General features: G+C 45.0%; 1 protein-coding gene across 1 annotated transcript; it reads right to left on the reverse strand.

Annotated features, from left to right (window-relative positions):
- Nucleotides 1-204,526: 204,526 nt before the first annotated feature.
- TC2N (tandem C2 domains, nuclear) lies at nt 204,527-425,538 on the reverse strand. The gene is made up of 12 exons (XM_086937679.1): nt 425,034-425,538; nt 370,489-370,617; nt 357,750-357,980; nt 334,498-334,677; nt 318,495-318,583; nt 290,968-291,043; nt 283,384-283,484; nt 262,163-262,279; nt 259,882-260,073; nt 224,835-224,949; nt 216,166-216,365; nt 204,527-205,744 (listed from the first exon to the last, which is right to left on the reverse strand). The coding sequence occupies exons 2-12, from the start codon at nt 370,541-370,543 to the stop codon at nt 205,634-205,636; spliced, it is 1,467 nt and encodes a 488-aa protein (XP_086793805.1). The 5' UTR covers nt 370,544-370,617; nt 425,034-425,538; the 3' UTR covers nt 204,527-205,633.
- Nucleotides 425,539-576,716: the final 151,178 nt, after the last annotated feature.

Raw genomic sequence — 576,716 nt, forward strand, 5'->3', positions numbered from 1 at the left:
AGAGATCCGTTTCGAGGCACCCCTTTTAACAAGCATTTGCAATGCAATAGGTCTCGCAGCATTCAAGTTTGAGTTATTGGCATTGTATATGACAATGTGTTGCATTCATTTTTTTACAAACTCTGTATTGGCGCATGAGGATGATTTGCAAGTGCCTATTTTGTTGTTTGTAAATAAATATGCGTAATGTGGAAGCACTATCATTAATCATGAAAATAATCGTAAAGCTGGTCATGTAGCAGCGAGAGTAGTGCGGAAGAGGAAGGAATATACACGCAATTCACAATTACAATTCCTAATCGTCGAACTGCAGCTCACCCTCCCTCCATGGTCCCCAGGAGTCTGATCATGATCCGACTTTAATTTTAAATCTTCTGATTTCAGACCTAAAAGCTGAAACGTCAGTGGCCAGACCAAATGAAGGTCGCATTTATTTATTAGACCAGGAAGGCGGCATTGCTGCGCCCTCTCAGAGCATAGGTCTGGCACAGCTGTAGGACAAGACATACATATTGTAAAAGCTTGAACCTTACACGACGGTCAGACTCTCTCAGAGCACAAGTGAAGCAGCCTCACAGTCTAGACAGCATATCTATCCCTCAGGTAAGCCGGCTGGCTTAGTGGTTAGACTAGCGAAGGTTCACTCAGGGACACAGATGAAAACATTCACGCATCAGACATGAGAATTATTTCAGATTACACCTGCCTTACAGAGGGATGCACTGCCCTGGTTAACAGCAAACACCAAACAGTGCCCTCTACTTACACAGACCATGCGTATCTTCCAAAGTCACAGGCCTAGACCAGCTCTGGAGGGGAGGATCCAGAAACACTTATACCGGATTGATTAGAAGTGCCACTGAGGCATACATAATATTAATGGGGGTGGGGGGTGTTTGAAAGAGCAGCCTGTATTGCACCTGGTAATTAACTGCTGCGGTAAACTTAGCACAACGTGTCACTGGCTCCTTGAACAAACAGACACACTCAAAATCAAGGTTTTGTAACCTTCAAGCCGCACAATTACAATAAAGGTAGACATTTTATTTAGTAAGAATTTCTGATGCAGACAGGTCAATGAAAGGGACACATGGATGCAAGCCAAATGCCTCAACTATAATATCCATCGCCTTTGTATATGTTCCTGAAGCTTGATTTGATGGCAGTAGCATCCTCTAATAAGCCATTCGATTAGTCCTATTAATATTCTAGAAATAAAATATAAGACTACCAATATTCTCTTTATCTTGTTGACGGAGGATTTCTGTAGAGACTTCAGTGTTTGAAGCTAAAAAAACAAGTAAACATCAAATCTCAACTCCAAATCAGCCAAGGTTTTGACCTCCCCGCACATACTCGAGAACCGACTCAAATGCGCAATGTAGATTTAGAGACTGAAAGTGGCGATACAATAAAAAACATTCTAGCCAAAACTGACACAACAGCTTTAAACTGTTTAACTACTCTTTACCATGAAGGCCTCGGTCCCAACAATAGCGTATACATTTTGACATGAAAGGACATGTAAACAAAACGTTAGCGAAATTGAAACTTTCCGTGGGGCGGGACTTCCGGCTTCGGAAGCCCGCGCACGCACCCACGGAGAGAAGCCGCGCCCACGGAGAGAAGCAGTGCTGGTGACGCGGGGCTCCCATGCCCTAGAGAGAGCCCCGCGGTGACGGCTGAAGTCCGGAGTGGCGGTAAGTGGGCGGGCGCTCGGTGCACTTGTGTGTGTCTGTGTGTGTGTGTGTGTGTGTGTGTGCGCGCGCGAGCGTGTGTATGTATGCGACGGCGGGGGTGGGTTCTCTGTATGTGTGGGTGCGTGCGTGCATGGGCGCTCGTGTGTGTGTCTCTGTTTATGCGCATGCGTGTGTGATGTTGGTGCTTCCCAGGAGACAGCAGCTGAGCGCGTTCTATCCTGTTAACCCACAGAAACGCATCAACGCCTACCTGTGTTAAATTTGAGGAACAAAGTGTTATATGTTGAAAAGATCTCGGATAACATAATTATTCTATTGATTCCTTCAAAATAACAAATATTTGGTGACAAATGTGTTTGTCTTTTGTGTTGGCTGTCTTGTTATAATGAATTCATAATACAATGTGCAAAAGTTTTCATGACTGGGTTTTAAACAGTTTTTAATTAGATGCATTTTTAGAAATTGTACAAATTGTTTTATATGGTTTGATATAAAAAAAATTGACTATCAAGAATTGTCTTGTGGGTCCCTTTAAGGAGGGGGGAATATGGCCTGGGAGGTTTCCCACTGCCCCAGGTGCTCCTTTAGCCCTTGCGTCAGGCGGACCCTGTGGTGCCTCGGTGTCATCTCCTTTGTTAGACATGCCAATCGTCTCACAAATTTTAAACAAACAAGGGAACCAGATGAGTAACTAAGGACCCTGGGTGTCAATTATATCATGAAACAATGGTCCTTAGAGAAGCACTTCATACAGTAACAGATAGAATATAGACCTAGATAGGCGCTATATTTTTGCAATGTCCAGCCGGACAAAGAATTTTAATTTTTGAAAGAATTAATAAAACATGAATGACAAAACAACAATAGAGCGGGACGCAATCCTGCATCCAGTACATAAGACAGGAAACAAAACAACATTGAACATTATATATTAACTGGCGTATGTTTTTTTCCCATTGGATTCTGACCTCCCCAGACCATTGACCTGCAGTGGAACTCTGCTGTCCGAACGTGCCCCCTTGGGGGCAGCACTTGGTAAGCATATGCTTCCGGACCATTTGGAGCATTCAAGGTGATATTTACAGTAGTCCTGTAAATATTAGCCCCTGTTATGAGACCAGCACGCGCCTCCACTCCCGACTTGCCCCAAGCCTGCAGTACCCACCCCGGCTGCGTTGCGTTGGGACGGTCCTGAAAGGGCTTTTAAATGACCAGCCAACTGCTCGCTGCATAAGTCGATGGGGCTGGCCCTTCAGGTGTCATAGTCTGTAGGAACAACTTATTATCCAGCTGCTCCCAAAGCCTCTCCTCCTCATCTGCCAGGCAGGCCCTGCATTTCCTTGTTGGAATGCACCAGGCCTAACCTCCAAAAGTAACCTGTGCATTCAGTGCGTCTAAATACTTAAACAACACTATTCACCTTCCTGTGTATTTTCTGCTGTATATATTCGCACAAACCAAAAAGGCTGTGGACCATTTCTTTCTGTTAATTGGCACCAGGGCCTGGCACACTCTATCCTCAAGTGCTATTCTCGAAAATCCCCTGTCACCAAAACATACAGCACAAGCCACTAGGAGTCTAGAGGAAAATCTACAGACTGTCCGCGTCAGCTGGGGAGTACCCACATCTAAAATGGCAGTCTAACCTTAACTGCCACCCTCCTAAGTTTCAAACCAATCCCCGCCCCTTCACTCCCAATCCAATCCTGATGCCTATCGCTCAGTAGACCTTACCACCTGCCCAAAGATTTTGGGGGAGTAGGGCATTCTGCCCACCCCCAAAATCCTATTGCTAGGTGTACCTTGGGGACGCCGGAAACTCCTGGTTGTGAGTGTATTGAATTCTAAACCTTCCTACCTCGAGTAAAATCACACCCGACCACTATGCACTGTTGCAAACTATTTTAGTTTTCTTTTTTTCTTTTTCAAAAAAGATTCTTTTTCCAAACTCAAAGTGTAATCTATACAAATTCGTTTTTTACAAATCAATCCAAATCAATTCATAGATTTAAGGTGTGCTTCTCCCTTATACTTCCTGTATTGAATTCTACTAATAAACTCCGTGAAGACATCCTTGCGTGGATCCTTACTACACAATATTGGGGACAAAAATGGGTCAGCCTCACTTGTTGATCCACCTGCATTAGGATTATGTCTCTTTAAGAAGGCGAAACACAAACATAGCCAATGGTTCAGACAGCTTATGTGTGACATTTTCATAATTTCAGTGTGATTATGAGTGGCATTTAATGACTATGAGTGACACTTTCTCAGGAGCAAAATCAAGTGATGAAGACATGGGAAACATATAAATATAAGAAATTACACCCACTTGAAGAATGAGAAACTCTAAGAAGATCTTAATACTGCTGCAAAGCACCAGAAAAGGAAGGGTACATTTGAGAGCCTCCAGCGCAGAGCGGGCTTGAGCCAGCCTCATGATGCTGAACAAATCTCAACTTGTTGTGCAGATAGTCAGTAACTGCAGAGCTCTGAAACTTTTGCAATCAATTTAGAGGAAGTTAGTTTTTGAATACTGTTGGCATATACTGCAATGCAGAGTTGAGCAGACTCTCAGATAAACTTATTTTACAGGCTGAATGATGCAGCGTGCTCCTAATTTTATTTATTTGGAAGCCAAGTGATTAGTGGTGAGTATTAGTGACACTTACTCTCAGCGAGCACCAATATGATACAGCCCAGCCAGCCGCAAGAAGTACCCCTGGCACCGTCCAGTCCGCCAATCCAAGCACCCTGCGGCCACGGTTCAGGACTCCAACTTGAGAGGTATTCATGGCTGCATTAGCAGTGGACTGCAGTCAGTGGAGGGAGTTGGGCCGACTGCTGAGCACGCACCACCACTCACCTGCTGCCACGTGGGTCCATCCAAATGTGCAAACTGAACTCTGTGCCTTGAACCGGTCCCTAGTCAGTGAGCGTGTCTACTGGCTGTTGATTGGGCAAATTGAATAATGAGACTCAGTCTCAACCTGATGTCAGTGACTTTGCCGCGGTGACTTGGTGAAACATTGTAGCCAGCCCAGGCCAGAGCAAGCTGCCTGAGCCAGCCCCCAAGCATGCTGCAGCAGCGCACACTGCCAGCTAAGATGTTTATGCAGTCAGTGGTACTTAAGCAGAGCTCTGGCATGACAGCTGAGGAGGCGCTATAAATGCGTGACAATACATATCAGTTCTATGATGCGGCCCACCACACTCAAATGCATTAGTCTAATGCCTGATGCATGGTACTTGGCAAGGCTGCACACAATCTGAAAATGTAGTATGAGACTAATTGCCAAGGTTTTTTCTGGGAATTGTGGGACACATAGTCTTGTGTAAGCAAGACTACAAGTCTCAAAATCAGTGCTTAATTTGAGCCAGAGGTGGCCGGTGGGGGCCACCTGTACTTATTTTTGGGGACCGGCAACTATTTTTACACAGCAGACGTCTGAAGCACATGAGAGGGAAAACACACAGAATGAAAAGCAGAAGGAAGAGAAAGACAGCAGATAAAGGTGCAGGGAATGCTTGGTAGAGGACTACACAGCCTTGCTATAGGGCGCAGCAACGTGATTGAACCGGTCGCAGGCTTCTGAGCAGAGCTTTGTGCACTCATTATTTCACAAATCAAGCACTGCCCAAAATGTAAAGAAGACTAAACCTACACTGGAGCAGCAGACCATGCATGGAACTGGGAAACTTGGCAAGGGAGTGACAGTCACTCACACACCCACACAGCTACTCACACATTTATTTATACTCCCATACAGCCACTCACACACCCATACAGACACGTACTCACACACAGATACACACAAGCGCTCACATAATATCTGTTAGAAATAGTACTTCTTATTAGTAGTACAGGAAGTATACTTCTTTAACTTTTGTAGTACCTTGATATATATGTTTAACATTCATAAATATTTAGAAAACACTCACACTCACTGGATGATGTCATCAGTGATGTAATTCGAGATGTCATCAGTGATGTTGTGAGTGTTGTCAATGACAGAGTCATCAATCAATCAGTCAGGATTTATAAAGCGTTCTCATCACCCAATAGGGTATCCAGGTGCTTGCAGGCTCCGGTGGCTTATTCGCACACCCAGGTCTTGAAGGCCATTCGCAATTCCGAAGTGAAGTGATGGTCCGGAGGTACGCAGGGAGGCTGTTCTAGGTCTTTGCTGAGATGTGGAAGAAGTCAAGTCATAACATTTATATAGCGCACTACATACCCAGAGGGTTTCAAGGCGCTTAGGAAGGGGAGTAGGATTATTTGTCAAATATCCACGTTTTAAGCTGCTTTCTGAACGCTAGGTGATTCTGGGTGAGGCGAAGGTAAGCGGGGAGTGAGTTCCATGTTTTGGCAGCCAGGTAAGAGAAGGATCTGCCTCCCATGGTGGTCTTGTTGATGCGAGGTACAGTGGCGAAGGCTTGGCTGGAAGAGCGAAGTTGGCGGGAGGGGGTGTAAAAGGACAGTCGAGAGTTGAGGCACTCTGGTCCGATGTCGTAGAGTGATTTGTGTGCGTGGGTAAGCAGTCGGAAAGTAATCCTCTTATTGACGGGTAGCCAATGGAGGTCTTTAAGGTGACCAGAGATGTGTTCGTTGCGTGGGATGTCTAATATGAGCCTGGCTGAGGCGTTTTGGATTCGTTGTAGTTTCTTCTGGAGTTTTGCGGTAGTACCTGCGTAGAGGGTGTTTCCGTAGTCTAGTCGGCTCGTGACCAGAGCGTGGGTGACTGTTTTCCTTGTTTCGGAGGGGATCCAGCGAAATGTTTTTCTGAGCATGCGGAGAATGTTAAAGCAGGAAGAGGATACGGCGCTGACTTGTCTGTTCATTGAGAGTGAAGAATCCAGGATGACGCCTAGGTTCCGTGCGTGGTCTGTCGGGATGGGTGCTTTCCCGAGGGCTTCCGGCCACCAAGAGTCGTCCCATGCAGAGGGGGATTTACCTAGGATGAGGACTTCTGTTTTGTCTGAGTTCAGTTTCAGACGGCTTTGTTTCATCCATTCGGCGACTTCTTTCATTCCCTCGTGTAGGTTAGTTTTGGCGGTGCTGGGGTCCTTGGTGAGAGATAGGATCAGTTGAGTGTCATCCGCGTAAGAGATGATGTTGAGGTTGTGTTGGCGGGCGATGGCCGCGAGGGGGCTCATGTATACGTTGAAGAGGGTGGGACTGAGTGAGGATCCTTGTGGTACGCCGCAGATGATTTCTGAGGCCTCGGACTTGAATGGTGGGAGGCGGACTCTCTGGGTTCTTCCGGTGAGGAACGAGGTGATCCATTCCAGTGCCTTTCCTTGGATTCCGATGTTTCTGAGGCGTTGTAAAAGGGTGCTGTGGCAGACTGTGTCGAAGGCTGCAGAGAGGTCGAGGAGGATGAGGGCGACTGTGTCTCCATTGTCCAGTAGAGTTCGAATGTCGTCTGTTGCTGCGATGAGGGCGGTCTCAGTGCTGTGTTTGGCTCGGAAGCCAGATTGTGAGGGGTCGAGTGATTTGTTGGCTTCGAGGAAGGCGGCGAGCTGGTTGTTGACAGCTTTCTCGATGACTTTGGCCGGGAATGGAAGAAGCGAGATGGGGCGGTAGTTTTTGAGTTCGGTGGGGTCTGCTGTTGGTTTTTTCAGAAGCGCAGTGAGTTCAGCGTGTTTCCAGTCTTCTGGGAAGGTAGCGGAGTTGAGGGAGCAGTTGATGACGTCTCGGAGGTGCGGAGCTATGACGGAGTCTGCTTTGTTGAAGATGTGGTGAGGGCATGGGTCAGTGGGGGATCCAGAGTGGATGGAATTCATCAGGCGGATGGTGTCCTCAGTGGAGATTGGGTTCCAGGCGTTAAGGGTGTTAACGGGGGGAAGAAGGTCAGCTGATGGTAGGGTGGGTTGGCTTCCGGGTTGGTTGTCAAAGCTGTTGTGGATGTCAGCAATCTTGTTGTGGAAAAAAGAGGCTAGGGAATCGCAGAGGGTTTGAGAGGGGGTGATGTCGTTGGAGTTGGCCGAGGGGTTGGAGAATTCCTTGACGATGTTGAAAAGTTCCTTGCTGTTGTGGGCGTTGTTGTCAAGTCGATCTTTGAATGCTGTTTTCTTGGCTTTTCGGATCAGTTGGTGGTGAGTACGGATGGCGCTTTTGTTGTCTTCTCGATGGTTGGTGGAAGTTCAGATGATGGTTGATGTAGGCGGGTCCTTGATTGTGTAGAGCCTTGTGTGCGTGGATCATGAGTGATGTAATATATGAGGTCATAAGCAGTGCATTGCGGGGGTGTAAGTTATAGTTAGCTAAGCTAACAATAACTGCTGAATTTCACTGGTTTTGTACGAGTAAAATCTGAGCCTAACTGTAAAGTCCCTGGAACCTTTGGTTTTTTAAGTGAATTTGTAAGGTTTTTCTAATGATATTTCCTAACTGTAACTGCTAACCTTTGACAGTGAGTGTGTGAGTGAGTATATGAGTCTCTAAGTGGGTCTGTGAGTGAGTGCATGAGTCTCTAAGTGGGTCTGTGAGTGTGTGCATGAGTCTCTGAGTCAGTCTGTGTGTGAGTGCAGGAGTCTCTGAGTGGGTCTGTGAGTGGGTGCGTAAGTGTCTAAATGGGTCTGTGAGTGTGTTTGTTATTGGGTATCTGAGTGGGTATGTGATTGGATGCTTGAGCATCTAAATAGGTCTGCAGTGGGTGCGTGAGTGTCTGAGTTGTTCTGTGAGTGGGTGCATGAGTCTCTGAGTGGGTTTGTGTGTGGGTGTATGTCTGAGTAAGTCTGTCAGTGAATGCATGAGTCTCAAAGTGGGTCTGTTAGTGAGTGCATGAGTTTCTGAGTGGGTCTGTGAGTGAGTGCATGAGTTTCTGAGTGGGTCTGTGAGTGGGTGAATGAGCCTGAGTGGGTTTGTTAGTGGGTACCTGAGTTTCTGAGTGGGTATGTGATTGGGTGCTTGAGCATCTAAATGGGTCTGCAGTGGGTATGTGAGTATCTGAGTTGGTCTGTGAGTGGGTGCATGAGTCTCTGAGTGGGTTTGTGTGTGGGTGTATGGGTGCCGCTTTGGGTGGGTGTGTACATCTCTGAATGGGTGTATGAGTGTCTGACTGATCTCTTTTCTGCCCTCTTCTGCTCTGTTATGCCTTGTTTTTCTGCCCTCTGTTTTGCCTTTCCTGCTCTTTTTTCTGCCTCTGATTTACCATTCCTGCTTGTTTTTCTGCCATCTGTTTTGACTGTTTCTACTCTGTTTTGCTTTTCCTGCTTGTATTTCTACCCTCTGTTTTGCCTTTGGTGCCAGTTTTTCTACCCTCTGTTTTGCCATTTCTTGCTTGTTTTTCTACCCTGTGTTTAGCCTTTCCTGCTCTTTTTATAGTCTTCTGTTTTGCCCTTTCTACTCTCGGACCTCCCTTTTGCCTTATTCTGCTTATTTTTCCGCCCTCTGCATATGAGTGGGGGGGCATACACTCACCTCCCTGGGCTGATTTCGGTCCTGTGGATCCCATCCCCCAGGACCCGGCTATTATTCAATGGGAGGGCATGCGGCCCCCCATCCTGGACCGATTTCAGTTATGGGGACCCCATTGACTGGGGCCCAGTAGTGTCGCCTGGGTGCCCAGTGTGCAGCATGGGGACCACGGGGAAAGCCACAAGGCCCCTGTTGTCCCAGCCAGCTCCCCGCCTCCTGTGGGAGCCAGCATTGCTGCTGCAGGGAGGGAGCTGCTAGAAATACAGCTCCCTTTGTGCAGGAGCAACGGTTTCATCTCTTTCACTGCCTGCACGTCTGTGGGTAGGGAAAGAGATTAAACCTCCGCTTCCAGCAGGCAGGAGAACTTTTAAAGCTCACGCCCACTGGACTGGAGTGTTAGCTTTTGCTTTTCAGGAGATGTACACTCACACCAAGCAAAAGCAAAAAGCTATGTCTTGGGAAGGGGCACCCCGGGACATAGAAGGAGCATGGTTGGGGGGTCCCCAGGGCCATATTTGGCTGTGTGGCCCCCTCCTTTCTTGTGTTTGGCCCAGGGGAGTTGGTGGTGCCTGGGCCTAGGGGGTCCGTGCAGCTTCTCTCATTAAATTTAACAAAAGCCTCTGGATTTGATGATCCCAGCATTCAGGGGGTCCACATGGCTCCCCTCATTAAATTTTACAAGAATCCAGGGGAAGTGGGGGTCCCTGGGGCTCACAGGGTTGCACGCAGCTCCCCCTATTCATTTTATTTATTGCCCTGGGAGGTGGTGGTCTCTGGGGCAAGGGCGTCCATGCGGCCCCCCTTTTTACATTAAGATAACCTCCGGGTAGGTGGTGATCCACGGAGCAACAAAATGCTCCATGGAGGGGGGCCAGGTCTGCCCCCTCCTTTAATTCAATAATTGATCCCGGGATCTGGGGGCTTGTTCCCCCCCATGAATTTGCAATTTTGCAATTATTTTTTTTTTAATGCTTTTTTGCATTGCCGGAGTCTGGGACCCCAAGACCAAGGCTTGGGGACCAGAATATTCCTAGCCTGACCCCTTTTCTTTTTTTTACATTTGTTTTTTGGGACTTGGCTGAAGCCGAGTCCCAAGATGGCTGCCAACATTTCTTGGCTTTTTACAAAAGACAATAGTCCCTATATGTGGACAGGATAGCAAAAAATAATAATCATACACCTAATAAGTAGTATGTTTCTTTGTCCAGCCGGCGAAGAATTTTATTTTAAATGATCAAGTTCATAGAGAGAGTTTTAAGACCAAGATAACAAGTGGGCACAGCCGTGACCCACAACATTTAAGACAAAACAACAAAGAAATGGCCAAAAAGGCAAAGCGAAAATTTGTCTGCATACTATCGTTCAGTGCTACAGACTCAATCTCTTAAACATAACCATACCATTGCGTCAAACAATATAGCATTCATCATATTGCATATGGGGTTTTTTGTTGACGACGTTTTGATGCCTTTTTAAATTATGACATCATCATCAGGACAAGAATTATCAGCATTATTGTTTTGTTCAACAATTATTAACACAATGCCTATTATCGCATTAATGTCGGTTTACTTGCTGGTTGTCTCGTTCTGGGTTATTGAGGAGAAACCGCGGGGCTAATGGCATTCTTTCAAAACAATTCTGGGGCTTCCATCAAGGTTGTATGGAAACGCCAGGAGTGGAGCGCGATGGCTCAATATGTATTGGCAGGAGCACTGTGGCTAATACGGGAGTCCGATGGAAGTGAACTTCTTGGCTGCCAACATTTCTTGGTTAAGTGAAAAGGAACAGGAGTGAAACCCATAGACCAGACTGGGACTGGGTATAAAGGATATATAGGAAACAATGTCCCACTAGGTATCAGTAACAGAGACAGTTTGAAGTTTGCATACAAAACGTATTACAGAAAAGGAACACAAGGAGTCTCAGTACATTTGTGAAAAGGTTATTAATCACCAATTTTCATGGAAATGGGAAGCACAGTTAAAAAGCAGCACTGTACATGAAGGACATTCATGGAGCAACCCAAATGGCACTTGGTGACAAGGTGATGACAAAGTGAAAGTGACGACGCAAGTGAACGTGGTGAACATCGTGGTCGGCGCAAAGTGATAGAGAACAATCAAACATAGGCTTCACATTGAGTCTACAGAATTAAAATGTTCAAATTCGGCACAGTTATGAACCTATTGATAGTGCGCCGTGAAATCGCGCTGTGTTTGTCGATGGCGTTTCGATCCTCTACGATTTGGGATCCTCTTCAGGACAGGGTTGACGTTGATTTGGAGTGCTGAAGTCAGGGAGCGCTGACAGGGCGGAGGGGTCAGTCGTCCAATGGTGGTAGGCCCAGGTGATCAGAGATGAAGCAGTGATCTTGGCTCGACTCGTTGAGACCTGAATCCCCCAGCCAAGATCACTGCTTCATCTCTGATCGCTGGGCCTACCACCCTTGGACGCAGGTGCACCGGCAACCAGTGTAGGTCCCTTAAGGCTAAGGTGGAGGAGCTAAGGTTAGGGCGAGAGAGAGCAAGCTTAGCGGCCATGTTCTGCACCCGTTGTAACTTCCCCAGCAGATTTTTTGGGGCCTCCAGAAGCAGCGCGTTGCAGTAGTCTCAGTATGGTCCCGCGCACTACTTCCGGCCTGGCCTGCTCAGGGAGAAGGGGCAAGACTTTACGCAGCATGCGTAACAGCATCATGCACGTGGAGATGGTCTTATTAACATGCATGTCCAGCTGTAAATTTGGGCCGAAAATCACCCCCAAGTTACGAGCTGACTCCGCGGCCGACACTGTATCGGGGAAAGTAGATGGCCAGAAGTTCTCCGGAAGTACCTGAGGAATCCGGTCCATGGAGCAGTGGAGCACCTCGGTCTTTGTGCTGTTGAATTGCAAGGAATTGGCCCGAAGCCAATTCGCTGTAGCTGCCATACAGCGATGGAATGTCTCCAGCGGGACCGCATTATTTCCTTCCAGGGAGAAGACCAGCTGGGTATCATCAGCATAATTGAAAGCCGAGATACCAAAAGATTTTATAAGCTGGTCCAGAGGGCGGAGGTAGAGATTGAAAAGTATAGGGCTAATGGCCGAGCCCTGTGGATCCCCCTGCCCTACTTTCCCGCAACTTCGATCGGAAAGGAGGAAGCGCGACCATCTGCTGCCGGTTGTTGAGGTAGGATACCAGCCAGTCTCTTGCCCCCTCTGCGACCCCGCACTCCTCCAGCCTCCTGATGAGGGTCCGATGGCAAACCGTATCGAACGCGGCCGACATGTCGAGCAGCACCAGAAAGGCTGCCCGACCACTATCGACACAGGAACGGAGATTGTCAAGTACGGCTACCAGCGCGGATTCTGTCCCATGCGCTGGACGGAAACCAAACTGTGTCTCATCGAACCACCCGATTTCTTCCAAGAAGCCCGAAAGGGAGCGGGTCGCCAACTTTTCCACGATCTTAATAGGAAAAGGGAGCAAAGAGATCGGCCTGTAGTTGGAAAGACAGGCAGGGTCCAGAGTCGGTTTCTTTTTTTTTTTGAAAAACCTTTATTTGTAGAAAAAGTACACCGCTATTCAGCCATACATCCCGGAGGCCAGGCAGCATTGTGATAGCAGGTAGGCTCATGTACAAAAACAGTGCGCAGAAGCAGTCAGGTTTAATTTTCAAGAACTAACAACTTGGAAAGGAGAAACCAAAGAGTAAGAGGGCCCCGGAAGGCCACCAAAGAACGAAGTGCCTAGGCACGAAGGGAAGTAGGAGAGAAAGAAAGAAGAGAAGGGATTGGCCGAGGACAGTACATAAGTATTGAAGGGGCGCAGCGGGAGGGGGCCGGGGGCCGCACATCCAACACAACTCAGAATATCAATTGCAGCACGAAGGTATGGGGGGTTATCGCACCAGGATGTTCCGTCTGGAACTACGGGAAGGGTTGCAGTCTATGGGGAGGGCTGGACTTCCAAGTCCGGCTCAAGCGGGGGTTCGCATAAATCGCCTCGATACGAATTCCAGGCACCCCACACCGATCTCCACATTTTGGGCTTGCCCCTGGCCACATACACCGTTTTCTCCCGCAGCATGCACCAGTCCATGTTGGTCTCCCAGAGGCTAAGGGAAGGGGGAGCGGGCGCCCCCCACTTCTGGGCAATGTCCCTCTTGGCCACCATGTTGCCTAAGGTGACCCATCGGGTCTGGGCCACACTGTAATCATTCGGACACCACACATTGAGGAGGCAACGTCGTGCCTCGGCCGGCAGGGCCACTCCAGTCACCTCCTCCATCACCTCATGCACTCGCATCCAGTACCGGGCCACACCAGGACACTCCCAGATGATGTGCAGGAAGGTAGCAAGCATACCACAACCCCGCCGACACAGGCCATCCGTGGAAAGCCCCATGTGGATGAGCCTGGGGCCGGTGACATACACTCTATGCAAGATTTTCAACTGGACCAGACGTAACCGCGCCGATATGGCCACCTCCCTGGGGGAGGAGGCCGCTGATTGCCATTCCTCGTCGTCCATTTCTATGCCATCATTCACCCAGTGCATCCGCAAACGTTCAAGCAAGTCCACCCTCACATTGATCAGTTTCTTATAGGTCAGGGAAATGGCGCTGTCCGGCATGTGGCCGTCCAGCACCCGATCCTCCAGGGGCGAAGACTCAGGGATAGCACCACCGTCAGATACGTGGGGGGAGAGGGCATGGCTAAGCTGGGCGTGTCGGAAGTATTCCGTCGACGCCAGCTGGTACTCGAGTTGCAGCGTGGCAAACGACTTGATCCTCCCCCGCGCAACCATGTCTCCAACTTTGGATATGCCGATGGTGTCCCATCGGTCAAAACCTTTGGTCTTCCACAGTTTCCCCAGCACGTCCGAGTCATACAGGGGAGTGGCCAGAGTGATCTTATCTTTCCAGCCAAGGGTGTCGGTGACCGCGCGCCATACGTGCACCATCGTTCTGGTGGGGCCCGTCAACCTATGATCCAACGACCTGGAGTAAAGAGCTCTGTAGTAGTTACCGTCGTTAACTAGCCACCGATCCATAGCGTAGCCCGGACTCACCGCAGGGCCATAGAGGCCATGGTTAACCACCGCAAGTTGGGACGCCCAATAATACCGCCGCATATCCGGCAGTGCAATACCACCGTCATAGCAGGGAATAGTCAATTTGAGCAGTGAGATTCTCGGCCGCCCATCCCACAGCAGTGCCCGCTGCAGGGATTCGATCTCACCAAAATACTTGGTCGGGACCGGGTCTTGGGAGTTCTGCAAAGCGTATAGGAAGCGGGGCAACGCCATCATTTTGAACAGTGCGGCCCTGCCCATCAAAGAGATAGGCAGTTTCTTCCAAATCTCGACATCCCTCCGTAGGCGCTCGAGCGGTGGCAGAAGATTACGTGAGTATCGGGCGCGGGGGTCGCGCGACACGTAGATGCCCAAGTACCGGAAGCCCTGTTGGGCCACCTGAATCGAGCACCCACGGGGGAGGCGCGGAGTATCCCCACACAACGTGTACAGTGAGGATTTAGACCAGTTAATCACCAGTCCCGAGAACGACCCAAAGGTGCCCAGCAGGTCAAAAACCACGATGAGCGAGCGACAAGGAGAGGTAAGGTAAAGGAGGATGTCGTCCGCGTAAAGCGACACTCGGTCCTCAAAACCAGGCGACCACGTGATCCCCGAAACATCGGGGTGCGTTCTAAGCCTTGCCGCTAGGGGCTCCAGCGCTAGTGCAAACAAGAGCGGCGAAAGCGGGCAGCCCTGTCTGGTGCCCCTGTGCAGCGTAAAGGAGGCCGAAAGTCTACCGTTAACAGCCACATTAGCCAGCGGTGCAGAGTATAACAGTCGGACCCATCCAATGTAGGATGGCCCGAAGCCCAGCTTGGCTAGAACTGCCCACAAATAATTCCACTCTAGGGAGTCGAAAGCCATAGTAGCGTCAAGCGAGGCCAGGACCGCCGGATCGCGAAGCAAATGGGCGCGTGCCATAACTGCGTGGAGTCTCCTTAAGTTAAGCGCCGTGTTCCGGTGCGGTATGAACCCGGACTGGTCCGGATGTACCAGATCCGTGATCACGCCCACCAGCCGGTTGGCCAACAATTTTGCCAAGATCTTGGGTTCGGCATTTAACAGCGAAATGGGCCTGTAGGACCGGGACAAATTCCGCGGCTTCCCTTCCTTGTGGATCACCACAATGGTGGCGAGCCTCTGGTCGGGGGGGAGTTCCCCCTGCTCGCGGGCCTCGAGGAACATTTTGCGCAACGGCGCGGCAAGCGCGTCCGCCTTTAGTTTGTACAATTCGACCGGGATACCGTTAGGACCCGGCGCTTTGCCAGAGCGCAGCGAGCGGATCGCCAGGGCAACCTCGTCATCAGACAGATCTCGATCCATGTCCTCACGGTCAAGATCAGAGAGGCAGGGGAGGTCAATATCATCCAGAAAGGAGGCCGAAGCGGACTCCGGGAGGGGAGTTGCGGAGGTATAAACCCCTTCAAAATATTCAGCGAAGGACCCGGCTATAGCCGCCGGGTCCGTCAAGGTTAAACCGTCCTCACCCACCAGTTCCGGGACCACCCGGGACGCCAATTCCCGCTTGTCCAACCAGGCCAAGAGCTTACCAGCTTTGTCACCTGAATCATAAATTCTGCCCTGCTGTTCCCTGCCCAAGGCCTTAGCTGCGTCAGTGGCGGTGGCCCGGAGTTCGGATTGCTTAAGCGAGATGGCATGGACCAGGTCGGGAGACGGGCCCAGTTCCAGCCGGGCGTTCAAGTCTGCGAGATCAGACTCCAGCCGCACCACGTCCTCGTCGCGGCGGCGTCGTGCCTCCGCAATCAGAGAGAAGGCCTCGCCACGAAGAACAGTCTTAAAGGCCTCCCAGAGGGAGACGGCGGAGGCGACGGAGCCGGTATTCTCGGCAAAGTACCGGTCCATAGCCTTGGTCAGGAGAGATCGGGTCTTCGGGTCGCGAAAGTACCACGGGTTGATGGGGGCAACTCGCGAAGATGCAGGGACCTGGAAGTCAAACGAGACCCAGACCGGAGAGTGGACCGAGATGCCTCGGGCCAGGAGGCGCGCGGTGGAAACAGACTGCGCCTGGGCCGCCGGGGCCAGGACGTAGTCCAGCCTAGAAAAGCTACCGTGAGCACCCGAGAAGAAGGAATACTGTCGCTGAGTAGGGTGTAGCAAACGCCAGCAATCAATCATCCCCATGGAACATACAAAATCAGGCATCCAAGACTGGGAAGGGCGAAGATCCCTGGAAGGAAAGCGGTCCAGATCCCCTGAGACAACCGAATTGAAATCCCCACCCACCAGTAACAATCCCTCGGGAAGACCTAAAATGGCGCCACCCAGGTCCCTGAATGTAGTCTCCTGCAACCCCGGGGGAACATAAACCGAAACCAAAACTAGCGTGCGGCCCTCCCATCTACCCACCAGTGCCACGTATCTGCCTCTATCATCAGCCAGCACAGACTCCACCTCCAACGGGAGGGACGCACGCACCATGATGCCCACCCCCCTGGAGCCCGAAGAGAATCCCGCATGAGCCACCATTTTGTAACTCCGTCTATTCAAGGCCTTGCAAGCGTGTCCCACCAAGTGGGTCTCCTGTAGAAAAACTACATCCGGCGAGCAACGCTTAAGCATTTGTAACACAACGCCCCTCTTGATACGGTCCCCCAACCCGTTTACATTCCAGCTCAGCAAATGAAGCAATTTACCCCCCATCGTCAAGGACGCTCCGCGTCCCCCCCCCCACCCACATCAGCGCCCACTGCAGCAAAATGACATACCAGAAGTTCCTCAGCCAGAATAAGAGACAAAACAAAGAGAAAGTACAAAAAAACACACCCCAACTACCCACCACCCTGCACCCCTGCATCAGACTAAAATCCACCCCAACTAGCAGTGTGCCTGTCGCCCCTTAACTAACCTACAAAAAGCCCACGAAGGAGAAAAGAGGCATCCCATCCCCCCCCGTCATCCTCCATATCAATAACAAAATGAGTCAATTAAAGCAGCAATGTCAAAAGCCGAAGCACCTCACGGCTTCCCAGTTCTCGGAAGACAAGTAGTCAAGAAATCATTCCTGTGCTGCCGCGCCTCCGGTGGCTTCCTCCGTCTGGTCGGTCGATTCAGGCCGTTCCTGGGGCAGGGTGTCGAGCCAGTGTCCCACGTTGTCAGGAAAGTCGAAGAAGAAAGTCCGGTGGTCTCGCTCGATGCGAAGCTTGGCAGGATAGAGCATAGAGTATCGCAGGCCCATTTCCCTGAGTCTCCGCTTCACCCCGGTGAAGCTCTGCCGCTGTCTCTGAACGGCCTGGGTGAAGTCCGGGAAAAAGTTCACTTCAGAGTTTTGGAAACGAGAGGGCCCGCGGTCCTCGAAGCCTGTAGGATAGCGTCTCTATCCCTATAATTGAACAGCCTCGCGATAATGGGGCGTGGGGTAGCTCCCGATTTAGGCGGCCCACCAGGGATCCTGTGGGCCCTCTCTACCGAAAAGAACTTGCTCAGGCCCCCCGGTTGTAAGTTTTTCACCACCAGTTCTTCCACGAAGAGTTCAGTCGAGTCCTCCTCGGCCTTTTCCGGTACTCCGGTGATGCGAACATTTTGGCGCCGCGCGCGGCCTTCGAACTCGTCCAGCCGACGCGCCATCACTCCATTAGCCATTTTCAAGTTGCGCACCTCCGACTGGATGTCAGATACATCCGTGACCAGGCTGGATGTCTTAAGGTCCAAAGATTTCACCCGGTCATTAGTTTTCCCGAGGTCCGTCCTGATGAGATTCAGTTCAATTTTCAGGGAGTCGACCTTGCTGGACAGCTCCTCGCGAAGTGTGTGCACCTCCGTCCTCACCCCCGATATCGAGCCCATGACGTCCCTGAGCGTTATCTCGGAGTCATCCGGCGACTCATCCCTCCTCGGGTCTCTTGTGCGAACCACCTGCACCGGTGATCCCTTAGACTGGGAGAAGCGCTCGGGAATAGTGGACTGGGACTGAGATGGCTTCCTGCTAATCCGCTGAGTCTTGCCCGCATCCGAGCCACCCTTGCCCGCCATGTTGGCAATCACGGGACGGGGGGGATACCAGGGGCGAGAGAGTCCAGCGAGGCACGTCCAATGCACACCACAAGGTTTCCAAAGTCCAGAATCAAGATCGCCCAGCAAGGCGATCGGAGCTCAGGAGCACCCTTCGGGACAGAGAAGCTCTGGCAGGGAGGAACTCCGTAGGGACACCGCTGCGACCCACCCTGGCACAAGCAACACGGGAGGAGCCTCCGGGAATCGTCGACACAACTGAGGCTAGGAATGTCCAATTTTCAATCCGAAAGCGGGTGCCGCATCAGGCCCGGCTCAGCAACCGATTCCCACCATCGTGGGACAGGATAGAGAGCAGGATTAATTCGGAAGATCGGGAGGTCTTCGGAGCTCCGAGCTCACGCGGCCATCTTGGTTGGCAGCGAAGCTCCTCCCCAGAGTCGGTTTCTTAAGCAGTGGTGACACGACTGCCAACTTCCAGCACTCGGGAACCATTGCAGAGTCCAAAGACTGGAGGCAGATGGAGTACAGAGGCTGGAAGAGTTCCGCCTGAAATGTCTTCCAGAATTTGGGTGGCAATGGGTCAAGCGGAGAACCTGATGACACCGTTCGTGCCAGGCTACAAAACTCCTCAAAGGAGGGAGTGGGGAAGCGTCTTAGTTGGGGTCGACTGAACACAGCTTCCGGAGCTCCCAAGCTGGAGGCATGACCACTCAGCTGGAGTCGACTGGGCGAAGTGTCCGGGGCTGCCCGGGCTGCCTGGCTAGAGGCAAGCCTACTCAGCCGGGTTTGACCGGCCACGACGTCCGAAGCTTCCAGACTGAGGGCATGTCCACTCAGCAGGGGTCGACAGGAAGGAGTGTCCGGAACTCCCAAACTAAGGACTGGGCCACTCGGCTGGGGTCGACTGGGTGACCCGTCCGCAGCTCCCAAGCCGAAGTCAGAGACATCCGGCCGGGGTCGACTGGACAGGCTGTTCGGAGCTCCCAAACCGAGAGCAGGAGGCACTGGGTTTTTTAAGCCTTCCATGATCTTAACAATCCTCTCCTCGAAGGCACTCGCCAGGGAGTCGCACAAGGCCTGTGACGCAGGGACAGTGTTGGCCGCGCACACAGGGTGGGTCAAGTCCCTAACGATTTTAAACAGGGCTTGTGACTTGTTGGGCGCCTGGTTCAAGGTGGTTTCCAGAAAAGCCGCCTTAGCCAGCCTGATCTGCACCTTGTATTCCTGCAGTGCCAGCCTAAAGGAAGCCCTCGCTGGATCCGAGTACTGCTTCCTCCAGGCTCTCTCAGCACGTTTGCAGCTCAACTTCAGCTGCCGCAGCTCCTCCGTATACCAGGGACAGGCCCGGTTCAATCTACCTTGAGACTTACGGAGAGGCGCAACCTTGTCCAAGGTATTCGAGATGGACCGGCACAAGGTGATATAACTTTCCTCCGCCGAATTACTCAGACAGAAATTATCTGGTAGTAAGGTAGGCAGCGGCGATGAATTTAGAAGTCGAGACCAGGGTCTGCCCAATTTAGCCTGTTTGGCGCCGGCCTCCCCCGAGGAGTACTCCCCCAGACAGAGAGAGAAGACAACCAGTGAGTGGTCAGTCCAGTATTGACATAGGATATCATTGACCACTACTAGTTGTACGTCTGCGAAGACCAGGTCCAGGGCATGACCTCTCCTGTGAGTAGCTGACCGGACCAGTTATTGCAGCTGAATGTCGCTGAAAGCTTGACAAAGTGTCGTAAACGCACTGTCCAGCGGGCCACCCGGCCACAGGTTGAAGTCCCCTAAGACCAGCAGCTTGGAGTGGGTATTAGAGAGGTCATATATCAGGTCAATGAAATCTGACAGGGAGGGTGCAGAGCCCGGCGGGCGATAGCACAAAACGCCCGTAAATAGTGTTCTCTCAAGATCTTTAAAAGAGAACCCCATCAGCTCAAAGCCCGAAACCTCTTTAATTTTAAGTTGGACGAGACCCAGCGTTTCTCTATAAATGACGCCAATTCCACCACCCCTGTTCTTCACCCGAGGGGTGTGAATGATTTTAAAACCTGGGGGCAGGCCAAGCCCAGTTCAACCAAGCAGTCCTCCCGAGTCCAGGTTTCAGTAAGGAACAAAGCATCGAGCCCGAAGACTCGATGAGGAAAGCGATCTCTGTGTGGTGCTTGCAAAGCAACCGAACGTTAAGCAACCCACAAGAGAGGGAGTTAGGCTTAGATAAGACACTAGCCTTCTGATTCGGGGGCGCCTGGCTCGGTCTGAGTTCAAGTAGTTCAGCCCGAGAATAGGCTAGGCGTGGAGAGTGCGGGGGGACAGAGGGAGCGGCCCTATGCGCGCCCGTTGCGCGAACGGGTGCAAACGGGCTTACCTCTGGCGCACCTCCGGCGCGCCTATGCCGCGCCCGCTGCGCGCGAGCGCTGCGCGCTTGCTCGTCCATCCTTTTATGATATTGGACCGAGCGGGAGTCCGCCTCTTGCGTCCCTTGCCCTAAGCAAGATGGCGCCCGAAGTGCTCCCAGCCTTCAACCCCACCCAAGATGGCGGTCGGACCCGCTAAGCTAGGTATATCCCGCCGAATGCGGGTGGAATCCAATTTACAGTGCGAGTGAGCCTGACTGTTCCCCGGCCTAAAGAAACCGACACCTAAGGTAGGCAGCACAATTTAATAAGCTCTAGCAGCTCTATAGCGCTTTACCAGCAGCACGACGAAATTTTAAATAAAGCACACAATTAAAATGCAGCAACAGCAAGAGCGCGTAGACCAGAAATCTAACCTGACCGCACCCCCGGTGGCTTAAATAAGCTCACCAAGTGCGGGAGTCCGCCTCCTGCGTCCCTTGCCCTAAGCAAGATGGCGCCCGAAGTGCTCCCAGCCTTCAACCCCACCCAAGATGGCGGTCGGACCCGCTAAGCTAGCTATATCCCGCCGAATGCGGGTGGAATCCAATTTACAGTGCGAGTGAGCCTGACTGTTCCCCGGCCTAAAGAAACCGACACATAAGGTAGGCAGCACAATTTAATAAGCTCTAGCAGCTCTATAGCGCGTTACCAGCAGCACAACGAAATTTAAAATAAAGCACACGATTAAAATGCAGCAACAGCAAGAGCGCGTAGACCAAAAATTACAGTATCTCAGTGAAAACACCACAAAAGGTCCCCACAGATAGAGAATATTTTTCAGAGTAAAGCAAGACCAACATGACAAAAATCTAATAAGTAGAAGTCGAGATATGAATTTTTAAATATTAAGTGAGAAACCAGTGCTTAGAAGTTACTAGCGGTCAAAAGGTTACTTGAGGTGGCAAGGGACCAGTGGAAGTTCAGAGTTCAGGCCAACTGCGGTGGAGGGCAGGCCAGCTACAGGAACCAGACAGGTACAGTTAAAGAAATACCTTGGATGGAGCTTTTGTCGATGTTGAGAGTCTACTGCGTCATCGTCAAGCTGTGCATAGGGGGTTCTGCCGAGCTCTGTTGAAGTGAATTCAATACATAGTTGTTGAGCTGTTCAGAGCGTTGTTGTGGAGCCGCATGGGCTGTTGATCCATCATCATTGAGCAGCCTCTGCGTCCGCATTGAAGGGTTATGCAGCAGGAATTCTCACGCAGTCAAGGTGATGCTTTGGTTTTTGCAGAAATCAGTTGCGAAACCCACTTCTGAGAGCCAGGACTGGAGGGGGCACCTCAGACAAGGATAGAAATCACAGATGGCAGAGTCCAGCAGCACCAGCAAGATTGCAGGGATTTATTGTGTCCCTGAGACTTCAGAAAACAGGAGACAAGCCAGCAAGCCCTTGGAGTCACTCTGGGTTCAAGTGAGATGGGTCCAGCCCTTGTCCTCAGTACAGCAGAGATCAGCAGGCAGCAGGGCAGCTCAGCTAAGCAGAGACGCACTTTCTCAGAGCAGTCAGGCACAAAAAAGTGGCAATCCTTACAGTACAGCAGTCTCTACTCCAGCAGGTCCAGTAGTGTACTGATTTGGTAGGGTCAGAGCCCTGGCACTTATACCCAACAGTATCTTTGATGTAGAGGGTGACTTCAAAGGAGTTCTCTGACATGCACAAGGATCCCTTTCAGCCCAGTCCTGTCTTCCAGGCTAGCTGTGGGGGGTAATCAACCCTTTGTGTGAGAACAGGACACAGCCCATTCAGATGTAAGTGTGAGCCACCTCTCCCTCTTCTTACCCAGGAAGGCTATTAGAATGCAGTCAAATACAGATGAGTCCTCTGTTACACCCAGCCCTTCCTGTGTTTGTGATTGTCTAGAAGGAATGCAGAAAGTATAGGTGTCACCCAGGCCACACGTGTATTGGGTACAGGTTTCAGGTACACACAGCAAAGTTAAGAGCAAGGAAATGTCCACTTCTAAAAGTGGCATTTCTAAAATGGTAATGTCAAATCCAACTTTACCACTAAAGAGAAGTTATTACCACCATTCCAAAGATATTAAACATGCTGTAGCTACTCCTTTCTGACCTGGAATTACAGCTTAAAGGGGTTTTAAGGAATTCCTAATTCAAGCCTATGATAGGAGTAGGCTTCCCAGTTGTGAAAACAAATTTAGCTGTTTGTCATTACCAGGGTATGTAAAACTCAAAGGTACAGTATACCACTTTACAAGGGACTTACAGGTAAACTAAATATGCCTATCAGGTACACACCAATTATGCATATGTCTAGGGAAGAAGCACATGCACTTTAGTACTGGTCAGCAGTGGTAAAGTGCTCAGAATCCTAAAGCCAACAATATCGAGGTCAGAAAAAGAAGGAGGGAATTTTTTTTGGGGTAGCCCTTCAAAGAGGGTCATTTCCAACAAGTACCTTAAATGGAGGAAGCAACGACGTTGAGTACCCACTGCAAGGAGCACAGGAGGCAAGGCGGTATGGTCTATCCCATGGATGCAGGCGATATGTCGGTTCTAATCAGCGCAGTTAGTCAAGCCTTGTACACAAACCCCTTTGTAGTGCAGGCAATACGTCAATGTCAAGCCACGCAGTCCACCATCGTTGATTTGCAAAGTCTGTTGAAACAATGTCAACGGGCAGCCGCTGTGTTGGCGTCAAAGGGTGATGCGTTAGTTCCAATCAGCACAAAGTCTTCTATCTTGTGGATTCTTCTGGGTCCAACGGCCCAGGTCTGGATTGACACCACTTGGCAAGGCAGGACTCACAGATGGTAGAGGTAGTTTTTATTGGCCCTGAGACTATAGAACAGGTGGCACGCCAGCTAGCCCATAGATTCGCTCTGGGTTCAAGTGAGATAGGTCCAGTCCTTTTCCTCAGCAGAACAGAGGGTAGCAAGCAGCTGGTAACATGCAGGACATCAAAGCAGAAAAGGAGCTCTTCCAGAACAGCAGTCCAGCAGAGTGGCAGTCCTTGTAGTGGCACAGCAGTCATTCTTTCTGAAAGGGTTATTCACAAGTCCAGTAATGTACTGCCTTGGTAGAGTCAGAGACCCAGTTCTTATACCCAGTTGTGCCTTTGAAGTGGGAGTAACGTCAAAGAAGGATTTTTGAAGTGTACACCGGTCCTATCTTCCCAGCCCTGGCTCAAGACTACCAGTATGGAGTAATCAGCCCTTTTCCTGTGAAACAGAACACTGCCTATTCAGGTGTAAGTGTCAGTTCCCCCCTCCCTTCCTGCTCAAGAAGAGCCATCAGAATGCAGATGAGTACTCAGACACACCCAACCTTCCTGTGTTTGTAGCTGTCTAAAGGGAATTCACAAAGTGTGGCACAAAGTGTAGCTGCCCACCACCCCAGATGTGTATTTGGACCAGGCTGCTGAAAACCAGAGCAGTAATAGCAGAGAAATATCCACTTTCTAAAACTGGCATTTTTAAAATGGTAATGTCAAATCCAACTTTGATCACCATTCCAAAGGTATGAAACATGATGAAGCTACTCCCTTCTGATCAGGAATTACAGCTTAAAGAGTGTTTTAAGGAGTCCCCAGTGCAAGCCTTATAGAGGGGTAGGCCTCACAGTAGCAAAAAATGAACTTACCACCAGGAAATATAAAACTTACAAGTACATGTCCTGCCTTTTAATTACACAGCATCTTGCCCTTAGGGTCACTTAGGGCCTACCTTAGGGGTGACTTATGTGCAACAAAAGGGTAGTTTAAGGCTTGGAAAGTAGTTTTAAATTTCAAGTCCAAAGTGACGGTAATCTGCACACACAGGCCCTGAAACAACAGGCCTGAGACAGGTTTTGAAGGCTACTTTTGTGGGTGGCACAATCAGTGCTACAGGCTCGCAAGTAGCAGTTAGGTTACAGGCCCTGGTTATATGGTACACCACTTTACAAGGGACTTACATGTAAACTAAATATGCCCATTGTGTATACACCAATGTTACCATGTTTAGGGAAGAAGCACATGCACTTTAGCACTGGTCAGCAGTGGTAAATTTCTCAGAGCCTTAAGCCCAACAAAAACAATCAGCAAAAACATGTGGTAAGCAGGCAAAGGTTTGGTGGAAGAACACCCTAAGGATTACAGCAACCTACAACACAAGCAATACTCTGAATCTGCTCACCTTAAATGGTTGTTTTTCTAGGTAAAAAGCTTTTGTCATTTTACCACTTGGCGTGGATAGCACTGTGCTAATCCTTTGCTTAAAGACTTTGCTGTAGAAATGAAAAAAGGCTTTGTCCCTTTCTAGCTCGTTGTGTTTGGCACTGAGCTAAATATTTGTTATAAAAACAGACATTTGAGGTGAGCAGATTGGGAACTACCCAGAGTTTGCTGGTCGCCAGTGGGTAGATATAGTTGCGATCTAGTTTCCATAAGAAAGTGTTTTTTGACTTTCCTATATCTTTCACACTGGATGACAAATCTTCATGAAATTTTCTCAAAAACATGTGTTGGTGAATGTTGTTGTGCATAGAAAGTTTTGGGGTGATCCGTTAAGTGGTGTCTGAAAAAAGGGGCTTAAATAAAAGTGTGTTTCCCATGTTAATAACCCATAGGGATTTTGAACAGGTCTATAGCCCGAACTGCTGGACGAAATTACGCCAAATTTGGCAGAAATCTGGCTCTTGGTCCAGAAAAAGGGCTTTTTGTTGATTGGTGTAAATCCGTTCAGTGGCTTTAGAGTTATTGAAAGAAAAACACAGTTTTATATTTAGAGACATGGTCCCTCTGCGAATCATCCCAATCTTGTGCAGAGATCTGATTGACTGCCAACACTTAAATCAGGAAGTGTTGGCAGCCATCTAGGCACTTGGAGTCAGTCAATGGATGCTCCCAACTAAAACTTAAAAAAAAGAGAAGGGGCAGTGTAGAAATACCCAGACCTCCTAGGCCTGGTGCTGGGGTCCCCTAGGGACCCAGCAAGGGCTAAAGAGCATTTTTTTAAAAAGATTTGCGGTGAAATAACAGACATATTAGCAAATTCACAGCAAAAAAACAAAAACCTGCATAATCTCCCGTACTTGTTTTCACTTTTGCCACCGGGTGGGCCAGGTCCCGGGGCATGAGAGTATTTTTTTTAAAAGGAGGTGGTTGCACAGGGCTCTTAGGCCTCTTTCTAGTCCTGGGCCCACCACCTCCTAGAGGCTTTACTTAAATATGGGAGGGGCAGCAAGGTGGGAGGGGCAGCAAGGACCCCATTCCATTTGGTTCATTGAGCGCGTGCGACCACCACCTCCAGGGGCTTTATAATAACAGTGGAAGGGGCCGCCTTGACCCCCTTCTGAGGCTTTACAATGCCTTAGGACCACCACCTCCGTGAGGCCAAATAAACAATTATGTGGGGGCTGCATGGACCACTAGGCCCTGGGGACCACCACCTCCACAGGGCCAAATACATATTTAAAATTGGTGGGGCGTGCCTCCCCTGCCGGGCCATACACAGCCCGGGGGACCAGCACCCCCCTGGGGACAACCTATGCCAATTAAAGGAGGGAGCCACTTGGCCCTCCTCACGGAGCCGTTAATAATCCTGGGAACCTCTAATCCCAGGGCTGGCTCCTACTATCTCCCAAGGTGCCCACCCTCAGAAGATAGCTGTTTGCTTTTGATTGGCAGGAGAAGCAAAGCAAACAGTAACTCTGCTCCCAGTGGGCAGGAGCAGGAAAAAGTTTTCATCTGTTTCCGTGCCTGCTGTCAAGCGGGCAGGAAAAAAGATGACAGAATTGCTCCCACATACAGGCAGCAGCATTTATGGCATCTCCCTATGTGTGGGAGCAATGCTGGCTCCTGCTGGAAGCTGGCAGGGACAGTGGGGGCATTAAGGCTCCCCCGCGCTCCACAACAGTTATCACTGGGTTGCCTAGGTGACCAGGGCACTGGGCAGCAAGAGGCTGGGCCCCTGGTGATGGGTCCCCAGGGCAGAAATTGGCCAGGGCAGAGGGGCAACGTGTCTCCCACTTTCCTTCCAATAATTTGCCAGGCCCTGGGGGGTGGCATCCCCAAGGCCAAAATCGGCCCAGGGAGACAGGCTTTATGGTCCCTCTCCCCCATTAATTCATGGCTAGGATCCTGTGGGATGAGTTCCCCGGGCCTGAAATCAGCCTGAGGCAAGAGCGCACGTGATCCCTATCCCCCAATAACTTATGGCGGGCCATTCTGGGCCTGATGCTCATTTCATAGAAATTAAACTTCAACTGGAAGCACTTGCAAATGAACAACATACCAGGTACCCCAGTCGTAGTTCCACTTCTGTAAAGGACAAATTATCCTGACCTCCTGAGCTTGACAAAGGCAAAGTAAGTGTGTTTCTTGGCAAGTCCAAATTGAAAGACAGTCTATAGTGCTTCTTGGAGGTGAATGCATCATTGATCTATTGGAGCACAATCTGTAGTGACTGTGACAAGTGATTTCTTTCTTGTCCTTACCTGGTGAGAGGAGAGTCCATGGTTCTCTCTTTGAATTATGAGTATTCAAATGTGCAAAATCACTTGGAAGCTTGGTCCGTTTAGCTCTGCCCACCTTAGTAGTGTGCAATGGTCTCTTTGCCTTTTGCCAGGGTGATGTATAGCTTAAGAAGAGGCCCCCCCAAGCGGGTTTCTTGCCAATTTTACTGATGCATTCTTGATGCCAGGAATATTGGGACATCTCCACCAAAGAAAGAAGCACTTACTTCATATAGTAAAGAAGAAGGACCCTTGTTTGATGGAGTTTCACCCCCTTGTACTCTTTGTGTCATCTCTATAGGAACATTCATGTTATTTCAGATTTCTGGATAAAGACACACATTGAACCATCACATTGCCAAAACGCCCTCAAGGTCACTGGTGACATTTCGTCATGCTTCATTACGCAGGTGTAGTGCGGAATACGTACTGGACATTTACCGCAGGAGTTGGCACTGAGTGATTAATCAATAGAAAGTACTCCACTTGATTAGATATTTTGTGCAAAACTGTGGAATCTCTTTGGATAAAGAGGTAAGTGCAGTTCCATTTTGGCTTAGTCACTGACACAGCTACTAACACATCCATCAACGCACTTAGAGAGTCATAGCTATTTGAGATAACTATAACTAACTGGTGAATTTCTTTGTTTTTTTTGTTTAAAACTTTGTGTTTTTGCTGAACATTTCACCTATCTATAACGTTACTTTAACTTTAGTTTTTTTTATTGAAAAAAGCAAAACTAAAAATATATATATATAAACACACATATATATATTACATACACACACACACACACACACACACATATATATATTTCTTTTCAATGAAAGAAACAAAGGTTAAAGTAATGTTATAGTTAGGAGAAAATGTCAGTTGAAACATACTGTTTTAAACAAACAAGCCCACTAAAATTTACCAGTTATAGTTTTCTCAAATACCTATAACTGACACCCCTGACCATGCACAGTCTTGTCATCAATAATGTAATTTAAGATGTTGCAGACTTGTTATTATTGAGGTTATAGATCATGTCATGATTGATGTAACATGTAGGGTTATTGGCAATACATGGCGAGGGTGCAAGTTATAGTTACCTAAGGGCACTAGGTATAGTTACTTGAGATAACTGTAACTGGTGATTTTCAGAAGTTGTTTTAGTTTAAAGCGGTATGTTTTAACTTACATGTTCATATAACTATAACGTCTCTTTAACCTTTGTGTTTTTTTTGTGAATTTCTAGGTTTTTTTAATACAAAGTACGATGTGATTACCATACCTAACTATAACATCACTTTAATCTTAGTTTTTTTTTCAGTGAATCTCTAAGTTTTTTTTTGCATGAAGTAATATTTTATTACCATATGTAATGCCAACCACATGCACAGCAAAAGGCTGGGTGTGGGAGCCCAAACCCCAGTAATTCACTGAAGCCCAGTATATTGAAGACCCCAAAAATTACCTCAGGCAATTCAGCTTTGGCACCCTTGATCTTGCAACCCTCCACGAGATCAGGCCCAACAATACACTAGAGTAAAATCAAATAGTGACTAGAGACACTCAATAACTGAGTTGTAGATCAAATAACCTCTTAAGCGCTGCTGACGGCCAACAGTCGTCACGAGTGCTACCTCCCCAGTGCTGCGCACGACCATTGGACGTCCATTCAGCACTAGTTCCAACGGACAGCGCAGCACTGGGGAGGGATATTTGCGAAGCAGCTAAGGTGTTAAAATATAAATAGTTTATTTACAAAAATACAGAGAAAGGCAGTAAATGCAAGGAAGGCACAGATACAGACTGTAAAATCAGAAATCGGAAACCATATAAATCCTAACTAAGCAGTATAATCCCTCTTTAATTTATATGTCAGACTTATAAAGAATATTGACAGCACCTTAAGAGGAAAGAAAAATCTTTAAAAAACTGTATTCTCAGATTCTCAGAAGTAAAAGGAATGTCATCCCAAACTACCAAAGCCAGGTGTTTTTATACACATTTTACACATATACAGTTAGCAAAACGACAAATTCAGCCTTGCTTGACTAGCGCCAACATAAACGGGAAAAATCAGAAACCAGATCGTCATTTAGCCCCTCATATCACTAACCCATTTCTAAGGTATTATACAAAAATTTAGCAGTAGGGAACAGTGAGATAAACAGTGTAGATCAATATTTTATCTTTATATGTACACCTAGCAAAATGCTCTAAGGTAGAGATACAACTCCTGCCGTGGGTTGTAACAATAGGCAGATAGGACTCTGCCAACAAACATCAACACAATTTCTCAACCTGAGCAACTCTAGAGATTATAAAGGTCCATATCAATAATAGCTCTTGCAAACTGATGTAATTTTATGTCTTCTTTATTTGATCCAAAGTAAATTCTTAATTTCAGTCCAGTCACTGGGTACAAATATCCAAAGATTTCTTCAATTATACAAATAGCCAACTGATCTTGCCAACCCGTGTTTCGCCTGGCTTTCCAGAAGGAAGTTCTCTTCCAGTTGGTTAGTTGCAATTCTCTAAGTTCAGTTATTCTCGTAACGTATAACCGGTCTGCAGAGTATCAGAATATTTTTCGAGGCACATTCTTATGTCGGCGTCGAGTCTTGAGTCAAAATGGTCGGGATACCTGGTCAGGATTGATATGATGCAAACGAGATATTTTCGGACTATTTATATCGAGGAATTCGTATTTGGAACCTAATTTCCCTTATCATCCAAATTGAAATAAATACTATTGCCCTGACGAAGTCTATTGGCTGGAAAGCCAGACGAAACATGTGTTGGCAAGATAAGTTGGCTATTTGTATCATTGAAGAAATCTTTGGTCCATTTCTAAGGTAGAAGAATCTTCTATTAGTTTCCACATCAGCAGCAATCCAGAGGTGTAAAATACAAAATGAAATGTTCTAAAACAAAGACTCATACAATAGTGTGCTAGCAAGCCTACTTCAGACCTTCCAGAGTAAGTATCCTTCAAAAAGATATATCAGGAACACAATGGAACGTTTCCTTCACAATATATGCTCTCTAATAAAAATAACCAATTGCATCAAAGTGTGCTGTGCTTAGTGGATCCTGTAGGGAAAGGAAGACTTGCAGGGGGACATTGAGTAGGAGGGGAGAATGAGCAGCAGCAAGATGAGCAGAACACCTGAAACAGAATCCATTTAAATAAAATGCGATCTCTTACAAAAATGTGACATAACTAAATTATATTATTAGACACACATCTAAATATTATAATTAAATTGTTTTAGGTGCAACATCATCAAGTCATCTGTTACGACTATATTCATCAATAAAATCATCAATCCAAGCAAATTGTTACCTAAAATTGCACATTAGAGAAAACTATAACGTGTGCGAATGGGGTTGGCCACAGGGCCTGACCTGCGATGAGCCCTTTGATTATCGTAAAAATTGTAATACAGTTTAATTAAAAATAAGTTCACCAACATATCTTAGAATCTTTTTAGATCTCGCCCGGCGTTAGCAGCGCGCATGCGCTGCTCACGCCATGCTAGGACCTTTTGCGATCAATTCAGCCAAAGCGGAATGCACGCGCGTACAGATGGACAAAGATGGCTGCTCTCGCCATCCACAAAGCTAAACATGCACACGTACGGACTCCACTGGTTTTCTTGCTGTATTATTGATGTCCATCGATTCTGTTTACTATCCTGCAAGCATGTCAACTACATCAAAGCAAGGAGCTCAAAACAGGACAGAACACGTCTGTGATGGTTGAGCATCTTTGAGAGATTCCACTTTTAGACTGTCACAATCTCATATGTAGTGACACTGCTTAAGTAGCTTGTGGCACGACTCTGAGAATTACACTGCTAAACAACCCCCCCCCCCCTCCCCCCTCCAGCCCACATTGTGCAATGCAGGAATTTGTGGACTTAGAGATGTTTCTGCCTAATCTTCATCTTCATCACTGAAAACTTCATCACTGAAAACAATAGGTAGTGTGTGTGTAGGTGTGTGTGTGTGTGCGAAAGTGAGAGTGGCATGTCACTTTAAAATGCAAAAAGAATTACATGAGTGAAGAGACTTTTATAGCGCCTATTGTAAACTCAGCTATTCCTAGGTATTTGCAGATAAAAGTAATTATGCCTTTTTAGTGTATACATAGCACCTATCATCCTATCATTATTCAAGCCATTTCTAAGCACCTTCAATATTGACAGATAAGGAAACTGATGCATAATTTTGGTTCGCGACAGAAAAGTCAACATTGGAATTCCAATTTTCGGTTTACAGGGTCAGCTATTTAGCCAAAAACACATATTCAATGTTTTAATCTATATTTATTGTACTTGCAAATGTTCAAAAACAGGCAGTAACATGGCTCAGTGAGGTGAGAATTCACTGCTTCATATTTCTATGTGAGTCGTAGATCACGAGTTATGATTAGGCATGGCTAGCTCAGACATTCATCCTTGTGAGGTCGATAAGTGGAAAACTCCTAAATTAATTACCAGTAATGGCTCTGCTCACTGTGTTAGTCGCCTGATATATTGTTGTAACTTGTAATACATGTAAGAGGGAGGTGTTCAAGGATATTTTTTATTTATCTTTGCCGCTAAAGAAAACAAGAATTGAAAATACAATAGGTCTCATCTTTGATGAAGTTAAAGCCATTTGCTTTGCTAATGGTATTGTATAGCAAAGCAAATGGCTTTAACTTAATAAAAGGCGAGACCTATTGCATTTTAATGCTTGTTTTAAACATTTGTCAGACCTCAAAGTACAGCCATAAAGCCCACCACAACGGGGCTCTGCTCTCCACTGAAAGAGCATAGCAGAGCTCCAGCACAGAGAGCTTTAAAAAACATATGGGAAGCTCTCCTGGGGTCCTGGATTTATTGACCTAGGAGACTTCGGGCCAGATGTACGAAATTCCAATTTTGCATTTCCTAAATAGCGAATCTTAGGAAATTGCCATTTAGGAAATGCAAACCGGAATGTACAAAAATAGCGATTCCTAAAGAGTAGGAATCGCTATTAGGAAATTACTATTTTGGAAATTGCTATTTTGGAAATGCAAACACATTTGCTCCTATGGCCTAAGGGCCAAAGGCACGAATGGTTTTGCCTTTCCTAATTTGCCATTTCCTAATTGGGAATCGCAAACTTGGGAATTCAAAAGCAGTCCTACCTATGGGCCTAAGGCCCACTAAATCAAAGGGGGAAAAAGAATAGTGCCCATGTAGAGCACTCAATTGCCTTCGGGGCAAGTGGGCGCTCTATGACACAGGACAAAATGCATTTTAGGTGCATTTTCAAAATCACACATGGTTACCATCAACTTGAAGTAATGGTTAAAGTAGTTCCTAAATGCCCATTTTGCATTTAGGAATTCTTTGGACATGTGCTTAAGAAACCATAGATAGGTAATCCCTATTTGCGATTTCCTATTTAGGAAATCACAAAATGCGATTTCTTGTGGGTAGAAATCGCATTTTGCAACCGCTTTTAGGCCTTTGTACATGCCAAAACGCTATTTAGCATTTTCGTATTTGGAACCTAATTTCCCTTATCATCCAAATTGAAATAAATACTATTGCCCTGACGAAGTCTATTGGCTGGAAAGCCAGACGAAACATGTGTTGGCAAGATAAGTTGGCTATTTGTATCATTGAAGAAATCTTTGGTCCATTTCTAAGGTAGAAGAATCTTCTATTAGTTTCCACATCAGCAGCAATCCAGAGGTGTAAAATACAAAATGAAATGTTCTAAAACAAAGACTCATACAATAGTGTGCTAGCAAGCCTACTTCAGACCTTCCAGAGTAAGTATCCTTCAAAAAGATATATCAGGAACACAATGGAACGTTTCCTTCACAATATATGCTCTCTAATAAAAATAACCAATTGCATCAAAGTGTGCTGTGCTTAGTGGATCCTGTAGGGAAAGGAAGACTTGCAGGGGGACATTGAGTAGGAGGGGAGAATGAGCAGCAGCAAGATGAGCAGAACACCTGAAACAGAATCCATTTAAATAAAATGCGATCTCTTACAAAAATGTGACATAACTAAATTATATTATTAGACACACATCTAAATATTATAATTAAATTGTTTTAGGTGCAACATCATCAAGTCATCTGTTACGACTATATTCATCAATAAAATCATCAATCCAAGCAAATTGTTACCTAAAATTGCACATTAGAGAAAACTATAACGTGTGCGAATGGGGTTGGCCACAGGGCCTGACCTGCGATGAGCCCCTTGATTATCGTAAAAATTGTAATACAGTTTAATTAAAAATAAGTTCACCAACATATCTTAGAATCTTTTTAGATCTCGCCCGGCGTTAGCAGCGCGCATACGCTGCTCACGCCATGCTAGGACCTTTTGCGATCAATTCAGCCAAAGCGGAATGCACGCGCATACAGATGGACAAAGATGGCTGCTCTCGCCATCCACAAAGCTAAACATGCACACGTACGGACAAAAAAATTTGACCGTATGTGGACAGCCCGACACCACCTTTGTTTACTTTAATTAGCGCAGGGATGTGCACATGCGCGCACATTTGTTTGTCCGTACGCGTGCATGTGCGGCCTGCTTTCGCTTTCCCTCCCTTCCCCGTCGGAGTTTGGAACTGTTCCCGATGGGCTGAAGGGCCTGGCGGCAGTCCTGAGGAATCCGCTACGGTGCGCTCAGCCGCCGCTCAACCCCAGGAGCTGGTGCAAGGCTTCCCGCGAGGAGGGGGGCAAGGAAACTGGGGCGGGTCTATTATCTTTGAAGTGCGAGGAAAGGATCCGGGCAAAAAATCTGCATCTGAAGAGGTTTTCAGGTGCACCGACACTGAGGCGGCAGGATTTCTTTAGTGAGGTGAGCCTTTGTTCTCTGTTAGTTTTGTTTTTATTTTTCACTGCACTCGATGTGAGTTAGGTAGCTCAGTGGGTTAAACACTTAGTACCAGAATTGTTCGCACCCTGCTGCAGGTCACAGGTTCGAATCAGCCCGGAAGGAGGTCGACCCAACCTTTCCAAAGTATAAGTGAACCGGTGGTCTAAAAAAAGTCAGTGATTGCAGCGTCTGGCGTTTGCGCTGTGTGTTTAATATGTATGTATTGGGCCCTTCCGTGTAGATTTATCTTTCTTAACAGAGGCTCTTTCATAGCATTGGTCATATGTGAGAGGTTGACGTCCCGCGCAGTTGAGAGATGGCCCGGTAGGGTCTCGAGGAGCCACCAGAGAAATTAAATACTGTAGTAAACGGAGTATCAGGCTCACATCACTATATGTGGAAGCATCCTTTCACCAGCTGCGAGTGGCAGAGAAAGTGAAGCGATCCGCTCGAGAGTGACTGCTATTGTCTCCGGCAGCTAGTGTCTTGTACTGTACTAGCTCTTAATGTGGCTTCCTCGAGCGGTGATGACATTGGCTCCTGACTGCTTTCTTATTATGTGACCCCCATCTCTTCAGCGACCGCTGTGCAGGTGGGACTCCACTGGTTTTCTTGCTGTATTATTGATGTCCATCGATTCTGTTTACTATCCTGCAAGCATGTCAACTACATCAAAGCAAGGAGCTCAAAACAGGACAGAACACGTCTGTGATGGTTGAGCATCTTTGAGAGATTCCACTTTTAGACTGTCACAATCTCATATGTAGTGACACTGCTTAAGTAGCTTGTGGCACGACTCTGAGAATTACACTGCTAAACAACCCCCCCCCCCCCTCCCCCCTCCAGCCCACATTGTGCAATGCAGGAATTTGTGGACTTAGAGATGTTTCTGCCTAATCTTCATCTTCATCACTGAAAACTTCATCACTGAAAACAATAGGTAGTGTGTGTGTAGGTGTGTGTGTGTGTGCGAAAGTGAGAGTGGCATGTCACTTTAAAATGCAAAAAGAATTACATGAGTGAAGAGACTTTTATAGCGCCTATTGTAAACTCAGCTATTCCTAGGTATTTGCAGATAAAAGTAATTATGCCTTTTTAGTGTATACATAGCACCTATCATCCTATCATTATTCAAGCCATTTCTAAGCACCTTCAATATTGACAGATAAGGAAACTGATGCATAATTTTGGTTCGCGACAGAAAAGTCAACATTGGAATTCCAATTTTCGGTTTACAGGGTCAGCTATTTAGCCAAAAACACATATTCAATGTTTTAATCTATATTTATTGTACTTGCAAATGTTCAAAAACAGGCAGTAACATGGCTCAGTGAGGTGAGAATTCACTGCTTCACATTTCTATGTGAGTCGTAGATCACGAGTTATGATTAGGCATGGCTAGCTCAGACATTCATCCTTGTGAGGTCGATAAGTGGAAAACTCCTAAATTAATTACCAGTAATGGCTCTGCTCACTGTGTTAGTCGCCTGATATATTGTTGTAACTTGTAATACATGTAAGAGGGAGGTGTTCAAGGATATTTTTTATTTATCTTTGCCGCTAAAGAAAACAAGAATTGAAAATACAATAGGTCTCATCTTTGATGAAGTTAAAGCCATTTGCTTTGCTAATGGTATTGTATAGCAAAGCAAATGGCTTTAACTTAATAAAAGGCGAGACCTATTGCATTTTAATGCTTGTTTTAAACATTTGTCAGACCTCAAAGTACAGCCATAAAGCCCACCACAACGGGGCTCTGCTCTCCACTGAAAGAGCATAGCAGAGCTCCAGCACAGAGAGCTTTAAAAAACATATGGGAAGCTCTCCTGGGGTCCTGGATTTATTGACCTAGGAGACTTCGGGCCAGATGTACGAAATTCCAATTTTGCATTTCCTAAATAGCGAATCTTAGGAAATTGCCATTTAGGAAATGCAAACCGGAATGTACAAAAATAGCGATTCCTAAAGAGTAGGAATCGCTATTAGGAAATTACTATTTTGGAAATTGCTATTTTGGAAATGCAAACACATTTGCTCCTATGGCCTAAGGGCCAAAGGCACGAATGGTTTTGCCTTTCCTAATTTGCCATTTCCTAATTGGGAATCGCAAATTTGGGAATTCAAAAGCAGTCCTACCTATGGGCCTAAGGCCCACTAAATCAAAGGGGGAAAAAGAATAGTGCCCATGTAGAGCACTCAATTGCCTTCGGGGCAAGTGGGCGCTCTATGACACAGGAAAAAATGCATTTTAGGTGCATTTTCAAAATCGCACATTGTTACCATCAACGTGAAGTAATGGTTAAAGTAGTTCCTAAATGCCCATTTTGCATTTAGGAATTCTTTGGACATGTGCTTAAGAAACCATAAATAGGTAATCCCTATTTGCGATTTCCTATTTAGGAAATCACAAAATGCGATTTCTTGTGGGTAGAAATCGCATTTTGCAACCGCCTTTAGGCCTTTGTACATGCCAAAACGCTATTTAGCATTTTTTAATAGTCCAAAATAACGATTTGGTCCATTAGGAAATGCTAAATAGCTGTGTACATCGGTCCCTTACTGTTTGTTTTTTGGGAGGGTGTGGGGGGGTTATATAGCGCAAACTAGACCCGAAGGTACCACAGTGCTTTACATGAGAACCAGTTACGTTAGAGAAGGGCACATTCATTTTTGTTAGGCACAGGGAGATTAAGTGATTTGCACAGAATCACAGAATGTTGAGCTTCCCTGCAGAGACTCGAACCCGGTTCCACAGCTCCGAGGTCGACTGCCCTAGCCATTAGGCCACATTCTCTTTCGTGGGGGGCTGCTACACTCCCTGCAGCCCCCCACAACATTTCAAAAATATGCCTTGCGATGCCCCTACCCCTTGTCAGGACAGCACCAAGCTTAAAAAAAGTTCAAAGAGCCTCCTCAAGGCACTATGCGGCGCTTCTTCAAGGAGCAGTGAATACAAAATGAGTGGCTCTTGTCACTCATTTTTAAATTTTTATTTTGGATGTCCTAGTGCCCAACCAAGACACAATTTTTTCCTAATTATTGGGGTGTTCAGCCCCCATCCCAACCCTTATATGACCTTGGAGAACCTACCCCCCCCCCCGCGGTACTTACTTATTTAGGTGAAAGGGCACGTGGCTCTGCTCCCTGAGTGTCTACGGGTCGATTTTCTATTTTATGGTAGGGGAAGCACATGGTTCCACTCCCCAAGCCACTATGGCTCCAAGGACTCTATCCCCGGGGCCTTTTTTTATTAAGAGGAGGAGGCACATGGCCCCCTTCCCGAGCCTTAGTGGCCATGGGACCCAATCCCCCAGGGCCTATTGTGAGTGTCCCAGTGCCCACCTGGGGCAGCCACAACAATGTTAAAGGCCACATGCGGGAGACCTAGGGCCCCTTTGGGCCTGCCGGCTCCTGGTTGCAACGAGAGCTAGCATTGCTCTCTCTGGGTGGGAGTATTTTTCACTGCTCCTACCAAGCGGGAGCAATCTGTACTTCTGTGCCTTCAGGTGTGTGACCAGGCCAGATAATGTCTGTTCCCACCCGATAGGAGCATTTCTGCAGCTCCTGCTGGGTTGGAGTTTTCCCTGCCCACGCTCTTCCAGGTAAGGAAACAGTGTCCAGGCTGTGTTCTCCCCGGGACACAATAGAGGAGTTCAGTACTTAAATTGTGTAGGGGCTTTCAGGTGCTGAGCACCGGCACCTATTTATCAGGGCCAGGTCTATTGAATTTTTCTCCCATGCACAGCCAGCACTGTGCACAGGCCATTAAAAAGCCCCAGCCTTGAGCGAGGCTTGTGCAGCTGTACGTTCAGATTTGGTGCATGCTGCTAGTGTGCTTGCTTTGGCGCGCACCAGTGCCTGGTCTTCAGGGTGGCTGAAGGGCAGGTGTGTTGTGTAATGCGCAGTATAAACTGCATTAACAATGAACTGGGAGCATAATTTCACCTGCGCTACCCAGCAGTCTGCGCTTTCCAGTGTAGCCAAAGCTGCAAGGTTAGGTGAGTTGTGTGTGCATTATTTTACACACAACTGTTATCCTATAGGTGACAGAATAGTGCTTGGCCATGGGACACAATCAATAAATTCTTGCACAGTGGCACCCGCAGGAAACTGCCAAATAGCTGCCTGCCTCAGGAGCCCAGACAAGGCCTTGCAGCGTAATAACTAAATAAGGGAAGCAGCTGCGGGTGGTCCAAAAGTGAAAACAGTTCTTCCTGCCAGTCAGTGTATTAGTACCACGCTCCTACCTGTCCCAGTACCATCTCGTCTCTATCAGACCCGTCCTCTGCCTTCTGCAATGGGCACCGTTGCAGCCACAAGCACCTTGAAGAACACCTCCCATCCCTGCCACTGTGACTGTGCCCCACCGCTACCTCCGACAGTGCCCTCTCTCCACAGTGACCTTCTCCCACTAACCCACTGCCCCTCTCTCCACAGTGCCTTTCTCACCTGTATCTCAGTGCCCCTCTGCTTACAGTCCCCTTCCCCTCTGTATCACAATGCTCCTCCCTGCAACAACACTCGCTCACTCCTGTTACGGTACCCCTTGACTCCCTCCCTCACTCTCAGAGCACCCCTCCCCACTATTGCTATATATTAAAGCATGCACTGGGCCCTGAGTATCCATACTTTGAGTTCGCACGTGAGACCGCAAAGCCCCTCTCAGTCTTGGACATTCGAACCAAGAGGCTTTCCCAATTACTCCCAAACCAGAGAGAGGATACACAGGGAATTTCTCAGCTTTGACCTCGAGAAAAATAGCATTGATTCAAAACGTGCTATCAGAAGGGCTAGGCTGTGTTGGTGCTCTGTACCTCCACTACCCCCACAAGCCTGCTGAGATCTATCGCCCCACACCTTCACTTCGCCTCAAAAGACCCATGTCCCATAAACCCCTGCTGCATACTTACAGCCTTATGTACCTGTTGGTGAGAGATCAGAGTTTTGTCTAGTTGAAGTTTTGACTGTAGCACAGAGGGGTAATGTAGAACGTGTACCATGCAGATGACAGAACTATATTATGTGGATAGCTCAGTGGGTTTCTGTGTTTTGTCACAGACGGCCTTTTGTTACTCGCTGATCATAAATTACAATCCTAATATAGCTCAGGCGGTAGACTCAGTTGAATTTTGTGCTTTATTAGATAAAAAGTATGTGTGGGAGCCTGTCTGAATGGAGTTGAATGTCTGACTTCATTTGAAAATAGGTGGCAGTGGGATTTTGCAACTTTTAGTCTGATCATGTAATAGAACTATTTGTTTGAAGCATGAGAGTGTGGTTCTCCATCAAGGCGTAATCCCAATGGTATAACTGACACTTTATTATGTTTTATCAGGAATACCTATTGTGACATAACAAAACATCTTTTTATGGCATAAAACTTAACACAGTTTAAGAATCGCTATTGTGTGTCTTGGACAACACTGCTGTGTATTGATGAGACAGGCAAAGAATGATACACTCCTGCCACCTCTCAACTTTACATAATTAATGATTGTATAATTAATAAAGAAGAGATGTACTCTTTGCTTGCTCTATCTCAGTATCTGCTTTTCTTCCTCCCCTTCACACCTCACTCCTTCACTTCTCCCCAATCTTACTTCACTTTCTGCCCTACAGTTGTGTTTTCTCTTAATGGCCACCTCTCCTCATTAAATGTGTTTCATTGTTCACCTTTCCATCTTTCCCTTCCACTTTACTCTTACACGATCCCAACTGTTCGCTTTTCTTCCCTTGCCTTTCTCCTCTTTTCACTTTTCCTTCTCATCACGTTCCACTCCAATCTTGCAATCCCAATCTCTGCTTTCCACATTTCTCTTCACATTGTCTAATGCATCTATCTTTGCCTTTAGACCCCTCCGCCCGCCTCACTCTCCCTTTTAATTTTTTCCTTCTTGCACATATGTTTATATCTACTCCAGGAATATGAGTTCTATCTCAGGGTCATAAATTGAAATCTTGGTGTGGCCACTCAGTCTTTCATCTTTAGATAAAATGAGTGCAATTGAACTGGATAACAGCATTTTTAAGTTGGCTCTAGAGGATCTTGCTTTCAAGCCTCAGAGAGGGAGGGAGCTTTTTGGAGCAAGTGCTCCAATTGGCTGGCAGCAAATATAAAAAAGAAAGTTGCGGCCGCCATTACAGGGCTCAACGACTTGGTTGCTGCAGGGCCAGACTGGCCTTAGTAGGCGCCGGGTGTTTTCACAGTGGGCTGGAAGGGTGGGGGACCGCTTTTGGAGCGGTGGGGACTTGTTTTGCTGCAGTGATGCAATATTGCCCTCTGCAACAAAACCAAAGGTTCTTTCTCGATCAAGAAAGGGCCTGCACTCAATTCTCTGGAATAATACGATTTATTGCAGAGGCAGCATTAGTATACACCAGGAATGCGTTTCGGCTGTTGGTTGTGGTTGACAAAGACTGGTCTAACAGCCGAAACGAGAGCCGCCTAGTGTATACTAGTGCTGCCTCTGCAATAAATCGGATTATTCCAGAGAATTGAGTGCAGGTCCCTTCTTGATGGAGAAAGGAACTTTTTGTATTTTAAAAGACATGTTGTGGTATTGATATATATATATATATATATATATATATATAGCAGCACACATCAACCAATCCGGTCGAAAAACGGCAAGCACTCGGGTATCCAGATGTCAAATTAATTTATTTTCAAACCCCCTTCTCCCCCGACAGACGCGTTTCGCTAAAAAGCTTTGTCAGAGTCAGTTTGTGCAGATATACGATCGCCATTTTATCCCCACCCAGCCTATCAATATCATCAACATAAATGATGGTAAATTACAATGAAAGTGGCGGCCATCTTGTAGTGTAGCATAGATTACCTACTGGTTAAAATAGCGAATATAAAGTGCTCAAGTGCAAAATGAAAACCGTTGACAACAACAAACATTTCATTATTATTGTGCACAATCCATTTCATCCAAATTATCAAGTATAATGTACTATTTCATCCTCATTTGTTCGAGATTGAATTCATTAGGATTCCAAAAGCTGTTATACTGGGGTGTATCCCCTACGACCAGATAGTGTTAACAAATTAAAAAGCTTCACAGTTTGTTTTCATTTACGTTATGTAGCCCTGTATGGGCTTGAATCCTGAGCATACTTGATAAAAATATATCCATATTTACAAGGTTAAGTATGGGAGTTTTGCAAGTATAAAAAATAGGACTATCTTTTCATTTATGGTTGTTAGATTCAGGGCAGCAGCTATTAGTGTTTCACAGGTGTACCCACATTTCTGCGTCATTGTTGAGACCCCATGGTGTCATTGTTTTGAGGTCCATAATGTACCTGGACTCTGTAATGCGGAGTAATTTCTCCCTGTCTCCACCACGCTCCGACCGTTTTACTTGATCTATACAGTAATAACTGAGTAAATCCCTATTGCTTTGATGAAATTCGGCAAAATGGCGGGCTACCGGATAGGTCTTATCATTGTTCGCGATAGCCCTCATATGCTCCAGGATTCTCAGTTTCGTGGGTTTAATGGTGCTCCCTATGTAACGCTCCTTACACGGGCACTCTAGACAATATACTGTATATTCTGAGTTGCAGTTCAGATGTTTCATAATCTCCCTATTTGGTTTGTCCTCTCCAGATCTTCCTGGATATTCTTTTACTTTCTTGCTATACTTGCAAGCTTTGCAGCGCAAGCACTGGAAAAAACCTTTCACCCTGTTGACAGCCAGGGATTCAGTTAGGGGGGGAGAAATGGCTGTGGATTAAATGATCTGATAGGGACTGGCATCTTCGATACGTTATCATTGGCCTATCAGATAGATGTTTTTTCAAGATGTTGTCTGTTTGTCAAATGTGCCAGTTTTTCTTGAATGTATGGACTAGATCACCTGACTTGATGTGGTGATCATTCTCACCTGATCTTCCTCAGTCTGCGCCTCCTTCACCACTAAGAGATCCCTCCTATTGATGGTTTCTGCCTTCACAGTTGCCTGTTGTAATATGCTTTTTAAATAGCCCCTAGCCAGGAACCTATTACTAGCATCTTTTTGGGCATCTCGAAAATCTGTTTCCGCTGAGCAGTTCCTTTTGAGTCGCAGATATTCACCATATGGTACGTTCTTGATCAGACGCCTAGGATGGTGGCTAGCCGCATGTAACACGGCATTGCTTTCTATAGAGTCTGGTGTGGAGATTGTAATTTTCTACAAACACCTCTAGATCAAGGTAACATACATTTTTTTCACTAATTGTGCTGGTGAATTTTAGATTCAGATCATTGTTGTTTAATGTGGCAATATATTCCTTCGCTGAGGTTCTATCTCCACGCCAAACAATGAAGAGATCGTCAATGTATCTTGTCCACATCAAAATTCTTTCATTCCACATTTCATTAGTTCCTCCCCAAGCCTTGTGCCTCTCCCACCAGCCCACGAATAAATTCTCGTAGCTGGGGGGGAAGCACGAGCCCATAGAGGTACCCCTAATCTGCTTATACAGCTGGCCAGAGAAAAGGAAAAAGTTATTGTATAGCCAGAATCTCATCATACACAAAAGCATATCACTATGTGCCCGGAATTTGTCTTGTTTCCTGTCAAGGAACCACTTCGTTGCACTCAATCCTCTTTCATGATCTATGCATGTGTATAGATTAACAACATCTAGTGTTATTAATAACATGTCCTGTTCCCATGAGATACTGTACATAATGCGAAGGAAGTCCTGTGTGTCCCTCACATAAGAGGGTAAATCCTTCACAATCGGGGCAAGATATGTATCAATGAAGCGAGAAGTGTTCTCTAGAAGGTTGCCGATTGCCGAGACAATCGGCCTCCCTGGTGGTCTTTTGGCATTTTTATGGATTTTTGGCAGGTGATAAAAAGTAGGCAAGACCGGGGAGTCGCAATGGAGAAAGGAATATTCCTCTGAACTGATCATACCATCCTGTTTCCACTGGTTAAGTAGTGTCTGATATTCTATGGTACTTTTCAGATATTGTTCTTTCTTTGCCGTGATATAGCACTCAGTATCTCTTAATTGTCTTAGTGCCTCCTGTACATAGTTCTCCTTGCTGAAAATAACAATGTTCCCACCCTTATCCGAGGGCTTGATCTCAATCGTCTTGTCATTCCGGAGAGATTTAATTGCTTCCCACTCTTTTCTTGTGATGTTGGAAATTTTTATATCCATTTTAGTACTTGCCATTTTTTCCAAATCTGCCATTATTGCTTCACTGAAAACATCAATCGCATCATGGGACGCATTGGGCAGTTTTCTCGATTTATTTTTCAAGTTGCTTGAATAGACTTGTGTTGCAGATACAGCATTGGTTACCTCTGAGTTTTGCTCCTGGTTTTGGAGCTCTTGTGTGGGAGTCAACACGATGTTTAAGAGATTATCTTCTGTTGTTTCATCTATTGATGCTGTTGTTGTTGACTCTGAGCATGTTGCAACTTGCCCAATCTTTGGATGTTGCAAGAAAATCTTTTTGAATTTTAGTTTTCTTATGTATCTAAACAAGTCTATTTTTGTATCCACAAGATTGAACTCACTTGCCGGACCAAAGCTGAGGCCTTTTTTCAGTACCTTGATTTCATCAACTGTCAAGTTCCTTTTGGACAGATTGATGATGTTATTCTCTTCCATTTGGATTATCTTCTCCTTCGATTGGAGGCACTCCGTGTGACCATCGGGGTGGTTGAAACCTGAAACCTCCCCTTGTGCTTGTTCCCCCACCTCGTCCTCCTCTTTGATTTTGTTGGGGGGGATGGTTCCATAATTGTGGCCTTTGACGGGTCTCTTTCATTACCTGGTACTCGTCAAAAAAAGGTTTAGCTGTTTCTTTTACTTTGGTTGAAGGGACTGCATTTTGTTCCCCATCTGATGTTTCAACCTCCGATTCCTCAGTATCAACGGCAGTTGTTTGCCCGTTGTCTTGGGCAAGTCTCTTTCTTGTGGCTTCAAATTTGCGTGCAAAAGTTAGAATCCTGCCAGATAAATAGTCCTGTTCATCCCTTTGAAACTTCGTCTGTTTCCTCTTGCGTATTCCCATTTCATATTCCTTAAGTCTCTTTGCCATAGGGATTCTTAGCTCGTCGCTGGCTTTAGTATCTTTCTCTTTTGCAATCGTTTCCTCCAGGTCTGTTATGTCCTTAATGCATTTTTCACGGTCGCTCCACGCTTATTTAATAAGCATTCTGGCCATTCTCAAAAAAAATATATATATATATATATATATATATATATATATATTACCTACTGGCGGTCGCCAGTAGGTATATATAGTTAGGATTTTTTCTCTATGGGATTTTTGAAAATTCTATGTCTAATAACTTTGGCGTTTGTGGACGGAATTGGCTGAAATTTTCAGGAAAATGGAACATTTTGTTTCTGAGCAGCCCCTGACAATTTGGGGGGGTTTCATCAAGGGGGGGCCGAGAAAAAAGGGGGGTCCCAAAACGCATTTTTCCCATGTTAATTTCCATAGGGCGGTTGGCCTCACTTTTAGCTCGAACGGCTGAATGGATTTGCACGAAACTTGGCAAAATTGTAGGGACTGTTAGCCTGATGTGCCTTTGCTAGGTCTCAATATATGTGCTCCAGTGGATTTTGAGTAATTTAGGTTCAAAAAAATATATATATCTGGGCGGAGCCTAACCACACATCTGATCTGATTGGCTGTCAGCACTTCATCCAAGAAGTGTTGGCAGCCATCTTGGGACCAATATACATGATAGCACCTCATTAAAAAGCATTGTAGTTAATAGAGGGTTTTAGGACTTTAGTTACATTATAAATCATTTGTTGATGGTACCATACTCGTTTTAGGAATTGTGGTGGGTTCTAAGGTGATTTTACCATGTGAAAAAACCTTCTGCTGTGATATCATGAATATTGTTTGAAAGAAAACTAATATCTCATGATTTTCCCACAGTGGTTTGGAAGGGGATCTATAAGCTAAACTGAAAGCATATTTTCTGTAAATTCACATTATCTTTCTCAGTCATGTGAAAATGAAGTCTGACATTCTCAGTAAAACATGTACATCCAACAAGGACAGAGACTGTCAGTTGATTCCTTTGTGTTCTACTGCAGCCTCCTAGAGTGTTCTAAAGAACAACTAGAGCGCTAACAGTCCTACTTATTACAAAGGTATGGCACACCTGAAGCCATCTTGATTGGAATAAAGTGGTAACTCTTAAAACATTTAATTTAAAAAGAAACAACATGAGGGGGTATATTTTGCCATAGAAAGTATGATTAGTGCTGCAGAATGAAAAATTAGGGCACATTTTGAGTGACTTCTCAAATCCTTTTCTATTTCATTAAAACATTCTGACATGCAGTCTCCCAAAATGGCCACCAGAGACAAAAGAGCCCAAATGTAGCCCAAATATCACCCAGATGTAGCCCAAGTATAGCCCAATGACAGAATGTCCCAGAGTGTTCTAAAGAACAACTAGAGCGCTAACAGTCCTACTTATTACAAAGGTATGGCACACCTGAAGCCATCTTGATTGGAATAAAGTGGTAACTCTTAAAACATTTAATTTAAAAAGAAACAACATGAGGGGGTATATTTTGCCATAGAAAGTATGATTAGTGCTGCAGAATGAAAAATTAGGGCACATTTTGAGTGACTTCTCAAATCCTTTTCTATTTCATTAAAACATTCTGACATGCAGTCTCCCAAAATGGCCACCAGAGACAAAAGAGCCCAAATGTAGCCCAAATATCACCCAGATGTAGCCCAAGTATAGCCCAATGACAGAATGTCCCAGAGTGTTCTAAAGAACAACTAGAGCGCTAACAGTCCTACTTATTACAAAGGTATAGCACACCTGGAGCCATCGTGATGGGAATAAAGTGGTAACTCTTAAGACATTTAATTTAAAAAGGAACAAAATGAGGGGGTATATTATGCAATAGAAGTTATTATTAGTGCTGCAGAAAGAAAAATTAGGGCACATTTTGAGTGACTTTTCAAATCCTCTTCTATTTCATTAAAAAATTCTGACATGCAGTCTCCCAAAATGGCCACCAGAGACAAAAGAGCCCAAATGTAGCCCAAATATCACCCAGATGTAGCCCAAGTATAGCCCAATGACAGAATGTCCCAGAGTGTTCTAAAGAACAACTAGAGCGCTAACAGTCCTACTTATTACAAAGGTATGGCACACCTGAAGCCATCTTGATTGGAATAAAGTGGTAACTCTTAAAACATTTAATTTAAAAAGGAACAAAATGAGGGGGTATATTTTGCCATATGAATTATGATTAGTGCTGCAGAAAGAAAAATTAGGGCACATTTTGAGTGACTTCTCAAACCCTCTTCAATTTCATTAAAAAATTCTGACATAGTCTCGCAAGATGGCCACCAGAGACAAAAGAGCCTAAATGTAGCCCAAATATCACCCAGATGTACCCCAAGTATAGCCCAATGACAGAATGTCCCAGAGTGTTCTAAAGAACAACTAGAGCGCTAACAGTCTTACTTATGACAAAAGTATGGCACACCAGAAGCCATCTTGATTGGAATGAAGTGGTAAGTTTGAAAACACTCAATGTAAAAAGGAACAACATGAGGGGGTTAATTTTGCCATAGAAAGTATGATTAGTGCTTCAGAAAGAAAAATTAGGGATCATTTTGAGTGACTTCTCAAATCCTCTTCTATTTCATTAAAAATATTCTGACATGCAGACTGAAACATGCACTTTGAATACCAGCAGCAGACGTCCCTGGTGAGCAGTAGCTTTACTACAGTGATCTAATGTGCAACTAGAGTGCTAACATTCAGAATTTATGGCAAATGTGTGACACATCTGAATGCCTTCTTGATGGAACCAAAGTAAACAAGCATTGAAAATGCAATAGATCTCGCCCTCATTTAAGTTAAAGCCATTCTGTTTGTAATGAGGTGGCTTTTTAGCTTTGCTTTTATTAGTGTTTTTTCAACTTTCATGTAAATAACGCACCGTTTTCACCAAATCGACTTTGCCCAAGCACACCCTTCCCTTCGGCCAACAAATCCCAAAAATTGGGCACACCTGCCGATCCAATCTCCCTACAGCTCACCCAAGCCCCGTCCCTCTAGCGCAACTGGAACACCCCAAATTCACCTTCTCCATGCGCACCAAAAACTCCCATTGAATAACATGACAATTCGCTACTCCGCACAAACATTGCTCTTTAAAGCACTTCCACTGCTCCGATCCGCTTCAAACTTGGCTGGACACTAGTTCCAGCTATTCCCTAACATCTCACCAAAAATCAGCCCAATCCATCCACTGGAACGGGGACGAATTTCAACCCGAATACGCGCCCCCCGCAAACACAAAAAAAAGCCATAAAACGGCCAAATCTCGACCAAAAACCGCCAAAATCCCTCAAAACCTTGCCAACACCAATACGCACGAAACTGAACCGGCCCCTCAGCCCTAGGCTCCGGGAACCCTACTTAATTGACCCAAAAGCCCTAAAAAAGCAACATAATACACACGAAAACGCCCTAACAACCCTAAAATGCATATCAGTATATGTATGCATGCATTTATGTTTGTATTTATATGTAGATATACAGATGATATATGTTTATATATGTATGTATATATATATATATTCATTGAAAAAACCATAGGCTATAGACCATATATAGTTAGGAATTAGCATTTACAAAACCTTGAAAATTCACTGAAAAAACCGTAGGTTATAGACCATATATAGTTAGGAATTAGCATTTACAAAACCTTGAAAATTCACTGAAAAAACCATAGGTTATAGACCATATATAGTTAGGAATTCGCATTTACAAAACCTTATTTTACTCACACAAAACCATTGAAATTCCATATATAGTTAGTTGCACTAACTATATATCGCGCACCCGCAATCCACTGCTGATGATGTCACATATTACATCATTCATGACATGGTCAGTGACATCACTGATGACATCACTGATGACATCTCAAATGACATCACTGATGACATCACTGATGACAACATCCAGTGACTGTATGGTTCTGTAAAGTTAAAATATGTCTTACATATTGAAGAATGAGTGGATGTATAAGTGTCTGGATGAAGGATTTAGTAGGTGCATGACTGACTGTATGAGTGAGTGATTAAATGTGTCTCACTGAGTGCATGGGTTAGTGACTAAACTGTCTTAATTTGTGCATCATTATGTCTGTTGTTCTGTAAACTGTTGCATGTGTTGATAAGTAGCTATATGAGTAACTATATGGGTTATTGATTGGTTGCCCAAGTATTTGTATGGGATACTGAGTGTGTGTGTGGGTGGCTGGGAGGTGTATGACTCTGTGCATAGATGTGTGAGCAGTTGATTCACTAGATGTATGGTTTCAAAAGTGCATGTGGAAACAGCTGTATGGGCGGTTGACTGTGTGCATGAGTGTATTGGTGAGTGAATGGATATCTCAGTGCTACATTGCTACATGTCAAAGTAAGTACATATGTAAAACACAGTTCATGTGAGAGTTGACATATATAAATAACTGTGCATAAGAGCCAGTGAATGTGTGAGTGGCTGTATGGATCATTGTGAACTTGTATCAGGGATTGTATAAGAGAGTTAATATGTGTTAGTATATGTTTGAATAAGTAAAGTTTGTATAACTGTATAGTTGAGGAAATGGAGGTGTGATTGATTCTTTGATTGACTGACTAGGTGTGTGAGTAACTCCATGGATGAGTGACAGTCTGTGAGTGTCTGTTTACACTGATTGTATCTAAGGTTATATTAGAGTCTGAAGAGGTTCATCGTATTATCACATGAATGATATCATCAGTGATGTGATCAGTAATGTCAAATGAGATGTCATCAGTGATGTCATCAGTGATGTCATTTGAGATGTCATCAGTGATGTCATTTGAGATGTCATCAGTGATGTCATCAGTGATGTCACTGACCATGTCATGAATGATGTAATATGTGACATCATCAGCAGTGGATTGCGGGTGCGCGATATATAGTTAGTGCAACTAACTATATATGGAATTTCAATGGTTTTGTGTGAGTAAAATAAGGTTTTGTAAATGCGAATTCCTAACTATATATGGTCTATAACCTATGGTTTTTTCAGTGAATATATATATATTTATATATATATATATATATATATATATATATATATATTTATATATATATTACCTACTGGCGATAGCCAGTAGGTATATATAGTTAGGATTTTTTCTCTATGGAACTTTTGAAAATTCTATGTCTAATAACTTTGGCGTTTGTGGACGGAATTGGCTGAAATTTTCAGGAAAATGGCACATTTTGTTTCTGAGCAGCCCCTGAAAATTTGGGGGGGGGTCGTCAAGAGGGGGCAGAGAAAAAAGGGGGGTCCCAAAACGCGTTTTTCCCATTCATTTTTCCATAGGGCGGTTGGCCTCACTTTTAGCTCGAACGGCTGAATGGATTTGCACGAAACTTGGCAAAATTGTAGGGACTGTTAGCCCGATGTGCCTTTGCTAGGTCTCAATATATGTGCTTCAGTGGATTTTGAGAAATTAACGTTTAAAATAAGATATATATCTGTAACAGCGCTCCGGGCAGCGCTCCGGTTCGCGTACTTTTCGCGTAACGGAACTTTGCGATGCGAAGCTGATTGGCTCTCCGGTGTCTGTCAACATTCTAAACAGTCCGGAGCGGCCGCCATCTTGTCTCTCGGTAGGATCGAGAGACAAGAGGAGGCCAAAACAAAGGGGGAAATGAAGGAAAGAGGGCAAGGTAGACCCCTTCTGACCCCCTAGGATTGATGAGGGGGATATTATAAAGCCACGCGGGGCCAAAAAAAAAAAAAAATCTGATTTTTTCGCCGTAGAGACGCGTCTTGGTACGCGAACCGGGCAGCTAACCGGGCAGCTAACCGGGAAGCTAACCGGCAGTGTAACGGGAGTCTGAGGAGAAGCTGATTGGCTGTTAACATTGTAAACAGTCTGGAGCGGCCGCCATCTTGTCTCTCTGTGGGATCGAGAGACAAGAGGTGGAAAAAAAAAAGGTGTAAATGAATGAAAGGGGTAAGGCAGACCCCTCCTGAACCCCTAGGATTGATGAGGGGGCTATTAAAGTTCCCTGCGGGGCAAAAGAAAAAAAAATTGCGATTTTTCGCGGTAAAGGTGCTTCCTGGTACGTTAACCGGGCAGCTAGCCGGCAGCGTAACGGAGTCCGACATATTGTGTTTTTTGAACGTTTGTGATATGTGCACGTGTGGATTTTGTCTAATTAAGGTTAAAAAAATATATATATATCTTTAAGCGTGTTCTGGCGCGCTTACGTTTTGGGTTTGGTTTGCGCTGCAGAGACGATACGTCACGGTTATGCGATGCATCATGAGGCGTCTCACGGGCTACATGATACGTCACTTAATAAAGAATATATTTAACAGCTATAGATATTAGCTTTTAAAAAAACAATGAAATTCCCTGAAAAAACCATAGGTTATAGACCATATATAGTTAGGAATTTGCATTTACAAAACCTTGAAAATTCACTGAAAAAACCATAGGTTATAGACCATATATAGTTAGGGATTAGCATTTACAAAACCTTATTTTATTTGCACAAAACCATTGAAATTCCATATATAGTTAGTTGCACTAACTATATATCGCGGACCCGCAATCCACTGCTAATGATGTCACATATTACATCATTCATGACATGGTCAGTGACATCACTGATGACATCACTGATGACATCTCAAATGACATCACTGATGACATCACTGATGACAACACCCAGTGACTGTATGTTTCTGTAAAGTTAAAATATGTCTTACATATTGAAGAATGAGTGGATGTATAAGTGTCTGGATGAAGGATTTAGTAGGTGCATGACTGACTGTATGAGAGAATGATTAAATGTGTCTCACTGAGTGCATGGGTTAGTGATTAAAGTGTCTTAATTTGGCAATCATTATTTATGTTGTTCTGTAAACTGCTGCATGTTTAAATCAGTAGCTATATCAGTAACTATATGGGTTATTGAATGGTTGCCCTAGTATTTGTATGGGAGACTGAGTATGTGTGTGGGTGGCTGGGAGGTGTATAACTCTGTGTATAGATGTGTGAGCAGTTGATTCCCTAGGTGTATGGGTTCAAAAGTGCATGTAGAAACAGCTGTATGGACAGTTGACTGTGTGCATGAGTATATTGGTGAGTGAATGGATATCTCAGTGCTACATGTCAAAGTAAGTACATATGTAAAACACACTCCATGTGAGAGTTGACATATATAAATAACTGAACATAAGAGCCAGTGAATGTGAGAGTGGCTGTATGAATCATTGTGAACTTGTATCAAGGATTGTATAAGAGAGTAAATATGTGTTAGTATATGTTTGAATAAGTAAGGTGTGTATAACTGTATAGTTGAGGAAATGGAGATGTGATTGATTCTTTGCATGACTGACTAGGTGTGTGAGTAACTCCATGGATGTGTGACAGTCTGTGAGTGCCTGTTTACACTGAGTGTATCTAAGGTTATATTAGAGTCTGAAGATGTATTATCACATAAATGATATCATTAGTGATGTAATCAGTAATGTCAAATGAGATGTCAGTGATGTCATCAGTGATGTCATTTGAGATGTCATCAGTGATGTCATCAGTGATGTCATTTGAGATGTCATCAGTGATGTCATCAGTGATGTCACTGACCATGTCATGAATGATGTAATATGTGACATCACTAGCAGTGGATTGCGGGTCCGCGATATATAGTTAGTGCAACTAACTATATATGGAATTTCAATGGTTTTGTGCAAATAAAATAAGGTTTTGTAAATGCTAATCCCTAACTATATATGGTCTATAACCTATGGTTTTTTCAGTGAATATATATATATATATATATCCACCAGAAATCGGCGAAGAAGCTAGGATGGCCACTACCAGCGGCGGGCCGGGACGGGATCGCCACTCCCCCGTATTCCACAACAGTCGTTCTCTTCAATCTCACAAGAACAATGTCCAGGCCAACAGCTTAGTTCAGATATTGTGTTTATTCACAACGCACTCAACACGTTTCGGGAACTGGGTCCCCTTGTTCACGAGTGTTGGTGCTTGTTTACAATACAGTTTTAAATGCAAATCATGTGACTTTTCATTTCGTGGACACAAAAAGCAGACTACCCATTTCAGATAATGTCTGGAGCTATGAAGACAGACTCACAATATAAGGCAGCAAGCTTAAGCATATCAAATAGCATTTCATTTAAATCATGAAATAATTCATCTGTATACACAATGCCGATAACCCGACAAAATTCTAACAATTAATTGGATTTTAGGTTAGCAAAACCGTGTTTCGAACTTGCAACCTCAAAAGTAACCGGCTCCTTCTGTCTAGTGCATTAGGTTGGTGTTCCACCTGTTAATTTATCAGGATTCGGCCCCAGTGGGCTGTTATGCTTGGTCAACCAGTGTTTACCCTACACAAGACGCAACTACATACTTCAGAAAACAGAGTGAAGTTAGAATTTTGTCGGGTTATCGGCATTGTGAATACAGATGATTTATTTCATCAAGTGTCCGTTTGGCCGGCCGTCTCAGGCTGGCCAAACACACACGTGCACTTAGGTTTTTCTAACCTGGCTGTATTGAGCAGTCAGGTTAAAGAAACAGCAAAGATTCCCTGTGCCTGACCGAGCGCATTTTCAGCCCGCTCAGGCCAATCCCTGTGCTGCTCTCATAGCATGAGAGAGGTGTCGAGATTGGACAGGAAGTCTGATGCAGACCCAGTGCCTGCTCGGACAAGGAAGAAGAACATGACCAGATACGACGCAGGAGGCTGCCGGCATCTTAAGGTAAAATGTTTTTTTTTATTACTGAACTACCCCCAGCACTTCGCCCCCAACACTCCCTCTCCACCATCCCCCAGGCCACGTCAGTGTTCTCCTACCATGGCGAGGTGCCTTGTGTGCCGCACCTCTCTACTCTTCTGCAGATGTTGAAATTTCAGACAGTGGGCATGGCCTGGGGCAGCCAGATTGCTGTGGGCACAGGTCTGGGATGTGGCCCTTGCTTGCTCAGAAGCTCTCTTTGTGCTATAGAAGGTCCCTGTCTCATTTCCCACCTAACACAAAAGAAGGTTTGTTTGCTTCAGCAGGAGTGATAACTGTAGCAAGGCCACACACGCCCAAACCTTTTTGTTACTGGCAGAATGACCTGCTCTGGTGTAGGGATGGGTGAGGGCAAGTGAGTGAGAGTTCTTTAGGAGGGGCTGCCGGACTGGGCCAGCGTCCTCATGGACACTACAGACATAGCCCCTGATCATCAAGAGATTTTCCAATCAATGCCACCCTGTCATCTCTCTGGTAGTTCAGCTTCTACTGCTTACCTATTTGCATCACACAAACCTATAAGACACCCCTCACAATATGTAGGCGCCTGCTCTGAAATACCACAAGGAAAGATCACTCAACATCAATCAATTCACCTTCACTGTAAAAACAAGGACGAAACAGACACTTCAACAGTACTAATGTCCTCCTTAAGGCAGAAATATCAATAATTGAAACGGAAAGACCTACTAACAGAGCATGCAAATGCACAATAATTCTGCTTGTCTCCTGTCCACTAATTTGTTTTCCACACCACCCATCCTCTTAGCACTTAACCAACCTAATCTTTCAGTCTTTCCACACAACTCAATACCTCTCTCCTGACTCTCACCCTACTATACTCACACTATCCAACATCTGGCTCCCTATTAACCTCCCCCCCCACTTCTCCAACTATACGTCTCACCTCGCACACTTCCTCCCTAACTCCAGCTCCCCCTCCATCATCTATGCTATGCAACTGCACTTACATTGTCCTTTAATAATCTCCTAGAATGCTCTTCATCCACTCCTAAACATGCATGCACCTTACCGTTTACCTTTATTCTAGAATGCTTATCCTCCTTTCCTAAATCTAATGTCTTGGATCTTCCCACTTTCACTCACATCAAACTCAGATACAAATCGAATGCCACATTAATCCCCTACCATCATCCACCTCTCTAAATCATCTCACTGTTTCAGTTCTATACCATTCTGCTTCATACTTCCCTCTGATAATACAGGACCATATGTATCTAGCTTTTTTCCCGTTTGCAAACAGGCAGATTCTCAGAATCGACCGGTTTGCGAATTGCAAAAAGCCTTTTGGGATGTATCATTCCAAAAGGCCATTGCAAAATAGAGAATTGCTAAATTTGTGATTCTCTATTTTGCAAATGCAATTAAGGAATTGCAAATTGAGATTACTTAAATGCAATTCTGGAAGCAACAGAAATTTGCTATTTGGCCTTAAGGAATTGCAAATTACCACCAACTTCAATTTGGTGGTAATTTGCGATTTTCTTTAAAAAGCACTTTTTTTAAATGCCATATGTCGCCCATACATGTCCTTAGGGCATGTATGTGCGCAAAATGTGCACACATGCATATTTCAGGGGTGAAACCGGGTGTCCTTTTGGCACCCTTGCGACCTTGAAATTGCATTCTCAATTTGGAATTCTTTAATTGGTAATCGCAAATTGAGGCTGTCTTACCATTCATTCCTATTGGCCTCCTAGCCATAGGAATGAATGGAAAACTATTCCTTAATTGAAAATCTCAATTTGCGATTCGCAAATAAGGAATATGTAGGATTCGCAAACGTTTTAGCAAATCCCACATACATTGCATTTTGTGATTCTCTAATTGCGAATCGCTAAAAATCGCAATTTGAGAATCGCAAAACTCTTCTTTGATACATATGGCCCACAATCACTGCTACCTCTGTCTTATTAGAACCATAACCACGTACTCTTCTTCACCTGCCCAAACTGGTAAGCATGTTTGATGCCGATCCATAATAGGGTGTCATATTTCTTGGAGAAAAATATAAGACTTATGAGGAAATTTTGTGTTCTGAAACAGGAGTGTGTACTGGAATAACATTTCTTTAGAAATCCAATTAATTACTTTGTAACACAGCAGTGTTTTCTATACTTGCTCTACAAACTATTTATGAAGAGTTTAGACATTACAATTTTTTTGACATTGTTCAGCTTGTGTTTGTTGCTGTCAATTACATTTTAAAAGAGGAATATACCAGGGTTTAATGATTTTCCACATTTTATTTTACCTGTCTTTACATGATAATGCTAACAAGGCTGGTAAAAAAACTACAAGCTCGGGTCCTGCAATGAGACAACGCCGGACAGAGCGGGGCCTCCTTTTTCCTGAGCTGGGTTCCAGGAGAGGTGAGGTACACTCCCTGTACTATTCAGATGTAAGAGACACCGTTTGGTACAGAGGAACACGAATTTGGACTATTTATGTATATCCTTTACAGATTGTCGTTACGTTCACTTTATGTATGCAGTAGCTAATGCTTAGAACTCTGGCCCTGAAGAAAGCCATGGGATCTTGTCCCTACCGGCTGAAACATGTTGGCCTTGTAAATGCAGTTATATGTTTAGACTGCTTCCTCTGCATTGTTCTTGTTTGTTTGAGGGAAAGGACAAATTACATTAGAGTTTTTCGCCTATTGATCCTTTTACCCCTTGTTTTTAACTCACACATCTTTTGATTTTTGCACTGCACTCGATCCCATCTTTATCATTTGTTCATGGGTACCTTAGCGATTGATGGTGCGACCCAATTGAGTAAGGGCGATGGATGGGTCTCATTGATCAAGAGACATACCACCCCATTTTTGGATGACCAAATGAGAACACTTGATCTACACACCTATTTGATGGGAATCCAACACATCTCTGTACGGGTCTTACCAACAATCTCAGTAGGTCCTTCGACAGGTTTGTCCTGGCACACATTCTGATATAGAGACTTATATAGCTCTATTAGCGCCTAACTCACTTATGTAGGAGTTTTGCAGCAGCTCGGAGTACTTGAAGCTCCGTTATAGACCCCTGGTTCTTTTTGTTGTTTGGTAAAAAAACTAGTCATGTGGCAACCAGAATCTAGACTCATACTTAGCTTCGAATCAACTGTCTGTTCCCAATCATCCTCTAATTCATTCTCCAGAATTCTAGGCAATTTATAAAAATGGTCTCAATATAAGAAAGTGATCTATCAGGTTCCAGTTGTACTCTAGTATTCTTGCAAACAACGTGGCTGTGTGAAGACGCACCATCAATTCTACCTATAACCATTTCTTTTGGGTAGCATGGCCTCCATAAGAATTGTCCAGCAGGAAAGGCTAGGCTTTGTTCGCAGTGCTGCCTTTCAGAACAAACAGAGGACATTCAAGCCACAGAAGGCCAGATTCTGTAAGGTGTCACGCAGCACAGCACCCAAAGAGGCGGTGCTGCATTGCGTGACAGGGAGGGAGCAGGAGAGCGCCATATTCACATAGAAATGGCTCTCTCCTACCCTCTCCATAGCTCTCGTGCTGATTTCAGCTGCAGAACGCCACACACACACCTTAGTGCCATAGGGTGTGTGCATGAGTCTAGCGTAGGTTTTGTAGAGGAAGGGTATCATTCTGGTACAAAATACTATGCTTAGACAAGTGAAAAAGCTTTTCCTTCTTTATGGGTGTGCTACACAGTGCAGCATGAAGGCAAAGTTGGAAAATCACACAGAAATGGAAACACTAAACCTTTTCTACTGATATTTGAGAATAGGGTTTAGCATCAAAAAGCATGGGTAGTAGCACGGGTAAACCCATGTACCACTCCTGATGCAAAGTGATCCAAAGCATGCTGCTTGGCATTACTTTTTAATACAATTCAACGCAAATACCAATTTGTGATGGTTTGTGAATCCCAAATAAGGTTTAGCATCAGTTTATCATTACAAAGGTCCCTAATCTGACGCAAAACCTTTGAGAATCTGGGACTGAGTGTGAATCACTATTTAACTAGCTCATCCTTCCTAAACTACAAATGATCACCTTGCAATCCAGCATTTACCTTTCACAAATTTTGCTGTAAAAGTAGTTTGGTGAGTTCTGTGGAGCTGGTGTTGACTGCTAACTCTGGTGGTTCTAAAGCTCCCTCCGGACCTCAGGCGAGATGATTAGAGACTCACAAGGTGGCAGGCAGAGGTCAACAGGAGTCTCTAGTCCAGGACCAGTGGCCACTTGTTAGCTAGGCCGTTGCAGGAAATGGCCTCTTTTAGTTTGTTGTGTCCCTGTAGCTTTAGACCCTTGGAGTCCACTTCTTTGTCCTGGGTACAAGAGGGAAAGCCGATCCCGTCTTCTAGGCTCTTCTCAGGTCCCATACAAAAGGTTCAGTCCTTTTACAAATTTCCACATAACCTAGAGTGTTCTGGCGTGGGTGCATGAGAGTCCCTGATTCTTGTGCAGTCACATATACATTTGTGTTTGTCTGATTGAATTCATGGTATTTGGATGTGGAGAATAACCCTTTCAGTGCCAATGAAATTATACTGCAAAATGGATGTTTTTTGACTTAGGTGCCATTCAGTACTGGTGTAAGGTGGAAGTGGTGCTGTTGTTTATGTGATATGATGTTTACTTTGGCACCACACGAGGATGGCATTGGTGTATTTCTATATGGCATTTTGGACGTAGTCGCTTTATTGGGTAATTTCTCGAACACACTTCATGAATTTACTTTCTTTTTCTTTAACCATATCTCTTGTATTTGGCTTTTCTTCATTGTCACCAGCGGTTCCTAAACTGTGCTGAGTAGAATGCTGTTTCAAGTGATTGGTGCTAGATTATGTATGATCTACAGCTTTGGCAAAATGTTATAGCTGATTGCTTTGTGATCATTTCTTTCTTCTGTTGAGGATTTCTCGTGGGTAGGTGTTTCTACAGTTTCTACATGTGGGTACCAGGTTGTTTTTGGTCACAATTATTATCGGCTATATTTTGACTGTAGTTTTTATCCCGTTGGACTATGTGCACCCAATGCACGGAGGATAATTAGTGCGACCTTCCAAGCGTAAGGATGTTTTGTAGACAGATGCATGTTAGGTATGGATCAGGCTTAGCTTTAGTAACCTGCATCCTTCAATTCATTGCACTGCTACTTTAGCCACTTCATCTGGCAATGTGCACGTGCTGGCTAGGCCTCTAAACCAGGCATAGAGTGAGCCTACGGGTTCCTTGTCTTTTTGGATTTCTTGTCTCAGTGGCAATCTTTTGAAATACAGGTTGATGAGTGGTTCAAAGTGTGTATTTAGCGTAGTAGTTGCTATAAATTGGTTGTCCCAACACTATGATGTGCACAGCTTGTGTACATCATCCTCTAGCAGGTGGAAAAGAATTGACAATTTAAATGTGTCCTCCTTTCCTGTGGCTGTGAGGTAGTTTGCAAGCCTGGCTATTCAGCGCCTCGTTCTCAGAGCAAGGGCTGTGTGAACTGAGGTAGCTAAGTTGTTGATGCCAAAGTGCTTCACTGTATTCAAGGCATGTAGTCTACATCTGATTTATTTTAAAATCAAACCACCCCGCGTTTCAGAGACAATGCGATTCACGGCATCAAAAGCCTTTGTCTACTATGGATGAAGGCTGTATGGACATTTTTCTAACTAGATATATAGGCACACATACATACAAATCTAGATGTAAACATTTTTAACATTTGAATACGCGTCCGCGCGTGTGTGTACTTGTGTGCGCACCTTTGAGTGGCTTCAGTTCTAAAGACGACATTGATTTACTCCGCCCTTTCCTCTCTCTTATGTAGACAGCCAGTAATCGTATGTCTCTATATATATAGTATCCACTACGTTACAAAGTAAATTAATTAAATATCCATCACACACCGGGTTTGTATTTCACTTTCTACTGAGGCAGCATTGCTAATATCTGCCACAAGAGGGCAACAGAGCATTAAAGTTGTTATATGGACAGCATATTGTTAATATCAATAGTTTGATTAATTCGCGACCTTAATAATAATAATAATAATAATAATAATAATAATAATAATACTTATTCGGTATTGGTGAAGCGCGAACAATTACCCCTAAGGGTGTCAAGGCGCTGGGGGCCGTTGGGAAGACTAAGCGAGCTATTGACCAGAGTCACTTGGTGCTGGGCTAATCTGCAACTGGCGCCTTAACAAAAGTAACGTGTAAATTGCATCATATAACCGATATTTTTCTCTGGAAATGTGAGAACCCTATAGTACACACCAGGTTCGGCCATTGTATCCATTTCCTGACTGCTCAAGTGTAAACTGGGGGGCGTGGGGTGGCAGGCCCCAAAATCTGCAAGGTTCTTCTATTCATTAATGGTTCAATGTTTTCTAATTTTAGTCTCGAGCCTCTAGCAATACATTTCTCACTATCTTTTTCTGTTCCTTATCATAACCTCTTAAGCAGTACTTAGCTGTGAGCATAGAGTAAACTGAACTGGAGATTGGAATGTCTTAAAAATTCCTCACTTCTGAAGTGTGCCAATCAATTACAACTAGATATTGTAGTCTGCAGGGGAGCACCAATGAACATTGTAGGATAAAGTGAATTGTTAAACCATACAGAAGTCTAACTATTGCTACTAGTGACAGAAGAATCAGAAAACCTTCCTAAACATACTTTTAGTAATTTTTTTAATTGGTTATATTTAACGTCTATAGTACCTGTACTGCACCTGTATATGTATTGCTGACAGTGTCAAAGCCGCTCCCCCTTGTCTGGTCTGATCACTATATGATCCAATTTTCCATTCAGATGCAATTAGGATCTGAATACAAGCCCAATCCTACGTTTAAAAATGGCAAAAACAAACGGCCATGGCACAATCTTATTCTGACCAGTTTCAAGGAAACTTTTGATCAGTGTTCACTTAATATTAAGTTGAATGACCAAGATCCCACAGCTATGCTATCTAGCTTTAACGCTGCCCTAACAAAAACATTTGATATAGTGATCCCACTAAAAAGCGGAAAGCTTCCGCAGAGAAGCCCCTCAGCACCCTAGTATTCAGGCGAATTAAAAATTCTCAAATCCAAGTGCAAAGCACATGAAAGAAGATGGAGAAAGGATAAACTACCCGAAGATAGGAAAATCTATAAGGCGTCCTTATCCCAATGTTATCAATCAATAAAAATAGCCCGTTGCTCATATCTCAACACACAAATTCAACAATCTAAGAACTCCACCAAGGCCATGTTTGACATTGTCAAGGATTTTTCCTCTTCTTTAGCCTGTAAACAAACTTCACTTGAATTCCAATCATTATGTGACTTCATAGCACTTTTCTTTCATGATATAATTGCCAAAATGTATGATAACTTCCCAATTAGAAACTCCAACATCTCCTGTCTAAATCTGAACTCGGTAAACCCCCCCCCCCCACTTCTACCAAAGGTACCATTAACCAGTTCAAGTCCATTTCACTTGCGGAAATAAATAACCTATTACTAACAGCAAAATCTGGCTCACAAAGGGACATTTGTCCACCCAGTGTAATGGCTCTCCTATCTCCAACTTGCGCCCCTATCATCCAAAACATCTTTAATACATTTATTTCCACCGGCCTTATCCCAACAGCCTGGAAAGAGGCCTCTGTCTGTCCCATTCTGAAAAAAACATCTGCAGACCCCCAGGAGCTGAATAACTATAGGCCAATATCCCTGCTACCTCTACTAGGGAAACTATTAGAATCCTCAATAAACACCCAGCTCAGTCAGTACTTGGAATCCAGTGACATACTGGATCCCTCCCAATCAGGATTTCGTACTGGTTTCAGTACAGAAACAGCAATTCTGGCTGTTACTGACTCACTGAGGCGCACCCTCGATGCCGGGGATCTTCGATTTTGATCCTCTTAGATCTCTCCGCAGCGTTTGATACGATATCTCATCAACGGCTAGCGCAGAGACTGATTGAATGTGGCATCGGGGGTAAAGCCTTTCAGTGGTTGACCAATTTTTTAATGGACAGATGGCAGACTACCTCACTTTGATCATTTGTCTCAAAAAATAAATTCCTGCTGGACAAGGGGGTACCCTCAGGGCTCCTGTCTGAGCCCTACCCTTTTTAACATGTATGCAGCCCCCTTGGCGAAGATTGTCCAATCCTTCGGCTTCGAGATAGTCTCGTATGCCGATGACACGCAGCTACTATTTCCCATAGGAAAAAACATCATGAACGAGAAACTCAGTTTCTAGGGTGGTATGCTAGCGATTGCAAATTGGATGAAAGAGCGGTGTTTACAACTCAACCCCGGGAAAACAGAGCTTATGCTCTTAGGGAAGGACGTCCATTTTTGGACGCCAGAATGGTTGCCCCCCAGTTGGGAGAAGCGTCTACGCCGTTCCCCTCAGTGAAAAGCTTGGGAATCCAGTTGGATGCCTGGCTCAATATGAAAGATAATGTTAAAAACATAGCAGGGACATGCTACTATAACCTACACCTATTATGGAGAATTATTCCCTACCTTCCACTAGAACATCGCTGAACTGTTGTACAGGCAATGGTAGTGAGCAGGTAATGCCTTGTTGGCGGAAATAGGCACCACCACACTGGCAAAACTACAGGTTATACAGAACACCAGAATGGTTTTGAATGCGCCGTCTGGATCCCCTTCCCTTCCTCTGCTCAGACAGTTACACTGGCTCCCTGTTCAAAAGAGATCTATTTTCAAGGTATGTTGCCTCTCCTTTAAAGCCCTTAGAGGCGAGGGGCCAGCATAGCTCTACAATAAACTTTCTAAACAAGTACATGAACGTAACCTAATATCTAATGACCTAGCCCTCCTGAAGATTCCTCGTATTCGGCTAACCCGTACAGGCGGCAGAGCCTTTTCATACATCACCCCCAAATATTGGAATTCTCTTCCGATGGCTCTACGACAATCTAGCACTTACATGCTTTTCAGGAAACAATTAAAAAGAATATTTTTATTTGGCCATGCTATAACCCTTTTTCTGTCTATGTGTGCAGGACTTCCATCGGTAAAGCGCTGAGATGCCCCTGGGTGAGTCGTGCACTATAAAAGAACCCATAACATAACAAGTCCAACTCTTCCTCACTGCAGTCTTTGCTCTTTTAAGGGTGTCTGTCTGCTGTCTGAAAACAAGCACCTCATTTTCCGTAACCCCTGTAAGAAATTGAGTATTGGATTGAGGGCGATTGACAACCCATCTCAAGCTCAACCACAATCCTTGTCTGGGTGAGCCACAAAAGTTGCTAAATTAATCCACTCTTAACCCATTGATAGTTTGAAACAAAAGCAGTCAGGCTGACCTTAAAGGGGTCGAATCACAGAACTAATCTGAGACAAAATCCTAAATTTACTACTTTTGGTATTCACAGAAGGCATTTTCTAGTAGTAAAGTTAGGATTTTGTCTTAAATTAGGATTTTGTCTTAAAACCAAACCTTAAGACAAACTTAAGCTTAATTTAAGTTCAATTTAAAACAAAATCCTAACTTAAGACAAAATCCTAACTTTACTACTTCTAAATGTCTTCTGTGAAAACCAAAAGTAGTAAGTTTAGGATTTTGTCTCAGATTAGTTCTGTGAATCGGCCCCAAAGGCATTGTCTTAAGTATTTATGCAGCACACAAACAATAATAAAGCAAAAACACTACAGAAGAAAGATCCCAAATCAATTTAGAAAAATAGTATAAAGTTTAGTCAACAAAATGGCAAAAATCCAGTCAGTAGAACCATACCTATGCATTTTTTAAGTTTTATATATAAAAAGTGCCAAGAAGCAGAAAGAGCTACGTCTGGGTATCTGGTTGCGATAGATCGGGACAAGGTCACAAGTTCATGCCAACTGCGATGGAGTGCAGGCCAGATACAGAGACCAGAGGTTAGTACTGCTGAAAATGTTACTTTCTCAAAACTTGAGAATTTCACAGTAGGGGCTCACCTGATGCCAGCCTAGGATCCAAGGCCTGGGAAAACACTTCTTGGATATCAGTATTCACTCCAGTAGAGGCCAGCAGGGGTCAGGCAGGTCCAGTTAGAGGCCCAGGGATTTCCAGTTACTGCAGAGCGGCTGGGCAGTTGCAGTGAGTCCACTAGAGCTTGTTGTGTTCCTGTAGCTCAGAACAGGAGGTCAGTCAAATGACCCATGAAATAACTCTTGTAGTCCTGCGTTCAAGGAGATGACCCACTCTCCTTCAACCACAAGGCAGGCCTCAAGCAGCAGGGCAGTCCTCTGAAGAAAAAGGCAGGCCTCACACAGTAGGGCAGGCCGTTGAAGAACAAGGCAGGCCTCAAGCAGCAGGGCAATCCTCTGAAGAACAAGGCAGGCTTCAAGCAGCAGGACAGTCCTCTGAAGTACAAGGCATTCCTTCTGAAGACTTCCACAGGTTCATGAGTGTACTGAAGAGGGTACAGTACATATATATATATGGTGCCAGCTTTGAAGTGGGAGAAACATCTTGATTTCCCCACATCTGGTTCTGGAATTTCCTTCCCTCCCTTGTTCAGGCTCTAAGGGGTCAGTGGTGACAATAGTCTGGTGTCAAGTTCTTTGTCAATGTGCTGAGGCAGCTCCTTTGAAACGTAAGGGGGGCAGGGAACAGCTCTGTCCCCATCCGGGCAAGATAGCCATCTCCCTGCTACACCTAGGTCATTGTCTGGGCCCAATATGCTTTCGTGATGGGTGAGCAATTAACAGGTCAAGGCAGCTGGAAACTCCCATAATGCGCCAGAAAGTTTAGGGTAGGAAGATTACAACTTTCTAAAAGTTACATTTTAAAAATTTTAATTTTTAATTAAAGAATACTGTAAATTGTAATCCATTTGAGTCCAAATATGACATTTCTACCTGCTCCCAACCAAAGGTTAGCACTTGTAAATGTAATTAGGTAGCTGTAGTCGGGGGCAGTCCTGGCCGTGGATTCCAAAATGACCAACACTGCTAACCCGGAATTATGGAAAGGCAGCGCTCTAGTTGTTCCCCATAATGTAAGAGTGGCATCTGCAATGGTTGGTACTCAAAATCAAGAAGTGCTGGGAGCATGGGGAAGCAACTTGGGAGCCATGTCCACTCGTGATTGCATAGCTGTCAAGGGGACGACACCGGAGGGATACCACAGACCAGTTGGAGAGACGAGGCCAGAAGAGACAACCGGAGCCGAAGGAGCTCCAGCCCGCTTCACTGCATCGAGAGGCAAGAACAGCAATCTGGCTGAAATGTGTGCATAACCTCAGGCATATTTCTTTACGTGGTTCCAAAATAAAAATGTTATCTTACAGAGGTAAGAAAATTGAGGTAATAGGTGAATGTGATACTGTTATGGAATTTGACGACAATACTGCTAATACCACAATATATGTGGCCAAAGAGGGTTCTAACCTGTAGGGTTGGGAAGATCAGGGTGAACTCAACATTACATTAGACTATTCAGCCTAATCATGTTCTCATGAGAAAGAAACCTTTTGGTATTTTACATTTAGAAAATTCAAAAAAGAATTTACCTAAATAGAAGATTTATTCTGTAAGCGTTCACCCAGTCTCTAGGCAAATGATGAGGGTTTCAACATAAAATAATTTAAAAAAGTAATGCCATTTCAGTTGTGCCCAAAGTGCGTAAGGTGCCACTAAGTCTCATGATTTGCATAAGGAATTAGACATGTTATGTGAAATGCAGATCATAGACCTCATTGACAGTTCAGAGAGGGGGGTTGGAGGGCAGCTGAGAATGGATACTAGCACGGCACCCACCCATGGACCGCGCCAGGACTGGAGTTCGAGGCGGCTGCAGATAACGCAATAGTCATTCCTTTTTGTATGATTCTGTTTCTTACCAAGTGCATTGGGGAATGTCGATATACATTTTCGTTATGATGCTTACCAGTACTGCATTGTAAGTTGACAATAAACCAATAAAAATGATGTTTAAAAAAACTGACATTTCAGAGTGGTTGTTTTTGGTAGTTTTGGTGTGTAAAGCTGACAAATCTTTAATACTTTATGTGGATTTAGAAGACGTTAAAAAACATATAGCTTTCTTATGATCCTTTACCCAACATTTCAGAAAGGATGTTGCCAATCCAAGCAACAGAGGTATTTACATCATTCAATGTGACATCAGCATGCCATCAAATTGAGTTGTGTGAAGAATCCTGGCGCTTAACATCATTTGTTACCTCTGAAGGTGCATTTAGGTATAAATGTATGCCTTGTGGCTTAGCCTCTGATTCATCAGTATTCCAGACTTCTATTTAGGGATGTTTGTGAAATTATGTAATTTCAAGATTACATTTTGGTTAATCACAGGAATTTAAACGAACGTGATGTAAGACTGCATAAAGTATTTGGAATTTTGAAAGATCGTTATCTAACATTCCATGCAGAGAAATGTATGTTTGCTGTGGATGGTGGACACTATTTATGACCTGATGTTTTAGGTTAAGGAGTCAAGCCAAAATTAAAGATTGTCAAGGCTATTCAGGATGCACCTTCTCAGAAGGATAAGAATCAGTTGAGGTCCTTTCTAAGATTAGTGGAATAATATTCAAAGTTTGTTTCCCAGTTTTCAGAAAATAATTGTTGATATGCATAAATTACTTACGAAACATTTGAAATTTGAATTGGATTAAAGAATGCGAAGTAAGCTACAATACTGTGAAGCATGACATTGTTAAGGCAGAACCTTTGGCACCATTTCACACAAAAGATAATTCCAAAATTATGACGGATGTTAGTTGTCATGGTTTAGAGGTGGATGTCCTTCAGAACAGAGTATATGATAGAGTAGAAATCATTGTGTTAGTATTCAGAGGATTGGTGGAGTCTGAACCCTTGCACTCAACTATTGAGAACAAAGTTTTAGCTTTGTGGGGGGAACTCATCATTTCAAAACGTATGTGTGGTGTTGTAAGTATGAATTGTGCACTGATCCCATGCAATAGATTGATTTATTTAGTGTTAAGAATGCTGGCAGGCCGATACCATGAATTGCCAAATGGCAGTATGATTTACAAGTATTCTAGTATGATCTTGTGTATGTATGTTCATGGAAAATAACGTTGCTGCAGATTTTCGTATCCTATATGCCATTGAGTGAAAATTCTTATGTGGAAGAACTGGACGCTGATATTGATTTTGTTAGCAATGTTTGTTGCGTGAATTTGTTATTGGGCAGTGCCCTAAGGAAACTGAGGGGAAAAGAGCCTTGGATGGTGATTACGTTTTACAAAAAGTAACCGTTAACGCAAGGTAAATGACCTATCCCCAAACAGTTGAATCCTGAAATTATGCAGTATGCCAAATTGTCCAAGGTTAAGTTGTATTGATGGCTTGTTGAAAAGGGACGGTTTATTAGTTGTTCCATTAACAATGAGTGGTAAGGTATTTGAACTTGCATATGAAAGTCACATTGGCTTCTGGGCCATGAATAGTAGAATTAGAATAAGACTTTTGGGGCCAGATGTACGATCATTTTTTATTGTCGCAAATGGGCATTTTTCCCGTTTGCAACCGCAAAATAGGTCTGCCCAATGTACCAACCATATTTTGCGAGTCACTAACCTATTAGCGACTCTCAAAATATGGTTTGCGACTCGCTATTTGGAAGGGGCATGCCAAGGGCTTCCCTTCCTAACAGCGAGTCTCAAACCTATGTATGATTGTTTTGCGACCGCATTTGTGGTCGCGAAACACTCACAGTTTACCACCCTTTTCAAAAGGGTGGTAAGGCACTCGCAAACGGGAAGGGGTCCTCAGGGGACCCCTTCCCCCTTGTGAATGGGTTTGCAAATATTTTTTAAGTGCACACAGTGGTCCCAGGGACCATTGCCTACCCTTAGAAAATGAAAACTGAAAAGTTTAATTTTTATTAGGATGAGCCTATGGCAGCACGCTTGTGCTGCATAGGAAATCAACCTCTTGGAATCACTTCAGCTTGTGTAGGAGCTCGTGCGTGTGGTGTTCACACGCAATTGGCCTTTGCATCTGGCTTTAGTACGCAACTGGCCAAAGGCATGTGAAGGTCCCAGCCTCTTGTGCAATGTTCAGTCCCAGAGCGTTTTGCTCTCGGTAGCCAGCAGCAGCGCTCAGGGGCCATCTGTTTTTAATTAGCCTGTCTGTCATGCAGTGTCTCTCCCCCCTCGTGCAGAGCGTGGTTCTCAGACTTTCACTTTCCCAGAAGTTGAGAACGAATGAATGCGCACATGCACACATGTATGTCTTAGCATACTCAAGGGACGTAGACTCGACTCCGCACTGTATGGAAGTCACCCTTTAAACTATAGGTTGCCTAGGGCCAGTTCACAGCCATGCGACCCCAGCTCCAGTATGCATTTATAATTATAACCCTCTCTGTTTTTGGGCTGTAGAGATGTTCTTCCTACAGGGCTAAATTTCGGTCATTACTCTTAATCTGTGTCCTATCCGGCTACTCGTAAACTCCGCTACCCGATCGGTACCCTCGGGTGTGCTATTGACTTGCCGTTGTAATCCTTTCTTCCAGATTAAAATCACCCACAAACTTAAACCATCTCCCAAAATACAGGTAAAAATGTGTTGTTGGAAGCAGTCACAGGAGCTGGTTCCTTCGGCGCAGTCTGTATATATACTTACACTTGTATGGATAATTTTTACTTGCTGTGTGGCTGAAGATGTGCACACATTGTAGACAGCGGAAGTTTTGGAGTGGGAGGGTGGGGTGTGAGTGAGTGGGAGAGCGGTGTGTTTGTGTGCGGGGGAGGGTGGGGTCGGTGTGTGCATTTTGCTTTGTCTGTCTCTCCCTAAGTGCTGCCAGCCGGGGACAAGAACTGCTTACCGGGCTGTCCTGTAACAATACAGCACTGACTTGCCCGAGCCGATGCACAATGGGCGAACTTTTGACCTGGCCAGGCTGAAACGTTTCAGCACGACCCGCTCTGAGCTACAGAAAGTTCTCTGTAGGGGACGGGGCCGCCCCCGTATTGCACGGTTCTATGTATTAGTTATGGGAGCGTGTACACGTTTCTTTGTCAGTGATGTATCTGGGTGTGCCAGTATCAGTGAAGGTTTTGGGTTCTCTCTCTTTCTCATTGGATGTGCAAATGAAGTAGTGTGTGGTGTGTGGCTCTGTCTGACAGTGATGTTGCGAGTATATCGGTGTTCTGTATCAGTGGCGTATGTCTTTGTCGGTGGCACTTTTAGTGTTGTGTATCTCTCCGTCTTCTCTTTCAGTGACTCTGTGTGTTGGTGGTTTTATGTGTGTATGTATAATTGACACCACAGGTGTCAGTGCAGTTCTATAATATGACTAATAAATATATTAACTTTCACCGACGATAATGTAAAGCATAACTAAAAAATTATAAGGTCCCAAAGGCGAGACCTATTGGCTATGCCAGTGCTTGTTTTTTAAATGCATCCTGTTCTCCTTTAAGGAAAACAGGCTGCATTTAAAAAAAATAACTGCTTTATTGAAAAAGCAGTCCTAGACATGGTGGTCTGCTGACCCCAGCAGGTCACCATCCCTGGGAGTGCTAGCCATTCCTAATGGTGTCACAAATTGCAAAAGCCTCTTTAATATTCATGAGGCATGCAATTTGCGACGATATTGCGAATCGCAAACAGTGTCTGAGACACTGTTGTACATTAAGTTTAGTGAGTCGCAAATTGCGAGTTGCAATTTTGGGCAATGTGCGACTCGCTAAACGTAAGGGTCGTACATCTGGCCCCATGTGGCCTGATGTTCATAAAGCAGTTGAGAGGTATGTACGGGATTGCGATTTCTATATTTGAAGTGATAAATCACAAGTTGTGCATCCATCTCCTATTTCCCTAATTTTAGCACTTACGATACCTTGGAGGGCATTGTTTTTTTTTATATTTAAGGACCTTTTGGTGTGTTAGGAAGTTCACAAAAGTATGATTTTGTGTCACAATACTGTACGTCCAAGTGGCCCAAGGTCGAAAGTATGGATAATATCACTACAAATGCTGTTATCGAGTTCTTTGATGAAGTGGTTAAAAGAGAAGGCATTCCTTGAGAGTTGGTAATTAACAATGGTGCGCAATATGACGTCAGCATAATTTGATGAGATTTTTAGATGAACATGTTATTAAACACGTGAGAACATTGTTGTACAAGTTCAAGAAGCAATAGTCTTGCTATGAAGGGCTATAAGGCTATTAGAACATTCTGCCACTAGAGGGCAGAATGTTCTAACAAATTAAACAAAGGCTTCTCGAAGCTCAAGGGGATATAAATCCCCTCGATTGTAACTGAAGAAAATTGTGTGTGCGCTTTTGACAGAAATGTTATAATACCTTTGAGAGTGGGTGAATCATTCAGCAATATGGTGATGGTAACAAAGAGTGTAGAAATTATGTAGCCAATCAAAATAACAATTCATGTAAAGATGCTGATGGTCAATATTCTAAAAGGAATCATCGCCTTCCCAAGTATTTGAAAGATTTTGCCTTTGAGTGAAACCCTTTTCATGTTAATTTCAACTGTTTTGAAATAGATGTTCTTCATGACTGTGCATATAAATATAGTTTTGTTTGCTGACAATTCTTTATTTCTGGGGGAATTTGGGGCTTTTTGTTGTTTGTATGGAAGGGGATTTGTGTGTTTGCCAAAATATGTGTTTGACTGAATATGCTGCCGCATGATGATTAGAACGTGTTTGTGGAAGTCTTTTATTTTCAGTAGCAAGATTCCAAATTCCTGCAGTTACTGTCAGGGTGAGGTGCCAGTGGTGTAGACTTACCTGCACTCAAATAAACCTGTATTCAGGTAGGGACTTGAAACTCCGCCTATGTCCGGCCCTTCTTTTTAATTGGCTACTGTTACTGTCCTTTCGAAGTCGTTACTTTTCATTCCTGAATAGGCTTGTTAGTTCCTCTTTGGTACCGCCTTGTCTGCATTTTTAATCTCCCATGAAGAGTGCACTTTTTACTTATCCTGTTACAAAGTCTGCTTTATGTAGCCAGTGAGCACTATTTTCTTCAATGATTTGCCCCTATTCCAGCCACTACGCTGCAGCACGCTGCCCGCTTTTATTTTATTTATTAATGGCAGTCCGTTTTAACTATAGCAGCCGCGTTTCTTTCTTTCTTTATTTTAGCAGCGCGGTCCACTTTAAGTATAGAGGCCGTGCTTATTTATTTATTTAATGTTTTTTGGGGGGGTTTCTAGCGCCCATGTGGCGCTTTCACATTGATGGAGGTCGCGCCCCTTTATTTAGACAAGCCACGTCTAAAGCAAGGTGTGCGGGCGATATTAAAGTGAAATCGCAAGTTTGGGGCGATGTAATGGCTGGATTTTCTGAGTAGGTGGGATCAGCCCCCAGGGGCCCCTCCAACCCAGCCAGAACGTACTCACCTTCCCTCCCCAGGACCACCTATATCCAGGCACCTGGTACCTACCTGAGGATGGGGAACTCGCAATATACAAGCTCATATTATTAAAAACACCACTAAATCTATAGGGATACTAAGAATACTCACTGATTACTAGGGATATCCATACCCTACACCACACTTATTCACATCAGTTGGTCTCGCGGCCACCCTGACCCAGACCGTTCTACCCTAGGGCAGATCTGACACACAATCTGGTGCGTCTACACACGGGCCTGCAGAACCCAATGCTCCCTTTTCCAAACTGTTCGCAATCCTGCGAAACTACACACTAGTTCAACTACCTAGTGCTCTCATTTACTCAAGCCACAATCCTGTGGGTATCGGCACTGGTCTCCCACCCAGTGTTCTCACTAACGCCGCATATCAACGACGACCACATTCCTATGAACACCTATACATATATATATATATTGGGAAGTCTCTTCACTAAGAGTCTGCTACTACAATAATATTAATATCTCAGTTGTCTACTCGGGATGAAACTACAATAATGACTTTGAATATAGTTCCAGATTATATAGTGTACTCCCTGCTCTTGGCATCAAAGGTCCACTCACTCCCTATTTATGTGATCACCACTTACCTGATTGGGATTACTCATCCATTCACATACCTAGTACTCACCTAGGAGATACATTTACCTTCAGTGAACAAGAATAGGGGCTACACACCAGTTTGTTATAAACTGGGGTTATTTTATTACAACAATATAAACATTTACACAAATCTGACAAAGACTATAGTTAGAACACACCGCTTGAAAGAGAAAAGATTAAACATAACAGGAACACTCCGCTGAAAGGGAAAAGATTGGACATAAAGTGTAAGTGTAACTAATTCAGACTACCTCACCTATTAGAAGGAAGATTTCTCTCTCTGCCTCTGGTGGGATGAGGGCTCTCTCTCTGCCTCTGGTGGGATTAGGGCTCTCTCTGTCTCTCCCTCCTTCACCACATCACCACACCTCTGGTTCAGTTGCTCCAGCTGACAGCCTTCTTTGATGCTCTCTGCACTGCTTTCTCTCTCCTCATCTTCAGCAATCGTCTGCCTTCTTTCTCCATTCAAGAACTGCACTCTATTCTGCAGCTCCCAGCAGACATCCTCTCTCTCTCTGCAAGCTGTTCTGAGCTCCAAGCTGTTCTGAGCTCCCAGCAGTTCTGTGCTCCAAGCTGTTCTGAGCACCACGCTGAACTGCACACCACGCTGCACTGACCTCCAAAACTGAACTGACCCCTCCTCCTCTCCTGTAGCTCGCTATTATGGATTCCTCTCCCCTCATGGAAATTTCCACCGGAGGGCTGTCTCCTACCGAATTCCTGTGCCAGCTCCCAGGCTTCCACGCAACCGCAGTGGCCATCTGCTTGTTACGTCTGGGCCCAAGAGAAAAACACATTTCTCGGATAAGAAGCAGTCCTAACTGGATCTCCCTCTAGCACAACAGCCTTAACTAAAAACATTGCCTTTGCCCTGAAAAGCCTCCCAGTTTCATCAAAATGGAGTCCCTCTAGCTCTAGGCCTGTAGGCCTGAAAGGGGTGAAATGCTCCTTAGCTCTGTCAGAATACCTACATAAACCATACCAAAGTGTCTAATATGTCAAAGCCAATAGGCAATAGACAGGTTAAAGTCAAGAATAAAGGCATATTAAGCAGCTATCCTCTTATAGGTCTGGAAAAAGGGCTTAAAAGGGCCAACACAGGCTAAGAATACCTATACTAGATGCGAGCAAGACTAATGATCTATATCACTGCTAAATAAAGCCAAAAACTCTGCCATTACATTGCACCCTAGATCCTTATCTTGCGAGCATCTTATAAACAACAACAACCATCTAAACAAACATCAACATAATCTATCCAACATAGGCTAAGAATACCTATCCTAGATGTGAGCAAGATTAAGATCTATATCACTGCTAAATATCTCTGCCATCCACCCTTAGATCCTTATCTTGCGAACATCTTACAAACAATAACATCTAGATAAACAAACATCAACACAATCTATCAACAAATCAAAACCTAAAAAACTCCCTAAAAAGAATGACAACTTAAGAAAATTCCACCTGAAACTCAATTGTAGGTAATAGAAACCTAAAAACAAATCAAAGCACCCTTGACTTGAATGCTGAAACATATCTGAGATTGGATCTGATAACAACAGAAACTAACCAAAGCATCCTCAAACTAAATGTGCCTCAACTTCTAATGATAACTGGTGAAATCTAGTGATGTAGGGACTTATGTGTTGAATGAAAACAGCAAGGGGCCTAAATGGGGCCTACTTCGGACAACTTAAGGCTAAATGAGGCCTACCTACTATTGTCAACTTAAGAACTAAATGTGTCTCAACTCCTAATGAGAAAACAAGAAAGGCCCTAAATGAGCCCTACGTACTATAGGCAACTTAAGCTAATGATGACTCATGAAACTATTGGTGTAGGGGCTTGTTTGTGGGATGAAAATAACAATAGGCCTAAATGAGGCCTACTTGCTGACATTTGTCAATTTAAAGTGAAATCTGAGAAATACAGTTGCAAGGTCTGGGCAAACATTAATACATAATCATACTAAAAGACACACCACCCAGAACAATCCAAATTTTAAGGTAACCACCCTTTGATCAATCAAGGTGAAAATGTAAGAACAGTAAAAAAAAAACTACAACAACCCCATTTGTACAAGATAGCTGGTGTAACATTAAGAACACATGTGGGCACCGCCATTCAAAAAAAAAAAAAAAGTCCTTCATTGAAATCACGCAAAAACTGTTTTGAAGAAAACAGAAAAACTATAATAGGTGACATATTTTTTTGCTTTAAAAGTGGGGCCTGCTTGTCCAAGGGATTATTCATGAAATCCTTTTAAAATTCTGTCCAAAAGTCTTCAGTGTAGGCCACCACCCTGCATCCTCGGTATCCGGACACTTCCTCCAATGCGGCCATCCATTACCCGGTCTGGTCTGGTCTGGTCTGGTTCCATCATCCAAAAATAATAAACTAAAATAAAAACATGAAAGTAAAAAGCTAAAACAATAAAGGGAGTGGGAGGGGGGTGGGCCGACGCACGCACGCACCACAACCCAGCAACCTAGGAACAAGAGAACAAGTATCATTATTCTTGTAAAATAAAATTTTCCATTTAAAAAGCACCCCGGGTGCCTTTCATTATTGAAAAGAAAATATCCTAATTAATTAAAAACATTCAAAATTTAACTTTTAATAACTTTTCGCAGGGCCTAACATACCCTAATCCTTCCTAAGCCAGTCCCACCCTTCAGAGCAGGAGCCAGGCTACAGTGAAAAAAAAAATTGGATTACCGCCAAATGATGAGCTCACAGCATCAGCAGGGCACTGCAAGCCTCCCATTTCCCTGATCAGAGAAGCCCGCCCAGGCTCACTACGACTAACTAACACCAAGGGAAGAGCCAGGTCACCCCGCCCTTAAATAAACAAGCCGTTCGCGGAAGAAAATTGAATTGTAGCCAATCATAACAAACAGGGACGTGATCGAAACTTGCACAATGAAGGAAAAAAAAACTCGTCTGCACAAACCAGCTGGTCTGCCAAGGTCGAAAAACAAATTTCTCATGCCTTATTTTCTAACTAACGGAAGCTAGAATTTAAAAAAAAAATTCTGTTACAGTGTACTGCCAATTAAAAAAGCTCCAGTTTTTTTAAAAAAGACTTTAGTCCAACTAATTCAGCTAAAGGCAAGACACTTAAAATATGGGCACTTATTTAGAAAGGGGCAACTACCTTTGGCACACAAGATTATACATTCTGCATTTGAGAAAAAAAAACGAATGAACATGATCCATTGCAAAAGAGAAATAATTTGTAAAACAACATAAAATGCAGATACATTTCAACATTGGATTTAATTTAATGTTTTGCTGACACATTTATAAAAGCATACATTTTAATTCACATTTGGGAAAATAATAATGTTACATTTTAACATTTTTCCTTTCAAAGGCACATGGTTGCCTTTCACTAATTAAAAGCACATGTTACCATGCACGTCGGGCAAGATTTATTATTCTCAAACCAACACATTCCTGTCTAGATGGAAACCCCTCACAGAAATAATTAATGAAAACAGCTCCGTAGCGTGCACTCTAACGGGCCATTTTTTTTTTTAACATTTCACTCATTTTAAAAGAACACAGCTTTCCCCATAATCAGACTGGTCGATTTATAACCACATCAGTTCCAAGGCAAACCCACACAAAAATTCGTAGACGCATTTCAAAAGGAATGTGAAATGAACAGAACCCTTCTCAAAACACAAGATGTTACCTTCCCGTCAAGAAACTGACAAAGCACGTAGGCAGACCAAGGAACCAAACAAAAAGTGAAAATCAAACCATCAAATAATCCTTAAAATAATCCACTGACTTTTATAGTCAGGTCAGATAACCATGCATGTTGACAGCATGTAAAAAATAAAGACTGCCATCTCAACTCAAGATATTAACCCTTTGGCAGCTCAAGCAGAATCATTTCCCAACGTCCATTTATACATGGGAAAATCATTAGCACATTTCTTCACGTTTACAGATGACACGTACACATATTTTCAAAAACGTTATCCCCAAGCACCCGAGAGAGATCCAGCTCTCTCCTGCCAAACGTAATGATAACATGCCCTGTCCAAGCCATGACCACATGGCGCTATTCACAAGCCATATTTACAAGACAAGCTTTTCAGAAACAACATTTCCAAGGCGCAATGCACAAGGAACACAGCAGATCAACATGAGAACATGCACCTCACAAGCCACAATAATATGGCGCTATTCACAAGTCATATTTACAAGGAGCTATATTCAAAGAACTCCACAGATCATAGAACAATGAACACATTTCACATTGCACAGCATAAGCAGATGCAGCAAGCAATTGAATGGGCAATTTAAAAGCATTTTTTACACACATTTATACAATTGGACCATCACAAAGATGTAACTAGCTTTCTCATGTAATGCCATCCTTCAACTCTGACAGTTTAAACACCAAGATGAAAACCATTCCTTCCACCCTGAATAAACCAAATGCCATGATGTAATGCAATCTCCTCACGCTGCAACTGTTCAAGCCCTTATGTCTAACAAGCTACATAAACTGCAACATTACGCCAGATGGAACCAGCGTTCAGGGCACTCCCTCAGAACACATGGGAAACAAACTAAGCACATGGCCAGGCACACAGGCTTCGTAAGATGCCGACTACGCCAGATGTAATGGCTGGATTTTCTGAGTAGGTGGGATCAGCCCCCAGGGGCCCCTCCAACCCAGCCAGAACATACTCACCTTCCCTCCTCAGGACTCCTCTATCCAGGCACCTGGTACCTACCTGAGGATGGGGAACTCGCAATATACAAGCTCATATTATTAAAAACACCACTAAATCTATAGGGATACTAAGAATACTCACTGATTACTAGGGATATCCATACCCTACACCACACTTATTCACATCAGTTGGTCTCGCGGCCACCCTGACCCAGACCGTTCTACCCTAGGGCAGATCTGACACACAATCTGGTGCGTCTACACACGGGCCTGCAGAACCCAATGCTCCCTTTTCCAAACTGTTCGCAATCCTGCGAAACTACACACTAGTTCAACCACCTAGTGCTCTCATTTACTCAAGCCACAATCCTGTGGGTATCGGCACTGGTCTCCCACCCAGTGTTCTCACTAACGCCGCATATCAACGACGACCACATTCCTATGAACACCTATACATATATATATATATATATTGGGAAGTCTCTTCACTAAGGGTCTGCTACTACAATAATATTATGGGATGGTGTACTAACTTAGTCCCTTGGTTACAAGTCTCCTCTCTCCCTCACTATTACTTACCTGATCAGGGGTAGCATCTGTTCAAACAGCAATACTTACCAGGAAAGATTATTCTTACTGTATGAGGACAAAGATATACACACTATGTGATAGAGTTGTTTCTTGATTTAAGCGCTCCTACCCCCCTTATCCATCAGTGGCTCAACAGCAACTGGCTTGAAGCCAGGATAACTTTATCATAAAAGAACTCATGCACACTAATTCACTAATTAATGGGGTCATTTATTATTAGTACAATAGAACACACCGCTTGAAAGAGAAAAGATTAAACATAACAGGAACACTCCGCTGAAAGGGAAAAGATTGGACATAAAGTGTAAGTGTAACTAATTCAGACTACCTCACCTATTAGAAGGAAGATTTCTCTCTCTGCCTCTGGTGGGATTAGGGCTCTCTCTCTGCCTCTGGTGGGATTAGGGCTCTCTCTGTCTCTCCCTCCTTCACCACATCACCACGCCTCTGGTTCAGTTGCTCCAGCTGACAGCCTTCTTTGATGCTCTCTGCACTGCTTTCTCTCTCCTCATCTTCAGCAATCGTCTGCCTTCTTTCTCCATTCAAGAACTGCACTCTATTCTGCAGCTCCCAGCAGACATCCTCTCTCTCTCTGCAAGCTGTTCTGAGCTCCAAGCTGTTCTGAGCTCCCAGCAGTTCTGTGCTCCAAGCTGTTCTGAGCACCACGCTGAACTGCACACCACGCTGCACTGACCTCCAAAACTGAACTGACCCCTCCTCCTCTCCTGTAGCTCGCTATTATGGATTCCTCTCCCCTCATGGAAATTTCCACCGGAGGGCTGTCTCCTACCGAATTCCTGTGCCAGCTCCCAGGCTTCCACGCAACCGCAGTGGCCATCTGCTTGTTACGTCTGGGCCCAAGAGAAAAACACATTTCTCGGATAAGAAGCAGTCCTAACTGGATCTCCCTCTAGCACAACAGCCTTAACTAAAAACATTGCCTTTGCCCTGAAAAGCCTCCCAGTTTCATCAAAATGGAGTCCCTCTAGCTCTAGGCCTGTAGGCCTGAAAGGGGTGAAATGCTCCTTAGCTCTGTCAGAATACCTACATAAACCATACCAAAGTGTCTAATATGTCAAAGCCAATAGGCAATAGACAAGTTAAAGTCAAGAATAAAGGCATATTAAGCAGCTATCCTCTCATAGGTCTGGAAAAAGGGCTTAAAAGGGCCAACACAGGCTAAGAATACCTATACTAGATGCGAGCAAGACTAATGATCTATATCACTGCTAAATAAAGCCAAAAACTCTGCCATTACAGGCGCTTTGACATAAAAAATTATTTGTTTGCCAACTTGACAAACATGTTTTTTTTGTCCTAACTCCAATGCCGTGGTTTCACTTTAATGTCGGACACGCCCCTTTCTTTAGACATGGCTTGTCTAAAGAAAGGGGCGTGGCCTCCATAAACGTGAAAGCACGGCATGGGGCGCTTTGACACAAAAAATATTTGCAATGCAATAGGTCTCGCATTTGTGAGAGTTTGAGTTATTGCCATTTTTGAATGCCAATAGCTCAAACTCTGCAAATGCGAGACCTATTGAATTGCAAATGCTTGTTAGTGTAAGGTACAGAGAATTCTGGAAAGAAAATAATCAATGCCCCTCTTGCTGTTCATGAAAACTCGCCTGATAGACTTTTTTGTTACCCAGACAGCATCCCAGGATTACATTTTTGGTAGAAGTGCTCCTGCTGGGTCAGCGGGAGTCCTTATGCCACAACAAACACCAGCAATCTACAGGGGGTCTCGAAATGCTTTAACAGGATGACAATCAGGCCTCCATTTCACTAGTGGGCTGGTGGCCAAAACGCCATTCTTTTAATGATACCTTCAATCATTAGGTGTTGATAAACGCTTTCAAACTCAGCCGAAGGGGATACTGAAAAACAAAGGTCATGACCTGCATAGCAGTGGCATAATTTCAACAAAATCCCACGATCAACAGCAGTATTATTGGATGCCTTTTAAACCCACTGACGTCACAGGAAATGACATCAGAGAATGCATTTTTGTGCTTGAACAATGCTGTAAACTAGAGGCCCACAGCTTGTTAATGAACAGTGATTGATAATGAGCTACTAACCCTAGTACAAGCTAGAAACTTACTTTTAAACAATGAGTAATCACATAAGTTACATCACAGGTCTATAAAGAAATACCACCCCTAGCTTCTCTTCAACCACACCCTCTGCTGCCCTGCTAAGCAGTGGGTATATCCTTTACATCGCACTGCGACGAAACAGGATCGTTGACCTTTCTCTGAAATTCCAAAATTGCTTCTTTAAACCTTGTTTTTTCCTTTTAGATTGGTCTTCTCTGGAAGATGATCCTTATATTTTATCCAATACTTCTTTTTATTCTGTTCTGAAACCGCCTTCTCATACCCTCTTTTCCCCTTTTAATATTCTTCCCTCACTTTGGCAGATGACTTGACCGCATCATCAATGCTCTTTCAGCTCTCTTTCCATAATTATTACCTTAACCGCTTCCGCGCTACCGCGTTTTCCCGCTGTGCGCTGGATTTTCAAAAATTGCGGGTTTTGTGACAAAGCCAGCTCGTCATGCGCGTAGCGCAGGTAACGCCCATGACGAGCTGGCTTTGTCATCTGTGCGGAAGTGGTTAAGTGTATTCAGATTCAGTTTGTCACTCCCATTTTCTTCTTCCAATCTTTCTTTTTAAATTCTGTGACAGACTTTCGCTCCTTGCTTTAATTGCTCCTCTCATTCCACCCTGTACTTTCAATGAGGCAAATCGCGCCTCACAGCATCAGATGTAGAGTACAAATGAATGGATAGGATGGCAGCTTGCCTTTCAAAAATATGTCCAGCCTTCCTCCTCCTGCTCCTTCAAAACTTCAACATGGTTTTTAATTGCACCAGAGGAGGCTCTGGTGGCCCAATTCACAAAGGGGCATATTATCAAGCTGCAGCAATAATTATCGCTGGCCGCGCTAAGCTCGAATTTTCTTATCGCCCGCTATCGCTGAAGTTTATCGCCATGCTAGCGCTGTATTAACATTGCATAGTGCAATGGCGATAAATATTCCAGCGATAGCGGGGAAATCGGCCAACATCGCTGAAAACCAGCGTTGTTGCATGAAAAACGGCGATCACCTATCACCATAATCCACCCCCAATGTAATCATAAATCATGATTTTTGCAGATGTTAGAAAGCAGCATTAATGCCGAGTTAGCGTGGATATGATTATCTCTTCGAAGGACGGGGCCTCGTTGTATCTATCACAATGCCCCATTAGCAATATTATTCCATGATGTTTTGTGAGGCACGCCTCCTTTGCGTCTCATTAACGATGCGATGCGAGGCGTGCCGTAAACGGGCGCCAAGTCATTGGAGCACGTGCTAGCGGGATGTTGTAAATAATGCGATAAAATTATCGCAGCTTTTCGCATGAAAACAGATGCTAAAACGGCGAAAATTGTATTGCCAGCCCTTGATAATATGCCCCAAAGAGTTTACTTTGAGTTCATGTGACCTACTCCTTCAGTACAGGCTTAATGGAATAAGCCAGGAGTACAACAAGAGTATATCTTAGCAACATCAGTACCGATTAGACCCCTTTTTTTTTTACACTGGTGACCATCAATGATACAATTTTAGAAATGCCAGATAGAACATCGTCTAACCCAGGTCTACCAAGGGTGATCTGAATAGATTGCCCTTGTGTTCCATAACTAGTTGTAATTAAAACATTAACCCGTTGGCTGCTTCGAACGTTCCGCGCCAGTGCGGAAAGTTCGAAGAACGGGTGGGGCCGCGTGGTAGTGCTCATGACGACCGTTGGCCGACGGCAGCAGCCAATGGGTTAATTTGTGGTGTTAGTATTATAGAGTCATTTTGGATAAAAGTTCTATAATGAGCAAAAAATACCTAAATACACATAACTCGCAGACTTATTTTGCAGCCTTCGGTGCTGTGTGTGTCTGCAGGAACAGTTGTGCCACGCACAGAGAGCACAGCGGACAGATCCACGCGGTCGCATTTACGACTTTGCAGACTCCCCCAATGAAGCTTCAAACCGCTGAACTTCAATATGGATGTCTCCACTTCTATTGTCACAGCTGCAAATGTCCTTCCAGAAACTATTTGGTACATTTGTGATGCAAACACAGGTGCCATAATATTGTTTCACTAATATTTGGACGGCATTCAGCTCACCAGCTGTGAAACATTTTCAGTAAACTTTGTTGTGTTAAAAGACAAGTCTTTATCTCACTTTGCCAGAAAAGCTGAACTTGTTGATTTGAAGCGATGACGCCTACGCGCGGTTTATTAGAGAGGGTGAGTGTTTGGAGCTTGTGACTACTCTATGTGCCAACTTTGTGTGCTTTTATACTAGCGTTACAATACCATTAAAAAACAAAACATGTCCCACCTGTTTTGATGAAGAATTGATGTTGAACACTGCCTACACTACATTAATGCATTTAACAGTGTGGGGCATATGTACACGCCTCTATCGCCACCACAACGTCACCTATAGTGATGTTGTGGTGGCGATAGGGCCTGCGCCTTGTGTACAAGGTAGCGTTAAGCCACTTAATGTGGCTTAACGCTGCCTTGTACATAAGTCCGCTTTCACGCCATGGTTAGCGTGAAAGGGGTGGGCAATGGGTGTTGCGGTGGGCGTTCCACCGCAACACCTATTCATTTTGACGCTGGCCCCTCTGTACATATGGGGCAGCGCCAAAATTAAGACCAGGTAAAAACTGGTCTTAAGATGACGAAACATGGAGAAATGCATTATTTCTTCCTGTGCATAAACAAACTTTTTTAAAAATTCCATTTTGTAACTGCATGAAGCAGCACACATGAAAGTGACAGATTGGCATTTTAGGATTGTTTATTTGCAGGCAGGGACACCTTCCTACACATAAACAATCCTCCCCTGCACACAGACACCCTGGCACAATGGTGCAAGTGGGCCTGCGTTGGTGCTAAGTTGCTAAACTTAGCGCTATCGCAGGGGGAAACGCAAGCCTGCACCACATTCTTGTAAATATGGTGCAGCCTTGCGTTTCAGAAGTGGCGCAGAGAAGCGTTAAGCAAGGAAGGCTAACGCCTCTCTCCACCACTTTACTGTACATATGGCCCTGTGTTTTTTCCTTGCTTTTCACCCTACCAAACCAACCAACCATACCCAAAGTGCTTGCCCTTTGGGCCTTTGGTAAATTACTGCACTGATTTTTCTGCAAATGTTTTGCTAAATAAAATCCCTTACATGAACATCAATTCACCAAAATAGCTGGGGCAGCAGAAGTGACATCACAGTACTTAATTTGTACAAGAATAAGTGAAGGGGCTCTCGTTGGGAGGTCACTGCAGCTTGCACCACACATTTCTCTCCAGCTGCCGATGACAGTACAAACACAGCTACTAACACACTCTTGGAAGTGTGACAATTCATATTATTCCAGGGCCCCAAAGCTAGAAGCAATTGCTTGTGAGGCAGGTATTAGTCATTGCAAATGTAAATAGAACTAATAAACAGCTGTTGTGTTCATACCTCAATTAGACAGGCAGCGCCACCTGTTGGCAGACTGTCATACGCCTTGGTGCTGGCAATTAGGTGCCAGTGCCGAGCACCAGAAACCACAGGCTCAAATTAAGCACTGCACACCCCATTTATCCTTTACTTTCACTCACACACACGCTTACAATTAAATACATTCACATATAAACACACACTTGGTCTCACATAAATACACTATCACCGGCAAGCATGCATAAAACATACATTTAAAAGCATTGTTTAATTCCCTCAGCTGCGAGGGAGGGTTATACTACAGCTAATTGTAATACATCGTTTATTACACTATAAGTGAACAACAAAATATTATTCACTATTAGTGCAAGAAATCAAGGAAAGTAGAGCCCCAACCAATGTACATAAGCATGAGGTGCCCATGTGCCATGTGCTCCTAGCACTGATTTAGCCACCTCTGTGGCCTGAGGTCACAAAGGCAGTGCCAGGGTGACCACTAAAGGACATCCATGATCTCTTACATTGTTAAAGTATTGCAAACCTGTGCAGTTTAACATAATGTGTTCCAATGTTTCTTCAAGTACTAAAACCTACTTAAGCATAAGTAAATGGTCAAATGCACTTCCAGTAGCAAATTCTCTTTCCGTTAAGTATATGCAGAACAGAATCAAGCACTGATCTGGTTCATATTGACAAAGGCTCATGCATTAGTTGGTTAAGGATATATTATCTTTTTAATGTGTAAATTATTTTGTCAATCCGATACAATCGGGAAGAGGAGTTGGCCTAACGGCTAGGGTGGTCAACCTCAAATCTGGAGAACCAGGTTCGAGTCTCTGCAATGACGCTGAACATCCTGTGATTCTGGGCAAATCACTTAATCTCCCTATGCCTAAAAAAATGAATGTGTCCTCATGTAACGTAACTGGGGCTATGCAAAGCGCTCTGATACCCGATACCGGGTCAAGTTTGCGCTATATAAAACTCAGTTAAAAAAAAAATGTTTCAATAGCTATGAACTTTTTTCTTTTAATGTGGCAATTTTTTTACAATCTCATACAAAGGGGCATATTTACAAACCCCTATAGGGACAACAGGACTTGCACAAAGCAAAAGAGGGATTTTCTGCACATGCGGCAACACTCCTGACCCTGCCTGATTGAGACTCATCCTAGGCTAACTCTTGATTCCTCCAGACATAAGGACCCCTGTGGAAGAATAAAGCACCCTCAGACTTCCCTGGACTAGTTGCAGTAGTTCCCTGCAGTCTGCAGGTAAAACAATGGTCTGGATCCGCAGAATTGATGCCCATCAGGCCCTCAGTGGGATTGCCCAAATCCAGATGGTCTAGTCCATTCTGGGAGCTGTAGTTCTGCCTTCCATGAAGTTATAGGCAGCTACCATGATCACAGGGACTACCGGATGTCGAAGTACTTTTTTCCAAGGAATACCACTGCCAAGGCTTGTTGGTCGCCAGTCCAGCAACAGACCCCTTCACTTGATGCTGCACCTAGAGGAAACTTCATCCTATATTCAATCGGCATCAGCAACCACCTCGTTGTGTTTTTGATTCTTGTTCCCCGCAGCACTGTGTAAGCAGTAAAAAGCAGATCGCCCATTCAGCACCAGGGACAGCCAGGACAACTCTGCACACAGGTTCCATGCACAAGGTAAAATTGAACTACTGTCGTGGCCTCATCCTGGGACCCGCATCACCCTGCAAGGGTACCACACAACTCAACCGGCAGGTGACCGATTGTTGCTAGTTGTTTTTCCCATTAACTGCAATGCTAAATGTCCATTGTATTATTTTGCACTGAATCTATGGGGCATATTCTCAAGGATCTATTGCAGAGTTATCGCAGCCAAAGTCGCAATAAATGTATCTCTCCATTCACAAGCTGGTGCTAACAGCCCATATCACCAGTTTACCTGCGATAGCAACCGCAAAAAACATGGCCACAGCCACAGATGATCACGGCAACTATCGCTAATGAGATGCAGAGTAGGCGTCCTGGTGCAAAAAGCTGCGACAACACCACGTCACAACATTCTCAACGACCAGCCAGATCTGCGATAAGCTCACATAATAGGCAATAATACGCCTTTCAGCAGCAGGAAATTAACACCTGCTGTCATCTGGTGTAAAGACGGACGACAGCCTGCACTAGAACAGGGAGCCCAGGCCGGAGCCACACCTGAAGGGCAACAGATGCCATGGAGCCACTGAACATGTAGCTGGGAGCCCCAACAGGGCCCCAACACCCACCGCCACCACCCCGAGGACCTCCCCGCACCCCTCTTCCCCGGGCAAATACATGTCACATCAACTTCACGAAATAATGCACAAAATAATTTGCCTGATGTCACACAATCACAACAGGCAACATGCATGTGTTGACACAAAAATGAGCATCGCACATCCACCTTTGAATTACCAAATGAAACATTTTATTCAAAAAACCTCAAAACAACAACTTTGAAGACTCATGGCGGGTCCCCTTGGGACAATCTGTAGGTCACTGCCTGCAAGAAAGAATTCCAGATAAGGTGTGTCATGCGCACATCAAAGGACAGAGAGAAAGTGAAAGAGAGAGAGAGAGAAAGAGAGGGAGAGACGGAGAGATGGAAAGAGAGGGAGAGAGAGAAAGACGGAAAGAGAGGGAGAGAGCGAAAGACGGAAAGAGAGGGAGAGAGAGAAAGACGGATAGAGAGAGAGAGAAAGATGGAAAGAGAGGGAGAGAGAGAAGGACAGAAAGAGAGGGAGAGAGAGAAAGACGGAAAGAGAGAAGGACAGAAAGAGAGGGTGAGAGAGAAAGACGGAAAGAGAGGGAGAGAGAGAAAGACAGAAAGAGAGGGAGAGAGGGAAAGACAGAAAGAGAGGGAGAGAGAACAACGGAAAGAGAGAGAGAGAGAGGGAGAGAGAGAAACACGGAAAGAGAGGGAGAGAGAGAGAGACGGACAGAGACGGAGTGAGAGAAAGACAGAAAGAGAGGGAGAGAAAGAAAGAGAGGGAGAGAGAGAAAGACGGAAAGAGAGGGAGAGAGAGAAAGATGGAAAGAGAGGGAGTGAGGGAGAGAGAGAAAGACGGAAAGAGAGGGAGAGAGAGAAAGACGGATAGAGAGAGGGAGAGAGAGAAAGATGGAATGAGAGGGAGAGAGAGAAAGACGGAAAGAGAGAGAGAGAGATATTGAGAGAGAGGAAGAGAGGGAGAGAGAGAAAGACGGAAAGAGGGGGAGAGAGCGAAAGACGGAAAGAGAGGGAGAGAGAGAAAGACGGATAGAGAGAGGGAGAGAGAGAAGGACAGAAAGAGAGGGAGAGAGAGAAAGACGGAAAGAGAGGGAGAGAGAGAAAGACAGAAAGAGAGGGAGAGAGGGAAAGACAGAAAGAGAGGGAGAGAGAGAACAACGGAAAGAGAGAGAGAGAGGGAGAGAGAGAAACATGGAAAGAGAGGGAGAGAGAGAGAGACGGAAAGAGACGGAGTGAGAGAAAGACAGAAAGAGAGGGAGAGAAAGAAAGAGAGGGAGAGAGAGAAAGACAGAAAGAGAGGGAGAGAGAGAAAGATGGAAAGAGAGGGAGAGAGAGAAAGACGGAAAGAGAGGGAGAGAGAGACACAGTAAAAAGAAGAGAAGGATAGGGAGAGAGAGAGTGCCGACACTGTGCACCCATGCCACACTGCTCACCTGCTGGCACCGGTGTGTCTCCAACCACGTGCCACTATGCACTGCAGTTCACCAGGTCCCTCAACTGAAACACATCCCTCATCTGAAACAGAGTCCAGATACATGAATGGCTGAATGCTTACAATTGCACGCGCAATCATCGCCTGTCCGCCCCTGTGCACCCAGGCAGCTGCACCCCAGTCCCTCCTGCCGCCCAGCAGTGCATGTCTGCCCCTGCGCCACTGTCGTGTCTCCAAGAGGGTCCACCACGTGCCAGTGCAAGCCCGGGGCCCGCGAACATGGCACCCTCCTCATCATGCAGCCCCGCTCCATAGGCCACTAGGTCTCACACTTGATTCTTGGTCTTGATTTCGCTTTGGCAGAGGACATATCAGTGCACACAGCATCATCCCAACTGCACACCAGCTGAGCCCTTGAGGTGCCACTAACTCTGTGACCCACGAGGCAACGCCACCTGGCCGTAGGCCAGCAGTTCCCGCTGTCTCAGGCCTACACTGCGGTCCAGCAGGGCTCACAACAATCAACACCAGTCCGGACCGCCAGGCCTGGGCATCATCGCAGGCTGCACAACTGTTGAGCACTTAAAGTGCCCCTACCTCAGTGCACCGTGTGCCTGTGCCGGACACAGTGTATCCGGTGCCACCAAGTCTGTACCCCAAAAGCCATAGACCCACTATGATTGAGTATTGTGGTGCAGACACCATCATGTCACCTGGGGAATGTGATGTTGCAGTGCCCTAGGCCCTCATGCATGAATGAGAGCCACACAAATTCACCCAGAGAGACAGTGAAAATGGCATCGAGCAATTGCGCCCAGCCCTTTTTATTGGCAGGGTCACATGTCCTGTGACACATGTGCTGGATGGGTGTGGTGTGGGTGTTTACCAGCTGTGAGGGAGTGGCTGTGGGATGCTGACAACTAGACCTGTGATATGCAGAACAATACAGGGTAGATCTGGAAAATGTGGCACTGTCGCCCCCCCCCCCTGTGAGCATAGGTTGAGTGGGCTGGCCTGGCGTATGCCAGTCCAGCTTAAGGGTTTGAACAATGACCCCGGGGCCCTGGGAGTGGTTTCATACTGGGCTGGACAAGGAAGTAACTAATGTGTGTGTCTCTGTTGTTGTGTCGGCGCAACCCGGACCGCAATCAGCAATGTGCCACCCTGGGACACAAGTCCAACGTCATGTGCAACGTGGACGTAAGGGGGAATCTATGATCCTACATTCATCCTTACTTCCATACTTGAAAGATCATAGACATGACACATCTGTCTGATTATGAATGTTTAATGCACATTCAGTGGAGTGTTGCAGCTGGAGCAGTACAGGGCCATGCAACCCCCTCTTTACAATGTTGGCCCGTGGAGGGTCAGCCAGAGCCCTTCAGGGAATGACAAGACCAAAGATGAGGAAGAGTTCAGTCCGCAGTCTGTTTGCTGTGTCATTGGTGATCAAACAGAATATGGCATTCCATGTTTATGTCCAAGGTGAGTGTTGCAAAGTGTATAGTGGTAGTGGAAGGTGATGATGCAGAGGGCAGAACAAAGCAGAAACAGACCCTATGGCGGAGATGCATGCTACTGCGTCCTTCTTACCACGATGGCAGATTCAGCCGCATCTTCATCCTCTGCTGTTTCATGTGCCTCACATGTGGGTGGTGGTGTTCTGTCTCCAGCACTGCGTGGCAGTGACACATCAGTGGCTGGAGGTGGAATGTCTGCTGCACTGTGTGGCACTGACACTTCAGGGGGTGGGGAGGTGGATGTAGTGTTTGCAGCAGCATGCATCAGCGCCAGAAATCATGGCAGCAATGCCATGAGGATGGTCCTGAGGTCATTGAGGAACCCAACTACCTCTCGCTGGTGTGCAGCCGTGGCAGCGTCTGCTCCATCGTCTCCATTAACCTCCGCATGCGTTCCAACTCCGGTGTGACATCTCTAGACCAACCCTGACTGGACAGTTGTTCTAGTCTCTGAGTCAGGGCTCTAACGATGTCATCCATGGTCTGTTGGAGAGCATGGAGCGGACTGTGGGTGTCCGTTAGGGACTGTTAGTGGTCCCTGATGGGACTTAGATACCCACGTATGGCATCTAGTTTGGATGCCATGCGGTCGTACCTCACCCGCACCTGTTCAGTCAAATTCTCCTGGCACCGCAACACATAGCGTTGGAAGGCCATGTGTTCTTCGTGGGGGTCCTGGGAGGCAGTCGTGGTGGTGGGTGCTGCCTGCTGTGTGGTCTGTGCAGGAGATGGGGTCTCCTCGTGGCAGCTGGGCTGCCCTGCGCCTGGAGGTGGGGTGCAGAGGCTCTCCCCAAGCTGTTGGAGCGCATTGGAGTCGAAGCTTGGTTGGTCCTCCTCGTCATCAGAGAAGAGAGGTTCGGGCTGCTCTGCAGGAGGTGTTGGATTTCCCTCTGCAATTCGTAGGGGAGATGCAGTTTAACATTGTGTTCACATGTATGTTGATGCATTGTACATGTTTACCATTAGACTGCATGACAGTGTACATTGTGACTGTTTGGGGGGCTGCCTATTTTATGCGGGACAGTGGACATTTCGACAACATCACAGATGTGTGTTAGAACTTGTACATTATCAACTCACATTTCCCTGCAATGCCAAATGTGATTGGCCAGTTTCTACACACATGCAGCACCAGTTGGGCCCTGTGTTCTGTTGTGGACGTGTTACGTTTGTACCACATCATTGTCAATGTTGATGTGCTCTGCATGTTAAGTGTTTGTGCTGCATGTTGGGGGAGTCACCCCTGCAGCTCTGATTTTGCGGCCCCTTCTCCCTTACATGCGGTGTGCCTTTGATTAAAGTGCTTATACTCTTGGTGCGAGTTGGTGGTCTCAGGCATGGTTTGTCTGCAGATATGCTCTACTTAATTGTGCATGTGTGCCATTGCGCCCATCTCCCCCGTCCCCCCAAGCCCTCGTCGTTACTCACCCTGGTGCTGTTGTGTCCGGTCATGTTGAGCAGTGTCCGGGTCCCCATCTCCTGCCACTGTCTCCCCACTGATGACTGTGGATACCATTTCCTCCATCTCGTCCAGGTCCTCCTGTGGCGCTGGACTCCCACCTCCAGTCTGCATTGCTGCCTTCGTGTTGTTGGCAAGTTTCTGCTTGGTTTTGCCCTTGACATAATTCCAGTGCCTCTTGACCTCTGCCATTGTGCTCTTCAGCACACTCCGACTACATGCACCTTGTCCATGATGGACTGCCATATTCCATTTTTTGTTGCCAATGACACAGTGGAGGTGACAAACAGTTGTTGATGGTGTTCTACCACCTCCGTTATCATGACCCTATTTTCCTGCGGACTGAAGCGCTTCTTCCTACTCTTCTTCTGCTTGCCCTTCCCTGACCCCGAGGTCCCAGGCTGGCCACCGGGGGGGGGGGGGGGGGGGGTTGTGGGGTTCTGGTCTTCTTTGGGGTTTGTGCCAGTATTGCATGGTGAAGCCTGATCAGCATCACCACATGATACTCCACCTTCCCACGCAAAACGAAACAGTTTTTGTTGAAGGTATACAGAATCCAATCTGAAAAAGAACAGTAGCAGAGAATAATATAAAGACTACACTCGGTCACCGGAAGCCAGTGTAATAGTTTCAGATGGCGAAATGGATGAGCAGCCAGGGAGGTCAAGAATAAGACAGGCGGCTGAGCTTTGAACCGTCTGCAGGCAAAGGAAAAAGTAAGCAGGAAGGTCCAAGTACTTAGGGTTACAATAGCTCAACGTTATCACACATTTCTTACACCGCTTGAACTACACAGGATCTATGTGGACCGCTCTACAGCCTGCCCTGGCTGTGGACCGGGGGAGCTACATTCCTGTGTTTGGCATGGCATTATGACAAGGTTATGAGGTACTGGCGGGCGGTGGTTGAGTGGACCCATGAAGCAACCGGGATGGTCCTTGAGCTATGCCCTAAACAATGCCTGTCGGGCATTGGAGAGTGACCTGAAAGTGGGAAGATCCAATATAAATTTCTTCATCTCGCACTCTTCCTGGCAAAATGGCATATTTCTAGGGGGTGGCTGGGGACTAAGAGACAGGAGGTAGAACTCTGGGCAAGAGACACTATTGAATGGTCACTAGCAAAGGAGACACACATCACACTTTCTTTTGGAGACGAGAAGGTCACAGAGGATTTAGAAGTCTGGCTGACTACATTTTGAAGAGGCGGACTGTTGGAGGGGAGTAGATACCTGCATTCGGTGCTATTGAAGGGATACCATCATGACCCCTAGACAACACTGGCAGGGTGCGGCAGAGCTTGTAAGGGCTCAAGGTCATTATACACGTCTATCCATGGATAAGCGAAAGGATGTGTCTTTCACTGAAATTAAACAAGGGGGATAAATAATAAGTTGTATGGGACGAACAGGGTGAGAGTGCGTAACAATGGGTAGGGTCAATATATCTGTAAGAGTATGTTGGCAAGAATTGGAGGTAAGTGTCACAGCCTTTCAGTTTGTTCTTGTAACGCCTATATGTTATTGGTAAGAATGCAAAAATAAAAAATTTACAACAAAAAAACAATCGTCAACTTAGAATGGATGAGCACTTGAACGACCTGCAGTTTATAGTTATAAGGAAGAAAAGGGAGCACTTTCCATATAACTGGCATGAGAAATTAACCTAGCTGACTGGCTCTTTGAAGGAAAGAGTGGCGTCAAAAGTTGCTCCTAGATTGCGACCAGATGGTGACTAAGTAGACTTCAAGATAGAGGAAAGGCTGCCAAAACGTATGACCTCTGTCTTATCACTGTTCACTTTCAGGCTGCAACAGTGAACATGCATTTGTGAAATTTTGACTGCACATGGCTAAATATTATCATTAAATGATGCCACAATTTGGGGGTTCTTTGCGTAAGTCATCAATGAGAAGCTGAAAGATCTGATCGGATTGGCAATGGTGATCAAATAGGTATTAAAAAGTGTAAGACTAAGGGAAGAGCCCACAGGCACTCTTCATTTCAGTGCATGGGCTATGAACCAAAAAAGGGAGAAATGGACTGCTGGTCATCAATTGGTAATAAGGACTTCATCCAATCCTATGACTGGAACTGAAGCCTACTTTAGACAAATGGTGCAGCAGATTTCAACAGAGATGAACCTAGAATGCTCACTCAAATTGAGAAGGGTCAAGGCAGCTTTGCTCTCACAATCAAATATGAGCTGGACCCCGCCTGTAGCAGCCCCATACGCTTTTTCTTCTCCATGAAGAGGAAGAAGCCCTTATTGACCAGATTCCAGTAGATTTGGATTTACTATAAAGTGAGATGTGATTAACCCTCCTTTTTAAGATTCTTGCCTGAAAGTTAAGAGACAAATTGGGTTTAAATTGGTCAGAATGGAAGGATCACCATTACGTTTATTAGAGGGGGAAGTATGGCTGTAGCTAAGGATGTGTTGCGAAGGTCAGAGAGTGCAAGACCTACAGTAGAGAGGACTTACAAAATATGAGTAAGACAAATATCAAGAGGAGATCCAGAGTGGATATAAATGTAGGCAGGAGTGAGTGGGGCAAATGAAAAAGTAGTAAGTTTGTTGTGGTGCACAACAGAATGAATAGAAAATTCAGGAAAAGCGCTTGTACCATGAGCTACAAATGTTCTCAATCCTATTGAAGAAGTAGGCAGATGGAGAATTTAAGAGATCATCTAAAGGGCCAATACAGCTTTAGTCAGCTTAGAGATCGGCAAACTCTTTTTCAGTCCTATGCAGTTCACCTAGAGAGTTGTTAGCATAATCAATGCAATGAGATTTTTTTCATTTGGACGATGGTGTCAAAAGAGTGTATATTCAGACTATAGACTATGGGGCAGATTTACAAGCCCCATGCGCCGCCGGTGCATCACGTTGCGTGACGCACCGGTGGCACAGCCTGCTAAGGGATATTTTCATCAATAACACCACTGGGTTTGGGCTCCCAACAGTAAGGCCAAGCCTCTGAATAATATTTAACTATACAACCGCCAGTATTGCTTTCTTATTTCGTCTGAATTTGTACTAACAAATTGAAGATCCAACAATATGTGTACTAGAATACTAGTTCTGTCTGACTAAATCTTTTTCTTTTATTGTTTTGCTTCTCAAATCCAAACATTAGTGCAATTTTTACTTTTTACATTTTTACATCATGATTGCAACAGTAAAAACATTACATTCTACAAATACTTCATCCATTCAATATCTCATTCAACCTTTCCAACATACAATCACCATGTCACATACACTCACAACACACAAAAGGAATATTTACAATTCAATTATTTTCTATACTTAAATCATTAATAAACAATATTGGACCAATTGTATATAGCCATAAGAATACTGAATAACAAGTTCTGAACAGAAACATTAAGACAAAGTGTTGATATTTTGTTTCTATGGCGTTGTTTATTAATGATTAAAGTATAGAAAAAAATTGAATTGTAAATATTCCTTTTGTGTGTTGTGAGTGTATGCGACATGGTGATTGAATGTTGGAAAGGTTGAATGAGAAATTGAATGGATGAAGTATTTTTAGCCTAAGGGCTTGCGGTGCCGCGCTGCGGCACTTTCTTGTAGATCTGCCCCTTAATACTTTTTTTTCTACTTTCTCTGCTCTGTTCTTTGAGAGGATACCCTAGTAAAGCAAAGTAGTTCTAGTAGAGGTAGGTAACGGGCTGACAGAATCCAAGGGAGTAAAATTGCTTTCCATAGTGGTGAGCACAGCAAACTTTTCTTAACATTTTGACAAAAGAGATGTAAGTTCTACACAAATTTCTGAAGAGAATCCCGATGATATATTCCAATGCTTTAGATCCTGGCACCCAGGAGCATTTATTCTCTGCAGGAGCTAATCATCTAAGCCCCTCCCAAAAAATGTTATGAACCTCACGTAGGGCGACTTTCAGGAGTAAATGTTTTGAGCATGCCACCACCTGTGAAGCCCTTAAAGTGTCCTGGCTTTTCCACAAATGACAAGAGTTTCTCTGTGTCCCCTATAACCAGTCCAGTCCTAGGGTCCCCTTCAAAAATGTATGTCTAATTTAAGTCTGGAAAAAGCGCAAGTCATGCCTGCCTTATTTACACCTGATCCTCAAATCATGAAATGTGCAAATCATTTGGATATACTGCTGCTCATCCATATTTGTCAACCAGTTGCTGTATCAGAGGAGGGTCAATGCATTCATATGCAAATATAGTGGTTAGCACACATTCAGGCTCGGATTACTAGGGGTGTGCGTCTGTGCAACAATGTGAATGTTTTACCAAGGTGAAGATTTTACCCTAGTAACTTTGTTAAATTACTTCACAATTTTTGTTAAACTTTGCAAAAATTAAAACAAATAATAGGAAAACCTCACTAAAATGAGTTTAACAGGAGGAAAAACTCTGCAAATGAAAGCACTTTAAGCAAGAAAATTATCTGAGTGACATTATTTCGGATATTTTGCAAGGATAAGAAACTCTTAGTAAACTGTGAGAAGTGGGAAGTTTTATCATCTTTGCCCTATTTCGAGGGTGAGGTTTGGAACCTCTCACATATGAATACACACAACAAGTCTCATTGTAAAGAATTTCCCTAACCTATATCATGTAATTTTACGTGTAGGTTTGTTAAAAAGGCGAAAATTATAAACATGTTTAGGCTTAAATTATGCATATTATAATTTACACAGAATTTTGTGACTCAGGCCCAAAATCACAGTCCATACTTTATGCTGTATTTCAGAATCTTTAGAACACAGACAAAGTGACCCTGGAAATGAACGGTATCAGCAAATGTCTCAACTTTGTAGCACTTTAGCTCGGGGGATTTGTACTCAGTGCAGACAGTGCCTAGGTGGGTGGGGCCTGCATTTACATTATGGCTTTCAGCTTTCAGCGAAAGACCTTAGAAGCAGAATAAACAATGACATTTTCAATCCTGCACAAATAAACAACACATCAATGTTAAAACCACATAAAACAATACACTTAAAAGATAAAAAATGTTCACAAGCATAGGTAAAATACGCATATATGATAATGATAGTAAAGCGCTTTGACAAGTGCATTAGGACAGACACTGGGGAGCACACCATTAAAATTGCTTATAGTTAGAGAGCTCTAAGAAACCTCTTTGTTTTACATTATGGACCTTTTGACTCAACAGGGATTAATTCGCCCTCTCTATTTCACACTTATGTACCCAAAGGTGTACGTTGGATCGATGCCATGAGAGCCACCGTTAGCCAGTCCACTTACTTTTGCTTAATTCTTCTGCATGCAATATTTATAACAGGACAATCAAAACTACAACTCACATGATCTCAAATGTTGTTGAAAGTGATCCTCATGACCTGGTATGGCCCAGTCACAAGCCCTGCTGACTTCTTCACAAAGCCTTGCACAAGATGCAACTTCTGGTGTCACTTGGTTTGTTCTGTTGCTGGGCCTGTTCTGTGCTGGCACCAAAGAGACCTCTAATAACACACTGGGACCCTCACTCATATCCGCTTGTGTTCTTTCTTCTGTTTCTTTAACTATCAATGAGAGGATTGGTTCATGACTCTTCAGCAGTTTTTTTGATGTCTTTATAATGATTGAAACATACTTTATAATCATAAATCTGTTTTTTTGTATAGCAGTTTCTCTAAAGTTCTATTCAGGAGACTGATGTGTATTTACAATTATACTATCTAACCTAAATTATTAGGGTTCCTCTGGTTTCATTCATGATAACATGCATGCAACCTATAAAAGTAAGGCAGCCATGCTGAGACGTGTTAGTACAACCTATGTTAAGTATAGCACTGAGCAACCAGCCAAAAAATGTTCGGAAGGTCCTATGAAGAGTGTAGCAACCGTGTCAAAAACTGTTGGCACTTTCTTATAAAGGTATGGCAGCCCTGCTGAGAGTTGTCACTAACCATGACATGTGTGCTTGGCCTGAAATTCCTTTGGGATAACCCGTCAGGTGTACTTTTTCCTAGTAAAAAAGCAATAAAGGAACTATATTGGGATTATGTGGCCAAGCGGGATTGGAGAAGAACTGATGCTGGATCTATGACAGGCCGTTTTTTGGAAGCTAAAATCTCCCCTAATTGAGAACTCTATTGGGATAACATAACCAAACCAGGCGACAGGAAGCTTCACTTTCAAATGAGGATAGGTGCTCTTCCTCTCAGGTCCCTAACTGGCAGGTGGAGGGGTTCATCCAATACTACCTGCCCTGCCTGTGGAATTCCAAAGGAAACTATTGGGCATTTTTTATTTTCCTGTTGAGCCTATGTTGTCCCAAGGCGAATTTGGCTAATACCTGTCTGTAAAAACTTAGGCACCTCTAGTGGCTCAGTAGCTCTGAGAATTATCTGTACCAGCACTTGCTTGCCATTAGTTATAGCAATAGCCAAATTTTTGGGGTGGGCTTGCTCTATTAGGCAGAAAGCTATAGCCGAGTGACTTCCTGTATAGGGATTGGTTTTTAGTATCTATCTGATGTAGTGTGTACATTTTAATTATTGTATTTATTCCATGTTTCTTATGTATTGTAATTGATCCTTATCTGAATGAGGCATCTATTTAATCATGTTTTAAATTATGTATGTATTGTGCTTTTATGAGATTTACTCGAATAAAGCCTCTTTGAATTGAATGTTGTCACTACCGCCCATGTAAAGTATAACATCCGGTGGAGAAGTGCTGGTGCTGTCCCATTGAAAGTACAAGATGTACGTCTTTGCTGGCTCTCGCTGGATTTCGCTTTGTCTGTCCACCGCTGGGGCCTTGTTGCCGGGTTGTCAGGGAGTCTGGCGCGGATGTTCACGTCTTGCTTCCTGAATTTCCCCGCGGCTGCCGTCACTGCTATTGCCCCACTCAGTCTTTCCTTTGGCGTGCTGTGCCGGGTGGAGCCCACCCGATAGCCTGCAGTGTCTCCGGGGTCCTGCTGACTCGGTCTCCTGCTCTTCCGCTCGGTTGCCGACCCCTGCGAGGCTGGCGTGACAGACAGGAGATTGCTGAGTTTGGAGTTTGGTGTGTTCGTTGTGCCGTTGACCTTGGGGCACTTGGAGGCGGAGGCGGATGGTGTTGATCGGAGGGGGCAGCGTTGACCCGGAGCTCCCCTATAGTCACGCTTTTGCTGTGGCCGAGGTGTGGAGGCGGAGGGCCCTCCTTTCTCAATCTCATCTACCTTTGGGCACAGTACCGACACCTTTTTTCAATACCTCTTGGCAGGAAGCGTGGGCACAGGATTTGGAGAACCTACAGGACATTAAACCCTCACAAGGAGAGGTAAGACATAACAATCGTAAAAATGAAGGTTGTATGTATGAGCAGGGGAAGGTGACCACCATAAGTATCATATCCCCCCCTCCGTCTTTTAGGGGACACGCATGTTATCCCCTAAAAACATCTGAACCTAATTTTTTGTACCATATGGAGAAGGGAGTGGGTAGTAGACCTGTTAGCAAAGAGAGCTCTGACAAAAAAATAATTCTCTCTAAGCCCGGGGTCTGTCGATATACGTTACGCAACAGGCCCCCCATCAGCTTAGCTTTAATAACAAATCCAAATACTGTCTCTCCTCCTATAGTGGTAGTTAAGGCAACCTCTAGACAGGTTGTAGGTTCATCCATAGGTGACTCTGCAGAGGGGACCCCCCCCCGGGCAAGTGTAGAGGGCGTAAGAAAAAACCTAAAGGAAACTCCAAAATTAAAATTACGCCTTCTCTGAAATCTTTTTATAAAGTTACCTCCATCAGCTCGGCGGTCTCTGGGCAGAAAAACAATACAGACAACAACGGAAAGGGCAGGGATAAGACTCCAGCGTTGAAAATGGCAACAGTTTCCGTTCCAACTACAACTCTGATTTCGGTAACTACAGATCCTGATATTGTTATGAACCAAGAGGTGGGCGAGTTAAACACGCAACCCCTCAGTGAAATTTCTGATAACTCTGAATATTCAGGCTCTGATGTTCTAAAGAGCCCGTCTGTACAGGTTCATACGGTATCTGTTCACCCATCAATAGATTTATCAAATAGCTTTTCAGCACTGGAGGTCCTGTAAACCGATCAGGTAGATGTTGGTGTTTCGACAACTTTGGTGAAAGAGGTGAAAAAGGTTGGGTCTCATTCGGAACTGCAGAAACATGATCCCCCTTTGTTATCTGGTCAATCTTCTCCCTCTGTAACACCTTCCTCATCTATTCAGCCTAGTTCTTTAGATATGTCTAGACCTCCAGGGACGCTGGCTGATATTCTGCTAAGCCTGAAGGACGACAATAATAGGAGATTTACTACCTCAGAGGCCAACCAGGCAGCTATTCAGGCCTCATGTGATGCACTTGCTCAGAAGGTAGAAGAGGTCTCCCAAAGAACGGACGCTCTCGAGGCAGAATTACCAAAAATAAAAGAAGCCCTCAATAAATCTTCTGCCTCAATGAGTAATTTGGCTAAACAAAATCAAGAGCTGAAAGATGATATTGAGCGGTTAGAGAATCACTCAAGGAAGAACAACCTGAAAATCTTAAATGTCCCTGAGGATTTAGAAGGGAACGATTTAAAGAACTTTGTTGTCTCCCTTTTGAAGGATACCATCTTGAAAGACTCAGAGGAAGTAGGTGTTGATTTATGTGCGGATATTCAAAGGGTACATCGTGATCCATTCAGAAGAGTCCCTGGAAGAGAACGCCCCAGGAAAATTCTGGTGAATTTCCTAACATATACTATGAAGGAGAGGATTTTGTCACTCGCTCTGAGAGCGGGTCAATTAAAATGTAGCTCCTTCTCTACTGTATTCTCTTTTTCAATCCGCTCTGATGTCTCTTATATTACGGCTGCTAAGCAGTGGGAAATGGGAAAGAGAATGACGATCTTGAACACCTTGGGGGCTTAGACCCAGCTGAGATTTCCTGCATTGCTGCGTATAATGTGGAACAACCACATGTATAACTTCCGTCAAGTCGAGGAGGTCGACTCCCTAATAGAGAAGATCAGAGAGGAAACCCGGGGAGAGAGTAGTAGTGGGGGTGGAAGTGTCAGTAAGTGTTAGGAAGATGTAAAACTGACGCCAATAAGTCTAGCTGATAAAGTAATGATGTCTAGCACCTTCACTTTCTCTCTCTCCCTCCAGAGTAGGTTAGCTGTGTATAGTTGTTGTTTATGGTGTATAGCTAAGAACTTAATTAATTAATTGAATTCAAGTTGGTCTTTTTTGTCGCATGTTGGGGGGGGGGGGTTCTCTGTCTAAGGGCATTGCCCATAGGAATGGGAGGGTTCCCCATGGGAGTAAAGGATAAATGGGTTCACGGGTGGGAGAAAGGGTGGCGTCTGGGAGGGTGTCAGGGGGAGCACGGGTGGGGTTGCAGTGGGAGAAAAAAAAAGTCCTTCTTTCATCGTAGCAATCAGTGGAAAATTACTTTTAGCCTGTCTAAAGTTGAAAGGAAACCTGATACACAATGGCATTGAATGAAATAAAGCTCCTGTCATGGAATGTTAATGGCCTTCGTTGCCCTAGAAGACAAAGGATAATAATGAAATATTTGGAACAATCCTCCGCACAAGTTATTCTTTTACAAGAGACCCATTTAGGCTATTCAGAAGCAAAAGTTGTGTTCAGAAAATATAAATGGCTGGAGAGCTTTCACTGTTCAGAACAAACTGTGCATAACAAGGGTGTTGCAATTTTATTTAGATCTAATATGGATTGTTCCATTAATAATACGTTATCTGACCAATCTGGGAGGTGGATATTGGTACAGGTGATGATTGGAGGGGTGGAGCTAGCTTTAGTGTCCTACTATGGCCCTAATGTTGACGACCCGGCTTGTTTACTTAAAATACAGGCCATATTAGTTGAAGTCACCCTGCCAATTATAATCGCTGGAGATTTTAATATCCTTCTTAACCCCTCCAAAGATAGGTCTAACCTTAGTCGCTCTGTTACAGCTCAACGCATGCGCCGGACAATTATTAACATGATGCATGAAACTCGGATTGGTTGATCTATGGAACATAAAGAAGGAGGGTCAACCGGGTTTTACTTCTTTTTGTAAAAAATATGGCCATTCTTCCAGACTGGACTATATCCTTTCAGATAGGGCATGTCTGGATCGTTTAGTTGATATCTCTATCCTTCCAGCCATATTGTCCGATCATGCTCCAATAACCTTTCTCTATTGTAAGGCGAAATCTACTGTTGCTCCTAGGTGGACATTAAAAAGGGCGATGCTGGCCAATGAAGATTTAATAACAGTTATTAGATCTTCGACTGTGGAGTACTTCGCTGAGAATCAGGGCTCAACATCATTGGAATATGTCTGGGACGCATTTAAGACCCACACTCGTGGGGTACTCCACAGTTGGATAAGCTCCAACAATAGGGTAGAAAGGTTGGAACTAAAAAGATTGGAGGAGGAGATTTCTAGACTGGAAAGGGTTAGAACTAACTGTCCCCTAGATAATTTATCTCAAGTTCTTAAAGACTTGGAAGATCTTCGCTTTACATATAAGGATAAGTTGGATCAGAAACTTAAAGCCCAGTGGGCGGTCTATAATATGGAAAATTTCGAGTATGGGGAAAAGGCAGAGACTACCTTAGCTCGGAAGATCAAAAGTGATAGAGTCAGAAATAATATAAATAAGCTAATGGTAGATGAGATTGGTACAATCTCCTGTCATCAGGAAGACATGCAGAGATGTCCTCTGTCTTGGTTTTCCTCGCTATATAAAGAAGACAGGGCTCCATCTATTGATTCAATTCAAGCTTGGTTGGACAGTAAAGCCCTACCCAGCTTGTCGAGGGAAGGACACGATCTGTTAGAATCTTCATTCTCTGATGAGGAGATAAGAAGCTGTTTAAAAAAGATCAAAAATAATAAAGCGGCAGGGTCAGATGCACTCCCAGGAGAGATATACAAAATCTTGGAAGATGCTATCGTGCCCAGACTCAGAGAGCTGTTTAATTTTATCCTCAGTCCTGAGGGTAAAATTACCCTCTCATGGAAGGAAGCAATAATTGTATTGATCTCAAAGCCTGGCAAAGATCCCCTTAGACCAGACTCATATAGGCCTATCTCCCTGCTAAATGCAGACTATAAGATCTTCACTAGCATTATGGCAGGGAGACTGGGTAGGGTCGCTGCACAATTGATCCATGCGGACCAAAAAGGTTTCCTGCCTCGAAGATATATTCAGGAACAGACCCTACAACTAATAGGTTGTATTGACCTAGCAGTGGCACAGTCGGAACCCTTGGCAGTTGCCGCTTACGATGCCGCTAAGGCGTTCGACCGTGTAAGGTGGATCTATCTCTGGGAGACTTTAAAAACAATGGGATTTGGCCTTCTGTTTATTAATGTTCTAATTAAATGCTATGAAGGGGCCTCTGCTGTTATCCTGCTTAATGGTATCCTGACACCAAGCTTTAGTATACAGAGGGGTACACGGCAGGTTTGTCCCATCTCGCCCCTGCTGTTTGATATGTACATTGAACCTCTGGCTCAGGCTTTGAGACTCGATGAGAGGATTACCCCCTTTCAGGGCTCTGAGTTTAAGTGTAAGTTAGCCCTTTACGCAGATGACCTGCTGGTGTATACCAGCAACCCAGTAGAGGTGTTTCCCAGGGTAGAAAACACCTTGGAAGAGTTTGGTCTCCTCTCAGGATACCTGGTTAACACATCTAAAACCGAGGTTATGTGCTGGGGAGTTGAAGACTAAGTTGGGAGACACTGTGGGGAGTTTAGGTATTTAGGGATTATTATAACCCATAATATAGAGGAGATCCCCACTATTAATTTGAAGAAAATTTCTAAAGAAATCGACCATCTTTTCATGAAATGGCAGAATCTCCCTCTTACAATCTACGGGAGAGTAAACTTGCTTAAAATGGTTATTCTGCCAAAGTTGATATATTTGTTTGGGGCTATACCACTCGATTTCCCTGGGAAGTTACTGGGAAACATTCAAAGTAAGATAGGGAGCTGCATATGGGCCAATAAAAACTCCAGGCTGGCTTGGAAGAAGCTAAAACTGAGGTTGATTAAGGGCGGCCTCGCCCTCCCTGATATCTCTTTATACTCTTTTGTTTTTTTGTTTAAAAACATTCGTTGCTTGCTCTCTTCCCCCCCTAGCTCCAATTGGGGACTGATTCTGGATGCTATGGTTCACCTCGAGGGAGGTAGTACCGGATTTTTGTATAAGTTTGGTGGTCCCAGATTTTTCAAAAAGGTACGATTAAAAGTAATGAGGTCCGCTCTCACGGTGTGGCAAAGTTTGAAAACAAAGTGGGGAATAAGATATTATTCCGATTTTGCCCCAATCTGGGACTCCCCAGGACTTCCTGCTTGCCTAGATGACACCTTGGCCATCCCTATTAAGAGAGCAGGAATTGACATTTGGTCCGAGTTAATATCACAGGACGGTGTCCATCCATGGGAAGTGTTAAATGCTAAAACAGGGGGTTCTCTCTCCCGCTTTAAATACATGCAAATATGTTCTTGGTTCACTGCTGAGAGAGATCTTATTGGTGGAAATTGGGAAATCGAGAATATCCTCCAAAATGTAAACCCTCAAAAAAAGGAAGTAGGGATTTGGTATAAAGCGGTAGTTGAGGCAGAGGATATAACTCTTCCTCCCCCTTATAAGGTATGGAGTGCTTCATCGCTGGAAAACGTCTCTGTTGATCTGTTTTATCCCTCTCTTTATAATTTATATAAATATGTTAAATCAGCTTCTTTAAAGAAAAATCATTTCTTTGTGGTAAATAGATTGTACTATACCCCCCAAATCATTGCTAGATTTGCATCAACATTAGCTCCTAAATGTTCTAGGTGCGGTTTGGTAGAGGCTGATTGTATACATATGGTTTTTGACTGTATTTTTCTAAGAACCTTTTGGGGAAATGTGGAGAGGGCGTTGGAGGGTGTTTTTAAAGTCACGTTCAATCTCACCCCGACACTAGTTATATTTGGTATCGAAAATAATCCTACATACCAATTATCTAATAAGCTGACTGGTTTATTCTTGTGTTTGATATTAGTAGCCCGTAGAGAGATCTGCAGGGTGTGGAAAGACCCTGAGCCACCGCAATGTGAGACTTGGTTAAGGGCAGTGTTGTGTATGGCGAGATTGGACCAAGGGGAGGGGAACATCTGGGGGCCATTAATCACTTGGGGTACTGAAATGAGGTTAGTCTAAGTGTATATGGTCCAATGAATACACCAAGCCTCGCACAAATGAAGCTGGCCTGGCAGGCCTAAAAAGCGAATGCAAGAGCATAGACCCAGGGCGCCCAGTTGGAAGGTGGACTTCCATATGCGAGTTTGCAGATGCTTAAGGTGAAATGAGGACAAAAAAAAAAAAGAAAGTACAAGATGCATGGGGATTAATGTGTGCAATGTCTAATAGAGGTATGTTTGTCCTACTGATAAGTGATGTACACTCCACAAAATGCATAGCAACACTGTTTGGTACTGTTGTCAGATGTCCATAAAAAATATACTAGTCCTCCAATGAAGTGCCGGGTCTGTCTCACTGAAGGCAGGGAAGCCCTCTCCATAGATGTATAGCAGCCCTGCTGAGGAATGCTTGTTTTGTTAAACATTACACATCAATCAAAAATATGTCCAAGAAATATATGGTAGTCCTTCTGAAAAGTGTTGGTACTATCCATGTAAAATGCAGCAGCCCTGCTGAAAATCATTGGGTTGCCCAATAATGGACGGAAGCGCTGAAGATACATGTTAATGCAGTTTGGGGCATATTCTCAAGGAGTTATCTCTGAGTTATCAGCACTTTATCGCAGCCAAAGTTGCGATAAAATTAACTCCCCATTTACAAGCTGATGCTAACAGCCAATATCACCAGTTTAACTGCGATAGCAGCCGCAAAAAACAACGCCACAGATGACCCCCGCAACTATCGTTAATGAGATGCAGAGTAGGTATTACTGTGCAAAAAGTCACAACAACACCTCTCCGCAACATTATCAACATTCTAAACGACCAGCCAGATCGGCAATACAAACTCGCGCATTAGCAGCAGGAAATGAACACCTGCTTTGACTTAGTGTAAAGTCGGACAGCAGCCGGCACCAGAAAAGGTAGCCCAACCCAGACCCACACCTGAAGAATAACAGAAGCCATGGAGATACTGATCATGCAGCTCAGAGCCCCAACAGGCCCACAACACCCACCGCCACCATCAACAGGCCCTCCCCCACGACCACCACAGAGGCAGCATAGACACAGGCCGCAGACCTTCAGAAAACGCACCAGCCTCACAAACTTGACACCAGAGTATGTCATTGACCACTACAGGCTCAAAAGGACAACCATCCTCCGCATCCTGAACATCATAGCCCACAGGCTGACGGCACCAACACAGCGCACAACTAACATGCCTCCGTAGAAAAAGCAGCTGGCTGTGCTGCACCTGTTGGCCTCTGGTACCTTCCAACCAACAACTGCCAGAGTCGGAGGAGTTGCACAGCCAGCCCTATCAAAATTCCTCAAACCTGTCTTGGATGCCATCATCAGCTTGGTACCCCAGTACCTATACATCCCCCACACTGCGCAGGAACAGCTGGAGACCAAGCAAGGCTTCTACACCATAGCTGCTTTCCTGCACGTGCTGGGGGCAATCGACAGCACACATGTCCTACTTGTACCCCCTGACAACACTGCACACAATTACCGCAACAGAAAGCACATGCATTCCATCAATGTGCAGGCAATAGTGGACCACCATGGACTCTTCACCAATGTCGTCGCCAACTACCCAGGCAGTGTTCATGATTCATACATCTTCAGAAAGTCCATCATCAACCAGCGCTTCCATGATGGCACCTATGGGAATGCACTGCTCGTTGGTAATGTTAATGTTAATGTTAAAAATTTGTTAGAGCGCAAAACAGCTGCCCCAGCAACGGGGTGTCCCGGCGCTGAACCTTAAAAGTACCTGAGAGGAGGGGTGAAACCGCAGGAAGTTTAGATTAGAGAGAACAGATGAGTTTTAATTTCCTTGCGAAAGGTAGTCAGGTTGGTCAGGGAACGGGTATGCAATGGCAGGGAGTTCCAAAGTTTCGCCCCTAAGACTTTGAAAGAACGGCCGCCCATTCTGCTGAGCCTGGTTCGAGGAACCGCCACAAGGTGCTGTCCTAACGAGCGCAGGGTGCGCTGGGGAGTGTAGGGTACCAGAAGCGGACGTAAGAGTTCAGGACAGTCTGATTTAAGAATTTTAAAGGCAGTGGTGAGAGTCTTGAATTGAATTCGAGACTCAATCGGCAGCCAATGAAGTTTCCGGATGGTGGCTCTAGCAGAGCACCTGCGAGGAAGGCCCACCACGGCCCTGGCGGCTGAGTTTTGAACCCGTTGCAGCCGTGCTATTTCTGTTTTATTGGCCCCTAGGAATAAAACATTGGCATAGTCCAACCGAGCAAGGATGATAGATTGGACGATTAAATGGCGAGTTCTGGAGTCGAAGAAGCCGAGTATCGGACTGAGACTCCCCAACAGACCCACACACGTAGCTGCCACTTTCTTTGTGTGGGACTGAAAGTTAAGCGAGGAGTCCAGCCAGACACCCAGATTCTTCACCACAGTTTTTGGCACGGGGGTGGGGCCCAGTCAAGAGGGCCACCAGTGTTCGCTCCAATGGCCGGGGTTTATTCCAAGGAGCAGCACCTCAGTTTTCCCAGCATTCAGTTGAAGGCAGTTGCGCGTCATCCATTGCGCAACTGCAGCTAGGCCATCCCTAAATTTCGCAGCCAAAGTTGAGGGGCCCTCAGTAAGAGTGATGACCAGCTGCGTGTCGTCGGCGTACGACACCAGCGTGAGGTCCCACTCTTTTGCCACTACTGAGAGAGGCTGAACGTAGAGGTTAAAAAGGGATGGACTTAGCGCCGAACCCTGGGGAACTCCTTGTCCGATGGAATGGGTTTGGGAGACAAATGGAGGGGCTGAAACCTGGAAGGACCTGTCCTTCAGGAAAGACCGGAACCACTCGAGGGCAAGATCACAGATCCCTATGGCCTCGCGTCGTTTCAGCAAGATATTATGTGAGACCGTATCAAAGGCTGCGCTGAGATCCAACAGGATCAGCGCAGCACTTTGACCGGCGTCCAGAATGCCCCGGAGGTGTTCAGTAGTAGTCAGCAGGGCAGACTCTGTGCTGTGTCCTGGCCTGAAGCCATTTTGGGATGGGTCCAGGATATTATTTTGGACCATGTGATGGGACAAGACTTTGTTCACATGGGCTTCTGCCAGTTTGGACGCCCATGGAAGCAGCGAAATAGGTCTGAAGTTTTCCGACTTTGTGGGGTCCAATGTGGGCTTTTTAATGATAGGAGAGACCCATGCTTGCTTCCAGCAGGTAGGAACCACAGCCGAGGAGAGAGAAAGATTGAGTAGGGTGGCAAGGGGAGGGAGAAAGAAATCTAGGGATTCCAGAAATTTGGCTGGTCTCATGGGATCTGTGGGGGAGCCAGACTTAACCTGTCTGCACAGTGTAGCTAGGTCGTCATGGGATATATCTGGTATTATTGACAGTCTAGGCATATCAGCCAACGGGTTGAGAGGGTTTAGAGGCTCAGGAAAATCCTGTGGAAAAGTGATGTAAATCTTCCTCACCTTTTCTATGAAGAAGGCGGCAAGGTCCTCACATTGTTGCGAGGAGGTAATACAGGAGACTGGGTTGGAGCTGTTTTGGAGGTTTTGTACGAGTTTGAAGATCGTTTTGGTGGGGTTGGTACTTAAATTGATTTCCTTTGTATAAAAGGAAGCACGAGTAGAACGTATCGCTTTGTGATACATTCGTAGTTTTGACAAGTAAAGGGCTTTGTCATTGTCCAAATAATTCTTTCTCCAGCCACGTTCAGCTCTTTTACACTCCTTTCGCATGGTTTTAAGAGTCTCATTGTACCATGGGTTAGTAGGGGAACTACGGGTTTTAGTCCATTTAGCTGGGATTATGGTATCAAGCCCTGTGATGATCCAATCATGGAAGGCAGCATAGGCTGTGTTAATGTCGCTGTTCTTGTCAAGGGGGTGGAACTCTCCCAAATTTCTGATGAGGTCACCAGGTGAAAGTTTATGCCATGGCCTCTTATAGCAGGGACTAGATGTATTTTTAATGAGCGGCTTTTTCACTGTCAGGATGAGTCTGATAAGGAAATGGTCGGTCCAGCCCATAGGTTTAGGGAGGTCAGCCTTAGCCTCTAAGATGTTGGTAAAACAGGATCTAATAAGTGCCCAGCAATGTGAGTGGAGGAATGGACGAGAGAGTTTAGCTGTAGGGCCGTAAGGTCCGCCAACAAGTTTTTGATGGTGGGGTCAGAAATGGAATCAAAATGGAGATTAAGATCTCCCAATATGGTGAAGTTGGGAGAAGAAACTACAAGAGTGTGAGATATTTCTAAGAGTTCTTCAATAAACCTAGCGGGAGGACCAGGCGGCCGGTAGATATAGAGCCCAGAGAGGGCAAACTGAGGGCATGTAGAGATCTTAAATTGTGCGCTTTCGCACCCCCAGATGTCTTCTTTTGTAAAGGAACAGTTGTATACAGCTCGATATATGACAGCTATCCCGCCGCCCCTGGAGCCCCTGGCCCCTGGAGTAAGTACCAAATGAACACACCACACACCTCAAAAACACAATCATGCAATCCACAACTCTGGGAATGCACACATCTCAAAGTCACACATAACATGCCAAGCAACATGCCCACACACCAGACACAACAGCACAACTCACTATGGGAACCTGGCCTAGCCATGTATATGAGCCATCAACGGCATGGCACCTCAGCTACACAATAACAGAATGTGGGAAGAGGAGGGAACCAGTAATGTGCGAAGGAGGTGATTTCACTGATTAATGAGACTGCACACAATGCCAAGTGTGGCCTGGATTTGTTGGACAGACTGCAGTATGTAGACCACAGACATATCCATGTCAACACACACCGCTGGTGTTTGGAGTGTAGTGGACAGTGGACATAACCATATCACCCCAACCAGTGGGGGAGTTCTAAGAAATGTAGCTGGTTACGTCCCCACCTGTAAGCGTGTGCGGAGTGGGCTGGCCAAGCGTACGTCAGGTCAGCGTAGGGTTGTGAATAAAAAGCACATAGCCCTGGCGTGGTCCTCTTCCGGAATGCCCAACATCCCTGCAGGGTGACGCCTCTCACCCAGCCACGAGGCCTTCGCCGTGAGCGGTGTTGCCTGGTGTTAGATCTGGGGGTCTCTAGTTGGCAAAGGTAGGTACCACTGTCCAAATAGGGACCCTTGCTTCTAGTCAGAGTAAGGAGGATACACTCTTTAGATAACCCCTGCTCACCCCCTTGGTAGCTTGGCACGAGCAGTCAGGCTTATCAAAGGAAATGTGCAAGTATTTGTACCAACACTCACAGTAACACAGTGAAAACACCACAAACTGACTCCACAACAGTTTAGAAAAACAGAAGTATTTAATCTAAACTAAACAAGACCAAAATGACAAAAATCCAACATACACAGTTTAAGAATATGGTTTCAAAAGTGTTCTTAAGGTTGCGTTAAAATAATCCACAGTTGCGTCACCTTTTAGCCAACAGTACCTTTAGATGCGACAAAAGTTCCAAGTGAAAGCTGCAGCGTGAAAAAGCAAGCAATGCGTCACTCCTGAGACCCTGGGTAGAAGATGTGACAACCCCGCTGGACGCAACAGGCGTGTTGCGGTGACTCCGGTCTGTATGGGGAGGGATGCAATACCTTGCGTGGATTCCCGTGCACAGGTTTCGGTCAACGCGGCTTGCAAAAGTTACCATGCGACGATCTCTGCGGCTGCAATGATCTCTGGTGTGACGACGATGCACGGCTCAGCGGCGATCTTCTCCTCTCGTGGCACCTCGATGCGATGGCTCTGCGACGACTCTCGCAGCGACGTGATGCGGTCCGCAAGCAAGCGGTGCGACGATCTCACCCAGTAGCGACAGGCTCTGCGACGATACTCGCAGCAATGGTAATCTTCCTGCACCGGTCTGGTGCGTCCCGCAAGAGAAGGATGCGACGAATCTGGCAGCGGCAACAGGCCCTGCGATGATCTCGACCTTCGTAGCGGCAGGAATTTCCTGCCACTATCGGAGAAGCGCTCCGTAAGCGAGTGATGCATGAAAACTTGCAGAAAGTATTTAAAATCTTGGTTTCCAGCTTCCCAACACAGGTACAACTTCCAGAGGCACCACAACTGGCCCAAGCACTCTAGGAAGGACAGAACTCTCTCAGTAGAGTTCAGGGAAGCTAGGGGTGAAATCCTTTTGTTCCTGGGTCTTCTTAACAGGGAGCCAGCTCTTCTTCAGGCCCTTGGAGATTTCTTCAAGCAAGGGGACACAGCACAAAGCAAAGTCCTTCCTCTCTCCTTGGCAGCAAAGCAACTGCAGGTCAGTCCAGCAAAGCAACATCAGGACAGACTTCCTTCTTCAGTCTTCCAGCTTTCTCCTTGGCAGAGGTTCCTTCTTGATTCCAGGATGATCTAATTTTTTGTAGTCTGGAACCCTATACTTATACCCCAAAAAGTCTTTGTTTCCTTTGTGCAGGAGGGCTCTGAGCCCGGTCTGTACCAGTTCTGGGTGTTCCTTGAGCACTTTGTTTTCCTGGCTTCTCCTTTCCTTTCAGAGTGAGGGGCAGGGTCATCAGCCACCCAGCAGGAGGTGGAGCCCGCATTGTGGAAGGCAGGCACAGCCCTATTCAGGCCCAGGTGCTATCCTCTCCCACCACTCAAGATGCAGATGCAGTCATTCAGCCTAGGGCTGACTCATCCAACCTCCTGGGGGCTCCCCAGCCCCTGTCACTCTCAAACCAGACAGTCAATTCACAAACAGGCAACGGCACACAGAAAGGTCAGAAAATAGGACAGCCACTTTCTAAAAGTGCTGTTCTCAAACACAGGATTTAAAAACAACCTTTCCTAAAAGATATGTTATTAAATTCTGAGTTCAGGGATACCAGACTTTTATGTCCAATCTTGCTCCTATGGGAAGATATGCTGGTAGCCACTGTAGCCAGCATTCCCCATGATAGCCTATGGGCAAGATAGCCTTACAATAGTGAACAACGAAAATGGCTGTAATTCACTACCAGAGCATGTCACTCGCACAAGTTCATGCTCTACCTTTCACATACACTACACCCTGCCCAGGGGGGTACCTTGGGCCTTCCATAGGGGTGACTGATGTGTATAGAAAGGGAGAGGTTAGGCCTGGTCAGTGGGGACACTGACCAGGAGTGCAATTGAATAAGTCGGGTGCACAGCCTTGTTATTCCAATGTAGTGGTTTCAATCAAGAAATGTTCCAGGTGCTCTATGGGTGGCGTCCTCCATTCACGGACGTCGGTAAATGACTAGAAACGTGCTTCTAATGGTGCATTAGTTGCATCCCCATAGGCACACTCGTTCTCCTCTGTCAAAAATGAGGATTTCACACTGGTTTATGCTCATACTCCACTCCAATGCATTTCAGGCATAATGACAGGCCTTCTTCAGGGAGCAGTACTAAGGAGCAAATAATAAAACATCATGGTGATAAGGTGCGGTTAGATTCACTGAATCATGACACATTGAACACAACGGTCTGATTTTCCTTTGACACGTGTGCTGAGCACTCTATAATCACATAATTACATGGTCACATCTGTTACATTTGGTCGATTATTGCATCAGATCATATTATGTTTTATTATTTGCTCCTTAGTACTGCTCCCTGAAGAAGCGCTGTCATTATGCCCAAAATGCATTGGAGTGGAGTATGCTTCAGTAATGATGTTTGAATACATTTGAACCGTTGAATGAAAAAGAAATTCAAAGAAAATATGAACAATAAAAACACAAAGAAATATGAGCATAAACCTGTGTGAAATCCTCATTTGTGACAGAGGAGAATGAGTGTGCCTATGGGGATGCAACTAATGCACCATTAGAAGCACGTTTCTAGACACTGACCAGGAGGACATGGCAGTTCACAGACTACACACAGGCACTGCTGTGGCAGGCCTGAGTCACAATTTTAGGGCTACTCATGCGGGTGGCACAATCAGTGCTGCAGGCCAACTAGTAGCATTTGAATCACCAGCCCTGGCACACTCAGTGCACTTTACTAGGGACGTCTTGGTAATACAAATATGCCAATCACGGATAACCAATTACAGTACCAATTTACAAATGGAGCACTTGCACTTTGACACTGATCAAAAGTGGCAAAGTGCCCAAAGCATCTAAACCAGCAAAAACGAAATCCAGCACAGCATCAAAAATACAGGAGGGAGAGGCAAAAAGATAGGGGAAACCATGCCAAAGATGCCAGGCCTAACACCTGGGATCCTGGGCGCCTGCTGCATCCCGGACCACTGGTCCCTGAAGCCATAATGGCCGCCCCAGCGCATCCAGGCATCACTGTTCACCTGCCGACACCGTCATGTGTCAAAGAGGGCCCACCATGTGCCGCTGCAAGTTCCAAGCCCGAGGCACCCAACCTTGGCAGCCTCCACCGACGATCACAGCCCCCGCAACACAGGCCAGCGGAACACCTTTCTCGTTGACGTACTCCACCGGCATACACAGCGGACTTCCTTCGATGTGGTGCCACCAAGTCTGTGCTTGTGACTCCCACCAAACGTGTCTGTGGGCCCTTGCTGACTGCGGTCTACGGCCTACACTGCGGTCCTGCAGGCTGGGTGTATGATGTTACCACGCGATCAAAATGATCCCGGTACATCACAACGCAGCTTTTACAACACAAGTCGTTACCACGACTTGCGCTGTAGGGTGCAGCACTTAGGAATATTATGATTTACTATTCCAACTCCAGCCTATGTATAGTAGGGAAGGTGTTCTTAGTCTAGAGCACCCTCCAGTGCAAGTCGTGGTAACGACTTGCGTTTTAAAACCTGCGTTGTGATGGCACTGCGGTGTTTTGACCGCATTGTGAAGGTTGGTTACCTGCAGACCTCACACCAATCCAATGCAGTCCGTCCCAGGCAGGACACGGTATCGTCGCACCCTGCACACCCGCTCAGCTCTGGTGCCACTACCTTCATCAGCCACAAATCTAATCCACATGCCATTCCAATGTTGTGTATTAGAGATCCAGAAGGAGATGGCTGGACAGCGCTTAACCCGTGCTGACTGCAGCCTTCAGCCGACACTGCGGCCAACTAGGTCGCACTTTTGGAACTAAGTCTTGAATTCTCCATGGCAGTGTTCATGTCACAGTACGCAAGGAGAGGAGTAAGAGGAAGACGCGCTTCAGTCCGGAGGCGAAAAGGCTCACCTTTATGGAGGTGATGGGACACAACCAACAACTGCACTGGTGCCACTGACTGTGCAGCGCATGCCTACGACACGTAGCTGTGGGCCCCTGCTGACCGCTGCCTCCGGCACACACTGCAGTGGAGTAGGTCACCCAATTTGAACTGAGTCTTGCTCTCTACATGGCAGAGTTCATGTCATTGTACAGGCCTCATCGCAGACTGCATCCCCTTCCAGCTCTGGTGCTACTGAGTGTGTGCCCTGAAATTCATGGGCAATCTCTGTTTGAATATAGGTGGCATCTGAGCCCAAGGGCTGGAGGTTGTCTTCATCTACATGTAGCTGATACTGACAAGGTGAAAAAGTAGAGTCTGTAGCATTCAACTCCTCCATTTGCCTGTTTCTGCTTGCTTCTGCCCTCTGCATCATGCCATGGAAGGACACCTTCCACTGTACCCCGCAACCCTCTGTGACGTTCCCCTTGGACATTGATGAGTACACGCTCAGCTCTCGTGGCCCTACCTCAGTGCACTGCAAATCACCGTCCTGTGGCCGTTTTCCTGTGCCGGGCACTGTGCATCCGGGGCAACAAACTCTGTGCTGCTCAAGTCAGGGACCCATGATTAAAGGTGAGAGGAAAATCTGTTCAGCTCGTGGATTTCGCGGATTTTTGTTCGATCCGCGAACTCCCGCGAATTTACTGAAAATCCGCGAGATCCGCGAGCGGCGGATTTGGGGGGCAAAAGTTCAAGCCTGTTGAACTTTTACTATTTTAGGATGGCGCCGGCAAGCTGCCAGCGCCATCCTAAAATAGTTACTAAGTTAGCTTCAACAGGAAGCACTAATAGATAAAATAAAGCAGGTGCTTGAGCACCTGCTTTATTTTATCTATTAGTGGTTCCTGATGAAGCTAATTTAGTAACTATTTTAGGATGGCGCTGGCAGCTTGCCGGCGCCATCCTAAAATAGTTACAGCAGGATGATGTGTGTTTTGTCGAGGCTGGGTAGGTGTGCGTTATCCCCATATCTATCGTCGAAAATTAGCTATGATGCTTGATGGAGGCCTTTGCATAATCGACTTTCACGAGCTCAATCCCTGTGCAGTTCCTGTGACCACGAGCTTCTCTGATCCGTGCCTGTCCTTTTATACACACAAGAGGCATGTGAACTCGCATATAAACCCCGTCCGTTTGGCCCCTCCCCACACACTAGTGGTGTGTGCACCGTCTTTGCGCCCTTTACCCACTTGATGGACAGCTCACTCGAGGGACCCCGGCGCTCTTTGGTGTGATGGCAAAGTTAATCAGCCCCCCCAAAAATGTGTGTTTTGTCGAGGCTGGGTAGGTGTGCGCTCTCCCCATATCTATCGTCGAAAATTAGCTATGATGCTTGATGGAGGCCTTTACATTATTGACTTTCACGAGCTCAATCCCTGTGCAGTTCCTGTGAGCACGAGCTTCTCTGATCCGTGCCTGTCCTTTTATGCACACAAGAGGCATGTGAACTCGCATATAAGCCTCGCCCGTTTGGCCCTGCCCCTCACACTAGCGATGTGCACCGTTTTCCCGCCCGGCTATTACCCACACAATCCGCAAAATCCGCAAATCCGCAAATTCGCAGATCGGGAATTCGCAAATTCGCAAATTTGCAAATTGCGAATTCCCAAAATTCGCCCATGCCTACCCATGATGTTCGTACCTTGTACTGCTGATTGTCTGCTCACTTTTGTAGTTATTTACAGCATCCAACCAACGCCTGAGTGGTGACTTACAATACCCAACACCTATCCAGCACAGGCGTCACTGGAGATGTGACCCTTGCAATAAAAGGGGCCGGGCGAACGTGCCCTTATTCAGTCCCATAAACTTACTCAGTGTGTCGGTGATGTATGCATGAGAGACCGGGGTCATTCCAAATTGCATTGTGCTGTGTACAGCGGACACAGCCATGTCACTGTAGGCAGTGGTGTAGACCTGGGACATGTAACTGTGCTGTATCTCCTTGTAATCGAGGTGGATAGGCATACGACAGTTCTGCGTAGGGGTGTGGCTCCTCCACACGTGGACCTGTGTGTGGTCCAGTGTAGGCATTACCAAGGTTGTGGCTGATGCATGTGTCTCTGTTGTAGTTTCTGCGCCACCCGTTCTGCAATCGACAATGTTGGTATGTGCATGCCCCCGGGGGGGGGCATGCTCGGCCGAGGGGGTACATGGCGGAGGCCTTTCCCGCTTGAGGTCAGGGATCACGCATGCCAACTGGTGTGTGTCGCTATTAGCGCAGCATGAGCAAAGGATGTGCCCTCAACTGCATGTCGAGATCAGCCAAGCAGGTGCTCTACATCTCTGTCAGCTGTGTACTTGCAATGGGCTTACACACACGTGGCCGGTCACATTCTGCGCAGCATCATCACTGTGATGTAGTCAGGCTTGTGGAAATGCGCAGACAGGGTGTGCATGTGATGCCATCACGCTGCGCACACTAGTAAATGTGCTCGGAGGGAGGTGCAGCAGTGAGGCTACGTAATACACAGTGATGCCTCTCATTTACAACACGTGGTACATGTCATACAAGTCTTACTGAGTCACACATATCACACAAATGAACCAGTGAACCTGCCAACCCATCATGCAGAGCGTTGTCTTGGCTCATGTCTCCCTGCACTATCACAGGTGACCAAGGATATGCACTCTGCGCTTGGATGATGACACCCCTCCGAGCCCCGAAATCATAGGTCCAGAGGCAGTACAATTTGGCCCACAAATGCACCAGGCATGGACTCAGGGCTTTAAGGGGGCCGGGTCTCAAGGGGCCTGAGTGCGGTGATGCTGTGCTGTTCGTCACATCTGTACCGCTCCGTGCTCAAATAACACGGGCCTTTGTAAATATGTCATATGAGGCTGTGTGTCTGGGTAAAGAGCACTTTACTCCCTACTAAAGCTTCCAATGTACCTCTGAGTTACTGCACTTTGTTGCATGCCCTACGATGCATATGCCATAAATGCTGACTACTAGAAACCACTTGCAAATGTTAAGTAAAATTTTCTGGAAACTTTACAATCACAGATCACAAAAATAGAGCTCTGTAGAAAATAATTTGGATGTAAAAGCATGTTCAAATTGGAGTGCCTGGAAGGAGTGAAGACATGGGTGGAGAGGCATAGAGGGTGACGATTACACATTGACCTCTAGGACAGTAAACATACACTGGGTTGGAGGCACATACGAACATTGGCACACTGAGACAAAACAACATAGACAGATCCCTTCCACATAGGGCAGATAGTAAATCACACCGTTTTCAGAAACATAAATTGACAGGGGAGTTTCAGCGTTAAAAACAAAATAGCATTTAGCCTGTTGGAGTGTTCCTTATATACCATAAATAGACTTTTATGGGTGACCTTTTGTAGTAATTTGGTATTACCAGTAGGTGGGGAGGTCACGCAAGTCGCTGTTTCACCTTCTGGAAGTACTCACTGTGATTGGCTAGTCCAGGGTTGGACTAGGACAGAAAATAGGCCTCCATTAGGAAATTAGAAAGGTAAAAAAGTTACATGTGTTTGGAAAGTGCATCAGTTTTGAGCTTGTAAAGTCATACTGTGTAAGTGTTTTGAAAGGAAAGGGAGACGGCGTGGATTTGAGCTTGCCGTAGGCATTTTTAATGTTCATAGCAGGGAAATCAACGGTAAAAGCTGACCAAGCAGGCCATAAGACAGGCCCGCAAACAGCCAAAAAACGACACACATGCTGACATGTTAGACCAGCTGGTCAGGATTGCCAAAGTGCCCTATAAGAGGGACCACTGAAATCATGCCGTAGGAAGGGCTAAATTATGCAGCAGAGGTGAGAAAATTATGCGGCAAGAAAAGGCCAATTATGTGGTGTAATGTTTCACATTTTATGCTAGTTTTACTTCATTATTGTGTCTTTTTTTTAACAGTTATTGAAAATGTTTGTGCATTGGTTGCACCTCATTAGTACCAGTTTAACACATCAAATCTAGAAATGAGCAACATAAAGGTGGCCAGGCAAGCTTTACAAAGGGCCTTCCGCAGCGCCTTTGTTTTTGTTAAAATCTGTAGAGTATGCTGCAGATGATGGATCATTTGGCAAATGCGGCAAGTCTATAATAATGCGAACAAACGGGGGCGGCTGGCACGGCTCACAGGTGGGCGCGGGCAGAGAGGATGTGGGAGGCTCGCGGGATGCTCTCAAAGAAAAAATAATATTTAATAAAAACTTACCCTGAGTCTTCTCTCCTGCTGACTGTGTCCAACCCCAGGTCAGAACAGGAAGCAGGCAGCCAGGCTCCCACTCCTAAGCCAATCACAACGCTAGGAGCATTGTGATTGGACTGAGCACTGTGACATGACGCTCAGCTAGGGGCTGTACAGATGGGCATGTTCCCCATGCAGGCTACATCAGCCTGCATGGAGACACGGGAGTGCGCATGACCGGCCGTCCAAACATTCATTGCGCACAGGAGTGTCTACCACTCCTCCCCTGCAGCTTCGCCTGCCCCCTCGCGGACTGCCGCAGCAGGAGGAAAAAAGAAAGTGATAATAACATTTTGTTATCATTTTATTTTTGTCTCTAGTAAAAGGGGTGCCGTTTATGGATTGCCTACTTTGATGAGCCCACAAACCACTTATGTTTGTTAGATACAACTTGTCCCGAAGGTTGAGTGAGGCAGGCTAGATTTTAACCGCAAACAGTATATATTTTTGTCACATTGCTGTGCATTCTTAGAGGCACTTAGTTAACTTGCATTATGCGCAATGAAAGGAGATCAGTTTTAATGAAAAACATGAACATTGTGCACAATTTGAATTATTTTCATGTTAGGCACCTACCTTCAAACATATCCGTCTTTTTAGTGAAATATAAATATATCCATATTTGTAAGACAAATCCACACTCGATGCACATCAGATTCCTCAGACCTAATTCGTGCTTACCCACCAACACCCCGGCCTCCTCAATGGAGAATAACAGATGGTGTCAGATGGAATATCAAGAGTCCAGCCTTCATGAAAAACAAATATGGAAGCCAATATTCACATTGGCCAAAGGGGTTTCTTTTCAGTTTCTGAAAAGAATGGACTACCTACACTGCTGGTTCAAAGTTCAGTGCCATAAAAAATGACCCCGTGCCATGCAAGAGCCAGCATTCACTTCCCAGCAAGTGAAACTGTATATACAGCAGGGAGTATATAACAGCAGTGAAAATCCGTTTCTCTGAAGAGGTGCAGAGCAGGGGAAGTGTCTTATGTCACAGCTTGAGGAGTATCTTTCGTTTTAAACTCGAAAATATCTGTCATCCTAAATTATGTGCATTCATATTAGAAGAGATGCTTACTTTTTCTTTCCATGACCCACTTTTCCCTACATGAACGGGATTTTGATGAATCAGAAATGAGACAACACTAATGAATGACGAATTCACAAACGGGATGGATTACTTCTGTGAGGACTCTTGCCAAATGTTAATTTATGTTGATTTTGTATAGCGCACTAATCATCCGAGAGGGTATTTAGCCACGTGGTCAAGGTGTTTAAGAGTGCCGTTAAAACACAAGAAACGCTAATTGTCAAACCTCCAGTTAGCAGTTATACACAATTCATAATATTAGGACAACAGTTAAAAAACGAATGGGAGCAGTTCAATACGCCTATCCCGAGCCCTGGAGTGGGCAAGCAGAGGGGTGACACCATGAGTTACGGGCACCGGGTGACACCAACCCTAGTGACGCCACTGCATTATCTGGAGACTATCGCATGGTACCGCCGTGTTGTGAATACTTGGTTAACACAGCGTAAATTTCCCGTAATGAACTGCGATGTTGAAGGTTGCGGTAAATTACTTTTACGATGGTTATCACACGTTCTTGAGAATGCCTCTTTTTGATAAATATAGCAGCCTTAATGAGAAATATTGGTCCTTTTCAACTAAAGAAATTGTGGACTCCTGAGAGGTGTTGTTACTAATTATTAAAAGCATAGCAGCCCAGCTGATAAGCATCAGTTCTCCCTAAAAGTCATTGCAGTCCTTTTGCAGTCATGCTGAAAAATATTAACAATACCCAAAACGTGTATAAAATCCTTGATTGCCTTAGAAGGCTACCCTGCTGAGAAGGGCAGTGACACGTTTGATTGTCCAATAAATCTATAACATTCCTGCTGAGAACTGTTAGCAGCACTTCTGAGAAGTATTGATAACACTTGCCATCTAATGTTATAGCCGCACAGCTGCACTTTTGAGACGGGATGGTACCTTTAATGTAAGGTGGTGACCCCTGCGGAGAACTGTTGGTATAAATGTATGGAGGTCCCGCAGAGAAATGTTGGTATTGTTAATAAAAATATAGAAGGTCTTCTGACAAATCCCGGTGCTACTATGATGGTGACATGTTTAATAACTCTCGGTAATTTATCAAACTATTAAATAAGAATTTGAAAAATCCTTAATTACTTTCCAAATAAGTAGCCCTTCTTTTGACTGATGCTAAGGGGGCCACCCCTGTAAGTCTGATGCCACCCTCTGTCAAGAATGGCAAGACTTCAGAATGGGATTTCTGTTTCCACCACTAGAGCAGAAGATCATGTGATTTCTGAAGTCTTACTGCAATGAGGCTGTCAGGGGGCTCCTGCCTGCCACGACTCTGATACTGATGTTCAGGGGCTTCCTACCTGCCTCGACTCTGCTACTGATGTTTGTCCTTCTTCGTTTCCGCCTCGGCGGACACAGGATGTTCGTGCACCTTCCACAGCCGCTTGGGCTTACACCGAGGCGGCGCCTCCGGCAGCGACGTCATCGCCAGTTGACCAATCATCTTCCACGACGGCGCTGATAACGCGAGGGTTTGAAGAGAAGGGCGCGAACGCCGGAGCAGCACCGGAAGCATCGGACGTCTTCGCCGCTGGTCGGAAGGAACCCGGAACCGAAGTGCTCGAGGAAACATCAGCAGGAGACGGGGAGAAACCGACGACAGGAAAGCCAGGAGGCCAACGATACCACGCTTCGCCCAGCCACACTTCACCTGGAGAAGTGTGGCACCGCAAGGTACGAGCTCGTATACGGGGTCTGTTTCACCAAGAGGGAGGAACGGCTTAAAGGGGCGGCTGAGGGTACGGGGTCGGGACGGTGTAGCCTCGGTGTAGAAACACTTCAGACGGTGGTGGTCCCTGGTGTTCCCTCACGCCCTTGTCCTACCCCTCCACGTATCAGATAGGGGAAACAGTCCAGTAATGTGGCTTTCTTTCTTTTCCCTTCCACGCCACGCCATCGGGGAGTAAGAAGCAGACGTACCATCCGGAATCCCTGGCCTGACGGAGGAACCTACTTTGCCTTTTCATTTGAAAGTTCTGTAACGCACCAAGCTTGAATAAATCTTCAGTACCACTATACGTTCCTCTCTGGTTATTAGCTATCCCAGCTGTATCAAATCTCACAGAGGCCCAGCATTTGTGTCTGACCAGAGAAGGTCAAGTTGCTATCTAAATGTTGCTACCCCAGATACATGAAAAAGAGAAGGATATTTTCCCTGGGTGCTTGGGAATTTTACATTTGAAAAAAATCAGAAGCACAGAGAAGATAGTCACAGACAGAGACCACAGAACACAGAAAACGTCTAGATCAATTTGCGAAATTGTAGAGACGTGCGGCCCATTACACTGGTGGTGTGGCTGCCTGTCCAGATCCTGTAACTGGAGATAAAGGTGAAACCAACATTGTGAAGCAAGGCCGCACACATCCCTTGGGTTCCCAAGATGAACACATCTACCTTCTATGCCTGTTCTGCTGCCAGTTGCCACACTAAGGACTCCTCTGGGGCAACTGGGTACAACTGCTGAAACCCTGGCTGATTTTGAGTCAGAAATTTGGGCCTGTAAGCATGACTTCTGTGTGTACACTGTGTTTCTTTGCTGTGAGTTTTTATCCACCTGTCTTTGGTTGAGGAACTACACATAAAACCCACCTTAATTTCACTGATGCTTTTGTTCAAAGGTTCTTAAACATGCACTAGTTGGTATACATTTTCCAACATTTCATTAAGGGAGCCTATGCACTCCAATGATATCATGTTTTGACTAGAGGTCTACAAAATGGCATTTTTTTATCATGACATTTTAAGTAAATCATGCTAATTTATGTACAATTTCAAAAAATTACCTCAACGTTATTGCACATGAAAATTAAATATACTCAAGGGGACTGGTTGGAGGAAAAATGTCACCAGCAAGACATTTTCTTCTTGAACCAGTCTTCTGTAGGTAAAATAGTCGAAATTATGCACCTGCAAAATCTTATGAAATTTGCAAATTTCTCAAGTTGCACAGTTGTATAATTATTTCACAAGGGTCGGGTTTTGATCAATTAGTCTAACCATATTTGCTTCAAAGCACACTATCCCCCACTTATATCCCCAAATTTATTTTGGGGCGATTCCCCAAGCTTTCTGAAGATTTGTCTTTAAATTCCATCAGCTTTTGAAAAAAAAGTACTGGCCTGCTGAGCTCTAACATGCACCATTTGCCATAATTCTTCACAAAATTCTAGCAGGTGCTGTAGCGTGACTGGGCCCATTTACTTTTGTCTGACCTTGTATCCTACACTACCCCTCAGGTTTCATTTACTTGGTCCTCCGATGGATCTTAAATCATACCGAGAGGGGTTGAGTATAGGGGATCCAATCCAGGTATCCAATGAGGACCAGGAATTGTATAACTGAGCTACAAACTAGTAATTAGATTTATATATATATAACCCTCAACACTACACTATACAAATACAGAATTATCACAGTAGGACCAAATCTCCTGAAGAAATTCAGTCAGACTAAAATCATACAAACCAATAACTCAGTTAAAGCTATGCAGAATAGTAACATTAGAAACTGCTGTGTAGAGATATCTTTATTCAGATTCTCGTCCCTCATTAATACTCAATTGGAATGCACAATCAATAATTGAAGGTGAGACATGGAGAGAGAGAAATAGGAATTGAGGATTTAGTTTATCAGAAGATTTAAAAAGAGTAAATGCATCAATATAAGGAGCTTAAATTTAGGAATACAGAACAATTAAATGTATCTATTGTGGCCCATCAATTTCCAAATCTATCAAAGAAAAGTTCATGAAAGGACATGAATCATTTCAGCTCAAAGGTTCTCTCCCAGTGAGGAAAAGGAGTCCGGAAACAGCGCGCACAGCGTATGCGTCAGCCCAAAGAAAACCAGTAGAGTCTGCAAGATCGAAAAGTGTCTTTCAGTCCAACAATAGCAAGATCTCCAACAAAAGCAAAATGGAAGTCTCTCTATTTCACCGTTACACAACGTATAGTAATGTCCTTGAGATCCGGGGTGACCCCTCCTGGGTCACTTCATCTGGTCAGAGCACTCAGTCCATTGGTCAGTTCGTATAGGGTGATTTTCATGCAGCATAAGGAAAACACATTTTTACAGGAATAGAGACAGTGCAAAATACATAACATGTCAGGACTTCCAGTAGGAGTATACTTCAAACAAAGATCCTTAGTCAAAAGGCAGACAATCCCAAAGTAACAAGAAATTGTATCCCCATATTCGAGTGGGAACTTTTTAAATAAAATTTAGTTTCGAGTCACTTTGTGATTTCAGAACACTTTCCCATGGGAGGAACTCGAGCAGCAAGGAAAAATGCATGCCAGCTGTCAGGCCTGCATTGAATGTAAGCTAATATAAGCATAATATGAAGTATTGAAATATAATTTTTCATTAGAAAATATGAAATGTCGATATAGTTTTCAACCTAATTGTTCTTATTAAGCAGACAAATTTCAGTATAAATTGCATGTATATCTATAACTTATTACTGCATTTCCAAAGTACCAACGTGTACATTTATTTTACATTTCTAATAACTAATGTCGTTATAGGTGATATATATTAATACATATATGAAGATTATTCTCTGAAAGTTTCAGAGCATTTGGAATTAGTATAAACGTCCAGCACCATTTTCTTTTTCTCACTTGGTGCACATTTTGACATGAGCAAAGACAGAGTTGAAACAAAACTCTTCAATGAACATCGATAACGTCATCTAATATATATTTAGTTTCATTAATTCTTTACATACATTATTAGGAAAAGAAGATGGTTAATGAAATTGTTATTACATGCTAAAATAATACACCAATGAAATTTAGTAAAACATGAACCTTTGTTATTCCAACGAGCATTTTTGTTTACACTCTTCTGCATGTTTTTGCAATGCAATAACAAAGTCTCCTTATAGTCTATTTCTCAAGATTCTCCAACATATAGTGAGCACAAATTTTGCACAATGTCAATTTTGTCTCAAAGGTGTCAAAATCCATGTAATGTGTCAACTAAGGGATTCAGCAGTTTATCTGCTTCATCACAGGTTAATCACTTTGTGCTGCACCTAGTCACTTTGTCTTAAATTGCACCATTTTCTAATAACTCTCCTAAACATTCCATGGCTTAAATAACACCAAATTCGAATAACTCCAAAATGCACCCAGCGTTCTTAAAAATCGCACCTTACTGCCTCATTTGTTTTCCAAAACTATCCAAAGAGGAGTACTTTTCCCCACCCCCTCGAAGACTGTTATATTGAGGGGTCCTAAAAATTCACTTCTGGCTAGGTCATTCAACTGTATTGAAATAAATATTTGTGGATGGCGTGCCAGCATATACAATGACATTGGGAAACTTATGGCCTGGTAAACAGATTTCTAATCTTTTCTCTGTACACATCTAAAGAAATGAACGTCACTGGTTTATGGATTAATGGTCTTGTGGCGAGTTTATAACTGTGTTTGCTGCCTGCATGGTATGTTTGAATGTGAATATGTCCAATGCAAATATTATTGTTTCTAAGTTGTCTTGGTTTCAGTTTATGTGCATAAATATTAACCTTGGATTTTCTTACTAAATTTTTGAAAGGGATATGTCAGCGTAACATGTAGGTGTTAAGAGTCTTGCGAATAGTACTTTTATTTTCTGAGTTTCATATTCTAAGAAAACAAATATTTACATTCTGTATTGTGCAGTTTGCATGAGGCGTATTTACTAAGCTATCCTGGCCACACATTCAAACCATATCTTAGTATATGCTTTCTCTGGGCAAACGTTTAGTAATGCTTTAGAGGTTCCAAATACTGCCCCCGCCCCCCCCCCCCTCTCTCTCTCTCTCTCTCTCTCTCTCTCTCTCTCTCTCTCTCTCTCTCTCTCTCTCTATATATATATATATATATATATATATATATATATATATATATATTTCACACAAAAAAGGTTACCCTTAAGGAAGAGCCGCCAAGTAGGTTGTTGTTGCGCTTATTTTATTGAGATACTGCAATGCGTTTGAGCAAAGAAACATGCTTTAAAGTCCATAGTGCCTTCTGCCAGACGCATTTCGAGTGTCCTCTTAATCATTGGCATTCAGGTGCAGCGATGAATTCAGGCAGGCATGTTGCTCAATATAACGCTTGGACCGCCCATGTGGGCGTGGCCACTGTTGTGGCCTTCTGGGTCCTGTAGTAGCATAAAGTTAGTATTTCTCTAGTGACTTTAAAGCACGTTTCTTTGCTCGAACGCATTGCAGTATCTCAATAAAATAAGCGCAACATCACCTACTTGGTGGCTCTTCCTTAAGGGTAACCTTTTTTGTGTGAAATATATATACGATGTGGGGGCCTCTGAAGCGCGCCTCTGGCCACCGCGCTGGAACATCACAGTAAACTCCTCCGAAGAAAGAGAAGAGGCCACAGTAGGGGAATTCGTGGAGGAACCTTTATTCTGAAACTCTGCAGAAACAACAAATGCATTTCGACTTTCTAAGCCTTCCTCAGCACCAGCAGTAAACAGGTGGTGATCACATCTTCATCTCTTAAAGTCTCCCGACACCATCTATGGGTTGTGATCTGCTCCGCCCCCAAGCCAGTGCTTTAGCTCACCTACAGAAAATCGCCCCATGTTGGTGAACTACAAGTCCCATAATGCTGTTCTTTAATCCAGGAAGGTATAGCGAGGGACGTTCAATCACTATGCAGAATGCGGGGCATGAGTTTTTAAGTGATACCATTTTCCTGCATGACGTGGCACTTGAAATCAGGTGCCCCCTTGATTCCCCAACCGCATCAACCCCCAGTTCAAGAGTCCATTCGGCGGGGGCAGATACGGAAATCCATTTCGCCCAGTGTGGAGTACAGTGACTCCAACACCGCTCTATCTCCTCCTGAGGCCGGTGGTGGACTCTGGCTTGTCCAGTCCCTTGAACAATGATGAAATCTGCCGCAGCAGAAAGCCGAAGAAGCCAGGCCAGCTTGACGATGCGGGGGCCTCTGAGGCATGCCTCTGGCCACCGCGCTGGACCATCACAGTAAACTCCTCCGAAGAAAGAGAAAAGGCCACAGTAGAGAAATTCGTGGAGGCACCTTTATTCTGAAACTCTGCAGAAACGGCGAATGCATTTCGGCTTTCTAAGCCCTATTTGTAACACTTCTTCCCAATAAAACCTCACTATTCAACCTATTCGGCTTCCCCGCTTCTGCTTCCGACCATCCCCCCGACACTTCCTCAGCACCAGCAGTAAACAGGTGGTGATCACATCTTTATCTCTTGAAGTGTCCCGACACCATCTATTGGGTTGTGATCTGCTCCGCCCCCAAGCCAGTGCTTTAGCTCACCTACAGCAAATCGCCCCATGTCGGCGAACTGCAAGTCCCATAATGCTGTTCTTTAATCCAGGTAGGTATAGCGAGGGACGTTCAATCACTATGCGGAATGCGGGGCATGAGTTCTTAAGTGATACCATTTTCCTGCATGACGTGGCACTTGAAATCAGGTGTCCCCTTGAGTCCCCAACCGCATCAACTCCCAGTTCAAGAGTCCATTCGGCGGGGGCAGATATGGAAATCCATTTCGCTCAGTGTGGAGTACAGTGACTCCAACACCGCTCTACCTCCTCCTGAATCCGGTGGTGGGCTCTGGCTTGGCCAATCACTTGAACAATGAAGAAATCTGCCGCAGCAGAAAGCTGAGGAAGCCAGGCCAGCTTAACGATGCGGGGGCCTCTGAAGCGTGTCTCTGGCCACCACGCTGGAACATCACAGTAAACTCCTCCAAAGAAAGAGAAGAGGCCACAGTAGGGGAATTCGTGGAGGCACCTTTATTCTAAAACCATGCAGAAATGGCGAATGCATTTCGGCTTTTTAAGCCTTCCTCAGTGCCAGCAGTAAACTGGTGGTGATCACATCTTCATCTCTTAAAGGGTACCGCCACAGTCTATTGGGTTGTGATCCGCTCCACCCCCAAGCCAGTGCTTTAGCTCACCTGCAGCAAATCGCCCCATGTCCGCGAACTGCAAGTCCCAGAATGCTGTTCTTTAATCCAGTAGGTATAGCGAGGGACGTTCAATCACTATGCAGAATGCGGGGCATGATATGTTAAGTGAAATCATTTTCCTGCATGATGTGGTACTTGACAGCAGGCACCCCCTCAAGTCCCCAACCGCATCAACCCCCAGTTCAAGAGTCCATTCGGCGGGGGCAGATACGGAAATCCATTTCGCCCTGCGTGGAGTACTGTGACTCCAACACCGCTGTATCTCCTCCTGAATCCGGTGGTGGCCTCTGGCTTGTCCAATCCCTTGAACAATGAAGAAATCTGCAGCAGCATAAAGCCGAGGAAGCCAGTCCAGCTTAACGATGCGGGGCCTCTGAAGTGCGTCTCTGGCCACTGTGCTGGAACATCACAGTAAAATCCTACAAAGAAACAGAAGAGGCCACAGTAGGGGAATTCGTGTTGTCACCTTTACTCTAAAATCCTGCAGAAACGGCGAATGCATTTCGGCTTTCTAAGCCTTCCTCAGCGCCAGAAGTAAACAGGTGGTGATCACATCTTCATCTCTTAAAGTGTCCCGCCACAATCTATTGGGTTGTGATCCGCTCCACCCCCAAGCCAGTGCTTTAGCTCACCTGTAGCAAATCGCCCCATGTCCGCGAACTGCAAGTCCCAGAATGCTGTTCTTTAATCCTGGTAGGTATAGCGAGGGATGTTCAATCACTATGCGGAATGCGGGGCATGAGATGTTATGTGAAACCATTTTCCTGCATGATGTGGTACTTGAAATCAGGTGTCCCCTCGAGTCCCCAACCGCATCAACCCCCATTTCAAGAGTCTATTCGGCGGGGGCAGATACGGAAATCTATTTCACCCAGCGTGGAGTACAGTGACTCCAACACCGCTCTATCTCCTCCTGAATCCGGTGGTGGGCTCTAGCTTGTCCAAACCCTTGATCAATGAAGAAATCCGCCGCACCAGAAAGCCGAGGAAGCCAGGCCAGCTTAAGATGCGGGCTCCTATATCAGTCGAGGCCGGCATGACTCGCAGGTGGGGGGCTAGCCACTCCTCCCCTGCCCTAGAACAGAACCGCCCGCCCCAAACCCTTCTGCTTTCTCGCAATGCGAGAAGCAGAGACATAAAATGGTAATCATAATATGGACTGAATGCTGAACAATGCAAACATTCACCCCAAGTCACAAAGACCTGGGTTTAATCCATTGTTCTTTTTCTCACCACACCATCCCAGTTTGGACCCAGCCATATGCAAATCATTCCTGACCCTGTTTCTCAGGGGGAACAGGATCAAACCTGATTTGCATATAGCTGGGTCTAAACTGGAATGGCATGGTGTGCAAAAAAAACCAATGGATTTAACCCAGATCTGTGACGGGGTGAATGTTTGGCTACTTCAGCATTCTGTCCATCATCTGTTCTTTTTGCATTTGTTGCCCTAAGTGGTAAGGGTATGCCCAGACGTGGGTACTCCTGCTTGCTACGTCACCAGATACACAATAGCCTGGCTGATGAGGGGTGTTACCCCGAAACCGGTCCCAGGTTGCTTGTTTCTGGTCCAGGGAGGACCTGGCCTCGCAGTTCGGGGTGGACTGTTCCCATGAGGAACAGGGCCAAGACTTATTTGCATATGGCTGGGTCTCAACTTGAAGGGCATGGCATGCAAAAAAACGATTAATTTAACCCAGATCAGTGACGGGGTGATTATTTGAATAATTCAGCATTCTGTCCATCATCTGCTCTTTTTGCATTTGTTGCCCTAAGTGGGAAGGGTACACCCAGAGGTAGGTTCTGTGCTCACTATGTCACCAGATTAAAGCTAGACTGGCTGTTAGCCCGAAACCGGTCTCAGGATGCTTGTTTCTGGTCAGGGAGGACCTGACCTGGCAGTTCCGGCTATACTGTTCCCATGGCAAACAGGGTCAAGACTGATTTGCATATGACTGAGTCTAAACTGAAATGGCATAACATGCAAAAAAACGATCTGTGACTGGGGTAAATGTTTGAATAATTCAGCATTCCTTCCATCATCTGTTCTTTTTGCAATTGTTGCCATAAGTGGGAAGTAACTTTAGGCCATGAGTTATAGTTTCTTAACATAAGTAGGACTATAATTATAGCTATAACTGAAGAATTTCTATTGTTTTGTGTGGGTAAAACCCGAACCTAACTATAACAACCCTGTAACCTTTTATTCATATGTAAACAACTGTTATAAACTTTGGCGCCCTTTCAGCATATCTTCATGAAATATGAAACTTTCCAAAAAAAAGTGCATTTAGCACAGCTCCTTCCTGGAAAGTTCTAGGGTCATCTGGCATATGGGGGCTGAGACAAAAGGGAGAGAGCAGGTCACAAAATGAGTTTCCCCCCTGCAATTTCCCACAGGATTTTTTGGAAGCTTTTTAGAAAATAGGTGTGGAACAGAATTACATCAAATTTAGCAGAAAGCTAGACCCTTACTAGGGGTGGGCGTAACCAGTGGAATTTCACTCCACAGAATTCCTGAAAGTTAGGGAAAAAGCTGCAATTTCGTACTGTTAGCGTGGCCAGGACTGAAAATCAGCGTGAACAGCACCAAGCGTTGCGCTAGAGTGTGCAGCCATTCTAGTTGATTTTGCTGCCACTGAAGTAGAAATTCTACTTGAGTGGCAGCACATCTATTTGAGCAGCAGCCCTCTGACTGCCGACTTGCAAACGCCAATGACCCACAATTTCGAAAATTGTGCTGGGGATGCCAAATCTCGCTTGCGCTCACCAGCTTGCATATTCTGGAGCCTTGGGGGAAAAACAATTCCGCCACAAGGTGATTGACAGAATTTGACCAGAACTCTATGGTAAAGAGTAACGTGGAGTGGCCAAAGTTTCACCAATTCCAAGGACGGAACGGAACTTTCCGCTCACCCATAATCTTTACTCAGGAAGTGTGCTTTTGTGATTTGGTGTAAATTCGTTAATTGTTTTTGCTAAATTAACGTTCAAAGGTTAGTGGCATATTGACAGTCAGCCCCTCAGGTCTCTCGAGGGACTCCTGTGGTAAAGCAAATTAAAAAATAAAACATTATGATTGGTCACAAGTGCTTTTTTCCCTTCAGCCACTTTGGGCCCATGCGACCGGCAGTGTCCTAGGGTGCTCAGCAATCTGGCTGGCTGGTTGCAACATGTAGCGAAATTTTATAGCCGGCATGACAGGACAATGGGCTTCGGTCACTGTATCCTGAACTTAAAATAAAAAGTGACACCTTGAGGCCAAAATAAAAAATAAAAAAAGTTACAAAATAAAAAAAGTTTCATGCCACAGGTGGGACCTACGAGGCCTCCCATGTGGTCCCACAGCACTCCTGCAGGATCCAGCATGGACTGCGTGTGGTCAAGAGGAAGTACTGCGGGACCGACAAAAAAAGAGAGCAAAAATGGGAAATGTGGTTTGTCCAGCTCTCCACTACGCACAGTCAAAAAGTAGGTTCAGTGAGGGAGTTGGATGAAGATGATCAAAAGCCTTTGGGTGGCAATGGTGCTCAAGAATGACACAAGGTACACAGTTCATGCACAGGCCATACACACACTACCTTTATGGAAGGAAGGGTGTTGTAAAACTGCTACTGGCTACACAAATTGAGGTAATGGCATGGAAAAAGGCGGAGAGGCGCATGAAGTGGAAAGACCGGGTTACTAAGGAAACCCCACTTTGGGTGGGAACATGACTTAAGGAATTTCTCAAGTTGAAAGGTTTTCAGAAGTGGGATTTGGTGGGTATCTCCCAGCTCAAGGACATAGCATATCGTAAAGAGTTGGTGACGTTCCCATATCTCCAGCTAGAATATGATTTGAACATGACAAAACACTTTAAGTATCTGCAACTGAGGCATCCCTGGTGAGCGCAACGTATTGATATGGAGGGCCTCCCAGAATATGCTCCATTAGAAGGGAGACTTTTGATGGGTGACATAGGAGGGAAAGCGGTATCATGGACCTACAGGACAATCATGAACAACACACCTGACCCACTATGAAAATTGAGACTGCATTGGGAGGCGGATCTGGGGGACCTAGAAGATCTGGACTGGGAAATGGTCCGGATGCACCCCAAGGAGGTGACCATTAGATCTAGGCTGCGGTTGATCCAGTTGAAATATTTACATAGAATGTACTATGATAGAGCTCGACTGTATAAGATAGGTGGAGGCGAGTCCCCCAATTGCTTGAAATGTACAATTATTGAAGAAACCTTCTTCCACACTGTATGGGGATGTGCACAAGCACAGTGATATTGGGGCAAACTTCTCAAGGAATTCGAACTTATATTGAATGCACCAATACCCCCAGACCCCATATTCATTCTGTTGGGTATTCCCACGGAGATGGACCTCCCTAAAGAAAAATTGACGTTCCTTCAACTATGTCTGGTTGTAGCCAAAAGAGCCATGGCAAAGGCCAGGGGAGCGACGAGTAATCCGACACTGGATGAATGGCGGAAGGGGGTGGACATGTATATGCTGGGAGAGAAAACAACGTGCAAAGCAAGGGGGTGCCGTAAGACATTTTGGAAAATATGGAAGCCATGGCTTACCTATTATGGCTTGACACTCACAGACTCAGAGTAGTTTGGGGAATGGGCGTACTATGCAGGGAGGGGGAGGAGGGAGGAGGGATTCCGTTGACAGGCAATTTTCGTTGTTGTTGATTAGTTCCATACTAATATTGTGTGATTCCATTATATCTGTAAAGAAAACTGAATCAAGATGTTTTGTATACTCGCTGTGGTCTTGTAATGTGATCGAGAAAATGCAAATAAATACATTACCCCCCAAAAAAAAAGAATGACACACGGTTCAAGGACTGGGACAGTCAGTTCTCAAAACAAATAAATCTCAAAGGAGAAAAAATTATTATCTCTTGTTGGCAGATGCTCCTGTTATTATTTTGGACATCATTCACATACCAACCTGAATAATTAACACATGACATATATTAAAACATACTTTCTAAAAAATGCGCCGACTGCTTACCTAAATTTTGAGTAGTTACTTTAGGTTTCCAAAGTCAAAGATATAAAAATTGATCACAAATTATTTTCCAGCATCATTATACTCCTGCCTCCTCCAATCATATTTTTGACTCGATAGTCAAATATCTTTTTGTGATTTGCTTGCATTTAGCAGACTCAACTGATCTGTGTTTCTTAGATGCTGCTACCTCGGAGAATCTTCCTGTTTTTTGGCCAGGATATCTGAATCTGCAGCTGACTTGAAAGGAAGGGACCCATGGCTGCCTTTCACACACCACTTCTTCTTATCACCAAATTATTATCCCAGTTTATAAAACAAAAAATAAATATTAAGGGTCGTCTCAACTAATCCCTTTAGTGACCCTTCTTCATTTTAAGACCTGAAAGAAGCCATTCTACCTTTTGTATGTTGACCAAAAATTGATGATGACCTCTTAACAACAACTTTACCCTTACATGGAGTTTTTAAGCTGTTTGTAAATTTAGGGATGAGTTGTTGCAATTCCCATTTTCCAACCGCTTGTCTCTCTGCTCATATCAAGACTAAAAACAAATCTGTTGAAAATTGCACATAATTGCTTCAGATAACGTTCCTTAGTCAATGCTTTGAATAAAACGTTAAAAGGGTTTATGTGCAGGATTGGGGCATGTGAGTCCCACACGACAGTAGCTCTTTGCCATTAAATTATACCTTCACAACTATGAGGCAGATTTACAAGAACTGGCGCATCTCTGCATATTAGCAGAAATGCGTCAGCTAAATTGCTTGACATAAAAAAAGCCTTGTGCCAACATGGATGCGTCGCATTTGCAATGCGGCTCACCGTGGTGCAAGGGTAGACAGATGCGTACGCATCTTTTGGCGGAAAGGCAGCGCATTGCTGGAGTTGTGTCGTAAGCACAATGCAACTCCAGCAATGGTCAGGAATGCCTATTCCAATCATGCTGCGTTACTCACAAAGTTTTGAAATCTTGTATATTTTTACTGCGTTACTTTGACAAGGCTTCAATCAATCAGAGTTTATAAAGCGCGCTACTCACTCGAGAGAGTCTCAAGGTGCTGGCGGGAGAGGGGGTTTGGGGGGGGGGGTTGGGGGAATTGGGAGGTGTAGCGAAGGCTTGCTTGCGACAACGCCCACCCTGCATACATTATATCTGACGCAGGTATGATATAGCGAAGAGCTTTACAACGTGATGCATCTTCCTAGGGGCTTGTAAGTCTGCCCCTATGTCCCTGTCATGAATTATGTCATGAATTATGGGCATAGGTCACATACCGTAGACGCCTGCACACATCCCAACTGAAGTTCATGGCTAATCCTGTTATCTCACAATACATATGGAGAGCACTGGAGACCTTTATACACAATAACCAGTAGAACTTCCCATCCCTTCAGAATCTGGCATCCCGGCCTTTTGTATATGTTCAAAATTGGGATTGAGAACCTCGTCGTTTGTTCACATGGCTGGCTCCCTTCTTTTCTTTGTTTCCTCTCCTTTCTTTCTCTCCTTTCCTCTACATTCATCTTGCTTTTCTTTCCCTCTATCTAACCAGCTTTCCCCTCCTCATTTCGATTTGTTGCTCAAAACCTCACATGGTTCGGGTCTAACTAAAACATACTCCAGGAAAGGATAAGCATAAACCTGCTCAGCTCAACTCAATAGGCAAGGAAAGTCTTAGTATAAATCATATAGACAGACTGACGCAGAGTCTGCAAAGTTCCAAAGCAAAATAGATCTAGGAATAAATCAGCCTACATACCAATGTGGAAGTCTGCCTTCAAGAAAGTAAGCAAAAAGACTACGGAATCAGATGACAGCCTGACATGGAGACTGCTCAGTTTGAAAGGCAGGAAAAGTCTGGAAAATATCCAGAAAAGGCACATTTTATAGTTTACAGACAGTTAAAAACCACACATGCAACATAGTATGATTCAATATCATAGCACTGTACTAACAAATGAGAAATTACATGAAACAAGAAACTATTTGAAAACACCTACCTTTTCAATAATAATAATTGAGCATTCCTTACCCTACAAACAATGAAAATGACATTGAACAAATGAAGAAAACAAAAGCATTAGAACATTTTAACAATGAATTAAGCTCAATTGTGACCTGGATAGCAGGCCTTAAAATTGTTAAATGCACTGCATGCTTCCTGATCACAGATTACATCTCCAGAAACACAAATGAATACATTTTTGTTATAATTGAGTCGTGTCTCTTTTCTCTGGTTGGGATTTCCCTGTTGCTCAGATAGTGTGAGTGGTGGAATCCTTGGTGACATCATGGAATGTTGGGTACTTGGCCTGTGTGTGGAGTGGCAGTTCATGGCAGGCAGGCTGAGCGACAGGGAGATCGCTCCTGGTGGGGTTTTACATTTCCATCTATCTTGTCCTGAAGAACCTAATCTGGAACTTAACTTAAATAAACCTATCCTGTTTATACACCTGGCTCAAGGACTTCTATTTATGACAATTTTATTTGCAACTTTTATAGCACCATGAAAATTAAATCTATTTCATGTATTTTTGGCACAAGGAAAAGAACACAAGCTAGAGATGTAAATATGAAAGCCCATTTATGAAAAATAGAATTAACACTGTTTGTATATGAATGCATAGTGCTCGTTATTACAAGCAGACTGAGGCCCAGTCATGTCAATTGCGACTTAGTTATGCTAAACTAAACAACAGCCAAATAAACTTTATTTTCTGAATAATAAAAATGCTTCCATATTGTATTGAAAGTCAAACAATTAGAAATTGCCAGAGAGAGTCAAAAGTGGCCTTGGAGCTCCTGCTGAAGGACTGAATTTGAAGTAGAGCTGATGAGCGCTCTGTGCCTGTCATGGAGACGAGGGGGTATCGGAGAAGTTTCTGAAGGGTTTGGGGTTGTCATTTATTAGAATCTCAAATAATTTGAAACTGTCTGCCCTAGACCAAGTGTTTGAGCTTGATCATCTGGCTCTCTGCTTTCTGGGCTCTTGGAGCTGGCCTCAGAGGCTAAACCTGATGTATTCTGAGTTGTATTTCTTTGAGGAATCAAGCAATTGAATCTTGGATCCTTTGTTGTTGCAGATCCATCCATCCTGTCTTAAACTCAGGAATACTTGTAATTACTCTGTGTTGCACTCCAGTCCATTGGTTTTTTGCCCACCATTCAACCCCATTGGCAGCAAGACCTGCTCAGCGACAAGCAGAGAGAAGACAATGGGCTAAAGGTATTAGTAGAGGAGATGGTAAAGAAAGAGGTCTAGTTGTTTGGCCATTTGATGGTGAAGACCTCCATAGGTGAAACTGAGGTGGTGGCACAACATCACAGAAAAGGTCAACGCTGTTGGGTTCACCCTTGCGAGACAGAAGAGGTCAAACAGAAATGGGAGGCTGTCAAGAGCAGGGTGAGGGGTAAAACCTCAAAACATCACTATGAAACCCTGGCCACTAGTGGCAGCACACAACAATAGATAAACCTTTAAACCTGAGAGGGACAGATGCTCACCATCTTCACAAGTCAAGCCTCTAAGACATTAACCGCATGCGCGCTAGCGGGTTTTCCCGCTGTGCGCTGAAATTTTAAAAAACCTGCGTTACGTGACAAAGCCAGCTCGTCATGCGCGCAGCGCAGGTAACGCTCATGACGAGCTGGCTTTGTCACCAGCATCGAAGGGGTTAACTAAGCAGTAGAGGCCATGGAAACCTTACATCAGCCACAGAAGAGCACAATTTACTCCTAACACTCAATTGCGACTGCTACCTGCACCTACATTTTCAGTCCCTCAATCTCCAAACCCAACCACCTTCCAATGTGTTTATCCTTGTACTGTTGTCAGATGTCATCAAGATCGTGACATTGTTCAAAAAATTCTCACCACTCTTTAGCCGTAATATCACTGAATGGTGTGAACTTGAGAAAACCTGCATTCATTTCCCCCATCACCAAGCTCATTAATGCTTCACTCTCATCAGGTGATATTCCCCAAACACTAAAACATGACTACGTCAGTACTCTTCTAAAAAAGCCAAATGCAGGTCCTGCGTTTTTGTCGCACTATAGACCCATCTCCTGACTTCCATGCACTGCCAAGGCATTAGGATCAGTTGTCACATTTAAAAATTACAACTATCTAGAAATGAACAAGGTGTATATTCACTAATCTTTTAAGCAACACAGGGAAGCTGCTGCGCTGCATTGTGTGAAAAGGAGTGAACAGAAGTGTCCTGCTCTCTCCTTGCGCTAGCACAGAGTGTGCTGCCTAGCACCAATGCAGGAACCCTAGGAACCCTTGCATCAGAGTGCCAGGGTGCCTGGTTACAGGCAGGATTGCTTTTGTGCAGGAAGGAGCATCTTCCTGCACAAAAACAATCTTTAGAGGCATTTTCCTCTTTCTATGTGTTCTGCAGAATAACAAGAAGAAATAAAGATATTTCTCCTCATTATGTCTCACTGAGGAAGGAGTAGCATTTATATGCATTCTCAGGTTTATTAGCATTAATAAATCTGGTAATGCACTAAAGTTTAGGGGAATGCATGGGAACGCCCATGCTCCACCCACGGATCGCCTCCCAGCTTTAAATGTAATGTGGAGCAAGCAGCTGCACTACGTTACATTTCTGTGCATAGCCACCCAAGGCGGTGCAATGCGCCCCTTATGTGGCTTTGAAAATAATACTGAAGCCTTTGCGCTGACCTTGCGTTGCTTTGTGCAACGCAAAGCTTGGCAAATCTGGGCTATGAAGGCAAGTGACCATAAAATCCTTCTCTAATTGTCGGTGTTACATGCAGGAGTGGAGGGGTGGAGCACATCATTAAGAGGTTTAGTTTTCTTCATTAACAATTGTGCCCACCAAGACGAGATAGATCCTTTTCTCTCAACAACCAGTCTCATCACCTGGTCAACACTTCCTCCTTGGCTTAATTTGAGCCGGTGGTTTCTGGTGGGGCCCACCAGCACTTATTTTTAGAGACCGGCACTTATTTTTCTGCATCTGATATTGACTGCGAGGGTGTAGCGGAGGCTTGCTTGCGACAACGCCCACCCTGCATACATTATATCTGAATCTGACGCAGGTATAACATAACGAAGAGCTTTACAACGTGATGCATCTTCCTAGGGGCTTGTAAATCTGCCCCTATGTCTCCTATCACATATTATGGGCATAGGTCACATACCATAGACGCCCGCACGGATCCCAACTGAAGTGCATGGCTAATCCTGTTATCTCACAATACATATGGAGAGCCCTGGAGACCTTTATACACAATAACCAGTAGAACTTCCCATCCCTTCAAAATCTTGCATCTCGGCCTTTTGTATATGTTCAAAATTGGGCTTCAGAACCTCGTCGCTTGTTCACATGGCTGGCTCCCTTCTTTTCTTTGTTTCTGTAGGAAGGTGGCTACCTGACTATGGTTACCCCAGATTTTTTGCCTTGTGTTTAGCTGGTTTTCGACTTAGTTGGCCTGGTTCCCTGCTAATCAGGGCCCCAGGCTATCTGCTCTCTCTGTAAAATGGATTCCATGTACCCTAGGTGCATAACTAAATTGGCTTGGGTCACCTTATCAGCCCCTGTACAGAGCACTATAGGTGCCCAGGGCATAGGTGCATCCAAGGCCTACCAGGGGCTGCAGCATATCTTTTGCCACCCCTGGTTGGCTATCCAAAATTGACACAACTGGCTGATCACGCAGCTGGGAGAAGGTGGTGTAATCACCCCTTGCTTAGATATAGTATGCCTATATCTAAACCTAACTGGACACATATATGCCTATCAGTCACTCCTATGGCAGGCCTTGACAATCCTGGAGGCAGAGTGCTTGGTTTTATGTGAGATGGTGCTCTAGCATGAGCTGAGCCTGTCTGCAGCTGTTGGGACCAATGCCCTAAGCTGTTCCGGGATAATGCCATACCATATACTATTAAGTGCATTATAATCCTTGCGGTTATATGTTAACTTTGGTTTGGCTTTATCAAAACATGTTGTGTAAGGTGTCATAGGATTTGGAATACTACCCCCTCGCCAGTCTTGGCGATGGGGATAGCATTCCACCCCTCTAGAGGTAGACGACATGTTACTTTGCTAAAACGCGGTTGATTTTAAAAGAGCCTCAGATCCACAAAATGGATGCTTCTGCCACAGACACAAGTCTGACCTCCTGCTGCCGACCGAAACTCAGCTCAGGAGGCCTGGACAAAGGCTTTCCTGTTACAGGGAGGTGTCACACCACCCCAGACAGGAGATAGTGGATTGTAGCAGGGAGGTTTGAAAGAAACCAGACACTGCCTGGGGAGCACAAGGCTGCCCCTTGCATAATCCGGGCAAACCGGTTCTGGGGCACACCAGCCCCTGTACCAGCGCGGCCTGGATCAAAGGAAAGGGGTGTATCCACCCCCTTCCTGGGTCCCACCCATAGGAGGGGACCTAGCAGGTAATCCAGCCCCCTAGATTGGTATAAGAATGGGAGCAGTGCCAACGCACTCAGATTATCCTGATGAAACATTTGAAATGAAACTCTGGACCCTTCGACATCCTACTCAACGTAGAAGACTGAAGAATCTCCCTTGTGGTCAAGGAGTGACCACCCTGTGTAAACAGGCACCATCCAGCACCTCGATGTCTGCTTTGTTGCAGTTCCCGCCGGAACTCGAGCAACAGAGATTGATGAGATCAAGCTTGCCTGCCTTCTTACAGCCCGATCCACAGTCCCTGCAGAGCTGAGACCCGTGGAGGTGACCGGAAGCGTGGGGCACGCCATCTTGAAAAGACCACGAGACGCTGACCGTGCAGCCCATGAGTGACCCTCGAAGCTGTACACCAGGGTTTGAGAAGGCCTAACCCTGAGCCACTTTTGCACTGAAGCTCACCCCGCTACACTCGACGAGTGCTGCGTGGGGCCCTTCTGCTTTCTTTGGCTCAACGCGTTGGCCTGGTCACTTGCCAGCTGGCTTGTGGCCCTTGTGCCGGCAAAAACCTAAATACGACTTGCGATTTTGGTTGCTCCAGACTTGCACCAGCTCCTCTGAAAAGGAGCACCCGCTCTGACCCTCCTGGTCCGAGTGAGAAGCAATCTTCCAGTCCTGCGTGGATTGCTCTTGCTAAGTGTTGTTTGCTCCAATCTTGAAGCCGACTGTGCCGACGGTGAGAGCCTGCGTGGGACAGATTGTGACCTGCTCCTGGATGTCGCAGATGCCCCAGAGCCCACGTGGCAGCGGAGAGAAGCTCCTCAACAACCACCTGATTGCGCCCGACATTGCCTGGTTCCGTCCTGGTTCCGCCCTGGTCACTGCTGAGTGACCCAGACTCTGTCCCCTCTGCTTTCAGGTACTTTTCTACTCTGATCCACTCTTGGATCACACCGGACACTTCTCCTTCACATCGCCTGCAGCATCTTCAGCTTCAAGCACCAAGAACCTGCGTGACGAAACCCGACGCCACTTCGACCCTATGCACCTGCTTCCTGTGGGTGAGGTAACATTGCAACGCCGGTGTTCCCACACTGGTACACACCTCTAGGGTCTGTGTCTAAAGTTTTGTCCATCTAGGGTCAGCGGAAGTATTCTAAAATTCTATCTGTGTAACTTTTACGCACCATTGACTTAACATTTGTGCATGCGTGTGCTTTAAGCGCTGCACCCGAATCCCGCGGGCTTTTCCCGACTTCAGCATTGCTTGTCCCGACTGCTCCCAGCTATTCCCTAGGCCCTAGGCCTAACGATTGTTCGATTGGTATCTCTTATACCACTTTCTTAATATATGGTTTGAGTGGCCACCCGCTCTTATCCATAATTGTGCAACTTTGTATGTTATACTGTGCTTTTGATTTAACGCTTGTGCGCCTTTGCTCATAAAGAGTACTGGGGATCATTTTAGAAATAAATACATATATTTTTATAATATATACTTGTGTGGTGTCCTTTCATTTGATATTACAGGACTGCGATTGGTAAAACAGCTCGCTTAACACGACCTCTTGAGTTTAGCCTTTAAGTCTGCTTAGTCTATGCTACCATTAAGATAGCTTGTCTATAAGGTTGGCTTACAACCAGGCACCATAAGGGATTGTTTGGACTGATACAAGGTGGTTCCAGAATTGGAAACATCATATATCAGGCCAACTTCTCACAGTTTCCTCTCCTTTCTTTCTCTCCTTTCCTCTACATTCATCTTTCTTTTCTTTCCCTCTATCTAACCAGCTTTCTCCTCCTCATTTCGATGTGTTGCTCAAGACCTCACATGGTTCGGGTCTAACAAAAACATACTCCAGGTAAGCATAAATCTGCTCAGCTCAATAGGCAAGGAAAGTCTTAGTATAAATCATATAGACAGACTGACGCAGAGTCTGCAAAGTTCCAAAGCAAAATAGATCTAGGAATAAATCAGCCTACATACCAATGTGGAAGTCTGCCTTCAAGAAAGTAAGCAAAAAGACTACGGAATCAGATGACAGCCTGACATGGAGACTGCTCAGTTTGAAAGGCAGGAAAAGTCTGGAAAATATCCAGAAAAGGCACATTTTATAGTTTACAGACAGTTAAAAACCACACATGCAACATAGTATGATTCAATATCATAGCACTGTACTAACAAAGGAGAAATTACATGAAACAAGAAACTATTTGAAAACACCTACCTTTTCAATAATAATAATTGAGCATTCCTTACCCTACAAACAATGAAAATGACATTGAACAAATGAAGAAAACAAAAGCATTAGAACATTTTAACAATGAATTAAGCTCAATTGCGACCTGGATAGCAGGCCTTAAAATTGTTAAATGCACTGCATGTTTCCTGATCACAGATTACATCTCCAGAAACACAAATGAATACATTTTTGTTATAATTGACTAGTGTCTCTTTTCCCTGGTTGGGATTTCCCTGTTGCTCAGATAGCGTGAGTGGTGGAATGCTTGGTGACATCATGGAATGTTGGGTACTTGGCCTGTGTGTGGAGTGGCAGTTCATGGCAGGCAGGCTGAGCGACAGGGAGATCGCTCCTGGTGGGGTTTTACATTTCCATCTATCTTGTCCTGAAGAACCTAATCTGGAACTTAACTTAAATAAACCTATCCTGTTTATATACCTGACTAAAGGACATCTATTTATAACAAATTTTATTTGCAACTTTTATAGCACCATGAAAATTAAATCTATTTCATGTATTTTTGGGACAAGGAAAAGAACACAAGCTAGAGATGTAAATATGAAAGCCCATTTATGAAAAATAGAATCAACACTGTTTGTCTATGAATGCATAGTGCATGTTATTGCAAGCAGGCTGAGGCCCAGTCATGTCAATTGCGGCTTAGTTATGCTAAACTAAACAACAGCCAAATAAACTTTATTTTCTGAATAATAAAAATGCTTCCATATTGTATTGGAAGTCAAACAATTAGAAATTGCCAGAGAGTGTCAAACGTGGCCTTGGAGCTCCTGCTGAAGGACTGAATTTGAAGGAGACCATTAAGAAAATGGGGTAACCCATAAGGCATGGACCTCGGTATATATTGATATAAACAGACAGTGGTCCTGAACCTATAGATTATAATGATTGACTTAATCAATTATTAATCAATACTTTATGCGGAGCAACCCTACCCAGTCTGCTCTATAATACTCAATTGCTTAGTATAATGAGGAAAACCTAACACCACGGTTAAAGAAAAATATTTTCTGTTTTATTTTTAAATTTTCTCATTTTTGTTAGTAGTTCATATTTTTTACAATATATCTTTTCAAAAGTAGATAAAAACAAGGTGGTTGCCCCAAAGGGAGCGTGCAAAGAAAAGATGTGATCAGAAAGGTGAAACAAGTGAGCAGAAAGGAAATACACAGAAGTGGGCAAAAAATTATTCACATTATTTAACAACTGCATAAAGTATTGATTAATAATTGATTAAGTCAATCATTATAATCTATGAATTTGAAGGAGAGCTGATGAGCGCTGTGTGCCTTTCCTGGAGACGAGGGAGTATCGGAGAAGATTCTGAAGGGTTTGGGGTTGTCATTTATTAGAATCTCAAATAATTTGAAACTGGCTGCCCTAGACCAAGTGTTTGAGCTTGATCATCTGGCTCTCTGCTTTCTGGGCTCTTGGAGCTGGCATCAGATGCTAAACCTGATGTATTCTCAGTTTTATTTCTTTGAGGAATCAAGCAATTGAATCTTGGATCCTTTGTTGTTGCAGATCCATCCATCCGGTCTTAAACTCAGGAATACTTGTAATTACTCTGTGTTGCACTCCAGTCCATTGGTTTTTTGCCCACCATTCAACCACATTGCCAGCAAGACCTGCTCAGCGACAAGCAGAGAGAAGACAATGGGCTAAAGGTATTAGTAGAGGAGATGGTAAAGAAAAGGTCTAGTTGTTTGGCCATTTGATGGTGAAGACCTCCATAGGTGAAACTGAGGTGGTGGCACAACATCACAGAAAAGGTCAACGCTGTTTGGGTTCACCCTTGCGAGACAGAAGAGGTCAAACAGAAATGGGAGGCTGTCAAGAGCAGGGTGAGGGGTAAAACCTCAAAACATCACTATGAAACCCTGGCCACTAGTGGCAGCACACAACCATAGATAAACCTTTAAACCTGGTAGGCAAAGGTGCTCACCATCTTCATAAGTCACGCCTCTAAGATATTAGCTAAGCAGTAGAGGCCATGGAAACCTCACATCAGCCACAGAAGAGCACAATTTACTCCTGACACTCAATTGCGAGTGCTACCTGCACCTACATTTTCAGTCCCTCAATCTCCAAACCCAACCACCTTCCAATGTGTTTATCCTTGTACTGTTGTCAGATGTCATCAAGATCGTGACATTGTTCAAAAAATCCTCACCACTCTTTAGCCGTAATATCACTGAATGGTGTGAACTTGAGAAAACCTGCATTAATTTCCCCCATCACCAAGCTCATTAATGCTTCACTCTCATCAGGTGATATTCCCCAAACACTAAAACATGACTACGTCAGTACTCTTCTAAAAAAGCCAAATGCAGGTCCTGCGTTTTTGTCGAACTATAGACCCATCTTCTGACTTCCATGCACTGCCAAGGCATTAGGATCAGTTGTCACATTAAAAAATGACAACTATCTAGAAATGAACAGGGTGTATATTTACTAATCTTTCAAGCAACACAGGGAAGCTGCAGCGCTGCATTGTGTGAAAAGGAGTGAACAGAAGTGTTCTGCTCTCTCCTTGCGCTAGCACAGAGTGTGCAGTCTAGCACCAATGCAGGAACCCTAGGCACCCTTGCATAGAGTGCAAGGGGGCCTGGTTACAGGCAGTATTGCTTTTGTGCAGGAAGGAGCATCTTCCTGCACAAAAACAATCCTTGGAGGCATTTCCTCTTTCTATATATATACTGCGCAATGCAGCACATGTGGATCGAGGAAATAACAAGAAGAAATAAAGATATTTCTCCTCATTATGACTCACTGAGGAAGGAGTAGCATTTATATGCATTCTCAGGTTTATTAGCATTAGTAAATCTGGTAATGCACTAAAGTTTAGGGGAATGCATAGGAACGCTCATGCTCCACCCACGGAACGCCTCCCAGCTTAAAATGTAATGCGGAGCAAGCAGCTGCACTACGTTACATTTCTGTGCATAGCCACCCAAGGAGGTGCAATGCGCCCCTTATGTGGCTTTGAAAATAATACTGAAGCCTTCGCGTTGACCTTGCGTTGCTTGGTGCAACGCAAAGCTTGGCAAATCTGGGCCATGAATGCTAGTGACCATAAAATCCTTCTCTAATTGTCGGTGTTACATGCAGGAGTGGAGGGGTGGAGCACATCATTAAGAGGTTTAGTTTTCTTCATTAACAATTGTGCCCACCAAGACGAGATAGATCCTTTTCTCTCAACAACCAGTCTCATCACCTGGTCAACACTTCCTCCTTGGCTTAATTTGAGCCGGTGGTTTCTGGTGGGGCCCACCAGCACTTATTTTTAGAGACCGGCACTTATTTTTCTGCATCTGATATTGACTGCGAGCACGAGAAAATAAAACACACAAACGAGAAAGAAGGAGGAAGAGAGAAATGGAAAAACTGAACAAAGGGAGCAAGCTGGGACTGGCAAGTGTGAAATAAAGTGGCAGCAGTGTCTAGTAGTGGATTAAAGTTGCTTAAGATAATTGAAGACTGTGCAGCCTTTTTATTTGGCACACTAATTTTAAAAGGACCACACGAGTAGAAGTTTAGCCACCGGCAGTCAATCTTGTACAAATTAAGCACTGGCTCCCTCCGAGTCTCTTTATTGTCTACCTGGTTCCACTAGTGCACATTCGGGATGCTTACAACGTTGTGTATCATATGTTTGTTGACAGACAGATTTACCCCAAACTGGAAGAAGGAACGAATGTTCACTCTCAGGAAACAAACTGCTTGAAGAAAGTCCAAAACTTTGCCTGAACAGTCAGAAGACAGAAATCTATGCTTGTGAGACCCGTCAGCTTCAGGGCTCTTGGTCAGACATGATTGTACCACCTCCCATACCTGTTCAGAAGATCCACAATTTGGGGGGTTATCTTTGATAATTTTATCTTTGCACTTCTGTGACCTCAGTCACCAAAAGTGCCTTCTACTAACTATGATTGCTTCATGGCATCCTCCCTTTCTTCCAGTTCCTTCAAAAGGTTACACAGGTTTTTGCCATTGTGTCATCTTGTCTGGATTATGCCAATAGGTTTTTCATTGGCTTCCCTAAGAATATGGCTAAACAAAGTTTCAAAGTCATGCAGCACACCACATTTGGCACCAAGACCACATCACCACATTCCAGCAGAGAAAGTTCCCTCCTTAAAATAATGTGTATTGTACACACGTTTGTTCTTAGAGGAACAGTAGGCTATCCGACTAGATCCTTGTTCCACAACACTCACCCAGGCATTTGAGATCATGCTTGTCCAGTCAGCTAACCAGACTCAAAAATTGTGGCGGACGCTCGTTTGCCGCCTTGCCACTCTCTTCTACAGTCCATTATTCTGTTCCACCCAATGCCAGGATTCCTCAGACTCCAGCCAATTTAACGTCCAGTCTCCTGTTTGCTTCTCTTTATTATCTTTTACACTCAGTTGGATACATAGGACTGGACCATCAACTAAACAGCCTTACCTTAAAGGTTTTTTTCCATTACTGGAGAAATCCCTACGGCGGCACCACACAGAAATTATTTATCTTTGCCCCGAGAGCATCCCCAGCTAGCAATTTGTGGTTTGTGCTATAAGTGCTGTACAACAACTAGAAATAATAATAGTTATTATTATGTTGCTGATGATAATAAGAATAAGAATAATAATGCCGCTTCTTGATATCAATTTGTCGTTATGTTGGGCTGAAGGGGTGAGACACAAACTGCCACATTTTCCTCTAACAGTTTTGGTTTCCTCCTTCACAAAACAAAACCAATGGCCTAATGCTTGACTCTGGGACCGGACACCAGACTTCATCTGTCTTCCACATTCAGATGGGTGGAAGTAAGAATTAGACCGTAACCACACCCCTGGGGAGACCATGATGGCGGGTGAATTCACTGTTCCATGAGTGATGACAGAACTAAGGGATAGGTGGGCCACTTGGTAAGGTGCACATGTTCATGTGACCCACACTTCTCAGTACATCCCTTTACATGTCGCTCCACCAAAATGGAGTCTGATTGGGATGAGAGGCGTTCAATCTGTCCACACCTGAACCCCAACAGCTGCCATAAACAGACCAATGACCACCACTGCAGCCGGCAGACATTGAGCAGCCGCCATCGCTGCTGATTGCAGCTGGCCATCTACTGTAAATAGCACTAGTACTGCCAGCAGGAGGCAAGCCATCACTGTCACCACCAGCAGGGTATCCTCTGCAGCTTCTGCCACCACACCAGCTGCCTTACCTGGCACACTGGGCAAAATCCTTTTCCCTGCAGTCTTCACAACGACCAGCCTTTACAATGAAGTCAGAACCCCGCATGCGATGTTACCACATGTTATTTACCACGCACGTTGTTTCAATGACTTGCTGTAGGTGGCTTGTTGTTGGACTGCTGTTGGATTTTAAGTCCAACACCTTCCCTACAGTTGCGTAGACTTGAGTTGGAATAGTAATTTATACTATTCCAAAGTCCAGCGTCCCCTAAAGCAAGTCGTTGTAACGACTTGCATGCTCAAGTAATCCGTGGTAACGTCGCGCTCAAGGTACTAGCGTACGGGTTCAATGCCTGTGGGGTTCCATCATACAACCGCCACACCTGCTGATTGTGCCACTCCTGTGGCATACACAACTTCCAGCAGAAACGGATGTCCTCCCACTATCCAAAAGAGGGATGCTCTGAGGAGAGGCCTGCACTGAAACCATCACGTGATGAAAGGCTTGAGTGTCCCCACCTCAGGAGTGCACACGGGTTGATGCTGCACCTGTCTCAACAGTAGTAGTTAGTAAGTAAGCAAGCAATTTTATTGTTTTAGGTTAATTAAAACCATTACAAAAGTACATTGATAGCTCATACCTTCGGATAAAAGATTTTAAGAAAAATATATTATTTTTAAAACAAGAGAATTTTGATAAAAACAGTTTGGTGCAGGTGTGAGGTCCAAGTGTGGTGTCTTGGCCAATATTCAACTAGTCCGGTCTGGCGCCATCTTCCAGATTTTTTAGTTTCAGTTCCAGACATTTCAGGAATTTGACCATCTTCCCATTTTATAGGGGAAGGCCTGGGTCGAAACAAGCAAGAACCGCTTGTCTGCGTGTGCGGATTTTTAGTTCATTGAAGGCAGTTTTTAACAAGGCTACTCTTTCCTCTTTCAGCCTTGGGCAGGTGCATAGTAGATGTTCGAAGTCTTCATACTCTGCCCCGCACAGCCTGCATTTTGTCCCCCAACCCCTTCTCAGCCATGGTTGCAGATGCGGAATACAGGGTAGAATTCCTAGCCTATGATTTAAGAAGGCTTCTTTTGATTTCCTGCCATACCCCAGAGCAAAGTATGCTTGTAACCCTGGCGATTTGTATGTGGACAAAGTCATCCATGCGTGTCGCCTTTATGAAAAGGTCGCTTTATCTTCCAGGTGCGATTGACTTTTTATGCTCTTGTTTACAACACGCTTGAATTGCACATGCGGTAAAGGAGTTTCCCATAGTTCTTTTAGACCTGTGACAGTCAGGGATTCCTCTAGAAAAGTTTTCGCCGGCAGTTGAAGAGAGCTGCTTAGGTCTAGCCATAGCAGATGGTTCAGTGAATTTTCTGGCGAGTTCTTTATTTTCTGCCAGCACTTTATGTATGAACCTCTTCTTGCAAGCTTTTGGGAGGTCAAACCGGATCTGGGCTTGTGAGGTGTAGGTTGGCAGATTAAAGAGAAGTCGGTAGGCCTTTGCAATGGTTGTGTCCAGCAATTTCTCATCTATGCCTTTTAGAGCCTCACTGCCGTATGTTATAGATGACTCTAGCTTGACTTGTGCCACACGGAGCAGTGGGAGTAGAGTGGGACCATTCAGATTAGACTTTAGCTGTTTAAGCGTGGTAGCTATCAGCATCCCTTTCCACTTAATTGCCTCTAGTTGGTTCATAAAGCGACCTCCTTTATCGAACAATATTCCAAGGTATTTGTACTCTGAACAATTTGCGACAACCTTTGTTCCAAGGAACCAAGTGTGCAGCTTTTTGTTCCCATTTATGGACAGAACTTTGGTCTTGTCGATATTTATTTCTAACAGGTTTGCTTCGGCCTAACCATGCAGTGCATTAATGAGGTTTTGGAGACCTACTTTAGTGTGGCTGACCAGGACCACGTCGTCTGCGTAGGATAAGCTAGGCAGCGCTTTGCCCCCCAAGCGTGGAGCGTACGCGTTACAGGTTTCTAGGGCAGGTGGTAAATCGGCTGTAAATAGGTTGAAAAAGGTCGGTGCTAAGACGCACCCTTGCTTTAGGCCGTTGGTGGTCGGAATGCACCTGGAAAGGTGTGTGCCGTTGCCGAGCTTTATCTGGACCCACGTGTTGGTGTGCAGTTCGATCAAAAGGTTCAGTAGGGGATCGGGGATCCCACAGGAGGCCAGTTTTCTCCAGAGGTAGCCCCGGTTGACGTTATCAAACGCCGCCTTGAAGTCGACAAAGCAAAGGTGAAGAGCCTGTTTGGTCACCCTTGCTTTGTCAATGAGTTGCGAAATTGCCAGTAGGTTTGTCGTTGTTCCCGTTTCTCTGCTGAAACCAGTTTGGCTCGGCGGATTTATATTATGGTGTGTAGCCCATTCGCACAGGTGGGTCAGTAGAAGCCCAGCAAAGTATTTAGCCTCGATATCCAGGAGTGCTATCAGCCGGTAATTTTTTGGCAGCGTTCGATCCCCCGCCTTGTAGATTGGTGAAATGATTGAACCCCTCCATGAGGCAGGAAGAATCCTGGATCGGCTCACAGACGTGAAAAGAGGGGTTAGCGTTTCTGCCCAGTATTCTGGCTCAAGTTTGAACAGGGCCGGAGGAATCCCGTTTGGCCCTGCTGCACCAGCCTTCCTTCCCTTCGCAATGAGTTTAAGCAGATTTGCTGCGGCATAACCATGCAGTGCATTAATGAGGTTTTGGAGACCTACTTTAGTGTGGCTGACCAGGACCACGTCGTCTGCGTAGGATAAGCTAGGCAGCGCTTTGCCCCCCAAGCGTGGAGCATACGCGTTACAGGTTTCTAGGGCAGGTGGTAAATCGGCTGTAAATAGGTTGAAAAGGGTCGGTGCTAAGACGCACCCTTGCTTTAGGCCGTTGGTGGTCGGAATGCGCCTGGAAAGGTGTGTGCCGTAGCCGAGCTTTATCTGGACCCACGTGTTGGTGTGCAGTTCGATCAAAAGGTTCAGTAGGGGATCGGGGATCCCCCAGGAGGCCAGTTTTCTCCAGAGGTAGCCCCGGTTGACGTTATCAAACGCCACCTTGAAGTCGACAAAGCAAAGGTGAAGAGCCTGTTTGGTCACCCTTGCTTTGTCAATGAGTTGCGAAATTGCCAGCAGGTTTGTCGTTGTTCCCGTTTCTCTGCTGAAACCAGTTTGGCTCGGCAGATTTATATTATGGTGTGTAGCCCATTCGCACAGGTGGGTCAGTAGAAGCCCAGCAAAGTATTTAGCCTCGATATCCAGGAGTGCTATCAGCCGGTAATTGTTTGGCAGCGTTCGATCCCCCGCCTTGTAGATTGGTGAAATGATTGAACCCCTCCATGAGGCAGGAAGAATCCTGGATCGGCTCACAGACGTGAAAAGAGGGGTTAGAAATTCTGTCCAGTATTCTGGCTCAAGTTTGAACAGGGCCGGAGGAATCCCGTTTGGCCCTGCTGCACCAGCCTTCCTTCCCTTCGCAATGAGTTTAAGCAGATTTGCTTCGGCATAACCATGCAGTGCATTAATGAGGTTTTGGAGACCTACTTTAGTGTGGCTGACCAGGACCACGTCGTCTGCGTAGGATAAGCTAGGCAGCGCTTTGCCCCCCAAGCGTGGAGCGTACGCGTTACAGGTTTCTAGGGCAGGTGGTAAATCGGCTGTAAATAGGTTGAAAAGGGTCGGTGCTAAGACGCACCCTTGCTTTAGGCCGTTGGTGGTCGGAATGCGCCTGGAAAGGTGTGTGCCGTTGCCGAGCTTTATCTGGACCCACGTGTTGGTGTGCAGTTCGATCAAAAGGTTCAGTAAGGGATCGGGGATCCCCCAGGAGGCCAGTTTTCTCCAGAGGTAGCCCCGGTTGACGTTATCAAACGCCGCCTTGAAGTCGACAAAGCAAAGGTGAAGAGCCTGTTTGGTCACCCTTGCTTTGTCAATGAGTTGCGAAATTGCCAGCAGGTTTGTCGTTGTTCCCGTTTCTCTGCTGAAACCAGTTTGGCTCGGCGGATTTATATTATGGTGTGTAGCCCATTCGCACAGGTGGGTCAGTAGAAGCCCAGCAAAGTATTTAGCCTCGATATCCAGGAGTGCTATCAGCCGGTAATATTTTGGCAGCGTTCGATCCCCCGCCTTGTAGATTGGTGAAATGATTGAACCCCTCCATGAGGCAGGAAGAATCCTGGATCGGCTCACAGACGTGAAAAGAAAGGTTAGCGTTTCTGCCCAGTATTCTGGCTCAAGTTTGAACAGGGCCGGAGGAATCCCGTTTGGCCCTGCTGCACCAGCCTTCCTTCCCTTCGCAATGAGTTTAAGCAGAACCGCGGACATTCCAGGTTTGGATTCTAGCCAAGATGTTGTTGTTTGTAGCGGTTGGCCCTCTGGGGCTTCCTGGGGCTTACTTATAGTGGTGACCTGCTGGTTAAAATGCGAGTCTAGGAAGGATTACCAAGAAGATTTGGTAATGTTAGACGTTATTCCGCAGTTTTTTGGATTTATGATTTTGTTTATTGTAGACCAAAACTGAGCGCTGTTATTACCCTTTAAGTCGTAATGAGGTTTTGCCCAGAGGTCGTCATCATTGGATCTTTTGACTGTCCATTTCAGTTTTTTTAATTCCGACCGATCCTTCTGAAGTTTTGCAATAAGGACCCTGTCCCCCGGGCTTTTTCTCTGCATTCTTAACAGTCTGTTGATCTCTTTTTTGTAGGTTTTTAGGGCTGATTTCTGGGAGCTTGAGATTTTCCTTAGGGCACCAGAGCCAGCAGATGAACTGTGCCGTACGATAGATGAGTATTGATTTGTAAAATCAGCCGTACATTGTTCCCAACCTGCTACTGGGTTGCTTGAGGGGTAGTTTAAGCTGTTTAGTTGATATTTAGCAGCTTGTAATACCTCCGGCATATTAGCAACTGAGGTTTTGATCCGTTTAAGGTCTATGGTGTGGCTAGCATGTTGACCTGTTGGATTTAAAAGTATTAGGTCCGGGAGGGCGCAAAAAGAGACTTCCTGGGGGCGATGGTCACTGTCTCCCTTATCCCCTAGGTTAAAGCCAAGAATGTTGTGAAAAAGAGGAAGAGAGACCAACGTATAATCTATTGTCGAGGTTATGTTGCCTGAGTTGAACGTGGCCATGGGTGGAGAATCTTCAGGAAACCTTCCATTTAGGACCCTCAAGCCCATATGTTCCAAGTCTTCCAACAGGTCCTTTGCTAACTTAGCGGTATTACCTTGGCTGCTCCAAGTTTGATTTGGGATGTTCCAATGGTAAGCCTGGGCCTGAATGTCACTGTTCAAGGATGACCCTAAAATACATTGGTTGAAGTCACCAGAGACAATTAAGTAAGGTGAGGTTTGCATTGTCAAGACATGATGTATATAGTCTGTTAAACGCTTTGCCTCTTGTTTTTTCTTTTTAGGGTTGATATAGGTGTTGATCAGCTGGACCTCTTTCTTGTTTCCCTCAAGATTTAATGCCATCTCAACAGTATTTATGGATGGAGAATCGGAAGTGAGCACCTGTACATTCCCAACAGTTGAGATTTTAATGTAAGTTGCTAGGCCACCTGCCAAACGACCGAACTTACTTCTCCTTGTGGCTGGGGAATGATAGCAGGTATAGCCCTCTAAGTGAACCGGCTCCTCTAGCCATGTCTCCTGGAGGAGAATGATGTCAAACGATTTCACGTATTGTAAAAAGTCGGTGTCCGCTGCTTTGTTGTTAAGGCCGTTTAAGTTCCACGAACATAACTCCAAACGTGGTACAGCCGGGCACAAGCCTGACTCTGTTAAGTGTCCTTGTCATTGGCGGTTATATGATGTATTGCATATTCTGAAGAGTCGTCTTCTACCGTACTGTGGGGATTTACCTTCAATGAGCTGTTTTTAAACCCTGACGCCTGGCTGGTTGTTGGAGATCAACCCAATGCGCCTTTCAGCACCGACTTTGTATTCGAAGTTATTATAGGTACTCCCTCCTTGGGTCTCTCAAGCAGAGGCAGCGGGTATCCGATGTTGTGATAAAAGGCAGTTTTAATACCCCATTTTTTTTGGAGAATTTGCGCTTCTAGGATTTTGCTAGCAATTTCGGATGAAATCCATGTTGGTTTTGTCGCTTCTTTACCATATGGTCTGTCAGATTTGATAAATTCTATGGAAAGAAGGTCGGCTGAGGATATGTTATTTAATGCTGGTATTGTGCAGAGTAATCGTAAGAGATTGCCTCTATTCAAAATATCAAAAGAGCCCTTTGAATCGTACTCTGGGGTGAAGAGAACAGTGGTAGTCTTGCTTGCATCATTCACCTGAACGGTTGGCAGGTGGGAATGAATTTGGGTCCCTAAGTCGCAATTGTCAGGCTGTGGTGAGTTTCCTGGGCGAGTACCCTTGAAGGGAAAATTCTTAAGAACGAGAGCAGGTGGAGCTGTGGGGGCGCGCGCTATGGTGGAATATAGCTGAATTTGGGGGTACGGCAGTGCTGTTAACCTCCGTTCTTGAGCACGGGGTCCTTCCCAGTAGGTGCTGATGGGCCCTACTTGTGCCAGGTCCGAACTGTGCTTAGACGGTACCCCCCTAATTTCAGATGTTAAAGGTGGTATGATGGGACTGTTGTCTATTTCGTTATTCGGGCAGCAGTTTTCCGGCGTGCGTTGGTTGGCATTGTCGGTGCCAGGCGGGACCAAACCCTCCTCCTGTGAGAGAACCCCGGTGGGAGCTACTGCGTGTGGACTGTTTGCGGAGGGTCTAGGTCCCGTAGAGGTAGATTTTCCGCTGGTGACTGGACCTGGCATCGAGCAGTAGTAGTGGCATAGCAAGAGATCTTGAAGGCAGGGCAGCCATTGCTCCTAAACACACTTACCTGAGCACTACTATCTCCTTTTCTCCTTTCAGGGGGGGAGGAGGTAGCTGGTGCAGATGGAGCACTAGTTGCCACAGACCAAAAGGGCGAACCAGAGGCACCAGAAGCAGACTATCCATCTAGTCGACAATTAGTCAAGAGGCAGCAGGAAACCGGGTAAGCCTTTGCCACCCTGGCCAAAATACTTGAGTGCCAGAAGATTACCCTGCCTCAGTAGCCTGGGACAGTACCACTCCATCCTCCCTCCTATCCACCTCCTGCCTCTCCTGGTTCTCCCAGATGCCTCATTATATCTCAGGAGGTAGAACAGTGCGGTAACATACGGTCTTCTGGGTGGGCACAGGGTGAGCTGGGATTAGAGCCAGGGCTGGACTGGGAACTTAAAGCTGCCCTGGAAACTTTCTTGGACCAGTCCCTGGGGAAGCACTGCCTGGCCCCGGGAAGTGGAAACGTTTCCTTGCTGCTTTTGTTATTGGCAGCCGAAACTGCAGGACAGCTGCAAAACCGGCCTCCAGCACCAAAACCAGCCCCCACCACAGCAAAACCTGCCCCTACCCTTCCATACTCTGGGGAAACGCCTGATGCACCATACGGCCAGTCCGGATCTGATTAGAGCGGATGTATGACGTTACAACGCATACATTTACATAGCGCTACATTACATTGCGGTTTTTTCAACGCAAGTCATTACAACGAAGGGCCATGTGGTCTGGGGTGTGTGATAAGAAACAACTGCCAGAGTGTGGGGTGTTGTGCTAGGGTGAGTGATAGGATAGTGAAGCCGGAGTGGGCTGGGTCAGATGGGGATAGTCTGGGTGGCAGGATGGAGTTTATAGGGTATTGAGGTTCTTGAAGTCAGATGGGTGGTGGGATAAAGCAGCCAGGGGTATGGCCAGCTGACGCAAAGGTGGGCGATAGCATTTGGGGGCTTTTTTCAAAGTAAACATTTCAAACTGAAGCATTTTGTGCAATGGAGTCTTTTACACCTAAAGTGCAGCATAGTGGTGTGGGTCTCTTGGGATGTTGAACTGGGATGAGAAATACTGGCAGTACAGTAGTTGCAGCCACTGATAATATGTGTAAACACATATTGATGAACAATGCAATTGAGGATTGAAGGTGAAAACTGTAAATGATGTCATCGGTTACGGATATGTATGTCAAACTCATGGCAAGGCATAACATGTCTGAAATTAAATGCTGCTATGATGTCACAAGCAATCAAATAGATTTCAAAACACATTGTCTTGTAGGTCAGTGCAAAAGTCATCAGCAGGACTGTCCCTGGTGCCAGTGCCATCAGCATCCAGTTGAGGTCGCACTTGTTCCACTTCTGCTTTCTTACCCGTGTCACTTCTGTTTCGTGTCTCTTCTGGCATTGGCAGAGGTCGCCTCACTGCAATCTTGTGCTGCATGACACAAATTAGTACTGTGCAGCACACCTTAGCTGGCTTTCCACCTGCACCGTGCTGGCACCTGAAACAGCGCTAGCCTATCACAGTCGTACTGCATTCTCATTCATGGCGCGCGCCCTGATGCGGGTCCTGTCGCGTGCTTCTTCCTGTGCACTTAAAGGATCTGTGATGGGGCATGAGCAATGCGCCGGAAGCAACGCAGAGTCGTACAGGGGATGCAAGTGGCGTCACTAGGGGGTGCGGGGGGTGCGGACCGCACCGGGTGACACCCATCATATGGGGTGACACCAATCTGGATACGCTGTGTGTTTAACACAGCTCTGCAGCCTCGCCTCTGCTCTGCTTGTCAACAAAGACTGTAGTGCACGCCACGCACCGACGCACGTTCCAGCCCGCTCAAAATCTCGGCAATTAGTGGATCGGAGTATCGGACCTCCTTATCAGTCTTTTGGGACGCTCTTTTCGAGCGCCGCCGGTGCTAGATCAGCCACTGTCGTTAGGCCCAACAGCCGCAGCAGCATTCACCAACAACGCTCTTGCACAGTACCACCTGGTATTTTATATCTTGGTTGTCAACTCTGTCCCTCTGGCTGCATGGCTGAGCCCCGGGGTCAAGAACAGTAGGATGCGCCTGTCCAATCATGGTCATAAATCCTTTTTTTTAAAAAATATTCAGGCAAAGCCATACAAGGTTTACATATTATAACAGATACAAATGTATTAATCGCCTACAATAATCGGTAATATTACAAAGATTTAAAACGTTTAAAAAATCCTAATCCCTTGAATAGTGCTCATCATTCAGGCAAACAAAATAACATATCAGTGTACCACGCCTATTAAGTCCCCTAGATAGCTCATCCCTATTTCGTGACGACAGATTATGTTAAATGTACACTCGTATACTGCGATCAGTTTATGTATGCTTATGTCCAATCTTCTTTCATTGCGTCACGAGGCAATTTGCAGTACTGCACTGCTCAGCATCTCCCTTAAAGCACTGCGTTTCCATTGCTGCAGTGCGTGACCTCGTGGCACTGTAATGCACACAAGAAAACCCCTTCTCTGCAACTGCACTGCTTGTCGTCTTCTTCATTGCACTGCAATTAATATAATAGCTGCATTACTCGTCCTCGAGGCGCTGTGCTGCTCCCAATCATCTCCCCTGTTTAAGCCCTAGCTAGCTGCACTGCTCTCCATCTTCTTTATAGCACTCTGCCACTGCTGCATCACAACTACTGCCATGCACGTCCTCGCCGTGCGACACTGCACCCAATGCACTTGATCTGTCGTAGCCTGTCTCCCTTGGCTCCCATTCTTGCTATGCATTGTGCTGTTATGACAGCCCTCCCTAAACCACCCCACTGCACTGCACCCCATCCTTTTCTCTGCACTGTACCCCCTTCCTTTTGCCTGTCTGCACGCTCTTGCTGCACTGCATTACTTATCATTTCTACACTTTCCTTCGTTGCAGCGGTGTTTCCAGTGGGGTATTTGCTCAGCAGCCCCTTGCTGACAACACTGCACCCATCTCTGTATTGTCCACTAACACACTGGACTGGAGTGCCCCGGCTGCCTGAGGCCCCGCTGCATCACTCCATCTTTCTGCACTGCTCCAGTGTGGACTTGCTTTTGCACCATGTACCATCCTCTTTGATGAACTCCACCCTTCGCCCTTACTACACTATACACATCTGTCACTCACTGCACTTCGCTTCCCTTGCCGCACTGCACTCTACTATTGCAAAGCCGTCCCCCCCTCTCATTACTCTGCAGGCCATCGTTGCTACACTGCACCACATCAATGCACCGGACACCCTCCATTTAATGCAGTGCAGGCCTCTCCCATGCAGCACTACACCCCCGGCCGTGCTGCCCCGTACACATCCTCCTCTGCTGCACTGCTTTTCTTTATGATTTACTGCATTGTGCTTTTTGCTGCAATGCAGGAGTTACCTCTTGTGCACTGCACCCAGCCCGCTTCCTCTGCACCCAATCGATTGAAACTTCTCTTTGTTGCACTGAACTACCTACAACCCTCACCCTTGCTGTAAAGCACCCTCACTCCACTGCTGCAGTGCATCTCGAGCTGCTGCTCCCCAGCAACTTCGAAGCACCGAACAACCTCCCCCATGCTGTACTGTACACAATCCTTCTGCTTCACTTTACTGCTCCACTGTGCCTCCTGGATGTACAGCAGATACACCCGTACTGCACTGCACGGCCCTTGAGGCCATTGACTGGCTGCACTGCACCCCTTTGTTACTGTGTAGCACTGCAACCTCCGAAAGAAGCAACTGCCCCTCACATCTGCTACACTGCAAAGCACTGCAGCCCCCTTACTAAGATGCCCACATCCTCTTCTGCATCAGAACCTCTCCCCTTTCCCACACTGCACTGCTCCTACATTTCCTACTTCGTCCTGGTGCCCTTGCCCCTACCCTTTCCCAGACTGCATCTCTTGGTGCAGTGCACTGCTCCCCACTGTCGCACCATCTAACTCATCTCTACCTCATACCCTGCTTGTTCCACCGTAGCTTCCACTGCCCCCTTTCTAAGCGTCCTGGGCCTGCTGGGCCTCGTTGCACAGTGTCCCGTCACTTTGTGCTACCAAACATCCGTGCTGCACGGCTGCTCACCAGCGGCGCTCTCAAATACAACCCTGCCGGCCAGGCTAGGCTCCAGTCTGTGGCTGGGCAGCATTTTCTTATTCAGAGCGTTCAGCACTCCCCTCACCTGCATTACTGCATAATACCCCTCGGTGCATAACTCAGTCCAAAAACTGGTAACAGTAAGGCCCACCAGGGCAGGCAGGACTTCTCTCAATTCTCAAGCAGGTGTCTGAGGTGTGTTCTCTGGTTTCATGTAGAGCTTTCAGGTCTCACTAACTCGCAGTGGCTCACAATGGATCTAATCAATCACACTACTCATTAAGGCCAATTGTGAAAGCATTTAGAGTGGCTAAAAATGCACGAAATGGAGGATGAGGCAGGGCTGGGAATGTTCTTGCCTGTTTGGACAGGCATAAAACAGACAGGACATATTTGCAGGAGAACCACCTTCAACTGGATCAGAGACTGGGATTGCATAGCAATGGGGATATCATCAACACTTTACATCCTATACATCGCACAAAAGAAGAGTGGCAATCTTGATTTGCAAACATGTAATGTTTAAAGGTATCTGGAGTGGGGGGTGGGGTTTCATCATTCTGGTTACCAGATATGGCTTGAATACGGATTGCTCAAAATTATTCCAAATCATTGTGAAAGAGTGATCATGTTAAGACCCACAAATACGGCTAAATCTATTGTTCAATTGTTTCAACACTGGAGGTCCATGTGGTAAGTCGTGAGGGGGTGACACCACGAGTTACCCGCACCGGGTGACACCAACCCTAGTGACGCCTAGTGCAGGTGAACAGCAGCGTTGAAAATACACGAATACATCGTCATGTTTATTTCCTTGCATACATCAGGACATTTCTTGTGTTATGATGCGTGGGCACAGCCTTTTCGCAGGTGAGGTGAAATGCTGATCATCATGTATTAAAGACACCTGGTGAATGCCTTTACTACCTACTACCTACCTATGTGCATTATGCAGGTTGTTCCACAAGATATTTCTTTCATTAAACAATGGACATTCCATTGCTTAAGGAGTACGTACCAGCTTTACATATCCTAGGTGTGAGGTCCGTCCATGTTGCCATAATATGACGTTTTTTATGGGTCAAGGACTTAAGGGAACCCAGCAATGCGGGGAAGCAATGCGTAAAGCACTAGTCTCTCCATGCTGAAGAGGCGCTGCTTCTTGAGGGTGACCTTGGAGCAATCAATGGAATGTGGAAAAAGTAGAACTATTAACTAAGCATATATAAAGGAAACATACTATTGTGTAAAACTTGCCTTCACCACATTCAGGGGCATATGTACAAGACCCTATCGCCACCACAATGTCACCTTTAGTGACGCTGTGGTGGCAATAGGGGCTTAACGCTTCCTTGTACATAAGGCCCCCTTCCCCGCTTTGGTTAGCGTGAAAGGGGTGGGCAGTGGGTGTTGCGGTGGGCGTTCCACCTCAATACCCATTAATTTTGACGCTGCCCCCTATGTACATTGGTGGCGTACATAGGAGGCTGCGCCAAAGTTAAGACCGGGTAAAAACTAGTCTTAAGATGGCGAAACGAGGAGAAATTAATTATTTATCCTCACTTTGTTTTTTCCATGTGTGCTGCCTTGCGCAGCACATATGGAAAAACAAAATGCCTTTGTTTGTTTATATTCAGGAAGGCGTCCCTTCCTGCACATAAACATTTTTTTTTAAATGCCACTTCGTCACTTTAATGTGTGCTGCATGAAGCAGCACACATGAAAGTGACAGAATGGCATTTCTAGGATTGCTTATGTGCAGAAAGGGTCACCTTCCTACGCATAAACAATCCTCCCCTGCACTCAGACACCCTTTCATTCTGTTGCAAGGTAACCCTGGACGTAGTTTGCGTAGTAGCGCTACACATAGCTACCCGAAGTGCACTTCGCGAGCTTCGCGTAGCTACGCGAACTGCGTAGTGCACTGTGGAAATGCTGTTTGCACTAATTGCAGAGAGCCGGATGCTTGTCCGCACTGTGCAATCAGTGCACACCGCATCTTGCACAGTGCAATCGGTCGTTTTCTGTTGCTCGAGTAGATTTCTACTCGTGCTGCAGCTTTCTCAACGCGGACTGGTAGTTTCTCATCGCAAGCGGTCGCGAGCACACGCGACCACTCGCAATGAGAAACCTGACCACCCGCATTGAGAATCTCGCCCGGAGGTTTATTTTCCACGCTCGCGATCGGCAACTTGATGTTGAAGATCACGAACGAGGAAAATGTCTCGCCCAGGGTTAGTGCAAGGGTGCTTGCTTTGGAGCTAGTTGCTAAACTTCACATTCTTGTAAATATGGTGCAGCCTTGCATTTCAGAAGTGGAGGAGAGAGGCGATAAGCCAGGAAGGCTTCCACTTCCTTGTACATATCCCCCTACGTGTCTGCATGTCTGTAGAGCATAAATGTGTGCTGGTTGAGAATTGTTTTAAAAAAACAACTTTTTATTGGTACAATAGCATAGCATGGCCTACTTCCAATTCCCATAAAGCTTTGTGATATCCCAGAGTATAATCACATGGAACACAACAAGCAGATCTCAAGTTACAACTCATACACATGTTGTACATTCCGCTGTTCCTTTGGAACACTAGTTACAAATAGCGGGAACAGATGATACAACAGTAAGGGAATACTGCAGTCATAGTCCCGATGACACCTCCATGAACCCATATCATTTCACTGGCTGAATAAATGGATCAGTGGCTACACAACCAGTGCCAGTGTCTTTGAAAATATTGTTATATTGTCCGCGACATATAACGCTGACAACTTGCTGAAAGTGTTATTTCCACAATAGTAAGAAAAAATCTGACTTAACCATGGAGTTGGATTTTAAATTACTATTAAATTGAGTCCTTGGACCATTTTGTAACTACTCCTAAATGTAGCACTTATAAAAGGTAATAGTGTAAGCCAGTGTTAATTTGTGGGTGAGCCAAATAGCTCTGCGAAAAACAGCTTTGTAGGCTTTTTACTGGCAGGACATGTAAATCATAAATTATACATGTTCTTCTTTTTAAATACCATGCACCATGCCCTATGGGTATTGAAGGCCTACTTTATGGGTGACATCATATCAAAAAGGAAAGGTTAGGCCAGGCAAATGGTTTCAAATGGCAGTATTAAAACTGAACAACAGGCTGTAGTGGCAGAACTCAGACATGTAGACCACTACTAGCATTTAATTTACAGTCCCTGGGTACATGTAGTACCATATATTAGGTACTTAACATTAAAGTAAATGTGAAAATTTGGTATATATCAATTTTACCATGTTTAAAAGAAGGAACAAAAACACTTTATCACTGGTTAGCAGGAGTTAAGTGCTCAGAGTCCCATGGCCATCAGCAAACAAGGGGAAAAACATCTTGGGTGGCCCTGCAGAAAGGACACATTTCCAAATTCAAAGAAGTAAAGGGTGAGGTTCAGGTCGTTTTTAAACTCAAAAACTCAGTGCTGTACAACATTAAACAAGCTACTCGCAAGGATGGGCACTAAAATTGTGTTTTCTTGGGCATGTGCATATTTACCCATGAGCAAGGAAAAGTCAATAAGTCCTTTCTGGCCTTTCAGACATTAACAGTAAAGCTGTCACACAACCTGCCGGTCGGTACTCTTGCATTGTGCACTGTGTGATGTAATGCGCCCACATAATGTTTTCTTGAGGACAAGTGACGTTTACACCTATCGACTCAAGAAAGAAGACATGAAACAGCTTTTGTTTGGCAACCACAAACACTTTATTGGGAGTTCTTCAGATTTGCGGCAGTAAACATCTGTTTCTCCAGTTTACCAATTAAACTATTTACTCTTGACTATCAAACATTGGGAAAAAGAAGGTGGTAAAATGATGGCACCCATTTCATTTAAAACATGTGGGGTCATATTTACAAAGTGTTCACACCAGCAGAACGTCACTTTTTCTGACTTTCTGGTGGCGTTAAGTCCTTCACCTTATTTACAAGGCGGTGTAATGCTACTTATCGTGGCTTAATGCCACTTTGTAAATAATTACCCTATTCGCGCAGCACTTAATCCTTCGGTCTGAATTCACGAAGACCCTTCGGCGTTTTTGCCACTGCCCCATGTCCTGAAGAAGACCCGCCTCAGACCCACAACTAAGGCGTCTATAGGGTCGAAACGTTGACGATATTGAAACCACTGGACCAGTACAGGAAATCCAGTTTGATCTTAGCCAAATTTAAGTGGATTACTGGGATAATTACACCAAACACTGGAACTGGCCAAAAAACAAAAAAAGACTTTCGTTTTCCCTCCCCTTTACTTCACTCACTTGTATATAATCACGTTTGAAAGTCATTATTTCACTATATGTCACATTATATTCACTCAATTGTATAATGTGCCATTTTTTAGGAAGAGTATTTGTAAATTGTGAATACGCCGTGTTTGAATAACTTTTTTGTACAAACAGGGTATTTATTTATGAATGAATAACTAATTCATAGATTAAAAACGGATTGTTACCCTGAACGCTCTTGGTTTTGGATTTGCATTGTGAGTAAGCTCCTCTCTTGGAGCATTATCTTAAGAAACCTTATGATTAATTGAAAAGATTTAATCCAGACATTGAAGTAATCAGGTTACATACCCGACAGAACCATTGTTTACACTGATTTGCAGTCATTATGCTACTCGGCTGTGTCTGTACCTGATGCATTCAACAGAACAGTGGGGTGTGAAACCTGTCATGATCCTATATCAGTGGCGTAAAGAAACTTGAGGGGCCCCCATGAAAAGTATATAGAGGGGGGCCCCCCAACCTGGCAGCTCGGCCCACCATCTACCACTTTGCCCCATAGCCCAAAAATCTGATATATTTTGATTTGAAACCTCCAATATTTAATGAAATTCTTCTATATTGTCTTGATCAAAGTTCTAATAAGAAAGTGGGAAACACTCTTAACATATAAACTTCGCCATTTGTAATATTGCCAAGAGCAGATTATTTAACTGATGCAGCAATCAGAGCAATGCCAAGGAGAGATCCTATTGTCTCAGGAACCGCCTATCACTAAAGAACTAAGAACAACCATGAAGGATCGGAATTGGAATTTATATTGATGGCAAACTTAAAACTTTGAAAGTCTAACCTAAACCTGAAATTTCACAGACTCAACTGACAGTATACAAGAGTACACAAGCTATAAAACAGTATCCTACCAGCTCCAAGAGAAATAAACGTGAATTGTCTGCATGCCACACACTTGTGACTGTCAAGTGTCGTGCATGATAATAACGTGAACTGAGGAAGCAATTTCAATTTCTACCATCATGTCTTTATGAGTAAGCAGGACAAAAACAGGCAGGCAAGAGGCTGTGGATGAAAACTGCTTGGATGTTTCAGAACTTTGATGCAGATGTTTTTCAGTTTGTAAACAATGCCAATTACAAGATTTAAGGCCTACATATTACAAACAGGTGCAATCAACACCATATATAGCACAAAATGTAGAATTAAAACAATCCATGTCAGCAAGTACCTAATTAAAGAATCTATGCAAACTGTAGTTGGTAAAGCAAAGAAAAAAGTGCAAATACTTTCAAAGTGAGTAATAAAACAATCACCAGTCCAGCAATATATTAATAAAATCAAGCATGTTTTGTAAAACAATTCCCCTTTCGTCTTGCATCAAGGTGAAAATACTTTTATAGTGCATGATAAAAACAAGTCCAACAGTATTAAAAAATAAAGCCAAGTTAGTCTTACAATACTCCCTTTGGTTTGTGCATAAAGGCACACATATATAAAAAGCAACTGACAAGTACAGCACCAATAATCAAACCAGTTTAGGCAAACAATTCTCTTTTTGAAGGCACACATATTTCAAAGTGACTGGTAAAACAATAACAAGTACAACAGGCAGCAGGATACAAAATTCAAGCAAGTTTAGTCAACCAATGCCCCTTTGGTTTGTACATGAAGGTCTAAATATTTCAAAGTCACTGGTAAAACAATAAGAAATATAGCAGAAAGCAGCAAAAAAAAATCAAACCTATTTAGTCAAACTAATTTGTCTTTTGTTTGTGCATGAAGGCACACATATTTCAAAGTAACTAGTAAAGCAGTAACACGTTTAGCAGCATAAACATCAACCCTATCTAGTCCCCTTTTATTTGATCATAAAGGCGCAAACTTTTTAAAGTGACACATGGTGGCGCTGTATATCGAAGTTTGAGATGCGGATAACAACAGTTGTCTATTCATTCAATAAACAGTAAAAATGACTTATCCTTGCCACCCAAGCCATTCTTATTGCACTCGGGAATGGAATATTCTGAATTGTCACACTTGCAGGAGTGTTATGGTTAGTAGGTATGTTGGTACTGGCATTTGCAGCACTAGATGGCTCAATAGGTGTTGCAAGCTGCAGTTACCTCCTGACAAGGGCCCTAGCACTTATTTTTTTTACAAATTAAGCACCTCTCTGAGGCCACTGTTCACCCACGTTGTGCTGTGAAATATTTGGAGATACATGCACAGTGTGCCTGCAAGTGTAACTTATTGAGTATTGTACAGCATGGTACGCTACTGGAAGCCAAATATGAATGTGGGCTAGTAACACAACCATCCCAGGCATAGAGGGAACTTACAAAGTTGAATGGTACAGAGTGCAATGCCAGATTGTTCCTTAGTCTAAACTCTGTCCTCACAGCTGATTGGAATGATTACAGAAGCAGGGATGCTGCTCACACTGTATTATGTGGTCCTCTTCACCAGGCCTCATCATAGATGGAAGATCAGTCTCTGCTGTTATTGACAGCCTGAGCCACATAATATCGTGTGATGCGGATATCAGGGATAGGGAAAGTAATCAGTGTTGACCTTCAGACAACAATCTCTCTGCCAAATACCATGGCATTGTCTTCTGGTGTTCTCTATTCTAGGCCTGTGCCTTCTTTTGTGGGTTTCAGGCCATGAACGAAAAGCTACAACTTCAGGGGATAGAGATTCCTGGCTGTCCTGAGAGTAACCAGTGACCATAGCGAGGTCAGTCCCATCCACAGTTAACCTTATCATTTACAATTTGCAAAGCTCATTGGGGGAACAGTCTCATTTTGGGCCCTTGTATATTTAAATGTTAGGTTTTTACCACCAGTACACCCCAAGGATGACACATGCATTTTCGAGGCTGCTGGTTTCTTATGTAGGTTGGAGGACATCATAACTTTGTCTGAGGATCATCAGGGTTTATTTGCATTCAGTCCTAGGGCCCTTTGCAAATTAAAAAAAAAGAACTTCAGAGCCGAAAGGACAGGGGATTGAAAATGAAGGGAGGACAGTGGGAGTTTGGTGAGGGCATAGTATACTACTGAAAACAAGCATTGGCAATGCCAATAGCTCTGTCTTTAAAGTGAGAAAAATGCAAGTGTGCAATTATGTAGGCATGTGTTTGCATGTGCTAGCATGTTAAAGCCAGATCTATTGGCATTGTTAGTGATCAGTTTCAGGATGTATTCCTGCTCCACCAGGTGAACAAAAGTCTGTGCATGATGCAGCACTGGCTAAGGGAATTACATTTGAGCTGTTACCCTCCCTTATGTTTTACTCCTCAATTTGGTTTTAAATGTTAATTTACTAGATATTACACATTTAGATAGTAAACTATGGGGACTGTCATTAAAATGATACCTCTATTGTGACATAATACACAGCGGCCCATGCTGATTACACATTTTGCAGGCAATCCTTTTAATGTTTTTTTAGTTCTCCAAGGAAATAATTTCCTTCGCTATATGCAAAGCTAATTGAGGCACACACAATACTACAACGAGCAACAAGAACTCTAGGTTTAGGTAAGCCACAAGTACATTCCAAACATCCCATTAATATAGCCATGCTGGCCAAGAAAATCATTTATATGGGCAAATGTGACAAATAATGAAGGCTCCAGCAGTGTCCAGCACACGCAAAGCATAACCACACCTCCTTGGCAAGTGAGAAGAGGCATCAGTGGGTGTAAATGAACTCTGAATCTAAAGAAATACACATGCAGCAAGCCTTTTTTCAGTGGCAGCTCTCCCTTGTTTTTGCCCCTTTCTTTTGGTCTCACCTGATACAGTGCATGCGCTGTCGCTTGCAAGGCATTTCTTTAACCTACAGTGGGCTTAGAGCCTTCCCATCGCTTACCTTTGGTTGGCTTCATCGTCATTCTGATTTGCTTGCTTCTCTTTGGTCAGCACATGCAGAGACTTCCCATACTCTTTGTTTATTTGTCCCTCTCCTGAAGCATGAACAAGTACTTGCGTACGGACACTGCTTGAGTATTTGGAGCTACTTTTTCATTTTGTTGAAGTACTCCATAAGAGTGCATGTTTTTGAAGGCTGTCTCCCTCCTGTGCTACTCTCCACTCTTCCGTACATGTGTTTTGACCCCCTTGCTGCTGTTGCTTGCACCCAATTACTCTATGTGGTATTGCTTGCCATCACCAGTTGCACATGCTCTTGCCTGCCCCCTTCCACCCCAAGCTGCTGCTTGCCTTCAGTTGTTGTCTGTGCAGTTGCTTGCCCCTCTCTTCCTCTCGATTGTTGCTTGCCCTAACACCACCCCCTCTTTGCTGTTCCTCCTGGCCACATTTCATTGTCCATGTTCGCTCATCACTCACATGGCATAACAAAAAAATACTAGGACGTAGCCAGTGCTGCCAGCATCAGACATTTAAAAAATAAATATATATATCTAACCCACGATAATTTGGAAGTATACCATGAGCTGGTCATCAAGGACTTATAACAACTCTATGCCGTTACAAACAAGAAACGAAGATCTTTTGACAAGAAAAATCAATGCTATCACAATTTGATCAGAAAATTAGAACATGAGCAAAACATAATTATCCGCCAAGCAGATAAAGGCGGGAACATTGTTTTGTGGCCAAGGGATATGTATGTGGCAGAGGCAGAAAGCAAACTCTTGGATTCCTCATGTTACAAAAAAAGTAACTTAACAGCTATCAAAACTGCCTGGCAAGATCAAAATTTGAAGTTAATGGCATGGCGGAGTGCAAAATTATTGTCCAATGATGAATATAACTTCATGAAAAAAGAACATCCGGTAATACCAACTTTCTATTTGATACTGAAAGTTCACAAAGACATACGTGTGCCACCAGGGAGACCGATTATTTCGGCGATCAATAGCTCAACAGAGAATATCTCTCGATATATCGACTTTTTCCTTCAAGAGTGGGTAAAAGGTTTACAATCATATGTACAGGATACTGCAGACTTTATCAGGAAAATTGATAATGTTGTTTGGAACACTGACTATTTGCTCATTACACTAGATGTGACCTCTTTATATACATCTATCAAACACTCTGATGGGGTAAAAGCAGTTGAATTCTATTTAAATAAAAGACCAATGAATTTCTCAGCTCACAATAAAATGTTACTATCTATGATCCAGCTGTGTCTAGAGCAGAACTATTTCCTGTTTAATAATCAAATATACCAACAGGTTAGGGGTGTTGCAATGGGGGCCTGCTTCTCCCCCAGTCTAGCATGTCTCCATATGGGACTGTGGGAGGAGCGGGTCCTTGGTAACATCCTTAAACACATTACTCAGGAACATATACCGATCTATTTAAGGTATATTGACGACCTATTCATGGTCTGGAAAGGATCACGAGAGCAAGCACAAGATTTTGTCAAAGAGATCAACAACAATGATCTAAATCTGAACTTCACTGCAAATATAGATGCTAGATCAGTGGTTTTTCTGGACATGGAAGTATATATAAAGGACACAGGGATTGCCACTAGGTTACATAGGAAACCTACCGCAGGTAATACAGTATTACATGCGTCTAGTCAGCATCCTTATCACTTGATCAGCAGCATTCCCTTTGGGGAAATGCTGCGTATCAGGCGTATAAGCAGCACAGATGAGGAATGCATTAAATCACAGGATGAAAGTAAGGCATGTTTTCTATCCAGAGGCTATTCCATCAAAACTATCCAGAGAGCCATTAATAGAGCGACGTCTATAACTAGACAAGAAGCATTAGCTGTGAAAGAAAAAATGATTGTACAAACAACAGAGGATAACAGGATAAAACCGCGAGTTATCATAACTTACAGCAGACAGCATAAGGGGATACGACGAATCTTTTATAAGAACTTCAACCTAATTTTAGGGGATCCTGTTATTGGGAAATTTGTAATGAGTAAACCTGACATTACTTTTAGAAAATCTATTTCGATGGGAGACAGATTAATGAGTAACTTCCTCGAAAAAACAGTTTCTGATACTTGGGGTGCCATTGGAGGAGGGTTTAAGAAGTGTACTGTCTGCAAGGTATGCAAAAATGGATGTAATAGAACCCAATATATGGTGCCTTTCAAAACCAAGCCCGTAATTATTAAAAAACGCATGTCGTGCAGAACGGATTTTGCAGTTTACATATTACAATGCCCGTGTGACCTCCGATATGTAGGCAGCACACGTTTGCCAGTACACAAGCGTGTGCTGCAACACATCAGGGCTATTGTTGGAAAAGATCAGGCGTATCCAGTGGCTCGCCATTTTGAAAGTTTACACAATAGTGACCCTTCTGTCCTGTTGTATTATGCTATTGACTGTATAATGCCCCTTAAGAGGGGAGGAGATAGAGATGCTCAACTTCGCCTACTAGAGACCAGGTACATAATAGAGCTCGATAGTAAGGCCCCGCGGGGCCTGAACGTGAGTGAAGATCTATATACTTGTTTATAAATCTATTTGCCTGGGTCTAATTATCGGTCATTACGCACTTCATAGTTCATGTTTCCTTCAGTATATCAGTTTCACCGTAATCGAAAGTTGGTTTCTAAATGTAAATAGGAAAAAATTTAAGGATGATAAAGAATTTGATGTTTTCCTCTGACCATTCCCTCTAATTTTCCCATGAACATGTTTTTAAATCACATAAAAGAAATTCTAAACATTTTTGTTTAGATGTTTTGCACTTTATTTTTCACGAGGGCTTTAGGGAAATTTGTGGATGAGATACATTTGGTATTAAATAGAAGTTTATATCAAACATGATGAATTTGGGCCCCTATACATTTGTTTGTATTGAAATGCAATTTGATCATCTTTTTTCTAAAAATAACAGTTAGGAAAGATAGGTTGATTTATGATGTAATTTATTTCATGGTTGCCAATTCTTTGGTACGGGTTTTGTTATGGTTGTTATCAAGCCTGACAGATTTTGTACTTTTATAATCTTGAATTGTGTGCTTTGTGCTTTACAATGAAATTGTATAGAAAGAATATATGACATTTTGTCCTTTACTGTAAATAATGTACATATAGCAATGATGATGAATTGTTTTTATGCATATTTATACATATATTCAACAGATATACATATATATTCATATATATATTTTTTCTAGTATTTTATATTGTACAGTTTTGTATAGATTTAGACAAGTATAATTTGCGAGATTTTGCACAAATATTTCATTCTTTGCACACTATGGCGACCATGAATTGTCTTTTTAACCAGGGCACTTGCCCTTAATTGTTCCAACTAACCATTATGGTTCCTAAATCTAAATGTAAACACATGAAAAGTGATGATCACTATGGGGTTAATTGGAAAGGGCAGGTTGAACATGAATAGCAACGCCCTCCTTGTATTTTTACTCCTTAAATACCTTCATCTATGTCAAGCAATGTATCATGTGATCAAACCTCTGGCTAGAGGCGAAACGCGTCATGCGGGCTTGCTGGGTTTCATTTACTAAACTGAATTAAAAACCATTGCACCTTAATTTTGGGTCTGCCTTATTCGTTTTCTGGACAGTCTGGATTCGACTGTGGATGCTGTGAGAGCGGTGTCGAGCGAAGGGAAAGCAATATATATATATATATATATATATATATAACCTACTGGCGGTCGCCATTAGGTATATATAGTTAGAACCTAGTTATCATAGAAAATCCCCAACATTCTATTGGGAATAACTTTGGTGCCGATGAGGAATCTGCGTGTAATTTTCCTTAAAATTGCTTCGCTCCCCTCCTTCCCTGAAAGTTTCGGGGGGATTCGTTAAGCGGGGGCCGAGAAAAAAAGGGGGGCGCCCAAAACGTGTTTTCCCCATGTTAATTTCCGTAGGGACCTTTAGACACGGCTACAGCCCGAACGGCTGAATGGAATTACACCAAACTTGGCAAAATGGTAGGGCCTGGTATGCAGATGTGCCTTTGCTATGTTTGGTGAAAATCCCTCCAGTAGTCCTTGAGAAAATTGAATTTGAAATTTTTCAAATGGCATTTTCTATGGGACATTTAGACACGGCTACAACCCGAACAGCTGAACGGAATTACACCAAACTTGGCAAAATGGTAGGGACAGGTATGCAGTAGTGCCTTTTCTATATTTGGTGAAAATCCCTCTAGTAGTTGTTGAGAAAATTGAATTTGAGCAAATTATATATCTATATGCGCTCAACATTCTATTGGGAATAACTTTTGCGCCGGTTGAGGAATATGTGTGTAATTTTCCAGAATTTTGGCCAGCTCCGTTCTGCTCCTTCCCTGAAAGTTTCAGGGGGATTCGTCAAGCGGGGGCCAAAAGGGGGGGCCCAAAAGTTGTTTCCCCCATGTTAATTTCCATAGGGACCTTTAGACACAGCTACAGCCCGAACGGCTGAATGGAATTACACCAAACTTGGCAAAATGGTAGGGCCTGGTATGCAGATGTGCCTTTGCTATGTTTGGTGAAAATCCATCCAGTAGTTCTTGAGAAAATTGAATTTGAAATTTTTCAAATGGCATTTTCTATGGAACCTTTAGACACGGCTACAGCACGAACGGCTGAACGGAATTACACCAAACTTGGCAAAACGGTAAGGACAGGTATGCAGTAGTGCCTTTTCTATATTTGGTAAAAATCCCTCCAGTAGTTCTTGAGAAAATTGAATTTGAGCAAATTATATATCTATATGCGCTCACCGTACGCGCACCGTACGCGTACGGTAGGCGTACCGTACGCGTACGTGCGCGTACCCTTACGTGAGCGAGCGAGTTTCTGATTGGCTGGCAGTCAACTGCCAACATTCCAAACTGTCCAAACCAGGAAGTGTTGCCCACCATCTTGTTTTTCAGGAGAACTGCGGCACAAGAGAGCCCAAAACAAGAGTGGAAAACACGAAAAGGGGGCAGGGTAGAGACCCCCCAACCCTCTATCCCATCTCAGGGTGTCCCAAAGGGACCCCCAAGGGCAAAAGAAAAATAAAGGAAAAAAAATCGCGGGGTACGCGCACCGTACGCGTACGGTACGCGTATCGTGCGCGTACTCCGCGATTTAAAGAAAAAAATGTTTGCACTTGGTGGTCCTTCTGGGACCCCCTGAAAAGGGCTAGGGGGTCAGGGGGTCTCAACCCTTCCACCTTTTCGCGTTTTCCACTCTTGTTTTGAGCCCTCTTGTGCCTCACTTCTCCTGAGAAACAAGATGGCTGCTCAGGTGGTCCCAGAAGGATAATAACATATATAAACGTTATCCGCTAATAGAATTAGCATTTAAAAAACCTTTGAAATTTATTGAAAAAAAATATAGGTTTCACGCCTAATATAGTTAGGAATTAGCATTTAAAAAACCTTGCAAATTCACTGAAAAAACCATAGGTTTCAAGCCTTATATAGTTAGGAATTAGCATTTAAAAAACCTTGCAAATTCACTTAAAAAACATAGGTTTCAGGCTTTATATAGTTAGGAATTAGCATTTAAAAAACCTTGCAAATTCAAAAACCATAGGTTTCAGGCCGTATATAGTTAGGAATTAGCATTTTAAAAACCTTGCAAATTCACTTAAAAAACCATAGGTTTCAGGCCTTTAATATTTAGGAATTACCATTTAAAAAACCATTGAAATTGCTCCTATATAATTAGTTCTACTAACTATATTTCACGCACCCGCAATCCACTGCTGATGATGTCACATATTACATCATTCACGACATGGTCAGTGACATCACTGATGATATCACTGATGACATCACTGATGGCATCTCATTTGACATCACTGATCACATCACTGATGATATCATTCATGTGATAATACGACGCACCTCCTCACACTCTAATATAACCTTTGATACACCCAGTGTTAAATACAGACTACCATTCTTGAAACCATTGACACACCAATACCAGTTACTACATACGCACTCACTGATTCCTAGGTCTACACACATATTCACTCATTCACCCATAGAATCACTCATACATACAGTCACTCATCAATACAACAGCATCATATGCACTCATACACCTATACAGACACTCACACACTGCCACTCATCCATGGAGTTACTCACACAACTAGTCAGTCATGCAAAGAATCAATCAAACTTCCATTTCCTCAACTATACAGTTATACACACAACACCTTCCTTATTCAAACATATACTAACACATACTTACTCTCTTATACAATCACTGATGCAAGTACACAATGATCCATACAGCCACTCGCACATTCACTGGCTCTCATGTATAGTCATTTATATATGCCAACTCTCACATGCACTGTGTTATACATATGTACTTACTTGCACATGTAGCACTGAGATATCCATTCACTCACCAACACACCCATGCACACAGTCAACTGCCCATATAGCTGTTTCCACATGCACTCTTGAACTCATACACCTAGTGAATCAACTGCTCACACATCTATGCACAGAGTCACACACCTCCCAGCCACCCACACACACACTCAGTCTCCCATTCAATTACTTGGGCAACCAATCAATAACCCATATAGCCACTCATATAGCTACTGATCATCACATGCAGCAACTTACACAACAACAGACATACTGATGCACACATTCAGACAGTTTAGTCACTAACCCATGCATTTAGTAAGACACATTTAATCACTCATTCATACAGTCAGTCACGCACCTACTAAATCCTTCATCCAAACACTTATACATCCACTTATTCTTCAATATGTAAAACATATTTAAACTTGAAAGAAACACACAGTCACTGGATGATGTCATCAGTGATGGCATCAGTGATGTCTAATGAGATGTCATCAGTGATGTCATCAGTGATGTCATTTGAGATGTCATCAGTGATGTCATCAGTGATGTCACTGACCATGTCATGAATGATGTAATATGTGACATCATCAGCAGTGGATTGCGGGTGCGCGAAATATAGTTAGTACAACTAACTATATAGGAGCAATTTCAATGGTTTTTTAAATGCTAATTCCTAACTATATAAGGCCTGAAACCTATGGTTTTTTAAGTGAATATATATATATATATATATATATATATATATATATATATATATATATATATATATATATATATATATATATATATATATAAATATATATCAATCCCTTCCTCCATCCCTCCTGTTGTTGTGTCTTTCCCCCATCCCTGTGGTTACTGCTTGCCCCCACCCAGCTGCTAGTATACAAAAATGTCCTATGATGAGGACACTAATGGCTTCGTCATAGAGCTTTTTTTCCAGTTTCAGGCATGCAACACAACGCAGCGTTGCAATATCACTAAAAGATTGATAAAGCCAACAGCTCGCGTAGCTGATATCTATTAGCTTTGCCAATGCTTGCTTTTAATACTAACAGTAGTGTTTAACATATTATTCACTTTCACTACTAAGCAGACTTAACTACCCCCAAAAGAAACCGTTTTAACAGCTTTAAAATAAAGAAAATAGAGAACAAAATTATACGGTTCTCTTCCGATGCCTTGCAGTTGCATGCTGCGCCTTGATGCTTTTTCGTAGTTCTCTCCACTCAGTGCTGCAGTGGAAGGGTTGTAAGCTATGAACTCAAAGTAACATTAGGATCTCTATGACAAAACTAGTAACCCACATACTCATCTACATAAAATACAAATCTGCGATTAGCATGTTACATGTTTTGCAGCAAGCACAGGAAGCACCAGGAAATGTAAGGTGTCAGTGCGCTTTATAAATCTCGGTTAAGATAAGATAAGATTAACCCTCTGTGCTACCTTATGATGAGTCAAAACTGTTGTCGGATAAACACAGATTTTTCAGGCAACAACTTCTATTGGTGTTTGAAAAATGGAACACGTAAAGGTAGCCTAATTATTGGAATTGGGGAAGCTCGGTCAAAGATAACATTTTCTCAGCCTCTGCACACTCCCACACCCTCCATGGCCTGAATGCAATGGCTTGTTAGAGAGGTCAACTGAAACATACTGCTTCTTCCCCGGGCTGGCGCCTTAGGGCTGATGTGAGAAAGGCCCAAAAGGTAGAGCAAAACCTCGCCTCTCAGCAAGGCCTGTGAATATTACCTGCACTCCCCCACCTACAACGTGATGAATGTGAACCACCGGCGAGGGAAAGAGCATGGGAAGAACACAACTTTTAGGCTGTCAAGTGGTCCTAGGGTCCAATGTCCACAACACCTGGCCTGGCCTCCCCCGTCCCCCATCTATCAAGGCACAGTGTGGCGGAATGGCAGAAATTAATGTGGAATAGCACTGGGGGTGAGGTCTGGGCTAAGGTGACAATGGCCCAAAATAGTACAGCCACAAAACTGGCTTCTCACGCGTCACAGCTCCCCACCTCTAAGCACAGCGTTTTGTGCTGCAGCCTACCAACACATTCCATGGTGTCCTAGTCAGGTAGCCATAGTGGGAGCAGGGTGGCCAGTATGATATTGTGGGTGGTTGTTGTAAAATAGTTAAAATGAATAAAAGAGAGAATCATGTAAAAACGTTTAAGCAAGGTGGGTTTATTAAAACCTCATCCCAAGTACAGCCTACAGCCAAGACATCACAGTTGTCCTCCATGAAACTGGCGCACAGGTGGTATTCAGGCACCGGCCCATTGGCCGGCCGCCGAATACCCGCTTTGCTAATCCAACCCTGTTTTATTTACCTATTCCTGCGTATTAGTACAATCAAACCAATGCAGGGACTACCGTGCTTTTGTTACACCCCTATCCCTCTTCTTTCTTGTGATGTCAGCCCCAGGGGGTGGGGCCCCTGAGGCCTCCCAGAGGCTCGGGGAGGGGGACAAGCAACCCCCTTCTCTTAAGTACATTTTCCGCCACCCACCGGACGCTGGTCCACACCTGGGGGTATTTATTTCAGTAGCACACATTTTTAAGAAAACGTTTTTGTCCCCAGAAGGGGTCCTTCTGGGACAGCCCTCCCCCCACGCCCAGGTGGCCAGGGTATCCTTACCCTACCTCCTTATGTCTTTTTTGTAACCTTTTGTCAGGACTCAGGTCTAAGTCCTGAGTCCTAAGACAGCTGCCGCCACATCGCTGCTGATGTAGTGGCAGCCAATTAGATCTTATCTTCAGAACTGTCAGTGCTGCAGAGACTCTGCGGCATGATAGATAACATTGTTTTGCCTTAATTACTCAAAAACTACTGAACGGGTTTACACCAAAACAGAAAAATAACGCTTTTGGGACAAAGATCTGGCTTACTGCCAAATTTGGTGTAACTCTGTCCAGCAGTTTTTACAGTATCACTGTTCAATTTTACTATGGAAAAATGAATGGGAAAAAGCAGTTCTGGCCCCCCTTTTTCTTGGCCCCCGCTTGACAGATCACCTTGAAACTTGACAGGAAGGAGTTGAGGTGGACGAGACTTATTTGTGGAACGTTTCGTAAAGATTCATCAAACACGTCAAATTCATTAGAAAAAAAAAACCTTCCTATGGAAATGCAGACCGAACCATATATATATATATTACTGTTCTGTCATTTACTTATTCTTCTTATTCGAACAAACACAAGCCAGAACCTCTAATCCAGGGGTTTGTTCAAATATTTGGTTTGTGAGTTACCACACAATATCTTCTTTTATCAAAAGCACAACTGTAATTGCGGGTTTTGGTCCATCGTTTAGCAACAGGCGTCAGAAGCGCAACTAGAGCCACATTTCGGTGGGTAGGTGGTTAATAAATATTTCGGGGGTGGGGCTAATTCTTCCAGCAATAGTGGAGATGCATGGGCGCTAAGAAGGGGTGAAAAAATAACAAAGCCTTGTTAACAAGTAAATGGTCTTTTAAAGACCTGTCAAGTACTCGGGAGTGGCTGCAATAAGACGGATGCCAGACCAGCCAGCCAGCAGCAGCTAAAAGAACAGTGCTTAATTTGTATCGGAAGTAGAATGAGGTGGGCTCCTGGACTCAATTTTGGGGCATGGGAATTGCTTTTTATCACCAGACTTAGATCCAGAGTCAACAAGAGAAAGACAGCAAATTGGGAAAGAAGGTGAAAGAAAAGATGGGATAACAGTGACAAATGGTAAAAGAGAAAAGGAAACTACATGAGTGAAATCAAGTGACTGAAGTGTTGGGTGGTGAAAAAGGCAGAGCTTGGTTTTCAGTAACATCAGATTTGAGAGCTATGCTCATGGTGGGCTCTTAAAAAGTACTCTGGCCCCGTAGCTAGCTTATTTATTATTTGTTTAACTTCTTTATTACTCTTATGCAAATTAAGCCGTGTCAAAAACGGTGTTTGTGTGCCTGTCAAACTGTCTCAGCCTGGGCTGACACACACGACGGGGGGGGGGGTTTGGGGGGGGGGGGAGGCTAAAGCCCTATGGGTGTTGCACGCCTGACATACATAGGCTTGACTGATATTTAGGTCACTGACCTTTGCCTTAAAGGTACTGTCCCTCACCTGATTGAGACAGGGTCCATCTGTGCTAACCCATAATGGGTGTATATTTTAGAACATTATTAAAATAAACTGTTGTGGGTTTTCCATCATTCATGCATCAGATGTTGTATTCCTATAGAATGGAGGGAGGAAGTAGAAAAACGGAGGGTCTTGCTGGGATGCAGGTGCACCTCGAGAGAGAAATGCTTGGAACGAGGAAGAGCTGACCCACAATAATGCAATTACTGGTAGGTTATACTAGAACCAATAGCTCAATCTTGGGTATCTGAGCCCAAATATTATTGAAGCGCCTACGCACTAAACGCTATAGTTTAAAAAAAGCAATAAGGCTGTACTGAAAGTGCAGACAGGCAGTACAGTGTGGACAGTTAAGTACTGTACGTAAATTGCACTAGGTCAAGGTCACAAGAGTCAGACCCCGGGGTTTGTGAGCGTTCAATCTAAGTCGCATTCCACGGTAGAGAGCCCGCAAAGCCCACTGTAATCTACCTTGTATGTGACACAGAGTTTCTGCACCGTGTGAATTTTGGAAACAAATCTTCAACTTACCATTAACCTCGCAGTGTCTCAGGGAAGTTGGCTCAGCCTGCAGCAAAGTCGCCAGAGAAGCAGCAAGGACACACACAACAGGCGGATGATTTGGTGGGGATGTTTTGCAATTGTAGACTGGAAGACCCTTGTTACTAGGAATGCAATTTTAATTATGGCCTGACTCACCCTCTCAGTGCCCGCCGCCCGCCTCACGTTCAGTTAACACTGCACATTCCAGACAGCTCTGCCCCACCCTGAGGCTGAACATTACATAGCTGCGCTCAGTGCAGCATTTCATTTATTAGGTCTCGCCTATTAATCCCGCAAGGGATAATAGACGAGAGTATAGAGGGCAAACCAAGGTCTGAAACCATCGCAGATTTCCTACAGTTCGTGTGGTGCACTCGTGAGGAAAGCGCGTCCACATCAAAGTCATCAGCCTTCCTCCCACAGGCATCTGAAGCTTCCCCCGGCGTGCGCTCGGCCTCAGGCATTTCTCCTCCCCCTAATTATTCACCCCTGCTGTTGCTGCCCACAGCCGTACTTTCACTTTCACGGCCGCCAGGCCGTGTCTCTTACAACATCCTCCCCCCTCCCAGTGTTAGACTTGTTTTTGGTGCCTTGTTTCACCTACCCCTGCTTGCCCCAGATTCATTGCCCTACTCTTGCTTGCTTCCTCCAACACTCTTCTGCCCCTTCTTGCCTTCTCTGATGATCCTTTATCCCTGCTTGCTTTCAGTGCTTTCCCCAGATTCCTTGCCCTGTCCCTGATTCCCTGTCCTGTCGTTGTTTGCTTTCTCTGGCCCTGCTTGCTTCAATGTCGCAGTGTGCACGTCCCCGCTTTCCACCCACCCCCACCTATCCCTTTTGCACTCCCTGTCCCTACTTGTTTATTTGATTGGACTGGAGCGCTGCGTGCGGGGCGTAACATTTAAACTACATCTACGCAGCGCTGTGCGTGCCAAGGACGGGACCCTGCTCTCTGGTGATGCAACAATCTACTGCATGATTTAAAGTTGCAGTTTAAAAAAACGTTGTTTGTTTTATTTAACAATTTCTGTGTATTTGTACAGTCAAACCAATTTAGCAACTACTTTGTGCTGAGGGGGCCCTTGGAGCTCAGGGGCCCCCACGCAACGCCGCAGGGGCTGCGGGGGGCCTTTGTTACGCCTATATGTTTGTGAATCATAGAGCTTGTAACCTTAAAATCAGCCCTTAGTTACTGGGTGTACTTCAATATACTGTATTTATGGTAACGAACATGCCTTTCACAGTATTTTTCTTTCTTTCACTCTTTTGCTTGAGCAGTCACAATTTTTTACTTTCTTTCCAATGTTTTTGTGAGTGTTTACTCTATTTCCTCATTCTCTTTCTTTTCCTGCTATTCTTCTTTTTACCCCCTGGAGCCAGAGCTTTTCCTGCTATTCTTAATTTTTTGTCTATCCTTTTTATTTCTTTGTTTGTTTATTTCAGCCATATATCTGTATGTTCATTTTCTCTCTTGACTCCTATCTTTTTGTTCCGTCTTTTTATTTTTATTTAGTTTGTCTTTAATCCTTTATTTTTCTACTTTGCCTCTATCTTTCATTCCTAACTATATTTGTTTCATCTTTACACCTTAAATTATTTAGCCTTTAATTTTTTTATTTTTCATTTTTTTTCCTTTCCTTTTCTTTCTTTATCTTTCATTGCTAATCTTTAGTATCACATGTTCTTTATTTCTATTCTTAGTAGTAAAATTATTTCCTTCTTCACTTCAGTTACTTAACCCTGACTACTCACTTTTAATCAGTCCACTTTTTCAGTCTGCAGGTTCCATCTGCTACAGCTGCATTTATACTATTGAATGAAGGAGTGATTTAAATCAACAAACTTAGGAGAGTGTGAAAATGTGAGTAAGTGGCCTAAACACAGAAGACTAACTTTGCTATGATATAGCGTCATTTTTTTTGTGTCTCAAAATAATTTTTGGCATTTGAAAATCTACGCAAAGCCTCTTTACAAGGCTTTGTATATATAAAGTGACGTGACCTTTACTTTGCTCCAGGTAGGTATCACATGGGTGAAGCATGAGCATTCCCAAGCATTCCCCCATGTATTTTGACACAAACTCAGATTTAGAAAAACAGGTAAACCTGGGTTTGCACCCCAATGGTTTGCCTACCCAAAAGAGGTGTAAAGAGGAGAAATATCTATATTTCTCCTCTTTCCTATGTGTTCTCATTCTACAGGACATATAGAGAGAGGAATATGCCTCTAAGGATTGTTTTTATGCAGGAAGGTGTCCCTTTCTAAACAGAAACAATTTTGCCTGTAATGCAGACATCATTGCAGCATGGCGCAAAGGTGCCTGCATTGGCACTAGGCAGCCTCAAGTGGGACAGTGCCGGGTGAGAGCTGAAGAGCGCCATATCTTAGTACATATGGCACTCTCCAGTTCTTTTCCGTTCACACAATGCAGAGCAGCATCCTTGCTTTTTGCACTGCGTTGCATTAACTTTTAATACATATGCTCTAGGGTTTCCTCAGGAATCAAACAAAAGTTCAAAATAAACTTTATTGATTTTCATACAAAAATACCATCAGAAAAAACTATAAATTATAATTGTCACAGCTGGTAAATGAAAAGAATACACAAGGAAAATCATACAAGTATCACATTATCATTAAGGAGGAAAAATGCAGTCTTACATATATAAATGAGACAAAAGATCAATATTAAAAAGAGAGGAGTTACAAAATAAGGAGTTATGACAAGGAAGTAGAAAAGCAAAAGGGTAGATTATCCCGATCAAACCATATGTGATGTTCGCACTGGTACGGGTTAGTAATTCAGCCATGTCAGATCTTAAGTTAAAAGCATGATATACCAGCCCAAGAGGATTGGTTACAGCAAGAAGTCATCTAAGGATTTCCATATAGGGTTAAATTGCGATTTCCAGGGCGAGTGTTGCAGAGCTATGTTATCAGCCCCTCTGATGTGTGGTCTCCAGTGTAACTAGGCTGCGGAAGAAGATTTGTGAGTGGCCTTCCAGTTAGAGGTAAGCAATTTAATTGCCACCACCAACAAAAGATTAAGTAGGAGGCTGTCAGCCAGGCATTTAATATTAGTGTCAAGGAAACCTTTGTTAAGAAAGGAGAATTCCTCTTGGGATATATATTAAAGAGCTTGTAGAGAAAGGGGAAAACATTGTCCCAGAAAGATTTCAAAGATTTGCAGCGAAAATTCAGATGGGCAAGGCCCCCAGTTTCTTCCTTAGAATTCCAACATGTAGAGCTTTTGAAACCTTTCACTGTATGTAGGCGGGAGGGAATCCAGTAGATTTTATGGATTGGCCAATATTTTGTTTGTGAGAGTAAAAGGTGTTACTTTGTGTGAAGCAACTGATTTCCAAATACCATTCCATTTCGGTTTCAGACATGGGAGTGGAGGAATGGGTGTCCCAGTTTTCTATTATTTTCTTGTTTGCTATTGATGTGCTAGGTTGAAGCAAATAATAAAATTTAGAAACCTGATGACCTACTTCATTGAGTTTGGTAATGAGAGATGGGAGGGATGGTTCTCTGTAGTGGGTCTTGGATTTAGAAATGGGCGTCCTAATTTTGATAACATTTTAGAATTCTTGATCGTCTTTATGATATTGTGTCTTTAGTTTCAAGAAGGTTAGCGGGTGAATATAGAATCTAGTTGTCTAGAGAAGTATATACCTTTGATGACCCAGAGTCCCAATAGATGGTCTGACCCTCGTATGTGATGTTCGGGTTATGGTCAGAGAGGCTAGATTGGAGTAGTTGATCTTCAAAGGCAGTTTCTTGTCAATGCCCAATAAGGCTTTTCTGGTATTTTTATATACATATATTTGGATTTCGTGAGATATTTGCACGTGATAGTGAGCAGGATGGCAGGGTCTAGATTGTCCAGGATGGACCTTTCAACTTACAACCACATGGGAGTGTAATTTGCAGGTGCGGAGAACCAATATGTGCCCTGTTTGGCTAAGGCTGTCTAGTAATTTCAAAAATTGGTGAGATTAACTCCTCCTATTGTGTTAGGGAGGCATACTTTTTAGCACTATTCTGGCCTTTTTGCCTTGCAAGATAAAGTTTGTGATCAGTTTATCTAACTTCCAGTGGAAGTCGGCAGAGAGTAGTAGGAGGAGCATACTAATTACGAAATTAATTATTGGTGTAGCCATTATTTTTATGGTTACAATGCGGCCCCACCAAGTGATGTATTTTGGTGTCCAACTGTCTAATAATTCCTTGATTTTTACAAGGGTTATGTGTTCCTTGTGTTTTAAAGTATCGATTAGATCAAAGACACATTCAATGCCCAAATACTTAATGTACTGAGGTTGCAGAGTTAGGCCTGAGTTACCTAAGATGTCTTTTGTTCCTAGTAAGAGATTTAACTGCTGACTTGTCTCTATTTAGTTTATAACTCAAGACCTTGGAATACTGCTCAATTGTTTCCTTGAGAGCTTGTAAGGTTGAGTTGGGGTCATCAGTGACAATTAAGATGCCATCTGCATAGGCAGATCATTTAACTACTTTCCCTTGGAAGTTGATACTTGCTAAATTAGAATAGCTTTTTATATCCAGGAGGAGAGGCTTGAGTGCCAGCATGAAAAAAGGAGGGTGAAAGTGGGTAGCCCTGCCCAAGTCCTTCTTTAGATCGAGCCTAGAGCAGCGCATGCGCTGCTTGCTCTACTTTTAGTAAGGGGGTTTTCAAAGTGATACCAGAGGCTTTTGCTGGCCTCAAGCTTGCGTGCACGTGCGCGTGCACGCAAGCAGCCGCCATGTGGGTTTCTGTCAAGGCTCATTAAGCCTAGCGTGTGCCAGCCCATCTGCAGCCACACAATCTGTTTCTTACTTCTGTTTTCCTTATCTCTTCCCAGGCCTTGTCTTTCTAAACACAACTTTCTATAAATCTTATCAAAGTTGCTTTACTCTTTTTCATCCTTTAAAGAGCTGTTTTTCTTAATGTGTTAATACACTGATGGCATTTGTGACAGATCCCATTTTTTACGCTGAACTTCTCCATCAGGACTTGGTGAGCAATACTGCTTACGAGTGATGTGCTTTGTCGTTTGGAAGCCATACTGAATGTTATCTTCCTTTCCTGTTAAATTTGTGTTTTGAGACACAACTGGAATGTTTACAAATAATGTGGATGTTGCACTTTGCATCAAATGTTGTGAATGCTCACAGCTAAGACAAGCTGCGCTTTCACTGCAACAGATTTCATGTGCCTGATTATCTGCATTTGATATAACAGCTGCTGCAAGAGAATATTTGCAAGTGCTTGCTTGAGTTATTGGATAACGAACATCACTATACTGTGGCCTATCATCTAGAGCCTTTAGCGATCTTTGCCGTGCTCGTGTCACACATGCATTTGGCTTCTGTGTACGACACCGGCCTCTCTACCCAGCGAAGAGGGCAGGCTGGTCAGCTCGTGTCTGTGAGCGTTGCACGCACTGTGCTTTTCGGGGCTCTACACATTAAGCACTGGGCTCCAGGTGTTTGTGTATATGACTGACAGACACGCGCACACACACACACACACACACCACCACCCCCCAGCATCTGGCAAGCTTTTTGCACTTGTAAGGTTCTCGCTTTGCACCTCACATACGATGCTTCTGTTAAACGCGCCTCATAACTTCGCTTCTCACGCTTGTGTGCCTCATAATGTACTGCATTTGCAAACATGTGATAAACTCGCCTTGTGGAGTGTATCGCTGTAAAGTTGAGGCAATACGCAAACAACATTTCGTGGGCAGAAAACTATTCAAAATGGACCTAAATATCCTTGTGTATGACCAGTTGAGTTGTGTCAACAATAAAGGCAGCGGCTCGAGGAACACTTATCTCGTTCACATTTGAACACTAGACAAGATTTGTTAAAGCACTCTATCTAGCTCTTTGTCGGGGAACGTAAGCGATATATAAAGGCACTTTTGATATGATGAGTACTTTTGTCTTAGTGAACGTGTTCACATTCACTCGAGGGCATTATGGGGTCATAATGGCTGCTACCTGTCATGAATTACCTATTTTATGGATGATTACGCTCACAAACAATTCCTGATGCAATTAATTTTCTAGCAGTTTTTCAGAAGTCTGAGAGAATCTGTTCGGTGTTTCTTGCTCTCATTAGAAAGACACGAGAAGTGAAGGCCATCGGTGCTGCATTTCAACAAGCTTTCAACTGCGAGGCCCCCTTACAGATTTTGGCTAACACATGTGCATTCTAAACTTAAAATCATCTCGCTGCCTGATTTTCCCCCCAGACATGCCTTAATGATACACACCCTCACAGTTCAGGAAAAAGCCTTCTTCCCTTCACTCTGCCCCCACCGCTTTTATTAAAGGAGCTGTAAAATGCAGACCTCCCTCAGCCCGCTGCTTCACAGGAGACTCTACAGGCTCTCCTCGGCCAATTAACACCTTAAGCAGGGACGCAGGGTTGTCATGCGCAAGGGTCCATCTTGATTAAAAAGCACAGAGCTTCTCTAGCCTCAAGGAAAACATAGCCATGGCAGGTTTATATGGAATATGAAACTGTTTGCGGTATTCCACTGTATAAAAATGTATTTTGCTTGTGAATTCGCATTTTGGCCTTAGTTACTTTAAAACAATAATCACTTTTACTCATATATCTTCAAAAACATTTCTAAAGGGTCTCTGAGTTATTCATAATATCCCATTAATTATATATAAGGTAACAAAAATGCTTGTAATGCTTTTTATTATAACTTTGCAACATGCTGCACAACAGCCACACTACTCTACAACATAGCTTAAATACACTGGCAAAGCCAATAGCTCTGACTAAACACTTATAAGATCCCAAAGGCGAGGCCTATTGGCTATGCCAATGCTTGTCTCACTTGAGCAGGTTGAGACAGGAAGCCACTAGCAGAAATACGGGCACTTGGGTTACTATATAAGTCCATGATTGTGGAAACTCAATACGGTTTGGTGAACATTATCTGCGCCATCTTCCCTTTTGCCCCGATGCCACACTCTTCGTCGCACACGCCCACCACATTAGCTGCCTTGACCAGAACCACCCTCTGCACACCCCTGACCCCCAGCACGGCTCTCCACCTACACAAGCACCCCCACGCACTGATCACTCCCGCTTTCACATGCCTTGCGCGTAAGCGGCAGTCATTTTGAGCACCATGGCCCCTCTGCCCCTCGCTGATAGCCAGCGCGTCTCTCTCTCTCTCTCTCTCTCTCTCACTCTCTCTCACTCTCTTTCTTAGCCTCGCAGGCATCCCCCGCACGCTGGCAACCCCCTCGCTCTCCTTGGGTCGTAAACCCCTCTTCAGCGCAGATCTGCCTCAGAATCCCATCCTGTTCCCAGCGCGACACCTCCCTTCATTCCTTTCATAGTCTCAGGCCCTTTGATGCAAACCTCCCTTTTCTGTGTGCCCGTCTGTCTTCCTTGTTCCCAAGCCACCACCTGGCCCTGCGGATACTGTTTATTACCCCGTACAGTAGGAAGCCTCCCCTCCCCATCAAAAGACCCTCGAGCCGATCAAAGCCCCCACCCTACGAGATCCGATCAAACTTCACACATTCCGTGAATCGGCGGAATGTCCTGCCGCGCGATAATCATCACCTGTTGCGACCGGGGTGGGGAATTCAACTGTAAATGTATGTGGGAACGGGCCTGAAGGGGAGGTTCCGAGGATGTTCTTTCAAATATCAAAGTGTTGCAAGAATGTGTTACGTGCAATAAAGATCATAAACCTGAGTATAAGAGGCCAGGCCTCAGAGATGTGGGTAGAGCACCTCGTGACGATACTTGCTGTCTGAATTGATGTGTTCTCCTCCGGAGAGAATAAACCCTCGTTTCCTGCCTTTCAGTCTCCAGCGCCTGCTTCTTCATTGATTAAATGTTGGTGGGTCATAGAGGCGACACCGCCGGGCAACACAAAAAGGGTCTTTGGTCACTGGTTGTCTGAGACCCCTTTTACAATTGGCGTCCCAAGCGTGGGGCCCATCAGCGACTCGTGGATCCAGTGGGAGAGGTCCTGACAACAGAGTGAACGACTGCAACGATCGGAAGGTACCCTGTCCGATAGACCCTCGTCTGACAGCCGATCATCCGAACTTCACTGGTTCTCAACGGACCTCTCTTGAGTGATCTACGGTCCTGACTGGGAACCATCAGGAGTGCCACGAGGAGTACGAAGAGAAGAGGACGATCGGGCGCTGGATTCGGAAGACAAGAAACTGTCCATGCGGTCCGGGTAAGGTCGTGTAAACATGACAAATCGCGAAATAATTGATAATTGATGGAAAATACTAGTATTACTTTTTGTTAATTTATTTGGAGTTTCGCTGTCGGCAAACGGAGAAACAACCGGCTCTCTCTTTGCAAGCAGTGAAGGATAGGTAACGCACCCGTCGTGCCTATCTTTCTCCCCCACTGATCAATTGCCCCTCCCCATTGATTAACTGTTACGGATTGTTTTCTGGAGATTCTCTGTCTGCAAACAGGAAAAAAAATAGGTCCCCCTCTTTGCAGATAGTGAAAGGGTAGGTGACGCAGACCTTTGCGGGCCTACTTATTCTCCCCATTGACCATTTTTTATTTTTTATTTATTGACCAAACACTGATTGCCCGATATTGGTTCTTGAGGTATTCACTGCCTGCAAACAACGTAGAATAGAAATATTCTGTCTAGTCTTTGCACGCAGTGATAAGATAGGTAGTGCTGACTATTATCCCCATTGTGATCCGTCATGCCTGTCTTCTCCCCACTGATGGATAGCTGGTTCAACCCGGACCGTTTATTAGAGGTGGACCATCTAGCCCCGCTGGAAGGCACCCCTAATAAAGACATGTTCACAAAGTATGGATTAATTACCATAGCCTATAGTAAGCTATGGCACAAGTATACCAAAACAAACCAAGAGAAACAGTGGCCACTGATAGGATCCTTCGATTTAGACAAAATAGAAACGGTGGAAATAGCCCTTCGTAATAATAAGACAACGCCTATTATGCTCGATAGTCTCGGTATGTGGCGCAAAGAGGCTACGCAACGAAAAGAAAGAGACGAAGTCAAAGTAGTTAAAGAAACGCGACAGGCAATCCTCCAAACGTCTGGTAGGCAAAAGGAAGGGCCAAAGACGACACAGTTCCGAGGATTAGACACAAAAAGAGAACGGTGTAAAGGGATGTGCCGACGGGACAACCCCGAGACACAACGACCCCAAAGTAATCCCCCGACACTATGCACAGGACGAACAGATTTAAGGCAAAACCAATGTGCTTTCTGTAAATGTCTCGGACACTGGAAAGCCCAATGCCCGACTCTACAGAACATAAGTAAGAACAGAGAGTCGACAGAAATAACAGGCCGGCAGAAAGGGAAAAGGCGCGAGACAAAAACAAATCAGACTAACACGGACAGGACGGATAGAACCACCACGTTCGATTATGCTCGATGGCACAAATTTCGTCAGACCAATTTTAACGACATGTTAGAGTTCTGGGACTGATTGCCCCCCTGTTGCCCCCCCCCCACTCTGAAAAACAAAAGCAAATACAGGCTTGCGTAGACAACCTCCCGTTAGAAAAAGGACTCAGGGAAACCAAGCATCTGTTATATAATTTAGGATTTAATTACGGTAAAGATAACACACAACCAACGATAAATAGAAAAACTAGTAAAACATTCTTTAAAGCAAACTGTACTAATAGGAACAATACAAAACATATTACGCTCACTCCGGAAGTTCTCAAAATGTAACAGGTCAACGGTCCCGCCCATCCGGAAGGTGAAACACGCAACACGTGTGGGGCGGGGCCTGCCACCAGCCATAGACCAAAGGAAATCGCCGATGAGAAGGTACAGGAGGCTCCATGGGCCGACATGAAATGGTCTCCCCATACTCTCCTTCCTGGGGTGACGTCCCCCGGGCCACGAGTAGGGAGGGGGCGGATGCAGGTGACCCCCTCCCTCGTATCTCCTGGTCCGGCTATCACGAATTCCTCCATCGAACTGGCGCAGGGGGACTGGGAGGGAGAGGCGGCGCGGACGAGCCTCTCCCACCTCCACAGGTAGGAGGTTTCCCAGCCCCGGCCCGGCGCCGATGTCCTCCAGCCGGGCGATGGCCATATACCTGCGCAGCACGGAACTTACAATGTCCGACGCACATATATTTGCGCAGCACAGAACGTACAATGTCCGACGGACCTATTTCCGCAGCACAGAACATGCAGTGTCCGACGGGCATACTTGCGCAGCACCGAACATACAATGGTCCCCCAAGAGTCGGAATCAGGGGTGTAGGGTGGTCATCATGTGCACCCCTGATTCAAAAGGGACGGTGTGGGGTGCGCTGAGAGAGGAAGGCGGCACAAGCAAGTCTCCCTCGCCTCCCCAGACAGAGGCGCCACGGCTGCACCCTAGCGCCCCGAACCAAATGTCTTGCTCCAACAGCACAGTGTTCTGTTTTTGTCGCCATAAGAAGTTTCTTCCACTCCTGAAAGACACGACGAAGGGCGGCTGCTGCAGGGTCCCAAAATGGCGTCTGGGCCCTCTGGAAGGCGGGTCTAGACCGCTGGAGTAACTTTGTCCGGAATTGCAGCTCGGGCACTTGCCCACCTGGGCACAAGCTCCCACCTTCAACAAACATCCCCTCGACTTTGAAGATTCTACCAAAGTCCCAGGAGCCCTCGGCCCCTTCAGGCTTCCCGTGGGGAACAGCTGCATTGATCACTAATGAAATAACCACGACACAGCCACAAGATGGTGGTGCTCTCGTGTCAGCACCAGCTTCAGTCTGAACCACCCAGGAACATTGTGGGCTAACAAACTCGAGTAAGTTCCGGCTGAACATCAACGTGACCCGGTAAGAAAGATTCTACTTCCCTCCCCCTTTTTGATTGACGGTCCACCCCACCAGCCCCTCTGTTAGCACAGGTTTTTGAACTACCGAAAGGGACTCTGGTCCAACCGCCAATCGTCGGAGACATTTTTGCCCCTGATGCTACTCCCGGACTAACCCGGCCTCGCCCAAAATGGCGCCGGTATCAATAGGAACTCACGGACACCTCGTGGTGTTCTTTAGCTAATGAGACTTGATGTGCTAAGATACGCATGTGATCTTTTGTACACTTGGCGAAAAAGGGAGGAGGGTTCACTTGGCGAACATTTGAAAGGATCCCGTCAAAATGTTGATTTCAATGTACGATTTATTTTTTGATGTTTATTGTAACTGGTACATAACGTCGCTTTTGATGCACGCCCACGGTATACATCTAGGAAATGTGATTACAATGAGCTCGACTGTGTTTTCATTTATGAACTGAAATGCCCCTGATCCCTCATCAATTAATAAGACGTTTTTAGTTACTTGCAAATAATTAATTAGGCCTTTTTTTAACATGTTCTTATGCCGCAAAATAGCCCCCCCCCTACTGTATGTGCTTCCACCGTCACCATGTCTGGCCAAAATACGATTGCACTCCCACACTTTACGTACTGAACGATTATGCAAATAAAGGTTTTCCAAACTATGAACAGGTATCACATACTTTTGTAAATGTGGGAATTGGTGGGAGGGCTTTTCTGTGCACAACCGTTTTTCTCTCTTTTTAAGGTTATTAGAAAATGTTTGGTCGGCCCCGGATGGATGATTGAATCTAAGGTATGATACGCTGCCTCCAAATGTACGACTAGGCTCAGGAACTAACGCAGGAAGAAGGACCTCGACTTCTGAGAATGGGTAAAGTGAAGCGGTGCGAATGACAGAATGTTCTAAAGGTATGATACTCAAAGGTACTAAGGAACAGGGTCGGCCGAAGACCTGATATGCCTTAGAACATCACAGCATTAAGGATGATTTAAGGGTCCCGATAGCTAGATACACCTCCAAAAACCAAATACCTTGCGCTAGGCGCCTCTGATTCCTCTTTTTAGCGTTTCCCTACACACGATCTATAATGCCACCCTCGAACCCCCCCCATGAACAACCTATCACACTGCCCGCTCCCTTGACTTCAGAAACCAAGACCCTAGGGATTATATCCCGAGGAGATAAGTACGAGTATATGGTAAGTAAATAACTTTCGTGCCCGTACATTTGATATGCTCGAATGTTGTTCCCCCCCCTCCCTTTCTTCCTTTTTCTCCCTCTACAGGTTACATTGGAATAACGACTAGGGTGTAGTAAAAGATCTGGAGCCATGCCATGTCCGATACATGAAGCGGACCTACGCCGCAAGATGGCACCTAAAGACACCCGACTCAATGCATGTCCTTATGTACCTGGCCTAATGCTCTTCCGTCCCAAACTGCATGCTTTCTACATTCTAACACAAACCCAAAATGTTTCATGTTGGGTAAAGCACTGAATAGCCTAAATAGTACATGGCCACTCTCCATGTCACACGTGTACTATTTAGCCTATTGTCGATCTCTCTCTCTCCCTCTCTATCTGTCTCTATCTGTCTCTCTCTCTCTCTCTCTCTCTCTATCTCTCTCTCTCTCTCTCTCTCTCTCTCTCTCTTCCACTCTTTCGCTCTTCCTAGCAACTGGCACCTAATTGGCGAACCACTACCCCTGGTGCACTGCCTGATTGGCTCCAAATACCACAAGTATTTGCACAAAATTTGTCTTAAATATAAATTGCATCGATACCACGTTACTACCTCTCCTTTTCTGCTAAATATTGATGAAACCTAGATTGACCGAAAAGAAAGGGACAGGTAAGACGACTAAGGTTCTCTAATCTGACCCATTTTGAGGGAACTACTTGTCAGTGGCATCCATGATAAAATGTTTCTGGTAACGCGACCTTCCCCGTCCCAAAATTGTATCAATGCCCCAAACAGCAAAGGCGATCGAGGTATACCCGCCTTCCCAGGACACCATCAGTTTTGTATCGGCTGCCCCAGACGTGAATTTGAAAAATGTCCCTTGCTCCAATTCACTGTGTTCCTAGTTGTTTTCCATAAGACCCCACTCGCCTCAAAGATGAGTTTAATAGTTATCGCAAGCCCCCCCCCCCCCCCCGAGTTTTTAATGAAGTAGCCAGGTTGTAAGAAACGATGTAGAGATTAGAATGTTTACAGAGTTAAAATTAGATCGAAAATGAAAGAACTTGTTGTATTAAACCTTGTTGAAAATGAGATGTTTTAGCCAAAGGATAAGACGCATTGATGTAATGGGGAATAGTTTAGCCTATGTTCATTCCTCAGAAGGATGCCTATCAGACTATGGTGAATAACACGTTACCCTTTTCCGTAAAATACAAAGCCCTGAAGACCGGTCTAGCCTTGCAAGACTCGTACTAGGGAAATGGGTCACTACCAGGAGAACTGACATGACTGTAATAAACGAATGCAATGAATGGGTATCAGACCTCGTACCACGACAAAATGAATGTAATAAACCGACAAAACGCCAAAGAAATAACCACAAAGGGAAGTTGTTGGGAATCCAGCAAACCCATCATCAATTGTTTATACGTTGGCCGCAGACCTCAATGAAGCGGATGTTTACCCCAGTTGCTTGGTGTTGGGAGAGAAATAGATTAACGTAATTACCTACCTCTGCACAATCTCTAAAGACTGTCTTTTCAAACTCATTTAAGGGTACCACCGTCGGAGGAGAAAGAGACCGGATGTGGGAGCACGCGGCCTGACTGCAGATCGTGGAACCTCAGCAACGGAGGCCAAGGCGAGACCACAACAGTAAGGAGTCGCAGGACAAGGCACCGTTTCCGACAAAACTAAAGGAAAGGGCTGACCTGAGGCCCCTGCTCTATGATCGACGTGTGCCGAAAAGTCCCTGCTCTCTGAAACTGGTTATGGACCCGCCTATCTAAAATTTTCCGTCCCCCTGGTCTGTTCCCGACTTGGCCCCGCTCCATCCCCTCCTCCTCCGACCCACCATAAGGACTACTCACACACACCCCCTTCCACCTGAACTTTCAAAATCCTCTAAATCCTACTGAGCCATCCAGAGAAGGGTATTTCCTGCGTCAAAAGGGAGGGAGCTCCGACTAAATAGACCACGAACTATGTTAATCTCAGAACGGTGACCTAAACTCCACCAAGGGTCGCTCCAAAGAGAAGATGAACGAAGTATGTGGTTCTGCCCGGTACCGAGCACCTTGAAGATGATGGAAGCAACAGGAAATACCCACCACAGAAACCCAAGAACAGACAGACTCCACAACTCAAAGACAATTGCACCCTTCACCACAATCCTTTTCTGTCTCCTTCTAATGACCACTCTCTGGATTATGAAAGAAAATGCATCTGCTCCAAAACCGTAACGCATTTCTCCCATGAGGTCTGGCGAAACAGTACAAAGGCACTCTCCTGCCCGCAGACCTCCAACGGCTCAACCAACATGGACATTCCTGCTAACGAACGAATTGTAATACGGGTGTTCAACAGTGCCAACAGAAGACGACAAAGAATGCCGAGAACTGACTAATAATGGTCCACGACCATAAGACACTGGGAACACTGATTATTGTTTTTACTATGTCTCATTTCTCTCCCAACCACCATTGAATTGACTATGCTCCAACCGAGTACAAAAAGAACCTACTTACGTGGTAACCTATCGGCTCCTATTCCGAATGACTACAAGCATCTATGATCTGTACCCAACGCTCTCACTGCATAATTTTTGTCTGATATTGCATTACTATGACTTTCCTGCAACAAAGCTTAACGATGAGCCCGCCCACTGGATGAAAAGATTTTAAAAATGTGATGTTTATGTACGGTTCCTTCACCTGGGTTATCGCTGCCTTACTTATGACCACAACAGTAGACGTAGATAGGAAATAGGCCAGCAAGATGTCTTAGAAATGTTAAAGGGAGGACTGTGGAAACTCAATACGGTTTGGTGAACATTATCTGCGCCATCTTCCCTTTTGCCCCGATGCCACACTCTTCGTCGCACACGCCCACCACATTAGCTGCCTTGACCAGAACCACCCTCTGCACACCCCTGACCCCCAGCACGGCTCTCCACCTACACAAGCACCCCCACGCACTGATCACTCCCGCTTTCACATGCCTTGCGCGTAAGCGGCAGTCATTTTGAGCACCATGGCCCCTCTGCCCCTCGCTGATAGCCAGCGCGTCTCTCTCTCTCTCTCTCTCTCTCTCTCTCTCTCTCTCACTCTCTCTCACTCTCTTTCTTAGCCTCGCAGGCATCCCCCGCACGCTGGCAACCCCCTCGCTCTCCTTGGGTCGTAAACCCCTCTTCAGCGCAGATCTGCCTCAGAATCCCATCCTGTTCCCAGCGCGACACCTCCCTTCATTCCTTTCATAGTCTCAGGCCCTTTGATGCAAACCTCCCTTTTCTGTGTGCCCGTCTGTCTTCCTTGTTCCCAAGCCACCACCTGGCCCTGCGGATACTGTTTATTACCCCGTACAGTAGGAAGCCTCCCCTCCCCATCAAAAGAACCTCAAGCCGATCAAAGCCCCCACCCTACGAGATCCGATCAAACTTCACACATTCCGTGAATCGGCGGAATGTCCTGCCGCGCGATAATCATCACCTGTTGCGACCGGGGTGGGGAATTCAACTGTAAATGTATGTGGGAACGGGCCTGAAGGGGAGGTTCCGAGGATGTTCTTTCAAATATCAAAGTGTTGCAAGAATGTGTTACGTGCAATAAAGATCATAAACCTGAGTATAAGAGGCCAGGCATCAGAGATGTGGGTAGAGCACCTCGTGACGATACTTGCTGTCTGAATTGATGTGTTCTCCTCCGGAGAGAATAAACCCTTGTTTCCTGCCTTTCAGTCTCCAGCGCCTGCTTCTTCATTGATTAAATATTGGTGGGTCATAGAGGCGACACCGCCGGGCAACACAAAAAGGGTCTTTGGTCACTGGTTGTCTGAGACCCCTTTTACATGATCATTCGTATAAACCCGTTGCCAAGATTAAAGGTTCTAAGGGATGCCTCAAGAAAGGTCCACAAACCCTGCCAAATGCTTCCTCAGCATCAAGCACTATTGCAATGGAAGCCGAAGTGGACGTTTTCGCCCTTTCCAGGACATGGCATAGGAGACAGGTGTTATCATTCGTCATTCACTCATTTAGGAATCCTTCCTCTGCAGCCGCGGTCCATGCAGGTAACAGCGGCGGGGCCAGGTAAGAGGGGATTTTGAGAGACGATGTGAGGTAAAATTAAATAAATAATAAATTTTCTCTTAGCATCGTCCCTCAAAATCCCCCCTACATTGGCCCCATTTTCTCACCGCTGTTACCTGCACGGACCGTGGCTGTTCTTGTGTATTACTTATCAACTTTGGTAAAAGGAATTTATACTTGGCCAGAGTCTGGACGACCAAAGAGCTAGACCACTTTAGAACTGGGCTACGATATGTTGTTAGCAGACCGCAAGCGACCAACATTCCCTGGCTAAGTAAGGTATTTTAAAAAATCATTATTTAACTTGGAGCTGGGCGAATACTAGTCAAATTCAGCACCCATTTCATAAAATGCTCCCTCCATTGAGAAGGAAATATTTTGTTATTGTGCCTAGGAAATACGAAAGACTTCTAATCCAGGGAGCCTCATAAACTCTTTCCTAAATATAAAATGTGATTATAAATGTGAAGAGTTTTTAAATTATCTCAAACCGCCTATGTGCAGAAAACAGTACGTGAAATTTAGGCTGGGCACTGCAGTCTTTGTCATTCTTTACGAGCAGATGGTCTGCCCCGGCTATAGGTCTGGCTTATGATCTGCATTTAATATTGCCTAAGAAAAGAATGAGCATATGTTATTTTTTGTCCAGCATACAAGACAACTAGACGAAAATGGATTAAACCACTTGTCTGAGGTTGGGAGTCGGGTACTTTTGGGAAGCCCTATGGATTTGTAAAACTGACACTAGTTTCTTTATCGTACACGCTGTTTCTAAATTTCTGCAAGCAACTTGGTTCATAAGAACTCAACTATTGAAAACTGGTAATGCTCTGTGCCCTTTGCACTAACATTTGCACATTTAATATTCTTTTTTTCTTTTAGTTGCATGATGGCCCTTTCAAGCTGTTTGCCAATGTTATTTTGCTTATTTTAACATGTTCTATTTTAACGGTTGCATTGTATCTCAATATGTACATCCTATTTTGGTGTGCTGTTTTGATGGATTTTTAACTATCAGAACTATCAATAAAATGACGATGGTGAGAAAATTACTCCAAATCCCAGAATATAAAGAAAGCAAAGAAACAGAATAAGCTACTCATGTCCGAAGTTGAGGCAACTTTAGCCCTCTGTGACATCATTCTGTGCCACGTGCAACATGTCCAGTGGCCTCCTGAGCCACAGCTTGCCCAGTGTTTGCCAGCCATGCATCACACCCAGTCCTCCTTGTGATACACGACTATTCTTAGGAGCATGTCACTCCCCCGAGGCCTCCTGAGTCACAGCTTCACTATCATGGATTGTAACATGGTTCTGAATAGCCACAAACTCTCACGTTTGTTGGTGCACACAAACATTCCAGTGCGAGCCAACTTGGAATGTCCACTTGCCCCCCTGGAGTATAATGTATCAATAGTCATTACCATCACCGTAGGGTACTGTATGGGTAGATGGATTTACGACTCCAATATCAGTTTTTGCGAAGTCTTTGCTCTAGTAAACTATAATATTTGCATGTGTGAGTCTGATTTACACACACGCTATTGGCTCTTGGGCTCAGGTCTATTACATAGGACGGAAGTGAACAATGAGCACCAACCACCAGGAGACCAGACACCACCAAGGGCTTATCACTGCTAAGTGGGCAAATCATTTAATCTCCCTGTGTCTAACAAAAATGAATGTGTCCTCATGTAATGCAACTGGTGCTATGTAAAGCGCTCTGATACCCGATTCTGGTCAAGTTTGCGCTATATAAAAAAAAAAAAGTGGTTCCAACCGACAGAGTCAACACCAGGCAGCAGGTGCTTTTAAATTTGGAAACTTATTTGTAAAACCCATATACAGGATAAAATTGCATGTGGTGAATACACACATATTGAAGAAATGACCATAAAATACATTTGCAGCATCCCAAAATTGTAGACTGCAGGTATAAGTAAGATTGATATGTAACATGAGGCAAAGGATGGGTACAGTAATAATCAATGAAATTCCATGTAAGATAGCCCTCTTACTGGTGACACTATAGTTTAGAAATGTGCTTCCCGTTCAAACATCTACATTGTCTCATCTGCTTCCTTGAAACTTGTGTTGGAGCAGTACACAGAGAAAAGTAATGTTAAATAATAAGAATCAAACGTCTTTGCTAGCTTTTCTGCACATGCAACCAAGCTTGGTGTCAAACGAATAAGCCTCAATGCTTTATTGGTGATTAAACTTGACTTAAGCACGGAGGCAGAATGTGGACAATGAGGCCCGCAGATACTCATGGGCAGATTTACAAGGAACTGACACATTGGCATAGATGCCTCAGTTTTCCTGCGCCAGCGCCGAATGTCCTTGAGCCACTATGGATGCACTGTATTTACAATACAGTGCTCCATGGCGCAAGGATTAACAGATGCGCCAGAAATTCTGATGCATCTGTTGGCGCAAATGTGATGCATTACTGGAGTGCTCATGAAACTGACGCAACTCCAGCAATGCGCACCAATAGATGGGTGAGTCCCATTCAAAAAGCCCTGCGTCATTCCTTATGCCTGGTCTGAGCAGGCATAGGGATTTTGACGCAGTGAAGGTGTAGAGTGACGCAGTGAAATCTTGTACATTTCACTGCGTCAGTTCTATATGGCTTTTCATGTGGGAATTTCCACCCTGCAAACATTATACCTTACGCAGATATATGATGCAAGGCTTTACAATGTGATGCATCTCCCTAGATGTGTCACATTGTAAAGGGCCGCAACATTTTCACCACAACGGCGTCCGTCACAAAAATGATGCAACTGGGGGTGCAAAAGTCACGCAAGGGACTCTGTATATCTTCCCCAAAATTCTCAACGCCCATCATTCCAGAAGAAGCAACGTCTTTGATAAATTACCATTTTGTCTTGCTGCAAGGACAGTACTATTGGTTCTCTATATTACTACCAGTCATAGGGTTTCACCATCGCCAGTACATAACACCAATGTTAAAACATATTTTATGCTTTTGAAGATTTAGGACACCTGTATTTTTTGCCATCGTATAATTTTTTTTCCATCAAATATAATTAATTACTTGGTGATAAAAAAAAAAATACCATCCAGAAATAAGAATGGCAATTGTAGGGGCAGAGTTTTGAAACTTGTGGCAAGAAATATAACTATATCACCATTCAAATGTACAGTGATTATACCAAGCACTGCATTTTAGATAGGTGCTACTCCTTATGTTGTTATTGCTATTTTTCGACTAGCTCAGACAGCAGGTGGCATCCACGGGGAGGGAGGAGGTAGCCGGGCGCAAATATTTTAATTTTTAAAAGAAAACTACCTGAGCCGACGTCTTCCGCTCCAGACCTCTTCTCAACCCGATGCTGCAGGGCGGGCACCAATCCTATCACTGTTCTCATGCTTTGAAAGCAGCGCCATGATTGGAGGGACTGGCCTCACTCACCATGCTTAAGAATATTTTAGCCCTCCCTGCACTTACTTTGATTCAGATGTCTTAAGCCAGCTGGGTTAGAGGTTTCAAAGTGCGCATGTGTGGCTGGCCATCGCCAGATGGCCAGCCAAAGGGACATGCACACTTTTAAAAGTGCAAACACAGCCTACCTGCCTCCCTGCGGCTGTCATTCAGCAGCGGCCCCGCCACCGTCGTGATGCTCGGTTCAAGATGGGAGGTTGAAAAATTAAATGGTAATGTATTACCATTTTATTTTTTATCTTTGGGGGTAAATCAAGTGGGTCGATGCTCCTCCGCTCTAACAGAGCCCATGAGCTTAGATGTTAATATTTTCAGGCATAGAATCTACATACGTTAGGCCTGGGGTCTCCAAACCGGTCCTGGAGGGCCGGATCCATGCCAGATTCTTAAAATAACTACATGTATCTCAATGGGGATATCCAAAAAATCTGGCATGGATCCGGCCATCCAGGACCGGTTTGGAGACCCCTAGGCTGTCTGCTTTCCTATAATGGTAATGAAGTTGGTAATAAACTTCTCACTGTTATAATTGTCCCTCCAGGTGTAATCTTTCAGGTGCTTACTTGGAGGCAGCTGTTATTTTCTGCTTACAGGATTGGCGGTATTTCCCCTTTATTGCCAGTGGTAAAGTGATAACCCTTTTCAGGCTGAGGCTGAATGATTTCTTCTAACAAGCTCAACACAGTAATATGCAAAGTTGCATAGAACTATATATGTAGATTTTCTTATGACATATATAAGTAAAGCTGTATATAACCCACTGCTTCGGCTATGCAGTAATGTAAATCAGGTTGGGAGGTCACTGAAAAAGGCATTCTTTGCAGCCTTTTTATAGCAGCAATTTGATGCTGCAATTACTTACCCATAACAGCATTACTCTGAGTCCTTCTCTCACCGTGATGACACGCACATTGAGGCCCCTGTGCCTTCAATCACAACACTTTCCCACAGATAAAAATCCCTCCCCTTCATTACATTCTGTTCCATACCAAGCCCAAACACCACACATGGACTGGCCGAAAAGGACGGAAGGAAGGCCTTAGTTATCACAGTAAGAGAAGGAATCAGAGTAATGCTATTACCGGTAAGTAGTCGCAGCATTACCCCTTCATCCCTCTCGCCGTGATGACTCACACATTGAGATGTATCCAGGCCAAAAAGCAGGCTAGGACAAAGCACAGAAAATATAAACACAAGCTTCAAACCATAGGCAAAAAAGTGTGTACAGCACGAAAACCAGCACAGTGGAACCCAACCAATCTGGAAACCCCGGATCCAGGACCACCCGAGAATGAGACACACAGGTAGAAGGGACTGTCCAAGTGGCAGCCAGATAGAGGTCCTGCAAAGAAGCACCCACACCATAGCCAAGGAAGCAGACATACACCCAGTAGACCTACGGTGGAACCCTAAAGGAGAATACAGACCATGCTGCAAATAAGCCAGTTGAAGACCTGAATCGAAGGCGAACCTCACTTCCAGACGGTACCGAAAGTCACAAAGAGGAGGGGACCCATATTGCCTTCACCTGCTTCAGGCAGAGCAATTCTGCCCTCCGCACATGGAGAGTCACCTCCTCAGGAGTCAGAGGGTTAGGAAAGAACACAGAAGAAATGAAGACGTCCCTTCGGGCACAAATCCAGAACCCATCCGCAGCACAAAATCCTGCCCAGGAGAACCTGAAAAAAAGGAGACCAACAAGACAGAGAGCTCAGTGCACCAAGGCTGGGTCGAAGTTATGCCCACCAGAAGAAACACCTCCAAGGACAAAAGATGTAACCCCCACTGAAGACAAGGGTACAACAGAGGGTACTGGAAAACCTGCAATACCAACTGCAGACCCCAGGAAGGATACACCACCTGTAGGACAGGACCGAAAGGCAGAAAATCCTGGAAAAGAACCAGGAGGCCAGACCATGGTCCGCCACAAGACGACTCCAAGGGGATTGGAACGCCTTGACAGCTGCCACCTAACCCTTAAGTGGGGAAGGGATAAGACCCAACAGAAAACCATCTTGGAGAAAACCCCAAATCTGAGGAAGTAGGAACGGAAGTAGGAACCAAGCGCGGCCTAACACACAGGCCTGAAAGTCAAACAACGTCGAGCAGAACACATACTCAACAAGCGTCAGAATGTCTGCACAGAAAATGACATAGAAGCTGAGACCCAGAAACCTCAAACCTCCCCTTGCGAACCCAAAGCCGACAGCCCGAGGTGCGACAATGACAGAACCAGGATACATGAAAATTACAGAGATATGAGACCAAAAGGAGCCTCCAGTTCTAACTCCAACTCCACCAGTTGAGGATACAGATACCACCGGGCCATGCTTGAGGTAACCGAATAACCAGAGCCCCCAACCAATGTACCCAAAACAGCAACTACTGGATTAAGGAAATGGAGAAAGAGCACACCTCAGACTGGAAACGAGGACACAACAAAGCATAGCTTGCCACCCACAAATAGCAGATTAAGAAAAGAAGAATTTACAGCCAGAACTGCCTCCCAGTCCCACACCCAGAGGGTCATCAGGCCATGATTGAAGAGGAGTAGGCTACATATGCTGCCTTCAGGACATCATCCACCACAACAGCCAGGAACTCGGCCTGTTGTGCCACATGTATTAGGACAACAAAATCATTTGACCCCTCTCGCCTGGCCCCCACCAAAGCCCCAAAGTCCTTCACTAAGTATCAAGCAGGCAGGGCCCTATTTGATTCAGCCCTGAGCACCAGATAAGATGCTGTGACTGACGGCTGCAGTCTACCATCCACCTGGCGATCCACATGTTCCGAAGGCAAACAATCATCAGGATTTAATAAGGACATGCCAAGAAGAGGAGCCAAAATAGAATCAACCTAACAGAAGGTTGCAACAGTATATCCCCATCTGCCAAGGCAGAGGACTTTTGAAGAAAGCGGAGAACCTGGCTATGCTCAGACACTTCCTAAGAACCAACGATCTCCTCCTCTATCAATGGGTGCAATGACAAAGCAAGGGCCGCAGGCTTAGCAAATTGCTGAAAGAGGCCCCCAGCAGCCGGAGGTGGCGCCATCCACATAATGTCTCCGATATGAGAAAGAATGTCCACCACATCATCCCTGGAAACAAACTTCCCACCAGGGATGGGCTAAAAGGAAACAGTTTCTGGTGCTAACTGTAAAGAAAACTCTACAACACCTTGCCACTAGTGGGGGGACTTGAACCCTTGCCGCAGAGGGGTCCACAACACCAAAAGCAGAAGACCATTCCTGTGCACTACAGATCCTAGTGCTTCATGACAAGGGGCAGACTTGCCTGAGGTACGAAGAAAGCACCAGCATCCGCACAGCCCAAGTGCCCCAAAACCTGCATGCTGGATAGTGACAACAGTTGTGGCAGAGCGATAACAGGGACTCCAAACAAGGAGGACAGAACTAAGCTCCACAAGAACCTGGTGGGGGTGCCACCAAAATCAAGAGCAACTGCAACTTCTTTACTCAAAACACATCACTGACTAGAGAACACACACTGCTGCAGTTGTACAGCCAGAGAGAGGCAAGCACAGCAAACCTCTGGCTCGGGCGTTCAAGAAGGGTGAAAGGAGGAGGCAGAGGCACTTCTGCACTGCAGGCAGACGCTACTCCCTCACTCAAAGTAAACTTGCCGGCTGCTGCTGAATTCCTCTTGCAGTAGAAAGCGCCAAAATAAGCTGATGCACAAGCCGCTGTGAAACGGATCCATCAACCTCCCTAACCTGTTGCTGGAGCACACGCACCGCACCTGCTCATGGATTGTTTGGAGCACAAAAAAGGAACAGAGAGAAAGGAGGGGGAGGGCTTTTATCTGTGGGACAGGTTTGTGATTGGCGGCACACAGACCTCAATGTATGAGTCATCACGGTGAGAGGGACAAAGGGGTAATGATACCATTGGGTGGTGCTCTCAGTCTACTCTTTTTTTATTAGGTCGAGCCAAGCGGCAGTACACATGCACTGCTCGCTCTGCAAGGCATGCAGTAGTCGAGTATGCTGAGGGCGCCTCGCCTTCTCTCCGCCCATATGTTTGATTGGCTGGTGTCATTGTCCTTGGTAAATGCTGGTTTCCGATTGATAGAGGCTTGTAAGTCCCTTCTTGTTACCGCCCTGTCGCCATTTGTTACCTCCCATGAGGACTGGATCTTTTACTTGTGGCGTTACACGGTCTCCTTCATAAGTCAGTAAGCACTATTTTTTTATATTTGCAGCGCGGTCTGCTTTCACTTTAGCGGCCGCGCTTCTTTATTTCATTGATTTGCCACGCGGGTGCGGGGTTGGAGCGTTTCTACTCACTAATCTAACAAGCATTTGCAATGCAATAGGTGTCACATTTACGCGAGTTTGAGCTATTGACACTGCAAATAACGATGCCTTTTATTTTTATTTTCATTTTTAAAACATAAATAAAAGGCTTTGTCATTTACAATGCCAATAGCTTAAACCCCCATAAATGCGAGACCTATTGCATTGCAAATGCTTGTCTACTATACGTTACTGCCGGTTTTAGACAAGGTTTAGCGATTCAGGCTCGATTGCTCACTTTGTAGTAGTGTTGACTGGGCCTATTCAAAAAGATATTTTGGCGGATTCTTTTACATACTCTTACATACGTCTCTGAGTAGTCCAAAAGCATCTAAAATTGAAATAAAATGGGAACATTCATAGAATATTCATACACAAGTGTAGAAAGACCTTGCGCTTTGACTTACAGGCCGGGACAACAGGTAATTTGAGTAGGAGGGGGCGGGGCAGATTTCTCACACGCACACACACACACATACTCACCCATCTAAACGCACACCTACACCCATGTATCCCAAGTGTGCGCACATACACCCACCATTCACAAATGCATACACATGCACACATCCATTTACAGCACACACACACACACAAATACACATACATTCATACATACACCATGCACATACCAAACATTTAAAAAAACGTACCTTCTGCAGCAGTGATCTTGGGTGGTGGGAGGAAATTCACTGAGGTTTCAGGAGGGTTGGCATTCGCCTCCTCCTGTCATTGGCTGACCACCATCTTCTCCCATTGGCTGACCTTTTGCCAGCCAATGTGAGGAGTGACGTGACAAAGTCTCAGGAATCAATGAGTGGATGATATCAAGGAGTAAATTCATTACAATGCAAACATTAAATAATGACAAACAGTCCCACGAACATGGATAAATGCAATTATATTGTCAGCAAAGACATTCAAATTGAACTTCACAAATCAAAATGCAGCATCAACCATGCTTTTAAAGTTATGTACTAAGTGAAAAGGTGAACACTTTGCGCTTGTGAAGAAATGAAGAAACATTTTAAACGGCATAAGTGAAGCACGTGAAAAAAATATAAAGAATGCTACAGCATAATTGAAAAGAATTCAGTAGTAGTTATGCGTGAGTCAATATATTTATGGAGGAATTAATAAAATCATGTCATAATGCAAAAGTACAAGTTTAGTTTATGCAAGTCGCCGACGTTTGGCCTGCATGACTGGAGGTCATCATTAGGACGTTGTAGGAGGCTGGCTCTGTAAATACTATACCAACGTAAGGTATAGTGAGCACAGAGTCCAGTAGATCCCCAGAGGTTTTACAGAGGCTCAAGTAGATAATAATAATGCACTCTTTTGTGGTAGTGTGGGCGAGCAGTTAGGCTTATCAAAAGGCTGTGTTTAACATTGTTGTACACACTCAGGCAAGAAATTATTCCACACACTCAATGACCAAATCTGAGACCAATTGTTTGTGAACATATTACTTTTTTGTATGCTTATTAATTAGAACCCAAGATACTTTGTTGCAGTTAATGACATTTTGTAATATCACAGTTTTTCAGTTTAAAAAATGGACACTGCATTTTTCAAACAGTTCAATGTTAACCTATGGAAAGAAAACAATCATGCAATTTCACAGAGAAGTACACAACTTACAATTCCAGTCTTCGGGTATTAGGATCAGCACTTGGCAAGGGTCAGATAAGTGTAGAGAATGCACCACCAGCGGCATTTGGCCTCTGCAACGGGGTGCAGAGGTCAAATTCAGTCACGGGGGCCCAATGTCAATCAGTGGAAACTAAGGACACTCAAAGAGCTGCCAGTGGAAGGTAAGTAAAATCGGAGTCCAGGGTTCAATCTCTGGGGGTTTAGACCAGTACTGGGAGGGCCATGAGGCAGCACCAAACACACACCCTAGGAGACTCAGAGACAGCCGGGTACAGAGTGCAAACACAGCGTCAGGTGCCCGATACAAATCAATGGAGAATGAAGATTTGGAACAAAGGTTGCAGGCTCGGACCAGGAAACTGGACGAAGGGAACCGGTGGCTCTGGAGGTAAGTTGGGATGCTGAAGAACACAGGGACACCGTTGGTCGAGCTCCGCAATGCCGGGGGCTGCAGGTGCAGGGGTGCCTTTGGAGGTCAGAAAAGTCTTACCAGAGCCGGTCACGGTTGGGGGACCCTTCGTGTTGAGGCTGCAGGACTTGAACTCAGGACTGCTAGGGAATCTTCTTGAGACCAGTGAGCCACTTAGACTTAGGCCATTGGCATCGGGTGCAGAGGTGGGTCCGGAGGTCTGGTTGTGTGGCTGAGCAGGGCACTGGAGTTTTTGTTGTTGGTTTCATTGTGGACAGGGCAGCTGTCCTCATGAGTTCTTCGTCTTTGGGGAAGGCAGGCAGTCCTCCCAAGATTTTGGAGGTCGCTGGCCTGCAGGAGAGTCACTTTTTGAAAGAGGTTTCTTTGAGGGCTGCAGAGAGGCCAGAAGGGCTGTGGCCAAGTCAGTTGTCGTCTGGAGTCTTCACTGCTGGTACTGCTCTTAGGTCATTCTTCTTCTTTAGGTCACCATAAATCTGAGGAACAAGGTTCAGGGGTTCCCCTAAATAAACAAATTAGGAGTGTTACAGGCAATAGAAGGTAGTAGCCAATGGGCTACTTACCTTTAGGGAGACTACACCCTCTGAATGTCCACTCCCTTTTGGGGAGGGGGCATATCCCTAATCCTATTGGTTAGAACACTCCAAAACAATATGGAAGATTATCCAAGGAGGGGGTTACTTTAGCTCAGGAAACCTTAGGGGCGGGGTTCTGCCTGAGAGGGGATTTACCTCTCCTGCTTACCAATTTTCCAGCCGACCTTGCGGTCAAAAGTGGGACCTGGTCAGGAGGGCGGCCATCTCCAGTAGCTGGAGAGGCCCCGGTCAGCATAACAAAGGACAGGAAGCCTTGGAGGCTCACCGTCTTTCAATGCTGTTCCTGCTAGGGGGGAGATGTGAAGCTCCTTCACCCAGAGCAGGCTTTGTTTCTCACCCATGCAAGCAGAAGGCTCCCACCTCAGCGGTAAGAAACATGTCTAGAGGTGGCAGGCTGGTGCAGACCAGTCGGGCACACACTAGTGGGTTGGTAGGTTTTAAGCAGGCACCTCTGAGGTGCCCTCCAAGTGCATTTCTTAATAAATCCAACCCTGGTATTAGTGTGGGTTTATTAAGCTGAGATGTTTGATACCAAACATCGTGGAAGTCAGTGAAACCATCAAGGAGCTGTGTAACTTGTAATGACAAGCTCCCAGCCCATGTAATCAGTATGGCTTCACTCTGCACTTATAGAGGAACATGCAACAAACTATTTTGCGATCGCACATAGTGTGAACAGCAAAATTCAGCCATTTGTGATTGAAAAATGGCCTTTTGAGATGCGTGTACCTTTTTTGCAATTAGCAATTAAGGAAATCACAATTTTTTGCGATTCCCTTAATTGTGAATGCAGTTAGGCAATCACAAATTGCAATCCCCTAAATGCGATACATTATGCAATTGCAAATTACGTTTTCGCAATTTAGAATCACAAATTACCATCAACTTCAAGTTGATGGTAATTTGCAATTCCTTTAATAAATGCATTTTTCAAAGTGCATTGTGGTGCACACACGTGCTCTTAGGGCATGTGTGTGCAACCCACGGGTGCATACCTACCTTTTTTTGGGAGTGCATCAGGGTGGCCTTTTGGCCCCCTGGAACCGTTCAAATTGCATGTGCAATTTGCGAGTATCTATTTGGTACTCGCAAATTGCACATGCAATCCTATTCATTCCTATGGGTCCCCAGACCCATAGGAATAAATGGTAAATCGTTCCTTAATTGCGAATCGCAATTTGGGAGTCGCAAGGATGTGTAGGTATCACAATTATTTTTGTGATTCCTACATGCATTAGGAATTGCGATTCCTAATTTGAGGTTCCTTAAAAATCGCAATTTCGGAATCACAATTCCTTACATTGATGCATGTGGCCCATAATGTCTAAGAATGGAATTAGACACTTTAGGGGCATATCTGCTCATGTAGTTATGCCCTCACAGGCAATAGAGCGCACCCTGTCTTAGGGCTGTAAGGCCTGATGTTGGGGTGACTTACATATGCCTCTTGCAGTGCTGGTAGACCTGGCACACAGGGATGTGTAAATATCACTAAAAGAAGAGGGGTAAATCATTAAGTGGAGATATCAAACGTGTGTGGGAATACTACAATTTTATAAAACTTCCCTCACACACAGCAAGCTGTGTCATGCTTCATCATAGGGCCTGCTAACACACCTCCGCCCCAGCCCAAGGCTGGAGGTGGAGCAATAAGGAGGGGGAAAACAATACACAAAATGTTGAAGTGAAATCCCAGGTGAGATAACACTGCAGAATAACTAATAATGAGTGATATAAAACTGGTGCCGGGGGATCCTTATTCCAATTTTAATATTAGATGCCCCGTCCAGAGTTTAAAATACATGGGTGGCAGGTTGGAGAGCTTATAATGAGATTCCAACCCCCCACTCTGCATAAATGTCGACATGTTTCAGCCGGCTCAATGTAATACCCCGGCTTACCTCAATAGAGTCTATAGCTGGTCATTATTACAGCTGTGATGCGCAAAGTTTGAAAATAAGCACCGCCATTCATTATGAAGGGCGGTGTGAGTAAGTTCTTGTGGAGGTTTGTAATGAGTGTTTGGGGATGTTTCACCATACTAGTGACATTTTCTGTTGTCACATACAGTGGGATGGGGTACATCTCACTATTTATTTTGTGGGTGTTATTAATATTTTTTTGTTTTTTAACCACTCCATGTTCCTCTCTAAAAGTGAGGGGGTCCACTTAAGGTGATATGTCTTTTACCCTCTAAATTGGGAGGAAGGAATAAGGTCATGCACCCAGAGATCGTAGTGTTGAGAAGTCCTGAGGAAAGCTGGGGGATTACATAAGGATCCCCCGGCACCAGTTTTATATCACTCATTATTAGTTGTTCTGCACTGTTATCTCATCTGTGATTTCACTTCCACATTTTGTGTTGTATTGTCTTCCCCCTACCTATTGCTCAACCTCCAGCGTTGGGCTGGCGCGGAGGTGTGTTAGCAGGCCCTTCTTGCTGTGTGTGGGGGCAGTTTTATAAAATTGGTGTATTCCCACACACGTTTGATATCTCCACTTAATGATTTACCCCTCTTCTTTTTGTGATGTTTAATTATTGAGCTGGAGGCCAAAGAGGGTTTTTCCTCTCACCCCTCTGTACTTTGTGTGTTTTGGACACAGGGATGTGTGCCTGGTCGACTCTTCACTTTTATCTGCACAAAAACACACAGGCTGCAGTGGCAGTATGCCTGTGTTTGGTGAGGGGTCTCTTAGGGTGGCATAAAACCTGCTGCAGCATTTGGAGACGCTGTCTAGTCACAAGGCCCTTGGTACCACTGGTACCTTTTACAAGTGACTAATATGTGAGCCAGAGGTGTGCCAATTGTGGAAACAATAGTACAGTTTTGGGAAAGAACACTGGTACTGGGAGCCAGATTAGCAAGTACTCAGTGCTATACAGTCAAAGCTGCATCACAAGCCAGGCAAAAAGTAGGGGTGTACTGCAACAGAAACCCACTTTGCTGCACACCTAGATAACACAATGTAGAATGATAGCTGCCTGGAGAGTTTTATGGGTATGTGGGGGATCAATGTCCCATGGAACATTGATTCATTGCCTGGACTCTGGGGACTTGGTGAATACCAGCTGAACCAATCTCTAGTTTGCGGATGCTCCCAAGAGGGACTTCACTTTCCAGCCCACCCCATGACTTGTAACCTTTTGGGAATTGTCCTTTCGTGGATGACCGTGCCCTTGTGGAAGATGGCCAGTGATTGTTGCCCCGGTGTGGGAATTCGAAATCTCTGGCAGAATCCCGCCTTGTAGCCATGAAACCCTCCAGGCAGTTGTCACCCTACGTTGTGCTAAATTTGGACTTTAGAATTATAACATGATTTTATAAATTCCTCCACAATTTACTCCTTCAATCTCATCCCCTCATTGATTCCCGTTGAGACATTGTTGCATGTTACTATATTTACCCAGGTCTCTACTGGGACTACAGGTGTCTCCTGTGGTTGTTAATACAGCCAATGAGAGGAGGCGGAAGTCTTTACTTGTCACAGAGTCGGATGGGGTCAGTAAAAGTTGCTGACCACACCCCACTCTGTGACGAGGTGTCACTGATTGACACTCGGCCCTGGGTACTTCTGGGCTTAAAACTGAAGCGCCCAGGTCTGAGTCTATCACTGACACTCCCCTCGTCATGAGGGGGAGGATCTCACAGCGCTTTGCTGGGCTGAAGAGGTCACAGCCCACAGGACTACGATATTCTTAGTACAGCAAAATTCAGTTCAGGCAGCCAGGCACCTGCATATTTAGCGCATTTATAGCACCTGTCTGCCTGACCTGTAGATGAAGAGTGTCTGTCAGGCGGACCTTTGCACAGTCTGACAAACACACTTCATGTCTGTGAAAAGCTGGGGGCAAGGCCCACCGCCCTAAGGACCGGCCACTGCTGCTAGAAAGGAGTTGGGCACTTCAGAGAATAGTGACCACCGCACTCCAGGCCATTATGTACAATGTGTCCAGTCCTGAACTTTTCACCTACAAATCATAAGCTTCAGGTGTGTTAGCCTAATTATTAAATGTAACCAATACAAGACTACAACAACCAGAAATTATTAATCTATCGCGAAAAAAACTACAGAACTGAAAATAGTGTCTGTATTAAGTGGATGGAGGTGGCCACTCTGTTTCGGAGCCGATTAGCAAAGCATGTAAGAGACCATAAAAGAGTTCTCCTGTAGTACTATTCTCGGACTCATAATTACTTGAATCCGCCCCAGTGTCCAGGGGCAAAGCTTAGTCAGTAAGATTAGAGGGGTGTGAGCTTCAGGTTTTCCGACAAGCATGATGGCACAGCATGTTACAATATGTTATTAGGGAAGCATAGCAGAAGGGGAGTTTAAGAGGAGGTGAAAAAAAGAGCGGAGTGCAGATTGTAAGGGGGTACTTAAAAAACAATGGGGCATATTACCAACAACTAGCGATAATTATCGCTATGTTGGTTTAGCGGCGATATTTTTATCGCTGAGCTGCGGTGATTTTTATCGCTTAGGAACCTTGCTATTATCAAGGTTTATCTCCTAAGCGATAAAAATCGGACGAAATGCATGAATATCGCTGTAAAGTCAGCGATATTCATGCATTACCTAGCTAATGCTCTTAGCCATGTTATCCACCTACCATTGGATAACATGGCTAAGAACTGCTCAGGGCAGGTGTTAGCTTCTGGAGATATTCGCGCTTAGAGCGAATATCTCCAAAAGTTGGTAATAGGAGATAGCGATGTTAGCGACTGTTTCCAGTCGCTAACATCTTGGCACGCCCACTTTGCATGTCATTAGTGATAAATATCACTGACATGCAAAGCAGGGCCCAAGATGGTCGCTTTCTCCTACTAGCTGTCACTAACTGGTGTTAGCGACAGCTAGGTAATAGGGAGATAATTTTATCTCCGCTTTCTTGGCTTTTAAAGCCAAAAAAGCGGAGATAAACCCCCTTGATAATATGCCCCAATATTTTGTAAAATAACCAACATACTATAAGACATTCAAAACATAGTCGAGAGACAGTGTATGCATGTGTATCTGTTTTTGTCTGCATGTGTACGTTAAATTTGAAAGAATCATCACACCCGACTTAAAACACCTGTATTCAACTATTAACTAGAGAATAGATTTATTGGGGGGGAGGGGGGGGAGGGGGGGGAGGTAGCACCTCCAACACTCCCCCTGCCAGTGTCATCAGATTTTATTAGCATGTGATTTATTCTCACCTGTAGAGTGACTGCAGAACACTGAAGAAGTGACATATTACAAAGCTGAAATAAAATATGTATTACGGTGCATAAAACTTTACACGTATGATATGCCGCAACTTTGAAATGAAATATTTGTTTTTGTTGCTGACGTTTAAACGACGATTTTCTTTTGTGGAGTTGCAAATTTGGCTGATGTACAGTTTCGACAGAGATTTCCCTTTATCGGCTTCTATCTCTCCTTTCACTCTCAACTGGGCGAAGATATAATGTGCAAAACAAATTAGTGTGCAGTTTCGTTATAAGGTGCAGTGTTTAACTTAGAAGAGCTATGGTACATATTGCACTAAAGCAAACACTCGACAAAGGTGAGCCTGGGTTGCTAAGTCGCTTGTCTGCGCCATCCAGCAGGAAGTGCTCGTATAAACGGAAGTTCAAGCTCAGAATGTCACGAGGGCCTTCCCGGGTTGCACAACTCCACAGGCAACGAGGGCCTGGCATTGTGACGTGTGTCTCTCGAGAACATGGGCAGAAGGCGACGGCTGTTGGTAATTCTCACAACCATTTGTGACAACCATCCGTGATGAGGCAATAGTGAGTTTTCCCAACTGTTTATCTGTAAGTTGCTCAACGGTAAAGTTGCCATAGCAACAACGTTTGTGCCAGTTTAAAGATATTGATATAATATGCAGATAGTGGAGTCTGATTTTTGTGGTGAGAGATTTGGTTACTGTAGGCCTAATTAGCAGGATACCAAATCACACCATCCAGGTGGAAAGCGATGACCCGAACAACCCAATCGGTTTACGAAAACGCCCTCCACAAGGAATGTCATGCCAGGAAGACTCCCGGCCACTGGTCACAAAATGTCCTCCTACACTTGCATGTCGAAGGCACCAGGTGCTATACTGAAAGGTTCTCTAAAGCCCTCTACATAAGTGGAATTGCTCTGAATGAAATAAAGTTTAATGTTCAAGTCCTTCATTTTGATTTCCGCGTCTTGGAAGTTCGTCAGGAGGGGTTAAGTTTGTGCCATTTGACGACCACTTTTTCGGGGTTGGCAAACATGTCGTTCCATTGGTTGGCTGCTTCGCTGCTACTGCTGTCAGTACTCAGCCACATCTGAAAAGACAGAAGTAAAACGCCTGTAAATTAATGGACACACATACGTCCCACCTGCCAATCACCTATTGCATTTTTTATTTTACAGTTTTATATAGCGCGAACTTGACCCGAATCGGGTATCAGAGCGCTTTACATAGCACCAGTTGCATTACATCATGACACATACATTTTTTGTTTAGGCACAGGGAGATTATAGGGGCATATGTATGAAACAGACTTTTAGTCGCAAACTCTGCGATTCGCAAAAAAGCAGTGTTTGCGACTATAAATTCGCAAAACGCGATGTATAAGGAAAATCGCGTTGCAAAATGAAGGAATCGCAAAATGTGCGATTCCTTCATTTTGCGTAAGCATTTAAGGAATTGCAAATTGTGATTCCTTAAATGCTATGTATCAAGCACCCAAGTTGTGCGATTTCTCCTTAAGAAATCGCACAAATTACCACCAACTTCAAGTTGGTGGTAATTTGCCATTTCTGTCAATAGTGCACTTTTTGGCATGTTTCACAGTGCCATGTTGCGCACATACATGCCCTTAGGGCATGTATGTGCACCATATGCTCACAAATGCTCATTTCAGGGGTGCATCAGGGTGTCCTTATGACACCCTTGCACCCTTGAAATTATTCTCAATTTGCAATTCTCAAATTGCGAATCGCAAATTGAGAATTATTTCCCATTCATTCCTATGGGTCTCCTGGCCCATAGGAATGAATGGGAAGGTATTCCTTAATTGCGATTTCGCAATTTGCTATTCGCAATTAAGGAATACTAAGAAATCACTAAATATTTGCGATGATTTGAATACATCCCGTTTTGCAACTCTCAAATAGCAATTCCCAATAAATCGCTATTTGAGAATCGCAAACACAGATGTTGATACATATGCCCCAAGTGATTTGCCCAGAATCACAGGATGTTCAGCCTCGTTGCCGAGATTCAAACCCAGTTCCCCAGATTCGAGGTCGACCGCCCTAGCAATTAGGTCAACTCCTTACATGTTCCAACTCTCCAGATATAGGTCAGTAACGGTGATGCAGTAAATGTTAGAATCAGGAGTTGTACAGCTTTCCAGAATCTTTGAACATTAATGCAACAAAATCTTTGAACTTTAATGCAACTAGTGAACCGAGGATCTCTGTATCCAAACCTCTGCTATGGGTCAGAGAACTGTATCTTAAAGGTCCATAGGCCTAATTTCAAGCCTCATTACATGTAATGGGGTGACCCTGTAACCCTCAGAACCTGGGTGGGTAATAGAACAATAATAATGGTTCTGTCGGACTGAAATACACAGTAATATAGTATTTCCTGGTTTGACTCACAACATTCGTCCCTATAAGGGTACAACGATAGCGGTACCTATACCAATATGAAACAGAACACACTGACCACACTGACCACAATGAAGATTAGAGTAAAGTTTTAGTCATATACTTTTATCTTCTCTGAAATGTATTAAAACATTGATTATAGCTGTCCAGACAAACACAAAACATATATACCACATACATTTTGAGTAGGACCCGCCCCTGATGCGCACAACCAGCACATCGCCCCCCGGGGTCGAAACGTCAACGCATTTTCTCTATCGTGAAATCAACTTTATAAAATCTACTAGGAACCAAGAATTGATTGATATGCCTAGTGGATTATTGTTCTTATAGTTGATGCTACTAATAATTTCGTGACTTGACAATTTTGTCTGTTGTTTTAAATGTATATGAGTCCTACTCAAAATGTATGTGGTATATATGTTTTGTGTTTGTCTGGACAGCTATAATCAATGTTTTAATACAATTCAGAGAAGATAAAAGTATATGACTAAAACTTTACTCTAATCTTCATTGTGGTCAGTGTGGTCAGTGTGTTCTGTTTCATATTGGTATAGGTACCGCTATCGTTGTACCCTTATAGGGACAGATGTTGTGAGTAACAAACCAGGAAATACTATATTACTGTGTTTCAAGCCTCAACAAGAATATCAAGCCCTTGGCTTCCAATATATTGTCAGCCGGCCAGTACATACAGCAGAGTGCATTCTTGATCTCATCTTCATGACTAACCATCAATCCTGTAATCTAAAGGGACAGCCACAAAAATGGGCAGGCCATTCCTTTAACCACTAATGCAACCAACCTCACATATAATCCCAGCACCCATAGTTCCAATTATCACCCTCCACTTTACAGGCACTTCAATGCAGCCCAACTTTACCGACCTTGCCCTCATCAGAATGACCTCTGTCTCATTATAACCTCTGCCCTTGGACAGTTTTGCTCCTGTCATATTCTGCAAAACCAAATAAGGCATTTAAATACTTAATAAGTACCTGAGATGAAACATGTCAACCACAACTTGGAACATCGAAGGTGTAAGTCAAAGTCCGAAGAGGACAATGTAAGATTCTTAAATGCGCTCCCCCCAGGACAGCACGAATTCGCGGCTTCCCTGAGGACAGGGCATTCAACCTAATTGTGTGCACTTTCCCTGTTTGGGCACAGCGCACCTGTTTGAAGGTGAGCCATGGAGCAAACAGGGAAAGTGCGCCCTACACGAGATAGGGCCCCAGATAGCTGTGTTGTCTGGTTTGCTTGACCTAAAAAGTGGTTATTGTCTTCCTTTCCTACCCTGGAAAGGAACCTATTCCCGTCTATCACAGCTCTATGACAATATCCGGATACCTATGTTCTCTGCAGGGCACAGGATGTCCAACTCAGAAACCTTCAATGTCTACCTAGCCTAAATTTACGATGAAAAAGAATCCACTATATTGGTGGGTTTTCCGCCGTCAGAAGGGCACTTTTCTGCTGTGAAAGTCTACAATCGGGACATGGTATTAATAATTGCAATTTTATTTGTTTACCTAAAAAATACAGGCAAAAGATTGTGATATTATTCTGGCACATGCATCAACAATGCCATTTGCGATTCCTTATTAGCGAAAAATAAGGATTCGCTAATAAGGAATTGCAAAATCCTATGCATGAAGAACTCGCTTAAAAAATAGCGATTTTTTAAAATTTCTTAATTGCGACTCACAAATTGCGAGTCGCAATTAAGGAATATCTCCCCATTCATTCCTATGGACCTAGAGGCCCATAAGAATGAATGGGAAGACAATCTCAATTTGCGATTCTCAATTAGAGAATCGCAAATTGAGATTGCACTTTCAAGGGTGCCAGGGTGTCAAAAGGACACCCTGTTGCACCCCTGAAATCTGCATATGGGTACATCTTGCACACACACATGCCCTAAGGGCATGTTTGTGTGTAAAATGGAACTTTGAAAAATGCACTTTAGAGCATTTTAAAAAAGTTTTTGCAAATTACCACGAAGTTCAACTTCATGAAATTTGCGCCCTCTATTAGCGAAATCGCTCGTTTTTTTACTTTAATGCATTGAATTTAAGGAATCTCAATTTGCGATTCCTTAAATGGAATGGCAATTTAAGTAATCGCAATTTAGAGATTACTTAAATTGTGATTTTTGCATTTGGGATGATGCATCCCAAATGCAAAAATACAGTTTGCAACCGATTTTTGCTTTGATGCATGTGCGCATTGCTTCTAAAAACTATTTTGCCAAGTCAGATCTGAATGAATAGGCAAGTGCTTTGAATAGGTCTTGCATGTTCAAATTCCAACCACTTTTACAGCTCCTTTTGTGCAAACAAATGCTTCTATTCAAGGTCTGATTTTCATCTTCTGCAGATTTTTATCTGTCTGACAAATGGAGACACTTAGGGGCCCATTAATGGCCTGGCGGGGGCAATCTGCCCGCCATCCGCTCCGGAATGACCCCCCGCCATATTAGTATGGCTGGGGGGTCCGCGGCGGACGGAAAGACTGTCCGGCGCTTTTCCGCCTGGTAGCTTTGCGAAAAAGGATTTATATGGTGGCTGTGTCTATCAGACACTGCCAGCCATATTGGCATGGGTGTCTGTCAATGCCTTTCTGTGGCGGCAATGCCGCCGCGGAAAGGCATGCGGAGACTCCCTGCAGGGGCCCGTTGCGGGCCCCCAGGGACTCCGGGGGGGTGCACATGGGGGATACCTATAGTACCGCGCGGTGCCTGCCATGCTGTGCATGGAAGTGCACAGCATGCCTTCCTGCGGGCGATTAGGATGCACCCGCCACTGTGGCGAGCGTATCCTAATGCTGCCCACAGGACCCACGCCCTTATGGCGGGCGGTCCCTTTCACCAACAGGATGGCGGGCGGGCAAAGTCTGCCCGCCATCCTAATGGGCCCCAAAGTTCACCTTTTTGCCTTTTTTGATAATAGTTTGCGGAGGAAAACTATTTCTGTTTTCCCTTTGTGTGAAAAGAAACACCAAACATATTTTTGGTAAAATGTATGAGATGACTTCAAAATGGAAGTGGCTTGACATACGAAATACGGTTTTTATTTGAAAGAGCTGGTTAAACGGAGATAACCTGAGCTGTCACGTAACGATGACATCATAGCATGACAACCAATACAAAAGATGCAGTGGTGATATGAGCCTGAGACTGCATGTAAAGCATTAGGAATTCTTGAATTGGAAAATCTTTTTTCAGGTTTAGTGAAGTGTGTAGCTTTTTCTTGAAGGTTGTAGACAAAACGACTTCTTATTTCCAGGAACAAAAATAAACACCTTTAAACCAATTTTGAGAAAAGGGTGGCAATACCAAAGTACTAGACACACTTGCCATTGTAATAAGGAATGGCACTATTTTGGGCGAATGGTTTCAAAGGCCCATTCACATCGCCTACCACGTTAAAACATCTCAATTCAGGGGACCTTGGCGCTTTGACTACAAGGGTCAAAAAAAGGCTCTAGAGATGTAATCAATACCATTGACATTTTGTTCTTCTGGGAATGCTCGTGGGGAGAACTGCAAACTGATATTCTTTTCTACTTAACACACAATTCAGGGCCTTAGAGCCCTGATGAAAGAACGTTTTGTTGCCACAAAATAGCTGTAGCCTCTTTGTACATTGGCAAGCCCGTCTCCCTACGGAGATCCGTCTTTCGAGTCACGCACGCTTCTCAAAAAACAAAGGATTTTTCTTGGGTATAGAGTAATTTTCGTTCCAAGGATCACATTTACTGTAGTTTCTTCCTAGGTGTGGGTAAGGCTCCAGACACACCTGCTCTGGAAAGTTTGTAGGCATTACAAGGAAATTTGGCCCTACTTATGTACGTGCTACACCTTAATGTGTCCAGCCCACATGGACTGTTCACAATTTGAAATGATTTATTTATAAAAGTTCAAGATACCAAAGTGAACATTGCTCCTTCCAGTGGTACAGGAAGGGTGCCGTACACCCTCACCTGATTCGCCACTGCGTGACAATGAAATAAAGTAGTCCCCTGGCATCCTTGGACCCTGGTCACACTGCATCTACTGCAATAATAGTAGTCAAGCTCCTGACCCTTTTCACTCAGAGGTGAGGTATCACTGTAGGCCCTAGTAGTGGCGCTCCATTCCTGTCCAGATGCTCCAAGTACCACACATCCCCCACTTCCAAAAAGAACTAAAGCTTTGTGTCTTCAAGCACCCTCTCCTCGCAATATCAAGCCATGGCTGCCGTACCTTTCTGAAAAGGCCTGCTCCAACTTTAACAACCACCTGCCGCATTGCAGGATGCCACCTTCTCTTTCCTATACTCCTTCAGCCCCCTTCTGCTTTATCTGTAATGTGAAATTCTGTTCTTGCTTCCCTTCCCGCCCCTTGGGTGACAACCACTTCCCCACTTGTAATCCCCTCCCAGAACCTTTGACATTGTACGCCATTTCCTTCAATTGTCATTGTATCTGTGTCCACCCTTCTCCTCTTTGGTCCATCATTACCTCATTGAAAACACAAGTCTCGAACAGCACCCCTTTGCTTTGTAGCAAGGTGTATATACGTGCGCTGACATAACAGACACTTTTAATGTCCTTTGGTAGTGATGGTCCCCAAAGGTGCTTGATTGTGACATCAAGTATATTGGTGATGTGTAGTGTGTGCAGTAATGGGTGGGGCCTACTGTGCAAATCAAGTACTCCCAGGTAGGCCTGCTATTGCCACCTGTAAAGTGAACTGGAGAATCAACAGCGTTCATATGTTGAGTAACCATGGCATGGCTCGTCCCTGGGCAAAAAGGTGGTGGCAGGCAAATGTGTGTGAGACATAAGTTGTGCAACCCTAGAGTGATATGACTTCTGTCACCAGTGTTGGAAAGTAGGGAGAATGCGCCGCATTTCACTTCCGATTCCGAAAAGGGGGTGGTGATGAACAGAGTGTCTGAATTAAGCAGACCACTCTTACCCAGTCCAAAGATCAGGGCTTGATCCATCACTGTTATTTAGCTCACTGCACCATCCCAGCTCAGAACCTGGCTATATGCAAATCAGTCTGTCCCTGGCCCAGTGCATCATGGGAACAGGGCAGACTAAACTACCAAGCCAATTCTTCACCAGAAAGGAGACAAGCTACCGGGGACCGGTTTCTGGCATTTCAGCCGTCGTCGGCCCGGCTTGCTTGAATCCTGATGGTGCAGTGAGCAAGGGACTCATGTCTGAGTATACCCTGCCACACCTATAGTGGCCAAAAACGATTCAGAAAAGGGGGTGGTGATGAACAGAGTGTCTGAATTAAGCAGACCACTCTTACCCAGTCCAAAGATCAGGGCTTGATCCATCACCGTTATTTAGCTCACTGCACCATCCCAGCTCAGAACCTGGCTATCTGCAAATCAGTCTGTCCCTGGCCCAGTGCATCAAGGGAACAGGGCAGACTAAACTACCAAGCCAATTCTTCACCAGAAAGGAGACAAGCTACCGGGGACCGGTTTCTGGCATTTCAGCCGTCGTCGGCCCGGCTTGCTTGAATCCTGATGGTGCAGTGAGCAAGGGACTCATGTCTGAGTATACCCTGCCACACCTATAGTGGCCAAAAACGATTCAGAAAAGGGGGTGGTGATGAGCTGGGATGGTGCAGTGAGCTAAAAAACAGTGATGGATCAAGCCCTGATCTGTTGACTGGGTATGAGTGTTCTGTTTAATTCAGATACTCTGTCCATCACCACCCTCTTTTCTGAATCGTTTTGTCCACCACAAGCGTGGAAGGGTATACTCAGATGTGAGTCCCTTGCTCATTGCACCATCAGGATTCAAGCAAGCCGGGCCGAAGACGGCTGTAATGCCAGAAACCGGTCCCCGGAAGCTTGTTTCCTTCCCAGTATAAGAATTGGCTTGGTAGTTTGGTCTGCCCTGTTCCCATGATGCACTGGGCCAGGGACAGACTAATTTGCATGTAGCCAGGCTCTGAGCTGGGATGGTGCAGTGAGATAAAAAACGGTGATGGATCAAGCCCTGATCTGTTGACTGGGTATGAGTGTTCTGTTTAATTCAGATACTCTGTCCATCACCACCCCCTTTTCTGAATCGTTTTGTCCACCATAAGCGTGGAAGGGTATACTCAGATGTGAGTCCCTTGCTCATTGCACCATCAGGATTCAAGCAAGCCGGGCCGAAGACGGCTGTAATGCCAGAAACCGGTCCCCGGAAGCTTGTTTCCTTCCCAGTATAAGAATTGGCTTGGTAGTTTGGTCTGCCCTGTTCCCATGATGCACTGGGCCAGGGACAGACTAATGTACATGTAGCCAGGTTCTGAGCTGGGATGGTGCAGTGAGCTAAAAAACGGTGATGGATCAAGCCCTGATCTGTTGACTGGGTATGAGTGTTCTGTTTAATTCAGATACTCTGTCCATCACCACCCCCTTTTCTGAATAGTTTTGTCCACCATAAGCGTGGAAGGGTATAGTCAGATGTGAGTACCTTGCTCATTGCACCATCAGGATTCAAGCAAGCCGGGCCGAAGACGGCTGTAATGCCAGAAACCGGTCCCCGGAAGCTTGTTTCCTTCCCAGTATAAGAATTGGCTTGGTAGTTTGGTCTGCCCTGTTCCCATGATGCACTGGGCCAGGGACAGACTAATTTGCATGTAGCCAGGTTCTGAGCTGGGATGGTGCAGTGAGCTAAAAAACGGTGATGGATCAAGCCCTGATCTGTTGACTGGGTATGAGTGTTCTGTTTAATTCAGATACTCTGTCCATCACCACCCCCTTTTCTGAAGCATTTCACTTCCAGCAGCTGTTTCTGGGCCGGATCCCAGATCCAGCCGACCCAGGGAGATATGCTGAATTTGTCCTGGTGTTATTTTCCAACACCGGGACACAATGCAGCAACCCCCGCTAGTTGCCTGTATTCCCTTCCAGTGCAGCAACATGCAGGCATTGAGAAATCTGTGTTATTTTGATCTCCAGATGGGCACAAACAAAGGCCTGATGTAAAGGGCCAATGGCCCTTCTTTTGTTCGAGGATTATCCTAGCTGGGACCCATCTGGAGCCTATCACCTAGATACCAATGCAATGGAAGGAAACAAAGGCAAGTAGCTTATCACTTCACAAGTACTTTAAAGAAACCATTAATTGGTGGCAGGTTTTTGACTTTGTTCAACCCACAATGTAAGAGAGGTGCATGCCCTGTAAGAATGCAAGATTTATCTGTGTGTTTTAGTAATTACACTAATAATGATTTATGTGGGATGACTAATTTATTTTTTATTTAGGTCTTTTATAGCACTGTTTATCCCAGTGTAGGGTGTCACAGCGCTTTACAGCACACAAAGAGGCACAGTAAATCATACAAGTATGTAAATTAGTGAACAGAAAATATTACTTAAGACTGGACGTTATAAGGTGCAGGAACCCACATATTATTTATACGTGTAGACATTATATGTTAAGAATGAACGGTGAGTGGGGCTGTCTGTACTAACAAGACTTTATCAATTCCTATAAGTGGCCATGTTTGCAATCGTAAAATAACAACAGATTAAGAAAAAACACAGTGATAATCTAAACCCATGACTTAAAGTTTGCATGCGGCTCCTTGAAGCTGGTAAATAGACCACTGTACTATATTAGAAGGACTGCAAATTATGAAAAGGAAGTAACAAAAGGATCTCCGGGTGAAAAGCAGGTACTCACTTACCTATCTACATATAATATAAATCCATGATCTGTATGTAACAGGATGAAATTTGCAGTAGGTATATTGACTCTATTCTACTTTAGGAGTAAAAAATGTGATTGGACACAAAACAGAACTCTACCAGAACTGCATTAACTATCAGAGTTATCTTACTGCACTATAATTCCCTCAAAATTGCAGGGCACACAAAGGTCTCTGCAGCAGCTGCCTTAACCCTGTAACATATTTCAAAATACAGCCACTTAGTGACCAAGTAAGTAAGATAGAGCCGGTTTGCTGTCACATTTGTCCTTGTGGCCAATTTCTTTGCAGCAGATGTAATTTAAAAAAAAAAAAAAAAAATATATATATATATATATATATATATATATATATATATATATATATATATATATATATATATATATATATATATATATATGTTTTTCAAGATCTGTCCCTTGTGATTCCAAGCCTTTTCCTCTGCCCTACCTTCACCCACACTTTATGGGCTCCCGGAGCAATTTTTCTTCCAATCCCAGCACTGGTTGGCACTGTCTGAGGCAGAGCTAGGCATGGGTTTTTGAGCGAGGCTGATGTGTGCTTTGTTGGAAGCGGCACAAGAATGAATACATGAATGAGTGAGCCAATGAATCAATGAGTGAATGAATAAATGCAAGAATTAATAAGCATGGATGAGTCTATCTGACAGTTTTATACACTTGTGCGGTTCTAGGCATTAGTCTTTACCACCACTAGGTATAAACCTCCAAAAACAGCGAAGTCTAAGAGTTTGTTGTAAAGGTGCTGCCTTAAGATATCATGGTCGGTTTCTTTCTGCAAATCATGTTGTAGATAGCACCAGATCGATGATCTCTGTCTACAAAAGGCAGCCAATAGACCGCTTCAGCCCATGTACATGTACGTAGAGCAAAATTCACTCCCATTATTTCACGATATATACCTGTGCCATGAGCTCTCCAGTGACAAGAAGAAACAGAGGATGGATTATGAGATAACAAAAAGGCACACTTTGTACACCTATAGACTAACACTGCTAAACACATTTGCCAAATATGAACAATTGGAAAGGGATGGTAAATCATGTGTTCACTTAAGTGCTTAATAGTAAGTTCATGGCTCGTGCAGGTGTTTTGAAGTTCACATTTATCAAAAAACTATAATGTGAACTCAGTTGAGAATGTGAATTTAGGTTAACTTCAGAACTTTGCTCATAGCAAGCTCACCATGTTTGCAAAATTCCTAGTCGCTAAGTGATTTTGAGAGCATAGGCAACTGCTAAAAAATGCAACAGGAGTTGTTTAAAAAACTGTTAAAATTGTTTATCTGCTGGGACATATTTCCGCTTGTTTAATAAAATCTACGATTGCTTTGTGAGAGACACCATCCTACCTGTCCAAGGAAGTGGTTCCGCCTCATTGAGCTCCTGCTGTAGAGTTTGATGAGAACATTGATGCCTTGTTCCTTCTGCGTCACTGGAAAGACCATGGTTTCGCCCCAGTTGACCTGGCCATTGGAGGACTTCAGCAGGCGCGTCTTCTTCTTGTGGATCAGCCCCTCAGTGCTGAACATCTCTGCCTTCACCAGAAAATCTGAAAGTGAAAAATTTCAACCTGGACATCAAACTTTACATCATCAAATAGTAAACACGTTTTAGCTGTAGGTAAGGAGGCCATGTTAAGCTTGTAAGAGAAAATCTGCCCATCTAGGTCTTCTAGTAGATACTTCTAGTGTGATAGCTAAAATACGATTCTGGGCTTTCTGCAGGCGCTTCTTTTGACCAGCGCAACTCATATAATTTTCCTACATCTTGAAAATAGTAATTACAATTTGTTTGCAATTCAGCCTTTAACATCTGGCTATTAAATACGTGATTGGTCACAAGCCTCTCAATGTATACAGTATAACTAGACTCATTTGCATTGTTCTTATTCAAATGATGCAATGCAGCTGACAGTAACCAGACCATTGCACTTTTAAGCTACAGGGCATGTTGTGTAGAGGTTAGCGCAGTAAGGGGTGTGGCACAGCAGCCAGAGTGGCTGATTAAAGATCGCTCGGCTCACGGTTGGATCGCTGGCAGCACCCCAGCTCAGCATCATGTGACTCTGGGCAGTAGCTCACTTTGTCTCCCCCACAGCCCCCCATCACGTATGGATTTAAATCCTACCTTCCCCAACTGACCAAATCATGTGACTGACCGAAGATAAATCACTCAATCTACCAATTCCATAGCTTCCTTATTTAAAAACATCGGGCCGAACCTGCTCTCCATATACTCCCGTTCATCAATGCTCACCTCCACCCTAAAACGCACCACAGGCATTATTGCCTCGCTGCCCCCCCGGCTGACGGTCATTGGCAGAGATTACAATGCAGTTATGTGCCCAAACTTTGACACCACAAACTTACAACCTAACACGAGGTCCGCCCACGCCTGACTTCTCACCAACTGGGCAAGCACACTCGCTGTATGTGACACCTGAAGAATTTGGCACCCCAGACCAGGCAATACACTGACACATCAGCTGCGCATCACACGCACACGCGTATCGACCATATTTTTATGCCTGTGCTAGATTGTCAGAAAGTTAGACATATCTCTATCCTTCCTAGGGGTATATCTGACCATTCGCCTATCCTCCTGAGGGTGGGGGACCCCCTGACACGCTTCGTCGGGTCTGATTTTTCAATGAATGGTTCCACCAAGACAAAAACCTTAAAAAGGCTGTGAGGATAGAACTCCAACAATACTTTCTCACTAATCGCGACTCTGTTCCTCCCCGAGTACTCTGTGGGAAGCGGGTAAAGCCACTATCCGCGGCTTCGTCAAAGGCCAACTTAAACTTAAGCGTTCACCCCAAGATGCCCGGATCACTCAATTGGAGGGCCAAGTGACCCTCCTTGAAGGCCAGACAGCCATCCAGCAGTATGGCGCAAGTGAGAGACAGCTCATGCTCTTGCGAGAAGTAATCAAACATATCTCCATGGAGGCTGCCAAAACACTTTTAAGATCCTCTGTAGCCAGGGTCTACGGGTGGAGAGATAAAAACAGGAAACACCTACATCGTTTGGCCACATGTCCAATGGCCAACCGTATCATCCTGGAGATCAGAGACCCAGAAGGTACCCCACATAATGTACCCCTGGCGATAGCCCAAACCTTTGCCGCCTACTATTCCAAACTTTACTCAAGGCAGCAACCCAAGCTTTCTTTTTCAAGCTTGAGCGCCCAAACGCATCTCCAACTCCCTTGCCTAAGCCAAACCGAGGCACTGGACCTAGACCTCTCCATTACCAGAAAAGAAATCGGCGAAGTCATAGCATGCTTTGCCCCAGGTAAAACCCCGGGTCCTGATGGTTTCCCTCAAGAATATTATGCTGCCTTTCGAGAGACACTGGTTCCACACTTGTTGGACACCTATGCTGAAGCGGTCAAGAGGGGCTCCTTTCTACCTGAAACAGACACAGCCACTATTGTGGTAATCCCCAAAACACAACCTCTCTCAGTACATTGCACCGATTATCGGCCAATTTCCCTCATAAACATGGAGGTCAAAATCTTTGCCTCGATTCTGACCCACCGCCTGAAACCTTATCCCTCCATATTGGTCCAACCCGACCAATGTGGCTTTATGCCATCCTGGGGTACTAGACATTGCCTCAGACGCCTCCACATTGCCTTGGCGCACCGCCAAACAATAACCCCCTACTTATCATTTCTTCTTATTGACTTTGAAAAGGCATTTGATTAGGAAGACTGGTGATACCTAGAGGATGTCCTGGCCGAGGTGGGCTTGGGTCAACACTTCCGTAACCTTTTTAAGGTACTCTACTCCCAGCCACACGCACGAGTCCTAGTCAGTGGAGCACTCTCGAAATCCTTCTGTATTGAAAAGGGGTACAAGACAGGTCTGCCCCCTTTTGCCTCCCCTTTTCTCCCTGGTGATGGAGCCCTTGGCATGCCTCGTGCGATCTGGAAATCATATTCAAGGTTGGAGATGGCTAAACTCTGTGAAAGACAAAATCGCGCTATATGCAGATGATGTCTTGCTCTTCTTGGCCGAGTTGGCCCAATCTGGCCCTCGCTGCCTACGGGCTCTGCACCTCTTTGGGCAGGTCTCCGGTCTGAAGCTAAACTCCAGAAAATCTGTCTTGGTCCCTTTCCACCTGTCCAGAGACTGGTTCGACTGGATGTCCATGATACCCATCAGAAGGCAATCATTCAAATATTTGGGAATCTGGGTGGCCCTACTACCTGATCTCGCCCGGTCTCTCAATGTCATCCCACTGATGCAGAAAGTTCGGGCAGTCCTCCACAGATGGCAATCGCTTCCGCTTAATCCCCTGGGCAGAGAAGTCCTCTTCAAAATGATGATACTCCCCAAGTTCTTCTACATGATCCTAAACACCCTATTTAAATTCCCATGGTCCTGGTATAAGGAGCTTGACAGGCTGACAACTACATTTCTATGGGGAGGACGGATACCCCTCCTGGCCCTATCCCTTTGCCGGATTCCGCCCTTTGATGGTGGAATGGGCAGGACCAATCTATATTTATACTATCTGGCAACCCGCCTACTCACACTTCATGACCGGTTCAATGGTGGCTGGTCGGATCCGGCATTTAGACTGGAACTGAGCGACCTTGGTCTACCAAGGATCCAGGTGATGATGTATGGAAGAATTTTCCACAAGACAATGTTAACGGTGATGCAAGCGGTTCTCCTAGCCTGGTGCGCCTCCCTGCGCCACACCCAGTGGACGTACAAAGTGACTCAATATACACCACCTTGGTCGGGGACTTGGCATTGAGATGTCAGTGGCCTGAAGGGCTTCCGGCCGTGGAACCTCATTGGTATCTCACAGCTTGGCGATGTCTGGACAAGTGACCATATGCGCACCTTTCAAAAATTACAAACCTGTTACTCCCTACACCCCTCGCAATTCTATAGATACCTGAAGTTATGCCACGCCCTCTACATACACGTACCACAGGGCACATGCCTACCAGAATACAGCCCTCCGAAAGCCCAAATTATGACAGGCAACCTGGGACGAGGGTGTGTCTCTTGTATCTATTATTCTCTCACCAACAACACACCTAATACTTTAGTCCGGTTGAGAAGCTTATGGGAGCAATGGGTGGGACCTCTTGTAGAGGAAGACTGGAGAGACGCCCTTATGGCACCCAAGACAGTCACCACCTCCGCCCGACTCCGTCTTGCCCAACTATACTATTTACACGCTGCCTACCTAACACCCAAGCGTCTCTTTAGCGATGGTATGAGGGCGAGTGCATCTTGCGCACACTGCGATGATGACCAGGCCAACTTCTTTCACATGGTATGGGCCTGCCCTGTCATTACATGCTATTGGGACTCCATAGAAAAGAACTCACAGAGGTCCTGGGCTGTAAATGTATGTAAATGTATTGGCATTTATATAGCGCACTACTTACCCGTAGGGTCCCAAGGCGCTTCGACCGCTGCGAAACCCTTCCTGCCTTCCCTGAGAGATGGTCCCTTAATGGGTATCTCCAGGGTGAGACCAGGCATCCCCGGCGGTCTGGTGGGGCCGTTAGTGAAGATGAGGCAAGCTAATGCCCAGAGTTGCCGAGTGTGATCGCTGATCAGAGTGGGCACCGAGGCGAGAGAATTATCGAGTCCGCTGACCCTGGTCCAGAAACCTGCCGCGCCGGGAATCGAACCCTGGTCCCGGGCCGTCCTCTGCTCTCGGGTCTGCCTCCTCTAACCAGTGAGCCACACTACTTCACTTGGGCTGGGGAGTCCTGCATAACTTCTTAATTATACTCTTAGGCATCACGAATGGGCTCGATGGGTCCAGAGCCGACAAACAATTTCTTACTACTGCCACAATGGTGGCCAAACGTGACATTGCGGCTAGTAGGATAAATCATTTACTCCCGAGCGTCACAAAATGGCCCGGGGGGTAGACTTGTGCGCTGCACAAAAGAAACCGCTGTTCAGGGGCAGAGGGTGTCCGGCTAAATACTGGAAGGTTTGGGGCAAATGGCTGGAGCAGATAGACTAAACATGTCTTCCTTTGACTTGTGTTCACTGTGCTGGCGCTGTGGGTCCTTGTGCTCCACATCTTTCTCCTCCACATATGTAAAATGGAATTGTCACATGAAAGCTGTGGTATAATGTATTCGACTATATGCTGGCCTTTGTTTAAAAAAAATAGTTTATCAAAAAATAAAAAGAACGGGAAGATTTGTCAGCAGGCCTACACAGTAATACGTTTGTCATTTTGCATAATGGGTGCATGTGGGTCAGTGGTAAGTCGGGACTCATTAGCCTTATCAGTGCCATACTGCAGCAGTTGTGAACATATATAACTATTTCTGAGCCTCTATCCAATGCATTGTTATAAGTGCTGCCGGGGTAAACAGCACCTTGAAATAGAGGGAAAAGCCTCTTGTAGCCAGTGCGACCAGCACCTCTGCGAATGAGAAGCACGACTAGTCTGTATAAAGACTCCTCAAGTCAACAAAGGCTTTAGATTAGTATCAGTCAGTGGCAACTGGTGCTACTGCTGGTGCATTTGTAATTGTTGTCTTTGCAAACACTTTACATTGGCCTTAAGGGTGCCGCATACATCTGATTTGGGGTGTTTTATCTGTTAAATGACATATCACAGTGAACTTGTGATCATTTTGATAGTGAAGGAAAATGGGGCAGTCATTGCTGAGCAAAGAATCCCTGATATAAATAGGGCCCATATGTGTTACATTTCAGAAAGATGCCTTTCACTTAATATCCTACTGTAACGCGTGATCTATTCAGACAGATGAACCTACCAAAGCAGATACTATTGCTATAAATCACATAGAAGATAATACGTTAGATTCAGTAATTACACTGTCACTGATAGCAATTCTAAACTAAACTCTATAATGTTAAAAAAAGTTCTTGTGCAGTTCAATGGAAATAGAGATATCCTGAGGTGCATCAGATTTTCACGTGGATGATGTCATCAGTGATGTCATTTGAGATGTCATCAGTGATGAGACTGACCATGGCATGAATGATGTAATATGTGACGTCATCAGAAGTGCATTGCGGGGGTGCGAGTTGGATCTATGACAGAATTTCGACTACAAAAATATCGACCTACAAGAATATCGAGTCAACAATATCGAGGGCAAAAATATCGACATCCTATCTACAACATGGTAAGTACAAAAATATCGAAAAAATAATATCGTTGTAAAAAATATCGATGTTAAAAATATCGATTTTTTTTAATATATATAAATGTAAAAGTAAGTATATAACACTAATAAATAAAATATACATATTTAAAAGTATCTAATAATGTTTAAAATTAATAAATAAAACATATATATTAATAATACATTAATTAAATATATACAGTAAAGATATAATATATATGTACTGAACAATAAGTATTAATAATTAATTTACTAATTTCTAAATTAATGAAATATATTCTGATTTACTAATACATGTACAAACATAAAACAATAACATACATAAAATGTAAGTAAAATAAAAAATAAAATAAACATGTGATATTTTAACAATTAATTATATAAAGCGTTTGATAGCATAGGGATAAAATTACTATTCCCACTCCAGAGAGTGCAACAGTCGAGAAAACTGACCCTGAACCCAAAAACAACCCCTTTACCCACGAACTGAAAACTGACCCTGAACCCTAAAAACACCCCTTTACCCAAAAACTGAAAACTGACCCTGAACCCTAAAAATACCCCTTTACCCAAAAACTGAAAACTGACCCTGAACCCTAAAAATACCCCTTTACCCAAAAACTGAAAACTGACCCTGAACCCTAAAAATACCCCTTTACCCAAGAACTGAAAACTGACCCTGAACCCTAAAAATACCCCTTTCCCCATGAACTGAAAACTGACCCTGAACCCTAAAAATACCCCTTTACCCATGAACTGAAAACTGACCCTGAACCCTAAAAATACCCCTTTACCCATGAACTGAAAACTGACCCTGAACCCTAAAAATACCCCTTTGCCCAAAAACTGAAAACTGACCCTGAACCCTAAAAATACCCCTTTACCCATGAACTGAAAACTGACCCTGAACACTAAAAATACCCCTTTACCCATGAACTGAAAAAACTGACCCAGAACGCTAAAAATACCCCTTTACCCAAAAACAGAAAACTGACCCTGAACCCTAAAAATACCCCTTTACCCATGAACTGAAAACTGACCCTGAACACTAAAAATACCCCTTTACCCATGAACTGAAAACTGACCCTGAACCCTAAAAATACCCCTTTACCCAAAAACTGAAAACTGACCCTGAACCCTAAAAATACCCCTTTACCCAAAAACTGAAAACTGCCCCTAAACACTCAAAATACCCCTTTACCCAAAAACCCCAAAATTACCCTGAACCCTAAAAATACTCCTTAACCCAAAGTGAAATATTATTATTTAATTAGCAATTAATAATTAATTAACAATAACAATAAAGTAAATATATTAGCACATAAGCTGTAATTAATATAATTTAATAATTAATATCATTTTTCCCCAATTAAATAATTAACAGTAACTAAAAATTATATATATAAATAAATTACTCTAATAATGTAATTAACTAACTAATATTATTTAATTACCAATTAATTACTAATTTAAAATATGTACCAAATTATATTAATTAATTAACTAATTAATATTAATTATTTGCCAATTAATTAGTTATAAATATTTAAAAACATATATTAATTAATTAATTATTATTAAATTACTCCCCACCCTATTCCCCTATAAACCCACATCCCGCTACAGAAAATATATATCAATTAATCAATTAATTATTTCCCAATTAATCAATATTAATTAGCAAATAATTATAATTAATTAATTAATCCTACAAATTATTAATCAACTTACCATAATTAAATTACTTCCCACCCTATTCCCCTATAAACCCACAACCCGCTCCGGTACTAAAACATCAAATTTCCTTATAAATTTCTAAATTATTATAGAAAATGTATACACATATAATAGTAAATATTTTAAATACTTAAATTAAACATATAACACATACATAATAAAAAACTATAAAATAATACAAATATCGATATTAGTGTCATCGAAATTATTAACATCGATATATATGCTATCGATATTACTAACTTCGATATTACTTACATCGATATTAAGTATTTCGATATTACTTACCTTGGGTCGATATTCTGTCCTACGATATTCTTGCCTTCGATATTATGCTCCTTCGATATTTCAGACTCGATATTATGGTAGGTCGATATTTCCAACTCGATATTTTGACTGTCTACCGTGCGAGTTATAGTTAGCAGAACTAACTAACAGGAGAATTTCTATTGTTTTGTACGAGTGACATTGTTTTTTCAGTGAATATATATATATATATATATATATATATATATATATATATATATATATATATATATATATATATATATATATATATATATATATATATATATATATATATATATATTCTTTTTCAATGTGGGCTGGGGAGAAGCACTAGTAGCTTTGAGGAGTAGGGGAACATATTTATTTCTTTTTTATCAGAGCCTGGCAGCTACAAAGTGCAGCATGGCTGCTGCTCATTTTTTGCCCTTCGGGTGAGTTCCTTATCCCTTTTTTCATTTTAATTTACTGATCTAACATGGTTGTTCGCCCTGTTAGACTGATAAATTGAAAACAGCAACCTGTGTTGTGAAACATCCAGACGCAGGTGTCATGAGATACATGTCTGCTTTGGTGGTCATCTTGGAAAAAAGCATTGGCAAAGCCAATAGCTGTACATTTTAGAGTGGTGAACTACTTGCATTCTCATTATCTGTATTGTATAGCAACACCATATGATCATACAAAGAAGTTTGAAACATACAGCATGTAGATCTGTTCTGTTTGAAATAAACAGCATGTTTATCTGTTCCGTGTTCATATTTTGTATGCTTAACACACAGACAAGTTTGTGGAAGGTATCAGCCCTGCAGCAATTGACAGAAAAAACAATGGTACTTACTTAAGGACAGTGGAGTTGAGGAGCTTGGGAGGCTCTGGGCTTTCAGAATCTGCAGCTGGATCCTGCTATTTACCGGCTGGAAGCATGTCCCAATCTCCAGCTCAGCGTGGCAAGCCTGTGGGAAAATGAAAGTCATCACACATAGCTCATGCAAAACAACGCCCATCACAGGGACACCTTCAGGAAAAGGCTTAAAACGTGGGTCTTCCACCTGTGAGTTACTGGTAGTCTTTTGGTTATGCTCTGTGTTACTGGACATTGGATGTTTAGCACCAGGACACTCTTTGGAGTAGCCGTGCGCTTTATAAATATGCGTTAACATAACATAACATATTCTGAGCTGCTTATACCAGATATACAAGAACCAAGATTCTGCAGCAGATGTACTCAGATCATGAGATTTTGAAATGGGTGTATTTAACTTTAACTTTTCGAAGTTTGGATGGAAATTTTACTTAAGCAAGAAAGGATGAATTGTAATATAACATTGATATACGTGTTTAAATCAGTGCTCATTTTTAGGTCTCAGCCTATTCCATTCCGCAGGAATGAATAGGACGAGTCTATAGCAGTGGAACCAAGAAGTTAAACTAAGCTCTCCCAAAGCGGATTTCCGCGAGTGCATGTGCTCTCGTGCACGAGCTTGCCCGAGCCTTCTGCCTATCAGCCTCCCTCCCACCTCCCCCCTAATTGCTTTAACTTTCACGACCTCGAGGCCGTGAGCTACTTCAAAGAGATCCGCTCCCGCCCCCTGCTTCACTCTTTCACTTTAAGATGCACAAACGCCACGTCTTTTTATAAGTCCATAGATTTGGTTGTTACGTTCTTTCTTGTTTTAATGTTCGTGCTCAGTGAAGCATTTTCACACAATTGAACAAAAAACTGTGAACTTAAACAGACTTTAAGACGCACAAACGCCATGTCTTTTTATAAGCCCATAGATTTGGTTGTTACGTTATTTCTTGTTTTAATGTTCGTGCTCATTGAAGCATTTTCACACAATTGAACAAAAAATTGTGAACTTAAACACCAAGCCAAATTAATAGTTTCTTACATTTTGTCACCAACCACAAACTGGTTTATCTTATCTCGAATTAGCGCTGGCTCGCTCCCGGCCTCTGTTTGCTTCTCGAATAAGCGCTGGCTCGCTCCCGGCCTCTGTTTGCTTCTCGAATTAGCACTGGCTCGCTCCCAGCCTCTGTTTGCTTCTCGAATTAGCACTGGCTCGCTCCCGGCCTCTGTTTGCTCTGAGTAATACTCGTGTTTTAAACACAGTCTGTAATGTATTCATCCCCGATGTGCCACTCACGGGGGTGCGTGCCAGGCTTTAAATGCCTCGCAGAGCCGAGACACACATTTAAAAGCCCTCAAGAGCTGATAGCAGCAGCCCACACACAACATGAGTGTGTCTATATTTGCACTCTTTCATCCACCTGTTTGCGGTTTGATCTGCATAGCAGTATTGTCGTGGTCAGCTCTCAAAATAACTTAAGTCCAATGATTGTTTTTTTATTTTTATAAAATATTTCTATTATGCTTTTCCCTACAGTGTGTTATAAATGCCATTAGACAACATGCACAGTGTGAATAGCAGGAAGTCAACCCCTCCCCATCCTCACTTATCGTGAGAACAGTTTTGTGCCCAGCCGTTCAAAGGAAAGTTGTTGTCTCATTTCCTATAGCATGATGTATTTAGAAACTTGATTTCTGAAGTCTGAGACGGAAATACTTTTTCTAGGGCGACATCTTGTACATTGGATTCTTTCTTAGCACATTGCAAGCAGACAGCAGCTGTCGCACATCGCGCTACAAACGGTTCTGATCTAAAGACATGGTAGCTTGAGAGGGTGAACTATACAGTAATCATGCTTGATCGCATCGGTGAATGCCTCACGCACAGTGCAGCAGCTCTCTGAATGCAGTTTTCCTATTCACTATTAATCTTGTTTGTTGTTGTTGGTAATATCGTTATTTGAAGTTATCTGTTTATTTACTTTGGAATTCTTTGTGCGTCTAATTTGCTCCCATACAGCGGTTCCCGAGTGTGAGAGGGGAAAGCTTGTAATAGCACACACACCTAGCAAGAATACGATCCTCTCTGCAGTTCGGCTTCATCTGTATGTTTTACAGAGAAATGGAAACTTAATAAACACTCCTCGTAATGTCGGTCAGGTGTGCGATATTTAGGAATAGACACACACGCGGATTTCCAGAAGTTCAAGAGACCTCGATGAGGTCTCGTGAACGCGCTTCTATCCGCCCGAGCCGCATGGGGAGCAGCAGCCTTTGATGTGCCGGCCGGCCATGCAGTGAATAATTAGGGGAGGAGAAATGCCATCTGTTGCTTTGCGCTCGGCCTCAGGCCGGCATTTCTCCTCCCCTAATTATTCACTGCATGGCCGGCCGGCACATCAAAGGCTGCTGCTCCCCATGCGTCTCGCCACCCTTCCTCCCTTGTTGTTGTTCTTTGCCTGCTGGTTTATTTTGCAGACCGGATTTGTACAAGACTGGGCAGGGTCGGAATTCACCCGCTATGTGCCAGTACAGCACAAGAACAAAAATAATAACTTCCGATCATACTTCCTTACAGATGTTTTTCACGCTCGCACACTGCGAACACTTTTTTTTTTTTAAATCCTCGCAAGAGACGGGGTGCATACATTTTTACTCTAGATCTTAAGTAGTTAGACCGTCTAGTTCTTCTTTTCAGCTTGAATTTAATCCAGAATAAGTGTGTATATATATATGCCACAATACTACATTTAACTTGACTATGTGACTTTTCTTTTCCCATTTATTCGTTCTCTTCTCTTTCTCTGTTCTTCTTTTCTCTCTGTTTTCCCCCTTCCGCTTCCTTGTTTGTGCCTTTCTGCCCCCTGTTAGACTCGTTTTTTGTGCCCTTCTGCCCTCTGTTAGACTCGTTTTTTGCACTTTTCTGCCCTCTGCATCAACACATCATCACTCAGCACTACCCCAGCATCACTCAGCACCACCACATTATCACTCAGCACCACCACATTATCACTCAGCACCACCACATTATCACTCAGCACCACATTATCACTCAGCACCACAATATAACTCAGCACCACCACATTATCATTCAGCACCACCACAGCACCACTCAGCACCACCACAGCACCACCCAGCACCACCACAGCACCACTCGGCACCACCACAGCACCACTCAGCACCACCACAGCATCACAGTCTGCCATAGCACTCTTCTACAGCGCCTCAAAAACATCGGGATCCAAGGAAAAGCACTGGAATGGATCACCTCATTCCTCACCGGAAGAACCCAGAGGGTCCGCCTCCCACCATTCAAGTCCGAGGCCACTGAAGTCATCTGTGGCGTACCCCAAGGTTCCTCACTCAGCCCCACCCTCTTCAATGTATACATGAGCCCCCTCGCGACCATCGCTCGCCAACACAACCTCAACATCATATCCTACGCAGATGACACCCAACTGATCCTATCACTCACCAAAGACCCCAATACCGCCAAAACCAACCTACATGAAGGTATGAAAAAAGTAGCAGAGTGGATGAAGCACAGCCGTCTGAAACTGAACTCAGACAAAACAGAAGTCCTTACCTTAGGCACCTCCCCCTCCGCTTGGGACGACTCTTGGTGGCCAGAGGCCCTTGGAAAAGCACCCATCCCGACGGACGACGCACGGAACCTGGGCATCATCCTGGACTCCTCACTCTCTATGAACAGACAAGTCAACGCAGTCTCATCTTCATGCTTCAACATCCTCCGCATGCTCAAAAAAACATTTCGCTGGATCCCCACCGAAACCAGAAAAACAGTCACCCATGCACTGGTTACAAGTCGCCTGGACTACGGAAACACCCTATACGCCGGTATCACCGCAAAACTCCAGAAAAAACTCCAACGCATCCAGAACGCATCAGCTAGACTCATACTAGATATCCCGCGTAAAGACCATATCTCTAACCACCTGAAAAACCTCCACTGGCTCCCCGTCAATAAGAGGATTACTTTCCGCCTCCTAACCCACGCTAACAAAGCACTCTACGAACTTGGACCCGAATGCCTCAACACACGACTTTCCTTCTACACCCCCCCTCGCCAGCTACGATCTTCCAACCAAGCCCTTGCTACCATTCCTCGCATCAATAAAACCACCATGGGAGGCAGATCCTTCTCCTACCTCGCAGCTAAAACCTGGAAGTCACTCCCCACTCACCTACGTCTCACACAGAACCACCTAGCATTCAGAAAGCAACTTAAAACCTGGATATTCGACAAGTAATTCCCATCCCTTCCTCAAGCGCCTTGAGACCCTCTGGGTATGTAGCGCGCTATATAAATTCCTGACTTGACTTGACTTGACTCAGCACCACCACAGCATCACTCTGCACCACCACAGCATCACTCAGCACCACCACAGCACCACTACAGCATCACTCAGCACCACCACAGAACCACTCAGCACGACCACAGCACCACCCAGCACGACCACAGCACCACCCAGCATCACCACAGCACCACTCAGCACCACCACAGCACCACTCAGCACCACCACAGCATCACTCGGCGCAACCACAGCATCACTCAGCGCAACCACAGCACCACTCGGCACCACTCAGCACCACCACAGCACCACTTAGCACCACTCCAGCACCACTCAGCACCACCACAGCATCACTCAGCACCACCACAGCATCACTCAGCACCACCACAGCATCACTCAGCACCACCACAGCATCACTCAGCACCACTCAGCACCACCACAGCACCACCCAGCACCACCACAGCACCACCACAGCACCACTCAGCACCCCCACAGCATCACTCAGCGTAACCACAGCATCACTCAGCGCAACCACAGCATCACTCAGCGCAACCAAAGAATCACTCAGTGCAACCACAGCACCACTCAGCAGCACCACAGCATCACTGGTTCAAACATGTTCTCTCAATGTTTCAAGCTTTATTACAAATGTCACAAACAGATGTTAATATTTCACTTCTGTTCTTGGATTTTCGTCACAATAAAATACACTGAAGATAATCTTCGCAAAAGTTATTTACAAAAGTTTAAGCTATTGCCATTATAAATTAAATAAATTATTTAAGTATTAATTATTTTAAAAAATTAAAAGCCATTGTTATTTGTAATATCAATACATCTAAGTCACGTAAATACAAAACATGTTGCATTACAAATGCTATAGGTGTCACATTTGCGAAAGTTATAACTATTGGCATTGTAAATGACAAAGCTATTAATTTAGCTATTTTCAAAAACAACACATGAATAAAAAAATTGTCATTTACAAGGCCAATAGCTCAAACTTTCCAAATGCGAGACCTATTGCATTGCAAATGCTTGTTTACTTTAGTAACTCAGCTTTTTGAAGGTGCCCAGCCCTCTCCAAAGCTTCCCTTTTGTTGCCTTTTAGCGTGGAGATAAATGTCGTTGTTTTTCTTTTATTAACACTTTGTACCCTGCAACTTTAAGTGAAAAATGTAATATAGAAAATCTCATGAAATTAGTCAAATATGATAACGAGAATACCCAGGGTTAATGTTAATGATATTTATAGCATGCACTGCAACCCAAAAAAGGAGCAGAGGCAAAAATATGAAACACACAAGGGAATTCATTGCGGGGCAAGCCAGGTCTTTAACATTTTTCAAAAGGGCAGATACTTGCAATACTTGCAAGGCAGGATGGTAACGAATTTCAGAGTTAAGCAGCTTTAACTAAACAAGCATTTGTGCAAAGCCAATAGGACTCGCTTATGAGGCCCATTGGCTTTGACAATGTTTTGAAGCCACGCTGTACAGCAGTGGGATGCTCTGTAGTGTGGTGAAACTAATAAAAAAATGGATGTGATGCAGCCAAGGCTAATACACTTTTTTTAATGCATTAGTGCTGGGTGCATCATAGTCCATTTTTTATTATTGTTTTAGACATGGTGCACAGAAGCCACAATACTGCTAAAACCATCGCCAGAGTCGGCAATGCCCCTGCTGTACAGCAAGAACAAAAGCCAATGGAAATGCCAATAGGCAGAAAAGCGAGGCCTATTAGTGTGGCCAATTATTATTTAACTTTAAATCAAATGGGAATGGAACACTTGTACCTGTAGCCAGGGTCCTTTACATACTGTCCGTCAGTACCTTGCAATGCACTAGGAGAACCCTCATTCACGTATACAGGTCGTTCGGTGGTTTATCTTGATTCTCCGCCTGTGTTTAACAACGTGATAGCATCATCATAGGGTCTCTTTTCATGCTTCCTCCACCTGGAGGGAACCACTGGTTTTTACAGTAGTGATCAGAAATAGTTAGTGAGTGAAAAAGTGCACAAGTGAGGTGGGGTGTTAAAACATTATCCTCATACTACCTAAGAAGTAACATTTTTATTCTATCTGGTGTATGGGGAGATTATTAAAAAACAAGGCATTGTGCAGGGAAGACTGATTATGAGTCCGCTGCGCTGTGAATGTCCAGATCTACGGTCAACATGTTTCAGCCCTTTCGTTGCCCCTGGTGGGTCATAGGGCTTTGATCAGGACCTAAAAATGTGTGAATTGGGTGTTGGCCCAATTTAGGGTGACCTCAGAGTTAATACTTTGGAGTAAAGGTCGATAGTACCTTACAAAGTCCCGATTCAAGCTTCAACGGGTTAACTGACTGCATCAAGCCCGCTCTTCTGCAGGTTTCACACAGCTTGTGCTGGCGCCGGCGTCGGGGTCCCGGGTGTGTCCTTATTTTGCGATTGCATTTAAGGAATCGCACATTTTGCAATTCCTTAAATGCAATGTAAGAAGCACAAAAAAGTGCAATTTGGACTTAAGGAATTGCAAATTACCACCAACTTTAAGTTGGTGGTAATTTCCGATTTCTTAGAAAAATGCACTTTTTTGCATTTTTCAAAGTGCAATGTGAAGCACATACATGCCCTTGGGGCATGTATATGCTCCACATGTGCACCCATGCTTATTTCAGGGGTGCAACAGGGTGTCCTTTTGACACCCTTGCACCCTTGAACTTGCATTCTCAATTTACGCAAATGTGGATGAAAATTCATTCCTATGTCGGATAATCATGTTCTCCAACGAGGAGTAGCACACTGAAATATTCTTAATAGAGCTTGATTTACAGATATATTCTAAGTATTGGGGTCAATACTGTTCAAGGGTAGCGTAAGGATGAGAACAGAAGTGGATAGGTGTAGAGTGGGCAAGGAAGTAGAAAAAAGCAGAGAAATGTAGTACCAGTGATGGAGGATCATGCATGACCAAGACCAGCCTATTAAGAGGTTTGGGGCTTAAGTATGGGGGTGACAAGTGTAGGAAACTGGCTATTTATGTAGTGTACCATTGTAGGTGTACACCACGCAAATAGTCCAACGATCCTTATTGCCTTACGAGGTTTAAATTAATAATCCCAAGTGCTCTTTTTGTGGTAGTGTGGTTGAGCATTTTAGGCTTTTCAGAAGGTAGTGTTACGCATTTGTTGTACACACAGATTCAATAAATGAGACACACACTCAAGAAGAAAGTCAAGACCAATTTAAAAAAAAAGCACAGATTTTACATCATTTTAGACACCAAGATCATTAGAATCAGGTAAGTACTTTCGGAGATAGGAACTTTTATAGAAATAGAAAATACAGTTGAATAACGGTTTTGAGGTATGAGCCTCGAACGCGGTAATGTTATCCTATGGGAGAAACATACACTGCCTAGGTACACTTGCAAACGGTTTTGAGGGATACCTTTAGGGACTTACGGTGCTTAGGGGCTAAGGTACAAGAAATCACCAGCAGATCGGGTTTACCTGCACTGGTGAGTCCGGGTGCAGAGGTGCTGGTCGCTTTGGTAGCCTTAAGTGCTACACGGTAAAGACAGTTGCAAAGTTACCTGCCAAAGAAAGGCTGCAATTGGGGACTTGGGACAAGTCTGGCAGAACCCAAAGGGTGGGGGACTCAGGTGCAGAGGTGTTTTGGTCGGTGGGTCACTGTGCTTAGTGTCTCTCACTTATCTTTGGTGACTTGGAAAGGGAGAGAAAGCAGGACCGCAGAGACACTTTCGGTGTTGACCTCGGTGGTCCTGAAGCCCCTCATCAGCAGGTTGATTTCGTCGTTGATGATATCTGGGCTGGACATGCATCTAATTTTGGTTATGGCAAATGCTCTGGTACCCAGGTTATTGGTGCTGGGCGACTCCAGGAGGACTTGGCATCTTCAAACTCATCAGGGAGACGGATCTGACCTCCTGAAGCAGAAAAGACTTCTTTTTGGGGAGATGCTCCCTCGGTGGACCCGATGGTCAGCAAATTGATGTAGAGGATAAATGGGGTTGGTGCCTACAGCTGCAGGGGAATGGCTCCTCCACTGCGAGGGAGATGCTGCTTGGTTGTTGAAGTGCTAGAAAATCCTCCACAGGCTTGGGTGGATACACAGCTTTTGGACAAGCTTGGTCGGTGCAATTGTCGAGGTACCATCAGGAAGGCAAGGTATGGCGCCAAGTTTTTTTTTTTTTTGTTCCAAGACCTTTATTATCAGTATGCACACAAGGTACACAGTGTAGCGCCCACAACCTTACAGGATAAGGCCGGCGGCATGTTATTGAAGCAGATGAACATGAGCAGATTGCATGCATAACATACGTTAACGTACACAGCAAGACGCCTACAACCACAGTGGGCCGGCCGCGTTTACAAAATCAGTTGGTCTCAGTTTTTGACTAATTTTATTTAAAGAACTAATGTCTAACTTAACTTGATCATTCCACTACCGCATTCCAACACCAGCTCCGCTCGTCTATAACTCGATATATGTGAAACCACTATACAATAATACACATGCTTGCCACCAAATAATATCAGTGATGTCATGGGCCCCTTAGTCCTCTAATTGTGCGTTTAAGTATGCTGTGAAGTAAGACCAGTAGTCTCTGGGTCTAGATCTCAATGGTAGAGATTCCTCATATGTCCTTAGAGTATCTTGGCAATACGCCATATCTTGCATCCATAATTTAACTTGGGGTGTGTGTGAACTATCCCAACACATTGATAGTCTGCGTTTGGCTAGTAATAGTGCTATGACGCAGAATTTACGGCGCGTCGCCTTCACATTATGCAGCAGGCCCAATAAACAGCTGGTAATCGTACATGCGATTGGCACTCCTACCATGTCTGTCAGTTTACCGGTCACTGCTGCCCAGTAAGCCTGTATCGCTACACAGTTCCAAGCCAGGTGTATAAAGTCTGCTTGGTCGTAACCACATCTTTTACACCTTGCTTCTTCACGTAATCCGTATCTATATAGCTGGGCTGGAGTGTAATAGACCTGGTGGAGATATTTGAAGTGGATTATACGTAGGTTACCATTTGGTGTTAGCATTTTCGTGAGTGTGCATGTAGCCTCCCATTCTTTGTCTGTAAGTGGGGTGTCTAAAAGCGCATTCCATTTCCCCAGTGTATTAGTAGCTTTATGATCTAATTCCGTCTGTGCTTGTGTATACAGTCGCGAGACCAGATGCGAAGTGTTCGTAGACGTGATCAACATTTGTAGGGTGTCCATCGTCTGGGGTTCGTTCGGGAATGTCGGAAAGTGTTGTTTCATCGCTTGTTTGAGTCTATAGAAAGTGAAGCGGAAGAGGGTCGTCTGATTTTGAATAAAGTCTAAGTCCTGATCAGTTAGAAAGACCCCGTCCTTGTAGACGTCACCCATTGTGCATAAACCCACATGTTTCAATAGGCCCATGCCCACTTCTTCGCTGGTGACAGATAGATGTGGGTGATGATGTAGTGGCAGTGCTGGAGCGTAGAGTGGGAGCTTGCGCATCATATGGCCTAGTGTTTTTCAGGCGGCATTGGTAGTGTCTATCGTGTTAATATCCTTGTTATGGAGTGGGGGTCTGTTATGCGTTATTATAGCGTCCAGTGGGATCGGGGCCGCGTCTCCCTCCTCCACTGCGACATGAGTCAAGTATGGCGTCGTGTGATACCAATGGGTGGCAAATTGGGCTTGTGCGCACAGATAGTACAACCAAAAATCTGGTACCCCCCAGCCTCCCTTATGAACCGGTAGAGTTAACGTGTCTAGTTTTATGCGTGCTTTTTTCCCTGCCCAAATGAGCGTCAAAATCATGGACGTGATGCGTTTGAAAACCTCTCTCGGTGGTTGTATCGGAATGTTGTTGAAAAGGTAAAGCAATTTAGGGAGTACTACCATTTTCACGATTGCCATCCTATCGGCCAGCGATAGCGGGAGTTGGATCCATCTTGCGATTTTATCTTCAAGTGTGTCGATCGCCCTACCATAATTGGTTCTAATAACCACCTCTGGATCTCGGTGGAACCAAATGCCTAAATATCGGATAGGGTCCGTCTGCCACTCTAGTGGGTATTCCGTCATATGTTGCTGGGTGGAGTCAGTCAGTGGAAAGATGGAGGATTTATCCCAATTTATTTGCAATCCTGAGTATCCACCGAAACGGATGTATACCCTTAGGAGTGGGTCCAGATTGGCAGCTGGGTCTCTGATGTATAGCAACATGTCGTCCGCATATAATGATATATGCAGAGGCCTGTTCGGGAATTGGAGTGCAAGATGGTGATGTTTCTGTCGGACTATGCAGGCTAGAGGTTCCAGCGCCAGTGCAAATAGGAGAGGGGACAGGGGACAGCCCTGTCTCGTCCCTCTCTCTATGGCAATGGACTCCGACACGTAACCATTGATCTTGATTCTAGCCACTGGTTTGGTGTAAAGTAATTGTACCCATTGAACGAAGAGCTGTGGGAAGCCCATTCTATGCAATATCGTTATAAGGTACGACCATTCAATAGAGTCGAACGCTTTAGCAGCGTCCAGCATGATCGCCGCTGCTTTGGTGGACGGTGCAAGATAATGTGCGGTGGCAAATAATGTTCTGGTGTTGTGCGTGGTGTTTCTGGAGGGGATGAATCCCGATTGGTCTGGAAGAACTAGGGAGGTCATTAGCGGTTGCAATCGGGTGGCAAGGACTTTAGCTAGTATTTTTGAATCGACATTTAAGAGCGACAGAGGGCGATAGGAAGCACAGGTCTCGGGATCTTTACCTGGCTTCAATAATGCTATAATCACAGCCTCTCGTAATGTTGCTGGGAGGATCTGGGCTTCTAAGGCTTCTCCAAACATGTCTACTAGGTATGGGGACAGTAATTCGCTGAAGGTCTTATAGAATTCGCAAGTGAACCCATCTGGCCCCGGTGCTTTTCCGTTCGGTAAAGATGCTATGACTTCAGTAATCTCTTCTTTTGTCAGTGGTCGGGCCAAGTATTGTCTCTGATTATCCGACAACCAGCCAATAGCAATATCCTCAAGATATTGTAATGTTTCGTGTTGTGTGGCCGTGGGTCGTGAGGTATATAGGTCCTGATAAGTGCGTACAAAGCTCTTGAGTATGCCTGCCTGGTCGGTGTGAGTTTGCCCATCTTCATCAATCGTCTTTGTGATGATGTGTTGCTTGTGTCCTGTGCATATTTTGGAAGCTAGGGCCCTTCCCGGTCTGCCACCCTCCCCGTATGATCTAGCCACACAACGTTTGTTTAGATACTTAATTTCGTCAGCAGCAAAGTTTTGATGCTCGATGAGTGTAGTTCTAATGTCGCTAAGTATGCTGTGTGTCGGGGTTTGTTCGTATTGTCGTTCCAAAGCACGGAGTGTAGATTCACATCGTGCAATCTGTGCCCTAATGTCTTTCAGTATACCAGCGGTTGTACTTATGCAGACTCCCCGTATGGTCGCCTTAAAGGCTTCCCATAGAAGCCCCGCGTCTTCCGTGGTTTCTGCATTCAGGTTGAAATAATCTTTGATAGCCTTACCGATGGTATCAACATATAGTGGGTCTGTAAGTGCAAGGGACTTGAAACGCCAACTGTATGGTGGTGGCACGAAATTAGGGATGGTAAATGACAGCTTAACAGGGTTGTGGTCGGATAATGTCTTGGGCATGTGATCAACTGTGCGTGTCCACAGCAAAATGTCCGCTGTCCCCAACCAGTAATCTATCCTCGACCAGCTAGCATGGGCTCCCGACGTGTGTGTTGCTTCGGTAATCTCAGGGTGTCTCGCCCTCCAGATATCTTGTAAGGATAGATCTCTCATGATGTCTAGTAGCTCAGTCCTAGCACGTGTGTGATGTTCTACTGTACCTTCTGATCTGTCAAGGGCATCGTTCAGTGCAATGTTAAAATCTCCACCCCATAGTATTGTCCGATCAGTAGCCGTGTCAGGTGGTGCCAGATTTCCCGGAAGAATTCCGGAGTGTCCGTGTTTGGTCCGTAGGTATTAACTAGTGTTATGTGCTTACCACGTATGTCACCCTGTACTATGACATATCTTCCACCGTCATCTATTTTTGTCGTGCTCACTTTAAAGTTCGTGCCTTTTTTAACCAAAATGGAGACACCCCTAGCATAGGTTGAGTATCTTGAGCAGTGCATAGACTCGGCCCATCTGCGCCCCACTTGGGAATGTGTGTGTGGAGGTTCGTGCGTTTCCTGAAACATAACTATGTCTATGTTCCATCTGTTTAGACAGGCAAATATATGTCGAATTTTCTTGGGATTGGCGTAGCCTCTAATATTCCATGAGAGGACGTTCAGGACTCTGGATTGATGTGTGGGATTAACCATAATAGGGGTCATATATAAATGTGTACGCTCTCTTTGTCCCGCCTAAGGGGAAGTTCAGTAGCTTCTATGGTTGCGGTGATAAAAGTGGTACAGCTGGTTACAGGCAATGCATCTCAAGCGGTCCGATCCGTAAACAACAAGAACAGCCCCACCCCCCTCCCCCCGCCCCACAACAGCAGCTCAAATCTGCTGAGGCCATACCCTCAATGAACATCCCATTAATATGCAAACAGTGGTGGGGGTCACCCATGTGGGGGCCCGCCGGGACTGCACATCCCCGTCCGAATTAACGAACGTGGACGGTTGCTTAAACGTTCAAGGTCATAGGTCACCTGCCATGAATAGCATAACAGTGCACAATGTCCATATACATGCCCAGAGCTAATAGATGTGTATCATCAGTCCCACATAGTCACTCCGAAATGCAACTAGGTGCATAACCATAAGTACAACATAACATGCATGTATCTTCTTATATGTCTAGCGTAACTATGTGAAGTTTTCAATATACGGGTTACCATAGATAATGTTCGCCATGTAATTCGTTACGGTTGTGTAGGTACAAGAAAGAGAAAAAAAATAAAATAAAGGGGGGGGGGGGGGCATCCCAATGCGGAGCGTATGAAGCTACGATATTTACAACAGTGCTACCTGGGCTATGTGATCGAACACTGATATGGTATAGTTGTGTGAGATATTATACCAGAGTAGAAGCAGGAGAACATTAGTGTTCGGCCCTTTAGCACATCAACAATGGTAAGCGTCTGGTACATCCACACTGTCTATAACTGAAAAATCTGTAGGTCCAGAGTGTGCCTCATTGTGCAGGTGAGTAGCATTGGATCAGGGTATGCACGTTTGCACCAAAGAGTGCGTTAGTCACATATGGTGCCAGTGGACAGCATAATTCAGTATTTAGCGAAGAGCTGTCAGTAAGCCTGTGTCCTGCTCTGCTTTCCAACCTCGGCACGCCATATACACCAGACAGTTCGCACAGTTCTACATACCTGACGTGGGGATCAGGACCTTCAGTAGCAAGCAATGTTTCGGTGCAAGCAATCCTTACCCGCTGAAGCCATATTTGAGCACAGTTTTCGCATCAGGTAGGAGCTCCTACCATCCCCAATGTGTGGCTGCGCCATTTCTAGCAAGGTGGGTAGTCAAGACGTCGCATCCTCTCTTTGCTGTCAGTCTTCCTCTGGATCTTGCTGTTTACGTTGGTCATGTTTCCGGTGGCTTGTGATTTTCTTTATGAACTCATTTGCTGCTTTGGGTGAGGTGAGCAGTGTGGATTTGCCTTCCCAGTTAACTTTCAGCCTTGCCGGGTAGAGCATGGCGTAGTCCACCTGGAGTTCACGCAATTTCGACTTCGCTCCATTAAATTCTCTTCTGGCCTGTTGGACTGCTTGCGTATAGTCGGGGTAGAATGCAAGTTTGTTAGATTGATATTGAAGATCTTTTTGCTCCCGTGCCATACGTAGGATTGCATCTCTATCACGGTAGTTGAGTATGCGGGCTACAATGGGCCTCGGTGGTGTACCCGGGGGTGGTCGCGGTGCTAGTGTCCTGTGTGCCCTTTCTACGATGAAGATTTGGGATAGTTTGTCTTTGCCAAACAGGGAGAGGCACATTTCCTCCACATATGCTTCCATATTACCAATGTTTGTTGATTCTGCTACACCCGCTACGCGTATGTTATTGCGACGCGACCTCGCTTCCAAATCCTCCGACTTGGATTTGATAACTTCTAGGATCTTCTCAAATCCTGTACATTTAGAGGTGCTTTCACGTGATGCATTTTCTACTGCGGACAATCTCGTCTCTGCTTCGTCTAGTCGTTCCCCATGTTGATCCACCTTGGCTGCCATGTTATCCAAACGCGACGTTAGGTGGTCCATTTTACCATGCATATCCTGCAGGCTGTCTTGTATTGCTTTCAACATGACCTCCATACTTTTAGGCGGCGTGCGCTCTGAGTCAGTCTCTGTGTCTGAGTGGGGATGGGACCCTCTCACGGTCCGACGTTGTTCAAAGTTGAGCTTTGGTTGTTGTTTGTCCGGTTTCCCCATCCTGCGGGGTATCGGTTCCTTTGTATGTGTTGATACCGGTATAGGCCAGTAGCGAAGGTACGTTTTGCACCGGTGTCTATTCAGCTGGTAGGGGTGAGATCAGCAGTATCGGGTTTCGGCCCGATTGGAACGGTCAAATAGTGTAGGTGTAGAAGACGCGGAGGTTACGTACACAGCATTTAGTGTCTCGTGAGAAAGGCAGGGCCTGACATGGAGGATGGTGGGCACCACTCTGGTGAACTGTGGTGGGTATCACGTGAAAGAGCCGTCACAGACATGGGCAGAGCAGTACAACACAGTGCTGAGCAGTAAGATATTGTCCCCTTGCAGTATGAATGGACTTTTGTTAACAACCTGCAGCGATTCGGGAGGCTCGACACTTCACTAGTCCATGGTTAATGACAATAAATGTAAATGGAGCAAAATCTTGGAAGGTACTGTCTCCGATTTACATATATGTGATGTAATAAACAGATAGCCGCCGTCTATTCACAGCAGTGACAGACACAGTAGCAGTTCCGTTGGCAGGCTAGCGTGGTGTGACAGTCAAACTTTGGCACATCGACACGTTTATCACAGGCGCCGCATATGCATAATCAGCATGAACAATAACATAAAAACGTTGCGCAGGTCGTTTCCAAGTGATCAGCATTGGGGCATATGGGTTTCCTTATCAGTCCGTGTGCGCACGTCCTCAGACATATGCCGACTTTCAGTATGTGAACAGGCGCCAGCGGTACATTGCCTCTGATCGGGCGCCGCCATGTTGGGGGGCAGGTTTCGCGCCATTAACTGTGTATTGCAGCGCTGCCCCGCAATGATCTCCGTAACGCTGGGCAGCTGAAGAGCGGTCGTTGTAACAGTGAGTACCCTCGCAGCGTTATGGTGTGGGTAGTCCAGTGAGTTTGTGGACAGTCCAGGACGTGATAAGTCCCCATAAAGCGGGAGGGGTCTGGTGACAAGTCGCCGTTACAAGCTGCGATTGCGCTAGTTATTCCATCAGCAGGTGTCAGCAGCGTGTCGCATTGCAAGAGGTACTCACGGGTTTGTGACAGGGTTGCTGCGCGGTTCTGTGATGTGTGTGCCACGAGGCTCCTTCGCTCACTGCCCCACACGCTTACAGGCAGTCGTCATCCTGCCCGCACAGGTCGCGGACCATAGCAAAACCTGTTAAGTGGATTTCTTCGCCCCACTCGCTCGTAGAGCGACGAGAAGGATATCAAAATGCGCCGCACATCCTCCGCTGGCCGATGGTACCGCTTGGCAGCAGGTTCCGAGACCTTGTACACGTTATAGATGCAGATAAACGGAACCGTCCGGCGGAGCTGTCTAACTAGGCAGCCATCTCGCAGTGCGCCCTCTAGCGCCCCCCCATGGCGCCAAGTTCATGGTAAGTCCTCAGTTCCCACAGTGACTGCTCTGTTCTGTCCTTCTTCAGCTCCCAGATAGTCAAATCCACGTTCCTGATTTCAGAGGGCCACCTAAATACTGAATTTAGGAGTGTTGGATGTAACCAAGTAACCAAAGGGCTATTTACCGCTGGGGTGACTACACCCCTTATGCGACTACTATTTGTGGCGCATGGGCATAAACCTAATACAGTGTAACTAGTTTCCCCAAAAACATGATGGTGAAACCCTTCTTCAAGTGTCCACTTCAGGTGATCCACCATAGGGGTGTGCCTAGCCTGATAGTGCAACACGCCTGCTGATTAACTATTTTTCCCACCTGCTATGGGACCAAACGGGTCCCACGGTAAGGGGTGGCATCCTCCAGGTCTGGAGGAAACCTGGGTCACATTTCAAAGGTGGCAGAGGCTTTGAAAGCCTTTGACCTTGATATGCTAAATCACAATTCATCCTGCTGGAGGAGGTGTAAACACCTCCTGCCAGAGCAGGTACTGTTTCTGACCTCTGAGAGCATTGGCTCTCCAGAGCTGGGGTTCAGAAACTCTTCCTGGTGGCAGGCTGGAAGAGACCAGTCAGTCATCACTGTAAATGACTGGTAGATTTCAGGGGATACCTCTAAGGTGCCCTTTGGGAGCATGTCATAAGAAATCCAACACTGGCATCAGTTTGAATTGATTAAGACAAGGTGTTTGATACTAAACATCATTATTTTCTGTGAAGCCATTATGTAGCTGGGTATTTTGTAATGACCAGAGCCGAGTACAAATGCTTAAGATGGCTTCCTGATCACTTGCAATGTTGTGCAATGGAGCCAGACTTCACATGGGCATATCCGCTCGTGCAGATATGTCCTCACATATAATATAATGCACCCTGCCTTAGGGCTCTAAGGCCTGCGATTGGGACGACTTACATATGTTAAATGCAGTGTGTATGGGAATGGCACACAGGGAGTGTTGCCATGTCTTGTTTGCAAAATGGTTTGCATAATTTCCCGCATTCTGCAATGGCAGGCTACATGCAGTTTTTGGTTGGCACTCTCTGGGTGGCACAATACATGCTGCAGCCCCTAGGGACCCTTTTAGCACCCATGGCCTGGGTACCAGCGGTACCATTTACTTGGGACTTACAGGGGTGCTAAAGTCCTTGCCAATTGGGTTACAATTAGACATTTACCTTTTTTAAGGGAAAGAGCACTGGCACTGTGGTCCTGGTGAGCAGGGACCCAGTTTACTTCCATGCGAAAAGCATCAGTACTAGGGCATAAAGTGGAGGTGACCATGTCAAAAGGGGCACTTTCCTACAGCAAGCATGTTGGTGCTCGGCATAGCTACATGAATCTTAAGGAGGGTCGATCTTCTGAAAGTAATGACATTAATTTTCCCAGGTCTGTGATGAACCACAATTTTTGGCCGAGGCCCCACAAAAGCTTCTAGCCTAGCTATGCTCAAAGTAGATGATGTGACGTTTTCCAGCACAAGTGTGCTTCAAATATGGGTTCATAAATCAAGAGATCTTGAGATGGAGGCTCAAGAGCAAAGTGAAGTTCTCATGTAAAAGGGTGGTGGTTGGGGCAAAGCTGGTCCTAAAGGATAGAATGATGGCATGAGGTGATTGACAGAACTGGATTTGATTTCCACTTTATTTCATTCTGTATAGCAGCTAATACCACATCCAAAGCAAAATGTCTTTGTAATGAGGTACAGAGTGTAGATTAGCAGAAGTTGTGACTGTGTTCCTCCACAAACTCGGGGAAGTTTAAAAAACAGCTACACTGGGTGCTGGTGACTGCTTGATGCCTGAAATAATATTTAAGGACTTGTTTTCTATCACAAGACCTCAGTTTTCCATGGCTAAGTGTTGCCAGTAACCACTTACCTATACCCAGTTTCGTGATATTAATTCATCGATCTTGAAAGGTTGAATGCCTTTGCCAGTATTCATATTTGTGACCTGCAGGTCCCACACAAGTGCTTAATGCCGGGTCTGGTGGCTCAGTGGACTAATGCGTCTACTGCAGGGGCCTGTGTTCGACCTCATGGTCACAGGTTCAAATCCCGGCGGGTCCACTCAGCCTTTCATCCATTTGGGTCGATAAAATGAGTACCATTGAGTTGGGTAACAACAAACATCTGTTATTTCAGCGCCAAGAGGCCCGTAGTGGTGAACGTGCGCTTTACAAATACTCATGTTATGTTGTTATGTTAATGTGAGCCATTGATGGCAAGTAGGGTCCACAGGCACACATTTGTGGGAACCAGCAGTCATTTGTTCTCAAAAGACCTTAATCCAAAGCAAGAGAGTGAAAAATGCAAAAGAGAGAAAGAAGGAAGGTGAGAAAATTAGACAAACAGTGGCAAAGGGAGAAAGCAGCGATGAAAAATAATCTACAAGAGTGAGTTAAAGAGGTTGGGAGCGTCTGGTGGTGGATTAAAGAGCCAAGAGGTGGAATCAAGACTAGGCAGCCTAGTTTTCCGTTTCTGAACAAAACTTCTGTCTGGGCACTTATTCCTTTACAATGAACAGTCCCACACTCATGTCAGCAACAAACACGTTGGCCCTCAATCTGAGTGGGAACTTGTGGCCTGATTTAGATATTGGCGGAGGGGAACACTCTGTCACAAACGTGACGGAGATCCAGTCCACTCTTATTACGATCCCACTATATCCTATGGAGATCGTAATACGGCGGACGGGATATCTGCCATGTTTGTGACAGATTATTCCATCTGCCAAGATCTAAATAAGGCCATTAATTCCTTAAGTGGCTGGTGAGATCTGCAGAACACTTGAGATCTGTTTACTTGGAAATTCCAACTCAGTTGTAAGTCTTTCATGAATTTTGTGAAAGCAAGGTGACAGGGTTCATTGTGCAAGAACATTTGGATAAAGACTGCCCTTCAAATTCACAGTGAAAGCATCCACTAGAAGTCCAACATGATCTGTGACAATGCAGGAGATTTTTTGGGGGGGTTCATAGAAAACAATGCTTAATGGTGTTCTGAAAAACGAATTCCAGGCTCTTGCCATTGGACTCAATGGTCAGGCCATGTCTAGGAGGCAGTGCCTCACTTTCATAATGGTCTTTCTATTAAGGAAATCATGTTCTGTTCCAGATCTAGTATGGCACAGACAGCTTGTGAGCATCCAGGGCTTTATTGTGTTGACACAGTGGACTATGGTTGGGTCTGATTTATTTGATCAATATGAGTAGGTATCTTATTGACTCTCTTATATATTGTGAAATCTAATGATAGCCATTAGAGGCTGACGCAAATGTTAAGGTGCAGAGATGGAGGTGATCCTTGAGGTTCACCGGTTTACCTGTAAGGAAGCAAGGATGGATTTGTTTGGTTTAAATTTATGGAAATAATTACAAGGGAATACGATAAGTAATTTTCCAGTGGATTAAGAAAGAATTACTAGCCTCTGTTATGATATCCTCTGGTTATTTATGCCACAAACCATGTTGAGATTCAGAAAACATGGTGTTGCATACACTTGTATACTCAGTGTTGCTACTACCTAAATACTGGTGCCTGCAGGAAAAAGAAGAGAGAATTTTCTGACTCTCTAGTCGATATGGAAGGACCCATGAGGTGCAACCATGCCTTCCATTACTAAGCAATGCACAGTTCTAAAGTAATAGGTAGAATCATTCTCATTTTGAATGCTGTATTTTGGTTATGCAGATAATCAAAATAAGCAATATCGTCATTGACTGCAAAATCCATGCTCTACCTTTGGAACAGATTAGGTTTTGATTCTTTTATACGTACATTCAGCAATACCCTAGATTTGGAACTCTAAGGAAAGCCGGACACTTCTAAGGCACTCCATGCCTGAATTTTCAATTAAAAATATAAATGCTATTGAGACCTTCAGGATTATAAATAAATACCCTCATCTCAGAGTTGAGCAGATTGCATAAAGAGCAGATTGCATAAAGTGAGAGTACACCTTTAATGTGTGAAGTGTGGCTCAATGGTTAGAGCCGCTGACCCTGCTGCAGAGCTCTGGCCCGGACCAGGGTTCAATCCCGGTCTTGGCCTCAATTTCCCCGGACCTGATATTCTTGCCTCGGTGCCTATTCTAATCATGGGTCCCACTCTGCAACTCTGGGCAATAGCTTGCTTAATCTCCACTACGGCCCCCACAGCGCTAGAATGCCTCGCTTCACCTTGGGGGTTACCAGGAGTGGGCACTTCACAGGGAAAGGCCAGGAAGAGTTCCACAGCGGTATGTGTACAGCGCCTAGAGACCCCTTCGGGGGTGATTCGTGCGTTATATAAGCACTACATTTACATTTACATTTATTGACCTCTTGATGGCTGTGGTGTGGCGATCTCAAGTGTTTCAGCCCAGTTGTTGGCTGGTGTCAATCAGTGGCTCGCATCATCTGCATTGCCAGTTATTCAAATCCCATACCATTCAGACTTTCAGGGTCCAGAATAGGTATTATAGTGGAAATTCCTCTTTGAACACCAATTCCTGCATATTTATTTCCCATTCCAGTCACTTTCTCCTGTGCATATTTTTCTAGGTTTTTCCAAAAGAAATGAGCGCTCTGAAAAACAACTAAGTAGTACAGCTTTCCCACTCAGCCTGTAATCCTGATTTGTGTGTAAATTCCGGTTGACAGCTAAGTCAAGGTTAATGTAATTCTTGCAAGGAGGCCCTATCTATGGTGTAAACAGGAAGCACAGATTGATATGGTATAGTAACAACAGCAAACCAATGCTTTTCACACAGCGCTTACTGCTTCACTTTTAGGTGCTAGGCCTTTAGTGCTCATCGGTTTTGAAGGATTCAGGATCCTGACGCCCAACATCTTCCACTACAGTGCAAGCTTCTCATGTCACCTGCCTGTATGCCCAAATCTCCTCATATTGGTTTGCAAATTCCATCTGACATGCATTCTCTGCAAACTTATATAAAACAGCCACTTAAAATAACAGTAGAAGGTAAGCGATTGACAGGTGACTATGTGAACGGGAATATTATTCATGAATGTCCGAGAAGCTCCTCACAGAAGATGCTCCTAATGCGTCTCGATGGACGACATTTCTCATATTTTCTGTCCATTTGTTCCAAGAGTCATACTGTTTGTCAATGTTCCAGAAACTCCTCACATTGTCTGTCTAACAGCCTCTTTCTCCTTACATAGTTTGGCTAAACACCCTAAGCAGCGTAGGTAGTTTGTCAAAATGCCCCAAGCACCTTAGACAGTTTGTCCAGTGCTCCAAGATCCTTACACAGTGTCTCCAATGCTCCAAGATCCTTACACAGTGTGTCCAATGCTCCAACAGCCTTACACGGTGTGTCCAGTGCTCCAAGATCCTTACACGGTTTGTGCAGTGATCCAAGATCCTTACACAGTGTGTCCAGTGCTCCAAGATCCTTACACAGTTTGTCCAGTGCTCCAAGATCCTTACACAGTGTGTCCAATGCTCCAAGAGCCTTACACGGTGTGTCCAGTGCTCCAAGATCCTTACACGGGTTGTGCAGTGATCCAAGACCCTTACACGGTGTGTCCAGTGCTCCAAGATCCTTACACGGTTTGTCCAGTGCTCCAAGATCCTTACACAGTGTGTCCAATGCTCCAAGATCCTTTCACGGTTTGTCCAATGTTCCAGAAACTCCTCACATTGTCTGTCCAACAGCCTCTTTCTCCTTACATAGTTTGGCAAAACACCCTAAGCAGCTTAGACAGTTTGTCAAAATGCCCCAAGCTCCTTACACGGTTTGTCCAGTGCTCCAAGATCTTTACACGGTGTGTCCAATGCTCCAAGATCCTTACACAGTGTGTCCAATGCTCCAAGATCTTTACACAGTTTGTCCAATGCTCCAAGATCCTTACACGGTGTGTCCAGTGCTCCAAGATCCTTACACAGTGTGTCCAATGCCCCAAGACCCTTACATGTTGTGTCCAGTGCTCCAAGATCCTTACACGGTGTGTCCAGTGCTCCAAGATCCTTACACAGTGTGCCCAGTGCTCCAAGATCTTTACACAGTGTGTCCAGTGCTCCAAGATCCTTACACAGTGTGTCCAGTGCTCCAAGATCCTTACTTATGTGTGTCCAGTGCTCCAAGATCCTTACGTATGTGTGTCCAGTGCTCCAAGATCCTTACATGGTGTGTCCAGTGCTCCAAGATCCTTACACAGTGTGTCCAGTGCTCCAAGATCCTTACTTATGTGTGTCCAGTGTTCCAAGATCCTTACGTATGTGTGTCCAGTGCTCCAAGATCCGTACACAGTGTGTCCAATGCTCCAAGATCCTTACACGGTGTGTCCAGTGCTCCAAGATCCTTACACAGTGTGCCCAGTGCTCCAACATCCTTACACGGTGTGTCCAGTGCACCAAGATCCTTACACAGTGTGTCCAGTGCTCCAGGATCCTTACTTATGTGTGTCCTGTGCTCCAAGATCCTTATGTATGTGTGTCCAATGCTCCAAGATCCTTACACGGTGTGTCCAGTGCTGCAAGATTCTTACACAGTGTGTCCAATGCCCCAAGACCCTTACACGGTGTGTCCAGTGCTCCAAGATCCTTACACAGTGTGTCCAGAGCTCCAAGATCCTTACTTATGTGTGTCCAGTGCTCCAAGATCCTTACACAGTGTGTCCAATGCTCCAAGATCCTTACACAGTGTGTCCAGTGCTCCGAGATCCTTACGTATGTGTGTCCAGTGCTCCGAGATCCTTACACAATGTGTCCAGTGCTCCAAGATCCTTACACAGTGTGTCCAGTGCTCCAAGATCCTTACACAGTGTGTCCAGTGCTCCGAGATCCTTACGTATGTGTGTCCAGTGCTCCGAGATCCTTACACAATGTGTCCAGTGCTCCAAGATCCTTACACAGTGTGTCCAGTGCTCCGAGATCCTTACGTATGTGTGTCCAGTGCTCCAAGATCCTTACATGGTGTGTCCAGTGCTCCAAGATCCTTACACAGTGTGTCCAGTGCTCCAAGATCCTTACTTATGTGTGTCCAGTGTTCCAAGATCCTTACGTATGTGTGTCCAGTGCTCCAAGATCCTTACACAGTGTGTCCAGTGCTCCAAGATCCTTACTTATGTGTGTCCAGTGCTCCAAGATCCTTACGTATGTGTGTCCAGTGCTCCAAGATCCTTACATGGTGTGTCCAGTGCTCCAAGATCCTTACACAGTGTGTCCAGTGCTCCAAGATCCTTACTTATGTGTGTCCAGTGTTCCAAGATCCTTACGTATGTGTGTCCAGTGCTCCAAGATCCGTACACAGTGTGTCCAATGCTCCAAGATCCTTACACGGTGTGTCCAGTGCTCCAAGATCCTTACACAGTGTGCCCAGTGCTCCAACATCCTTACACGGTGTGTCCAGTGCACCAAGATCCTTACACAGTGTGTCCAGTGCTCCAGGATCCTTACTTATGTGTGTCCTGTGCTCCAAGATCCTTATGTATGTGTGTCCAATGCTCCAAGATCCTTACACGGTGTGTCCAGTGCTGCAAGATTCTTACACAGTGTGTCCAATGCCCCAAGACCCTTACACGGTGTGTCCAGTGCTCCAAGATCCTTACACAGTGTGTCCAGAGCTCCAAGATCCTTACTTATGTGTGTCCAGTGCTCCAAGATCCTTACACAGTGTGTCCAATGCCCCAAGACCCTTACACGGTGTGTCCAGTGCTCCAAGATCCTTACACAGTGTGTCCAGAGCTCCAAGATCCTTACTTATGTGTGTCCAGTGCACCAAGATCCTTACACAGTGTGTCCAGTGCTCCAGGATCCTTACTTATGTGTGTCCTGTGCTCCAAGATCCTTATGTATGTGTGTCCAATGCTCCAAGATCCTTACACGGTGTGTCCAGTGCTGCAAGATTCTTACACAGTGTGTCCAATGCCCCAAGACCCTTACACGGTGTGTCCAGTGCTCCAAGATCCTTACACAGTGTGTCCAGAGCTCCAAGATCCTTACTTATGTGTGTCCAGTGCTCCAAGATCCTTACACAGTGTGTCCAATGCTCCAAGATCCTTACACAGTGTGTCCAGTGCTCCGAGATCCTTACGTATGTGTGTCCAGTGCTCCGAGATCCTTACACAATGTGTCCAGTGCTCCAAGATCCTTACACAGTGTGTCCAGTGCTCCAAGATCCTTACACAGTGTGTCCAGTGCTCCGAGATCCTTACGTATGTGTGTCCAGTGCTCCGAGATCCTTACACAATGTGTCCAGTGCTCCAAGATCCTTACACAGTGTGTCCAGTGCTCCGAGATCCTTACGTATGTGTGTCCAGTGCTCCAAGATCCTTACATGGTGTGTCCAGTGCTCCAAGATCCTTACACAGTGTGTCCAGTGCTCCAAGATCCTTACTTATGTGTGTCCAGTGTTCCAAGATCCTTACGTATGTGTGTCCAGTGCTCCAAGATCCTTACACAGTGTGTCCAGTGCTCCAAGATCCTTACTTATGTGTGTCCAGTGCTCCAAGATCCTTACGTATGTGTGTCCAGTGCTCCAAGATCCTTACATGGTGTGTCCAGTGCTCCAAGATCCTTACACAGTGTGTCCAGTGCTCCAAGATCCTTACTTATGTGTGTCCAGTGTTCCAAGATCCTTACGTATGTGTGTCCAGTGCTCCAAGATCCGTACACAGTGTGTCCAATGCTCCAAGATCCTTACACGGTGTGTCCAGTGCTCCAAGATCCTTACACAGTGTGCCCAGTGCTCCAACATCCTTACACGGTGTGTCCAGTGCACCAAGATCCTTACACAGTGTGTCCAGTGCTCCAGGATCCTTACTTATGTGTGTCCTGTGCTCCAAGATCCTTATGTATGTGTGTCCAATGCTCCAAGATCCTTACACGGTGTGTCCAGTGCTGCAAGATTCTTACACAGTGTGTCCAATGCCCCAAGACCCTTACACGGTGTGTCCAGTGCTCCAAGATCCTTACACAGTGTGTCCAGAGCTCCAAGATCCTTACTTATGTGTGTCCAGTGCTCCAAGATCCTTACACAGTGTGTCCAATGCCCCAAGACCCTTACACGGTGTGTCCAGTGCTCCAAGATCCTTACACAGTGTGTCCAGAGCTCCAAGATCCTTACTTATGTGTGTCCAGTGCTCCAAGATCCTTACACAGTGTGTCCAATGCTCCAAGATCCTTACACAGTGTGTCCAGTGCTCCGAGATCCTTACGTATGTGTGTCCAGTGCTCCGAGATCCTTACACAATGTGTCCAGTGCTCCAAGATCCTTACACAGTGTGTCCAGTGCTCCAAGATCCTTACACAGTGTGTCCAGTGCTCCGAGATCCTTACGTATGTGTGTCCAGTGCTCCGAGATCCTTACACAATGTGTCCAGTGCTCCAAGATCCTTACACAGTGTGTCCAGTGCTCCGAGATCCTTACGTATGTGTGTCCAGTGCTCCAAGATCCTTACATGGTGTGTCCAGTGCTCCAAGATCCTTACACAGTGTGTCCAGTGCTCCAAGATCCTTACTTATGTGTGTCCAGTGTTCCAAGATCCTTACGTATGTGTGTCCAGTGCTCCAAGATCCTTACACAGTGTGTCCAATGCTCCAAGATCCTTACACGGTGTGTCCAGTGCTGCAAGATTCTTACACAGTGTGTCCAATGCCCCAAGACCTTTACACGTTGTGTCCAGTGCTCCAAGATCCTTAAACGGTGTGTCAAGTGCTCCAAGATCCTTACACAGTGTGCCCAGTGCTCCAACATCCTTACACGGTGTGTCCAGTGCACCAAGATCCTTACACAGTGTGTCCAGTGCTCCAGGATCCTTACTTATGTGTGTCCTGTGCTCCAAGATCCTTATGTATGTGTGTCCAGTGCTCCAAGATCCTTACACGGTGTGTCCAGTGCTCCAAGATCCTTACACAGTGTGTCCAGAGCTCCAAGATCCTTACTTATGTGTGTCCAGTGCTCCAAGATCCTTACACAGTGTGTCCAGTGCTCCAAGATCCTTACACAGTGTGTCCAGTGCTCCGAGATCCTTACGTATGTGTGTCCAGTGCTCCGAGATCCTTACACAATGTGTCCAGTGCTCCAAGATCCTTACACAGTGTGTCCAGTGCTCCAAGATCCTTACACAGTGTGTCCAGTGCTCCGAGATCCTTACGTATGTGTGTCCAGTGCTCCGAGATCCTTACACAATGTGTCCAGTGCTCCAAGATCCTTACACAGTGTGTCCAGTGCTCCGAGATCCTTACGTATGTGTGTCCAGTGCTCCAAGATCCTTACACAGTGTGTCCAGTGCTCCAAGATCCTTACGTATGTGTGTCCAGTGCTCCAAGATCCTTACGTATGTGTGTCCAGTGCTCCAAGATCCTTACACAGTGTGTCCAGTGCTCCAAGATCCTTACACAGTGTCTCCAGTGCTCCAAGATCCTTACGTATGTGTGTGTCCAGTGCTCCAAGATCCTTACACAGTGTGTCCAGTGCTCCAAGATCCTTACACAGTGTGTCCAGTGCTCCAAGATCCTTACATATGTGTGCCCAGTGCTCCAATATCCTTATGTATGTGTGTCCAGTGCTCCAAGATCCTTACACAGTGTGTCCAGTGCTCCAAGATCCTTACACAGTGTGTCCAGTGCTCCAAGATCCTTACGTATGTGTGCCCAATGCTCCAATATCCTTATGTATGTGTGTCCAGTGCTCCAAGATCCTTACACAGTGTGTCCAGTGCTCCAAGATCCTTACACAGTGTCTCCAGTGCTCCAAGATCCTTACGTATGTGTGTGTCCAGTGCTCCAAGATCCTTACACAGTGTGTCCAGTGCTCCAAGATCCTTACACAGTGTGTCCAGTGCTCCAAGATCCTTACGTATGTGTGCCCAGTGCTCCAATATCCTTATGTATGTGTGTCCAGTGCTCCAAGATCCTTACACAGTGTGTCCAGTGCTCCAAGATCCTTACACAGTGTGTCCAGTGCTCCAAGATCCTTACGTATGTGTGTGTCCAGTGCTCCAAGATCCTTACACAGTGTGTCCAGTGCTCCAAGATCCTTACACAGTGTGTCCAGTGCTCCAGGATCCTTACGTATGTGTGTGTCCAGTGCTCCAAGATCCTTAAACAGTGTGTCCAGTGCTCCAAGATCCTTACACGGTGTGTCCAGTGCTCCAAGATCCTTACACAGTGTGTCCAGCGCTCCAAGATCCTTAAACAGTGTGTCCAGTGCTCCAAGATCCTAACACGGTGTGTCCAGTGCTCCGAGATCCTTACGTATGTGTGTCCAGTGCTCCAAGATCCTTACACAGTGTGTCCAGTGCTCCAAGATCCTTACACGGTGTGTCCAGTGCTCCAAAATCCTTACACAGTGTGTCCAGTGCTCCAAGATCCTTACACAGTGTGTCCAGCGCTCCAAGATCCTTAAACAGTGTGTCCAGTGCTCCAAGATCCTTACACGGTGTGTCCAGTGCTCCAAGATCTTACACGGTGTGTCCAGTGCTCCAAGATCCTTACACAGTGTGCCCAGTGCTCCAAGATCCTTACACAGTGTGTCCAGCGCTCCAAGACCCTTGCATGTGAGGGGAAAGCAACACACGGGGAAGCCCACAAAGCCAGGAAATATTAAGCAATGTGCTGACTGAAAGCCCACTCTAATGACTGGTTCTGTACACAATAAGCCTTCAACAGAAAGTAAAAAGTTGCTTGTAGGCACTGTTCTGAGAGCAGGCCGTCCCTTTCCACGTGAGCTGCAGATTACATCATGTGTATACTGAGGATTTATTACCTATTCCCAGAGTTTGTCCTGATTTTGCATGCCTTTTGAAATAAACTAATAATACCACACTGCATGTTTACACACAATCGCACAGCTGTCGTTTATGATCTGTTGTTGGCCCAGCATTCAACTGGGTTATTTTTAAAACAAGTGGAGTTCAAACAGAGTGTTGCAGCAGACAAGGATAAATGCAGCGTCCGGGTTCTACGTCAGAGACCACCTCCTTCAGGCCGCACAGCCTCACGCGCGCGCAATTTACCACATTCCCTCTCATTTTATTGTGTGCACAGCAGCCACTTATATTGTAAGCTAACAAAGAGCGCAGGCCCGGTGGCGTCACTCCGATAAGGGGGAAATAAGCAGATAACTAGGGTTTTGACAGAGGTCAAAGAGTCAAGCCCGTCGATCACCGGAACACACCAGATATGCGTAATGGAAAAACAAGATAACACGGTAGGGTTGTATCTTAAATAAACTAATAGGAAAATTGCAATTGGTTACAGGCGAGTTTTCCCAAACTATGTCTGCATTGAAGAATGCAAGATCCTATCTGCATACAGCAACCCTAACCATCTGTGCGTGTCGCAGTGTGCAAAGACCTTGATTGCTCAACAAACAGGGGCTTATTTATTGGCCCTTGCGTCACTTTTGCACCACCGGTGCTTCACTTTTTGTGACGCACCAGCAGTGTAAAAAATGCGCCTTGTTGCGCCATATTTACAAAGTGACGCATCTAGGTAGGTGCGTCACTTTGTTATACCTGCACCAGGTATAATGTATGCAGGGGCGTGTTCCCACACAAGAAAGGGTTGTAGAAGTGACACAGTGAAATCTACCAGATTTCACTGCGCCACTTCTAAGACGCAAATGCGTGAAAATCGTACGCCTGCCTCACAGCAGGCGTAAGACTGACGCAAGCCCTTTCACATGGGGCTTGCCCCATTTGAAAGGACACATTGCTGGAGTTGCGTCACTTTTGTGACACACTCCAGCAATGCGCCACTTTTGAGCCATACAGGTACGTCAGAAATACTGACGTATCTGTAATTCCTTGCGACAGGATGCGTCATGAAGTAAATATGATGCAGCAATCATGTCGCAAGGAGGGCGCACTGAGAAGTGACGCATCGCTGCTTTCACGCAGCGATGCGTCACTTCTCATAAATGAGGCTCATAGTGTTTATTGATAGTGTCGGCTCCTCCAAAAGCGATATATAAAAGAATAAAATAATATGGGGTGAGGCCAAGGGGCGCAAACAGTATCAGCTTGCGGCTTAGCTCCCCCTTAAGGACGAGGGCATGGAAGGGGCCCAAGTATAAATGCATTTCGTGCTCCTACTCCCACCTCACCGCTCCCCCAAACCTCTCCTTAGTAAATCGAACCATTCCCGGGCGTTAATGCCTTTACACGTGTAAATTACACGGCTAGCCTGGCCTTATGCAATGCAGGGAAAATTACACTTGTGCCAAAGAAAGTGGGTGATTCGCATAGCTGGATTCAATAAGGAATCTTCAGCCCAACAAGCCAGGAAACCTTCTCTGTAGGACTAAAATGCAAGTTTCTGATAGCCACATAAATGAGGTGGTGTGGCAGAGAAATACTTTGAATATCCAATACTACTACAGTACTGAAAATGTTTAATTGTCTCTCTTACCTGCTGCCTTGGAAAAATGTGCATTTTTAGATAATATAATTGGGAAACTGAACTATAAATTAATTGTATAGCCACATTTAGTTAAAAAAAACCATCTTGCAGGTTTTGGCGAGATGCCCCCTCTTCCAAACCATTCTATAAAAGGTGAGACTTCGTTAGCCTTTGAGCTGGCATTAAAAGCTTTTCCACAGCCGATTTTAGCAACCAGCCCAGCTCTGTATGTTGACTTTTTCATCTTCTTTGCTTTGTGCAAACTCTGCACATGACGCACAATGCTTAATGTAATGCTGTAGTTAGATCAGATTAAGAAAAAACAGTTCTCATCCTTTATTTTAGTAGGGATTAAGGACACACTTTACGGTGGTCCAGCTAAGTCCTGTAATATTCCAGGATAACGGTGTGATCAAACGTCATCGGTCTCTTGCATGCAAAGCAACCCAGGAGGCCAGATCGCAGTCTGCGGAGAACAGGCAACCCACCTCCTTCTGCCTCCACCAAGAATAACACCAATGGTATATGCATCCTTTACTTCTGGGGTGTCCAACGTAGCTTTAGGAGGCCAGATCCATGCTCGGAGCAGGTCCTGTGCCAGCTCCCCCTGACGCCGCTGTGCAGCTCTTGCCTTGCTGCCTGCTTCTGTTTGCTTTCCATGTGTCCATCCTCCCTCTAGTCAGCCGTTTTCATTTTTGTATAGTCTACTTTTGCCCCCCGCCCCTTTACCCTGCTGGTCAGCCTTTCTATTTTGTATTAGTGAGGCCCCTCACCCCCCCCCCCTATTTCCCGCTGTTTTGTTTTTTCCTGCCTTCACTGCCGCTCGCCTCCCAGCGCCCCTCCCAACCCAGGAACTACTTAATGGAGGCCGCAGCGCGGCCGCGCAGCCAGCGCTCTGAAGGTGCACCAAAGGGAAGGACGTCTGCGAACGTCCGCACCTGGGCTGCGCCCAGCGCCAGGACCCCTGGCCTCCCCTCCCCACCTGTACACCTCCAACTAGCCACAGTCCCTCAAACCCAGAAGAAACACCAACTGTTGCATCATCCCACCTGGAACCACAGAAGGCCCCTTCATCTGCCAGAACTGTTGCATCACCTGCAAAGTTAAGCCGCCCAATGACTCCAAACCAGCCGGTACCTGACCCAAGGCTCCACTGCACGCTTCTCAACATCCAATACCTCTGCAAGCATGCCATTTAAGTCTGGGATACCATACCCAACCTCACCTCCAACGTGAGGTTTATCACAAAAACTTGGCTCACCCCCTTATCGGCGACTGACATCGCCACCGCCACGCCCCCCGGCTACAAGCTGCTACACCACGACCATTATAACAGACATGGTGGAGGCCTCACCGTTGTCCACAAAGACACCCTCCAGTGCACCGCCCTAGACGACGACAGCATGCCAATCATGGAACACCTCAACTTTCAGATCACACTTGAAGCGAAAACCCCCATCAGAGGAACCCTCGCATACAGACCCCTGGACCCCTGTCCTAGTTTATGCAATGCCATCACCGACTTCATTGCCCGCTGGCATTCAAGTTCAATCACTAAATCTTCCTAGCAGACCTGAACTTCCACCTCGAAGACCCCAAAGACATCAACTCTGCCACCTTCCTGGAGAACATGAGCAACACTGGCCTCTCACAGCTGGTCTCCACCCCCACACACATTGCAGGGCGCACTCTGGACCCTATCTTCTCCTACAGTGACAGAATCAAGCTCTCTCACACAACCAAACTGACCTGGACAGATCACAGCATCATCCACTTCACCCTAACCAGCTCCCCAGAACCCCTAACCAGATAACTCACCCGACTCTGCTGAAATAAAGAACCCCTCCGGATCTCCACCCTCATAACAACCAGGCTTGACCCCTCTGACAACCTCAAATTCAACAAAACTTCTCGAATTGGATCTCAGCCACAGTTCACCTCCGAGCTACAGGTTCTTAAACGTGACTGCAAGAAACTAGAGAGACGTTGGCGATCTAGCAAGAACCCCTCCAATCTCAGCTCATTCAGATCCGCCCTCGTCAATTACCACACCACCTCAGGGAAATCAAGAAGAACGCCCTCACCAACTGCATTGAGGCGAGCACAACCACGCCAAAGAGCTCTTCACCATTGTCAGAGAGTTCCCCTGCCCAGCTGCCACCGAAAACTCGATTTACCCCTCCCAAGCCCTCTGCGACAGCCTAGCGGACTACACCCACCAGAAAATCACAGACATCTACAGCAACTTCGACCCCCAACCCACCGCCTTCAGACACCCTTGTACTCTCACCGATACCCATTGATTAGCTGACTGGAAGCAGCTCAACGAAGACACCACCACCATCATCATGAACTCAATCCCCTCCAGTGCACCCACGGACCCCTGCCCACACCACATCGACAACCTAGGGAGAGAAGAAATTAGCAACCACCTCACAGAGACCTCACACATCCACCACAACAGCCACTGTCTCTGCCACATGGAAGCACGCAGAGGTCAAGCCTCACCTGAAAAAACCCTCCGCCGACCCCAGCGTACTCAAGAACTATCGACCCATGTCGCTACTTTCCTTCCCGGCCAAAATCTTTGAGAAAGCCATTAACAGCCAGCTCACAGATTACCTTGAAGAGAACAACATTCTTGACACCTTCCAATCAGGCCCCCGGACCCTTTGGTATTGCCCAGGCCAACCACAGCACCGAGACCACCCTGATCGCAGCTACGGGCGACATCAGATGCCTCTGTGACCAAGGGGAAACAGCAGCCCTCATCCCCCTCGACCTCTCTGCGGCTTTCGACACCATCTCCCCTCACACCCTCATCATCAGATTCCTCCACTTGGGCATCCAAGGCAATGCTGTCAACTAGATCACTTTCTTCCTCTCAGGCCAAACACAGAGGATCCACCTTTTTCCTCCAAACACCAGAATGTCATCTGCGGCATCCCCCAGGGCCCACTCATCCCCACGCTCTTCAACACCTACATGACACCTCTAGCAGACACCGCCCGCACCCACTGACTCAGCATCATCTCATAAGCCAATGACATGCAGCTCATCTTTCCCTCACTGAAGACACCAACACCCCCAGAGTCAACTTCTAGAACACCTTGTCCGACAGCGCCAACTGGAGGAAGGCCAACTGCCTGAAGCTCAACTAGCAGAAAACAGAGGAACTCATCTTAGGAAACAGCCCCTCCCCCTGGGACGACTCCTGGTGGCCCACTTCACCCGGCCCCACTCCTGCTCCCTCCAGTCACAAAGCACCCTCGGAATCATCCTTGACTGCCAATTAACCATGAAGAACCAATTCGACGCCGTCTCCTTCCTTCCACACCCTCCGAATGCTCTGCAAGATCTTCCTCTGGATCCCCATCTCCACCAGGAACACAATCACTCAAACCCTCCTCTCCCGCCACCTCGATAACGGCAACGCCCTTTATGCCAGAACCACCAAACTACTCAACAGCCTCCAAACCATCCAAAACACTGCAGCAAGACTCATCCTCAACCTATCCAGGAGAACCAGCACTCCCCACCCCCCCCCACTTCAGAGCCTTCCACTGGCTCCCCATACAGAAAAGATGCCTCTTAAAGCTCCTGACGCACGCCTACAAGGTCTACCACAACTCTGAGCCCTCCTACATCAACCACCGCCTGACTTTCCATTGATCAAATAGAGAACTCTGCTACACATCCCTCGCCCTGGCCCACACCTCCCGTATCGCCGGAACAGCTGCAGAGGTCATTCCTTCTCCTACCTTGCCGCCAAGTCTTGGAACGTCCTCCCCCTTCATCTGAGCATCTGTCCTTCACTTGAAGAATTCAGGAAGAAGGTCAAGACATGGCTCTTCGACCAAAGACATTAGGGGCTAGTGCCTGAAGACCCCCCTGAAGTGACAAGTCGTGCTTTACAAGAACTCTTTGATCTTTGATGTTTTAAGAATATTCATGCATGGTCAATATACTTAGAACAAATCAAAATGATATTTCTATTTATTTTGTATTGGATTGTTAATTGAATGTGCACATTGATGTTGATCACAATTGGGGTCACTACAGTTTATAAATAATCCACGTAACAAATAATAAAGTAAATCTCACGAAAGCAATGGCCCAAAAAATGTTGGAGGAAATATTATGAGAAAGATATTACACCAACACAAATGGAAGAGGTTTCAGAGCACAGCATGCACCTCAGGCGAAATCATTTTTGGCTGGCAGGGGTGCCCAACACATCTCAACAAATAACTAATGAGACCAAGACAATCTCAAGATGCCAGACTTCTCCCAGAAAGGCGTGAATGTGGAAGAATTACATTATTTGCAACTAATCTAGGTAAAGAAACAATCAGCATGGTGTGGCTAATTACATCCTCGCAAAGACTTAGAGTGTAATGTTAACACATATTGTCACATTTTATGATGATAACATTTGCTAGTAACTCACTGGACTTTCCTTGAGCTAAAGTAGCTCTCAATACAGAAAAGGTTGGAGACCCCTGACTTAGAACAATCATCATTGCAGGACAGATGATAGGAATAACTTGACTGTTGAGAGTTAACAAGCAATAGGAAGATGAATTCAGTACACTCTTGGAAAACTAGCAAGTTCGAGCCTAGCAAAGTTGCTTACAGGTGAAGCAAACCAATCAACAGCCACTCAGCAGCAGTGCATGAAGCAATGATCCTGCTCCATAAAAAATGCCTGCCACCACAGGACCTTTCCAGGAAACTAAGGTCATGATCAATAGATGAACATCAAGGAAAGAAAATGGAAATACTGTACCGGGCCTCAGTGGTTGGAGGTGACCTAGAACGCTGGAGACTGCATGAACTATCCAGGGAATCAAAGCCATACGGAGGTGCACAGAATGAAGCAAAGAGGACAGCTATCAAGCAAGACATGTTACTAAAACGTGTGACCTTCTGTAAAACCACTGCAAACTACACCAATGTTATGTTGTCTGGTCACCCTGCCTTGATCCAGCCTTGATCACCAAGGAACAGAGTGGGGCTGAGGAAGGCAACAGCCCATCAAAGTGATTGGCAACTTCCTCACAAAATATTGTCACCCAATGTGACACCAGGAAATGTTCAAACATCTATCCTTTTTCTTTTTACAGTTTGTTGAATAGTCTAAACCTTGCTATTTTTGGGGTGAGATGGTGGATCCGAAAGGAAAATGAGAAAACATGACCAGTTAAAGATAAAATATATTCATGTTTGCCACATTACTTATTAATATTGTAATTTGCACCGCATTTACTACAAAATGAATGCTCCTGGTTGCTGATAACAGAGGATCCCAAGTCAACAGTGTTTCCTTCATTTACTAGAAGAATGAAAGGCTAAATTGGTTCTGATGGTGCCCATAAATATACACACAGATTAATGTCTAATTCATAATAATCCCTAAACTAATGGGAGCACTCAATGAATTAAAAATTGTTGTCTACATCCATCAAAGCGAGAATAGAAAAGACTCCACCTTCACCTGCAGAGCAAATAAATATAGGCAATTGCCCAACACATGATACTCACTGGAATTTTTGAGGAAGGGGTCACATCCAGCCAGTGGTCTGACTCTTCCGATTCAAGCTCTCGGAGGGAAAGTGAGCAGTGTCCAATTGTCCTCTTCCTAGGAGTCTGGCTCTGAATCTTAAACACAAGTCTCACAGTTTTCAGACTTTGGAGCTTGATGGCAAACACAAAGGTTTCCATGACCTCAATGTCCTGAAAGAGGAAATCGGTCCATGTCAATAAGGCAAAACAAATTCAAAAACTGTCACTCCTCAATATGCAACACTGAACAACCGTCACGGAAGAGTATATTTGGTACCTAAAGATAATATTGTCTAATGCCTCTCTGTTTATGGCTTGCCAACTTGTCCGGGACACTGACTCTTTAATGATCCAAGCCATAAAGCGACAAGTAGGCTCAAGTTGAGAATATTGGTCAACCACATGCTTTCCTAGACTCTTTACATCATCCATTCAGTTGGTCATCACTTCATGTTGAGTGAAATACAGGTAGACTGTTAGAAATGGGATTTCTGGTTGGATGAGGGCAGGAACTACAACTCTAGTCAGGGTAAGCAAACTATACACTAAAAGATAACCTGTGCTCATTCTCTGCTACCTTGCCATGGAGCAGTCAGGCTTATCTAAAGAGGAAATGTGTAAAGTATTTGTGTAACACCCTCATACAGTAACACAGTGAATACACCACAAAAGACTCCATACAGGTTTAGAATAATACATTATTATATTATTAACAAAACAAGACCAAAGCAACAAACTTCCAATGTATAGAAGTTGAGATATTGAATTTTAAAAGCATAAACGCAGTAAAGCGTTTAGAAGCAAGCAGCGCTAAAAAGGTTACTTTACGTCATGCAGAACTGGGACAAAGTCAAAGTTTAGGCCGACCGCGATGGAGCCCTGTCTGGCTACAGGACAAATGCAGGCCCCAGTGAACATTTTTCCTGGTTGCAAAAACACCTATCCTTCCTGTGTTGTGACTGTCTAGAGGGAATGCACAAAGGGTAGCTGTCACCCATCTTAGATGCATTTTAGAGACAGACTGTCAGGCAAACATAGCAGCAAGTGCAGAGAAATGCCCTCTTTCTAAAATTGCCATTTCTAGAACAACAATGTTAAATCCAAATTCACCAGTAAGGGGAATTTATCATTACCATTCCAAAGCTCTGAAACATGAAAAAGCTACTCACTTCTCATTGGAAATTACCAATAAAAAGTGGATAAGGGAATTCCCAATGTTATCCTATGACAGGAGTAGGCCTCACAGTAGTAAAAACGAATTTGGGTGTTTGTCACGACTCGGACATGTAAAGATTAAACACATGTCCTACATTTCACTTATATGGCACCCTGCCCCTAGGGTAACTTAGGGCCTACCTTAGGGGTGACTTATATGTAATAAAGGGGAGTTGAAAGCTTGGCAAGTAGTTTTCAAGACCAAGTCGAAATGGCAGTAAGCTGAACACACAGGCACTACTGTGATAGGCCTGAGAAAGATTTGAAAGGCTACTTATTTGGATGGCACAATCAGTGCTGCAGGCCCACTAGTAGCATATGAAGTACAGGCCCTGGGGCTATGGTATACCACTTTACAAGGGACTTACCAGTACATCAAATATGCCAATTAGGTATACACCAGCATCATGTTTAGGAGAAAAGCACATGAACTTTAGCACAGGTTGGCAGTGGTAAAGCCAGCAAAAAGAAGGTCAGAAAAAGAGGAGGAGGCAGGCAAATAGTTTGGGGTGATCCTCCAGGGAGGGTAATTTTCCAACACAGACAATAAAAGGGGCATTAGAAGAAGTATACTAATCAGAGAAAGCCAATGGGCAGTATGCAGTGGCTAAACATTGAATGCAAGCTCCAATGGCAAACACTCTAACAACAACTAATGGAGTAAGGATTTGAAAAGGAGAAGGGTGCGAACCCTAGGACTGACACTTGAAGTACCTCTAGGGGGTCAAATGCTCTTGTGCGAGCAATAATGACCTACAAGACAAATTAAATCTAGAAATAAAATGGTGGCTCAATGAAATGATGGGAATTGGAAAACCAGCAAAGTGAAAGAGCAAAATGGAGGCACTCTGTTATCGGTACCCAGTCTTGATACCTTTAGTTTGTTGATCATGGATACAACACAATAAAATACATACGCTTTAAAATTCATAAGTATAAATTGGACACAGTGGGAGACATCATATTACTCTAATGAGTACAGATTATATTTTAACAATAGCAAGACTAAAGCACAATCACCGAGAGATTGATACTCTGCACTTACACTGCTTCCTTCTCTGAGTGAAGTCTTGAAGTGCACGGGCTTCGGTAAGGTTATGGACCCCTTCATTGAAATGCAAGGGCTTTCGCCACAACTTGCAGGCCAGGACAGATCCTTGAGCTGAAATTAGGTTTATTGGAGACTTTATAAAACACATAGTACACCTGCAGCAGGTAGGAGAGCGCGTTTCCTAGATTCATAGGTGATTCGTGACATTAATTTCAACACAATACACACAGCGAGTAGAAAATAGAGATAGTGCGAGCGAGACAAATTTGATTTGAGCACAGTACATACGGTAATACGGTAATGCACATATGTACAGATACAGTAAAAGTTCAAGGTGGAGGAAATGGCGTCAGCAAACAATACAGTAAAGTCTAGTGAAAGATTAAAGGCATCAACACAGACAACCTCAGTGTGATTTAGATATTATTGAGGCGGTACAATAGCAATAGAAGGCATTTCTGCTGCTTTTTTGAAGGTTCGATACTAGCAATATGAAAACATTATATAAAATCAACCATATAATCCCAGACGAAGCACCGCAGACCATACTCAATTTGAGGTAATGCTTTGTCTCTTAATTTATAGGAAGATATTTTACCATATTTTGCACTATGTTTTGGTAGACTAAACGTAGACGGCGTTTTTTCAGCATTATCAGTTTTTCTGACGTAATGTCTGCTAAGGTTACCAGATTCTTTTACAACAGAAAAAAGACGCCACGTGCACTATTTTGTTCTTTCTTGGTCAGACAGCATTTTCTCTAAACAGACATTGAAAGATTCTTCATATAGTATGCAGGTATGTATGACACGCGTAACACAAAATGTTGTTTAGAAACAATAAATAGAGACTGACAACACAGAGAAGGCTGCAAAATAAGTAATTAAAAAAGCTAGACTATTTGACTTACAAAGAAAGCTTGGAAGATCCTAATATTTTAGGGTTTCGAAATTGAAGCAAGCAAGGATAAGTTCTTGGTTAGTTAAGGGGTAGTCAACAACAAGAAGGCAATTACTTATTGGGGGTGAAAATGAAATAAAAAGTCATTCCTTATACCAACGAAAAAAGGAAACCTGTTTAGATACAAGAAAACTCTTTCCATCCATCAGAGCAGTACCTCCTAGTTTAACCTTCCAGTAAGGTGGTTCAGCATTCATTATACAAGGTGTCACAGAAATACTCATGATAATATGAGTTCATGTATACAACATGAGCAGGCTTGGCATGATGGCACTTCCAACTCTACGTATTTCTTGTTCTATGAGAAAGCAAATGGTGATTGAAGCGTGTGTTAAGCACTTATTCAGGTGGCAATCAATAGTTGTAAGCAACAATTACTATCTAACTCAAATCTCCTCAGCCAAGAAGGTGGGTGTAAAATAAATGAAATGAAATGAATGAAATGAAAATTGCACTTATATAGCGTGTAACTACCCGGAGGCCTCGCAGCGCTTTAGACTGAATACTGGTGGAGGGCTCAGGGCGATCAGCACGTCTTTGCAAACAAGTGCGTTTTTAAAGCCTTTCTGAAGGACAGGAGGTTGTTGATTTCTCGAAGGGAGAGGGGGAGGGAGTTCCAAAGCCTAGCCGCGGTATGAGAAAAGGATCGCCCACCCCAACGGGCTTTGTTGATTTTGGTGGTGGTTACCAATTGCAAGGAACTAGAACGTAAGGCTCTGGACGGTGCATAAGGTGTAGCTAAAGGGTGCAGAATTGCTGGGTCAGTGCGGTGAAAAGATTTGTGCACAATGCACATGGCCTTGAACTGCACTCTGGCCACTACTGGGAGCCAATGAAGCTCCTTCAGAGCTTTCTTAGCTGACTGCCAACGGGGGATGTTGTACAGTAGGCGGGCAGCACAGTTTTGTGTGACCTGAAGCCTGTGGGTCAATGATGCTGGGGCTCCCATGTAAAGGGCATTCCCATAATCCAGGCGGGAGAGGATCAGGGCCTGGACCATGATCCTCCTAGCCTGGAATGGGAGCAGGGGAAGCACCTTACGAAGCATTTTCATCACCCCGATGCAGGTGGAGGCAGTTTTTGTAGCTTGGACTGAAAAATCAAGCGCCTTGTCGAGCCAGACTCCTAGGCTCTTAATCTGGGGTTTGGGAGGAGGAGGCGGGCCGAGAGATGGAGGCCAGATGGATGCTAGGGCAGATGGAGGGGAATTGCCCAGCAGCATAATATCTATTTTTTCCCCATTAAGCTTGAGGTATGAGGATTTCATCCATCTGGCGACAGCCTCTAGACAGGGACCTAAGGTGGAAGATGATCCAGCAGCGTGGTCAAGAGAGACCACCAGTTGGGTGTCATCTGCGTAGGTAACAATACGCACACCAAAGGGACGGACTATCCTCTCCAGAGGCTCCATATAGGCATTAAAAAGAGTAGGGCTCAGGGAGGAGCCCTGGGGTACTCCACAGCTGAGAGGATGTTTAGGGGAGACCGACTCACCCTCAAACACCTGGAAGAATTTGTTATCCAGGAAGGAGGTAAGCCATTCCAGGGCCGCGCCCGACACACCCAAACCACTCAGCCGATGTAATAGTGTGGAGTGGTTGACCGTGTCGAACGCGGCACTGAGGTCAAGTAGTATGATGGCAACCTTGCCTCCCTGGTCCAACACAGCTCTAGCTTCTTCTGTTACCGCCAGAAGAGCGGTTTTGGTTCCGTGCTGAGGGCGGAACCCTGTCTGAGAGGCATGGAGCAGGCTATTGGACTCAAAATAGTCCACTAAGATGTTATTAACGTGCCTCTCAAGTAGCTTGCTCATCCATGGAAGTAAGGAGATGGGTCGGAAGTTGGCCAGGTTGTTCTGGTCCAAAGTAGGCTTTTTCAGCAAAGCTTTGACCATCGCACACTTCCAAGAGGGCGGAACGGTTTTGGAGGCAATGGAGGCATTAGGACATCTAGGATGACCGGACGAATAACGTCTAGGACCTTAATGAGAGTCTGGGGGGGTGCATGGTCATTAGGGGATCCCGAGGTGATCTTAGGGATCAGCCTGTCTAATGAGGAGGGGTCAAGTAGTGGGAGTTTTTTAAGCATACAAGGGGTGAGGGAATCAGGGACCGGGGGGGAGATGGGTTCTGTGTTACCATCACCAGTGGTGAATGAAGAGTAGATAGCCTGGATTTTCTGGGAGAAAAAGGTGGCAAGATTGTTGCACCAGATTTGTGCGCCGTCAGATGATGGACGCTCCGGGGGTGGGGAAATTAAAGATTTAGCAATTAAAAAAATTTTCTTAGGCGCATTAGCAGCCATATTAATTTTTACATCGTAGAAGCGGGATTGTGTGGCATAGATTTCCTTTTTATAGAGTTTTATGGCGGCTCTGTAGTCGGCCCTCCTCTGTTGAGAATGGTCCTGCCTCCAAGCTCTCTCGAGTTTGCGACATGTTTGCTTCATGGTTCTAAGGGAGGGTGTGTACCATGGAGCGACCTTAGATCTTGTTATTGATTTTAGTGGGGTGAAAGGGAGAACTTGGTCGAGGGTACTGGAAATCCAGTTGTCAAAGTTGGTCGTAGCAATAGTGGGGTTAGTGGACCTCTGAGGAGGATGTTCAGAGAGGGCCAGTTCCCACTCAGGGAGCGGAAGAGAAGACCATTTCCTTCCCAGGCGCTTATTAGGATTATGAGAAATAGGCGGAGGACTTATGGACCAGGTAAAAGGTATTAAGAAATGATCTGTCCACGGAAGTGGAATGGGGGTCTCGACTTTTAGATTGTCTAGATTGCTGTAGATGTGGTCCAGAAGGTGTCCCTTGTTATGTCTCCCAAGGAAAGCCTTTTGGCGAAGATCCATAGCCTGAAAGTTGGATCTGAGGTTGTAGGCTGAGGTGTCACACGGATCGTCCAGATGGAGATTGAGATCACCCAGCAAAGTAAAATTTGCTGAGGAAAACAGGGCGCTAGCGGCAATATCTGTCAAGTCAGAAACAAAGTTGCTAAGGGCGCCAGGAGGGCGATAGGCCAACATGCCGGAGAATGAGGTGGTGGGCGATAACTCTAAGGTAAAAAGAAAGCTCTCACACGTCGGTATGGTGGAAGGAGTAATGCAGCATTTATAGATGTCTCTGTAAATGATGGCGAGTCCGCCGCCTCTGCCAGTCTGGCGGTCAAAGCGTTTCATGGTGTAGCCTTGAGGGGTGGCCCACACAGTAGATGGATCGCTTTCAAGTTGAAGCCACGTTTCTGTCAAGAAGAGAGCCTCAGGATTGAGCTCTTCTATCAACATGGAAAGCTCTGTGTGGTGTTTTGGTAATGACCTACAGTTGGGGAGAAGCATTCTCCATTTATGAGAGGGTTGGGGTTTATCAGTGTATGCGGGAGATAAACTCCAGTCACATGATGTACAGTGAGACCCAATATTGGATGGAAGGATAGAGTGAAAGCACAAAGAGTTGGCGGGGGGGGGGCCGTAACGAATGCAGGGTGGAAGAACTATAGAAGAGGCGATTTCCTACCATGGTGCCAGGCCAAGTGTAGTGCAGGAAGCTGGAAGCGTCTGGACGCGGACTGGCGCAGACTGGCTTCTCTTTGGCGCCTCTTCGGCGCGTCAATGGCGCTCCCGCAGCGCGTAACCGCTGCGCGAGGAGACAGGGGTTTAGTAGATTGGGAGGGTTGGGAGACTAGACTGACACCCTAACAAGATGGCCGCCCGTCGTGTAGGCATGGGCGGAAAATCCGTTCCGCTCGCGGATTTTGCGGATTTTCGGGAAATCCGCAATCCGCGAGATTTGCGAATTTCCTGCAAAATCCGCAAATCCGCGAGCAGCGGATTTTGCTCGCACTGCTCGCACTGTTCGCGTGAGTTCGCGCCCCGCGAATAAGTGCGAAATTGCAGAAATACGATCTAAGCAAAACTGAAAGTAACTACTTACCAGGTTCAAAAGTTCAGGCACATCATTAGTAGCCATTTCCTGTAGTGCTTCCTGAGGGGCCCCTCCAGAGTTCAGTTGCCAGTTAAAACTATTATGTGACCCTGCTCTGAACCTCAGAATAGTTACACATATGCCACAAAGGTCATGAATTACAGCTAAGGGAGACAAGCAGGAGCCAGGCTGGAAGTTAAAATCCATTAATCAGCCCCTAATTCATTATTGTCAGTTGGGGCAGGGCAGGTGTTGTAACTAATTTTGCAACAATGAAAGCACTTAGCAAGTGCAAAAGATCACTAATCAGGGCGCACTAAGGAAGCAGGTGCCAGCTAAAAAAATATTCTGTGACACATTAATCAGCCCCAAATTAATTCAGGTCACTTGAGGCAGGGAAGGTGTGCTTTGCTTTGCCGAAAATAATGTACACTGGACAACCAGAGGGTGTGGTGATGAAACAGAGGGTGGCATGGGTGGGCCAGAGGGTGGCATGAGTAGTCAGAGAGTGGCAGTGGTGACAGAGAGTGGCAGTGATGAAGAAGAGTGTCCCAAACAGGTTGGACACGTAGAAACAACAAGTTCGCAAAACTTGCGACCCGACAGGTAAGTTCGCAAATTGTGAAATTGTAAAAACCCTCGCGAACTGGCAGAAACACGGGCGAACACAAAAAAAAAAAAAATCCGCAAATTCGCGGGAATTCGCGGATTTTGCGGATTGCGAATCCGCAAATACGCAAAATTCGCGAACGCGAGATCCGCAAAATTCGCTCATGCTTACCGTCGTGGAACGACCAGGAAGTGCCAGCGCTATTCCTCCCTCCACATCAAACAGCAATGAAAGCTGCGGTGGACCGGGGAGTCAGCGCGCCTAATAGTTAAGTGCAAAAAGCAAACCGTTATTAAAATCAACGTGTTTGTAAAGTGCAAATGCAAACAGTATTTAAAATCTATGTGTTTGTCAGTAATAGAGTGCAGAGCAGACAGTTTTTAAAAACAACGTTTGAATTAGACAATTTTAAAATGCCCAAGCAAAGATGCACACAGCACGCCGCAATATTTTCAGTTAATATGGGGAGCGCGTGGAGGTGAGGCTCTTTAGTAGTCAGTGAGGGCTGGGAGACTGGACCGACACCCTAACAAGATGGCCGCCCGTCGTGGAACGACCAGGAAGTGCCAGTGCTATTCCTCCCTCCACATCAAACAGCAATGAAAGCTGGTGTGGACCGGGGAGTCAGCGTGCCTAATAGTTAAGTGCAAAAAGCAAACCGTTATTAAAATCAACGTGTTTGTAAAGTGCAAATGCAAACAGTATTTAAAAGCTAGCAAGCTGTTCCTAAAACAGAGAAGGTGGATTCAGACAACAGGACGAGGTTCATTCCAAGAAGATATACTCATGCACAAAGGTCTTCCCTTATGTGTCCTCTACAGTCCTTTCAACCCACTGTAAAATTCCTACCTTTTTTTTTTTTTGGTGTAAGACATTTATTATGCAAAAAGAGACATAAGATTACACTGCGTCACGCCAACAACCTGGAGGCAGGCCGCTATGAAGTATTCATTTCACAAAATGTAAGAAAGCAATCGGGGGGAACACAACCCAGCAGGCTGCGAACGTCCCAGACAATCATACAGTACAGGAAGGACATGTATTTGAGCAGTGCAACCTTAGCACGTTAAATGGTCTTACGTTTTGTCAGCGCCGTAGACAAGCAAATGGACTAGGAGGTAACAAGGCTGCCTCGGAGCGTGCAGCAGGTCGCAACCTGCTGAAACGGCAGATTGAAAGGATACGCCTATCAGCACTGTTTTCACCCAACCTGCCCCAACAAACAGAAAGAAAACAAGAACAACAAACATCGGTGCAAGTACATAAAATCAACCACACAGTATCCCACTCATACATGGGGCTGAGCGTTCCTGCGCTGGACAACTGACAACGAATGTCAAGCAATGGTAGGGGTTGAGGCGTGGCGGGCCCCAAGTCTCCTCCGCGAAGATGGAGGGGGGGAGGGGGAGTAGGGGGTGGAAGGAGGATGTTGAAGCAGGGCCGACCACCGGGTCATGTGGCCTTAAGGGAGACGGAGGAGGTTAGGACATGCAGCATGCGCAAAGTCAATAGGACAGCAGGTCCAGGGCGCACCTCAGCTCCAGGGCAAACCCACGCCGGCGCGGAACATCAGAGCAGCAACAACACGACCTCACCTCCAAATCATTCAACCCATATCATCCGAAACACCCACATCAGGTGATCCACCAGAGGCGTCCGAGCCCGCACGCTCTCTGGTCCATTGTAGGAATGGTTCCCAAATATCGTTAGGCCTGGATGCGGTGGGCATCGTCTCCCAATAGTGAGTCAGTTGTGCATGCCCATATGTGACATCCTTAATCCACTCTGTGAACGAGGGAAGAGCTCTTCTGCACCTGTGTAGTGAAATCTGTCGTTTGGCATAGAGGAGGAGTAGTGCATGTAGTTTCCTGTCACAAGGTTCTGTATCCTTGACATAGCCCAACAAGCCCAGAAGCGGTGATGGTGCATCATTCCTATGTATGATTTGATTAATGGCTGCGAAGACGTCAGACCAGTATTCGTCCAGTTTAGGGCAGCTCCATGCCACATGGATAAAGGACGCATCCACCCCTCCACATTTCCAGCAGGATGCATCCGTGCGGATACCCATGCGGTGTAGCAGCACCGGCGTGCGATAGTACCGGTGTAAAAATTTGAAGTGGATGAGCCGCAATCGATAGTTTGGAGACAATGCCGTGAGCTGCTTACAGCAGTATTCCCACGTTTCGTCTGTCAAAGGATCGGCCAGGTCGGCAGCCCAAGCCAGTTTGGCCGTGGCTTCAGTGATTGGGGCTTGCTCTTGCATGCAGTTGTACAGTCTCGACACTAGTTTTTTGGGGGAGGGTCTCGAAAGCAGATTCTGAAGGGCGTCCAGAGCAGGGGCCCTAGCTTCCTGCAGGATTCCCTAAGGGAATGGTACAGCAGCGCGTCCGCAAAAGATTCAGGCTGGTCGCTGTCGCCCGCGCGCAACTCCTCAAAGGTACCATATATCAGCGAAGGTGTGCAGCCTCTTCCCACGGAGCATGCGGGTGTCACCCCTGGCACTCAAGCAGGGTAACATCGGATTTCCCCGCAGGGGGATGGCTGGCGCGTAAAGCAAGGAGAGTCCCGCTCTTTTTTGCAGTTCGCGCCAGGCCCAGCAAATCATCTCCACAGTGTCAACCTCCCTCGAAGGACGTGAGACTTTCCCGTAGAGCGCTACCCGCAGCGGCAACGGGGCAACCACGGCCAGCTCCACCGCCACATGCGGCTGGTAAGGAGTGGGGAAGGCCCAGAAATGCAGAAATTGCGCCTGCGCGCATAGGGAGTATAGCCTCAAATCGGGAGCTCCAAGGCCCCCCTGCCGGAGCGGGAGCGTGAGCAGATCCCAGGAGACCCTCGCCTGTCCCCCGGCCCACACCAATTTCAACAGCAAAGAGCGGACACGCGCGTGAAAGTGCGCCGTCATGGGCAGCGGAATATTTACGAACAAATACAGGAATTTGGGGAGAACCACCATTTTCGCTAATGCTATCCTTGCAACCAGGGACAGAGGTAGCTTGTTCCAGACCTCGATTTTCCCCTCTAGCCAGTCCACCGCCCTACCAAAGTTGAGTGACCACAGCTCCTGTACATCCCTACTGACCCATATCCCCAGGTATTTAACAGCGTCAGTTTCCCTACGCAGGGGGTAGTCTGGAGATGGTCGACTGGTCTCATCCGTAAGAGGGAAGGCAACAGACTTAGACCAATTTATGGACACTCCTGCCAGGCCCTCAAACCGCACGAATTCACGGAGCAACGGGTTCATGTTATCCTTGGGGTTGACAATGTACAAAGTGACATCGTCAGCATATAACGAAATCAGTAAGCTCCGGGAGCTGAACCCGATGCCCCTCGCAGTGTGGTGTTGTCGAATCCTAGCCGCAAGCGGCTCCATTGCAATGGCAAAAAGAAGGGGGGACAGTGGGCACCCCTGTCTGGTCCCTCTAGAGATAGGAAAGGGTTTGGAAACGAGGCCATTCACACTCACCCTAGCTCTAGGCTCAGTGTACAGTAGCTTGATTAGAGTTATGAAATTACGACTGAACCCCATCCTCTCCAAAATTCTAAACAAATAAGGCCACTCCAAAGAGTCAAACGCTTTGGTGGCGTCCAGGAACACCACCGCCGCCTGCACAGATGGGTGCAAGTAATGTAGGATAGAGAAAATGGTTCTGAGGTTGTGTGATGTGGCACGGCCAGGGATAAACCCGGACTGGTCAGGGAGTGCGATGATCGGCAACATCGGCTGTAGTTTGTCCGCAATTATCTTGGCATAAATCTTAGCATCCACATTAATCAGGGAGAGGGGCCTATAGGAGTCCAGGAACAGTTCGTCTTTGTCAGGCTTCAAGAGTGTCATGATTAAGGCTTCACGCATGGAATCTGGGAGGGAGTTCAATTCAAGGGCCTCAACGAATACAGAGTGCAGTTTCTGCGCCAGCTCCTCTGCATATGTTTTGTAAAAGGACGTTGTCAAACTGTCAGGGCCAGGGGCTTTGTTGGCCGTCATGCTCTGAATCACCTGAACGATATCTTGGACTGTTACAGGTAGGTCCATGTATTGTCTGTGGTTATTATTAAACCAAACTAGGGCGATAGAGTCAAGAAAGCTTTCCAGAGAGGCTGGGACCATGGGTTGCTTGGAGGTGTATAGGGACGCATAGATGTCAGTGAAGGCGCGTAACACAGCTTCCTGGCCAACAGCCAGGGCCCCCTCTTTGTCGTGGATGGTGTGGATGTAGTGTGACTGTGTACGAGGAGCTATCAACCTGGCGAGGGTCCTGCTGGGCCTGTCCCCCTCCCCATACCTGCGGGCCTCGGCCTGTCTCCCCAGGAATCGCACCTCGCGCTCCGCTTCCTCATTAAAGGCAAGCAGCTTGGTTTTTAGATCACCAGCAATCTCCAAGGTCGGGTCAAGGCTAAATGCTGCATCTAGATCTCTCAACTCCCGCTCCAACTGGGCCAGTGTTTCACGGATGGTATGTAGCACTCCCGCCTGCCTCGCTATGCACTGGCCCCTGATCACCGCCTTAAAGGCGTCCCATTCGATGGCTTCTGATGAGACGGAACCTGCGTTTTCTGCAAAATACTTAAGGATATCCCCCCTGATTTCCTCAACAAATACTGGGTCCGTGAGTGCGTGTGGGGGTAGGTGCCACGTGAACGCCCTGTGAATAGCGTCGGGTAGGCGCAACTCCAGCATACAAGGGGCATGGTCTGACAACGATCGAGCCTGGATGTCGACCCCTGTCACCCACGTCGCCACCTCAGGCGACACTAGCCAGAAGTCCAACCTGGACCAAGCAGACTTATGGCACGTGAAACAGGTCCCCACTTTCACACCAGGATGTCGAACTCTCCACACATCAGAAAGCAACCCCTCCCTGATTACATCAAGGATGGCGTGGCGCGCTCTAGCATGCGTTGGTCTACCCACACCTCTCCGATCCATGTCATCATCCAGCACAACATTAAAATCTCCCCCCAGCACAACCGATTGGCAGTCAAGCAATGCAATTCGCGCCCAGATACCCCTAAAGAAGTCAGGATCGTCTACATTCGGACCGTAAATGGCAGCCAGCACGATAGGTCGCCCCTGCAGGGACCCATGTAATATAACGTATCTCCCACCCACATCTTGCACGTGAGCGTGTTCCTGCCAATCCAGCCCCCTGCGTACAAGTATAGCCACCCCTCTCGCATAATTAGAATAAATGGCAGAGTACACATTTGACCATCTGGAATTCTTCAATCTGGGTGAAGGGGTTGTATTAATATGAGTCTCTTGCAAAAAACAGATGTCCACATTATGTCTGGCCAGTATACCATGCATCAATCGGGCTTTCTTGTAATCTCCAAGGCCCCTAATGTTCCAGGTCCATAGCTTAATCCCCCCCATATCTGAAGTACTGTAGAAGCAGCACCGTCCCCGGCTGTTCCCACCCCCCAGAGCCATAAGGTCCCGCACATATCGCAATCACTGATCCCTTGCGCAAATAGGAAGACAGAAGAAAGAGCACAGTGCACCGTATCAGAACTAAAAACAACAACCCCACAAACTCCCCCCACCTCCCCCCACCCTCATCAACCCCCCAATCAGGTCGTGACATACCCCGTAGAAAGGCACGCATAGCGTGATATAAAACCAACATCAAAAACAATGGGAGACACCCCATGGGGCGTGGTGCGCCCAGCTTACACCCCCGTGTAACCGGGGTGGCTACATTCGGAAATAAGGCTCCTTGGACCCAACGGTACCCCCGCCCCAGGGTCGACTAACCCCACCTCGGCAACATTCACAGAGGCAACAGGGCACCAGTAGTCACAGCTGGGCATTCGGGGATACCTCAGTTTCTTACCCCTCTCGTTCCCAGTCCAGGTATAACAGCAGTGGGCGCACGGGGCTCTCAAGCGCCAGTTTAAGACGTGAAGGAGGCAGACCTATAGTGTCCCAAATCTCACAGCGGCAGCCCATTTAGTCATTATCACTGAGTTGTTCTGCAGTGTCCTCCAGTCTGGGTGACTTCCTTCTGGCCCCCGAACTGCTGATATGTTTGGCGAACTTTAGCGCAGACTTCGCATCAGTGAAGAAGTGCGTAGTGTTGTCGTGGAGTACCTTCAGTTTCGCCGGATATAACAGGGAATATTGCACACCAGCTTGCAGCAAAATTTTCTTAGCCGGCAAAAATTCCTTACGGGCCGCTTGCACCAGGGGGGTGAAGTCCGGATAGAAGGAGATGTTGTTTCCTTTATGCGTAATCTTACCCTTCTCCCTCGCCAGTCTCAGTATGAGGTCTCTGTCTTGATAATTGAGCAAATTAGCAAGGATGGGACGAGGTGGGGTACCCAACGGCGGCTTCTTCCCAAGTGACCTGTGTGCCCTCTCGACCGTGAATACTGATGATAGGTCCGGGTCGAAGAGTTCGTGCAACAGGTCCGTCACAAACGCCTCCATCTTGCCAGTGTTTGTCGTCTCCGGAATTCCCGTAATGCGTATATTAGACCTACGGGAACACGCTTCCAAATCATCTGACTTGGCACGCAAGTTGTCCAGCTCCCGCTCCAGAGATGTGATATGCTGCTTGGCCTGCTGTTGGAATTCACAGCATTCAGTTTGCCTGTTTTCTAAGCAATCCAGTCTAGTTTCATGGGCATCAACCTTGGTTTTCACTGATTCCAGCTGCGACGACATGGCATCAAGTTTGGTATCAATGCTTTTCAAGCTGGACCTCACCTCCATAATGAGCGCCCCAAAGTCTATGTTCGCCGGTGTCCCCTGCGACGATGGCTCACCTCCATCCGTCTCTGCTGCTGGGTGCTTCGAAAGACGCTTGTTGTCAAAACTGATTTTGGGCTGCCTAGCCTCATTTTTCCCCATCGTAGTGGCGAGGACATGTCAGCAAGTATCTTGGAGAAGCAGCGCCCGCCTGCAGGCTGTATGTGCACGTTTCGGTGTGGTGCCAAAGCAGTACGGGCAATTCCGGGGGGTGCAGATGTACAGACCGGTCTTCCAGGCCTCAGTGACGCAGCTACACAAGGCCCGCGTCTGCAATAACGCGCAGTCTAGAATATTCGCAAGCCCCAAGATGGCGGGAGCTGGAATCTCAACAGTGGAACCACACAGTGTCCAATAAACCACCGAAGTCGGGGGCAGGGGTTTTGATGTCAGGCATCCGGTCTCCTCGGGTCGCAGAGGCGCAAGCAATGCCCCGATCTCGTTATCGAATGGTAGCAGCACTACTCCGGGGCAATGGTGTGGTCATGTGGGGCTTCGGTAGTCCCCTACCCCTCCTTCAGCGTTACATCACACTCGACTTAGGCGGCAGTTGCACAGGGTCAGGCACAGCCCCCCAATCGGGTCCCGGCAGCTGCGATCAGCATGGGCCAGCTCTGGGAGTATGGCCGACCCGTCTTCAGCGTCTCGGCAGGAGTTTCCGCCAAGGCGGGAGATCGGCTGCCCTCTGCGTTCCACTGGTCGGCAGCGTCCCGGCCCACTCCTCAGATCCAGCAGGGACTCACCAAAGGTTGCCAAAGCAGCGGACCCGCTGCAGTTAGGATCTCACGCCTCCGTCCGCCGGACCTCCAGAGGCCTCCAAAGCCGCGGTCTGTGGTGGCCTGCAACGCCCAGGGTCCAGCACTTCCGCCGAGGATCGAAGCGGGTGTTCAGGTCGGCAGACCCGCAAATGGCTCCAGCTCCGCGATCCTACCAGCCGAGTGCACCAAACTCCGGTAACAGGATCTCCCGGGTGTCCGCTGTCGATCCCTGAGATATCGGGGGTCCGCAAGGACCAGGAAAAGGATTATTGCAGGATTAAAGAACGTAGCCGGCGGAGCTCACTCACAGAGCGGCCATCTCGCTGCTCGGCTAGCCACGCCCCCCCGTAAAATTCCTACCTTAACCACCTGCAGCATGAGTATCCATTCCCATTCTGCCAACACTACCCATACCAAAATGAGGCAGGCTGGCTCACAGTGTCCTGCAAGACCCTATACAATCTCCTAGTCCAGTATTCAAACTTGTCTGTGCACTTCTTTTACGTTGTTAAAACCATCTCCCTCTGTTCCCTTGGCTCTCTGCTTCACCCACAAGCTCAGCATCATCTCACCTACAATAAAAGCATCAGCACTGAGTCAAGATTCAAGTTTATGCTCTCTTATCAAATGTCCACTGGAATGCTGTCATCATACTGAGCTGCCTCAAATCAGGTATAGGATATGACACCTTCCGAGCACCTTCAAAGAACCCATCAAACACCACCTACGTCAGCATGAGGAATATCCTGATCTTAACTCCCTTCAGCCTCAAGGTTGGATTCATATGCTCACAAAACACCATGAACACACCTTGGATTCCAATGCATACCTTTTGTAATTGGCTTGCAAGGTATCATTAGCAACCATCCCGCCAAAATACTGGCTTCTGCTATCATACACTGCTTAGCTTAAATATAACACAAAAAAGGATTTCTGGATCCGAACTACAACAGCCTTTTGTCTGACTTGTGGGGACAGGGTAATGACAAACTCTGCCACCTTGTGGGTAAAATGAAAGTAGCAATTATTGTGGTTGACGGCATATGGAAGGAGAGGACTCCAAGCGAAATAGGAGGAGAAAAGCCCAAGACCTGGGAATTGGTCACTTTCATATGGGAGACCAGTGTCTAACATTATCAAGTATTCATATGCTTAGATCGCTCATGTGCAGGACTGGTTGCAAATTCAGGATGTGGAACTGGGCAACCACCCAAGGTGGACTGAAACCCGGAGTGGGCGTGGGGCGTGCAGCTTACACTCAAGGGCTTCCCATCTCTCGCAGGAGGAGGCTGAGTCTGTTACGAGAACAAGCACTTCTAAGGTGTGGACTTGGTGTCCTGACTCTTGTAATGGAGAAGGTGTGATGCCATGTTTTTGTTGAATTTGGAAGCAGAAGACAACCCTGGAGATTGGACTGAAGAACATAGTGTAAAGGCTATGGGTTATTACTGTTTCAGCTGTACATTTTAAGGCAATATACAGAATATATACCTCGCCCGTTTAGAAATCAAACAATCCGCTGATTATGTACCTGACGACAAACCCTCCCCATCTTGTCGTTTTCTCTCGCCATTCGAAATCTCCTGAAGGTGGTACCATAATTTAAGAGACAACTTTCTAATCATGCTATGCCATCTCAAGTTCTCATGCTGAGGTCTTATGTGACAGCCTCTGTCCGCTCTGAAAAAGGGAAGGTTGCAAGTAGCGGGATAAAAACTGTTATGATGTTTGAAGGGAAGTGTGACTCTATGTCAAGTCAAGTCAAATGATTTATATAGCGCACTACATACCCAGAGGGTCTCAAGGCGCTTGAAGAAGGGTGGGGGAATTACTTGTCGAATATCCAAGTTTTAAGTTGCTTTCTGAATGCTAGGTGGCTGGAGATATCTGTGTGAGCCGGACAAATCAGTATATGGCGATAAGCCTCTTGGAGGCCAACGACTCGGAGTATATTCTCTCTGAGTATATTCTCTTTGTGTATTTATGAAGTAACTCACTGTATCGTACCTTTTCTGAAATTGTGGCATTTATGGTAGAGCTCTAGCTTCAATCCACAATTTCTCGACTAGAAAAAGTATGGATTAGAATCCTGTACTCTGTTGTGCGGCAAGGAAAATGGCCATAACTTGTTTGTACAACAGGTGCTGAACAGTTTCACTAAGCACCTTCCAGCAAACTTGACTTCTGGCCATGGTAACAACAATGTACTCCACTTTGGAGGAAATGCAATGCATTCTATTTGATACATTTTTCCACTAATGTCATAAGCCTGGCACCCTGCTGTACCTTTTGGAAATATTGAAGTCATCCAGCTCCCGGTCTACGGTCCAGATGGCCAGATGCCTTACCCCAGCAGTGTCCGGTCTGCTGGGTATGCTTTCCTGTTTTTGTCAGGCGAGTCTTTGTCTGGCGGCAGGAGTTACCTTGTTCTGAACTCCTGTCCTTCCTATATGGTCATTTTTCTGACCTGCTGACTGGAATTTAGCCTTATGAAACACGGGTGAACTTTGCTGGATCGCCCCTTAAAATGGCTTGACATATTTAAGTATTTTACATGCCTTCCTAATAATTTCATCCAGCCTAGGCCAACATACTATCTTTCCGGACAATGGAAGATGTAATAGTCTGATTTTATGGCTGAATCTGCTCTCTTCTCTGTTCTATTACCCATATATTCTGCCATCTGCTGACTACTACTTTACTTGTCAAAACCCTAAATGAATCTATTGCCTCAGCGATATCCGTTGTCTGTTTTTCCATCATCTTTAGGATTTCAATGCAGTCTTCCCTTTCCTCTGTTGTTTTGTACAATGACCGAAAACCCTTCAATAACGCTCTTGCGTAATAGGCAGAATTAATACTAGTTTGAAACAAGTTTGACCCAGCCTATTCCCTTTTGCATTTCAAAGTAAACTTTCTTCTCCAATGTATCTCTGCACAATATGTTTGTTTCCACAGATGATTTGCCTCCCATTTCAAGTAGCCTAGACCCCACCAGGATCACCAGCACCTCTCATTCCACCAGGTCTCCTTTTAACATAAACTCACAAAAATGCTTCTTCCAAATCTTAAAATTATTGTGCCGCCTTACTTTTTTAAGGAACTATGCACCTGCAATGGAATGGAGAGGAAGCTGGCAGGTCAAATTTAGTGAAATGGTCAACACTGTTCGCTGCCTCTTACTTGGACTCAAGAATGAAGAAATTGGTCCTGAAACCGGCTAAGGTGTCTTGAAATTTCTTCTTCAAAACATAAGTCTTTCGTGTCTGGCTCTGAGCTTCTGCTTTCCTTCTCTCCAGATGATGCACTAGAAGGCTCTTCAGGCAATAATGTGGGGCAAGGCGTCAACCCTGTTATATTATATCTGGTCAAAGGGTATGTGAGGCCACTTCTGCTACCATTGGCATTTTGATAATTTGAAGTACATACTCACTATTATATTTCTCTGTCATGCAATGCTAATGGATAAAAGGAAGCATTGCAAGGAAACTAAAAATGAAGGTCTACAAACAGGGATTCTCTTGTTATGGAACTCAATAAACGTCATCCTCTTCCTATCACTCAGAAAGGTGCTGAATATATTTATTTTCAAAAGATTCTTCACACTGAGTAGTGAACTCACTCCTATCCTTTAAATCTAACTTACACACAGAAACGGCTGGATTTACAATTGAACGTTATTCATAAATGATTTGCTTGCAGCTGTAAATCCCTTCACCATGAACGGTACGACCCCTGATTGCATAATATTGTCCATGAGTAGAGTAAGGTCCAATCCTCAGGTGGAAAGTGGCAGATGCAGGGTTTTTTTTCTCTGGGAAGTTGATAGCTCACAGACTGGAGTGTGTAGGCATTCTCAAATTCCCCTCTGCCTCCTTCCCTGGAAATAATGAGAGACTTACTCCTGTCATTGGCGTGAATATATTTATGTCCAGGGTCGAAAACTAACGGCGCACACACAAAACCTGTGGGAGCATGGGTCAAATGGTTTCTTCAAAGGGCAAAAAAAAAATGCACCATTGAACGAAGGTGCTGGTGTTATGTATAATTCTACACTGAACATAGCTGAATTGGTGAATTCCAGAAAGCTGTAAATCTGCAATCTGTGAATAGGGCCCGCAAGTGTGTTTTACATATGTGTACTGGAAAGTCCTCTGCTGCACTTGAGAGAAGTCTGCACTTCATATGTAAATAAACAAACCAGACAGAAAGGAATAGGCAGCATTCTAATCATTTGAAAAAGGTATAGTAGCAAGGAATGAGCGAAGCTGTTAAGTTCAGGAGCTAGCAATCACCGTATACTTTCAAAACGTTAGGAGATTTACAAAGAGCGAAGCTTCCAAAATAAACAATAAAATAAGCATTGGCCCAGCTAGCAGGTCTCGCCTCTGAGACCTATTGGCGTTATCAATGATTTTTATCTATTCTGTACAACATCTCGATACTGTGCAGGGGATAAATAAAAAATAATAAAGCATTTTGCGTAATTTAGTAGACAAGCACACCACGCATGCACACACCAACAAAATAAGGGGCCGTTTTTTTTAGGTCTTGTGGCGATTACAGCGCGAAGGGCTGTCTCGCCAGAGACCTATAGTCACCGGCCCAGCTTTCCAGGAGATAAGAGATGGCCACGCGCATCTTCAAGAATCGGATCGGAGCGGGCCGCGCGCGCGTGTGCACATCTCATGTCTCCTGGGAAGCCACACCTCTCCCTGCTTTTGCACACGCATGCTCACACACACACACACACACACGAGCGCACACACAGAGACACACACACAAGCGCACATACACGCACGCATACATACAGAGACAACCCCCCCTCTGCCGCACACATACACACAAGCACACCGAGACCCCCCCGCCGCCCCCCTCCCTTCTACAACTAAGCCCAACTCACCGCCACTCTGGACTTGTGCAACCTCCGCGGGGCTCTCCCTCGGGCATGGGAGCCCCGCGCCACCACTGCTCCTCTGGCCAGGCACTCCCTGGGCACGGGCTTCAGAAGACGGAAGTCCCGCCCCACAACAGGTTTCAGTTTGGCGCAAGTCTTGTTTATAACTGTCATAATACGGCCTCATTACAAGCATGGAGGTATAACGGGACACAAAAAATGTCCTGGGTCAATACCCCTAAACCTCCATCCTGCTTTAACTAAAAAAAAAGCAGACGCCCTCGGTCCCGTGTGATGTCATCAGGCGGAGCTGGGTTTGAAGTTGTTGTGGTCGTGGGGCTATGGTGCTCTTCTGCAGTCTCAGCACTGGCGCAGTCCCGGGACGAGTGATTATGACCGGTTCTTCACAAGTGATGTGATTTAATAAGGGAGTTATTACTATGGGTTCGGAAACTGAAGCTCTTTTCGGCCACAGACAAGTATATTGTTATCAAAAGCCCTGCAAGAAGCGGGCTGCAGTTTTACATATGCACGTTATTATTATACACCGTTACTCTGCACCGATTACACTACCGTGCCTATGCAACTACAGACAAAGCTTGGATTGATGGAATTTATTCAGAAGGACTCAGTCTTAACAGAGAAGGGTGAGCAGGTGGAACCATGGAAGGGGAGGAGGCTGCCTCCGACTTTAGATTATTGCTTATCGAACTAGCGGACCCGAGTTCAAGAGCTTTAAAAAGGACAGGCGAGCTGGAAGGCGCTGAATGTATAACTTGATTGGTAAAGCAAAATATACTTTATTACAAACCGGCAACCCTAAATTACAATACGCACCAATCGTGGAAGATTCCATAATTTAATGTACATGCGGAATTCAGACTTATTCCACTGAACCAGCATTCCGTACACATTGTACACAGTGTACTGTACATATTCCCGAGTATGTGTTGGTGATTTTACATTAAAGTGTCCATCCAGTGACATTGAAAACAAGTTGTCCGCTTACGGTGAAAACACCGCCAACGACCACCAACTTTAGAGGTCTGCATGCAATCTCACTGTGTTTGATGACGATAGTTGGGGTTTTAAAACCGATGGTTCCATTTACTGGACTGGCCCTTTAAATGAAAACACCCTTCATAGGGTGGTGCATTTTTACACCCCTGAGTGCCTTTGCTTCTTTCTCGGTCGGTTTCCAGAAGAACTGTAGCAAAGTTAAAAGTAAAAAAAATAATAATAATTAAAAATAAAAACAGAACACTTAGAGTGTATTTCTAAACAGCATGACTTTAAAAAAAAGTTATTTCATGAAAAGACTGCGTTTCTTGTCACAAGGCTCGCAGACTCTTTCCGATGAAACACTGCACAGCTTGTCAGTCAGGGAAGAACCAGATAACCTGACACGGGCTGAATTCACATGGATGCGAGTTTTCACACTGCGTGAGGATATGACGCTGAAATATTAGTGTGAATGGAATCTCCTCGTTTTAGTAGCTCGCTCACTTTAACCTGCATGAAGCAATGCTTCTAATGCTGCTGTAGTGAAGTAAAGTCCCCTCCTCACATTTGAACCCTCTGCTTTACATTTAAGCACACAATTCATAGACATGACACTATTACCGGAAACTGCCTGTCGCAGTCAGAGAGCGCAATACTTTTATTCCACTGGTGCTTCGACGTCATGAAAAAGAGCAGGCCAGTTGTCTAGTACTAACACACAGAGAGCAGACACCAGCCGGGACTGTGACCGACGAGGTAAACGGTGGGCTATGGCGATGCTGAGTTATGCTACATTATTTAATTATACTCCCATTCATAAACTAGCTTTCTAGCTAGATAATTCGATTTTGATCCAAAACATGTCCCAACTTTAATACGCATGCCTTTATTTTTGCATTGTTGAATTGAATTTTTTTTGTGTAGGCATGTAAATTAGACCGAACGCATTCAGAAGAGTAGATGGTTAGACAGGGAATAGAGTTGGAACGAATGAGAATGCCATAGGTCTCGCATTTACGCTGGTTTAAGCTATTGTCATTGTAAATGACAATGCCTTTTATTTATGTTTTGAAAACCAAAACATAAGTAAAGGGCATTGTCATTTACAATGCAAATAGCTCAAACTGCATAAATGAGAGACCTATTGCATTGCAAATGCTTGTCTTTTCTTTTTTCGGAAAGCCAGTGGTGGCGAAGAAGCATGGGCAGGGGCATGTAAGCAACACAGGGGCAAGGTGGGCAGGGGAAGCAACATGAGCAAGGGGTGTCATAAGCACAGAGAGGCTGGTTGGTACTGAAGCAACTCAGGGGTCTGGAAGCAATACAGAGGGTGCGGTGGGGGAAAAACACAGAGGGAGTGGGGAAAGCAACCGTAAGAGAGAAAGAGCAAGTTAGGGTGCAGTGGACGGGGACAAAAGCAAACGGACGTGAGAAAGAGCATTTGGTGCTGAGCTGGGTTAGAAGCAAATGGACAAGAAAGCAACGTAAATGAGGGAGCACACGAGGGCAAGTGCACAGAGGGGCAGAGGAGAAGCATACAGGCAAGAGAGGACAACACAGAGAGGGAAAAAGAAGGAGACTAAGGAGACGCCTGCAGTGGTGTATCAAGGGGGGGGCAGGGAGTTGGCCCGCTCTTACCTGAAAGGTGTTGTGGGGTGGCGGCATCGCTAGCACTACCCCACCGCTCTTACATACAGTGCAGGGACCACCCTAGGCAGAAAAGGGCTCTAGCTACGCCACTGGACAGCTGGAAAACACATGCACTCTTGTAGAGTGCTTAAACAGAAAGAAAAACGTAATGCCTGAAAAAGTCAGAAGTGTAAGGACACAACAAGGTGTATTGGCTACAGGGGAAGAACAAACACAAGAAGAGGAAGTAAAGCTCAAACACGTAAACAAATAAGAAGCAAGCAGATGAGTGACAAAGAAGCTAACCAATGGTAAGTTACGGGGGCTCCAAGCCCATTGTACGGTAACAATACGTCTCACAACAGACAGCACATATGATGTCTAGTAGGCAAGATGTGAAAACAAGGGTCAGCACTGCAGCCCTGAGTAGCAGTGGGAAATAGTTGCGACTGCTACTCAGGGGTGCTCAGAGCAATATGAAGACCGCATGGTCTATTAGACATACATCCCACAACAATACTCCCGCACAAGCCCACAGCCAAAACACAAAATATCTCCGCAGTCCAGCCTTGCTACACCTGCCAACCTGCACCTTGTGTGCTTGTAGTTAATGAAATGCAAAGAACCATTCTTTTCCTGTATCACACACACCTCTTTCTGGATAAATCCAACGGCTCTCACCTTACCTGTAAGACTGTGATCCATATCTGTTCAACAGCGGTATTGTAACACAGCCGAACCTTGAGCCTTCCAAAATCCCTTTCATCCCCTGATAAAGTAATCGTATCTGAAAGGGAAAGCGCATGTTAAAGGTCTGGGTAAGTCTCAGCCTTGAGTGTGGACAAGGTTCTATTGTTCCCAGGTTGGCATGTACTCTACGGTTTACGAACACTGTAAATTAACAAGGAAGGCCTCTGGAAAAATACAAGTTTGTCTCTCTGGGTTGGATTGTGAGGTAGTTCCGCGTGAAGCCTTAAGCCACATCTTAAAAAGAAGGCACATTATTTCTCTTGTTCATTATTATGCTTTTTATTATCCTCCTTTTTTTGTCTCTTACAAGCAGAAAATGCAAAACTGAACAGAAGGGCAATAAAATATACTAATGGCAAAAAGGAGAAGCAAAACAAAATGACCAAGGAAGAGAAAGCAAAACAGGGTAGACTGTGACAAGGACATGGATTGGAAATTCAAAAAAGGGATGAATTAAATTGAAAGGGTAAAGCAAGCATAAAGCAAACCAGTAAAGGGCTGGCCATCTTGGAGTGGAGTCCATCCCCTCTTTCCACCTTTGAGGTCAATACGGATGAGACCTTAGGGTAGCTAACAGTAACACTGTAGTTCCCACTTGAAAAGCCCTGTGCAGGTTTAGAGATAATTTTGCTCTCTCTACGACAGAACTCCAGACCCAGCTAAGTGACTTATATAATGCCACCTTTCACTTGTATATCAAGGGATGAGCTGGGCTGTCTTGGTGATTTACGAACAATAAACATTAGAAATCTTGGCCTCTGGAGTCATGTGGATGGAGAAAATTAGAGACAAGCAAGTCTGTGCATGTTGAACCTCTCGCGGATGTGACTGGTTCTAATGCAATTTGACAGGAAGGGGGGGGTTGTGCCGGCTATGAGGCATGTGGAGTGGTTCAGCTAGATGGCTGATTTGGCTTGTGGCAGAGCTTTGTGTCTTATCTGTATGTGCATTTGGGAACCTGAAATGTGGCATTGGGGCCTTATTGTATATCATTAAACTACCTACCTTGACGCATAACTGCCTCGTTCCTGGGTAAGTGGGTGCATATTTGAGGAGATAGATCTGCATGACTGATTGTGGCGTGCAGGCCATCAAGAGTGTCCATGCTAAGAGACTATTGGCTGATTTGGCTTGTGGCAGAGCTTTGTGTCTTATCTGTATGTGCATTTGGTAACCTGAAATGTGGCATTGGGGCCTTATTGTATATCATTAAACTACCTACCTTGACGCATAACTGCCTCGTTCCTGGGTAAGTGGGTGCATATTTGAGGAGATAGATCTGCATGACTGATTGTGGCGTGCAGGCCATCAAGAGTGTCCATGCTAAGAGACTAACATGATTTCAGAGTGTCGCGGACTGTGGTTCCACTGCTTCCAATTGTTAGCTGCCTAGAATGAGGCATGTTGAATAACATTCCGCTGACTGGCCATCAGGGCCACACTTTCCAATGGCAGTCAATAGTTTTTTACTGGGTTAAGTGGCAAGTTATTGTTGAGGCTACGATACCTACCAGGAGGGGAGGAAAGGCTGTAGAATATTATGTTATGGCTATTCTGGGGAGAAGAAGAGAAAGGAGGAAGAAAGGAATAGGGGAGTGGTGGTCCTGGTATGTGAGTGAGAGAACGCTTTTCATAGTTAAGCAGCAGGATAGCTTCCCATAGTTGCAGGTTATGAATACATGGTCCTTTAGAGGGCTTCAATCATGAATGATTCTTCATGGGACTTTTCAGATATACAGAGATAAATTGGAGATGCAGTTAAGCCCCAAAAATAAGGGCATGTGCTGGATGCTGTGGGGTAAGTATTGTTTGCGGGAACATCAGGGCACGAATCATCCTACAAGACATAGGGCAGGGAACTTTCTCAACGAATACCAGCTCTATCTAGTTAGGAAAGAACATGGCAATTTAGCTACAAGTTGGATGGGAAGAAATCTTTTAAAGGTCATAGTCAACCTAATCAAGAGAAGTTCCTGTTTGGATAATCAGGGATACCTATTTTGCTGTTCATTATACAGTAACTGATGATAAGTGGAGATACAATACGCTGTTCATTATACAGTAACTGATGATTAGTGGCGATGCAATACTCTTTGTGGGAACTTGAAGGCAAATAGCTCTGCTTTTTAAATATAAGTGTGCCTTATACAGAAGTGACTATTTATCCGAATCATGTTATGAAATGTGCTTATTTTAGGTTTAGATGTTGGTTCAAGAGGGTGCCCTGCAATCTGTGATTGACTCTGCTTCAAATCAAGCCCGCATAGTTCTGAGGATCATATCCAGGACAAATGATGCTTTCTGAAGGCGATGACCTGCCGGAGTCTTGTGGACCTGTAGAGGCGGTAACATGTCATACATCAGGACCTCTCTATTACTAGGGCAGTCACAAAAGACAATCAAGACGATACTGGTGGCTAGTATAAGGGGATTCATATCACACCTTCAGGAGTTATTTTCCATGATTTGTCAGATAACTCAGCCTTGATATGTTCTTTGGATAGTCCTTATGTTATGTTATGTTATGTTATGTTATGTTATATTATGTTATGCTACGTGGATTTCTAGAGCTCATTATCATCTGGGAAGGCATCCTGGTGCTGAGCAGGTGATAGTCTAGCTTAGCTTAGGGTGGGGGGCTATTCACAGACCAAGGTCTTCAGCTTCTTTCAGGACTCAAGAAGAGAGGGGGAGACTTGGGTGTGTATTGAGAGGTTGTTCCATGCTTTAGGAGTGATGTAGGAGAAACCCAGGCTCTGGATCTGTTTTTCTGAATGCATGCATGTTTGTGGAATAGGAATAGTGGAGCTCCCTGAGGGATGGTGTGATTTGGATTCTGCTTGTGAGGATCATGATGCACATGGCTCTCGAGTTCTGTATGGTCTTATGGTGAGTTGCTTGTTGATTCCAACATAAAGGGTGTTCTCGTAGTCCAGTTTGCTGGTGACTAGGGCTTAAGGAATGGCTTTTCAGAGCTATTAAAGGAGTTCCCTCATCATTTTCAGGCTATGGAATCAGGATGCTGTCAATGGCATTTACTTATGTGCTCATATCCAGTTTGTTGTTATTGGTGATTCTGAAGTTCCTGGCAGGGATAATGGTGCGGTTGGTGGGTCTTGGGATGGACAGCCACCAGCTTGAACCACATTGTTAGATGTTCCTGATGAAAATCACAACCCTTAGCTTGAGAAGGTTGGACTTCATCCAGTTGGCAACTACGGCCATCAGAGCCGGACTGGGAACCAAAACCGCCCCTGGCAAAGTACTCGGCCGGCCCCCCTCCCCACTCGGGGGTTTGGAGGTGCCACCGAGCGCTTTGCTAGGGCCGGTTTTCAGCCGATTTTGTTGCAGAGCCGATTTTGCAGCTATGCTGCAAAAACGGCCCTGTAACAAAACCGGCCCCCAGGGGCTCAAAACCGGCCCCACCCTTGCGGCGCACCGGGAGATTGCCCGGTGCCCGCTATGGCCAGTCCGGGCCTGACGGCCATGCAGGCGGTGAATTTGTCCTGCATATTGTAGGTTTTGTCCAAAAGGGACAGTATGAGTTGCGTGTCCTCGGTGTAGGAGCGTATGCTGGTGTCATGGGCACGGATAACCCTGGCAAAGGGGGATTATGTAAGTACTGAAGAGTGCAAGGCTGATGGACGATCTTTGTGGCACTCCACAGATAAGTTTGCGGGTTTCCAATGTGTGAAAGACAGCTAGTCCAGTCACTTTGGACAAAGTTGAGAGTCTTGGTCATGTGCCACTTTTCTGGATTAACTGGGACAAATCCCCCCTGCCTAATTAATGTTCCATTAATTAGACATTAACATGCTCTGCTATCGTGCTGTACTATGTACTTCTAACAAAAGATGAGAAACATGCTAACTCCACTGGATATGACTTCTGGATCACCCTTAATTATCAAGAGAGTAGTTGTTTGTAAAGAGATAGTTTTACATTGACACATCTATTTGTTACAAAGCCTTCCTCTGTATCTTGGTGGGGCTTTTTTCAAGAATTTAGACATTGTTTTCCAGCTTAGTGTGGGTGAAGGCGAGGCCCAGTGTGCTGGCCTGACACTTACATTCCTTTATGACCTAGAGAGAGAAGGCACGGCCTTCGAGGTATTATGTTGCAGCGCTGTAGCAATTCAGGCTGAATTATTTGTAAATTAAATTGTTAATATCTATAGTCTGGAGAAACCATTTTCAGGGAGTTGGAGAGAAAGGCAAAATGGTCAATTTAATCTGAATTGTGCTGGGCGTAGGATATGCTATATCAGCTGGAGACATTGAACTAATTGAATGGAAGGCATAGATAAGGAAGGGCTAGATTCAGGGAATTTAGACAGCTAATGTTCAGTTTAGTATTCCCTCAGGTTAGTTACTCCAGTACGTGGGTTTTGAAGAAGCCGCAAGAGGTAAGTCAGAGGGTTTCCTGCCTGTCAATCCCATTTGTCTGGTCAGGCAGACCTTTGTGAATTGCTGATTGTATGAAAGCACCCTTTCAACTCTATCTAAGGAGTTCCAGCAAAAGTAGTTCTGTTCCTCTGGAAATGCAAGGAAAGGCAATTTGAACAAGAGGCAGAAGGAGGAAGCTTGTAAGAAGAGGAACGGGATCTATAGGGTCACCTGAACTAGCTCAATCTATTGTTTTTACATCTCTACAATTGTTTTGGTGATTATCTGGTTCCCCAAGTACATGAAACTCTCCACCAATTTCGTAAAACGGCTGAGGGCCGATAGAACTGGATATAGTTGGTATCCCCATATCCCGGAAGGATTCCATCAAACAGTCCTTTGTAGACTATGTCTTGGGCTAACCCACTTGGCAAAATGAGGTTCTCTGTCCAATAGACTGGTGGCAGTCACACAACCAGCTTTCCATTCCCACAAGGCCAGTTTTCACGGGGAATCTCTTGCATAAAAACTTTTTGGGGGTCTGTAATGTATTGGCAACTTTGCAGAGTTTTCCAGTGGATGCTGTAATTTCTGTGCTTGACGTAGAGAAGGCCTTTAACCTGTTTAGTGCTACAAAGTTGATGATCTTTGGTGGTGACTTCTGTTATGTGACCCAAGCTCTCTAAACCCTTTGACATCAATCTGTGTTAACTATTTCATCGTCTCTACTCGCCACTACATTGGGGAATGTGACAGGATTGCTCAGTTCCCTACTCGTTTTCCTTCTATTCTTTTTGTCCAATCTCTCTTTTATGAGATCTGACACTCAATTGAAAATACCCTGTGGAGTAAAACCATAGAATGGCGGAGTGTATATGCATGGAAAGGATACATTTCAGACACTAATATCCCAGTTGTCGTCCCTCGAACTCCCTTGTTGGGGTTGATTGATTCAGTCAGGATCATGACTTCCGCACGCAATTTCTATATGTAGGTTCTAGTTACAATTCCTACTCCCCAGTGCCTTTTGCCTTTTATTTTGATGCATTGACCTCCAAATTCACAATGTACTTATCAGTTTTGAATATCATTGCATAAATACTGTCCGACAAAAATAACCTGGCCAAAATGTTGTTTACAAAACTTCCGCTCTATCGATTGTACATTTTCCAATATTTACCACAAGAGGTATTATTTTTCTAAATGAAATTTAGGATACATTTTTTTTATCGTTTACAATATTTGGGCAATGATATTCTGACCCCGTTTTGACATCAGAATTTAAGTCATATTCTAAATCTTTCCCGATGTGCCAAAGCATCTATTGGCTTCAGAGTTGTCTCGGTTGTTTTAACATTTCTTTATTTGGAAATTTCCAGATAACAGAACAAGTCCTTACAGTGGCATTTAGTAAGGATACAAACCAAATCATACAAAAGTATATGAACTATACATATACACAAATGTGTACAAATCGAGGCAGAGGTAAAGGAGAGACGAAGCAAAAAAAGAAAGGGTGGGGTGGAAAGAGGAAATGAGAAGAAAAAGAAAAGAAAAAAGTGGTGGTGGAGGAATGGAACAATAAAAAAGAGCAGTCGCAACAGCAAAGTATTACACCAACTGAAGTATGCAGCAAAGTAAAATTGATAGGCTTGTACAGCTGGATCTGGAAACCTCTAAAATACCCAATATTCATTTTTCCCTAGAAGGACACAATTATACTTGTTTAACACATCTGTTCACGTTCCCAGCCAAGGCTACAGCTCGAGGGAGGTTGCTAGCAGTTTGAAGCCCAGAGCCTTGAAGGGTTGAAAGGGATCGCTTGCTGGTTCTAAGATGTCTAGTGAAGCAGTCTATTGCCAGTAAGCTGTTGTGTCTAGTTCATATCTAGGGAATGAAGACCTTATCATAGCAAAGATGTCCATTTGATCCTGTAATTTGTACATGAACCCTTCACACTTGGCCGATTTGTTGAGTTCAGTCAAAATGTCACGTAGCGTAAGGTGTTTTCGCTTAGCAAGTGCTCCTAGAATAGTTACAAGACGAGCAAGATTGGGCCCAAGCGTATCCACTAGGTAACCCTACACATCAAAGATGTGTTTCTTAGGTAGCATACATTGTCTCTTCTGCTGGTCGTTTGGGATCAAAATTGTCCTAACCAAAAATGCCAAATTAATGCACAACTTACAGTTCAAAATCCATAAAAGAAATGGGATTCCATGCATATCAATACAGTCGAAAATATAATGAAATATAACCTGCCACGCCAACATGCCCCTCCTGGTATAGAAAGAGATATATGGTCTTTGCTAGTGTGACTTTTTCACCTTGTTCAAATTATTGTAGCTGCTCAGAAAGTCTTACACTATTGAGAGATGCTACGTACTCATTCAGCTCTTGGTGCAACAGCGTCAGGTGACAGTGGGCTTTTCTCTGGAATGAGTTCTGCACAATGTGTGAGCTTAGATTTCAAGGAAGTAGGAATCTTCTGTCTACAATCGCACACCCTTAGATGCAACAGGAATCTAAACAATAGTGGTGCCATCTGTCTAATTTCCTTGTGCTGCACATAGTTCTGTACCCCTCAAGGCTCTATAATGTTTATTATACATGGGTTCATGTCTCACCCACTTGGACGTCAGCGGATCCCCTCTGGCGGAGCTGCATGGGGCATATAAAGGGATGTAGAGTCCATGGGTCCAGGCGAGACAAGTTTAATATGAACCCTCTCAGTTAGCCATCCGACATTACAGGATCCTATCCAAACCTTTCATTCCAGATAGCTTTCCTATCAGGAGATACCCTTAGTAAAGCAGGTACAATGGTGCTTTTCATTAACTCGGCTACACTGCCCTTGTGTCATCTGGCTATAAGCTCACTTACCCGAGGATGTAAGGTCTTGTAAGCCTTTTATCCTTAGTACTCTTGGAATTCAATCCTTGAAATACCTTCTGGAAACCCCAGACCCACCGATCACAGAGAATAATCCATAAAAGTGCATTTAACGTTTCTGGGTGGTTCCAAACTTCACAAGCTTACTAGAGTGTGTCAGTGACTGTGTTGCTTGCACTTCAAAACTACCTGCGTTGAGACATAATAGAGCAGGTACATCTCCAAATGAAGTGAAAGACTTACCTAGGCTTCGGTTACTGCCCTGAGAGTCCTTCCTGGAGGAGGTACTGCTTGGTACACTGGACGCGGAGTCATATCTCTGAAAAGTAAACTCCTGGTTAGTCAGTTCTGTGCGCATCCCAGGATCCGCAGTGCAATGCCAAGGCAGTGTCCAGTGTGTCCTTGCACCAGCGCGTCAGAAACCCTATCAGATATATTGTACACGCCCCTTGGCAACCACACAAGCCTGTCTTAGGGATATGATTAATTAAAGTGATGACTCAGTGTTTATCCGTCAATACCCTGTGTCATATGATTCTGCCAGACTGGTTACCTTCTGCAAGTTTACGTGGCACAGATATACCTTCTGGTGCTGTAGAAACTATATTATAATAAGCACCAGGAAACAGATGGGTCACAAAGGAGAATTTATGGACAATATTTGATTGTTAAATATTTTATTGGGATTGAGCGGAGCCAAGAGTATACATATGAGATCAACTTGTACATGTACCAGCATCAAGTAGAAAAATACATTTCCACAAAATCAAATTCACATCATCACTAAGATTTCATCCCCCCGCCCCTCTTAAAATGTGATTCGCCTATTAGGAAATGAAGCATCGAAACGGGAAGAGAACACCTGATCTCCCTCCCCTTCCACTCCCTGGAAGCTTCCCTCGCACCCTTTTCCTAATTTGTTGAGGGGCTATCAGCGGGAGTGACATAAAAGGGAACGTCCACTGCAATTTTGGTTTATGAAGACGTGTAAGTGGGGTTTACAGTGTGAAGTGAATTTGTTTATAGACATGAGGACAACCCAAGCAGATCCACATGGAGGGGTCTGCGGCTGGCGCACAGCTTTACCACGATCTCCTGGAAGACCACCAAGACGATTGAATGAATGAATAAAAAAAGAGTGTTGAAGAGCCTCCCAAAAAACTTAAGAGGTCCAGAAGCAAACATTAATATGCTGGTATTTTATTATAATTTTTTTGGGTCAGACTTAAATATCACAAACTTAGCCCAAGGCCATTGGAGCCCTTTATTGAGCACCAGTTACATTACACAATGTCACAATCGTTTTCTAGACCCTAGGAGTTTAAGTGATTTGCCCAGAATCATAAGACTCGAGCTTGGTTCCCAGTGCTTAGTTGGTAAAACAGGTAAGTCCCACGGTCCTTCCAAGGAGACACCTGCAGCTTGCAGCACCTACTGCCCCCGCCTGCGCGGCCAATGACAGTGCCAATGCAAGTATTAACAATCACGCTAATAAAAGTTTGACAATTCGGATTATTCCAGGCCAACAAAAGCAAAAATAATGGCTTGGGTGGCAGGTATTATTCACTTTTAATGTACATGGAATTATTAAACACTGTTGTGTCCATCTCAAAATTAGACTGACAGCACCATCATGTGGTGAACTGTCCTTAGTGCGCATGTTGAGAATTAAGGGGCTCACCATGATGGCGAACGGACATCAGTCCGTCCGCCACCATGACGGTGATGGGACCGACCGCCAGAGGTGCAGCGGTCCCACCGGCTCAATTAGGATGCGCCCACCATACTGGCGGGCGTATCTTGCCCTTTTACCATTGCGGACGGTGCGGCTGACTGCAGCGCCGTACGCAATGGTAAAAGGGCATGCATGGTATTTCCCTGCACCACGTGCCAGGCACCCGCGGTGCCTGCCACTTGGTGCAGGGAACTGCAAGGGTTACCATGGGTACCCCCCAAGTGCACCCTCCCACCCCGCCGGGGGCCCGCAATGGGCCCCCAAACCAAAACACTGCCAGCCTTTCCATGGCGGTACAAAAGGGGGTGGAGATGGACGGAGCATCTGAACCAATCAAACACTCATACCCAGTCAACAGATCTGGGTTTAATCCATCACCGTTCTTTAGCCCACTCTGCCACCCCAGTTCAGCCATGGCCATATGCAAATCAGTCTGACCCTGTGCCTCATGGGAACAGTCCAGCCCGAACTGCCAAGCCATGCCTTCCCTGGACCGGACAAGCTTCCGGGGACCGGTTTCTGGCATTTCAGCTGTCTTCAGCCCGGCTTGCTTGAATCCAGTGGCAAAGTGAGCAAGGGACTCACGTCTGAGCATACCCTGCCACACTTATGGTGAACAAAGTGGTACAAAAGGGGGTGGTGATGGACGAAGCATCTGAACCAATCAAACATCGCCACTATGGGAAGGCCTTTCACCACATACATCCTAATATGGCAGGCATCGCCACCATACTAGTAGCCCATATCCGCCCGGCCGGCAATCGTAACAATTGCCGACCGGCGGAAAAGCGGCGGTTGGACTTTGCGTCTGCTGCGATACCCACCGCCATCGTAATATGGTGGGGGTATTTCACGTTACGATGGTGTTCCGCCATCGTAATAAGCCCCTAAGTACCGGAAAGCACCGGCTTAAATTAAGTACTGCTGGTTCCCTAGATTCAAAGTCTGCAGCTCCGGTCACATCGTCTCCCCCATGAATAGTTGCATACATGTATAGGGGAAAATACCTCCGCATGATATGTTATGTAAAGCTGCATTATGTGAACTAATAAAGTGGAGCTATGCCATGGGTGGCTAGCTGTCACCTACTTACGGGGCACGTGTGTACTAATTGGAGGAGTGGTCACAATGCATTCACACATTGCCTCGTGAAGCACAAGGCATGGCAGATTGCCTTCTTGCTAGCCCATTCCCCCTGTGGCTCTCAAGGATTCACAAAGATAACAGCCTGATTGTCGTAAAGCGATTTGCGCCACGTGTAGCGTAATTTTTTTTTCAATCACAAGTCTGCTAATCTGTTCAGTGCAGGCTTTAAGGTTACAAAAAACCTCACCATAGATGGCCTTTGGTGGCTATTTTTCGTTTATTTTGCAGTTTTAAATGGCACAAGAGAGCTCCTCACAAGAACCAGTTTAAGTTACAAATTTTTAGGCACGGGAAAATTAGGTGACTTGCCAAGAATCACACGATATTGAGCGCCGGGATTCGAACCTGGCTCAGCAGTCTCACGGTCGGCTGACATCTCTAACCGTTTGGCCACTTCCTCTCCGTTAAAGAAAGTATTTTGTTTGTAAACTGTCTATATGGTAGAGGAATGGGCTGTCCTCCCCTACCATGTGCAAACAGGTTGCATAGGGAAACAGAGAGACGAGGTACAGCAGTTTGTAGGACTCAGCTAACATACATATTCCACTTCAAGCAAAGCAGTGGATGTGACTTCCTTCAGGATGTCCCCGTAAAATAAAGGAAACAGAAGGAAGTAAAGGTATTTATTGTGCATACGTCCGCGAACGGCCTATTTGACAGGTTTGCATTTTTAGTAGCATTTTCTCTTGATTAGGGCACACGTTCTAGAAAAAAAAGAAGAAAAAAAAGGGGTGGACGGGCTAACCAAATGTAGTGACATCACAGCACATGACAAATGCATAACACAACAGTTGATGGACAGAATGCAGAACAATGTCATACATTCACCCCAGTAGCGAGATCTGGGCCTAAATCCATCGTTTTTTTTGCACTGCACATCACAGCACATGACATCATGTCATAGCATTACAAAAAGTGACATCAGATCGTAACACCTAACACATCTTTAGCAGGTCTATCATGATTACATCTGAGAGCATTGCAACATTTAACAAATTAGATTTTGCATTGGGATTGCACCAAAAAGTGATGTAACCCTGATGCAAAATGAGGGCCTCACCGTATACATTTTTTTTAAAACTCTGCCACAAAGAAATTGGCAACACGGAGAACCATGGCAGTAAATGTGTTCTGCTTAATTGGTTGCAAAATCTGCATTTTAAAATATCTTATGGGGTCAAGGCACTTGCTGCAGAGATCATTGTGTGCCCAGTAAATCTCAGGGAATAATTATAATGCTAAAATAGCTCTGGATGGTAAGCATTTGCTGGAGAGATCTGTGTTTTGTCTAATCACAGTTTTGATTCAAAGTAGCATAAAGGGATAAAATGTCTCCTAAGCACATCATTTAACATGCAGATGACAGATTTTTAGTTATGTAGCTTGGTAAGTGTGTTACTGCTTGTCATAAAGACATCCTTTTGTTTCTAGCAGTTCATAAACTGTAATCCTTCTTACACAGCACAATGAGCTAAGAAGGACATGTGACTTCCTACTCCTTGTAACCCTCACTGTCTTCTGTAACACATCCTGTAGTTGATTTACACATGTATATGATGTATTGTCAATGTATTATGTGTATGTGTGATGTAAAGCGCTCTGACACCTGCATTGGGATGAGAAGCGCTATAAAATAAATAAAACAAAATAGTGATATTTAAATTGTTATTTGTATAAATACTGGGACAGACCAACACATCTGGCATTATTACAGTGAAAGCACATCTCTTAAATAAAGGGAGTGAACAAAGTCAAAACCATACCTCTCTTAAATACTTGTGCAGTAATAACAAGCTGTTTGTTTCCCCTCCATTGCATGTGCATCTAGGTGTGAGGCTCCAGATAGATCCCAGCCAGGATACTCAAACAAAAGGAGGCCAGATAGGGGGCTTTGTTTTGGGTCCTGCTCAAATTTAAATGATCAAAGTCCCATCTCCTCCTGCACATTGGTACTTGGAAAGGAAAGTAGACAATGTGTCCCAGTGTCAGAAAATTACATTAGAATGAGTTCGGCATAATTCGGTGGGGACCAACTTCTTGGCAAGGCGGAAGACGTCCACCCTTTGAAAATAGTGGGTGGACGCCGTCTACCCCCAATTTGTGTCCTTGTTTACTATCATTTCTCATGTCATGCGTTTTCGCCTGCCTGTGATCTTCCCACAGGGCGGCTGCATGGGCATGGGCTAACTTTGGGTTTTCTCAAGGTGTTGAGGAGGGGGCTATCAACAAGGCACATGCGACAAATACCATAAAACGTCCATGTGGCATATTGCATGGAGGGGAAACAAATATGGAGGCACTCATTTTTTTGATTAATGAACACAGTTCAGCAATCAGGACAAAATGTATGGATGCTGCTAAAGTATCTCAACGTTTAGAAAAAAATGCAACAACAATGACACAAGGTGGTAAACAGAAGCAAAGATTTCAGTGAAGAGAAAAGGAAGTGATGTTGGCAAACATGTTATCTTAGGGAACAACTAAAAAAAGTGCTAAAAAAGACACCAATGAAAAGCAGAATTATTTTCATTGGTCTTTGGTTGGACCCGTTTGAAAAATTCTATTTCTTTCCTGATTGGAGGGTGTCTCCGTTTTTCTCCTATACTTCCCCTTACAGATGGGATAGTCATAATATAAAATAGATTTATAGTCTAAGGTGAGGTCTTTATCCCATGAGTAGTTCCTCGAGAGAAGCCTTCCTTTTCATTATTAGCGCTTCCTTATTTATATTTGTATGTCAGAATGTAATTGATACTGGATATATGATGTATTTAATCTTGTAATACTTTAAGGGTATCCATCACCCTGCTCATCAAGTCTGTAGTATTCTGTAAGGATCTTAAAAGAATAGTAATTGTTTTGAAAATCTTTTTTTCAGCCTAGGACCTTCGGTTGAATGTAAACTGTTTTTTAAAAAAGTTTTTTGAACTTATAATTAACTAGCCATTTGTAAATTTTCGTTTTTCTGCAGAGCACTAGCAGAACAATACACAAATGCAGCATAAAATTTGAAGGTGGTATAAACTCAAAAGTAACACGAATTGCTACAACAGCCCATTATTTTTGTAATGTTGGGGGATTATACGTAAAATCAGATCCCTGCCCAGAATTTCTGTGCACTAAAGTAATGCGCTGAGATCAAACTTTAAAAAGTCATTACCCATCGAGCTTCAGACTGAGGGAGGCTTTATTCATTATTTTATTTATTTATTGAATTTGTAGGGCGCAACAGCTACCCAAAAAGGGTTTCCCGGCGCCTGGACGAAGCAGAATACAGAGGAATCATGATGAGAGACATTACTGGTTAAACAACCAGGTCTTTAAAGATTTGCGGAAACTAGTATAGATGGTTTCTTTGTGGATAGTGATCGGGAGGGTGTTCCAGAGCATTGGGCCAAGATAAGAAAAAGACCGGCCACCCATCCTAGCGAGATTGAACCTCGGGACCGTAAAGTTTTCAAGAGTGGCAGAACGAAGGTGGCGTGTAGGGATGTAAGGCTGGACAAGAGACTGCACGTATTGAGGAGCGGAACCCCATTTGATCTTAAACATGAAGCTGAGAGCTTTGAATTTTATGCGGTTTTCCACTCTGAGCCAGTGCAGAACACGGAGATGGCCAAAGATGGAAGTGGTACTAGGGACTCTGCAAAGAAGTCTAGCGGCAGAGTTTTGTACCAGCGGCAGTCTACGGGTCACGGCCTTATTTGAAAAAGGACATTCCCATAGTCCAGCCGTGAGGTGATAAGGGCATGGACCACAGTTTTCTTGTGTCATAAGGTAGCATCCAAAGGATCTTCCTAAGCCATTTTAAGATGGTGAAGCAAATAGCTGTGACCTTGACTGCATGATGATGCATGGACATGGAATCATCAATGTAAACACCTAGGTTCCAGACATTGCTGGAGGGCCACGGAGGTAAAACCATCTCAGCAGGCCAATGAGGTGGACCCCATACATTTTTCTCGTTACCAAGGATGAGAACCTCCGTTTTTTCCCCGTTACGTTTCAAATAGTTTTGGGTCATACATGCTGCAATACGACTAAGACCCAGCTGAAGACAGGATGTGGAGTGGGGGTCAGAATGTGAAAGTGAGAAGATGATCTGAGAATCATCGGTGTAAGTAAAAAGGATCAGAGCGGTCTGTTCTGCAATGTCAGCTAGAGGCCTGACATACAAGTTAAAGAGCATGGGACTCACTACAGAGCCCTGGGGTACCCCGTAGGGTGAGGGATGGACATCAGAGCTGTCTGTAGCCGAAAAGATCTGAAACGTGTGGCCGTCCAAAAAATAAACAATCCAGTCTAAGGCAGAGCCGCATATGCCGAAGGACCTCAGAGTGTTGACTAATAATGGATGAGATATCATGTCGAACGCCGCGCTGAGATCTTAAAGTATGAGCGCGACAGTGTCTCTGATATCGAGGTGATGGCGTAGTCTCTCTGTGACCCTCAACAAGGTGGTCTCCGTAGAAAATCCTGTTCTGAACCCAGATTGAGTGGGGTGGAGAATTTTGTTAGTCTCAATAAACTGGGAGAGATGATGGTGAATGTGTCTTTCAAGAACTTTGGAGAAGACAGGCAGAAGGGAAATTGGTTGGTAATTAGCAGGAACAGTAGGGTCTACGTTGGGTTTCTTTAATAGTGGAGTCACCATAGCATGTTTCTAATGATCAGGGACTTTGGACTTAAGTAGGGAACAGTTTAAAACATTAAGGATGACAAGCATATGGGAGCAAGTTGCTTGAGAATTGAAATAGGTAACGGGTCATTAGGGGAGCCAGACTTAACTCTGTCTAAAATGGTAGCTAAGGTGTCTAAGTCAAGGAGCGGCCAGGAGTCTAAAAGGTGGGAAGTAGTGCGAGACTCCATGACTGATACTGTGTGTGATGTGGTAACAGTCAGACTAGGTGAGGATAAAGTGTGATTATTGGTAGGGGAAAGTGGATGCAAAGGCCTGCTCGGATGAGAGTTGCCTATTTCCGGATATATCTTTTCCATTTTGTGTGTGAAGAAATGAGCAAGATCATCACACTGAATTTTATTTAATGGCAAAGGGTTTCCCGTGGTTTCAGACCCCGCAAGCTTTTTTACTAGACTGAAAAGAGTTTTTGAGCAGTTAGCCGCATCAGTAATGGTCTTGGAAACAAAATTGGCTCTGGTAGTATTGCAAAGGTTATGGTAATGTTTTTCGCCTTTTTATAGGCATCTTTGAGGTCCGGCACAAAGCTTTTCCTCCATTTACGTTCCAATACTTTAAATTTGGATTTTTCAATTTTTAAAATGTCACTAAACCATGGGCCGGGGGGCGATGGTGTACAAGTTTTTTGTTGGTCAAGGGAAGACAGGAGTCTGTAGCATTGGAGAGCCAGGTATGAACCTTCTTAGAGAATGTAACTACATGAGAATCAGATGAGGGGAGATTAGAACATAGTAAGTTGTTAAGAGAGGTAGGGTCCATTTTTTTCCAGTCTCTTTTGGCAGTCGTGAGAGAAGGGAATGACGACAGCGAGGTGGGAGGAGGAGAGATCTTGAACATTATTAAAAAATGTTCAAATGCAGAAGGAAAAGCTTGAATTGGAATTGCCTGTTCACACAACTTCGTTAAAATTGATATTGGAATGCCTAAACACACAATTTCCACATATAGCATTTGTGAAAACAAAAAAAGTCCCTCAATGTTATTCGGCACTACTATTTCTTATTTAAAACTTACAGATATTGACCGTGTGGAATGAAAGGGAGCACAGTGAGGGTTATTCAAGAGCTGTGTGTTTGTAGGAATGTTCTGGTACTGGTGTGCTTGTGTAGGGTCTGTTAGTGGGCCGCTGCATTTAGTTGCTTGAATGTTGCAACTAAATAATTGTGGAGCATTGATTGAGGGTCCAAGGCAAAACATTACAGGAGTTAATAAGGTTTCCAAACAATATATCGAGCTTCGCGCTGCTGGCTTCATCAAGGTGATGGTTGCTTTCACTTCTACAGGTTGGGACTGGATTCATGCTTGTTTTTTTTACTGCTACATTGTGTGCCCTAGTGTATGTTTTGTATGTAGGCACATGCACAAGTTCGCCAAAAAAAGGCAGTTTTGTACATGATGTATATAATTTAAAAAAGGAGCAAACATATTGAGAAAGTTATTAAAAAATATAGATTATGGAAATGAATGCCAGTCTGCTTGCACAGCAGTGGCATGCCTCAGTGTTTTGCTTTTATTGTAAACATCCCAATGATTTTGAGAACGTTTCTTTTAGTACCATATTTTATTAATTATTTCCATGCAAGTGCATTAATTTCTTCAACAAGCATGGGCACACTTCGACATTTACAGGAACTAAGGGCTCTGCACATGAGGACAGAGCTAGTGAGCTAGTTTTAAGAAGCCTCTTATTGTGCTTTTTCTACAACATTTATGGGAAGGATACCTTCGGTTTGAAAAGTCGTGTTATTGATATGACTGTTGATTGGAGGGATGACAGGAGAAAGGACAGAGGGAGAGCGTGTGAGGGGGCAAAATGGACAGCCGCAGCAGAGGCTGATAAAAATCAGTCCGCTCTGGCTATGTCAGGCCACTTACATGTTTTGTTGGATGTGAGGCAGCACGGAGGGTAGTCAACATGGACAATGGCGGGTGGCCTTTCGGAGCGGTCTGTTTATCGAGTGCAGTGGATAGGCACGAGTGTGCACAAAAGCATCATACATCAGTTAGGAACCGATCATGGTGTCAGGGGATCAACTATTCAAGTCTTCTTGAACTAGTATGTTTACGGATCTTTCTAAAATGTTGGACCTATCACACAATTCTCTGCAAGGAGTTGTGAGGTCTGCAGCTGTGGGCGTGGGGAGGTGGGGCTCGTGCACAGTGCTGCCCTGCACGCTCCATTTAAAAATAAAGAATCAGTAACTATACATATTTTAAATGCACAAAAGCACAAGAAAGTAACTATACATATTTTAAATGCACAAGGGCAACGAAAATAAAAAGAAACCTATTACAATCTAGCGGACAGAAAAGTAAATCAGAAATAATTGACCAACACGCCCTGTTTTAAAATAAAGAAACAGTTTCAAAGCAAAAAAATACATAAATTACAAAACCACGCTGTGAAGGTGGACTTTCATTGCGCACAAATTCACAAAACGAAACACGTTGCTGTCAGAAACTGCCTGCAAACAAACTCCCGTTGGGTAAATGCATAGGGCAGAAACACGTACATCAGAACACAAGCTGAGGCGGGAAACAATTACAAACAGTGTTGTGAGGCTGTCACTAGGTGTCCCATGGGACCTCCTTTGACCACATAAGGTACTGCCTCGGCAACATGGATGGAGAAAGGATATGGCTTAGCGGTGAGAGTTGCAGACTGGGGAGATGGGGATCCGTGTTCAGATCTGATGTTGGCTCCACTTAAATAAAAGCTAATAATTTAAAATAAGTATAAGTATTCAATGCAGCATCTCCGAAGTGGGGCAGCCAAGCAGTGTTGTGCGTGGGGGGTGGAGGAGATTAAATGAGGGCACCGCACTGCATATCATGCAAAATTGACCAAAAGGGGTGGTGGAAGAGATTAGCAAAACGAGCAGTGCCCTCGGAGGGATGGGATGGTGGGGGGCCTGTGTTGTGGGAGGGGTGAGGGGGAAGCATGGGGAGATTAAGGGACGGCAAGCAAATGAAGCAGACTGAAGTTTCATTTCACAAGTAAACAGAACACTTAATGAGCAAAGCAGCAGGCCAACCAAAAAAAGAGTTCTCTCAAAGTCTAAATAACATGAACAACAAGAAAATATGTAACAGGGCAGTCCTCATGGGCGGATTCAAAATTCCAAAAAGGAGGGACTACTAAATGTATTCACCAATAAAAAGCCAGCATTTCTATAGGACAGCAAGAGGAACCAATGAAAAAGATGGGATGGGCATTTTTGAAGTCCATATCCTAGATACAGCATGTCTCTACGAGACAGCATATGGAGCACGTGTGCCGGATAGGCGAAACGAACAATTGGTACTTACCTGTAAACAGGTGGTTCTCCAGTATAGGTGTCTTTCATAGATTCACATGCTTGAATATTCCCCGTCGTCGGAGTGGGAGTCCCACAGTAAATAAAATAGCAATAATATACTAAATATATATATAAACATATATACTCATATATAATCAGAAGAAAAACCTGAAATATGTAAAAGAAGAGCAAAAATTGCCTACCCAAAATTCTACATAGGAGTGCATGGGAATGGAAAAGACCTAATGCGGCCTATCCCTGTCATTATGTTGGTCCAAACTGCAGCCAATCAGGCTACAGCAGCCCTCTAGAACCTTCTCCTCAGAGCTCAACACCTCAGATTTTCGTAGCACAGAGTGACCCAAAAGAGTCTATGAGGAGAAGAGAGCCTCTGAGGGGAGGAGGGAGGGTCGCATGGGAATCTTTGAAAGACACCAATACTGGAGAACCACCTGTTTACAGGTAAGTAACAATTGTTCTTCTCCAGTATTGGGGTGTCTTTCATAGATTCACATGCTTGAATATAGAATAGTTAGCAGTCAGTACCAAAAGACAAAGTTTCCATAGATACGATGCATAACAAAAGACTGAAGAAATTTATGTGTATAGAGCACAAGCAATATAAATATATATATATATATATATATATATATATATATATATATATATATATATATATATATATATATATATATATATATATCTCAAACAGTCATAAAACATATGGAAACTAATAGGAGGAGGGTAGAACAGTGGCTCACCTTACTGAAAAAGATTACGAAGCACAGCTTGTCCTACTGCGGTATCCCCTTCATTCATGGCACCCAGACAGTAGTGTTTCGTGAACGTGTGCCTGCTGGACCACGTGGCTTCCCTGCAAATCTGATGCAACGGGACACCGGCAAAAAGTGCAGTAGAGGACGCCATGGATCTGGTGGAATGGGCCCTTACTGTAGACTGTAAAGGTTTGCCTGCTTTTTGATGGCAGAAGGCAATAGCCGAAGACACCCAGCGGGCTATTGTAGGTTTGGTGACTGGACGTCCCTTTTGAAAGCGGCCATAGGCTACGAAAAGTTGATCCGATTTGCGGAACTGGGCTGTTCTGCTGATGTAGAACTTCAAGCACCGCTTAATGTCTAAGGAATGCAAGCGTTGTTCCGCAGGAGACTGCGGGTTAGCAAAGAAAGACCTCAGAATAGCAGGCTCATTGATATGGAAATCTGAAGGTACTTTAGGAAGAAAAGTAGGGTTAGTGCATAGCAGCACACAATCCCGCTGAAACTGAAGAAATGGTGGTTTGATCGTGAATGCATGAATGTCACTCACTCGACGCAAAGACGTCAAAGAAAGAAGAAGCGCAACCTTCCAGGTGATGTACTTGAGGTCCGCTCTATGTATTGGTTCAAATGGTGCATTCATTAATTGTGCTAAGACAATGTTGAGGCGCCACACAGGAGGAGGACGCCGAACTGGTGGAAATTTAAGAAAGAGTCCCTTGAAAAATTGGCGTATTATCCTAGAGGAACATAGGGAGGCGGAGCCATCGTGGCGGAAGCGTGAAATTGCCGCCAGAAAAACTCTTAAAGTAGCATGAGACAATCCTGACTGAGCTAGTTGAAAAAAAAGGGAGGAGCTAAGCGGGCGTTGCACGTAAGGGATGCACGCCGGTCTCAGCACACCAATGGCAGAAGCGTTTCCATTTTAACTTGTAAGTCTTTATAGTTGAAGGAGCTCTGCCCTGAGCAAGGATGTCTCAACACTCTTGAGGAATGGCTAGATGTGCAAATTTACAGTGCTCAGGTTCCAGGCTGATAAGCTCAGAGAAGAGGGGTCTGGATGGTAGACGAGGCCCCTGTCCATGGAAAGAAGATCCATCCGAGGATGAAGACGGATGGGCTCGCATTGAGACAGAAGGAGCAGCTCCGAGAACCACGCCTGCCGTGGCCACCTGGGAGCAATGAGATGGATGTGGCAAGGTTCTCTCCGCATCTTCCAAAGCACTCGCGGCACCAGAGGGATTGGAGGAAAGGCGTAAGCAAACAGATTTGACCAATTCATCAAAAGGGCATTGCCCTGTGACCCTTTGTGGGGATGCCAACTTGCGTAAGCTGGGTATTTGCGGTTCTCTGGCGTTGCAAAGAGATCCAGCGCTGGGCGACCCCAGCGACGAAAAATCATGTTGAGTGTTGGTTGATGTAGTTCTCACTCGTGGGTTGATGATCGGGATCTGCTTAGGGAATCCGCCAGGAGGTTGGACAACCCCGGGAGATGAACTGCATTGATTGTGATTTGGCGATTGAGTGACCAGTCCCAAATAGCCTGTGCCAGGCGGGATAGCACCGGAGACTTCGTTCCGCCCTGCTTGTTTATGTAGTGCACGCAGGTTGTGTTGTCTGTTTGTATGAGGACAGACTCTCCTTGCAGCATGGGTTGAAACAATTTCAGCACTAGAAAAATAGCCATGAGCTCCAATTTGTTGATGTGCCAGGCTTTCTGATGTAGTAGAGTCCATTTTCCTTTTATGGACAGGTCTTGGAGGTGAGCCCCCCAACCCTCCAGAGATGCGTCCGTGGTTAGCGTCAGATCTGGGGTGTTTGACAGGAACCACATCCCTGCTGCAAGATGCAATGGCTGTGTCCACCATTTGAGCGCTGATCTCATGCAAGTTGTGACACAAATCTGATTGTTGAAGCTGAAACTGAAGAAATGGTGGTTTGATCGTGAATGCATGAATGTCACTCACTCGACGCAAAGACATCAAAGAAAGAAGCGCAACCTTCCAGGTGATGTACTTGAGGTCCGCTCTATGTATTGGTTCAAATGGTGCATTCATTAATTGTGCTAAGACAATGTTGAGGCGCCACACAGGAGGAGGACGCCGAACTGGTGGAAATTTAAGAAAGAGTCCCTTGAAAAATTGGCGTATTATCCTAGAGGAACATAGGGAGGCGGAGCCATCGTGGCGGAAGCGTGAAATTGCCGCCAGAAAAACTCTTAAAGTAGCATGAGACAATCCTGACTGAGCTAGTTGAAAAAAAAGGGAGGAGCTAAGCGGGCGTTGCACGTAAGGGATGCACGCCGGTCTCAGCACACCAATGGCAGAAGCGTTTCCATTTTAACTTGTAAGTCTTTATAGTTGAAGGAGCTCTGGCATGAGCAAGGATGTCTCAACACTCTTGAGGAATGGCTAGATGTGCAAATTCACAGTGCTCAGGTTCCAGGCTGATAAGCTCAGAGAAGAGGGGTCCGGATGGTAGACGAGGCCCCTGTCCATGGAAAGAAGATCCATCCGAGGATGAAGACGGATGGGCTCGCATTGAGACAGAAGGAGCAGCTCCGAGAACCACGCCTGCCGTGGCCACCTGGGAGCAATGAGATGGATGTGGCAAGGTTCTCTCCGCATCTTCCAAAGCACTCGCGGCACCAGAGGGATTGGAGGAAAGGCGTAAGCAAACAGATTTGACCAATTCATCAAAAGGGCATTGCCCTGTGACCCTTTGTGGGGATGCCAACTTGCGTCAGCTGGGTATTTGCGGTTCTCTGGCGTTGCAAAGAGATCCAGCGCTGGGCGACCCCAGCTACGAAAAATCATGTTGAGTGTTGGTTGATGTAGTTCTCACTCGTGGGTTGATGATCGGGATCTGCTTAGGGAATCCCCCAGGAGGTTGGACAACCCCGGGAGATGAACTGCATTGATTGTGATTTGGCGATTGAGTGACCAGTCCCAAATAGCCTGTGCCAGGCGGGATAGCACCGGAGACTTCGTTCCGCCCTGCTTGTTTATGTAGTGCACGCAGGTTGTGTTGTCTGTTTGTATGAGGACAGACTCTCCTTGCAGCATGGGTTGAAACAATTTCATCACTAGAAAAATAGCCATGAGCTCCAATTTGTTGATGTGCCAGGCTTTCTGATGTAGAGTCCATTTTCCTTTTATGGACAGGTCTTGGAGGTGAGCCCCCCAACCCTCCAGAGATGCGTCCGTGGTTAGCGTCAGATCTGGGGTGTTTGACAGGAACGACATCCCTGCTGCAAGATGCAATGGCTGTGTCCACCATTTGAGCGCTGATCTCATGCAAGTTGTGACACAAATCTGATTGTTGAAGGAACCGGTGACCTGGCGCCACTGCCCGTCTAGTTCCTCTTGAATAGGACGTGCACGTAGTCTGCAATGAGGGATGAGAGCGATGCACTAAGAAGCCATGCCTATAAAGGACTTCAACAGTCAAACTTAAATGCACCGTTTTGACAGTAGAAGAAACACTAGGCGTAGAATCCTCTGTTGACGTTCCAGGGAGACGAACGCCTTTGCCAGCGTGGTGTCCAGTGTGGCCCCTAGGGAATCGTTGCAAGTTGCCGGGTGCAATTGGGATTTTTCCAGGTTGCTGGACAGACCCAAGGAACGAAATACCCTCTGACAAATGGAGGTATGGAGCAACAGTTGTGAGCAGGACTGTGACTTCAGGAGGCAATCGTTGAGATATGGGAATATCTGCACACCTTGGAGGCGAAGAAAGGCCATGACTGGAGCCAATATCTTGGTAAAGACTCGAGGGGCGGACCGGAGGCCAAATGGAAGGACCTTGAACTGGAAATGCAGGTGCCCCACCTTGAATCGTAGGAATTTCCGATGACCTGGGAGTATTGGGACATGGAAGTAGGCGTCTCGGAGGTCGATGGTTGCCATGAAATCTCCGACCGAGAGCAAACGCAAGATTTCTGTAAGCGTTAGCATACGGAAGGATTGATTCTTGAGATATTGATTGAGCGCTCTCAAGTCCAATATGGGTCTCCATTCTACGTTCTTCTTGGTGATTAGGAAAAATCGGGAATAAAACCCCTTTCCTCTCTGAGACCTTGGCACTACTTCTACCGCACCCTTCTGAATCAGAAGGCGAACCTGATGGAATAGTTCTTTGAGGTGCGGAGGTGGCGGTCCGGAAGGTGGCATCGGAGGAGGTACTTCGACGAATTCCAATGCATGGCCCTTGTCTACAATATTGAGTACCCAATGGTCCGTCGTAATGGAGGGCCATTGAGAACCAAACAGAGAGATTCGCCCTCCAATTTGCAGTTTTAAAGGCAAGTCATTGACTCTTGTTGGAAGTTCCCCTGTAAGTGGACTTTCCTCTATAGGTTTTGGCAGGCTGCTGACGAGAAGACTGTTGTCGGTTTCCGGAGAAACGCTGGTTGCCTTGGTTATAGGAGCGATATTGATTGTTTCCTCCTCGAAAATTGAAGGTAGTGCCTTGTCCTCGAGCACCCCGAAAGTGCTGTTTCTTAAATTGAAGGGTACCTAAGGCACGTGCAGTGTCAGTGTCTTTCTTTATGGATTGCAACGCTTCGTCAATGTGCGCTCCAAAGAGTGATTCGCCGTCATATGGCATATCAAGAATTTTTGTTTGAACTTCCTGCCGAAAAGAAGTCGAGCGCAGCCAACCTTGCCGACGTAAGACGGCCGCTCCAGCGAGTTGCCGAAAACCAGTGCAGGCCACATCCACTGCACAATCAATTAATTCCTCGGATGTTCTTTCACCTTCTTGCAGAAGCTGCTGAGCTTCCGCCTTGGAAGCATCCGGAAGTAACGCCACATAGGCGGACATATCTGCATAAACTTGACGGTCATATCGACCCAAAATGGCCATAGCATTAGCCACTCGCACAGTAGTAGAAGACATTGAGGAAAACTTGTGAACTATTGCATCAAGGCTCCGGCCCTCACGGTCTGGAGGAGCGGTGATAGTAGATGCTGGATTTCGCGATCCTCTCTGAGCTGCCTGCGTAACGACAGAATCAGGCTTAGGCTGGCCCGTAAGGCATGCCGGAGATCCCACCGGCGTCTTATATTTCTTCTCTAATCTTGGTAATTGTGCTGGTAAAGAGTTTGGAGTCTTCATAAATTTCACCCCTTCAGCCCAGATGAAATCTATAATTGGGACAGTGTGAATCTGTTTAAATGGTTGGTTCTTAAAGTCATACAGGAAGCAATCTTCCTCTCTTTGGACTCGTGGTAACTTGAAACGTTGTGCCGCCCTGTCCATCAATTGATGGAAGCTTGCAATATCCACCGGAGGAGAATCCCCTGGCATCACCTGAGATGGGGATGGTCTCTGTGCATGATAGTCATCCCACTCCGCCATTTGATCATCATCACCATCCACATCCGAAACTTCTCCATCCTCACGCTCTGGAGGATTCTCATCGTCATCATCAGGATACAGAGTTGCATGAACCTGAACTGATGTGCTTCTTTGAACGGTAACAGGCGGTGTTGGTTGTGAAAGAGCGGTTGACGGCTCTGTAATCGGGGTCAAAACAGATGGATAGTAGACACTTGTGGTGATGGCGGGAAACGCCGATTATAGTCATCCAACATGTTTTGGAGGCTTGAAATCATTGACAAAAGCAACATCGCAGCTGGCATTTGAGACTGAGCTTCATCATGCTGGCCATACTGTTCCTCCTCATCATTACTGAAGTCCTGGCACTTTATATTTAAGTCTGAAGGATTTTGAGCCTGCCCTTCAGACTCCTTATCTTATCTTAAGTGCCATTTGTAAAGCGCACTGTTACCGAAGCTTCCTGGCGCTAGAGACAGAGTGGGTGAGGAGGAAACGCGAGAAACAGGAAGCCTAGCTGAGGGGGGGGGGGGGGGAAGATACGTTTTTAGCAGTTTCCTGAATTTAAGAAGGGATGTAGAAGATTTGATTGAGAGTGGGAGGAGGTTCCAAAGCGCAGGAGCCAGGTAGGAAAAACGGCGGCCGCCGAATTCTTTAGTTTTGCTTTTGGGGGTGACTAGCAAATCACGGTGGGCTGATCGGCGGTTGCGTGTCGGACAGTGAGGATGGATGAGGGATTTGAGGAACCCAGGGCTGGGGCAGTGAAGGGCTTTGAAGGTGAGACAGGCCACCTTGAAGGTGGACCTCTGGTCCATTGGGAGCCAATGGAGGCTATGGAGCAGAGGCTTGGCTGATTGCCATCTGGGGGATCCATGGATCAAGCGAACCGCTTGATTCTGGACGACTTGGAGGTGGTGCATCAGATATTGAGGGAGACCGTGATAAATGTTATGTTATGTTATGTTACAGCGTTCTTTTATAGCGCACGGCTACTCGAAAAGAGTGTCCCGGCGCTTTTCACCTGCATCTCAGAATAAAAATAACACAACACAGCAAAAGAATGAGAAAAAGAACTGAAACTGAAGCAATAAGAACAGCCTAAAGATTAAAAAGCCAGGTCTTCAGGCTCTTCCTGAACTGGAACAAATTGACAGTGCTGCGCAGCGAAAGAGGAAGCGAGTTCCACAGCTGTGGGGCTTTGCAGCTGAAAGAGCGCCCTCCCGTGCGGGCCTTCCTCACCCGAGGGACCACCGCTTTGTAAAGGGATTCCGAGCGCAAGGAGCGGACTGGTCGATAGAAGGCTAGTCTCCGCCGCAGGTATCCAGCCCCTGATCCAAACAGGGCTTTGTGCATCAGAGTCAGGGATTTAAACTGGATCCGCTTCCGGACAGGCAGCCAATGTAGCGCCTGAAGCAGCCCGGAAGCTCGGGCTCGTCTACGCAGGCCAAAGATAGCCCGGGCGGCAGAGTTCTGTACCACCTGTAGGCGCTGAACTAGGTAATCAGGGAGGCCAAGGAAGAGGGCATTAGCATAATCAAGCCTCGAACCGACGAGAGCCTGCACAGTAATACGCCTGTGCTCCTCAGACAGCAGGGGCAGGAATTTACGGAGCATTTTCAAAATTCCATAACAGGTGCCAGCCAGACCCAGAATGTGTGTTCGCAGCGATAGCTGGTTGTCCAGCTTGACACCCAGGTTTTTAGCCACCAAGGAAGACTGTGCAGGAGGGCTCATGTCGGACGGCCACCAATGCTGCCACTCGGGATCGACACCGCAACCAAAAAACAGAACCTCGGACTTGCTCGAGTTGGCCCTTAGACTGTTCCGTTGGAACCAGTCAAAGACCAATGTAAGACAGTCCCGAATTCTCCCTCCATCAAACTCCTGGTCTTTCCCGCATGTGAAGAGGAGTTGCGTGTCGTCGGCGTAAGAGATGATCTGGGCCCCATATGCTTCCACCAAGGCCGCCAAAGGGGACATAAAGATGTTAAACAACGTGGGGCTCAACACAGATCCCTGTGGAACCCCAACTCCCAATGGCGGCATCTCGGCAGAGCTCTGGGAAACCCAGACCGTCTGGCGGCGGCCTTCAAGGAAGGATGTAAACCACCTGAGCGCCGTCCCCCTAAGGCCGATGTCATAAAGCCTCGCTAAGAGCGCCCTGTGGGGGACGGTGTCGAAGGCCGCCGATAGATCTAACATGACCAGCATCGCCCTCCCGCCGACATCAAGAGTCTCCCTGATGATCTCAGTGACCTCTAGCAATGCCGTTTCCGTACTAAAATTAGGACGGAAACCGGATTGAGATGGATGGAGCAGATTGTTAGCTTCCAGAAAGCGCGACAGGACACCGTGGACGTGTTTTTCCGTGATCTTCGTGAGGGCCGGAAGAAGTGAAATTGGCCTATAATTGGCCAGAACCTCGACGTCGAGACCCGGTTTCTTTAGGAGGGGGATCACCATCGCTCTCTTCCAAGAGCTGGGGACCCTCCCCTCCCTCAGCGAGGCGTTGAGGATGGGATTAACCAGCGGATTCACCACCTCCGCCATCCCAGCCAAAAATTTGGCGGGGCAGGGGTCAAGTGGCGAGCCAGATTTCAAATTGGCCAACAGCTGCCTGGACACATCGCTGGAAACAGCAGGAAAATCAGACAGCACCGCCGTCGGTGTGTGTGGAAATCCGCACCAAGCCCCGGTGACGCCGCTTCCATCCTCCGGTCCTTCCACAAAGGAGGCCTGAATCGCCTTGATCTTATTAGTGAAGAAGCCGGCCAGATCACCTGCCCACGTATCTGAAGAAACTAGAGGGGGCGATTGGGAACTAGGGGTCGTGAACTCCTTCACAATGGTGAAGATCTCCTTACAGGAGTTCGCGGATGCCTCGATCCTCCTAGCCAAATAGTCCCTCTTAGCTCCCAGAATGTCCCGATGGTAGGCCTTCACCACCGCCTTGTAGGCGAGTTTAGCCTCCCCATCATACAAACGTCGCCAGGCCCTCTCGGCCACCTTACATTGGCTGCGAGCCACACGAAGAGCCTCCGTAAACCATGGTGCAGATTGCCGTGCCACCGTGGATCGGAGGGCTACCTTGGGGGCCAGATCGTCCAGCCTATCAATGAGCCACCGCTGCAGAGCCTCAGTGTCGCTATCCAGATCGCCCGAAAGATGGCATGGGTGATCCAGAAGCGCCTGTTCCAGCATGTCAGGTGTCACTCTGTGCAGCGCTCTCGAGGTCGGTCTAGACAAGACTGAGGCACTGTTATCCGGCCGCGCACTCTCCAGCACCGAAAATCTGATCAGCCTGTGATCGGACCAGAGCACCGGCAGGGTGTCAACCTCCGTAAGAGGGACAGATGAAAACACCTGATCCAGGGTATGCCCCTTCTCATGGGTTGGCCCCGACACGAACGGTAACAATCCCAGTGGAGATGTAATATCCACCAGTTTGACCGCATCCGAGTCATCCGCTACGTCAAGGTGGAAGTTGAAATCACCAGCCATGACGCAGTGCTGTGAGGTCAGCACCAACTCAGAGACAGCTGTCTACAGATCTTCCAGGAAGGAACCCAAAGGGCCTGGTGGCCTGTAGACCAACAACCCCTTCAGGGCCTGGCCCGGGGACAGTCTGAGCGTGAAGGCGAGCGACTCAGCGCTCCCGATGGAATTAAGAGGAAGAACTGAGCAGGAAACGCTCTTTTTCACCACTACCGCCACCCCCCGCCTCTACCCTTCACTCTATCCTGCCGGAAGATATTGTACGCCGGAGGAATGGCTGAGAAGACATCCGGATTGGAAGCCTCTCCCAACCAGGTTTCGGTAAGTAGCAGGCAAAGGGGATTTTCCCTAACAAGGAGATCGTAAATATGCAGGGCATGGTAGCCTACCGACCTTGTATTCAGCAGCAAACAAAGATGCTGTGCGCCAGCCTGCAGGGCGAGGAACATTAACATGGGTCCAGAAAGGCGTCCAGCCACAACACGGACAACGGCGTTTACCCTTAAATCGCCCCGGGAAAACGGAACGGCAGGAGCTAGAGAGGCCCCGCAAATCCCGCAACATCGCAGAGGTATAACAGATCATCTCAGCCAGTGTGTCACCGGACCAGCGTCCCCCGCCGCCCCGTCGCCTCCGGGACGCTGACGGGCGCAGACGGGCAGGACTCCGGCACGACTCAGGCTAAGCGAAGGCGTCCACCTGCGCGTCACGCTGCGCGTGAGGGAGCGACTTTAAATAGGCTCTCCAATCAGCCCTGAGCGTGCGAGTCCGCTCCAAGATGGCGGCCGCCGCTGGCTGAGGTGTCCCAAACAAAGATGGCGCCCAAAATGACCCCCAGGACCCGGACCCACCGAAATGGTGGTGCTTGGCAGGCAGAAAATGCCGTTTTTTAAATGCAGGTAAGGGGAGAGAGGGGCGCAGGCTACAGGCAAGCAGGCTAAAAACAGGGAAAAATCAAACAGAAAAACGAACCTAAATACAAAAACCAGGCAGCATTAAAATACTCTGTGCTAGTATCAGCGCGAGTGCAGCGATGTGGTAGATGGTCTGACCAGCACCGCGCCAAAGCCCGCCTTAAATAGGCTCTCCAATCAGCCCTGAGCGTGCGAGTCCGCTCCAAGATGGCGGCCGCCGCTGGCTGAGGTGTCCCAAACAAAGATGGCGCCCAAAATGACCCCCAGGACCCGGACCCACCGAAATGGTGGTGCTTGGCAGGCAGAAAATGCCGTTTTTTAAATGCAGGTAAGGGGAGAGAGGGGCGCAGGCTACAGGCAAGCAGGCTAAAAACAGGGAAAAATCAAACAGAAAAACGAACCTAAATACAAAAAACAGGCAGCATTAAAATACTCTGTGCTAGTATCAGCGCGAGTGCAGCGATGTGGTAGATGCGTTGGAAAAGTCCAGACGGGAAAGCACAAGTGAGGTGACAGTTTGAGTGAGTGCTTCGGGGGGGAGAAGATGACGGACTTTGCGAGTCCTCCGAAGTTGGTACATACAGGAGGATACTACGGCTCCAACTTGGGCTTTGAGAGTAAGTTCGGCGTCAATGGTTATGCCCAGACTTTTTACAGTTTTAGCTGAAATGGGGGGAGAGCCGAGCTCTGGAGGCCAGTAATATGGGCCCCAAAGGGCATGGCTGAGTCCAGGGAGGAGGAGCTCAGTCTTGCCGGGGTTTAGTTTTAATTGATTCTGGTTCATCCAGAGTTGGATGTGAATCATAACTTCGTGAAACGTTTTGATGGCATGAGGTGAGTTGAGGGGGAGGATGAGTTGCAAGTCGTCGGCGTAGTTAAAGACTGTGATATCCCATTTCAGAAGAGATTGGATAAGTGGCCGAAGATATAAATTGAAAAAGAGCGGGGAGAGGGAGGAGCCCTGGGGGACATCACAGGAGGTGGGGGACTTGTTGGCAGTGTAAGGACCCATGCGGACCGCCTGTGTTCTTCCAGTAAGGAAGGACTTGATCCACTCATGAGCTGGGCCTTGTATGCCCGCCTGCTCGACACGGTGGAGGAGGATGTTGTGATCCACCGTGTTGAACGCGGCCGACAAATCCAGCAGGACGAGGGCCTGATGGCGTCCAACGTCCGCATTGCTTCTGAGTGTGTCAAGGACTGCCAGGATGACAGCCTCTGTAGAGTGGGCGGGTCGGAAGCCCGCCTGATTAGGCTCCAGATGGCAGGAGGATTCAATGAAGTTTGACAAGCACCGAGTAACATGGGCCTCCAAAAGTTTGGAAAAGTAGGGAAGGAGGGAAATGGGACGATAGTTTGACGGCTCTGCAGGGTCGGCGCCAGGTTTTTTAAGGAGGGGTAGTAAGATGGCCTCCTTGAAAGAGGTAGGAAAGACGCCACTGCAAAGGGATCTGTTAAGTAAATTTAGAATATCGTCAGGTAGGTTGAGACATACATTCCGCAGAACGGATGGTGGACAACAGTCGTTGGGGGAGCCAGATTCAACACGGGTGGCAAGTTCCGCTAGGGAGGTGAAATCCAGAGCCGGAAGGGTGGAAAGGGTCAGGCGGTTTGTAGAGGAAATATCCGGTGGGGATGACTGGGGAGGGGGGGGAATGGACATTTTAATTTTTATGATCTTTTCCAGAAAGAACGAGTTTAGAGTATCGCAGGCCTCCTGAGTAGGGGTCTGAGTCGGGAGGCTTCTATCATCAGTGGTTAGCTCATTCAGAACTCTGAACACCTCCTTGGATTGGTCTACTGCCGATAAAATCCTATTAGAAAAGTGATCTATCTTAGCCGATCTGATGGCTGCCTTGTAGTCTTTGCGTGCGGTCAGATAGGATTGTCTGGCTAGGTCTGAGTAATTGCGTCTCCAAGTGCGTTCCAACTGACGCGTTTTCAATTTGTGGGCTTTGAGATCATCCGAAAACCACCTATGAGAGTTGCGGTGCCTGGTGCAGGGGAATTTGACTAAGGGGGCGACTAGATCGCTGGCCGATTCTAGCCAGGAACCTAGGTTTTGTTCTAATTCGTCGATATCATCGGAGGGATGAGGACCTATGCGAGAGTCGGCAAGAGCAGTGAGAAAGCCCTGAGCATCGTAGGTGCTCCATTTCCGTGACAAGCCACCGGCCATCAGAGGGGCAGGGATCTGCCCGGCCACTGTTATGGTGGTATCCACCAAGTGGTGGTCTGACCAGACACAGGGGGATATGTCTGGTGGGGACAGGGCCAGGTTGCAGGACCAGATGTGGTCCAAGATATGTCCCTTGATATGGGTGGGTTGGGAGACATGTTGAATGAGATTCAGATTAGTGAGGGTGTCGAAGAGCTCAGTGGCATGGGTTCCAGCGTTGGTGTCATTGAACCAATAGTTTAAATCGCCAAACATAGCGAAACAGGAGTGTATTGTTAACAGAGAGGACAGTTGTTCGCTTATAGTGGAAGAAAAAGAGGGCATTGAGTGGGGGGGTCGGTATAGAAGGAGGAGAGTGAGAGGCCCGGTGTCAGTTTGCACACTGAAGAGTAGGTTCTCCACCTCAGGGAGGGGGAGAGAGTGAGAGGAGATAGATATCAGGCGTTTAGATATAATGGCTGCCACCCCACCGCCGGGCCGGTCATCAGGGCGGTCGGTGTGAAGGATATAATAGTCAAGGGGGAGGGCAGCCAGTATGTCAGGAAGGGACTCTGAAGTTAGCCAGGTTTCTGTGAGCAAGAGCAAGTCTGGGTTAGAGTTAGATAGCAATACGAAAATGTCCTCGGCGTGTTTCACTAGTGAACGAGTGTTCAGATATAAGATCCTAATGGACGTGGAGTTGCCAGTTGGCGTAGCTGAAGGAGCGCAACTGCCGGGATGGATTTGGTCGGGGCGCATGAGGCCAACAGCGGATATGCGACGAAGGGTCGTTGGGGAAGGGGTGGTGACGGTGTTTTGTAGGTCCCTGAGGGATTGAGCTGTATATGTGATAACTTGGCCAGCCTGGTGTGCCCTTGGGCCCGTCCTGGCGCGGACGGGCGCAGACGGGCTTGCCTTAGGCGCTCCCGCTGCGCTCGTCTGCTGCGCTTCCGGTGGATACACATATTATATGCTAGAAAAGGGGGAGGGTGGAAGGGCGTGGCCTAAAAAGGGGCGTGGCCTCTCTCGTGGCCGGGAATGGCGTGTGTGTTGGGCGGCGCGGCAGCGCTAAGATCCGCTGATCCGCTCTCCTGATCCGAGTCCGCAGCAAACAAAGGAGAGGGTGGAAGAGTCATTCCCCCTTCTGTAAAAGTTGCAAACTGGTCCGATTTGCTGGAAGACAGCGGCAACAAAGGTAGTGATGCAAATGAAGAAGTTGTCATTGAAACTGCATCTTGCGACCTTGACATCGAAGGCAATCCATCCGTCGATGGAGCCATCAACGGTGCAATGGATTTCGTGGTCTTTTTTGTGGAAACTGTCATCGAAACCGTCATCAATGAGGACATCGTCGACGGGGACGTCGTCAGCAGTGGTGCCGTCGACGGAACCTTCATTGACGTAGCTGTCGACGGGACTTTCAGCTTTAACTTTTTCGTCGACGAAACAGTCGTCGACGGGGCAGCCGTCGACGGGATAGAAGAAGACGAAACACTCGTCGACGGGACACCCGTCGACGGACCACTCGTCGTCGAAGGCGTCGACGAAATCAACATCTTCAAGCCTTTCGTCGTCGACGATCGAACTGTCGATGACAGAGGTTTCTTCGTCGACGAGGACGAAATTGGGATAATTGATGACACAGTCTTCGAACTGAGAATGACCCTCATCGACGACGATGACGTCGACGAAGGGGCTGACGATGATCCAGAAGCAAGCGTCGTCATGACGGTCGTCGTCGACTTTGATCCAGAGATAGCCATTCTCGTCGACGGAGCCACCGTCGTCGACGGAAAATCATTTTTCTTCACAGAAAAACTGGAAGTAGAAGCAGAAGGAGCCTGAGAGCCAGGTCTTGTGGGCCCAGAAGTGGTAGGATGTGGTGAAGACACTGCAGGGGTCAAGGAGAGAGACATCCTCTTCTTTTTCAAAAATGGAGAAGGCACCTCCTGAACACTACCACGCTTAGAAGCTGCTTTAGAATGACCGGAAATTAGACTTTCAGCATCAGAAAGTACATTGTCTTTATCCTTTAGCCTCTGAAGCCAGAGTAGTAAACGGCCTTCTCTGTCCTTTAAATTCTTTGTGGAGAAAGTTCTACAGAACTTAAAGCTTCCCACCTCATGGTCAGGGTAAAGACAGTAAATACACTTACTGTGTGGGTCCTCATGAAAAAGTCTTAGCTTTCCACAGGATGAACAGGCTCTAAAAAGAGACTTCTTACTAGTAGACATTGTAGAGAACAGGAAAAAACCTGAAGAGAAGAGAAAACTGAGCAGAGCTCAGGGAGACTACCTTACACACGACGTGCGGTAGAAAATCTGAGGTGTTGAGCTCTGAGGAGAAGGTTCTAGAGGGCTGCTGTCGCCTGATTGGCTGTAGTTTGGACCAACATAATGACAGGGATAGGCCGCATTAGGTCTTTTCCATTCCCATGCATTCCTATGTAGAATTTTGGGTAGGCAATTATTGTCTCTTTTTTTTACATATTTCAGGTTTTTCTTCTGATTATATATGAGTATATATGTTTATATATATATATATTTAGTATGTTATTGCTACTTTATTTACAGTGGGACTCCCACTTCGACGACGGGGAATATTCAAGCATGTGAATCTATGACACTGTTTTACTTTCCAGGACCCCTATAGGTCTCCAAAAACTGATGAATGGGTTTTATGATTTTATTCAGAGGAAGAAACTTAAAATCAATAATTCCAAAACCTTTGCTATGGTGTGTGGCAAAAAGTCAAAACATCTTAAACCCTTTTGTTTTAAGGAAAACCGTATTGAGACTGTGGCCAATTTCTGTTATCTGGGCGTTACTTTTAATAACAGAGGTTCTTGGGCTCCAGAGCAGACAAATGTTAAAGCTAGAATGGGGAAAGCATCCCTAGGCGTCTTCCGCTTTGCCTCTAAAGTGGGAAGCCGCCGTATTGTAGATATGTTGAATATTTACAAGCACAGATGTACTTCGGTAGCATTGTACGGTTCTGGGGTTTGGGGACATTGTAACGTAAGGGCCCTGCAAATTATGGAAAACATGTTCCTCAAACGGTTGCTCTGCCTTCCATCTTCGGCTTCCACTGTTTTAACACACATGGAACTAGATCTGGACTACTTATCGGATCTAACCGGACTAAGGCCACTGATGGTCTGGAAATCCATTTTCACCAAGACGGAAACTGCCTTTACCAAAGACATCATTAAGGACTGTTTACTTCTGGAAAAAGTTTCCAATATTCCTTGGTTAAAATATGTGATTTCAACTGTTAAGGATCTGCTTGATATGGATGTGTGTAATGACCCTATTTGTATGAATTCTCTGACCAAACAGGAAGTCAAAAATGAATATTTGCGGGTCAAATCTGATCTGCGGAAAATTGCAACTAAAGAGTATTCTACCCATGTTTTCTACTATTCTTTTCTTTTCTAAGAAGACAGACCTGGTATACCCATTTACCTTAATGTTATACATAGACAGTCTCATCAATTTGTACTTTCAAGACTGAGACTAGGCATAGCACATAACCTGGTTGCCTTCCCCACAATGAAATGTCACTCGGTTACCCCTTGTCCGTGTGATGGTTTAACTAAACAAAGCACACCGCACTTTCTCTTACTCTGTCCTTTGTACAAAGCCCAGCGTATTTGCTATCTTAAACCTATGTTTTTGAAATATTCTACGTATACCACAGGAAATGCAATGAGGGTATTATTCTCACTTGCGAGCCCAGATTTATGTTTCTTTACTGCCACTTTTATTTTGAAATCTATCTCAGCAAGATTAAGTATGGTTTTTCCTTAAATTTATGTACAGTAATTCTTACATTTTAACCTAAAATTTTCTTGCCCAACCATATGATATGTACACCCCCCCCCCGCGCTGTATTTTCTTGAATGTATTCTTGAATGTGCAATGTTTTAATTGTATACTTTTATGATGTTTTTTAAACAATCGAATAAAGTTTATAAACTGAAACTGCATGTGAATCTATGAAAGACACCCCAATACTAGAGAACTAACAATATAGAAAGAAATGAAAAAAGAAACAATAAAGAGGCCTTTAACATTATGTGTCCATGTATAAAGCACCAGGTTCCCCAATGCATAGAATTTAAATATTTATTGGCATTGGAAACATCACCGCTTTGCATCAGTAAAAGATTACTCTTGGTTGTGTCTGGTAACATATCAGAAACTTACCTGAATGTTTTTCTGTGGAGTTGCCAGGTCTAACATAGAACTGCTCAGCTCTGGGGAAGGGATGACTCTCTGGGTTCTTAAATCACAAACTGCACAGGAAAAAATAAAGTTGTTCACTTGTGAATTCAAAATAATTTAATATGTTCTACCTTGAAATAGTAAACAATTCAGGCACAACTTCTTGCCAATGAGTATGGGAGGTTAGGGTGTGTGTCACTCAAGGGCATTGTATGCTGGACAGTATTTTGCCATGCAATTTGTGCTATGCAAAGCTATCGCACACTAACTTGTGATATGCTATGGTGTGCTAGGTCAAACAGGGTTCATAGTTGCAAGAGGGACACAGAGTGAGCTACATATATCCAGATCGCACCCAAACTCGTTGGGTGCTATTATAAGTCCTGCTATCCCTGAGTATTTGCAAGCTAACCCAACAGTTTCTTCCTCCCCCAACTGAAGCCACATATTACACGATGGACATCTATTCCCAGCAGGCTCCTAGAAGGATATGGCCGGGTTTCTCCATTCACTGACTTGCATTGACTACTACGGGGCAGTGTCTAATTTGTGCCAGTGGTTGCAGGTCGAGGCCTCCACTGAGACTTATTTTTCATGTTCAGGCTTTAGCCCAGAGCAACAGAGAGAAAATGCAGAAACAGAAGACAGAACGAAGAATAGAAAATAGTAAAAGAGTAAAGATATACATTTGACGTTAGAAAGAACGTTTAAGAGTGAGACAGAGAGACGGGGAGACTTTGGTTGAAGGAAGGAAGAGGATGGAGGTGGAATAGAGACTGGGCAGCCTTGGTATTCCACAACCCCAATATTATGCCACATCAGCAGCAGGCGCCAAGAAAAACTTTGGACTTTGACCTTGTGTGTTTTTTAACATAATAAGCACTGTTAAAGGAAAACGTTTATGACAGAAGGATTAATCATCAATTCCTATTGGAAAAAATGGTTAAGTATCTAGAGATTTGCTTTTCATCATAAATTTCAATGTGTGGCACACCAAAAGGCCATTACCCTTCGATTTGCATTAGATGCAGGGCTACTGGAATTATGCGGCAAAGGGGCACCAAATTATGTTTCAGCGTGAAGTAAGTTATGTGGCAGGAAAAGGCAAATTATGCAGCATAACACAGCACTTTTTTGATAGTAGTACGTCATTGTTTTTGCAATTTTCACACATGGTTAAATTGTCTTGGCAAAGATTTCACCTCATTAGTACCAGTTAAACAACCAGATAGAGAAATAAGCAACTGAAAGATTACAAGTTAACCTTTGTGAAGGGCCTTTCACTGTACGCAAACACATGTCGCCACGTTTTTAGTAACGTTTGATCCATTTGAGCTAGAACAATTTTTGGGAGTAAAATCTGCAGATTAAGCAGCAGATAATGCATTATGTGGCAAACGAGGCAAATCTATAATGATGCAAAAAAAACTAAAATCACATAATTCCAGGGGCCCTGACTATGGTTCATTGATGGCAAGGGGAGAAACTGGTTTAAAGGACAATGGGCCCGAATCAAATTAAAAACTAAATAAAATAATTATGGAAAAAGTGCATATTTAGGCTTAGACCTGCTCTTTGGTGCAGATGTACTCAGTTGTTTGAAATTACAAAAGTTTTAAGAGTGCTTCTGGAAGTACCTTGGAAACATTTGTGAATTTCAAAGAAATTTGTATGTGGGAATGCGCTCAGAGAAATTTTGAATTCCCACCACCTCCCAAGCATGTGGGTGTGCACAACCTCTCCAGGGCCTCCCTGCCATGGAACGCCCACTTTCCCTTCCAGGAGAAGATTTAATACCATATTTGGCTGATATTATGTGCGAGTAGAACCTGTTCTGAGTGTAAATACGATTTCTGAACATTGCAAAATAGGCTTCCCACTTATAAAAAAAAACTGCGATTTACTCCTGTAATCTGAATATATGTGTCAGTAGTTTTGCGAATGACACTTTGAATCATAAGGACTTCACCACTGATGTCTAATAAAGTAAGAGGTGATTTTTGGATGACTTTCAGAGGACCCATCTGATGGCTTTTGAACTAAGCACTAACAATGCTTCTCAGTCACATATGTGAGCCTACCTGTGTCAAACCTCTAGCCCATGGATAAATAAATACCACCATTGCTGGGTATGGCCTTCAAAATCATATACTCAGTGAATGAATTAATGAATTAATGAATGAGTGGAGCTTATAAAGCGCTTCAGCGACCCTGTAGGCCATTCAAGCACAGGCGGGGATCAATCCGAACAGAATTGCTGAGAGCCACATGGGTGACTTTTTAGCACGAGCCCAGAATGCACACAAAAACAGCAGGGCTTCAGGTCATATGGTAAGGCAGGTCTGACAGCTGTTCAGCTTTATTCTAAAATGGGCCACATGCCAAGAGGCGGGCAGGGCCGGCCATAAGGAAGTGGACTCAGTCAACTTTGGCGTTATAGGGTTTCCCCGCGCCTTTATTGTCCTCATCTCGGATTGCCTAATGTCCTCCAGTGTGTTGTAATGCACATACCGAGCAGAAAGGGCAGAGGGTTCCTGTAAATTCAACGGGGTTGATTCATTAGACGCCAGCACGAACGTCTATGAAAAAACAGGCTTTTGCAAAATGGTTTGCAATACCTGCGCCCTGCAGGTGATATGGTTTGGAACAAAAGGAAGGGCACATTACAAATAAGGAAACACATGAATAAAAATGGTTCAGTAGCACAGCACTCCCAGATCACTTCATCAGACTGTCAATCTTCTTCAGCATTCCCATAGCTGCCAAGGTTTTCGATTGCTTATGTGTGACATTTTACAATGTCAATATAATTATGAGTGACATTCAACCACAGAGTGACACTTTCTTGCGACTAAAATCAAGCATTAAAGTCCCGAAATGTACTCCCATTTGATCAACGAGAAACTCTAAGGAACTCTGTTGCAGGTGATTTTAAACCTATTATTTATAAATACACATCACCCTTCAACGCTTCAATCCCTCACCTCTGCGCCAGGGTGGTTGAACCACAAGTAACAAAGGGATCCTTGTGACAAAAGCAGTAACACAATGCCTATCCACATAAAATACAGTTCTGTTATATGATGGAACACGTTCTTTGCAGGAGCACATTAACCCTCTGCGTTTCTTTATGGCGAAATTCAAAACTGCCAGAAGACAAAACTCTGACCTCTCATCAGCAGCAATATTAATCCCCAATGTAATCTTTGTTTTACCAGGTCTCACAGTCCTGGGAAAGTAACGCCTGCTGCTTTGTACTGCCACTGTAGCTGACCTGTATGTGGAGTCACAGTCACTGGCTGCAGACATCTGCTCAGACAGTGTTGCTGTCATCTGGAGGCAGGAGTCAGGCCGTACTGGTCATAGCGAGCACCGGGCATTTCCCCGGTAGGCCGCGAGGGTGGGGGCCGATTTTGTGCCCCTGGGGGCCGTTTTTGTTACAGGGGCGTTTTTGCAGCATAGCTGCAAAATCAGCCTAGACCGGCCCTGGTTAACAGCTCGGCCGCACCCCCAACCCCTCGGGCGGGGGGCTGGCCGAGCACTTTGCCAGGGCCGGTTTTGGTTCCCAGTCCGGCCCTGTCGGAGAGTGCTGGCAGGCCAGCAAAGTGACAGAGATGATGCTCCTCTCTGCAGACTTTACAGTACTGCTGTAGATTTAAGTCATCGTGAGAGCCTTGCGCCTGTTAAAGGTACTTAAAAGACACACAATTGATGGACGGTATGCAGAACAAATCAAAACATTCACCCCCAGTCAAGAGATCTGGGTTACATCCATCATTCTTTTGCTCACCATGCCACCCCAGTTTAGACCAGGTCCTGTGATGCTTGCTTCCAGTCCAGGTAGGAACTGGCCTGGCAGTTCGGGCTGGACTGTTCCCATTGGGCGCAGGGTCAAGACTGATTTGCATATGGCTGGGTCCAAACTGGAATGGCACGGTGAGCTAAAAAATGATGGATTTAGGCCCAGATCTCTGTACTGGGGTGAATGTATGACATTGATCTGCATTCTGTCCATCAATAGTTCTTTTTGCATTTGTTAAAGGTACTCAGCACGGCCTGTTCTCACCATGACAGGACACTGCCACTTCACCCCCATACACACAACAGGCGAGCAAGTGGCTAGTTTAGGAAGGATATGTCTTGTCCTATCATTTAACACCGGTGTGCAGCAGCGCCAATTCCTGGGGGCCTGGGCCTTCAGGAATTGCCGTTACTCTGGTCAGGGTTCATCCAATCAATCAGTTTGTGGCTTCAGAGTTACCCAGCTCTATTCCTCAGAAATTTTGAAAGATAATTAAGTTAGTGACAGCACAGGCTTCCGCTAGATATCCTCCCACTCCCCCCACAGGTTTTGACTCCATGAGGAGCGCTACCATGCTGGGCCGAATGTCCGGGAAATCTTAAACTGGAGGCCACTGCCATTTCAAGACTAAACATTCACTTTTAAGAATGCCTCATCTGTAAAAAGCGCTGAGCTCATGAATCGAGCCCTCGCGTGCACACACACACATTCCAAGGTGCACGGGTATCAGACTTAAATGCACTAATGCTGCCTGTGTCATGAAAGAACAAGCATTTGCAATGCAATAGGTCTGGCCTTTGTGAAAGTTAGAGCTCTTGGTGTTGAAATTTACTGTTTTTAACTTTTGTTGTTTTATTTGCAGTGGAGTAATTATATTTGAATAGTGCAATAAATGCTAGACCTGTTGCATTTCCAATGCTTGCTTTTCAATAGCCTTCTTCCACTAGACTTCTAATTAATAATGAAACAAACCTAAGCATACTTGACTCGTGTTGGTGCGTCTGTGCACCTTTACCCATGGATTTCCCTGCCCTCATATTCAAGGCTTCCTGCCCTCGTGCCTGACACTATGACGTAAGTGTCCGAATCTAAGATATCTTCCTGCGTCTGGGTCCCTTCTCTACCAGTGCCCCTATTTCCACTATCCCTGTATTTGCCAATGTAATGACAGTCCCTGCGTCTGCCCCTATCGCAGAGGCGATTCCCCTGCCCTGTGTCATTGGTCTAATGACTGTGTCAATGCATTCTATACAGCTGGCTGAGTTCACAGTATCCAATACCTAATGTCTGCTATTCAATGTCCTCTCTATTCCGCTTGTTCCGCCCCCTCCCTCCGCTGGCTCGCAAATTTTTTATCATCAATCTTAAAAAAAAATAACTGTAGGCTCCAATTCGCAAAGTTGTCACCGGTGACACACAAGGGCTAAGCATGGGCGGAAAATCCGTTTCGCTCGCTGATTTTGCGGATTTTCGGTAAATTCGCAATCCGCGAGATCCGCGAATCTCCCGCAAAATCCGCAAATCCGCGAGCAGCGGATTTTATGGCTTGCTCGCACTGTTCGCGTGAGTTCGCGGCTTGCCAGTACAACTTCGCACCCCGCGAGTAAGTGCTAAATTGCAGAAATACGATCTTAGCAAAACTGAAACTACTTACCAGGTTCAAAAGTTCAGGCTCATCATTAGTAGCCATTTCCTGTAGTGCTTCCTGAGGGGCCCCTCCAGAGTTCAGTTGCCAGTTGCAACTATTATGTGACCCTGCTCTGAACCTCAGAATAGTTACACATATGCCACAAAGGTCCTGAATTACAGCTAAGGGAGACAAGCAGGAGCCAGGCTGGAAGTTAAAATCCATTAATCAGCCCCTAATTCATTATTGTCAGTTGGGGCAGGGCAGGTGTTGTAACTAATTTTGCAACAATGAAAGCACTTAGCAAGTGCAAAAGATCACTAATCAGGAAGCACTAAGGAAGCAGGTGCCAGCTAAAAAAATATTCTGTGACACATTAATCAGCCCCAAATTAATTCAGGTCACTTGAGGCAGGGAAGGTGTGCTTTGCTTTGCCGAAAATAATGTACACTGGACAACCAGAGGGTGTGGTGATGAAACAGAGGGTGGCATGGGTGGGCCAGAGGGTGGCATGAGTAGTCAGAGAGTGGCAGTGGTGTCAGAGAGTGGCAGTGATGAAGAAGAGTGTCCCAAACAGGCTGGACACGTAGAAACAACAAGTTCGCAAAACTTGCGACCCGACAGGTAAGTTCGCAAATTGCGAAATTGTAAAAACCCTCGCGAACTGGCAGAAACACGCGCGAACACAAAAAAAAAATCCGCAAATTCGCGGGAATTCGCGGATTTTGCGGATTGCGAGTTCGCAAATCCGCAAAATTCGCGAACGCGAGATTCGCAAAATTCGCCCATGCTTAACAAGGGCCGATTTCCAGGTACAATCACAAAAGCTGGCAAAAAAGGGGCAAACATTACATGTGACTAATTGAAACTGCACATGCACAGAAATAAATAGCATCCAATTAACATAAAGCGAAAAAACAGTGCACACTGCCTGACGCCTAAAGCAAGCAAACGATGTGTGCGACTTTAGTCATTTCACTTTGTTTTATTAGCAGCAGCTGCTGCTCTGTCGCCGGAATGTGAGCCGCAAAGGAAACAATGTGTTTGTAATCACCTCCTGTTAGGCCATGTCACTGTGGGCGGTGAAAACAGTGAACGTGCAAGGAATGAAACCACGTACATGCCAGCATTTTGTAAGAGGATAAGTGGGAGCCTTAGAAAAACAATAATCGGGATAATATATTTTCTTCATTGATTTGTATCGAATCAGAAGCAACGTGAGGAGGGAGACACCAAAATAGACACGTTTGGCTTCAAAAATTGGGAGTATCCCTCCTGAATCGGGTCTCCAGGCATGTATGCAACCATGGTATAAAACATGTGATCATATATTACATCCGCTGCCGCGGGTCCCCAAAGCTCTATTACTCGCTATTCATACATATAATTCCCCATTTATAAAGCTAAGTTATTAGTGAGTGCTCAGAGCGTGGTATGTGTGCCAAGGTAAAACAAAGGGTGCGGGGGTACTACAGCACATGCCACTATGAAGCACATATGCCACTCCCCCACACTCTCATCCACACCCCATTGCAGTGGCATTATGCAACCAGAAAGAACCCCACCACTGACAACATGCAGCAATGGATACTTACATGAAGAACGCGATCCCCGTGTTGGCCATGGCATAGGAGAGCCCCAGGATACCGCTGCCCACAATGGCGTTGCTGAGGTTAAACACCGACATTCCAAAGGAAGTGGTGCCCTGACGCTGCACAAAGAGGAACAAGCATCCTTTTCAAGGAGGGGAACAGACTTCGCTCTAGTCCGCGCTGGCTCGGCTGCCTGGCTGGGCTGCAGAGTGTGCGCTCTGTAATATGCACTGCTGGCTGCAGTTCGAGAAACTTTACACCGCATCAGCAGAGCCTCCTCTCTGGGACGGGCCTGAGCAGGGCCGGTGCTCAGGCCAGTTCTGATAGGCGCGCAGTATCCCCCTCTCTCTCGCGCTTTGTTTCCTTTAACATTTTAAATCATCTGTCACGTTCGTGGGCGCTGGGCTGCGGTAGCATGACTGCACGGTGAAGGCATCTCCTGAAAGCCTTGTCCATGTCCCCCGGGCATGGCAGGGCATCTACTGCGCGCAATCAGCCCCAGTTTTGGGCAGGGAGGACAAAACGTCTCACTGCGTAATGAATACTTGGAAACCCGTGGGGAGAGCGCGCATTTTTTGATGCCTCAGTAAAGGTTCCTCTCTGAGTTTGTTGTGCTGTCGTTTGTCGGTCACCTGCTGCTCCTTGAAGGTCCGTTCTCGGAGTTGTGGGGCCGTGGGAGAGGCGAGCAGTGTGCAGGGGAGCAGGGCAGCGTGGACTAGGAGCTGAGAGCCGGGCTCAGCAGAAGCAGGATGCGGCTGTGCTGGCTGCTGCGGGCGGCGCCGGGATACTGTGCACTGCTGATGCTGCCGGCCTCACCCAGGCCAAGGTGCTGTAGGAGACCTCGAGGCCGATGGCGTGAAGGAGACCAGAGCCGACAGGGCCAAGCGGAGAGGAGGAACCGGAGGAGTGGGGCAAGGTGGAGCAGGCCACGACGTGCTGAAAGGGTAACGCGTCCTTCTTTATCAGGCACTAAGCGCTGAGCAAGGGTGTGCATTTTAAGGCATCCCTAGATAGCAACGGGGTTTATTTTTGATGACTAGCAAAGATGTGTTGTGCAGTGCAGGTACCCCAAGCTGCCCAGCCTGATGTGCATATACCCAACCCTGTTTAATTTTGCACTCCAACCTTGTGGCTGCGTACTTTCTCCTCATAAACACAGGACTGCAAGTACCAGAATACAAATAACACCTAGGGCTGGGCTAGCGTCACACACCTGACTTGGGACACCTGATATCTCTCATAGTATAAGGTATGCTCAGTGTGGGGATTTACCGAAGGTTAAGTGGGTGCATGGGCAGATGTTGTTAGGGCTGGTGGGTGAGTTCAATGCTTGTTGGCGTTTAGGACGAAAGGCTGTTATTATTTGATGCCGCGAAAGATTTTTCCCAAAATCCGCCTACAGTTTATTTGAATTTGCATTCTGTTGGTGTTTAAATGCTGCAAACAGCGAAGGTTAAAGCACAGCTCGAGTTCAGACAAAGGACATTAGAAGAGCTGTGTGCCTGCGTTTTAATGACATCGGGAAATCGGGAAAGGAGGCTGTGTTTGGAGGCTACCTTTATTAAAACAATACTAACTGTCCAATCTAGAGAGATGGTTGTCAGTTAATACTCCCGCCACGATATAGTTCACCTTCAATGTCTTGGAAATAGAGGGGCCCGGGCCCCCTGCAACTCCACAAAAAGAAGCCGCCCGAAAGTGGTGCGCGTGCCACAGAGAGACATGTGGTTTCAATTATCGCGCCCGTGTCTGGGCACGATAATTGAAACCACATGACAGCCAGTGCGCGTAATAGACACCAATAGGCCATAGGCGGAGCTATGTGCCCGCCTTCAGCCTATCAGTGCTCTCTTTGTAAAAAACACGCACGCAAAGCCCAATAGCGTGCCCCAAATGGAAAAGCGTGGGCGATTCCTAGGTCAGTTTCTGAAACCCCCTACAAAATGTCTCGCGCTGCACGCGCAGGGCTGAGCCCTGCAACGCTAGGCGCGAGACCTGAAAAGGCCACTCTCTTCTGCATTTTTTATTCAGCATCGTACGGACGCAGATCCAACACTTGTGAAAAATGTATGAAAATCGTCCTATTTGAATACGTAATGTTTCCTCTTTAAGCCAATGTTCCCGTGTCAATCCAAATAGTTTGATAGCCATTGTCTCTGGACCTTTGGCATTCCTCTTGGTCTGCTCAAAGTGGTGGGAATACTCCTCCCAGACTAGCATCGTCTGTCCCTGAACGCGAGTTCGGTCCCATGCGCAGCCATGATGCTGAGAGAGTGTCGATGCTGCCGTCCGGTCTGGCGGTCCAACGCCAGGTAATATGCGCAGGCACCGTACTGAATGCACACTCAGTTTATAATGCCGTGGACGCCCAGGACGCGGACAGTACACTCCAGTCAAGTTCCCCGCCACTTTCTGCCTGAATCCGACCTCACTTCCTTTAAGGACGTGCGGTCACATTCCCAGGGGCAACCAATGCTGAGGACGGGCCTGCTCCGGGTCTTGATATTGGGCAGTGTGAGTCAGTGACTCACTGTGTGACAGCCGCGGGCAGGAATTCCAATGCAGCCAGGCTGAGGGAGCATGGCTAAAGAAAGATGTAACATTGTAGCCCTCAGCCAGCAGACAAGATGTTTAACTGTTTACTGAGCCTGCTGCCTGAGGTGCTGGCAAGTCTGTGGTGAGCAGCAAAGCCGGCGCACAGGTGTCAGGCGCCAGCGCGTGCACGCTTTCAGCCTGGCGTATCCAGTTCACCGCTGGTATAGCAGAGTGAGACAGTGGCATTAAAATGTATGACAATGCATTTCAGTGCGGTGATGCGGAACACCACACTGAAATGTGTTAGAGTCACACCTGATGCGTGATACTTGGCAGGCCTGCATGCCATTAGCTTTCGTTCACGTGCTGGAGACCGGTCCCCTTTTTACGTTGCTGTCAAGCATTGGAATTCCCTTACTCCTGAACTTCGACAAGTAATCAATCATCTGGCTTTTTGTAAGAAACCAATCATCAAGCTTTTTGTAAGCAGTCAAAGAGCATACTTTTTCAATAGCTGTAGCTTTTCTTTATTTTAACTGCTTACCTCTCTTTCCTGTCACTGCCAGTGTAACCAATTAGCATAATAATGTGATTTACAAACACAGTAACATAATATAGCGCTGTGAATAAAAGACGTAAGACTCGTGGGGGCCTGTTACTCAAAACACATCATTTGGTCTTAGTACTCAAAAAAGGAATCACAGTTTTCTTTGAGTTAAGCTTTAGGCAGCTAACATTTATTGAATCAACTACAGGTTTTAAATAGTGTTTAAAAGAATTGAATGTATTGTTTTCTCCTGAAAGGCCAGAGGAGTTGGGTACCGTTAGCGTAGGATACAATTCTCACTCTGCACGATTCTACTAGATTTGCCAGTGGCTCCAGCTATATATTAAAAAGAGTGGAACTGGGAGCTGAGCCCTGAAGGACTACACACTCTAATCGTTCAGCCATAGAGGTAAAAGGTGGAAGGTGGACAGCCTTGGAGAGTTTCACTCATAAAGGATTTCAAACATTGCAGGGTTTCATCTCTAATACCTATCATTTCAAGTCTCTCAAGCAGAATAGCATGAGAGACCATATCGTAGCACAGGGGAGGTCAAGAAGCATCACCAAAACAGGAGTGCTTGAGTCTGATTTTCTTGAATATATTCTGAGTCCTCAAGCAAGGCCCTATCCGTGCTGGAAACCCTACGAAGTCCTAATTGGGAATCGTGGAGCAAATAATTAGACTCGAGAAAGTGAGATAGGTGTCTATTTTTATTATTCTCAAGTAACATATCAACAGTAAGGAGAAGTGAAATAAGTCTAAAATTGCTAAGAACCTTAGGGTCAGCTAAAGGCTTCTTAATCTTTGGGGAGAGGATGTAGCCTTACGGCTAACGCGGTCGACATCGAAGCTGGTGAACCGGGTTTGAGTCTCAGCAACGACGCTCAACATCCTGTGATTCTGGGCAAATCACTTAATCTCCCAGTGCCTAACAAAACTGAATGTGTCCATCTGTAACGTAACTGGTGCTCATGTAAAGTGCTCTGATACCTGATTTCTTCGGGTCTAGTTCGCGCTATATGACACTGTATAAAAAAAAAAAAGCAAGGGGAGCATTAAAGCTTGTTTCCACCTGGAATGAACCAGCGCCTAAAGGATTCATTTAGCAATTTGCTCAGGAAAGGGTTTACTGAAGAGGTGGCAAGTTTATGAATGGAAGGGCGGCAGGGATCCAGGGGGGAACCAGATTTGCAGTTTGCGAGTGCAGCCTAAGAAAAATTAAACAAAGGCTGCCATTTTTTCTGAGAAAGGATGTAACCCTAATGAGCCCCAACAAAATCTACTCAGTCTTTCGTGCTTCTTTTGTCAATTTAAATAATATGACTGAACACCAGTGTGCTGGGTCGTAGTAGCAGTTGTTTTCATAGGTAAATAACACCATAGAAACCTGCAAAGGCAAGCACTGACAGAAGGTCAGTGAGGCAAACTAAGGATTGTTGTGTGGCTAAATCAATCTTGGCTATCACATAACATGTGTATTTGTAAAGTGCACATTCACCCACAGGTCTCTTGGCGCTGAATAACAGATGTTTATTGTTACCCGACTTAATGGTACTCATTTTATCGACCTCAGATGGATGAAAGGCTGAGTGGACCCGCCAGGATTTGAACCTGTGCCCATGAGGTCGAACACAGGCCCCTGCAGTGGATGCATTAGTCCACTGAGCCACCAGACCCGGCTTTCCTTTGGGCCCATGTGCAGATATGCCAACTACCATATGGACAATAACAATTTTTCCTGGAAGGCATCCAGATTATGAACACACACTTTACAGAGGCAACAGGTAGATTTTTATGGTTCCTCTCATCCCTTTCACCTGACCCGACACACACAAGTTATTCATATTCTTTGTTGCTACAATAACTTTGATATTTGTTGTAATTACTTTGCATGTATTCAGTACTAGTTTGGCTACTAATGAATGCCTCTAATAATATTTGTCTGCTATTATTAGAGGCCTTAATTGGAAGCATTGTTAGAGCATCATTAGAGATTAGGTTATTAAAGGCTTTTATTAGAAGCCAAACTACTGTTAAATAAATGCAAAGTAATTACATCAACATGAAAAAAAGAAAATCCATCTTTGGGATTTTCTTTTTGAAAAGAAAAAAAAAACGTTTGGTGCAGGACTCCCTCATGCTGATGGAGTCCTGCACCAAACCGCAAAATGCACTGACTGGAACTGTCATGTTGGAACTCTTGTGGGTGGCACAATTAGTGCTGCCGGCCCACTTGCAGCATTTGATTTACAGGCCCTGGGCACACATAGTGCACTGTACTAGGGACTTGCTAGAAAATCAAATAGGGCAATTATAGAGAAACCAATTTCCATTACATTTTAGACAGGAAGCACTCGCACTTTAGCACTGGTCAACAGTGGTAAAGTGCCCAGAGTCCTAAAGCCAGCAAAAACGAAATGCAGAACACAGTCAAAACAGGAGGTCCGAGGCCAAAAGATTCCAGATCTAACTCCTATGGATTCCTGGTCCAACTCCTACAGATCCCAGGTCTAACTCCTACGGATTGAATGTTTGGCAAAATAGGAGAAGCCAAGTTTGTTGATGAAACTAGTTGGGAACTCACTGTTGCTTACGTCACAAGCTGGAATAAAGATGATGTCATATGCAGTCTTGAATTTGTGGTGGTCCAAACCAGTGGCGAACAAAAGCCACTGCAGACCCCCTGATGCTGAGGGGGGGGCTGACCTCTGAGAGCCCCTGACCTTCGGAGGCCCCCTCCGGCACTGGCAGGCCCATGGCGCAAGAGCTTTGGACTAGGTCCGGAGCGTAGGACTCCCCCTGTATGTACTTTTCAGGTGGGGGGGGCTCAGGTTTCATTACGCCACTGGTCCAAACCACAGCAAAAATGTATGAATTTGAAAAAAAAATATTTTCAGTTTACTGGTACAATAAACAGAAACTGTGGCACATCTCTCAGTTTCTGCCTGAGCTACTCATTTGAGTGTCATCATGCAATTAAATTCACCTATAATCCGACTCTACTACCAGGGATTAGAAGCCCTAATCTTTTAAAAGGTGGAATGGATTACACAAAGATTAGGCCTCTCTGTTGGGAATAGTTTGACCTCTGGCCTCTGGGACAGAAGGCTTCTTACATTTTGTATTTCTTACAGGAATTTGATATCCGCTTTGGGAGAGGTCTTGAGTGAATGGTCTTGAATGAAGCATATTACGGAATGAAGACCGATTCTTAGTACTTAGTGCCAATGTTATGATCTGGCAAAATGCGAAAAAGAACGATTTTTAAAAAGGTGAATGTTCCTCTGCATAAGGGGCGTGCTTGCACACTCCAGAAGAAAATCAAGCTTGGATTTCGGTTGCAACAGCATGAAAATGTCACTCGTTAAGGTTTATGACACTGTAAATAAAAGTTTTATTTCTACTAACAATCCTTTTGCAGACAGTCTTTCTTCCATGTCATTGCCGTTTATTCAGGCGTCTAGTGAAAGGCGTGGGTGACAAGTGTGTCTTGGGTTTTCCACATGTCTGACCTAGATCCAAACCCACCTGTCTGTCTTCTCAAGCACACCCACTCTGAAGGGATAGGCGAGGCACACTCAATTAATTGCTTACAGGTTGGGAGTCACTGTCCCAACATTCGCCCTGAAGTCAACATTGGTTTACTAAACTATACTTCAGAATTCAGGTCTCTTAATCATCTTTGGAATCATCATATTCGGTGCTAACCATTAAAGTTAGTTAATAACACACATCTGTTGTAATACCACACTTGTTCATTTTACCGTCCCACAACACTCATTTGACACCATATTAAATACGTACATTTGATGTCTGACTTCGGACATCACCTTCTCACTCGGCTGTAGATAAACTTTAAAGTTCTAACTTGGCATTTTTTAAATCGCTAAGGTAAACTCACTGGTGGCTTAAATTTGTTCCTTTTACAAGCTATGTAAAAGCCAAGAAGGTTTCTACTCTCAACTCGTAAAAGTGGTTGAAGACAATGAATGAGCAAAGGGTTAAACTCATTTTTTAAGAGCAGTTTAAGGTCAGAGAATGTTCCTCCTAAAAGGAATTAGAAAGATTGCACGTGATAGTACAAGCCCAGAGTGACACGTCTGTTATGATCTATCACAAAGATAATGAAGGGAAGGCTAGATGTAGGCAATTATATACTTAGCCATACACAATGTACGTTTAGCATTAGTAAATCGGTATACCAGTCACTGCCACAAAGTGTGCCATGAATTTACACCTCGAACTCCACCAGTGGGAGATGGAATACCAAGAACAGGAAGGGGTAAAGGTGAACGGGAGAGATTGGGAAAGGGCTCCAGGAAGATCAAAAGGCCTCCCAATTTATTCCTAGGATGTACAAAAAAGGAATGATAGATCAAACCAACATTATGAGTGTCTGATTTAGTATGACCACCTCTGCCAGGCCACTATGGACACTGTACCTGTTACTTTTGTGTGATAGCCGAATGCATTATGGGTATTGTAGTCTTGTGTTGCTTCAACTGTACTAATTAGAATAAAACACTTGACATCAAGTATTTCTAGGTGAAAGGTTCAGGACTGGAGACAGTGTATATAATTACATGGAGTGAGGTGGCTCTCTAATTAGATTATATAGTGACTTACTTTAAAAAAAAAATTGTATCTTGTTAAACACCACACCAGAGTTTACAATCTTTGTCACTGTGAGTTTTTATTATAATATGCCTATGTGTGAAGTGTTGTGGCCCACTAGGCTATATAAGGCCTCTTCTGGAGAAAGAATTGCAGTGTCTACTTGCGTACTTCATAAAAACAAATTGCTTGACTGTGCTTGTGCATCATGCCCTTATATTGCAATATCTTTGTTTTATATGATGAAATAACATTAATTTCAACCTCTATATAAAATGACACACATAGTTTTAATAGGATTAATCTAAGATTCATGACAGAAGTGAGGTATATCATCCTTTGTTCACCCGAGAATGAATGTGGAAGATCCTTTCTCCTCCCCTTAGTTCTCTCTTGGTCACCCACCTCTTTCTGCTGCAGTCAGACGTGTAACCAGGGCCAACACAAAGGGGGAGCGGCCGGAGCTGGTTATCGCAGGCCCCACTATATGCAGGGCCTACACAGCCACCATCAAAACCAGGCCAGGCGTACTGTTGTGAGATATTCAAGATAAGGCAGGTACCTCCAGCCGCCTCTAGGGAATGACATATACTACTGCTGCCTTAAAATATGTCCAGAAACTGTGTTTTTCTTTGGAGAGAGATCTGCATTCACCACAGAGGAGTCTCACAAGGGCCCAACATGGGACTGGGCCCTGGGCCTCTCAAAAAGATTCTTACAGGCCTTATTGTAATACATAATTATGCAGCCCCATGCAAAAGAGGTTAACGAACCCCTTTGCTAACTAAAGCATATTAGTGGAACCTAAAAGGTGCCTCCCTTAAACCCCTCCCCCAAAGAAGACACGTTTTGATGATACTGTAGGTCAGGCTTGCTTCTGGTTTCTGGAACCCTAATTCTAAATGGCAGTGAAGTTCTGACCAGAACTACGCAAGCCTTTTGTACATTTTCTCCTACATTCCCACTGGCTCAAGACAATTTATTAATTCTTTCATGAACAAATCACTTCAACTTACTGACCATTTCTTCTCATGTGTGCCCCTGCCAGGCCCAAGAATCCAGCAGATTATGTTGACTGCCCTATCATATTAACTGTGATGGCAGGCATTCTTCAGATAGCTAGGAAGGCCACAATGAATTCAAATGGACAAGGATACCTTGTAAATGTATTGGACCAAATCTATGATCCCACAAGATGGTAAGTAAAGGAGACCCTATTGTAGGATCTGTAAATGAGGTCAACTCTTAGCCGAGTCCATTGCCTTACCTGATCCGTATAACCTCATTGTGTCTGTGTTGGGCAGGCCACGTCTGGTCAGGTCTGGCGAGATGTGCTGGATTAGGTAGGTAGGATTGTACACAACGTCGCTGTAGTTGGTTGCTGGCTGGTGCTGATACATATGGGAAATTTCTGCCTTTCTGTCACTAAAAGAGGCTATTGCAGAACCTTCAAGACAAAGACACAGTTTAGAGAAACAACAGATACAAGGGCGATCAAGCGATGGTTAAGACTCAACATTCATAGTGGTGCGAAGGAGGAATATAGGATACATGATATGGACACTAAAACTCATATAGGAAATTAAAGCAGAACAGAATAAACCTTTTTCAGTAGAAAAATACTTCCATAGTAAGAGTTTTGGTGTGAGAATGAAGGGAAGTGGAGAATCACAAGTAGGGGCAGAAAATGATGTTTGGGAAGCGCTGTGAATTCATGGGACAAGTTCCCAGAAAAAAGGCAGAACCGAAACCATTAAGGCCCAATGGATGTAGCTTACTTATATATTGATGCACACATTCATGCAATCTTGCAAAGCCATTTTCATCCAGCAGAATGAGATATAAGAAATTTTTGCAACATCAGAAAAAAATTCAGGAAGAAGTCCATGTTGGACCACCTCTCCATTGCCTCTTGACAAGGCTACAACAGGACTCGGGTCGGTAGACCCCGTGAGCTACCAGAATGTGGGCGCGTCTCTTTCTTCCCCCACATGTTGCTGCAACTTTAATATGAAAAGTGAAACTGGATGTCAGCCTGAATGAGGTGTTAAGGAACTTTACAGAGCAGAAACCTGAGAGGATCTAACATAAGCAGAACAGATGTTGCAATAAAATCAGCAAATAATACAGCGGCACAACAGCTTCCCCAACAGAAAAAACGCACAATCCTGGAGTTGCATGAACAAGGTGGTTTCAAAATCGTTCTGCGTGGATGGATATCTTTATTAGATGTTTTCCTACAGGGAGGAGGCCGAGAGCCTTTGAGCTGGGACAGCGCCAAACGAGAGCCACTGACCGTAGGTCTTTCATTGACCTAATTTGAAGGTTTGTAGCAGGTTGAGGCAAGAGAGGTCAGCTTCGTGTATTATCATGGTTGTTAGGTGAACATTTTGGAGGGCCCTAGGGCCTTCATAAAGATATGGGAGAGGTTTCTTTGCCAAGATGGAGGCTCTAAATAGGTTTCTCTGAACAAGAGTTCCCAATACTGCAGCAACCATAAAGCAGTGAGTAAAGAAACATTCACGGTAAAGAGTGGTGGAGATGAAACATTGGGCACGTATTTTACACCTCACGAGGCACTTACTAAAATATGTCAAAGTGTTGCTTTTTGTGCTCTGCTGACAGCACAAGAAGTTACGCCAAAGAACGCCTGCCTAGGGCCCCAAATGTGGCTTGTGTTTTCAAAGCAAGCTTTATTTAGAACTCAAAACTCAACAATGGTGATAATGAGTGATTGGTGCCAGGCACTACCAGCAACTGAAACGGGCAGACTCTACTGGCATTCTAAAAGATCAGTGGCTAGAAAGGTACACTGCATAGCTTCACAAAGCAACAAGGGACGCAAACAGCTACACATGATTAGCAGTGGTTATTAGTAACAAGCATTTGCAATGCAATAGGTCTCGCATTTGCAAGGGTTTCAGTGATTGGCATTGCAAATGACAATGCCTTTTATTTAAGTGTGGGTTTTTTAAAACAGATAGATTAAAGGCATTGTTACTTACAATGGCAATAGCTGAAACTCTCGCAAATGCGAGACCTATTAAGACGGGAATGATTTTGCAACACAACCGGGTGTTGCAAAGCATTTAACTTGTGTCACTGCTGTAGCGTTGGGCAGTGGAAATGCAATCGTGCATGTGCTACATTTTCATGTGTATTGGTGACAAACAAAGCTGGCGCCCATGTTAATGTGAAAGCTGGCGCCAATGTTGTTCATCTTAAAGTGGGGGCAGTGCTAAAACCTAAAGCGCTGCGCCTAGGGGTGGGATGGAGATGCGGGGCTACGAGGGCCATTAGGGAGTTTGCTAGACACGGACAACAACAACGCACATATCTTGGCTCAGTCCACATCTGAGTCCCAAGGTCCACCTCCCACACCCGTCACACTCTCAGCGGGCCTCCAGAAGCGCCTTATAAAACAAGATACGGTGGCGCCCAGCATCCAGTGTATTCAGCGATCTTAGAGTATCCACCGCTGCAGGAAACAACATCCAAACAGCTCTGACGCATGTCACGCCCCCTTAGTGCAAAAACTGCCCAGGTCCCAGCTCGAACCAAATCCTCGCATCCTCTGGATACAGATCACCATTCAGTTCGCAACCTCCCTCTTGCAAGGTTTGAAATGACATAACCTCTTCCATCTGTCTTAATGGAGCTAAGAACCACAGTGGCAACTCCCTGTGAAAGGTGGAACTCCTGATCACCACCATCACCAATCTCATAGCGTGGCAGTCGGTTGAACCACATAGGGAGGCGTAGAGGACACTCTCAAACCTGCCATCAGGAGCGCAGGGAGCCCGGCCCCTTCACCATAACCGGCAGTAAATCCTGCTCCCAGTTGTTCTCTTCCTCCCTGCATTTTGCCGCATGTGAGGACCATAGTAATAATATTCTAGATTCGGGACCCCGAACCCACCGTCCTCCTAACCCCTCATTGATGTTTGACAGGCCACTCTGCTCCACTTCAACTCCCAAATAAGCAAGGTGAGAAGGGTATTCAGCTGGCGAAAGACAACCGCATGCAGGGGGCACAAGGAATTTTAGATCACATACAGACTGCGAGGCAAACACACTATCTTGGTCACCGCAACTCTTCCTATAAATGATAACGGCAGGGAATTCCAGAACTGCATTGATGCCCTCAAGGAGCCTATCACCCTCTCAATATTATACAGCAATTACTTTTTTGTGTGTGTGCCATTATCATGCCTAGGTATCAAAAATTATCAGTCTCCCAGTGCACTCCCATGTCCGGCAACAGCTCCCTGGACACCCCAAACAATGCCACCAGGGGGGAACAATGAGGACTTCCTTTTATTAATGTTGAGCCGGACACTTAACAAAACTCTCCCAGAGGCTCCAGTAAGATCACCACAGATGTCTTGGGCGCCCTGAGTAAAAATAATTCGTCATCTGCATAGTAGGCCGCATGTCGCCATTAAGGCTATATCAGAAATAAACGCTGATTGCAGTTGCTGTGGTAACAAGACGGAAGAGACGCCATGCACAACAGTCGCTGTTCGCATGCACATCATAGCTCGTCTGCAGCTTGTTTATATATGCATTGCGCTTTCACCTTAAGTGAAAGCGCTATGCAAAAATAAACACTGTGTCTGGAAGAGACGCAGTGCGCGAGCGTGTGCGAGTTAAATTTCAAGTCCGGGTGGGCGGGGCCTAAAGGAGATAGGGCGGACACAAACCCTGCTTCCAAAGAAGCTGGACACAAAACCAACGACTGTAGATCTCGCCAAGGCGAAGTAGCGCAGGCGCTGCAACGCAGGCGAGACCCTAAAAATGAGGCTGCCCTCAGCTCACTCAGTGGGCCACCTCAAAAGGGTGGCCCACCTTAGTGCCACATTAGGCACACCACCACCCCTGTAGTTGAGGAGACCCCAGGAAAGAGTCCCCCAGCCCGGCATGCCAGCCGCATCACTTCCGGGGCGCAGAGAGTAGGGGCGAGGTATTTATACTTGCACCCGCCCATCTGACGCCCTCTTTGGCTCATGAAACACCGTCTGGGTGTCAGTACAAGAGGAACTAGGAGGCCACAGAAGAACGAGCAGTAGAGCGTCGGGGTCCACCCTGGGCTAGGCGAGCTAGTTACAGGTCAATCAGAAGGTGGAAGGGTACGGAGGTGTACCTCTTCAGTAGCACAAGAGGGGTGCTGTGCCAAACCCCAGGAGTCTTTAGGGCAGGAACCTGGAGAAAAATTGTTGGCGCCCTGCTAGTCTTTCGGGCGGTAGTAAGCCTGAGCAACCGGGTGCTTGCCTTGCAAAGCTCCGCCCTTAAAAGGGCTTGAGTAAAGTGGTGGACTGGTGGTTCACGGTATTCAATGGGAGAATCCCCTCATAACTGGTAGCTCTGATTGGGTTGGCCATGGTGCAATTTGGCTCTTCAGGAGGACAGGGCAGCGTAGGTCAGTCACCGCTGCCTGCCCTTGGTTCGCCCATAAGTTAACCCAAAACATTGGCATACTTTGATTGGAATAAACCTGCAGCAAATTTTTCTAACAAAATTGTGTTGCATGATTATTTATTCCAAGTGCATGATATGTTCTGCAAAGGTGGTGAGGGTTGGCTATAAAGGCTCTATAACAGCAGCTAAAGGGCTCTCACTAGGCTGAGCAAAGTTGTGACCCTTTGCATCTGGCCAATTCAAAAACTTGTGTAAGAAACTCTGCAAACTTCAGGAAACTTCGCAAAATGTTTTATGAGACAGAAAGAAAATATGTGAACACATGTCTTTTTTAGACAGCAAAATACCATGCTGCTGATGTATTTTATTTTTCTTAACAAAAACGTGAAACTACAGAGGTTGATTTTACCTATTGACAAAATTTGACAAACGAAAATTTGGAGGAGGATTTACTCACAAAATAACCTTTTTGTTGAAAATACTTTACCAATGGTATCTGTGAGGCAAATTTTCAAAGCTAGATAAAGTGCACATTTTGCTCAAGGACGCATTTGAAATAAAGACTTTGTACATCCCTTGTTTCAGCTCCAATGACAGCCACCAGCAGAAGTTGTAGATATGCAATTTGTATGAAGGATACTCCTTTTATAAATTCAGTAGAGTTCCAAGAGAAAATGTGTGCGTCTGTAGGCAGAGGAACATTGTTTGTGTCTTTAATAACCAATGAGAGGCATCTCTCAATGACATACAATCTGTGATGAGTTTCGTCCTGTTTGTGACTAGTCACGTCACTAAGGTGTCACCCTTAGAAGGTACATTGGTTGCTGCTAACCAAACGATTCGAATTAAAAAGGAGTAATCATAAAATGTTGTGTGTACCTTACACAGCAAGTATAGCCATTTATTAAGATTTTTGGCACCTAAAAGAGTAAGCTGACAACAATGGCATGGTGAGACTATGATGCCTCTAACTACAACTAGAACAATGACACATGCATCCCAGAAACATAAGTTATTTATCCTTATAAAGAGGCATTGCCCTGGTGGCAGGGCAATGCACCAAGCTCAGCATAGGAGATAGGGCCCTGAGCTACAGAAGCTGCACGAATTTGGTGTAGCCGCATGGGGGCGCCCTTCTGCAGCCTTGTCAGTCCAAGAGCAGGCCCTCAAGTATTTAGGAAGATTGTGAATTCTGCACCCGCAACTACTAAAGTAGGTGATGACCACGTGCTTAGGATAGAGAAGTGGTTGGGAGGGACCGACGGGATACTCTGGCATGACCCCAAAAGGCTACAGTCACTCTAAAAGCTGCTTTTCTGGAGCGATGCCGACCTGAAGGGCGATTCAAAGAGTATGAGATGTAAGTCTTGGAATAGTTGGAGGAGAAGATTGATTCCTGTTAGTGTGTGTTGGCAAAGGGGGTAGATCTGGTACCCACTGGCATTGGAATACTGAGCGAATACATCATTTGGGAGGGTATCAGAGAATAGAGCTGAATGCGGAAGCATTGGATGCTGCTATGATGCTAGTATCGGTTATAGAGAAACTTGAAAGGTGGCTAATACTTGCTTTTATCACAAGCAGGCAATACTCATTTACTCATCAAAATCTGCTTTTGGGGTTAGTGGTGCGGTAATACGGCCAAGACCTACTTGGTGGCATCAGAGTCAGGGAGTTGATTCTCACGTAATTAAGTCACAGTCTAAAAACATCTTAAAGAGAAAGCAGCAAAAGTATGGACATACGTACTTCACGGTGAATGAAAACATCTCGTTTTAATTTTTGCTATACAATTTCAAACTTGCAACTTCATAAACATTCCTTAAAACTTCAATTGGCAGCAGAACCTGTGAAAGGTCTGTGAAAGTGCTGCGAGCCTATTGGGACAGAGTTGTCATCTGGCATGATAAAGGACTTGTATTCCTGCACTGGGAGACAAGTGAATCTGGTATCCTGAATTTCATTTGGCCTCAGCACACACAAATCAGGTGTGTGTTGTGCAGGCGGATGCCTACAATAGACAATGAGTTTCAGAGGCCATGGAAGAGGTCATGGAGGGGCACTCAAAGTGTATCCCTGGATAGACAAGATATCGTCTGTGACACTGGCCATGTACAATGAGTAGTGGTGGCAGCTAACAGTGGTTTAGGCCAATTTACCCCTAAGAAAGATAAGAGTGGTACCTTGAGGCCCCCCTTGAATAAAGTGCCTCTTAGGTGTGATGATTAGACCCTATGGGGACAATCCTTTGAGAATGTCAAGTGCTTGTGCATGGATGGTGTATGGCAGCAGGACTCTGTATTTTTTGCAAGTGTCTATGTATGCTGTTACTAGAGGAATCCAATCAGGATTGCCCCTCGCCTAACATGGCAGAAGATGGAGATCATGAAAAAGCCTCCAGACGGTGGAATTATATTGCCTGTATTCCTAAGGAGGATGATGTAATCTAGATACAGACGTATGTGGGGATAAGGACAAGGCTGCCTTCAGAAGTTCTATGCAGCCTTTTTAGCAGGTGTTTACTGATTAGTCCTTCAAGAGCACTGGCATTTGGTTAACAGTGGGGCAATAGGGATGATCCAGCAGACAGTTGCTAGTGCAAGAGATGCTTCTGGGGAGGGGCTGTATCCATTATTTTCCTTTGAGTGGCCTACCTTAGAAGTATAATGAGCGCCACTTCACAGGTTCACACTTGTGTTCATGTTGTAGTTACTCCTGTTGAAGCCAGCATCATCACTACCTACTGTAAAAAGCTATCACTTTGCAGAAAGAACAAGTCTGCACGGCAGATATGGAATGAAGCCAGGCCAAACCGGTTCCCGATCTCAGACAGTGGATCCGCATCCCCCATCTGAAAATACCATCTAAAAGAGGGTCTTAAACTTCCCCACTTTAGTTCCAGTTTGAGCTGCTACCCTGAAATGGAGAAGGGGTGCCGTATTCAATGACTGGTATCCCCAATAGCCAGGATCTGGAAGGTGTGAGTCTGCCTGCGTGCTGAGTGGGGAGAGGAGGGAACCTTGCCCTGCATAAATCTACCTACTCGTGGACGAGATTGTAGCTGCCACACCCAGTGTGAGGAACAGCCCTGATGGTGCAGAGGAAACATGAGAGAATGCATAGAAGACCGGTGGAGTGCACAGGGTCCCCTAATCTCCCTCCCCGACTGTCTAGTCCAGTCCAAATGAGGAGAGGTCATGGGTGACTGCTGTTGAGATAGACACAGATTACCTGTGCTGACTCTACCTTCATTGCACTCCAAAGACTGCACCAGTTGCCTAAAGGGAATGGGAAAGATCCTTCCATCACAACCGCTGGAGCCGACTGCTGGAGGTATGTTAACGAAGGCGCTGCCATGCCAGCTGGCTGACCACCAAGACAAAGAGGAGGGGGTTGTCCAAACCAGTGTGACGGATTGCCCATTCTCCTCCACCGCCACACCCAAAACTGAAAATACTAAATGTGCATTCCATATGCTCCAGAGACATTTAGTGGTCGATTTACATTACAATCCCTCTCAAGAACTGAACAGTCCTTTGCTACACGCTACCCTATGGGTCACAGAGTGCCAGAAATCTGCTCAACTGCAGTCAAATGAGACCTGAGCTTTAATTCCGATTACTTCCATGTTTTCATACTGTCGAGGAGCCCATAGGACCTGTTGTGCATCCCTGTAGCCTTGATAACTTTATGTGAACCACATTCTGCTGTGATTTAAATAATTATATTTTCGTAAAATAATTGGGCGGGACATCAGTGCATCTGTTGTGTGGTTGTTTGAGTTCTGAGTTCCCTGAGATGCCTTGGGCTGCTCTCCCTTGCTATCTGGACAGTCAAGTAATAAAGTGGACACTAGGTCCAGACTGCAGAGCTACAGTGGGACAGGCAACAGAACACCACTGGCACAAAAGCTTATGTACCCTAGTTGGGGCCCAGTCGCCTCGGTGTGCCCTGTAACACCCCCGCCCCTCCCCAAAGGGGTCTGACAAACACACTGCAGCTTTTACAACACCACGGTCTTAGTAAAGACTCTGCTGGGGTCGATGCGATGCTTGTAACATGAGCAAATAACAGTAGCAAGTTCTGCTTGAAATGTATCTACATAGCCGGTATGCACCTGTTACAACGCATTTGTTACTCCGCACTACCATTACAACGCGACTTTTACAACGCATACCATTACAACGCATTGTGCTGGGGGGCGCTATAGGATAGGGAATAAGTATAATTTACTATCCAACACCTTCCCTAGGGTCCACGGGGACTGGAGTTAGAATAGTAAATTATACTTACCACTATCCAGCACCCCAAAGCGCTATGCGTTGCAATGGTATGCGTTGTAATGGTCACGTTGTAATGGTAGGTAGTTGTAACGGTATGCGTTGTAACATGGTACATCCTACAAAGCCAGATGGCAAATGAAAAACAGCGTCAGAACAGCTTGAAACACTGATTCAAAATTCAGACAAACACTTTCGAAAAAGAATCCTTCTTACATAAACAAGATGGTACACAATGGATAATTTGAGGCCACATTTTATGAAAATATTTCCTCTTTTTGTAAGAGTGGCAGGTGGTACCAGTGAGATAATGCTGACCTCTGGTATCTATTTTCAAGGAATGTATGACCGAAAATATCATGATCTCAATCAGGGGGTTGCAGACTTTGACCAGGAGTCCTCGGTTAGGCGACTCACACTGATTGCATGGGGCACATCTCAGTGGAGGAGCTTAACATGTCCCAGGAGCCGTTACAATCTGGTAAACACCCAGGTCCCAGCGACTTCCCACTGGAGTGTTTTAAAGGTTAGTATGTAAACTCGCCCCTACACCCCACGCCCCCTTCAGTGCTCGAGATGATACACTAATCAGCTACGGTTGGTTGGCTGCTGTCAGAGCTGCACAAGTCTATCATCACAATAACTGCTAAGGCACGCCATTTGCTAAGAGTTATGCAGATTGTATATGCCTATCTCACTCACCTACATTGAAGACAGAATCCTTTGTTTGTTAAAGGTTCAGTGAACCAGCTGATTGGTTTGTTGGGTCGGACCACAGTGGCTTAACACTTTGGCTGCGGGGCTCATTCCCCCGCTGTGTTGGGGGTGGGGGGGGGGGCGTGCACAGCGCCCCCAAGCTCATGACGAGCTCAGCTCGTCATGAGGCACAGTGCTTGTGTGCTCATGACGAGCTGAGCTCGTCACGGCCACACCCGTTTCCGAGAAACGTTCAACACAGCAGGGGAATTATCCCCGCGCGTGAGTGTTCTACTGCTCATGACGAGCTCAGCTCATCATGAGCACCCGAGCACCGTGCCTCATGTCGAGCTGAGCTCGTAATGAGCACAGAAGAGGTTAATGTCTGGTTAGTCCATTTGTCACAGAATACAATGGCTTCTATCTGCACTGGCACAGAGATTAATAGTCTTCAAGCAGTTTTTAGAGAAGATAATAAGACGAATTTAATACGCTTCAATGGGATTATTTCTTCACCATCTTGGAAAAAAAGTATGTATGATGTATGTTTTGAAACATTTGATGCTTTTTCATTGGATGGCAAGTTAAAGGGCTGCTATTTCTTAGTATCCCCGCCTACTTGTTTTTTTTGTTCAAACGATTTTATTGAGTTAAGAGAAGAACACGTACGATGCGAGTGTTCCGTACGCGACGAGGAAATTGTCTCCGAAGCCGAATCTGTCCGTCCAACTCGTCCGGAGCTGAATCGTACCACGCAATGGAGCCGGATTCCGAACGAACGAGTACGATGCATGATTCTGACAGCTGTGTCGATTCGGTCTCAGCGAGACAAAGCAGCTGTCGGAATCGGACTGTAGGGGGCCAGAGCAGGCCCTTCTCTACCCGGAGCAATCTGAATCGGTCACAGGGGGGTGCATATGGGTCCCCCCGATCCATGTATGCACAGTGTGGCGAACAACATGGGGTGCCCGCTACGGTGTGTACGCTTTTCCCCACCCACCCCTTTTTTGCTATGGGAGCCTGTGTATGCGTCCCTACACAAGCTCCCATAGAGTGCTATGGGAGTCAGGGCGAACCATGCTGTTGCATCATACTCCCTCAGTCGGATTCGCTCAGCGCGTTTTGCTAGGAAAGCCCTCTGGATCTGATTTGTATGAAGGGCTTTCCTAGGGAGATTGAAATCGGGCCATTAGTAGATGTGTGTATTCAGTACTTCTGCCAAGCCAACTGTCTGAAGGCAAATCACTGGATTGTTAATCAAGACTGATAGGGCTTGACTTGTTAGAGCATGATTGATGAAGCACTGCTTAGATTCAAAGAGGCTTTGTGTTGGCGAATTGTGTGTCAAGACAGCTCCATATGGATTTACTTGGAATTGTGTCTCAAATGCATATAATCCTTCAAATTTATAAACCCAAGCTTATACAATCCACCCCATCAAAATTGGAAAGGGAGAATTTAATGCCTAATCAACAAATCTCTTGGAAACACTTTCGGCCTCATTAGGATGGCGGGCCTATCGGAAAACGGGACTGCCCGCCTTAAAGGCGGGGGTCCCGGGGTACCATTAGGATGTGCCCGCCACAGTGGCGGGCACATCCTGTATTCTCAGCATTGTGGCGGGCGGTGCTCTTTGCACCGCCCGCCATAATGCTGACAATACATCAGAAGCATTTTCATTTGCAAAGCGGTAGGTACCCCCCCGTGTGCACCCCCACTCACCTTCACTCTGGGGGCCCGCAGGCGGCCCCCAGAGTGAAGACCGCCTGCCGTTCCGTGGCGGCATTGCCACCACGGAAAGGCATTGCACTCTTGCCATCGTAATATGGCTGGCGGTGTCTAATAGACACCGTCACCATATTAAACATTTTTCGCCCCGGCCGCAAGGCGACCGGGGCGGAAAAGTGGCGGTCGGTGTTTTCTTCCGCCGTGGTCCCCCCGCCATACTAATATGGCGGGGGGAATACAGGGAAGGATGGCGGGCGGATTGCCCCCGCCAGGCTGGCGGTGGCTACAGCCAGCCTGGCGGGGGCAATCCGCCCGCCATCCTAATGGACCCCATAGTGTCCTCACCTTTTAAATAAAGACTTACACCTGTCCTAGAATGCCCCCTCCTATTTGTTCTCATTTCATTTTTTCATTTTAAATCTTTATTTCGACCATACGGTCATAAAAGAAACATGTACAATACATTCGCATAAATTGTGACACAGTCATAAAGCATCAAAGCGTAATTTTAAAATCAAAGCCAGACAATACAGGTGATTGTTTAAAAAAAAAAGATGTAGCAGTTCTGCACTCTTACCCAACAGATTTTAAAAGACGACTACGCGTGTGCCACACATTCATAAAAAATTTGGAGAGTGCAAATACAATAGGGCCGGAGGCATCACTTTTCAAGATCCTATACATTGGTCCGTATTCTCTTCCACCCAGATTTTTAATCAAAGGCAATAGCCAGTATCTTCTTGCTGCCCTGTATGCTGGGCAAAAGAAGATCACGTGCAAGTCGTTCTCCTCTTTGTCGGCACAAACAGGACAGAATTTGGTGGACGGGTTTTTAGACCATGTGCTGCAAAAGGACCGTAGTGGGAGTGTGCTGTATCTCCACTGGAGGAATAGCTTCCTGGAAAATATGGGGAAAACAGGGTCCAAAGTTTTCTCGAATGCATACAGATCCTTGGTTTGCAAGAATGTAGAGGATAGGGACCCCTCCGTCTGGGTAGCTATAATCCTTACCCTTTTATGCTCGTGGTACAGCTTCGCCAATTGTGTCTTGGAAATTCTTGGTGCTGTATATGCTGGTTCAGTCCACAATTCGGGGAGCCCCATGTCAATGCAAACTGACTGAATGTTTTGGACCCAGGGGATACTGAGCACCTTTGGATGTTTCAATAGTTCGACTAGTTCCGCCCTGTAGTCGGCGAGATTATCGCTGCTCCATAGCCTGCGCCAGAAGGCAATGGGTCTTAAGCTTATCTCGTCGGCAAGAGGTCGTATCCCTAAGTCAAGCCTCAGGGGGAGAAGGGGTGTACTGGGAGGAAGTGCGGTAATTTGCCTTAAAAACCTATTTTCTGTATGTGACAAATTCCGGCATGGGATGTGCCCCCACAATTCAGCCCCGTATAAAATAGCTCCCCTAGCCTGTGCTTTATATATCTGGATTAGGGCCCCCAGAGGGCGGTAGGTTGCACCAGTCATCATTCGGGAAATTCCCCCAGTAGTTTGAACTAGCTTAAGGTTTGCCCTGATTTGATGGCTCTCCCAGGTCATGTTTGAGCCTATTTGTTCTAGTAATCAAGCAACTTGCTGAGCTCTTCTGGATTGATGCTTTTATATCAGGCTTCAACTGAGCTCTGGGAGTGGAAGGTCACGTCTCCCTCTATGCAGATGACTTTCTTCTCAGTCTGAATGATCCATGGTGGTCTGGCCCCGAAACAATCCAAATGCTGGCCAAAGTTAGTATTATTCAGCATTAAGAGAAGGAGTGGTGTTAACTAGATTGCGTAGCTCAGAACAGGTAGTCTTTAAGTGTCTGGATGCTATTATGATGCAGACTGGGTCAGTGTGATATGTGCAAAATGCTATTCCGTAACTTGTCCTTAAATGGGCCCTGATTACTTGGCAGAATCCACCCCTCTCTCTGATAAGTAGTGTGGCAGTCTTCAAATTGGGGTTGCTCCGGAAAAGGTTATTTATGGTATGTTATGCTATGTTGTGTTATGTTATATGCATTATGTTGTATTAAGTTATGTTATATGTGTTATGTTCTTTTGTGTTGTGCTGTGCTAAGTAGATTTGTAGAGCACACTATCACCTGGGAGGGTATTCTTGCGCTGAACATGTGTAAGTCTAGCCAAACCTAATGGGACTACTTGAAAAGCCAGGTCTTCAGCTTCTGGGCCCCAGCATTATGCCAATGAGCTCCTTTGATTCTTCTTTCAAAGCCTGGCCTACCACAGTCAGTTCTGTCCCTGAAAGGCCTTCTGTCTTTCAAAGGTTGGAGCCCAGAGGCTGTTGTTCACTATGTTTTGGAACTCTACATTTAATAGCGGGTTGGGATTACAGGCACAAAACGTTATCATTAAGCTTTGCATCTCAAAGATGTAAATGTCTGGCTATTCGCTTCTTGAACTGAACCATTAATGTTTCCTGTAGACCACAGGGAGTAAACACCCACTGCGTGTACTATCAGGAGAAAGACTCCGTGACGATCTCCCACAGAACACCAGACCGTATTTTGCATCTAGCATAGAGCACTAAAGAGAATTGAGGGCTGGATAGGCTTTGAAATGAAAATGCCCTCTGGGTAAGTTTTTACCTCTGGCAGATTGGGCCCTGGAAGGTTTTATTGGATGTGATCCCAAAGGAATCTCCAAGATGAGGGATGGCATACATTTACGGACTATGGTTTTGTTTGAAAATCTATAGGAAGAGAACCAACCACATAAGTCAGTTTTGACACACTTGGAACTGTGGCATGCCTTCAACTCCAACCTCAGGGATGTTAATAATAATATGAAATTTATAATGCGCTCAGCTTACCCAGGGGCGTCCCGGCGCAACAGACCAGAAGGGGAGACTCAGCTAATCACTACTGTGGAAACAAGTGGGTTTGTCAGACATTAGCCCCCTGGGGATGAAGCTCATGACAGATAGTTTTCCATTTATATAGTATCCTAGGTGTATTGATCACTAATCATCAATACTCCTGATACATTCAGACTTTAGGTGGTTTAGGAACTGAATGTGGGTTACCTCTTAGCTGAAGACTGAAGAGATATTCTCATCGAGCACTGGGAATAGTCATTTTGGCTCGGTATTGTTTGACTTCATTCAATGTTTTTGTACAGGGTATAGTACAAATGGGTCAGGATTTGATAAACGGACCATGCCATGTTTTCCTGCTGATTACATTGATTGGTTGCACAAAGGGATTTCCTACATACCGTGGGGGACTACACACTGATACAAAGTTGTGGCCAAGGGTGACCAAGATTATATGCAATATAATTAACTGAGAGCTTGAATTTAAACCTAAAATTGCTCGGCTGTGTCTCTTCGAGGGCTTTTAAGTAGCATGATACACCAAGATGTTCACAATCCTGGGGTTACTACACACTGAGAAATAAATTGCGCTGGAGGGCAAAAGAGTCACCTGATATTTGGGTATGGGCTTGAATTTTGGGTAGATATAAGGTAATGTTAGACCCTGTATACCATGCTGTTGGATACCCAAAGAAACATACACAAAAATTAGAGGCCTTGGATTTCTGATTGAGTTGGCTGTTCAGCCGCAAGCAGAAGTGACGTACAGTATGGATCAGTAGGTTTCCTCTTGGAATAATGTTTCAGGGTCGAGAATCGGTATTCATGCACATTTTTCCCAGAATGCACATTCATTTATGTATTTTCAAATGGCAATTAAAAAAAGTTTTTATTAATAAACCCAAAAAATGTCAGCCAAAAAATTCACAAAAAATCTCCATGTAATAATACATCCGTTCCTTCCACAAAAACATGTCCAATCATTTGCTGCTGTTGAAAAAGGAAGGATTCTGGCCACAGGCACCAGAACATCAAATTTTTTCATTAGGGGCAGATATTAGTAACATTTGGCCCATTTTATTAACACTGAAGTTTGCTAACTCTGGAAAGAGGCTTACCTTGTGATTCACATTAAAGGGTGCTTTTGCATGCCACTAGACAACAGGAATGTCGTCAGATATCAGGGGATCTCATCCCACCACATTTTTCATTTAATCCGAGGCAATAATGTATGTTGTATCGAAGAACATTTGATAGAGCTTAATTACACTGAGAAACGATGCCAGAAACTCAGCAAATGCGTTGGGTTTCAGATGCCTGCGGAGTAATCCTATGATGGAGAACAGAGTGCTTCTTTCTGCTGAGCTCCCAGCTGCACTGTAAGTGATAACAGCGTGCCAGCAGGAAGCTTCTTAGTGCTGGCACCAGGATTATTTGAAAATGATCCTTCGAGATGTGTACTGGCCAGGTGCAGCACATCATACATGGCCATGTTTACCGGTAACAAGGGGTGTGCGAAATTCAAATATTTGCATTTGTGCGATTACACGAATTTCAGAAAGATTACTCGAAATTACACATAATTGTGTGAAATTAAAATCCATGCTTTAGCTCTATGTTTTAGTGCAAAATGCATCCTCGCGTCTATATTTGACATAGAGGATAAATTCAATGCTAAAAAAATAGGGCAAAAAAAATTGCCAGAAACAAAAATTTGCACAGGTTCTGGTTGTTCACATTGTTCCTGCGCACCCATAGTATAATTGTGCCACAATTGGCTGCATAGCTACGTGACGTGGTGTCATGGTATAATTCTGTAAATTTCGTATAAGAAGCATAAAGCAAAATTCCTGAAAATATTTTCCCGCAATTTAAATTTCACCCGGACTCACCACTAAAACTGTGATTTGCTATCACCAGAATTGATCAAGTAGGTAAGTGAGGGGGCGGTTAAGTAGTGGTCTATTGCGACCATTTTGAAGTTACATGTGAACCTGCAACAGGTACAGATAGTGAAGCACTGTTATTTAGGTGTAAGCTATCCAATAAACCTATTTTCAATGGACTACTGATCTACAGGTAATCTAGACCAAAAGCAAGTTTCCTAGAAGGCCTTGCTGATATTTTACAATCATGTATGCAGCTTTCCAATTTTGCTATTTTAAGTGATTTTAATTTTCATTTAGGGAATGACAGAGTCTGGAGGAGGTGGGGGGTGCACACCGGGGGTACCTGTGGTACTCCCCTGCATTTGCATAAACAAAGCGTCAGGCACCGCGCGGTGCCTGCCGCTTTGTGTATGCAAATGCATACGTGCATTTTTGGCATTGTGGCGGGCGGTGCTGAGAGTACCGCCCACCATAACGCTTCAAATGCAGGATGCGCCCGCCACAGTGGCGGGCGCATCCTAATGCCCCCACGGGACCCCCCGCCCTTATGGCGGGTGGTCCCAATCACCGATGGGATGGCGGGCAGACCAAGTCCGCCCGCCATCCTAATGACCCCCCTTAGGTTTTAGTCTTTCTCAGCAGGTGAATACTATCACCCATGTAGCAGGTTATACCCTGGACAGCGTTTTCTCTAACAATTCCGACTTAAATGTTGATGGTATTCTACCTATTACATGGTCAGACCATAAAGCCGTCAACTTTAGCCTAGAATCTGTCCCTCCCACCAATATTACTAAAAATAGTGGGCAAAGAAGAAAGTTCAAGCCTTAAACAAAATGAACAGAACAGACTTGGTAGATGTTTTAGACAAATCTCGCCCCTCAACCATGAAAGACTCTAACTTAACAGTAGGGAAATATTCTGAGTGGATAAGAATCGCAGTCACCGAGCACGCCCCATGCTAAAACCATTACAATCTACAGAAAAGGGCTCCTAGCCCCCTGGTTCTCTCCTCAGCATAAGGAATTAAAACAAAAAAGAAGGCTGGAGAAAGTGTGGAGGAAAATTATCTGAAGAAAGAGAAGGCCTGATACAATGAATATATTCAAGATTCCAAAAAACAGATTGCTATCGTAAAAACTAACTATTTCATGCAGGAAATTCATTCATCAAAGAACTCAACTAGGGAACTTTTTTAAAACAGTTCGGATTCTTTGCAGGCTTTCATTGAGTAGGACTATTGCTCCCTGTCAACTTTTCTGTGACCAATTAGTGAAATTCTTTTTAAAAAGGTGGAGGAATTGTTTTAAGTGCCGGCCCGCAGCTCAGACCTCGGGGTTAACAAGTATAGGTCCCGTAGAAAACACCTTCTGTAGTTTTCCCCATCTCACGGAGGAAAGAGTAGTTGAACTTATTTGCCAAACAAATTCAGGGTCTCCATTGGACCCCTGCCTCCTGAAAATCGCCCATGATGTAGCAGGAAAATTGGTCACCATCCTTCCCCTTTGAAGAGATCCAAAAGAGGTAAAGCACATGAATGCAGCACTTTCTAAATTTTAAGGGGAAATGAGATCTTGGAATCTGCGCAATTTGGGTTCAGGCCAAATCACAGCACCGAACCTGCTCTGATTGTGGCTTTAGAGGAGCTGAGAAGTTTCCTGGATAACGGTGGGAAGGCGGCCAGCAGTCTTTGACTCTGTAAACTATGGGGTCATGTTGGCAGCAGCAGCCAGCAAAGATCTGAGGCAGGAAGGGCAGGGGCATGAGGGGGAAGGGGGGGGGGGAGGGACACAGGGGAAGTGGGTATTAAAAACTTGCCTTCTCACTGGTTCCTGGCCAAGTCTCTCCTCCGTAGTTCTCCCTCGCTGGCCTAAACAGGAACCACATCCAGACTCCCAGTCAGCCTATCACAACGCTGCCTTAGCAGCGTTGTGATTGGTCTGAGCTTTGTGTTTCGGTGCTTAGAAGCTGCCTGGAAGCCTGAGCATGTTCTCCATGCAGGCTGTAGTGCAGTCTGCATGGAGAACATGCGAAGTGCGCAAGACTGTTTGGCAAGCCAGAGACTGCTGGCCAAGCAGTCATTGCACAGTTAGGAGGGTGCTACCACTCCTCCCCTGCTCCCACCCCCTCACGCAAAGCGGTGGAAGTAGGAGAAAATAAAATGATGATAACACGAGTTACGAACATTTTATTTTCCCTTCGTTTCACTGCTAAAAAGCAATGGGGCGATGCTCCTTCGCCTTAGCGGAGGTGTCGCCACTGTATGCTGGAACACTTGATAGAAATTGGAACAGGTGGTTCAGCTGTAGAGTTGTTTGACTCTTTTCTGTCTGATAGACAACAGGCGGTTGCCCTGAAGGACTTTATTCCCCTTTATTCCTTCCCACTGCCATGTCGGGTCCCTCAAGGTTCATAGCTGAGCCCTACACTTTTTCAGTAACAATATAGAATTACCAAAATATCGAAGTCAAAATATAGAATGGACAAAATATCGAATGGACAGAATATAGTGGTGAAAAATATTGAATTGAAGGTAAATAATATAATATCGATTTTTTAAAATATAGAAAGTCAAAATATCGAAGTATATAATATAGGTATTAAAATGTATCGAATTTTTAATAATATCGATTTTTTTTAAAGTGTTTTGTATGTCAGTATATAAGTGAAAAGTGTATATTATTTTTGTAATTTATTTTAAGTAATGAATTTTATGTTATGTTTGCGTAATTTAATTCTGTAGCGGGTTGTGGGTTTATAGGGTAATAGGGTGGGAAGTAATTTAATTATATTGAATTAAATATTCATTTTTAGAAATTACTAATTATTTTTAATTTAATTTTGCGTTTTAGTTCTGTAGCGGGTTGTGGGTTTATAGGGGAATATGGTGGGAATTAATTTAATTGTAATTAAGTAAATAATTGTTATTTATTTATTGGTATTGGTTTTTAATTTATTGTTAATTGTTAATTAATTTGTATTTATTGGTAATTAATTTGTAATTAATTTGTATTAATTTATTAATTGATAATTACTATAATTGTATCAATTGATTTTCTGTAGCAGGATTGTGGGTTCATAGGGGAATAGGGTGGGAAGTAATTTAATTGTAATTAATTACATATTAAAATACTTTTTGTGTATTGATAATTAATTTACTGTTAATTAATTATTAATTGGTATAACTGTGTTATTAATTAGTTTTTGTTATTGAAAATTAATTAGTTAATTAGTTGTTAATTAATTATAAATAGGTAAATCATTTTAATAACTAATATTTTTTGTAGTAATAATTGCTTAATTATTACATAATATTAAATTGGCAATTAATTTTAATTAATGTTTTATTGGTATTGATATTTAATTTATTTTTATTAATATATTAAATCATTACTTTCCCTACCGTTAAATTCATTAGAGTGGGAATAGTAATTTTGACCCCTAAGCTAACCAAAGCTATCTCTACTGTTGCACTCTCTGGAGTGGGAATAGTAATTTTTACCCCTACGCCATCCAACACTTTTCCTACTGTTGCACTCTCGGGAGTGGTAATAGTAATTTTTACCCCTACGCTATCCAACGCTTTCCCTACTGTTGCACTCACTGGAGTGGGAATAGTAATTTTTACCCTCCCGCGATCCAACGCTTTCCCTACTGTTGCCTTCACTGGAGTGGGAATAGTAATTTTTACCCTCCCGCTATCCAACGCTTTCCCTACTGTTGCACTCACTGGAGTGGGAATAGTAATTTTTACCCTCCTGCGATCCCACGCTTTCCCTACTGTTGCCTTCACTGGAGTGGGAATAGTAATTTTTACCCTCCCGCTATTAAACGCGTTCCCTACTGTTGCACTCTCTGGAGTGGGAAAGTAATTTTTACCCCTACGCTATCCAACGCTTTCCCTACGGTTGAACTCTCTGGAGTGGGGATAGTAATTTTTACCCTTATGCTATCTAACGCTTTCCCTACTGTTGCACTCTCTGGAGTGGGAATAGTAATTTTTACCCTCCCGCTATCCAACGCTTTCCCTACTGTTGCACTCACTGGAGTGGGAATAGTAATTTTTACCCCTACGCTATCCAACGCTTTCCGTACTGTTGACCTCACTGGGGTGGGAATAGTAATTTTTACCCCTACGCTATCCAACGTTTTCCCTACTGTTGCACTCACTGGAGTGGTAATAGTAAATGTTACCCTCCCGTTATCCTACGGTAAAAATATTGTATATTTTTTATTAATATTATGTTAACATATGTATATGAATTAAAAAATAAAATTGTATATTTTTTAACTTAAATTAATTATTTAATATTTTTAAGGTTATTTAAGAATTTTTAAGTATGTTTTAGTTAGTTATATTTATTATTTCATTAATTTTAAATTATTTTAAGACATTTAAAAAAATTCTATATTTTGACTAACTATATTTTTAAAAACGATATTTTTGATTCGATATTTTGGTACTTACCTGTTTGTAGATAGAAATTCGATATTTTGGTAATTCTATATTAGTGTATTCGATATTATGTCAGTGATCCACTTTTTCATATTTATGTGATGCCTTTGACAAGACTGATTCACTCCTTTGGTTTCGCCCCTGTGACGTATGCAGATGATACACAAATTGCTGTGTCCATCTGAAATGATGTTGATTAGACTGCTCACTGCTTTAAAAGCTGTTTGGGTAGTATCAGAGAATGGATGAGCAATAATAGCCTTTTGTTGATTTCAAACAAAACTAAGGTTCTCCTCTTTGGCAAGGACCCCGCCTTCTGGGATTAATCCTGGTGGCCTCAGATGCTTGGGGTTATATTTACAAGGAATAGCGCCACCACAAGGAATAGCGCCACCAGAACGTCACTTTTAGTGAAGTTCTGCTGGCGCTATGCGCATCTCCATATTTACAAAGCAGTATTAAGCCACTTTTTGTGGCTTAACGCTGCCTTGGAAATACGGCCCCTTTACACGCATCACTTTGCATGACAGGGGCATGCAATGGGTGTTGCTGTGGGCATTTCATCACAACACCCATTGCTTTTTGACACTGACTCGGATTTACAAGAATGTATAAATCTGAGGCAGCGCCCAAAACTAACGCCATGCAATAGCTGGCGTTGGAATGGCGAAACAAGGAGAAATACTTTTATTTCTCCTCGCTTTTTCTTTTTCTATGTGTGCTGCATTCTGGTGCACACATAGAAAAGGCAAAACGCGGATGTATGACATTACAACGCATGCTTTTACCACGCATGCCTTTACAACGCGGTTTTTACAACACATGCCTTTACAACGCATAGTGCTTTGGGGCGCTGGATAGTGAATAGTTTAATTTACTATTCCAACTCCAGTCCCCGTGGATAGTCGGGAAGGTGTTGAATAGTGAATAAACATATTCCCTATCCTAGAGCGCCCCCCAGCGCAATGCGTTGTAATGGTTTGCGTTGTAAAAGTTGTGTCGTAAAGGCACTGCGTGGTAAAAGTTGCGTTGTAAAGGATGTTTCCCGCAAAACGCCACTAAATAATGACAATTTGCGACTTGAATGTGTGCTACATTCTGCAGCACACATAGAATTAACAAATCGCCATTATTGATTGTTTTTGTGTAGGAAGGAACACTTTCCTGCACATAAATAACCATTCCCTGCAATGAGGCACCCTTGCACTATGGTGCAAAGGTGCCTGCGTTGGCACTAGGCAGCTAACTTTAGTGCCATTGCTAGGGAAAACACAAGAATGCGCCGTATTGATGTAAATACGGCGCTTCCCTGTGTTTTGGAAATGTCGGATCGCAGCGATGCCAAATTTGGCACAGCTCCGCGCTCCAACTTTCCTTGTAAATATGCCCCTTGGTTCTCTTCCCACTCGTGTATCCACGGTCAGGAATGTGGAAATGATTTGCGATCCCTACTTGTCCTTTAATGCACAGATTAACAAACTTACATCTTCCTGCATTTTCCTGTTACGCTTGATGGGGAAAATTCTCCCCTTCACCTCATACGAACTTCAAAAATCTGTGGTTACGGCCTTGGTGTTGTCAAGGCTTGACTAATGCAATGTCCTATATTTGAGCATCCGACAGCGTGCCCTGAAGGAATTCAATTGCTACAGAATGCAGCAGCTCAGCTGCTAAAGAACATTCTCAAGTTGAAGCCAGTTTCTGAGCATCACCAGAGCTCCATTGGCTCTCTGTAAAGCAAAGAGTCACGTTCAAGGCGTTATGTTTGGCACATAAGACTCTGTATGGTAACAGCCCAGCATATATGAAAAAAAAGTAGCTTGGTATAGTCCCAGAAGAACCTTGTGCTCGACTAAGTCCTAGACAGATATTGTCTGAAAAATCAGAAGAAAGGAATGGGGAGGTAGGAGCTTTATCTACACCACAGCACAACTACTTTGGAGAACCTGCCTGAACATCTCAGAGCCCAGTCTAATCTATTTAGTTTCAGGAAACACCTTAACACTTGGGGCCCATTAGGATGTCAGGCGGATTGCCCCCGCCAGGCTGGCGGTAGACACCGCCGGCCTGGCGGGGGCAATCCGCCCGACATCCTCTCCAGTATACCCCCCCCCGCCATATTAGAATGGCGGGGGGGAACGCGGCAGACGGAAATACCGCCCGCCGCTTCTCCGCCCCGGTCGCAAGGCGACCGGAGCAGAAAAGGGTTTCTATGGTGGCGCTGTCTGTCAGACACCGCCTGCCATATTAGGATGCCTTATTTCTAATGCCGCCACGGAAAGGCATGCGGTCTTCACTCTGGGGGCCCCTTGCGGGCCCCCAGAGTGAAAGTGGGGTGGGGGTTGCACACGTGGGGTACCTGTGGTACCCCCTTCATTTGCATAAACAAAGCGGCAGGCACCGTGCGGTGCCTGCCGCTTTGTTTATGCAAATGCATTTATGCATATAGCATAGTGGCTGGCGGTGCAGAGAGCACCGCCCACCACAATGCTATAAATGCATGATGTGCCCGTCACTGCGGCGGGCACATCCTAATACCCCCCACGGGACCCCTGCCCTAATATTGGGCGGTCCCGAATTCCGATAGGATGGTGGGCGGACAAAGTCCGCCCGTCATCCTAATGAGCCCCTTGGTTATTCTCCTTCCCAGTGCAAGCAGCTATAGGCCCTTCAATAAACCTGGACCTTCTCTTCTTTGCTGTGATTAATCTTTAGTTCGAGTTGCTCCCTATCTCAATTAAGCAGATATCAGCACCAAGACGCCCTTCGGCATTCACGCGCTATATAAATAATTCAATATCAATATCAACCTGCCAGGAATCACCTCAGTATTCAGCCCTAAAGACAGGGTAAAGTGTTGACAATATTTCCAACACCCTCCTTGCCAAGCAACAAAACTTTCTATAGCAGGCCCTATGAAACTTGTTCAAAGCACATGGATTTTACCATCAGATAATATGTGTTGAACACTGTCCCACTAGTACATCATCAATTAAAGAGGAACTCAAAATAAACTCCTGTCAGAAACAACCGCTGGCATCACATACCCACTTCTGGCACAAGAGATAAGCAGATTTTCGAAGTAAGCTGCTTGCCAAGACAAGGAGAGACCAACAAAAACAGATTAAGAACCAAGTAAACAATCAAAGCATTCAACGCTAAGGTCTTTCTTCATCACTGATGACAGTAAGACTAGGATTTGTCATCCTCCATGTCACTGTAATTCCTTTACCTTGAAGTCCCTTGAGGTGAGTTGGGCTGCCTGTAGCTCTGGGTTGTATGTAGGAGGGCCTAAAGCTGGGGACGACAAATGGCACGTCGCGGCCATCCATTGGCAGCTTAGACAGGAGGTAGTCTTCCGTGCACCCAACTTGCTTCTTCACTGAAACAGAATACATTGGAGGGATGGTGACCACTTCCTTTCTCGCTGAGGCTGCAGCTTCGGACTCTTTGTCTCTGTAAACTGAGAAAACAGCACAGAGGTTTACTATACAATGTCATAGTTTGAAAATGTGTTGCAAAATCAATGGCGGGATAGGCTTTTTATTCCAGTGGGCACTATCATATCCACAGAGACCGGTTTAGAAAGCCCAGGGCCATTTCTGATTCATCTGACACTTCTCCAGCTCCCAAAAGTCAATTACAGCAGGCACAGGGGGGAGAAAGAAAGAAAGAGAGAGAGAGAGAGAGAGAGAGAGAGAGAGAGAATAGATGGATGGATGGAAAGACAGCGATTGAGCAAGGAGATGAAGGAAGAGGAGCCGGTTTGAGCATTTTTACCAGGGCTGCTTTTGGTTCCTCAGTCCTGCCAAGGGGACCAAAATGAGGCGTATGTAGATTTATATGGAATTAGTAGAAGGCCGTATTTTGTGAATGTCTTAGACTTGGAAAGCTTCTGATGTTCACCCATTTCTGCCTTGTTTTGTTCAATTGCTAGGGGGCAGAGTCGTGAAGTTCTAGGGCTCAGCAATGGTCATGAGGCTCGATATAATCTCTTTGTAGAATATTTATCACAAACTTCTCACAAAAAGAGATTTACTATAATGGGGATTGATGGAAATCTAAACGTGGCTAGACTGAGTGGTGAAGCAGGAAACCTTTAAAGAATATGAGCCTGGGAGCAAAATTGAAATCCCATAGGATACAATGGGATTTATATTTCGGCAAACAAGATATCCGTCACCGTTGTGACGGAGTAATCCGTTCACCAAGATCTAAATCAACCCATGTGGCGACCAGGGCTGATTTTGAGGTAAAAAAATCTCACTGCGCTTTTTCAGTTATTGATGCTGCCTTACAAACACACAAAGCCATCAAGATAAGGAATTAAGGGCCAGATGCATCAAAACATTTTTTTGCGATTCCCTAATTCCGAATCTTTGCGACTTGCAATTAGGGAATCGCAAAACGGCATGCATGGAAGTGTGCAGTACACTTTCTGCAATTCCTAAGAGGTCGCAAATGACCTACCTCATGAATATTAATGAGGTTGGTTGCAATTTGCGACCCCCTAGGAATCTAAAAATCACACGTATGGTGGCCTGCTGAGATCAGCTGACCACCGTGTCTGCGATTGCTTTTAAATAAAGCAATCATTTTGTTTGTAAAGCAGCCCGTTTTCCTTAAAGGAAAACGAGATGCTTTACAAAAATAAAAATTAAAAGATTTCTTTTCATTTTTTAAGAGCAGGCAGGGGTACGTGGGACCCCTGCCTGCTCTCAAAAATGCTTTTACAAACATCACAAAGGGGAAGGGGTCCCTTGGGGACCCTTTCCCATTTGCAAATGTCTAACCACCTACTTGAAGTAGGTGATAATATGCGAATATTTTGCGACCGCAGTTACGGTCACAAAACATTCATGCATACTGTTAGGATTCGCTATTTGGAAGGGACGCCCTAAACATGCACCTTCTAAATGGCGAATCGCAAACCCATTTTACGATTCGGTAACAGGTTACTGAATTTCAAAATTCGGTTTGATGCATCGCAAAAGCATTTTTTACAATCGCAAATGGGCCAATTCTGCAAATCGCCCCGTTTGCAAGGAGAAAAATGCTTGATGCATCTGGCCCTACATCTTTCCAGAGAAGTCGAATTTCATTATATCCAATGCAGAGGTCAAGGTGCTGGATCCAGGAATGAGCCGTCAACGAACGTTGTGTGGACAAAACAATGAAGAAGCATGAAAAGAATGGGACAAACTATTAGCTTCCTTGAGGTAGTGTAGAGAGTAGAAGGAAAATCTGAGTACATAACAGAGTCGGACATGCCAATAGAAGGACAACCGAAGAACTGACCTGGTCGTACAGACTCAGTCGCTTTGCTGCTTTCTGTGTCTAGCTCGTTATCACAAACTTTTCTTCATGCTACTATTTACCCATGTTGCTGTGCAAACTTTACTTCTCAGAGCTGAACAATAATGAGTTCCCAGAACCACTAAAAGTACAAAGTGGCACATCTTTCTCTTGTGTTAATGTACACATTACGCATTACTACAACTTCTCTGACAATAGGTCCTGTTCATTCTGAGCACTCTGAATGTTATAGCCGCATCACCCCCATGGAGATCAAACAACAAGAGTCACAACAACCATATAACCTATTTGGTCACATGCCCCAGGCAACCTACAGTACGTATGAATGACAGCTAGAAAGGGTAACCGTGGTGCCTTTTAATTGCTGCCACGTCTCCATTTTCTTTACATTTGAGTTTCTGTGTCGCCCTCTACAGCAGGCTTAGCTTGAGTCCTGATTTATGTTTTTTCTCTTTTAAAATCCTATTTGCTTTGCTGATTACTCTTGGTGATGTGGCATGGGAGAAGGAGAAATGACAAAGAAGAAACAAGCATTGGCATAGCCAATAGGTCGCGCCTTTGAGACCTTACAAGTGTTTAGCCATGCAACAGTTGTTGTTGCACCAAATATATTGTGCTGCATAACTAAATACTTATAAGGTTCCAAAAGCGAGACCTATTACGCTATGCCAATGCTTGTTAAACTTGGTAACACTGTCAGGGCTTTGGTTACAACGCATTAGTACCAGTTTGAAACCTAAATATTGCAATAAGGAGCAGAAAGATGGCCAGCTCAGCTTTGAAAAGGGCCTTCCAGTGCGCAGCAACATGTGTCGCTGTATTTTTAGTAACTTTTGAACGGTTTGAGCTAGAACCCATTTTTTTTGTTAAAATCTGCAGATTATGTGGCAGATGATGGATTATGTGGCAAATGCGGCAAATCTAAAATCACGCAAAAATTGCTGAGGCCACATATTCGCACAATTCCAGTGCCCCGCTTGTAGCACATGAATAAAGCAGTGTGAGAAAGTGGGAAGATCTAGAGAGCCTCAGTGAGGAGCATGGGTAACATGGGCAGAGTGTGTGGAGCTTGTGGCACATGGCTGGGGTATTAGAAGCATGGTAGTCTAGTCTAGTGCCCCTACGCGGGCTACCCTGTGGTGGGTTGATGGAAGAAGCTGGTAATGGCATTATATTAAAAACAAATGAAATTGAAAAATTTAGGACTGGCTCAGATTGCATTGTACATTTAAAAAGATTCAGCTTTAAACAGTAAAAAAAATAAAGAATGGTATATGTAGACTTGAAAACAGTAAGACGCATCACTGTTGCTTTAGGTTCTGTGGCAGTCTCTAAATCATTTCTTCATCCTAGAATTTTTCTTATATGTTTGTAGAGGGTTGGGGGGAAGATAGGGGTGGTCAGCCTTAGGAAGCACGAAGAACATAACAAAATACATTCAATTTGCGCGAGCACTGGCGTTTCTGTTTGCCACATGTGCACGTTTGAGCTGCTGTGAAGAGTGTTGGGCTGATCGCAGCTGCGGGACCTAAGCGGCAGATACTGTAATGAGGTGAGAGTTGTATGCGCGTGCAGACCAAGGGATGCAGGTCCTGCCCCCTACTTGGGAAGTGTGTAATGCCCGGGAGTCTGTAACCCGTACCTGCCGGATGTTAACTTTGCCCTGAACTTCATCCGCAGCTCTGACAGGAACACGCCCTCCCGCTAGGAGGAGGGGAAGCAGCGAGTGTCACAGACAACGGGGGTAGGAGAAGAGGGTGCCAGAACGGCTTATTAGCGGGGATAGAAGGACAGGTTGTCAAAAGCAGCAGAGAAGGGACAGCTAGTGCAGGGGCAGCTGGGGGCTACTGGAAGTTCCATGAACTGTGAATTTATCATCCTCCAACTATGACACTCAGTTTGACTGACAACTTTTAATTTGTAACGTATCATTTGTGAGAATATTTATAACCATAACTTGGTTTAATTTTTACATATGGTGTATGTATACACAAACTCACGTATTGTGCTTGACCTCTGTATTGGATTTTACATGTTGTACAGTCTTCTATTCCTTGATTGCATTTTTTATTACGCTGTGACCACATCCCAGGTGTGTATCTCTGTTTTTGCAGAGAAATCACTTTTTGTGTTACATTGTTATCTGTAAAGAGCTCTGGCACCTTCTATGCCGGTTTCACGCAATACAGAACCATGTGTGAAATCACCAGGTCACGGGTTTGACTCTCACCAACCCAACCTCCCCTTTAGATCCTAAAATTGATAACTAAGCACAGGTGAGTTGAGGGTTAGAAACTACCTCAAAAAGTGTTCAATAAAAAACACAGGCTATTTCTATTGATTCTGCACTCTGCTGAAGATCATCATATGAAGTTCTATACTTTAGTTTGGATCCTGTTGGGTTACACAGATTGCTGTTTTCTTCTACTTATCTCTCAATGATCTCACTGCACAGTTTCTTCCAATCGTGTTCTTTCTGCTTCTTTACCTGGATCTAACTGACCTCTAAATGACTTGCTGGCCGAGAACTTACTACGCAAACTCAGGTTGTTTCCTGGAATTGCATAGTGTTTCTTACCTCACACAATTATCACCTGACCGGAGATTGATAACTAGATGTACTCACTTGTTTTCCCTAATCCTTCACTGATTCCAACATAAGTCACTTTATAGTTTGTGTGAAACAGATTGTGTGGCCAAAGGAAGTCAACTCTCACTAGATAATCATTTTAGTAAACCAGAAATATTCATTACAACAATCATAATGGAACAAATAATATTTAAAAAAACAATTTGTATTTTACAAAATAAACAATCACAAGTAAAACACTGAATTGCCTGATAAAATGTAATATTCCACAAGTTTGTAACAAAGATGGCCTTCCTAATTCACAAACTGGGCAGTTCAAGACATCACTAGGAAGGCAACAATGTGACTTTACTCACAGACTTGCAATCCATTACAAGAGATGGTACCATAGGTTTTCTGCAGGTCCATTAGTGCCAGATAACTCAAGATACAGTATACTGGCTAGTAATGCTTTCTGCTCCTCTTCACAAGTGTAGAATCTAGCTACTTAATTCTAAGATGATAATCAGGGTCACTGGAATTATGCGGTGGGGAGGACCACATTATGTAGTCCGGTTGACTGAATTATGCGGCAAGAAAAGGCAGTGTATACAGCATATTGCAGGACCTTTTTAACTATTACTTCATTATTTTGTAATTTTTACACATGGTAATACTGTTGTATATATATTTCACCTCATTAGCACCAGTTTAACAACCAAATACAGGAAAAAGCAAGCAAAAGATGATCAGGTAACTTTTACAAAGGGCCTTCCACTGCACATGAGCTTACATCGCCATGCTTTTAGGAACATTTGATCCATTTGAGCTAGAAACAATTTGTTTGTTAAAATCTGACAATTATGTAGCAGATAAAGGATTGTGTGTCAAATCCATAATCATACAACAAAAAGCTAAGGACCCGGAATTGTATAATTCTAGTGGCCCTGATTATAATGTAGCCACAGATATAAACAGTGCTCAACATCATAAAAGAGAAACTGAAAAGCATGTTATAGCTAAAGTATTTGCCCAACACAAACAGACAAATGAGATCATTGTAAAAATCTAAAATTAAAATAGAAGGAGCAAGGTTCATTTGGGTTGGCCACTGCCATGTAGCATTCAAAACCAAGAGAAAACGTAGGAGTTATTTAGAGTTTGTCACATGTGGGACATCCACCAAATACAGACAGATGTCCCATCCATCATATTTAGAGTGTATACAGCTGTATGCACTCTAAATATGGAAGACGGTATATCCGCTTATTTTAGGCTGAAGAACTGCATCCAACTAATTCTGAAAAAAGCACATTAGTTTCCATACGGTCAGGAATTCCAGAAATTGTAATCGCCAAAGGTCACAACGGGTATCAAGAATCTCATTTCCCATACTTCACAGTACAAGCTTGCTATTGGCCACCCTTGCATTGTACGGCAGATGGGCCACTGGCAGCTGGGGAGGTGAAGATGGGTGGGAATACAAAACATAATTTCAGGGTAAAGGTGGGCAGAGACAGCTTTCCTGGGAAGTTTTGAACCCTGGTCAAAGCAATACACTTTGCTTAGCTATAGCTGTTGGTGAGTTCTCTACCCTAGTAGACTGGTTTGCATCATTTTCATTTTTTATGTTTTATTACCCTCCAGGTTCTCTCAGGTGGTTAGGACACTTCTTCCTTCTTTAAACACTGCCTTGCTTACCATCATCCTATCCTCCTACTCAACTGAGGACTAATCGTGGGCACCTGTTATCGCTACTAGTGTGGCAAACTTTTGTGCTTGGTTTCTGCACTGTATCCTGGTTGTCTGGGACCTACTCACAGTCTCTCCAATTCCATCCACTGAATTACAGGGCTTATCAGTCAGTCTATAGCAGACTTTGCCGTACATTTTCTACTTTCATTCGTTCCAGAGGTCCCCTGTTTGAGACTTTGACTGAGTGTTTCTTCGCTCTCCCTCTCCTTTCCCCCTTTTGGCTCCGTCCAGACTTTTCAGAGTCTGGTGTTCATAACAGTTCTCAATTAACAGAAAGAGGAAAATATGGTGCTAACGTCACAGTCCCTGGCGTGAATATCATTGAAATCATGCTGCAGAGACTTAGAAGATATTTTACCTGTAAAGGGACGGCAAAATTCAGTGTCACCTGCTCATGGCCAACAAGACTGAGTTCCAACTATAAGAACCTTAAGAGATACATCCATAGGCATCAAGGGCTTTTAAATCAAACCATAAGCAAAGCTTTTAAAACTGTCAAAACGATTTGAGGGAAGATAGTAAAAATAAGGTCACAAAGACTAGGAAATGCTACAAAGGGGTCTTCTTTAAAGTGGAAAATGCCTTTAAGCAACTTGAGCACAAAAGGAGTTAGGTCCTTGGAGGGGCTGAGGGAGGGCTGGACCGTTTTATAATGTCAAAACACACACAAAGATGCCCCCTTCTCACACTACTTACAATATGGTTTTAACAACGCCCAAATAAACAATTTCATTAGATCTGGTCAGGTACATTTATTTATACCTATTATTCATATATTTTTTAGAAGCTAATATACTCCAGAAAATTTTCAAATGCAGTAAAAGAATACACATGCAATCTTATTCAATCAACAAAATACATTTCAAATTCACATGAAACATTACAACAAAACCTAAGGAAATAACATCTAAAAAATCAAAAATACATCCAACAAACATGTACAAAATCCAATTCATCAATTTGAAATACACTAAATATATTTGCATGTGTATTCTTTTACTGCATTAAAACAAATTCTGGAGTATATTAGCTTCTAGAGCAAGGGTTACATGGCAGTCAGCCTGTCACCCCACCCTTTCCAAACTTGTCACAGAATAAGGGTAGGTGAAGCTGGATCCTGCACATCAGCATGGGCCTTGTGATTCTGTCACATTGTGCAAGTTGCTCCTCTCAGCTCGCTGCTTGAGTGCTTGACGCGGTAACTCAAAATGGAGAACCAGCAGCTGAGAAGCTGACGCGGACCCGTGTGTGAGTGAATGAGTGAGTGAGTCGTCTCCTTTAGGGCTTAATTCAATTCCCAGCCTTATTCAACAGCTATGCTTAGCTTATGTTTAGCTTCTGCGCCTGTTATTTTGAATCTTGTTGAATTATTCTATTATCATGCTGCTTATATCTAAATTAGCCTAGAGTTAAAGCAATTTGTTAGACGATTCAAGTTTAACCACATTGTAAAGTAGATCAACAATAATTAACTGAGTTTTAATGGATCTAAAACAGAGGTTCTCTTAACTGTCTTCAAAGGCTAAGAAAAATGTATTCTTGTTATCAGGAGGTAAACTCTAGGAAAGATCTCTCCATCTACCAGCAGTTTAAAGTTAATATCTTGGGAACAATGTTTAGCACCTCCATGAACATGAAAAGTCACATTAATGCAGTGGTCGTGTCTTTCACATATTAAAATCAAGTTGCTGTACAAAAGTAGTCCCTTGCAAGAGGAACAAAACAGAGCTATTACTGCAAGCCTCACTGTGGGATCACAGATGAGAATATTGCAGGATCCTATTGGTTGGCTTGACCAAGAAGCATATCCATAGATTCCAAGTCTTGCAAAAGTCTGCTTCCAACACAGTCACTAAACTCAATAAAAGAGATCATCTCTCACAGAATCCCAGATTTTTGCATTGACTTCCAGTCTCTGCTAGGAAGGCATTTTAGCCTCTTCCTCTGATGAATAAAGAAATGCATGTGATGCTTTCAGAAGAACTTAGATCCAGGTTTACACTTTATGCTACTCCTAGCCTTTGCAACCAATACCTAGGAATCTGCTGGTAACCCCAGGGATGCCTAGGACTAAGAAGCAATGTCCTCATCATTTCAAGTGTGTTATTATAAAATTGTCTTGCAGAACCCATTCTTAACACAGATGATGCATTATCATTTAGGAGGTCAGTGAGAACGTACGCTGATCCATCTTGTGTCTCTTATGCTTCAGTGCTCATGAGCAGGCACAACAGAGATGATTGATGATGATTATGATAATGAAAATCATTAATGAGAGTTGCAACTAAATAAAATGGAATATGCAGATCCAAACAAGGATATGAAAGTAAATGTATCCATGATCGTTATGGTCCAGCATTAATTGATACCAACCCCCCCTTCTGTTTTTAAGCATAAACACGGCTACCTTTTCAGGTAAGATTGTTTCCTGTACAAGATGCAAGAGATTTTACATATTGATTGTCTAATGTCAGTAGCACAACACTTTAAACCAAGCATTGGCAAAGTCAACAGGTCTCGCCTTTGGAAGCTAATAGCATTCTAAATTATTTTTATTTATGCTGTGCAGCATCTGTTTTGCTATGCAGCATGGCTTGAATAAAAAACAACCTATTGCATCTATTTGTAGCCTTGCCTACCATGCAGACCCGCTCCCTCAAAATGACGCAGCAATTATATTTAAATTTTCATTTGCCGACCTACTTGAATCAGCAAACAAAAAGAAAAAAATATGCAGAAGCTTTTTTGTGGGGGAATTGGGAGGGAGAAGCAACACAGGCAGGGTGTGTGAAATCAACATAGAGGAAGTGTGGGGGCTGAAGCAACACAAAGGTCCAGATGCAGCACAAAGGGAGCAGTTGGCGTAAAGCAACACAGAAGGTGTAGGGGGCAAAGAGGGTCAGCAACCTGGAGAGGGGAGGGTATGAGGACAAAAGCAAACAGGTGAGACAGAGAGAGACATTTGGAGCTGGCAGGAGATAGAAGCATATGAGTGAAAGAGCTCTCCAACCCCAACGCCGGAAACAACGGCATCACCCCTTCGCAAGACCTCTGCAACTCCCTCGCTTCCTACTTCCACAACAAGATCGCGGACATACACGACAGCTTCAGCACTCAACCGACGCACGCCACGACCGCAGGACCTCCACCCACCACACCCCTCCGCGCCTGGACCCCGGTCAACACCGAAGACACCGTCCACACGATGAACTCCGTCCACTCCGGATCTCCAACCGACCCCTGCCCTCACCACGTCTTCAACAAAGCCGACGTTGTCATCGCACCCCACCTGCGGGACATCATCAACACCTCATTCGACACCGCCACCTTCCCCGAGAGCTGGAAGCACGCCGAACTCAGCGCTCTACTGAAGAAACCTACAGCAGACCCCACCGAACTCAAGAATTACCGCCCCATCTCGCTCCTCCCGTTTCCAGCCAAAGTCATCGAGAAGACCGTCAACAAACAGCTGGCCGCCTTCCTCGAGACGAATGGATCCCTCGACCCATCGCAGTCCGGTTTCCGTGCCAACCACAGCACCGAGACCGCCCTCATCGCCGCCACCGACGACATCCGAGCCCTGATGGACAACGGGGAAACAGCGGCCCTCATCCTCCTAGACCTCTCCGCGGCTTTCGACACGGTCTGCCACCGCACCCTAGTGCAGCGCCTCAGCAACGTCGGAATCCAGGAGAAGGCGCTGGAATGGATCATCTCCTTTCTCGACGGAAGAACACAAAGAGTCCGCCTACCACCGTACAAGTCAGAGGCCACCAAAGTCATCTGCGGCGTCCCTCAAGGATCCTCACTGAGCCCGACTCTCTTCAACGTCTACATGAGCCCCTCGCGGCCATCGCACGCCAACACAACCTCAACATAATCTCCTACGCCGACGACACCCAGCTGATCCTCTCCCTGACCAACGACCCCGCCACCGCCAGAGCCAACCTGCACGAAGGGATGAGAGAGGTAGCCGAGTGGATGACGACGAGCCGCCTGAAGCTGAACACAGATAAGACGGAGGTCCTCATCCTGGGCTCCTCGCCCTCCGCCTGGGACGACTCCTGGTGGCCCCCCGCCCTGGGCACCGCACCCAAACCGACGGACCACGCACGCAACCTGGGTTTCATCTTGGACTCCTCCCTCTCCATGACCAGGCAAGTCAACGCCGTCTCCTCGTCATGCTTCAACATCCTGCGCATGCTGCGGAAGATCTTCTGGTGGATCCCCACAGAGACCAGGAAGACCGTCACCCAGGCCCTCGTCACCAGCCGACTGGACTACGACAACGCACTCTACGCCGGAACCACCGCCAAGACCCAGAAGAGGCTCCAGCGCATCCAGAACGCCTCAGCCAGACTCATCCTCGACATCCCACGACACAGCCACATCTCCGGACACCTAAGAGACCTGCACTGGCTCCCGGTCAACAAGAAAATCACCTTCCGCCTCCTTACCCACGCACACAAAGCTCTCCACGACCAAGGCCCGAGCTACCTCAACAACCGAATCAACTTCTACGCTCCCAAACGCCACCTCCAATCCGCCAGCCACGCCCTCGCCGCCGTCCCACGCATCCGCAGAGCAACTACAGGAGGAAGGTCCTTCTCCTACCTGGCCGCCAAGACCTGGAACTCCCTCCCGGCCGACCTGCGCCTGACCCAAGACCACCTCTCCTTCAGGAAGAAGCTCAAGACCTGGCTGTTCGAGCAGTAGCGGCACCCCCCCAAACCCCCCCCCCCCAAAGCGCCTCGAGACCCTACGGGTAGGTAGCGCGCTCTATAAATGTCTTTGATTGATTGATTGATATGAGTGAGAAAGTAAAGCGGGTGCAGGGGCAGGCCCATCATCAAGGGGGGTGGTAGAGAGAGACGCATGGAAAGGGGAAGAGAAGCACATTAGGGAGACAGCTGGAAAACATATGCACTCTGACAGAGTATTTAAACAAAAAGGGAAAAGTAGGACCTGAAAAAGTTAGCAGTCTAAGTGCATAGTAATGCATCCAAGCTCCAGGAGAGAGACAAACACAAGAAGAGGAAGTAAAGTACGTACAAGGTAATCAATCAAAAGTAAGCAAATGTGATTGGCAATGAAGCCAACCAATGATAAGAAATGGGGTGGTCTCTAAGTCTACTGTAATCTAATAGATCCAACACACAGTGCTGTGCTATCTAGTAGGCGTTTCCTAAACATTGCATTGCTATAGATATTTTTAATATATGTGTGCATTAAAATTTTAAATGGGGCTGGTTCACACAAGTGACATCTACAAAATCTCTGTTCAAAACTGTTGCTGTAGAAACCTCAAACAAATTAAAGAGAGTGAGCACCAGGACACTGACGGGAGACACATTGTTTTTAATGTTAAAGCAGTCAATTGGCCCTTTGGCACTGAAATGTGTAACGCCGTATTGTCTACACATAACAGTGCTTGTCACTCTCTGGACTATGCTAGATACCATATAGTTTGATTCTGTTAATTAAAATGTAGGCATTAGATCCATAAAGGCCATAGATACAGCTCCAGCCTCTATCATAGCATATTTAAGTGAATGGATTGGTGGTCCACTTCGTGTTCTGTTTCTGTGTTAACCAATAGAAATCTAGGTCACTCCATTCACGTAATCCAGTCTTCTCTACGTTTACCAGTTTTTAGTGCACCATTGAAAAAAGGGCACTTGCTTCTGAAACTAACCCTTCACAAGGTAAAAGTATCCTGTTGTAGTTCCTTATGCTGGTTTGGTGGTGACTGGACCAATCAAATACTGAAATGATAAATGGTACTTGTGATGTGTAGTTTTCTGAGTGTGTGTGCTTCACTTGCTGACAGAGGAGGCTTAATGTAGAGTTGCTAAGCAGAACTTGGTGGGCCCCCTAATAGAACATCAGAATATAATGAGGCCACACCCCTTACCGTGAACATTAAATTTGCATGATGAATAGCAGTGTTGTGAAATATAAAAGCACGTGGAACGGGTACATCAAGGACAACAACATTTTTAGTCTCCACACCCAGAACTGAAACATGTTTAGCCATCTTATAAACACCCAAACAAGAATCTTGAGCAATAGATTGGAGGAGGAGATCTGTAAGAAGCGCTAGCTTCACACATGTAGCTCCTAACACTCCCCTCTCATGTATGTGTTCCCCTTTTTCTCGGGACCCTGTTATAGCCAGCAATCCTCATAATTGTCACTTCCTGCCCAGCCCCTGGGAGCGGAAGTAGTGACCCACACCTGACCTGCTGGACATCCAGTGCTTCCGGGTCCTCTGACCCTTCCAGTGCACACCATATTGATCATTCTATTCAAGAATGAAAGAGGTTCTTACCATCACCCTTGTGGAAGCACGTGCTGCAGCAGCTTTTGATAATTTCTGTCGCCATCTCTGTCCAGCCCAAGTATCAGGAAAATCAAATCATAAATCCAACTCTACTGGAAGAAGAACTCAGCCTTGTTGCTGGGAGGGAGACAGAAGAAACAGTAGATGTCATCCCCTGGCACCCAAGCCGCATTGTCCATTACAGCATCCCAGTCTATTTCATGCAGAACAATGGGATTCATTTTTTGTTCAATAATAGGAAAAAATGTGAAAATATATTTTAGTGCAGTACTCAAACAGATGGAGCAAGATGTTACTTTCGTAGGACTGTGGAACCAAGCATGCTGTGTCTAGGATCTCCCGGCCCTTAAAGAATTTGGGCAGGATATTGAAAGTTCCTGTGGTGCCTGTGCAAAGAAAGCTTTCACGGTTCTGTCTATGGCTTTATTAGGTACAGCAATCTTTTCAGAAAAGATACCTTATTGAACATGGTTTGCTGCAGGTTAAGTTAACATCTTGTTGGACAAGGGGGTCTGCTGATACCTTAGCGGATCTCATAACAAGTATTTACAATGCAATAGGTCGCGCAGCATTAAAGTTTGAGTTACTGGCATTGTAAATGACAATGCTTTGCATAATTTTTTTATTTATTTGCAATTAGTATATAAACATTGTTTGTGAATGGTTAGCTGTTGCTTATGCGAAGCAAAGTTGCCAGTAATATAGAGTGCTAGTCTTGCTTGTTAGCGCACAAGTAATACGCGTGTGAGCAACACCACAGAATCATGCCCACTCTTGTCAGTCACTTGCTAAAAGACAGGAGAAATTGGGATAGCCATCCCTCCACCTTTCTCAACATTACAATAAATAACCGACATTGGTGTTTAAAAACGACTGCTTTCTCAAAGTGTCTAATTTAAAGCCAGCACTCGAGACAAAGTTGTCCTTCTGCCCGTTAATTGCTATGAAATGCTTTTTTCTGCCACCTTATTTAGAACAATGGAGCTTTCCAATGTGCACCTATCAATATAATCATTATTTCGCTACTATATAAACACCTGTCATTATCAGTGGATCTAATAAGTGACTTGGTGAAACTGAAGCCCGCTTACCGCTGGTGCTGTGGTGCATGTGAGGAAAACTACCGTGGGGCGGGACTTCCGTTTCCTGCTGGAAGCTCACGCCCACGGAGTTATCTGGCTAGGAGAGGAGCAGTGGTGACGCGGGGCTCCCATGCCTGAGGGAGAGCCCTGCGGTGGCGGCTGAAGTCCGGAGTGGCAGTAAGTGGGCCTTAGTTGTAGAGGGGGGAGGTGTCTCGGTGCACTTGTGTGTGTGTGTGTGCGCGCGCGTGTGTGTATGTGTGCGACGGCGGGGGGGAGGGGGAGTCTCGGTGCACTTGTGTGTGTGTGTGTCTGTGTGTGTGCGCGTGTGTGTATGTGTGCGACGGCGGGGGTGGGGGGGGGGTTCTCCGTATGTATTTGTGCGTGCGTGCGTGGGGGCTCGTGTGTGTCTCTGTGTATGCGCATGCGTGTGTGGTGTTGGAGCTTCCCAGGAGACAGGAGTTGGCCACAGCGAGCGCGTTCGCGTGCGCAGGGCCCGCTCCGATCGCGTTCTCGGAGAGGAAATGCGCATGGCCAGGTGCTGTCTCCTGGAAAGCTGCGTCGCTCACAATAGGTCTCTGGCGAGACAGTGCTTTACGCTGTAATCGACACCAGACCTAAAAAAATGACCACCTACTTATACAATTTTTCAGGTCATCTTATGTGACCCCCCCACCCCTGCCTTCATAAAAGATCATTGGCTTTTTAAAGTCGCAGCACCACTTCATTCTCCTTTCAATCTCCTATTGACTCTCCTTGACTCACTTTACACTCTTCCACTTGTTTCCTTTAGTTGGGGATGACACTTAGCTCTGCCTATCAGCCAGCTTCTGTTCATCAGAAGTCACACATACATGCCTACAAAGCACTACATAAAACCTTCCTTTCAAATCTGAACAGTCGCATACATTTCCAGACACCTCCTAGACATCTTCGCTTGGCGGGACTATCTCTTGTATGCACTCCAACTTCAGATTAGTTCTCCAAACCCAACTCTGTCCTAAAACCTCCAGCTTCTCACGAGCCACTCTCTGTTTATTCTCCTTAACACTTTATTTATGGAGGGCGGTTTCTCAGCGCCAGAACCTGCGACTGTATCCAACACCTGCGCTCCCCAATATCCGAGTGTACCCACCTCTTACGCCTCCTACACATAAGGATGGCATTCCAGTCATTGTAGGCCTCTATGGGCAGAGGCCACTCATATCAGGACCTCACCACCACTTCCCTTGTGGTGCACCTTATGCTGCAGCAGCATTGCATTGAGGGTTGTCTAACCGAGTATATTCTGCGATGCTTATCTTTAGACTGAAGTGTGCAGTGCCGAGTACATGCACAGTGGCTGATACTAGTGATGATAACATCAATATCTTTCAGCTCCACATCCAGGAAAGTGGTTGCATCCTCTCTCCAGTTCTTACTTGGACACAACTATTAATAGTTCTTTAGCCGTCGACCAGCAGTATTGCATCTGTGTTGTGTAGACAAACCCACGGCAAACCTAAATGATCTGCGCCCCACCCACACCTTTGTGCTAGCGCTTTACAAAAGACACAATAGCAGGACCGGTTTTCAGCCAGTTCGTATTATCTTCTTGTTAAAGGCCTGTTAATAGCCTTACTCAATTGTTTCTTCTGTTCATTTCTGAAACCTTACTGGGGTGAGGTTTCAGTCCTTTAAAACAGACTCTGAGATCACAAATAGTTGCAGTGGTGAAGTGACTCCAAACACACAAAATGGTAAGCTGGATGTAGTTTAATGACCATTAGTTACAACAGCTCCCAGGAAACTGTCAAGCCAGAGTCCACAGGGAATATTCAAACATTAACATTCTGTAACCATAGGAGAAGAATGATAACATGGGAGCATGCACCATAATAAACATAGAAGATAGATTACTACAATATCTCCCTTCTTTACAACAACAAAAAATGATAACAGTTGATGAAAATAAAAACCTATAAGCTATAAACATCTTGATAAAAAGAAGAAGAGCAGAAAAGGAAAAACAGTAAAGAGAAACAAAAGCATGAATTTCATTTAAGGTTAGAAATCACAAAACAGATAATGAAAACAAATCATGAATCCAACCAACCAATAGATCCTGAATCCAATCGTTTAGGTCGAACCCGGATCCTACTACTCCTCCTAGGAGGAACATATTGTAATTTATAATCACTATATGAATTACCTTTGACATCAATTTCATCAATGCCCATCTGTGAAACCACCTTCTCTGGCAATTTGTAAATTCGAGAACGATTCCACCAATTCTTCCCATTGACCCTAACAGCACACTTAGCCACTGCATCTACTTTCACTGGAGAACTGAATTTGGATAATCCTTTAGGTACATTATGGGGAGATTTGATTTTGACCCAATCACCCACTTTGATTTTGGAAACAAAAGCCTGAACCTTATTTAATTTAAAATGATTACCACCACCAACCACTCCATTTGTTGAATCACTTTCTACATCCAACACAGGTTGAATAGATCCTCTTGATTTCTCATTGAGCACAAAGTCCTCGTCACCAATTTGAAGTGACTCCAAACACACAAAATGGTAAGCTGGATGTAGTTTAATGACCATTAGTTACAACAGCTCCCAGGAAACTGTAAGCCAGAGTCCACAGGGAGTATTCAAACATTAACATTCTGTAACCATATGAGAAGAATGATAACATGGGAGCATGCACCATAATAAACATAGAAGATAGATTACTACAAGTGGCTATATTAACTAACTGAGTTATCTCACTGTTGAGATCAAATGTGTCCATTTCAATGCACGTCAAGCATTGCGTCGGTGTGAACAAATTGTTGTGCAGCAGACCTTTTCTGAGACGCATACACTGGCTCTAGGAAAAACTCTAGAGTCAATTTCAGCTAACTCAATCCACCCAACTACGTATACCAACTGATCATGAAATCACACTGTAGCCGTGTGCACTCATCTAAGAAACTAGTCCTGACTGCGTCTAAAAGGCCCCTAGCTGGTCATTACTGTGTCTAAAATTCACCAACAGGCCCTTTCAGTGTCTAAATACCCCCCAACAACAGAAACTAAACTGTATCATTCTTCTGCTACCCTAAGAAGACTTTGCCATTTTCTACAACATATTTAGAAGGTATTTGAATCAGGAGAGTGTTAAACCACAGCCCAGTTTCTCTGTCTCTAGCGCTTGCTCACTTCCACACTAACCAACTTTTCTATAAAAGTCTTCTTGTATTGATTTTGATGCCCATATATTGCTGATTACGTAGCCTGCTCTATCACTTAGCTGCAATGAATCCTCTTCCTTATAATTCCTTCAATCCCACAAGAAAATATTGCCACCTTTGTCAGCATTTCTCACAATAATGTTGTTGTAATTTTGCAGTTTAGTGATCAGCTGTTTATATTGTCTGTCTTTTTGATTCAGTTTATACTTGGTATGTTGGATCTTATAGATAAGTTTCTTGACTTCATTGGTTACTTGTTCATTAAAGATGTCGATACTGTCTCTGGGCAATATCGGGTTGAATGTAGATTTTCTTTTAAAAGGTGTAGCTTTTCTTGTGGGCGCAAGTTCGTGTGTTGGCGAAATTGCTTCTTGTGTTGTCTCTAAGATATTTGGGGAGCAGTAGGTCATGCTATCTGTCTCAGCCATGGTGTGTGTATTTGTTGCTTCCATCTGAAGTTCCATTAATGTTTTTAGCAGAGTCGTGTCCCCGCTGCATTTTATCCCTTGTGAGTTGTCAATGGGGCTTGTGGCTACTTCCGTTTCTTTTTCTTGATCTTTTTGTTTCTCTTTCAATAGAGCATGATGTTTAGCTAACTATAATTTTCTTATAAAACGGTAAATGTCCATCCTAGTATTAGCAAAGTTGAAATTTGATTCTGGACAATATGAAAAGCCTAATGCCAAAATGTGTTCTTCTGCTTTGCTGAGATCACTGTTGTCTTTTTGTGATTCCACCAGCCTCTCCCTCTTATCTTTTTGTTGTTTGGCTTTTCTGTTGGATTTTCTCGTCGCCCGTCGTTCCTCGACGGAAAAATTAATTTCTTCTTCCGGGGTTAAGTTTGGCAACACTCTCATTGGGGCTATCTGATGTCCCTCTGATTCTACTTCGCTTTCCACATTGGAACGTAAGTCTGAATCCGAAGTATAGGCATGTTTGTCTTTGCTGGTGGAGGCATTGGTTCCTGATTCATTGTGTATTTTGGCTTTTTTTGATTTCATCACATCATATTTTTTTCGAGAACGTGAAGTTGCGCCCCGTCTATAAATATATTTCTGTAGATATATATATTTCTGTAGATATATTTATATAAATATATATATTAAAAATATATATATATATATATATATATACATATATATATATATAAAACAGAAAGGCTAGATGTAGGATTTAAAAGTGGGTAGTTGTAAAGTTATAAAGAGTGGTAACAGTAGTTTTAGGATTTAGGACCAGGCAGTGGTAAAGGGTAGTAAGGGTCATTTTAGGGCTTGGGGTGGAAAGTGGTAAAGGGTGGCAAAGGTAATTCGGGGGTTTAGGGGTAGTTAGTGGTAAATGGAGGTACGGGTAATTTTAGGGTTTAGGGGCAGGTAGTGTAAAAGGTAGCAAGGTGGTGGTTAGGGTATTTTTTCTTAAAAGATGGGGGTTCCCCCAAAAGAGAAAAAACACATTTAAAATTAACTTAGAATTATATATGTACTAGCAGCCCGTCCCAACCTTGTCCGTGAGCAATCAGGCTTCCCCGACCCCCGCCTGCCCCGACATTGGCCATCAGCCCGGGCCCCCGTCCGCCCCGTCCCCCGGCTGCCCCGACCCCCGCCTGCCCTGACATTGTCCTGCGGAGGCTTACCTCACACAATTATGCCAGAGGCCCAGTGTTGCAGTGGTGGCCAGCAGCAGCGCCTTTTGCACTGGGGAGCTTTCTGGGTAAGTGGGGTCTGGCGCTCTGTTTGCAGGTAGGCGAGGATGAGCAGCGGTTGCAGGGATAAGAGTAGGAGTTCACAGAGTATGGAGCGGCCAGCGGGAGTCGGGAGCTTGAGCACAATTATGCCAGAGGGTCCCCGCCTGTCCCGACCCCCGCCTGCCCTGACATTGTCCCCCGGAGCCTTTTTGTTGTAACTCCCCGTCCCCCGCGTACCCCGACCTCCGCCTGCCCCAACATTGTCCCCCGGAGCCTTACCTCAGCCGCCTTACCTCAATTCAGTGCTCCTTGCCGCTCCGCCGCTCCGCTGCTGCTCACCGCCTGTGTGCCGCTCGCCAGTGCTCCTCCCCCGCGCCATGTCCGCTGCTCAGCCGTCGCTCCTCAGTTCAGTGCTCCTCGCCGCTCCGCCGGTCTGCTGCTGCTCACCACATGTGTGCCACTCGTCAGTGTTCCTCCCGTGCGCCATGTCCGCCGCTCCTCCTCGCATTCCTCGCGCTCCTGGACGACGTCAGCACGCAGGTCGCAGCCGGCGCTACTTCGAGGGGACTACTTTTTTTTAAATGTAAATTTTTTTAATATAACGTATTTTTTAAATTTATATAGCCTATGTCCATCTGCACACCCTGAGGATGCCAACGATGTATCGGGTGTGTGGATTGGCGCTGTGGTTCCCGAGTTTACCCGCCTCAAAGCCTCAAAGTTCTTCCTTTATAATAGTAGTATAGATATATATGTATATACGTGGTAAAGGGTAAAGGCATTTGTGGTAATGTCACACAACCTGTGGAATGTTACACAACCTGTGGAATGGTCTGCTGACCATAACCATATCTGCGATCCTTTAACAATCAGCCATCCTTAAATCTGATGGCCGCAGAGTGCAATCACCAACGTTAATGTGTATTTCTTGGGATGACTGAGAGGAAAGCTCAATTCAAAAATAGCTGAAGTTAAGTATTGATTAGGAGTGCCCCAGAGGGATAGGTGCTATGTACTGCACTTGATAAAAACCAATATCCTTGGGTTATGCCTTAAAAATGTGGCAATACATGGATTTTGGCACCTTTCACATCAAACACCGCATGTCCCATATCTGTAGTACATTTACCCTATTAAATGCCAGCCCTTTCGACTTGCCGGAATTTATCGGAGGTAGAAATCTAAGAATGTTGTTTTTATTGCACCTTGTAATTCTGATCGGAATTCAACAAACACATATAATCGAGCCTTACGTTTTGGCTGAACACATTGTACATGCCTAAGATATGCAACTAAAAAAAATCAGACTCCAAAGAATTAGGGGCCATATGTATCAACACATTTCTCCATAGACACAGAATGGGCAAAACCCTTTGATACATCAAGCCCTTAATTTCCTTATCTACGTTTTTCTATGCTGCGTACCCCAAATATATCAATAAAAAGGTGAGGATGAGGGGAGGGGGACATTGAAGCCATAACGCAATTGGGACGTGATTCCCGGTCCCCCTTTGGAACACTGGGATGGCTCCGGTCGCCTATTTCCTCTCATATATTTTCACAGGCGCATTTTTCCACACCATTGTCAGTTCATGCAACTGGAAAATAACTTCTGCTGTTTACTGTTTTATGGTGAAGTTAGGGATGAATACTGAAAACTACAGCACTATACAGAAATTCATTTCTCTACAAAAAACACACATCTCAGTTAGGCTGTGCAGCTGATAGGCTGAGTGCACACCGGAAGGATTACTTGTTCTCATGCCAGGGGAGTGCAGAGGTGAAAGGGTGGGCAGGACTACGACATAATTAGACATCAGAGATACTTGAATGTCCTTCAGGGCAGTGTTTCTCCGAAGGCCATGCCAGTTCCAGAGCAAGCCAATATTAAGAATGGTAGGGTGCCCCCAGCTAAGGGGTTCTAAATTCCCAGTGCAGAGCACATTTTGCCCAATCTGTCAAAAGCACCCTAACTCCTTGCAAGAACCCTGCAAAAGGCAGTACCAAATGCCTTGGTTTCCTTCCTGAATCTAAATCCCGTTTAGGGGCTGACGGATGCAGGTAAAAATCTACTTCAAAAAGATACCTTTTACTGATCCAGAGTCAGGTTTCCAGGTAAATGTTGGGCTGGTTGTTATGGCCGCATGTTTGTATTTCTGATTGTACAGTATTCCATTCTGCTACTCAAACACTACTCTAGCTCGAAGAAAGTCAACTCAAACAAGAGGTATTTTAAGAGTATTATGTAAACAATATGGAAAGATTGCCTTCCAAGTCCGGAACGAGTCATGAGGCATTACAGAAACGTGCTTCAAGCAGTGACCTTATATTTAATTCTCCTACTTCTTTTCTTAAGGGTGCATTTTTAAATCTGTAGCATGAAATAAAATAAATGTCTTTAATTGTATTGCTATGTTTGCGAGCCGATCGACACTTCTTCCTCCCTCCTGTTTGTCTCAGGGTGTGCCTGAAGGGAAAGCACAAGGTGTCTTACTAAAACTGACTGCTGGACAATGCTCCTGCCTGAGGTTATGTACACAAACCCTCACAAAGCGTTCAGGGATGAAGGGCAAGCCTGGTCTGTCCAGCATCCTGTTGTCCCATGGTTGGCATCCACTCATTGCATTGTGTGCTGTTTATAATTTTCCGAAAGATTGCCAGCAGGTAGTGATTGGAAACATTATACTTTGATCTACTATATTGGCATGAGAATTGCGGCTGCCTGCAACGCACGAAAAGCGTCCTTGTAAGAGAGCTGCCCTTAGTGCTTCATTCTGGCACACTCCCCGCGCTCTACTCGCTCGGACCCCCACAGGAGTCCCCCAATTTCCGGCGCTCTCCCTGCATCATTTCCATCGCTAGTGGACTGGGACAGGTACTTACACCTGCCCCACCCAGGTGCCGCCCTCTTTGTTCCCCCGCTGGACGTGCTGTCACCCTCCCTACCCCATACCCAGCGGGCTGGCAGCAGGATTTACTTTGCCTTGTGCTCTAAGTATTAAATGTTTGTTTGTGTTGCAGGCAGAGTTGCAGGGCGATCTGGAGACTGATTGGTTCATAGGGGTACTATCTCAAGCAGCACAGCAGGGCTGCTGTATGCCAAACCCCAGGAGTCTTTATGGCAGGACCCTGAATGTAAACGCTGGTGCCCCGCTAATCCTTTGGGTGGGTGTGAGCTTGAGCAACCTGGGGGCTTGCCTTACAACGCTCTATACCAAAAGAAAGGCGTAAGTAATATCATGGACTCGTGGTCCATGAGATATAAGGGAGAAACTCAACAATAAAATGGAAGCACCAATGGGTTGGCCACGGTGCCGTTTCGCTCATAAGGCAGGTGGGCAGCGTAGGTTACTCATCGGTGCCTGCCCTTGTATCGCCCGTAAGTTAACCCACCACCTTGGCATTTTAGATTTACAAAATAAACCTGCAGAAAAGTTTTTCCACCAAACTGTGTGTGACATGTTTCTTGCAATGCATTGTGTACTATTTGCCACTTCCTATGGTTGTTAGTGAGGGTTGCCGATATCTGCACTATACGATCTTCAATGTTCTGGTAGCCTTACAAACAGCACAGTGATCCTGCTCAGCTGGTGATCATGAAATTGTGAGTGTAACTTGATAGTCAGTGGTGCTACCTGTATTTACTTTGTGATACTCTATTGCTGTATTGAGTTTAATGATATCTCTTCTTTGGTGCAGCTTTTTAAAGTACATGTATCTTTGAATAAGGCATGTCTAAAATGTTTTAACTAATTAACAACTCTGACTGGACTTCTATCTTTGTAAACTGTGCTAAATTTTGGATTTGCACAATCCTAACCCTAGGTATAAAAGTATTGAACTCATCATTTCCTTTAATACCATGTTAGGTAGCTACTCAAAGGAAAGTAGAGAACAGACCGTAATTGTTGTCCTCTGGCACTGCAGCATCCTTTGTAAGTTCAGTCCAGGTACTCGCTCCCTCACGCTTTCCAAAAACTTAGACAATGTCTTTGTCTGTGCTGTACTTTTAAATGGTTCAGGCCAAATGACGAATCGAGCCTGTTTCCTGGTCCATTCAGAAATATCATAGATGGCAAACCAAGTGCACTCACTCCCCGCCCCAATGCATGCATCAACAAGAGGCCCCTTATCAATTAAACTCGGGAGTCTTGCTTGTTTTTTCGCAGTGCGTATGTTTATTAAAAATTAACTTCACAGGTCAATTACTTCATTGACCGCATTTCTTTATTTAAAGTCCAAATTACTTTTCATATCACAGCATTAAAAAATTCACTCTTATCTACATATTTACTCTTTTACCGCCCATTCTCCAATGGGCATTTGGTTTGACTTCAGGGCTGCGCCAGCAGGCCACAACCCAGATAGCCTGCTCTCTTTTTTCGTTAACCCCCTTTTGGTCAACAGAGGTGAATTATATGCCCCCACTTGGGCAACCAGCGGCTTCCAGGGTAGGGCTGGAGAAGCCAAGGCCACCAGCAGGTCAGCCTCAACTCTCCCGCCAGCCCCGGAGTCCATGATGATTTCTAAAAACCTGTTCAAAGGTGGAAACTGTCACTGGACAAGAAGTTCCCGTGTTATTCTTGTCCTGAAACCCCGCTCTTGACCTGCCTAAAGACCTAATTTTGGGGTTGGGTGGGTGGGTGTCTACTTCACGGAGGTCCGACCCCTCGGCTAGCCAGCAAACAAAGAGGGCTTCCTAAGATGGACGAAGGCTTTTAAGCCTCGCGCCCTGATAACACTTCCGGGTCATCAATAAGCCCCGGTCCTATTGGGCTACCCCAATTCCACTTCCGGGTCGGCTGACCCGGAAGTGAAACCTCCAACGCGGGCACTTTGTTTACCACTAACGGCGCCACTCCCCGAAGGGGGGTGGCGCCTTGCATAGATGGCAAACCAAGTGCACCCACTCCCCGCCCCAATGCATGCATCAACAAGAGGCCCCTTACCAATTAAACTCGGGAGTCTTGCTTGATTTTTCACAGTGCGTATGTTTATTAAAAATTAACTTCACAGGTCAATTACTTCATTGACCGCATTTCTTTATTTAAAGTCCAAATTACTTTTCATATCACAGCATTAAAAAATTCACTCTTATCTACATATTTACTCTTTTACCGCCCATTCTCCAATGGGCATTTGGTTTGACTTCAGGGCTGCGCCAGCAGGCCACAACCCAGATAGCCTGCTCTCTTTTTTCGTTAACCCCCTTTTGGTCAACAGAGCCGCAGGTGAATTATATGCCCCCACTTGGGCAACCAGCGGCTTCCAGGGTAGGGCTGGAGAAGCCAAGGCCACCAGCCGGTCAGCCTCAACTCTCCCGCCAGCCCCGGAGTCCATGATGATTTCTAAAAACCTGTTCAAAGGTGGAAACTGTCACTGGACAAGAAGTTCCCGTGTTATTCTTGTCCTGAAACCCCGCCACAGGGCGAGGCGCTTACTGGCGGACTCGACCTCCCCCCGCGCTCAAGAGCTTCGGAGATAGCTCCTAAAATTGTTTCTATAAATATCTCGTTGCCCGCCTCTGAAAGGTGCACACCATCCTCCGCATACAATTCCGGCCTGGAAATTTGTATCAATTTGTGACGGATAGTTCTGATACTGGACTTCTGCAAGATCTCCGCCACCGTTTGATTTAGCCTCTTTACCGATTTATTCACCGCTTTCCTGGGTGCGTTCCGCGACCATACTAACCTCGGGATAACTTCTGACCACAGCAGCCTAGCCTCGGGCAAGATATTTTTGACAGCTGCTAAGGTCGAAAACAAGAACTCTTTCACACCTCTCCTTCCTGCAGGGATCATGTTGTTGCCACCACAGTGCAGCACAAATATATCTGGGTAAGGCATGCCTCTGGCCAAAGCCGCCTTTAAATCCTTAGGAACGTCAGCTAGCAGTTGCCCGCCTACTCCCACCCAATGATGATCACATCCTTGCACCATGTGCACCCTTTGTTCGAGCGTCTCCTTGAAGATCGCTCCAGCCCTGCGAATGAAGGAATGGCCGCACCAACATATTTGGACCCTCTTAGGTGAGTTACATACGGTAAACATGAAGAGACACGATGAGAACGATCTAGAGCAGAAGGGGGGGGGGAAAGTAATCATACAGCTGTTAAACTAATTGCGGTCTAACATAACGCTCGTAGCAAGCAGATTTCCAACGACCTAACTTCTTGATGGCCTGCTCAGGCAACCCCAAGCCCGCAGCTGTTGTTGCTGCCCCGATGCGAAAGGAATGAGAAGTAAAATTGGACGGGTCAACCCCAATCTTCGCTAAAGTCATCTTAACCACCCTTGTAAACTGGAACCTAGTGAGGGGCAGACCATTCATGTGAAGCAGTACTCTATCATCAGCCCCTTGTGGCCTAGTTTGCATGAATTCTCTCATCAGGCTAACTGGACAGAATGACTCGCCTTCCACTCTTCCCAACTGTATCCAAGACCCTCTGCCTAAAGGGTCAGTTTTCGACCTTCGCACCCTGAGTCTCAGGATATCTGTTGATTCTATCACGTCTGAGCACCTTAGGCCACCCTCTCTATCTGTTTTCGATGCCAGGAGTAATTCAGAGATTCGAAGAGCTCCGCAAAAGGCTAACACATAGGCCACCCTAAATAATTGGGTCTCGTATGATGAAAAGCAAACCAATGGCAATGTGTCCAAGATTTTTACCAGTTTTCCTACATCTATAGGCCTTCTAGAGTCTTTCACCCCAGGCGCTAAGCGCTCCCAACTCTTCACCGCCCTTCTCACTCTCTGGTCCTTCGTTGGGTCAGCGACTCCCTGCAATCCTGCATAAAATGCCAGTGCCGAAAGTTGCCTCTTCATACATGCAACCGAATTTCCTTTCTCTTTCTGATGCACTATGAATCCCAAAACACTCTGTGGCCTAAAGACTTCCACTAGTCCCACCCCTTTTAAGAATGACATATAACATTCCCAAGACTTTTGATACATACTCTTAGTCTTGGGGGCCACGGATGCTGCTATCAACTCGGAGGCAGTGGGGCACCAAGCTTCCATAGCTCCGCTGGGAAAGCTGACATTGTCGACTCTGCTTGCGGCCAAAGTGCCCGGAACTCTGTTAACTTAAAACGAGACAATGCGTCAGCCGCTTTATTCTCAACACCGGGAACATGCCTAGCAGTGAAATGGACGTTGAATCTCAGGCATTTCAAGATCAAATTCTTTAAGAGACGAAGCACCCATGTGCAGGTTGCGCTCTGGTTATTAATCACCATCACTACTGACATGCTGTCTGACCAAAATACAATGCGCCTGTTAGAGAGCATATCCCCCCACAAATGCAATGCCACTACTATGGGGAACAATTCTAGAAAGGAAATGTTACGGGTCAGCCCTCGTTCTACCCAATCATCAGGCCAGTGTTGCATGCACCACTTGGCTCCCAAAATTGCTCCAAAACCAATGCTTCCTGCAGCATCGGTGAACAGTTCCAGATCAGCATTTGAGGTGCTGGCTGACCGCCACAACACCGTGCCATTGAATTCCTGCAAGAAACACTTCCAAATCCGCAAGTCTTCCCTCACTTCAGATGATAACCGAACTCTGTGGTGTTTGGCCCGCAGACCAGACATTGCCCTTGCTATACTCCTTGAAAACGCTCTGCCCATTGGTATAACCCGCAAGGTAAAGTTCAGTTGGCCCAAGAGTACTTGCAAAATGTGCAACGTTACTTTCTTTGTTCCCAGACAGCTATCAATTGCCTCCTTGAAGGCATCCACTTTTGACTTTGGTAACCTGCACACACCTGCTCTGGTGTCAATTTCGATGCCTAAATATGTCAGACATGTTGTTGGGCCTTCTGTTTTTTCCGCCGCTAAAGGTACCCCCAGAGCTCCAGCTACCTGTTGGAAGCCCAGCAGGGCCTTCCTGCAGGACTGTGAACCTTGAGGGCCCAAAAATAAAAAGTCATCGAGGTAGTGTACTACTGCATGGGATTTATCTGATGACAAGAATTGTTCCACTGCCCATTCTAGGAACCTTGCAAATGTCTCGAAAACTGCACAGGCAATAGAACATCCCATGGGCATGCACAAGTCAATGAAGTAGTTGTCATCGAAAGTGAAACCCAACAACCTAGTATCATCTGGATGGACGGGGATTAACCTAAATGCTGACTCGATATCCGCCTTGGCCATTAAGGCACCTTCACCCAACCCTTGCAATTTTTCGATGGCTGTGTCGAAAGATGTATAGCGCACTGTGCACAGTTCCGGGTCTAATTTATCATTGACTGATAGCCCTGGAGGGCTTGATAAATTGTGTATGAGTCGGAATTTACCCACCTCCTTCTTTGGGACTAAGCCCAACGGCGAACAGACAAGCTCAGGGTTCGGGGAATTCTTGAAAGGACCAGCGACACGCCCTAAGGAAACTTCTTTCATAATCTTACTTCGCGTCGCCTCCATGTTAGGGAGCACAGAGCTTTGATTGCGCGGCGGGACTTTAGTTGGGGATGCTGAAGAAGGGATCCGAAAACCAAATGAAAAGCCATGGAGCAGGAATTGGGCCTCCTCAAATTTGTCATACTTACTGAGGAGGTGCGTCAAAACATGACGCTTAATGGGAGTTGGGAGCTTTGTCAGAAGCCTTGGATGGCTTTCCTTTTGGAGTGGTATGGGTGGGCTGCTCTTTGGGGTTTCCATTTTTCTTAAAACATCTGAGTTCAGGATGGGATGTGCCACCACAGTAGGAGCAGCAGTGTTTGAACCTGCACCCGGCCCCCCTCGTACACTCGTTTCTATTAAACTGCCAGCAGGCCTGTTTTTTATCAACGACTCCCTTGTCACTCCGAAAGGACTGACTCTGAGCAGGGGCACTAGCCTTAGGCGTTGAGGGGGAGGAGTAAAAAACTGTGTGCCATAAATTGATCTCTCGTTGATCCCACGATATACCTGGGTGGACTGCCTTCATTTGCCTGAACATCTTGTCATACTTTAGCCACCCCAGTCCTGGAAACTCCGAAGCTGCACCATGAATAAGGGATATATAACTCATCATCTGTGGACCTAACACAGGGTATTTCTCTAGTATTACTGCTGCATAGATGGCAAAACCTGTGATCCAGTTTTTCATGGACCACTCTGTCCATGACTTCTTTTGACTATATTCGCCTTCTTTCGCCCCTTTTGACTTCCCTGCCGCCACTCCTGCATTGATAAGGTCAAACACATCAATATATTCGCCTCTAAGTATCCTTTCCTTCACCTCTGCGGGCACATGCCAAGTGATCCCTGTGGATGGCGATAGGGTCATGGAGGATGAGCCAAACAATAGCGGGCTGAATGCCAACAGTGGATGACCCGGCGGTTGCCCCCCTGCCCCCCCTTGCGCCTGACTAGTGTGGGGCACAGAATGATCAGCAGCAATGTTATCTATTGATACCTGTGGTGGACACCCTAAGTTTGTGTAAGCGTTCAACATTACCTGCCCTGCCCCCGATGGATACGTCATGGCGGGGATTATCGAGCTTAGGGGGCCATTACCAATTGCTTGCCCATGGGAACCGTACAATTGCATCCCAGGTAACTGTGCGACCCCCCCGGGTTGTATCCACACTTGGGACACTCCACTACCTGGTTGCGCCACCACTGGCGGTAACGTACCTTGTGCACATGGCGCCCCCACAGGAGTGACGGGGCACCCTCCTATTTGTGTATGCTTAGCAGTATTATTCTGCCCTTCCATGCCATCCTTGTCCTTCTCTGTAGGTGAATCTATTGTCTCTAGCACATCCTCCTCACCTGATGATGCTGGTTGGGGCTGCGTCGCCCTGGGCCGTTTGCCTTTTGTTGCCTCTTTAAACCTCTCCGGAGTGCGCCTCGCTCTCTTGCCTCTCCCTCTTTCTTCCTGAGGGTTCGCGTCTGCTCTAGCCCCCTCTCGCATGTTCTTTAGCACCCAATCCATGCCTTTCTCCCTCGTATACTCCAGCAACTCCGTAAACCCGAGATATTCATCACTTTTTGTAGAAGGCTCTTTACCCTTCTGCGACTTTTTAGGCGGCATCCTGCACTTAAAGAGAACAAGCATTACTTTCTTATCAACATTACAAGCATCCATATCGCTGCGCTCTCTTTTCCCGGAGCCCTTCTCACTCCATCGCTAGCCAATGTGTTTGAACTTGCTCACTTAGACAATGTCTTTGTCTGTGCTGTACTTTTAAATGGTTCAGGCCAAATGACGAATCAAGCCTGTTTCCTGGTCCATTCAGAAATATCAATGGTCATTTTCATTTGGAACCGACTAATAAGTAAATATGCCTCCCACTAACATTCTGGTATTCCCCACCTCCTTGCTCCTTATTAAAGAAGTATTCTGTTGCCCTCTACTACTCTGCATATGTGTTCTTTTTACAACATGCAAAAAGGATTACACTCAGTCAAGGGTCTGTCATCTTGAGCCAATCGGATCAGCTGTATCTCAGTGCGATTCTTAAACACGTAGAAGTGATGTAGATTTGAGAAGCATCTCCACAACGTAGATTACAACTGATGTATTTTTGCCTGCTTACAGTACAATCATCTCATATGAAAAGTTATTAAATCTCTAGTAGCCAATCAGGTGTCATGAAGAAACCAATTTTACCTATTTCTTTTCTGAGTAAAAGAAGATGCAGTAGAGGTGGTCAAGCAACAGCCTCAAGCTGAACTCACCAAAAAGCAGAACTTTCACTATAATTAGGACAATATGTCTGCGCTCTCTTTATGGGTCAATGCCCTAAACCATTGAACTCGATAGAAGTTTATAAGCCTTGACTGAAACCAAGTTATCCTAAAGTCTGCACGTTTTTTGTGTCTCAGAGACCTGGTTTGCCAGCTTAGAGTGCTTTGCAAAATTCTGCCATTTTTATTTAACTTTTGTGCATAAGATATTAGTGCTCTATGCATTCATCCATTTGTAAATTGATAACTGCAGTCAATCTTCTTGGGTCATCAATCAAAATATCTATTTTTGCATTTTGTGCATATTCACAATGCTGCAGCCATGTCCTGTACTACCTGTAGAAATAGCATTCTGTTTTTGGAGTAATTCAAAATCTTCATTGGTTGTCCATAAAAAAGAGTGCAGTCTCAAAGTCACTCTGTAGCATGTCTTTTATTCGCCCAAGTCATTTTGTTTGGCCATAAGATTCTCTAAATGCTATCCTGTTTCTAGAATTCCATCTTTGTCCTTAATCTATCTGTGGTACAAATATTCAAATGATAGAAATGGGGAGGAAGAAATTTCAGAAAACATAGAGCTAAACTGTGAAACAACCTACCTCCTTTTCTTAAAAGTAACCGAAAATGCTTTAATTAATTTTTTTGTAAAACAGTTTTTTTTCAGATCAGTTCAAAAACCTTTATTTCGGTCACTAGGACCTTAAAAGTATACAAAAATAAAAGGAACTAGCATTATAAATTTAAAACATACCGAACAGTGCAAATGTGACCTATTCCATCAGAGATGATTTGCCTACACATAACAACAAAGCTTTTCCACTATTAAAGCATCTTTCCCCTGAGGCGGAAGCCGGGTGCGCTCTTTCTTTACCTCACTTGTAGAATTAATTACTGAGTGTGCAATATTGTTTCAGGACTTGTCTTTTAAAAATTGTATATATTTTACTGACCGCTATTTTATACTTCCTGAGAACGCGACCTAGAAGGTGAGAACTACTTCACCTCCAGGGTCTTATTCATTGCCTGATCTTACCGGCGCAGCCGAATTGAGACGCTGACGCCGGTAGTCACGGAATAACCGCCGCCATCTTGGGGAAGGCAGGGTAGCGGTCCAGCTTCTGGACGATTCCCGCCCTCCCGCCTTACTTAAGGATTGATCCACGCCCTTCCTGCAAACTGAAAGCATCTTTCCCCCTGAGGCGGAAGCCGGGGGCGCTCTTTCTTTACCTCACTTGTAGAATTAATTTCTGAGTGTGCAATATTGTTTCAGGACTTGTCTTTTAAAAATTGTATATATTTTACTGACCGCTATTTTATACTTCCTGAGAACGCGACCTAGAACATGAGAACTACTTCACCTCCAGGGTCTTATTCATTGCCTGATCTTACCGGCGCAGCCGAATTGAGGCGCTGACGCCGGTAGTCGCGGAATAACCGCCGCCATCTTGGGGAAGGCAGGGTAGCGGTCCAGCTTCTGGACGATTCCCGCCCTCCCGCCTTACTTAAGGATTGATCCACGCCCTTCCTGCAAACTGAAAGCATCTTTCCCCTGAGGCGGAAGCCGGGGGCGCTCTTTCTTTACCTCACTTGTAGAATTAATTACTGAGTGTGCAATATTGTTTCAGGACTTGTCTTTTAAAAATTGTATATATTTTACTGACCGCTATTTTATACTTCCTGAGAACGCGACCTAGAAGGTGAGAACTACTTCACCTCCAGGGTCTTATTCATTGCCTGATCTTACCGGCGCAGCCGAATTGAGGCGCTGACGCCGGTAGTCGCGGAATAACCGCCGCCATCTTGGGGAAGGCAGGGTAGCGGTCCAGCTTCTGGACGATTCCCACCCTCCTGTCATGTATAAAAACAATCTATCTACACGTCCGCGCAGCGGGCGGGCGCAGCGGGCGCGCCGATGGCGCGCCGAAGGCAAGCCCGTCTGCGCCCATCTGCGCCTGGCACGGGCCTAGGGCCAGTCCCTCTGCCCAGGTGACTAACAAGAACCGCGTAAGCTGGACCAGAGAACAGCTTATACAATTAGGATCGGGCTCCTGTGCAGCATCTGCCCGCTGCCCCCCAAGTAACTTAGACGGCCACTCCTTTCACTGCCTACAGTGCAACTTGACTCTCCCTCCCTGGAGCGAACGCATCCCGCCACTAACTCCCTCCCCGAGCACTATACGTATATTAAAAGCAGCTTTGATTAATTGCAGATCTCTCCCTCGCCACGCAAATGAAATTTGGTCTACTCTGACCACTTACAGCTGGGACATATTATTCCTCACGGAGTCTTGGATAAAAGACACTTCAAATCCAGATATCTATCTAGCCACCCCCCCGGACTATAGCTTCTTGGGCATCAACCGAGAAGGTAAAACGGGGGGTGGATTGGCCATCACGTTTAAATCTCACCTCAATATCACCATTAAAAAACTTACTAACATTGGGCTGATAGAAGCCATGTATTTTTCGATTGCAGATTCCGCAGCGGTCTACTTAACCGGCATTCTAGTCTACAATCCACCAAAAGCGTCACCCTCCTCTCTAACGCAGCCACTAAACTTACATTGGGCATTTGTTCTTTATCAACTTACAGGAGACGGACTCTTGCCGTCTTGGAAACGCTGGTGCCCATGAAGCGGTAGTGCCGCAACAAAGCGTAAGCTAAAAGCTAATAATAAGTCGCGAATCAAGAAATGCGACGTCACGACTGCTCACAATTCTTTGCAGCCGTCCACATCGCAGCACCACTAAAATCACTCACCCATAGTACGCCGCCCCTTTTACACTATATTCCCAGATGCCAAAACCAGTCCGACACCTCTTCTTGGCGCTGGTTCTTTATTGGTAGGGCACAGTCCAGTAAAGACACTGAAGCACTGTTGCGTGACCACAATAGATGGACCCTATTGTCTAATTTGAAATGCTGGCATGAACCCATCTATTGTCTTGAATGGGGCTAAGATTAGCAATATGTATGTTAAATGTAGTACATGTGTATTGTCTACCCCGGTATGTGACCCCTTCCTGTTTTTTGTTTTCCTGTTTCCTTACAGGTTTTTCTCAAAAAGAAAATCGCATTATTTTACACGAGTTCGCAATTTGTGTACTCTAACTTGAACTAGGGTAGGACGCACCTTAGCGTGTGTGGACCACCCAGTTCAATAACACGGTCCTGAAGAAAACCAATGAATATATACAATGGTTGAAATATGTAGACCTTTTTAATCAATAACATTGTAAATATCACACCTCACATAGCACACTTAGCTATTTTTAACACTACTTTTGACACCAAAGTCTACCTAATTAGGCATAGGTGCCACACAGTTTTTAATAAGGGTTCAAGCACTCAAGAATAAATACTTGCAGTGAGTAGTTTTGGCCCTTTTTAACTCACTGTTTTGATCGTTATGCACACATAAAAGAAAATACTAACCAGCTCCACTGTAGTCAGGTGTCGTAGCACACCCTATAGGCACTCGGCCTATGGGGTGGGACCCCGATGATGAAGCATGTCACCAACTAGGTTGGTGAGTGAGGGGTCTTCTACAAGGATATGCATTATCCTCGAACAGGTTGGGGCATATTGTGCTAACTAGAGCACTTCAGCCTAGGTCCTGAGAATTTTTTCTCTGCCTTCGAGGGGATACTCTTCTATTGTTTTTTGTCATTTTCATTATGTGCCTTATATTTCTACCTGTCTTATTTCCCATATGTTAAGCTCCTCTCTCCAGTATTCTACTCTCACCACATCTCATGGATGGAAATATGTTTGCACCTAATTAATATGAGATTGCAGCACATAAAAGGTTAGTGATGAGCATTTAAACACCTTCCTACTGATCTGTTCCTCAGACATAGGACAAAGATCAGCTGAATGAAGATGTTTTACTTAGGACATAAGCTATGTATTGCAGTGGCGGCTGCTACAGAATGGGAGTGGTAAGGCAGGGGGGTGATGGGAAAAATACCACTTTACCACTTACCTGGGTACAGCCCGCTATCGCCTATCCTCCGTCTTCTTCTTTTACTTCCCGTCTCGAGTACAAGCAGCACAGAAGCACACAGGCTCCCAGACGTGTCTAGCCAATCACAACAGGGCGGTCACCAGCATGACAGCAGCGTCATGATTAGGGACAGGGAACCTGTGCATGTTCTCCACCCGGCCGTGCAATACAGCCTGGGTAGAGAACATGCCAAACACGCATGACGGTTCGGCCGGCCCAAGACGGCTGGCCAAACATCATGCGCACATAAAGAGTGCCCACAAGTCCCCCCTGCTCTGCACAGTCAGCCTGCCCCGCTCCACACCTAGAATAGAAACCAATTGAGCCACAGAGCCAGTACAGAAAAATGAAATGATATTATGTTTGCGTTATTTTCATTTTCCCCCTTTGAACTGTTCAGAGAGCAGTGGGGTGACGCTCCTCTGCCTTAGAGGAGAAGTCGCCCCTCTCAGGGGCGTAACACAGGCCCCGCAGCTTACGCGGTGCGGGGGCCCCGAAGCTCCAGGGGGCCCCCTCAGCACTGCACTCTGTCCGGAGAGCTCCTAATTGAGCCCGGAGGGGGCCCCTCTACATACCCTGCAGGGAGGCCCCTCAATTTTCGTTACGCCAGTGACCCCTCTGTATTGTCTGTGCTCAAGTGCTCTGCTGTTCCAAGCCTTTGTTACACTACCCTTTACTTTGTCTTGAGGTCCAGGAAATGACTTGGCTAATGAATGTGGCATTAGCGTCTATTATTGGATTTTAAAATTGGACTGAATAGTTTGTATCTTCTGGGAGAAAAACTCTAAGAGCTGAGAGCAAAGCTCTTGAGAAGATATGACAGAAATATTACAGACGGGAGGATGTAACTGTTTTTTTACAACATTAAATATTTTGCTGAAGAGCAATCTAAAGATTTCATTTCATTAGTTTAGAAAGTAGCTCTGGTTTGATGAATGAGGCAGTAATATTTCGTTATGGAGGCTCTATAGAATGTTCTTGCCAAAGGCTCATAAGTGTTTGGCCACTGGCATTCCAATGTTTTCCACTCGGATCTGGCCATTCTACAGTCATAAGAATAAGATGCAATCTAATTAAGGGGCATATTTACAAGCCCCTATCGCCACCACAACATCAAGTTCAGTGACGTTGTGATGCCGATAGGGACTTTGCCTTATTTACAAGGCAGTGTTAAGCCACGAAACGCTGCCTTGTAAATAAGGCGCCCTTTCATGCTGTATTTGGCGTCAAAGGGGAGGGCAATGGGTGTTGTGGTGGGCATTCCACTGTAACACCCATTGATTTTGAACCTGCCCCCTATTTACAAGGGTGGCGTAAATAGGAGGCATCCCAAAATTAAGACCTGGGAAAACCTGGTCTTAAACAGGTGAAACAAGAAGAAATGCTTTATTTCTCTTGGTTTTCGCTGTTTCCATGTGTGCTGCCTTGTGCAGCACACATAGAAACAGCAAACTGCCTATGGTTGTTTATGTGCAGGTAGGTCCCCCTTACTGCACATAAACAATAATTTTTTTTTAAATGCTGTTTTGCAACTTCTATGTGCGCTGCATTAAGCAGTGCACATAGAAGTTACAAAACTGCATTTAAAGATTGTTTATTTGTTGGAAGGAGAACCTTCCTGCACATAAACAATCTTCCCCTCAACACAGGGACCCTTGCACTATGGTGCAAGGGTGCCTGCGTTGGCGCTAGGCAGCTAAGGTTAGCGCCAGCGCGGGGGGAAATGCAGGGCTGCACCATATTCTAGTCAATATGGTGTAGCCCTGCATTTCTAAAGTGACGAACCGTGTTGTTAGCCTCATTGGTTTAACAACACGCTTCACCACTTTATTGTATATATAACCCTAAGTGCCTTTGATATCCATGTGCTAGAAAAGGTGGCTGCTACGCACTCATTAGTTTAGTAGGTTAAATGAAAGAACTGAAATGCCGCGATCAGCTCAGTGGACCTAATCTTGGCCCACAGTTTGGATAAGATTGTATGTTTTTTTCCCGAGGATATGTTGGGGGAGTGATGGGAGGGGGGAGTCAACAGATGACGGAATAGGTATAATTAAATAAATACATAACACCTATTCCATCGTCTGTCTGCTTCCCGCCCCGCCGATCCCTGCCCCACCCACCGTGCTTACCTGTTCCGGCCACCGCTGATAGGTTTTAAGTAGTACAAAAGGGGGGTGGTGATGGACAGAGAATCTGAACCAATCAAGCACTCACACCCAGTCAACGGATCTGGGTTTAATCCATCACCGTTCTTTAGCCCTCTCTGCCACCCCAGTTCAGACATGGCCATATGCAAATCAGTCTGACCCTGTGCCTCATGGGAACAGTCCAGCCCGAACTGCCAAGCCATGCCTTGCCTGGAAACAAGCTTCCGAGGACCGGTTTCTGACATTCCAGCCGTCTTCAGCCCGGCTTGCTTGAATCCAGTGGCAAAGTGAGCAAGGGACTAACGTCTGAGTATACCCTGCCAACTTATGGCGAACAAAGTGGTACAAAAGGGGGTGGTGATGGACGGAGCATCTGAACCAATCAAACACTCACACCCAGTCAGCAGATCTGGGTTTAATCCATTAGCGTTCTTTAGCCCACTCTACCACCCCCGTTCAGACATGGCCATATGCAAATCAGTCTAACCCTGTGCCTCATGGGAACAGTCCAGCCCGAACTGCCAAGCCATGCCTTCCCTGGACCGGAAACAAGCTTCCGAGGACCGGTTTCTGGCATTTCAGCCGTCTTCAGCCCGGCTTGCTTGAATCCAGTGCCAAAGTGAGCAAGGGACTCACGTCTGAGCATACCCTGCCCCCTTTTGTACTGCTGATAGGTTTTAAAGCAGGGGAAATAAGTAAAGAAAAAGGAACAGCTAGATGATCTATCCATCTCAAAGAAACGGGGGACTGGGCGATAAAGGAAAAGTAGTTAGAAAAATGCAGATCAGTATGATATACATCTGTGTTGGTGGGATCTTGAGAAAGAAAATGAAACCCAAGCATAGAGGCTAGGTCTTTAAAAGTAGACCTCTCTGTCAAAGTGGAAATTTAGGTCATATAGGACCAGACTATAAGCAGCTTTGAGAACAAAAGTAGCTAAAAGGGTTTGGAGCTCAGTCGAAAAATATAAATTGGGACCTGCTGGATGGTAAATTAATGTCTCTGCTAGTGAGAAGGTAGAGTTAAGGTTGAGAATGAATAACAGTATCTTATAAGTAAATAAGGAGGAGTTGAGCGTATAAGATAGCTAATAATTAGACGTGGAACGAGTGTCAGGACCACCACCCTGCTTTCCAATTCAGTTCTGGCCAGCGAAGAAGTAGCTCAGAGAAAATTTTTAAAAACTGGGACAAACTACACTGAAGGATTTTTAATGATGGCCAAAAGGGTCCGTGTAACTATTCATGGGAATGTTCTTTCACACAATCTTTTCATACATTCACTTATGCCTACTTTGCCTTTCATCAGCAGTCTTTTGCAAATGCCTCAGGCTACTTCAGGCAAAGTTAACATTTTGTATAACTTTCTTAACATATGATTTTGTTATCTAGCTCCTTGATTGAGGATGTTTCTAGTTGAATAATAACTGTAGTTGTATGCTCAGCATATTGAAGAAATATTAGAATTAAAAAACAATAATCATATTTGCATGTGACAGCTTCTCTTCTTTCACATCCTCTATGAAGAATGGGAGTGTACTTGTGCACATTGCATACCTCTCTGCACTTCTAACTTATATATGGACTATCCAATCTTAGGTGGTACAGTGAGTGTGGGAAAGCGCAATAGAATTCCAGTTATTTCAAGAAAATGTAGCAAACGTAAAAGTTTCCCTAATTTTCTGTCTCTCTGTATGACTATCAGTTTAATGGCGCTGAGCAGACCGCAGAAACTTTCTCTCTTCAGTCCATTAGCATACCTCAGAATTTAAGCATCATAAACAACTGAATCGCTATGGTAAAAATATAAAGTAATTCTTTCTGTGCTCACAGGAATGTTGAGCCAGTATTGCCCAATTTTTCACTTGTAATGTTTGGATTGTAAGGATTGACATTCCGACAAATATTCTCGAGGATGCAAAACCTGGTATTGGCCCAAAAGCGAGAAGGACTAAAGAGCAAAACCTATATCCTGGACCACTTTTTACAAGAATTTCATCCCACACCGTATACACCGGAAGACACTTCCACATCAATTCAAGAAGTGTTTATTAGGACAACACCATCCTGCAGAACTTCTCAGTCCGTATCGCAGTTCAATTACCACAGACTTGACCCAAAATTCCACCAATTTTTCTTTATGGAGTCACTTAAGCGCACAGACAGATCACTTGTAACTGCTCTTAGACTGATTCTAATAAATGTCCTCTGGATTAGAGTGCTTCTAGAACATACATTTCTCTTTCAAAGAGGGTTTGCTATCTCCTACTCTGAAGAAGACCATTTCATATTCTAAAAAACAGCAATAGATGATATGTACGATCCTTACAGCGACCGTCCCGTTGCAGTGCTCCCCTTCATTAGAAAAAATAGGTACAAAGCAGTTACAAGCAGCAACACCTACATCATCAGATCATACATGAAGCACGTGTGATATATGAAATTCTCCACCTGAAATGAAGACTGCTCTGCCTGAGGTAGCAAACAAATTGTTGAACGCTGCAGATGAAAGTAATGCAAAAATGCTTATGCTCAAGACATATCCACTGCCTTGAACATACTAAAGGAGCAGATGATATTGCCCTTTCATCAATGCCACTTTCCTAGTCAGAAATCTAATTTGTTTATTTATTTTATAAAATACAGCTAGCCCCAACAGTAAATAGTACTATTGAGCCTTTTCTGTCTATATTTTGGTGTGTTCTCTTTGTATCTCAGTGATTGAACAACTAAGTCCTCACAAATATTATAGCACTATTCTTTCAATGTTATATATATAGCACAACAAAACTGAAAAACGTTGGATGTTTTAACTATATGAAGAAAGAAAAGATGTATTAACAATATGGTAAACATACTGTAGACTTCAGTCAGTCAATTTCACTTTATTCGGTTTAAAAACAAACCATAAAAGTATACTGTAAAACTATTTTGCACAGTAAATAAAAGACCATAATTAAAAACAATTAATACACTACCATGTACATGTTAAAATTACAGGTAAGACCATTTGTACTTATATTTCATCTTAAAACTATATTGCTAAAACATACATAATTTCATGTTTATCAATTCAGTCTCTTTAGGGTTCTAATAGCAGCAGCAAGAAAGTTAGCAATATTAAAAATTTCCCAAACATACTGTAGACTTATATTTAAGTAAGCCTGGTGGTTATTGTGGAATAACTAATAACTAACAAAAACCCCAAAAACGTTAAGAAAATACATGAGTTCGCTTATTATAAACATAGGGGACCGAATCAATAATTGTTACGCTGTGTATTACTAAATCACAATTAGAAGAAAAGTTACAATAACATGACTTACAAAGTGATGTTATCTTGATGAGCTCTATTGGATGGTTTTAAGAGGATTCATTTTTATTAACGATATATTATAAAAGAAAGAATTTGTTAAATAACACATGACATAGGAATATTCTTTTACATTCTGATTTGGATTACCCTTGATTTCATCTACCGTTTACTTCAATAAACCTTTATAATAAAAATGAAATCTGTAGGGTTCTGCAAAAAAATTGGGGGCCAAGAATTGCCATGATATATTGTCCATGAGCATGTAAGGTTTCCTAGAAAAAAGTTACAAGTTGGATGTTGAACTCATAAACTCGAACAAAAAGCATGGTCTCTTGCATTGATGCATTAAAACCTATTTTCTATCTCTGCTTGTATTTGTCTTTTGCTTTTATCATACAGCCGTGGAGAAGTGGTAGACATCTTGCCAAATAACACATTGGACCTGATTCACATAGGTAAACTGAGACGAAAGTCTAACTTTATGACTTTGGTATTCACAGAGGACATTTACTACTCATAAATGCCCTTTGTGAATACCAAAAGTTGAACTTTACGACTTTCGGTATTCACAAAGGGCATTTACGAGTAGTAAATGCCCTTTATGAATGCCGAAAGTTGTAAAGTTAGACTTATGTCTCATTTTACCTTGGTGACTTAGGCTTATTGGCTTTTACTGTTGAAACATATTTGGTGGTCAACTTAAACCATGCCAATTTAATGCACAATGAACTGCTATTTGTTTTTGTCAATATAATGGATATTGATAGAAATATGATCAGAGAGGATTTCAGAAATATGTGCCCTGTGAAACTATTTTTCATAAACAGGATTTGATGTTTGATTGACAAAATAAAGAATCATTTTAAACACTTTTTAATTGTGAAATAGTTCCCGTATAGAATGTGGTATTTTTGTGAAACTTCTATACATACACTGTAAGATGTTAGGTAGTGTATGGGGATTTTCAACCATGTGGACTTGAGTCTCTACATGGTCACAGGTTACATGTGATACTATGCCTTTAGTCTCACTTATAGAACCCCCATTGAAGAAAAGAAAATTAAGATTATTGTGTATAACAAGCAAGCAGTAGAAATGAAAAAGGACTTTAACACAACTAAAGGGGATAAAGAAGAGAGGACTAGACTGAGAGGTAGGATAGAGAGAGACCAGAGTGGGTTTGAATGAGTTGCTTAGCAAGGGGACAAACATCACAGTTTGAGAGTAAGGCTGGGTGAATGGGAGCAAATTATTCACCAAGGAAGTTGTGAAATAAGAACATTTCTTCAAGTTTCTGCGAGCGATCAAGAATGATTGCTGGCTCTTGTGAGTGGCAAAGAGCGATTGTCACACAAATGGGACAATTCCGATCCAGTAAAAAGCGTTCCGAATAGCCTTTCGGAGCGTTTTTCCCATACGAATCGTACACTGCAACGTCCCCCGTACGTACGACGAAGTACGATTCGTACCAGGAGCTGGACTCCGTACGAATCGTACAGAGACCGTACAACTCTAATCTCCGTACGAGTCCCACTCTGAACCCGCTGTACGCGACTTCTGTACAGTTCGCAGCTGGTTTCTACGACCCAGCAAGTATGATTTGTGTCGGGTACGCACCGTACAACCCTTTTTTTACGGGAGCTGAAGCAGCCGTAAAAGCAGAGTTCATGCCAAAACAGGTACGGAACGCCCCCCCCGGGTATGGCGCGTACCCCTCATGATCGCAGTGGTACACGCCGTACCCCTGCGATCATGGGGGGTACGCGCCGTACACCCAGCGTACATGGGGTATGCACCGTACCCCATGTACGCTGGGTGTACGGTGCGTACCCCATGTACGCTGGGTGTATGGCGAGTACCCCCATGATTGCAGGGGTACGCGCGTACCCCTGCGATCATGGGGGGTACGCGCCGTATGGTGTGTATGTGATTGTGCGCTTTTCTGTACGAATCGCCCTTACCTTGACGTGGACCGTACGACTCGCGGGCTGATACCCCGGTCCGGATCGTACTCGTTGGGTCGTACGGCGTGTGTACGAATCGTATGGAGACGGCTCCGGATGTGAATCGTACGGATGGTAATTTTACCAGATCGGAATCGGCCCCAAAGTGTGGGTGGGACTTTGTACTAAGCCTTTGCAGTGACATCTGCGGATTGCTTGAGTGCTCTTTTGGGCTGGAGTTTGGATGTTTCAAGCCTACGGTAAGTTCACCTTTGTAGTCTTTTAGAAGCTTCTGAAATATTGAGTAGGTTGGTAATACTAGGTCATCATTGGGCATGATGAGATTTCAATTCCAGTCTTCCTCCAATGATACTCAAATCATCTTGGTGGGAGACAAAACTAGTTTGAAAAATTAACTCAATGACGGTTAGAACTTGAATCATGGTTGAGATATAGAGCCTCATTATGATGGCGGGGGGACTTCAGTCCCTCCGCCATTGTTTCGGATTTGGGACCGACTGTCTAGGAGGCGGCCTCCCCACAATCCGAATTACGAAAAATTTTGCATTATGGCAGGAATCCTCCTTTGCGAAAGCTAGCTTGCTGGTCTCACGACAGAGCATCAATTTGTTTCTTCATTCTGTTCAGGGTGACTCTATTGAACACTTTGCCTGGGTTTGATAGAAGAGTTATCCATCTGTAGATTGCGCAGGTACTCCTCTCTTGGGGATCTTGATCAGATATATCTCCTTACAGTCAGAAGGCACCTTTCCTCTTGCCAGATCCTTCCAAACATGGGGTAGAGCATGTCCACTAATGTTTTAATATCTGCCCTCAGTGCCACTCCAGGAATGTTGTCAGGTCTTGCTGCCTTCCCATTTGTCAGATGTTTGATGGCTTGCCATATTTCTTCCTTTGCTTGGTCTGCGGCAGTCAATTGGCAAGTCCTGGCTGCATGTTTGGTGGAGACTGCGGCATGGGCTGGTTCAGCCGTATTCAAAATGCTCCACCAATCTTCCTTGTTGACCATCAATACCCATGACTGTCTTCCAAGTGTTGCCTTTATCAGGTCTTTCTGGCTTGGTGCATATGCTGGAGAGTCTCTCTGTTATGTCGTAGAGTTCTTTCAAGTTTCCATGGCTTGCTGCTTCCTGGGCTACTGTGGCAAGACAACTGATGAATCTTCGCTTGCCTACTCTTAAGCTTCTCTTTGCTTCCTTCTTGGTTTTGGTGTAATCGCCTCGAACTTTCACGTTTTCTGCTCTTGTTCAGCTGATGTTGACTGCAGCTTTCTTTCCGTTCTCGCTTGGATTTTGCAGAGAGTCTCAGAGGAGATCCAGTGTTTATGATGGTGTTTCTGGGGACCCAGTATCTCCTTGCAGGTGGATGTCACTGTTTCTTTGATCTTCTCCGACTTGCTTTCTACTTGGTTTCCATCATCCTATAGTTATTGCAGGACTTGAAACTTGTTACTGAGGGTGACTGAGTATTCACTCCGTTTCTGTGCATATTTTAGAAGGATGTTGTTGGTTTGTCGGTTCCATCTATCCCTTCTTCAGCTTTAGCTTTAGTCTGGCCGTGACATGGTGATGGCCTGACTCCACATTCGCTCTTCTCATCACTCTCACAACCTGTAGGGACCAACACCCTCCAACAGTGTCCCTCATCTCTCCGTAGCACCTCTCTCATATGCATTTAATTTGTTTTATAGTGCCAGTCATACCAGTGTAGGGTGTCGGAGTAAATCCCATCACACACACCGACAAAGTATAATACGTGTGTAAATGTATAGAAAACGTTATATAAGACAATGAGTACTACGTGATGTAGGATTCCCTGTCACCCTTACTGGTCGGCATTTTTAAGAGTGCCTGTTCTGGAGAAGCACAAACACATAATTCAAAATGTAACACAGTGGAGAGGGTTGGGTTTACTAATAAGAACGTATTTCTACCCAAACAAATCCTTTTTAGCAACATTAGGATAATGAAATGCTGGGAAAAAACATAACTTTCCAACCTGTACTATGCAGTTTGCATGCAGCTCTTTGCTGGCAGTTCATAGCTCACTCTGCTGGATTATAATTATAACTTATGACCTGCACAGTAACAAAAGGATTTCTGTGACAAAAGCGGTAACCCACTGAGCTATGCACATAAAATACAGTTCTATGATTGGTGTGGTACACGATCTATGCAGCAGGCATATTAACCCTGTGCACTACCTTAGATAAGTCAAAACTACTACTGGACAACACTCCGAGCTCGATCCTGCAGGAAGATTAATCACCAGCGATGTCTGATACTTTTATTGTTGCCCGATAACTGCAGGATTATACGTGGAGATCTGCAGTGGGCGTTTTTAAAACCATAGCATATTTCAAAACACAAGGAGGCTGGAAACGAATGTAAATGGTGAGCGAATTCTACTGGTCTGCTGATTTTGTTCCTGACGGATGATATTTTGATACCGCAGTACTGCTGCAAAACTGCCCCTAGAACAAAAACAGCTCCCAGTAACAAAATCAGCCACCACCCTTCTAGTCTCCTGGGGAAACGCCTGATGCCCAGTATTGTCATTCTGGCCTTGCAGAGTACCTGTTTGCTCCTGAAAAGAGCAGGTACTTTCTCATCAAAAGTATTGCAGCAGTGCTGAGAAGTGCTGATACTCACCGATCCATATTAAAAAAGTGCAGGTACAGAGCACTGAACAGTACATGTCCATTTAAGGCACTGAATAAGTGCAGATTGCATTAAAAGATAGTAGCTCTGCTAAGCATGGCTGATACTGCCCTTTACTATAACACTAGCCCTATGGAGCACTGCAGATCCCGCCCATGAATTGTACAGCAGCACTGATGAGACGTCATGAAAAGTTCATTAATTAGTCTACATTGGCGTTCTGGATTACTTTAGAGGGGTCCTCTTGATTTGGAATCATATATAAAGTTATATTCCCCAATGACTTGTCTTCATATATATATATAGCAAATATAATTACCATAATAGACTTTTCTTGGTGATAATTGCATAAAATTTACAATTAGGTGTCCCTATTCGCATATCTTCAAGTAAGTTAAATCCCTTTGTATCCTTCAGAAAGCAGAAGAAGGAAAATTCGCAAAACACACATTTTAAATGCTGAATGATTTAATTTTATAGAGAAACATATCGGATACACGGTATTTCGGGAATGGAAGGAAGCAGTGACATTGAAGACTGAGAAATACACTGTGATGAACCTACCAATATAGTATAATGGACTTTGTATGTCAAGTGCTTCACAGAACTATCATCTTTCCAGCTGATCATCAATGGTGTAACAGCCAAGCTCAATACTGCTGTTGGGGCAACTTTGCAATGCCATAGTTGTCAGGCCAGATGTGTAATAGATGCAATGTATGTTGCTGATGATCTAACTGCACAGCATTGGCTGAATGTGATTGGCTGGCAAGTACTGTTCATGAAATGTCCATACATTCGAAGACTGCAGATGATTGGTCAGAAGGGGAGGGCGAGAGAGATAAAATAGGCTGCTACAGCCTTTAGGGGGGATGGGAGATGAGCACTCTGACCTCATACTCTTATGGAGGGCGGGGTTCCAGTCTGGAGCCCTTCTTGCCTCAGATGGAGGGGCTGTAAGCATCATGTTTGCAACCACACTGAATCACACCAAGAAATTCACTGCTTCCACTGGTTGGGGAGAATACATACCTTCCAAGAGAGATGCTATGACTCCTGTAAACCTTCTAAGCAAAGCAATAAGACCCTGTTGTTATTTTGTCCCTTTGATACACCGACTTCGATTGACTTAGGGACCCATGCTAGAGAGGGAAATAATTCCCCTTTATTGAATTATTTTAACACCCTTCCTCTCCTCTCGCTTTTCACCCTTCCCAAACGTTTACTAAGATCAAAGTTAGGACAGAATAGGTTTGTCTGCCACAAACAGTTATGTGCTCATTAATAAAGATCATTATAATCATAATATTCTTTGAAAGTGTGGCTCAATGGTTAGAGCGGCAGACCCTGATGCAGAGGTCTGGCTGGGACCAGGGTTCAATTCCCGACGCGGCAGGGTCTTGAGCTCAATGTCCACGGACTCGATAATTCTCGCCTCGGTGCCTACTCTAATCACGGGTTCCCACTCTGCAACTCTGGGCAAAAGCTTGCTTAATCTCCACAACGGCCCTAAAGCGCTGGGATGCCTGGTTTTACCTTGGGGGTGCCCAGTAGGGAGCATCTCACAGGGAAAGCCAGGACGGGTTCCGCAGCGGTATACAGCGCCAAGATGCCTGTCAGGTGATAGTGCGTTTTACAAGTATACATACACACATACACATACCCTTTGTACCTCACACCCTGAACCCCCAACCACAAGTTGAGTTGTGGGCCTGAGTTCCAACACCTTACCTGGGTGAACTCTAGGATGGTTTTAAGAACCAAGCCACACTCAAATTATTGGGTACTGTGGACTCTAGTCAAAGCCCGGCCAACCTCTAACCAGTCCTCCGGCTGCTGTAACAATGGGAACCGGTAACCATTAAATAATGCGAACAGCATATTAGAATGTGAGCATGTGACTACATGGGACATTTTGGGATTGTGCAGTAGACTACATATTTTCTGGTGCTGGAGGGCTTTTTTTTCTTCAGACTTAGTTTTTTTCTTCAGACTTAGTAGCTAAAACGTAGCCCCAAGCAAGTCAGATATTATGTGCCGTAAATACTACTGAAGTACAACAAATGTTTAAACAGACAATATAATATCCTGATAATTCATGCATAAAAGAAACACACACTGTAAAGATATCATCCCTAAGTTGCATATCAGAAAAAAGAGGCTTTGGAAAAGTTAGCATGAGTTTTATTAAAAATGTCTTGCTGCCTGACAGGAGTTTTTTCACTTGGAACTTGTTAGGGATAGGTTTGCCCTGCAGGAGAATCACATTTTTCTTATTATCAAATTGTGAACTTTCTTAGGTACCTCTCTTTAAATGTAATAAAAGAATCCACCAAATTAGTTTCCGAGCAACTTTTTGGGCACCTGGCATGATATCCCCCTGTCCAAGCAGAAAATACTCAGGATGTTGTCAAAAATGTCAGATAAATCTGGAATCATTTGGACATTCACTGGCTAGGCAGAAATATGTAATTTTGCATGCTCTTGCCTTGAGGGTGCTAATATCACGTCCATGCAATTCTGTTCCCTTTGGATTTTTTATCACACTTCGGCCCCTTGGAACAATTTGTAACATTAATTTTTAAGAATGAATAAATGCCCTAGATGCGGAAATTACAATTTAGAAGATTGGCTTCAAGTGGAATAGAACCAGTCATCTATTTGAGGAATTACCAGGCAATTAGTAATCAATACATGGAAACAATCCTAATTTTATGTATTGATCCAAATTCTTATATACGTTTGCTAGTGCGTACTGCAGATGTAGACGGTCTGTCTTAAGCGAACAGTTTTTTTTTAAAGCAATGTTGAAAACTCTGTCTATAATTTTGCAGCACTGGAAAGAATCAAGTCCCAGCAGTTGACTCTAAAGGTTAGCATAAATGGCTAGGATCAGAAAATATTAATATTTTTACACCTTGAGTGACCTGCAATGAATATTTTTTTTTATGGGATTTATTTGTTAAAGTACAATAAAACAAACACTTTAGCTTATGGCATAGTAGTCGGTGTTATATTCCATTTATATAGTTACTAAAATTGTGAAGGTTTTATGTTTTTTACGCTTTGTCAATCGATTATTGCTGTTTTATTCCATTGGGTATGTCTGAAACCTTATATATAGTATTTCAGGCATACTCAATGGAATAAAACAGGCACAATCGATTGGAGATGGCGTCTGTTTGTCTTAATAACAACTTTTTCCTGTTTGAGTCCACTCTTTTCAGACAGATATGTGGGACCGCGATGGGCACCTGCTTCGCCCCCAGCTATGCTAATTTGCATATGGGCTGGTGGGAGGAGCAGGTGATCCGCGCGGAGTTCCACGCTGAATGGGGTGAAAACATACTGCAATGGAGTCGGTATATAGACAACCTATTTGTAGTGTGGAAGGGTTCAGAAGCCAGTGCCAGGAACTTTGTGGATAGGATTCAGGTCAACAACTTGAACTTAAAATTCACCTCTGAAATTAGCGCAACATCCCTGAATTTCCTTGATCTAACTATCTTTGTGAAGGAGGGCCGTCTACATTCCCAATTGTTCCGTAAACCAACTGCGGGCAATACACTGCTCCACGCAAACAGCTTCCACCCTGATAGCCTCATTAGGAGCATACCATATGGAGAAAGTTTGCGTGTGATACGTAACTGCAGTGATCCCGTGGGCCAGGCAAAAGAGTTTGTCACGCTTGAAAAAAGATTCAAAGCCAGGGGATATTCTGAATCTAATATCTCCAGTGCAATAGAGAAAGCTAAGGGGAAAAGCAGAGAAGAAATTCTCTTCAGAAACCCCTTACAAAAGCAGACAGCCAAAAGCCCCAGGAGTAACATCAGAATGATTACAGCGTATAACAAACAACACAGATCAGTAAGGGGCATTCTTAACAAACATTGGCATCTGATAGCCAATGATCCAGTCCTTGAGCAGTTTGTGAATAAGAGACCTGAAATTACCTATAGGAAGGCAAAATCTTTTAAACAAATGTTGGTTTCAAATGTTTTGCCTGATGTCGTCCACCATCAAAAGAAAGGGTCTGAGTGGCTTAAGAGAAAACCAGGCTTTATCAAATGCTTTAAATGTAAAGCCTGTACTGCAGGAGTTAACACCCGCACATATACAACTGGAATTTCTAAAAGGCACAAAACCATCAAAGGTTTTTTCAACTGTAAGACGGATTTTGCCGTCTACGTGCTCGAGTGCCCTTGCGGCCTCAGGTACGTGGGCAGCACGATTCATCCAGTCCATGTGCGCATCCTGCAACACATGCGGGCCATCAAAAACGCCGATCCCACCTATCCGGTGGCCCGGCATTTTGAGACGGTTCATAACAAAGATGTAACAGGGCTCTGTTATTTCGTTGTTGATTCTGTTCCTGTCAGCAGTAGGGGCGGGGATCGCTTGCAGAAGTTGAGACGGCTTGAGTCCAGATATATCCTGGAACTCAATGTCAAGGCCCCTGGAGGTCTCAACCTAGAAGAAGACTTAAAAACACATCTGTAGATCTAGATGTCCAGATTTGGGGATCCAACCTGGACCTGAGGTTAGGCCTATAGGCTAGTTTAACTGTACAGTTTCAAACGGGAGTAGGTGCTCGGCTCAGGATCCCCGCTCCCACTAAAGAAAGAGGTTTTAATTTTAATTTGCACAATTGAATGGGTGTTATGATTATAAATAGGGGTCACATGTGAAACCTGTTGCCTTATTTGCCCACTGGGGCGGTATTCCAAGCGGTTTGCTCAATGCTAAAATGTATAGAAATACGGCTGAATATAATCATGCATATGACAAAAAGCCCACTAGGGCATAATGGTTTGTGTAAACTGTTTTCATCACATGATGTATAGTATTTAAGTTAACCAGTAGAAGTGCACTTAATTACAACTATGTATTACCAATTTTAATTGTCATTTGCTGCCGATGAATTGGTTTAAATTGAGCTCCGCTATGAACTTCAAAGGATGTTTTGTTGTAATGGAACGAACTATAAGTCTTTTTTCCATTGCTTTCCTTTATTCTGTGTTCCGGTCATGTGACCTCGTTTACCTGGGTTTTGCACTTTATAATGGTTTCCGTTTACACTGCACCTCTGGTGATCAAGCCTGCTGGTCAGGCGAAACGCGTCCAGGGCTCTGACAAATAAAATTTAATTTGTCCGGTACACGGTCTCGTCAGCGTGTGGTTTTTCTGCCCGTTGAGGTTTCTTTGAAAAGACCTGGCAGCGGAGGTCTTTGATACAGACGAGACACCCGTTGGTTTGGCAGGCGGTGACTACTTCCGAGGCAAGGAGTGGAGAAGATATATATATATATATATATATATATATATATACATTGCGAAAAGGCTCCTACGGGTGATCCCTCGCTTTCAAGGGGTGGCTGGTGTCCGGCGGAGCAAGCCGGAAATAATATAAATCCAAAAAACGGCGTTCCAAACCAGCACTCGGGAAAAAGAACCACAGGTCACAGGGTTAGTCCGTAAATAGTGTAAGGTTTATTAACACCATAAACCCACGTTGGGTTTATGGTGTTAATAAACCTTACACTATTTACGGACTAACCCTGTGACCTGTGGTTCTTTTTCCCGAGTGCTGGTTTGGAACGCCGTTTTTTGGATTTATATATATATATATATATACATAGACATACTTAATGGAATAAAACAGCAATAATCGATTGACAGAGCGTAAAAAACATAATAGCTTCATAATTTTAGGAACTATATAAATGTAATATAACACCGACTACTATGCCACGAGCTAAAGTGCTTCTTTTATTGTGCATTAACAAATAAATCCCATTAAAAAACCAAAAACTATTCATTGCAATGTTTTCAAATATATTTAGGAACTATATATATATATATTTTTTTTTACAAAACAGTTTGTCAGGTATAAATAAGCCTGAACTTGTGTTACTTATGGTATACAGAAACAACAAACTAAGGATGTTTCTGTCTTTATTTGCTAAACAAATGTCTTTTTTCTCCAATAACTCCTTAGTTATTAGCAGGGTCAATAGGTCATAAATGCTGAGCTATTGTCTTTGCCACTGCTTATTGACAGTGGCATGCAAACGCGTGTCAAGATTCATGCACACGTATAACCGTTAATCTTTAAATGAGTTTCCTAAAAAAAAAAATATTCAAAGATGTGCAATGATGCGAATGAATGCATCATGATGGGTGCATGCACCATGACGCACAGCAGTCATTGTTAATTTAATGCTTGAACATGTCGGATGGCTATTTTAGAACAGTAAATAAAATTTGCAAAAAAAGTGTGCTCAAAGTGCGTAAAATAAAGCAAATGAAATGGCTTTACTTCCGAGCTGCCCGCCCCCAAAATAAAACTTACATTGAAAAAAAAAAAGACATCTAGTGGAATGGGGATCAATACGGGCGGCATTGGGTGGGAAAAGAAAGTAAGTATGTGGTGGGGGAGATACAAAGGGAAAAGGTGGGAGAGCAGGGAAACAGATGAACTGCCATGGAGTGCTGAAAAGCAAAAAATAAGGGTATATCATGGAAGGATTCAAGTCATTCAATCAGAAAAATGAGAGACCAACCTGCTCTGGGGAGGAGGGAAGGAGGAAACAACCCCAAGTGTATGAAAGAAAGCCGCTGAATCAAGAGCAGACAACTGAGACAGACAGCAAAGCAATCCAGTTTATGAACACGGGCTGACCCAAAACCCACTTTATGTATCTATAAAGCGTTGGAACAATAGGCCTGGCCCGAAGACAGCTAAAGCTGTATGCAGCTGAGATAGAAAAACTTAATAGCTGGTCAGAGACCTGCTTCAAGTGTGTCATGTAATTCATACATTGCCCTAGGACTTTTTCTATGATGTTTTTTTAGAGAACATGGAAGATATAAAACACTCACAGACGCACATCGCTGGTTCTCAGACAGCCTTAAAACCTTAAAGCTGGGACTTCGCCAAGCCGAGCGTCACTGGCGTAGAAACTACGATCCTTTAGAAAAATCTCACTTCCTAAAATTATCCGGAGAATATAAACAGGCAATTTCAGCCGCCAAAACTGCCTACTTCTCCACAAAAATTCTCAACTCTGCGCAAAAATCTAAGGATATTTTTGCTATTGTGGAGGAGCTCTCTCACCCGGACAGGGTGACCATCAAACCCCTCCCATCTCAGGTACTCTGCGACTCTCTTAACTGCTTTTTTGTTGACAAAATTAGCAAAATCAAAAACAGTATTTCCTCTGGTCCCCCGGCGCTGTCCCTCCCGGAGGTTGCCCCCTTTCTTAATCCCCTCTCCTTGACCCAGCTCCCCTCTATACCCGAAGAAGACTTCCTCTCCCTTCTAAACAAAGTTTCATCTGGCTCCCCCACTGACTGTTGCCCCCCGGCGATTCTCCGGGCCGCTTTTTCGGCCTGCCCTACTCCTCCATTAACTCTCTTGAACAATTCCCTCCTGCTCGGCATGGTCCCCAGTCAGTTCAAGAATGCAGAAGTGGTCCCCATACTAAAAAAAACCAATGCCGACCCTTCGGTACTGGGTAACTTTCGTCCCATTTCCCTTCTTCCTTACCTTAGTAAGGTACTTGAGACACATGTGACCAGCGTCCTCAGCTCCTTCATTGAGGACTCCAACTTTCTAGACTCCCAGCAAGCCGGGTTTAGACCTGCCCATTCGACAGAGGCGGTTATCCTCTCTGTCATGGAGGAACTCCGTAGAGGCGCTGACTCCAACATCAGTCAAGCCCTGGTGCTCCTAGATCTGTCGGCGGCCTTTGACACGGTCGACCATACCATCTTAGTCGACCGTGTCAAAGAGGCGGGTATCACTGGAACGGCCCTTAACTGGGTTCGCTCCATCCTGGCGGACCGCCACCAATCAGTCCGTCTTTCCCAGTTTACGGCAGGCAGGACGAGGGTCACCTGTGGTGTCCCACAGGGTTCGTCCCTGTCACCCCTTCTTTTTAACCTGTACCTTTCCCCCCTGATCCGCTCCCTCCGCGGCAGGAATGTCACTGCATTCAACTATGCAGACGACATTCAGCTCGTTTTCAATCTCGACTCCTCGGATGAAGCGGCCCAAGATTTCCAGTCCACGCTTTGCCACATCAGTAATTGGATGGGCGTTCATCATCTTAAACTTAATCCCGACAAGACGGAGCTCGTTCTTGTCGGAGGCCCATCCAATCCCTGGAACTCCACTTTTTGGCCCCTTTCCCTTGGTCCCCCCCCCCTCCCTGCTGACAAAGTGAAAAGCCTGGGGGTTTACATTTCCCAGGACCTATCAATGAAGCACCAGGTTAGTGCCACTGTGTCTTCCTGTTTTTTCCAGCTTAGGAAGATCCGGAAAATCGCCCACTTTCTGACTACTGAGGCCCTCACCCTAGCACTGTTGGCATTAGTCATCTCTCGGATTGACTACGCCAATGCCCTGTACGCTGGCATCCCACAATATCAAATTAATAGACTACAACTGATACAGAATCAGGCAGCTCGCCTGATTTATCACCAACCAAAACACCACCACGTCCGTCCCCTCCTCAAAGCCCTACACTGGCTTCCAGTCTCAGAGCGCTGTAAGTTCAAACTGGGCTGCCTGACTCATAAATCTTTGGCCGGCATTGGTCCCTCCTTTATTTCCTCTCTCCTGCATCCTTATGCTCCCTCTAGGCTCCTCCGCTCTTCTCATCTTGCGCTCCTCCAGACTCCCCGTTTTAGACGCAAAAAACACGGAGGCCTCAGATTCTCCTTTCTGGCACCTTCATTCTGGAACTCCCTCCCGCTGGAACTGAGACTCTCTCCTTCCTACCCTCACTTTAGGTCTCTCCTAAAAACTCATCTCTTCCGTAGCATCTACACATAAGCCTTCCCCCTCCCGCCCTCTGCCTCTACCAAACAAGTGATCAGCGCCAAGAAACCGTCCGGTGAATGCCGCGCTTTATAAGTAATTTTTACATTACATTTTACATTACATTACATTACAATGTTCTATGATCTCTGAATATTTGTATTAAACACTCTTGCTCTCTCTTGTCTGCAGGAACATTGGGCGGTGTGTTAGACCCCTGATATATACAGCTCAGGTACATTACACTGTCTATTATACACGAAAGCCTCCAATCTATGTACAACAACACATCTTTAGTTTCTTTATTTCAAGTGACTTATGAAGTATTTAGTCACCTGCAATAAAGAAATGACATAGCCGCTAAACTTTAATAACGTATTACAGCTGAGTTCTGATGTCCTAATGACGACCGGTAAGAGGCAGCAGCCAACTAGAAAGGGAGGACGCTCACCATAATCAAAGCTGCAGTTTAAAGACCAAAAGCGAAACGTGTCTTTTACTGATTCTACTCTTTTTTTCTAGGTGAACAGTGATCATCAAAAAGGAGATATGTGTATCAACATGGTTATTTTTTTGCAAGCATTAGGCAATTATAGGAAAGATAGAATCTCTGTATATTTATGCATATTCTTAGCCATACCGTTTTTATCTGACCTGTATTAAACTGATTCTGATATATTTTGCAATAAATATATCATAGCTTTTTTGGTGTGTTTCATTTTAGACTAGTTTCTACTTGTATTCTTCATGTTTACAAACATCCTATCTCTTTCACAGGAGATTTGTGGAAGTGTGATGGAATAGCCATATATTTTAAGGAATAAAGTACCCACAGCCATACATTATGAGAAAATTGTGAGTCAGCTTGGAGTTCCAGAACCTTATTCATAAACTCCTCAGTGACTTGCAATGTAATGACGGGGTACTTTTTACCATACATATACATTTAAAGATTGGTACCCATTACGAAAAGGATATATTCATTACACAGGAGCATGTGACATTATACAATTAGAACACTGCAATGTGAGCCCCACCAAGGACGGAAGAATTGATGAGGACCAATAATGACAGGGTATCTGCTCCAGTACAAAATGTGTCTTCCTATTTTTACCTGTTTAGTGTGGAATATTCTGCAATCAGTGGGTGGAATGTTCTCAATCAATCAATCAAAGACATTTATAGAGCGCACTACTTACCCGGAGGGTCTCAAGGCGCTTGGGGGGGGGGGGGGGGGGTGCTGCTACTGCTCGAACAGCCAGGTATTGAGCTTCTTCCTGAAGAAGAGGTGGTCTTGGGTCAGGCGCAGGTCAGTCGGGAGGGAGTTCCAGGTCTTGGCGGCCAGGTAGGAGAAGGACCTTCCTCCTGTTGTCGTTCTTCGGATGCGGGGGACGGCGGCGAGGGCGTGACTGGCTGATCGGAGGTGGCGTTTGGGAGCGTAGAAGTTGATGCGGTTCTTGAGGTAGCTCGGGCCTTGATCGTGTAGGGCTATGTGTGCGTGGGTGAGGAGACGGAAGGTGATTCTTTTGTTGACGGGGAGCCAATGCAGGTCTCTCAGATGTCCGGAGATGTGGCTGTGTCGTGGGATGTCGAGGATGAGTCTGGCTGAGGTGTTCTGGATCCGCTGGAGTCTCTTCTGGAGCTTGGCGGTGGTTCCGGCGTAGAGGGCGTTGCCGTAGTCCAGTTGGCTGGTGACGAGGGCCTGGGTGACCGTCTTCCTGGTCTCGGTGGGGATCCACCGGAAGATCTTCCGTAGCATGCGCAGGATGTTGAAGCACGACGAGGAGACGGCGTTGACTTGTCTGGTCATGGAGAGGGAGGAGTCCAAAATGAAGCCCAGGTTGCGTGCGTGGTCTGTCGGTTTGGGTGCGGTGCCCAGGGCGGGGGGCCACCAGGAGTCGTCCCAGGCGGAGGGCGAGAAGCCCAGGATGAGGACTTCCGTCTTGTCTGAGTTCAGTTTCAGGCGGCTGGTCGTCATCCACTCGGCTACATCTTTCATCCCTTCGTGAAGGTTGGCTCTGGCGGCGGCGGGGTCGTTGGTCAGGGAGAGGATCAGCTGGGTGTCGTCGGCATAGGAGATGTTCTAAAAGCATTACAGCTATTCTGTGTCTTCCCAATGCACATTTAATCCCCACCCCAGAGAGTGCACGCCTCCCAACATAGATCTTATCAAATAATATTGTTGGTGTAAATGTAGCTGCCCACATTCCTTCAGAAATGGGTTTTATTATTAAACATTGGAGTCAGTCTTCTGTTTATTTTAATATTTCTTGTGAGAATATTAATTGACCTGGCCTTCCAAGCCCATCGGAGTGAGTGTTGCGTCTTCAAAAAAATGGGAATGTGAATAACAGTAGCAAAATGTAACATTTCAGAGGGGACCTAGGTAGAAGGAAGACCCACCCCATTTGATCACACAGCTAGTGGGCTGTTTTGTGGTTGGGAATTGTGGGGTGGGTATGTGTTTGGTGAGTATGTCACTGGCCTACTGATCAGCGTGATACCTACGACCCTCTATGCACTGATGCACAGCCTCAGCACCAGTGTTGCGGGTGCCATTTCGTCATCTCACCAACGTTTCATCCTGGATTGTCACTTCTACAGAGTATATCAGAGGCTCATTCATGCTCGGCTGAGGAGCATCAGCAGTGAAACCCACGGGCTTTATTAAGAGGACCACTGTTTAGCAGTAGCACTTCTTTATCGCAACTAAGATGGTGGCACCGGCTTATCACCTAAAACCACTAATGGAAAATTGAGGGCTACACTAGCGGTGTCACCCGCCTTGTGGTATTCGAATCAAGTACAATGGTGGACTTGCAGCTGGCACCAATAGTGCGCCTCAAATGAACCATTTGGATGCAGGGTATAACCACTTATAGCAACTGTTATATCAGATGACAATAGAATCGCATAAACAATATTGCCCTAACCACTGCATCGCAAAGTAAGCACAGGTCGAGTTAGGAACAGTGATAATATAGTTATTATGATGATGTCGTTTTAGAACATGTACTGAATTAAATATTATTATAGGTCAAAATGATTTACCTTGATATATTGACTTACAAGCATCTTACGTGTTGAGTAAGACTCCACGCGGATAAGCTGTAAGCAGGCCCGGACTGGCCGTTGCGGGCACCGGGCAATCCCCCGGTCGGCCGCATGGGGGGAGGGGGAGGCTGGCCGAGCACTTTGCCAGGGCCGGTTTCGGTTCCCAGTCCGGCCCTGGCTGTAAGGATGGTGTATTGTACATCCACCCACAGAGAGACAACCTTCAGCTGACCTAATCAAGCCATTCACTAACTGGCCTGAAATCACACCCACGTGATTCCACCTGTGGCACTCTAGCACATCAGAAAGTAAATAACTTGAAATACCACACTTAACAGGCCATTACACTGATGCTTTTGTGTCAGGTTAGTCGAGAGGTGGTGGAAGGCCGTTCATCTGAAGTGCAGAGATAAGAAGCGGCCCAGATAAGGAATAGTGAAAAACTACTGCGTCGCGCTCATGTGCAAAACTTTGCAGCTGTACACGGCGGTAATGCCACAGCAGTGCCCAGCAGGTCTGAGATTCAAGGGTTCGTAATTTCAAGACTACGGAGAAGACCCACACATCCTCCGTTTCATCAACTACAAGGGAGCTGGAAACAGCAGGGGGTGGGGACGTCCTTCCAAACTCAACTGGAGGGACCGGATGTTACTGAACTCTTTTCGGGATCATAACAGCAGCTGGGCTTTCACTGCGCACGTGAATCCTTGCCATGGATATCCTGTATTATTTGAGCTGACCCCTAAGCCTTGCTCTCTTGCCCTCCCTTCCTTTTTGCGAATTACAAAATATTCCACTGCACGACATGTAATAATGTTTTACCGAGCGCGAGCTCTCCTGCGCTGGGACTTGCGTGCCAGGAGTAGGCAGGTGGGTAAGCTTAGGAAATACAAGTGTGCTCAAAACAGGGGAATTAGCGTGACAATGCCTTTTCAACCCCACTTACACACGCGTCACCTTCCTGCACTACACGCAGCGCCAAGTGTGTCATCATTGGTACAGCGCACCAGCTGCTCACAGCCCATTTCCAAATGCGAAAGACTTGACCTCGCGACAGCCGCCAGGTGGTAAACCGAACATAGCCAATTTTCAATCGTATGCACGCGCACAGGACTCTGAGTCCACATTGTGGCTGCTGGCACGCCAAAACACGTGCGCACGCTTGGCAGTAGGGACTATAAAAAAATGCGGTTTTACCTCCAGGTGGTTTTACGGGGCGATTCCGAGTTCAATATATGTCGGAATGGAGAAGAACTAGTGGTGGGCGCGCCCAGGATTTTAAATGGCAAAAAAATAAGTGCAGGTACTCACCAAAATGAGCAGTGTACTGGGGGTGGAGTTTTGGGCGGGATTAAGGGCGGTGCTAAGGGCAGGGCAGGACTAAGGGGCCGAATACGATGGCGGGCGGACAAAGGGGCAGATTTACAAGCCCCCTGCGCCTTTTTGACGCAGCCGTTGCGTCACTTTTGTGACGCAGCGGCGGCGCAAAAGATGCGCCATGGGGCGGGGTATTTACAAAGTGGCGCATCTCCCAGATTCGTCACGTTGTAAAGCCCTGCGCCAGAAGGAGGCGTACCATCGTGTGAGGGGGAGGGGGGGCGTTCCGGCGCAGGAACGGCTCCTAAAAGTGGCTGAGTGAAATCTACAAGATTTCACTCACTCACTTTTGGGCCCATTCTGCGTCAAAACCCTGCGCCTGCTTGATGCAGGCGTAAGGATTGATGCAGCATTGTGGAGAAAGGGCCCCCCAGAGCCTTGCTGGAGCTGCGTCGCGCTTGCAACACAACTCCAGCAATGCGCCGCTTTTACGGCACAGATGCGTCACACATCTGTGCCGTTTTTGCCCCATGGGTGCGCCGCATTGTAAATGCGGCGCATCCATGGTGGCGGAGGCATGGTGCACAATATCTGGCGCACCCTGCTGATATGCAGGAATGCGCCAGTTATTGTAAAATTGCCCCAAAGTCTGCCTGCCATCGCAGCTGCAAAAGGAACTGCCCGCCACTGTTGTGGCTGTCCCGCCATACGAATTATGATGCGCCCACCAGTGTGGCGGGCGCATCCTGTATATTTTACATTGCGGCGGGCCGTGCTGCAAGCAGCACCCACCGCAATGTAAAAAACACATGTCATGCTTTTACATGCATAATGTGACAGGCACCGCTCGGTGCCTGCCACATTGTACATGCAAATGCCGGGGGGTACCATAGGTACCCCCCATGTGCACCCCTTACCCCCCCCAACACCCTGGGGGCCCGCAACGGGCCCCCAACAGCAGGAACCGCCAGCCTTTCCATGGCGGCAATGCAGCCATGGAAAGGCTGATCACAGCCTGCATCGTAATATGGATGGTGGTGTCTTCCAGACACCGCCACCATATTAAACACTCGTCGACCAGCAGAAAAGCGGCAGACGGTCTTTCCGTCTGCCGCGGACCAGGGCCGGTTCTAGGCTCATGGTGGCCCTGGGCAAGGAGCGTAGGTAGGGGGCCCGGAAGAGGTGGTCCGGGCGGGGCGGAGCGCGCAGGCCAGTAAAGAGGGGAGGGGGTCAGGGTGTTTAGTAGTGGAACAGAGCCGGAGGCCGCCAAATCCCTGCCAAGGGCCACCACGCAAATATGTATCCATCCTCAGAGGATTAATATATTAAGGATATTTATTGGCGTGGTGGCCCCTGGGGTTTGGTGGCCCTGTGCAGGTGCACAACTTGCACATGCCTAGAGCCGGCCCTGCGCGGACCCCCCAGCCATCATAATATGGCGGGGGGTCTTTGCAGTCAGGATGGCGGGCGGATCGCCCTGCGGGGGCGATCCGCCCGCCATCGTAATCGGCCCCTAGGTTTTTCACCTGTGTATGCTTTGTATCCAAGAAATATGCATACATTGGAAGAATGTCTGATGTATCTTCCCATGAGTTATTACGCAAATACATATTTATATAGCACTTACTGATAAGTGTTTATTGTTAACCAAAGTAATCATTTTTCACAACGTTAGAATAAAAAAATATTGAGGAAAAAAAGTAAAGTTCAAAACTTATGTCTTGTAGTTTGCATGCATTTCCTTGATGCAGGGTCAGCAGCGGTTTCTTTGTGAGGGTGGGGGCACTTAGTGTTAAAAGAACACTTAAGGCAGCTTGCAGCAGCCACCAGTCTGCCTCCAAGCCAGGAGAAAGGGGGGCATGTCCGCTGATGCCGATTGGCAGCATTGTGGACTGGCCAGACACTGCAAAGTAGGCATGCCAGTTTGGCCGGCTGTCTTACGCCGGCCAAAGTGACATGCACAATATGCAGCTCTCCACTCAGCAGTCTTAATATGCTGGGTGGAGAGCAAGCATTGGCCTCCAGGGTCTAAAGGAGCAACGGTGCACCCCACTCCATCGCATCCTGGCGGTCCTCTCATGCTGGTTAACAACATGAGAGCAGCGTCTGGATTGGTTAGGGGAGCTCTTCTTGCCACAGACTGCAGAAGAATGCCGAGGAGGACGTGTAGAAGCCCATGGGTAAGTACAATGTACTTTTTAAAAATATATTAAATGTGTAATGCATGTAATTAGTTTATGTTTAATTTTGGAGGTTTGGAGGGAGTTGTTTTGTTTGAACTTTTAGAGAAAAGGGTTGTTTTACTTTGGGTATTTCGAGGGAGGGGGTTGTCTAATTTTGTGTTTTTTGGAAGCAGTAGGGCACTTTTCTCACTCACCACTTTCAAAGGGTACCAGCCGCCCCTGTCTACCACTGAACTCCACAGCGCCGCACCACCTATTTATTTCGAGTATTAGCAAGATGACTCAGTGTGTCAAGCTCTTCTAAATGACCTCTTTTTGAGCTGCATGTTGCGATTTTGTACACCACAAGAGCATTCAGTTTTCTAGTCTTCTGAAGTCAGTAAAAATTAGTTTCAATCATTTGGGGAATGCTAATAACTATTGTAGTATTGGAAGTGTGATTTGAAGTGGTATGTAAATTAATGTTACCATTATTCCTGCCACTTCTTCATCCTGCACTCCTTCTAACACCAAACTTTCCAACGCACCTCCCACAAGCCTCTTTCAAACCTCTACATTATCATACAACCCTTGTATTCTATTTAAGTAAGAACTTTTAAATAAAGGTTCAACAAAGTTAGTTATCTTAGATGGCTTTTACTCAAGGTACCCTAAATGCCCATGGATAGAGATTCATGCTGTTTAACTGGGAACATTGGTTGTCTTCCAGTGATGGGTTCCACCTCCCTAAAACCCTGTACACCACCACTGATTCTGCTCCAAGCAGGAAGCGCTATATACAAATACCAGAGAGAAATATGCAGAGCACCACAGCCATGTCACCTTTAATACTGCACACTTCCACCACTTCCTTCTCAATGGGATCTTTAACAGGGCATATTTCTTCACTTTACCTGAACGAAAGCGCCTCGCTGCTTTATGCCCACAAAAAATGGGCAAAACATCACTTTCCAGATGACACAGTTGCCATAGCACTCTTCACTCTGTTGCATTCATTGGCTCAATCAGGAAAGGCCTGGTATTCCTGGGTGGTAACATCACACCTGGTATCACTGGGGGCTCATAAACATACAGAACCCTATGAAATGAGGAATAATATGCAGAATGATGTGCTAACACAACAATTTATGGCAGGTCAGCCAGTAATTCCAGGCATTTATCGGGGACAAGGACCTCCAGGTATAGCCTGGAAGGTCGTGTTTCTATTACCAAATGTGAGATTACCTCACCCAGGAATACCAGGTGTGGCAGAAACCTCACCACCTCTTATCTCTTTTTGGTCTTAAATCCACATTTTTTAATGGAAGGCCTTTACATATTATTTACAGTACATTTTCCAATTTTAGATACCAATTTGTAATCACATCAGGATGCTTCTCTACCAGACGGATGTTTTATAGGTGGAAATGAAGACATCCATCCGATTGGCTGTGATGATTTTATGGTTGGTCAATGACAATAGAGACACTCCTTTAACATTCTTCAGTCGGTGAAGGGGCATTATGGTTATGAGCCAACAATTAAAAAAAGAACCTGAAATGTACTAGCTATTGTGAGCAATACAATCATACCTCCACAATACGCTGTTAATTACCTGATGCAGGATGTCAAATGACAGCTTTGATGACATCACAAATCACCCCATCATTCACATTATTGATTATAGTAGTGGGTCTTGAGGGCTTAAGACTGAGAGCCTGGCATGGCCCCTTCACCAAGAGGCCACGTAGTGCATTATCTGGAGCTACGGGATAAGGTCCAGAACATGGCTCACAGTCACCCCTGCACCTAGTGCGTGCTGCGCATGACCAATGGTTGACCGTAGGAAGTTTTGTGGCCATTGGACAAAGCAAATGCCAGCACTCTCTGCATGGCTTTAGGCAATAATGGAGTAATATCTGATACTACTAGTCATGTCACTGATGTCATTTGTGATGCCAACTTTGACATCATCTGCGAGGTCAGGAGCAGTGTAGTGTGCTTACATTTGTTGCTGTGCCCCAAAGTTGGTAAACTTCAATGGTCTTTAGGTTTGGATCCTAGCCATAATGTCTCGTCAACTTGAGTTTTCTTAAAAGGAAAACTATATAGCTGTGTGTCAATCCATCTTAAAAGCGATAATTTATGATAATCTCTTCAGCCAGTTGACTCATAAAGAGTGACATTTCCAGCGTGTACAACGCACTGCTTTCATGTGTTTTCGGTATTTTGATCATTGAAATAGAGTGGTTAGTCGGTAACATACTTGGCAAGGCAGTGTTTGGGTTAAACCTGTTGTTACACAGGCCTATAAGCAGTCTTATAGACACTGCTTCAAGTCAGACCGCACTGAGTCATCCTGTCATTTGTTTGTGCTATTTAGAATTAGTACCATCGAGCTGAGTAATGCCTGTCGCAATACACTTTCTGCTTATCAAAAACAAGCTTTGGCAAAGCCAACAGGTCTCTCCTTTGGGAACTATTGGTTTTGCCAATGGTCATTAGCAATGCTGGCCAGCATTGCTAAAGAGGAAACAAAAAAAGGCACTGTGGTCTGGTCACTTCATTTTGTGGGCATGTGCACCATGTATGCGCGCACCTAAACAATGTCGTGCCCGCCTTTCTTCTCCTTACTGATCCTATTTGGATTGGTAAATAAAAAGTCGAGCAAAAGCATTTTTTCTTTTTTCCAAAAGAAAGTTGGGGATGCCGCACGCAGGGTGCGGGTGGGGGGAAGCAACACAGAGGGCAGCGGAGAGGAAGCAACATGTAGGGGAAGGAAGGAACACAGAGGGGAAGGAAACAACATCAGGAGAGTTGAAGCAACACGGAGGGTTGGGGTGGGAGCTACACAGAAGGTGTTGGTAGGGGAAGCAACATGAAGTGGTAGAAGCAACATGGGCAAGAAGGAGGAATGTGGGGAGTGGGAGGGGAGAGAAGCACAGGTGCCAGAGAAAGGAATGTGGAGCTGGGGGAGAAGGACATAGGCGAAAAAGCAGCGCAGGGATGGAGAAGCATAAAAGGGAGAGCACAATGAGGGGCGAAGAAGGATACAGGTAGGCAAGAGTAGTATGGAGCGCCAGAAGGAGGAAGAGAAGTACATGAGCGACAGCTGGACACACAGTTATACCACTTTTTATCACTCAGTTAAAACAAATGAAGTATAGAGCTCTGGACCAACTCTTTTTAAACAAGTAGAATTTGAGGAGGGGTTTCTTAGTTTCCTAATCGATTTAATGAACTCACATTGTGGGTTACATTTTGTTTTTTTCTGTTTTACTTCTGCTCAGAATCTTTGCTGTTTTGGTTCTCTTCTGTCTTGGTCCACCAACTTTGTTATTTTCATACCCTCATCAGAGTTTCCTTTTCTAGATTTGTATTCTGTTTCTTTTGCACTTCTCTCCAGGTTTGTTCTGTTTTTTTCACTTATATGTTTGCTCTTTATAGCCCCCGGTCGATTTTGTTCTACTTAGTTCCTCGACCTGTACACTACAATCAACAGTGAAGAGGAAGAATACCTTTGGAAAATAAAAGGGATTTTCTCATCTCACGGTTGAATAACAGCGCCTACACGGTGGTTGTGAAACCAGATGAGGGAGACTTTTAAAGGTTCACTCAGTGACCGTGTAGTTTCTAAGCAGGAGAAAGTGAACGTCTATGAAAGCGCCTTTCAGAGAAGAAACAATGAGCGAGTGTACCTGCAGAGAGGGGTGAGGCCGGGATATTGGTTGCGATCACGTCTAAGCTGCTCACCTTAACGTGTTAGCCTAAAACGCACCTCAGTTGATTTTGGAAATAAAAACGGAAGGGGGCTGGATAAAAAAAACGACAACTACAAAAATAAAAGTCACCTTGATAGAATCTAAACACCCTGACCAAAGCAAATAGGCTGACTGCTGCAACCTTAATGGAGCCAAGATAGAGCCTGAATAAACTTAACACATGCGGAAGAGAACATAAATAAATAAAGACAGAACTAGGTCAGAAGTACACGAGAACCTTAAAAGTACTAGAACACTGCCAAACAAATTCTAAACAAAGAATGCAATCAAAACAGAGTCAGACCCCTGTTTAAAAGGTTCTAGACTTGATCCAAAGCAAAACCTGAAAAACAGTACCAATCTAAAACAGACCACAAATAGTCCAAAACAGCCCTACTAGACATTAGCAAATTACATTAAAGCTAGAAAGACAGAAAACAGGCCCAAACAATTCAGAAGGAAAACAGAGTAAATCCGAAAAGATGCTAGGTAGAGCAAACTCGCAGCTGAAAAAAAAACACACCAGAATCAGAAGAAGAGTGTAACAGAACAACAAATTCAGTTAGAAAAACAAACCAGAAGACAATCAAAACAGAAAAGCTTCTGAGTGGAAGCGAATGGAAAACCAAAACTGCTAAAAGAGCATTGGAACAGAGCCCCAAGCAGACCATAGAAAACAAGAGCTTGGCCAAAACCTGAACAGAATTAGAAAACGCATGGAGAAAACTAAAACAAAGCCTAAAAGTTCATGCCGAACTCAATCAGAAGCTAAACAGCACCAACACAGAACAAGATCAGATTCTGATGAGAAACTGACCACTTTCTGACCACATCATTAAAAACTCTTATAAGAATGTGTTTGCGACATATTAGATGTGGAGCGCTTTCTACTGTAGCAACTTGGCCGAAATCTTCATTAATTGGACATTTCTTCCTAAAAAAACTGGATTTTGGGGTTACATTGATACCTATACTTCACGTAACTTCTGCAACAGGATTCTTCGTTATCGATACCCATACTAGTACACAATGATGCTTAGGACACTGTGCTTTTCCAACTTCCGGTCTAAACACAACCATATACAATATCGCCCTGAGGAAGCCTAGAGTTAGGCTAAACGTGTTGGCTGTGCTTATCTGTATTTTACTGCAGAGGAACAGAATAAAAACAAAAACTCAAACAAAATAACTGACTCGTCTTGGCTTCTTTTTTTCTGCATAACTCTTTGTTTCCATGTTTCTATCATTGTCTCTCATTGTTTCTATCATTGTCTCTTATTTTGTGCTGAACTTTGTCTAATATATGACCAATTGGTAGTTGCTCATTTGAGGTGGGCAATTCTGTTTGTAAGACTGTGGTTACTCCAGGTGTTGGGGTAACAGATCCCATAAATGCCACTGTTTGTTCTGAAGAGAAGCTGACCTCTTTCTGATCCAAACCAGAAAACATCATTAAAACTCATGTAAGAACGCAAACAAGACCAGAACCAAAAAAAAAGTAAAGAGGCAGAGAAAAACCTATACAAATACCAGAAAGGGGGGGGGTGTATGAAAATATCCTGAAAGCCCCGGGGCAATAATGGTCTGAACAAACCCATATCAATGCCAAAGCAGAACAAAACCAGAAAAGAATTAGACAACATAGATAATTACTTAACAGGAGCAGAGCAGAGGTTTAACACCGTCAGAACAATGGCTGAATAGATACACAAAAGAGGCACATGAGAGGTAGAACTGGGCTACCTTAGAGGCTGGACAGAAACAAGGATAATGCAGGGCCTGAACATAGTTATAAAAACATAGAAGAGCCAAAGCAAGACCTAATTACAACTAGAACACAGAGCAAACTAAAAATGCACTGAAGAGAACTAACAAAAATCAGAAGAGAACCAGGAGAAACCATGGCAGTGCTTAAACAATGAAAAAAGCCCGCCGAAAACCCGAGCAGGACCAAAAGTACCCCTGAACAAAATCAGAGCAGAACTTGAAAGGAATAAAAACGAAGCTAGACTTAAAACAGACTGATAATATAAGCAGAACAGCATCAGAAAAGAATGCACCCAAAAGTGAAACCTGGCCTAAACAAAATTAAACAACAAAAGGGGGAACCAAGAGGGCTAATTTTTAACGGGGTCCAGTGTATAAGCCCCTGAACTAGACAAACAAAAAGGATACACTGTTCCCACAAAGGTTGGAGAGATTTAGTAATAAGAGAACCAAGCAAAGGTGGGAAAGGAGGGGGGAGCCCCCTTTCGGAACTAAAACCCTCACACACCCAGCAAGCTAGGTGTCATGCTTCATCATCTGGGTTTTGCTCCTCGTCAGACTGGCGCTGCAATGTCTGACGGGCACCCGCGAAGGGGGTCTTTATCGGAGATCTTTTGTTCCTGCCAGTTGGTGCATGTGGGTGTGAGGACTTTAGGTAAAGTGTAGGCGTAAAAAAGGGGGGGTGAGAATTAAAAAAGGTTAGATAATCCACAAGGAATTGTAATGGTGTGGTTAACTACCTTAATAAAAACAGGAAGAAGAGCATACAGACCGCTACAAAGATCCAGTGATGTGTGCTCTACCTAATGGTCGACATGTTTCATGCTTAACTAGCAATTCATCAGGACCTAAACAAGAACTGTACTACACGTGAGTGGACGGGGTAAATACTACCTTCCACAGGAAACTTAGTAGCAGGCCAGGAGGTCCTGCTGTGTCTCAGTAGAACCCTACTGTGGAAAGGTATGGCATCAACGGACTTCTCCCATATGTTGGCACCACAACTGTTGGTACCTTACTGTCCGCAGGGCGGACTGTGACCTTGGACCTACCCACACGCGGTCGGGAAGGAGAAAAAGCCGGAGTATTTGCCCCGTCCACTCACGTGTAGTACAGTTCTTGTTTAGGTCCTGATGAATTGCTAGTTAAGCATGAAACATGTCGACCATTAGGTAGAGCACACATCACTGGATCTTTGTAGCGGTGTGTATGCTCTCCTTCCTGTTTTTATTAAGGTAGTTAACCACACCATTACAATTCCTTGTGGATTATCTAACCTTTTTTAATTCTCACCCCCTCCCCCCCCTTTTTAATGCCTACACTTTACCGAAAGCCCTCACACCCACATGCACCAACTGGCAGGAACAAAAGATCTCCGATAAAGAGCCCCTTCGCGGGTGCCCGTCAGACATTGCAGCGCCAGTCTGACGAGGAGCAAAACCCAGATGATGAAGCATGACACCTAGCTTGCTGGGTGTGTGAGGGTTTTAGTTCCGAAAGGGGGCTTCCCCCTCCTTTCCCACCTTTGCTTGGTTCTCTTATTCCTAAATCTCTCCAAACTTTGGGGAACAGTGTAACCTTTTTGTTTGTCTAAACAAAATTAACCCTGAATAGAACAAGAACAGACTGTGACCTGTCCCCGAACCGAACCGTAACCTAATCAGAACAGAAACTGAGTAAGAAAAGAGTCAGCCTGAAGCAGAGGCCAGTGGACAAACAAAGGCCACAAAGAAACACAGTCACAAAAGAACAGAATAATGACAAAATCGAAATAGAACATGAGCCAAAGAGCACAGGCACTACAGTTATATGGTGACTAGGCACAAACAGCACCAGAGCCGACAGAGGGCTGTTGTAGTGCCTATGCTGATCCAGTCTTTGATCATTGCACTGGTTCTGTTCTGGCACTGTTGTCGTTCTGCCCCAGCATTCTTCTGATGCAGTTCTGCTTCCATGTTGTCTCTGCGCTGGTTCTGTTCCAGCTCTCTTTACTGTCACGGTCCTATCCCATGGTGTGTGGCTGTTCTTTTTCTAGCATATTTTCGTTGTACCGACCTCTACTCTCGTTGTAGTCCATCTCTGTTACGTTCTACCGCCTTTTGAGCACCTAAATGTCTTGTTCTGTAGTGGTTCCTTCATGACTCTATTACAGACCTCTTCTGTTCCAACACTGTCCTGTTCCTGTATATGTTTTACTCTGTCTCGGTCCTTTTCGAGCGACGGCATTACATTGTTCCCTCTGTGTTCTAGGTTTGTTTTGATGGTATCTATAATCTGTGATGGGTAATTGTTTCTGGTTTTCTTCATTCCCCTTCGAGCACTGCATAGCTTTTGTTTTGGTTCTGTTCTATTGGAATTCTATTTTATGTTCTATGTCTCAACTACCTCTGTTCTGTTGAGTTTTAGGTGCTGTTCTGTTTCTACTACGCTTCTGTACATGCACAGTTTGATAATATAATCCTGTTTTATCTCTGTTCTGCTAAAGTTCGGTTCTGCGATGGCCCGCCTGTTCTTGCACGGGTCGTTTGCAGCTGTGCTGGGTTCTGTTCTGACTGTCTGTCTTTCTTCCCAATGCTGCCCTAACTCTGTCTCTGTTCCAATAATGGCCTGGTCCCCGCTATGGCACTTTTGTACATCGCTGCTAGCGTCTTTTTTGTTCGGATTTTGTCTTTTTATCCCGTCAGTTCACTAAATGTGTTCTTCTTCTCTACATCCATTAGGGTCTCGTCTAGCGCTTTCACACATTACCCCACAGTCCCCAGCCACGCACCGCACCACTTCTCCACAAAGTAAAGCCAGCGCTGACATTGCTGCGCCTTCTGACAACCAACTGTACACGTTACATTGTTTGCTTTCCTGCTGACGCAGGAATGAAGATTACCTTTCAGTCACTTGTTGGCATTGTCCCTCCGCCAAGAAATCGCCAAATCCACCGCAGCGCCAACCGCAGCTGAGCCTTGCCCCCGTCAGCGCCGCGTTTCAGTGGAAGGGTTCCAGGAGCCGGGCCAGTGAAAGTGCCTGAGAAGTCCAGAAATCAAGAGTGAAAATAAGTGAAATTTGGAAAGTCTTTTTGGAATGCATTGCAGCCTTCTTCCACTCGAGTATAAAATTGTAAAAATATTTTATAATAGGGAAATATTAATCTGCGACCAAGTCAAAAAGTAACTTTTCAAAAAGTTTTGGGTAAAAAATGTATTCGAAATTCCATAGGGAGCAGCCGTGCTGTCCGTATTAGACCTGCAGGTGCTTTTCTGCGTGAAGATAAGAGCGTATCTCGACTTTGAGCAGCAGATGCATGAAGGGGGCGCTGGTCCAGGCGGCAGTGAGTTCCACTACCCCCGCTGCTGGCTTCTAACCTGCAGCTCAGCCTCTACCTCCGTGAATGCAGCTGTCACCGCTCATGTAGCCATGGAAATAGAGGAAGGACCGGGAAGGGAGAGCGGTGGCGAGCGTCCCATAACAACCGCCTCCCCCCGCCTGCCATGAGGAACCTGTCGCTTTGACAAACGAAGCAGAAGCATAGGAGACGAGTAAGGTAAATCACAGTTTACCGGAACGATTTAGAAAGCCTACTTAATGTAATCCTTCAATTCTCCAATATTAATCTAATAAAGTTAAATTAGACGTAGTTGCAAAGTTACTACAATATGATACATTTGGAATCATAAAATGTACTTATAATGCTGACCAATTTCAATAACGTATTATTTTTTTAATTAAACTGTAATCATTTACGCTACCCTATGCCATGAGCCTTTTATACTATAAGTATAGATATAGCCCAAATAAAACAATAGTAAGTGTTAGTGCTTCAATATGGACGTTCTGTTTATAAATAGTTGAATGTACACCGGCCTTTAAGACTTGCTCGTCCTGTTTATTGTTGCCAATGTATTCGCACACTGCACTCTCTAGCTGACTGAGCGCATCCGCGGTCCTCAGCTGTTTTATCAATTCCTCGATCACCACAGGTCAATTTGGCTCATACATGCCAACATTTCAGGAGAGCAAAGTGGGAGATTTAAAAAAAAAATATCCGGAGAATGGGACTTTGAATCGGGTTACTGGCATGTATGGGCTTTGGAAGTGTGCTGCTGTAGGATCGGACATTTGAAACGTAAATGCACGTTTTTTTCTTACCTTTCAGAAGCATGGAGCATAATGGTAGGCAGAGAGGGTGATGCAAGTGTTGGGCACTGGCCCCGCAGGGGTGAGCGACGCGAGACGTCTCCCCCTACGGATTTCGCCCATAATGGTAGGGTCCTAGGAGCGCGTTAGAGAGAGCGTCAGGGCAGTTAGCATAGCGTAGTTGCTGAGGAGATTAGGCGCAGGGAGTTTTAGAGAGGGATTTTAGTTTCTCTTAGCGGAATCCCACCCACCCTCCCAAATAAAAAAATAAATAAATAAAAAAAGCAGGAGAGGGAGACACACACGATGTACTCTGTGAAGAAGATCAATACGTTATATGTGTTGCGTATTCTATATATATATATATATGCATTGGCGTATCGCTTAGTTTACGAGCATATATTGGAGTATTTGCATATATATATATATATATTTATGTAGCGTTTTTGCCACTTCAGGATGCGTTTCCAGTACAGATGGCTTGAGGCGTAAAATCCCCAGGGAGGAGGGGTCTAGAGCGGGCTCCTCCAGTTATTAGTTAGATAGGGGGAATTTCATATCCTGAATAAAGTGGCCTCTTCTGCTATGAGAAAGCGAGTGGTCTCAATTTGTGGGCGATGGCCTGGCAGGTTGTTGGCAGTGCATGCACCCCCCACCCCCATGTGGCAGCCCGGGCTGAAACAGCTCTCCCCCCCACCCCTCCCCCCAGTACTTCGCAGGTCTTTAAAAGACGATTCCCTTGTTAATGACGCTTTCTTAGTTTTTCACCCCTTCGAGAGCCCCTGCATCGCCACTCTTTGTTGGAAGAATTAGCACTTTACACAATACCAAGCCCTGTCAGCTGAAACCCCCGAGGAATCGGGTTTTTGCTTGAAGGAATCGGGAGGCGGGAGACTAGCCTTCAAATTGGTAGTCTCACGCCTGAATCGGGAGGGTTGGCATGTCTGATTTGGCTGCCTCTGCAATCCAGAGCCCATATGATTCCAAAACGAGGGTTGCTCCAAGGGTCAATATGGATGGACGTGCCATCATGGATTACATTAAATAAAGCGTACTTTAAGATTTCAATGATGTATAGACTAGGCACAGTGCCCACCGAGGGATATGTTTGGGGTCGAATCATGAGTACAAATGGTTTTTGGGATCATAAGAGGCATTTCGGGGGTTAAGCGAACAGTTTTTCTGGGCCAATCAGTGTGTTAGGGTTTAAATAAACAGCATTGTAAGGGTCAAAGGAAATCGGACGATACGCAGGAAAAATATTTGAGATTAAGTGTGGAGTAATTTAGTGGTTAAGGGCAGGGAATTCTAGGGGGTCACATACATGATATGTAATGGTCATCTGGAGTTACATAACATTTGAGGACCACCCAAAAAATTTGAGACAGAAAGGCGTAGAAGTATTTTTGATCAAGGACATACATGCATTGAGATGTGAGGTGTTTTATAGAACAAATATTTTAAAAAGTCAACAAGATGGCTTTGGTGGAGATCGTGTACATAGGGTCTCATTACGATGTCGGGTGGAAAGCCTCCTCCCGACAGTCGGAAGCTTCTCGACTGAGTCGGAGCCCTTACAACCGTCTTGGTCTGTTTCCATTCCGACCCCCTATTACGATGTTCGCGGACGGAATTTATCCTGCGCGGTCTTAATAATCGGTTCCGAGCGACTTGCGAAGTATTCGTGTCGGTCGGAACCGTATCGTACACCCGTATGAACAGCATTTCCGCTGTTGGGATTACAATGCTGATTTCCAACAGCCTTTCGTGTTGGCATACGGTTGATGGCCGAGGGTGTATCTAAGGGACCCCTCTGTAAAACCCTACACTATGTAGCAGGCACCGTAGGGCGCCTGCGACATGGTGCAGGGTTTTCCGCAAACACCCCATTTCCCCATAGGAGCCTATGCTACGGCCGGTTGTCGTGCAGTACGAGCTACCATAGGGAACAATGAGACTCAGACCGAACAGTGTTCAGTTGCATCTTAAGCGGCGTTTGGAGCCGCTGACCGCAAGTCGGTGAACCCGATTCCGAGTCAAGCGGAGGCTTTCCACCTGACATCGTATTGAGCCCCTTAGTACAAGAGATAAAGGATACCTGCCAATTTTCACAACCAAAATAGTCAGATATTTGCTTGAGGATGTGATTACTATGGGTGGGTTGAGAAGTACCAGTATGAGTGCACGGTGGCCACACAATATCCAGTACTGGGCTTTCCTTTAACAATTAATTGGTATTGGCCATGCCACCCATTGTTTTTCATTGAAGCAAAACAAAACTACAACTAGCAGAAAGCATTTGCTTTTTTAAAGTTCCTGCCCGTATACGTTCTGTCCTCATGACATGGGGCTTAATACTAGTCTGGCGACCCATCGACTGCTAGACTTGCGGCAGATGGGCAGTGGCAGTCTTCCGACCGACCTGTAAGGATCAGTGTGGTTGGGCCTCCTTGGGACCACCGCAACCGCCAGGGATCAGAGATTCCTGGCGATGGCGCAGTGGTCTTGAGGCCGCATTATGCTTGCGTCCCGCCAAGCATATTACGAGTTTCCACAATGCTACTCTTGTCATGGTGGTGCGACTGTCATGAAAAGTGTGGCAGTGAGGAAAGAAAAGGGGGCCCTACAGGACCCCCTGGTGCCTCATGTGTGGATGCACAATGAGGGGCAAAACATGTGCCCCCCTGTGTGCATGCACACCAGTACCTACAAGGCATGGACTGCAGCAGTCTATTGCGGTTCCTATGTTATAGGCACCTCTCTGGAAACGCCAAGGAACCGCCCGCCAGACAGCTCTTTTGAGTGCAATTCAGTCTCTTTATTGGCACACCTGAGTTCAAGTTGAACTAGCCCATAATAGGCACATCTCTACAAAAATAAAAGCCAACAGAAACCTTAAACGGTTCACTGACAAAATATGGACCCTCAAAATATCCCCATACAAAAATATTGTGACAAAAATGTCATCATCCTATACTTATTATTAAGATTTCAAAAATATCAGAAAAAAATATAGTTGTAAATAATATAGTTGTCTAAAATATTGTTTTTAAAAATATATATACATTTAAATAGTCAACATTAAATATTTCAAATAATAACACTAATATGATAAAAATCAAATACATTTAGTGGTTTAAAAAATCTAACAATTATAATTATTTTCAAAAAGTAAAACACATTTTAATATATATTTATTTATTTACATATATATTTAATTCGAACATAAGAAATTAATAATTTTAATGTATAATATAATTTAATATTTTAATGTAATAGTATAAAAAATAATGATATATATATATATATATATATATATATATATATATATATATATATATATATATATATATATATATATATATATATATATGAATCCATAGTTCGCTTCAAATCAAAGGGTGCACTCGGGAAGTTTTGCAGCATAGATAGTTTATTTTCAGTTACACGCTACGCGTTTCGACACTCCTTGTGTCTTGATCACACGTGAATCACACTGGTAAGTCGGGCATGTTATACAAAACAGTAAACACAAATGAGGTAACGCAAAACAGGTAGCAAGGAGGTAGCCGTTCAAATCCTGTTACATGTCATCTGCAAGATTCCGCCATCTTAGAGTGGAGTTCATATGCAGCGAAGCATACAAAGCATAAAGGTTGTAGCATATCTGTTCAACAAAAACGACCAACCAATGGCTGTCAATTGAAATTCAACGGTATGAGTAAAACCTGAATCATTAGATGGTACCCCAATTCACATTTATGATTGAGTACTACACTATCTTTAGTACGCGGACTAGTGCCCATGAGCGCTAAGCGAGATGTATCCCGTTTAGCGAGTGCTACGTAATAGTAAGTACACAGGGGGTTATGCCACGCGACATTACATTACCGCCATGTGTATCATAGTGACCAATCACCATCATTACGGTCTAGGTGTGTTTCGGTCTAGTGCCAGATTATAACCCGGGTGGTGCAGATGCATACCTTATAATCGTGTGGCGGAATTGCTGGTATCTTGCAAGACCACGTTATAGTGTAGTACTCAGTCATAAATGTGTAGACAGAGAAATGGTGCCACGTGGATTGAGAATTTATATAACACAGTCTCATGAATCGCCTAATCCACAGATGTTGCAGGATTGGGCAATGAATTCGGCAATGAGCAGCAAAAATATGCTATGCATCCTCATTAAATATGCGTGGGAAGAACGTGAAGATATTCTTAAACAACTCAAAGAATTGGATGACGAGTTCGCTAATAGCCCAGACCAGGAGGCAATTAATACATTTAAGGATGAATTAAAAGGCCGGCTGAAAAAACATGAGGAGGATATCAAATACCGCAAACAACGCAAACTTCACAGGGACTATGAAAGCGGCCGTATTCTAACCTACAGTCCTAAATATGATTATTTATATAACCAAACTGGCTCACAAAAACAAGCTGTAGCCACCACCACATCAAGAGGCGAAACAGTGACACCAAGTTTAACCACAGACTCGGATACAGATACATCCAGACAGACAACAAGTACCTCCTCCGAATTGGAAGTAGTTACAAGACGGGCTAATTTTTTAGACGAGTTCTGGGTATTAAGGACAAGACGGAAAAAAGTACCGGAAGTAACCCCAGCATTCCAGAAGAACCCAGTACGAGGAAGACCAAGGGGAAGAGGAAAAGGCAGGGGAGATCATACAAGAGACAACTCAAGCTCCAGCAGAGGAGAAAAAAAGATCAAAAAACCAGTGGCAAACAAAAGAGGTGGTTACAAGAACAGAAGATAACCATGGATGAACAAACGGTAAATAAAACTATTATAAGCCTATCCTCACGAACTTTGACCCACAGAGAGAAACAGACTCTCTGCCTAGGCCTTAGCTTCTGCCCCACTGAACTATTCGATTATGCTGATGCGAGGGTGGACATTTTTAAGTTCGTAAGAAAACTGAAACTTAATAAATGGCATTTCTTTAGACAGAATAGAGCTGCTATGAATTTGGATGGTGGGTAAGGAACATTTGAAGTATTAGAAGAAGAAGATGTAATGTTGTCACTTGGAGATACTGTCTTGGAGAGTCAGAGTAATGATCATAATGGCAGTCATGAAGAACTCAGAACGGACAGGGCAGCATGTTCTGCATTTAAACCAAAATCAGTGTTTTGTCTCATTATGCCCCACGATGCCATAGTAACATTTCATGATGTTGTCACGAAAGAACTCACGAAACTCAAACATACCCAGGAGAGATGGTGTAACAGAGATATGAACCTTACAAGGGAACAGAGAGAATTTATTCTCGCACTTGCTGATGACAAAAGCGTTATTCTGAGACCATCTGATAAAGGGGCTAATATCGTGCTGTGGGAGAGAGACATGTACATCAGAGAGGCTTTAAGACAACTTAATACCAGTAATTTTTATGAGAAATGTACTATGACTAACTATAGTGATAGCATTATGGAAACATGGGAAAAATTGAATGAATGGCGGAATGAGGGTCTGCTATCCTGGCAGGAATTTGGTTTCCTTAAAAAGGATTACCCAAAATTACCTATTTTTTACCTTTTACCAAAGGTGCATAAAGATGGTAGGGTTCCTCCGGGTAGGCCCATCATCTCATCGATTGGTAGTGTCAATGAACACCTCTCACAGTATATTGACCACTTTTTGAGGGAATATGTTTGTGGTTTACCAACTTACATCAGGGATACCACAGACTTCCTGAATAAAATAAACAATTTACAATGGGTAGAGGGCTCTCTGCTCATTACAATGGATGTTAATGCCCTGTACACGATCATTGATCATGTCCAGGGCATGGAAGCGAGTTTCCATTTCCTCAGGCATAGAGATACATGTTTTTTGGACCATACTTGCATGCTCATCGAAATGATGAAGATATGTCTCAGGAATAATATCTTCATGTTCGATGGTGCCATGTATAAACAGGTGCGTGGCGCGGCCATGGGTTCAGCATTTGCTCCCAGTTTTGCGAATCTTTTTTTAGGCAAATGGGAGGAGGAAATCAGAGGTGATGTTAACCTAGCGAAAGAGTTTGTGAAAGTTACCACATGGATCAGATATATCGATGATCTGTTCCTTGTATGGCAGGGAACAGAAGAGGAAGCAATTACGTTTATTGAGAAATTAAACATAAATAACTACAACATACACCTGACATATAACATCAGTACTAAGTGTGTTGAATTCCTCGACACAGAAATCGAAGTGGTTGATGGCAATCTTGTCTCGAAATTGCACAGAAAGGACACAGCAGGTAACAGTTTACTCCATACCCTCAGTGCTCATCCTTACCCCTTAAATGGAGTATTCCTTATGGAGAGCTACTGAGGGCAAGGAGAAACTGTAGCAGTGACGAAGGGTTTGCAATCGAACAAGAGAATATGTTGGATAGATTCAGAGAAAGGGGTTACCCTGAAGGGGTACTGATAAAAGCAGCTCAGAAAGTGGCAGAAGTTAATAGAACAGAAACGCTCAAACCTAAAGTTACTGAGACAGGCGCTAACACTGCGACCCGTGTCATAACCACATTCAACCGTAAATCTGAGAAGGTCCGGAAAATCCTCGCTGATAATTGGAAGATCTTAAAAGCTGATAACATAGTTGGCCCACTTTTGAATGATAGACCACAAATCACCTACAGAAGGGGTAGAAACCTGCGAGACATCTTGATAAAGGGGGATATCACTGAAAATAAACAACATATACAAGGCCTGAAAGGCTTTTATCCTTGTGGCCATTGCAAGGCTTGTAAAGCCAGTGTAATGGTTAAAGAAGTAGATATCCCAGGCAGGAGTGAACGGAAAGTGATTAAACAGTACATGTAATACAACTCATGCCATTTATGTCCTTGAGTGCCCTTGCAAACAAAAGTATGTGGGTAGCACCACATGCATGGCCAAAAAACGAGTACAGGAACATCTTAGAGCCATCGCGCACGTAGATAATCGATACCCCATCGCGAGACATTTTAAGGAGTACCACCAATCCAACAACTCCCTTCTCAGATACTTCGCGGTAGAACAAGTCAACATAGGAAGAAGGGGAGGGAATCGTGAATTAGCTCTTAGGAAGAGAGAATCGAGATGGATAATGGAGCTCGAAACTAAGTTTCCCGGGGGACATAACCTCGATGAGGAACTTGCAACACACTTACATGGAGACTAGGTTCTTCCCTTCTTGCTTTGTATGCTTTGTATGCTTTGTATGCTTCGCTGCATATGAACTCCACTCTAAGATGGCGGAATCTTGCAGATGACATGTTACAGGATTTGAACGGCTACCTCCTTGCTACCTGTTTTGCGTTACCTCATTTGTGTTTACTGTTTTGTATAACATGCCCGACTTACCAGTGTGGTTCACGTGTGATCAAGACACAAGGAGTGTCGAAACGCGTAGCGTGTAACTGAAAATAAACTATCTTTGCTGCAAAACATCCAGAGTGCGCACTTTGTTTTGAAGCGAACTATGGATAAATACAAATTTTCGGCTGTGTGAGGTCCGCCAAATGTTGTGCGCCACCTGACTGGGGAGGAAGGATCCCGGAAGGACCCTGTTGTGCTATTTTGGAATATATATATATATATATATATATATATATATATATATATATATATATATATATATATATATATATATATATATATATATATATATATATATATATATATATATATATATATATATATATATATATATATATATATATATATATATATATATTTATAAATATCCAATAATATACACATTGATAAAAAACATTTTATTTACAAATAAAAAATGTAACAAAATAAAAATTTACCATTTCCTAAAACTAAATAACATTAAAACAGGCATAATTATAAATATAGTAATTGTAAATGAACAAAAAAAATAATTCAATCAATTCAAACAATATAAAGTAAACTATAAAAATTTACAATTAATTCATATACTATTCCCAATACAATTTATACAAGAGTAGGAAAACTGTTGGACTCAAGAGGGGCAACATGTATTAGTCCCACTCCATGCAGTGCAACAGTAAGGAAACTGTTGGATTACACAGGGATAACAGTTACTATTCCTACTCCAGTCAGTGCAACAGTAGAGTAGTTGTTAGATTGCGGAGAGGTAAAATTTACTATTCCCACTTCAGTCAGTGCAACATAAGAAAGAGACTAATTGTCCTGCTGTTTCAGCCGCTGCTGCCAAACAAACCCCTACCTGCTGCCTAATCGGTCCGAAGGAGACCGCAACGCTTGCTCTGGGCACCTGGGCTCCTGTGCACGCCCGGTCACTGTGGATTACAGATTCCAGCTTCCCCCTTGAGGCGCATTGCTAAATTCGTCATCTTGAAGCAGAAGGAGGCGCTTCAAAAGCCTTGCGGGCTCCAGCGGTGCGGTAAGCGCGCGGGCGGGCCTGTACTTGCCCGTCATCCCCCGGAAAAGCCTGGGCTGGGCCCCTCTCCAACATTTTCCTCCTGGACATAAGGTATTCATCCATCTTTGATATCTATTTTAACAGCGCACTTGGACATTTTGGGGAGAAGGAAGGCACAGCTGGAGAAGGAAGGGGGAGGGAAAGTAGTTACAACTCTTGATGCGTTTTTGACGAGAGCTGCAAGTGTTCTCTCCCATGAGATCGAAATAACAGAGAGACGCTTATCGATGGAATCGCTATTACACCCTAATAGGTCATCTCTATTGCGCACTCCAGAAAACATCTTGCAGTCCCCACTAACTTTATCGGCTCCACCTGACGATCTTCCACCTGGCCAACGGCTGCCTTCACCTCCTAGCGATCCATCCCCGGTCCTAAACGGGAGGATTAACGTGTCAACTTCCCCAGTCAACTTTGCAGTTAATCTGCCAACAAGGCGATCCAGGGCTCAGGGGGGGGGAGAGAAAACCAAGGCATCTAAAGGCACCGAGCTACAAAACCAAGGGCAGCTCGCGCTAAAACGACCACGGCAAATAATCCAACAACCGCCCCGTACCCTCCAGCCAGCATCCAGCCCTGTGACATAACTTCGGACACATCTTTTTGGCAGGAAGCAACCAAACTCATGTCCACTCTACTCGATCCCATCATGCTGAAGCTGACTCAAATCAAGGAGAGATTAGCCAGCCTAAAGTCTAATATTCCGCAAGCCCCGTTAAAAATGGCGGACACAAGTGCTGACCATCCCTCTGCAGTTATAAACAAGCCTAAAGTCATTCTACCTCCTAGTTTGGGCTCAACCTCTTCATCGCCCTTGGGCACATCAACATGGCCATCTACGCAGCCCGTGCACCATCTATTGGCCAACAGGATGTTTGTGCCCCAACTCCTTTGGTCATGGGCAGAAACGACCATCGGGCCCCAACATGACCGGGCAAACTAATTCAGAGACCTATCCCATTGGTAATTCAAGCTCCTCTTTGGGAAGAGGGGGCCATTTATCAACTCCAACCCTTTCACCTTCCACCGGAAGCCTCACCCCTTGTGCTGGTCCTGGCAAACGTTCCTCCTCTACGGGATCAGCAACGTGAATCAACCACACAGTCAATGGACAAATGTTTGCACTGGTTATCTAGCCATCTTATGGACCAGAGCATGGGGCGCTACCAAGTAGCAAATAGGATTATCATGGAAAGAAGGGTGGGTGAGTTGGCAATTCCAACAAATCCCTTGCAGGAGATTGCGTGGTAATAAACTTTAATCAGGCTCAATTTGCAAGTGCGCTTCTTAAAAACGTACACAAGACATCTCTTAGGAGCTTGCAGATAATTCCCCTGGAACTGGAGTATTTTTATAGGCAGGGTCGCAACCAGGGTCCTCTTCCTGGCCTTGTGCAGCGGGGTGAGATGAGGCCAGTGATAAGCATTCCATGAGACCCTGACTATGATTGCGCACACTTCGTCTCAGGGGTCGGCCAATCAAATAGATATACCCCCCTCTCAGACTTAGAAGCATGTGATTGACCATTACCAGTGAGCGATTCCCCGGCCCCTATCTCAGAGCAAGAAATCCCTGCTCTGTAGGTAACTTCCACAACCCTTTTCACACAGAGGACGGTGGACGGAAATAAGATAAATTAGGCATCGTGGAACGTGGTAGGGATTGTTTACAAGTTGGCCAATGCTGAGTGGCAAAACTACTGGTCAAATCAGGATATCATACGCTTTCAAGAGACATGGGCCAAGGATCCAGTGTATTTTGATGGGTAATGTACCTATTACATACCGGCTGTGCCCTCTGCTTCAGGTAGAGCGAAAGGGGGTTTACTAACCATCATTTCTAACACCTTACCGATTCAAATAAAGCAGTTAGGCTCTCCGAACAATTACTTCCAAATGTTACAATTGGAGTTTACAAAGGAAGATTACTGGATTTTAATAAATTTTTACAATAATGATTTTGGGGGTAACATGAAGAGAACAGTAGTAGATTTGGGCAACGAGCTGGATCGCCTTAACCCATGCATTTTTAGGCCCACTTGCAGTTTAATCTGGATGGGAGATTTCAACATAAATCTGTGCAAGTATAATAAGACCAGGGAGTGTGGGCTGGACAACCATCAGGGCAACCCTCTTTGTCACTTTTCACACACTGAATATGGTGACACTTTAAATCAATTACTTTACTCGAGGCATCTGCGCGTAATTAATAGCTCAAGGATTGGCCAACTTGGAGAGTACTTTTAGGAGAAAAAAAACAGAGTCAACAATTGACTTTGTATTAGTTTCTCTGGCTACACAGGACAGAGTAGACCACATAGCTACTCGGTTTACCTCCCATAGTGATCAGGCTATCTTATATTGCCAATTGTCCCTTACAAACAAAATGAAAAGAGACCAGCAGGTAGAGGCTGACATCGTATTAGCCAGGAAAAGTGGCTACCAGCTAAAATGGACCCAGGTTGTTAAATTAAATCTGATTGATTCCTTAATAGCCCAAGTAAGTGATAACATCTTATACTGCCTGGCAGAGGACCCTCCTCCTTCCCAAATAGTCACACAGTTTAGAGACTTATTAACTAAATTAAAAGGTGCACTTACCCGTCCCAAACCAGCCAACGACTTCCTTCTGAGCCGCTGGTTTTATACAGCTTGCTGTAAAGCAAAGAGATCCTTAGCGGCTGCCTTAAAATCCAATCCCAGAGACCCGGCACTGGTAAGAACACTGAGAAGTGAGTGCAAGCAGGCGATATCCAAACAAATAAAGAACATAAGGGAGAAGGCATGGGAGGATCTCGAACAAGCTGCCAGGTCTGGGAACAGTCGGAATTTTGGAAAGTCATAAATACTCCCTACTTTAAAGACGTAAAAGATCCGTCACTAGATACCCATGTAGGGGAAGAGGCGTGGATAAAGCACTTGGAGGGCATTTTTTGTTTAAAAACCACTACATAATCCACGCAACCCGCCCCAAGACCCCCTTCTGGTAGCTTCTTGACTTTTTCGATCCATGAAGTAAGAACAGGGTTGGCAGCTTGTGTCCTGGGAAAAGCACCAGGCGACCTCTTTCAGGCAAACGGAGACATGTGGGTCCCACTTCTAACAAACGTATTTAACAGCATAGCTATAGAGGGACCCCCCCCCCCCCACCTCCTGGAAACACAGAGTTCTAGTTCCCATCTTCAAGAAGGGAGACAGGGCCTGCCCGAAGAACTACAGACCCATCTCCCTTCTGGACACAACATCAACATTAATAGGGCGGCTATTATTAGCCAGACTGGAGGTATGGGCACTGGAACTAAACATCTTAATGCAGGCACAATATGGCTTCCAGAAGGGAAAGGGGACGGTGGACCAATGCCTAAATCTCTCGCTATGCATAGACAAGTACACAAAGGCTAAGGGCGGAAAGCTATACATGGCCTTCATGGACTTGTCAGCTGCGTTTGATTGTGTGTCCCATCAAAAGTTGTGGCCCATGATGGTGGAAATGGGTATTGATCTGCCAATCATTCACTTCGTTTTTCAGCTATATACCAACACCACGGCCTGCGTGAGATATGGCCGAAATGGAGAATGCACCCGCATGTTTAAAATCAAGAAGGGGGTTAGGCAGGGTTGTGTCCTCGCCCCGTTTCTTTCCTCTATCTACACCAACGGGGTGGTGGTGGCCCGGTCTGGCTCAACTCTTGACGTCCCTAGATTTGAGGATTCCCCCTTGCCACTATTGGCTTACGCTAATGATGCAGTGTTATTAGCGAGGACAGGCAAAGCCCTTCAGAGTCTTTTAACTGCATATGCTGCCTTTATGGCCTTGTTTGACCTCCATGTAAATGAGGGTAAATCTTTTATCATCATAGCTGGAGCTACCTGAGGTGCAAAAATGCCTCATTTTCACTTAGCCTCCAAAAATATCGAATTAGTTGACTCCTTCGCGTACCTGGGCATTCTGTTCGACAGCAAACAAACTTGGTCGAAATTGGTGGCTGCCAGAGCCCTGGGCATGGAAAGAAGCCTACTAGCGATAAGGGGTTTTATTAAGAAGTTGGGGGCCAGCCCGTGGACACGGTTAAAACTATCTATCTAGCCAAACCAAAGCCGGCAGTAACCCACGGGGCCGGAGTCTGGGGGATGGCTCATATCGAGAAATTGCGGAGAATGGAAGACACCTTTTTTAAGTCTAGGGTCTCATTACCACCTACAGCATCTAATTTCATTTTACACCTCGAATTAGGACTCCCTTACTTGTCTGACTGCATCATGCTGGCACCGATCCTATTGTGGCTCTCCATCTGGCAGAGGTTGATGGATAATTTAACCCAACGTATTATTGGCGATTGTCTCAGGTTGGAAGGTCTCAGTGGGATCGGTTGGCTCAGTTATGTAGAAGCCGAGCTATGAGCAATCGGGCAGGAGGAGCTGTTTAAAGACCCAGATTCCAGTAGGATCATCTCTAAACAGAAATTGACCAATCTATACATGCAGAGGGCTGGTTTTATTCGCATGGGTAGGATTTGTCAACAACAGGTGCTTAGAGCCTATGTCCTCGTCCCGCCTAGACCTGCGGGAGACCATGACTACTTCTACCTCTCACGTATTACTAAGGCTCATCACAGATTTATCTTGGTGCGTTTTCGTCTCAACTTTATCCCCCTGATGCTCGGGTTCCCAGAGAAGAAGTTCAAGCATGCTGACCTCTTCTCATGTCCGTGTGACAATGTCTCACCCCAAACTGATTTACACTTGTTATTGTTTTGTAAATTTTACCACAAAGAAAGAGAAACTTTTATTTTACCCATCTTAAGACTTCAAAATGTTAAACAAAGCAGGGTGGCCCTGTATTTTCTGAAGTCTTTACCTAATTCGTACGTTTGTTTCTCAGTAGCATCTTTTCTGTGGGCTTGCATGAGAAAAAGAAAGTCGATAGGCACGCTAACTTGAATTACTGTAAAGGTTACCTAAAAAAGTTTTTATGATTGTAAATTGTGTTATGGTCTTTTTAATGGTTTGATATGATGCATTTGTGCTTTTATGATCTTTTTTTAATAGATCGAATAAAGATTTTAAATTAAAATGACTAATTATCTTCAAAAACATACTAAATAACAAAAATATTAATATGTAAATACAAAAAATATAAATACAGTCTGTGCAACAGTAGGGAAAGTGTTGGATTACAGAGGATAAATGTACTAATCCCAATCCAGTCAGTGCAACAGTAGGGAAAGTGTTGAATTGCAGAGGGGTAAAATATACTATTGCCACTCTAGTCAGTGCAATAGTATAGAAAGTGTTGGATTGATGCGAGTAAAAATTTACTATTCCCACTTCAGTCAGTGCAATATTAGAAAGAGACTAATTATCTTAAATAAAATAAAATTATTTAAAACATACTAAATAACAAAAAAGATAAATATGTAAATATAAAAAATATAAATACATTTTAAAATTAAATATTTATTACAATGTTTAATACATATCTTAAATCATTACAAATATTATCATTAAAATACAAAACTATATTCTCAAAATATTGTTAACTAATAAAGACAATGTTATGTACATTTAAAAAGCACAGCACAATTAACACATACAATAATAAATAACATAAATATAAAACATTAATTAACTATATTTAAACTTATTATTACTTAAATAACTTTCTGTCCTGTATTTCTACATAGTACACAACACGTATATACAATTAATTCTTTAAATGATATTATTAAGACATATCATAATAAAATATTTATTAAAATATTAATAATAATTAACTATTGCTAAAATAATTATATTAAATTACCTCCCCACCCTTTATCCATAAAAACAAACAACCCACACCTAATATATAAATTAATAAAATATTGTTTGCATCAGTTTCATAATTAATTGTCAATTAAAAATGAATTATAGTTAATTAACTTCCCACCCTTTGCTCGTACAAATGCCACAACTCACACCTAATCTATAATGTAATAAAACATGATTACATATTTTAAATAATTATCATTTCAATAATTATGATAATTGAACATTATTATTTAATCAATATAATTAATATCCTACACACCCTTTACCCATACAAAAACAACACACATAAAAATATATATATATTGTATTACACAACTTACATAATTAATTTTCAATTAAATAATATTAATTAACAATTAATTAAACAATTAATTAATAATTAATTTACTTCACACCCTATACCCCTACAAAACCCACAACCCACACCTGAAAGTTAATTTAAAATGTATTTATACAATTAACATAAAGAAACACAAAATATTAATTAAAATTGATGATTAATTAAATATAATTAATTTAATTCCCACCCTATACCCCTATGTACCGCATAACATGCTACGGTACTAAAATTACAGAAAATATATAAAATCTCATTTTAAAACTACTAACAATTAAAAAACTATATAAAAAACATTAACAATAATTAAACAAACATTTTATTACACATAGAATTAAAATACAAACTAAAATACATAGATCTAATTTAAAAATTATATTCTTAACAACAATATTTTTGTAAACTATATTAATGATTTCCATATTTTTAAAATCGATATTACTTACCCTAAAATCGATTTTCCTGACAACGATATTTTTGCACACATTATTTCTGTGTGACAATATATTTCAGATTCGTAATTTCTGTCTGACGATATTTTATTTCCGATATTTTGCCTGAACACCCCTTAAACAGGGCTGCGTGCTGACACCCCTGCTTTATAACTTATATAGAGTGGGTTTTCGGACTCTATTAAGGCCCAAGGGTCACATCCCGCCTCTCTAAATCTTAAGCCGATGCAATATGTAGATGACTCAGTCATATTAGATCACACGGCCAAGGTCTTGTAGAATCCTTCAATGTCTTGAATATTTTTAATACTGCTAATTAACCAATAATGAATGCAAAGAATTCAGCCATGCTAGTTTTTAGTAATAAGCGCTGTAAAATACGTAAGTGGCAAATCGGGTAAACCACAGTAGAGGGACAAAGAAAGTACGGCTATCTTGGAGTTTGGTTTGATGACACAGGCACTTGAAATGAACAATGGGTACATTTAAAGTCCAGATCTGCATCAGGACTTTTATGCCATTTACCACGACTTTACAATAAGTTGTAACCTCATTTGTTAGCACCCTATTAATGGTCATATGAGTAAAATACCTGCCCTCTATTGATCTCAGCCTAGTGGAATTTCCAGGAAAGTTGTGTGGCTAGATAGAACCCCATCCAATTTAATTAGGCATACTTTCCACCTTCCAAACTCTGTAAGTCAACCACACATTAGACTTGAATTTAACCTACAGAAACCATCCCTAAAGCTGACGCTTCAGTTCTTAGTTAATTGTCAGAGGCTGAGGAATGCCAGGTACAAGTCTCTTAAGGTCACAACTGGTCCTCTTTATCAATAACTCATGTAAAATGTAAGTCCTGGTCAGTTTATTTTAACACTGCAAAGAACACGCTGCACCTGGAAGCCCTGTGGAACTTACTGTCCTCAGTTGAGAACTTTTAAGCAGTGGCTAAAAAGCACCTAGAATGTTATCTTTTATGACTGACTTGGAAACTTTCAACCTCAAAAAAACTTTCGGCCTAAACATTTTAGAAAGATCACCCCTCAAGCCACCTCATAGTTCTAATGTCTAAGACAGTTAGACATCACTTTATTCACTCTTATTTTTTATTAGTCCCACTTTTGGAATTTCAATCTGCCTGGCCAGCGTACAAGAATCAAACAACAAGTTGTGGCTTATGTGGATATATGTCTTAATCACTAATTTACGTAGTATGTGCATGCCCCAACTTATTATTGGAAAGAAGAAAATGGCTAAGACCACTTTTTAAAAAAAGCGGCTGACGATAAGCGAAAGAGGACATGGGTTTTGCACTGAGTAGTGAAAACTCTCAAAGGTCACACAAATTGGTTAAGTACATGAATGCCACTTCTCATGTTGGCCACTAAAAATGAGGTGGTTTTATCAAGGTGAATTATTTTTTGTATGTTATGCTTTAATAGAAATATTAGCATTTTCGTTTTTTAAATTCTTTGTAATTTCATGATAAATATTTGTTTACATTATATATTGTATTCTTTAAATTAGCTGACCATAAATTAATTGTTTTGATTTGAAAGGGCGTTTTGGAAAAATGGGTCTCTTTGCAACTAAAACAAAACAATCTATTAACAATGGTCAGGACTTAATTGGGAGGATTTGACATCTCCACAATGAACAGTTTGAAAAGGTTGTGGTTAATGGTTCATTTCAAAACACATTGACAAAGAGGTTTTGCCCTTTATGGCATTACTTTCCGTTGTTTCACGTTTATCTTGTGGCTGTTGTCTTCCTGATTTGTTTAAACCCCCACCAACTCACCCTGCAAAGATATCTAGTTTTCCATGTAGCAGTAGGCGGTGTGACTTAAATTTCACTTATTGTTTAGTCAAGGTACTCTGAGCATTGATACCCAGCTATTTCCATTCTAGCCTTATCTTCTCTGAAATCCTGCTGGAAACCTGAGGATAAAGTACAAGCAAAGCCTGCGTCTTGTTATTGTCTCAATGAGCTCTGAGCATACCGCTATGGCAGACTCTCAGGCAACTATGTTACATGAAGGAGTGACTCATCCAGCCCAATTTCTTGCTTTCATGTTTGGCAGTTGTAGTCTTTAATTCATAATGGGATAAACAGGACTTCAGGTACCAGAATGCATGAGTAAAATGGCCTGGATGAGCTGCTGAAAAATTGAACTGGTAAACTAGAGAGAATTGATATTATCTCTAATAACACATACACTAACCAATTCTAAGCTGATGTACTTCAATCTGTTAGCACCTGATTGCTCGCAGTGAGAAGAGGCTACTGTACACATGAAGGCCTCCCACCTTCACCTGTGCATTTTGAACCAGCTCCTAAAAAAACATTGAATGTCTAACATGTTTGAATATTCCTCTAACAGGTTTCAGTTCGTGAAGGGCATACGTTGAACACGAGAACTAATCTCCTATTCCAAGAGTACAGAAACGGGTATGAGCATAGTTATTCCTTCAGCCCAATATCGACTCGCAGTGCCTGACTACCATCTCCATCCCATTTTCTGATGCGCGTAAGTGCGAGGTGTCGCTTTTTCTGGTTGGCCGTTACCTTATTGTTTTGCGCTTCATTTGGGGACGGTCAGGGAAACTGTAACCTGTCTTTCAATGAGTGTTGTGTCCTTAAACATATTTTTTTGTGTAAATTGGAACCTTCAGACGCCTACCATGCTCCCTCACTCATATTGTCAGATGTGTTGGGCTGAGACTGGACCTCCCTGAACTGAGGAGAGTGTGAGGAGGAGCATCTTGAAACACACCCAAAGCTCTCTTTAGGAGCTGCTAAAACGGGGTCAATTCACAATTCTGTCGGTCAGGAAGGCACGACTTAGCCTGCCCTGCAATGTGCCATCTGTGGAGCACATCTACAGCAGGTGGCCATGAAGGACCAGTGCTGGCTCTGGATAACTCAGTGCCTGTCTATGTCCAGCTCCCTCCCGTCCTTTGTTCTGTAGGCAGCAGACCTCAGTGCCTCCGGAGATCTCATGAGCTGGTGAGGAGCAGCCGATGTCCCCAGGATTCTCAATCAATCAATCAATCAATCAGTAGATTTGTAGAGCGCTACTTGTCACCCTTGAGGGTATCCAGGCACTGCTCAGCCACCAATAGTCATGTGCTCAATGGGTGCTCGGATATCTAAGATCTTGTGTGTGAAAAGCTACATTTGATGATGTATGGGCCTGTACACTCAGAAGTGGGCAACATCCCCAAACTGAGATGACAAGTCTGATAACAGGTGCACGTGTACGCACAGAGTATGTAAACACGCACATAGATCAAGACCCCTATGGGCACCAATTTTCACTAAATTCCGTACAGAGCCACACTTGTACATATGGGAGCGGAACAACAGCCATAAGAACTCACAGGCAAGCAGTTGTACACAATCCTGTGAAAAAGGAAGTATTGAAGGAAGTGCAACAGTGGAGCACAGGATGATGTGCAACGAGGGCAAAGTGCTGTGCAGTGCACAATTAGGGTACATGGGTAAGTAAGCTCTAGGGAACAGGGTGATGCACCTCAGCAGAGCACTAGTGAACCACCAGAGTGGGCGATACGCCTCAAGAATGCACCGGGTGTCTCACTTTTCCAGCCACCTCACCTGGACGCAAGACCAAGCGAGAGCTACTATGGCTCAGAAATGGTGCACAAACATGCAGGGTCCCGAGCTAAATCGAGCTTTTCTTCCTGAAGCATTTTGCAAACCCTGAAAAAGGCATGTTTTCAATGTTTAGCCAATTTTACTTCAACAAGTAGGTGGTATCTTAAGGTTTCATCAACACTTGGTGGCTGTTCACCATCTTATTAGTGCACTGTGTGTTGTGCATGAGCTGAGCACTTAGTATCAGCGCAGCACTGGCTGTTTTGCCGTTCTCCCTAGGCACTGTAGGTGTGCCTAGGAAGAGGCCTTAAGGGTGCTATGCTGCAGTGGGCACATGGCCATGTATATTTTGGCAATATTGGGATTTTCAGTAGGAGACATAAGTCAATGTGCAATAGGTGGGCATAGGTTGATGTCAGTTGTCTGAAATTGTCCCATAATTGCACAAGCAGCTCACCCAGCCCGAGGCTTTATCTTTATATTCTGGAGTTGCTGTATCTTCCCATAAGAAATACAAGAACCTTTATCTCCCCAAGGAACACCTACACATTAACATTCAGACAGAAACTGTCTACAAGAAAATACATGTAATTAAACATTGGCAGTTACAACTTGACTCCTGAAACGAGAGAAAGAAAAAAGGGCACAGCAGACAAAAGAGCCTTTCATGTTAACGTGAATCATTTAAGCTGAGGTCTACATTAACTATGGCCAACTTTAACATGTAAATTACATTTGTTTTAAATAATAATCTCCCAGCATTATAGACTATTGCAGGGCTTGGGTCAGATCTTAAAAAGTCGAAACGCAACCAAATGTGGTCTTGCCCCAATATTCCAGCAAGGTGGTAGGGTCCCCCTCTTCCTTTCCGAGACAATAACATTGCAGAAGACTAAAATATGTACCTCTGTTTAAATAGTTTTCTCGCACACAGGGCATAGATTTGAGAGGTGATTCATTTACAACTTGGCGCATAAGATTTTAGTGGGCAAGATCCCAAATCTCAATTTCAGATAGAGGGACCTGGTAACATAAAGTGTAATTTGATCAAGGAATAGTTCAAAGCTTGAGGTAAATTTAAAGGAAAGGAAGACCTCAGTGAGTGGACAATGTCTAGGATCAGGTAATGCTCTTTCCTGATGGACTAGCCAGAACATCTCCTTGATCTGTTGTTTCAAGGTTCCAGGTAAGTTCATTCTATCTTCCTAGAAATTAGTCTTTTCATGTGTCAATTAATTAAAATTGCTAAATATACACAAACGAAGGATAACATTACTTTCAAACAATCTCATTGCACACAGCAGTTAATAGCTTAATAAAACCTATAGTGAAATGTCCAAAATTTCACATAGTGCAAGCAAAAGGTGTTTGTTTTAAAGCCATTAAAACTATAAAAGAAGTGTGTGATACTCAAAGCAGTCGCAATTTTGATCAAAATGTGCCTGCGGCCTTTGTTCGCCGATTGATGAAAATGGAAATGAAATCCATAAACTTGCCAAAGCTGGTAAAGTTAATCGGAATGTCAGTTGTCGGACAAAAGTTCCAAGCGTCTTTACTAGTGGAAATCCCAAATTTTAAGAACATTGCTTTCAGTAAAGTGCGTCGTGCATGAAGAAATTCCGGGCAGCAGGAAAGTGGGGGAAGCATAGGCTCTCTGTTGTAGTTACAAAATCTTCAAGGACCAATCCTAGCATTCGATCTCCGGCTGGAGCAAAATAGTAGGTAAAACTATCAGTCTGCACAAATAATTTTAATCGCCGCCCCCATTCTGAGTGCAGCTTTCAAATAAGATTGCATTCCCATTCCTGCTTAAGATTTTGAGAGAGAGATAGGGCCTATTTCGCCAGGATGGTTTTTACACCTGAATACGGAATAAAGTTGGTAACTAAGGTGTCCATGTTTAAATATGTGGCCGTCTGCTTTAAATACTGTGACTAAGGATTGCCTGATTTAGAGAAGACAACTTGTAAGACAGTCTTCAGAGTGCCCACATTGGCTTGATGAACAGAATAACAATATTTAAGAAAGGATGCCTTGCATTCGAGATTTTGCTCAATCAGGCCAAATCCCAGGTGAAGTAACGAGTGGCGGGTGTATTTTAGCAGATGGAATAATCTCCTATAGACAGAGCATTTTAATCTATCTAAAGTCGAACCGAGCTTCCCTGGATAAACTTGATGGACATATGAGAGTGTAGGTATTAGCTTGGCCCGTGTAACTCGAGTGATAGCTTCAGCTGAGGGTGCATAAAGATGAGAGGTTAGATAGGGCTAATATGGTCCCACAGACTTCCTAGCTGTATGTTTTGTCTGAAGGCTGGCCTTGCCAGTGTCTAAGAACCATACACCTAGGTAATTGTAGCTTGTTGTCTGTGAGGTGGTTAAACTTCATAACTTCCATAGGAGCTCCACTTTATTCTTATACCTTCCGCAGGTCATTACCTTAGCTTTATTGACACCAGCTTGTTGTCTTTTTTTAATCTGTTTAATGCTTCAATAGCACTTGAATGGCTGGTTTAGTATGATCGAGAATCAGCAATTCGTCCACATATAGAATTATTGGGAGTCTGCTTGGCCCAATCCTAGGTGAAATGTTCATAGCCTTATCAAGTGAGCAACCGCGGTCCGTGCAGGTAACAGCGGTGGGGTGGTGGGGCCGTGTAAGGGGGGATTTCGAGGGACAATGCTGAGGGAAAATCAAATAAATAATACATTTTCCCTCAGCAGCGTCCCTCGAAATCATCCCTTACACGGCCCCACCACCCCACCGCTGTTACCTGCACGGACCGCGGCTGAGCTTCAAAGTCCGCATTGTAAAGGTTAAACAGCATGGGGGCTAGGATGCAGCCTTGTTTTAAGCCCCAATTAGTTGTAATTTTATGTGTGGCCTAATTCTATCTTCCAATTTTGATGCAGACCCTTGTATTTGTATAGAGCTATATAATTGCTCTCAATTACCCAATCTGCTAATTTAGACCACAGTTTATTTCAGTCGACACCGTCAAAGGGCATCAAATCAACAAAACATACACATAAGGTCGAAGGACGCGGTCAACGAAATAAGACAGGGCTACCGCGTTATCCAGCTTAGACACGTGTTTTGTAAGTCCCTTTTGATAAAAGAGGATAATCTTTGCCCCGAGTGCCAAGACTCCAGCTCTCTTAGTAGAATTTAGGAATAGGCTTTGGCATCCACATAGAATATTGTGTTCAGGTCAGGGGGGATTGGGGGGGCTTTTTTGTGTATTGGATGAAGAATGACACTTTCCAAGAGTGAGGAACTTTGGCTGATTGAAAGCAAGCCACATAGAGGGGGGTTAGTAGGTCTGCCGAAAATCATCAGCTGCACTGGCTGCCAATTGAAGCCCGCATTCAGTTTAAGGTGCTATGCATTGCGCATAAAATTCTGCGGCTCCAAGCCCCTATGGAGTTATCAGGTCTACTGAAGCCCTATTTGCCCGGATGCGCTCTGCGTTCGGCTAACCAAGGTCTGGTCTGTGTCCCTCGAGTTAAGAAAGCGAGGGCAGGGTGTCGTTCGTTTGGCCTTTTGGCAGCCAAACTATGGAACTCCCTTCCAGCAAGCATCCGAGCCACCCCTTACCCTCTGACATTTCGGAAATCCTTAAAAACTTGGCTGTTCCCCACTACTTGATACTTGTCGCTCCCTCTGTCTCCCGGTCTCTTGTCTGGTTTCTAGCTGCGCTGGAACGCGTCGCTGAGGCAGCCATGCGCATTACAAATCCTTAAATAAATAAATAAACATCTAATTTAAAAAGGGAGCTTAGTAGTTCATTGGGACCCGGCTCCACAGAGACCTTTTATGGCATGGGCAAAATGGACTTTGGCCCAAGGCCCCAACCCTTCAAATAAGGATTTGTGACAGTCCCAGACTGTCTATAGTTTAAAATAAGCTGTTTGTTTTCTTACTTTTTTATTTTTGAGACAGCTCAGGTTATCCGGTCAGTTTGCCCCTGCCTGAGAGAAAGAGGTGATTAAAGAAGAAACAACTGTTTGATCTGGTTGGATTCAGAAAGCACACTAGCCTTTTAAAGTGCATAGCTGCGCAGGCCCTTGTGTTTAGCATGTGCCAATTATGTAAAGATAGGCATTGTGCGCTTCCTCTGTGATTGCATTGTCCTTGTTCAGCTGCTGCCAGCAGTTTCAATCACAGCTCGCTGTCTTCTGAGTCTTAGTACCTGTCTCTCGCAGCACAGGCACTGCAGAACACAAAAGCACCCATCAGCACCATATGTCCTAATGGTGATGTCAGACTAGCTACAAAACACATTGTGGGTAGAAGACTTAGTCGGACCACAAGTATTTCTACTCTTCTGGTGTGTAGACCACATGTCATTGTGCAGAGCAGAGCGGCATTATTTGCTCTTCCCATGGTTGCACTATCGACATGAAGTAGCAGATGGCTGGTGCAATCCCAGCATAGTGCCACCTGACTGGGTCCTTGTCCCATACAGAGCAGGGAGTAAAGTGCAGTAAACAAAAAAAAAACTCTTTTTGCATAGACCCAAAGGGTGAAACACTAATCCATTGCACCCCACACCACATACAGCTGTTTTGTTTACACCACTAGTCTTTCTGTCTCTCTTGTGCTGAGAAACAGTGTTTTCACCAAGGTTGGGCCCAGATCTAGGCTGGCCAAGGAAAACCGTTGTCAATGATCTGGCCATAGTCACTGACAGCGTGAATGAGACTATAGTAGATAATAAATTCAAAGTTGTTCAGAGCAGGGGACCCCTAAATTGTATTTGGCCCCGGGGCATTCAAAATCCTTAAGATGGCCCTGAGACTCCTCACTAGTTCTGATGGATTTGATGGCTTTGCACACAGCTGTCTTGTTAAAAACCTCATGTGGATGGAGATCATTTTCTAATTCAGATGTTCGGTGAGCAGTTAGGCTTATCAGAGGGTACCGTGAATGCATTTGATGTACATACGAATACAAGGCAGAACCACATACTCAAAGACTGATTCTAGGGCAGTGGCGAAGTCAGGTGTGGGTGGTCCACCCCGGGTGGCAAAAGTTTTGTGGGCGATGTCCAGCCCCTCCCCTGCTCTTACTTGCGGCCGCCGTGGGGTGGCAAACGCAGGGCTCAGCACAGGCGACAAAATGTCCAGCTACGCCAGTGCTCTAGGCCCATGTTTGTAGAAAAGTATTACTTTAGGTACTTTTTTTCCTAGGAACTCAGGGCCAGATGTAGGTCAGTCGGTAACGGCCGAAAATCTGTATTTTCGGCCGTTACCGACCGGTTTACAAGTTTTGGCATGTAGGGGGCAATATTTTACCGAATCGGTAATTTTACCGATTTGGTAAAATAAAACATCGGTAAATTTACCGATTTTAAGCCACCCATATGTAGGTGGGACTCTTCAGAGTCCCAGGAGCCTTAACAAATCGGTATTTTACCATCAAAACCATTTTGATGGTAAAATACCGATTCCGGTGTGCATGCACATGTGTGCATGCACACCTATGTCATGTGACAGGCAGACCTGCCCTTAGGGCAGGTATGCCTGCCACATGGCACCTGTGCCTGTTTTGGGGGTGCCAGAGGGTGTCAAAGTGACACCCCCTGCACCCTTGTGAATTCTTTAATTACCGATTCGGTAAATACCGAATCGGTAATGCCTAATCATTCCTATGGGCTTCATAGCCCATAGGAATGAATGGGCATTACCGATTCGGTATTTACCGAATCGGTAATTATAGAATTGTTAAGGATTCGGTAACGAATCCAGATGTTGGGACCTACATACCATTTACCGATTTTGAAATACCGAATCGGTACAATTCGGTATTTTAAAATCGGTAAATGTTTTTTACCTACATCTGGCCCTCAGTTACAAGTAATTACTTTTATGCAATACGTTCAAATTACTGGTAATAGATTTGTATATCATCAATCAATACTTTGAATGTGCAAGAAATGCTTTATAGTCTTGGAAATACTTTAGGGCTTGTCAATCAGAATATGTAACACTGGGTACTTGAAACAGGTAGACAGATGCAATGCAATCATAATTAAGGAAAAACATGGTTATGTATCAGCAAGTAAGTACACAACTTACTTTTCCAGTGTTTAGGGGTTTAGGCCGGCACTGGGAAAGGGTCCGTTTCCGGTAGGTACTGCACCACCAGTGGCACTAGGGTGGCTGGATGCAGGGTTCACCGAGCCCAAGGCTAGTCAATGGAGACTGGGGGCACCTGAAATGGTTCAGGGTTCAGTATCTACGCTGCGGCAGTTGATAGCAGCAATGATGGTCGCTCTCGCAGTCTCGCAGTTAGCCGAGAGCAATGGAGGTGAATGAGTTTCAGTAGACTGCCAACACTGGTACCATCCCAGTCACTGTCAGCGGGTCACTGTAGATCGAAGGGAAGCACTACCAACCTAGCAGTCGTGGTCGTGGGGATGGGGATGCGCAGATGATGGAGGAGTTTTGCATTGGTTGAGCCATCTCAATCAATCAATCAATCAATTAATCAGAACATTTGTAAAGCTCACTACTCACCCATTGGGGTCTCAAGGCGCTGGGGGGGGTGCTACTGCTCGAATAGCCAGGTCTTGAGTAGTCTTCTGAAGTTAGCAGGTCCTGAGTCTGCCGTAGGAGGATGACAAGGGTGTTCCATGTCTTGGCGGTGAGGTGGGAGAACGATCTGCTGCCGGAGGTCGCTCTTCGGATGCTGGGGACGGTGGCGAGGGAGAGGTCGGCGGAGCGGAGCTGGAGGTTGGGGGGTGTAGAAGTGAGACGTCTGTTGGGGTATGCTGGTCCGGTGTCCTGGAGTGCCTTGTGTGGGTGGGTGAGGAGCTTGAAGGTGATCCTCTTGTTGACGGGGAGCCAGTGCAGGTCTTTCAGGTGGAGTGTGATGTGGTTGCGGCGAGGAATGTCGAGGACCAGGCGTGCAGAGGCGTTCTGAATTGTGTTGTAGTTGTTTCAGGAGTTTGTTCGAGGCTCTTGCATAGAGGGCATTTCCGTAGTCCAGCCTGCTGTTGAAGAGGGCCTGCGTGAACGTTCTTCTTGTTTCGGTGGGGATCCACCTGTAGATCTTGCGGAGCATGTGGATGGTGTTGAAGCAGGAGGACGAGACGGCATTGACCTGCTTAGTCATGGAGAGAGTAGAGTCGAGGATGAACCCCAGGTTGCGTGCGTGGTCGGTGGGTGTTGGTGCTGCTCCCAGTGCGGTCAGCCACCAGTAGTCGTCCCAGGCAGAGGGGGTGAAGCCGAGGATGAGGACTTCTGTCTTGTCCGAGTTTAGCTTCAGGCGGCTGTTCTTCATCCAGGTTGGTTGTGGTGGTGTGGGGGGTCTTTGGTGAGGGATAGGATCAGCTGGGTGTCGTCGGCAACAGAGATGAAGTTGCCATGTAGATGTTGAACAATGTTGGGCTGAGGGATGAGCCCTGGGGTACGCCCAGGTGATCTCGGTGGCTTCGGAACGGAAAGGGGGGAGGCGGACGCTCTGGGTTCTGCCCGAGAGGAAAGATGTGGGCCAGACCAGAGCCTTGTATCGGATCCCTGCGTCGTGGAGGTATGTGCGTAGGGTGCGGTGACAGACAGTGTTCAAGGCGGCTGACGGGTCCAAGAGGATGAGGGCCGCAGTTTTGCCGTTGTCCAGCAGGGCCCCGATGTAGTCGGTGGCAGCGATGAAGGCAGTTTTGGTGCTGTGGTTGCTGCTGAACCTGGACTGGGATGAGTCCAGGATGCTGTTCTCCTCGAGGTAGCGGGTCAGTTGTCTGTTGACGGTCTTCTCGATGACCTTCGCCGGGAACGGGAGCAGGGAGATGGGCCGGAAGTTCTTGAGGTCTTTAGGGTCAGTCTTGGGTTTTTTGATCTCGGCGTGCTTCCAGCTCTCTGGGAAGGTTTCTGTCTCGAAGGAGATGTTGATGGCTTTCCGGAGATGGGGTGCGATGGTGGTGCTGGCTTTGTTGAAGATGTGGTGTGGGAATGGGTTTGACGGAGATCCGGAGTGTGTGGTGTTCATGATTTTGATGGTTTAGTCATCACTTATGTTAGTGCAGGAGAGCAGGGGATCGTTGCGGATGGTGACCTTGGGAACCGGGGTCTCAGTGGCTGTCGAGGTGGTCGTCACGTTGAAGCTGTCGTGGATGTCTGCGATCTTGCGATGGTAGAAGTTAGCAAGGGAGTCGCACAGGTCTTGCAAAGGTGGGATGTCGTTGGTGTTGGAACTGGGGTTGAATAGTTCCTTCACGATGTTGAAGAGCTCTTTGCTGTTGTGTTTGTTGTCGTCTAGGCGGTCTTTGAAGGAAGCCCTGTTGCCTGATATGATGAGGTGATGGTGTTAGCACATGGCGTTCTTGTGGGCTGTGTAGTTGTCCGGTGTCGGTTCACAGTGCCATGTCTTCTCTAGTTTTCTGCAAGTTTGCTTAGAAGCCTGGAGGTTCTCGGTGAACCAGCTGGCTTTCTTGCTGGTGTGTCTGTTGGAGAATTTCTTGATCAGGGCGAGGGTGTTGGTGCAGTCGTCGATCCACTGTCTGAGGTTGCGGGCTGCGGTGTCGGGGTCGATCGGGTCGGCGAGTGGGCTCCGGGCGAGGGGGGTTGTTAGCTGATCTTCGGTGACTTTGCACCAGCAGCGGCAAGGGATCTGTTGGGTGCAGTGGTGCGTGGTGGGTTTCCGGAAGGTGAAGTGGATGCAGCAATGGTCATTCCAATGGAGTTCAGTGGAGTGGCTGAAGGAGACGTGAGAGCTTTCGGAGAAGATGGGGTCAAGCCTGTGGGCGGCAAAGTGGGTGGGTGTTGTGACGATCTGTCTGAGTCCGAGGTTGGCGAGGTTGTCGATTAAGGTGGTGGAGTTGGTGTTGTTGTTGTTCTCGAGGTCGAATTTCAGGTCCCCGAGGAGGATGTAGTCTGTGGAGGCGAGGGCGTGTGTACTGACGAAGTCGGCAATGGAGTCGCTGAACTGTGGCCATGGTCCGGGGGGTCTGTAGATGAGAGTTCCTCTGAGGGTGGTGTTGGGATTGGTGTGGATCTGGAAGAGTTGGTGTTCGGCAGTGCTGAGGGTATCGTCGGTGTTGGTCGAGACTCTGAGATTGTTCCTGTGGACGATGGCGATTCCTCTTCCTGTTCTGTTGGTGCGGTCCTTGCGGGTGATCTTGTAGCCTTCCGGGATGGCTATGGCAATGTTGTGTGCGAGGAGGGGTTCAGCCAGGTCTCTGTCAGGAAGGCGACGTCTGAGGAGGTTGAGTCAAGTAGGTCCCAGAGTTCAACAGCGTGTTTGCGGGCGGAGCGGGTGTTGAGACGGCTGCATCTGAGGTGGTTGCGTTCTTTCACGGTGGGTGGCTTCGCGGATCGGATGCTGGTGAAGCTGGTTCTGGCAGGAGAAGGGTCCTTGGGTGCGCTTTGGGGTGGCCAGGAAGCAGGTGTGTGATCGTCCGGTGTTGAGTGCGTAGAGGGTGCTGACATCATAGCGGAGACGGACGTCGTGGTGTTCGCTGGGGCCAGGGGTTCTAGCGCTGGGCACGGTCCAGGCACGGACGGGCGCAGACGGGCTTGCCTTAGGTGCACCAGCGGCACACCCGCTGTGCTGCCACGCAGCAGCCGCCATAAGAAGGGGAGATGGGAGGGAGGAGCAGCTGTGAGGAGAAAGTGGATGAGAGGGCGAGCGGGGGCGGGGACGCAGTAGTGGGAAAAACGGAGGCAGGAGCAGCGAAGGAACAGAAGGCAAAAGATGGCACAGGGCACAGAATACAAAGGTGAATGGAGGAAAAATTAAACAATTAACCAATAAAAAACAGAAGCAATACAGTACAAAGCAGGGGGGCGGGGACGCAGCAGAGGGAAAAACGGGGGCAGGAACGGCGAGGGAGCAGAAGGCAAAAAAAGGGCACAGGGCGCAGAATACAAGGGGAAAGGAGGAAAAACTAAACAATTAAACAATAATAACAGAAGCAATACAGTACAAGCAAACCTACGGCTAACCACTGGCCACCAGGGATGAGGCGCAGGTGGTAGCCTGCGGGTGGAGGAGGGCCTTGAACTTGCGGCATTGGCAGCAGCAGCGATTAGGGAAATACAGGCACAACAGGTGGTGCTGTTGCGGCGTGGGGAGCAACCTGCCTGGAGCAGGGTTAAGGGTAGCTCTCGAAGAGGCCACAGTCGAGTAGGCGGGACAGAAGGAGGCTGACAGGGCCACTTGCAGGAGGGTACAAGTGGAGAAGTGGAGCTCAATGGTTAGAGCGGCAGACCCTGATGCAGAGGTCTGGCCCGGGACCAGGGTTCAATTCCCTCCTCGGCGGGTCTTGGGCTCAATTTCCTCGGACCTGATAATTCTCGCCTCAGTGCCTATTCTAATCATGGGTCCCACTCTGCAACTCTGAGCAATAGCTTGCTTAATCTCCACAACGGCCCCAACAGTGCTTGGATGCCTGGCTTCACCTTGGGGGTGCCCAGGAGTGGGCATTTTACAGGGAAAAGCCAGGAAGGGTTCCACAGCAGTATACGTACAGCGCCAAAACGCCTCAGGGTATAAGTGCGCTATACAAGTACGAATTCATTTCATTTAATTAATTCATACATGCTCTCGGGAATGGGCCTGTGACCAGCTTGGGTTGTTGAGTCAAGAGGATCCCCCTCGGTCGTGGAGGCCATCCAACTGCAGTGCTTTCTTCTGGCAGGGCAGAGTAGTGTCGACACAAGTTTCTGTCCTCTTCTGCTGCATTCTTGTTGTTATTTTGCAGTAGTGAGTTATGTCGACACTCGTGTTGGTTCTCAGCTACTACCGTTTGTGTGCCGGTGTGCCGGTGAGCGGTGGGGACTAGAGCCTCTAGTTCAAAGGGAGGTTCTTAGAGATTAGTTGAAGGCTGCAAGGTCTCTGGGTTTTTTGTGGAGGCCTTGTAGTGTTTATGAAAGGAAACCAGGTCCAGTTTTCGAGCCGGCTTCAGGTGGTGGGGTTCTGCCACACTTCAGTTCCTCATCCTGCGGCGGTCTTTCTCTGTCATCTTCTTTGGTCTGTCGAATCTGAGGAACAAGATTCATGGGAGCCCTTAAACACTAAATTGAAGGGCATTACTGGGATGGGGGGCAAACGACGATGGCTACTGTCCTCTAGGATGACTACACCCTTTGGGTGCCCCCTCCCTTTGGGGAGAGGGGTACATCCCAGTTCCTATTTGGTCTAATTCTCCAATTCAAGATGGAGAATTTCTAAGAGAGGGGGTTCACCTCTGCTTTGGGTGACCCTAGGGGTGGTCCAGGCTAAGGTGGACACTCCTAGTCTGCTTACTCATTTTCCTGCCTGTCCTGCTTCCAAAGGGGGTCTGGACAGGGGGACGGGCATCTCCACTAGTTGGAGCTGCCCAAATCAGCACAGCACAAGGTGAGGGCCTTTGAGGCAGACCTCCAAGTGTTGCTGTTCCTGCCAGGGGGGAGGTGTGAAGCACCTCCACCCAGAGCAGGTTTTTTTTCTTACATCTGAGAGCACAAAGGCTCTCACCCCATGAGGTCAGAAACCTGTCTGGTGGTGGCTGGCTGGCAGGGACAAGTCAGCCAAAACATTAGAGGTCAGTTGTTTTTCGGGGTCATCTTTAAGATGCCCTCTTGAGTGTATTGTATCATAAAACCGACACTGGCATTGGTGTGGGTTGATTATGCTGAGAAGTTTGGTACCAATCTTCCCAGTTTTCAGCCATCATGGAGCGGTGGGATTCGCAATGACAAACTCCCATGTACTCAAAATGGCTTTACGGCACTTACAATCTCCCATAATGGACTAAGACACTGTAGGGGCATATTGCACATGCAGTTATGCCCTTACCTGTGGTATAGTGCACCCTGCCCTAGGGCTGTAAGGTCTGCCAGAGGGGTGACTTGTCTATGCCACAGGCAGTGGTTTGTAGACATGGCACCCAGGAAGGTGTGCCATGTCGACTCTTTTAGTGTTGCCACAACACATAGCCTGCAATGGCAGTGTGTATGTGTTAGGTTTGGTCCTTTAGGGTGGCACAATACATGCTGCAGCCCTAAGGTACCCTCTCTGGTCACAAGGCCCTTCGTACCACTGGTACCATTTACAAGGGACTTATATGTGGGCCAGAGGTGTGCCAGTTGTAGAAACAATGGTACAGTTTAGGGAAAGAACACAGGCACTGGGAGTATTATTGGCAGGGACCCAATGCATACTCAGTCAAAGTGCATCAGAAATCTGGCAAAAAGAGAGGGGTTACTGCAACAGAAACCCACTTTCCTAAACATAATTAATCCAATTTCCCTGTGGGGTGCCATTCTCTCTATCGATGGATCTATTACTTAAATCATTGATGTATTGTCAGAACTGATTTTGATTTTTGCTAATTGGAAGTGGATGCATGTAGAGCCATTCTGATTCTGCATATCTTGCTTTAGTATTCCACAAGAGAGCACAAGGGGCTTTTCTCATTTTACATAGCTGGAGCTGGGCAGTCAAACATGTTTTCTGTCGACTATATCTTTTAGCTGTTGTATTTAGTGCTGTTTTACTTTTCTTACGTTCTCTGGTGTGTCACAGTTGGGTACTGGTCACTTGATTCCTCAGTGCCTATGGCCTGCAATTATTTTGTTCCCTGAAGGCAAAATGTATTGAATCTGTTGTTTGATGCCGGTCTTGGAGAAAGTGGCCATGTTGAATCAGCAGTTGCTATATGGTTGCATTCCACTTGTTAAAGTATGCAAGGCAGACTTAATTCCAGTTGAGTCTGCCTTATAATGTGTTCTTTTCCTCACCTGTTGGAAGGTCAAAAGTTTTTTTGAGGGGCTGAGCGAATCCCCAAGGCAAACTGCATAATAGATGAATTATGGTCGCTTTCTGAGCAAACCTGCATGGAGTAGGCCAGGCACAATTGCGTCAGCAAAGGGCTCGCAAAGGTATAATCTATGGTAGTGATTTCCTGAAATGTTGGTGGAAGGTTGCCAGTGGACCCACTATCTGTTCCAAAGGATACCAACTTGCGGGATAGAAGCATACTGGCTACTTTCTCTGTTGGATAAGGGTTAACCCTTAGGTTTGTATTCGAAGGGCCATCTAGCTTAAGTATATAAAGTCTCCTGTTATCATTATTTCATGTGAGGGAAATTTGCAGATTAAGTCGCCAAGAGCCTCGCAAAAAGCCATTAGGCTGACCTTGTTCCTTCGACTGTGTATGTTGAGATATACATTGATGACCAAGATTGGTTTTGCACATTTGTCCACCTTACAACCATTGATTGTAACTGCCTGCATCAATGGACATTCTGAGTCTATGATGTACCTCCAGCTTTGCACTCATATCGGTGTAGAATGGTGAGGCACGGCCAAAATTGCTAGTCTTAAGAGCTGCATAATGTGATCCAGAGAACCCAGCTATCTACACAGGCATCATCGCCAAGTTTCTTGTGGACTACATATATCGGCCCCTACAAAAAATTTGATTGTGTCTGGGTGGATGAGTAACCTCCTTAGACCAGCAACCATGAGATAAATGTAAGGCAGCGGTAGCAAGATGATATCACGTATGACTTTCCAATGTTGGATATATTACACATGCTAGGTACAGTTGTCATGTCTGTCAGATAGCGTGGATCAATCCAGCCTCTCTCTGGTATTGGCTGAGGGTGCAAGAGTACTCTATGATTATCCTCAGTGCATTTAGTGCTGCCTACCTAAAATGTGCAAGTTGTTTCGAAGAGTTTGATCTAGTGCACCATTGGCTCCTATGAAATGCTGGTGGTGCAACCCTTGCTGCCCATCAGCTTGTTATTGTTCAAGATGTGAGGATACTTTTCAGGCTCTATATTTCTTATTTCAATGCCCCATTCATCAAAAGCAGCTCTCTCGTTCAGTACTTGGGTCACCATTGAAGGTACAATCGTGGAGTCTGTATCTTGGGCAAAGGTTAGAGTATCAAATTGGACTCTTACTATATTATCACTCTGAAGCTGACTCGGGTTCGGTATATGATGCAGTAGTAGTAAAATATTCCCCCTAGTCAGAGTGTAATTTCTACCTCATCGGAGAAGAGTAAAGACCGGCTTTTGCGCAATAGACCAGTCACATGAGTTCCCATCAGCCTCGTTAAAACGCCGATTTTTTGGTGACTCATTCTTTAGTGAATATTCATAAACTGGATAGAAGAATAATCTTCTGAAGAAAGCAAAGGAGGAATCAAGGTGCCTACCAGTTGTTTGCCTGTCTCTAATTGGGTGTGAGAGACCAAATTCGAAACTCATAGGTTTGAGGAGCTTCGTTGGCATCTTCCGGTCCTGAGCTGCTGCATCCAATTTGCCAAGACAGATTGGCGAAGCCTGCTTTTTGACACCATTTTCCAGCCATTTTTAGGGCTCGCCTGGCGTTGCAGCGCGAAGCGCTGCCGCCAGCGAATCTTATTGTCGTTGTGTTGCCTCCCCCAAGTGGTACAGACCGGTGCACGAGCAGCTCCGGTCTGTGACCGCGCTTCTAAGATGCGCTTCCCAGACACGGGTGAAGACTGCAGGTGCCGCCACTGGCACGAGCCGCAAGGAACGCCAACGTGCTCGCTCACAGCGTCACGCTCCTGCCCTCCCGCGTCTCTTCTAAGGCTGTTCTGCGCTCTAGGCCCGACTTGTTATATCTACGGGTCACGGTAGGCAGCCAGTGCTAAAATGGCAGCTCCTGCGCGTGGCCCGCATATGGACTCGGACTCTGACAGCAGCGAGGACCTGCAGCGTTTTCGAGAAGCGACATGGGTGGTGGCACCGGTGCGCGTTACCGTGGGGAGAAAAGGGGTGCATAGAAAAGGTGGATGTGTTTGTACGGCGCTCAAGCGTTGAAACTGAGAAAGGACCTGAGTAGGACTCAGATACTGAGGGTTAATCTATCTATGTCAACCAACTGCGGCTTGTTGTGTCTTATTGTGGGAAATAATGGAAGCGACCAGGCTGGAATGGACTGCTTATTTGACGACTGTTTTGGAGCTTCGTGAATTACGTCAAGGGGGGTGTGACAGTGATGTGTTAAATGAGCGCAATAATTGGTGCAAAATATTGCTTACGGCGGCCGCAGAATAGTGGTGGTTCTACTTTTAGATTCGAAAAGTTAAACACATGTTTATGGGATTGAAGTGGACAAGAATGGTAATTAACTACTTGCATGTCATGCAGTTCGTTTTAATATACCTTTTTGAATGTCTGTGTCCTGCTAATTCAAGATGGACGGCTCTGTCAACGAGAGAATGCTGTCTTTATAGCTGGTGTAGTTGTTGTAAGAAAGCAATCTGTTCTGGATTGGCTGGCGGCCATCTTGGAGTGATGCAAAGTCACAGAAACATTAATGTATAGGAAGATGTGGACTTCGAATTACGTGATGAATGATCAGATTTTTTTTTTTCTTTTTTGGACAAAACATGTTGAAAAAGAAACGTGTAGCAACTTTGAATTAACCCTTGCCTTTGTTTGCACAAAGGTTTATCGGCCAGATTCATCAAGCCGAAAACGGCTCGCAAAGGGCCAGATTCTGAGAATCTGGCCCTTTGCAAGCGCAATTTTTGCATTTGGGATTCATCATCCCAAATGCAAAAATTGCACTTCTAGAAATCGCATATTTGCGAATAATTGCATTTAAGGAATCTCAATTAGAGATTCCTTAAATGCAATTCAAGAAGCATTTAAAAATTGAGAAATCGCTATTTTTGGCCGCTATTTACCACGAAGTCTGACTTCGTGGTAAATAGCGAAAACTGAGAAAAATGCACTTTTGTGCATTTTTCTCAGTTGTATGTTACACACACACATGTCCTTTGGACATGTGTGTGCGCAACATCAGTCTACATTTTCATTAGAGGGGTGCTACAGGGTGTCCTTTGGACACCCCTGGCACCCTTGAAATCGCATGACTCCCCATTCATTCCTATGGGCCTTTAGGCCCATAGGAATGAATGGGGAGTCATTCCTTATTTGCGATTAGCAATTTGCTAATCGCAAATAAGGAATGTGTAGGAATCGCAATTTATTTAGCGATTCCTACATGAATCCCGTTTTGCAAGTCCTTAATAGCGATTCCTTAATATTCGCTATTAAGGACTCGCAAAACGGGACGATGATGAATCTAGCTGTATGTTCCCTACAGGATGCGAGTACAAGTATTGTATTGTATTGTATTATATTGTAATTGCTTGTATATAGTGCTTACTACCTGTTGAGTAAAATCCACAAATGGGTTGAGTTTGAAGAAGTTTATTCCAATACAGGAACACCAGTAGCACAGCTCCCTGGACACATCTTGTTCTTCCCCCTGCTCAACTGCTCTGCCAGATCTGTAAACTGTTGTACTTAAATTTCCTGCTGCAGGAATGACAGTTAGAGTGGGCTGAACAGCAAAGGTGCCCACATGGTGGGACCATGAATCAGCTTGTAACAACTTATCTCACTTGAAACTACCATCCTGTAACTTACCAATAAACCTCTACTTTGGTTTACCTCGTGTGTACAATCTATAATTTCAACATAAACTCTTGAACTTTGACAGCGCAGTTGAGTTTACAAATCTAAACAAGGAAGCTGTTGCGGCTCGTGCAACATCTTAAAGAAAAATACACAACAATAAAGCAAAATCAATAAAATACTACACAACACATCTTCCCCTCTAAAACAACAGAGCTGAAAGAAAGAAAACAAGCATTTGCAATGCAATAGGTATCGCCTTTACGAGAGTTTGAGCTATTGGAATTGTAAATGACAATGCCTTTTATTTATGTGGTTTGAATACATGGAAACGGTGCGTAAACACATACTTCGTACTTATAGTCATTGCTTACAAGAAGCAAGGCTGGCAGTAACTGTGCCTTCTTTATGCCGGCTATTAGTACAAAGTGTGTGTTTACGGACCACTTACAGGTTTTCAAAACACATAAATGAAAGGCATTGTCATTTACAATGACAATAGCTCAAACTCTCACAAAGGTGAGACCTATTGCATTGCAAATGCTTGTTGAAGTAGTGACCCAACATCTTTAGCCCTCTGAAGAGATTTCTAAGAGGTTGATGGGTCAGACGCAGAGAAATCCAATTGCTTGGTGCTAAGTGTAATGTTAGATACTGTGGGCAGTGGGCGCGGAACTTAGGGAAAAGTTTCAGTTGCGCTGTATAATTGGTGGGAGCTTTACAATATGTGTTCAGAGTGTGCCCCCTGCCAGATAGTCTAGGAAGATGTTTGCCTTTTTTTCCTAAGGCTGTACTTTTCCATTCTTGTAAGAGGTTTGTTAGGTACTTGGCTTGCCTGATGGGGTGAAGAGCTGATCAGTTGGCCTGCAGTTAGCCCTGAAAATGTACTATTTGAGTTTGGGGTATCTAAGGGTGAGACTAAGGGTTCTTGAGCCGCCTTCACAGAGGCCCTTTTATCTTTTGTTTGCTGAAGGTGTGCTTGATCCATATTAACTTCATTGTTGGTATCCTCAGTTGTTTCCGGTGGGTCAACCACTTTGTCCATGCAGATAGCCTCCTCTCTTGGCAGCTTAGTGTTCCTGAAGTTCTCCACCAGGCATGACAAGATGTCGGGCAGCGTACAGAGTTTATCCACTATGGGGGAGCAGGCACATTCCTTGTTCCTGCCAGTGAGCTTGAGCGCTCTAAGCATACAGTCCAACTTATTTATTTTGGATTCATTATGGAAATAGAATCAGTAAATAATTGCATCAAATCGATTTAAAGGTCCAGTTTATGTGACTGCCAGATTAAGCCATTTGTAGCTGCAAGTAAGGTTGTATTGATGGACATCCAATTGGGGCGCTCAGAATGCACCAAAGCCCCTTGCCTTAGAGGATCCTTTCCGAGATCTGGGGTCATCCAGTGCTTCTATCGACTTGTCATTCGTATCCCCATCGGTCTCATTGTCAATGAGTGGAGTACCAAGTAACCTCCTTTGGTCGAATTGACAGCCCTGCAGAGATGGATAGGATTGAATTGGACAAGCAGAGGGATCTTCTGGCCCAGCCTTCTTATCCCCTGAGCGTAGCAGGTGATGAACTTGCGCTATGGTGTCTACAGTGCGAAAGGTGATGGACTTGTGCTATGTTCTCTATAGTGTGACCTTGCTGTCCCATCAGTGTAGAATTGATGGTACTTGAGGGAGCCAAGGTTTAGCCACTTTTTTGAAGAGCCTTGGAGGCTGGCAGATATATGGTTGAGTATAGATTTATAATATCTATGTAGCAGCTGTCTCGTGTGAGTTGACGATCTGATCCTAGGTGTCCTATGGAGCTGGAAGTACTCCCCATGGAGGCCGCAGAAGGATGGCCGTTCCTGCCATGGAAGCGAAAGCTATGTGTAGTGGAGACATTTGTTGTGGCAGGGATGAACTGGGCCGTACCTAAATCAGTGATTTCTATCTGGTTGCACAATGCTGGATCCTCTTTACCTTGCCAGTTCCTATGTGTAAAATACTATTTGATTGGGCCTAATGATCCCTTCCCTGTTTAGTGGCTTGCTTTGGTCCATTTAGGTTTACCCTGCCAGTTGGTGATGCAGTGCACCAATTGTTTATAGGGTCTTCTTGTTGGAGCTCCAGGTCAAATAGTTTTTTACTTGATCATACTTCTTTTTCAGACGCAGTAGCTCTCTTACGCCCCATGGAAAATATTCTATGGGATAGTTTCCAATTATCCAGACACACAGAGTCATGAGGATGAGGGAGATGCCACTTTATCCACCTGAACCATTTGGTTCTGTCTGAAAAGTCAGGCACCACTATGGCTGTATTTCCTTTCAACACAAATAGGTAACTGAGATAACTTTGGAAAATGAAGGATCAGCTCTTTCCACCTGTACTCTGTGGTCTGGATTCTTGTGCTGCTGCATACTACCCACACTTTATGCAGACGTCCTGTGGTGATTTTCCTTCTCGGACCACTTTGGTTGTCCCTTAGTTTAGCGTATTAGATATTTTAGGCTTTCTCTGCTCTGCACAGCCATACATAACACTTTTGTTTTCATGCCATTATTTTAGGAATACACTGTACATGTTGTTTGTCATTCAGTGATTCTTCTCTGGAGTCAGCCTGCACATTTTGTACAAGGTTGCCTGGAATTCATAAGAACATGATACTGTTTTCTATGCTTGAGTCAACAACAGTTCCTAACATTTTAGAAGCAGCTTTCCAACAAAGTTGTTTCATCATATAAACTTTGTCTCATCCCCTTGGGGGCAGAGAGGAGAATTCTGGCAGAGAGACCCATCCTGGAACTAACGCACTCAAATCCTGACATGCAGCCTTGTGTAAACCAAGTTCACACTCATGATGTTGACCATCTAACTACATACATCAGGTATGGGGGTCTGTTACCAATCCCAGAGATCCTATATATCCATGTGTGCTCGCAGTAAGGGTAAACCTAGACCGATAGATAATTTGCCATGGTTGGGATGTTTATTTTATTGATTTGTTTAGTTTCATCTGCCATGTGATCGCAGCACAATTGCTATGATAGTTTCAATAAATGTATTTTAAACTTTCTACATGTCTTTCTTGTGTTTACTAAGGGCATGCATGGGTGAGTGACGAAAGGTGAGGAACTGTTTCCACGATTCCTTGGAGACCTAGAATGTCAAAATGATATGCTACTCTGGGAAGGTTAGGAGGACAGGTGAGGTACTGTGAGCTAGCCAAGATTTGGCCCAAAAGATAATGATGTTGTAGAAAGGCTCAGTCCCTACATTCTGACATCCTGTAATACCAAGGCACAGTTCTACTTTACCAGCAGAATCCCTGCGAAATGGCGCTACCAATGATTGGTCAGGTACTTATTTAATAGGTCTCCTGAGTAGTACTTACACCTCTTCTAGAGATGTCTGTGGTGTCAGGGATAAATCTTCCACAGTATTTTAGGAAACACCTAATTTTTTCTGTTGGCTGTTCAAGCTTGACCTTTTAGAAGGATTTTACCAGCAGAATACCTGTGACAGTCTCAGTTTGACCGTACATCAGTAGAGATGGGAGACGAGAGAGTGGGGCGGCACAAGCATAGCACAAATTTCTGAGAGAGTTACATTTTAATAGACTGAGTTGCACTTCAGCAGCCTGTGTTCCAACACTGATGTTATCTGCCCGGCCTTCACAGCTTCTGCTCCTTCTGTCCCTACTGTATGTTAATAAATTAAGATTAAAATTGACGAGGTATTTAGAGGACATGTGACCAACCCCTAATAAATCTGGTGGTGGTGAAGCAAGGGGTGCAGGCAGAAAGAAACTAAGTTCCCGGAGCAGAAATAATGCAGGTGTTGATACAGGCAGGGAATCAGGAGGATGGCTCAGCTGTACGGCTCGATGCTAGCTTAGTACAAGCTATGAGCTGTGTTCTGTCAATAAGTCAGAGAAGCAGGATGGACAGGACGGTGGGCTATGACAACAGAAGTCTGGTGAAGGACCTGCAGACCACAGGCCACCTGGCCAAGCACTAAGGTCGGGGGCAGTCCTATGAAAGGCCGATAGTTATGGAGAGCAAGCAGGCAGGTGGGCCCCCTGAGCGCATGCGGCAACTTCCACTAGGCGGGCCACTTAGCACTGCAGGACACCGCCCGACAGTGCCTAGTGAATGCTGATATCCTCGTCATGGCCCGACGGTAGCGGTAGTCCACTGGTCCTCGGATCTGCCCTTGTCTTCAGCCTCTTCATCCCATTTCCACTCTTGCCCCAGTCAGGCTCACTGGTCCTGCATCAGTTAGTCCTGCCGCAGTTCACTCACTCACTCCTTCCTCACCACGCTCGCTCTCCTGCACTTCCGAGGGGAATTACTGTGTGGGACCAATTGTTCTAGTCTTCTGTGGAATCCTGACCCCAATCTATCACAATGGGAGCAGTGGATGGACAGTAATTAAGTTAAAACAATCTGTACTTGGTCCATGCTCCACACAAAGACATGGAACTGATTCAGGCCCAAGTACTCTAGCGTTAGCTTGAATTTGTTAATCCAGACACTTTTCCCACTCCAGTCTAGGTCAATCAGGTCTTCAGAAAAAGCTCTCTAGATGGAAAGTTAAGGGGTACAGTACGCCCTTTTCAATAAAGAAATGGCCATAAATGTGCTTTGAGTAATACAGTCCTTATTCCCCTCTCGTATAATCTAGGGAGAGGGGGGGCACACTGGGGGAGGTTAATGAGAGATTGAACAAACTTATTTTCGATAACAGCTACATTTTGAATATTCAAAAACACCCATAGTTCTGCTGCATATAATGCCCTCCACCCCTCCCCCCAGAGCTTTCACGTTTTACACCTCCAGAGCTGGGGTAACAGAACGGTTGATCAAGCTTCCATGCATCCTGCTTATCCCACAGGTTATCTGTTGGAATTTTAACTAAATTAAATCAATATGTTTTTTCTAAGAGAGGTTGGAAGACAATCTGACTCTTGAATAGTCAAAGTCGGTAACTCTTTTTAATGTTTTGTCTTCCAGTTTGAAGGCTCCCCGAAATGTTTCATTGGTGTATTCACAAACGCCTCCATGTCTTCTTCTTTCTTCTTTTAATGAAATGCCTTGAGTTTTTTTCCTATGTTTTTTCCTATTTTTTTTCATTTTGCTCTCCTTCCTACGATCTTGATGTAGGACAGAGAGCCCTCTGAGAACCATGCCAGGGTGAGGTGAGGTATGATTCCTGACAACAGTGGGTAAGGCTTTCTCCTTAATATTTGATCTTTTTTAAGTACCGCTTTTTCAAGTATGTCTCCACCACTACAAAGATTAAGGGGCTTGGAGCACATAAGTATAGAGGAGACTTGGCCATCAAACTGTTACCCGTGATTTGGTTGGCCCAATAACATGGGACTACCATATTTGTCTGACTGTAGATCTAGCTGCTATGTTTACACAGATTTTCAAATATTCCTTTTTCTCTGCAGGTTCCCCCGGTAAATCCTTCACTCTATGATGATTCATAGGATCACTGGATGGTTTTGTATATGTATGTTTTCACACACACAGGTTTTTTGATTGAGCACATTGAGCAGCAGCACCACAATACCTCTGTTGAGGATTACCAGGCTGAAACATGTTGACCTTTCTTTGACACTAAATGAAGGTTCAGTTACTCCCCTCAGTGTCTTGGTTTTAGTCCTGGCCCAGGGACGCATGAATAAAGGAATTTGCATACCCTGTAGCTAGTTTTAATCTTCACTTTTCACTTTAGTCTGCTACCCCGACTACACCTAGCTCATCATCTGGGTAATTAGTATACCTCCCTTACAACACCAAAACATCCCTGGGCTCCTTCCTCACAGCGAGGGGGTTGTAGCCCATACCATGACTAGGCATCACAGTATGAGGAGATTCCTGATGATGAAGCATGCCACCAATGATGGGTGAGGGAAATCGTACTATTAAAAGGATATCCCACTACAGCTAGTCCTTCAGATGCGATAGCAATTCTCTATAGATCCAAGGGTTTCCTTTTTTGTGGTTTATGTATGAATATGGGAGTCAACCCGTGCTGGTTTCAAAACGTCCCTGACCCTTTTGTGAGATAGGTCAAAAAAACTCCCCTAGTCAGGATCCCCTAACATTAGACTTTAAACCTGCAGGGTTCCATAAAATAAACATAAAGTAGTGTTCAGCACTAGCTGGGCTTGTTTCATGGCAATCTAATGCAGATTTCACAGGTGAGGGGCTTTCGGCATTAGCCTCTTGTACATAGGCGACCATCATCTGTTTTGGTAATAAATCAAGTGAATATAAGTTCTGATACCTACCTATATCTTTGGGAGATCAGCAATGGTTATTGTCCTCTTCGATCATTAGTCAATCTACTATATTAAGGCCATAGATTTGTTCCGGCCTTCCATGTCAAAAAGCCAAGCTAACGAACTACATCATTACAACTGGGGTGGATTGTATTTCAGATGTATTAGTGATTTCCCTGTATAAGTAGTGCATAGATCAAGAGGCACAAGGCCGTCACGAGGCCATCAGTCAAGATTCTATTTTTCACGTAAATCTCCAGATAATCATACTAATTGCAGTCAGTAAGCAGTAAGGTGTTTCATTCGGATAATATCATCTCTAATTAGGGAGTAACAGTGATTGACTGACCTAATCCAATGGATGGACTTATTGAGGAGTGATTCCTGATTTTCCCTGCTCTGCTGGTTCAGCTTTAGGACATTTGTGAAATGAATTGAAAATGAAATTTGTAGAGCGCATCTAATACCCAGGGTGACTAGGTGCTAGCTCAGATCGAGAAGATAAGATTATTGGTTAAAAAGCCATGCTTTAAGTGTTTTCCTAAAAGCTAACAGTTTGGTTTTCCTTTTCAGCTCCAGGGGGAGGAAATTCCAGAGTCTGGTTGTCCCCACAAAAAAGCTTCTGCTGCACCCAGGCGGATTTTTTTGTATTTGGGCACTAGATTGTGTGCTGAAGCAGACCAAAGGGGTCTAGATGGAGTGTACCACAAAAATCTGTACTTAAGGTACTCAGCACCTATGCTGTGGAGTGCCTTGAAGACGATGCATAAAGCTTTAAAGTTGATTCGCTTCCTGATTGGGAGCCAGTGCAGTTAACTAATCACAGAGGAAGCAGATTTGTGTTTGGGAATGCCCAGAAGCAGGCAGGCAGCTGCATTTTGAACGATCTGGATTATGACTGGACACTTTTTCCTAATGTTGTTGAATAAGGCATTACAATAGTCAACCTTTGACAGTACCACAGCTGAGGTCAAGTGTTTTTGCAAATTCTGAGGAACAAAAGGGAAAATCTTTTTGAGCAGTTTAAGCATGAAGAAAGAAGCCGAAGTGATGGTGTTACTCTCCTTCAAAGGAGAGACTGCCATCAAAGAATATAACCAGATTCTTCACCTTGTTTAAGGGTGTAGGAAGCGAGCCAATTTCCTGCTGCCCCCACATTGGAGCATTTTTTCCAAAGAGTAGAACCTCAATTTTATTGGAGTTGAGCTTTAAACAATTCGAAGCCTTCCAGTTTCCGACCTGAAGCAAACAGCTATAAAAATGTGCGGATGGGTCTGTAGGGTCACTAGCTACAGATATAATAATTTGGGTACCTTTAGTAGGACAACACCAAGAACCCAAGAGACTGATTCAGTTTTGCCAGTGGGGCCACATAAATAGTACAAAGGGTTGGGCTCAACGAAGAACCCTGGGAGTGTAAAGGTTGGTGAGCTAAAATCTGCCACAGCCACAAACTGTTCACGGTCGGTAAGAAAGGATTTCAGCAGTAAGAGTGCACCCCCCTCTGGTGGAGAAAGTACCTGATAAACCGGACCTAACTAAAGGTAAAAGGGAAGTAGGGGGTAAAAAAATGGGCACGCTCGGAGCGAACAGCTTAATGGAAAATATGGCTGCATGGGCTGGAAATTTCCTTCCATTGTTAGACATTTTCCCCCCATACTTTCCCCTACTCCTGCTCCTACTCCTATTCCCATTTCAACCGATCTTAGTAGCCCGTCTGGTACGGTTTCAGTCCAAGGCGCCATACAACCTCCATTACAAACAGCACTATCACCTATGAACGATCTCAGAGGAGAGACTATTGCGTGCGAGGAAGCGTTGATACCAGACTCTAACTTGGGTGATCAAGCTGCCATAGCCGCTAACGCCACTGCTACTAATGTTAACACTCCCCCTACCGTCACCACTGTTACTGCCCTTACCGACCCCGAAGCGGCAAGAACGATCTCCTGTAAGGATAAAAGGCTGTAGAAAACGGTTTTGAAAATGTGGATAATAGACCTTGTAGGAGAGTAGGGTCTGCTTCCTATGGTTATCCCAACTTTTTTGCTGTGAGTCTCTGGTTTTTCGACTTTAGTGTGGCTTTGGGCCTGCCAATCAGACCCACAGCCCAGCTGGTCTCTCTCTAAATTGATACCATGTACTTTAGGTACATACCAGATTGGTTACTGGGTCACCCTTGTGAGCCCCTGTATAGTGTACCATAGGTACCCAGGGCATAGGTGCACCTTAGGTCTACCAGGGGCTGCAGCATGTATTATGCCATCCCTGGTTTGCCTTCCAAACTGACACCACAGGTCTGTTCAGACAGCCTGGGTAAGGTGGTGTAATCACCCCTTACCTAGATATAATATACCTATATCTATATATACATGTAGACACATATACAGCTGTAAGTCACTCCTATGGCAGGCCTTAACAATCCTGGAGGCAGAGTGCTTGGTTTTATGTGAGAGGGTGCCCTATCCTGAGCTGAGCCCCTCTGCAGCTTTCGGAACCTTCTCCTTATAGCTGTTCTATGATATAGCCATACCATATACTCTTAAGTGCATTATAATCCTCGCGGTTAATGCTAACTTTGGTTTGGCTTTATCAAAACATATCGTGTAAGGTGTTAAACACTTTGGAATACTACCCCCCGCCAGTCCTGGCAGCGGGGGTAGCATTCCACCCTTCTAGAGGGAGAAGACATGTAGTTACTGGTTTACCTGGTTAAAGTTAAACAGAGCCTCAGCATCACAAAATGGATGCTGCTGCCACAGACACGAACCTGATCTCCTGTTGCTGGAAGACCCTCCGGCAGGGGAGGCCTGGACAATAGGTTTCCTGTCCAGGGAGGTGCCAGCACCTCCCCAGATAGGCTTTAGTGTATTGGGGCAGGGAGGGCTGCATTCAGTGAATGCTTTCCAGACACTGCCTGGGACACACAAGGTGCTCCATGCATTTCCCAGTTCAAACCGGTTGCTGGGGCACTCTGCCCCAGCTCTGGTGCAAAACTGGACAAAGGGAAAGGGGGTGTAACCACCCCCTTCCCAGGTCCACCCATAGGAGGGACCTTAAGGGTAGTCCAGCCCCTAAACTCAGTATAAGTATAGGAGCTGTGTCCCTAAGATTACCCTGGACGAAACTTTGATACAGAAATCCTGGTCCTTCAACATTCCATTTCGACTGAAAGACGGAAGACATATCCCTTGTGGTCAAGGAGTGACCACCCTGTTCAAACAGGCACCAACATCAACTTTGCCAGTCTGCATTTTCGAGGCTCCCACTCGATCCCGAAGAATCTGCAACACAGGACATGGAGGTCCAGACATCTCTGACCCCGACCCACACCAAAGCTGTGACCCGTGGCGGACACGAGAGACGTGGGACTGGAACTCCTGGACATCCTGCATTTTGCTAACTGCATCAACTCCCGGGGTATCTTGCAGTTGTGCATTGGAGTACGAGAATCCCCAGACCCGAGCACCATTTGCACTGAAGCTCAGGTCTCCACACTTCACGAGTGTCCCGTGGGGCCCGCTCTTGCATTTCAGCTTGACGCGTCTTCCCAGTTCCTAGTCCGTTGGCTAGTGAGCCCCCTGAAAACTTTCTTTTACAACTAACTTGCTTTCCTGGTTGCTCTAGGCTTGTTCCAACTTCCCCAGTTCTTCATGTTGCGTGCTTATCTAGGATCCTGATCGATACTGTGACCTTATGCCCCTATTCGGCTATGAATCCATTTGTTCCCTATATTGGCATAACCGTTCAAGTGCGATATTCAGAAACTCATCTCTGGCCTCACACGAACAGAGCCACATTCCAGAATAGCTTTCTCTGCCACTTCCTTTGCAACCAATTACGACAGAGCAGAAGTCACTATCTGAGATTCCTAGATTAACACTCCGAGTTCTTCAACAAGATAAAAACTCAGCAACCTGGAAATCCCTCTAATGAGCACTGATAGACGATCACTTCCTAGTGACATCTTTTATTGACGTCTTATATCCAGCAAACTTACGTCAAACATGGCACCTTTCAGGTATAAATACTACCAACGTGGCCTTAAGCAAGTTCCCTGTTGCCCGTCGCCTGAAGCTGCTGTTATTCTGAAGATATCATAGCTGCTATCGCTACTGCTATCGCTGCTAACTAGCGAAAGATGGTGTGGTGAACCTAGGAGCTGAACAGCCATCCCCCTGCAAGAGCCCAGCAGATGCAAGCTGCCCGCGGACGCTGTCCCCCCTCCTTCTCCTCCTCGACGCGCTGAAGAGACGCTGCCTTTCTCCTGCCGAGAAATCCAGCTCCAGCATTTCTGGTCTACCCTTGCGGGTGACTGGGATATCGAGCCCTGAGGGAGATACCAGACCTCCATCATTCTATTCCAGAGGTATGGTGTTGACTAAACCCTTGAGAGAGAATTCTTGAAGCAAACCTTGGCAAAACCAACTTAACTTAAAGCTACTTACTTACTCCCCTCCCAAGTATTAGGCTTAGGTCAGGTACACTGGGGTAGGCGTAGTTAGAAGCACCAGTTGAGTATTTTAGCCTAATGTATATATGAATGTATATATGTTTTATTACTTTTAAACCATTGTATGGCTAAGAAACCATATCAATGCTTTTACAGTATTATTTCGCAATACTTATCTTACTGTACGTACTTTTTATAATAACAAGTATTGCAATTGTGGCAATTCATTTCTCTTGTACGAGAAGAAAGACTGTTCAATAAATGTTAGCCTTTATTGACAAACGCCCGTCTCTCTATTCTCTACATATTGTGAAAGTAAACTGCACCAACCTGACTGAGTAAAATAACTGTCTATTGTTTCACATGACCCTAGAGATTGACTCTTGATCTGAGGAGCAAAGTTGTCATGTTGCACGGTTGTTGGAAAACTGAATCCCTTCTTGTCTGTGCCAGGGAAGCTGATCACTTCCTATTTCAGTCAAGAAAGTTTCCAGTGACCTCTGAGCTAGTTGGTAACAAACCCAATTAAGTTTAGCATAGTCAGTGGAGGCCTGGAAGATCCGCACTTCTACGTCGATACTACTGTTTATGTTATTCCAATGCGCAGGGCCTATTGGGAAAATAGGAACTACGCTACACCCAGACCTTGCTGGTCTGCACCGAAGCCATTCTCAACATCCTGCGTGGGTTGCGTTTGCTAAGGCTTGTTGGATCCAGTCGGGATACCAACACCGCAGTCAGCTAGATCCTTAGTGGGACATCTTGAATCGAGCTCCTGGTCATCGTCGACACCTCCTGATCCTCGTGGCTGAAGAGACAAACTCCACATCTTCACCTGAAATCACCTGACATCTGGTGGCATCTTCCTATCGCCGCCCTGGTCACTGGCAAGTGACCCAGACTCTGTCCCTTCTGCTTTCAGGTTCTACAGATCTTCGATCCACCCTTGGATCCACAGGGACACTTTTCCTCTTGTCGCCTGCAGCACTTCTTTGCAGCTCTCCATTAAAAACGACTACGAAACCTGACAAGAAAAGACACCTATGCACCCGGCTTCCCTGGGTGAGGTAACACGAGTACTCCGGTGCTCCCGTGGGTCTTGACTCTCGAAGTGTCCTAGTTTAAAAGGGTTCCATCGTGTTCATCCGGAAGTGTCCTTAAATTGTATATTTGTAACTTCTACGTTTCCCATAGAAAGTCAATGGTAACCCGTGTCTGTGTTTAGACACTACACGTGTCTCCCGTGGGCATCCTACTTCTAATCCTTGGTTTTTTAGAGTAGCCCCAGGGATTCCACAGGCCCCAGGCCTGCTTTCTAATTCTCCTGTGGTTCTTATACCACTATTTTAGTATATGGTTTGTGAGGCCCCTAGGGGTAAACGTATACTGTGCAACTTATCGTATATTAACTCACTGACTTGTATTGTATTTTTACCTCTGACCTCATAAAGAGTGCAGAGGGGTTGTGTTTAGAAAAAATACATATATATTTGATATATATCGTGTGTGGTGTCCTTTCATTTGGTACTCAAGGGATCATAATTGGTAAAACAACTTGCTTAATACGCTCTCTGAAGACTTAGCGGGATGACTGCTGGTCAATGCTACCACTAGGATAGCTTTCTATAAGGTTGACTTTACAACCACCATCAATAGGGGTCGATTAGACTGATGCAAGGTGCCCACTAGAACTAGTGGACATCATATGCAGGCTAACTTCTCACAGACCTGTAGACCCACAATGCCCAGACTTAGCAAATTAAAACTTTCTTTCCGTCTCAGATGGATCTCTATCGGGAACAGGCGATGAGGCATCAAGCTCAGCAGCAAGTCTGAAAGGAAGTGGGATCACTCAGATTAACAAGGAACTTTACCCTCGGGGATCACTAATCAGCAACAAGGTGCAAGCCCACAGCTAACCACTGCAAATATGCCTGAACCCTCTCTGCTGTCGAATCTCGAATCCATCAAGCAATTTCAGGAGGAAGCTAGAATAGATAACCTAGCTGCAAAGGAAGCTTCCAAAAAACTTCATGGTGTCATCCGAAAATTAAACAAGATTTGTACCGAAATCAGCCACAGGGTTTCAATGGTGGAAGGAAGAACAGACACTCTTGAAACCGAAGTAACACAAGTAAAAGTACATTGCGCCACTCATGAGGCTTGCCTCACCGACATGATAAACAAGCTGGAGGAGCAGGAAAACAGGCTGCGGAGGAATAACTTGAGACTGCTAGGGATACTGGAAGGTGCCGAGGGTGAAGACCCTAGAGGGTTCATTGTGAAACTAATACGGGCAGCCTTTCCCTCACAGTCTAATTGGTACTGGGATCAGGAGATCCAAAGAGCGTACCGTTTTTCTTTTAACTTGAAGTCAAAACGGGACGGTAGCAGCTTCAGAAATGAGAAACCTAGAGCATTTTTGGGTTTTTTCGGGATCTTTCTTTTAAGACAAATAGTATATGACCAAGCCAGGCCTAACTCTCCGAAAGAAGTAGATGGGATAACGTTTTTTTCCAAACCAGATTTTAGTCATGCAACAGTCGAGCGGAGGTGGCGGCTCCGCCAAGTGATAACTCCTCTACAACAACAAGGTGCTCAAGTTCACCTGATGAATCCGGCAAGATTGAAAGTAATATATGAAGGATCAACCCAGGTTTTCTTATCCGAGATTAAAGCTGGAGAATACCTAAAAGAAATAACGGGGAGGAAGAAGACCTAAGCGATGAACTCTAAGACTCTGGCAAAGACTTTCTAAATTGTCACTTTAAGGTGTTGAGGAGACTCGACTGGTACTTCTAAGCTTTAATTTCCGGTTTCTCTTTTGTTGCACGTGAAATTATATGTATTTTCTGCCTTCTTTCTCACTTTTCGGGTTGCCAGGTTAGCCTAAATTGGGTCTTCAACCAACATTACGTCAAGCGGGGTGGTGGCCCGGACGTCACACACGCTCACCATCATTTGGGGTTTTGCTGACTGCCTATTTTTGGGGGGGTGGGGTGGTGGGGAGAGCGATTGGGTCCACACTGAACACAGTAGGGCTAAAGGTTAAAATGCTGATTTTTACTGTTTTAAACCTTACATTTTTATATTACTGTAGTGTAGGAGAGTAGGATGTGTGTCTTTCCAGGCTAGGTGAAGGTGATTGGGGGTGGGGGCGGATGCTGGGGGAGGGGGTGGTTGGAGGGGAGGGACTGGGGAGGGGAGGGGCTTGGCTGCTGTGAAACATGTACAGGTCACCATTAGAACAAAACAATGAATCTGTTAAATAAACGTAGGATTGTTTCGTTAAACATCTGTGGCCTGAACGACCCATCGAAGAAACAGAGAACTGCACAGACATTACGTCTGATGGCGCAGATATAATATGTCTCCAAGAGACCCACATTGAAGGGGGCCAGAAATCCCTGCTGAATTCTCTAGGGTTTAAAACAACCGGGGCAACCTCTCAGGGTGCTGAGGTGAAGGGGGTTGGGATCTTTGCCGGAAAACATTATCGTAAGCAGTGAATCAAGCTAAATCTGACACGCTAGGGAGATGGGTTATGGCAAGGTGCTCTTTATCTTCTAAATTCACATTTACGATCTGTTCTGTCTATGCCAGCAATCTAAATGACCCAGGGATAATAAACCATGTAAATGAAGAGCTTGTTCACTGGCCGCACCCGGTAATTTTATTTGGGGAGCTGAATTCAAACTTGCCCAGTACCTGGAAACCAGAAGGGTCATGGACCTACCAAGGCAGGAAGCCCAAAGTTTTCTGAGCGTTGCTTAACCTAATAAATACTCATGGCTTAAAAGATGTTTGGGCTTGCTTGAAGCCTGATCAGAACACCTTTACTTTTTTCTCCGCTCCTCATTTGTCATTAGCTAGACTTGATTACTTCTTTGTCTCGCCCGCTTTAATCCATGATTGCTCTATTGATGTAGCCCCCGACTATTGTCGGATCACAGCCCCCTTATCTCAAATCTAGAAGGCTGGGCTAATCAGGAGCCAACCTTGCATCGGACCTTTGAAAAGGCACTATTATATGATAATAATTACAGTGAACATATGGTGGGTGGATACATGAATTTTTTAATATAAATACTGGGACAGCATTTACTATGGTTGTAAGGGACACCTTCAAGGCGGGTATTAAGAGGCGAGACATTACATTTCTCCATCAGGAGGAACAGAAAGGAGAAGATACAAATCAACTTGCTGCGAGAACAGATGAGAGAAGCGGAGTAAAAATGAATACAGGCGGTTCAGGCAGGAACTGGAGTAGAAGAGGCACAGCTAGTGGTCTCGGTGGCCAAATCACAGATGGGTGCAGTGTTGGCAGAGAAAATAGCTACTAAATGGGCAGCATCAAGAGAGAAATGTTACGGGTTGGGAGAACTCATTAGCGATCAGCTTGCCATTGCTACTGGGCAGCAGGCAACTGTCAATACTATCATTGTAATTAATATAGACACTGAAGGAATAGCTACAGATCCTAGAAAAATAGAGGAAGCATTCAGGAAATTCCATGAGAAACTATACTTAGAAGAGATAGAAGGAACAAATGAAGACATAGAAACTAAGATTAGGGAATACCTAGCGACAATACCTGCTGCAAAACTTAACGTGGATACACATGACATAATGTAAATCCAACGTGGGACGAGATTTTAACTGCGCTAACTAGCCTTCCGGATGGTAAAGCTACCGGGATGGATAGTATACCAGTTGAATTGTACAAAGTTTTTTCTCTGCAAATAAAAGATGTTTTACTAAGGTAGTAGGATCTATCTTTGAGGGGACTAAACCACCAGACTCCTGGTCATCAGCCAAAATAGTGATATTCCTGAAAAAGGATAAATCGCCTCGGCAAATGTCATCATATAGGCCCATAACATTAATTAACACTGACTCTAAAATGTCCTCTGAAATTAACGCCACCAAACTCTCCGCCAACATTGAGCCATTACTCTCCAGTTGGCAACATGGATTCATACCAAAAAAAGGCACTACCGAGCACGTCAGTCAGACCATCACCCTATTTGACGCCGCAGAGGTGTCAGGAGACCCGATCTCTCTAATACTCCTAGACGCTGAAAAAGCGTTTGATCGGGTCTCCTGGCAATTTCTTTGGGTTATCATGCGGAGGATGGAATAGTTCAGGCGGTGCAGGCACTTTACCAAGACCCTACTGCCAAAATATTCATTAACGGCCATCTGTCAGAGCAAATTAAGATCTCGAGAGGAATGAGGCAGGGGTGCCCTTGTTCACCCTTGCTCTTCGCTCTCTACATTGACCTAAATTTCTCTATTTTGCCAGTGAGTAGGTTTGGCATTGATACAAAGATCATTTCTTAGGCCGATGACTTAGCTATAATAACCCCCGAACGCGAGTCGGCCATCAGGGCTCTTGAGCAAGAAGCTCAGGGATTCTGAGCGATCTCTGGCTATGCCCTAAACAAAACAAAACACACAAGATGATGGACGGAATGTTGCACAATGGCAAAACATTCACCCCCAGTCACAGATCTGGGTTTAATCCATCGTTATTTTGCTCATTAAGCCACCCCAGTTCAGACATGGCCATATGCAAATCAGTCTTGACCCTCTGCCTCATGGGTATGCCAAGACGTGAGTCCCGTGCTCACTGGAGTCAAGCTATCCTGGCTGAAGACAGCTGATGGCCTGAAACCGGTCCTAGGATGCTTGATTCCGGTCCAGGGAAGACATGGCTTGGCAGTTCGGGTTGGACTGTTCTCATGAGGCACAGGGTCAAGACTGATTTGCATATGGCCATGTTGAACTGGGGTGGCTTGGTGAGCAACATAATGATGGATTAAACCCGGATCTGTGACTTTGGGTGAATGTTTTGCCATTGTGCAACATTCCGTCCATCATCTTGTGTCTGTTGCTAAACAAAACAAAAACACAGATTGTTGTGAATGGAAAAATAAGCTGGGTTGACAGCAGAATAACCTAGAAATATTTAGGAGTCAATGTAGTTTCAGATTTAGATACAATGGTGTCAGAAAACTTGACTCCTCTCGCAACTGATATGGAGAAATCACTTCGGAAAATTGATAATTACGTTTAAGTATTGTAGGAAGATGTAACGTCTTGAAGATTACATATTTTCCTAAGTTCCTTTACTTTTTCCCGACAATTCCGCTCGTTTTTAATAATCGCACACTTGCCGTCTTTGATCAAATCTTTTTTGCAGTTTATCTGGGCCTATATTCAGCCAAGAAGAGCTTTTAATTGCCTTTCTCTACCTAGGGAAAGGGGAGGCTGGGCTCTTCCTAACTTAAAATTATATTACTGGGCTGCTGCTCTACAACACTTCTGTGAACTATTATAAGAGGATGGTATTCTAAGCCCATCGGGATTGCCTTCTCCTTACCTTCTACTTTTGGGGAAAAATGTAAGGGGCTGTCTCTGGCGTCAACTGGAGTTCAGCTACTACAAGCGAGTTCGATTTAAAACTATGATCAGCGCTTACCGGGTCTTCTGTAATGTTCGTAAGGTATTCGGAATAGCCAAGCTAAACTGTTACACCCCTATTAGATATAATGATAACCTGCTGCTGATATTCAAAAATGCATACTTCCATTAATGGTATTCGGCAGGTATGCGTAGATTAGGGGATCTGTTCAACACTGGCCGCATCCAGTCATTTCAAGATCTGAAAACTTGTTATAAGCTGGGCAATACCCAGATTTTTCAATATCATGCTATTACGAGCTATTTAATAAATAAAACTGGGGGGTCCACAGGGTTTGCAGTGGTTGGCCTTATTGACAAATTACTCAGCCCTAATTTACCAAGGATAGGAAATATCTATTATATCCTGAAAGAACAGCGGCCAGATGATATAAGCAAAACTGACACCAAATGGCAGCTTAAACTAAATACTCTACCTAATGCTTTTTGCTCTGCTTTGGGCCTAGCGCAAACATATCTGCTATCTCCTAAAATGCAAGCGCAATTTTACAAGAACGTTTTTTTGTATATAACTCCCAGTACGGTCGCTAAATGGGCAACCGGTCTTGGAACTAACTGCCCGCGCTGTACAGAATATAGCGCGGATACAGTACACATGTTTGCTGTGTGCCCTAAACTCAAGCCTTTAGTAATAGAGGTTCAACGTTTTTTAAGCAGAATTCTTTTGTTAGATATTTATCTCACGCCAAGTACCATTATGTTAGGGCTGTATGACAGGATAGATCCGAAAGAAGGTGGGGCATTAATATTTGTTGCAATGACCATTTTGCGGATATGTATAGCTACATACTGGAAAGATCTGAATCCCCCTTCTTTTGGTCAATGGCAAACAAGACTGTTCCCTACCTATAGGTTTGAAAGGGCAATCTATGCTAAAAAAGGTAGAAGGGCAAAAAAAAAGGGCTTGCTAGTTTGGGATCCTCTGACCAGATGGCTCGAAACTATGAATACTTAGGAAGTATAATGTACTGGCCTCTGTATATAACTTTTTTTTCTCTTTTTCCCCCTTGGATTTTGCCCTCCTCTCCCGCTCCTCTCCTCCCCCCCCCCCGGCCCCCTGTCGACAACCTACCACTCCCCCCCGCCCGCGATCCATCTCCCATCTCCTTCCTTCTTTCATTTTCTTATTCTTTAGCGGTTCCACGTTTTTTCTCTAAGACATGATATATTTTATGTTAATCTCTTGATTTAGTATCTACTGTCTAGTTAATGTTGAAATATTTATATATTCGAAAAGACTAATTCTAGAGTTTGTATTGTTGACAAGTCTTAAATAGTATGTTTTTTTTCTCTTCTCTTTTTTTTCGGACCCGGGGTGGGGGGCGGGGGGACGCTGTTTGAAGATGTAACAATTGATTTTGTAAACTGCCGGTAAAACTAAAAATAAAAAAATAAAATAAAAAGAGTGCACCCCCCTCGATCCAGATTAAGGCCAGGCGGTCTAATAGCTGTTATGGTTGACCATATCAAATGCTGCAGAGAGGTCCAAAAGTACTAATTCAGTGTTGCCACCAGCACTGACGGTCTGCCTAACCAGTTCTGGTGCTGTGATCATAGCAAATTTGGTGCACTGGTTTCTACTGAAGGGTCCAGGTGCCCGTGAGCCTCGATGAAGGCTGTAATTTCTGTGTTCATAGCCTTCTCAACCAGTTTGGCATTATGGGATCAGTATTATCTAAATTTGGCTTTTTCAAAAGCAGACAGACAGTCGCTAATTCCCATTTAGTTGGGAAACTGCTTGTATTAAACATTTGATTAATAATGACTGAGAGAGGCTCTGCAATAGTGTCTGGTACTAGATGAAATACCTTGAGAGAACAAGGATCAAACGGGCAGCCCAACGTCGTTTGGCGAAGCAAGTTTATAACTTGAGCAGGGGTGAGAGGCGAAAAAGACGATAAGGTGGGGGAATCAGGTGATATCCCTACGGGGTCTGGAATATACACCATTGATGAAGATATGGCAGTCGGGCTAAGGGACGAGGACTGCCTTGGGAAGATGTTATTTGCAAAGTGAGTGAAAACGGCCTTTATCTTATCCTGAAAGAATGACACAAGGGAGTCACAAAAAGCTTGGTTAACATTGGTGTTCATATTTTCTGGAGGCTTAGAAAGTGGCAAAACGTTCTTTAGATGAGTTTTTTGAAGCTTCAATAGTGTTCATATAGATGCAGGTTTTTTCAGTAATAATTTGCACCTTCTACATTGCTAAAGACTGTTTGTAAGATTACCTTTCAGTGGCCCCATTGTTAGGTCTCCATATTCTCTCCAACCGACGGCACGTCTGCTTTTGGAAATTAAGACTCCCCAAGAACCATGGCTCTAAGGGCTTGATTCTCTGGATTTTGTGTTTTTTGACCGATGCTATAGAGTTCCAAGATTCTTTGGTCCAGTGGTCAAAAGAAAATGGGGCGAAGGAGTTGTGAGATAAAAAAATCCTCAGTGATTCATATGTAATAGAATGCCAGGAGTGAATAAGTTTGTGCGATTTTGGCTGAGGAGAATTGGATAGGACCGTATGGGGTTTGCAGGTAAACATAACAGCAAGATGGTCAGACCAGTGGAAGTGAAGGTATGGTTTGCAGGGAGTCTATGTTCGAGAAGATTCTGTCCAACAGGTGCCCCGCCAAATGAGCAGCTCCCTTAACATGCAGGGAGAGACTTAGGCTGTCCATTACATCAATCAGATGGGAAACGCGTTTGTCATGAACATCTTTTAAATGAAGATTGAAATCGCCCAAGATGGTGAAATTAGAGTACTGAATTATGGAAGCTGACACATAGCAAGCATAGGAGCAGCCCTTTGTCATATGGATCACATTGCTTCCATCCCTAGAACCTCAGTTTTCAATAGTTGGTAATTGCTCAGTGATTACATGATGCGAGTGTCTCCCAACACTTCGCTTGTTTGCTTCACATGAGTTTTTGACTGTACTGCTGGGAGGGAAACTTTCATGTTGCCCTTTGTGTGTGGAAGGGGCTATCTCGCTGCTACAAGATGCAATGTATGTTTGGTTGTTATCCCACTTAAGCAAATCCCCAGTTTTTTGCATGGGTTTAGTGCTAGTTTCAGCTTGTTAGGCTACTCTGCTTCCTTTTTGAGCATCAACTGGTTAATTTGGCTTTAAATCCTTGCCTACATGTCCCAATTGTTGCCCTCTCTTGCATGCCCATTAGGTCCTTTGCTTTGGTCAGTAGTCCGATAAACCCACAGGTTAATGATAACACATCCAATCTAGGGGGGGTCATTATGATGGCGGTTTGACGTCCGTCTGCCACGTGCCGGGGCTTGGGACCATCCGCCTGTAATGCCACAGTCTCACCATTGAGATCATGATGCTAGCGCCACCGTGGCGGTCGCATCTTGTATCTCTGACATTGCGGACGGTGCTGCTGGCTGCAGCACCAGCAGCAATGTCAGAAATACAGCCTTTGCATTTCCCTTCACTACGTGGCAGGCACCACGCGTTGCCTGCCTCCCGGTGCAGGGACATGTAGGGGGTACCATAGCTACCCCCCATGTGCATACCCACCTCCCCAAATTCAATCGCTGCCAGCCTGTGAATGGCGGTTTCACCGTCCTACACCGGCTGGTGGGGAGGCAGCATACTAATATGGCTCACTGTGCCTGCTAGACGCCGCAACCATATTGTTGATGTGGGGTGGGTCTGCTAATAGTTAAGTCACCCTCTTCTATCAATAAATCAATGTTCTGTATGGTGCAATTGTTTTGCTGCTGTCTGAAGTTTTTTTTGTTGCTTTGTTACACCTTACAGGGTGTCTGCTGCTTTGCATTTGCTCATATTAGTATTAGGTCCCAACTCTGTCTGGTCACCCCTTGCTGTTTGTTCAAAAGCACTAGATTAGATTAAAAAGTACAACTAACAGTTAAAAATTAAACAAAATTGATCAATAAAATGAGCTATGATCGCCAACAGAGTTTAGTAAATGGTTGGAAGCCAAGAGAGGTGGCCCAACGTGGCTTCTTCTGACCATTGATGGCAAAGACGGACCCGCCCTTGGCCTGAGCTTTGTGAGGGCACATCCCAAACGCGTTTCGCGGCTCGGGAGGCTTGCAGCACATTTAAAGGTGAAGAGGACTCCTCCCCCTCATTCGAGCTGCTCTCACCTGATAAGTGTACTGGGACCTGTAGTCCGTTACTGGGGCAGAGTTCTGGTCTTTCCCCTCACATTTTATAAACATGTACATGAGTGCAAATTAACATAAATGTTTTGCAAACCGTAAAATAGTGACAGGACATCACCAAGGTCATTAGGAGTTTGAAATTTGACTCAGGAAGTGGAGCAAGATTTATAAGAATAGAACCCATAGTGTTCTGGAGGACATGAACTGAGCTTGCTCTTCACATATGATTTTTGTGACTTTCTCTGAGAGTCTGATTAACCCTAACTAGGGCAAAACCCGTCCAGGTTGCTTGTGTTCATGTACAGGGAGGACCTGGCCTCACACAAACTTTATTCACCACCATGTTTCTTACTCAATGGAGCAAAGAACTTTGATCATATTTTTCATGTACATATTCACTCGTGTAAGTGACATGCCCATGCAATGGAAAGGTGACTGAGTGATCAAAACACGACGAAGTTCAAGGTGGGCTGTTCCCATTGGAGCAGGGGAAATACTGATCTGCATTTGGCTGGGTCAAAACTGAGGTGACATGGTGTGCACAATGACGATGGACTGGAATGCGGCCAGGGCTGAGATTATTTGAACCATTTCATCCATCACTTTTTTGTATACTATAGCGTGCCGCCCTAAGTGGGACGTGTAAGCCCAGACATGGATTGTGAGCACTCTCGGTCACTGGAACCAAGTTATGCCTGGCTAATGAGACCTAATAAGGGTAAAACCGGTGCTGGTTTGCTAGAGTTTCGGTTCAGGGAGGGCCTGGTCTTCCAGTTCATGCTGTTCATGTTACCACTGAAGCACAATCAAAACTGATTTTCAATGAAAGACAAATTCCCATGCACACACACTATTAGATTCAAACACAGAGTAGTGTAATTGTCAGTCCGATCAGTATAATCATAGGAATGAATGTCCACTTCTTCTTGTGTGAGCAATATTTTCTTTTTATTGCTCAAGCTATACCACGCCAGCCGACACGTGTTTCGTCAGAGTACAGATCGCTCTGACTCTTCAGGGTTGGAATTAAAACAAAATATACATAGTACTAAGTATTGCGATGTATACTACATCATACGGTTTTACATAGTAGTGGCAATAATTGAAAATGTTTATTATTTATTTTTTTTGCATTATTAAATTTTATGCGATACATATGTCCCCGACAACAGCGAGGGTGGTCGTGCATGGGGGGTGGGGGGTGGGGCAGCGGAGAGGGGGAAAAATGTATTTGGTTACTAGGGTGGAGTGGAAAAGGGCCAATTTTCAGGTCTCCATGTAGAGGAAACCCACTGTATTCCTCACACAAACTTTATTCACCACCATGTTTCTTACTCAATTGAGCAAAGAACTTTGATCATATTTTTCATGTACATATTCACTCGTGTAAGTGACATGCCCATGCAATGGAAAGGTGACTGAGTGATCAAAACACGACGAAGTTTCTCACAAGTCAGCTCAAATCTCATAACATCATGTGTATATCTCTATTTAGCAGACAAAATAATTTTTTTTTTTAACTCAATTGAAATTAATCATGCCAGCGGTTTATATTAGAAAATCATGTGACGATATGGTGTCCAAAAGGTGGAAAGAAAGTTATAAAACAAGTGTCTGAAGCTGATCTTCATCGGCGCAAGAGAATAGGATAGACCCTGCACCTTTGTTTGGTTGTGTAGTCAAAAGATGTCTCATGGTAGGCATGCATATTCATACCTTTCTTGTGATAATGGCGTGTGTTGTAGTTCCTATTAAAAATTAATACCAATGAGTAATCTTAGGCTATAATTCCAATCGAATACTGACTGCTAAAGTATCAATAGAAGACTATGTGTTACCACTTACCACTTGACTTGAAAACTGATTTTCAAATGGCTAGGTCCAAGCTGATGTGGCATTGTGTTTGTAAAATGATGATAGACTGGAATGCTGCCCAAATGATTACCAGTGGCTGAGAATAATTCAAACATTTCCTCCATCACTTTTTTTGTATACTTTAGGGTGTTGGCCTATGTGGATGGGTATGCCCAGACATGGGTCCCGTGCACACACTGACACTGGAATCAAACTATGCCTGAGTGATGAGCCCTAACTTAGGTGAAACTGGTACTGGGTTGATTGTGTTCCAGTTCAGGGAGGACCTGGCCAGGCAGTTCGGGTTGGACTGTTCCCACTGGAGCAGGGCCAAGACTGATTTGTATATGGCTGAGACAAAACTGAGTTCGCATGGTGTGCAAATTGGCTATGGACTGGAATGGGGTCAGAGTGATTACCGGTGGCTGAGATTAATTCAATGCTTCCATCCATCACTTTTTTGTGTACTTTAGTTTCTCTGAGAGTGTTCAACAGTTCTTTACACAATTCTCGACCCCAAAGGTGAATCCGTTTGCTACGATTGAAGGATTCCTTAGGAATGTTATGATCATAAATGTTTTTGAATTATATTGTTTATGCTTCTAATCTGATGTTTAACCTACCAACTCAAATTATGATTAACTTTATGTTATTGTAAATTATTGTAATTTGGCCTAGGAATCCATTTTCAAAACTACATATTGTTTAATATTTGCATGTTACTTTGAACGCTGCGAATAAAAAGTATCAAGTTAAGTAGCTTTTTTTTTCCAGACACACATTTCTCAGAGTACTATCTATCCTGCCGGTGTATGTGTCTGCGAAGTAGGGGGTGGTTTTCAACGCCCACTTGCATTTTTACATTGGTATGCTCTTTTTGTTTAGGTAAAACGTAATCCAATTTCAGAACGCCTATTAAATTACGCTTTCTAAAGTCATTAAAATGTAATATGCATATTGGCCCACATGCATCATTGTGTCATTTTGCATTTCTTAATTTGCGAGAAATAAGGAATCGCAAATTAAGAAGTGCAAAATGCTATGCATCATTTTTTTCGGTATTTCTTTGTGATTCGGTAAAAATCGCAATTTTTACCGAATCCCAAAGAAATACCGAATTCTTAAGTTAATTTTCGCAATTTCCATTGATTCCTATGGGCCAAAAGGCCCATAGGAGTCAATGCAAATTGCGAGTGGCACTTAGAAAATTTCATGGGTGCAGGGGGGGGTCCAAAGGACCCCCCCATGCACCCCTGAAATGTATTTTTCGCATCATGTTGCACACACACATGTCCTAAGGACATGTGTGTCCGTAACATGAATGTTGAAAAAAAAGCATTTTCAACATTTTAAACACTTTTTCCAAATTTACCGAGTGGTTCAACCACTCGGTAAATTTGGAACCCTAATTGCGAATTTCCACTTCTCAAAGTAATGATGCATTCCATTGAAATCAATGGAAAGTCCATGACGAGTTACCCTTGTCATTAGCGGCGAAGAGGTTAAGAAGTCGCACATCTGCGACTTCTTAAAAGCACCCGCAATTTTAGAACTCGCAACAATGTTGCGAGTTCTAAAATTGCTTCATGCATCCCAAAAAGCACTTTTGCATTCGCAAACGGCCGATTTTAAGGAATCGCACCGTTTGCGAATGAAAAAGTGCTTGATGCATGTGGGCCATAATGTTGTGCTATACGGGAACTGCTTTGCACCAGCTTGAACAGAGAGAGCCCCCGCCCGGCACCTTTCTCAGTGGAATCTGTTTTCCCCACCTGTCCACCCGCTATGAACCCGGATGTGACCTCTTGCGGGTATTCCCCGAACCGGAACGCCGTGCTGGTTGCCAGGGGGAACTCCTCAGTCTTTCAGTGAACTCACGTTTTCTAATAAACGCCCGCCTGCGAATCTCCGAGGAGTTTAGCCTTTCCTTTGAGATGTCAGACCCGGGGCCCTTAAGTACCGAGGTTAATCATCAGTGGAGAAATCCCCACCGCGGTTTCCTGAAGATTCATTTTCTGATAATAACGCAATTCATAGCCAGGGACAGTCGTCCGTCTCTCGGTAACTCGACCTCCGCCACGCCTCAGTAGTTCTTTGTCAACTGAATCTCAAAGGCCCGACAAGACATCTCTTGAGTGTGTAACCCTTTGCGGAATGTTCCCAGTAATTCCTCCTCAGACACCGGGTCCCGTTTGTTTACCGTCTCTATGTACTTTTTTTTGCGGCCCTTTGAAAGAAAGCTGTCGGTCCAGCCTGCGGATCTCCTACAACCATTATGGCTGCTCTGATGAAGGACTGTTCGCCAGCCCACGTCTCGTGCATCTGGGGTGCAACGTGTAAGGGTGCATCCGTGATTTTTTCGTATCTAGTCACCACAGAATTATATACTTCCCGGAGCACTCCTCGCACAAAAAACGTTCAGACCTTGTATATAATGTCACACCACCTCTCAAGGTGACTCGAGGGGATGCTCTTTCAGCTCATCGTCACAGGGAAGACAATCAGTGGCTGTGGAAGTATGTGCGTGGCTTACTCAGTCAGAATGGGGCGGGGGGTGGGGGGGGGGTTGTTGGGTGTTCTTCAGCGTTCCCAACAATCGCGCTAGTTAAAATGCATTACATGAAAAGCAGAGCAGCCTTGGGACTTAAGGAGCAGTAGGAAGGGAGAGGAGTGCGAATGTCAGTGGTACTTAAAATTCAATATTTTGTAAAATTACATTTTTAAGCCTGGCAAACACCTCGCCAAACCCAACTTAAAGCACCTGTACCAAACTATTTACTACCGAATATATTTGTTAAGGGGGTGTAATACCCCCCTGAAGCTACGCCCCTGGCTAGGGGGGCAGGAGATGATGCAACAACCCTATAACACTTAAAAGAGTTTAGAAGGAGAATGAGCAATAGAGGCACCCTTCAAATGTTTTTTTTCTCTTGTGGCAGCATTTGTTGTGTTTTCAAAAACGGGTTGTCACATATCAACTATGCCTTTAGTGAGGTGACATTATAGACAAGTACCCAAATGCTAAAAATAGTTTTAGTACCTCTATGAAGCGCTGGCCTAGATATGTGCATTACATGACCAATGATTGTCTGAGCCAGATGCATTCATCCCACACTAAAACATAACATAATGACAAAGCCAAACCTATTGAATTTGCCACTGCTTGTTTCGTAAGATCACCCAAACCTCTGCTGCACTCAGGTGGGGACAGCACAGCTCTAGCTCGTTCCAGAGCTAGTCCTAGATTGTGGCGAACACTTTTTTGCAGATAGGTCTCTGCAAAGAATTTTGCAGCCAGAGAAAAATATATTTGCCACATCATGCCCATAGAAAGTGGAGGAAATGTTGCGCCTTCTCATGTGCCTGCAGGTCTGCAATAACTGCAGATGTGTGGAGGGATTTTGGATACATTTATTTCGAGTCTGTTAGCCTCTGTGCATTCTGGAATGGTTTTTTTGTTTGTTTTTTGTTAGGGAAATAAATTGTTTGTTACACTGTTGCAGTACTTCATATTTAAGTGAGCCAAATGATGAGGTAATGGCCTGATTACTTATCAGTAACATTCACTACTCCAAGTCCAAGTCGTCCTCATCACAGACCTGGTTCCCTGCACTCTCTTCCCATAGGGAGAGATAACAGGACCTGCAAGAAGTTGTACTCCTTCTGGGCTCTACACCCGACTACCAATGATCAATTAGAAACCACATAGCATTAGTACTTGGACATCAACTCCGAACCAGAACTTGTGACCACTGGGCAACATATTTTTACACTTCCCTACAACCATACAGAACACTACAGTTTAGCAAGGGTTGGTTTAGGAGAATTCAGATAACACAGGGGGTCGCTTAAGGTCCCGAAGAAAGCACCTGACCCAGAGAGGCGATAAGGAAGGGCGGAAACTTGTAGAAACGATTACGAAGATATACAGTGTAGGAGGCTGGCTTGGAATATGGTGCACAATTATGTAATTGTAGCACCCCACACTAATCCAGACAACCCATATGGTGATCTAAGTGGTCTTAGACAACCTCAGAAGGCTCTCTAAGCGGTAGCTGTGGAGAGCAGCCTTCAGGCTTAATCCAGAAGGAGTGTAAAGCAGATTGTTTTACCAGTACTTAATCTTATAGTGTAGGTTAAGTAAAAAAGAACCATACATTGTAGTTATAAAAATATATCTTTATTATAAACACTCACTAACACATTGCAATATCTCATACCCAGAGATATAACCACAATATACACAATACTTTGATAATAGAACACATGAGTAGCACAAATACACAGTGGTCTCCAGGGGAAGACCTAACCATATACTAAAATAGTGGAATGCGAATCCCGACATAAGTCGAGACTGGACCCAGAAGACATAGAAGAGTCAAGAACCTAAGGAACCAACCAAGGTAAGTACCCAGAAACCCTATGGAGGCCATGTGCAGAGTAGGAACACACCTGCATGCTCAATACAAGTCCATGGGTAAGTCGCAGTTGCAGTTTTTAAGAAGATGGACCCTTCCCAGAGGACCCTGAAGAAACCCAGTGAAGACGGAAGGTTGAAGAGTCACCTCACCTGTGGGTACTCCAGGAACCAACATATCTACACCCTGGAAGCCGGGTGCATAGGTGTGAAGTGACGTCTTACACTGCTGTAGACTACAATGGAGGACTTCAGTGAAAATGCAGCTTACGAAGAAGGTGAAAGAGTCCGGTGGAACCCAAAGGTGGATTCAAAATGAGAGGGGACAGAGTATATGCCACTCAGGAGTGACCAGGAGGCATGGAAGATGAATGCCCACCAATGTCGGTGAGATGCAGGAGAGTTGATGGTGCCCTTGAAGTTGCAGCTGTGTGGACAAGGTGATGCTGTGGAAGACCAGGAGCATTTTATGAGCTGTCCCACGTTGGATGTCAAGAGCCAGGGGGTCTGTGTCGATTGGGAGTAACAACAAGCCTTGGCAGCAGCAACCAATGTAGTATGTGAAAAGGGTGCGAGTCAGGACCAGCAAGGTCCAATTGACTCACCACGAGCAAGTCAGTCAGAGCAGGCCTGAGCAAGCAGGGGAGCCCACTGGAGCCAAATAAGACCCTCAAGAGGACCGATGGGCTGAAGGCACAGCAAGTGCAAGAAGACCTCGAGCAGCTCACCAAGTGATGAAGGCCGACGTTGCAGAGAATGCGGTGTAGGTGAAGATCATGGTTGCAGGAGATGCTTGAGGCTGGAGCTTTTTGGAGCTTGAAGATTTCTGGTGACGAGAGTCAACAAGCCTTGGCAACAGCAAGTCGATGTGGTGCACAAGGGTACTGCTCCTGCGGTTCCGATGAGGGATACTGATCTAAAACTTGCTGCGAAGACAGTGCAGGCCTCAAGGGAGCAGCAGAACCACAACTTGTGTTGCTGAACTTTTTGGAGTCCGTAGCAGCTCAGGACCAGCAGAACGCTCAGCTTCTTTGCGGTGCCTGCACATGCAAGGAAGTGGCTCCTTCACTTCAAGAGAGATTTCTTTGGGTGTCTTGGAGTTCCACAGGCCTGTAGAAGAACCTGTATGGAGCACAGGCACAGACGACGCAGAAGACCGGCAGAGCGGAGAGACCAGGAGCAGCATGAGTCTTCCGAGTTGCAGTCTTGGTTTCCAAACCGAAGTCCAAAGTACCCAGACGGTTGAAGATGAAGTGGTTTCAGATCTGCCTCTAGTCCCATGATGAATCTAGGGAACCACCCAGAGGTAAGCCCTTCAGTACCCTAAGGAAAGGGTTGAGACGATTCAGGGGTCCCCCCACAGGAGGGGCTGGACAGTGGGGAGGATAATCCCATGTCCTTTGTCCAGTTTCACGCCAGAGCGGGAGCCAACGGCTCCCTGAAATGGTTCCAACTGGAGTATGCAAGGAGGGCACCAAATGGGCCCTTCAAAGCAGTCTAGTGGCATGGGCAAGCGCCCCACCCTGTCCCAATACACTAAGTCCTGTCTAGGAGGTGGTCACATCTCCCTCTGACAGGAAACCTATTGTCCTGCCTTCTCCTGCTCAAGCTTAACTCAGCAGTAGGAGGCCAGAATTGTGTCTCTGGTCAGCAGCAGCCATCGTTTGCTGTCTGGCTCTAGAAGACTGGTACCAGGAGCACTGAGGGCCTCCCGGAGGAGCTTTACAGTGCTACTAAACATGACAGGGTTCTTTACATTCAGTTTAGAGTTAGCCATCGCGTAATGATGCATGGCCACTCTATGTATCCTAATGGCTGACGCACTTACAACCTGGGAGAATGAACTCCGGGGGTTGTAGGGGTGTCCTGCTCATGCAGGGGCACCCTCACATTTATAACCGAGCACCCTGCCTTCATGATTGAAAGGCCTGCCTTAGGGGTGACTTAAAGATTTTAAGTGCAGTGACCTCAGTTATAAGGAAACTTATATTTTTCGTAAGTGGTGCTAGCACCAGCTTATACAAACTGAATTGGCAGGCCTGTAGTTACAATTTGAATGGTCTCCCATGGGTGGCATAATACATGCTTCAGCCCATGGGGGACACCTGGTTTACCTATGCCCTGGGAACCTTAGTACCATATACTAGGGATTTACAAGGGTAAATCACTAGCCAATCTGGGGTGTACATAAGTACTCACCATGGCCAATTTAGGGAGGAATCAAAGAGACTGGGGTCACAGTCAGACTAGTCAGAGAAACATAATGACACCAGCAAAAAGTGGGTTAACCATGAAAGCAGATCCTACTTTCCTACATACAGGCTCTAATAGCTCTAATCTTCACTTTTCTCTTTTAGTTTATTGCCTGGGAGACCATGTTTAAATAATTCTGTTGACTACCTGAGGCCACAGTTTTAGATTCCGCACTTGACCGTGAAACAATACTAAGAGCAAAAAACTGTCATAAATAGCTCATGGTGACCAGCAACAAAAGTTGCTGCTGAGGGAGCAATCTCAATGATCAACCATGCTATTTGGTGGGATTGCTTCCCTTTTTTGAAAGGACACATATTAATAGATGCTAATTTGATCTCTATTCTTGCAACATTAAACCAATATATACCAGCCTTATGACATCAGTACCTTTTTTTGTTGTAAACTGCTTTGTAGGGATGGAGCACTGATTTTATTGAAATTACCTTCTCACTCCACCCTGGATATAGAAACTATACTCAACAGCACCACATGTGACACAAAGGTTTTCTTGATGGAAGAATCAGTGTCAGCTCCACCATCTGGTAAAACATTGTTGACCCAACGTCCATTTACGGAGACGGAAGAGCTGAGAGGAAGGTGGTTCAGACATCTAACATTTTTGGGAGGAAGTCTAGTTAATGGCCTATTCTATAGGAATTCTTCACTATTATTGTGAAGCAAGTAGCCAAGTAATTCTCTGTGTCTTTATATACAGTATAAAACAGAATTGCTCACACTACCTGCACAGCAGCAAAGACCTGTTTTCTAAAACTATCCTGTGATATGGCCAGACCAATAATGTGCTACAGTCCTCAGTTACTTCCATATAAAATTTCTAACAAAGTAATATTTTCTACTCCAGGATTATTGCTTGTTATGTATTGCCAGGGCCAGAAGTTTAAGGCCGAATACAACCTTAGATTTTGCTCTCACAGCAAAGTGCTCATTTCAGAGAGCTGTAAGTAACCTGAAGGCCATATGTTTAAATTAATTCAGAGCCAGCTCACCCCTTGATCACTCTACTCCCAGGTCATTCAATTGAGTACCACAAAGTTAAAATTACCTGTCTGTTTGTTCCACGGAGGTCCTTTTGTTAAGCGCAGAGGCACAGCAGCATTCTCTCCTGCAATCCCGCCCACACCTCGCCGCACCCGCTCCGCGGGTTCCTCATCGCTCTGTGGGTCTCAGGGCAGTATCATTGACGGAGCAACGACCAAGGCGGCACCGGGTGAGAGGCATCAGCGGGGGCATCAGCGGGGCTGCGAGCGTGCGGGAACTCCATCATCCAGGAGTCCCTGCAAGACCGACGGCCAGCTTCCGGTCCGCTCTCCCTGCTGGCCCGCCCCCCGCCCAACGGAGGACTCTTAAAGCGTTCCTGACCTTCTGCTTGTGGGCTACCTGTCTGTTTGTTCCACGGAGGTCCTTTTGTTAAGCGCAGAGGCACAGCAGCATTCTCTCCTGCAATCCCGCCCACACCTCGCCGCACCCGCTCCGCGGGTGCCGCATCGCTCTGTGGGTCTCAGGGCAGTATCATTGACGGAGCAACGACCAAGGCGGCACCGGGTGAGAGGCATCAGCGGGGCTGCGAGCGTGCGGGGACTCCATCATCCAGGAGTCCCTGCAAGACCGACGGCCAGCTTCCGGTCCGCTCTCCCTGCTGGCCCGCCCCCCGCCCAACGGAGGACTCTTAAAGCGTTCCTGACCTTCTGCTTGTGGGCTACCTGTCTGTTTGTTCCACGGAGGTCCTTTTGTTAAGTGCAGAGGCACAGCAGCATTCTCTCCTGCAATCCCGCCCACACCTCGCCGCACCCGCTCCGCGGGTGCCGCATCGCTCTGTGGGTCTCAGGGCAGTATCATTGACGGAGCAACGACCAAGGCGGCACCAGGTGAGAGGTATCAGCGGGGCTGCGAGCGTGCGGGGACTCCATCATCCAGGAGTCCCTGCAAGACCGACGGCCACCTTACGGTCCGCTCTCCCTGCTGGCCCGCCCCCTGCCCAACGGAGGACTCTTAAAGCGTTCCTGACCTTCTGCTTGTGGGCTACCTGTCTGTTTGTTCCACGGAGGTCCTTTTGTTAAGCGCAGAGGCACAGCTGCATTCTCTCCTGCAATCCCGCCCACACCTCGCCGCACCCGCTCCGCGGGTGCCGCATCGCTCTGTGGGTCTCAGGGCAGTATCATTGACGGAGCAACGACCAAGGCGGCACCGGGTGAGAGGCATCAGCGGGGCTGCAAGCGTGCGGGGACTCCATCATCCAGGAGTCCCTGCAAGACTGACGGCCAGCTTCCGGTCCGCTCTCCCTGCTGGCCCGCCCCCCGCCCACCACGCCCCCTATATCATAGCCCCAGTCTCCCGCAGCGCGGGACGCAGCTCGGGGCGAAGACCGGGCAAAGAGCGGGCCGTTTGAGGCCGTTCGAGGACTGAGAGGACTGGTCTGGGCCACCCCCTATCACCCTTTGCTCGGCTACTTGGTTCACTTGGATTATTATTGTATTCCTCTTATTGTATTGCCGGTTTCGGTGGTGTGCCTATCTTGTCAAGCCATGTGCTCTCGGACAACCCGGAGTAGGGCTGCCAAGGGTGGGCCATTAACAAACGGCCCCATGGACGACTTCATTACTCGCACCAATTTAGCCATAGACAAAGAAATTTCCAAACTGCAGACTCGTGTCTCCTTGGATTTGGCTGCTGCTAGAAGGCTGTCCCAGGATATTGCCAAGGAAAAAAAAACTCCTTGGGCCATATAGCAACTGCTGTTACTCCGGAGCGTCTGGCCATTCCCCGCTGCGTAATTACGCAGGCAGACGTCCATCAGACCCCGATCCCACTCACTTCTCCCCCAGCCTTGTGTCCAGCAACCCAGTCAGACAATCAGAACCTATCCGTGGCTATTTCCAATCAGCAAGTTACCACTAATTCCCCTTCTCTGGTAATCCCAAACACACCTGTATGTAACAACACTAAAGGTAAACTACCCAAAAGGAAACGCAATTCTAGGTCCGCTTACTCTCGTAAGAAGGCCAAAATTGCTGTGGCACACCAGTTGAATGTGGGAAGTGTACCTGTGTCTAATGCAATAGGAGGGTGTGCCTCACTGGCACAGGCACAACGAGAGGGGGGTAAAGAGGGAACAACCTCTGCATCTATCATCACAATTGCAGAGGATGAGGGCTTACACTTAGAGGGCCAGGAAGGGAGGGATGGGGAATTTATAGGTATAGTTTGGGAAACCTTAAAGAAACTTCTCTCTCCCCTAGACCTCAGACTTTCACGCATTGAAAATAATCTGCTAGAGATGGAAAAGAGCATTATTGCCTTGGCCACTCTTGGCTTGAGAAGTCTAGAAAATCAAGGCCTCTTAGTAGAAGACCCAGCCCCACAAGCCCTACAACTTCCCCCTCCAGCACCTGCTATAACACGGCCGGTCCCTAAACCTCGGACCGTGGGTGTGGATCAAAAAATTGCTGCTCTTCCAACTAGGACTTCTAAGCTCCCCACTTCTCAAACTCCTGTATACCCCAATGCTGGCATTCCCTCAAGGCCAACTGCCAGCGAAGCTGTTCACCAACCGACCCAGGGCCCACGCATCAAGGATAATTTTAGAGGGGGCTATATTGATCTTCCTCCGGAGGCCAATGATTACGTGGTTGTATTGACGGGCGTCCCCCAGATTGAAAATGATCATCACGAGAACCATTGGTCTCTGAAGAATAAGATAATGCACTGGCTCAATGTTAACAGACCGATTCCAAATGGTCGGAGAAGCAGAGTCCTAATGGTTCGTCGAGTTCCTTGGGTGGGTCCCTCAAGGAAATCCAGTCCCGGGGACTGTATAGTGGTGACATTCGAGGACCCATATACGGCCCACCATATTTGCTCATGGCCCACTGGTGAAGGCTCTCCCATTATACCTAGGCCATTGTCCTTCTTCTATCCGCCACGCCCCACGCATACCCAGGAAGGTGACTGGTCATTGGTACGTCATCAGACATGGAGGGGGCACCCGAACAAATACCAAGATTTCCCTAGACGCTTGCATGGGCCACCAACTACGAACAGGTTTGGCTGTCTCGAAGATGTAGACTGACTCCCAAGGCAAGCTGTTTCTCGATCAGCGAAAAAGGCTCCTTCACCTTTAGCCTTAGGGACCTCAGAATCCTTATTCCTGACGACAGAATCTGTTGACATTAACTCCACATCTCTAGAAGCAACGCTACATGCCCTGTCAACAAAGGGGGCATTGAACACCTTAAACAATCTAGAAACCCAAGAAGTAGCGCATGAGCTGGATGTACCCCCTACGAGTCCCTTGTCACCTCTTCGGATGGCTCCAGCAGATGGGAAGCGGATCACTGTAGCCAGGGCTCTTATCCAATCACAGAATGAGCCCTCCCAAAGGTATATTAGAGTTGTTGCAGTGGAGGCAGGATTGGAGCCTAATCCGGCTATACCTGTCATTTCGCCCAGGCGGGTTACCCCAGGTAAAACTCCGTTAAAGATCTTAAGTTGGAATGTGGCAGGGCTTGCTCGCAATTTCGACATCCCAGAGTGGAACGCCTTTGTGGATCCTTTTAACATCTGTCTCTTGCAAGAAACCTGGTGCCTAGAACCTAGGCACAGAGTAGGTTTTACAACTTACTTCGTTCCAGCTTCCCAACAACATGGTAGTAAAGGTCGCCCGTCTGGCGGCCTTCTTATATGGGTTAGCATTGCACTGGGTCTAAGTGTAAGCCATAAAACCACTCAATCTCCTGATCTCCAGAGAATAACCATACACTGTCAGGGGGGTAGGAAGTTACAAGTGTTCAACCTCTATTTAAGGGGGGCTAGGGGAGGGGTATCATCGCTATCTTCAACAGGATTAAACAGTGAACTAGAAGCCTGCAGCATCGACTCCTATGTACTCCTCGCAGGTGATTTTAATTGTTGCTTCGAGCCACTGGCCAGTGAGGACATTTTGGACACTTGGGAAGATGGCACAAGGAGAGGTATTCCCTCGCTGACCCTAGAACCGATTCAAAAATGGACGCAGAGTGCAATAGACATCAACGCACTCTGTATGGAATACGACCTGAGAGCAACTAATGGTCTTTCCAAATCAGACCTCAGGGGAGCGCACACTTACAACAGGGTGGGACACACCTCCAGAATAGATTATATTATGTTGAACCACAACCTATGGCCGTTTCACCAAGACATGGAAGTCATATTGTCTTGCGACAGCGATCACAATCCTCTATCTTTAACCCTCACCCCGCCGTGGCACGACAGAAACCCAGTCAAGGCCGCTTCCACGTGGAAAACATCCCATGAACTTGTTCCTTCAAATTGTGGTAGGCGGTTAAAATGGGCCAAAGTAGCAGCGGATGAGGGAAGGATGGCGCAAGCAAGGACTATAATGACAGCCGTGGGGTCACGTCTTGATGCCTTGGGAATCACCGAACACGTTGTTTTAGCGACCTTCACAGAAACCATTGCGGCCCTAAGTGAACTGTTTATCATTCCTCATAATAGGGTGAGGGCCGCAACGAGAGGTGCCTCCAAGGCAAGAGACAAGTGGTATTCCTCAAAATGCCGGGTTGCTAAAGGGGAACTCATTTTTGCTGTGAAATCCAAAGACCAAGGCAAAATCAGTCTTGCCAGGAAATCATATAAAAAAACTATAGCCATGGCTAGGGAGGCTCATGAATACAACTTCTGGAGCGAGTTAATGGAGGCGAGTACTAAAAAAGACTCTAAGGGGTTTTGGGATCTGATGAGAGCCAGGGATAAGCCCATTGATGTACAACTGACCTGTAACATCCCAGGTGAGGCCTGGTTTGCCCATTTCTCCAAGCTATACTCCGTCCCATTAGGTGTATTACAACCAAACACGGGTTTTCTATCCAGATTCCCGGATGCCATCACAATCAATGATTGCCCCTTCAGTATTAGGGAAGTAGAAGGGGCAATCAGGTGCCTTGTTGCTAACAAGGCTGCTGGCCCAGACGGAATCCCAGGCGATTTGTTGAAGGAATATTCATACGTGTGGAGTAGACTAATTGCCTCGCTCCTGAACGAGGCTGTGTTGGGAGGTTGTCTTCCTGATTCTTGGAGGGGTGCTGAGGTCGTCCCGATTTTTAAGAAAGGCTGTCAGGACGACCCAGCTAACTACCTCCCAATTAGCCTGCTTGACTCAACACAAAAGGTAGCGGGCAAAGTAGTTCTAGGTAGGATCCTGCATTGGGCCGAAGAAAACCAGGTTTTGTCAGATTTCCAAGCTGGATTTAGAACAGGGACAGGCACTATCGAGCAGACATTTCGCCTTTTAATGCTGTACTGGAAAGTGGTCGTATTGGGCAAGGGCAGTTTGTATTTAGTCTTCATAGACTTACGGACTGCCTTTGACCTGGTCCCACGAGCCCAACTATGGAATGTCTTAGATGGGTTGGGTATACCCCCTTATTTGTTGGGATTGCTTATCAAGTTCCATGAAAGCAACTTTGCCCAGATTAGGTGGGGTGACCAGGGGCAAAAAACATCCCGCATTCCTGTAGATAGGGGCGTCCGCCAGGGTTGTGTGCTAGCCCCCACTCTGCTTTCACTTTATGTTAACGGAGTGGTGGAGCATCTTCTCCAACAACCAACAGACGCACCCTCCCTGGCTGGCAGAAAAATACCTACGCTCCTATTTGCAGATGACACCCTCCTAATCTCAAAATCTCCAGCAGGCATCCAAAAGTTGCTTTCTAGCTTTAAGGTCTTCTGTGACACCAAGGGCCTAGCTATTAATGTAAGCAAAACCAAATTCCTTGTCCTAAACCCCCCTAGGAAATCTGTTATTCCTCCTGTTCTAGACTCAGTCCCACTTGAAAGAGTTAAGGAGTTCGACTATTTGGGCATTCGACTCTGTGACACCATGAATTGGAAGGCCCATCACCAAAAGGTCTTTTTGACTCACAAGAGGGTCACAGGGGCCCTGCTAAAAGAACAACGTGCCTCATCTCTCAAACCTATTGGGGCACTATTAGACATCTACAGGGCAAGGGTGGTGAGTGCGGCACTGTATGGTGCGGAACTGTGGGGTGTACAGAGAGTCGACACCTTAACCTACCTCGAAAACAACTTCCATAAAGATCTTATGAAGTTACCACACAGTACCCCTACACTCCCTCTCTTACTCGATGCAGGTACACGCCCAATATGTGAACAAGCTAGGCTACGCCCCCTCTTATTATGGGCCCGGATATGGAATGCACCAGAACTGTGTAGTTATGCTGATGCCCTAAGAGAACTCCTTTCTTTACCGGGCTGGCATAAGGTCGGTTGGCTCAGGGAAGTCAAGCAGCTTCTCTACGAATTGGGTCTGGGAGACGCTTGGGCCAATAGAACAGCTCCATCTAAACAGACGCTCAAGAAGATTTATTGGTCATGGGTGGCTAATGAGAGAATGTGCAACTCTAATTTATGCAAATCTGTTGTTGAGTTTCTTTTAATCAAGGAGCTCCCTTATAGAGAACCATACCCGGACTTGATTTGTAACCCGGGTGACAGATCGTTGTATTTTAAATTTAGGGCGGGAGTACTTCCCTTAGGGCTGTTAACTTCCACTTGGAAGCCACCGTTACAAACCATTCCATACTGCCCCTTCTGTGATTCAAGGGTTGAGTCTATTGCCCATCTGTTGTTTGAGTGTCCCGCATATGCAGCGCCCAGGTCGAGATGGCTGAAGCCACTATGCAGGAGCCTGGGCACCAGATCGCACCTGGAAGCATTACACATATTACGATCGGATGCTCGTCCCTTCTTCGCCTGTTGCCTGGCAACATTTTTGGGCTGGGTATGGCGGATAAGATCTGCAAAGAAATTGCTGCTTCAGTAATGTGTTTTTTGCTTGAACCTGCTTTTAACTTGTTCTTATGCCTGGGCAAATAATCCACTTTTATGATATTCTTTATCGATCTTGTAGATTTTATATAATGTACACTGTTATACTGTTATGTATTTACCTACCTTTGAAATGTAATGCTTTTATGATATGCTAATATATCGAAATAAAGCTATTCAAACAATAAAAAAAAAATTACTGAACAAAATGGAAACCTTTAGTAGCAAGTGTTTTTGAAACGCAATATAATATATGGTATTCGGACAAAATATTGAGTTAAAAATATTGAGTTGCAGAAATATTGAGTTTTTAATATCGTGTTACAGCAAACAAATGATGGACGGAATGCTGAAAATGCAAACATTCTCCCCCAGTCAAAAGATCTGGGTTAAATCCATCGTTCTTTTTCCCACTATGCCACCCCAGTTTGGACCCAGCCATATGCAAATCAGTCCTGACCCTGTGCCCCATGGGAACAATACAGACCGAACTGCCAGGCCAGGTCCTCCCTGGACTGGAAATAAGCATCCTGGGACCGGTTTCAGGGTATGTCACCTTTTTTCAGCCAGGCTAGCTTGAATCCAGTTGCACAGTGAGCAAGGGACCCACGTCTGGGCATTTTTAATATCGTGACACAGAAATATTGCATGTAAAAATATTGTTGACATAAAGATTGTCTTTTTTAAGTTTCTTTATGTGTTTATAATATTTTGATTGTATATGTTTTATATTTTTTGTGTAATTGGTGTTAATTTTTTTAAATATAGTTTGCAATTTTAAATTATTTGTATTTTTTATTTAATTGTAAAATAGTACTTAATAGTGTCGTGGCTGGATGTGAGCTTTGTTGGGGTACAGGGTGGGAACTTAAGTATAATTAATTAATATTTTTCTTCATTAATATTATTTCTTCGACTATTAAGTATGTATATTGTGTAAATACTATTTTTCTAAGATATATTTTAGGTGCTGGTTGTTTATTTTTTAGGGGTACAGAGAGGAAGTTAATTAAATAATAACTAATTAATTATTCATTATTGATAAATTATTAAGCAATTACTTGTTAATTAATTATGTAAACAGTGTAATTATAATACTTTTTTGATTTATATTTTAGGTGTGGGTTGTTGGGTATGTAGGGGTATAGGGTGGGAAGTTAAATAAATAATAATTGATAAATTATTAATAAACAATTAATTAATTGCTATTTAATTATGTAAATTGTGTAACTATTATAATGTTTTAATTTACATTTTAGGTGCAGGTTGTTGGGTTTGTAGGGGTATAGGGTGGGAAGTTAATTGAATAATTAGTGATCAATTATACATTATGTATTTATTATTAATTAATTAATTAATTGTTAAATACATTTGTAAATTGTGTTTTTTTATTTTTTTATTTAGATATATGTCAAATGTGCGCTGCTAGTTATGTGGAACTATAGTGTGGGAAGTTAATGGGACAATTATTAATTAACATTTTTTTCTCATATTAATGATTTGAAATTGTTATAATTATTGGAATTGTTTAATTGTGTTTTTTAATGTATATATTTATCTTAAGTTAATTTATGAAATAATACTTGAATTAAAATAAGGTATTTGTTTGAAGTTAAGTACTTTCCCTACTGTTGCACAGACTGGAGTGGGAATAGTACATTTTACCCCTTCTGAACCCATTGCTTTCTCTACTGTTGCACCGAATGGAGTAGGAATCGTATATGTAACCCATCCAAATTCCAACGCTTTCCTTACTGTTACTGTCATGGTCGGGACCCTGATCACTGAGTCTCCCGTTTTCCACGCTTATTGGAAATGGGCCGCCGTCCTTTTCCACGAGATGCAGGAGGGATGGAAGGGGGAGACGGCATTCACGGAACTACCGCTCCCAGCTTCCTTTGCGGTGTGACGCACGCGCACAGGAAGTGATCCGGCGAAAAGGTTCCGGTCGACTATGAAAGCCGAAGCCGGAGTCCAAAACACTGCTGATTATTCGAGTGCAAGGGTGCTCACGTCCGAAGGCAACCAGCGATTTGGTGGGGTAAGGGTGTCGGTGACACCGCCAAGAGTCAATTTGCATATTTCGAGCGCTCGCTCCTAAGCGGCAGTTATTTTCTTCATGAGGACATAGCATGTCCTTAAGACATTAGCTTTGCTAGAACATTTCCAAAGCTGAGAACTTTGTGTAACCTTCTACTGCGATTCACTCGCATCTGGGGGTGAACTCTGATACCACGTGGTATAATGTTTCGATACTCGAGGACAGACCTTTCTCATGAACACAACCTGAATATTTAAAGGCATTGTTTGATTTACCAACTCTTTATTGAATACCAGGATTTATATGTATTGATGTGTGTATGTTTGTCTCATCTGTAGCAGGGGGTCATAGAGTGGTAGCTGGAGTAGCCTATCCTTCTTTCCTTGTGAAGCCTACATACACACCCATAAGGGTGGGTACCAGACATCGTTATCTTTCCCCCATAAAAAATGCATAAGTGATGATTTCTAATCATGGTGAGGTGATGTTTATATGTTGTTCATTTTTCCACAGTACCCAGTCTTGAGTTTTATATAAAGGTCTACTACTACGTAGAAAACTAGGTAGCCCAGAGAAGGCTCAGATGACTACCCAATCGTCCTTTTTTGCATAGCTGCACATCATGGTTATTTTTCTTTACAGGTAGACTGGGGCTGCTATGTGGAAATAAGCAGGGTCTGTTATACTTGTTTATGTTGAACCTATGTCTTACGGAAACCTGTCATTCTTTACAGGTCTCCCTCCCCGCTGTTCCTATCCTTTCTTTCCCCCGATTGACCCCCTTCATCTTCCATGCCTTTATGGCAGTTCGGAATTGAGGTTGTCAATAGGTGGACCCATTTGAGCAACGAGTCGATCCTGAGAGGCCTTCGAGGGACCACGACAGTTGCACTGAGTAGAGTGGGAGTAGTCATTTTTACCTCTCCTGAATCCAATGCTTTCCTTACTGTTGCACAGACTAGGTTGGGAATAGTATATCTATTATTCTGAGAATTTTTAGTTTTGTTTATATTGTCCAAAAGTGTATTATTATTATGTTTCTGTGTATTTAAAAGTATAGTTTTTAAATTAGTAATGTTTGTATTATATAATACATTTTTAGTAAAGAGTATTCCTGTATATTGCTTACTTTTTTATGTGTAATTAAATTAGTATTTTTTTTTATCCAGTTTATTTGTTACACTTTCTAATTTATTGTGTGTGTGTGTGTACATATATATATATGCATATATATAGGTAGTTTATTAAATTAACAAAAATTTAGTAAATTATGATATAAATAAAAATTATTATTTTAATACAAGTTTTACATTTTATATGCACACATGCTTATTTACATATATGTGTGTGTATTTGCTTAAATAAGTATATATATAGATTTATATTATTTAAATATATTTAATTTACATTATATTACTGCTAAATGTTCATATAGTTTACCTTTACTATGTTTAACTATATAAATCTAAAGAAACAATATTTTTGTATATATTTTTTGATATTAGTGTAAAACATTTTTTTTCTCTCAATATTTTTGTAATTTACACTTTAGGTATAGGAAAACCATATGTTTGTGCTCAATATTTTTCACAATATTTTTTACCACAATATTTAGGTTTTCACTATATATACATATATTCATATATATATTGCTTAAATAAAATGTGTATATGTATCTACTTAAATAACCTCCTCCCTCCATTTCAGAGGCTAAGTAGATATAACCACACCTTACATTTGGGAATGAGGGGACACATGAGGTCTTAAGTGGGTTGCATTCATTTCTTTCAATTCAATTTTCTTTTTTATTATTTAGTTTGTGACTCTGGTAGCTCTATCTGTACATGCACATTCATCTAGCTGTTGACCATAGGGTATGACCGTAATGGTCAGCATGGTCTCCATTTTCCCTTGTCACTGGATAGTATATTTTTATGAAGTTTCATCTTTAACGTGGTTGTTGCTATTCTGTTCTGTCTGAGTATAGGATCCTTATATGTTTAATTATTAATGTATTCATTTATTTTTGTATATGTATTTAGTCAAATCCAGACCCGTACAGGCAAAAATAGTGACTACAAAAGTATGAGGAACAATAGGCACAAGCAGCAATACAGAAGGCCTCAGAGTAAGTGGACCATTGGAATTGGTATTTTCAGTTTGGGGGGCATGGGGATGTACCCAAATTCATAGGTGCAAGCAATAGCTAGGGAATCGCGGCATGGGGAAGAGTTTGAGAACTTTTTACACCTTCGCCGGGAAGTGTTGACTAAAGAATAGTTCTTTCAAGTCCTATCTTGAAGACAGATTATGACTAAGGGGCCGATTACTATGTTGGTCAGATGCGTGTCGTAGCAGAAGCCGACAAGGAGTCAGAGGTCCCGCTTCCCAGATTACAATCTGACCGCATTGTTGGCGGTTGGATCCTGCATTTTTTCCATTGCCGCTTGTGCTGCCACTCGCAGCCCAAGCCGCGATGGAAAAAATTCAGAATTTAAACATCCCTGCACCGTTTGGCAGGGCACAGCGCAGGGATCCCCCCCAGGCCTCATAGCGGAGGGCCAGGGGCAAAGGGGGCCCTACTAGGTGCCTCCAAAGCCACTTTCTATCTGCCTTTTCATGGCAGCGAACCGCCATGAAAGGGCAGGCTGAAAGCTAAATTGTAATTGCGATGGCGGAGCTGATGCTTGCTCCACTACCATTTGTGGATTACATTTCCAACCGCCGCCCCGTAAGGGCCTGCGTGCCTGTCAGAAGTGGAGCGGTATTCCCCAGCGGGTTTCCCTCTGACCGCCAGTATCGTAATATGGGGGTCGGGCGGAAACCTCTGATGTCAGGCAGAAAGCCTCCAACGAGCTGTTGAATGGCTTTCCGCCCAACATCATAATGAGGCCCTAAGTGAGATGGAGTTAGGGGACACAGGGAATCAAGACCACTGGGGCACACCTCAAAATAATTGAGCAAATGTGTGCTGCTTTGTGAAGCCTTCAGTCTCCAGCTCTAATAACTTGGTACTGTTGATTGATCTGTGGGCCCAGAGATTCCTCAATTCTGAGCCTCGTAGTGAGGGTAGATTGAGGGGAGGATTTAATGAGTCCGGCTTTTGATATTTGTCTCTGGCTTCAATCGGAAGCCATTTTAGGGAGATTGAGACCAGGTTGATGTGGTCAAATCAGTCCATACCAGAAAACAGAGGGCTAACAAATAAAATGCTACTTTGAGAGTTTATAAACATTTAATAATAAGAATGACTAGGAAAAAAATGGGGACAATAAAGATTACAGTAAGTATTGGGCAATCTTCATGATAGTAGCAGCTGCGTCCTAAGTTATATGATAACTTAAAAAATGTGTGGAAACACTGCTTGTAAATAGTTATTCGCGAGTTTCATGCAATATGCAATCTAACCCTGTATTTTTTCCCAACCACAACAAAAAAGACTGCAATGGGCAATAGTGAGCAGTACATCTGGTTTTAAAGGCTGTAACCACACGTTATTCAACATTGCAAAGAGGAAAACTCAGAATCAGGTGAAAGAATGGCTTGAGGTAATAGTAGTTCCCAAGTGAGGTTTTTGGGCCTGATTTTTACATGTCACTCAGAATATGCCCATAATGATAGCTTAGAAAATCTTTGCACTATTCATTGTTGTCATGTTGTAGGATTGCCGTGGTACAGTTGTCATAGTCCTAGGACCTTATTAAGAGTTTGGCGGTCCGTGGAGCGAGGTACCGGCGGTGGCAGTCCGTCCTTGGACCGAGATACCGGCGGTGGCAGTCGGACCGCGGTGAGCTCGGTGATCTGACTGCCGTGTTACGAGTTGGGCTGATTGGTCTTTCTGAAGACCGCTGCCGAACTGCTGACACCGCCAGCTACCTCAGACCCCGGTGGTCATGGAGCAGGCCTATGAGGTTGTGTGAGGCTCGGCCCCCAGTGAAAGCGCCCTCCCAATTATGAGTTGCTTTACAGCCGGTGTGACCATGGCAGTGCAACCACCACATCTGACACAGCAGAAAGGTGGGCTATAAGGCAGAAACTGACCTCTACTTACCTCTACTCATCTTCTACTGTCATGGAGCCCATCAGACATATCCTTCCGATGTTCTACCTCCTCGACCGCCTTCAAAACCCAGTCTGTCATGGATACAATCAGTGGTAAGTCATACAACTGCCTGTTGCTATTGACTCTTATGTAAAACAATGCACCGCCATGGACCAGGCAAGGGAGTTGGAGTCCTTAAGTAATTTACACATATACAGGGACCCTGTCTGGGATTGTTTATTATCAATCATCAAAAATACATCTGTAGAATACCCTCCTTGGACAAAACATTGGTGCTGCACAGGCACACTCTACACAAATGGACATGTTTTTGCATGTTATATACAGTGCTATTGATGTGTGTATTATTTTGTGTTCCACAACAGCACCTCCACAACAATATCACACTTATTTATTTCTGTCACACATCGTTTGTCCTTTCTCACTTATCTGCCATGTCACTACTGAAGGTCACAAGTCATGCAGGTTACTACTCCCCAAGTGTTGCTAAAGTGACACTGAAGTGCCTACAACTACCATGAGGCCATGTCACTCCAACTATAACCAATATGCTACACTCCTCTAGCCCCTTCTCACTTGTCTGCCATGTTACTACTGATCTACACTACTCAAGCAGCTTACTATTTCTCGAGTGCTACTAAAGTGTCATTGAACTGACTACAACTACCTTGGTGCCTTGCCACTGCCACTCTAACCAAGATGCCAGGCTCCGTTTGCCCCTTCTCACTTGTCTCCAATTTCACTACTGAAGTTTACTTATCATGCCAGCTACCATTACGTGAGTGTTGCTAAAGTGGCATTGAAGGGACTAGAACTAGCATGAGGCCATGACACTGCATTGCTAACCAAGAAGCTAGATTCCTTTTGCCCCTTCTCACTTGTCTCCCATGTCACTTCTGAAGTTCACTTGTCATGCAGGTTACCATTACTCAAGTGCTGCTTAACTTGAGATTGAAGTGACTACAACTACCATGAGGGCTTGTCACTCCAACTATAACCAAGATGCTACACTTCTTTTGCCCCTTCTCACTTCTCTGCCATGTTACTACTGATCTACACTAGCCAGGCAGCTTACCATTTGTCAAGTGTTGCTAAAGTGACATTGAACTGACTACAACCACAATGAGGCCTTGTCACTGCAACTCTAATTTGCAAGACTCCTTTTGCTCCTTCTCACTTGTCTTCCATGTCACTACTGAAGTTCACTGGTCATGCAGGTTACTATTACTCAAGTGTTACAAAAGTGACATTGAAGTGATTCAAACTATCATGAGGCCGTGTCACTCCAGTTATAGACAATCTGCTATAGGAAATGTGACACACTCACATTGCACACTTCCCAGTTCCTGTTTCACTGTCAAAGATGTAAGTGTATGGATGTATCTATAAAAAGAAACACACCTTCTCTGCTACAACTCTGTATTTGACTCTCAAACGTTACCCACATGAAAAGGCAATGTCAGTCAATGGAATTACATAGAATCAGTGTGAGAACCATTCTAAGGGCACTACGGAAACACTCTCTGCAGGATAGATATGCCTCTATTAGGGGATATCCTCAAAGACTGGGGCACTGGGGCACAGTACATTTTGCACATGTCTGACATACTCCATATGCACTGGACATGTAAACTGAAATATATCAGGGACAACCAGTAGCATAACCAAGTGCCATTTGTATGTAGGCAATGGGCAAGTGCACGAATAGCATGTGGCATACATCTAGATGAAGTAGTTGTAAGGTACATACTGCAAAATGGACAGATGTCCATGTAGAACTCCATGTCTGGGGATTTGGGTGGCTGTGGCAGTTGGTGTGATGTCCGCTGGAATGCTTGGTGTTGTGGAGGGGTCTGTGGGTGTGAGTCTGGTGTCTGCGGGCACAGGTGTGTCTGTGGAGGGCTCTGTATTGTTATATACCCCGATGTAGGCCTCAGTAGCTACACAACCTTTTACCTACATTTGTCTTACCTTCTCTGCATAATGGTTCTAGTTCTGACCTTTTACCCAGTTATGTGCTAAAGAAAAGTCGATCAGTTTCCTGGAAATTAGCCTAATTTATAATGCATGAGAATTCTTAAAAAAGTCCCGGCGCATGACGTACATAACAGCATGAACGTACTCTGTGTAAAAATCATGGTCATCTTCATCCTAGGGCAAAAGAACTGCCCTGCATAATCACAGGTCTTGTTTTCGGCTCATTTGCATAATCGTACTCACAACATATCGATTGAGTATGGAACCCTTAGGCTACCTTTATGGTATAAAAGAACCATACCAAGACTAGATAGGTAGAAGAGAAGCTTCACTCTGACACTAGATGCTGAGGTCCCGGCCTTCAGAAGCTACAACATGCAGCGGACTGACATCCCTTGCAGGAACTCCAACTCGAGACCAAGACAGGGTCCTTTATTCTCTCTCATCTGGTAATGGGGTTGGCTCTTTCCCGGGGGATTCTTGGCTTTACACCCATATACATGATAGGTACAATCAGGTACACTGAAGTACGCTTGATTACTGTCATGTATCTATATGCCCGCTTATATTCACTGTTTTTGCACCATGGTGGAACTCTACCTTTTATTTACTCTGTTGGTGCTTGTAATCTTATATATCTGTTTCTGTTTAATGATTATAGCAGCAAACATGTTTTATACTAGAATGACTCTGGTTCAATAAATGCTTATTAAAAACATCCCCATCATTTATTCTGTGTATCTCTCACAGACTAAGTGAGCACGATTAACTGAGTGAAATGAATTGCAATGTTTCCAGAATCTTCGAAAGATCAAAGGCTGTCATGCTTGATAGTTGCCAGAACCTATCCGCTCCTTGGTAAGTTTAAGGGGCTTATGGTGGCACTGTGCACTAGCTGGTCTAAAGTCTGCCATATCCTTTGGGGATATCTGGAATCCTTCAGTTTATGTTGTCTAAACATGCAGACCCTATGTATTTTTAGGAACTACACAACATGGTGCCGCCAACGATGGTTTGGTTCTTATTTAACAGTCAAATCTGAGTAGTTCTGTCGTGCTTTCTCAGAGTCCCATACTTATATTTTACCAGAAACGTCTGGAGTGGGAGAGGAAAATCCGCCACAGATGAGTTGGTATATCCTATGTATTGGCTGTAGGTTTGTTCAAGCTTGGAGGATTATAGTTCCACATATTGTGCAAAACCTTATCTCTTTTTCTTACAACTTCCTCTTATAATGTCCCAGAATGGAGATGCTGGTACGAATGGTACTAGTGCAGAGGAGGCTGAGCAGGAAGGTGCTCTTAACATTTCAGAAAACTGCAGACATGCAAAGCCTCCCAGCAATGGGTGGACATGTGTCCTTCGTGATTGAGGCACACAAGGCAATCAGGACAGAGGTATTCTATTCATGGATCAAATTTCCACCTGCAGATGCACACACTAAGGTGCTTCATACTTACATTCCAGATAAGATTCCTGAAGAATATCTCCATATGAGGACATTAAATTCCTATTAATCTACCAAGAACATATTAATTGGTTTAAAGGTACCCTCCCACATACCACACCAAGTGTGACACTCGGTCTGCTCAGCAGAGAAGGAGAGACCTGGCAGGTCCTAGCTGCTTACATACCACATCAAGAGATAGTAAAACTGTACAGAAACCTGACACAGTTTGTAATGCAAATACTTACAATTCAACCTACAAGGGTTACTCAAGCTGGTCAACTGCAAGAAACTTCGACAAAAATTACCCCACAAGCGCTGAACGAGATTATGGGAAGAATGCCCACTAAACGTAAGCAAATGCTGTTCTGGATAGCACAGAAAATAGCACAGCATGAGCCCGTATTTCCCCATATGGGCCGGCAAGAAAAACATAGAATATTACAAATGTGCTTGCCAATGGGAATAGCTCCCTCAATAGAGGATTGTACTACTTGGGGTACAGTTTTCGCTGCTGTTTATACCAGAACTCATGGTACCCCCTCAATAGCAGTCATACCAGAAGTACTGAAACAAATACAGAATGAGTACGGGCAGAACCTGTCCTGGACTTGGGGATCAGCAATTATGTTAGCTAACATAAAAGGGGAGGAAGCAGTGGTGGCTATATGCCAGTGCCTGAAGGAATACATTCCTGCACAACAGGAGCGAGAACTACCTAAGTTTATCGAAGATATCTATGCTTCGCTGCGTAGAGATAACTTGGAAGCTCGACCTGTTAAACCACAATTAATGGGTAATCTTGAAAAGGACAACTCAAAGCAAGCACGTGATTCTTCTAAAAAGAAATGAGAAAACAAACAATTAAAAAAAATGAGCAGACTGCTTTAGGATCATGGGGTGGCTCCAGCTGCGGCCCGTGCAGGTGAGAGCAGTGGGGCCGGGTTTGGAGGATTATGACAGACAATAATAAGGAAAAATTATTTATTTATTTTATTTTCTCTCATCATCGTCCGTTGCAATACAACCCCCCCCCAGCCCCACTAACCCCCCTCTGTTACCTGTACGGGCCGTGGCTGGGTGGGTCTCCTCAACAGGAGCCCTCTGATAGAAAATATAATCTTAGAAACTGTGACACTATTAAAAAACCTGACAGTTTTCAGGATAGTAATACACGTTCCTCTTGTTCCTTTCCGCGTTCATCAAAAAACTCAGAGAGGGAAGGACGTTCAGAATGCAGGCCAGAAGAGTGAGCCAAGAGACACACATCGCACTTCCGACTACACTATCAAACAAGAGGTTAACCCAAAAATAAGCCTCAATTTAAAAAGAAGATGGTAGATGACCTTAAAATAAGAAATGCCCAAGCTATTGAGGACTCTCCTGTTGAACAGGGAATGGGCCCTGACGATGCTAGACAGCACAGCAGAAGTAAGAATAGCTCCCCACAACCTGATGGAATTTCTGGTGACAGCAGTGTTCAATTAACATATCACGGTGGAAACATTGGATACAAGGGTAAGTGTCCCATATCAGTTATATGAAATATTGCTCCAAATGGAGAGAGACATACTCAATAAAGTGAAAGTTCTCTTTTGGAAGAACCTGACATATTGATGCAATATCCTTTTGGCTAAAAAAGATTGGCCATCTGAATTTGTCATGGAGTGCCCAAAGGGGGAGGATGTAATTTTACCAGCTTTCTCCAACCTCGTTCCAGAGTCACTAAAACACACATACTCACAGGAGTGGGCATTAGCGTTGGCTCTTGCACTTTATCACAATCATGTAGGGTTGGATGCTAAGTCACCTCACCATAAAATCCCAGTTAAAACTACTCCTACACCACAGAGGCAGTACCCAATAAAACATGAAGCAACGAAACAAGTCAGGGAGATCTTAGACCAACTTGAATACCAAGGTGTGATTGAAAATTGCACCTCTTACATGAATAATCCTTTGTTTCCTGTAATGAAATCTGGCAATTCATACCATCTAGTTTTAGACAAGTATTTGAACGCAGAGCTGCATTAATGAATTACAGTGTGTGGAAGAAATACAAAACAACACTAGAGGAATTCTTTTGCCAAACTATAGCACCTGGAAACAGACATTTGACAGCATTTTCAGCACTTGGCTTTCAGAACCAATTCTGTAGACTGCCCCAAGGGTATACGAATAGCCCTGGGATGATCTCAGCAAGAGTAGCAGAGTTACTTCAAAATTGTGTTGAAGAGGCATTGTCCTATGTAGATGATATTTATCTGACGGACGATTAATTATTGGATCACTTACACAGGGTGAACAACATAATTTTGGGGGTTGCCACTGTGGGCTACAAATGTAACTTCAATATCCTATTTTTGGGATATGAGCTATCAAGTGAAGGAAAAAGCCTGGAAGCTAATTTTATTGAAAAATCTGCGCTGCTCCAACCTCCAAAGACTCTGAAGGGTTTACAATCCATTTTAGTATTCCTAAATTTTGGCAGAACATGCATTTTGGATTAAGCAAAAAAGGTAAAACCTTTCTATGACCGAATTAGTCCTGTTTTTTCAGTTCTACATTGGACACAGGAACACACAGTATTTCTCTGTTCCGTACCAGCTGATATGATAGCTTCCAAACACTTACAAACATGTGTAAACACTACAAATTTGGTGATCAGTGTTTTCGTGGGCCAATCAGGGTACCTTACCTCACCTTAAATGAAGGCGAAACTGTACCCATTGCATACAATTCACATTTGTACACAAACGCTGAAATGCGTTTTGCATCCAATGAAAAGATACTGACAGCAGTACAGACTGCTCTAGTGAGAACAAGAGCACTAGCTCAGGGGAAACGCATAATTGTCATAACTCCAGTACCAACCTTAGAGGCTGTTACCAAAGCAAGAGTTCCGAACGCAAAGGCACTGCATCCATGATGGATACAATGGGCTAAATCTCTCACTGCAACAGATGTAGACTACAAATGTTACTCTACATTAAAAAGACACGCATTTCTGCAATACAAATAAGAATATCCTCTACCAAATGAAATAATGCCTCTAGATCAGTATGAATACATCATTTACACTGACGAATCTGCCCAGCCTGCTGTAGGAAGTAAACAGCAATACAGCGCAGCATGTGTGATTGTGAAAGGACGTATGCGGGACAGCAACTTCTGTCCTAGCAATACACAGGCGCAGTCTCTAGGAGATTGCATGGCACAGGTGGCAGATCTAAAAGCCCTAGTACTGGCACTAAAAAATATGGATTGGGAATTCCCCACACTCATTGTGTGCGATTCATTTTACTGTGTCCATTCGTACAATGAATATCTTCACTATTGGGGGGAAAATGGGTTACACAATTTCAAAGTTTGCATAATAAAGCACAAGTTGCTTTGGGAACAAGTGGTAGAGCTGAAAAAAAGCTTGGTACAGGCTCATGTAATTTGCACATTGAGTCATCAGCATGTTGGCGTGCACATTGAAGGGAATTTACTGACTAAAGAGGCCGCCAAGGCGACAGTGCGAACTGCTGCCGTTGCTGCAATCCCTAGTTCTAGCACGAGGATAGAGAGAGACATATAATGATAGCTGTGAAGGCTATGCGCAACAATAGCTCAGTCTTGCCAAAAGGTTTTCCACTCAAGTACTCCTACAAAGTAGATGTGCAAAACATTCCGTATGCTCAAATTCCAGGAGTGGGGGATAGAGTAATATCAAACAGGGATTGCAGATTAGGATAAATTCTAGCTGCACACAAGGATCTGTGTTCAGCACATTCGGGTATCACTGTAACTATTTAACTATTGAAGTAGCATTATTGGTGGCCAGGTCTTACTAAGCAGACCAAGGTTTATGTCCTTAATTGCGACATTTGTCAGCAGATGAAAGGTTCCACCGTAGAACGTCCACCACAAACACCATTACTGATATCAGACAGACCTCTTGCATGTGTCTATTTGGACCACTGCCTCCCCTTACAATCTTACGGGCTTACAGGCACATCCTGGTGGCAGTGGATTCATGCTCCACATTCCTGTGTATTTTTGCCTCAGAGCCCGGCTGACGCCCAAACTGTTATAAAGGATTTGCGAGTCTTCATAGGAACATACACAACTGCCACATTACATTCTAACCATGGCCCTGCGTTTAGCTCAGGACTTACAAAGAAGCCATGGGAAGTTTGGGAGTGGTCTTGCGATACTCCTCCCCATATAATCCCCAGGGAAATTTGATTGTGGAGAGGAAAAACCGGGACTTAAAGCAATACTTAACAACTAGGGTGGCAAATGGGTAAATCACCCATATGGGGTCCAGAGGGCACTAAACAACATGCCACGAAGTTCCCTGGGAGCTATACTCCATACAAAGTCCTGTTGGTTGAAGAATATGGGTAACCTCGACTGTGGCAGCACCGTAGCAGATGCAAAACCATTTGACATCAATGATCCTTTGGCTTTTTTACAGGAACTCATTGAATTCCGGGCATTCCATAGCAACGTCCAAGTAAATTGCACCACCATTGAAGAAGTGAAAGCTGTACCGGCAAGACCTACCTGGGTCCTGAAGATTGGGGACCTGGTCAGAGAAAAGATTGTGGACAAAAAATAATTTCGGCCATCTAATAGAGCACATGTACCTGTCCTGGCTGTTGAAGGAACAAGAACAGTACTTCTTCCGCCCCTTGCCAGCAAAATAGAAAAGAGATTTGTCTCAATTGATCTGATCAAACCACACTATGTGGCCGATACTCAAAAGTAGGCTGCGTGGGCTCGTGGGTAGCACCAGATCTCCTATTGCTACCATATAGCATATTCAGATGGAAAGATTAATTACCTTTGATGATTCTACTCCACGAAGTGAAGGAGTTATCAACCACGGAATGCAACTTGTACCTGTTGAAATTGAACAACTTCAAACTACTAATGACACACGGATCTCAATTCGGTCTAACAAAGACATCTATGTGAATATGTGTCAAACAGATACATCTGCCAGTTTTATAAAACCTGCTAAACTACCAAAGATAGATCAAACCGAGTCTGGCTACTTCATTGATTTTGATACTTTCTCAATGGATCCTAGTGAACCCGAATTACCACCACCACCTGTTTCCCAAAAACAACGATTTAGTGATTTCTACATTTGACTGAAAAAGACTTTTCTTTGTTTTTCCCTAGATACAGCACTGGATTGCAATTGGTCTACTGTTCCTAGTCCTTTAGTTTGGTATAGTGACTGTCTTTTTCTTGCCCCTGAATGGACATTACTTACCAGAACGCTCTGCAGTACAACATGTGAACTTGGTCCTGAAACTGCATGCATCATCACACCATGAACAGAGAGATCTGTCCTTAGTGAACATTACAGCAGTTCCAGAAGCAATAGTTTGGGACAGAGTTTCCTATGATGTATATGGTCCTACTGAACTTTTAAAACTACTACACTTATTTAAAATTTCTCTAAGTGATATCAACACCTGTAGTACTTTCTTGGATGATTAGGACTTTGAAACTGTGAATACTATGCTGTCTGATTTAGAACAATCTGCTACATTTTCAAAGGATGAATTGTATGATGATACATCCACTTTTAAAACAATGTTTTGTTACCAACACTATGGTCAGCATTTCTTATATAAAGCAAGTATCACACGTAATGTTGTCTCTTATCATCAATGAGAACATTGCCCAACACAACCAAAAGGTAGTTCAGCTACATTTGCACAGATGTTTGCTTAGTTTTCTGGGTTTAACACATCAGACTCAACCTCTTATCTCCTCTGCTGGCACTGGATGTTTATGTAAGGACATAGGACATGGGTTTATTGCAACTGTGTTTCCACACCTGACCATCAAAAAATCAACAGAAAACATTAAAGAAGTCCACTTATCACACCACCTTCATGGTTCACTCCATAGGCTTATAATTGAGCAAGAGCAAGTGCATGCATGCTACATGACCTGCAAACACCTGGGTCCACTCATGTCATAATCCCAGAGAGGCCCAAATGCATTGATGGAATTCTCTACACCCCATCCTCATGTCCATACTAGCATAGTTGATCACCTTGCTTACTTTGGCACTTGTTTTATTCAATTGCAAAAAGATGCAACCAAATAGGATGGATCCAAGTGTGAGATTTACATATTGCTCACACAAGGCCCAGAATGAAACAAATCTAACTATTACTCATGACACATTATAATGTCATGAAGGTCAAGTGGTACAACAATTAACCCTGGGTGGAACTTGCGGAGTTTCACTCCGCAGAATTTTGCTGAGTCACCATAAAACTCAGCCAAATTCCGTGGAGTTCCGCTAGCGGCGAAGTATTGCTGCTCAGCTCCCCTAAGGTGTCATATATGATATGCAGCATCCTACAACCTTCAAAACATATTTGAAAATTGAACTGCACTTGAATGAAGCTGCACGCCTTGTGACGAAGGTGTTGTGACTGCTGCCACATATTGTAACCCAGCCAGGCACGCAATGTGTGTAGTGCCCTCCCGCTGCTCCTTTTACACATCTGACTACACAGCCCCCTCGACCTCAACACAGCACTCCCCGCCTGTCCCATCGCTCACCCACAGGATCAGGCTCTCGCAGAGCTCGGTGTCTATGGCCTCCATGCTCCTTGCATCTCTGTGTGCTCTCTCGGCAGGGGATATCTCCGGATGTTTATTTTTTACTTTGCGGAAATCGCCCTGCCCTCTCATTGAAGGTTTGAGTGGCAGACAGATTGACTGTTCACAGGCGAGGTATTATGACTGACCTGCAACAACGTTCACCAATAGAAAGAGGAACTGTGACAATTTGTCATAGCCGCTCTTGTGGGACACAATTGTAATTGGTGGTGAGGTGGTGCAAGAGACTGGTATTGGTAGGTGTACGGAGCCAAGATGGGCTGATTGGTTGTTGTGGACTCAGACTTTCATTTTGGAGGAACGCTTTGTGGTACTCAGCGCCAACATTACGGGATATGGGACACTCACATAGACCTTTCAAACAACTGTGACTATTTTGCTTGTGGAAGCGAATGGGAAGTGAGTTAAAGAGTCACTTTTCCACTGGCACAGCACTTTATTTTTTCAGACTGAACAAATGCAATTTAAAATTGTGCCCGTCCTATGTGTGCTGTTCATACATGAACAAAATGTGTTTTATCATGGGTCAGCAGCTGACTTGGTCTTACCTAGCTCCGGGGGATCACGGTCAAATGATTTCACTATGAAGTTCCTTCAACTTAGTGAGTTCTCCCGTCTCTCTGGGCAATGACGATACAAAGTTGTTAAAAGAACATTGGCAGGGGTGCTTGAATGCATGAGTTGGAGTCTGACATGCGGTGGGCAAGCAAGCAACAGCTGTGCAATTGTACTTCAAAGAACGCACAGCACTAGGCGCGGGCACTGACACTCAAAGCACTCTGACTCTCCATCATGCATTTCAGATGTCAGTCTGTTAAGACAAGAACATAAACAACAATGATATGGCATTCAAATTAGGGTTGCGAGAGCACGTGACGGTAAACTCCGCTTCGCCGGTGAGGGGGCGGAGTTTTTGCTGAACTCTGCGCTCTGCTTCCTGGTGCGGAGTAGCCAAACTCAGTGACCTCCGCCAGCGGAGCGGAGTGTACAGCACACCCTTAAATGTAAATGTAAATGTAAATGTAAGGTGTTTTGTAGCGTGCTCAATTACTACCGGAGTATCCTGGCGCGAATGACCGCTGGGGAACCCGTCCTGGCTTTCCCTGTGAGATGGTCCCATGCTGGGTATCTCCAAGGTGAAGCCAGGCATCCCCGGCGTCTGTGGGGGGCCGTTGTAGCGATGAGGCAAGCTTAATGCCCAGAGTTACCGAGTGTGATCACTGCCCAAAGTGGGCACCGAGGCGAGAATTATCAGTCCGCTGACCCTGGTCCTCGACCCTGCCGCGTCGGGAATCGAACCCTGGTCCCGGGCCGTTCTCAGCCTCCGGGTCTGCCGCCTCTAACCAGTGAGCCACACCTCGCTACTACAACACTGTACCATCATATACTGTTGTGAGAGACATCATGGCACATGCAAATCCTCATTGCACACTGATGACACTTTGCACTTCCTTTTACATCATATATCCACTACCTGAAAAGTCAAATCAAGGATGTACATATGTAATTTAGCTATGTATCACATTTAGCTAATAAAGATCACAGAATACATTGAGGTCCTAACATTTGGGAGATAGATACCTTGAATTCATACAGCACAGCACTCCATATAGCCATATGAACATCCCTAATCCTGCTTGGTACAGGTGATGACGCCAGCCATACTATATATTTATTTATTTGCTTGAATTTATATAACAGCGCACAGCTACCCCAAGAGGTTTCCCGGCGCTGACAGCAGAGGCAGGAAGAAAAGGAGAAAGACTAGTGGTTGAAAAGCCAGGTTTTTATGGATCTGCGAAAAGATAGAAGATCAGATTGTAGCCGGAGGGGCAAAGGAAGTGAGTTCCAGAGAGTGGGCCGAGATAGGCAAAGGAGCATCCTCCCATACGAGACAGTTTAATTCTCAGGATTTGAAATTTAGCTAACGTAGAGGATCGGAGTGTACGGGGAGGGACATAGGGGGTAGCAAGCTGTTGTACATAATCAGGGGCTTTTGCATGGTTGATGCGGAACATATACGTGAGGGCCTTAACCTTTACTCGATTCTGCACTGAAAGCCAGTGGAGGTCGATCAATGAGTTGAAAGCTGAGACAGTTTTAGGGACTCGGCAGAGAAGTCGTGCGGCAGAATTTTTGGCTCGCTACAATTTGCGTGTTATTTCCTTATTAACACCCAGATAAAGGATATTACCGTAATACAGCCTGGACATCACAAGGGCCTGGACCACGGTGCGCTGGGTGTAGGTAGGGAGCATCCACACTATCTTCCTTAGCCATTTCAAAATGGTGAAGCAGGTGGCCGCAACCCTATTCGCTTGCTGCCGCATAGAGAGAGACTCATCTACAATAAAACCAAGGTTGCGTACCTGAGTGGCCGGTTGAGGAAGCCTACCCATTTCAGGGGGCCAATGTTGAGGGCCCCAGAGACTGCGATCCTTACCCAGGATCAGAACCTCAGTCTTGTCGCCATTGAGTTTAAAAAAATTGGCGTTCATCCAAGTCATTACTTTGCTAAGGCCGGCTCTAAGTGCTGAAGGCTCAGATGCCTTGTCAGAAGACAGAGAGAAGAGAATCTGGGTGTCGTCGGCATATGAGAAGAGCGACAACCCAGATTTTTCCACTAAAACTCCCAGAGGTTGGATGTAAATATTAAACAGCAAAGGGCTGAGGATTGAGCCCTTGGGGACACCGAAAGGCAAGGGGTGAGATTTAGAGTTAGAGGTAGATGAAAAAACCTATAGGGCGCGTTCAGAAAGAAACAAATTGAGCCAGCTTAGGGGGGTCCCTGTAACACCTGAGCATTGGAGGGCCTTAATGGTACGGTATAGGAGACCGTATCGAACGCCGCGCTCAGGTCTAGGAGCACTAAGGCCATGGTCTTACCCTTGTCGATGTTGCGACAAAGTGCTTCAGTTTATATACTATGTATATTCACAAGCTAATACACCTTTGAAGGCTGTGGGTGTTCCTGAACATCTGTGACATGAAGATGTGGACTCACTAAAGTCTCATTGAGCAGAAACATCACACCAATCTTTGGCATTGCTTACTCTGATTACCTTGGAAGGATCAGTGTAGGCACTCACATAGGATCCACACAGTTCTACATCTCACTCCCTCATGCATATCACCAGTCAGTGAATGAGTGTTTTGAAACACATTTGCAGATGAACCATCAACTGCCAAATGCACACTAGCCAACATGTAGGCAATAATGCTGATAGCATCAGTGATGTTTGCACTCTTATTTTACTGTATGGCCAGTACTTACCAATAGGAACTATTGTACAGTCCCTGCATGTACTATGAACCCTATGTCATGTCACATGCAATAGGGCCACAATCACATGAGAGACAGCAGTGAGGGTACATCATTCCTTACACAAGCAAGACAGTTGCCTGTGTGGACATGAGATGATTACTCACTTCATTCAGCCAGGTGTCTGCTCAAAAGGAGAGAATTGGATGTGGGCAGGACTCTGCTGTCTTCCAGATCAGAAAGACAATAGGCACAGCACAGCAGAATTCACCTACTATGACGCTTACACTAACAATGACTCATCTTGTGTGTGACACATGGGCCACCACCAATAGGATTGGTGAAATGCCTGTCTGTAGCACTCAAAGTTGGCAATATGACATGTATAGTTCTGGCCAGAACTCCCCCCCTTGTCGCTGCTGTTGGGGCCTCAACTGCCCATCCAGGTCGGGGAAGGCCACCGCCAGTATTAGGGCAAATCAGGTGAGTCATGGTCCAGTGCACGCCGCTTCCATGTTGGGAGGACTTCCATAGCTGGACCTCCACAATCTTTTGAATCCAGCGCCACAGGTCCTCCCACCTCTTCCTGCAGTGGGCACTATGTCGGTTGTAGACCCCGAGGGTCCGTCCCTTCCGGCTAATGGCTAACCAAAGGGATTTCTTCTGATGGCCATTGACCTGTATGGATGCAATAGATGTAGAAACAGATTGTAACTGAAAGTTTGAGGAGAACTGTAGGGTTGATACACATTACGGTGACATATAACATAAGGCTTCATCAAGATTCAACATATTACAAGTGTCCATGTCACATGCTACGCACAACTTAAGCATGGATACATACTTTTGTGGTCATCTGATGACTAACCTCCCTCAACCCTGGTCATGACCTACACTGACAGAGCCAGCCCACTAACATCATGTAGGCTAGGCCCCATTCTACATGGAATGTGATGTCAGGTACTATGACAGACAGCACACCATTTTTCCCTTCTGAAGGGCAAACTACTGAGCATGACTATCCGGGCACATTTCTTGCCAGGCCCATTGCATTTATACATATGGTCCATCGTGTGGTATTGGGTTCCCAAGGCCTACATGCTCCGCAGATAACCCACTTACACCGAAAGAACTGTTGGCACGGAAACTGAAAAGTACAAAAGACAAGTTTATTAAGACCCCATGGGGTGGTGGTACATTCCTACAGCACCCTTCGGCAATGCAAGAAGTATCACCCCGAACGTTGGTGTGAGTCCTTCTTTTATACACTTTACAGGTAATAAAAAGATAGGCGGTACAAGGTTACAGAGTTTATGTACATATATGGTAATTTTTGGAGCACAGCCAACTCATGGGAGGGGTCACAACTCCACTGGTCAATTTTGCGGAACATTCCTGAGGGGTGACTGGTCAGTTGGAACTGCGCATGTACAGGCTTGACCGTTACTAAAAATAGCATGTTGCTGGGCAAACTCGAGTGGTCAGCGGTACGGACAACGGACTAAAGGGCATGCTGACCACGAGGCCGCTCATTCCCTAAAATGGCCGCCGTAACATACAAAATGGCGTTTTCGAGTAAGGCCAAGTTAAGGGAAATAACGTGTAGCAAAGCTAAGCGCTAACCCGGCCATTGTCAAATTATGACAGACGACCCTTTTAGCGTTTAGCTGAAGGTACCTCATAGTGGACATAGTCGGGATACTCATCTTCAATATCAATTGACATTATTTGAGCTACTTCTGTATGAAGCATCATTTCTTTTTGGGCAAGAGCTCATCTAGATGGAATACAGGCTGATAAACACATGGAACATAAGGCAGGGCCACATTGTATACATAAACATACAAAGAATAGTATCCCAACTATAATACATAAAATTGTCATCAGCTTCCAACCCCAAGTACTAAGCATCGACCAGAACCACCCCGAAAGAGTCCATGTACCATTGTCCGGGTGTATTTCAGCAGCGATTTTGTGAAGTTTAGAAATTGCATCATAAACAGATGGCGAATTATCTGGTACGTATACACAGCAGCTACTTCCGATGATTCTACACGCCCCCCCTCGATCAGCTAGAACCACATCAAGAACCATGCAATTTTGGAGCGTAACAATTCTAGAAATTTGCAGTTCTTCCGTGATATTCCCTAGTGCAATAGCAGTGTCATTAGCTACAGCCTCAACTACACGAGTCAGTCGTCGTATTTTCCGACTACTATTCAAAGCAGCCCCCACAAAAGAAAACAATCCCAGATTAAAGTCTACATACTGTTGTAAGGCAGTATCGGTCTGGTCAATGTCGTCCAAGACCACAGCACGTTTAACTCGATTTAACACGAAGTCGTGATAGAGCACATAGTCATTGTGATACATTGGTGGGGCAATGAATACAGGGGGCAATACAAAAGATACATAACATGTGCCTAACCATCCTAGAGGGAGCTGATGATAACCTTTATTACCGCAGATAAAGTATGTATTTCGAGATGCCACAAATGATATGCCATTCGGACTGTGAAATGTAAGTGTGGTGTTACATTCACTTTTTCCAACCGGGATTGTACCTTTATTACGTATGCAGAGATCAGCCTTGGTATTTATAACATTAATGACATGTGAACTGGACATATTAATGATTTGATTGCTGTAAATGCGGGGTGCAGACACATTATCGGGGCGGTACTCTTCCCATTCAAATCGAGTACCCTCAGCTCGTGGATACCCATCCCGGTCATGATAACATATCTTGTTTAAACGGAAAAGCACCCCCCCTTTTGTTGGCCATCGTAAAGTGAATAGGAGAGTATACCAGGCGTTGCAGGAACCATTGTGGGAGAATGGGAGTGGGATGAGCGGGGTGCCCCCTTTCTTCTGATGACCAGGCAACATCCCACACACCCAACAGTTAGAAGTGTTCGTCATATTATGAGTATGATGCAAAATCTGAATAAAGCTATTGTTCAAGTAAGTCTGTCGGTGCCGTTCTTCATGGTAGGGTAAGGTGAAGTGAAAATGTTCAGACGGAGCCGGGGTAGTCGGCAGCAAATGTTCTCGTACAGGCACCACAAGTTCTACTACCCAGGCTATTACTGCTATCACCACAATTGTCAATACGAACAAAATGGCACCAAGAATTCTCTTGTCTCGTGATGCAGAAACCACCATAGTTCAAAGTTCACAATGTCTCAAATATACAACTACAAAAATTAAAAACAAAAACAGTGGTGCTGAGCTCCGAGGTAGCCGTTGTTTTCTTCTCCGGGGTCAAGACGGGTGTCGCTACTCTTGGCAGAACTGATCCCCCCCCCTTGAGATTCCCGGCCTCCGTTTCACAAACCCCAGAGCGGTAACCAACCAGTCTCGCACAAAAATCTTCTTCCTATCTTGGCCGCAGATCGTAGCGCTGTCGTCCAGAAACAGTGTGGTCCGGGAAGGCTCCCTCAGATTCGGCCGATGTCACAGCTGGGCTCTTTTCTTTATCCAAAATCTCTTTGTAGTCGGACAACACGGTAGGATTCACCAGGTCCGGAGAGACGCGACGGCAGTGAGTTGAATGCACCCACCGCTTTCTGTTCGTCACTCGCACAGCCGTTCGAGTCGCCAAAAGGACCTGCTCGGGGCCACGCCACCTCGGTTCCAAGCTATTTGCCCTCTCGAACGACTTCACCATTACGTAGTCCCCAGGACGGAGACTATGGGCCTCTCCAATGGAATTGTCAGGGAGCGCTTCTCGAACCTGTTGATGAATAGAAAGCAAATCATTTGTTAATCGTGCCAAATAATCGTTCATCATTATACAAGGCACATCATGTAACAATCGCGGCTTAGGAACTCCCCATATGTTCATAGGCCTTCCAAACACCACTTCATAAGGTGTGAGGCCAGTTCGAGAGTGGGGCACTGATCTAAGAGAGAGCAATGCTAGCGGCAAGGCATCCGGCCACTTCAATGACGTGGACGCCACAATCTTAGCCAGTTTCAACTTCAACGTGGCATTGTACCGCTCGACAAGACCTGCTGACTGAGGGTGGAACACAGCATGAAACTTCTGCTGGATCCCCAGTCCCTTTAGTACATACTCCACAATTTTCCCAACAAAATGAGGACCATTATCGCTCCACAAAAATTTGCAAACTCCAAATCGAGGGGAGTACTCTTTGAGCAAAACCTTAGCTGTTGTCAAAGCTGTATTATCTTTCGTGGGGAAGGCCTCGACCCATTTGCTAAAGGCACACACCACCACTAAGACATACTTAAGGTTATTGCAACGCTCAAGCTGGATATAATCCATTTGAAGTACCTCGAATGGTGCAGAAGGTGGAACGAAACCTCCTTTCGGAGTATGCGTCCCTTTCGCAGGATTGTGTTGTAAACATATCAAACAGGTCTGCACTACTCTCTTAGCAGTATTAGCAATCTCAGGATGCTCCCAAACTCGCGTTAACAATAGAGTAATTGCAAGAGCTCCCACATGCGCTAACCCGTGTGTCATCTGGACCATCGCCTGCAAGTAAGCTGCCGGCAATTTCCATCTCTCCATGTCCTTACTCCTCCAACAACCCTCGTCATCCAGTATCCCTTCGGCTGCCCATGTTACAAGTTCTGCTTCAGTCGCTGATTTTTGGATATCTAGTATCTCTGCTCTAGCATCATGCCATCGCTCGGCCTGCGACTTCACTACATACATGGGGGAGTCATTTCGAGACATAGCTGTTTGTCTTGCTATACTGTCTGCAAAAGCATTACCCTGTCCTACTTCATCAGTGATCTTTTTATGTGCACTGCATTTAATTATCGCTACTTTCTTTGGGCAAAGCAACGCATTTAGGAGATCACGCACCAGTTCTCCGTGCATAATGTGTACTCCATGAGAGGTCAAAAACCCACGTTCTCTCCAGAGTAGCCCGAAGTCATGCGCTACTCCGAAGGCGTACCGGCTGTCTGTGTAGATGTTCACTCATAGGCCAGCACTCAGTTCGCAGGCTCTTGTCAAGGCAATCAGCTCTGCTGCTTGAGCCGATTTCTGTGGTATTCGTGCTGTTTCTACCACTGTCTTAAGTGTCGTGATCGCATATGCTGCGGAAGTCGTGCCATCTGGCAGCCTCAAACACGATCCATCAACCCACAGTTCCCCATCCACATCTGGAAGTGGCATATCCTGTAAGTCGACACGACCCTTTGTCTGCTCCTCAGTCAGGAAAACACAATCGTGATGTTTTTCTTCCTGACCCTCTTCAACCGGATAAGGCAATAAAGTGGCAGGGTTCAGGGTAGCACATCTTTTCAGTGTGATATGTGGCGCCAAAAGTGTGAGCTCATATCCTGTTAAACGTGCACTGGTAAGATATTGAGTCTTTGTTTGATTTAACAGGGCATCTACTGCATGGGGAACTAGCACCAACAGTTTGTGCGATAACACTATTCCCTCACTCTGTCGTATAGCTACTGCTGTTGCTGCCACTGCTCGAAAACACCCAGGTAACCCTCGTGCTACAGGATCAAGAATGGCTGAAAAATACGCGCATGGCCTCTGTTTGTCCCCGTGTGCTTGCACTAACACTGATAACGCGCACCCATCTTTCTCGTGCACATACAATGTGAAAATCTTTGAGTAGTCTGGTGTACCTAGCACGGGTGCAGAGCAAAGGGCCTGTCTCAATTGTTCAAAAGCATTTTGACATTCATCTGTCCATTCGAGGGGCATTGGTGTAGTTTTGGACAGTAACGCTAACAAAGGTTTTATAATGTGCGAAAACCCCATGATCCACTGTCTACAAAAGGACGTTAATCCTATGAAGGCACGTACATCTCTCTGAGTGCGGGGGACTGGTGTGCCTAGAATCGCCTGAATTCGATCTGATGTTAATGCACGCCCCTCCTTAGACAAAAGATGACCGAGGTAGGTCACCTTGGGTCTACAATATTGACTTTATGGTTGTTCTGAGCTAGAAAGGAAAGCAGAGCAAGTGTACTTTCCTCACATTGTGCGTAAGTGTCTGCAGCCAACAGGAGGTCGTCAACATACTGTATAGGAGCTACTCCGGATTGCAGTTCAAAAGAATCAAGCTGTCTTTTTAAAGCCTGGCTATAGATGCTAGGACTTTCAGTGTAACCTTGAGGAACACAACAAAATCTATACGATTTATTGTTTAACGTGAAGCCAAATAGGTATCTGCTGTCAGGATGAATGGGAATGGAAAAGAATGCATTTTTGAGATCTGTGACAGTAAATGTCGTCGCTGTTGGAGGGACCAATGTAAGCAATGTCGTGATATCAGACACCACTGGGTATTGAGGGATGACAATTTTGTTAATTTCTCTCAAATCAATAATAAATCGATAGACTTTGTCGTCAGTGTCTTTCTTAAGAATCGGGAGAATAGGGCTGTTACAAACATTGTAAGGAACTTCCTCCACTACTCCTGCAATGATCAAATCCTGAACGATGTGCGTCAGGGCAATTTCACCTTCCCTAGAAATCTTATACTGTGGTACACGTGGCAAAAGTACTCCCTCCTTGACAGTAATTCGAATAGGTGGAATAAGCATCTGTCCCACATCCGTATCTGAGGTTGCCCACAACGTGTGAGGGAGAGAGGCTAATGCTTCTATTTCCTGTATGGTACAAAATCTGTCTGAATCGGGGTAATTGTCATTCAAAATAACCCGCACTCCTTCGGGAGCGCAGCGTATCGTTGCTCGAAAATATTTGAGCAAATCAATGCCCATAATGTTATCTGGAGTGTGAGGTGACAACAAAAATGGACCAAAACTAAAAAATTTGTCAATGCAAAGTGCAAGAGGTTGTGATAATGGGCTAGGAGAGGGTGTGCCATCAAACCCTATACATGTTATCGTTTTGCCAGACAGGGGAGCCCTTGGAACCAAGTTTTTGGACAAAGCACTACGAGTAGCTCCTGTGTCAACTAAAAACTGATCAGTAGAACCCAAAATGCCCGCTGATACATATGGACCTCTTTGATCTACTGGCACTTCAACTGATTCCGTACCCCATCCTACGCAATCCTATGCATGCACATAATCCTGATGCTCCACATTCTCACCCTCCGAGATCTGATATTGGCTTCGTCTATCAAAAGTATTTCGTTCATCCTGACCACGGCCCCTCGTTTTAAACCCACCACGATCACTTCCGCCACCTCACGCTCCTGAATAATTATTCCTCGCCCTACCACCTCCTCGACCATGCTGACTACGCTGTTCACGAAGTACCGGACAATCTTCAGCCCAATGCCCAAACTCTTTACAATATGCACATTGGTCCTCCGCTATGTCAGTACGACCGTACGACGCATCACTCCCTCCTCGTCTACCTCTCTCATTCCCTCTAGATTGCGTCCCGCGAACCTGCGCCAACATCACCTTCGTTTTCAATTCCTTCGTTTTCTTATCTGCACTTTCTTTAGCCTCCAATTCCTGCCGTTCATAATACTGAGCCATAGTTAACAAAGACGCAGGGGTCGCCGTGGTCCAGGAACTTTCACTCGCTTTTAACCGCTTCGCAATCTCCGGTAGGAGATTAGCCACGTACTTATCAACAAACAGATGCCTACCCGTATCATCTGTTAACGATTGACCACTGTAATCATGAAACGCTTCTTCGAAACGTGTAAAGAAATCTGATACCGATTCGTCTAACTTTTGTTTGCACGAAGCTAACATAGTCCAATCGATCTTTTTAGAAGGAACAAGCGTTTTTAGTTTAGTTAAAATAGCCGCTGGGAGGTCTAAAATCAAATCACATGGTTTACATGCAGGCTCCCTGTCTAAGTCAGCCTGGTTTATTTCTTTCCAAGTTCCCCCAAGCATCGCTTGATCATTAGTTTTTCGAATCGACCTCCACATATCAGGCGGAAGAATTAACCCAAAAAAGAGATCTATATCAACAAGAGTCATAACACAAGAGGAAATGGCCCCCTCCACCCCTTCATAGAATGCGGCTGGATTTTTTCGAAGATCAGGCAAGGAATTTTTTAATGCCATAACATCTGCTCTATTCCAAGGCGTATACACCCAATTATATATAAAGTACCCCTTCGCATCCTTTGACGTTTTATCGTCATCTGTACCATCCCCCTTAGGGGGAACATACAAAGGTGCAGCTTCACGCATAGGCATAACATGCACTTTAGAATTCTTATCTGAACCCCGGAGAGAACACTCCTTAGACTGCTCAGTGGACCCCGGCACGGACTCCTTATCCTTTTTCTTTTCTTCCCGCAACCTGGACGTCTCATCCCGCAGCTGGATCAGTTGTTTGAAAAAGGTATCGACATCTGCAATAACAAATAAACCTTTATCCAAATTCTCACGATGAACCGACACAGCCTTAGGTTCTAAAGTCTCTGAATATTTACGAAATCGAGTAACAACTTCATCTGCAAAAGTATTCAAAAAACACACCAATTCTCGTTCTGTCCATTTACTCCTTTCGGCAACAACTTCTGACACAGTTATATGATTTAAATTCAATTTTCGAGCGCAACTACGCAGTTCCGCGGATCTCTGCGCAGATAACCTGACACTTGACTTATCCGCCTTATCCGACTTATCCTGCTCTTCATCACCGGAATCCTCAGTCGGAGCCGTAGGAGGAACGTACGGAGGTGGAGATCGATCTAACAACGAGAAATCATCAATTTCATTATTAAGGACAGGATAAAGCGGTCGTCGAATAGGAAATTGACCGGTCGTTTGCAAATTTCGTTCCCGTGCCTCCCTCTCTTTCTTTTCCTGTGCCTCCTTTTCCTCAAGCTGTAAAGCTTTATCTCGAGCAGCCTTGCGCTGTTCCTTGTCCGCCAAGGCAACTTCACGCTTCATACGTTCACGCACCGCTTTCTCCCACATTCGCACACAATCAAACATATCCTGTCTAGACCTGCGCTGAAACAAACATTGCTCCACAAATTGAACCTTTCGCAAATCAAACGACCCATGTAGTGGCCATTGCAACTCGGGATCAGTTCTAGTGTATTTATGCCATAATTTACTGTACAGTATAGGGGGAAGGCAAAATTTGACATACATCTCACGGTTTGGAGTTCCCTCTGGGGGGGCCGGCTGAGATTCCGCTAACCTAATTGTGGTACCATTTCCAAGACAGCACATCCCTCGGAGTGTGCTGAAAACAGGCATGTTCAAAAAGTATCACGAAAGCGTGATACCATATAAATGGCACTTACAGTACTTCACACAAATGTGCCGTTCAGAATGCAAAACAAAGTTAGAGAAACATCTCTATATGCCTGCCTATGTGAAGTGCACTACACATATATTCAAAGTTCACAAAGTCAAAATGTTAGCTAACTCAAATCATAGTCACAATCATAGAACTTCAGTAAGCGTCCGTAGACTACCTTACCGATCACAAATCTTACCCAATCTCAAATATCCAGATTCCAACTGCCAAGGTCTTTAATCGAATCAGCCAAACAGGCACTGTACAGCAACGCAGACGATCAGGATCTCAGTCGGAGACCGGCGCCACCTGGAAGGTCAGATCAGAAGGAAAGGAAGAAAACACCGTGGGTGCCAAGACTCGGGTCACTCAGTGGCAGCGTACGCGTCCATGGCGAGTTTCCAATCATTCGTCACGACCTCTCCTTCGGGCATCCGAGTCGCCGATGAGTCCCTTCGTGGTCGCCAATTTGTGGTATTGGGTTCCCAAGGCCTACATACTCCGCAGATAACCCACTTACACCGAAAGAACTGTTGGCACGGAAACTGAAAAGTACAAAAGACAAGTTTATTAAGACCCCATGGGGTGGTGGTACATTCCTACAGCACCCTTCGGCAATGCAAGAAGTATCACCCCGAACGTTGGTGTGAGTCCTTCTTTTATACACTTTACAGGTAATAAAAAGATAGGCGGTACAAGGTTACAGAGTTTATGTACATATATGGTCATTTTTGGAGTACAGCCAACTCATGGGAGGGGTTACAGCTCCACTGGTCAGTTGGGCGGAACATTCCTGAGGGGTGACTGGTCAGTTGGAACTGCGCATGTACAGGCTTGACCGTTACTAAAAATAGCATGTTGCTGGGCAAACTCGAGTGGTCAGCGGTATGGACAACGGACTAAAGGGCATGCTGACCACGAGGCCGCTCATTCCCTAAAATGGCCGCCGTAATATACAAAATGGCGTTTTCGAGTAAGGCCAAGTTAAGGGAAATAACGTGTAGCAAAGCTAAGCGCTAACCCGGCCATTGTCAAATTACGACAATAGAGGCAAGTATCATTGTATACACAATATCCTAAGATAAATGTCACAAGGTAATGGCTGGTGTGTGTGACACTGATGGCGGCTGTGTGGGCATGGGGACTACTTATTTGAGTATCCTAGTAAGTCATCATAAGTTTGGGTAGTTTGTACAGCCATCACAGGACACCCCCTCTTGCGATATGAGGCACTGTAACAGAGTTGACAATCAACATGCCACTGTATGTGTTGTGTGATATTGAATATTGTTGCCAGGTAGATGATTCACACTTCTAAATTTCTTCAAAAGTATGCCACTATCTACACTGTTCATGTCTCAGATATGCAATAGGCCTGTACAGTGGAATGGAAGCAACACTATTAGAAAAGTGTCAACAGATCTGTGTAAGGGGACAGTCATTAGTGATAACACACATTAAGACTGTGGGCCAATGGAAAGAAGTATCATGTCAGGGGGTCACCTCATCCCCATACCTCATATGATCCATATAACAGCTATCAGGGCTACTAGTGGTACTGATAATTCTTTCTGGGAACATCCCGGATCAGCAAGTCTATAGGTATATTACTCTGTGCATCAGTTTTCCCGCCACAGTAACTCTGGCCCAGCTGTGCCATGGCCCAGACTGCCCACATATCAATGTCAGGCCTTGCTCTCTGCAGGCTGAAGCTACTTTTCCTACATAAACCGCACATTTCCACCAATTCAATACTGAAAATTCAAACTTCTGGCCATTCCATATGTGAACATGTGGTTATGTGGCTCACTGAAGGGGTCTGTGAGGTGTGGCTACCTCCCAGATAACTGTTTTACAAAACCTGATGTGGGCTGAGTGATCAGTGGGACAGTATACTTGGCTAACATCATCCTCATATGCTTCTAACAATATATAGACATGGCTCATGGTGTGAAGCCTATACCGTACAGTGCATATATACCATGATGTGATTTGAAAACTCATTGTAGCTACTATGACCTGCAGTCCTGCATAGAGATATGCATATAACACAAGTAGAAAACACCCTCATCACATATTCCAACTGTGGCCTTCTCTCCACAAAGTCCAGAGCCCCATAATCCATTACATGTGTGCGCTATGTAGGGGCCACACATCTATGTAAGCAACATAATGCTTACAGTCCGACGTTCAGAGGAATATTGTATACTATGGGAATATAAAGAAAGCACTGAAAATGAGTTAAATATGAAGTTGAGAAACTTACCTGTTCCTCTGGTATACCATAGAGCTGAGGACACAGGGGAAAGGCCACATCTACAAGGGTGTCCAGCTAACTCTGGAGTGAAGGGACGGACCCTATCCCCTGTAGTCTGTGTCAAGATGGAGCCCAGAGGTGGCAAACTGCAGCTAAAGTGGAGGGGGTGTTATTAGCAGCAGTGTCAGGGGGCAAGTGAGTTTTTTAAAACTGCTGCGTACATATACGCAATGTACGTGGGCATCAGTGTCGGTGGACACACCCATTGGGCCACAACTGTCCCTATCCCCATCGTTAGCCTATGGCTGTGACCACCCTGCATGCAACCGCCCACCATGCGGTCGTCTTTCACCAGCAGTGTACGTTAGGCATGTCCTATTAGCGAGGTCAGGCATAGGCCATGTTAATGGTTGGGAAAACTGCACACTGGCAAAATGTGTGCAGCTCACTGTACGCTGTGCTTGGTGGTAATACATGGTATGCTACCCTCACTATAGTGGCAAGTTAAAATCTATGAATTGATTATGTGCACAGCTCTGTTACAGAGCTGTGAAGGCCACTTTAGGGATGGCAGGTGGATGTTCAAGATTTTACAATGATAATGTAAAATGTTTACTTCTACTTGAAGCATTTATGTTCAAACAGGTGACTTTTGCCGTACTCGTCACATATGTTACTCTGCACACTGTGACAAAAATATTTTTTTGTGTTACTCCTTACATGGATACCCTGGGAGAGGGAGGAGACAGCAGCCTCCTGTGTACCACCCATTTCCAGACCTACACACCATGGAAGAACTACACATCATCATGAAGTTCTCTTTAAATAGGCAAACATCTGTGTCATCAGCTGGAGCCTGACCTCCTACCTCACTTCATTACTCCTACATCAATACCACCACTAGTGAAACTCATGACAGTTTTAACATTTTGAACACAGGCTCACTTCAATTCATTGTGGCCGTTTCTGGTGGAATGTCACAACCTATGTTCAGTCTGGTCCTCACAGAGGTGCTAACAGCACTTTTGAGACACGTGGGCAGCTACATCCCGTTTCACAGATGTGAGGATTTAGGCACTGTGAAAATGTATTTCTATGGATTCGGTCACATGTAATTGGACCTATTGATGGCACCCATAATGGCTTAGTACTACCACATACCAGACAGGAAGTCTACCGGAACAGGAAGCACTTCCATTCCATCAACGTGCAAGTTGTCTGCTTACAGGATTTGTACATTTCTAACGTCTGTGCCTGGTACCCAGAATCTACACATGATTCCTTCATACTGCGGAAGAGCACCAAACCCCAGCTGATGTCTCAACTACTACCGGAGAGGGGCTGGCTTGTATGTAAGTGTGATCTGTCCTTACTTTGTGTGGGAAATGTCAGGTAGTATGATCTAAAAGTATGTATCTCATTTTTTCACTTCTGTCTATCTTCCATCTAGGAGACTCATCGTATCCCAACCAGTCATGGTTTATGGCACCACGGAGGAATCCTACAATGCTAGGGTAAGTCTGCTTTAACAAAAACCATGGAAGAACACAGCGGCCAGTGGAGCGGGCTTTTGGGCTCCTGAAAGCCAGATTCAGATGTCTGTACCAGACTGGTGGAGCACTCCTCTACTCACCCAGGAAGGCGTGTAGGATCACTGTGGCCTGCTGCATATTCCACAACATTGCCCTGCAACGGAACATACATCGCAGAGGATGCAAGCCATGAAGACCCACTGAGTGGGTACCCTGAAATGCCAAATGAAGTTGATGATAGCGGTGAAGAGGAAGGAGCTGACTTGCGTTGGGATCTCATCCAGAACTACTTCTCCTGAGTGTAAGAATGGTATGATGTGATAATTTTGACTAGTCTTGCAACTCTTGTAGTGATGCTGTGATGTGGATGTTAATGCTACATAGTAGCAATATATGGGTCTGGAAATATCTGGGGAAAGGGGTTTGTATTTTAAGTGTAGGTTTGTTCAGGTGTAAATGTTGTCTTGGACTTTGTTCTCTAGAAGTTGATAATGTGATGTGTGTCATATGTATGTTTTCTTAGCTAATCTCTTTGGGTTGGTCTGTTTTAGGTACCTTCACCATGTCATCTTCATTTGGACATTTCAGAGTTGTGACATTAGCAGGTATTAGCAGGTATATGATGCTATTCATATGCACAAATACGATTGGTCCTGGGAATGTCTGTCACAGAGTTTGGGTGTACAAAACCGGTAGGTACCAAGACAGCTTGCACAGTGATAGAATGGAAGTTACATGGCTTCCATTGGGCTTGTTGCTTGTGGTGCGTTTGTTCTAATGTAATATTTGTGCCATCACGTGATCCAACACAATGTTGAGTTATGCGTAATTCACGCTATTCTACCTTCACTTTGGCTAATTCCTCACTATGTGGAGGAAACCATTGTAGTAAAGTCCAAATGATCAGGAGTCCAAAGTCCAACAAACTCCTCCCATCAGATATTCAAAAGTGAGCAGGAATTGTTCAACAAAGTGAATGTGTAGCACATACAGCAGGAGATTAGGGTTGAGGTCTCTTACTAGCGGTGGTGGGTGATATGCCATCCTGAGCTCTTGGGTTTTTTCACAGATGTCCCCTCTTTTTGCCAGAGCTGGGATCTGGAGCTCTTGAGACAGGGGCGCTTGCAGTCCTGTGGCCTCTGGCAGGGCCTTCCTTCCTGTGGCTGCAGCAGATATTGATGGTATGGATGTACTTGGACCACAGAAAGGGGTAGCTGCAGGTGGAAAAACCATGCAGAGGTTGTTGTTGATGACCTGCAGCACCCATCCAGGAAGGCCTCCTCAGTGCGGGTGCTGGCCACATTGGTGTGGATGAAACAACCTCCCATTGTGCCCCTCTTCATTTCCCGTATTCAGGCAATACCTGGCACCTGGCCCGAGACACTTTGGGAGCCCTGGTAGACTGGCAAGATTGGGTGATGGCAGCCTGAGGGTCCGTGGCCTCAGTGGGCTCACTATGCCTACCCCAAGGACCCTGTGCCCTTGACACAGAGTGCATCCTCCCACTGGGTCCTGGTTCCTCTGTGACTGGGGTGGTGATAGCCGTCATAGAATCCAGGACTGGGGTGCACAGTGTGCTACTGACTGTGCTAGGGGTACAGGTTGTGGGATTAGTGGTTGGCTTTGATGTTGCAACAGTGGTGGGAGATGTTATAGTGGGCACAGTAGAGGCTAGATGTAGGTAGGAAAGATTTACCGATTTTAAATTACCGAATTTTACCGATTCAGTAATTTAAAATCGGTAAATCTATGGGTCTGACATGTAGGTATACCAGATGTGCTGGAATACCAAATCGGATGAATTCGGTATTTACTGATTCGGTAAATACCGAATCGGTAATGCCCATTCATTCCTATGGGCTTTGAAGCCCATAGGAATGAATGGGCATTACCGATTCGGTAAATACCGATTCACACAAGGCTGCAGGGGGTGTCACTTTGACACCTTCTGGCACCCCCAAAACAGGCACGGGTGCCATGTGGCAGGCATACCTGCCCTAAGGGCAGGCCTGCCTGTCACATGGCATAGGTGTGCATGCACACATGTGCATGCACACCGGAATCGGTATTTTACCATCAAATTGGATTTGATGGTAAAATACCGATTCGTTAAGGCTCCTGGGACTCTGAAGAGTCCCAGCTACATATGGGTGGCTCCGAATCGGTAAATTTACCGATTACTTATTTTACCGAATCGGTAAAATTACCGAATCGGTAATTTTACCGATTCGGTAAAATAATGCCCCCTACATGCGATTCGCCTATTTACCGATCGGTAACGGCCGAAAATACCGATTTTCGGCCGTTACCGACCGACCTACATCGGGCCCTAAGCTCTGCTGTTGGCGTCTGCCTAGGCTGACCAGATTGGCCAGGACCGTCATCTACGTCCACCTCTTCAGGAGCATTGTCATCACTGAGGGCTTCATCCTAGGATGGAGAGGAACTCTGTTTGGTTTACAACCTCTGTGCAGGTGCAGTGGTTGATCGACCTGTTGAGAGATAGAGAACATTGTTAATGGTGGAAGTGAGGTACCTACATCCATATTGTTTGTGTTAAGGTAAATTGGGGCCTAGAATGGAACAAAATAGATAGAGATCAGTATTGTCATCAATTTGCTTGAAGTAGAAGTTGGTTACTAGGCATTTGTTGATATTCAATAGATTATTATTATTATTATTATTATTGGGACATTTGTAGAGCGCTGCGATTACGCACACCGGCGTGTCCACGCGCTGAAAGTGGGAATAGGCAGATGACAGGGGACACAAGAAACTGCGCGGGCCATTATTTGGTATAAAGAAATGTTTTTAGTTTTGCTCGGAATCTTGCCTCCTCTGGTTCCAGACGCAAGTCCGCTGGCAGTTTGTTCCAGTTAGTTGCCGCCAGGTATCTGAAAGACCTGCCTCCCATGCGGGCCTTCTAGATAGATGTAGTAGATTTCATCAGCTCATTCTATTTGTGCAGAGTTGTGGCATTTTGGCTTTAGGGATAGACAAGATATCTCGAAAACTCTGCTACAAACACAATGTAGTTATAAAGTGTATTTGTCCATTCCAAGGCCTAGTTGTGTCTAATGCAGGCAAACGCTCACCGTGGTTGTATATTTAGCATTGTTCATCATGTGAGAAGTGCAGAGTCAAGGGGTCCCCTGGCACTATTAATCAGCTGAGTTTCCTTCATGGCTGACATATATTAAGGGTACACTATTGTTATGGTGTCATTCATGCCATCATTAGTTTGAGTTGATGGGTCCCGAACACCATCAAGCAAAGTATTCAGATGTATATCTGAGAAGAGCATTGGCTGTACATTGCACAGTGCCTGATTAGTGTAGATTAATAAAAGCATGGCAGATAAGTGAGAAGGGGCTAACTGAGTGTGGCATCTCGGTTATAGTTGGAGTGACAAGGCCTCATGGTAGTTGTAGTCACTTCAATCTAATTTTACCAACACTTGAAAAATGGTAAACTGCCTGACTAGTGTAGATCAGTTGTAACATGGAAGACAAGTGGGAAGGGGCAAAAGGCATAGTAGCACCTTGCTTAGAGTTGCAGTGACAAGGCTTCATGGTAGTTGTAGTCAGTTCAATGTCACTTTAGCAATACTTGAGAAATGATGAGCTGCCTGACTAGTGTAAATCGGTTGTAACATGGCAGACAAGTGAAAAGGGGTAAAAGGAGTCTTGCATCATAGTTAGAGTTGCAGTGACAAAATCGGAAATAGTGCAGATGGCACGGTGCTCAAAAAGAGGTGAGTATATGAATTTTACAGTCATAGTCACAGAAAAATCATGGGATGTCTATCAATAACCAATAAAAGAGGTCCGAAATGATTTTTGAGATTGTATAATTAATAAACACCTCTAGAAATATTGTCAAGGATTCCCAGCATACTCCATTATACAATAGTATGTGTACGGGAATCCTTAAAAAGTTGGAAATATACTCCAAAGTAGGAATTAGACTTTTGCAGTAGATTGCTGATGCCCAGTCCTACGACTTTGCATATTAGGCATGTGTTAAGGACCGTGATGCTGTAAAGGGGTGGGAATAGGTAATGCATATTCAGGTACAATTTCAGATTCATATCCAGATCAGAGTTCCTCTGCAAGAAGAAGGGGAGTTCTGTGCTTAATTTGTAAGAAAAATAAGTGTCAGGTCTCTCGTCAGGAGGCCACTGCAGCTTGCACCACACATTGGCCCTGCCATGCTGCCGATGATAGTAACATCGCAACTACTATCCATCACGCTCTTACAAGAGTGACAATTCAGACTATTTCAGGCCTCCATAGCTATAAGAATGGCTTGGGAAGGCAGGTAATAGTCATTTTTAATGTATATTTAATCAATAATTACCTGTTGTTTTGGTCATCTCTAAATCAGCCACACATTGCCACCTTTTGGCAGATTGTCACAGGCGCAAGTGTTGACAATCAAGTGCCAGTGCCGAGCACCAGAAACCACAGGCTCAAATTAAGTACTTGGAGAGGTGATATTTGTAAGGCAGAAAGGTGGGCAGACATAATCTACTCACCAATAAAAAATGGTCATATTGGTTTTGCAGTTAAAGGAAGTTCAAAATGTTCTCCGATTCGACTTCTATGTTTTATGAAGAACCTCAGTTACAAATCAGTGCAGCAAGGACATGAACCCACGTATCTATCTTATCTGTTAGAATCATTCTCAGCCCCTGTTTTAGAGCTGCCAGAGGATATAAACGGTCCTTTTTTTATGAGCCGTGTTACCTTATCGCCTATACCTGTGAGACAGGTCTCAGCCCCCAAGTGCAAGCTGGTAAAAATAGAGCTCTTCAGTCTCCAGATCTTGGCGGACAGGACCTGCCATGACATTTGTTGGAAGCAGCTATGCATGCTTATTTTAACTATTCAAAATTGCTTGTAAGATTACAGTTGTGTAACGCTATAGTTTACTTGTCCTGCAGCAACAATTTGGAACCAGTGCTGCTGTTTTATAACTTCTTTCAAATTCAATCTTTACTAGGTAACATTTAATGCAGCATCAGATAGATGAATGCAAGCATTGTGTTGTGTCTGCTTCTCTTTTGTCTCTTAACTCCAGGTTCAGTTGGTTTGAATTGAAGTACCAATTACCCTTCAATCATTAAATTAAATAGTGGGTTTTGTTCAACCCATCATATTACACAAGAGACACCCTGGAATGCACACTGCATTCTTATTAGTCTGATACTAGTAGGGGGTAGACAGAGCCTGAATTCAAAATAAAAGCCTGTCCGTGGCTTTTCCAATGATTAACAATATTAGCTAAATTAAATGGAACAACGTTTCAAATATAGTAATAAAACTCTCTTTGGAGACTTACAAAAGCCCAAAAAAGACTGGTTGTGTAATAGTGGCTGTAGAGGTGGTACTGACTGATGACGCCTGTCGTTATTGGACTACATAGACTCCCGTGTTGTGCTCTAACACTTAAATAGACATTCTGCAGTGCTTTTAGATAAAGGTCTATCTAACCGGATGATACCACTTTGTATGGGCAGCAGTGCAGACGAGCAGCCATCTCTGACCTTTTCCAATTTATTTAGGTAATGCGGAACATCTTCATTTGTGTTCGTTTAGTCACACAGTACCTTTATGGTGACATTTTTCAATCCTACATTTTTAAAAATTGTGTTCACCTTGGGTGGTTATCATGTATACACATCCTTTTGAGGATAGCGGCAGAACCACGGCATTCAAAACTATCAGTAGCGGCTGCTAACAGGGAGTAGTGGTGAGACGGTTGCGGAGGGAAGGGGGGAATGGGGGAATGATAAACAAGCATTTACAATGCAATGGTCTCGGCTTTGTTAAAGTTAGAGCTATTGGCATTGCTCATGACATTATTTATATTTATGTGTTTGTTTTTAAAACATAAATAAATGGCATTTTCATTTACAATGCCAATAGCGTAATCGCTCACAAATTCGAGACCTATTGCATTTGCACCCACACAGAGCCACCCACACGCACCCACACACACACACACAGAGCCACACACACAGAGAGCCACACACACAGAGGGCCACACACACACCTCTCTGCCCAGTAACGCCCTAGGGAACAGAGGCACGAAAAACCGGATCACAAGCAGGGCACAAAGGCACAAGCAGGGCACAGAGGCACAAAAACCGGATCACAAGCAGGGCACAGAGGCACAAAAACCGGATCACAAGCAGGGCGCAGAGGCACAAAAACCGGATCACAAGCAAGCACAACCAACGGGGGGGCAGGACAGCAAGCACAAGCAATGAGGGGGGGGCAGGACAGCAAGCACAACCAAGGAGGGGGGACAGGACAGCAAGCACAAGCAATGAGGGGGGCGGGACAGCAAGCACAAGCAACGAGGGTGGGCAGGACAGCAAGCACAACCGATGAGGCGGGGGGCGTCAGGACAGCAAGCACAACCAACGAGGGGGGGGGGGGTCAGGAGAGCAAGAACAACCAATGAGGGGCAGGGGCAGGAGAGCAACACAAAAACCGGATCACAAGCAGGCACAGAGGCACAAAAACCGGATCACAAGCAAGCACAACCAACGAGGGGGGGGCGCAGGGGAGCAAGCACAACCAACGAGGGGGCAGGGGAGCAAGCACAACCAACGAGGGGGCAGGGGAGCAAGAACAAGCAACGAGGGGGCAGGGGAGCACGCACAACGAACAAGGGGGCAGGGGCAGGAGAGCAACACAAAAACCGGGTCACAAGCAGGGCACAAAAACCGGATCACAAGCAGGGCATAGAGGCACAAAAACTGGATCACAAGCAGGGAACAGAGGCACAAGCAGGGAAAAGAGGCACAAGCAGGGAACAGAGGCACAAGCAGGGAGCAGAGGCACAAGCAGGGAGCAGAGGTACAAGCAGGGCGCAGAGGCACAAGCAGGATCACAAGCAGGGCACAGAGGCACAAAAACCGGATCACAAGCAAGCACAACCAACGAGGGGGGGGCAGGACAGCAAGCACAACCAATGAGGGGGGGCAGGGGAGGAAGCACAACCAACGAGGGGGCAGGGGAGCAAGCACAAGCAACGAGGGGGCAGGGGAGCATGCACAAAGAACGAGGGGGCAGGGGCAGGAGAGCAACACAAAAACCGGATTACAAGCAGGGCCCAAAAACCGGATCACAAGCAGGGCACAGAGGCACAAAAACCGGATCACAAGCAGGGCATAGAGGCCCAAAAACCGGATAACAAGCAAGCACAACCAATGAGGGGGGGGGGCAGGACAGCAAGCACAACCAACGAGGGGGGGGCAGGACAGCAAGCACAACCACAATTGGGGGGCAGAACAGCAAGCACAACCAAGGAGGGGGTGTGCAGGACAGAAAGCACAACCAACTAGGGGGGGGCAGGACAGCAAGCACAACCAACGAGGGGGGGCAGGACAGCAAGCACAACCAACGAAGGGGGGGCAAGACGGCAAGCACAACCAACGAGGGGGGCAGGACAGCAAGCACAACCAACGAGGGTGGGGGGGTCAGGAGAGCAAGCACAACCAACGAGGGGGCAGGGGGGGACAGAGGCACAAAAACCGGGCATAGAGGCACAAAAACCGGATCACAAGCAGGGCATAGAGGCACAACAAGCAACGAGGGGGCAGGGGAGCACAGAGGCACAAAAACCGGATCACAAGCAGGGCACAGAGGCACAAAAACCGGATCACAAGCAGGACACAGAGGCACAACAAGCAACGAGGGGGCAGGGGGGCACAGAGGCACAACAAGCAATGAGGAGGCAGGGGGGGCACAGAGGCACAAAAACCGGGCACAGAGACACAAAAACCGGATCACAAGCAGGGCACAGAGGCACAAAAACCGGAACACAAGCAGGGCACAGAGGCACAACAAGCAACGAGGGGGCACTTCACAAAACGTGAGGAAAAATTAAGCCTTACCTCTAAAAGCCGCCAAATGTCTTATGTAAACAAAAACATAATATTATCAAACATAGATGTAAACGTAACACATTAAATACACTTACCCTAAAACTGAGAAATACATCAGAGGATAACAAATACGTTAGGCAAAAATTACACTTATGTTTAAGTTACATATAACGACACTTTTGCAGTTACCTATAAAGTACAACAAAACAAAACTTGGCAAAAAAGATACATGTACTAGTTACAAATTTATAAACATTATTATAAACTTGCACTTACCTCAATGTCGCAGCGTTTCGTACCGTTATTTCGAGGACTCTCCTAAAGATGTTGCTTGCCGCCGTTTGAATGAAAAACGTGCCCCACCCTGACGTATCCAAATGCGGAACTTTACCCCAAAAGCGGATTAACAGCACATTCGTAAAAAAAAAGCGCCAATAACAAATAGCATGAACAATACATTATATATTTAAACTAAAGTACAAACGATCAAAAAACATGAAAAAGAAAATCAAGCACAATATGAAGTTCTAAAACACGAACACATTTCCCGATAAAAACATAATGAACTATAATACAAACACATCACAATACCAATTAAACGTAAATTAAATAAACTGCTATAACTAGCATAGGAAATAATACATACAACATAAAAACAAGCGCCTAAAATAGGGAATAAATATGTTAAAAAAATGTACACATACCTCTAAAAACAGACAAATGTATTATGTAAACCAAAACATACTTTTCCAGAAGAATAGATGTAAACCAGAAACATTAAATGTACTTACCATAAAGTTGCCGCAGCCCTATCCAACAGAATCATGAGACGAAATGGGGTAGAGTTATAAAAGCCATAAAATGCATAACATAAAAAAAGAAAAGAGGGCTTACCTGTGTCCATAAAGTACAGCATACATACCAAACAAAGCAATTTGTGCACACTAGTGCACAAAGACGACACGACCCAGGGTAGACCTGTAAAAAAAAAAAATGCATCAAATGAGCAAGAAAGGCAGGACAAATACATAAAAGCATAGAAAAGTATAACGTAAATAAAATACTATATTGTAAGTAGAAGATAGGAAAAAAATAAAATTGAATACACTTACCGGGAACTTGCGGCAACCCGACCGACAGTACAATAGCTTGGCCAATGTCCGCAAAGATAGCATTGTCGCAGATTCAACAAAACTAAAAAAAACAGTTAACAGTATATTCGACACAGGCAAAAACAGTGGTTAACTTTAAAAAAAATGTTAAAAGACGAAATGGTGTAAAGTTATATTTTAAAAAAACGCATTATGTAAATGTGTTTGTATTTATATAGCACCTTCTACCCAGAGGTCTCGTAGCGCTGTATTCATACCGCTGTGGAACCCTTCCTGTGAGATGTTCACTCCTGGGCACCCCCAAGGTGAAGCCAGGCATCCAAGCACTGCTGGGGCTGTTGTGAAGATTAAGCAAGCTATTGCCCAGAGTGGGACCCATGATTAGACTAGGCACTGAGGCAAGAATTATCAGGTCTGGGGAGATTGAGTCCAAGAGCCGCCGAGGCAGGAATTGAACCCTGGTCCTGGGCCAGACCTCTGCATCAGGGTCGGCCACTCTAACCATTGAGCCACGCTTCTCCACATTTGCATTACATAAGAAAGAAAATAAAGAGGGCTTACCTGAGACTGCACTACATGCACGACGCTGCATGGTACCGCCACGGGCTGGGGTAGACCTGGAAAAGGAACAAAAAAAAGCATTAGACAAGAAACATAGATAGGATGGCTTACCTGAGACCCGCAAACAGCTGCATACATACCGGGCAAAGCACTCCTTGCACGACGCTGCACGGAACCGCCACGGGCCAGAGTGGACCTGTAAAAAGAACAAAAAAAAGCATTAGACAAGAAACATAGACAAGATGGCTTACCTGAGACCCGCAAACAGCTGCATACATACCGGGCAAAGCACTCCTTCAACGACGCTGCACGGAACCGCCACGGGCCGGGGTAGACCAGTGAAAGGAACCAAAAAAAGCATTAGACAAGAAACATAGACAAAAGAAATGTAAACAAAGAAAGATAGCTTACCCAACCTGCTGCATACATACCGGGCAAAGCACTCCTTGCATGACGCTGCACGGAACCGCCACGGGCCGGGGTAGACCTGGTAAAGGAACAAAAAAAATCATTGGACAAGAAACCTAGACAAAAGAAATGTAAACAAAGAAAGATAGCTTACCCAACCAGCTGCATACATACCGGGCAAAGCACTCCTTGCACGACGCCGCACGGAACCGCCCCGGGCCGGGGTAGACCTGTAAAAGGAACAAAAAAAAGCATTAGACAAGAAACATAGACAAGATGGCTTACCTGAGACCCGCAAACAGCTACATACATATCGGGCAAAGCACTCCTTGCACGGCGCTGCACGGAACCGCCACGGGCCGGGGTAGACCTGTAAAATGAACAAAAAAAAGCATTAGACAAGAAACATAGACAAAATGGCTTACCTGAGACCCGCAAACAGCTGCATACATACCCGGCAAAGCACTCCGTGCACGACGCTGCACGGAACCGCCACGGGCCGGGGTGGACCTGTAAAAGGAACACAAAAAAAAGAGCATTAGACAAGAAAGATAGACAAGATGCCTTACCTGAGACCCGCAAACAGCTGCATACATACCGGGCAAAGCACTCCTTGCACGACGCTGAACGGAACCGCCACGGGCCGGGGTAGACCTGTAAAAGAAACAAAAAAAAGCATTAGACAAGAAACATAGACAAGATGGCTTACCTGAGACCTGCAAACAGCTGCATACATACCGGGCAAAGCACTCCTTGCACGACGCTGAACGGAACCGCCACGGGCCGGGGTAGACCTGTAAAAGGAACAAAAACAAGCACAAGCAACGAGGGGGGGCAGGACAGCAAGCACGAGCAACGAGGGGGCAGGACAGCAAGCACAAGCAGGACGCAAGTAGGAACAGGAAGCACCCTGGCTCCCTCCCCATAGCCAATCACAATGCTGCAATGCAGATTTGTGATTGATCTGAGCGCTGTAGTTCGGGACTCTCAGGCAGGGAATGGGAGCCTTGGTATGTTTCTCACCAGGCTGTGTAACGCAGCCCGGTGAAGAACATGCAAAGTGCGCATGGTTGTTTGGCCGGCGCAAAACGGCCAGCCAAATAGTCTTACACACTTTAGATTGTGATCTTCACTCTACCCCCTGCTTTGCGACTGACACAGCCCCCGCCCGCACCTTCTGGCACTCGACAATAGTGAAAAACATGGGGTGCACTCTAGTCTTGTGAATACAGCACATTCCTGTGTTTTTTAAATGTTGCAATGCTGCAAAATTGCTTGCAGTACTGCATTGTACCATTTCCTAGTAAATATACCCCTTGGGGCTTATTTACAAGCCCCTTGCGCCACTTTTGTGTCATTTTTAACATGGTAAAAATTACGCAAAAGTTATGTTATGTTATGTTATTTTTATTTGTACCGCGCACAGCTGCCCCAGCAAAGGGGCGTCCTGGCGCTTTGAGAAGGTAAACACAACACAGCATTAAAAGCAGGCAGAAAGGAGAAGAGACACAACAGATGAGCTAAACAAATAAAAAGGTCTTGATAGCCCGTCTAAACTGAAGGAGCTCATCGATGGCCCGGATTTGTGGAGGAAGAGAATCCCACCAGCTCGCTGCCAGGACTCGAAAGGAGCGGCCACCAATTCTGCTCAACTTAAAACGCGGGACCACTGCTAAGTTCTGGCCTAGCGATCTAAGAGTGCGAGAGGGGACATAGGGGATCAGCAGTTTCTCCAAGATTTGTGGGGAAGTACCCTTGAGGATTTTAAATGCAAGGCAGAGAACCTTGAATCTAATCCTCTGCTGCACAGGGAGCCAGTGGAGAGAGCGCAGGGCATTGGACACCGAGCACCGCCTAGGCAGACCTGTCACCAGTCGGGCCGCAGCGTTTTGAACCCGCTGGAGCTGCAGAAATTCTGACTGGTTAACCCCCGCCAGTAGGGAGCTGGCATAGTCCAGCCTGGACAGCACTGATGCTTGGACCACCAGCTGTCTTGTGGGTGCATCAAAGAATTTGAGGATGGGTCGAAGTCCTCTGATGATGCCATAGCAAGAAGACGCCACCTTCTTGGTATGACAGATGAAACTCAGAGAAGGATCAAGCCACACCCCCAGGTTTTTTATCTCTGCCGCTGCGAGGGGAGTCACACCCAACTCCGAAGGCCACCATTTGTCACCCCACAAAGCCACTTTTTTACCAACCACCATAATCTCCGTCTTCTTGGTGTTTAACTGGAGACAGTTGGAATTCATCCAGTTAGCCACTTCCTGCAGACCATCACAGAACCTGGGAGCCTCCAGGTCTGAGTGTGACCGCCAGCTGCGTGTCATCTGCGTAAGAGACCATGGTCAGGCCCCACCGCTTGACGACCGCAGCCAACGGTCTCACCAAAAGTGGCGCAAGGGGCTCGTAAATAAACCCCCTAGTCTTTAATCTGTGCTTGTGATTGCAGTTGGTGTGCTGCAGAACTCCTTATTGGAGACCGGGACTTATTAATCGTCATCAAACATTGGCCCAGAGGAAGCGAAAGGGAGGTAGAAAGATGAAGGAAGAGAAAGACAGGAAAATTGAAAAAACAAAAGGGCACAGCAGTGATGAAAAACGAACCTGCAAGAGTGGGATAAAGAGTCAGGAAGTGGAGAGGGGTGAGAGAAAGATGTATGAGGTGGAATCAAGGCTCGGCAGCATTGGTTCTCTGCAATCCCAGAATTCTGAAACACCGATGGTGGGCTACTACGAAGCATTTGGTCCCCTGCACTTCTGTTTTTTAATTAAGCAATGCCTTTTCTTAGAATGCTTGTTTTAGGAATCAGCAATTATGGTCTAGAGTCACTTGCAGTCACGGTGGTGCCTTGTACACGTCTGCATGTAGGAAGATTGTTGACAGAAGTGTGGAGAAGTGTGGCTCAGTGGTTAGAGGCGGCAGACCCGGAAGCTGGGATCGACCGTGGACCAGGGTTCGATTCCTGCCTTAGCGGGTCTCGGGCTCAAAATTCCACGGCCTCGACAATTCTCGCTCCGGTGCCTACTCGACTCATGGGGTCTCACTTGCAACTCTGGGCAATAGCTTGCTTAATCTCCACGACGGCCCCTTGTGGCGGGATGCCTGGCTTTCACCCTGTGGACACCCTGCTGGGGCCTCTCACAGGGGAATACCAGGACGGGTTCCCAAGGCAAGCGCCAGGATGCCCTTTGGGTGACAGGTTGCGCTATATAAATACACCTACATTTACATGGTAAGGTGTGCAACTAAAGGGATCCACCATGGAAGGTCAACAAGGCAGAGGGAGTCTGTTTTTCTATGATCTGGGACTATGCAGTAGGATAGTGTTCGTTCTGGAGGATACAGTGAGGACGATGGAAATCACCCAGCAGATGAGTAGGAAATAGACACTGACCGTTTCTGCAATTTCTACCTCAGCCCTATAATATAAACGGACTCCAACAGGGCACCGCTCTGCAACAAGATACATCTTTTGTTGAACTGGTGCCCTGTTAACTGAGAGGTGGACTGCCTTCTCCTTTGCTGCAGTGCCTCACGGGGAGAAGATTGTCCTATGTTATGCTCTACATCCAGGGTACTTTTGTGACCTTACTGATGATGATACAGATAAATTAACTGGCAACTTCCAGGAGAACTGATAAAGCAGTGTAAGTAGTATGAACAGGATTTCAGAGCTAAAAACTGGAAAGCCCACTAACAGAAAAATAGTACAGATCACCCACAACACATAACGGCCACATGTGCTATTCTACAATCACATGAAAAGAAAAACAAAAAAAGAACAGCATTCCAAAAATAGTGGAATAGGGCTCTATTAGTATTAATGCTCTGTATCCAGGGCTGCCACAAACTCATGCCTGCCCTGGGTGCAGCTTATTAGTGAAAGGCAGTCTGGCTGTTTGATGCTACTAGTCCGCCTTTCATTTTTCGTGCAGCAACATGGCCTGGCATTCAAAAGAGGACAGAGATCACCCTCCAGGTGGCTGCAGATGGTGTATGGGAGGTTCCATAGGACCGCAAACCATCTTTTAAAAGGTTCCCTTGTGGGATGCACAGACTGTGCACAATCTATTTGTGGAGCACAGTCAGTGTACTCCGACAGCTCCTTTGCCTCTGCTTGTATAAATATATCACAGTCAGAGAGATGTCAAATCAAACCCATACCCCAAAATGTAGACACCACAACATTTTTGACACTCCAAAATGTTACCTTATCTGGTTCATGCACAGGTTGAATTCCATGTTAAGGTACCACCTAAACATAAATCAGTAGATTAAAACAGTTCAAATAAGTAATGGGGCCAACTCAATAATTGACTTCTAGATCAAGTAAAAGTTAAAAGGTTGTATTAAAAAAATTAAGTGAAATAGGGCCATACCGACCCTCAAGTGCAAAGTTATATAAAGCATGCAAAATAAGAATTAGTCTAAATCCCAAATGATACGCAAAATAAAAAACAAAAATTGTGCAAGATGCATGCAAGAGGGGAAGCATGAGTGCGTGACGGTGATGGCATCAATCTAGTCTAAGATGGTGTCCAACAGGAAAATGTGGCATAACTAAAACACATTAATAAACACACTTCTATACATCATATACAATTAGTTTCAACTGTAATCATGTAAATTTACCCTGTACACAAAGTCGATTATGAAACAAATCATATTAATTGCCTTTATTAATGTGCAGAATATAAACCCTGAAAAACTATTTAACAGAAATGTAAATGTAAATGGGTGTGTCTTGTAAAGCGCACTGCTACCCGGAGGCGTCCTGGCGCTATAGACCGCTGGGGAACCCGTCCTGGATTTCCCTGTGAGATGTTCCCTCCTGGGTATCTCCAAGGTGAAACCAGGCATCCCCTGTGGGCCGTTGTGGAGATGAGGCAAGCTAATGCTCAGAGTTGCCGAGTGTGATCCCTGGTTAGAGTAGGCACCGAGGCGAGAATTATCGAGTCCACTGACCCTGGTTCACGACCCTGCCGCGTTGGGAATTAAACCCTGGTCCCGGGCCGTCCTCTGCTTCCGGGTCTGCCGCCTCTAACCAGTGAGCCACACCACTCCACTCCAGAGGCAAAGTGTTTACTCATTTGCCTGGGGTCACAGCCCCAGGTAAATAAGAAAGAATCCCTTTAAGACTGCGGCTGCACACATGCAGTGCCATCACTATTTGCCTTCCTGTAGGGGCTCAGCAATCATCTGCTGCCACTTCTGTAACACTAAAGTGCCCCTGGAGTGAAAAAAGCAGACACATACACCTGTTGCACCCCTGGGGCACTCAGTGTAATACAGCCTCATTGACACTTTAAAGAATTTAGGGGCATAATATCAAGGAACGGCATTAAAATCATTGCTGCTTTAGCGTCAGGAAACTGCTGCTAAAACAGCAATAATGTGCTTGATAATATGCCGTAGTAGAGAATTCCAATAGAAGCCCATGTTAACCACAGAACATGGGCTTCTATTGGAATTCTCAAGGGCATATTATCAAGACCATTATCACCGCTTTAGCTGCAGTTTCCTGTCGATAAAGTATTGATAATTTTAACGCCGTTCCTTGATAATATGCCCCACAAATTCTTGCACTGCTGTGATGGGAGCGCTCGCGGAAATGGGAGCCATCAGTACACTGTAATAACCATGCACATCTAACCGTTCATCTCTCAAAAACCAAGGCATGTGCATACTTAACAAACAGGTGTTGTAATGCTGTTGCTGTCCGAGACCCCAGGACTTGCCTGCCTAATCCAGGCAATCTTATAACCCTCTCTGTAGGTTCAAGGCATCTTCATTCACTCTTTCAGGCTCTGCTGTTTCCGGTGTATAGCCAGGCAGCTGGAATTATGCTGCTGCATGATTTACAGATTTTACCGAGTTAATTCCTAGTCAAATGGCTCAAAAAGTACTACAAATGCAGCCCCACGTTTTCCTGCGCAGTGGCAGGCTCTTTGCAAAGGTGAACTACTCATCTTTCAGTTGCTTATTGTTGTAGTCAAGTGTTAAGCTGGCACTAATGAGGTGAAACTATGCATGTAATTTTCTCACATACCTTAAGGTTTGTATTAACAATTGTAAATTCGCTTTTATATCTGCTTTATGCTCCACCTTTTTGAAAGTTCACCATTCACCCATGTTTGTGACCTCAGGATTTCAGGAATAACATACTCAGTCAAGGGTTTTTGCACTTGGATACAACAGGGTTTTAGCACATGGATACAATAGGGTTTTAGCAGTTGAATGCCCACTTGACTGGGTAGCCGAACACCTCAATGTGTAAGGTCCTGATATGCCAGGGTTTCGGTCATCAAAGAGAACAGGGTTAGAGGAGTTGAACAGCTCATGGTTTGAGCAATAGAAAAACTAAGGGTGTGAGGAAAACAATACAGCAGAGTTTAATCAATTGAGTCCAGTCCGAACTACCAAGCCAGCCCCTTTCTGAACTGGAACACAAGTCTTCCGTTGGGTGTTGCTTGGGTCCAGTGGCACAGTGATCATGGACCCATGTCAGGGCATACCTTTGACGACATAGCATCAAACACACAAAATGGGATGGAAAAATGCTTGCAAATAGTATAAGCATTGGAAATATCTTGTGTTAGCATTCTAACCAATAATTGTTTGGCCCAACATGCCACCTCAGATTAGACACAGCAATATGCAAATAACCCTTGTTCCTTCTCCAGTAGGCCCAAACGATTGCCAATGGTTACACTATGTGCAAGCATTTCTCCCATCACTTTTTAGGTCAAGCCTAGTGTATGAGCTGCTCTATGGGAGCTTCATGTGAGCACTCCAAACTCCCCCGAAACTTCTCCATGTGGGTCTGGCAACTCCGACACATTCCATTGGCCTTTGCGTGTGGCTTTCAATAATGAAAGCACGCAAATGGCCAAAGGCGGGTGCATGTCCCACCTTTTCTCTAAATGTTCACTCCCATGGCGTTTTGGTCTCGGGAGCGAGCAGCGGCGTGCAGGGTGGCAGCTGCATTCTTCCCTTGTTGTGAATCATGTTACTAATTAAACACAGCGTGGTCACTTTGAGTTTTGCGGACGCGCTTATCTTTTTCTTGGCTTGCCTGCAAAGAACACACCTCCCAAGCAGCGCTTGCCGTTTGCCTTTAGTTAATTAATTAACAGCGCCAGCAACCTTTTTTTTCTTATTTTGCTTTTCATGGTCAGTGCATATGGGTTTTACTTCGCCTTCACGTGTTTCTCCCTCAATGGAGCATGGAGTAGGTACTGATTAATTGCTGCGTGAACACCTGGTCAGACATAAATTAACAATAAAATGGTGCAGGTGAAGTGACACATCACTGAAGATCGGGCGTGTTTGCATTTTTTTCCACATTCTTATCCTGAAGCTCGGCTCATGTGTTTATTCCGATCCAACTCTGGCACCTAAATGGTTTTTGACGAGCGTGTTGCTTCGCACAATGATTCTAACTCATTTCCTCTACGAATAGCTGTTTATAGGCTGCAGCGCACCCATCGGATGGTATTTTGACCATTACAAGCAGAAAAGGGCCTGTATTGTGTTCCTTACGCATTCCTCTACAGTTTAAGAAAATACATTAAAACTTTTGAAATAAAAAAATGTAAAATATCGAGGACTTTCTACACGTCTCACACAGTGGGTCGGGAGCCCCATGTACTCATGCCTTAGCTTTCAACAAAGAAATGCTTTCTGGGATTTGTAGTATCCGTACCTTTGAAGAGAATTAACACACTTGAAAACAAATTTGCAAAAGAATAGGTTGGGAGCTGAGTGCCCTTGTGACATGGAGTGATCCAGCGGCTTTACTCACACTTGACATCCGACATCCCAAGAGCTCTGCCGTAAAGCCCTTATTTTTTAGGTCTCGCAGAGAGACCTAGGGGTGAAACCAGAAAGTTAAACCAGGCGCATTGCGAGTGCGGATTTCCAACAGTTCACGTGAAATCACGTGACCACAAGCACGTGCATTTTTCCCCACATCAAAGCCTCAGCCTCCCTCCCACAGGCTTCCCCAGCGCGCTTGACATAATTGCATCAGACCCGACCTTACCATTTGCTCCTGTGCTTCCCCGCCCACTGCTTCACACTTGCCTTGAAGGCAATCTGCTTCTCCGCTCTTCAAAGGCTCTGCTCCCCACCCCCCTCCCGCTCTGCTCCCTCTAACGTGACTCGTTTATGCTTGTTTTCTATCTATCTGTTAGAAACCTCACATTGTGCTCTAAAAGTAGAACAATGGTGCCACACGTCGCTATATAAAAACGTCTGCCTTTCGTGACTTCAAACTATATTACAAAGTAAAGCATGCGATCTTGCACAGGCACAGCCTTGTGTTAACGTGTTTAGGAGAAATCTGCAGTTTCCGCGGCATGCCGCTTCTGCTTCGAGGCGCGATAGTCCTGCACCTTTTGATCAGTGTCTCCTCTGCGACAGCTAGCGCGATTCCTTCTCCCCCAGCTCTACATTTGCATATGGCTTCTGACCTGCTGTTGTGGCTCAGTCACCGGAACCAGGGAGTGCTCACGGACTCCCATATGCCGGAGTTTTGTTACTCTCTTTCTATTTATCACCGGGCTCGGGACACATGAGGGGTCCTCCTATGGTGAGCGAGGCCAAGGCCTTCTTGGACACACAGCTGTGTCTCGTGCCCCGCAGAGCTTCTTGTTGCCAAAACCCCCCGTGTTTTCCTCGCCTGGGCCTCAATGATGCCTGTAGGGCGCTCAAGGCATACAATCCGCTCAGCAACATAGGCATCTCTCCGCGCGACACCTACGAATGGTACGCTGTCACGATTACGTAAAGCCTCCTCATGCAGCTGTATGTTCTTGTCTTTCGCTGCAGAATGCAGATATCGCATATTGCCGAACATGCTACTAAAGTTGTGGTTTTTAAAATCTGACCTAGTATTATTTTAACTGTAATTTGTCTTTAACATTTTTAGCAGCCCTTGCTTTTTGTAAAAACTGCTTCAAGTTTGACTGTCGGTGGAAGCCCATTACTTTGTGAAGCTCGGTGCACGCCACGTCAGAGGTGCACTTGACAGACGTGAGTTCTGTTTGCAGCATGTGGGTTAGTGCTACGTGTTGGGTTCATGCGCCAGAAGTATGCCCCCAGGGCAGGGGAGGCACAGAGTTTACCCTTCGGTGGCACGTTAGTCATGTTTGTGTCGGATGGCCGAGCGCGATGAACTGAAAAACTGGTACTGGTGTGCTTGTGCAAGGTCTGCAGCCCAGGCCAGCGGCTCTGTTCATTGTCTTGACAGTGGCGGTGAAACCAAGGGCTTGAGAGGGCCAGCTAAGGCTGCAAGGTAAATACACCACAGGAGCTTATGACGTTTCCACATACTTTCCGAGCTCCGCGCTGTGCTGGTTGACATGGCCATGCTGCTGCTTGCTTTCACTTCTGAATTTGTAATTGGAACCTGGTTCATGCCACTTGTATGCACTTAGTTACATTGTCTGCACTAGTGTACCTTCTGTGTCTAAGCACATGACCGTGGTCGATAAAAAGAAAAATATAGTTCTTTATTTAATGTAAATATGGGCGCAACAGCAGCCACGATAAGAAAGTTCTATACATTACGGACATTAATACTGGTCTGCTGTCAGAGTAGCAGCGCGCGTCATTTTTGTACTTTTATGATAAACAACACAGTGTTTTTTTAGAAAAGTTTCTAGTAGTACCATATCCGAGTAATTAATGCCATGCTAATACTTTAATTTCTTTAACAAGCAAGCATGGGCACTTTAGAGATTCACATGGCCGGCGTCTGAGTACAGCACTGAACCGTGTACGTTGAAAGTAGTTTCGTAGGATGATTTTTCCACATACTTCATGGGCACGAAACCTTCTGTTTGTAAAATTGAGTTTTTGATATGACCTAATGATGTCAACATTTGGCAAGACTACTTTAATCCATGCGAGTGAATCATCGACTTCGTCATGGGGTAGACGGGGTTTGCGGATGTTTCTCTTGAATTTATCTAAATACATTAGTAGGAGAGAGAGTTAATATACGCTGTTACGGTACGTTCACGACTGAAGGAGTGTGATGGTTAGTAGCTGTGTTACAGTTGGCAGCACTGACAGTGGCAATAAACAATGCAGGCGTAAGTGAGCAGGGTCAAGAAAGCTGCATTCATATAGAAATACGTTTTAAGTGCTATGTGGCTTCCATGATTATGGAGAGTAGTGCGTAACAAGCCCCCCTCTCCCCAATTAACTTAATATAATTATGTACAATGTTTAATGTGAACCCCGGCTAGGCTTGATTTGCTTCAGGCTTCCGTTTTTAGGTGTCGCACCTGGCGATTACAGTGCAAAAGCGCTGTCTCGCCTGCTCACTATCCCTCACTATTTCCATTCCTTATCTTCTCTTTTCTAGCGATCGTACTCTCTTCCATTTTGAGTCTGTCTTTCTATATTCTCTTTCAGTTTCCCCATCTTCCACTTTGTATTTTGCTCTCATCCCCCTCTACCTATTGTACCACATCTCTTCCTTAAATCCTCTTTTTTTCCCCATATCATGGCCCACCCTCAGTCTCTTTATTCTCCCTCCTCACATTTTTCTTTCCCTTGGATCAATGGATATTTTGGCCTTCCTGCTCTTTCTTTCCCCAATTGTCTTAAAATGCTTTATTTTGCTTCCACCACATTGCCATGCTTGTCCTTCTTTCTATGTATGTTGTTTCTCTTCCACCCTGTGTTGTAATTTGTTTTTGCTCCTACGCTAGTTTAGTTCTCACTCCCCAACTTCTCACTTTCTTCTCACTATCCTCTCTCTACTTCTTTCTCCTTTTCTGTTCTCCCATTTATTTTATGGCTCGGTGTTTTCCCATACCTTCCACATCGTGTTCCGCTTTTATTTTCCTTTCTCTTTCCCTAGTGTCCGCACTGTCTTCATTCTCTTGTGTACCCCCCTTTACTTCTCTCCTTTGCTCCTGTCCCTAGATCCTTATTCTCACCCTCCAGTTCTCTTTTTACCTATCTTTCACTATTCCTCTTTCTCTCTCTTCTTTTTCTCCCCGTCTCCTTTCTTTTGTTGTTCTCACTTCCTTGCATTGCTTTCTTCCCCGCTCTCAAAGCTTCTTTTGCAGTCCTTCTTTCTGCTGCTTCATGCCTCTTTCTGCATTGATTCAAATGCTCCCTGACAGGTGAGACACATGCAGACAGTCCTGTTTTCTTTAACCTAATAGAACATGTTTTTAAAGGCCTATTCCTGCAACGGAAAATACAAAAGTTCAAAGTGTTAGAATGAGTCTGAAGGTGTCACATAGCACTCATTTGTTTTGTGAGCTATTATACAATTTACAAGCATGCCTAATACAGATGTTAGTTGTATTTTTATAGCGCCATCAGTGGATATATGGCACTAGGCAGGTCTATTGTATGCCCCTCTCTTGTTGAGATAATGCTCGAGTTTAGTTTGATTTATATTGGAGCATGTCTTTCTGAAACAATGTGCACACTATTGCAGTGCCAGAATAAAACGTATCAATTATGGAGCTTTACCGCTCACATCTTCTCTACTCCTACCCTCCCCCTCCAAGAGAGCCTCCCTTCAGATACAACCACGTCTCGTATTGTGAGTGCCTATCTCGTTCTTTGACCTGGATTTTTTTTTAAAGGTGTTGACCATCTGCCAAAGAGCCTTCTTTTCATGTCAACACTTAGTCCGTCTGCCCTTCTCGCTTTATTGGAAGTAATCCTTCCTGTTCCTCTGATTATTTTACTGTATCTAACGATGGAATCCTACCATTCGTCGTTTTTTTCAGGGAGGAAAGGGAACTCTATTTTCACCCACAAATTGGAGTTTGGATTTTTTATCTCGGATTGAAGAACGGAAAAAACGATTTACATGTAGTGGCTACTTTTTTAGGTCTCGCTGAGCCAACGCACACACACAACCAAAACACACACACAACACCCCCACACACACACAACACCCCCTCACACACACAACCCCACACACACACACAACACCCCCATACACACACAACCCCCCCAAACACACAACCCCACACACATACAACCCCACACACAGACCCCCCCACACACAACTACACACACACACACACAACCAAACACCCACACACCCACAACCGCACCCACAACCTCACACCAAGAACCAAACACCCAGACCACACACACAACCCCACTCACACAACCACACTCAACCACACACACAACCCCAAACACAGCACACACAACCACACACACACAACCACACACACACACCCCACAACCACACACAACTCCAAACACAACACACACAACCACACACAACACACACAACCACACACACACACAACCCCACACACAGAACACCACACACACAACCCCACACACACACAACCACACACAACAACAACACACACAACCATCTATCTATCTATCTATCTATCTATCTATCTATCTATCTATCTATCTATCTATCTATCTATCTATCTATCTATCTATCTATCTATCTATCTATCTGTCACCCTCACTCTATCTATCTATCTATCTATCTATCTATCTATCTATCTATCTATCTATCTATCTATCTATCTATCTATCTATCGCCCTCACTCATCTGTCTATCTATCTATCGCCCTAGCTCTATTTATCTAGCTATCGCCGTCACTCTATCTGTCTATCGCACTCACTCTATCCATCTATCGCATCACCACAGCATCACTCAGCACCACCACAGAATGACTCAGGGGCACCACAGAATCACTATGCGCTACCACATCATTACTGAACGCCACTGCATCACTCGTCGCCACCACAACATCACTCAGCACCATCACAGCATCAATCTGTGCAACCATTCAACAACAACTGGTTCAAATAACTTCTCTCAATGTTTCAAGCTTTATTATAAATGTCACAAAAAGATGTTAATATTTCACTTCTGTTCTTGGATTTTCGTCACAATAAAATACACTGAACATAATGTTCACAAAAGTTATTTACAAAAGTTAAAGCTATTGCCATTATAAATTACAATAACTTTTATTTAAGTATTAATTATTTTAAAAAATTAAAAGCCATTGTTATTTGTAATATCAATACATCTAAGGCACGTAAATACAACACATATTGCATTACAAATGCTATAGGTGTCACATTTGCGAAAGTTAAAACTATTGGCATTGCAAATGACAAAGCTATTAATTTCGCTATTTTCAAAACCAACACATAAATAAAATATTTGTCATTTACAATACCAATAGCTCAAACTTTCCTAATGCGAGACCTATTGCATTGCAAATGCTTGTTGATGGATGTCGGCCAGGGATAGACACATCTTGTGAGGCTTTATGAGTCGTGTTCTGTAGAAGAACAGAGCAGGAACCCAGTAACTTAACACCTGTTTATGCAAAGACCTCAGTAGGTAAGACACCAGCCAGAACTTTTCTCCCGCACTTTTTAATGTCTGATGTAGGCTTCCAAGTAGTGTTGACATGTCACTTCAAGCCGCCTCCTTTTAATCAACATAGCAGTGATTTCTGGGAGTTGTAGTCTTTCTTTGCTTTAATTGGTCCAACTGGACTAATGCACCAGAATAATGGTTTGTAAAATAGAAGCAAGGGACTGGATAGCAGTGTCCTGCCAACATTGACCCAATTAGCACGTCTGTTTCTGGAGTGCCACTAATTACAGAAGCCCCAGTTAGACGGAATCGGGGTTTTATCTTACCTTTGAGCAGGTTTTTATTTCACTGCACATACGTCAGCCCTCTTCCCCGTGTTTGGGTTCTGCTGATTAGTGACCACCCATCACCCCAAACTGGGACTGGATTCTGGCATTGTTGCCCCTCCCTGAATTCTCTGCCACTTCTTGTCATGATTCATGGCTGCATCTTCATAAGTTTTGTATCCTGAAGAGATGTCAACAGAAGTCATCCAATCAGAGAGCGTACAAAATAACACTGTGGGGTGAAGGCGCCTAATTAAATGTATTGTTTAGGGTACATGAGTGAGAAAAAGCAAGGCAACAGACACAGAAAACAACCTTTATTAAGTCAAACTGCTCACAATATAAAGAAAACATTCAGAAATTAGGTAATGCAATAAAACTATATATATATTTTAGTTGCAGCTTCAAAGCTGCATCTCCCTGTGCCTTTCCATCTCCAGCAGCATGTCGTAGTCCACTGCAATTAAAAAAGCAAAAGTAAAAAACATTGCCAAATGCGAGACCTATTGCATTGCAAATGCTTGTTATGTGTTTGGACTGAATAATATATCAGAGTTTTTGGGAGGCGTAACCAGAGTGTGAGTGATTTAACAGCACAGGGCATGGGGAGGTTTCTCGAGGTTTAACAAATCCAATTTCAAGGGTTTGAGTTGTTGATATCCAAAGGTTTAACTGGTTGAATACTCAACACTGACACCATGAATGTCCCACTGTTTCTAAGATTTGCAGGGTTTCTACTCCAAATTTGATGGGCAAAACACCCCCAAGGTTTGAGTGGCTGATACCACCATGATTTTTAGGCCTGACTATCCAGAGTTTTAGACATTGAATAACTAAGGCCCTCATTACAAGTTAAGCGGAATAGGTGAGGTATTTGCCACATGTGGTAAATACTATTACCCTAGAGTGAGGTTTTTGTCATGTTTGGTAAACAGTGGTGGTTGGTAGGAAACGGTGCTGGGGGCAGGGTGAGGTGGAAGGGTAGGAAAAAAAAAGAAAATTAAGAAAAATGACCTGTTGGTCTCGTTGCCAGCCGCCTCCTCTCCGTCGTCTCTTCTCATCCCAGGAAGCGCCCAGGCTCCCTAAGCCAATGACAAAGCTGAAATGCAGCGCTTCTATTGGTTCCCCTAAGTTCCCCTTAGCCAACCACAACACCTCATTGCCGCATTGTGAATGGTCTGAGCACTGTGATTCTTTGTTCAGACGGGCACGGGGAGTCTGTGCATGTTCCCCACCAGGCTGTGTAATGGTGGGGAACATGCAAAGTCTGCATGAATATTTGGCCAGCCCAAGACAGCCGGTCAAACATTCATGCGCACTTTGAGTGTAATGTAAGATGTAATGTAAGATCCATTTGTAGAGCGCAACTACCACTCCAGGGAGCATCTTGGCGCCTGAGACCGAAACCAGATTGGAAAAGGCCGGCTTACTGATAGAGTGTCGGGGAGACCTGCACATTTTATACTAAGGCTTTAAAAGCGATGTCGGTGAGGGAAAACACCCAGGTCTTCAGGGCCTTCCTAAAGTGAGTTTCTGTCGGGATTTGCCGGAGCTGCAGCGGTAGCTTGTTCCATGCCCTGGAGCCAAGGACTACGAGAGATTTCCCACCTTTGGTGGCGAGCCTGAAATTAGGGAGCACTAAAAGATTTTGTTTGGAAGATCTAAGGCTCCGTGACGGCAGGTAGCTTCTAAACCGGCTTGACAAATACTTAGGCCCTTGTGAGTGGAAGGCCCTAAACGTGATGACCAGGATTTTAAATAGGACACGCTTATGTATGGGCAACCAATGAAGGGCGTTCAGTGCGGCTGAAGCAGATGACCTCCTGGGCCAGCCAAGGACCAGGCGAGCGGTTGCATGCTGGACCATCTGCAGCCTTTGGAGCACGGACTTGTTGGTTCCCGCATACAGGCTATTGCAGTAGTCCAGTCTAGATGTAATAAGTGCAACCGCTACTGTTTTCCTTGCTGCCAGTGGGAGGAGGTCAAACAATTTCCTAAGGCTTCTGATGATGTGGAAGCAAGTGCCCGCCACAGTCACTGCCTGTTGCTTGAATGACAACGCATCGTCAAACTTGATGCCCAAATTACGTGCAGACGAGATGGTATTTGGGGGGGCTTCAGCGTCTTCGGGCCACCACTGTTTAGGGGAAAACAAATTTTGCTGGCCGAACGGCAAGATTTCGGTTTTCCCCGAATTACATTTGAGATGGTTGCACCTCATCCACTCAAAAGCCGCAGTAAGGCAATTTTTAAGATTTTCTTCAGCTCCGGGCAGCTCTCTGTCTAATACCAGTATGAGCTGTGTGTCATCAGCATATGAGATCGTACTGATCTGATAGGAGACGATGAGTTCAATCAAGGGTACCATATATAGATTGAAAAGTATAGGGCTCAGACTAGAGCCCTGAGGCACCCCTGTATTGATGACTTTTTCTTCGGAACAGAAATCTCCCAATACAGTGACTTGTCGCCTGTGGCTAAGGAAGTTTTTGAGCCATGTCAGCACCACTCCCCCAATCCCTGATGACACAAGACGTGACACAAGTGTGCTCACCACTCCTCCCCTGGCCCCTGCTCTGACCAGCCCTCCCCTCCCTGCACCTAGGAACAGAAAAATAAAATGATAACGTTTCATTATCATTTTACATTTCATCTGCTCTGCTTTTAAAGCAGTGGGGCGACGCTCCTCCGCCTTAGCGGAGGAGCCGCCCCTGGGGATAAATGCCTCTTATTCTAACTTTTTAACTTCAAACAAGGCACAACATGTGACATTAAGCACACTAAATTCCTAATATTTTTGCCTTTTTTACTGCATTTTCCACTGATAAAAGTTGGCAGGTTTCACCTGCTGGAATTTATCAGGGAAAAAGTGAGAGGGTGTGATAATTATCACACAATTTATAGTTCAGATCCCCTTGTAAACACGTGTGTGCACAGGGATGGGAATTTAACTCTGAACTGGTAAGGAGGGCATAAAAGTTTGAGGGACTGAACACTTAAAAATTTGGAGGGTTGCATATGCCATAGAGTTTACATGACTGGGAACACCAGAATATAGCGCTAAATGAAAAAATATACTTTTTTTATTCTTAATATTATCAACAGTTGTAGTACTATTGGTATTAGGATTATTGTCTCCGGTTTTTTTTTAATCTGGCAGTTAAACAAAAAATAGTCTGAGATATTCCATGAGGGGCGTAGAGGCGAAGGACATTATAGATAGGCTTTTCAGCAGGCCTAATTCTTCAAGCCCCAAACTGGGACCACTGAGTAAATACTTCTGGATACAAATGCAACCGAACGCACGGCCTGTTTAAACATTCCTTTAATGAGGAGATACTTAAAGTATACTCATTCCTCGCTCTTCCCTCAGAGTGCTGTTTTGTTCTTTTGTGAGGCTGTCAGCCTCCCCAGAGGTCCGATATCTGCCCCGCAAACACGGTCTGTAGACACAGCCTTTGGAGGCCCTCCTCCTGGATACAGCCCAACCTGGAATGCTAAGGAACTGGGGACCTTTTATTCAAGTTTCGAAGAAACCACCAAGAAATTCAGATGTTCATAATCCAGAGCTGTGAATGAACACATGTGGGAGAGAGAATACAAGTGCCTGCAGTGATGTTACTTTCTCAGCAGTGGTGCAGGAACAGTTTTCAGAGTGGGGGTGCTGCCATCCATGTTACATCACTGAAGTCATAGGGATCTTAAAAAATCTAAGCGCCATGCAAAGAACAAGTGTAGCAAATGATCCACGTCCATTCTGTAGGACAGTGGTACGGGTATGGCATGTAGCTTGTAGTTCATTGTGGAGCCCTCTGTTGCAAATGTATTACTAACACCTGGTGTGGTTACTCACTGTGATTTACACACAGCACACTTTCTATTGAAAAGGACACTACATATGCACAGACATGCAGTGTTACTAAAAAAAAAGTATATAATTCACAAACTATAATATGTGGAAATTGAATTTTAGCAAATATTTATCATTTGTACCTCACCAAGAAAAGTCTCTTGATTTTTTTTGATCCTAATAAAATCTTTGATTTAATCACATTCCAGATTTACAAAAAAATGGTGCAGCAGATTTGCCGTCCTAAAGGCTGATATATTTTTAAATATTTGTAGCAGGCACTGTATAAATGTTGCAATACAATATAGTTCATTTACATGAATTTAAATGTTGTTGTATGTTAGAATAAAATTCACATTCTACAGCTTTTCCTTAAACACTCTCTGTACCCCAACTAGATTGCGACATAGTTCACCTTGCAAAATACTTCCACTAAGCAGTCAGACAAAGAAAAGCAAAGTAAATACCAATCTCCATGTTAAAAGAATAAGCAGCAGTATGTCAGAAGACATAGTCTGGCATTTGACCTCTGCCTTTGGACGATCAACACATGTGATAAGAACAAAATGTAAAGGCCTCTTTATTGCTCAAACACCTTCTGAAGTTCAGCATGGTTATTTTGGGGGTGCTGCAGCTCATCCCACACACCTACTTCCAGGGCCTACTATGTTCCTCGGCACATTATCATAATTTGATAAGGATTTTGTCAATGTTCAAACTGCGTGACCGCAACCGTACTGTTGGTTAGTGCTTAACTTCTCTATGTTCCTCTAGACAAACTTAATGGTACTTAACGTTGTCGTCTCTAGAAAGATGGAAGGCTGAATCAGCCCTGCTGAGATTTTCACAGGTTCGAGTTATCAGCAATCAGCGCCTAAACCTCGGAAATACGTTAGCCCACAAAGTATGTATTTTATCCTGCAAGCTTGGGAAAGCTAGAGGAATTAAATGGCTTTGCTTTCGGTTGATCTAAGACTAGGAAAATCTAACCCCTGCATCAAGAAATATTTCCTAATTAAGTATTTTCAGTACGGAAATGTCCTGCGTTTTTCGGAGCCATCTGTTACTCAGGGGCATATTATCAAGCACGGCGATAAAAATATCGCCGCTTTAGCGGCAGAAAACTGCAGCAAAATCGTCGATAATGGGCTTATCGCCGCTTTAGCGGTCGTTTTCTGCCGCTAAAGCGCCGATAATTTTAACGCCCGTCCTTGATTATATGCCCCTCAATCCCTTAAAATAGAAACCTTTGGGTATTTCCGGATAGCAACGATGCCCCAATGGGGCATATTACCAACAACTAGCGATAATTATCGCTATGTTGGCTTAGCGGGAATATTACTATCGCCGCCCTTCACCTGTTTTTATCGCTGAGATACCTTGCTATTAGGAAGGTTTATCTCAGAAGCGATAAAAAACAGGCGAAATGCGTGAATATCGCTGTCAATACAGTGATATTCAGGCATTACTGTGACAATGCTCTTAGCCATGTTATCCACCTCTCATTGGATAACATGGCTAAGAACAGGTCAGGGCAGGCATTAGCTTTTGGAGATATTCGAATATTTCCAAAACTACGCCTGTGTTGATCATAGGCGATAGCGATTGCAGCGACTGTTTTCAGTCGCTGACATTTTGGCACGCCCACTTTGCATGTCATTAGCGATAATTATCGCTGACATGCAAAGCGAGCACCAAAATGCCCGCTATCACCTACAAGCTGTCGCTAACTGGTGTTAGCGACAGCTTGGTAATAGGGCGATAAAATTATCGCCGCTTTAGCGGGAAAAAGTCCCGCTAAAGCGGCGATAATGGCCCTTGGTAATATGCCCCAATGTCCCCGATAACTGGAGCACAACGCCATTTTAACTAATTTTTTTTAAAACGTGACTGTTCATAAGGAAAGCAGCGCCCTTTCTGTACTGTTCATTGATGCAAGGTAAAATAAATGTAGAAAAGTGATAGATCATGAAAGCGAAAATGCAGCTTAAGATCAAGATGAAAAGAGTAAGGCGATGGCCACAAAAAAAGGATATTTAGTGCAAGGAACAGCTGCCATAGAAGTGGTTGGGATAGAACTTCAATTCCGTCTGGGACAGATAGGCAAACAAGAGCAGCAAGAGAGCACTGGCCAAACAGTGGGGTGCCTGGTCAGTGGCCATGTTGAGCTCTTACTAGATTACATTTTTACAGTGATTTACAAAGTGTGTGCAGTATTTTGGCTATGTATATACATCTGTGGCAAAGCAATTTGTACATTTATTTGTGCACAGTACTGCCATACTTGAAATGCGCTGGGGTCAGCGTTTATACTTGGTAAAAATTCCAGTGAGCAGTTACATGTGTCCAGTTGAGACATTTGAGATTTAGGACAGTGAGCTGCACTGTCCAGTGAAAGAAATTCTACTGGTCAAATGAAACTAGCAATGGTAACCATTACCCACAATAAACCGTTTCAATGTGCAAATGGACCCAACTGGAATTTCCCCCACCGCATTTAATGAAACAAACAAATGCATGTAATTAAAAGTCGAGAGCCCAAAATGTTATCAGCTATTTCCAATAAAAACAATCTACAACTCTTTGACTAGAATTGTCACCAGGGAAAACACCCTTGTAAAGAGATTTCAATTGAGAACATGTTTTAAAATGGGAGACAGACGTGATGAAGCGCGCCACCCAACAGATCCTTTAAACAAAAGGGTTTCTGAAGGGTACATTCACAGTGTGGATACAACTCACACATACTGCCTTTATTATGTCCTTCCTCCTGGAGTATTTGTAAGTTGTTGTGCTTCAATTACAAGCTACACACCATGTTGCATTTGCAGCCTAAGAAAAGGATTACTTGGTGTCCATGACCAAAACCATGGGAACACATATGGGGCGATGCAATTATCTACGAAATGCCATGCCACGATAAACAACCCACCCAAGCAAAGCCAATGCCTGAGAAGGGGGCTGACCCTGAGTTTACACTCTCTCTCTGTACTTCCTTCTATTGTAATTTTTTGAAGAATTGTTGGCATGAAGTCGAATTTGTAGCCAGAATTGAAAAGAAAAAGTATTTATACAAGCATTTGCAATGCAATAGGTCTTGCATTTGCAAGAGTTTAAGCAATTGGCATTGTAAATGACAATGCCCTTTATTTATCTGTTTTGATAATTAACACATAAATAAAAGTAATTGCCATTTACAATGTCAATAGCTCAATCTCTTGTAAATGCGAGACCTATTTTATTTCAAAGAAGCGCCACCATTGTCCCAGGCTGCTTGAAAAGTGAAAGCATTCACGGTGCACTGAATGTTGCAGGAAGGCATGTCATGTCTGCAGTTGGAGAACCTCATTAAAGAAAATGGTGCTTACAGACTAAATAAGACATACTGTGTAAGGAGGGACTAACAAACCTATTAACTAGTCAGAAGCCAGCATTTACAAAGGAAAATGACACAAGCCAATCAAAAATGCGGGCGGAGAGTAGGCAGAGCTTTAAGTCCATACTTGAATACAGCATGCCTCGCAGACCAACGCATGCGCTGCCCTGGCTTGACCTAAAAAAACTGTATTAACTCAACAGTTGACGTTATCTCACAGGCCTGGGCTCTGAGAAGCTTATAACCAGCATTTACAATGCAACGGTTTCGCCTTTTGAAAAGTTAGAGCTATTGGTATTGTAAATGGGGCAGGGAAGCAAGCACAGCGAGGGGGCAGGGAAGCAAGCACAGCGAGGGGGCAGGGAAGCAAGCACAGCGAGGGGGCAGGGAAGCAAGCACAGCGAGGGGGCAGGGAAGCAAGCACAGCGAGGGGGCAGGGAAGCAAGCACAGCCAGGTGGCAGGGAAGCAAGCACAGCCAGGTTGCAGGGGAGCAATCACAGCCAGGGGAAGGGGAACCAGGGGGCGTGGGAGCAAGCACAGCCAGGGGGCGGGGAAGCAAGCACAGCCAGGGGGCAGGGAAGCAAGCACGGGCAGGGAAGCAAGCACAGCCAGGGGGCAGGGAAGCAAACACAGCCAGGGGGCAGGGAAGCAAGAATCAATTTTTTTTGGGTAAAATCTTCAGATTATGTAGCAAATGATGGATTATGTGTCTGTGGCAAATCGATAGTTATGTGAAAACAGCTGTGGTGGCAGAATCGTGTAATTCCAGTGGACCTCTTTATGTCCCAGGCTCCTGTGATGTTCTAATGCAACGTCATGTGACATATGTGGTAGTCCAAGAAACAGTCAAGAGGTACCAAAAGCACTCTGACTGAACGTCCTTAACTTTCTTATTCCAGGTACTAACTGCACTACACATGGCCCCTCTCATGCCAACTAGCTAGTGATTTCACTCATGAATCAGGGTTCAGGGTGAAGCAGTGGGCGTGCCTATTTGTGAAGGCAAATAAAGATCAGCTGCAAAACAACCACTGAAATTTATTGCAGAAAAAGGCTCTGCCTGTATTCGTCCATGAGCCACATAGATCTCACGCAAGCCTTTGTCAAGGGAATTCGGCCGAGAACTAAGACCCGGGCAGAGGCACTCTTGAGAGACTTAACTGTGAGAACGGCCCTCCCTATATGGAGACACTTTTCCGTAGGAACATGTCGGAAACATTCATCTAGCTGGCAAACATGTACGCACGCTTCCTTCTCAGCTCGCCGATAAAATCTCAGGGATCCCGCGGCAAACGTACTGTAAAACCTAGTCCACAGGACAACAGCTGTGCCTAAAAAAAACTCGAGGTCAGTGAATGATTAGGCCTGCAAAATGCACGAGCAAATCTTCGCCCAAAGGAATTAATATTTCAAATGTGGGTACTGGTTCTGGGAGCCCTACCGCTTTTGATATCTGTGTTTAGATGCCTGTTGAGAACACCAAACTTCCTTTTTCCCCTTTTTCTGTGCTGTAAAAAAACACAGCCTTCAGATGAGTCATAAGGCGTACAGTTGTTACTCTGCCATGTATGGCACATTTGTGCTACTGCTAGCTGCGCACGCATGGCTGTGCCTATTGGGCTTACACACGGGAAACTTGGCTGCGAAGCACAGCAAATATCGCCAACCGCCCCACAGTATATAATCAGTTTAGTATGTGTCTATTCTGGGTACTCGCTTCATCCTTCAAACTGACGGCGGCAGGAATGTTAGGACAGATCATGTAGCCGATTCAGGCTTATTTGGGAACGTATTAACCCGTGGTAAGACAGTTAAGACAGCAGCAATGCGAGTTAATGCGCCTGCAGTAAAGATCAGAATATAACCATAAGGCGCTACAAACCCCCTTCAATGTCCCGATGTTGAAGAAATAAATACCGCTTAATGGAGTAACGGTAAACTATTGCATGTGACACCAAGAGTTCCACACAAATATTAAAATATCAATGAGCTCATTAAAACTGTTGTAAACCGCACCTCGGATTACCTCCTCCGACCTCCTTCCCCAGGGCATTTCACCAGCCCATACCTCGGCATCTGCACGCGAGAATCGGATTGCTTGCTTGTCCTGCACCCGATTTCTTATCTAAAGTTTATTTTCGTGCACGCGAGGAGAGAGGATGGTGACTGCAATAGGCGCAGGTGACATGTCACTGACTCGACCCCGGCCCCTCTGACCTGTCAAAAGCAGCATCTGGTCTGAATAGCCCCATTACAGCCTCAAGAGTCGTCCGGCGGCTGGCGTTCACCTACCTGCAGCAGCGTGGCGTGCGGCTCGTTCTTGTCCAGCTGGTGCAGGTTGCCAATAAAGGGCCAGGGCGGCGGCCCGGGGGGCAGGTTGGGATCCCTCTTCTTCCAGGAGGCCAGAAACAGGAAGAGCGCCAGGGCCACCAGGGCGCCTGCCACCAGCAGGGAGAGCATGGTCGCAGCGCAGCCTCCTTCGTCGCCTATAGCCTGCCTGACTGAGCTCGAGCACATACGGCACCTGTGAGCGAGGACTGCAGTCTCCCCTCCCCCTCGCCCCAAGGCAACCGACTATCTCTGCGGGCCATGATGCTATCTCAGCCATGCGGCCTGCTGTCTGATGGAACTTAATGGCTTTTCCCTTGATGGCGCGCGGCAGCACTTTTGCGAAAGGGGGAGCGACCTCCGCTGCAGCGGGAGGGCGCGCGAGGGGCCGCGCGCCCTGAATTCAGATGAGGCTGCGCGCTCACACTGGCCATGAAACGAAGGGCGCCTCGACCGCTGCCAAACGCAGCAACATGCGGGAAAGAACCAGAGCGAGGTTCTGGGAAAGGGAGATGCGGACGTTCGTGGGAGAAGGGATGTTTTAGGAGGGAGAAGTTATAGATGCTGGAATAAAACACCGTTGGCAAAAAAAAAAAACAAGTCAGGTCCCGGGCCGGCAGCCAATCACAGCGCGGCCCGGGGAATGACGTCACGGGGGTGTCCCGGGCCGGCAGCCAATCACAGCGCGGCCCGGGACAAAGGGGCGGGGCTTAAAAAAAGAACGAGAAACGCCCCCGAATCGCGTTTTCGAAAGAAAGCGTGATTGACAGCCTCTGTCTCCCAATGGCTAGTCTCCATTTATGGAGCTAGCCAATTGGAAACAGAGGCGGTCCGAACATCCCTACTGAAGACAAAAGTTTTCGAACTGGGAGGGGCACTGCGTGCCCCTCGCCAGGTCGAAACCTAAAAAGGCCAATATTAGGGATCCCCTGAAAAGAGTAAGGCGTTGGACAATTGCTCACTTTACCCATGCCTTTAACCATTCAGTGGCAAGTTGACTAAGCAAAAATGCAATACACTTTTAGACAGACTAACCCTTTGGGTAAACAACTTTTACAAGGTACTACACAATACAAATATTAACCTAAACAGCTGCCATTCATAACCGCTGAAAATATATATTCATATGTTTTTAAAGAAACAGTTCTTTACCATCTTGTAAAGCATACTTAACAAATGGCATTATTCAAGACAAGGACCAAAATTACAGTGACTGTAGGCATTTACATATTTAATTGGTAGGGTGAAACTAATTATTTTTGTAGCATCCTTTCAGTAAAAAATGTTACAGCTAACAAAAAGCCATGATGTGTCTCTGCTGCTGCCTAAAAGACAGTAAAATTGATGCAATAAATGTTCAAGTAACAGAAGTGCTCCTTAGGCATGGGCGTAAAGCATTTTTGTAGGTTGTTAAATAGCTAACTTGCAAGTAAAGAATTCTTGGAGGTAGCAGGAGCAATAAGGAAACGCAGCGCACTCTATTCCACACCCTAAAAAGAACTGCATTTACCGATATCCTACCACCCCATAAAGCTGATTTGTATACCCGACTACCCAGGACCTGTCAGCCAGGCAGTGCACAACATTGCATTTTGGACTGTGTGGTCATCCAGGGTCACAATATGAACTGAAAAGTTTTACCTTGCTGGGCAGGTCATATTTAGGCAATGCAGACCTTAAACCCATCATAACAGGCCAACTGACCATCAATGTTTCTTATTCTCAATAGGATGAAAGGCTGATGGGTGAAAGGGTGGCTTGGCCGGGTCAGTAGTCAAAACTGTGGCCTCCTGTTTAGCGCAGGTGCATTATCCCTCTCAGCTAACTGTCAATCCTAATGAAGACCCTTGACAATGTATTGATCCTCAAAACTCTATTGGTCAAAATAGAATATAGACTAATAATTGTCAAGGGCACTAGGCAGCAAAGTGACATTTATTGATGAATCAGCGACACCCCACGGGTGGCACCAAGGCCTTACCCAGTCATCCGCGAGGAAAGTTTTGAAGTTGTGAACCGTCCAAGGTCCCAGAGCTATGATACATCAGTAGCACATCCACAGCATAGGGGCTATACACCAAACACCCTGTTACACCATTTTCGTTAACATGCTGCAAAGATGTGGAGATGTTGAATTAATTTGTTTTTTTCTCATGTGGGATCCCCGAGTAACCATTGTGCTATAGTTTTACCTTTCTCCTTTATTGTGAAACATGATATTTCCCATTCAATGCAGTACAACCATGCTCACATCTGAAAATGCTCTTTTTTTTTTTAGTTCAGGTGAATTTGAAGACAGCACCCTCGCAGATATCTGGACCAGGGAGATCTCAATGGTCAAGTCGATTGTGATGGATAGTAAGAAATATAGCACACTTGTTCTGCAGAGGCCATGAAGAATACTTGAAAAGGGGTTGTTAAGTACTATATTAATGTCGGCAATGTTAACTACAATTGTATTGAATCCACTACATCGACCTACCACTACATTGTCCGGTAAATATATAATTACTATTCTGAAATCCACCTACACCCACCTACCAACATTTAAGAAATGTAATTATGTGTAAATTTCTTACAATATAGTGGTAGGTCAATGTAGTGGGTGACATTTTATTTCAGTGCTAAATATCACATGCAATATAGTAACTCCCCACCCAAAAGAGATTTTTAGAAGAGGGGTTCTTGACATTAATTATTAATTAATTATTATCCATACTAATATTATAAAGAGAGAGCCCAAACCGTTGAGGCGGGTAAGCTTCGGAACCACAGCGCCAACCGGAACACCGCATACAGATTCGGAACGGCGAGTATAAGCAGATGGACATAGGCTATACACCAGGCCAACATATACATTACAACAGAAAAAGACCGTTAGGGACAAAGTAGTCCGTTGTGGGCGTGGGCGTTGTGCTGTAAAGCGAAGGGCGTGTGCTTGAAGTGGGCGTGTCGTGCGGGGGATTGCATTCTGGGGCGTTTGACGTAGACGCGCTGTGAGGCGTCTCAGTGCACCACGCCGTGTTTGTGAAGTGCGTATTGTGCATGCCAGGACCAATCAGGGGCGTCGGCGGGACGGACACACACTTTCGCCTCCCGCGGCAAGGACACAAAACTGCAGACCAGACGCTCACCTTCAGCGCCTTCAGCACAAACGCGCACACGATTGACGGATTCTGAGCGCCCACACAGACAGAACTTCTGCGCATTCATCTGCGGGTGCAGAGGCGCTTGAGAATCGCTGGGATGCTATTAAAAAAGTCACAGACTGTTGGTGACACACGCACAGCATCGAGTGACCGCTGTTGGACACTGTGAGGCCAAGGGGCAAAACTGCATCCACACGCGTTAAAGTTGGCGCTGCAAAGGCACCTATCACTGTGGCGCTTCCTCACACTGGCTGGACAAGCGGAGGCACATGTTCGGCTGCAATGATAATTACGCACTTATATAGCGCACGACTACCCGGAGGCATCTCGGCGCTTGGACACCTAGCATTACCGTGTATGTACTGCTCGACTACACAGGTAAAAAAGAACTTTCTAGACTTTCATTTTCATCCCCGTACAACGTCGGGGCGGGCCGCTAGTTAGTTTATATAGCGCTGAATCACCCCATAGGGGTATCTCTGTGCTTAGGACGAAGTGCTGTAGCCAGATCCAAGGGGATTAAAAGAAATGAGTTTTTAGAAGGTTCCTGAACTGAGAGAGGCTCTGGCAGTTGCAAAGCAGGAGAGGCAGCTCATTCCAGAAAGCAAGGGCAAGGTGTGATAAAGCTTTGCCACCATTGTGTGCTTTTTTCTATTCTGGGGGTGCAGAGGAGTAGCTTGCAGCCCGATCTCAAAGGCCGTGAGGGGTATACTTGATAAGTTTAGCAGATAGGTAGGAAGGGCCCTGTTCATTAAGGGCTTTAAAAACAGTGCAACCTATCTTAAATTTCACCCGCTTTCTCACAGGGAGCCAGTGAAGTTTTTTGAGGAGGGGAATGGAAGCCATTCTAGGTGGGGCGTTAGCTACCAGACGGGCCGCAGTGTTCTGCACAACTTGTAGCTTGTTTAAGGAGGCTTTGTTGGCTGACGCTAACAGTGCGTTACAATAGTCCAGTCGACTAGAGCTTGTATCAATGTTTTTTTGGTGGGGGAAGATTTTTCTAAGTAAACTGAGTGTGTAGAAGCAGGTGCCAGCAGGAGTAGTGGCCTGTGCGTCAAGAGTGAGGTTTTGTTTGATCCTAATTCCTAAATTTTTTACCACTTCCTTAGGGGACGGGGGGTTATCCAGCTCCTCAGGCCACCATCTAGGGGTCCAGCTTATAGCTGCTCCTCCAAACAACATGATCTCCGTTTTCTCGGCATTCAATTGGAGGAAGTTAGTCCTCATCCAGGCAGCAAGAGTCTTCATGCCTTCAGAAAATATGAGTTGTATATCAGGGCTGTTCTTATCAAAGGTGAGGAGGAGCTGGGTGTCGTCCGCGTATGAGATGGGACTAAACCCTAAATTCCTCATAAGTTTAGCCAAGGGGGTAACATAGATGTTAAAAAGAGTCGGTATCAAACAAGAGCCCTGCGATAACCCCTTGGTGACTTTGGTGGTTTTAGATCTAAAGGTTCCCAGAGTGACCACCTGGGTTCTATCAGTACGGAAGTCCTTCATCCACTTCAGTGCAAGCCCCTGTACTCCAATGTCCTGAAGTCTCTCCAGTAGGATCTGTGGGAGATGGTTTCAAATGCTGCCGACAGGTCAAGCAGCACCAAAAGTGCCACCTGACCATTGTCCAGGGCCATCCTAATGTTATCAATTACCTCATTTAGAGCAGATTCGGTACTGTGTTTGGCCCGGAAGCCTGACTGGGAGACATCAAGGCAGTGAAAGGTTTCGATGAAGTCAGACAGATGATTGTTTATGTGTTTTTCAATAAGCTTGCTCTGAAGGGGGAGCAGAAATATGGGATGATAATTTGAAAGTACAGTTGTGGAGATCTTGGTTTTTTTTCCAGGTAGGAACAATTTGAGCAGCTTTCCATTCTAGGGGTAGTCCTGTACACAAGGAGCTATTAAGAATGGAACAGATGGGTGTGGCTAGTTGTGCGGAGAATCTAGATGAAATTTTAGCAGGAATGATATCAAGGGAAGAACCAGATTTAGTTTTGGTAAGAAGAGATTCAACCACTATTGGAGTGAGTGGCGGAAAGCAGTGGAGCTGCGAGATATTGTTAGGGGAGTCGGGATATCCTGCTGTAAAATGGGAAGAAATTACATTGGACGAGATCATTTTCTCGTAGATGTCTTCAATTTTTTGGGTGAAAAAGAAAGCTATATTGTCGCACAGCGGCTGTATCGGAGACTCTGCAGTTTCGCAGGCTCTGGGATTCATGTAGGATTTTAGAATCTGAAAGAGGGTTCTAGAGTTGTTCCCAGCTTGCTCCAGTTGAAGCGTAATGTGTAACATGGAGGCGGATTTAATGTATTAATGGTAGGAGGACAGGGCAGCTTTATATCTCTCCTTATCTTGCCCACTATGAGAGAGTCGCCATATCCGTTCTAGTTTTTGGCATAGACTCTTATCAGTTCGTAAGGCTGGAGAATACCAGCTAGTGGGAGTGGGTTTAGGAGAATGGGTCTGTGGCTTCATGGGGGCGACTTTATCAATAGTGTCTAAGAAGGAGGAGTTGAAATGGGCTAGTTGCTCTTCTACACTAAAGGTGTAAGTGTCTATGTCCCAGGAACAAAAAGGGGACAGGAGTTGTTCGGGTTTCAGTTCATGCCAAGGTCTGTACCAGAGTTTGGGGTGAGGAGTGGGGGTGGGAAGGTTTCTAGGACTCATGAGTTGGAAATTCACCAGAGAGTGGTCGGACCAAATCAGAGGGCATGTTTCCCCGCAGAGGATATTCGTGGAGCTAGATAGATAAAGTGTGCCCAGCCGCGTGGATAGGATCGTTGTTAATCTTCAAGAGACCAGTAGTGGCCAGGTCTTTTAGACAAGCTGTGGAGTCACGGTTGAGGGCATCTTCACTATGAATGTTGAAATCCCTCAGAAGTAGGTTCCTTACGGGTGGAGATAACATGTGGGGAGATAAGTTCCAACAATTGGCTAGTGAATCCTAGTAGTGGGCCTGGAAGTCTATAAACAAGAGCCCCCTTCCAACTATGTTGGGGGTGTAGGTCAAGTCTAAAGGCAAGGCATTCTATTACGTCAGTGCACAGCTGGTCTGTGATGGAAATGGATATATATTCCTTGCGAATTAAGACTATACCGCCCCCTGCTCATCCTGTCCTGTCTAGTTTTTGGATACGGTAGCCATCTGGTAGTGCCATTGCAATGGCGGGGTGGAGGAAGGTTTGTTCCAAGTTTCCGTGAGGAAACCAATGTCAGGATTTTTTTCAGTCAAAAGATCCCATATATTTATACCATGTTTAGGGAGGGATCTAACGTTAGCTAGGAAGCAGTTCCATCCTATTTTGTTAGGTACTGTCTGGGCACATCTATGAGGGATATTCCCAAGTGACCCAAGACTAACATCTGTAGCGGTCTGTTTAGGTAGTAATTCAGAATCAGGGAGGGCAATGCTCTGATATCTGCAGGCCCTACAAGAAAAAGGGCCTTCAAGTAAGCTATGCGAGTGTTCTCGGGGCTCGCAAGGGTTGTATCTAATCATGATCAGCTCGTCTCGTGGGTAGGAGCACTGTGAGCTCATGGCCTTGAAAATATCTGAGGGGAAACTAGCAGGGGTCCTGGCTCCTGGTGAAGACCAGGCGCGGACGGGCGCAGACGAAATTTCCTTAGGCGCGCCTTCGGTGCGCCCACGGCATGTCCGCTGTGTGTCTCGCCAGCCATCGACTGAAGTAAGGATTCGGCTACTAGACCATCACCCTGGTTTCCGGTCTTAGCCGGAAGTGCCCCTAGTCGCGTCCGTCAGCACTGTCTTCCTCCACTCAATGGGCAAGCCTGCGTTGGACCAAGGAGGAGTGCTTGGATGGCGCCTGGAAGGTAGGAATGTAAAGTTAAAATCAGTGCATTTTTAAAATTAGCTTTTCTAGGTAAAGCAAGGTACTAGTGCAAAGGTGCATTAAAATAGAGCCGGTCGTAAATACAGTACCGGGAATCACTGTGGTGGAGAGAGGTTTGTCAAGATCTGACGTATAGCGCATGCATGTCATGTGACATAATATTTACTCACATGTATTGTGTCCTATTCCCTTGCAGCTCCTCTCCTTTCTATCAATGTATTCAGGGCTTCCCATATCTACCAGTTCATAAATATTTTCCTCCTAGCTAATGGGGGGTATTGCATTCTGTTTTCTCCAGTGACTGCCCATCCCCTCTGGTGTCCGCAGAGCTTTTCCACCCAATGTCATTTCATGTCATGCCATCACATTTTGAACTTTGCGTCGAATGCTGAAAATCGGACACCAATGTTCGCGTTCTATCACTGTGGTGACGGTAATCCCGTCAAGTCTTTAACCCGACGCTTCACTTTGGTGAAGCCTTTTACCCTATGCAATGAGCAAGCCTTTAAAAAGAACGTAAAATGATCTGAAGAAGGGCAGAACCCCGAAATGCATTGGGCAGAACAAATCAACAATATATGTACTATGAATGCAATAGTATGAAATGTTTACAAAATAAAATCAACAAATGATTACATCTCCTATAAGGTGTGTCGATTTGGGGATGTTACTCCCACAGGAGATAACGCGTTTCTTTCTAAGTTTTCATACCCTTATGCCCAGGAGGGTTTACCAATAAGGCACTCACGACCAGGAACTACTTTGATTACATACACCGGAGTGCGATCATCCACATTCCAATTGGATTCATAGTGTACCTGTATTGTTGACATGATTTTTGGTGACATTGCATTTCGACGTGAGTCTTCATCAGATGCCTTCGCAAATGGAAACATAGAAAAAAAACATGTTTCACCCAACAGAAACTGTGAAAGCACAATCAGCATTTTCTGTCAGTTGCAGTTTCTCTTTCTCAATAAAGGTCTCAATTTACTACACCATATTTATCTCTGTATCTGGTATTGGTGCAGCGCGACCCAAGCCTGAAAGGAAAAGAGTGCTTTACAAAATGTCAATGACAAAATGCAGTCAACAAATTATTGGAGGGATATGTGGGATCTGACAGTAGAAATAGACAGTTTCTTTATAAGGATGTTGTTTAACACCATCGCTGCTTGAGATATTTATCTCCTGTGCTGGACCATAATGTTAATGGGTGTGGTCATGACAAGCTCAGCTCGTCATGAGCACAGGAGCACTGTGCATCTCGTCATGAGCACCGAAGGGGTTAAGGGTCTTATTTTGATTACAGCGGTCTGCAGGACTACCGTACTCGCATTGGTGGTCTGACCACTGCCGCCACTAGACCGCCACTGCAGTTCCTCCAGCAGTATTCTGAGTGAGGCGGTCAGAGGGCCACGTAACCGCCGGCTCCAACAGAATCAAGGATTCCGCTGCACCGCCATCAATATGCTGGCGGTGCCATTGCGGCACAGCTGAGCATATTATGAGTTGGGTTTCCACTACCAATTTCATGGTGGTGAGCCTGCCATGAAAAGGGTGGCAGAGAGGCACCTAAGTGGGCCCCTAACAGGCCCCCTGCCTCTTCTAGGAATTGGGGGTGCATTCAGGGTGCACATGTTGTGCCCCCTGGAATTGCACCCCCATTCCTGCATGGCGTGGCATGCAAGCCACACTGTGCAGCAGCGTACTGCAGGCATCTGAGCGGCGGTCTGCTGTTAAGGCTCTCCTATGAGTCTTAAATCTGCTGCCATGAGACTGCTGCAGCACTGCCGACCCACCCTGGATTACACTTGTAATCCAGCAGGTGGGCACAAAACGTGCTTGGGGGTTCTCCTGTTGGCACGGTGGTGTCGGACCAACAGGAGGACCACCAAATTCATTATAAAGCCCTAAGAGAGATGTGTCTTCACCTCTTTCCTAAATTGGAGTACTGCTGATGCAGTCCTGGTGGAAACCGGGATATTGTTCCAGATTCTGTTGCTTGTTTTTCTCTTTTGTGAATTTCTGGCATTATAATTAAGGGCTCGCCTCCTTAGCGTCTCTCTTTAGAAGGGTAGTCTCTGTTTTAAGAGGTATAAGTGGCCATTATTGTTACGTTTATCACTGTTGTCGATTTTAGAATTCAGCTATGCTGGATGCTTTTCAGTAGCGGATTTAAACAGGTCTTGACAAATTCAGCTTTGGAATTTTGTACAGGTGAGAGTCTTGTGGTCAGCCTCAGACTTATGGCAGGAGGCCCATTTCTGGAGACCACGTCTTTGACATTTGAGAGATGGGACCTGGGAAAACAACAAAGATGATGAGGGATTTGCCTGAGAAATGTTAGGAACAGAGGATTGAGAAAGAGCACTCGTTGGAGGGAAGAGAGGTCAGAAGTACCACTGTTATCTATCAGTAGCGCCAATTGACCCTGCCTGGGGTGAATATGGGATTTATAAGCGCCTTTTAAGTAATCGGAATGCTGCAGGTATAAATGCATTGAACAATTACTAAAGTATGTTGACAGTGGTGCATCTGCGATGCAATAGGCAATGCGAAAGAATGAGAGAAGTGCGTGCCGTGGTGTTCCAATGCAGGAAAAAAGACTCCCTGGACCTGCTGGTCAGCGACCAAGCCTTGGCACCTCCCACCTGTGCAGTCTCAGGTCTCGTTCCCACACGCACGGTTACAGAAATAGCTGTTGTTTCTTGAAGTTCAGGAGAACGCAGAGCCCGTCGTCTAGGAAAGACCTTAAGAAAGGAAACCAGACACTAGACTAGAACAAGGGAGAGTGTTCCGGGAGGGAAGAAAGGGCCGTGGGAGGACCGCGACCTGAAGGGAACACGAGGCGCGATATTGAAAAGTGAGCCTGTCCTGGTCTCCTCGGCTCCCCACGCGGGCGGATTACTTCCTCGCGGGATTCCTTTCAAGCAAAAGGGTTGCAATTGTTCCAAATATATTATTGTACGGTGGAAGCAGACCGGTAAATCCTGTCTGAGTATAGGGCACTAGGTTATTAATTAACACTCTAGGGAGCACGTAAGCTCGACGCGCCATATTGCAAACGGAGGCTCACAGGGGTAGGGGACATAATGGTTCAGCGACCACAAAGGTATAGAAAACTCAGTCTGACGTAACACAGAGTGAACTATAGGAAGCTTTCCTCGTGTAAGGTGCAAGGTTATCGAATTATGAGAGGAACTTCATCATACGATTTGAATATTATACTTTATGATTAGGACTCACGATAATAATGTATTTATTTTTTAACATTTCCGTCTGTTTTTATCCACATTTATTTTTTGGCCATCTTATTGGTATATTCCCGTATTTATTTTGTGTTTTAATATTAACTGGAGTCTGAAAATAGTGTGTTTTCACATTTATTTAACGGATAAATATGCACACATACTTTAGTGCCTGTTGCGTTTTAGCAAATTAAGCAGTCAATATAGCAGAGAACTCCACCCACATGTAAATATTAGCACTCTATAGCCAAATATATGTTAACATATGCCTTAATTCAAGCAAATCAAGTAAATCCCATGTTGTTTTTAAACTTCCCATGCTGTCTCTCAGCTCAGATGTAGGCTTGAAATTCATGAAGGATAGTGTCGAAAGTCACTCACAAAAAGCACAATTTTCCGTATTTTTTGGCTTTTAAAAATAAATACAGACAGAAAGAAAATTGTTCTCTGTCTGTATTTATCTATAAAAATCTGTAAAAAGGAAAACTGGGAACCTTATTTATGATGAAGTTAAATTTGTTTGATTTAAAATACACTGACGTAAACAGAATTGTAAGCTATAATTAGCCCATTTTGCCTTTCCATCCCCCTCCCTTAGGGGCCATTTTAAATGGAGACACTTCACTCTGTGCCATTGTATTCCACTTTATGCCACTCTATTCTATGGCACCTTACTCTACTCTACACTGCTATACTTCACTCTGCGGCACACCACTCCACTGTATGGTACTACACTCTACCCCACTCCACTCTGACACTGTACTGTACTCTACACCACTCTATTCCACTTCACTCTATGCCACTACACCATGCTCCACTCTCTAACCGACTACAGTAGTCTACTCTATGCCGCTCCATGACACTCTATGCCACTTCACTCTTCAACACTTTATGCCACTCTACGCCACTTCACTCTACAACACCATATGCCTTTTTACTCCACTTTAATCTGCTCCATGACACTTTGCTCCACTCTACACTATGCCATTCCACTCAACTCTATGACACTTTACTCCACTCCATGACACTCTATTCCACTCTACAACACTTTACTCCACTCTATACTATTCCACTCTACTCCACTATATGTCCCTCCATTCCATGACCCTTCCCTCCCTGCCCCTCTACTCCATTTCACATTCACTGTACAACACTCTATGCCCCTCTGCTCTACACTGCTACACTCTATACCACTCCACTCTACAACTCTTTACTCCACTCCACAACACTCCACGACCCTCCATGACACACTCCAACACTCTATTCCACTCTACAACACTCTACTCTCCAACACACCATTCTGCTTTACACTCCTCCCCTCTACGTCACTCGACTCGACTCTGATACTCTTCTCCACTCTACAAAACTTTACTCCACTGTATGCTATGTCACACTCTACCCCTCCACCTTGTTACACATGACTAGACCCTATGCCACAACACTGTACAGCACTCAACTGTCCACCACTCCACTGTACGTCACGTCACTCTACGCCACACTACTACACTCTGCGCTACTCTACTCCACTCCACACCACTCTCCTCTATGCCACAACCTTTTAGCCATGCTGAATAGCAACCACGCTAGTGTACAACATGACTAAAACACATTGGCAAAGTCAATAGCTCTTGCATGAATGAGACATATTGGCTTTGCCACTGCTTGTTTGCCTTTTAATTCTGTTACATGAAGACATGTAAGCATAATTGGAGAAGCA

Source organism: Lissotriton vulgaris, chromosome 9, assembly GCF_964263255.1.
Source record: "Lissotriton vulgaris chromosome 9, aLisVul1.2, whole genome shotgun sequence".
NCBI lineage: Eukaryota > Metazoa > Chordata > Amphibia > Caudata > Salamandridae > Lissotriton > Lissotriton vulgaris.

Coding starts and splice junctions, on each gene's coding strand:
- TC2N (XM_086937679.1), bottom strand. CDS start 370,543: ATGGCGACAGAAATTATCAAAAGCTGCTGCAGCACGTGCTTCCACAAG. Junction 260,074..262,162: donor CACTCAGAGAAGGAAGCAGT/GTAAGTGCAGAG, acceptor TTCCTCTTTCAG/GACATTGAGGTCATGGAAAC. Junction 224,950..259,881: donor CCCCTTCCTCAAAAATTCCA/GTGAGTATCATG, acceptor ATTTTCCCACAG/GCTTGCCACGCTGAGCTGGA.